Consider the following 474,964-nt stretch of genomic DNA (forward strand, 5'->3'; position numbering starts at 1 on the left):
CATACTGATGATGATAATAATAGTAATAATAACGGTGGTATTTGTTAAGTGCTTACTATGTGCCAAGCACTGTTCTAAGTGCTGGGGTAGATACAGGATAATCAGGTTGTCCCACTTGGGGCTCACAGTCTTAATCCCCATTTTACAGATGAGGTAACTAACTGAGGCACCAAGAAGTCAAGTGACTTGCCCAAAGTCACACAGCTGACAGGTGGTGGAGCTGGGATTAGAACTGATGACCTCTGACTCCTAGGCCCGTGCTCTTTAATAATGTTGGTATTTGTTAAGCGCTTACTATGTGCCGAGCACTGTTCTAAGCGCTGGGGTAGACACAGGGGAATCAGGTTGTCCCACGTGGGGCTCTCAGTCTTCATCCCCATTTGACAGATGAGGGAACTGAGGCACAGAGAAGTTAAGTGACTTGCCCACAGTCACACAGCCGACAAGTGGCAGAGCTGGGATTCGAACTCATGAGCCCTGACTCCAAAGCCCGTGCTCTTTCCACTGAGCCACACTGATAAGACAGAGGGAAATATATGGGGTCTGTAATCACAGTCTGTAATCCTGTCACACGTCCAAGATGACAGGAAAGTTTATTCAGAGAATACCTAAGGGTTCATTTTCTGGCTCTGCTGCAGGCTTTAAGGGATATCTCTTCTTTTGGGCTCGGCAGCTTGAGTTTTGCTTGTGCTCAGAGCTTTTGCATGGTGGAACACTGTTGACTGTGCAGAGGGGGAGTAAAGGGTAAAAACATTAACCCCACATTCTACATCCCTGCCACAGAAAGCTGTGCAGGAATGCCTAGGGCGTCCCTCCACCTCTTTATGACAGATGGCTCACTGCACCGCAGGGAAGAGAATGAAAATGAATTATTTATAGCCAATAGTACCAAATGCACAGTGGGATCTCAGTGGGTATTTGTTGATGATGACAGTGGGGATAATAATACCAAATACTTAAGACTTTTTATCCTATACTCTAAAAATAGGCATATACATTCGGTAAACTCCTTAAAAATTATTTTTAAAAAAGATGTTACAGGGAGTTAGCGGGTTACGTACCTGGAGATCAAGACATTCAGTGTTCTAAGTAAAACCAGAGAAGCAGTGTGCTCTAGGAGAAAAAGCACAGGACTGGGAGTCAGAGGATCTGGGTTCTAATCCTGGATCTGCCACCTGCCTGCTGTGTGATCTTGGGTAAGTCACTTCTCTATGCCTCAGTTTCCTCATTTTAAAAATAGGGATTAAATATTTGTTCTCCCTCTTACTTAGTCTCTGAGTCCTATGTAGATCAGGGACCGGTCCAACCTGATTAACTTGTTAGTCAATTGCATTTATTGAGCACTTACAGTGTGCAGATCACTGTACAAAGCTCTTGGGAGAGTACAATATAACAATATAGAAGGCACATTTCCTGTCTACAGTGAGTTTACAATCTGTACCCCACTGCTTGGAACAGTTCTTGATAGCCCTTAACAAATATTATGATAATAATAATAACCAGTTCTTTGCAGGGCTCTGGGAAAATCATTTAATCTCTTTGGACATTAGTTTCATCTGTGAAATGTGGGAAAAATATTGAGTGAATCAGAAGATTTCATAAAAAAGGATTTTAAGGGATTTTGCTAATAAAACTAACTTTAGAAAATATATACAATAATAGTGAGAATGATGATTCATACTTTATATTAATAAGCTTTCTAGGTTTGGTAACTGTGAACTGCTAAGATTAATAAGAGTACTTATGCAAAAAAAGAATCCAATTTCAGTTCCCTTATTTCCTGATCTTATATGTGCTTTGCGTAGGGTCTTAACAACTGGTGTTTGAAGATTGCTTAAATTAGCTCGTCTCTTATTTTCTTCTGGTACCTTGACAACCTAAGACATAGGTCTCAGTGCCACTCTAGCCAGTAGCAAAAACTCAAGTTTCCAATCAATCAATCAATCAACCAGTCATATGTATTGAACCCTTACTGAATGTAGAGCACTGTACTAAGCACGTGGAGAGTACAGTATAACAGAGTTAGTATATACTGTCCCTGTTCTCAGTAAGTTTACAGTCTAGAGGCGAAGACAGACATTGATATAAGTAAATTATGGATATGTACATAATTCTGTGGGGCTGAGGAAGGGTTGAAGAAAGGGTGTAAATCCAGGTGTAAGGGTAATGCAGAAGGGAGTGGGAGAAGAGGAAATGAGGGCTTAGTCAGAGAAGGCCTCTTTGAGGAGATGTGCTTTTAATAAGGCTTACTTCTTGGCTGTATAACTAATTAGCTAGATAACTAGTTCCAGAGCAAAGAACAATGGTACTATTGAAAAAGTAAACCATACTACCTGTCCATTTCCTCATTGCAATAGTGTTGGTCCTCCCTAGCTCTAAACACTTTTTAATCTCTAAATGTTCAACTCCACCTTTTAGATTTTGACTTCAGCTTTATTTAATCTAAAGTAAATACTGACTGGAGTGGAGAGTTGATATGTTAAAGGACAAGTAATCTCAGCACTGAATGAAATCAGGTGCCAGGAACACACATATTGATGTTACATTTTGTTATATTGGTTGTGAAGAAGTCTTTCCTACAGCTGGGTTTTACTGTGGCAGTTATTCTAGGAGAAAAGTGGAACAGGTGTTTTGACTTCATAAATCAATGACCATTCCCAAAGTCATTTCTGACATTTAATCACCAAATCAAGTGGCATTGAAAGGTTAAGGTAACAATGTAGCTTTCAAAATGCAAATGTGTGGGTTAAACATTTGCAGCAAGCCAAGATCTCTGATGGAGTGAACCTCCTCTAGACATGTACACTTGCAAGGCACTGCAATGGGGGGAGGGAATCCATGTGAAAGAATAAATTTCTTTAGAGGTGCATGCATATCCAAGAATTCTTTATTACTCCTTTATTTACTTTGCTGCCACCTGACTGATTGAAAAATGATAACATTCCATTTCAGGGAAAGAGGGCCTTTCATTAGTAGTTTGTCCCCCAGAGGTCTGGAGATGGATTAGGTATCACAGACACCTCCACTGTAGCTGACAGTAACAACATTTTGGGGAGAGAGGTTTTAGTGATCACCAGTTTAGTATTCATTTTTCCATCTCCACGATTCCCCACTTTCCACAAAGGGTATAAATACAACAAAGGCTGGAGAATTTACCAGACTTTCTCGGACATTCTGTCTTTGGATGCAGGCTAGTCTGTTCACTGTCACCCATGGGAAGATAAATCCTTCTGAAATGATTTGTATCCCAAAATACAGCCAGGGGAGTGGGAGGAGAAACAAGGCTAAGGAGGAAAGAAATAGTAAAAGAGAGTCAGGCAGAGAAAGAGGAATAGATGAGAATACTAAATAGTCTGGCTACCAGACTAAACCATAATGTCATAGGATCCAGTTACACATTTTCTTTTGAAGATCCAAACCTCTTGCCTGTAGGGAACTAAATGAAGGGGGTGAAAATCCATCCCTTTGCAGGAATAAAATGAAAATCTGGAACCCTAACTTTCCTCACCTAAGTAAAGGGAGCTCCAAATGTGTTAAAGCCATGGCAACAATCAAAGTAGGATTGTAGAATGAGAAGGCTAAATGAAAGATTTAAAATGCTCAGTAATAGGGTGACTGGTCACATTCTATCCCATAATATTTGTCCCATTTCAACAGTGAGGTTTACAGCTAGTTTTAGATTAGAAAACTATCAGAAGCAGCATGGTCTAGTGGCAAGAGCCCGGGCTTGGGAGTCAGAGGTTGTGGGTTCTAGTCCCAGCTCCACCACTTGACTGCTATGTGACCTTGGGCAAGTCACTTAACTTCTCTGTGCCTCAGTTACCTCATTGGTAAAATACGGATTGAAACTGTGAGCCCCACTTGTGACAACCTGATTACCTCACATTTACCCCAGTGCTTAGAACAGTGTTTGGCACACAGTAAGCGCTTAACAAATACCATAATTATTTATTTTTAAAAATAAGGGAAACAAGGGTCTTGGAAAAATAGAGAAAGATGAAAGCATGATCACCTAAAAAATAGCATAATAATGTTATTTATTATGCTGAGCAGTGTACTAAAAAGGTGAGATGAGATATATCTTCTCAGTCCCAACACACAGGTGACATATGTAAATGAAAACTAGCAAAGAACCAATAATAGTGATAATATTTCTTAAAGATATTACTATGTGTCAATCACCTTACTAGGTGCCGAGGGAGACACTAGGTAATCAGGTTGGACACAGAGGGAGAGCAGATATTTAACCCCATTTTAAAGTTGAGGAAATTGAGGTACAGAGAAGTGAAGTGACTTGGCTGAGGTCACACAACAGGCAAGTGGTGGAGCCAGGATTGGAATCCAGGTCTTCTGATTCCCAGGACCATTTTCTTTCTGCCACACTGCACATCTTCCCCTGTCTGAACTATAGAGCACTCTTTATTCTCTGTTGTATTATTTAGGTCTTTATATGGTTTGGGGATGGTCCAATCAAGTGAAGGAAATATACATTTATGTAAAGCCCTTTGAATCTCTCCATATCAGTTGTATTAAATTGAAACCTTTACACAGGAATAAGGGGATTAAAACTAGTGAACATTGTCTCATAGTAAAAAAGTGGTACCTTGGGTAAAATGGGAGTACACTACTAAAGAGGGATACCTCAGTATTTTAATAAATAAAATCATAACAGTCACAGGAAGAAAGCTAACTTGTTTAGATATCTCTATATATTCAGCTAGCATAGTCATTACTTCTAAAACTAGTCAGAGTTGTGATAGTCATTTCACTTAAATATCTAGCTATTATTAGTCTTACATTTGCAGAGGAATTGATTACTTAAAGAGTCTATGGAAAAACATATCACCACTTTCTGACATATTCTCTCACTGCACTTAACTTCTCCTGACTCAGGGATGATATGTAGATAAACTTGGTTCACCTGAGATTCAGAATGGGCCACAAAAACACATCTACTGAGAACAATGGAAATAATTTTGAAATCCATTATGATGCCCAAATCAACTCCTTTGTCCCCTTATTTTTTATCCTTTGATTGTCACTAATATCTCAAGCAATTGCATTTCCATTTACTTCGAAGTCTTGGTTTTCCTATCTGCATCTGGTAAAGGGAGAATTATTATAAAATAGATGATGCTCAGAGATTGTGTGCTATTGCTTTCAAACTGAGTGCAGTTATCTTAGAGTTGAAATAAATAGGCAGCAACCAAGAAATAAATGGAAACAAACATTTCCATTCTTACTTGATTGCCATTCACTGCACTGTTTCAGCCAACATATGGCTGGATCATGACCCGCCAATACAATGCCACTCATTAGAAGGGAGAAAGAGGTATCCATGTTTACTAGATCTCATTTTAAAATGGCTCTAAATAGAATGCACAATATTGGGACCTCTTTAAATTTGTTAGATTAAAGAATCATTGTTCGGATCCTTATTAGTAGGGAGTAAATTTTATTATATTGAATTAAGTTTAGAATGCTAACTAGTCAGAGGAAGTTTGGCATCAGTGCAATGTATAAATGTAGCACATTTTCTTGATCTTTGCTCATAAATAAGTACCAGAAGCCATAAGTTGGTATTAAAAAGAAGAAAGGAACAACAAACAAACTACTAGAGAGACTATGAAAGAGATTTTCACTATGAAAGGGATTCTCTCTGTTACTGAATAGTTTGTACAGAATTTTAACGGGCCCTTAGAGAAATCGTTTCTCTGGAAATCTGCACTTAGACAGAGACCTACTGGTTATTTTTCAAACTAAAATGACACGAAAAATTGATGAAGTTAACTTACAATCACTTTATAGTTAATAAAAATTCATAGTGTAGGAGTAAAAAAAATCAGCTGCAGGCACTTGGCAGGGAGAATGATTAAGTTTGATGACATTACTGGATAATAATGTGGTAGTACATTTTTATCACATTTTCATTCAATTATTTCAAAATGCCATTTAGACATGTTTATTATTCTTACAAATAACCACTACATGACACCAGTAAACACTATGATCTCTAATGGTAAACTGAGACAATGGTTAAGAGATTTCCTAAAGTATAATGTCCTCTTTTCCCACTTCTTCCAGAAACATCATTTGAAAGTCATACAAAAGATTCATTTCAAAATATTTACCCATGAAAATAACTTTCTGTGTTTCTCTCTAATAAAGTGTTTCCATGGAAATGTCCTCAAAAGCTGCACTTTATACTTTACATCCTTATGTTATCTACACACGAAATTGATCTACAAACATGTGCCAGACCAGTAAAGTCCATTCTCATGGAAGCAGTGTTTGTAATAGGAAATCAAGATTTACCTGCTATCTCAGGAAATGCAGTATAAGACCCAGGAATGGAAGCTCATTAATTCACATGCTACTCTCTAATCACACCTTCTCTTCCTAGCTGGCTGAACTTGATTTTTCCTTTTTCTAAAGTAAATAAACCAAAGAAAACACATTTTCAGTCAAGATAATTTGAGGATGAAACCTTGAAAACTGCGATCTTTTTAGTCTCAGCAATATTTATTGAGTACCTTATGCTATGCTCTTGACCAACATATGAAAGCAGAAGAAGCAGCTAGCCCTGTCCTCAAGGGTCTTCCAATGTAATGAAGGAGACAGTTTCCAAACTGACAAAAAAGGACATAGTTAAGAACAGGAGATAGATATAAATAATAAATATAAGAAAGGGCAGAGGTTGGCAGAGAATGGCAAAACTAAAAAAATTGATAATCTACTGCCCCCACTTGCTCTCTTCAAATTCTCCGCTTGATTCCTTGTAATCTGGCTTCCATCGCCTCCACTCCTTACCAATTTTCCCCTCTACACCATTGACTTCTTTTTGGCCAAATCAGTGCCCTACTCTTAATCCTAATCCTCATCCACCTCTCAGATGGCTTCACTGATAGTGTCCTCTCCTGGTTCTTCTCCTATCTCTTTGGCTGCTCCTTTCCAGTGCCTTTTGCTTGCTCTTCCTCTGCCTCAGACACTTCTACTACCTTTGCCCTTGCAAAATTTCATCTTGAACAACCAACCTCTCCCTGGAGATAAGAATTATTTCCCTGGTTGACAAGTTCCTCTAGACTGGAAGCTCCTTGTGGGCAGGGATGTGTCTTCCAACTTGGTGGTATTATATTCTCCCAAGCACTCAGTACAGTGCATTACACAAGGTAAGTGCTCAATAAATACCATTGATGATGGGTGATGATAATAATAATTATGGTACTTGTTAAACCCTTACTATGTGCCAAGCATTCGTCTAAGTGCTGGGCTAGATAGAAGTTCCTCTCTCAGGGTCGCACCAGGAGAGCTTCCAGTACTCTACCAGTCTCAGCTACTGGAGGGAGAGTCAAGCAGAGGCCTACCCCTTCCATTCCTAGCTTGGCCAGTGGCTAGCGAGTGGAAAGCAATCTGCTACAAGTCAAAACTCACCTGGGCTGGGCAGCAGCGGCATGGGAGAGAGTTGAGGGCATAGACCCAGGTTTAATGCATGGAAGGAGGCAGTGGTAAACCACTCTGTATTTTTACCAAGGAAACTCTTCAGATACATTACCAAAATGATTGCTAATGGAGGTAGGGCTTTCTGCGAGAGATGTGTCCAAAGCATTGCTTTGGGTTGGAGATGACACGACAGCATAAGACAAGCTACTAGTTAATCAGGATGGACACAGTCCCTGTTCCACGTGGGGCTCACACTCTCAATCCCCATTTTATAGGTGAGGTAACTGAGGGCCAGAGAAGTGAAGTGACTGGCCCATGATCACACAGCAGACATGTGGCAGAGTCAGGATTAGAACTCAGGTATTCATTCAATAGTATTTATTGAGCGCTTACTATGTGCAGAGCACTGTACTAAGCGCTTGGAATGAACAAGTCAGCAACAGATAGAGACAGTCCCTGCCATTCGACGGGCTTACAGTCTAATCGGGGGAGACAGACAGACAAGGTACTTCTGACTCCCAGGCCTGTGCTCTATCCACTGAGGCCCGATGTTTCCCACCTCCTAACTGTGGGAGTCCTTCAAGGTTCTGTTCTGTATCCCCTTCTAGTCTCCATTTATGCTCATTCCCTTGAAGTACTCATTAACTCCCATAGCTTCAAATACCATCTCTGCACAGTTGATTGCCAAATCCATCTCTCCAGCCCCAGCCTTTCCACTTCTTTGCAGTCTTACATTTCCTCCTACCTTCAGGACATCTCTACTTGGATGTCTGCCAACAGGTCAAACTCAACATGTTCAAAAGAGAAATCATCTTGCACCCAAACTCTTCCCTCCCCATGATTTTCCCATCACTGTAGAAATCTCTATACTCTAACCCGTCTTGTAAAACCATAATCTTGGCATTATCTTCAACTCATCCCTCTCATTCAATCCATATAATTCAGCCTGTCATCAAGTCCTGTCAGTTCAACCTTCACAACATCACAGACCTCTGCCCCTTCCTTTGTAATTTTCATTTTTCTAAAAAAAATGTTTCACTACACAAAATCGCTGCCCATCCATCTCTCCATCAAACAGAAACTCCTTATCATTGACTTTAAGTCACTTGGTTGGCTCTCCCCATTGTACTTCACTTCACTAATTTTGTACTACATTTCGACCTCCATGCTTCACTCCTCTAATGCCTACCTAATCGCAGTATCTTCCTCTTGTCTTTTTCTCACTATGACCCCTGGTCCATGTCCTCCCTCCAGCCTGGAGCTCCCTCCTCTTCCGTATCCAACAGACCACTATTCTTTCCATCTTCAAAGCCTTACTAAACTCATATCTTCTATATAAGACCTTCCCTGATTAGGATCGCACATCCACTTCTCATCCTTCTTTATGTGTGACCTTGGATCTGTTCCCCTTAAGCACTGGGATATGCACTCCACCCCAGCCTCACACTATTTATGTACATATCCATCTGTGCTTCGTTTTGATGTAGGTCTCCTTCTCTAGTCTGTAAGTACCAAAATTATAACAGTGACATTTATTAGGCACCTACTATATGTCAAGCACTGTTCTAAACACTGGGGTAGAAGCAGCATGGCCTAGTGGAAAGAGCACGGATCTGGGAGTCAGAGGACTGGGTTCTAATCGTGGCTCTATCACTTGTCTGCTGGGTGACCTTGGGCAGGTGATTTAACTTTGTGTGCCTTAGTTACCTCATCTGTAAAATGGGATTAAGACTGTGAGTCCTATATGGGAGAGGGAGTGTGGTTATCTTTTATTTGCCCTATGGTTTAGTGCAGTGCCTGACACAGTGGTTAAGAAATACATAAAAAAATACAAGTTAATCAAGTTGGACAAAGTCTCTGTCCCACATGGGGCTCACAGTCTAAATTTCTCCTAGGAAGGGATTGTGCCTACTTACTTTATTGGTGATGGTCAGGAGTTTCATTGTCACTGCCTTTGGAATTCTTTGGAATTGGAAATCCAGATTCCAATTAACACTATCAGGTCTGAGCTCCCAAAAGTCACCCCTGCCTTTGGAATTCTTTGGAATTGGAAATCCAGATTCCAATTAACACTACCAGGTCTGAGCTCCCAAAAGTCACCCCTCCCCCTTCTCCATCCCCCTTGCTCCGAACCCTCTCCCCTACTTTCCCATCCTTCCCTGCAGTATCCTCAGAGGAGATCTCCTCCCTCCTTACAAGTGTCATCCCCTCCACCTGTGCTTCGGACCCCATTCCCGCTCACCTTATAAAAACTATTTCCCCTTCCTTCCTCCCCTCCTTAACTTCTATCTTTAACCACTCACTCTCCAATAGCTTCTTCCCCTCTGCCTTCAAACATACCCCTGTCTCCCCCATCCTAAAAAAAACCCTCTCTCGACCCCACTTCCCCTTCCAGTTATCATCCTATCTCCCTCCTACCCTTCCTGTCCAAACTCCTAGAACGAGTCATCTACACTCTTTGCTTTGAATTCCTCAACTCAATTATCTCCTGGACCTCTTCCATTCTGGCTTCCCTCCCCTCCACTCCACCAAAACTGGCCTCTCAAAGGTGACCAATGACCTCCTTCTTGCCAAATCCAATAGCTTCTACTCTATCCTAATCCTCCTCTACTGCTCAGCTGCCTTTGACACTGTCAACCATCCTCTTCTCAACACATTATCTAACCTTGCCTTCACAGACTCCATCCTCTCCTAGTTCTCCTCTTATCTCTCTGGCCGGTCATTCTAGTCTCCTTCATGGGTTCCTCCTTCCCCTCCCAACCCCTAACTGTAGGGGTTCCTCAAGGGTCAGTTCTTGGTCCCCTTCTGTTCTCCATCTATACTCACTCCCTTGGTGATTGCATTCACTCCCACGGCTTCAACTATCATCTCTACGCAGATGACACCCAAATCTACATCTCCTCTCCTGTTCTATCTCCCTCCAGGCTTGTATCTCCTCCTACCTTCAGGACATATCCATCTGGACGTCCGTCTGCCATTTAAAACTCAAAATGACCAAGACTGAGCTCCTTATCTTCCCTCCCAAATCCTGTCCTCTCTCTGACTTTCCCATCACTGTGGACGGCACTACCATCCTTCCAGTCTCACAGGCCCGCAACCTTGGTGTCTCCCTTGACTCAGCTCTCTCATTCGCCCAGCACAACCCATCCTTCACCAACACCTGCCGGTCTCACCTTCACAATATCACCAAGATCCACCCTTCTCTCCATCCAAACTGCTATTGTGCTGGTACAAGCTCTCATAATATCCCAACTGGATTATTGTGTCAGCCTCCTCTCTGATTTCCCTTCCTCCTGTCTCTCCCCACTCCAGTCTATTCTTCATTCCACTGCCCAGATCATCTTCCTACAGAAACGCTCTGGACTTGTCACTCCCCTCCTCAAAAACCTCCAGTGGTTGCCTATCAACCTTCTCATGAAACAAAAACTCCTCACTCTTGGCTACAAAGCTCTCCATCACCTTGCCCCTTCCTACCTCACCTCCCTTCTCTCTTTCTACTGCCTACCCCGTACACTCCACTCCTCTGCCGCTCTCCTCCTCACTGTCCCCCGTTCATGCCTATCCAGCCATTGACCCCTGGACCACGTCCTATAGCTGTCCTGGAATGCCCTTCCTCCTCACATCTGCCAAATTAACTCTTCCCCTTTTCAAAGCCCTATTGAGAGCTCACCTCTTCCAGGAAGCCTTCCCAGACTGAGCACCTCCTTTCCCTCTTTTCCCCCTCTCCTCCCCTCTCCCCACCCTCTGCTCTTCCCCCTTCCCCTCCCCTCAGCACTGTGTTCATTTGTATATATTATTTATTACCCTATTTATGTTGTTAATGAGGTGTATATCTCCTTGATTCTATTTATCTTGATGATGTTGTCTTGTTTTTGTTTTGTTCTCTTTTGCTCTTCTGTCTCCCCCATTTAGACTGTGAACCCGTCACTGGGCAGAAATGGTCTCTATCTGTTGCCAAATTGCACATTCCAAGTGCTTAGTACAGTGCTCTGCACATAGTAAGCGCTCAATAAATACTATTGAATGAATGAAATTGGCATTGGAATTGCCATTGGAAGTTTTTTGAAGGGGGGAGTATTGTACTCAAATTAGCATTTCAAAAACAACCGTGGGCAAGAGAAACTGAAGAGAAGAGAGTCTGGAGACAGGAAGCCCAATAAACAGGCTATTGCCATGGGAGGTCCTGAAGTGCTCTTTTATCAATAAATAATGATAATAATAATATTAATAATAATTGTGCTATCTGTTAAGCGATTACAGTGGGTCAGGCACTGTACTAAGTGTTGGCTGGATACAAGCAGATCTGATTGGATACAGTTCCTGTCCCAAATGGGGCTCACAGTCTTAATCCCCATTTTACAGATGAGGAAAGTGAGGCACAGAGAAGTGAAGTGAGTTGCCCAAGGTAATCCAGACATGGCAGAGCTGGGATTAGGTACCATAATCTCTTTGAAAGATGATATTTCTAGAGAGCTGAGAAATGAAGCAGTTGTCATTCAGATAATTTGGACTGTAGTGGGATCATTATTAATCAATCAATCAATAGTACTGGAATTATTCCAGTTATTGCCCTTCTACCAGACTGGGGAGAAGGGATATCAATGTAATCTGATGCTGGTGATTCAATTTCCTCAAATGTTGTGCCTGCACAGGTTTAGGCATTTATATATGGGATTTGCCTAAACAAAAAGAGGAGAAAAAGGAATTTTCCTTTTTGCAGATGAAACAGCTGTTATTGAACTGCAGTCCAGGAAAAGGAAGACACAATATAGGAATTGCAGGTGACATCTCCTGTTCACTGGGTGGAAGACATGTAGGAATTAATTTAGGTTTCAGTGGATGTGGGGAAGAGACTATCCATTCAATTGTAAGCTTCTCAACAGGAGGGCCTCAGTTATTTCTTTATAATTCCCCAAGTGTTCATGTCTACGTGGTATAAAGTTAATTCTATTAAAAAACAAAACAAAAACCCCTGTGATCCTTTCCCAACCAATTAATCAGAATTCACCCCTTCTCATCTTTAAAACACTCCTAAAATCTCACCTGCCCCCATTTCTCCCCATTAATTACCTACACCGTAAATCGCATCAATCCAACAGCCACCCTCAGTACTTACATATTTTTCTCTACCCTCAGGATTTAGGTTCATATGCATATTCAATTTTACATTCAATTATATATTCTTATATCCATTCTGGCTTATTCTTTTTCCTACCTATATTCCTCTTCCTCTTCCTCTACTTCCACTATTTGTAAATAATTTGTACATTATCAGCTCCATTAAATCATAAGATGCTTGTGGACCGGAAATACATCTTTTGCTTCTGTTGTATTCTTTCTAGCACTTACTACTGTGCATTAACCTGAGTGCAAATTCAGGAAGTAGAGCATTATGTCAGGGAATGTTTCTGCCAATTCTGTTGTATTCTCCCAGATGCTTAGTACAGTGCTCTGAACATAGTAAGCACTAAATAAATACCATTGATTGATTAATCAACTGATTGATAGGTCTTAATGGAACAGATGAATTCTGCTCACATTCCCTCAAACACAAGGTGACTGAGAAATGACCTTGGCTATGCCTTGGCTCGACTAAGCTTTGGGAAACAGCATAACCAACTGCACAGGCCTGGGAGCTAGAGGATCTGGGTTCTAATCCTTGCTCTGTCACTTGCCTGTTGTGTGACCTTAGGCCAATTACTCCTCTGTGCCTCAGCTTCCTCAACTGCAAAATTGGGATTCAATAGTTGTTCTGTCTCCTACTTAGACTGTTAGCCCCCTGTGGGGCAGGAACCATATCTGACCTGATTATCTTATATCTACTAAAGTACTTAGGACAGTGCTTAACATACAGTAAGTGCTCAAAAAATACCACAAAAAAATGATCCATGGGCTCTCAGTGATTTGAATTAGGTCAGGACATGGACTCCTGACTGTGTGCTGGAGTTTCTCTGGACACTTCCTGATTGACTATAAGGAACAATTTTTAGTGAGACACTCAAGTCTGTATTCCTGGTTTGGGCGAGCTGGGTACAGACTGGACAAGGATATTTACAAATGCTCATGAGTTTAGAAGTGCCCTACTTTATTCTAAAGCTCAGAAAGAAAAAAACTGCTTCAGTTCCACCACTCTTATGTACATATCCATCTGTAATGTCTGTCTCCTCCTTTAATCTGTAAACTTTTTGTCAGCAGGGATTGTTTAAATCTATGCTGCTATATTGTTCTCTCTCAAGTGCTTAGTATAGTGTTGTGCACATAATAAATGCTTAATAAATACCATTGATAGACTGATTGATGATAGACCAGTTGACAGGTATAGGGAGAGGGCTAAGTATTTAAGTAAGATACCAGAGTAAATGAATGTGATCTGCTGAGAAAAGTTTAAGCAATATCAGACCTGAAACAAGGGCAAAATAACTTAGAGTCTCTTTATCAAGTTGCCTTATCTTGATGTCCAGCCCATGTTGCAGGGTTCTTTTTCTCCTTTCAACGAAAGCTGTAAATTATCAGCTGGCTTTCTGGGTCGAAATGATGTAACCCAATCTGGAAGTTCAGCTGCCCTTCCCTCAGTACTTGAACTGTGCTCTGGAGATTTGTATGGTGGGTCAGCATCCCTAAGAGGGCTAATATCCTTTTGATCGCTTGTAGACATCCATTATCCTTCATGTGATGATGTCTCCAGAGAATTAATGTTATCTTCACAAGAAAATAAAGCTTGGAATCTTAGAGACAAATATGATGACTCAATGTCACAAGGGCGCTAGACTTAGAGTTCCATTGTTCTACTTCGCCACTGGAGAAATCTCTCATACTCAGTGTCCTTGCTGAGTCATTTGGGAAGAATCCTAATCTCACACACAAGTAGAACAAGAAACTTGTAAGAACCAAAAGCAGTTATAATTTCTGAGGACCCCTAGATGGCCCCAAGTGTACATAGACTCCTATATGCATCAGGAGTGCTGCGATCTTTCAGAAACCACCACTGCTTCCCAAATTTCAAGTCATACTATGGCTTTTCCCTCCTATGAAAACATCAATTGCTTATCATTTGACAAGGTAAATATTCATGAGGGTTGGGGAGGTGGGGGTGAAAGAAACCACAAATCTAGGATTGTACCTCTACCAACTGTGTTGTAAAGTAGGAGCTCAATAAATATTCTTGAATGAATGAAATCAATTAGAAGCAGTATGGCCTCGTGGATCTGAGAGTCAGTAGGAACTGGGTTCCAATCCTGCCTCCACCACCCATCTGCTGTGTGACCTTGGGTAAGTTATTTACCTTCTCTGTGCCTCTGTTTTCCCATCTGTAAAGTGGGAAATGAGATGGGAACTCCATGTAGGGCAGGGACTGTGTCCGACTCAGTTATCTTGTATCTACTCCAGTGCTTAGTCCATGGCCTGGCACATAGTAAGCACTTTACAAATTGCACAATTACTACTATTATGTAATGCTACATCTAACGCTATCTAATAAGCAGGGATGGAAGTAAGGTGGGATGGCAGCTCAGGAATTGGTCTGTCCCTCAAAGACAGGTGTGCCAAGGAGCAGAATTGGCCCCGATGTGACAGAATGTGGCTTAAATTGCACTTTCAGGCAGCCAGTGGGCCACCAGCGCTGCTGTTGGCTCCCACAGAGAGCCAGCATTTTGTCAGTGAGAGGCCGAGGCCACAAGACCACCCGGATTGGGGATATAGTGAAGCTGGCCTGGGGCTTCTGCTGCTCCCACCAATTCAGGGGGCAGGATCCTGCCTCTGGCCTGTCCAAGGACCTTGTCCATACCAGGTTGCAGAGTGAGCTGGGGTCTTGCCTTCTCCACCAAGGTGGCTAGAGATGCCTTGAAATGTCTCCCCCTCCATCCTCATGTGCAGACAAGCTGGACATCTTTAAATGCCTTGGCCCCATCTCTCATTCCGGTGTGAGTAATAATAATAATTATGGTACTTGTTAAGTGCTTACTGTGTGCCAAGCACTGTTCTAAGTGTTGGAGTAGATACAAATTAATCAGCTTGGACATGCTCCCTGTCCTATATGGAGCTCCCATTCTTAATCCCCATTTTACAGATGAGGTAACAGAGGCACATAGAAGTTAAGTGACTTCCCCAAGGTCACACAATTGGTGGAGCCGGGATTAGAGCCCAGGTCCTTCTGACTTCCAGACCCATTCTCTATTCACTAAGTCATGCTGCTTAAAAGCTGTCTTGCTTTAAAGAGTCTATTTTTTTCTGCTAGGATTGGTGTTCAAAGTGAGGTTGGCCGCTGAACAGCGAGAGAGCGGTGGAGGTTTAAATTACACCTGAACTAATTTACCAAAGGAGACAGGGAAGAGCCCCAAGGGTATGTGGGGAATTTCAAACCACAGTTAGAGTTGTTGATTAGACTTTAAATCTGCTATATTTCAGTATTCACTGTTTTCTCTCTCCCCAGCGTTTGCCTCATTGGGATTTATATTCCAGCACAAGCATGCAAGCTCTGTGAATTCTAAACCACAGATACTCTCCCTCCTGGATATGGAGGCACGAGAATACCATTCCTAATTACAGCTTTCGGTCCCAATTAAATTTACGCATATGTTGCCCTTCCCACTGCTTATGCTGTCCCTAAGGCTGTGTGTGGAGAGATGAAGATGAGCCTTTTCATCCACTCCTTGTTTTTCACCCACAGACTTAAAATGGCTTAAGTGTGTTGCTAAACATATTTAATACCCTGTATAATCAGGCTGTTGAAAAACACAACTTAAAAAGAAACAGAACCAGAGACATCGCGTATCCATGGGGAGTAGGGGCCTGAATCAGACTCTTGACTGCAAGAGATCTCAGCCAAGGGATCTCAACCTTCCCCAGCCTACTGTGAGGGACTGCCCTTTTAACCAGCCCTGAAACTGTATTGTTGCATTTGTTGTTGTCCTTGGGGTCTTGTGTGTGTTTATTTTTATTGTTTCATCTTTGCTTATATATCCATCAATTTCTTCCATCCCTCTCATTTCTTAGATTTTGAGACCCTTGGGATCCAGGGACTTGTCTAATTCTTAGCCACATATGTTTTTCCTAGAGCTTAGGACAATGCTGTGCACAGTGTAGGTGCTCAGTAAATATTCCTGCATGAATAAATGACTGAATGACATAAAATCTGCTCCCTTCCAAATCTCAACAGAAGGTATTCCAGGAACTTCTTTGGAAAAATGTTCTGGAATTTCAAAACCCTCAGAATCAGAAAACATAAATTCCTTATCCCTGTGTTGCCCTAAAACAAAGAAAAAAGAACAAGAATATCATCTGTAGTCCCTTTTTGTACAAGAAGGTTTCATTATTAAGTCTTCCTTCAGCATTTTGTTCCTTTATGCTCAATTACCTCCTAAGCTACACATCTACCTACATCGAACGCTAGATGACCCTTACGCCTTCAGACCTTGTTCATGTTTAAAGTACTAGTTTTCTCAAAGAATACCGGAAATTCATCCTACTTTTGATATTGACTTTTTTGGTGGTCTGAAATCATCTAATTTCTCTTCCTCAGTTTCTTCACTGACACCAACAAGGATGGTAAGATTTTATTTCTCTGGCCAAGGAGCACTTAAAATTCATTGGCTGAGTAAAACATTAGCTATCAGTTGAATCATTATGCTCTTTAGATGAAGGGCAGATTATGGTAAAATTCTAATAAGGACATGGGTCACCACTACTCTCCCCACCTTCAAAACCTTATTAAGGTCACATCTCCTCCAAGAGGCCTTCCCTGATTAAGCCTTCTTTTCCCCAGCTCCCTTCAGGCAGAGGCCCCTTCTGCATCCCTTCTGCACTTAGCTCTGTGACCTTTGGGTATTTGATATTTGCCTTACCCTCAACCCCACAGCACTTATGGACGTATCTGTAATGTATTAAAAATTGTTTATATTAATGTTTGTCTCTTCTTCTAGACTGAAAACTCACTGTGGACAGGCAACATATACTCTCCCAAGCCAGGAAGCACAGCACCTAGGAAGCACTCAATAAATGCCATCTATGATGACAGTGACTACGATAGTAATAATAATAATAATGTTGGTATTTGTTAAGCACTTACTATGTGCAGAGCACTGTTCTAAGTGCTGGGGTAGACATAGGGGAATCAGGTTGTCCCACGTGGGGCTCACAGTTAATCCCTATTTTACAGATGAGGTAACTGAGGCACAGAGAAGTGAAGTGACTTGCCCACAGTCACACAGCTGACAAGTGGCAGAGCCGGAAGTCGAACTCATGACCTCTGACTCCGAAGCCCAGGCTCTTTTCCACTGAGCCACGCTGCTTCCCAATCAATCAGCATTCATTCTGACAGCTCACAGGCCATGCAAAGAGGAGGAGGAGGAAGAAGAGTAATGGTATTTATTAAATGCTTACTGGGTTCAGTGCTTGTACTTGGAAAGTAGACTGTGTTTGGAAAGCACAATGGAAGCCCAAGACACGTTTCTTGCACACAAGGAGTTTACATTGTGATAGAAAAGGCAGGCATAATGTCACAGTGGATAGAGCATGGCCCTAGGAGTCAGAAGGTCATGGGTTCTAATCCTGACTCTGTCATTTGTCCTGTGTTACCTTGGACAAGTCACTTCACTTTTCTGGGCTTCGGTTGCCTCATCTGTGAAATGAGGATTGAGACTGTGAGCCCCATGTGGAACAGGGACTGTGTCCAACCTGATTTCCTTGTATTCACCCCATTGCTTAGTACAGTGCCTAGTAAGTGTGTAACAAATACCTTTATTATTATTATTTACAAAAGAAGTAATCAGAATAAATTGACTACAATCACTCATACATAGAGCTAAGAATGTCTTGTCTTATGAAGTAAAGTACACAAATGAAAGCACAAATCAAGAGCCATTTTGAAGGCCCAAACTGGCCAAATCCATAGGAAATGCCATTTACTTTGATGCTGGAAAGAAGGGCACTGATTGATTGATGAAAGGGAAATGATTCTCTTCCTTTTACAGTTTCCATCAAGTAGTTTGAGGTTCAAAATGAGACCTACTTTCAAACTCATGTAATCTTTTGGAATTGCCCTGAAATTCTTTGATAACTTGAATTTGATTAGTATTAAATTAAGCATTTATCAAGTGTTCACATAAGCTCAGCACCGAACTGAACATTCCAAAGACCTTGCCTCTTGTCTTTGCTCATCAGCTGGTAGCCTCTTCAAGGGCAGGGACTTGAGTCTTGTTCTTCTTTTGTAACTTTCCCAAGAGCCTAGTACAAATTCTGCACACAATAGTCTTTTTGTAAATGCTGTTGACTGTGGGCCAAAGCAATCTCACGTCAATGATATAATGATCTTATTAAATAAACCTACATTATGATGATGGTGCCTCCCATTAAAAACTATGAACAAGCCTTGGTCCTGTCAATCAATCAATCATTCAATCAATCAATGGTATTTGCTGAGTGCTGACTTTGTGAGACCACTTTACTAAGTGGTTGGGAAAGTATAATACAGCAGACACATTCCCTGCCCAAAATTAGCTTACAGTCTACGAGTTTATAGTCCAGAGAGGTTTTGCATGATACAAATACTTAGGTGTGAGCTATATGGTTGATTATAGATTGTGGAGGTTAGTTCTAGATGTTGTGGATTGTCTAAATCCTTCATTTGTCTAACATGTTTTTCTTCAGTTCTGTGGCAATGGGTGTGTCTTCAAAAGTCTGAAGCCAAATAGTAGATTTGTAGCAAGTTTCCAAACATTTAATAGAACATGCTCTGAGGGTGGACTTCGGTATATATTTGTACCTTTTGTTCTGGCCAGTTATCTCTTTGTCCCACTCCAGTCTGGCTTTAGTCACCTTCATTCCACAGATACCACCCTCTCAAAAATCACTATAATAATAATAGTAATGATGGCATTTGTTAAGTGCTTACTATGTGCCAAGCACTTCTAAGCGCTGGGGTAGATACAGGCTAATCAGATTGTCCTACACGGGGCTCACAGTCTTAATCTCTCATTTTACAGATGAGGCACAGAGAAGTTAAGTGAGTTGCCCAAAGTCACAGAGCTGACATATGGCAGAGCCGGGATTAGAACCCACGACCTCTAACTCCCAAACTTGTGTTCTTTCCACTGAGCCACGCTGCTCAGTGATCTCTTCCTTACCAAATCCGATCCAAATCCATCCTAATCCTCCTCATCCTCTCAACTGCCTGCAAAATTGTAGATTACTCCCTTTTCCTGGAAACATTATCCAACCTCAGCTTCACTGACACTGTCCTCTCCTGGTTCTCCTCTTATCTCTCTGGCCACTCGTTCTCAGATTCTTTTGGGGGCTCCTCCTCTGCCTCCCAACCCTTAACTGTGGGTGTCCTTCAAGGTTCAGTTCTGGGTGCCCTTCTATCCTCCATTTACACCCACTCCCTCGTTGAATTTATTCTCTCACATAGCTTCATCTATTAACTCTATGCCGGTGATTCTCTAATCTACGTCTCCAGCCCCGATTTTTCTCTCTCTGCATGTCTCGCATCTCTTCCTGAGTTCAAGACAGCTCTACTTGGATGTCCTGCAGTAACGTCAAACTTAACATGTCAAAAACAGAACTCCTTATCTCCCCTGTCCCCTGACTTTCACATCACTGTCACCATCATCTTTCCTGTCTCACAGGCTCCTAAACCTTGGCATTATGCTTCATTCCTCTCTTTCAACCTACATATTCAATTTATCACTAAATCCTGCAGTTTGACCTTCACAACATCACTAAAATCCGCCCTTTCCTTTCCATTCAAACTGCTACCACATTTATCCAAACACTTATCCACTGCAGTCTTGATTACTCTATCAGCCTCCTTGCTGGCCTCTCTGCCTCCTGTCTCTCCCCACTCCATTCCATACTTTACTCTGCTGCCCAGATCATTTTTCTACAAAAATGTTCAGTCCATGTTTCCGCCCCCCTCAAGACCTTCCAGTGGTTGTCCATCCACCTCTGCATCAAACAGAAACTCCTTACCATTGGTTTTAAAGCATTCAATCACCTTGCTCCCTCTTACTTCACCTCGCTACTCTACTACTACAATTCAGCCCACACACTTTGTTCCTCTAATGCCAACCTACTCATCTTACCTCGATCTTGTTTATCTCACCGCCGACCTCTCGCTCACATCCTGCCTCTGGCCTGGAACGTCCTCTCTTTTCATGTCCAATAGATAATTACTCTCCTCTGCCTTCAGAGCCTTAATGAAGGCATATCTCCTCCAAGAGGACTTTCCTGACTAAGCTCTCATTTCCTTTTCTTCCCTCCCTTCAGTGTTATCCTGACTTGCTCACTTTATTCATCCCCCTGCCCAGCCCTACAGCACTTATCCTGAGAGCCGGTTATTGGGTAGGGATTGTCTCTATCTGTTGCCGATCTGTACATTCCAAGCGCTTAGTATTGTGCTGTGCACATAGTAAGCGTTCATTAAATATTATTTAATGAATGAATAATAGATCTATGTTAATGTTCATTCATATAGCTTCAACTACCACCTCTATGTGGACGATTCCCAAATCTACATCTCCAACCCTGATCTCTCTCCCTCCCTGCAGTCTCACATTCCTCTTGTCTTCAAGACTTCTCCAGTTGGATGTCCTGCCAACACTTCAAACTGCACATGTCCAAAAGAGAACTTCTTATTTTCCCACCCCAATTCTGTCCTCCCCTTGATTTTCCCATCACTACTGACAGTATCACCATCTCTCCAGTCTCATGAACCTATAACCTTGACATTATCCTCGACTCGTCTCTCTCATTCAACCCACAAATTCAATCTTTCACTAAATCCTGTAGGTTCAAGGTTCACAACATCTCTAAAATCCACACTTTACTCTCCATCCAAACTGCTACACTTATGCTATCTTGCCTTGATTACTTTTTCAGCCTCCTTGTTGATCTCCCTCTCTCTTGCCTCTCCCCACTCCAGTCTATACTTCACTCTGCTGCTCAGATCATTTTTCTACGAAAACATTCAGTCCATGTTTCCCCACTCCTCAAGAACCTCCAGTGGTTACCTATCCACCTCTGCATCAAACAGAAATTCCTTACTATTGGCTTTAAAGCACTCAATCTCCTTCCCCACTTCATCTTTCCTCACTACTCTCCTACTACAACCCAACCCACACACTTCACTCCTCTAATGCCAACTGATTTACTGTACCTCAATCTCTCATCTTTCTCACCACTGACCTTTCACCCACCTCCTGCCTGGAATGCCATCCCTCCTTCAAATCTGACAATTACTCTCTCTACCTTGAAAGACTTTTTGAAGGCACAATTCCTTCAAGAGGCCTTCCCTAATCCCTTATTTCCTCTTCCACTCCCTTTTGCATCACCCCTGAACTTGGATTTGCACACTTTTTCTCATCTCTCCCTCAACCCCATAACACTTATGTCCATATCTGTAATTTCTTAATTTACATTAATGTCTATCTCCCCCTCTTGACTGTAAGCTCATTGTGGGCAGGGAAAGTGTCTACCAACACGGATATATTGCACTCTTCCAGGCAATTAGTTTAGTTCTCAGCACACAGTAAGAGGTCAATAAATACAATCTATCAGGTGATTGATTGACCTCACATGCCACGTTTTTTAAGACATCAGTCAGAAAGTCTGTAAACAGTGAAAATAAATCAGGAGAGCATGAAGCTTTGCTTGTTGCCATTTCTGAAAGCATAGAGTTTGAGAATCAATCAATCAATGATATTTATTGAGTGTTTACTGTGTGCAGAGCACTGTACTAAGTTTTGGGGAGAGCAATACAAAATAGTTGGTAGTCTTATTCCCTGACCACAATGAGCTTATATTCAAGACAGGAAGACGCAACGATGATCCAGAACTCTGTCATTACAATGAGGAGTGACCTCATGATGTTAGCAAACTTTCTGGATAGCCAAATTTCTGAATAACAGCCCATAAGCCACCATGATTTACTGAGGCAAAAGCCTCTGTGTGTGAGTTTGATGAAGACCACGTACAGGTTATGGTTCTGCTCTCGGTATTTCTTTTGCAGCTGTCTAGAGGTTAAAGCTTACGTTACTAGTAACACATCCCGATCATAAACCAGACTGACTTTCAGGAAGTAATTTTTTTCCACTAGCTGATCAGTAGACAGCTCAGCATTGCTCTGCTTAGAATCTTTCCAGAAGTGGACAGGACACCTATCCCATGATGGTTATCACATTAGAGACAATAACTCTTCCTCTTAAACACAAGGAAAACCTGCCTATCTGAATTTCTGTGGCCCTTTTTACCATTCCCTGATTATGCATCAATCAGTCAATCATCTTTATTGAGCGCTTACTGAGAACTGAACTAAGCTCTAGGGAGAGTACAATGTAACAGAGTTGGCAGACATGTTTTCTGCCCACAAGGAACTTATAGTCTAGAGGGGATACATTGGAAAGTGTAGCAGGTTGGAAACTTTTCTGGCTACCTTGGGGACAACCCTCCTTGTAACCCACTACAGGAATGATATCTGCACCAGCAACCCTTTTCTACAAAGTTTAATTTGTATCCTTCAGGACAACTGATTTGTTTGATGGGTTAAAGAAGAAAGCTCCAGAGTATTTATAGCAATATCCAAGTCCTTGGATGTGCAATAGAGAATTCTGTTGAAGTGTTCAACCCACTTGTCCAGGACTATTACACAGTCAGTCAGACATTATGACTTGGTATTTAGGGTGGGATTAATGCAACTGGTCTTTGGTCCCTAGACCACTGGAGCTCTTCAAAAGATTTCTTGCTATCCTTGTGATTAGCTGCTGCTGTCTCCAGGACCTCAGCTTTCATCAAAAACTACTCTCCTTCCTCTGACATAGATGGGAGTGTTCCAACTGTTTGGTCTTGCTAGTATTTTCATCCTACCATCTCAATGTTTTCTCTTGGCAAAGGCAAAAACATTCATAAATACGTAATAAATAGTGTTCTGGAATATCAATCAATGAAACATTGGAATTTATTGAGTACTTACTGTGTCTAGAGCACTATGCTAAGAGTTTGGGAGAGTTCAGTGCAACAGAGTTGATAGACATATTCCCTGCCCATAGGAAGCTTACATTCTAGAGGTAGAGACAAACATAATAATAATAATGTTGGTATTTGTTAAACACTTACTATGTGCAAAGCACTGTTCTAAGCACTAGGGTAGATGCAGGGTAATCAGATTGTCCCACGTGAGGCTCACAGTCTTAATCCCCATTTTACAAATGAGGTAACTGAGGCACAGAGAAGTTAAGTGACTTGCCCATAGTCACACAGCTGACAAGTGGCAGAGCTGGGATAAATATGAATAAATGGAATACTAAGTAATCTCCAGTTCTATCCAATCAATCCATAATATTTATTGAATGCTTAATGTGTGCAGAGTACGTATTAAGTGCTTGGGGGAGTACAAAGTAACAGAGTTGATAGACACATGCCCTGCCTACAACAAGCCTACAGTTTAGAGCTTACAATGTGTCCTGCTGGAAGATGGAGTCAAGTCTTGAAACTGATCTATCTTCTGGCTAGCTCCCAAATCTAAAGAGTGGCTTTATAGGTCAGTGGCAGTCCCATAATGGCATCAGCTTTATTTTCAGTCTGCTGGCCACAGGATGATGATGAGACAGCATGGTTGCTTCTCTCATAGAACAAATGACTGCGATATTTTTCATGCTGATGTATGATGCCGCCATCTATTTGGTATCAGTGATGGGAGTGCAAATATATCCATGTGGTTTTGTGTTTTGCTGGCAGTTGGAATTGAGTGTTTGAGACAACTGATTACCAACACACATATGAAGAAGAAGAATGCCATTTCTGGTTGTCTCACCTACACCACGCCTACCTAAATTGGACCAGGACTTGAAACTGCTACTCTCATATTAAAGTCACCTAAAATGATGAACTTCCATAATGTTGGGGTTAATGAACAGGGTTTCTCTATGATCATAGTTGGTTTTTCTCTTATTTGAATCTGGACTTGATCTATGCATTTGAAGAGAGACGAAGAAAAGTTGGAGAGACTCCAGAGAAACCCAGCCAGCATTGTTATTAAAGGAATTGAAAATAGGATCCATGAACACAGAGTGAGCTGGGTTTGTTTAGGCTGAAAAGAAGAAGGCTGAGAAGCATGTTGATACAGCTTCAAGAACTTGAAAAGCTACTATTAATAACATTCTGATCAATTGTTCCATGTTTCCACAGAGATCCCAACAAAAGCATCTAAGCTTAAGCTATCTATATCAGGTGAAAGTCTGGCTGGACATAAGGAAGAACGCCTTATTGTCAGACTGATTAAATATTAGTGGAAATTACATCCCTGGAAATCCCACAAAATATGATTGACAACTATCATTCTTGGATAGCACAGGCAGGTCTACATGGGCTCAGGGAGCTAGATCTGATGGAGCTAGGCTAGGAAGCCCTTTCCACCATTATGATTATATCTACTAGACTGTATGCTCCTTGAGGGCAGGGATCATGTTTACCAACTATAGTATACTCTCCCAAGAGCTTAATTCAGTGCTCTGCACTCAGTACGTGCTCAATAAATTCCACTGGTTAATCAATCAATCAGTGCTATTTATGGAGCGCTTACTGTGTGCCGAGCATTGTACTAAGCACTTGGGAGAGTGCAAATACAACAGTGTTGGCAGACACCTACACTGGCCACAATGATTAATTGTTATGAGAACTGATGGTATTAGGAGTTTTTAAAAGTTGTATAGATGTGCATTTTGAACCTCTCTAATACCTTTGAAGAAAGTGTGCAATGTCCTCATTGTTAATGACCTTGATCGATGTGCTGCAATTGACTGCTTTTGTTTTGGCAGGGCTCGTCCTGAAAAATAAATGCTCACCTATGTTCTGAGTATGTTAGATACGTCTGCTGAATACATAACAGCTAAGGGATCAAAAATGAATGGATCATTCATTTTAGGGCTAGAAAAACTAAATCCTCAGCTGTGTTCAGTGAAAAGCATTTTACGATTGGTGGCTTCACTATCTTCCACCTCCTCGGTTAATGCAAATTCTTAGTAAGGTGTTAAACTTTTAGACAGAGGTTGATGAAATTCTATCATAACTCAAAATATTTTATGGGATCTTACAAACATATGGAATACTGGAACTTACATCGTTTGGACTTTTATAGGATTTTAGAGGTATGGGGAGATCTTCTGAGGTTGGCTGGCAGTTAAGGTACAGCTAGCTCTCTTTTGCGGTTAAGTGGTTTTGTTTAAACAGGGTGGTGGCACAATTGCGGGGAAAGGCTCCAGCTGTGATGGAGGAAAAACAGCTGATATGATTTTCTCTGATGCTCCCTAAGTGCTCTCCTGCATCACTGGGTTTACAAAAAAAAAAATTAAGTGACTCTACCTTTAATCTCTAGGATGTCTGAAAGGACTGTTTCGTTTTTCTTTAGTGCCTTGTACTATTAGTGCCGGAGCTAAGTGTTCCCAAAGGTGTGAAAGGAGTGAAAGTTCAAGAACGTGGGGTTGTGTAATATGAAAAGTGCTGTAGTGGTGTGTAACTATTTGTTGCGTTTACACCTTTATTCTACGCAGTTCTGGAGAGTTGAATTTACCCGCCCTCCAAAATATGGGAGAATGGAACAATAGAAAGAAAAAAACACAAGCAATCCCAGAAAACACTTCTTGAAATGTGTCCCTGAAAAACACCGCCGTGCCGTTTCATCTCGCACAGGTTCCTTGTATTCACCTAAAGCTTCTTCTGCATTTTCCTCCATCTGAGGAATTAGATGAACTATTTGCTAGGCAACGAACCAGGTGCCGCGTGGAAGCGTTCGCGTTGCTAATGAAAGCTTTACCATTTGCGTATGCCAACGGCGGCCTTAATTTGGGAATCTGGCATTTAATACCGAAAGCCCCAGAGGAGCTGCCTTTATTTGGAGACCAAGGCGTCTGTTCTAAAGGGAGTGTTTGGGTTGTGGAGGGGGCGTGTGGTGTCGTGCGTGGGATTTTAAAACTCGAGGCCGGCGGAGGCACCAGCCGCTTTCAGCCGCAGCGGGGCAGTGTCCGCTCGGCCGCGGGTGGGAAGAAAACCTCTCCAGGGGTGGACAATGTATTTCCCGGGACTGCCAGGAATTATTTAAAGGGGAAAAGAAAATCCATCTTAACGCGATTAACCCGAATCGAAGGCGCTAAATACAAAGACGGCGGGGCTTCCCTCCCCCGCTGGAAGGGAAAGCCTTTCAGCTCATCCCCTGGCACTGCCAACACCTCCTTTCTTCTCCCTTCCCCCAGTGCAGCCAGGGCAAGGAGCCCCTTTTTCCCAGGCCTTGCCCCCTGCCCCCCTCCCCGCAGCCAGCAGCACAATAGTGTAGCACCCAGGCCGGAGGACGGGGGAGGATGGAGGTTGGCCAAGGGGGGGTGGGTGGGAACCAAACCAACCTAGCCTGACCGCCTTTCCTCCCCCCAAGCCTGCAGCTTGTGATTGGCCTGGTGGGCGCTTCTGCCCGCCCCGGGGTGGGTCCACCAGCTGGCCTGGGGGAAGGGGAAGAGGGGGTGGGGAAGAGGAGGAGGAGGAGGAGGAAGAAGAAGAAGAAGAAGAAGAAGAGGAGGGCCGGGTTAGGGTGAGAAGCGACAGCAGGCAGGAGGAAGAAGGGAGGGAGAAGGCGACAAGGAAGAAAGGCAGGCAGGCAAGGGAGGGAGCAGGAGGAGAGGCACAGCCGCCCGTCCCGCGTGTTTCCCGCTCCCCAGTGGATCCGGGAAAGGCAGACGCCCCTGGAAACTGCTTTGGGAGGAGGAAGAGGGAGGATCGGGGACTTGAAAAGCTTCCTCCCCCGTGCATTTCCCTCCGCCTCCCCGGACACCCCGAGCAAGGGGTGGGGGGTCGGAGGGGAAGGGGTCTGCCCCAGGACAGAGGAGCCTGGGCGGGGTGGGGATCCCCAGCTTGGTATCGGTCGGTCGGTCCTTGGGGCAGGGAAAGGAGAGGAGGGGGCTGGCACCGGCTTTTTCCCCCCTTTCTTGGGGAGAAAGAAAAGGGGGGCGGCTCGGGGAGGGAAGGTGAAGTCCGAGGGGTCCCCCCCCCCCGCACCGTCCTGACTCCCCACATTTTGGGGGTACCCTCGACCCCTCGGCTCCATGGCGACCGGGCTGGGAGAGCCGGTGTATGGACTTTCTGAAGACGAGGTAAGGAAATCCTTCTTTTTGTGGGTCTGTGCTACTTCGCCTCTCTCTAATGAGAATAACGATGGTAGTGGTTAAGCGCTTACTCTGTGCCTCAGAATAATGATGGTATCGGTTAGCGCTTACTATGTACCTTACACTGTGCTAAGCGTCAGAATAATAACGATAGTATGGGTTAAGGGCTGGGGGAGCCAGTGTATGGACTTTCTGAGGACGAGGTAAGAAAATCTGCCTTTTTTTGTGTGTGTCTGTGCTACTTCGTCTCTCTCTAACGAGAATAATGATGGTATTGGTTAAGCGCTTACTATGTGCCAAGCGCTGGGCTAAGCCTGAAAATTAAAGATGGTATCGGTTAAACCCTGGCTGTGCCAGGCACTGTGCTTAGGGTAGGAATAATAATGATGGGATGGGTTAAGGGCTGGGGAAGCTGGTGTAGGGACTTTCTGAGGACGAGGTAAGAAAATCTTTCTCTTTTTGTGTGTCTGTGCTACTTCGCCTCTCTCTAACGAGAATAATGATGGTATTGGTTAAGCGCTTACTATGTGCCAAGCGCTGGGCTAAACCCGAGAATAATGATGGTATCGGTTAGCGCTTAGTATGTAGCCTACACTGTGCTAGGCGTCAGAGTAATAATGATGGTATGGGTTAAGCGCTGGGGGAGCCGGTGTATGGCCTCTCTGAGGACGAGGTAAGGAAATCTTTCTCTTTTTGTGGGTCTGTGCTACTTCGCCTCTCTCTAACGAGAATAATGATGGTATTGGTTAAGCGCTTACTATGTGCCAAGCGCTGGGCTAAGCCTGAGAATTAAAGATGGTATCGGTTAAGCGCTCGCTGTGCCATGCACTGTGCTAAGCATAAGAATAATAATGATGGTATGAGTAATAAGAATAATGATGGTATTGGTTCATTCAGTAGTATTTATTGAGAGCTTACTATGTGCAGAGCACTGTAGTAAGCGCTTGGAATGTACAATTCGGCAACAGAGACAATCCCTACCCAATGACGGGCTCAGGTTAAGCGCTTACTATGTGCCAAGCGCTGGGCCAAGCCTGAGAAATAAAGATGGTATCGGTTAAGCGCTCCCTGTGCCATGCACTGTGCTAAGCATAAGAATAATAATGCTAAGGGCTGGGGGAGCCAGTGTATGGACTTTCTGAGGACGAGGAAAGAAAATGTGTTTTTTTTTTTTCCTGCGGCTCTAATTAGAATAATGATGGTATTGGTTAAGCGCTTACCATGTGCCAAGCATTATGCTAAGCGTCAGAATAATGATGGTGGTATCGGTTAAGCGCCTACCATGTGCCATGCACTCTGCTAAGCGTCAGAATAATGATGACGGTATGGGTTAAGCTCTCACTATGTGCCAAGCACTAGTGCTAAGCATAAGAATAACAACGATGGTATCGGTGAAGGGCACACTAAGTGCCAAGCACTGTGCTAAGCGCTGGGGCAGGTACAAGGTCATCAGGTTGGCCCACGTGGTGCCCACAGTCTTCACCCCCATTCTACAGATGAGCAAACTGAGGCCCGGAGAAGGGACTTGCCCACGGTCACAGAGCAGACAAGAGGCAGAGGCGGGAATAGGGAGAGCCGCCTCAAAGCATTTATATATCTATAATTCTGTTTATATTGGTGTCTCTTAGAGAAGCAGCGTGGCTCAGTGGAAAGAGCCCGGGCTTGGAAGTCGGAGGTTGTGGGTTCAAATTCCGCCTCCACCACTTGCCAGCTGTGTGACTTAGGGCAAGTCACTTAACTTCTCTGTGCCTGTTACCCCATCTGTAAAATGGGGCTTAAGACTATGAGCCCCACGTGGGACAACCTGTTCATCTTGTATCCTCAGCAGCGCTTAGAACAGTGATTTGCACATAGTAAGCGCGTAACAAATGCCATTATTATTATTATTTACTTGTATTAATGTCCATCCCCCCCTCTAGACTGTGTGCCCGGTGTGGGCAGGGATGGTCTCTCTATTGCTGATTTGGACTTTCCAAGCGCTCAGTACAGTGCTCTGTCCACAGCTAGTGCTCAATAAATACGATGCAATGAATGAATCAGAACCCACATCCTCTCACCCCCCAAACCCTTGCCCTGTCCACTGGGCCACAACACTTCTCTCTATGCATCGGGCGTGTTCTGGGGGAGTCCCGACCCCCGTGCCCTCCTGCAGGAATTTGCATCCTGCAGGGATTGGGGCAGTTGTGTGTTGGAGCCTCCCCTTAGGTCCTTCCCTTGGGGGTGGCACCAGGTGCCTCGATGGACCCCGGAGTCCTGAGGGCTCTGCCTCCCGCCCAGCCTGTCCTCCCCAGCCGGTCTCCCTCCCTTCGCCCCTGAAATCTTCATTGTGGGTAAATAAAAGTGTCTCCTCCGGGCTCCCCCCCCATAGATAAAACTAACTGTGGTATTTGTTAAGTGTTTACTGTTTGCCAAGCACTGTAATAATAATAATGATGGTATTTAAGTCCTTACCACGTGCCAAGCAACAGTGCTGTTGCTGTATTGGACTTTCCAACGCTCAGTACAGTGCTCTGCCCACAGCAAGCGCTCAATAAATACGATCGAGTGAATGAATCAGAACCCACGTCCGCGGCCACACACCCCCAAAAGGGTCCTTACTAAAAGGGGGAGACAGACAACAAAACAAGTAGACAGGGCCAGAGAAGTGAAGTGATTCGCAAGGTCACACAGACATGTGGCGGAGGCAAGATTAGAACCCACAACCTTCAGCCTCCCAGGCGTGTTGCAGATCACCCCATCCCTGGGTTGGGGGAGTTGGGGAACGAGAGGTCCTCTGCAACCTGGCAAGGGAAACCCCCTGGGCATCGGCCCTGGCAAATGGGGAGCTGCGACTTTTGACGTTGGGTAGGGATGATGTCTATTTGTTGCAGAATTGTACTTTCCAAGCGCTTGGTCCAGTGCTCAGCACACCGTAAGTGCTCAATAAATGCGATTGAATGAATGACGGATCTCCCCCCAACCCCCGCCTCTGCTCTCTGGCCATTGGCTTGTGTCAACTGGTGGGCTCCCCAGCAGAGGTCAGAGGTCAGGGGTCAGGGAAGGGAAGCCTTTGGTCGGCCTCCAGAAAACCTTGCTCCCTCCACCCCCTGCCCCAGACTGCTTGGTTGTAGGAGTGAGGGTCCTAGGTGAAATGGCCGGTTTTGGGGTCTGCCCAAAAGCAGGACCTCGACTGATTCATTCATTCAGTAGTATTTATTGAGCGCTTACTTTGTGCAGAGCACTGTACTGAGCGCTTGGAATGTACAAATCGGTAACAGATACAGTCCCTGCCCTTTGACTGATCTGATTGCCAGTAGCAGGCGCTTTAGTTCATCTCTACAAACTGCCCCTTTTCTTATTTAAGGACCTGGAAAAGCAACCTTGATCTTTACTAACACAATTTAGAAAAGACAAGCAGTCCCGAAAGCTGCTATAACAAGTGATCAAGGTTTTGCTTAGCATTGCCAGACTACTCTTCCCTCCCCACCTCTGGTCCATCACTGCTTTTGCCTTGCAAACTGTATTCTTTTATTGGAAAAAGTTGTGGGGGCGGGTGGGGGAAGATTATGTACATATCCGCAACTTAATTTATTCATGTTAATGTCTGTCCTCCCCTCCCTAGACAGACTGTAAACTCACTGTGGGCAATCAACTCTTATATTGTTGTCAATAAGCACTAAGTGCTTAGTGCAGTGCTCTGCAAGCAGTAAGGGCTCAATAAATACGGTTGATTGAATGATATTCCAGTTAGCCAGGGACGGGCCGAAGCTGTTTGGAGCGATAGAAGTTTTCTCTGTCTGTGAATGTAGTCAGGTTTAGCTCTCCCCTTGGAGAGGTAAATTTACAAAACATAGAGCATTACTCAGCAGGGAAACATTTCCTACTTTAGTTGTAAATTACGTGAAAAGTTGTTAGAAATATTCAACCATAATTGATGTGTCTCTTCCCTTATCATTTTCCTTTTTTCCGGAGAGAAAGGGTGGGGTTAGTTGAGGCTGTCAGCCTGAATTTATGTGCATAATGATCTCGCATAGCTGTGCGAGGCATTAGTGCAAACAGAGGCAGGCAAGCTCAAGATAAGAAATCAAAGGAATGTTGTTTGTTTATGTTTACTTTTGTGGTTTTGAGCCTGTATAGTATTTGTACAAACATAATGAATATCTTCACAGGGGAATCAACATTCTAGGCATGTGGCTTTTTTGTAAAAGCTGGCTTCACTCTATTATCCAGGAAAATGTGCTCTAAGAAAGTTTCAGTAATATCTGGATGCCCTTTGTGTGGATGACTGTAGAATCATTTATTTTTTATTCGAGTAACCCACATAAACAGCACAAAGATGTAGCCTTTTTACATGTCCGGTGTTTGGGACTCTCGGCCTATCTCCTTTCTTTCATTCCCTCAGATTCTCTCCTCCTTCCCTTTTTCTTCCTCCTCCTTTATTAAGTATCAATAGAAAGGAGGCAGTCTGTCCCCGGAGGTGGTGAGATACAGACATTCTGGAACAAAGAGGCAGGCTTTGGGCTGAGGTATCGTGGAAGATAAAAGCTGCTGCAGTTCACTCTATTTTGGATTTTTAAAATGATATACACTTTAAAAATTACTCTACTGTTGTGTGTTGTGCATTTTGGGCAGGAATGCATTTTGGGAATTGAGTGGCTGTCACATTGTTGGGGGGGGGGGGGGTGTCGGGGTGTGTGTTGGGGGGTGTTCGGCATGCTTTGACATCGAAGTGCGAATGTGAAAATTCAACTTTTTAACTACCAAATTTGCCAACCTTGGTTAAAATTTTAGTGTTAAGCTTTCTCCTTCTGCCTTGATCAAGCAAGAATATACTATAGATTTGAATCTATCTGTATAGTTACATTCATACACATTCTTGGCATCTGTCTGGAGAGCATACAATCTTGTATGTAATTTAGTGTTAAGCTCTATGTTGAGAGAGGAGTACCACTTTGTTGCCTTTAAGGGTTTGTTGTTTAATTTTTAATCCTTTAATGGAATTTTGAGATCTTTTCTTCACTGTGGCTGGTTTTTTTTTTTGCTTTTACTTGAAAAGAACAAAGAAAGAAAAATCTCCCCAATCTTCCCCTTGCTTCTTTATTCCTTCCAGAATAAGAAGAGGGGGGAAAAAAGCATTACTGACATACATAGCTCATTTCTTTACTATTTAATTTAGAGCCAAGTTTTTATGTAGCCGTAGTGTATTCTTTAGAAAATCAAGGAATGCTTCTTCAAATGTTAATGGCATTGGGTGGGGACTGGGGCAGTGTTGCTAGTCTATATTCTCAGAATCCCTTAACCAGTTGTTATGGAAAAAGAACAGATTTGGGATTTAAATGAATGTTCAATAGAAAAATGCCAAGTGATCTTCACAACTGGGTTTCTGTCCATATTAGCAAATGTGCAGTGTGTGGCTGTCGGTTTTGTGCCAGTGCCATTAGGTACACAGTGGGCACCCAATACATTTTCACGGATGGTCGTCTGCCGTGATTTACAAATTTTCCTTGAGTTAACTGGGTGGTTTCATCAGAATGGTGAAGAGTTCTCTCCAGGCCTATAGTAGAGTGGGTCTAGAAAAGGTGCAGTGTTCAAAGAGATGCTACAGCTTGGGTCAGTAACATGGCCTACTGGATAGAGCATGGTCCTGGGAGTCAGAAGGTCATGGGTTCTAATCCCTGCTCTGCCACTTGACTGCTGTGTGACCTTGGACAAGTCACTTTACTTCTCTGTGCCTCATCTACCTCATCTATAAAATGGGGATTGAGAATGTGAGTCCCACGTGAGACAAGGACTATGTCCAACTCGATTTGCTTGTATCCACACCAGTGCTTAGCACAGTGCCTGCTAATAAGCGCTTAAACACCATCATTACTATTATCATTATCTGTTTGTTTTTGTTAAACTTCATTTTGACAATGATCTCTTTTACTTTAGTTAAAGGAGATGGTTGTTGGAACCAGTTCAAATTGGTTGATTAAAAAATAATCCCCAGATTACATTTCTTTTTTTAGTTGTTTTCACTTTGAGCTTGGATTGGACAAAGACTTGAAATTTAGTTTGGGTTCAGTTTTGATCAGAGAATCAGTTTGGAACAACCTGCATTTGACTAGTTACCTACCCTGATGCCTTTTTTGGCTTGGGTAGCTACATTTTGGCCTGGTTTTCTTCTGAACAGAGCCCATTATTTATCAACAGAAGTCTTTCATCTTTCTGCCTTCAGATTCCATTCAGTCAGAAAGATGTCTTCAAGAAAGGGTTTTTGTTCTGGGTAACACTTAAATGGATTTAAATGTTAGGAATTTGCAGACCAGGTATTTCCTCTCCTAAGGAGAAGTTGTGAAAACACTGTGTCATTGAGAAGAATTGAAAGATGCTGAACACCGTAATAGGGTCCCAAGGATCTTCTTTACAGATATAAAATGATGGGTTTTTATAAAACACTTGAGGGAGGCAGAGTGAAAACATTGAAAACAAATGGTGGCAATTTCCTTAACTTTAGCATAAAACATAAGACACAAAAAAAGATAATTTTTTTTTAACTCTACAGTAAGCAGGAAATAAATGCTATTGTTTGAAGCATCATATCTCAAAAGAATATGGAAAGAGCATATATACAGTGGCCAGATTTATTTGCTAACTGATAATATCAAGGAATGCTTGAACCAACTTGGTTGCATTGTATTGTTCCCAGGTGCTTAGTGTAGTGCTTTGCACACAGTAAGTGCTCAAATACCATTGGTTGCTTGACATTTTGTTTACTGGAGAGCGTCCTTATGTTTCCATCGACTTACAGAAGAATATGAAGAATCACAATATTCAGTGCCTGCATGTCCACTCCAATTTCTCTCATCCCTACCCCTCTAAGAGTTTAGTGCTTTATAAGTATTGCATCAATAAAGCTGTGCTGTTGAGTTCATGCTATCCTAAGTCTACGTTCATAGATCAGAAAAGCATTGAATTTTATGTTCAGTGCTTGATTTTTCAGATGACAAGTGTTCTTTGTATATTATCTTTTAAAATGTGGTGGAAAAATAAGCCTGATAGCCTCAGTTCAGTTTCTTGTAATGAACGAAATTGTTCTAACTTGACTGCGTTAGAATTTAACAGGCTTCCATTGCATTCCCCTGGAAACCAGTGCAGTACAGGTCCTCAGAAGATGAGTAAGTTGGCTTCGTTTACTATCTATTGGATATTGCCCTGATTTTTCAAGGACTGTAAATAGAATTCTGGCTCTTACAGAAATGGTATAAAGTTCTAAGTTTGCCTTGACCCATCGATGTTTGAGGTTTTTATTTTCTCTAAAAGAAACAGTGGTGGTCTTCCTCACCGGGTTTCTTGATTTTTCTAGCATGAGGAAAAAGTTCTATCTTGTCCTGAGTTGCAAGCAGTCAGGTTGATGCAAGGTAAAACTCTGTAATAAGTGCAGTTTGACAAACTAGAAAATCTTGGTGCGTAAACAAGTGTAGATTATAGGCAAGTAGTAAATAAGTGCTAAATTATTAGGGTTGCCTTTTCTATGTTAGGTACATCACTGTGCTTAAGGCTACTTGCCACTGTCATTTTTTTGTTTTCAAATCACTGGTCCGTAGATCTTGAATCACCTTGAATACTTCCAAGGCTTGATGGTTGATGCCCAGACAAGTTCAACACTTTGCCGTAATCTAACTTTTGCCTTGAAACAAGAAGTATTGAGGAATTGTTGGACATGCAAACCTTCACAGAAAATTTCTCATTCATTTTATTCTTCTGATTTCCATGTGATAAGGACTATTGAACACACTGGTACTATGGGGAAAGTATAGGAATAGATGGGGAAATTTAGCAATGGGGGGGTTATTAAAGTTTTAAAGAAAGGACGCTTTCTTTATTGGCCAATATTCATAGCTTCCCCAAATTTTCCCTTAGTCCCATGTGCCTTCCCTAGCATGCTCAAATTACCTTCTGTTTTAGCTGCTTGAGTAGTGTACTATTTGCTCCTTTTTGTTCAGTGAACAGTGATAATGCCGGTTACCTTCCCAGGTGTTAGTGTCTTTCTAGTTGCTTTGTTTTGCATCACAAGGTATGAGCAGTTCTGTGAGAAGTCCCTCCTGAAAAAAGAAGGTTCTGTGCTACTCACCTTTTTGCCAGTATGAACACAAGAATTGCCCTCCTCTCTATGCCCCTTCATTGTCAGGGTGCCCTCTCACCACCCTTGCAACCCCCACATCATTACTCATGTGTTGTTCTGGACCCCCTTTCTGGCACTCTTATAAAGAGTTGAAGCTGAAATATGAGTTCGTGGGAGACATAGGTGGCATTGTAATGTTCAGTGAGAACTAATGAGGAATAATCACCAATAATTTTAAAAGTAATGGAAAATTATGTGAGAGACTGCAGCTGTAATGCTGGGCATCTGTTATATATGGTCTGAAAAAGCTCAGTTGAGTTTTTTTTTTTAGTAAGTGACTTGTGGTTAACAAGAGTTAGGAGTTTTTTTAAAAAAAGCCCAATAGACCGGCAGCTGTCTTGATGTTAAATTGGATAATAAGATTTTTCTGTTCATTTTCCCCATTTTTGTTGATGTGAAGTGGTAGTGGAGGGCTAATTCATTAATTCAATTGTATTTATTAAGCTCTTACTGTGTGCAGAGCACTGTACTAAGTGGGAAAGTATATTACAACAATAAACAGTGACATTCCCTGCCCTTAAGGAGCTCACAGTCTAGAGGGTGGAAGACAGTCATCAATGCAAATAAATAAAATTACACATTCATATATATATATATGTAAGTGCTGTGGGGCCGATCCATGCCCTGTTGCCACAGGTTTGGGACTCTGTGAACTAAAAGTCACCTGAAGGAATTATGAGCAAAAATCCCATCATGTAAGATTCCAAAGAGAAAATAAGAAAGAGGTCATGAGGAGGGAGGGGGTCAGATGCCCCATTCTCCATTCTCCATTGTGGCTCAGTTTCCACGGGGAGCACTGTCCTCTACCAGACCCTCTGCCACCAGGTGCCCTGGCTCCCAGCACACCGGGCCCCCCGGGTAATCGAGTCACCAAGAGCTGGAGTGCATCAAAGTGCTTGTGGGACATTTTACATGGAGTGGGTGTCTGTGCCTGTGTGTGACACAGTGGTGTAGACATCTCTCAACTCTCTACTGTCAGTAGGTGAGCCCTACTGAGAGCTCACCTCCTCCAAGAGGCCTTCCCAGACTGAGCTTCCCCTTTTCCCTCTGCTGCCTCTCTGCCCCCCCCTTCACCTCCCATCAGCTAAACTAAGCCGTTCAGAGAGTGGAATGGAAAGGAGTAACTTCTATCAATCTAGAGTAACTATTAATCTTAAATGTGCTTTAATATTTCTAATTGATTGTGAATTAAGTTTTTGAGACCAACTGTTTTAACATGAAGAAGTTTGAATCACAGGAAGTGCTGTTAAGTGAGTTTGATGGTCTCTGTTACAATTGATGTGTAACCTGTTAGCTAAACACGTGTGTGTGTTCATGGAGGCGAACTAAGAGGCACTCCTTCTAAATGTATGTTTCTGGTTAGTAGCTCCTCAAGGAGGCTGGATGTATTTGAAAGTCACACTGTCAAGTGAGTTACCTGTGCTAGCCCATCAGATGGAAATTTTCCATTTTTTCCCAGGTTCCAGAACAACATGTCTTCACCTCCAGTTGTGACTTCTACTTAGTCCCGTACATCTGTTGTAGCTGATATGGAGAAAGCAGCTAATTTTTCTCCTCAGCAGGACAGGGTAATTTTGCAGTTAACTGAGTAGCTGCACCACTCTTTTCAGGGGTATTTACATTTTCTTCAGCCTTTTTAAATAATCCGATCCTGAGAAACTGCCCTCTGTCCTCTGCTTTTTGTTTGAAGTCCTCAGCATATCTCTGTGGGGCTGGCCATCTAGAAGAGAGTTGAAAAAGAAATCTCAGGAATGGGATCTGAAATTAGAAACACTTAATCTATGAATGTATTAAGCATAAGTTTTAATACAGGTCACTTATTAAAAACTGAAGTGAAAATCACAGAACTAAAACCTATATTCCCTGCCCTTAGGGAACTTACAGTTTAATGGGGGTAGAATAAGGATATAATGGGTTCACTCGAGGTTGAACTTTGTTCAAAATATATACAGTGAACTCTCATTTTGTCAACACCACTTTAGCAAATAATCACGATAAAGGACAATCTTCAGAGTTCTCAGTTTCAAGTTTCATAATTCCAAGAGAATGACTTGGCTACTTTTGTTTAAAATGAGGCATTTCAAAATAAAGAAAAAAAATCAGATGTGAAGAGAAACCCCTTTCCAAGCTAGATTTCTCTTTGCACAAAACCCCTGGTCACCCTTCAAGCCTGTCCAAGTATTTCTCTCATCCAGATGCTGCTCCTCCCACCCAAATTCAAAACCTCTGTTGAGGCAGTGAGCCTAGAATAAGCTGTGGAGTTTCCAGACCATCAGCAGTTCCTAAGACTCTTCTCTCTCCTGTGCCTGACTGCAGGAGTTTCAATCCTCTTAGCTCACACCCTTAGACAGAACCCAGGGCAGAATCTCCATCTACTCTAGTGCTTTGAGAAACTGATTAACTCTTCTCCCAACTGGCAAGAGTCCAAAGCTTCATTGTTTTGTCTGCAAAGGCAATGGGAATCCAACTTCATTCCTGAGTTTTTCCTTCCTGCAGTTGCTTAGCAAGGTAGCAGTGCCTCTTTCCAGCCTCTGGTAAATCAGGTTCAGTTCGGAAGCACATGGTTGTGTCCTTTATAGTGTCTGTCAGCCTGGGAGATTTGGGCCATGTCAGTATTAGGAACTTCTTGCATAATAAATCAATTCAGCATAAGGAGAGTTTTTTTATGGCATTTAAGTGTTTACTATGTGCCAAACACTACTGAGATAGCTGCAAGTTAATCAGGTTAAACACAGTCCATCTCCCACATTGGGCTCACAGTCTTAATCCCCATTTTCAGATTAGGTAACTGAGGCACAGGGAAGTTAAGTGACTTGCCCATGCCAACACAGAAAAGTGCTGGAGCTGGGATTAAAACACATCTGACTTCCAGGCCCATAGTGTCTCCATGCTCTATCCTCAAGCCATGCTCTGCTTCTCTAATTATTCATTATTACTTATTATTCTCTACCTATCATGCTGACTGTGAACATCAGGATGCAACCCAGTGTTATGTCTTCAGAATTATAGGGTGGGAGAAGCCATAGGGCAGATTTCAAAATAATGGCATGAACCAGGGAAGAAAGATGGATGTATTCCATTTCTTTTCAGAATCCAAGGATTTTCTCAATAGGGCATAAGGTCAGGGTCTGGAATCAGATTGGAGGAATAAACTGGTAGTTTAATCTTGGCCAGGCTCAGATTTCTGTCTTATCAATTTGTAATTTTAAAGTTATAAGGGCTGCTCCACTTCTTAAATCTCCAGATGATAATGTTGTGAAATTAGATTATTATTATTATGGTATTTAAGTGATAACTATGTGCGAGGCCCGTACTAAGTGCTAAAGGGTGGATACAAGCTAATTGGGTGGGATACAGTCCCTGTTCCAGGAAGGACTCAGTCTAAAGCCTCATTTTACAGATGAGATAACTGAGGCCCAGAGAAGTTAAGTGACTTGCCCAAATTCACACACCAGACAAATGGCGGGACAGGGATTAGAACCCATGACCTTCTGACTCCCAAGCCCATAGTCTAGCCACTACACCATACTTCTTCTCGTGCATTTGGAAATTAATAGAAATGATGTTGCCAAATGAAAATGAAGAAGCATTTTTCCCCTCTACCATAATTAAGCTACAGAAATATTTCAAGTATTGTTTGAGGATTGAAGAAAAACTAACATCTGAAGATAGTATTCACAAGAGGTGAATCGTTTAAAGGAGTTAACATTCTAACTATAGAGGTAGTGTTTTTAAAAGTTTGCTTTTACATTAACAAAGCTACACCATAAAAACCTGGTCTTTAACTATAGAAGATTTTGGAAAGTATATATTGGCTCTTTCTTTGAATCTTAACCCCATACGTGTAGGTGAGAGTTGGATATTTTACCAACCAGTTTTTATCATCCTCACCTCTATCCAGTGCCAGTTGCTTCTACGATTACAATTTTCAAGATCTAGCCAGTGGAGGGCACTGTTAGTGTCAAAATCAAATATAAAGGATTTACTTTGTTTTTGTTTTGTGTTTTTTTTCCTTCTCTGAGAAGGGAACCATGCATAGACCTACAGAGTATTTATGGGACAGAGAAATAGCTAACTTCATCAACTTAGGGAGTCTTTCGCCTGTTGTTGGAGGAATTTAATAAATACCTCAGTAATCTAACATTAATAGTATTAAGCCCGTACGGTTTGCAGAACACTGTACTAAGTGCAGGAAGAAAATACATAGGTGGGAATTAAACACAGTCCCTATACCTTGTATGGTGCCCAGTCTAAAAGAGTGTAGATTTTGATCCCTTGGGAGAAACCTGTCAAGTGAGGCTTTGGGATAATGAGAAACTTTCTGTAGAGTTATAATAATGCTACTTTATTATTGGATATCTTGGCTCTTAGACATGTTTTCTCTGAGGCAGTAACTCTGTTTAGGAGACGGAAGTTCTTAGGTGAGGTGTGGAGTCTAAATCAGATCAAAGAGTTTTGCTCTTTGTTTATTGTGGGCTCGATCTAAATTGACTGACCTAATTAGTGAGGTGTTATTTCCTCAACTTCACTACTAGTAGAATGGAGATCATGAAATGATAAAAGAACATGTAGAAGGAAGGTATGACAAAGGACTCGTTGGTTTGGTAAGAATATGGGACATTGGTCCAATTATTTTGAGATAGGGTATTACTATTTAGCTTTCCTATAAGTTTATTAAATCTCCTCTTCTGTCATCCTTACCAAGACTGTGAGCGCCATGTGGGACAGGGACCGTGTTTAACCTGATCAACTTGTATCTACCTCAGCGCTTAGAGCAGTGCTTGACACCTAGTAAGTGTTTAACAAATACCGTAATAAAAATACCAGGGTCTCCCAAGATGCTAGTTCAGTGAGTTGTGGAAGATTAGAGTAATTGTCTTTATTCAAAGCAGAGTATTGTCAGGAACAACAAAATTACAGGGGATTGTCACAATCTTAATGAAATCAAAAACTCTGTGGACTAGGGTTTTAAAATCTGAAAATTAAAATTGGATTTTACTACATGACTTCATTTAGGTCACTAAAGTCATGCTCTTTGCCATTTAGACTCGCGGGAGATTTTTCAACAAAACTGTTTCTGGTCAGTTTTACCCATTTATAAATTCTGTTTTATTAAAGTTAGAATTGACATTATTTCCACAGTGAAATATTTCTGCCCTTCAAGGTTGCAATTTTAGTAGGTGGCATATTTTCATGCTTGTAAATTTCTGTTTCATTTTTCCATTGCCATTGAGAAGTTAAAATACACCACACATAATGTGTTAAAATAGTTTTTTGAAAAAGCAGTCCAAGTCTACAACTATTATTTTCCCATACCTGCTCAAGAGATGATTTCTATTAAGTCCACTGATCCAGAGTGTTTTCTCTACTCATTTCTGTCACTCTGACATGTAGACTTCCACAACATTAGGATCTTAGTTTTCTCCCTGACCTCAAAATCAGAGTCTGAGATTGCAGAAGAGGGAAGACAAAGGATGGTGACATTTTTTATCTTGAGGGCCTTTTCTGATCAAAATTTCAAGGGTGGGGCTCGCATTCACTGTTTCAAAGAGTTTCCTTGCTGATCCCCTTCAACATGCAAAATAGCAGAGGTCCACTTGTATTCTTTTTCCATATCCAACAATCTGTTGCAAGTCACGTAAGTTTTCTTATGATCCAAGATTTAAAGGCAACCTATGATTTGAGATAAAAATCACATAAGTACATTTGTAAATATAGAAATGTAAATAAAGGTTTAAGTGAAGATTATTGATGGTGTGTAGAAACCCAATATAGTTGTATCTTTCCTCGCCCCCCTGCTTCCTCCTTGTAGACTGTAAGCTCACTGTGGACAGGGGACATGTCTACCAACTCTGTTGTGTTGATCATATTCACTGCTTCTCACCCCCCTACTTCCAACAACAGTGTTAGTAATGATGATATGTATTGTTCTTATAATGGGCCAACCACTGTGCAAAGTGCTGGTGTGGGTACAAGATAACAAAATCAAACAGTTCCTTTTCCCAGCAAAACTCAAATTCTGAGGGAAGGGGGACAGGTATTTTAGTCCCTTTTTACAGATGAATTAATTGAGACTACAGAGCTTTGTTCAAGATCACAAAGCCTGGTCCACCACAGTGATCCTTGTCATTCCCCAAACAGAAACTGGAAATCAGCTTCTCTTCATCTGGAATTCCTGTGAAGTAGAAAAAGGCTGATTAAAATCTTCTAAAATGTCAGCCCCCTCTACCTTATTTCGAATTATGCTTTCATATGAAGTGGAGAAACCCCTACTCCCTGGAGGTGGTGGAGGAGGAGGAGGTTATTTTAGCTGCTGCTGAGGCTTAGAACTGTAGTTCCACCACCAGCTAAGATTTTTGGATGAAAAAGATCTTCCATCAATTTTCAAGCAATTGGTTGAATTTTTAAAAATGATCAAAGAACCTGATAGAAGAGTTCAAAGATGTGCAGAGATGTTCAGAGATGTTCAGAGGACTTAAAGCAGCATGGCCTAGCGAATAGAGCACAGCCCTGTCAGAAGGACCTGGGTTCTAATTCTGGCTCTGCCACTTGTCTGTTGTGTGGCCTTGGGCAAGTTCTCTGGGCCTCAGTTCCCTCATCTGTAAAATGAAGTTTAAGATTGTGAGCCCCATGTGGGACAGGGACTGTGTCCAACCTGATCTGTCTTTATCCACCTCAGCACTTAATACAGTGCCTGGCACATAGTAAGTGCTTAACAGATACCACAGTTACTATCATTATTATCCTACTTTGAGGTACTTTTGGAAGAAAAGAACTCTGTTAGATACATTTTTCACTAGAGTGAAGATGGAAAAACTGTTAGCATAATCATCAAAACAGGTTTCTACTTTACCATCTCCTGCAAAGACTAATAATTATAACTCTTATAGTTCATGTGATGCTTTGCATTCCATTTCTTTAATAGAGAATGCATGTTAGGTTACTGATGTTTAATGTTACAGATTATTGCATGGAAAGACATTTAATATTTTTCCAGAGGTTCTGGAATATATGCCATTTAGTAACATGTAAGTTTATGGGAAAACACACCGGAGCACACAACTGTACTTACAAGGAACGTTTTACAGCTTAATCATATGATATGCCTGAAAAGACAATTCACCATTCCAAATCTTATATATTCCCAAACCATGGGCATTTTAAATATTGAACTATAAGTTTACAGGACAGAGGCTGCAGGCCCTCCTAGTAGTGTCTATTAAAAGGAAATACTTAGAAACTGGTATTAGTGGTGTGATTGTGCCCACGTTTTCAAGGTTCCTTAGCAAAGGCAACATATTTGAGTAGAAAGGGAGATAGTAGAGTAGAGATAGGACTGTTTTTCATTTTCAAAGGTGTCATTTATAGAAGGTCCCAATTATGGGTGTAGGTGTTAAAAACATTGATGTGCACTGACAGTCTGTCCCACGTTGTGAACACTTAAGCACTGTTTCCTGTGCAGTGTTGTTCCATTTGCTAGCCTCAGGGCCTATTGATGTTTTAAGATTAATCTCTTGTTATCTTTCTGTCTGCAAAGCTGTTGCTCATGGAGAGCAACTCCTGTACTGATGGCCTTAAATCAGGCTGGTCTGCCCATTGCTGTCATCTGGAAAGAGTCCACTGCTATGCTATGTTATATGAGACTGTTTCACTCTTTTGGAAGCATTTGTTTTACTTTTTTTGCTTATGTAACCCCACTTGTAGTGCACCATACCAAAGTGACTTTAGTATCCTGCCATCACTCTTCCACAGATCCCGCTCAGGAAAACAGCATTTGACCTTGCTTCTGTATAGGATTTTTTTGTTGTCTCATTGAATCGCCGTATCATGTACCGCACAATCTGCTACATCTGAAAAATACGCTTACAGACATAAACTCAGTATAAATCAGTAAGGAGGATATGTTTCTTTTTGTGGCATGGCCTTGAAAACAATTTGAGGAAATCACTATTGCGGTCAGTAAAAAAAAAAACACCACCAAAAAACAACAACCCCCGCCTTTCTATTAGTTCCAAACTGTAAGAATATAAGATTTTCCTCGTGTTTAACCTTGTATGGAAATGGGAAGAGAATACAGGTTGGTTGCCAGTGGAGATGTCTGCAGTATTCTATTTGTAGAATTTATGTTTTAGGCTATTATATTTGACTTTTAACAGGTTGGGAAACTACAGTTCCAAGTAATTCACCAAACTGGTAAAGGTATTATATTTGACTTTTAACAGGTTGGGAAACTACAGTTCCAAGTAATTCACCAAACTGGTAAAGGTAAATATGTCCACTGAGCTTCAACTAATATGCCTGAGACCTAGAAATACAAAATTCAGCAAAATATTAGAAGCAGTGATCTAAGGTCACTGGCATTTAGGTTCAAGTTTTGGATGGCATTATTTCTCATCCTTTCAGGCAATAATAGGAGAATGAGAAGTGGGGGTATTTGATTAAGAAAGATTATCCTCTTTGTTGAATTGAGATGGTGAGGATAGAGATGTTGATATAAAGAACATGTTGGGTTGAGGGGCAATGACACAATAACCCGTTTTACATGAGAAGATGATGACACATCAGTAGATGAGAGATATGAGAAAAGGGTAGGGTAGTGACCTGATAGATAAGAATGGGCAGAATCTTCAAAAGACTAAGAACAAGTTCAATCCTGTGGAGCAATGGAGTTGTGAAAAGAAAAAGATTCAATAAAGTAAGTATGGAGAACAGACCTGAAAGTTAGATCTGTTAATTACGATCCATCCTAGGAGAACAACAATTTTCCCATGCCCTTCTAAAACATTTTTTGGAAAGTAGTACAAGAGCCAGATTGGAAATGTTTTGAGACACCTAGATTTCAGAATTATACAACAGGTGTGGACTCTGAATTTTGGTTAGCATAGGATGGCAGAGTGAAAAGACAAAAGATCATTGTAAAAGAGAAATTCACCTTCTGGTGCCTTTCATGGGTGCTCAGGAGACTGGGAAAGAGATGGACAGATGGGTAAATTAGGTCAGAGCAACAAAGAAAATGGCCAGAAAAATGGAATGAAAAATACCAGTAGAAATAGTTTAGAGAAATGATGAGTGGAAAGAAGTGGAGGGAAATTTTTAAAAAAATCCACTAGATAGAAGGATTTTTGGTTCAGATGAGATCCTGAGGAGGTGTTTTCATTGTTGTCCTTGTTTTCTTCATATACTTTCTCTGTATTTTAATCTCATGTGCCTGCCACCAACCACATCACATCCCCTCTTGAATTGAAAGCCCCTAGATGGTCAGCAATTGGTGTCCAGATTATTACCCAGGTACCTTTCTCTGGTGCCTTGTACACTGTGTTGCACAGAGGGATTAGAATAATATGCAGCAGCAGAAATACTCAGGAGACTCAGAATATGGAGTTTGTCCCAACTGAAGTTAAAAGAAGATTGAGAAAATGACCAAAGGAGCAGATAGAAACAGAAATGGAATTAACAGTCAAACCGGAAGTGAGAAGGCAGAAGTGAGAATCAGTAAATTGTGGCTTTGTGTCGGTGAGGCTGAGCTGTGGAGCCTGGGGGCTGGGTTGGAGGGTTTACTAAACCAATCCCAGCTGATATTTCCTTGGACTGACAGTCTTCTCTGACTGTGGAACTCGGGTGGGGGTGGGAGGTGGGGAGGAGGAAGTGGACTAAATGTAACTTAAAATATTCTTCCTTTGATTTAGCTTTATCTGGAGGAAAAAAGCTAAAACAAATAAAGAGCTTAGGGCCCATTGAGTCATATGGGAGAATGACCTCACCATATCAGGTATTGTGGCTGGGATTCTGTTAGGCAGGACCACAGACTTTTATAAATGATAATCATAATAATGATAGTAATTATAATAATAATAAGCTTGAGGGCTCACAATAAAAACAGTGATATTAATAATAAGCTCATGGGCAGGGAGTGTGTCTACCAACTCTGTCGCATTGTTATATTTCACTTTCCCAAGAGCTCAGTAGTGATCTGTTCACAGTTAGTGCTCCATAAATACTAATGATTAATAGTAATAGTGGTAGTTTAGTGCTTATTACATGCCAAGCACTGTGCTAAGCACTGGGGTAGATAAATGAAAATCATGTCCCACTTGGGGCTCTCAGTCTAGGTGGGAGTGAGAACAGGTATTGAATCCAGAAGTCACACAGCAGGTACATGGCAGAGTTGGAATTAGAAACCCAGGCCCTTGCTCTTTCCACTAAATTAAGGAATTTTCATTTCTTCTTAGGGAGGGTTCAGATAAATCACCAAAATTCTGCCCGTGGAGAGCACTAGAAGGAGGTAGTTCTTTTGACAGTGGTAACCATACAGCAGTGTGGCAAACATCCTTTCTATCCACCCATATAGTGTAACAACTGGTCTCCACTTTCTTGCCATCCCTGCCTGCTCCTAATCTTATTACACTTTGCTCTCAGGTGGCAATCCAGTTTTGTTTTTTTTTTGGGAGGGAAACAGGAGACATCTCCAGAAGAGAATTCCTCCTCTTCCCATCCCAACCCCGGTGGATCAGTGATATTCTTTGAAGATTTACTGTGTGAGAGCACTATGCTAAGCGCTTAGAAAAGCACAGTACAATAGAGTTGGTAGACATCCTTGCTCACAAAGAGACTTCAGCCTGGGGGGTGGAGACACGACATTAAAACAGATTACAGAAAGGGGAAATGGCAGATGAAATGATATGCATATAAATCCGATGGAGTTGAGGGTGGGGTGAATATCGGTGGCCTAAGGGAAACAGATCTGAGTGTGTAGGTAGGGGAGGGTAAGGGAAATGAGGACTTAGTCTGGAAAGGCCTCTTGGAGAATATGTGTTTTAATAGGGCTTTGAAGGTATGTAGAGTGGTGGTCTGTCAGATTTGAATAGGGAGGGAATTCTAGGCCAGAGGAAGGACTAGGGCAAGGGGTCAGCAATGGCGTAGATGAGATTAAGGTACAGAGAGTAGATTAGTTTTAGAGGAGCAAAGCCTGTGGGTTGGGTTGTAGTAGGAGATCAGTGAGGTAAGATAGGAGGGAGAAAGCTGATTGAGTGCCTTAAGACTTTCCCTTCACTGTAAACAGCCCCACCATATTCTCTGCCTCACAAACCTGTATCTTTGACATTATTGTGAACTCATCATCATCTCTCATTCAACCTGTTTCAGTCTGTCACCAAATTATTTTGGCTCTATCTTCACTATCTCTAGAATCCACCACTTTCTCACCATCCGAACTGCTACATGCTGATCTATATCCTGCTGTGACTACTTCATCAACTTGCTTGCTGACCTCCCTGCCTGTTCCCTCTCCAGTCCATACCTCACTCTGTTGGTCAGCTAATTTTTCTAAAAAAAAGTTTAATTCACTTCTCTCCACTCTCCAGAAACCTCCATTAGTTGTCTATCCACTGCCGCATCAAACAGAAACTCCTTACTATTGACTTAATACAGTTACTCACCTCACCGCCTCCTATTTTGCCTCACTTATTTCCTACTACAACCGGCATGCTTACTTCACGCCTCTAGGCCAACCTACTCACTGTACCTGGAGTTTGTCTATCTCACCACCGATCTCTTGCCCACCTCATTCCTTTGACAGACCACCACTCTCCCTGCCTTCAAAGCCTTCTTAAAATCTCATCTCCTCCCAGAGAACTTCCCTAAGGACTGATTTCACCTATTTCTCCTCCCTTCTACTTTACCTGTGCACTTAAATCTGAACCCCATAGGTGTTTGATAGTCACTCCACCCCAAGCCCCACAGCTCTTATTTAGTTTAGTTTCTTATTAGTTTGGAAGCTCCTTGTGGGAAGGAATCATGTTTAACAACTCTGTCTTGTTCTTTAACAAGCACTTAGTACAGTGCTCTGCATTCAGTAAGTACTCAATAATTATAATTAATTTGCCCTAGGGATCATTACAGCCTCAGTAGTAATAATGATGGTATTTTTTTAAGCGCTTACTCTGTGTTAAGCACTGTACTAAGTCCTGGGTTAGATGCAAGGATAATTCAGTTTGGACACAATTCCTCTCACTCTTTGGACACAGTCTGGAAAATCTATGAGTAGTGCTGGTCTCCCACATCTCATATCTATTGCAGCCAAATTGCGTGTTTGATAATGATGGAGAGTGTAAGGGAAGGAAAAGGGATGAGGAAATGGAAGGTGATTTTTCTCAGGAAGTAGCTCTGGAAATTTGGAGAAGCAGCTGGGGATCAAATTTTGTTACCGGTTAGGTTGCTGGCGGCTTTCAGTAGAATAAGTGTTCTTGCTGGAAGTAAAATGTCTCTATGTAAAATCCTAGCTGACTCCAAGAGAGGCATTTACTCTATTTATTAAGGAGGATCAAAACATTTCCTCAAAAAAAAAAAATAAATTGACCAGATTCCTGGAGGCTATTTCCCTTGATGACTGACCAGATCCGAAACATGCTTGAGTGGAAATGTTATCTCTACCAATGTTTTGTGGTTTGGATGCAAAAAATTGGCCTTTTGTTAAGTTAAGCACACCACAAGTATGCAAACAGATTGCATTTTGTGGCAGAGTCAGCCTGTGGTACTGTGTTAACATTGAGTAATTTGAGTTGTATAAACTGTCATTTAGAGTTGCAGCGTTTGGTTTATATGCCAGTTAAATGCTTTAACAGGCAAACCGTAGATTTGCCACTTTGTGGATGTATTGCCCCAGCATTTGCAAATTTTGTGTGATAAGTATTTTTTTTTTAAAGGAGGGCTACAGCAGATTTGAAAAACTAGTTGTGTTTTAGTAGCCCATGATGTGTCAAAATACAGGCTTTGGGATTAGAGATGCAGTGTGGTCCAGTGGAAAGAGCACGGGTCTGGGAGTCAGAGGACCTGGGTCCTAAATCCTGGTTCCACCACTTGTTAAGTAACTTGTCAAAGGTCACACAGCAGACATCTCTGTGCCTCAGTTACCACATCTGGAAAATGGGGATTAAGACTGTGAACCTCACATGGGACATGAACTCTGTCCAATCTGATTACTTCGTATCTGCTTCAGCGCTTAGTATGGCTTCTGGCACATAGTAAGTGCTTTATAAGTATTCTACAAATGCCACTTAAAAATAGAGGCTGAAAAAGGAAAGCTGTTCTTCTCAGGAGCAATTTTTGGCGAATCAAATTTCTCCCATTACTTAAACTCCCCTCAGAATTATTATTTGTGAAGCAGCTCTGGAGCCCTCTGAGGGTAGTCTGGTAGATAAAATGATGGGTGAGTTGAAGAAAATATTTTCTGCTCCCCTATATGGTGAATGCCTTGTTTTAAAATGAAAGACCTCGGAAGCCCAGGACTGTCTTTTAAATGTCCTAATAGGAGCCAAGTACCCCACTTAATGAATGGATTTTAAATAGTATCAGAAGCTCTTTTCACAGTTAAAAGAAAACCTATTCTTCCTAAGTTTTTTGTGTCCTGATTAATTAAAAGAACAAACTTCATTTTGGTTGCAGGCTGGATACCCATAACTAGAAAGGATCATGGGACTTGGGTACTCAGTTTGTGTTGAGAAAAGGGATCTAGTATGCCGGAGATGTTGTTGACTTGCTTAGAAACATAGTGTCATGGAAATTAATGACTATGCAATCTTAGTGTATAGAATAGAATCCTACCTTTATTACTCCCCTCTGTGCGACAGCCGCTTTGAACTACTTTCTTACTGTGTAGAAAAATAGTAAAATGAGCTGCTATCTACTTCTCAGGAAATGTTGAGGATCAAATGAGTTGACTTTGGAAGATTTTCATGAACGAATTCATAGCGTATCAAATTCACCCAGTGTTCAAATGCCTTCTAGAGAGCTCAAATCATTTTCCTAAGTAGTACTACATTCTGATTCCAGGCATTTGTGATGACCCAGATTTCCTTAGGGCTAAAGTCTAATCCCTGGTTGTTAATTGGGCACTGTAACCATTAACACCAGGAGATGGTTTGCTACATCATAGTATTCACAGCTTTCTCCAACTTTAAAAGCCCTCTTAAAATCGTGCTTCCTTCTGTAAACTCTATCTGATTATTAACAATACCCGTAACTATCAGCCCAACACTCACCCTCAACTCTTGTATGTGGATGTATGTTTTTATTATATATATTATTTATGTATTCATCAGCACACTCAATTATTTATTCAGTTGTTTCATCCTATGGTGTCATTTCTTTGTTATAGTTATTTTTCCATTGACTTTCTGTAAATATATATATTTTTTTCCTCTCTCTTTCACTCTGTATTGAAGGTTCTTGAAGGCCTGGAATTATTTTGGCATAACAGTGACTAGCAGTACTCAGTGCCTAGCAGTTTGCAGGCCCTCAAAAAAATGTCATTGGAAATTACTCTACTAATATAAATGTTCCCCTGGTGGTGTTAATGTGGAAAGAGCACTTGGGAGTCAGAGGTTTTGGGTTCTAATCCTCACTCCACCACTTAGCTGTGTGACTTTGGGCAAGTTACTTAATTTCTCTGTGCCTCAGTTACCTTATCTGCAAAATGGGTATTAAATCTGTGAGCCTCGCGTGGGAAAACCTGATTACCTTGTAGCCGCCCCAGTGCTTAGAACTGTGCTTGGCCCATGGTAAGTGTTTAACAAATACCATTATTATTATTATTATTAGTGAGTAAACTTAGGTACTGGGAAGATTGGGGTTATCAGTAACAGAAATTGACCTTGTGGGTTCTAGTTGACTTCATTAACATTCTTGCAAAATTCATATTTTTGAACTCCTTGTTCTGTTCTACACAGAGTGAACTCAAATACAGTAAATTGACAAACCTATGAAGAGTGTGAGGAGCCTGTAATGGACATTTTGGATCAAAATAAGTAGCAAGTGATTCACCAAATAGTAAAAGAGTGTGGCACACCATCAATTACAGGATGCTCTTTGACAGATCTTTTCTCATTTGGGTTTTCTTGGAACCAGGAAAACAGGAGGTTTAAAATACTTTTAATGATTGAAAAAGTCATTTTTCTTCTGTCTTTTAAGAAGGGTGCTGTCAGTTAAAGAAAAGCCCCTTTTCTTTCTCTGCTCTCGGAGATGAGCCGATAGTTTAATGGCTTATAATTGTCAGAAGTCATTGCCATTTGAGAGAAATTTCTAAGCAAGGTTGCTAGAGCTTATATACTTAGATACAAATTAAGATCCATTACTAGGTTATTTAATAAATATGAAACAAAGCTGTTACAGGAAGAATTGTAACATTGAATCTGATTCTAAAGGAAGGTTAGCTAAATAGAAACCACACATTTAGACTACTGCCTTGACAAGGTGTGGGCAAGGAACAGGTCATTCAACTCTGTTATATTGTACTCTCCCAAGCTCTTAATATGTTGCTCTGCATACAGTAAGTGCTCGATAAATGTGATTGACAAGATCTCCCCCCCCCCCCCCCCCCCCCGCCATCAGTCTCTCTCTTTTTTCCCCTTCTGGAGCTCCCAGAGGCCCAACATTGTATTTTCAGAGGAACAGTTAACCCACTGTACCTATAAACTGCTGGTGTGACTGAGAAGCAGTGTGATCTAGTGGATAGAACACAGGCCTGGGAGTAAGAAGCACCTGTGTTCTACTCCCTGCTCTGCCACTTTTCTGCTATGTAACCTTGGGCCTCAGTTGCCTCCTTTGTAAAATGAGGGTTAAGACTATGAACTCCCTGTGGGGAATGGACTGTGCCCAGCCTTATTAGTGTGTATTTACCCCAGTGCTCAGTACAGTGAGTGCCTGGCACATGATAAGGATTAACAAGTGCCATAAAAAAAACAAAAAGGAAAAAGAAACTGGGCGCTATATGAAACAGCTCACAAGTTGCTAACCCATATGAGCCCCATATAGAAGATATGTAGCGTCTTCATTATGGTTTTTAAATTTCTGGCCTCAAAAACCAATGGGTACTCTGTGTATATGTGAGCTTTATTTCCTTTTGTAAGAAATAAGTATTTTATTAGTCCTTAAGGTAGAGTGCAGAATTTCACTTTTAAATTCAAGTAATGGAGGAATGTTTTGTGAAAATGGCATAAAATGGAGGCAATTTTAGCCTGTTAACTCATGATTCCATAGCTGCCTGGAAGTAATTTTGGAAATATTAATGTCTGATTTGAGGCAAATAGCCTCTCAGTTTAAAAGTCACCACGGGATGCAAGATATTGGGTCACAGATCATTCTGCTACTCTTTGAATTTTTTTTTAAAAAATCAAGACGTGCTCCCCACCATTCTCCCTTGCAACATGCCCTAAGAATTGATGATGCCGTTAGGCTTGTGAAAATGCTATTCCTACTTGCAAGATTATTATTTCCATTGATCTTTTTGCCTGAGGTCTCATCCCTTTCACCCAGAAAAAATAACTTATAATAATGGCATTTATTAAGCACTTACTCTGTGTCAAGCACTGTTCCAAGCACTGGAGTGGATACAATATAATCAGGTTGGATACAGTCCGTCTTCCTCATGGAGCTTACAGCCTAGGAGGGAGAACAGATGTTTAATCCCATTTTACAGTTGAGGGAATTGAAGCACAGAGAAGTTGACTTGTCCAAGGTCACACAGCAGGCAAAATTGGTAGAGTTGGGATTAGAACCCAGGTCCTGGGACTTCCAGGACCAAACTCTTTCCACTAGGTCATGATGCTTACCACTTACTTTCTCTGCCTATGATTCACAACCTTAGTGAGTGGTATTGTGAAGAGATTTCTCCTTTAATTAAATTTTAGCTATTAAGCATCCTTGTATATTTAGTATTAAAGCACAGGTTGCTTTCAGTATCCGAGGTGTCTTCTTTCTTTCTCTCAAAATTTTAAAGGCATTCTAGATTCTTCCCCATCCTTTCAGGAAAGCAAGTTGGCTATAGTATTTTTAAAAACTTAATTTGTGCTAAGCACTGAGGTAGGTGCAACACAATCTGATCAGACAGTCTCCATCCCATGAGTTACAGTGTGGCTCAGTGGAAAAGAACATGGGCTTGGGAGTCAGCGGTCATGGGTTCTAATCCCGGCTCTGCCACTTGTCAGCTGTGTGACTGTGGGCGAGTCACTTAACTTCTCTGTGCCTCAGTTACCTCATCTGTAAAATGGGGATTAACTGTGAGCCTCATGTGGGACAACCTGATTACCCTGTATCTACCCCAGCGCTTAGAACAGTGCTCTGTACATAGTAAGTGCTTAACAAAAAAAAAATGTAGCGATCATCATCTAAAATGAGGAAGGGGAAGAATAAATTGGTAAGGGAACTAGTGAAAGATGGCACTGATGAATAGTATTTATTGAGTACTGTACTAAGGGCTTGGAGGAGTACAGTGTAACAGAGTTGATAGACCTATTGTCTGCTCACAAAGAGCTTTCAGTCTAGTGGCAGTAATCTGGTTTTTAGATAGTGTTGCTTCACAAACTCAAATGAATGAAAGCAGACTGTCGCCAAGGGAGTTACTGCTGGCTCTATCCCACCAGTTGAAGTGGGGCTGCAATTTTAAAGGGGTAAGGGGGTGAGGATTGGCCCTTACTTTCCAACTACAATCCTCCGTGGCACACAATTGCCTGCTCTGTGGGAATCTTTTGCACTTCAGTAGACCTTGACCGTCAAAGTTAAGATTTCATCTAGTCATCCAAGTTGACCTTTAATGGTCATTCTAATTCTTTGCCGTGGATCGGGTTAAAGCAGTCCCTTGCTAAGCTGATGAAGAAGCCATTGCCTAAGTGCTGCTGGTGAATCACTTAGCTCACTTTTGACCGTTCTATTGCTTGTGGTTCCCTCTTCCTGCTGGTGGTCTTGCTGGATGGTTAGAGGGGGGATTTTGACTAACCTTTGCAACAGAGTTTGTAGTCTACCTTTTAGATTTCAGACTTCTACAGTTTCTAGCCTTCTTTGCTCCATTTTTGCTTGCCATAGAAGCCGTGGTTCATAGAACATTGAACTCTTGCTTAAGAGGCCTCTTGATCCCAGCACATCACTTCCCTAAACTTAGTTTGGGGTCACTAAGGTTGGAGTCTTAGAAACTCCCACAAATTAGAATGACAAACAAGAAAGCTCACTGTTTAGCTGCATGTAGACCAAGCTGAAAGGCCAAAGAGTAGTTGTTGGAAGTCCCTTCTATATTACCATCAGTGGTATTTACTCTGTGTTTACTGTGTACAGAGCACTGTACTAAGCACTTGGGAGAGTACAATACAACAAATTTGCCGATACACATTCTCTGCCCACAACGAGCTTACAGTCTCTATAATTAGGAGGCATGGGTCTACTATTTGATGCAGACACTGCATCTTCTTGAGCAGTTTTTAACTGCCAGCATCTCCATGTGCATAACATCAAACATCTAGCTGGGGTCACCAGCACCAAGTTTTTGGAAGGAATGCAGCCTACATGCCCTTTGGAATAATAATAATTATGGTATTTGTTAAGCACTTACTATGTGCTGAGCACTGTTCTAAGCTTTGGGGTAGATACAGGGTCATCAGATAGTCCCACATGGGGCTCACATTTTTTTAATCCCCATTTTTACAGATGAGGTAACTGAGGCACAGAGAAGTTAAGTGTCTTGCCCAAGGTCACACAGCAGACAAGTGGTAGAGCTGGGAATAGAACCCACAACCTCTGACTCCCAAGCCCGTGCTCTTTCCACTAAGCCACATTTGGAAGAATGGCTATACTGGGTGGACCATCAAGGAAAATGGGAGTCAAGGAGAGACTGCTAGACTCTTGAGCACAGTGGTTTGCACATAATAGGGGCTCACTAAATACCACTGATTGGTTAATGAACAGCTGCTGTTAAGTGAATAGACCTGTGTCTATGCCCATAAGCAGTGAGTACAAAAACAATGCCTTTAAAGATAGAGTGAAGCACAACTTTAATGATAAAAACCTAGCTGAGAATTGCAGGACTAGCCAGCCAACCATGTGGTATTGAGGAATGGGGAGGGTCTTTTGGAATAGAGGCTTCAGGAGAATTATGCTAGCGAAAGGCCAATTGGAAGCAGATTGGTGTAGTGGATAGAGCATGGGCCTGGAAGTCAGGAGGTCATGGGTTCTAATTCTGACTGCCACTTGTCTGCTGTGTGACCTTGGAAAAATCACTTCTCTTCTCTGTGCCTCGGTTCCCTCATCTCTAAAATGGGGATTACTAAGACTCTGAGCCCTATGTGGGACATATATCTACCTCAGCGCTTAGAACAGTGCCTGGCACATAGTAAGTGCTTAACAAATACCATCATTATCATTAAACAGGGCCACGCATTGCAATAGCAAGTGCAACTGCACAGACAAGGGTAGTTTTTCTATGGATGGGATTGTTGATTACACATAAAGTCTGCCTGGGCAACCACACTGGCTCAGCAGATATATTCTCCCTGTCACTTGTGACATCTTCACACATTTGTAGGCTTTAAAACTTGTGTACATATGAATACATGTCATATATCTACATATCCAAATACATTCATTTGTTCATTGTTGGATTTATTGAGTGCTTACTGTGTGCAGAGCACTGTAGTAAGTGCTTGGGAAGTACAATATAGCAATAGGGACAATCCCTACCCACAGTGGGCTTACACTCTAGAGGGGGGATGCATGTATACATGTGATTATCTTCCATCACACATCTGTTCTGGCCACCCATTTGGTTTTCAATCTAAGTGGTCTTGGTTTCTAAATTTCAAAAAGGGCTTATCTCAATCAGGTGTACTAATAGGATGCTTACTGTGTGCAGAACACTGTACTAAATGCTTCAGAGAGTACAGTGTAATGGAATTGGTAGACACATTCACAACCCACAATGAGCTTACAGTCTGGAGGGGGAAACAGACATTAATATAAATAAGTTGTACCTAAGTTCTGTGGGGCTGAGGGAGAGGTGAATTAAGGGAGCAATCAGGGTGATGCAGAAGGGAGTGGTAGAAGAGGAAATGAGGCCTCTTGGAGAAGATGTGCCTTGAATAAGGCTTTGAAGGTGGGGCGAGAAATTACCTGTCAAATATGAAGAGGGAGGACAAGGGCAAAAGGTCAATGGCAAGATAGGATTGAAGTACAGTGAGTAGCTTGGCATTAGAAGAGTGAAGTGTGTTGGCGGGGCTATAGTAGAAGAGCAACCAAGTGAGGTTGATGGGGGCAAGCTAAGTGCTTTAAAGCAGGTGGTAAGAAGTTTCTGTTTGATGTGGAGGTTGATGGCAACCACTGGAGGTTTTTGATGAGTGGGCAAACATGGACTAAATGTTTTTGTAGAAAAATAATCCAGGGAGTAGAGTGAAGTATGGACTAGAGTGAAGAGAGATAGGAGGGAGTGAAGTCAGCAAGGTGGCTGTTGCAGGAGTCAAGGCAGGATAAGAAAAATGCTTGGATTAACGTGGTAGCAATTTGGATGGAGAGGACAGATTTTAGTGATGTTGTGAAGGTTGAACTGACAGTATTTAATTGAAAATGTGAGTTGAATGAGAGAGATGAGTCAAGGATAGCACCAAGTTACTGGGCTTGTGAAATAGGAAGAATGGTAGTGTTGTCTACTGTGACAGGATAATAATGGGGAGGACAACACTTGGGTGGGAAGATAAAGTATTATCCTTATTGCTATATTGTACTTTCCAACCGCTTAGTGCAGTGGTCTGCGCACAGTAAGATCTCAATAAATACGATTGAATGAATGAATAAGGATTTCTGTTTTGGACATGTTCAGTCTGAGGGATGTCCAAATGGAGATATCTAGAAGACAGGAGGAAATGAGTCAGCAGAGAGGGAGAGAGGTCAGAGCTGGAGGTATAGATTTGTGAATCTTCCTCATAGCGGTGATAGTTGAAGCCATGGGAGTGAATGAGTTCTCCAGGGGATTTGGTGTAGATGGAGAATAGAAGGGGAGTCAGAACAGAACCTTGAAAGACTTCCACAGTTAGTTGGAGGGAGGAAAGAAGGAGCCTCATCAGGACTCTAACGATATTTTCGTCTGTTTGGGATTTTAGCTTGATCTCTTTTTGACTTCTCTACCCCAGCAAATTGGCAGTGTTGTGATAGTACAAAATCTTAATTTCAGTGTGTTCAGCAAATTAGACATGGGGCAGAAACTTTTGTCTGATGGTCGTGGGAGTGTGGGAGGTGTTATATGCCAATTAATTTATGGGGTTTTTTGGTTTTGTTTTTTGCTGTTGTCACAGGATACATTTGTGTCTACATGGGAGTTTTTCAAGGCCACAGTAATAAAGGTTTTTGTATGTAATTTTGAAGATGCCAGAATATTTAGGTGTTTGAAGCATTTTTGTGATTTAGATTTCATTAAAACTTTGGGCATAAAAATTAACCCAGAAGGGACTAGTCACTTCAAAGGCTTTCAACGTAATAATTATTAGAATTACTCCCACTGAACATCAGTTGCAAAAGAACCTGTTGCTTTTAATCCAATCATTTTTTTGGCATTAGCAATATGCAATGTGGCCTAGGGGATAGAGCCCAGACCTGGGAGCCAGATAATCTGGGCCAATACCTATTCTCCCTCCTATTTATTGCTACTGTTCTTGTCTGTCCGCCTCCCCTGATTAGACTGTAAGCCCTTCAAAGGGCAGGGACTGTCTCTGTTACCGATTTGTACATTCCAAGCGCTTAGTACAGTGCTCTGCACATAGTAAGCACTCAATAAATACTATTGAATGAATAGACTGCAGGAACAGGGACTGGGTCCGACCTGGTTAATTTGTATCAACCCTAGCTCTTAGAACAGTGCTTGACAAATACTATTATTATTATTGTTAATATTATTGTTAGCCCATATTTGGCCTAAAGAAGCCATTTCTCATTTTTGAACATGGAAAATGGTAGATTTCAATTCCTATTCTTAGAAAGGATATTGGTTTGCTTTCAAGCAATAGAAAATTGTATGTCACTGCAAAGCAATAGAGCGGATTGCCTGAGAGGCTTAAAATGCAATAATACCAAATAACGGTGTAAGTATAAATTCATCTCATGTGGGTATAGAGTGTGAAAGGAATTAGACTTTTTGGACATGAGGCATGGCCTAGTGGGAAGAACATGGACGTGGGAGTCAGAGGACCTGGGTTCTAATTCTAGCTCTGTCACTCTGTGTGACCTCTGTAAGTCACTTAACTTCAGTGCCTCAATTCTCCTGTTCTCCCTTCTACTTAAGCTGTTGACCATCTGGGACAAAGACCATGTCCAACCTAGTTAACTGGTATCTATCCCATTGCTTAGAACAGATTTGACAGATTTGAAGGCGATACTGCATTGTTTTGTGCATGACTGAAACTAGTTCTTTTCTTTACTCCAGATCTCTCTCATTATTCTTTGTGTTTGGGACTGATACTTTTGACAGTGGTACTATCCATTTGTGAGAACCTTTTGTCAGAGTTAACCCTATGGGTATAAGACCTCCCTGTGCTGAGCAGCAGAGGCATGGGAGAGAGTCAAGGGCCGAGACTCAAGTTTACTGTGCGGAAGGAGGCAATGGTAAATCACTTCCATATTTTTACCAAGAAAACTCTATGGATATACTACCGGAACGATTGCAGATGGAGGTGGGGCGTTCTGGGAAAGATGTATCCATGGCGTCGCTATGGGTCGGAGACGACTTGATGGCATAAGACAAATAAAGGTCTCCTCACCTCCCACATAAAACCCAAAAATATCTTGGCCAAGATGTTGCCAGTGATGGAGAGCTCATATGCAGGACTTGGGATTTGTATAGGCTACATGCCACTCTAGTCTCCCTGAAGAGCAGTAAGCCTCATTATAAATAGAGAAAGGAGCCTGGAATATCGTCAACTTTCCTACCGTATAATATGGATGCTATGAAGGGGACACTGCTGCTGTCACATTTTGAAATATATGGGCTTAATGGAAGAGCCATGAAGAGATGCCTGTCTGCCCCTGTTTATCCCAAATGGAGACTGGTACTGGAGGTTCATCCTGGATCTCAGGCAAGCTGGCTGTGGAGACTTCTTTATACAGACTTCAGAAATGACATTCTTCTCACGAGCTACTTCAGGGCCAGAGGGAAATCAAGCATCCTCTTTTTGTAGAGGTATTGTGTCTTTGTGCTTTGGGTTAGTATTTGTAAGAAATCTTTTCAGATTAGCAACATGTTTCTATTTTACAAGTCTGTTTTCCCTCAGTTCCCCTCCATGAGGCATCTGAAAAAAAGCCTGAGACTTGGAGAACTGTAATGTAATGGAAAAACATTTATAATCAAGTTATTGAGTAGAGGGACTGTCAGAATCTATGGAGAGGTTTGACCAAAGAAGTGTCAGAGGGGCAACAGAGTCATTTTAACAAGTTTATTTTGAATCCTAATAGTGCCTGAAATGTATTGGAAAAGGATTCATTCATTCAGTTGTATTTATTGAGTGCTTACTGGGTGCAGAGCACTGTACTAAGTATTTGAGGAGAAGAGAGATTAGATTATCAGGGTTTGGGTTCCACAGTGTTCTTACAGGTGTGTCGAATCTTCCACAATGAACCTGTGTTCCAATCCCAAGAAACTGAAAGTAACTGCTTAGTGAAAAGAGCACAGGTTTGAGAGTTGGAGGACCAGTGTTCTAATACTATCTTTGCCAAGTGCTTACTGTGTGACCTTGGGCAAGTCACTTAACTTCTTTGTAACTGTTTCCTCAATTGTAAAATGGAGATTAAATACTGGTTCTCCCCTCCTTCTTTGCTTATGAGCCCTATGTGGGACAGGGAGTGTGTCTAACCTAATTAACCTGTTCATAGCCCAGTGCTTAGAAGAGCGTTTGACACATTAGTAAGTGCTTAACAAATACTATTTTTTTTAAAGGAATTAATCTTTGGCATTTGGTCTGACGCAGCAGGACAGGTTTCTCTTGAAAAACTGAAATTATGGACTACCTCAAATTTTCAGCTTCCCCACCTAAGTCAGGGGGAGAATTTAAAGCTGTTGGAGGAGAAGGAGGTTGTAAGGAGAGAATGGGGTTTCCTGTTTTTTTTTACATGATTGACTTTGCTGTATGTAACTTCCTCCTAAGCAAGATAGCAATTAACTTGGATACCAAAATAAATTGGGTATATCGATAGGTGCATTTTGGAGTGTTCTTTTGTTTTCAAAATATTGACAACCAAAGTTAAACTAGCTTGTTAATCTTCTTTACAGCACCTTGGACTGACCTTCCCCATGTGGGTTAAACTACTTATCTTGTTTTCAAAACATGGACAACAAAGTTAAACTAGCTTGTTTATCTTCTTTATAGCACCTGGGACTGGCCTTCCCAACATAGTTTTAGCTACTTAGCATTTTTTAAATTTGTATTTCATTAGTTTGTAGAGCACTGTTATGGTTCTATGTATCTGTCTTTACCTGCTTAGATTGTGAGGGGGGGCAGTGTCTGAATAGATGATTTTGTTCACCCAGTTCTTCTATAGTATGAGGCAATAGGACTTTGCAAGAACACAGCCTCCAAGAAAACTACTGCAGCACTGAATCTAAATGAGTTCGTGCTGTTGGATGAACACTCCCAGCAGCATTTCAACCAAAACATGAAGTTAAAACACACTTAAGGGGAGAACTGTATGTACTTACCTGAGTGCTTGGCACTAGTAAGTTTTTTATGGTATTTGTTATGTGTTTACTATGTGCCAGGCACTGTACTAAGCCCTGGGGTAGATAAAAATTAATCAGGTTGGACATGTCCCACAGAGGACTCAGTCTTAATCCCCATTTTACAGATGAGGTAACTGAGGCACAGAGAAGTTCAGTGACTTCCCCGACGTCATACAGCAGACAAGTGGCAGAGGCAGAAGTAGAATACAGGTCCTTCTGAATTCCAGGCCCATCCTTTGTCCACTAGGCCACGCTGCTTCTCCTAATACCTTAACTACCATAATGACAAATTGGCTGAAGCGGTATCTAGCCTATAGTGATAGGAAGAACACTAAGAATGGATGCTCAGAATTCAAGTTCAGTGCCATTGACAGAATAACTTATTGACATCCAAACTATTATACTAACTGATCCAAGCATTTAGCCCGTCCCACCTTGACTACTGCAGCAGCCTCCTTCCTGACCTCCCTGCCTCCTGTTTCTCCCCACTCCAGTCCATACGTCACTCTGCTGCCCAGATAATTTTTCTAAGAAAAGACTCAAGAATTTTCAGTGGTTGCCCTCTCACCTCATCGTCAAACAGAAACTCCTTACCATTGGCTTTTAAGCAGTCAGTCAGTTTACCTCACTGAATTCCTACTGCAACCCAGTGTGCTCACTTCACTCCTCTAACACCAACAACATACTCACTGTATCTCAATCTTGTCTATCTTGCCACTGATCCTTCTCATACATCCTGCCTCTGGCCCAAGCCTCCATCCTGCTTCATATAATTGTTGTATTAAGCACATACTGTGTGTCAAGCACTATACTAAGCAGTGGGTTAGAAGCAAGATAATCAGGTCCCACATGGGGCTCACAGTCTAAGTAGCAGGGAGAATGGATATTGAATCCCGTTTTTGCTGATGAGGGAACTGAACAACAGAGAAGTTAAGTAATTTGCCCAAGGTCACACAGTAAACAAGTCGTGGAGCTGGAATTGGAACTCAGGTCCTTTGGCTCCCAAGTCTTTGCTCTTTCCACTAGGCCACTCTGCTTCTCCTCACCTTACTGTCACTCTCATGAGAAGCAGCGTGGCTCAGTGGAAAAAGCCCGGGCTTGGGAGTCAGAGGTCATGGGTTCGAATCCCGGCTCTGCAACTTGTCAGCTGTGTGACTGTGGGCAAGTCACTTAACTTCTCTGTGCCTCAGTTACCTCATCTGCAAAATGGGGATGAAGACTGTGAGCCTCATGTGGGACAACCTGATGACCTTGTATCTACCCCAGCGCTTAGAACAGTGCTCTGCACCTAGTAAGCACTTAACAAATACCAACATTATTATCATCTTCAAAATTGTATTAAAATCACAATTCCTCTGAGGCCTTCCCTGACTAAACCCTCATTTTCCTTAATTCTTCTCTCTTCTGTGTCACCCTTGTACCCAATTGGATTTGTACCGAGCGTTTAGTACAGTGCGCTACATACAGAAAGCATTCAATCAATATGGTTGATTGTACCCTTTCTTCAGACCTCCAGTACTTATGTACATATCCATAGTTTATTTTACTGTCTATCTTCCCTTTTAGATTGTAAGCTTCTTATGGGCAAGGAACGTGTCTACCAACTCTGTTATATTGCACCGTGCTCTGCACACAGTAAACACTCTATACAATTTATTGATGGAAATCAAAGCTTGTTTAGGGTAAGGAGAAGAAACCAAACAGTACAGGTTCTTGCTGGCACGACTGAAATGCCCTTACTCAGCTCTTTCTCCCTTATTTACCTACTCTGTCCTCCCACTACACTGCTTGCATTGTTCTTCCTCCCAAACTAACATATTGAATTTGCCTTTTCTGTCTCTTCTTCAGCTGACCACATGCTCATGCCTTCTCCCAGCCTGGAACCCCTTCCTCCCTCACATCTGACACACTACTGCTCTCATCATTTTCAAAACCCTTTTGAAATTACATTTACCCTAGAGGTGTGCCTCTATTAATTTTGAGCCCAGAAGGAACTTATATTTAAACGGGGGAGAGAGACGCTAAAACCAATTACAGATAGGGGAAGCAACCAAGTGCAAAGATATTTACATAAATGTTACCAGGACATGGAGGGGTGAAATGAGTACTCACATGCTTAGGTGACTTGGAAGTGCTGAAGCCATGTAAGAAATAGAATGGGGAGATGAATAAGAACGTAAGTACTTCCTCCAATAGCAATTATGTACATCTCCTATAAACCACTTCTTGTACATTTACACATATCCTTCTTCCTTCTTATCTATGAGTTACTTATTTATGATTCTCGAGAATCATGTCTACTAATTTTTGTACTCTCCCAAGTGCTTGCACAGTGCTCTTTACAAAGTAGGCACTTCATAAATGCCATTGATTTAATTTATTTTTATTCAGATTAGGAAATTTTAATGGACTCTTTTGGATAATTTGGGGGACTTAGATGAGCTCAATTATTTGAAGTACCAAAAGGAAACTTTGCTTTTTTTCCCCCTCCTCCTTGTGGTAGATTGATCCTCTGGCATGCCTCTTGATTAATCTGGAATTTTCTACTATTGCCATTGCTTCATGAGTTTCTTTCTTCATGTTTGCTCTTGTTTCTAATCTGCTAATGTGCTAATGCTAATCCTTCTTATCTGAAACCTCGAGATTCTTGATGATTAAACCACTGTAATAACCATCATCCTTTCGCCGATCACTGAGGGTCCCTGCTCCCAGCAGACTTCTAATACAGCAATATAGGAATAACAGAAGCTCCCACATTCTTTTGGATTCCTCCATCCCAGAGACTTCAAATCTATATTGTCTATTTTGTATTGTGTTTTACTGTTTCATCATTTCTGATGTCTATCTCATCACCCCTTCACCCTGCTTATACCCTCAGATTGGGAGGTACAGGGATGGTGTCTACTTTCCACCTTTGTGTTCTCTCGGTGTTTTGCACATAGTGAACAGTATGGAAGCAGCATGGCATAGTGCATGAAGCACGAGCCTGTGAGTTTGAAGGTCATGGGTTTTAATGCCGTCTCTGCCACTTGTCTGCTGCCTGACCTTGGGCAAGTCACTTCACTTCTCTGGGCCTCAGTTAACTCATCAGCAATTTGGGATTAAGATTGTGAGTGCTATGTGGGACAGGGACTGATTTGCTTGTATCTACCACAGCGCTTAGCACAGTGCCTGGCATATAGTAAGCACTTAAATACCAGAATTAGTAAAACAATAAGTACTATTGCCACTAGTACTGATCTGATTTTTCTATGTATAGACCAACCTGCTGAAAAAATGGTGGTTTGCTTGTTCTAGAAGAAAAGCAGCATTATATTTCAAGATGCAGTGACTTTTTCCATGATACCCATCTTAGTTAAAAGTCATTATTACCAGATGCAAATTTGACTTTATGGGCTCTGGGCTTTACTGTTTGAAAAATTGCTAGAAACAAAACCCATATACCCTTTTAATGCTGTTTCTAGGGTTGTCTGTGTTTAGAAGAGGCTGAAAGAGTCAGCTTTGCACTGTGAACCATGTGGAGGAAGTTGGAAATGAATTAATGTCTGAATCACTTGTGATAAGATCCAGATTTTATCTGTTTTGGTAAATTTTTAGGGGTCAAATATCCACAAAATTTGACAAAATTCCCCATTCATTTTGGTCCCTTTAAAATGCCCAAGAAAGGTAGAAAAAGACTATGAAAACCCTACAACTACGTATTTTGTCCCACATATTCCAAGATGATGTTTCAGATGGTGAAATTAATAATAATAATGTTGGTATTTATTAAGCGCTTACTATGTGCAGAGCACTGTTCTAAGCGCTGGGGTAGACACAGGGGAATCAGGTTGTCCCACGTGGGGCTCACAGTCTTAATCCCCATTTTACAGATGAGGTAACTGAGGCACCGAGAAGTTAAGTGACTTGCCCCAAGTCACACAGCTGACAAGTGGCCGAGCTGGGATTTGAACCCATGACCTCTGACTCCAAAGCCCATGCTCTTTCCACTGAGCCACGCTGCTTCTCACTGTGGGTGCATCTGGAATCAACAGACCCGATCAAGCTGTGCAACCATACAATAATAATGATAATAATAATGCTGGTATTTAAGCGCTTACTATTTGCAGAGCACTGTTCTAAGTGCTGGGGTAGATACAGGGTAATCAGGTTGTCACATGTGAGGCTCACAGTTAATCCCCATTTTACAGATGAGGTAACTGAAGCCCAGAGATGTTGTGACTTGCCCACAATAAGGTTGTCCTCTTTTGTGTGGTCTTATATATTTGTAGTAGTAGCATTTATTAAGCACCTGCTTGGTCTGTTGCTCAGTATTAGGTTCTTGGGAAGTACTGATAATGAAGCGACGCATTTTCTACCCAGAAGGAGCTTACACTCTAATGGTGGAGTTGGATCATAAAAATATTTACAACCCATTTTAGTCATAATAATAATAGTACTTTGCCTCATAGCTTTCTGTTCAAAATGAGCCAATTCTCAGGGCAGTCAAATTTCCCAAGCAATTGCCTTGGCATAAATAGCAGGAGTAGAAGTAATGGTATTTATTTAATGGTATTTAAGTGTTTACTATGTACCAGGCACTGTACTAAGCACTGGGGTAGATAGAAGATAGGCAGGTTGGACACAGTTCCTATCCCACATGGGGCTCACAGTCTTAATACCCATTTTAAAGATAAAGGTTAAATGACTTTCCCAAGGTCACAACAGACAAATGGCAGACCCAGAATTGGATCTCAGGTTTTTCTGACTCCCAGGCCCGTGCCTTCTCCACTAGGTTACACTGCTTCTTGAGCACATTCTAAGTAGAAAAATTATAACAAAAAACTCCATAAAGCCATTCCCTGCTCACAGGGAGCTTACAATATGCAGTTTTTGTCAGATGCTTTTGTAAATTGTTTAGCAACTGAGAGACCTCTCAGCATTGCTCCCTTCACTTCTTTGCAACATGCGAGATATGTGAGCTCATGTCCACTATACCACTCTGTGATCTGAAACCACAATGCAATTACGGGAGATTGCAGTACATGAAATGCTTCAGTTGCAGGTCCAGAAGGGCTCTGTTGAGGATCTTTCCAACAATGGAAATCAATCAATCAATCGTATTTATTGAGCGCTTAGTACTGTGCAAAGGACTGTAAGCTCCTGGGAGAGTACAATAGATCCAATCCCTTCCCATAACAAGCACACAGTATAGGGGGGAGACAGACATTAATGTAAATAAATAAATTACAGATCTGTACATATGTGCTGTGGGGATGGGAGGGAGGATGAATGAAGGGAGCAAGTCAAGGTGATGCAGAAGGGTGTGGAAAGACATTACAGTGGTTGCAGTCAGTTCTTTGACCATGTGTGGTCAAATGGTGACAGTGGCAGTTACTCAGGACTTTATATTATGAGAAAAAGCAGTCTGTGCATTTGAATTGTCCTTTCCATGCTCAGCATGTGGCATGAGAGCCAAGCGCTTTGCCATTTCTCATGACTTTACTTCCACAGCGACTTCCTCAGGAAATGGGACAGGTGCCATGTCTTTACATGTTGGTGTGGTTGCTATCACTGCAAGGCTGTGGTACTCATTCATTCAGTCACTTATTGAGTGCTTACTGTGTGCATAGCACTTTACTAAGCACTTGGGAGAGTACGATAGAACAATAAACGGACATATTCCTTACCCACAACGAGCTTACAGTCTAAAACTGGTGTTCCAGAGGATAGTGAAGTGTTGGGCTAGCGTTTCCAGATTTGTATTTGTCTGTTTAAAGGCTGGAGTCCTCTTCACTCTTGAGAAACACTGTAGCAATATAGTTTCTTGAGTGCATAGTGATATCTTTGATTGGGCTGTGTTCTATAAAGCCTTGAATAACTTCCATTTTTGGTATCCTATTCCTTGTTGTATTTCGTTTTAACTTGATATGTATGTCACTGAGTAGGTTTTTATATGCCTCTTTTTTGTCAGAACAATCTTCCCTCACTCTTAATGATAATGATAATTATGGTACTTGTTAAGTGCATACTACGTGCCAAGCACTGTTCTAAGCAATGAGGAAGATACATAGTTCTTGTCCAACTTGGGGCTCATCCTCTCAATCCCTACTTTACAGATGAGATAATTGAGGCCCAGAGAAAGTAAAATGATTTGCCCAGAGTTACACAGCAGACATGTGGCAGAGCTGGAATTAGAACCCAAGTCCTTCTGACTCCCGGGCCCGTGCTCTATCCATTAAGCCACACTGCTCCTCTTCAGGTGGTGATCGCCGGGACCATGGACCATGACTATAGACTGTAAGCTCCTTATGTGCCGAGAATCAAGTCTGTTATGTTCTTCCTTCCCAAGTGCTTAGTACAGTGCTCTGCATAGAGTAAATGCTCTATAAATATCACTGACCCATATATAACCCAGTGCCTCAGAGCAGCTGCAGAAGCAGCAGGTCTGATCCCTGCAAGAAAGAACTTCCTGGTCACCAATTGATCAAGGAGCACTGTACCAAGTAATAATAATAATTGCATTACTTGGGAGACCCTGGCTGTAATAATAATGCTATTTCTTGGGAGATCCAGAGAAATAGGGCACATAGAAGTATCATGGCACTGATTTTCCTTGCCATTTCTCGGAGATTGAGTGAGAAAAGGATGTAGGGTAGACTAGATCTCTCCAAGAATCTGGCTTCACTACCTTAAGCTTGCTTGGTCCCTGGGCTGATGTGGGAAAGAGGGATAGTTGGTCCTTTTCGCCACAATTCTCACAGTACTTTCCTAGGCTCTGAGGGTCTTTTGCCCATCTGGTCGACAAACAGGAGAGGCTGAGGTGAGGTTAAAATAGTTATGGCTCCTAGGCAGGGAATATGGTAACCTGTAGAGTTAGATTGTGGAGGGTATTAATATTGGAAAAACTGCAAAAATTAAGCTTTTATGAAAAGTGGGTCAGCCATACCTAAACTTTAGGATGGAATGTAAATTTCCACTTTGTTTTATGCAGAAAGAGGTCAAAGAAGAATGTGACAGACACTGGGCATTTGCAGATTGAAGCATCAGAAGCAGAGCAGTGTGGGCTAGTAGAGCACAGGCCTGGCAGTCAGAAGGACCTGAGTTCTAATTCCAGCTCTGCTACTTGTCTGTTCTGTGGCCTTGGATGAGTCACTTAAATTCTCTGTCTCAGCTACCTCATCTGTAAAATGGGGATTAAGACTGTGAGCCCCATGTGGGACATGGACTGTGTCCAACCTGATTATTTTGTTTCTACCCCAGCGCTTAGTACAGTGCTGCCACATAGTGAATGCTTAACAAATACCATTAAATAAAAGAATGATCTCAAGTTTCCTCATGTTGAAGAATGGGACTCTTTTCTCAAGTTCTCAAAGTCTTCGCTGTTATTCAAGGAGGAATCAATTGGCTGATTGAGAACTGCTCCAAATTTCTCCCTGCCAGTGTTCTCCACTCCTGCCATCATTCACAACACCGAAAAGCATTACTCTTAATACTTCCTCCCATACATTTTCAAAAGTATCTATGATTTCTGCCATTAATATAATTAGATTATCCTTATGACATATAGGAGTTTAGGGAGGTTCGTCTGTTCTTTCAAGATCCTAGCTACCATAATAGTTGTGGTATTTTTAAGCACTTCCTATGTGCCAGACACTGTACTGAGCACTGGGGTAGATGCAAGCTAAATTGTGTTGGGTACAGTCACTGTCCCACATGGAGCTCACAGTCTTAATCCCAATTTTACAGAAGAGATAACTGCAGCACAGAGAAGTGAGGTGACTTGCCCAAGGTCACACAGCAGACAAACAGCGTAGCTAGGATTAGAAACCCAGGTCCTCTGACTCCCAGGCCCATGCTCTTTCCACCAAACCTCACTCCTTCTCATACCATAGTAGACTATTTGGCTCTATTCCCTGCGGGACCTTTCAGGAGTCTAATTTGCTGTTCTTTCCAATATTCCTGACATTCCCACTTTCACGTAGGCAGATAGTTATGTGGTGATTGGGTCACCCTAACCCAACACCCATCCTTAACATTTAGGTTTAATTCCTATCCTTAAAATTAATGTGTATGTGTGATTTTATTTATATTTTAAATCACTGCACCAATTATTTCAGAGCTATCATTGAACTCCCACTGCCCTATGAAGGAACAGTTATGTTCCTCTTTTTCATCCTCCTCCTTTCACTATTTTAAAGTTTTGTCTTTCCCCTATTGTGTTATAAGGTCCTCGAGGGCTATCTTTCATGCTATTGCTGATTTTCTTAAATGTTTGATATAGTGTTTCCCATTTGCTAGTACTCAGTAAATCCCACTGATTATAGTCAGATGAGTATTGGATGTGTTCTACAGTATGATAAAAACATGCTCTGGGTTCTTTTCAAAGTAAAAATGCATATAAAAAAGCCATCCCCTATTTTAATGATCAGAAGCAATGATACCGAAAGCAAAAGTAAAGTCCTCAAGCCTTTTCTTTGGTTCTCGGCAAAGGCTCCAAATCATTTTGCATTTGGCATTTTTCAGCAAGCCTGAAAAGGAATTTTCTGAGGAAGGGCTTGAGGTGTCTGGTGACCCTCTCTCAAGTGCTAGTTTTAGCCTCAGAGTGTGGTGGAAGCCTACTCTGATGGGGATGTTTAACACAGTAAGTTGCTCTTGAAATTTGTGGGTTTTAATATCTAATTGGACAAACCATCCAATTTAACCTCCACCTTAAGGGTATTTCCAAATATTTTAATTAACCTCAGTGGGGAAATTTGAAGGGTACTAAGCTGTTCTTTCAGTTGGCAGTAGGGAATTGAATTAGGCAACATTGTCGAGTTGTACGTCAGTGAAAGGCAATATTTTACTGGCATTCAAATGCATAGACTTTTGATCAGTTTAATGCTTTCTAGAAGATTATACCACTTGGGAATATTATTAGGAATACATAAAGGCCACTGCCAATAGCCTATTTCTAGTAATATAATTAATTTTCAGGAGCGGGGATATTGCTTAAAGGGAAAAAAATAAAAATAAATCTTACAGGAATGTTATGAGCCATTTGTACTTGCAGTGAGTTGTGCAATAGAGCACAGGGCATATCATGACCTCCTAAATGGATTTAGCATTTGCAAGTAAATGATAATCCTTAGTAATTTGGGAGGCAGACAGAGATACCTATATTCCCATTTGTTTCAGACGGGAGAAGAGATGTCTCTTCTGTGGACAGGGACACATCTACCCAATATGTTGTATTGTAGTTTTCCAGGCTCTTAATACAGTTCCTGCACGTACACTAACTCAGTAAATACCATTGGTTGATTCACTCTGTCCATTGAGTGGCAGAGAATTCGTTTAGCTATTCACTGTATTGACATTTCTTTGGATTGGCCAGTTTGGAAGTGTTACTAAAATAAAGTAATAACTAAAGCAGAACACCTAAAGAAGGTCATTTCAACAATAAATAACCTTTTCAGGGTAGCGACCTGAATGGGCACTGTATTTGTTACTTGTGTGCATGCCACAACCCCCACAAATCACCCACTTAAACCATCCCACACCCACAGAAAAATTATTCTTGACCTGCAACTTCAATGCGTGTACTCGGGGGGTGAGGCAGATATACTGAGGGCAGAGGTTTCAGGGTCAGCTCCCCTCGTAGGTTTTCCCCAGTGTTCGACTGATTAAAACCCCCACTGATTTCTAGTCGCTCTCTGAGTCTGTCTGCTCACAAATGCCTCTTTTTCGAGGTTGGGCGGGGAGGGTGGAGCCTGGGCATTATGCTTCAGACTAGGTCCCTGAAGAGATGCTGTATTTCCGTGCCACCACCACCCTTGGGACTACAGCTGGCATCTCCTCTCCTAGGTGGCAGAATAATGATGGGGTTGAGATGCCAGTGATGATGCATCAATTACTGAAGGAGAATTTGGACCATGTAGCCATTTGCAGTTCCAAGGTGTGACCTGGGCATTGTTAATTAGTGCAGATTCTTTGTAGGAGGAACTACCCCTGATAGTAAGGAAAACGTTATCCCAGGACCCCTCATTTTCAGGCCTAGCTTAAAGTTCTAGCTTGTGGCTTTCCTTGAACTAACAAAAAGTCACCTGTATGTATGATATGAAGAGCTTGGGGTTGTCCTGTCTGCATTTTTGAGGTTGTCCTGTCTGCATTTTTGAGCAGTGTTGGAGCAGTCCAGCTTCGTACTCAGGGCTGGGGTGCCATCACCATCCAGTCCTGACACATCCATGGTTTCTCTCTGAGCATGGAGGGAGGCAGAGGAGGGCTCCTCCCAGCACCATGGGTAAGAAGAAGAAGGCATAATCCTGACCTTCAGCCCATACTGAAGGTCATAGCCATAATTTATTTATTTGTGTTAATGTCTCTCTCGACTGTAAACTCGTGAGCAGAGAAAATAATGATAATAATGATGGTATATGTAAAGCACTTACTATGTGCCAAGCACTGTTCTAAGCGCTGGGATAGATACAGGGTTATCAGGTTGTCCCACGTGGGGTTCAGTCTTAATCGCCATTTTACAGATGAGGTAACTGAGACACAGAGAAGTGAAGTGACTTGTCCAAAGTCACACAGCTGACAAGTGGTGGAGCCAGGATTAGAACCCATGACCTCTGACTCCCAAGCCTGTGTTCTTTCCACTAAGCCACGCTGCTTCTCACCACCTATCTGTTTGCCTGGCTCATCTTTCTGCAGAAACGCTCTGGGCATGTCACTGCCCTTCTTAAAAAACCTCCAGTAGTTGCCTATCAACCTCCGCATGAAACAAAAACTTCTCACTCTAGGCTTCAAGGCTCTCCATCATCTTGCCCTCTCCTACCTCTCCTCCCTTCTCTCTTTCTACTGCCCACCCCGTAGGTTCCGCTTCTCTGCCGCCCACCTCCTCACCATCCCCCGTTCTCACCTAGCCTACTGTCGACCCCGGCCCACATCCTCCCACTGTCCTGGAATGCCCTCCCTCCTCACCACCGCCAAACTAACTCTCTTCCCCTCTTCAAAGCCCTACTGAGAGCTCACTTCCTCCAAGAGGCCTTCCCAGCCTGAGCTTCCCCTTTTCCCTCTGCTGCCTCTCTGGCCCCCCCTTCACCTCCCCTCAGCTAAGCCCCTTTTCCCCCCCTTTCCTTCTGATCCTTCCCATCCCCCTCCCCTCAGCACTGTGCTCCTCTGCTCATTTGTATATATTTTTATTACCCTATTTATTTTGTTAATGAGATGTACATCCCCTTGATTCTATTTATTACTCTTGTTTTTGTCTGTCTCCCCGATTAGACTGTAAGCCCGTCAATGGGCAGGGATTGTCTCTATCTGTTGCCGAATTGTACATTCCAAGCGCTTAGTGCAGTGCTCTGCACATAGTAAGCGCTCAAATACTATTGAATGAATGAATATGGTACTGTTTCAAGAGCTTAGTGCAGTGTTGTGCACATGGAAAGCACTCCGTAAACACCACTGCTCGATTATTCAAACCTACTTGTGCTTGTTCCCCGTTACATGGACAGTTTCAAGATTGGCAGCAATAAATTCTATAGGTATCGTAGATACAAACTCGGATTTCTTTAAAAATATAAAATCTGTAATTTTCTATTAGCTTTAATTCAATCATTTCCATCTTTTCCTTCTCTTTTGTCATGAAATTAAAGGTTCATAAGTGTGGCAACTTAATAGTAAGTCTCAACTTTAAAGGAGAATAAACCACTTTTCTTATTTGTAGAAAATTTCCTTTTAAGAAAAGACTATGCATTAGTATTTTTTTTTAATAAAAGCCATATATTTGGTATTTGACTTGATTTTGATCCAAAAATCAGATTTGATTTATATTATTTCTTCTGTGCCCAGGTTATACTGTGGCTTGGAGACATTGCAAAATGAAACTCTGTTGATGGCTTTGTCCCCTTTCAGAGCGCAAACTTTGGGCTTGGTACCAATACTAAGATAACTGCAGATTTTTATATAAAATATATTTAGCCCAGACATGTACAGGCCCTGACAGGAGTTTTGGGCCATCTTCCAAACATCAGTCTATCTGTCATTTATTGATCCTTATTTTGTACAGAGCACTGTACTAGGTACTCAGAGAGTAAAATACAAGAGTCGTTAGGCACATTCCCTGCCCACAAGGAACTTACAGTTGATGCAGACATTAAAATAAATTAGGGATATGTACTTAAGTGCTGTGGGGATGAGATCTGGTGAATATTGTGAGCTTAAAGGATACAGATCCAAGCGTTTACGTGATGCAGAAGGGAGGGAGAGTAGGATTAAATAGGGCTTAGTCAGGGAGGACTTCTAGGAGAAAATGTGACTTTAATAAGACATTCAAGATGGGGAGAACTGTGGTCTGCCTTACATATAAGGAAGAGGGAGTTCCAAGCCAGAGGGAGTAAGTGGATAAGGGGTTGGCAGCATGATAGACAAGACTGAGGTACAATAAGTAGATTGACATTGGAGGAGTGAGCATGTGGGCTGGGTTGTAATAGAAAATTAGCAATGTAAGGTAGGAGTCGTGAGCTGATTGAGTGCTTTAAAGCTGGTGGTAAGGAGTTCCTTTTTGATATGAAGGTGGATGAGCAACCATTGGACGATTTTGAAAAGTGGGGAGATGTTAACTGAACATATTTTTAAGAAAAATGATCCTGGCAGCAGAGTGAAGGACTGGAGTGGGAAGAGATAGGAGGCAAGGCAGGCATTGAGGAGGCTGATGTATTAATTGAGGTGGGATATAAGTGCTTGGATTAGCATAGAAGCAGTTTGTATAGTGAGGAAATGGTAGATTTTAGCAATGTTTTGAAGGTAGAATGGACAGGATTTGAAGACAAATTGAATAGTGGGTTGAATGAGAGAGAGAAATCAAGGGCAATGCTAAAGTTATGGGGAGGATGATGGTGCTGTCTACAGTGATGGGAAAAATATGTGGAGGACAGGGAAGATGAGGAGTTGTGCTTTGGACATCTTAAGGTTAAGGTGTCTGCTGGTCTTCCACATCAATATGTCCTGAAGGCAGGAGGGAATGCAAGACAGCAGAGGTGGAGAGAGATCAGGATTGGAGATGTAGATTGGGAAATCATCCAAACATATATAATTGAAGCCATGGAAGTGAATGGGTTCTTCAAGGGAGTGAGTGTAGATGGAGAATAGAAGAGAGTCCAGAACTGAGCCTTGAGGGACTCCCACAGTTAGGGGTGGGAGGCAGAGGAGGAGCCTGCAAAAGAAATTGAGAAGAAACATCCAGAGATATGAAGAGAAACAGGAGAGGACAGTGGCAGTGAAGCTAAGGCTGAAGAATTTTTCTAGGAGAAGGGAGTGTCAACAGTATAAAGACAGCTGATTCATTGAGGAGGGTTAGGATGGAGTAGTATTGGATTTGGCCAGAAGTAGATCAGTGATAACCTTAGAGAGGGCAGTTTCTATGGAGTGGAGGGGATGGAAGCCAAACTGTAGGGAATCAAGGGGAGAAGGTGGAGGCAGTGGATTTATTGCCTTGTCTTTAGAGTCCTGCCATTCCCTGCCAACCTCAGCCCATATCTGTTTATTCATTTGCATTTATTTATATCTACCTCAAGCTTTTAACTTTGGTTTTCTCGTCAAATTGGGAACTGTTTCCTCTATTACATGGTAAGCCCTTGAGGGCAGCAATAGCTTCTTCTGCTTTTATCTGTTGGTCAGGACTGCTTAGATCCAAGCATAGTTTAGTGCTTTGCAAACTGTAGGTGCTCACTAAATATTGATGAGATTAAAAAGATTTCAGTTTTCAAGGTTTCATCACAAAATTCTCAGATTGGAAGCAGTCAAGGAGAGAAATGGAGAAGAAAGGGAGACAGTGGGCGTAGACAACTCATTCAAGAAGTTTGTCAGATCCTAACTAAAATGGTCACTATCCAAGGGTGTTTTCACAATTCTCTGCATCAGACTTAGGATGGTTTCTTTTCTCATTGCTGCTATTCCAGTTACCCTGCTGCCCTCTCTGTTTTCTGGATGCTTCCATTAGTCTGTTCTGGCTTGGCCTATGTGTGCCTGGTTGAAAGTGGACCCCTGTTTGGCCTAATGATGCCCCCCCGCTGCCTATCTTCAGCATCATAACACCATGCAGCTTAGCAGGGACCAAAAACCATGGTCTAGGGACTGCTTAGGTGCTGAGGCTTTTTTTTTCTCTCCAGCAGAGCAGTTTCAGAATGCTCCCATATACTAAATCCAAATTTCTTTTCAGTAGTCATGTCCATATGTGTGATTGTCTCAAGCATTTCAAATTTTAAACTTTGTAGTTGTGATATTCTCCCCTCTGAACCTTCATACCAGAATTCAGCTCTTATGTTGTTTTCTATTCAGTAGCGAAGATTATTGTAGCTCAGTGGCAATAGCCCGGGCTGGAGAGTCAGATGACGTGGGTTTGAATCCTGCCTCCACCTGTTGTCTGCTGTATGACCTTGGGCAAGTCACTTCACTTCTCTGGGACTCTGTTACCTCATCTGGAAAATGGGGATGAAGCTTGGGACCCCCATGTGTGACAACCTGATTACCTTGTATCTACCCCAGTGCTTGGAACAGTGCTTGGCACACAGTAAGCACTTAACAAGTACCAATACTCTTCTTTTAGACTGTGAGCCAGTTGTTGGGCAGGGATTGTCTCTATATGTTGCCAAATTGTGCATTCCAAGCGCTTAGTACAGTGCTCTGCACACAGTAAGCGCTCAATAAATCTGATTAGAATGAATATTCTAGTGTGGTAGATGCAGCATTTCCCCTTTTTTTCTTTCTGCAATTTCCATTTAAAAGTAAGAGTTGCTCAAATGAGGAATTTTCAATCAACATTCTGCCATTAAAGCAAATATCTGTCCCTTGCCATGTCAAGATTAGCATGGCCTATCATCGTCATCAGTGAGATTTATTGAGTGCATGCTATGTGCGCAGCACTGTACTAAGTGCTTGGGGGAGAGAAGAGTACAACAGAGTGGGCAAACACATTCCTTGTCCATAAAGAGCTTACAGTCTAGAGTCTAGTAGGAAGCAGCATGGCCTAGTGGAAAGAGCATAGGCCTAGGAGTCAGAGGCCTTGGGGTCTAATCCCTGCTCTGCCACTTACCTGCTGTGTACTCTTGGGCAAGTCATTTAACTTTTCTTTGCCTCAGTTCCCTCAAATGCAAATGGGTATTCAATACCTGTTTTCCCTCCTACTTACTCTGTGAGCCTCATGTAGGGTCTGCTTATCCTGCATGTAACCCAGCATTTAGTACAGTGCTTGGCATGTAGTAAGTATTTAATAAATTCTATTATTATCATTATTATTTATGAGCATTTCCACCTGTATGCAGGGGCAGCAGGGGTCCTGGGAGGAAGAAAGGCAGCTTCATTGAGGTGGGGGCTGCTCTAAAATGGGAGTGGCGGTGCCCCTCAGTCCTCTCCTTTTTGGTGTGGTCATCTAGTCCCTCTTCTACTTCCATTTTTCTCCTAAAGTCCCATTTTCTCCTAACATCTTTCTCGTTGTGATAGTTTCTTGAACTTCTCAAATGAAAGGCACTGTATAAATGAAGTATAATAATTTTAGATTATGAAATCTTAGATGAAACGGGCTGCGTAAGTCTTCAAAAATGTCAACAGGAAATGAATAGACTTAGCACTATTCTTTCATTTGCTCTATTTTCGCCTGTTTATCCCTGTAGCAAGCTGGAAGGATTAAATATAGGACTCTGAGAAAAATCATTGTTTTATGTGCCCAGTGCTTAAAATTCACATCTCCAGTCCTGTTCACTGCACAACTGTGTTTGGGGGGTGATGGCCTTTTCTGATAGTGTGAATGATTGAACTTATTACAAACTTTTAGGTAATACATAGTTTCTGAATGCAGTTTTTGTTCAATGGGGATAATTTGCGTTTTGTGTCCAGAGTGCTGGGTGGTTGAAAGAGCAGATTCTTTGTTTTGTGTAATGAGGGCTGAGGCTTCTAATAAGTATTTCTCAGTCTAGTCAGTGTCAAGTACCCGCTGAGTAACAAGTGATCAAAATGCCTCATTGAACTGGGCCTACCACCCTCTTTTTGCAAATTGGATTTTCACATACCCAAATCAGTTGATTCATGTTGACATCATAGTAAACAATCTTAATTCCCATTAAAGATATTTATAATTCAAGGCCTTTCTCCCAACCCCTATTCCTTTCCCGAAAGTAAATTTTGAGGTATATGAACCAAGTTTTAGAGGATGGATAAAACCTTAACAGAAAGGATGGTTCTGAAAGAAGGTGAATGACCCTTAGGAAAGATGGTTCTAAAAACTTGCCTTTTGCTTCATTCATTTCATCATATTTCTCTACTGTTGAGTGGTTTTTTTAGCAGAAACTCTGCTGTTGAATTAATGGAAGGAGCAGTGCTTTGGGAACCAGGAGACCCCAAGGCCCTGTTGTGCTTCCTGAGATTTTGCCGTGACCGGTGAAGATTTCTGATTGACTACTGAGGCTGTCTCACGAGGTAAATAGCTGACCAACTGGAGCAACAGAGGACTTAGCAACTACTAAGAGCCTGCTGGGTCATGGCAATATGGCATAGAAGGGGTGCATGCTGTGGTCACTTTGGCCATAAATGGATCCTGCACATAAAATAAGTTGTGTGCTGCACTCCTGCCAGTTTACATGTTGGTTGCACTGTGTTCCCCGGAGGGAACGTGGCTGGCAGGTAAGAGAAAGTGAGAGCCGTGCTTTGTAAACCTCTGACACTGAAATCAATTACTCTGTTTAGGTTCTCAGAGCTGAAGTCCCATGACTGAAGCTAATTTGTCATTTCTGATGGGATACTCATTTTCTAGTAACTGTTTTTTAGAAGTATTTCACAGTCATTTTATTCTGGGGGAAAAAACATATTGCATCAACATTCTCTACACGGTGATGACATTACTGTAGTGATAGTCTCTTAAACTGTAGAGGTACTTATTCTTTAGCACTAAAATGAATTCAGCTACCAACTCCTTGGTGGATAGATTTCCCCCCCTCCCCAATTGCCTGAAGTTTTTTATGTTATTGTACATGGTTGTTTTCAGGGAATTATACTATGACAAGGACAATATTGGAGGAAATTGTCTGCATCCTTTACTAGAATTAATTTTTCTGGTCAGGTGTTTCTGGGTATCCTTCATTGTTAGCTAAAAGCCCATTCTGTGAGTTTATGTTTATCTGAGTCATTTTAAAACTTAAAGTAATCAAGTTTTAAACAGGGTGACCAGGTGGAAAGAGCACCAAACTAAGAGTAGTGGACTTGGGTTGTAATCATGAATCCACATTGCCTGCTATTGCCTTTGGGCAAGTTACTTAACTTCTCTGGACCTCAGATTCTTCAGTTGTAAAATGGGGATTCACTATCAGTTCTCCCTCCAATTTAAACTGTAAGCCCCATATCGGAGAGGGACTGTGTCTGACTTGATTGGCTTGTATTTACCCCAGTGCACTTAGTAAGTGCTTAATAAATACCATGATAATGATACTACTACTACTACTAATTACTTACAAACTTTTCCAAGGGAGACAAAAATATCTACTAATTTTAAAACTCATAAACTCAGAAATTGTCTTAACTCTTGGTTCTATGTTGGTGACTTCCCAGAGATCATCAGTCACTGGGTGTTTCAGGACAAGTTTGTGTAAACATGACAGACTTTGAGCTGTAGTTGAGAAAGTGCTTTTGACAGAAATAATGCCACAGAAAAATGGCAGAGGCATTGAGGACCTTTGGCTCATGACTCTGAATCTGTAACTTCTTATCATAGTACATGTTGGGTGACCCTGGCTCTGTCAAATGATAAAACAAGTTCATAATGGTCCATAATAAGTTACTAGCAGGAAGGTTAGAGATGTTGGAAGATACATCTGTAGACAATAGGATGAATGCCAGGTCTCCTCTGCCCTCCCTAAGGGATTGGGGGAGTACAGTAAAAGCAAAAGATAGTGCCCTCATACTGAAAAGACTCAGACCAAATGGAGGAGACCTAAACACAGAAATGATTTTCAAATGGCAAGAAAGGCAACCACACAGTTCCTTGACACAGAGACAGAATACAAGGCTGAATGGACCTAGCCCAGTAATAACATTTCTTAGGTTCTTAATTTAATAGACAATTGCTGGGGTTATTTCTGATGTCTGATGTTTCTTATTTAAAAAAATTGGAAAAAAATCAGCAATAAACCAAAATAAAGCACCCACTTATCAAAAAATCAAATAGCTTTAAAGCTATAACCCATTAACATGTCAAAAATTGAAATGGGCTCTGATACCTTTTCAATATTTTATATTTTTATCCCCCAATATCAGAATCATCTGGAATGAGCATTTACCTTCATCAAGATAACTAAATGATTAATTATCATCGACCTTCCTGTTTTTCTCTGAGGAAGAAATTTGAGTATAGGTTCCTTCTTACGTTTTAAGCAGAAAATCCACTTTAGCAAATCATAATTTATCAGGGGACCAGACAGGTAGGAACTGTGGTAAGAGCAGGATTTGGATTAAATTCATTCAAGAAGTTACTCAATTGTGAAGAAAACTCTCTGTAATCAATCAGTAATAATAATAATAATGTTGGCATTTGTGCCAAGCACTGTTCTAAGTGCTGCAATAGATACAGTGTAATCAGGTTGCCCCATGTGAGGCTCACAGTCTTAATCCCCATTTTACAGATGGTAACTGAGGCACCAGGAAGTGAAGTGACTTGCCCAAAGTCACACAGCTGACAGGTGGCAGAGCTGGCATTAGAACCCATGACCCCCGACTCATAAGCCCGGGCTCTTTCCACTGAGCCACGCTGCATCTCAGTAGTATTTACTGAGCATTCACTCTATGCAAGCTATATAGCAAGCACTCAGGAGAGTATATTAAAAGTGAAATCAATCAATCATATTTATTGAGAACCAACTGTATGCAGAGCACTGCTTGAGTGAGTAATTTGTAACTGAGTTGGTGGGCATGTTCCCTGCCCACAGTGAGTTTGCTGCCTAGAGGGAGACTGACATTAATATATATATATAAAAATTGAGTATATACATAAATTCCTCTCAAGGTCTCACCTGGAGAGTTCCCAGTTCTGTATCAGTCTCCACTATGGGAGGGAGAGTCAAGTGGAGGTGTATCCATTCCATTCCTAGCTTGGGCAGTGGCTAGCAAGTGGAAGGCAATCTGCTACAAGTCAAAACTCACCTGTGTTGGGCAGCAGCGGCATGGGAAAGAGTCGAGGGTGGAGACTCAAGATTATTGTGTGGAAGGAGGCAATGGTAAACTGCTTCCATATTTTTACAAAGAAAATTCTATGGCGCCACCACCAGAACGATTGCAGATGGAGGTGGGGTGTTCTGGAAGACATATGTCCTTGGTGTCGCTATGGGTCGGAGATGACACGATGGCATAAGACAGTATACATAAGTGCCTTGGGGATGAGACGTGTAATTGAAGGGTGCAAATCCAAGGGCATAAGTGATGAAGAAGGGGGTGAAAGTGGGGGAAGGGATAAAATGAGGGCTTAGTTGAGGCCTATTAAAGGAGGTTCCTTCAATAAGTCTTTGAAGGTGGGAGGGTGATTGTCTATCGGATATGAAGAGGGAGGGCATTCCAGGCCATAGGCAAGGACATGGGCAAGAGGTCATAGGTGAGACATATGAGATCAGGGTACTGTGCTAAGAAGTGAAGTGTGCAGGGTGGGTGGTAAAAGGAAAGCAGTGAGGTAAGATAGGGCAAGGTGATTACATGCTTTAAAAATGTTGGTATTTGGTATTTAAGTGATTACTAAGTGCAGAGCACTGTTCTAAGTGCTGGGGGAGTTACAGGGTAATCAGGTTGTCCCACGTGAGGCTCACATTCTTCATCCCCATTTTACAGATGAGGGAACTGAGGCACAGAGAAGTGAAGTGACTTTCCCACAGTCACACAGCTGACAAGTGGCAGAGCTGGGATTTGAACCCGTGACCTCTGAACCCGGGCTCTTTCCACTGAGCCACGCTCTGTTTGATGTTGAGGTGAATGAGCAACCATTGGAGGTTTTTGAGAAGTGGGAGATGTGGACTGAACATTTTTGTAGAAAGATGACCTGGTTAGGAAAGTTCAGTATGGACTGGAGTGGGGAGAGACAGGAGGCAGAGAGTTTAGCCAAGGAGGCTGAAACGGTAATCAATGCAGATACAGTAATCTATGCAGGACAGGATAAGTGCTTGGATTAATGCGGTAGCAGTGTGGCGAGGAAAGGTCAGATTTTTAATGATGTTGTGAAGGTTGAATCAACTGGACTTAGTGACAGATTGAATATGTGGGTTGAATGAAAGAGAGGAGTTGAGGATAACGCCAAGGTTACAGGCTTGTGAGACAGGAAGGACGGTGATGATAATAATAATGATGATGGTATTCGTAAAGTGCTTACTATGTGCCAAGCACTGCTTCTGTCTACAGTAATGGGAAAGTCACAGGGAGGATTGGGTTAGGTTGGGAAGTTGAGTTCTGTTTTGGACATGTGAAAGGCAGAGTCCCTGTTCTCAAAGAGTTTATAATCTAATTGGATTATATGTGTCTCTCAAATAAACTAAATAAAGGCTTGAGAATCAACATCTAGTTCAGAAAAATATGTGCATAATTCTTATCCATAGTAAGTGGGAATGAGCACCAATTAATTTCCATCTAAATCTCTTATACTGTGTGTCCCATAAGGAACAGGGACTGTGTTTAATTTTCACATGTATATTTTCTCCCAGCACTTAGTAGAGTGCTTTACACACAGTAATTGTTATTACTGCTGTCTACCAGATTTAAGGTTTATAGTCCTGGACAAGTTGGCTCTAGTGTACTTGTAATGTCCGGTCTGCTTATATGTAGGATTTTTTTTTGAAATGGTATTTAAATGCTTAATCTGTTCTAGGCACTGTTCTAAGAACTAGGATTCATACAAGATAGGTTGGACAGTCTGTCCCACGTAGGGCTCACAGTCTTAATTTCCATTTTACAGATGAGGTAACTGAGGCACAGAAAAGTGAAGTGATTTTCCTTAAATCACACAGCAGACAAGTGGCAGAGCTGAGATTAGAACATAGGTCCTCTGACTCTCAGCCCCGGGCTCGTTCCACTAGGCCATGCTGCTAGTTTTTTTTTGAAGCTTCTTTCAAAATCGGCTGTAATTTAACATGCTGACGATGATTCTGAATGTTCTCATTAGTTGAAGTTAATTGGGAACTGTAGCGGATGTTGGAGAAACAGTGAATTAAATTCCCTCCTCTAAATTTTCTGGGGAATTGAAGCAGTGTCAGTTTTGACAACATGTTCTCCTAGTTTCTTAAGGGTGTGAGTATATTCATAACCAGGAATGAGATATTGGAATTAGGATTTCAAGACTTTTGAAAGCATCTGCCATGGTCTCAAATGTGAAAGAATGAATTGTGATCTCATTGTTTTTTCTCCGTTAATAATTGGCTAGACGGAGGGAATGTATGTCCTGAACAGTGGTGCTCAACAGTGCAGTTGGGACAGCCTTATTTGGATTTCTCAAATTCAGAAATGGAAATGTTATAATTGTATATAGAGTTAGAAAGTTATTGCTATTCTTATAAAAATCAGTTCCTCTGCTTGTCTTATGCTGTCAAGTTAGCCCCGACTCATAGCGACACCATGGACACATCTCTCCCAGAATGCCCCACCTCCATCAGCAGTCCTTCTGGTAGTGTATCCATTTGGTTTTCTTGGTAAAAATATGGAAGTGGTTTACCATTGCCTTCTTTCGCACAGTAAACTTTCATCTCTGCCTCTGACTGTTTCCCATGCTACTGCTGCCCAACATAGGTGAGTTTTGACTTGTAGCAGATTGATTGCCTTCCACTCACTAGCCACTGCCCAAGCTAGGAATGGAAAATGGAATTTTAACTCTCCTTCACTTGGTCGAGACTGGTAGAGTACTGGAAACTCTCCAGGTGCCACCCTGAGAGGTTATTCCTCTGCTATCTTCAGATAATTTTCTTTAAGATGATAGGAAAATCAAGGGAGACTATGTGCTTTAAAAAATAAACTAATTTTCCAAACTTTTCTCTAGTGATTAATACTTATGGGACTATCTAGTACACCATTTCTGAGGATTGAGAGTCATTGCTGATAATCGGTAAAACTGGGGGTGAATGTACTGATTGGCTATAATTTGTAGAAACCTGTCCTAAGTGATTGGCAGCATTTGGTAGAGTTATGGAATTATTAGACAAAATCCATGTCCCCAAGGAGTTTTTCATAGTGGGAGAGAGATACTACACTAAAATGCAGATAAGAGGAAATTTTAAAGCAAAAAGGTATGCTCAAAAGTCCCTTTGGGAGGTTTTAAGACCCAAGTGATTAGGTCTTGCAGAAGTGCTGAGGAAGGCCACCTGGAGGTTGTGTGCTTTAAGGAGGGATTTGAGGATGGAGGGATCAGTGGTCTGCTGGAAATACAGGGCAAGGGTAAGGGAGTTCCAGGCCGGAGGGAGGGCATGAGTAAAATGTTAGCGGAAGGAGTGAAAGAATAAGGAATAGTAAGTGTGTGAAGTAGGTATAGTGGGAGAAGAGTGAGGGTAAGTAGGAGGGAGTTGATTAAGTACCTTAAAGTCAGTGGTCAGGAGTTTCTACTTGATGCAGAGAGGAGTATGCAAACTTTGGAGGTTTTTGGTGATTGGATAGATGTGCCCAGAAGGATGTGGAAAAATAAGAATGAAGTATAGACCGGAGAGGGGAGAAGCTGGAAGCAATTCGACCAGCGAAAAGACTTATACAGTAGGCAAGCCTGGATATAACAAGTGCCTGGAATAGTATGGGATAGTTTAGATGGACAGCACAGGCAGTTTCTGGAAATGTTATGGAGGAAGAACCAAAAGGTTTTGGCAAGACCGAGTAAGGGAGGTGAAAGAGAGGAAAGAGTAAAGGATGATGCCAAGCTTACAGACTTGGAAGTGGGGAGGAGGATGGTATTGTCCATTGCAATGGAAAAGTTAGGAGAGGAAGGATTTGGGAGGGAAAGGAGGAGTTCAATTCAGACGTGATGGGCTAGAGGTGTTGTTGGGACATCCATATAGAATGCCTTTGTTAGGAGGAATGCGAGATTGTGGAGAAGCAAAGAGGTTGGGAAAAGCAAAGTAGGCTTCTCAGTCATTCCATAAAGATGGTAGTTTAAATCGGGTGCAAAGGAACACCCAAAGGGAATCCTTGTTGACTGAGTGGACCCAGACTTGAGCTGGGAGGGACACCCATAGTTAAGGAGTTGGCCAGAGAAAGGAAGAGCCAATGAAAGAGACCGAGAAGGTGTGGCTAGAGAGGTAGGAGAGGAGAACTAAGTTTAGATAGTGTTTTCAGGGAGACGGAGTGGTTCACAATATCAAATGCCACCAAGAAGTTAAGGGGGCTTAGGATAGAGTCTATTGGTTTTGCCAGAAATAGGTCACTGTGCAGTGAATGAGATGAAAGACACTTTAGAGGGAGTTGTAGTAGATAAAATAGAAGCATCACCTGCTAGTGATTAACACTAGCGCTTGTTAACACTTTCTGAACAGGTCAGTAAAGTAATGCTAGCAACCATGAATAAGGCTTAGGGTTTCCTAGTTAAGAAATTACAAATGAATTTCCAGTGGGTAGTCATCACTGGTGAGTGATTATTCCTGGATTGCTCTTTCAACACAACATGAATTATTATGGTATTTGTTAAGGGTTTATTTACCACATGCCAGCCAGGGTTCTAAGCATTGGGGTAGATGCAAGTTAGTCAGTCATAGTATTGCTACTTACTGTGAACAGAGCAGTGTACTAAACGCTTGAGAGAGTATAATATAACAACAAACCGACACATTCGCTGCCCACAGTGGAGTCAGGTTGGACACTCTCTGTCCCAAATGGGGCTAACAATCTAAATAGGAGGGGGAACAGGTATTTGATCCCCTTTTTATAGTTGGGAAACTGAGGCACAGAAGTTAAGTGACTTTCCCAAGGTCACACAGCAAGCAATTAGCAGAGTCGTGTTTTCTCACTCCCAGTTCCGTGCTCTTTCCTCTTAGCTATGCTGTGTATGTCTGGCTTTGAGTACATTGTGTTCAAAAGAAGGAAAATATGCACAGAGCAGACAAGGGCAGAGAAATTCAAGAATGACAGCTTATGTGCTTCTAGAGCTTCCCTTGTATTCTGTGCTTCTACAAAGATTTGAGTTGGCATCAAGAATATCACTACAACATTTAAATGTATGAAATTCATTCAGTCCTACGTTTTGTAGTTACGTTCTCGATTGAAGCCTTTGATAAAACTGCTATCGTATTGTTCCCCCCCCCCCCCCCCCAACTGGTGTTGCATACGTGCACACTACTGTTTCTTCTGATATTATACTATAGACAGACTGTGGGAAGAACATTCTACAATTCCCCAGAGGTGGTATATTCACAACTCATAGTGGAAACCAGCATTATGGAAGTGCTGTGTATATATGGTTGACCTACAAGATATAATTTAATGTAAAAATAAATGGGGAATCAGGAAAATGGGGGATAGTAAAGGGGAAGGGGTTCTGATGTGAGAGGAAAGTCTCGGACTATTGAAGTTTGTGTGGAAATCCTGGTTTTCTTGAGATCTGCTTTGGCTTCATCTTGTCTATTCAAATGTCTTGTTTTCCTCCATTTAGCCCATTAGTATTTGTTCCCAGAGGAAAGTGAGCCGCTTAATTTTCAGTCCTTGTATTTAATTTGACCACAGAGGCAACCATGCCATGGAAATGTAGAGTAGAAGCTCATGGATATATAGAAGGAAAGTATGTAACACCTTATGTCTGTCATGTTGCCTGACTCCCCTGGTAGAGCGTAAGTCCCTCAAGGATTCATATCTACTAATTTTAGAATATTCTTCCAAGGGCTTAGTACCATGCTCTGCATAGAGTAAGGGCTTGTTATGTACTACTGATTGAAATATAGTTCTGCCTCAGACTCAGAAGTACCTAGGCACGACTCTGACCATTTAGAATGGCAGGCTCCAGTCTTACACAAGAATTAAGTTTCTAAAGAAGGAAAGACTTTACATATCATTCTGATAGAAGTTATGGATGGGAATACCATACAGTTCTCACAAGGATTTTCTCACTTGAATGAATGGACTATTGACTTGAGCCAGTAATGGCATGTCTTAAGGTTCTCCTGGTTTACTGATAAAATCTATATTGTTTTTAAAAAGGCCATCACAACATGCCACAACAAGCACTATTGACCTTTCAGGCAAGGAAGAGGTTCATTGAAGCTCAGCTTCGGGAAGCTCTGCCTTGCCTATAAGGTCAATAATAATAGTGATAGTATTTGTTAAGCGCTTCCTATGTACCACACAGTTCTAAGCATTAGGCACTGTTCTAAGTACTGTATTTGATCAAGAAGCACAAGATGAGATTTATATGATTGGATTACAGTCTCTAGACTGCTAAAGCTAGAAGTTAAATCAGAAGTTGCCATTAATTTTTGGTTTTCCTTTAAAAAGCCAAAGCAGAAATGCTTAAATTATACTTTAGTGTTTGGGTTCTTAGATCTTTTTTTGTTTTATTCATTGATTTATGCTTTCATTAATACAAATGTAATTTTATGAGTGAAGTTCAATATCTTTATGAGTTTAGGATTCTTTTACGTTAACCTTTAACCACAGATACACACAGTTCTCCTATAATGAGGGGATTGCATTGTTCCAAACGCTGCGTTAGGGAAAACTGGCATTGCCCAATATCACACATATTGCCCCAACTTTTCCTTCTGCCTCCAGATGCGCTGTTTAATTCAGCAACATCATTATAGTTAAATCACATGTTACAGCAGAGGTGAATGTGTCATTAAACTTGAATCTCCGGGTCAGTGGTCATCTTCCACATTCAGGTACATGCTACTATTCCTTCACAATAGTCAGTGCTATTTTATCTATTTCATCTACACCCAAGGAAACAATAGTATGCTTAAGTGGAAAAGGAATAAACTCCTTCTTTGAAACAGTGGCTGCTTTGGGGCACAAAATAATAGGAGCTTGCTTGCTGAAGAATAGGAACATTCTGATATTCCTCTGATTCATATCTACTTCCAATCAATTTTCACGTATGGACAAAGTATTCCTCAGCCTTCAACTCTGATCCAAGAAAGCTCTCTCCCTCCAGAGCTAGATCCAGGTCCTGAAAAATGTCTGTACGTCCAGTTAAGGCAGCTTTTCATTTTTTTTAATTGTGTTTAAGTGCTTGCTATGTGCCAGGCACTGTACTAAGTGCTGGGATAGATTTGAGATAATCAGGGTGGACACAGTCCTTATATCCCACTTGGGATTCAGGGTCTTAATCTGCGTTTTACATATGAAGTAACTGAGGTCACTCATCAGTCAAGTGCAGCACCTGGGATTAGCACCTAGGTCCGCCTGGACTCCCAAACCCGAGCTCTATCTCCTGGGCTATGCTGCTTCTTCCAATATTTATGTAAATTACATTTGAATAATCCAACCAATTTTAAAAGCCATCAATTTTGGTAGTAAGTCAGTTGGTCCAGGTGGAGGTGATAAGGAAGATGAGATCAGTCTTGAGAAGAATGCTAAAGTTCTGCAAGCAATCTAGATGGTTTGACCAGGCAGTGTTTCAATTACAAGTCACAAGAATATGGGCAGCTTTCCAAACTAATCCATCAGTTACATTATTACTATTAGAAATGATTACCAACATTTGTAGAATGAAATATTTTGGAATCCATTGCCAGTGATCTTCCAAAGTGCTGACCAGATCAGAGTATGAGATGAACTCTGCAATGCCCTGATTTTTAAATCATTTCCAGCTTTTCTGCTGGCTATAAATGAGTGGATTTTATACACGTTTTGATGACTTCTTGTGGTGCATTGAATCATTTATTTTCAGTGAGCTATCCCCCCCAGCTGAGGGACATAAACCATTTCCAATTCCCCAACTGTGTATGTGATCTCTCACAGTGCTTAATAAATACTGTTAGTACTGATAGAAGACCTCTCCCTTTTTTCCCATCCTCTACCTCAGTTTCAGTTATACTTCCTCTATTCCTTCCCAAAAAAGGGCATGTGAATGGAAATTCTCACTCAGTTCACTTGGGTGGTATTAAAGAAGAGCATATCGATGCTTCCATTTTCATATGCCTATATTGTGGGATTTGATTCTGGAAAGGTAGAGTCAAGAAGTAATATTGTTTTGCTCAAGTATTGCAATGACTTTTAAGATCAGCAGTAAACACAACGTTATGACGACAATGCCTGAAGAGTATGTTTGGTCTTATATTCCTGAATATTCCCCAAGCTATTTCCCCTCTGTGCTAAAATCATTGTTTCTTCCTGTTCTGTTTAGGGTTAAAGTTTCAGGTGCTAATTTAAATCAACACCCTGTTCAGGGACAGGAAAAGGGCCAAGCCTTATTTGCAATTCAGAATGTTTTGCGTTCTTGGTAATTTGCCACCAATTTAGTTTTCATCAATTTTAAATTTGAATGAAATATATTTTGAGTGCTGACGTCAACCACATGGACCCTGAAAGTGTATCTTTAAGTCTAATCAATCACTTTTACATTCTTTAGTTTGTAAACAGCCTGTTTCTCCCTGGTGTGGTTAGGAATGATGCATGAACAATTAAACTAACTAAGCCATTTTATCACTTCAAAGAAAGGCCAGTTTGGAAATACTTTTTCACAAGATGCAGTATTGTTTCCCCATACGGGTTGAAGGTATTTTTGTTTTGCCAGATGTATTAGGTGTAGCCACATGCCCTGTTTAGTTTTAAGATTCTTAGTAGTCTTTTTGTGACTGAGCTACTTAATGTGAATTTAAAGGTAGGCACAAACTGTATTATTAAGACTTCCAGTGCCCTAGCCCAAAGGTGGCAACTAGCTCAGTGCTATTTGTTTCGCTTTCCTGTTTCAGGTTTCAAAAAAATTATTTGAAGTTTTAAACAATTGTAAATTTGAAAGTAAAATGACTATTTTAACAAAGCTCATTAAATGAAGCATAGAGTGTGATCATATATGTTTGCAAGATGTTGTGCATGTTGTCGAATAGGGCTTTTAACTGGAGAGTATGTGAAACGTCATGAACAAAGAAAAGGTACAGGGTCACCTTCCAGGTTATGAAGGTTTTAGTCCCCAAGAATATTGAGGCTGCACGACCATAGGCAGAGAGTAGTTAAACCATACTGGAAAAAAGAAGGGCTCCTAGGGCGTTTATCCAAATGTCATATAAAGGCCTTAAATGGAGTTTGGTTACCCTGCACCCCTGAACCTATAGAAGTAAACAGGGTAAGTGGAAATAGTATTTATTCAGCACTTACTGTGTGCAGAACACAGAACCAAGCACTGGGAAAGAATGTATAGGTGGGAATTAAACACGGTCCTGTCCCTCCAGGAGGCTCATAGTGTCACCTAAGCTTAACCTAAATTTTACAATGTGTTCTTGGAGGATTTCAGGGTCCTCTGGATATTGTGATGACTTCACTAGTCCTCCATTTTTTATTTCCTTCGTGGTTTTGGCAGTCAACAGGGACAACATTCCAATAGATAAGTAGAACTCAACCCATGTAGTTTAAAGCAGATGTTCAAAGCAGTTCTTGTGATTCAGCAAATTGCAAGACTGTATGTGGTTATCATCATTACTATCAGTGGTATTTATTAAGCATGTACTATGTGCAGAGCACTGTACTAAGCACTGGGGAGAGTGCAATACAAAGGATTTGGTAGACGCATCCCCTGCTCACAACAAGGCAGATGTCAAATATCACTACAGTTGTGAGGGGATTGCCTCACATACTTTATTTTGGTTGTCGCAGTGAGACTAGACCCATTTAACCTTAAAAGAACAAATCACTTAAATGGTTTAGTTCTTAAACCCCAACATGAGAAATACTAGATACACTCCCTGTCGCACAAGAGGCTAACAGAGTAAGTAGGAGGGAGAAAAGGTATTGAATCCCTTATCTGCAGATGAGGAAACTAAGGCATAGAGAAGTTATGTGACTTGCCCAAGGTTACAAAGCAGGCAACTGAGAAGCAGTGTGGCTCAGTGGAAAAAGCCTGGGCTTGGGAGTCAGAGGTTGTGAGTTCTAATTCTGTATCCACCACTCGTAAGCTGTGTGTCTTTGGGCAAGTCACTTAACTTCTCTGGGCCTCTGTTCCCCCATCTGTAAAATGGGGATTAAGACTGTTAGCCCCACCTGGGACAATCTGATGATCTTATATCTACCCCAGTGCTTAGAACAGTGCTTGGCACATAGTAAGTGCTTAACAAATACCATCATTATTATTATTATTAAGTGGCAGAGCTGGTAGTAGAACTCAGGTCATCTGACACCCAGGCTTGTGCTCGTTCCACTGGGCCATGAGAGAGGGGCTGGTTATGAAATTAAGGGCTCTAAAATATAGGAATTCATTTGCAAGTATGTTATTTTCTTATTCTTTGTGCCAGTTCCATATGGGAAATGAAGATTATTGAAACAGTTTCTCAATCCCAGCCTTGTTCGTCATAGGTGTTGAGTGTCTGCTGAGGGCTCTCTGACCTGCCTCCTCCCATCTGTAGTTCAGTAAAAATCTCTGCTCCTTTCACCCCAACACTCAAAATAAAAAGTTGGCACTTATGCCTTAGACCTATTACTTTTATCCCTTCTGTCTCCCCTGAGTGTAGTATATTCATTAATTTATGCCCACTGCCTCTTCAGTTAGATTGTCTTCAAAGTGTGTGATCCTGTCTTTGGCTTATGTAGTAGGTTCTCCAAGCATTCAGCGTGGTTCAGTGGAAAGAGCCTGGGCTTCGGAGTCAGAGGTCATGAGTTCGACTCCCGGATCTGCCACTTGTCAGCTGTGTGACTGTGTGCAAGTCACTTAACTTCTCTGTACCTCAGTTCCCTCATCTGTAAAATAGGGATTAAAAGTGTGTGAGCCCCACGTGGGACAACCTGATTACCCTGTATCTCCCCCAGCGCTTAGAACAGTGCTTGGCACCTAGTAAGCGCTTAACAAATACCAACATTATTATTCAGGACAGTGCCACAAACACAGTAGGTTCTCACTTAATAATCTTCACACTTAATTTATAAGACTGATGCATCCCAGTTCTGGTTTCCAGATAATTATAAAATAGAGCAAAGAAGAGTCTATGTATGATTGTTAGTTCTACATCAATCTTCTCTCCCACACTAGTTTGCTGCCAACATTCTCAACACAAACCGTATCTGTGTGAGCATATATATATATGTATATATATATATATGTATATTTCTAAAATATGTGTATATATATATATATATGCACATTTCTAAAATAAAGTGCTGCATATGGGTTGCCCTTTGCACTGTTCAGTTTGTTGTTTCTTTCTCTTCAGTCCAGATCACTCTCCTTCTCTGCAGGGTCACATTTCCTCCTGTGTTCAGGACATCTCTACCTGGATATTCTGTCCGACATCTCAAACTAAACATGTCCGAAACAGAGCACCTCATCTTCCCAATCAAAACCTTTCTCGTCTTGCCCATCACTGTGTGCAACATCACCATCCTCCCTGTCTCTCAAGTCTGTAATCTTGGCATTACTGTCTACTCATCTCTCTCGTTCAATCCATATATTCAATCTGTCACCAAATCCTCTTAGTTCTACCTTGATAGCATAGCTAAAATCTGCCCTTCCCTCTCCTAACTGCTACTTTGCTGATCCAAGCACTTATCCTATCTTGACTACAGCATCAACCTCCTTGCTGACCTCTCTGCTTCTGTCTCTTCCCACTGCAGTTCTTACCTGGCTCTGTTGCCAGATAATTTATATATATATATAGTCATCTCCCCACTCATCAAGAACCTCCGATGCTTGCCCGGCCAGCTCAGCATCCAACAAAAATTCCTTACCACTGGCTTTAAAGTACTCAATAACAGTATTTCCTCCCATTTTATCTCACTAATTTCCTACTACAACCCAGCCTGCATACTTCTCTTCTCTAAAGCTGACCTACTCGCTGTGCCTCAGTCTCATCTATCTCTTTGCCAACCCCTTGCCCACATGTTCCCTCTGGCCTGGAATTCCCTCCCTCTAAGCTTCATTTAATGAGCTTTGTTAAAATAAGCATTTTGCTTTCAAATTTACAATTTTTTAAAACTTCAAACAACTTTTTTGAAACTTGAAACAGGAAAGCAGCTTGACAGAGCACCACTCTCCCCATCTTCAAAGCCTTATTATTAAACTCACATATTCAAGAGGCCTTCTCCAACTAAGCCCTCTTCCCTCCTTTCTCTCCCTTCTGTGTGTCACATATGCACTTGGATCTGTATCCTTTAAGTACTTGGTATTCACCCCACCCTCAGCCCCACACCACTTAGGTAGATGTCTGTAATTTGTTTTAATGTCTGTGGATAAGTATTGGGGAGAGAGCTGCCAGACTGCTTGCAGTGCTTAGAACAGAGCTTGGCATATAGTAAGTGCTTAACAAATACCATTATTATTATTATTATTATTATTAAAGGTAATGGGCATAAATTTCTACCCGATGCAGAAAGGAACTGTGAGTGGCAAGTCATATGCAGCACAATGTATTAGAAGCTGGACGGGTACATCTGCTCTAGTATTTGTGCTGATCCACATTCTACTAATGGCCTAGCCAAAGGTGCAGTGCCTAAATTGTAATATCTTATTTTAGTGTCCGCTACCTGGATTATAAATTAAGTTGCCCTCAGGGAGTATAAACTCCCTGAGGGCAGGGATCATATCTATTGACTCTACTGTATTAAAAACTGTTAAATTCAGTGCTCCTCCCCCAGTAAGCACTCAATAAAGACCACTGATTGGAAATCATAGCGTGAAAAGTTGAGGGTGCTGTTGCTTTGATGATTTCTGTTGCTTTGATAATTTTACTGCCATCAGTGGCCAAGAATTCCCTAAACATATGGTAAATTTGGTTTCCTGGATTTAATAATAGCAATAATAATAGTATTGGTAAAGGCTAACTATGGGCAAAGTACTTTCCCAAGCACATAGTACAGTGCTCGGCACCCAGTAAGTGCTTAATAAATATGGTAGAATTGAATTATTTTACTAAGCATTGGGATTGATAGCAGTTAATCAGGTCAGACATACTCCCTGCCCCTCACAATGTCATATTTTAAGTATAAGGGAGAAAAAATATTGATTTCTCAGCACCTCACTTCATCTGTAAAATGGGAAGTCAAGTGACTTGCCCAAGATTATACTGAAGGCAAGTGGCAGAGCTTGGGTTAGAATCCTGGTCCTTTGATACCGACCTGTGTTGTTTGCACTAGGCCATGCTGCTTCTGCTTTGGTGTGTCGTTTGAGCATCTCACCACATTCTCTTGCAGACTGCTAATACAATACTTTTAAGTTTTGATTTGGGCTATTTTTAATTTTTTTTTTGCTAGTATTGACCAAACAACTGAAAATATAGCCTCCACCTACCGAAGATAACTGTCTGCTCCCTTCCTATTGTGTGTTTGTGTGTGTGCATGTGCACACACAATATGGTAGTGGGAGGAAAGTGGGCGAGACTTCATTCTTTCTTAAATATGGATGAGTAGTAATTGTCGTGCCTAGTTTGAACAATTGTTCAACTGAGTAAGACCACGATGAACAGTTCTGCAAATTGGCTTTCCCTCTCTCTGCCTAAGGTAATGCTTTCCATACATTTTCTCCTGCAGTTAAATAATGTGATCTTTTTTCCTTTTGAGCATCATATTAATTTCTTCCTCCAGAGTTCATAGTTCTTTTCCCTCATAACAAAGGTCCATTTTGTAAGTTCTTGGCTTACCTTCTTGCATCATTACTAGGTGACAGATGTATTTGGCATCTTTCTGACTGTTGAATGGGTCCCCTCCTGGAAGGAACTGGAGTGTAACTTTTCACAATGGCCATATAAAACAAACCCCTTTTAAATCCCATAATCTAGTAAATGGGGGAAGGTTGGAAAGGAGAGCACCTATACAACACAGTCAAAAAAAAGCTACTGTATATCTTACTCTACTCTATCCTAATCCTCCCTTACCTCTCACTTGCCTTTGACACTGTTGACCATCCCCTTCTCTTCCACACTTTATCTCACCTTGGTTTCACGGATTCTCTTCTCTCGTGGTTCTCCTCTTATCTTTCTGGCCGTTCATTCTCGATCTCTTTCACGGGCTCCTCCTTCCCGTCCCATTCACTAAATGTAGGGGTTCGTCAAGGGTCAGTTCTTGGCCCTTTTCTGTTGTCCATCTATATTCACTCCCTTGGTGAACTCATTCACTCCCATGGCTTCAACTATTATCTCTACACAGATGACACCAAAATCTACATCTCCTCCTCTGTTCTCTTCCCTTTCCTCCAGACTAGTATCTCCTCCTGCCTTCAGGACGTCTCCACCTGGATGTCTGCCCCCTAAAACTCAACATGTCTGAAACTGAGCTCCTTATCTTCCCTCCCAAACCCTGTCCCTCTCCCTGACTTCCTTGTCACTGTGGACGGCACGACCATCCTTCTCGTCTCACAGGCCCACAACCTTGGTGTCGTCCTTAGCTCAGCTCTCCCATTCACCCCACACATTCAATCCGTCACCAACATCCAACCGGTCTCACCTTCACAATATCGTCCAGATCCGCCCTTTCCTCTCCATCCAAACTATCATGCTGGTACAAGCTCTCATAATAACCCCACTGGATTGTCAACCTCCTCTCTGATCTCCCTTCCTCCTGTCTCTCCCCTGTCTCTCCAGTCTATTCTTCATTCTGCTGCCCGGATCATCTTCCTACAGAAACGCTCTGGGCATGTCACTCCCCTCCTTAAAAACCTCCAGTGGTTGCCTATCAGCCTTCGCATGAAACAAAAACTCCTCACTCTTGGCTTCAAAGCTCTCCATCACCTAGCCCCCTCCTACCTCACCTCCCTTCTCTCTTTCTACTGCCCACCCCGTACACTCTGCTCCTCTGCCACTCACCTCCTCACTGTCCCCAGTTCATGCCTATCCTACCGTCGATCCCTGGCCCCCGTTCTCCCGCTGTCTTGAATGCCCTCCCTCCTCACGTCTGCCAAACTCTCTTCCCCTCTTCAAAGCCCTACTGAGAGCTCACCACCTCCAGGAAGCTTTCCCAGACTGAGCCCCCCTTTCCCGCTGCCCCTCCTCCCCTCCCCCCATCCTGTGCTCTTCCCCCTACCCCGCCCCTCAGCACTGTACTCATTTGTATATATTAATTACCCTATTTATTTTGTTAATGAGGTGTATTTCTCCTTGATTCTATTTATCTTGATGATGTCTTATTTTCGTTTTGTTCTGTTTTGCTTTGCTGCCTGTCTCCCCCATTTAGACTGTGAGCACGACATTGGGCAGGGATTGTTTCTATCTGTTGCTGAATTGTACATTCCAAGTGCTTAGTACAGTGCTTTGCACTTAGTACAGTAAGCACTCAAAAAATACTATTGAATGAATGAATAAGAAGCCCAATACATCTGTCACTTAGCAGTGATGCGTAGAAGGATGGCAACAAGAAATAACTTTCTTGTTATGCGGCAAAAGCCAGTTTTGGATTTTTTTGCCAGTTGTTGTATTTTGTTGCTCACTTCTGGTGAAGTGAGCATTTGATCTCAGAGAGAGATCCCATCCTACTCAGGTTAAGTGAAAGAAAGAAAGCAGTTCTGTTGACCACAGTTAATTGGAGGATAATAAATCCTTTGAAACCTGCAACTAATAGTGGGTGGGGTTCGTTTGTTTTGGAATGTACAGAATTCCTTTTTTCAATTGTCAGAGGTAATTCTACTCATCTGAGAGAGATAAGATTAGTGTTGTGTTGAGTCTTTTTTTTTTTTTTTTCACAGTAATGGGCTTCTCTGCCATAGTTCTCCTTACACCCTCCCACACAAGCCACTGGGTAAAAGTTGCTTTCCAAATTTATAAAAAGGGGTATTTTTGGATGTGTGGTTGCTCATGATTCTCTGTATATTAGTATAATCTAAGAATTCATTTACAGGCCTTGATAGGGTGCTCATGTCTTGGATTTCCTTAGGACAATAACCCTGGGATTTTGAACTATTCAGGTGTTGCATGTAATAACATGTATGTCCTAGATTTTAATCAATCATTTTTATTGTTCATTCATTCATTCAATAGTATTTATTGAGTGCTTATTATGTGCAGAGCACTGTACTAAGCGCTTGGGATGAACAAGTCGGCAACAGATAGAGACAGTCCCTGCCGTTTGACGGGCTTACAGTCTAATCGGGGGAGACGGACAGACAAGAACAATGGCAATAAATAGAGTCAAGGGGAAGAACATCTCGTAAAGACAATGGCAACTAAATAGAATCGAGGCGATGTACAATTCATTAACAAAATAAATAGGGTAACGGAAATATATACAGTTGAGCGGACGAGTACAGTGCCGTGGGGATGGGAAGGGAGAGGTGGAGGAGCAGAGGGAAAAGGGGAAAAAGAGGGTTTAGCTGCGGAGAGGTAAAGGGGGGGTGGCAGAGGGAGTAGAGGGAGAAGAGGATCTCAGTCTGGGAAGGCCTCTTGGAGGAGGTGAGTTTTAAGTAGGGTTTTGAAGAGGGAAAGAGAATCAGTTTGGCGGAGGTGAGGAGGGAGGGCGTTCCGGGACCGCAGGAGGACGTGGCCCGGGGGTCGACGGCGGGATAGGCGAGACCGAGGGACGGCGAGGAGGTGGGCGGCAGAGGAGCGGAGCGTGCGGGGTGGGCGGTAGAAAGAGAGAAGGGAGGAGAGGTAGGAAGGGGCAAGGTGATGGAGAGCCTCGAAGCCTAGAGTGAGGAGTTTTTGTTCGGAGCGGAGGTCGATAGGCAACCACTGGAGTTGTTTAAGAAGGGGAGTGACATGCCCAGATCGTTTCTGCGGAAAGATGAGCCGGGCAGCAGAGTGAAGAATAGACCGGAGCGGGGCGAGAGAGGAGGAAGGGAGGTCAGAGAGAAGGCTGACACAGTAGTCTAGCCGCACTTACTGTGTGCAGAGTGCTATACTAAGCACTTGGGAGAGTACAACACAATAACATAACACACATTCCTTGCACAGCAATCCAGAGGGTGATTTTACCTCAGACAGCGTCTTTGTTCCCAAGTGGTATTTGGGGAAAAAAAAAATGTATAAACCCCCAAATGCTTTGTGAGATTTTAGATAGTGATGGGAGTTTTAGAAAATTCCGAGGTTCTGTTAAGTCTCCTTTGCCCTATGTTAACACATTTGATTTTTATTGTAAAGGTACAAAGAATCTGGTTAAAAATTTAGGAGATACTCAATGATATTCATGAAGGACTAGTGAAAAGCACATAGGTTCAATTGAGGTTTAATTCAGAAAACAATGTTGCCTAACTGGCACTGGTTATCAACTTGCATCAGATGCATTTTGAGATGAAACTATTTTGGAGAACTGCAGAGCAATTTAAAGCCATTGTGCATTTGCGACAAGGTGTGAGGGTCAGCCTTGGGTCTTTTCACCCATACTTACACATGTTCTTAAGATCTTTTTACAGAGGACAAATATTTAGACAGTCATACAGAATTTGGTTTAGATTGATGGGTTTTGTTCTTTTAATTGCAGGTTTCCCTACCTGACTGATAGAGTATGCTAGTCGGATAGGATGGACATGGGAATTTAGAAGTGACTCACTTCTCATAAAAAGTAAATGCTGAAATCATTCTTTCTGAAACCAGTCTTAGTTACAACACCAAGTAACATATTTTCTGAGGTGTTGGAGTTTAGGTAAGTGGAAGGAGGTTTGTTAGGTGCTCAGTCATAGGAATCCCCCCACATCTGAGAGCTCCCTACTTTAGTCAACCTGCTGTCATGTAGTAAACCTCCCCTTCGGTGTTTTGCGTCAAGCAGCATTTGAGTGATCGAGTGCCCCATGGGGTTCCTTTTTGAACTACGTTTGACCCTTGGAGTCATCGTGATTCCTTGGGAAGACAGTCTCACTAAAACTGTGAGCCCCACATGGGACAGGGACTATGTCCAACCTGATTAACTTGTATCTACCCCAGCTCTTAGTATAGTGGTTGGCACATAGTAAGCTCTTAACAAATACCATTAAAAAATGGACATGGGTTCCAGTCCTGGCTCTGTTGCTTGTCCATCTCTTGTGACCTTGGGCAAGTCACAACTTCCCTGGGCCTCAATTACCCCAAGCTAAACGCTTAGTACAGTGCCTGGCACACAGTAAGTGCTTAACAAATGCCATTATTATTATTCAAATGGGGATTAAGACAGTGTGGCTCCATGGACTGTGGCCAGCCTGATTTGTGAGTTCAGTGCCTGGTACCTAGAGAGCCCTCAACAAATACTTTAAAAAAAAAATCTGTCCTCTCCTTTACTGTTTGGCATGAAATGAGTTAGGTTTACAAATCACATGAGCTTGACTGTACTCAAAAGACATTTTAGTTGTATTATACCTATCAGAAACTTTCTTTTGTCTGTGTATTTGGTATTAAAATGAATCAAGCAAGTAACTGGGTAGAAAGATGCAATTTATTTCTTCCACTGCCACCTCTCCCATCTCTGTGGCAGGGTAAGGCTATATGTATGTGTGGGCAGGTAGAAACATTTTTTAAAATCTCAGGATTGGATTACACTTTCTACCTCTTGCTCCATTGCCTTCCTGCTTTTTGGTTATTTCAGCATTTCCTCAGAGCAGGGTAAGAGACAAAAGGTGGAACTCAAATTAGTCCCACTGGTCACTGTTAATATTTGGAAAGAGGTTTTGAGGGAAGGAATATGAAAATATTGATATGTCATTAAAAATTTTTTTTTCCTTATTTGGAGGTTTAATTTATCCAAGCAGTTTCAACCCTCCTCCCTTAATTTTGATGAGAGGGAATTATTACATCATGAGGCTCATCTGAAACAACAGTGTAGAAGATGACTACATTGTCTTGTTTGAAATGTCATACAGTTATTACTCTTGGCTGCTTCTTTGAGGCTGTACACCTTGAGATTGCCCAGAGTTCTGACTTGTGAAATCCACACTGCCCTCTTCTTTGAGGACAAGCATAAGGTTTAAGTGTAGAGCAATTCTACAATTCGTGAAGGAACTGATTTTTGTTAAGGAACTGATTTAGAGGGTTTATAAAATATAGAGAACATACAGTTCTGTTCTTGGTTTTGGCATGAGATGAATTTCTTGACCATGGTTCATTGAACACTGGAATGAGTTATTAAGTGAGATTAGGCTCTATCTTTCAGTGGACTCCTTAAACCAGGATGGATTCTTCTTGGTGAGGGAGAAGTTAAGGAGTGGTCCTGCCTAAAGGTAGGGGAGTGAATTGGTTGACCTCCTAAATATTCCTTCATGCCCTAAGACTTTATGATTCATTGTTGGCTAGGCAGATTGCTGCTCCAGGATCTGCTGCCCTGGGGTGCCCGAGATTTGCAATCTCTTTCAAGGTGTTTGATGCAATAGCACTAGTAGTCCATTTTACTTGGATGATTAATAGGTGTCGGCATGTGCCCTTTTCCACTATGAAATCCATTGTACATTTGAATTTTTTTTGTGGAATACAATAAAAATTAGGACAGTCATAATGCCCTATTTAAAGAAACTGTAATTTCTCTGTATTTCTATTCTGAATAGTACTGTTTTTCCTGATGTCTAAACCAGGGGTTGTTTTTCAATCATACAATCTTTCTTCTTTCATTCCTTTTCATATCATAGATACATTTATCACAGGAAATTATTTATGTTTATAGCTATTCTTTGTAGTAAGATGACATTCTACATGGTGGATTCATACCCATATGTGTCGCTTTGGTTTAAAAGACATACTTAAGAGTGCCTCTGTTCAACTCTGTGTCCATGTAAAGCTTGGTATGTTCTCTCTGAGCAGGTGGGTAGACCTGAAGGATGAATCATTTAAAGGTAGAACCTTATGTTTGCATGAAGATGTATAGTATTCGTTTGCCAAGACCTTAGCTTTGCCTGACATAATTTAGAGAGTTAATTTTTTGGCCAAACCACTGTTTATATGACATGAGAGGTAGGAAATGGAATCATTGAGTTGGTAAGAGGGGACTTTGTAACTGAGTATTAATAGAATGCTCAGTTACCCCTCCCCCTTCCCCCCTTCACCTCCCCTCAACTAAGCCCCCTTTCCCCCTTTCCCTCTGCTCCTTCCCCTCCCCTCAGCACTGTCCTCACTTGTATATATTTTTATTACCCTATTTATTTTGTTAATGAGGTGTACATCCCCTTGATTCTATTTATGGTGATTATGTTGTCTTGTTTTTGTCCATCTGTCTCCCCCGATTAGACTGTAAGCCCGTCATCGGCCAGGGATTGTCTCTATCTGTTGCCGAATTGTACATTCCAAGCGCTTAGTACAGTGCTCTGCACATAGTAAGTGCTCAATAAATACCATTGAATGAATGAATGAATAGAAGATGTACCAGGTGATAATGTCCCACTAGTTTTTCAAATAGCTCTTGTTCACCTGGTGATTCAAGGGTGGGGATTGGGTAATAAGAGAGTTCTCTGGGATACCATGAGAAATCCTTTAAAACAAATCACCTTTCTCTCTGGGAAAACTAGTAATCATATGCTGGCTAATGAGACTGTTAATCACTTCCTCTCTGATCTTACACTTGGTGTTTGAAGGAATTTAAAGCCTATTCCTAAAAGCCTCAAGTGTGAGGTGCAAATCATTCCATAATAACCAATAAAATCCCCAACTGCTGGTAGTTCAGTGGCTGTGGTCCTAGACAAATGCATGCAAGTAGTATATTCATGCATTTATTCAACAGTAATTATTGAGCGCTTACTATGTGCAGTGCACTGTACTAAGCACTGGGGAAAGTACACTACAACAATAGACACATTCCCTGCCCACAGTGAGCTTAGATTCTAGAGTATTTGTATACATTTTTGTCTGTTTTGGATAGCAAGCCAGATCCATCTGGCTGTTCAACTGATCTTCCACAGTTCAATTGAAGCACATAAATTGCTTAGTAAATCCTTTTTGAAGTTAATAAATTGGAATTCCTGTAAAAAAGTATATCAGCTTGTGCATTCATATGATAAAAGTATTGTTCCCACCTGCAGGAAAAGTGGACAGCCCTGCTTGGGTTTTCAGATCACCATAAAGGAATGTTCTGCTACAAAATGCCCTCGTTCTTTTATTACCGGCTATCCAGCCTTCACTCACAGCAATTCCAGTTCCTGCTCGGTGTGAATGTGATAAATTGCTGTACGATATTTTTGAATTATATTTCTGCATACCTTTATGATGCAGGAGGATGTGCTGAAGTGCCCAAGTTACTCACGTGTAATTTTTGTTTGCAAGTGTATACATATGGCCCGAGCCTCAATCAGTTATATTTATTGAGGGCGTTACTGTGTGCAGAGCATTGTACTAAGTGCTTGGGAGAGTCCAACGCCTGCGAGCTCACCTATGGGCAGGAAATGTCTACCGACTCTGTTGTACTGTATTCTCCCAAACCTTTAATATGGTGCTCTGCACACAGTAAGCACCCAATAAATAAGAAATAATTGAAACAAAACAGTAAAGCAGGTAGATGCATGATCCCTGCCTACAGGGAGTTTACAGACTAAAAGGGGAGGAAGACATTAAAATAAAGTATACAGATGGATATTCATTCAATAGTATTTACTGAGTGCTTACTATGTGCAGAGCACTGTACTAAGCGCTTGGAATGTACAATTCAGCAACAGATAGAGATAATCCTGCCCAGTGACGGGTTTACAGTCTAATCGGGGATATATGTACATAAGCTGCTGTGGGGCTGGGGGTAGGATGAATATCAAAGGACTTAAAAGCCACAGACCCAAGAGCATAGGTGGCCCAGAAGGGAGGATGAATTGAGGAAATGAAGCCTGTGTCAGAGAAGATCTCTTGGAGGAGAAGTGATTTTAGTAGAGCTTTGAAGATGGGAAGAGTGACGGTCTGTTATATATGAAAGGGGTGGAAGTTCCAGGTCAAAGTGAAGATGTGGGCAAAATGTTTTTATTTTATTTTTATGGTATTATTATTATTACTCTTCATAGCCTGGTATTTGTTAAGTACTTACTATGTACCAAGCACTGTTTTAAGCACTGGGGTAGTACAAGATAATCAGGTTGTCCTACGTGGGGCTCCCAGTCATAATCCCCATTTTACAGATGAGGTAACTGAGATACAGAAAAGTTAAATGACCTGCCCCAGATCACACAGCAGACAAGTGGCGGAGCGGGATTAGAACCCATGAACTCTGACTCTCAAATCCGTATTCTTTCCATTAGGCCATGCCGTTTCTCTCGGTGGGGAGAGATGGGGTTCAATATGCAGGCTCGTGTTACAAGAGCAAAGTATGTGGAGTGGGTTGTAGGAGATCAATGAGGTAAAATAGGAAGGCGTGAACTGATTGAGTGCCTTAAAACTAGTGGTAAAGAGTTTCTTTTTGATGTGGAGATGGATGGGCAACCACTGTATATTTTTGAGAAGTGGGGAAATTTGGTCAAGACAGTTCATTAAAAAACTCATCTGGCAGCAGAGTGAAGTGTGTACTGGAGTAGGAAGAAGGTAGGGAGGTCAGCAAAGAGGCCTGAGTTTTCTTTTTAATGGTATTTAAGCACTTACTATGTGCCAGGTACTGTACTAAGTACTGGGGTAGATAGAAGCCAATTAGGTTGGATACAGTCCATATTCCACATGAGGCTCACAGCCCTAATCCCCACATTACAGATTAGGGGACTGAGACTCAGTGAAGTTGGTGACTTGCTCAAGGTAGCACACTTCCCCCCCCCCCCCCCCCAAAAGCCCTACTGAAAGCTCACCTCCTCTAGCAGGCCTTCCCAGACTGAGCCCCCCTTTTCCTCTGCTCCTCCTCCCCTCCCCATCGCCCCATCTCCCTCCCTCTGCTCTACCCTCCCACCCCACCCCACAGCACCTGTGTAAACATGTACATATGGGAAGCAGCATGGCTCAGTGAAAAGAGCACGGGCTTGGGAGTCAGAGGTCATGGGTTCGAATCCCTACTCTGCCACTTGTCAGCTGTGTGACTATAGGCAAGGCACTTAACTTCTCTGTGCCTCAGTTACCTCATCTGGTAAATGGGGATTAAGACTGTGAGCCTCACGTTGGACAACCTGATTACCCTGTATTTCCCCCAGTGCTCAGAACAATGCTCTGCACATAGTAAGCACTTAACAAATACCAACATTATTATTATTACATATTATGCTATTTAATGATGTGTATATATCTATAATTCTATTTATATTGGTGCTATTGATGCCTGTCTACTTGTCGCCCAAACCTCTGCCACTCCACCCCCCGTTGTTGGATAGGGATCGTCTCCGTTGCCGAATTGTACTTTCCAAGTGCTTAGTACAGTGCTCTGCACAGAGTAAGTGCTCAATAAATACGATTGAATGAATGAATACAGCAGACCAGTGACATAGCTGGGATGAAAACCCTGGTCCTTCTGACTCCCTGGCCTGTGCTCTGTCCACTAGGCCACACTGTTTCTAAGCTGCCTGATGCAGTAGTCGAGGTGTAATAAGCAGATACCTATGAATTTTCTTGGGTTTGCCTTCATAGCTTACTCTTTAATTGCTATTTGTCTTGAGACCCTCTAGGCACAAACAGATAAAGAAAACCAATCACATTCTTTATTCTTGGAATGAATAAGTTCAATCATGAGTATGTAGAAGCCATGAGACTCCCTATTCATCTGAATATTTTTTCTAAAGGCCGACCTTTTGCTTACTTGACAGAAAGCACCTCTCTCTAGTAAGTTTCCCATTGCCCCCTGCCTTTTTCATGTAATTAACCCATTTGCAAAGTTTCTTCATTGGTATTCCTGCTGCACTGATGGGACTGTTGAATGACTTCTCATATATGTGCCTTTATAAAAAAAAAAAAAAAAAACCAATTAAAACAGGTACATTTTTTTTGGAGGAAATCAAAAGCCAGGTCTTAGAGGGTAGATTTTATTCAGACAGTACCAGGGACCCCCGGGAAAATTTAAACAAACAAAAAAACTTACCATGCATAATTCTGATCCACCAATCTCTTCATTAATTCCGTATTGTAATGCTAAGGTTTTACTCAGCCATGAAACTTTGAGTATTCACTCCCCCTGGTGGATGGCCACGGGTAATTATATAAATGAATTCTGGGCTGAACTTGAATTACCCAAATTTAAGAACCAGGCCGTTCACCCACTTTGAAAAATTTACTCTTTGGAGTTATATACTATCTGTACCTCAAGCGCTGTTCATGTTTAATAACCCACTATAATTGTTGCTAATAATTTTGGTGTATGCTAGGAAATGTGTCCTTGGAGTCACTGTTTGCTTTTGTAAGCTTCAATTGATCGTCCAGGTTCCTACCCTGAATCCTACTACTGGGATTCTCACCCTTTTATTTTAGCTTCTCTTCTGCTATTTTTGTATGGGGTCTAAGCCCTCATTTCTCCTATTAATCCTTCCCTCTCCCTTCTGTCTCTTCCTTTTATTACAGTGGTATCTGTTAAGTGTTTACTTTGGGCCAGGCACTGTGTGGGGTAGATAGAGGGTAATCATGTGGAGCTCACAGTCTTACTCCCCATTTTACTGATGAAGTAACTGAGGCATAGAGACTTGCTCAAGGTCCCACAGCAGACAAATGATGGAGCCAGGATTAGAACCTAGGTCCTCTGACTCCCAGACCCGTGCTCTTTCCACTAGGCCATGCTGTTTCTCTTGCACTTGAATTTGTTCCCTTTATTCACCCCACCTATAGTCCCTCAGCATTTATGTAAATGTCTGCAATTTAGTGTCTGTCTCCCCCTTTAGAATGCAGGGTGCTTATAGGCAGGCAATGTCTACCAACTCTGTTGTGTAGAACACTGTACTAAGACCTTGGGAGAGTACAAAAGAACCGAGTTGCTACACTCATTCCCTGCCTATAAGGAGCTTTTACTTTAGAGGGATGCTGATGATCTATAGATTTATTTAACAGAGAGATGTGGATTGAAATGGTGTTTGGCGTGGAGAGAAACACTCTATCAAGTCTCCAAGTGATTTGAAAATAGAGACCAGCAGAAAATCAGTAGTTCATTTCTGCTCCAATATAGGGAGGGAATCTCAAATTCAGTTTCATCCTTGCATTGTTGTGGCAGAAAACATTGTGACAGAGGAGTACATTGGTGTGGCATTCTGTATGAGAATCAGGGAAAAATATGTCCGCTGAAAAAGCGTACAGCATGAGCCTTAGCTTTTAAAGATGGGAGTGTTTATTTTCGCTATTGTTGCATCAGTTAGCAGTCCTCTAAATGTTAGTCCACCCAAAGCATTGTGATACGGAATAGTATTTTAATCTCCATTCTGAAACAGAGATCTTCTGAGGCAAGGTTTTGCCTTTGCCCAAAGCAATTCAGCAAGTTTGGAGCAGAACTGGGATTAGCAGTCATTGTTTAGGCTAAACCTGGTGCCTCAATCCATAACCCACCTGACTCAGTCTTTCCCTTTATCTGTGGGAGATCCTCCCCTCCTCCCCCCACCCCTTCGATGCTTGAAAATGAAACTGACAAGAATTTCAAATGACGTCCCGATCAGAGTGTCCCTGGAGGAGCGGGTGATCCAGGGATACATTTACTATACTCCCCAGTGCTTCTGGGTTCAGAGTGCTGGCATAGTTTCTTTGAGTTTTTGTTTTTTTTAGAAAGTCTGCCTGAATGGAGAGAATGCCTTAGGGAATAAATGATGTAAATATATCTGGCACATGAGTGAAATTGCATTTACTGGACTGAGTCAATGATCCTAATATTTGATTGTAATAGTTCTAAGCAAAGAGATGGGCGATCTTCTTCCATAGAAAATATTCCGTAATGAAACGCTGTTTTTCAAAGCTCCCTCTCAATCTGTCAATAAATCAATCGTATTTATTGAGCGCTTACTGTGCAGAGCACTGTATTATAAGCTGGGGAGAACAACATAAAAGACAAATCCCCCTGCCCTCAATAAGCTTACATTCTAGAGGGAAAGACAGACACTGATATAAATAAATTATGTAGATAAGTGCTGTGGGCCTGGAAGGAAGGATGAATAAATGGAGCATGTCAGAACAGTGCAGAATGGAGTGGAAGAAAAGGAAAAGAGAGCTTAGTCAGGCAAGGCGTCTTGGAAGAGATGTGCCTTCAATAAGTCTTTGAAGTGGGAGAAGTTCAAATATCTGTCCCTTATGAAGAGGGAGGGCATTTCAGACCAGAGGCAGGACATGGAAGAGAGGTTGGTGGTGAGACAGAGGAGATCGAAGTGCAGTGAATAGGTTGGCTCTATGACCTTTGGGCTTTTGATATTCACTCAACCCTCAACGCCAAAGCACTTATATACTTATCAACAAATCATATATATCAGAAATTATTTATATTAATGTTTGTCTCTCCCTCAAGACTCTAAGCTCAATGTGGGTAAAGAACCTAACTACCAACTCTGTTGTAGTGTATTCCCAAGTGCTTAGTGTAGTGCTCTGCACACAGTAAGAGCTCAATAAATACAATTGGTAATAAAGGTAATGATAATTGTGGTATTTGTTAAGCGCTTACTATTTGCCAAGCACTGCTCTAAGCACCGCGGTCGGTACCAGGTAATCAGGTTGTCCCACGTGGGGCTCACAGTTTTAATCCCCATTTTACAGATGAGGAAACTGAGGCACAGAGAAGTTAAATGGCTTGCCCAAGGTCACACAGCAGACAAGTGGCAGAGCCGGAATTAGAACTCAGCCGGAATTAGAACTCACGACTTCTGACTCCCAAGCCCATGCTCTTTCCACTGAGCCACACTGTTTAAAGATAAATGGATAGAGGAATGAATCATTTATTGAGTTCTTAATGTGTGCAGAGCACTGTACTAAGCCCTTGGGAGAGTACAGTATAACAGAGTTGGTAGACACGTTCCCTCCTGACAGTGAGCTTACAATCTAGAGGGGAAGACAGACATTAATATAAATAAATTATGGATATTCACAGAAAATGCTGTGAAGAATGACTTGTTCATAGGGGAGGAGGGAGTGTGATAAGCATTGTTCAGAACTGGATACACAAGATGGTCCAACTGACATTCATTTATTAATTCAATAGTATTTATTGAGCGCTTACTATGTGCAGAGCACTGTACTAAGCGATTGGAATGTACAAATCGGTAACAGATAAAGTCCATGCCCTTTGACGGGCTTACAGTCTAATCGGGGGAGACAGACAGACAAAAACAATAGCAGTAAATAGAATCAAAGGGATGAACGTCTCATTAAAACAATAACAAATAAATAGAATAACTGGAAAATTTAGCAGTATTCATTGAGTGCTCTCTGTGTGTGGGGAGCACTCTACTGGGTGGTAAGAGGATCTACAGAGGAACAGCCCGCATCACAATCCCTGCCTTGGAGCATTTAAAAAATTGACCGTGGATTTGTCGAGATCCTGCTGTCCTTAGTAAGGCCATACTTTCTCCCCATGTTCTTTAGTAATAAAAAAAACGGTTCAGGGTAGTGCTGTTACCAAAATATTTTTTGAAATCAGATTTGGATTTACCAAATCTGTAAAAATGACTTCAACCCAAGCAGCCCCACTCTTCTACTGCCCCACCTCACTCAATCGATCAATCACCTGTCTTTGTGGCCACCAACCACTCTCATCCCCATGCCACATTTTGGAGGAGAGCAGGGCAGCAAAGTGACAGTGGCAGTAGCAGAAGTGAAGCTGGAACTACAGTGTTGAATTGTGTGGGTATTTGTCATTTGAAATGACTTTTGAGGGTTTGAAATCCTTAAACCATAAAAGCAGAAGCTCCGATTTAGTCTGCTTAAAAAAACCCTGATACACCCTCCTAAGAAAGACATTCACAGAATTCTAGAGTTAGAAGTAGGTTCATCTCATCCAAGGGGAATAATTAAACTTTCCAGGTCAGATATTTGTCGTCTTTTATTATTAATAATAGAAATGATAATAATGGTACTTAAGTGCTTCCTATGTACCAAGCAATCAACTGTTCTAAGTCTAGGTAGATACAAGTTTATTCATTCAATCATATTTATTAAGCATTATACTGTTTGCAGAACACTGTACTAAGCACTTGGGAAAGTACGAAACAACAATAAACCCTGACATTCTCTGTACACAGCAAGCTCACAGTCTCGAAGTGGGGAGATTGGACACAGTTGCTGTCCATATGGGGCTCACACTATTAATCCCCATTTTACAGATAAGGTAACTGAGGCTCAGAGAGGTTAAGTGACTTGTCCAAGGTCACACAGCAGAGATGTGGCAGGACTGAGATTAAAACTTCTTCAAAGATGGGTCTCCATGGCTTTCTTTGGTTTCTCACTCCTTTGTTACACTGACAGTCAAATGCTTGCATACATTCTTAATATTGCAGGCTTTTTTTTTTCCAATTTGGGTCAACAATTCATCACCCATCAGTAAGCAGTTCTCCTCCCACACTTTTGAAACTTATGGTGTTTGTCCAGTAACACAACTGGGAAAGAAGATTTCTCCAAAGGTTCAGGAGCACGCCAGATTGGAGAGCCATCTGGTCTCTTCTGAGTTGATTTAGCTGGAGGGTATTGGTTGGATTTACCAAATTGCCCATAGATACAGGACTGATGAGGCCTGGCAGGAGGACATGTAATTTCCCAGACATGAAAGACTTGAGTCCTGACTCTTCAAAAGAACAGAGAGATGGTGAAGGTGATTGCAGCCTGTACCCAGATTTCCAGGATTTAGCCTAGTGTGGTCTCTGGACTCTAGCGTTGTGATGGTTCTAGCACTCAGTTGTTTCTCCTTGTAGGTACTTCTCTGTCGCTCTCAAATTTTTTTCCCTGTTATTCCCCAACCCTTAGCCCACGTTCTGCCTCTGGCCTGGAACACCCTCCCTCCTCAAATCTGACAATTACTCTTCCCCCCCCACCTCAAAGCCCTATTGAGGGCACACCTCCTCCTCCTCCTTCCCAGGCTAAACCCCTTCTTTCCTCTTCTCCCACTCCCTTCTACATAGCCCTGATTTACTCCTTTGTTCTCCCCCGCCCCACCAAGCACTTATGTACTTATCTGTAATTTATTTGTATTGTCTGTCCTTCCCCCTCTAGTCTGTAAGCTCACTGTGGGCAGGGAATGTCTCTATTGTTATATTGTACTCTCCCTCGAGCTTAGTACAGTGCTCTGCTCACAGTAAGCGCTCAATAAATATGATCGAAAGAGTGAATGAATGTAGAGGTGTGGGCTATGTACTTAGGAATATCCAATGAATGAGGGTTATAATTGTGACAACTAACGGTGATATTATAACAGTTGTGTTATTTGTTAAGCACTTACCGTGTGTCCAGCACTGAATTAAGAGCTAGAGCAGAGATGATATAAGCATATCAAACAAACTCCCTGCCTCAAAGGATGCTGTTGGTCTATGGGGAATGGAGAAAAGGTACCTCATCTCCACTTTTAATGGATAAGGAAACTGAGGTGCAGAGAAGTTAAGTGCCTTGCCCATGGTCACACAGTTGGCAAATGACATCCCTACTCTTGGGAACATGCAGACATGATGGGGGAGGCAAACAGACTATGAATTTCAGGAATAAGAGATAAAATAGTTTCAACTGTGAACAAAAGTCAGCAAGAAAATGAATTTGAAAAAAATAAAGCTCCCATGAATATGTTATAAGGAAAGCTGATGAGATGAAGTGACTGATATAGGAAGGATTATTTGGGGAATGCCTTCTAGAAGAGGTTGGTTTGCAGGAGGACTTCAAAGTGGCAAGGATGTGGCTTGGTAGATTTGAAGGAATAGGAAGTTCCATTCAGGTGGAAGGGTGTAGTTTCCCCTCAAAGGGCAGGGACTGTCTCTATCTGTTACCGATTTGTACATTCCAAGCTCTTAGTACAGTGCTCTGCACATAGTAAGCGCTCAATAAATACTATTGAATGAATGAATGAATGTAGTATGGAGTCACTGATGAGAGAGCCAAGAGTGAGGTACAGTTAGGTTTGTTTGGGGAGAGTAGAGAGTGAAAGGTGAGATGTAGTTGTGGGGAAGAGGTAAAAAAGAACAGAAAGTTAAAAGAGGTGACTTCAGATGGAGAACCTGGATAGTGTGGAGATAAATAGGTATACCCATTTTATAGGTAGCTGATCTGAGGCACAGAGAGGAAAACTTGCTAAGTGGTAGCTATGGTAAGGAAACAACTTAGAGTAGGCTTTAAAGGACTCAATCATGTTGCTCCCTCCTATCTTACTTCCCAGATTTCCTACTACAATCCAGCCCACACACACTTCACTAATGCCAAACTACTCACTGTACCCCTACCTCATCTATCTCTTGCCATCCCCTTGCCCACGCCCTCCCTCTAGCCTGGGACACCCTCCTTCTTCATATCTGACACTTTCCCCATCTCCATAATCTTATTCAAATCACATCTACTCCAAGAGGTCTTCCCCGACTAAGCCCTCATTTCCTCTTCTTCCACTTCCTTCTGCATCACCTTTGCACTTGGATTTGCATTCTTTATTCACCCTTTCCTAAGCCCATGGTACTTGCATTCATATCAGTAATTTATATTAATGTTTGTCTGCCCCTTTAGGTGTAAAGTCACTGTGGGCAGGGAAACTTCCAGATCTGTAGTATACTCCCAAATTCTTAGTACAGGGCTCTACACACTGTAAACAATAAATATGATTGATTGTGAGTACCATGTTGCTGTGCTGCATTCTGTTGCTTAGGTTCTAAGGACTGTGACCTGGCCTGTGGAGTCTTGCATGGGCTGATATTGGTCTTCCAGTCCTTTTCCTATTTTTTTAATGATATTTAAGTGCTTACTATGTACTTGTTACTGTACTAAGCACTGGGGTAATTACAAGCTAATCAGGTGGGACAGAGTCTATGTCCCAAATGAAGCTCACAGTCTTAATCCCCACTTTATAGATGAGGAAACTGAGGCACAGAGACGTTAAGTGACTTGCCCATGGTCACATAGCAAACTAGTGGCAGAGCCAGGATTAGAAACTGTCTCCTTCCGACTCCCGGGCCCATGCTCTATCCATTAAGCCGTGCTGCCCTCCCATGGAAGAAGTATTTCAGAGGATGGAAAAAGTGGGCTACATGCATATTCAAATATTCCCTTATGTTTTGGCTGCTTCTCCTATTCAGAGGGAGGTAAAGACAATCCAAGAGAGGAAATTACAATATGGATTCCTTTTGAATATTGCTGCGTCTGGAGTCATGGCTAGCAAGAGCTTTCTTAGCAATTGAGTCTGCTCCCTGAATTCTTGGAGGAAAAACCAAGATTTTACTTTGGGAGTACTCGACAATAAATTTTATTTTGGGATACCTCTAAGTGGCCAGGATGGCATTTTAGTGCTTAGTGCTGGAGTGTGAGTGGTGATGTGTTATTCCAGAATTCTTAGAAAATTGGAAACAAGAACTGAACAATGCCAGAAATGCATAGCAGAAAATGTGATTTTGGTCAGCATTTGTCACCCATTAATGGCATATACTATGTGTTTACTGTTTGCTAGACACTGCACCAAGCACTGGAAGAGTTTCAAAGACCGTAATTCAGATTCAGTCTTTAGTCCACAGATACTCATAATCTAAAAGCTGAGGAGGACAGGTGTGTGTGTGGGGAAAATGACAGCTAAATGCAACCTTTTAACAATTCTGTCAATTCAATTAAAGATAATATAGACAGAAGGTTTTTCAAATATATTGAAATAGTCCAAGCATTTCTTTCATAAGTGAATGTCTTTCCACTTGTCATATCCTGGCTTGACTACTGCATCAATCTCTTCACTGATCTCCCTGAGTCCAGTTTCTTTCCTCTTCAGTCCATTCTTCACCCTGTCGCCCAGATGTTTTTTCTAAAATTTTTTTTCTACAATTTCTGCATGCCTCTCCCAACTCCTCAAAAACCTTCATTATTTTCCCATTTCTCACAGCATCAGAGACTCCTGACCTATGGTGTCAGTACCCAATCATATCTTTCTCCCTTCTGTTTATCCTTGCTCCTCTCCCACTAAGCGCAAGCTTGTCTTTGTTTCTGTTTACTGTGACTTGTTCTCATCTCTCCTATTGCCAACGTCTTGCACACACCCTCTCTTCTACCTTTAATTTACTCCCCCTTTATGTCCACCACCCCACTGCTGTCCCTGTCTTCAAAGCCATTCAGGATTCCCATCTCCACCAGGAGGTCTTTCCTGATTAATCACTCATCTTCCTACCATTTTACCCAGCTCATGCCACTTCAGCACCGTTTACATCTTTCCTTCCCCTCTACTTCTCCCTTTTCCTCCCTCCCTCTTCACAGCCACCTCCCTCTCAAAATTTAATACCCTACTCTCTGGAGGCTCCAGCCTCCCATCTTACTTTAAGCCTCTGAAAATGATTATTTTAAATCATGTGTAAAAAAAAAACCAAGCAGCTACAATTCCTGTCTTTCTTCTGTTCAGTCCAGTTACTTTGGTTAGTTAACCCATCCTAAACCTTGTGGGAACATGTGAAGGATAGGCAAAATGTCACTAATTTAATTTGCATTTCTCGAGCATCTAGTTCAATGCACCATAGCAAGTGGGTGCTCAGTAAATGCTGCTGCTATAACTACTAGAATTATGACTATTTCTTTGAGGAAGAGGTATGATCAAATGCTCAGTAAATGCTGCTGCTATAACTACTAGAATTACGACTATTACTTTGAGGAAGATGTGTGATCAAACAGCCTTAGTAAATTAAAATATGGAGACCAGGCTTCTCTCTTCTGCCACCAGAGGCTGATGAGACTAAGGTTGGAGGATTCATTCATTGTTTTATTTATTGAGCGCTGTCTGTTTGCAGAGCACTGTACTAAATTCTTGGGACAGTGAAATACAATAGACAATGACATAGCTGGGCTCTTTTTCAGACCCTTCCTTAGCAACCACTGTTTCCTTTGCAGACAGTTGTTGATATGTAGACTTACCTGTTGATATGTTACTTGTTAGTTTCTTTTCCCTTTCAATATGTGAGTTACATGGGGATGGGTACAGTTTCTGTTTTTTTCCTGTACATTATCAAGTGAAAATCTGGCAGTATGGGCCTATGATTTTAATTAAGGTGATGTAAACTATTTTGTCCCTCTTTACCAAAGTCATATTTTAAGTATGAACTATTTCTAGAACCTATGAGGACAATTAAGGTAATTGACAACTTTCTATAATTTCAGACCATTTTCCAGGCTGAAACTCAAATTGCTTGTGAAAAATGTGGCGTATTGAATTTCTGAGTTTATCAAGGTGGTAGATTTTAGTTCTGAAATGAGAATAGTTTCTCCTAATTTTGATTTTTTTCATTTATTTTTGAATTCTAAATGACACTCAATGGTTCACTTTTCACTTTTGATGGATATTCAATGACTGGATGATTTTCTAATAATAACAATAATTATGGTTCCTGTTAAACACTTACTATGTGCCAGACACTGTTCTAAGTGCTGAGATAGATACGAGTTAATCAGGTTAGACACAGTGCCTGTCCCACCTGAGACTCATGGTCTTAATTCCCATTTTACAGATGATAATAATGTTGGTATTTGTTAAGCGCTTACTATGTGCCGAGCACTGTTCTAAGCGCTGGGGTAGACATAGGGGAATCAGGTTGTCCCACGTGGGGCTCACAGTCTTAATCCCCATTTTACAGATGAGGGAACTGAGGCACAGAGAAGTTAAGTGACTTGCCCACAGTCACACAGCCGACAAGTGGCAGAGCTGGGATTCGAACTCATGAGCCCTGACTCCAAAGCCCGTGCTCTTTCCACTGAGCCACGCTGCTTCTCTATGTAACTGAACCCAGAGAAGTTGACTTGTCCAGAGTCACACAGTCACATGAGACTCACTCTTAATCCCCCTTTTACAGTTGGTGTAACTTAGGCCTAGAGAAGTTGACTTGCCCAAGGTCACACAGACATTTGGCAGAGCTGGGATTAGAACCCAGGCCCTGCCGACCCCTAGGCCCATGCTCTATCCACCAAGCTAAGCTGAACTCGCTTCCTGAAGCTCTTGAAACGAAGTATAACATCTATTGTAGCCAAAAGATAATTCTCTAGCATGTTGTAACCAGAGACATAGACTCAAAGTTGTGGTGACTGGACAGGCTGTCCACTGAACAATTTTCAACCTTGACCTTAGTGAGCACTTTGCTGCTTCCTATATTGAATACATCCATTATAGAAGGGAATTTGACAATCCAGAAGAAGCTCTGAGCCTTTACTCCATCCTTCCTTCCCATTCCACCAGTCCCACTCATTCAGAGCCTGGAGCCGACAGAAGCAGATGACAAACACCTTTTAGTACATTGAGAAACATTTCAGTTGATTATTAGTAAATTATAGCCATACTCAGTAGGTCCTGGTTTTAAGAAGTTCTGGTCTCCAAATTCTTCTCCAAGAGGCCTTTCCTGACTATGCCCTCATTTCTTCTTCTCTTGGTCCCCTTCTATGTTACCTTTCCACTTGGATTCGCAGCTTTTATTCACCACCACCTCAGCCCCACAGCACTTACATATATCCATAATTTATTTGTAGTAATGCCTGTCTCCCCTACTAGACTCTCAACTCTTTGTAGACAGGGAAAGTGTATTGTATTTTACTCTCCCAAGTGCTTAGTACAGCATTCTACATGCAGTAAGTGCTCAATTGATTGAAGTTGTTGTAAGTGTTCCCAGGTTTTGAAAATGTTAAATTTTTCTTTACCACCTTCTCTACAGATTGTAAGCTTCTTGAAGGGAGAGGCTTATTTATCTAATTTGTCCAGGTCCTTTTCATTCAAAACCTGAGCTTCCCGTCTTTATGAATAAAGTTCAAAGGGAGTTTTATGGAGTTCATTGAGCAGATTTTGTTCATTCTCCTTAGTTACCCTGTGGGAGCACTTTTCCCCCATAGGTAAACGCTGGATTTGACAAAGTGGCTTTTCTCTGTGTTTGAAATCTTTGAAAGAATTTATGCAGTGCCCTCCCCTGGTAAAACCTGGAGGGAACAATTCAGGGAAAAATACTACCCTTGCTAGAGTGTTCATTAGTCATTGCTTGTTGAATCACTTTATGTGTTTTGAGGGAGAGACTGATGCAGTTAAGATAAAGACAGAATTCAGTCGTAACCTTCCAGGTAAAACCCAGAACTGATGCTGATTGTGAGATATTAATTTTTTATCCCTGTCCAGCTGCAGTGGGCAAATTTCAAGCTAGAACATAAAACCTATTCAGTTCTGCCTAGATCAGGGTTTCCAGGTTGGTTTTGGTTTTACTCTGTCTCATGTTATTGTTTTTCATCAGTGATATGACCTAGGACACAGCAAACATTCTCCTTCGTCTCACCGGTGGATTGGAGAAGGTTAGGATTACAATTCAAAATGACCTGAGAAAATCAATCAGTGGTATTCATTGAACACTTACTATGTGCAGAACACTGTACTAAGCACTTGGGAGAGTACAAAACAACAGAATTAGTGGACCTATTCCATGCCCGTAATGAGCCTGCAGTCTAGAGGAAATGATCAGAAACAAAGTGAAATTAGAGACAAGTACTGGGAAATGGTCTTCAGTACTGTCTTTCTCATATCACAAATAGTAGCAAAGGGCACATGACCTAATAGAGCATGGGCCTGTGATTCAGAGAACCTGGGTTCTAATCCCCGCTCTGCTATGTACCTGCTGGATGACCTTGGGCGAGTAACTTAAATTTTCTGTGCCTCATTTACTTCATCTGTAAAATGGGAATTCAGTACTTATTCCCCTTCCTTCTTGGATTGCAGTCCCTGTGTAGGACAGGGACAGTCTGACAGGATTATCTTGTATCTTCCCCAACTCTTAGAACAGTGCTTGACACACAGTAAAAACTTAAGAATTACTTATTAATAAATGTAATGTGTGATCTAGGGTTCCTGCTGTTTCAACAGATGTTAACCATGTGAAGTGGGTTTTTTTTAAGTACCTTCCTCAAGAATGTAAGCTCCTTGTGGGCAGGGAACATGTCTACCAACTCGGTTGTATTGAACTCTCCCAAGTGCTTACTTAGTACAGCGTTCTGCACACAGTTAAGTGTTCAATAAATGCCATTGATTATACTTACAGTGTGTACTTATAGTGTACAGTGCTCTACACACTATAAGCACTCAATAAATATGATTGATTGTGTTTAAGTTAAAAAAAGATTTTAAGATGTTTAAATAATAATGTTGGTATTTGTTAAGCGCTTACTATGTGCAGAGCACTGTTCTAAGCACTGGGGTAGATACAGGGTGATCAGGTTGTCCCATGTGGGGCTCACAGTTTTAATCCCCATTTTACAGATGAGGTAACTGAGGCACAGAGAAGTTAAGTGACTTGCCCACAGTCACACAGCAGACACGTGGCAGAGTTGGGATATGAACCCATGACCTCTGACTCCCAAGCCTGTGCTCTTTCCACTGAGCCACGCTGCTTCTCTAGGAGACTGACCTCAGGTAATATTAGCATTTTGATCGCAGATGAGTGGAAGTAGAAGAGGTTCAAAGGAGAGTCACAAGGTGAATAAAAGACTGCAGTTAAAGAGGCTAAAGGAAATAGGATTACTTAGTCTAAAGATCATCTGCTCCGACTGCCTGGAATAGACCAGAAGGAATTGAGGCGATCCTTCAGAATGAGAGATTGATTTAGTTAGGTAAAGGAAGAATGTCTGATTCTGTTGTGGTGGCAGGGGGTGAAGTTCTCTGCAGAACTCTTTAAAAGAAGGGAGTTTCTTATTTATTTGAGGTGATTTAAGTGAGATCCTGCCGGAAGTGGAATAGACAGTCCCCACAGAACCCTCTCCAGCTTCGTAACACAAAGGTGCAGCTTGGTGGCGTGACATTGTGACTTTCTGCCATGTATGTACAATTTATGCCCATGGAGAAGGCATTTTAAAGGTTCGTTCCCATTAAGGAATTTGACTGTGACTTGTTCATTACAGGTAAAAGGAAAATCCCCAAAACCTTTATCTTTATTAAACTGTTGGATAGAATAATGTTGATGTCTGATGTTGGCATCTCTTTATATCCTAAAATGGCTTTGCTGACTTCTTTGTCCATATTCACAAGTGTGATTGTAAAGTCTCATGTCAGACTTACTCAATAGAAGTGTAGGTTGACTGCTAGTTTACTTGGACTTTGTTATTAAAGAGTCTGCCCTAGCTCAGGGTTTGAGACAGACAACAACCTGATAGTGTCTATATTTTGCATTTGTTTTGGCCCAACCACATCCTTTGTTACTTTGGCAATTTTTTATTCCCTCCATCCTGGGATATATTCTCCCTATTGCTGCAATAATGTGAGAGTGCAGCTGAAATAGCAAATGATTATAGCCGATCCAAGAAATGCCAGTCTAGGTCCCCATCAGTATTCCTGCAGCACAGTTTTTTTGGGGAAAAGGCCATCTGAGCTGCTTTGATCCTTTGCCTTATAGAGCAGTTTCTAGAGTTATTTCATTCTTGACCTTTGGGTTCCCAGTCCCTAAAGGCTACTAGTTGACAGATGCAATTGTGCATGTATAATGGAGATCTAAGGGAATATAATATATATTGATATAATATAAATACTGCTTGTATAGCATACATTAACATGAATGGGAGGTGAATGGAAAAGCAAATCATCAAATTAATCGGAAAGGGGCAGGAGGGAGAGTAGCAGGAATTTAGATTCCCTTCCCAAAAGGAGATGTCCAATTAATTTTGGGTGGAATTTAATGTTATGTAGACCCAGTGTTGAGTGGGAGGACTGGTTTTGAGCAAGACCTAAATTTAGGTAAGCTCAATGTGGGCAGAAAACATGCCTACCAACTCTGTTATATTGTACTCTCCCAAGTGCTTAGTACAGTGTTTTAACACAGTAAGCTCTCGATAAATATGAATTGTTGATTTACGGGGAACAGATCTTTGACATGCATGGGGAAGACATAGCTTTGTGACAAAAATGTAGTAAAATCCTAGGTTTGTAGAATGCTGCTATAGAAAACTTAGTGTTTCTACAGTTTAAAATCAAGGAAAAACATTGAAAAATTGTGTTGTAAATTGAGTTGGCCCAAGAGGGTGACAGCATGAAAGTGCAGAGTGTCTGATGACAGCTCAACGTTTTCATATGGGTGGTGATTGATTTTCCATGCATTCTGGTAAAGTAAATACATAAAGAGATCTTTTCCTGTGGGAAACGTGCTGCTTGAGATTCATGTGGTCGTATAGAATCCAGGAAGCATAAAAGAGAAGAATTTTAGAGACATCTGTGTGACATGAAAGGTAACTGAAATGGATTGCTTCAGGCAAGTGACAGGAAAATGTTTTCCTAGGTAGAGACAACTATTGATGCCATTTTCAATTAATCTTTCAGTTTTTGAAGATGCTTACATGTCACTTTTCTTAACAGGTAACTTTCCAGTAGTCTAAGGCAATCTGAGATGTCCTCCAATGGAAAATTACCATGCTCACCTTTGCCTTCCAGCCCCTCCCTCCTAGTTAGAGAGTAGGTGAAGGGAGGCAGTCTCCCTCGAGGAGTGAACATAAAATATTCTCTGGCAAAGAATTAAAGCTGCTGTTCTTTCACCTGGTTACCCTGGCAATGGAAATTTACTGCTCAAGTAGGCCAGGAACTTCCGCATACTGCTTAGGCATTTGAATTTTCCAGCTGCTTAACCCTCCCATTTAAGGTTTACTCTATCTTTCTAAATGAGATGCATTGCGTTTAAGAAGTAGCAATGCCATTTGGTAAGATTGTTGGGGGTGGGAAGAGGATTTGCTTAATGTGTTGTTTTTAAAACCTCTGCTAATTCATCTGTAACCACAGGGTTTAATATTACATTCTGAAACTCATTAAGGTGCTTTATTTCTAATGTGGAAGAGCAGTTTTTCAGGGTAGGGAGAGAAGTTATGTGTAAAGTTAGGAATTTTTAAGTGTGTACTTTAGGAGCAAGTTGAAGTTGTTCCAGTGAATGCTTTTGTTAAAATATAAGGTTTTTAAATGATTTCTTGAGAGAACTTTGGGGATATGAAATTAGTTCATTCTTATTTGCCATCTCTAAGGAGAAAATGAAAATTTATGGAGGTTTTCTTAAGTCTATAGTGACTACACTTCACAGTCCAGTTGTGTGGTAGAGAGTGTTTTTATTACAAATTCTCAGTTGCTTCCTAGTGAACACTAGTTCACTACTGAACACTAGTTCAGTATTCATCGGTGAGTTTTGGGGGGTTATTCCCACAGAGGAAGAATTATAGGCTTCTTTTACAGTAAACTTGCTGTGGGCAGGTAGCGTGTCTACCAACTCTGTTATACCGTACTCTCCCAAGTGCTTAGCAGTACACAGTAAGCACTCAGTACTATTGATTGATCCATGGCTTTTAGTATTCATACTCAATAGTTTGTATATCACATTGGCTACCGCCCTGTACATTTGGTGCCCAGTCATCTAGTTTCCTGTCTGTAGTAGCTGGCTACTCAAGGCATTGTTCCTTTTGTACTTCACTGTATATGTTATTCATTTGCCCTACAAAGATTATAGTTTTTAACAGTTTACAGTACCCAGCATGGAAGGCTATAGTTGGTACCAGTGAACTTCACATTTTCATTACAGTTTGATCTGTAATCGCTAGTATTGTGATTTTCCTTGATCAGCATTAAAAGAAAACTGGTAGAATTTATATTTTTAATGCTATTTAAGTGCTTACTGAAGTGCCAGACACTGTACTAAGCATTAGGGTAGATACAAGGTAACCAGGTTGGATGAAACAGTGTTCCACTTGGGGCTCACAGACGTAATCCCCATTTTAAAGATGAGGTCACTTAGGATCAAGTTAAATGACTTGTCCAAAGTTAAACAGCAAACAATTGGCGGAGCTGGGATTTTAGAACTCAGGTCCTCTGACTTTCAGGCCTGTATTTTTTTTCACTAGGCTATGCTGCTTCTCCTTAAAAGTAAGAAATGAATCTAATTCTGCCTTTACTATGTTTAGTACAGGCTTAGGCTTTTTTGAATTACCAGAAACCTCCTTGAATTTCACTTGAAGTGACTGAGCTGCAGTGTAGCTAAGCCCCTCTGTCCCATTTTGATTTTGCCAAACATCAGGACTTTCCCAACCACGGATATCCTGAAAGAAAAGCTGCTTTTAATTTATGGATTTTTAGGTTGTCTTGCGGAGTTGCCACAAAGACTTGATGAATATCTAAATTTAACACAGCAGGTTTAGTTTCAGATTAGATATGAATTGATAATGCTTATAGTGGTTGGTTGAGTGATTTTATTATTTTAATGGTCAGTTGAGCTACTAGCATTTATCATACATTTATTGGTAAATGTCAGAAAATGTTACTAAATGAATGGTTTTAAAAATCAGAGGACTGAAACTCAAAATGCTCATTAATCTTTTGTTTTGCCGAATAGCCAGTGAGCATTTGTAACTATTTCCAGATAATGGTATGTTTAAATCTACTGTAAATTCACCTCATTGAACTCACTAGCATTCCCCATGGTTAATGTATCTTGAAGTTATTTCTCAGAAACTGTAACAATAGTGCTATGTAATGCTGTAACACTGAGCCCTTGTGATATTTTTCAGGGTGTCTAGAATACTGAGCCATTGTAGCAGCCAAGACCAGGGCAGCACTAGGAAAGGCACAGAGGCCCACAAGGGCTAGGCATTTGGTAGAGGAAATACCTTTTTGCATCACAGATTCCATGCAGGAGAAAGGTGATGAGTCATTTTTGAGTAGTGTGATCCCTCCTGTTGCAGATCCTGTTAAAACACTATTTGGTTATTTCAGTGAAGATAATTATTTTCTATGAAATGTTATTTAGTTGAGGAAGGAGGTTGACTATGAAATAGGGAATATGAAAAGCCTGCTTCCCAGTGGTAAGACTTAACTGGGACAAAGGCACACAAAGATATATTTTACCCAAGGCAGTTCGTAAAAGTTGTATGGGCATTTGGGAAAACTTAACTGTTTTGTACTATATTGTACTCTACCAAGCACTTAGTACAGTGTACTGCACACAGTAAATGCTCAATAAATATGTTTGAATGAATAATTTCCCTGGGTACTGGCCCCTGGAGTATAAACTTCTGCTGATCTGCTTGCCTGAGCTTGTTCTTATAATGAAGGAGTTGAAAATCAAAATTCCAATCTGTAAGGAGTTCTAACAGAAGTGAATGGGGCCAGCTCCTTCTGGACCCCATGGAAAAGCTGTATCCACAGGGCAGCCTACGTGGTGACTTTGAGGTGTGGTGCCAGCATGGTCTGGTGGAAAAAACACTGGTTTGGCTGGCCAGGACTTGAGTTCTATTCCCAGCTCTGCTGCTGCCTTTCTGTGTGACCTCAGACAAATCACTGATCTTCTTTGGGCCTCAGTTTCTTCATCAGTATAACAGAGATAGTAATGCCCGTCTCAAAGGTATTTTGTAAAGATAGTATTATATGAGTGATGTGTAAACACTTTACCAAAAGTAATAGCGCTCTGTGAATGTCGAGATAGTAAAATAGTTGCCACTCGAGCTCTCTGGGGTGCCACTACTCCCCACTGCTTTAGTAGAGAAAATGGTTAGAAAACAGTGGTGAGGAAGCCGGGGAATTGAATTCTGCTCTCTGGAGTGACCTCTCCAAATTGGAAGTGGTATCATGCTCATGGAAGAGTCACCATCACTGTGGAACTGCTTGTCTGTGTCCCAGCCACAACTGGAATGGGGCTGGACAGTTGTCAGGCCTTGTTATTATAAATCATGGAATTGTGAAACTGAAAAGAGGTTGAGCTATCATCAAGTATATCCTTCCCATAAGCAGGCAGGAGTACTGTCCATCCATAACAGTCTGTTGTAAATCTCTTTGATTACTTCAAGCTCTTACGAAGAACATCTCATTGGAAGCCAACCCTAGGGGTGAACTTTCAGGAAATGTTTTTCTATTTAAACCATAACTGTGATGCTAAGCTTAAACCCATTTCCTCAACATGTACCTTTAAGTCAGAACCTAGAGCAGTGATTCTCAATAGTACAAACTCTAGTTAAGAACATCCTTTCTATATTTAGAAATGATTCTCTAGACGGTAATCTTGATTTGGGCAGGGAATGTATCTACCAACTGTTATACTCTCCCAAGTGCTTAGTACTGTGCTCTGCATGCAGTAAGTACTCACTATGATTGATTGTTTTCCTCTTCCCTCAACCCATCCCTCAATCCTAGAAACCCAGGCTTTTTATTAAAATGTAAATTCTACTCATGAATAGTCTATTTGAAATTTTTTGGTTACATTTTGAAGATATTGGATGTTTGTTGCATAATTATTAATAAAATGTTATTTAAATCTGTCAATCAGTAGGCATTACTAAAATTCTTGAAGAAAAGTCTCAGTTGTGACTTGTGGAGGAAAAAAGGTTAGATACCATTAAATCAAAAATTTATAGTTCCTTGTGCCTGAAATTAATTAAATTAATCTCCATATGGTTTGTTTCAGATATGAACTTGTAGGAATTTATAGAAAGTTAAATAAGAATTATTTGAGTGTAACTTTCTAACCTTCAAGAATGCCTACAATATTGTTTTTTTATCGCATTTAAGTGCTTACTATGTAACCAGGTGCTAGGGGTTCGTGCAAGTTAAGCAGCTGGACAAAGTCCATGTCCCACATGGGTTTTACGGTCTTAATCCCCATTTTACAGATGAGGTAACCGAGACAGAGAATTTGTGACTTGCTCAAGGCCACAGAGCAGACAAGTGGCAAGGCTGGGATCAGAACCCGAGTCCTTCTGACCTCCGGGCCCATGGTCTAACCACTAGGCCATGCTCCTCTTCAGCCTTTGGTCATTATTGCAGCAAGAAAGGTGAAAAGAGCATCATTCATTTTGTTGAATCTTTCAGAGTCAATAGGAAGCTCTCCCCCATCTTGCTTATTTTAAGCCCGACAGCATAGGATTCCCAAGTTCATCTATTGTGTCCTGAGCACTGGACTGAGTGGTTGGAAGTGTACAATAAAGTCTCTTCCCTCACTTCTACAGGGCTGCATGTTAAAGCACGTTTCACCCCTCACCAATTTTCCCATGCCTCTTCCAAGCTTTCCCCCCATCTCCATTCTCCACGCCCAGTTTCGCCAGTCTTCAGCCCCCAACTCCAGCTTTGCTGTCGTTCCTTTCAGATGGATTTCCTCCTTCCTTGTCATCCAACAGTAGAGCAAGCCAAGAGTAACAGAGTAGTGGTATGGCAGGGGCTTGTTAACAGCTATCTCTCTTGCACTAAGTTAGTGGTTGTCCTTTGTTGAGCACTGTGTTTTAATAGGACAAACTAGTGGTCTGGAAGAAAGTTGGCATAGTGGAGAGAGCATGGACCTGGGAGTCAGAAGGTTATGGGTTCTAATTCCAGCTCTGCCACTTGCCTGCTGTGTGACCTTGGGCGAGTCACTTAACTTCCCTGTGCCTCAGTTACCTTGTCTGTAAAGTGGGAATTAAGACTGTGAGCCCCCATATGGGATAGGGACTGTATCCAACCCAAATTACCTTGTCTCTAACCCAGTGCTGAGTACAGTGCTCTGCACATAGTAAATGCTTAACAAATACCATTATTATTATTATTATTCCAGAGCTTTCTCTGTTTACAACTGCCTTTGACAGTCAGTTTAGAACCAGTCCCAGTGCCATGGTCTAATTAGGTTTGGTACTAGACACTTTTTGAGAAGGGGAGGAGTTGAGGGGGCATACTTTTCCTGTGTATGACATTAATAAACTGTAAACTCCTTGTGGGCAGGGAGCATGTCTACCAACTCTGTTGTATTTTCTCAAATGCTTAGTGAAGTGCTCTGCACACAGTAAGCCCTCAGAAAAATGCCACTGATTGACATGGGGTAATGGATAGAGCATGGGCCTGGGAGTCAGAAGGTCATGGGTTCTAATTCCAGCTCCACCACTTGTCTGCTATGTGGCCTTGGGCAAGTCACTTCACTTCTCTGTGCCTCAGTTACCTCATCTGTAAAGTGGGGTTTAAGACTCTGAGCCCCTTCTGGGACAGGGACTGTGTCTAACCTGATTTGCTTGTATCCACCCCAGTGCTAAGTACCATATAAAGCTACAGAAAGATGATCTTTTACCCGAGGCAGTAACATAAAAGTTATATGGGCACTGGGGAAAACTTAACTGCTTTATACTATATTATATATATATATATATGCATATATATATATTAGCTATCAAGTTAATCATTGCTTGATGTCAAAACTGTATAAGGGCCTGCACATAGTAAGTGCTTAACGAATACTTCAATTTTTATCAATTTCTAAGGGAGAGCTGAGTCAGCCTTCAGTCCATGAGAGGAAGAATTCCTGTATCTAGATGGCTTTTATTCATTCATTCATTCAATCGTATTTATTGAGCCCATTCTGTGTGCAGGACACTGTACTAAGCACTTGGGAAGTACAATTCAGCAACAAATAGAGACAATCCCTGCCCACAACGGGCTCACAGGAACACGATAGTAAACACTGAAGCAGAGGAAGGGGGCAGTACTATCTAGGAACTGCTGAAGTACAAGAATCTTAAGTTGTTTCAGCCTTTAAAATGAGGGCTGAAAAAATAAGAATTTTAATGATGAAGATTTGGTGAATAAGCTTCTGCACTAAATGGATTTTGTACCTGTTGTATTTGTAAATCTCCTATGACTTTATCATAATTCAATATCAAAATTTGCAAAGTGGTCTTGTAGTAGCAGCTTTCCAAAAAGGGAAAACCTAGGGATGGAAGAAAGGCCCTGAGCTGATCAAAAACCAGGCAGCCTCCAGTAGCAGGAAGGAGTGGCTGAAGAGGTTAAATTGGAAGGGGAAAGAAGTTTGTGTTTGCAGTGCGCCCTCTCTTAGAGGGTGTCTTGTGGATTGAAAAGGAAAACAAGTCTATAGACTTTGTTAATCATTGCTCAATGTCAAAACTGTACAAGGTCCTGCTCACGGCATTAACCATTAATTCCAAGTCTCAGAAATAAATAGAATTGAGAATTGTTTGTTGGAAAGATTGGTTTTTCATTTGCATGTGCCCAGTGCTCCAATCCTGATTGACCATCATAAGCAAATAAAATAAAAAATGAAGATATATAATGCTACTCATTACTTTCTTTATCTGCTTAGCTCATGATACCAGGAAATAAAGTCAACAAGAGTTGAAAGAAGTTAGGGAAATATATGCAGAGGAAATAAGGGTAGAGCTAGAAATTCATTCAATAGTATTTGTTGAGTACCTGAGGCATGCTGAGCACGGAAGAGGAGTGGAAGATAATAGATATCTTCACGGGTTCATCTGAGGAGTGTTAAACTCCAGTAGCTCCCCCTTATCCTACATGCTAAATGGCCTGGGGAAACCAAAGGCCCAGGGAATCAATCAATCAATTGTATTTATGGAGCACTTACTGTGTGCCAAGCACTCTACTAAGTGCTTAGGAGAATACTATGTAACAGTTGGTAGACATGTTCCCAGGTCACGGGTGTACAATCTAGAGGGGTGAGGTTACAGTCTAGAAGGGAGAAATCAATCCGTCAATCATATTTGAGTGCTTACTTTGGGCAGAGCACTGTACTAAGCTAAAACTACAATGTGACAGAGTTGATTTTCCCTGACCACGAGTAGTTTATAGTTTAGAAGATGAGTTTACAGCCTAGAGGCAACTCAGTTATGGAGGCACCCATCCAAGGAGTTGAGTGACTCTCTGACATGAAAAATGTTTGAAGAGATGAAGACAAGTTTGGAAAAAATGACAACTTTTTATTTCAGATTCTGAAAAAAAAATAAATCAGATTCTGTAATGATAAATATACAAAGCCATATAATATTTTAAAATATTTCTCCTATCTTGTAGCTGTCATCAAATCATATATAATCATTCCCTCTTTTTTTAAAAAAAACAAACAAAAACTTCCAAAATCTCCCTGTTTGAAACAACATATGTAGCTTAAGTTCTGGAATTGCTTGGTTGTGCACCTACTCACAAGTAACACACACAAGTAACATCGAGGGAGATTTCCTTCTATATTGTAAAAGTAAAGTCCTGATTCAAGCTAAGAACTAACAGTAGGGCAGAGTCGAGCGATTATTAATTGTTTTTGAGCTACTATTAGTGTGCCAATAGGAAAATCTTTGAAAAAAAGATTCCCAGAAGCCTGTTGTATTTTGTTCAAAGTATACGTTTAAATATCAGTAAACTATGTGATGATCTTCTGGGGTTGTCAGCTTCTGTTTCCAAATGATCGAACCTCATTCTCATTGTCAGATTTGGTCATGTGTGGTTGAAGTAGGTTAAGCTTCAGAAATAGTTGTGTTCCATATTGTATGGTCATAGCCTGAAATAATTTTTCTTCATTTTGCTTGTACCTTGCGAACATGAATACACCCAATTCTTTCATGATGTTTCCACTACAATCTTTTTATTCATGCAGTCATATTTATTGAGTGCTTACTGTGTGCAAAACACTATTTTTATAAATCATTGTAAGGAAGTTAGGGAACATGACTCTTTGTAGATTTTGAGTTCTTAGGGAGGCAGAGGCTCTGTCCAAATCGTATCCATGAATTTTTGCCCACTGCTGAGTAGAGCGCGTAGTACAGTTGTTATTGATGCAGTTGTGAGGGTGACAGGGGTAGTTCGGGCATGTACGTGGCACCAGTCCCTCTCACTAAAACCTGAGCTCTCCTTGTCACTGAGTTCTTCAGAAACATAACTTCTGATTTTTAGGGGAACTGAGTGCTCTTCTCTCTCATATTGTTGTTATTCTGATTACTCAATTTGTCAACAATTCTATGTCTCTCTCACCCTTTAGAATGAAGCTTTTTGTTGGCTGGGAATGTGTTTTGTGTATTTATTGTACTTAAGCACCCAGGGGGCTATCAAATAGTCATTACTGCTAATAAGAGAGAGACATTTCCTTACACTTTTTAATGCTTAAACTATGACCTTGTTTTTGTTCGGAGCAATTTTCCCCTTTAGAGACCACTGAATTGTAAGAAAACAATATAAACTGGCATATTGAGCAAAGAGTACTTTCCTTGTAAGATGTAGGTTGTAATTTTGCACATATGAGGATACTTATTTTCTGGAGATTTATTCTTGCTTCAATCAGTCAATGCCATTTACTGAGCACTTACTGTGTACAAAGCACTGGACTAAGCTCTCAAGAGGTTACATTTTGATGGTCTTTAAACTGGATTTGATCTGTGAACATTAGGTTCTGAAATACTTTTGTAGTGTACTACCGCTGTGCATTTTTCATTCAAGTGTAATTATGTATTATTGAGTGCTTACTATGTGCAGAGCACTGTACTAAGTGCTTGCGAGAGTACAACAGAATTATCAGACGCCTTCCCTGTCCATAATGAGCTTACAGTCTAGAGGGTGAAACAGACATTTATATGAATGAATAAATAATCTGTAATATATAATTTAAAGATATGTACATGAGTGCTGTGGGATTGGGACTGGGATGAATATCAAATATCCAAAGGTCATCAGAACAATAAACTGAAGATGATGGTAGCTAGGAAGACTTTTAAAATGTTCCCTATACTGTGGACCTGTTAGAACAGTAGGAAAATATATAGAAGGATAGTGAATGACAATTTACAAGGAATGTCATCAATAATTCTGGAGAAAAAAAGAAACTTTGAGCATAAATGTATTTTATTCCCTTAAAACAAAAATCTGACAGTTGATGAGTCTAACTCAGTTACTCATTTTCAAGTTCTAAGTCAACGCAACAGATTTGACTTAAGAAAGGAGAATAAAATCTATTGATAACTGAAAGGGACAAGATGTTGTTTGTGGTGATTGTGTTTCCATGAGGGTCAGTGTCTTTGAGAGAGACTTAAATGCTTTGTTCACTTAGTGCTCCTTTTCGGGCTCTTTGCTATTTTGGTGAGCCTTCTCAGATGCCAGTGAATCCCCACTTCTCCACCCCCCACTCCGCCCTCCCCAAATCTAATAGGCCACAGCCCCCTACATTCAAAGCTCTTCAGCCCACCTCCTCCAAGATGGTCTGGCAGATCTGGCAGATATGGGCAGGGGAGGAGTTTCAGGCAGGAGGAAGGGCATGAACACTTGATTGTAAATTCCTTGAGAGTAGAGATTACGCCTACCAACTCTATAATATTGTGCTTTCTTCCAACTTTTAGTGCAGTGCTTTGCACACAGTACGTGCTCAAAAAATAGCACTGATTGCTTGAACAAGAATTCAGATGTAAGAGTTGAGGATGAGACAGAAAGAAGGTGAGTTGGACAGAAATGCAGACTAAATGCAAGCTGATGTGTATTTGAGTGTGAGAGAGTGTGCTAATGGTCAGGAGTTTGGGCCTGATGCAGAGAGGCCTGAAAAACCATTGAAGGTGTTTGAGGAATAGGGAAATGGCAGAATGACATTTCAGAAAAGCGATCTACTCAGCAGAGTGCAGTATGCTCTACAGAGGTATATGCTGAAAGAAGGGAGACGAGTGAGGAGGTTGATATAGTAATCTTGTCAGGCCGTGACCAAGGTCTGGATCGTTCTGGTGCCTGTTTGGAGGGAGAGGAGGAGAAACATCTGGAAAATGTTGCCGAGGAAAAATGAATAGTATTTACCAACCGACTGACAACGACTTCCTCTACCTTTAAAGCATTACTAAGGCCATATCGCCTCCAAGAGGAGGAAAAGTCCTCTCTTCCCCAGCTTGCTCTCCTTTCTACGTTGTCTATGCACTTCAATCTATGACCTTTGGACACTTGTTATTCACCCCACTCACAACTCCATAGCACTTATGTACGTATTCTTAAATTATATATTATGAATTAATTATTTATTCTTAATAGTGTCTGTGTCCCCCTCTAGACTATAGGTTCCTTATGGGTGGGGAACGTTTCTGTTCATTCTGTTGTACTCTCCCAAGGGTTTAGTATTAGTGATCTATAAATAGTAAGTATACAGTAGTGCTCAATAAATACAACTGATTGATCGAAAGAGAGCCAGTAGTCAAGGATACTAAGGTGTGAACTAAAGAGATGGGGAGGTTGCTCGTGTTTTGAACAGGAAAGAAGACTGGGGAGGAGGGGGAGGAGGAAGAGGAGAAGGAGGACGGAGGAGGAGGGTACAAGCACTTTTAGGAGGTGAGAGGGGATGGGATCAGAAGCCTAAGTAGAGGGAGTATATTTTGAAAGCAGTTGGGAGATCTTTTCTTGAGTGATGGCTTTGATCAACTCCAGCCAGGATGAGAAGCCTCCCTTTATCTGGTCGAACCAGGGGAAGGAAACACCGAGAAGAGAATTGGTTCACCCTGCTTCCTGCCTTACTGTGATATAATCTGGATCTGACCTTCACATATCTTAAATTCCCTTGCACGTTTGATTATCTGCAAGTGTCACCTCCATAATGGAACCCCTTTCTTGCCTTGGTTTTTGGTGGAATTGAGTGTCTCACTCAACTGTGAGGCAGAAAAAAGACAAAGTAAGAAAAAAAATTCAGAACTGACATACTTCCCTGCATGCTAGGGAAGTAGTTGGGATTACTCTGACAAGTCACTGTAAACTCATTATGGACAGGGAATGTGTCTGTCATATTGTTATATTCTCTGAAACACCTAGTACAGTATTCTGCACACAATAAGTGCTCAACTGTTTTTAAAAACAATTGACGGACACAATTGAGCATTTACCATTTGCAGTGTACTGTACTAAGAGCTTGGAAGACTACAATATACTAGAGTGGGTCGATTATGAGTAGCTCATGGCAAATGGCTTTATGGTGGAAGATTGAAAAGTCAAAGCTAGAAGAGGGGATGAAAATATTAAAGTGTGTTTTAAAAGACTGGAAATCTTTGTCAGCAAGTCCTGGTGACTAGTGACCCGTAGTCCACGTTATTTAAAGTTTAAAGAGGGGCTATTGCAGAGTTACTAGTTATCATTTTTGAGAATTATATAGAGTACAGGGAAAGTCCCTGGGGATTAGAAATAGGCTAATATTCTAATTTTTAAATGTAGGAAGAGGGTTGATTTTGGTAATTCCAGATTTATCGACAGCATCGATGCTTGGAAAGGTAATTGCAGAAATGATCAAATCATTAATCTGAAACCACCTAGCAGACTAAAAGATTTTGGGAAGACACCTTATGCCTTTCTGAAGAACAGATTGAGCTAGATAAATTTAATTTCCTTTTATCTTAGTGACAGATTACACAGATTGAAAGAAGTGATAGATGCAATCTGTCTAGTGATTTTTTTTTTGTAAACCTAATCCCATCTGCAATGACATTTTCAAGGAGAGAAGATGGAAGTGGGTGATAGTAGCAGGAGCAAGTATCATCTATTGAACACACACCAGGTTCAGTGCTCTGGACTAATTTGGTAGGAAATAGAAAACACTGTGACTTTTGGGGGAGTGCACAGGTGAGTTGACTACACTTTGGGGGAGACATTTAGGGGCTTGATGAAAACCTGGGGTGAATCCATCAAATGGTGGCCCACAGGCAGAGCTGGAAGAAGTTGGGGAGGGTGATCTCCAACCAAGAGACCTGAAAGTCACCTCCAGTAGCAACCTAATTAACTTGTGCCTATCTCAGGGCTTAGAGCAGTGTTTGACACATACTACAACAAATACTATAAAAAAGAAAACAAAAAACGGAGCAGTGTTGTTTCTAGCTCAGGAGCCTACCCCAGGCTAGGTGTGGAGCCCCTTTAGGAGCCAGAACTACTTTGAAGGTAGATGATGGGCCAGAGCAGTCCCTCCGAGAAAAGCACTGTGGTAACCGCCACCTTCCCTCCCACCACCCAGGGTCATAGTTCCCTGGAGGCTCCATGCATGCTGAGCCAGGGATAAAAGTGCTTCCACATGTTCTCAGATTATGCTGCCATTACCGCCAAGACTGTGAACACATCTTGCCTATTTGTGTTTATTTTTAATGTTTCATCAGTCCTGATGCGTCTCCAATCCCACCTCCGCTCTTAAGCATTTAAAATTGTGAGCCCCAAGAAGGACAGGGATTGTGTCTAATTTCCACCTGTGTAATCTCTCCTGGTGTTATGTACCCAGTAATACTCTTAACTATTGCTTTTGGGGAGAGAAGGAGGAAGGTGTTGGCAACCTCTCCGTGTCCCAAAATAGCACTAACTACTAGTCACTCTCCTCTCCATCTCTCCTTTCCCATTCCCAGCCTCCACCTCTCCAGTCTGCTCTGGCCTGGTTTGTAGGTGGTTCTGCTGCTGCTCTGCCTTCCCTCAGTTCCAAAGCAGTGCTCACATCTGGTTTCGTGTGGTCTCTTGTGGTGTAAGACCAACAGGATACACCCTCTAGAAGTTGTATTGTGTGGTCTGAGCAGTTACTACATCTCCCAGCTTCTATTTCAGGAGCAACTTGGCCCCCAGAAATCTAGACTGTAGGTGAGTTGTGGGGAAGGAATGTGTCTGCTTATTGTTATTATTTTATTCTTAGTATAGTATTGTTAGTATAGTGCTTAGCAAGTGCTCAATAAATGCAATTGAATAAACAAATGAATAATAATTATAGCATTTATAAGTGCTTATACATTGGGGTGTACACAAGCAAATGGGATTGAACACAGTTCCTGTCCCATGTGGGGCTCACAGTCTCAATCCCCATTTTACAGGTAAGGTAACTGAAGCACAAAGAAGTGAAGTGACTTGACCGGGGTCATACAGCAGAGAAGTGACAGAGCCAGGGTCAGAACCCTTCACCTTCTGACTCCCATGCTGTATCCACTGTGCCATGTTACTTCTCTACGTTTTGCTGCTTCTCTGATTGAACAAGTCATTCCGAGGACCGGCAGAGCAGTTGCCGTTGTCCAGGGCTCCGGGGCAGCTGCACAGGTTGGGGGAAGCAGATTAAGGGAACTGCAGCAGCCCTTAATCCAGGGTCAAGCTGTAGGGTGGCCCAGCAGCCGTGGGGGAAGGGCGCTGCTGCACATGAAGGTGTCCTAGGGGAAGATGATCTGGGTGAGTGGTGTTTGAGAGAATGTGCTTGAGGGGTGGGTGTGTCTGCCTGTCTCACTTTTCTGCATCTCTCTGCCGGTCTGGCTGTTTCTCTCTGTCTCCCACCTTTACCCTGATTTGAGGACACTGTCACCGCTCAAAGTGGGTACTTAGCCCACTAATATTTATATCGGCAAGAAATAATTTTATTAATTGTGGTGCCTTCTGTGTTCTATTTAATATCATTATGGTATTTGTTAAGCAATTATTATGTGCTACGCAGTGGAGTAGATGTAAACTACTCAGCCACATGGGGCTCTCGGTCCAAATACTCATTCAATTATATTCATTGAGTGCTTACTGTGTGCAAAGCACTGTACTAAGAGCTTGTGAGAGTACAGTATAACAAACAGAAACATTCCCTGCTCACAATGACCTTTCAGTCTGTGGGGGGAGACAGACATCAATATAAATAAATAAATAAATAAATAAATAAATAAACAGATACCTACGTAAGTGGAAGAAGGACCAGATATTGAATCCCCATTTTGCAGGTGAGGGAAAGTGAAGCCCCAAAAATTTAAGTGACGTGCCCAAGGCCACCCAGCAGATACGTGGCGGAGCTGGAATAAGATTCCAGGTCCTCTGACTCTCAGGCCCCTTCTCTTTCCATTAGGCCACACTGCTTTGTCCACTAAGTCACAGTCATTTGCAGCCATATTTAAAGTGACCCGAGCATCAATGTACAGCCATATAAGCTGCCCATCCAAAAGAGTGAATGTGCCCTGCCTGTTTAGTGGTGTCTCTTTTAGGAAGGAAACGTGAACAACAGGCAATTAAATGTGGCTTTTATGCCTCCTTGGTCTATTTGTAGACTTGCGTGAATTAAAAATAACAAGAAGATAAGAGAGCCTGAAAATCCAGAAGTCATCCAAGCTGCATCATTTTTCACCCTTTAAATATATTGATGATTAGAAAAATATCTCTGGAAGAGAAACTTTATTTGTCTGTGTGACTTTGGATTAATACATTAGGAAAAACAAGCGGGTACCAAAAAACCAGGCAGAGATTCTACTGAAGACATAAAATGTCAAGGAGAGGTCAGGCTTCCCAGGCATCTGATAAGCATTTATCTATTACAGTCACACACACCTTGTCATGTGTTTGTGTTTCTTTCCAGTATGACACTAATCCTTATCTTTAGGCAAACTCTTTGCTTTGAGGAGGTCTGATAAGATAGGCATTCACTTCAAATCCATGGAGGGCTCCTCCCATTTTAACTCCAGGTACAGTACCCTGTGTCAGAGGGATAGCTAGTAGTTTTCCTCCCAGGACAAGTTCCAACATGGAGCCTTCTCTCCTGCCACTTTCTACCAATCTATATCTCTCTCTTGATGTACTTCCCTCCTCATACTCAGCCCCACCAGCCCAAAGGGGTTGTTGTTTTTTGTAGCCCTCTTCTGAAAGCAGCAGATCACCTGCTTGTGATTCCCCACCTTTGCCCCCCCGATTAGACTGTAAGCCCGTCAAAGGGCAGGGACTGTCTCTATCTGTTACCGATTTGTACATTCCAAGTGCCCTAGTACAGTGCTCTGCACATAATAAGCGCTCAATAAATACTATTGAATGAATGAAGTGGGAGCTATGTGGAGTGGGGAGAAAGCTGTAAAGAGCAGAAGTTCTTTCTGCTCCTTGAGTTCTGCTCTTGAAGCCATTCTTCCATCACATCAGGATGGTATTGGCCTTCTTTCTTATCTGTGATGTTGTTGCTTTTCTTGCTTACAATTCTCTTCTGTCTCCTTCCCATTTTTTATTTCTCTGTTGTGAATTTATCTTTTGTGCAGTGACTCCTGCTCAATTCCCTTCTCCTCTTGCTGGGTCATCTCTGTGTTTTCCTGTTTTAATTATTTAATTATTTGTTATTCTCCAGTCTTCTTGCTCTGCACTGAGCATCGTGATGTAGCGGGTAGAGCACGGGACTGGGAGCCATGGGTTCTAATCCCGACTCTTCCACTTGTCTGCTGTGTGACCTTGAGCATTTTGCTCACTTCACTTCTCTGTGCCTCAGTTACCGCATCTGTAAAATGGGGATTGAGACTGTAAACCTTATGTGGGACAGGGACTGTGCCCAACCTGACTTGCTTGGATCTGCCCCAGCACTTAGTACAGTGCCTGGCACATAGTAAGCGCTTAACAGATACCCTAATTATTATTATCATCTTTCTTGCAGTCTGCAATTCTGCAGTGCTGTCCGAATATGCTGATCAGTCAATCAGTGGTATTTATTGAGTACTTTCTGTGTGGAGAGCACTGTATGGAGCACTTGGGGAAATACAATACAATAGCATTGGTAGATGTGATCCCTGCCCACAAGCAGCTCGTGGTCTACTAGGGAAGACAGGCATTAAAATAATTACGGATAGGGGAAATAGAGTATAAGGATAGTTAGATAAGTGCTGTGTGGCTGGGGCATCAAACTGCTTGAGGGGTATACAGGCAACAATAATAATAATAATGATACTTGTTAAGCACTTACTATGTGCTAAGCACTGTACTAAGCACTGGGGTGGATATAAGCAAATAGAGTTAATAATGTTGGAATTTGTTAGGCGCTTATATGTCAGGCACTGTTCTAAGCACTGGGGTAGATAAAAGCTAATCAGGTTGGACAGTCCCTGTCCCACATGGGGCTTATGGTCTTAATTCCCATTTTACGAATGAGCGAACTGAGGCCCAGAGAAGTCAAGTGACTTGCCTAAGATCACACAGCAGACAAGTGGCAGAGCCAGAAATAGAACCCCTGACCTTCTGACTCCTAGGCTTGTGCTCTGTCCACTACACCATGCTGCATAGCTGACATAGAGGGAGGACATAGAGAAGGAGAAATGAGGGCATTAGTCAGGGAAGGCCTCTTGAAGGAGATGTGATTTTTAGGATGGGTTTGAAGGTGGGGAGAGTGGCGGTCTGTTGGATATGAAGGAGGAGGCTTCATGCCTATTTGTCTAATTTTTCACTAATTGCAGCAAGATATTCCTTGAGGACATCAGTCTTATTGGTTGAGGTCATTGTTTCATCCCACTCAGGATCAATTAGATTATGATCTCCTTGAAGGCAATCACTTGTGATGTAGTGATTGAGTTAAGATGCTAGCCTGTTAATTGACTGTGCTTCGTATGTGTGGGTTTGAATTCCACTCTTGTTGGCTCTGTGAGAAGCAACATGGCATAGTGCATGGGCCTGGGAGTCAGAAAGTCGTGAGTTCTAATCCCTCTTCCATCACTTGTCTGTTGTGTGACCTTGGTCAAGTCACTTTATTTCTCTGTCCCTCAGTTACCTCACTTGTAAAATGGGGATTGTGAGCCCCATATGGGATGGTGCTTAATAAAGTGCCTGGCACATGCTAAGTGCTTAACAAATATTATTATTATTATTACTATTATTGTATTCTCCCAAGTACTGAGTACAGTGCTGTGCACACAGTAAGTGCTCAATAAATGCCACTGATGATTCTGTTATCATGCTTGGAGGAAAAGAATGATGGTTGCCCTGACTTAAATCACTTGTTATTGAGCAGGCTAAAGATGGAGACAGTGATGTAAAGCATTAGAAAAAAAAAAAGGGGGAAGCTGTGTTCTTTAGTTACAATTTAGCTCTGCTGTCTGGATTTCAGTAAGCCACTTTTCTCTGTTCTCAGCTTTAGCCTGAGAAGGAAAATTCTTAGATGGAACTATCTGCTGGAGGGGATAAGAGGGCAAACCCTAGGAAAATGGGCTCAGAATTCTTTGCATCCCACGGTAGTCCTTATCAAAACTTGGACTGGCCATTGCCTGATAGGTTTCTGTTTCTAGTTCCACCACTGCTACTCTTGGAATGGTATCCTAGAGTCCTATAATTAAACTTAGTTTCTTAATGTCTTTTGACTTATGAGTAATTAGTGGGTTTTGGCTTTTATTACACATCTTTATATGTAGGGTTCTGCCATAAGTGTGTTTTCATTCCATATTTTCGTGTGAATATTGGTAAGGAGTTAAGGAACATTTGTGGCTCAGTGGAAAGAGCCTGGGCTTCAGAGTCAGGGGTCATGGGTTCGACTCCCAGATCTGCCACTTGTCAGCTGTGTGACTGTGGGCAAGTCACTTAACTTCTCTGTGCCTCAGTTACCTCATCTGTAAAATAGGGATTAACTGTGAGCCTCACGTGGGACAACCTGATGACCCTGTATCTACCCCAGCACTTAGAACAGTGCTCTGCACACAGTAAGTGCTTAACAAATACCAACATTATTATCTGACAGCACAGACCTGTTTGGATACAGGTGGCTTCAGGAGAATTGGCTGTGTTTGAAAGCAGTATAAGAATGGAGAGGTACTATATCGTGAGTTTTCTTAAATGAGACATTTTGCTAGAAGGCAACTCTTACTTTATAGAGAACCCCAGTCTCTTCTTCAGAATCTCAGTTCCTTAAGACCAGAGCCCATCTACTTGTATTAGTATTGTTCCTCACATGTGAAAAATAACTTTAAGAAAATGGTTATTGGAAAGAGTACAGTACTTGAAATCAGGAGGCCTGAATCAAATTCTTGCCATGCAGTTGACCTTCTGTGTAACCTTGGGCCCCTTTCAAGGTCCCACCTGCAGAGTTTCCAGTAGTCTACCAGTCCCGGCTATGGGAGGGAGAGTCAAGCAGAGGCCTGTCCATTCCATTCCTGTCTTGGGCAATGGCTAGCGAGTGGAAGGCAATATGTTACAAGTCAAAACTCACCCATGCTGGGCAGCAGCACCATGGAAGAGAATCAAGGGTGGAGACTCAAGTTTACTGCATGGAAGGCAGCAATGGAAAAACCCGTCTGTATTTTTACCAAGAAAAGCCTATTGATACATGACCAGAACGATTGCAGATGGAGAGTGGGGTGTTCTGGAAGAGATGTGTCCATGGTGCCGCTATGGATCAGAAATGACTCGACAGCATAAGACAAGACAAATAACCTTGGGCAAACACTTGACTATTGTGTGTCCATTTATTCATAGGTAATATGGAGATAAAGATTCCTGTTTTCCCTTTCCTAGATTGTGATCCCTATGAGTGATGGTGACTGTATCTGATCCGTTGTCCAGCACAGTGCTTGACACTCAATACGTTTTTTAACTAGAGTGTTAGTTTGAAATCTAAAATAGTTCAGGGGGAGAATATATTGAATATTGATTAGGGAAAAAGTGTAAATATATTTATCGAAAACACATGCACTAATAGAAAATTTGCATCTCATCTATTGCTCAATTTGCAGTTGTCAGTATCCCTGCCTCCTATGTAAATTATTATCCCCCTTTCATTGTGGCATTGGTAAGATGCCTACATTTCTTTTATATTTATATATATATATATATATATATAATATAGTATTTGTTGAGCACTTATTATGTGCCAGTCACTGCACTAAGCTCTGGGGTAGGTACAAACTAATCAGGTTGGACATAGTCCATGGCTCACATGGGGCTCCCACTCAGCGTAGCTCAGTGGAAAGACCCCGGGCTTGGGAGTCAGAGGTCATGGGTTCGAATCCCGGCTCTGCCACTTGTCAGCTGTGTGACTGTGGGCAAGTCCCTTAACTTCTCTGTGCCTCAGTTCCCTCATCTGTAAAATGGGGATTAAGACTGTGAGCCTCACATGGGACAACCTGATTACCCTGTATCTACCCCAGCGCTTAGAACAGTGCTCTGCACATAGTAAGCGCTTAACAAATACCAACCTTATTATTATTTATTAATCTCTGTTTTACAGATGAGATAACGAGGCACAGAGAAGTGAAGTGACTTGTCTAAGCTCACCCAGAAGACAAGTTCTGGAGGCAGGATTAGAGCTCAGGTCATTTAGACTCCCTGACTTGTGCTTTATCCACTAAGTCATGCTGCTTCTCTGCTTCTCTGCTTCTCCTTGAATCAGGATTAAATCAGAAGGACTAAGTCATTCCGTTCACAGGGCACCGTCTTGGGGATTGAGAGTTGGGAGGCAGAACATATTTCCATATGGAATGGTTTTGAGCTTCTGCCAACTCTGATCCTGGTAGTAGCAATGCTGTAGTTTCAATAATATAATCTAAAAAACAAAAAACAAATGCAACACAAGTGTTTAACTTCAAAAGACCATCGTGTCCTGGATGTGGAGTGCTTTGTTAGAATGAGATAAAATGGCCAAGTTGAATTCTCACTAAAAAACAACAACATACTTGCTAACTTCTGCATTTCTACAGCAAAAAAGACTTAGTGAAATAGGTCAAGCTGTATTAATTTCAGCAAAGGTATTCAAAATGAAAACACTTCCAAGTATTGTTTATTGCCATATAAACTTTTTCCAAAAATGAATTGCCAACACATTAGCTCATGCGATTGAACAGGAGTGGGAATGAAAAATCCTCAGAATGTAAGCAAATTGAGTGTGGTATTAGTCTTTGAAAACAGTTGCCTTTTAACCTCTAAAGTAGCAGTACTTCAGTACTTAACAATCACCCACTGGGTACCATGCACTATCCCCTAATCATTTGGGAAGACCAAAACAAGCAGGATATTTCCCTGTCTCCAAGGAGTTTACACTCTCACAGGGAAGATAGAAATAAACATATTTATAGAGTAACCAAAATAAATGTGCAGTTTAAACATATATATCTAAGTGGTGAATATGAATGTAAGTAGAATATAAGTACGTGCTAAGGATGGTGCTGTGCACACAGTAAACGCTCAATAAATACGATTAAATACAATTGAATGATGGCTGATGGTTTTATAATGTAAATTCCTTGAGGTCAGGGTTCATGTCCACCAACTCTATTGCATTGTACTCTCTCTAAACTGTAGCTCACTGTGGGTAGGGAATGTGTCCCTTTATTGTTATATTGTACTCTCCCAAGCCCCGAGGACAGTGATTTGTACGCTATAAGCGCTCAGTAAATGATTGAATGAATGAATGAATGAATAGTACTCACTGCTTTGTTTTGCACTCGGTAAGCACTCAATATATACCATCAGTGGATTGATTTTTATTGCTTGGGATACTTGAAATTAATTGAAGAAGGCATATTGGAAAAAGTGGGTTTTCAGAAGGGCTTTGACTTTGGGAAGGGCTGTGGTTTGATGGATTTTGAGGGGTTGTGGGGGGAGTTCCAAGCCAGGAATGACTATGAGTAAGGGGACAGAGGCACAAGAGTTGACACATGGTCAGATTATCTTGGGATGAACAAAGAGGTAAATTGAAGTGTATTGTAAAAGTGTAACGTTTTAAGTAAGACTCTGTTTTTCTTATGTCTTTCTTTTCAAAAGGGGGAGTCGCGCATCCTCAGAGTAAAAGTTGTTTCTGGAATTGACCTGGCGAAGAAGGACATCTTTGGAGCCAGGTAAGCCCTACATTTAATCATTTCAGACAGGAAACAGGATGCAGCTTGGAAAAGTAATAGGAAGTTACAATCTCACCTTCCCTAGGCTTGCTAAAGAATGGAAAAGTTTTTCATTTATTTTGTGTCAAACAGTAATAGTGTGATTAAATATTGCCACAGTATCAGATTGCAGCCCTTGTGTCAATTTTGGCCACCATTTTCCTGACACTTTCTTACCACTCCTCCTTGGGATTTCTCTCTGTCCAACTGTGCTGCCTTCATAGGATAGTTCTTAAAAGGAACTGGGAAATTATATACAATTTCTGCTTTTCTAGAGGAAAATAGTGTTTAGAAGTCGTTATAATTTAAAATTAAACATCCTCACTCTTCCAATGAATTTTGGAAATATGTATAATGCTCAGTTGTGAGTATTAGATTTGCAGGTAAAATCTGAAGCAGAAAAAGGTAATGATCCTGCAGCTTTAGCAGGGAAGATCTTCTTGCTATTTTGAGGGAAAGTTGTTCTGGAAACAACATTGTGGGTAAAGTAGGGGAAGAAAATAAGTCTTGATAACATAACTGCCTTCTAAATAGTAGATTGTTTCCTTAGTCTCTGAACAAACTTTTCTTCACCTTTTTGATAGAGGCATATTAAGTTTGTTTTCTGATTTACGAGCTGTGATTAGACACTGAGGATAAGATATCCTGGGTTTGTTTGAAATACTAGGCAGTTGTGGAGGTCTTTGGACCCCACCAATGGATATAGAAGATAGTGATGACAGCGAGACCCACCAAGTATCATGTAAGCCCGGTGTGGACAGGAATTGTCTCTCTTTATTGCTGAATTGTACTTTCTAAGTGCTTAGTACAGTGCTTTGCACACAGTAAGTGCTCAGTAAATACGATTGAATGAATGAATCTAAACCAGTTAATACCCGCTTAACCTATTGCATCAGCTAGGATTCTACAGTCCTTGATCTGGCCGTCATGATACTTGTTGGATATAGATGTGACTAGTAAATTTTGTGACCTTCACATACTCTTGTTTAAATTTGCTTTTCTCCCCGTATTCTTTCCTTTACCTTTCCAAGACCCAGCAGAGCAAAATAACTACATTTAAGTCGTGTCTGTCAGCATTTCCACTAGAACTGTTGGTGAAAAGATGATGTGAATGTTAGAACGGCCGAGAAATCTGGCAGGAATATCTATTTTAAGAGCGGTCTTTCACATTACTAATTGTCAATCACTGACAAATAATGATTTATTATTACTAATCATCAATCTTTGACAAGTGCAAATCATTGATGTCAAAAATTGAAATTCAGTCATTGACACACTCATTTGTTACCAAATCTCAGTAGACGTAATTGTTCACTGGCCTTCACATCAGCCCTTGCCCAACATCCTCCCTCCACATGAGCCCTCGGATTGAACAGAGACCATCCTCATTTGGCTGGAGACTAATTCCATGTGAAAGATGGTTGGTAAAAGACTGCCAATGACCTTGTAATTGATTTGGTTGGTTGGTAATTGGTTGACTACCGGAAGCATTTCCTCCTTTTAATCTTTGTCTCCTAAGGCTGTTGTCTATGCTTACGAACAGAAAAGTGTACTCTTCTTAAAAGTCTCTGCTCTAACTGTGCAGCACAGTGAGCTCTGGCAGATGGGTCAGGATTATGCAATCAGTTCTCTACTGACACCTAATTTAATTGGGTGATTTTGTTAGAACTCTATCAAGGAATTAGCAAATGTTTTCACAGTATGCATCTGTCTGGATATAGCACCATCTACAAGACCGTGCAATTACCTCAGCCTCACAGAACCTATGTACATATCCTTATAGTCTTCTACTTCCCATATCTTTAGAGGCAGTGCTGCCTAGTGAATAGAGCATGGACCTAGGAGTCAGAAGGATCTGCATTCAATCATATTTACTGTGTCCAGAGCACTGTACTAAGCAGTTGGGAGAGTACAATATAACAAATGGACATATTCCCAGCCCACAATGAGTTTACAGTTTAGAGGATCTGGGTTCTAATCCTGACTCTGCCACATGTCTCCTCTGTGACCTTTGGCGAGTCACTTTGCCTCTCTGTGCCTCAGCTACCTCATCTGTAAAATGGGGATTAAGATTGAGTCCCAAGTGGGACATGGACTGTGTCCAACCTGATTAGCTTGTACTACCGCAACTCTTAGTACAGTACCTGGCATGTAGTAAATGCTTAACAAATATCATAAAGTATTTTACTATCTGTTCATGTAGACTGTAAGCTCCTTATAGGCAGGGATCATATCTTCCAACTCTTTTATGTAGTATTTTCCAAGCAGTACAGAGCACTGATTACAGTAAATTACTCAATAGAGATCACTGATTCATTAGGTGTAATATTGAAAGGAATAATTTTACCCATATGCTTGCAACATCACTTAAGGTGTGAGTACTACTAATAGGTGTTTTTTTTTAGCAAAAAGTTCTCTAGGACCACATCCTTCATGTTTGTAGGGGAATAGTAATAATAATAACAAATGTGGTGTTTGAGTATTTACCATGTTTCCAAGCGCTATACAACATAATCAGGTGGGACAGAGCCCCTGTCCCACACAGGGCTCACAGTCCAAATGGGAGAGAAAGCAGGTACTGGATCCCCATTATATAGTTATAGAATCTGAGGCATAGATAATTTAAGTGATTTGTCCAAGGTCACACAGCAGGCAAGTGGTGGAGCCAGGTAAAGAACCGGAGTCCTCGGACTCCCAGGCCAAAGCTCTTTCCACTAGACTACACTGCCTCTGATTGTATTTGCCTTAGTTTGAAAGTTAAATGGTGTTTTTCCCACTCATCAGAGTTTTTCATCCAGGTTTTCACTCAGTCACCTAGCCTCTCTGACTCTTAGTGTCTCTCTGCACTGAATGAGCAAATTGCTCTCTCACAAGTGTGCTTCTAAGAATAAGACAGTCAATTGTTAGTTGTCAAGTCCTAGTAGGTCAGGAATAATAAAGGTTGGAAAGAGAAGCCACATGTGTTCCACTTGCTGTTGGGATGAGGTTGTAGATTTTCTTCCCACAGTTGTTTCCTTGTATTGTTACCAGTGGCTTGGGTTTAATTTGTGCAAATGTTTAACCAGGGTATGTGCTATCAAGCAATTTATGGACTTGCTCATTTTACAGTAAGAGCCTTGTATCATTTTTTTTAAGTCGCTGAAAAGACAGAAACCGAATGCAGCCATAACCATGTGTTGCAAAGAATTATTCAAACTGCCTGAGCCTTTGGACTTCCAGATTAGCAGCATGGCCTAGTGGGTACTAATCAACTGGCAGTTGCTTGCTGTGTGACCATGGTCAAGACCCTTAGCTTCTCTATGCCTTATTTTCATATTTTAATATTTCATGTGCTTTATGCCTTAACCTGTTAAGGTGTGAGCCTGTTGTTGACTAGGGATTGTCTCTGTTCCCAAATTGTACTTCCAAAAGCGCTTAGTACAGTGCTCTGCACACAGAAAGCACTCAATAAATACAATTGTATGAATGAATGAATTTCATCTTGCTACACTTGAATACATTATCAGGCTTTGGTTAAAGGCTTTTTGCTGTAACATGATCAGGATCATCATTTATAGTCACTAAATCAAGATGAGTTGAATTGTGAAGATTCTTTAAAAAAAAATATTGAGACATACTCTAATTACATACTTTTCTTCAGATGATTGCTACTCTTCCTTGTGATCATTTCAGGTATTTATTTTTAAGTATTAGCATCTCGTTTTACCTGATTCAGGGTATCAGTGTCATGACACATAAATATTCCTGGTTCAGGGACTCATTTTTTTTTTTTTAATGATTCATCTTTCTTGGAAGAAATTGATAGGAAACCTTCCCTCCTAGGCTTTTCTGTCCTCACCACTGTCGTCATCCTCATCACCATCAGTAACCTAATGGATGCTATTGAAAGTGTATGCAAAATGTTGGTTTCAATCAGTTTTTAATGCATCTTCCTTAGTACTACTTGGTTTGACAATGCTTTCAATCCATCAGTCATATTTATTGAGTGCTTACAGTGTGCAGAGACTTGAGACAATAAAAATAAGCACTTGAGACAATAAAATGCTACTGATTCAGTAGACCTTTTCTGCCCACAAGGAACGCACCTTCCACAAAGTATAAGTACTTCTGCTTTGTCCTCTCTTTTGCAGTTTTTTTCATTTTACCTGTGAGAGAACGCCTCCTTTTCACCTCCTTTCTAATTGCCTAAGAAATGCAGCTCATTTTGGCAGTGCCCTGGAGCTGGGAGTCCCTGAGCAGCGTCTAGGAGTCAGTCCTGCTAGACGCAGTCCCTCTGGATCGGGATCTCCCTCCCACCCCCCACCCTGACCCTGGAGCCTTTGCACCCAAAAGTCAGGATTCAGGGTAGCCTTTCCGCCTCTTCCAAGCAGCTGGTCCGGGCCACTCTGTCTACTGCCCTTGGAAATCCCCCAAAGCTTGGCTCAGCCCTCTTCCATCAGGCCTGTGACTTTCACAAGATTTCCCTGATGTTCAGGGTGATCGGCGGTGGTGGTGGGTGGGGGAGACTGGAGCGGCAGCTTCCACACAAACTCTGAGCAAGGTTCCTGCAGGACGGTGGGTTGTGCTAACTAAAGCCCACATTTCTTGATCCCTGGTTGGGGCTGCTTCTCCTAGACCTGGCTGTCATTGGCCACTCCCTGAGCAGCCTCCCTAATGAGATGGATTTATTAGGCTGGCACAGAAAAGAAATTACCATCACATTCCTGGAAGGGTTTTTCCTTGTCATGCTGGGCAAGTTTTGTTCTGCATCTGACATATGCCAGTGTGGTAGAATTCTCTAATTTATAGCCTTGCATCTGTTATCTTTCTGTGCATCTCCTGCTCACCCCACCCACCCCCGGATTGAAAATAGGATTTTAAATTAGAGAATAAATTCCAGTTGTCTTCTGCTTGTTTTTTTCCCCTCTGCTTTCTTCAATTCTTCTTTTCCTTTTTCTTCTTTGTCTTTCCTTTCTAATTTCACTCTGTTTTTCCTCATTTCCCCTTTGCCTCTTTTCAAAGGGAAAGAAAGGGAAAAGAGTATTCCAACTGAACACATTTATAAAGCTGAGCTTCAAAGATCATCAAATTCCAGCATTGAAACTGTACTACAAAAAGAGAGCTAGACTTTTTAAATCCTCTCCTTCACATTCACTTTAACTCTATACCAGTTGAAAACTGGACTGTTGTTTTCCTTTCCACACATGCTGAGTTTATCTTGGTCAACTTTTTTTGGAAAAGGACATTTTTCACAAAGAGCAAAGCTATTAAATGCAACAAGCATGACCTACAAAATATCTCTTCAGTCAGTCATAGTTTTTGATTATCTACTTTACGCAGAACACCGTACTAAGGATTTGGAGGAGTCAAATAGAATTAGTATACATGATCCCTTGACCTCATGGAGAAGGATCATGGTCTAGTGTGGAAAGAGCAGAGCCCTGAGAGTCAGAGAGCCTAGGCTCTAATACTGGATCTACCACTTGCCTGCTGTGTGACTTTGGGTAAGTCCCTTACCTTTTCTGTGCCTCATTTTCTTCATCTGTAAAATGGAGATTACCTGTTCTCCCTTGGACTGTGAGAGCCTTATGGGGCAGGGACTGTGTCCAATCTGATTATTTTGTATCTATCGAGTGCTTCGTAATAATAATAATGTTGGTATTTGTTAAGCGCTTACTATGTGCAGAGCACTCTTCTAAGTGCTGGGATAGATACAGGGTAATGAGGTTGTCCTACTTGAGACTCATATTTAATCCCCATTTTACAGATGAGGTAACTGAGGCACAGAGAAGTTGTGATTTGTCCATAGTCACAGCTGACAAGTGGCAGAGCCGGGATTCGCACCCATGACCCCTGACTCCCAAGCCCGGGCTCTTTCCCCTGAGCCACACTGCTTATCTACTTTAAGTGCTACATAAGAAGCACTTAAATACCACTGTTATCATCATTCCTGTTATTAATCATCTAGTGAGGAAGACACAGTAAAATGCATTGCAGCTAGAATGAAATGAGAGTACATTAAGTAGCTGCAACTTTCCATAACATACATACACACACGCACCCTTTTGTAAATGTTAAAGGTTCACATAGGTACTGAGGGGGCAACTGGAAGGATATAAATTGGAGATACTAGAGATTAATTAGGAAAGTCCTGGAGAAGATGTGTTGTTTTTTTTCAGGACTTTTAAAACAGGGAGAGCAGCAGTCTGTCAGATGTGAAGGGTTAGGGAGTGGCAGGCAGAGGAGAGGGTGTGCGCAAGAGGTCATTGGTGGGAGAGGTAATGAGGCACGGTAAATAAATAGCCTTGTTTGAGAGGAATGGATCATGCCAACTGGGTGTAATGAGAAAAGAGAGTGGCTAAATAGGAGGAGAGAGCTGATTGCTTTAAAGCCAAAAGGAATTTTTGCATAATACTGAGAGGAATGGGTGGCCATTTAGGTTTTTGAAGAAGATGTGTGCCGCATGACTTTTTGAAGAATAATCTGGACAGCAAAGTGAAGGATTGACTGGAAAAGACAAAAACTGAATGCAGGGACGTCAGCTGATATATTAGTCAAGCCGAGGTATAACAAGTTCAAGGGCCAGCAAGATGTGTGTCTGGTTGGAGAGGATGGTACTGATCCTAGAAATATGGTGCAGGAAGAACTGACATATTGTTGACAAACTGAATGTAGGAGTTGAAAGAGAGGGGTCAGGGGTAATGCCAAGGTAATGGGCTTGAAGGACCGGGAGAATGGTGGTGTTGATGACTGTGATGGGGAACAGTAAGGTGGAGGCAAAGATTTTGGAGGGAAGATGAGTTCAGTTTGGATATATTGAGCTTGAGTTTCTGGCAAGGCGACCATGGAGAGTTGCTGTAGAACAGGAGAAATTGCAAAATGACAAGGAAAGAGGCATGAATTAGTGAAGTACTTGGGAGTCATTGTCAGAGAGATGGTAGTTGAAGCTGTGAGAGAGGATGAGTGAATGTAGATTGAGAAGAGAAGGTGGCAGGGAATGTGTCTACCAAGTCTCCCAAGCGCTTAGTACAGTGCTCTGCACCCAGTAAGCACTCAAATATGATGCATATATGTATAAATCTATTTATTTTGATGCTATTGATGCCTGTCTACTTGTTTTGTTTTGTTGTCTGTCTCCCCCTTCTAGATTGTGAGCCCTTTGTTGGGCAGGGATTGTCTCTGTGTTGCCAAATTGTACTTTCTAAGCTCTTAGTACAGTGCTCTGCACACAGTAAGCACTCAATAAATACGATTGAATAAATGAATAGCTGATTGAGATGGAGAGCCATGAGGGATATCCACAGTTAGGATGTAGGAGGGAGGGGAGGAGCAGGTGAAAGACTCTGAGAGAGGTTGGCTAGAGGTAAGAAGAGAACAGTATCAGGAAAAAAAACACCTAGGTTAGATAGTGTTTCAAGGAGAAGATTGTGGTCCACTGTGTAGAGGTCCCAAGCGCTTAGTACTGTGCTCTGCACACAGTAAGCACTCAATAAATACAATTGACTGATGGAATGTAGCCAAGAGGTTGAGGAGGATTAGGACAGTAAGAGTCCAGTGGATTTGGCAAGAAGAAGGCTGTTGATGACCTTGGAGAGAGCAGTTTAAGTAAAGTGAAGGGACAATTAGCAGATGATAGAGACTTGGGAAGAGAATTAAAAAGAGGAAGTGGAGGCAGCAGTGGTATTCATTGGTACAAGAAATTTATTCAGAGATGGGGGGTGGTGAGGTAATAATTGGATAATGAATTGGGATCCAGATAATTATTTTTACAAAAGGGAAGACATGGACATATTTGAAGCTAGAGAGGAGGGATCCATCAGTGTAAGTGGTTGAAGATGGCAGTTGGATGCTCACCCCAGTCCCACGTTAATACTCTAATATTTCCCTTATCTGTACTTTATTTTAATGTATGTCTCTGCTGTTAGACTGTTAACTTGTGGGCAGGGATTGTATTTACCAGCTCTGTTGTAATGGTACTTTCCCAAGTGCTTAGTTCAATGCTCTGCACACAGAAAATGCTGTATCAATAACATTGCTGACTGACAGTGATGGAGGGAAAAAAGAGTGAGCTCAAGTGTTTTTAGGAGGTGAAAATGAAGTGCTACAGAGAGGAGAGAAAAAGGTAGAGAAGGTGGATTTTGAAAGCAGATGGGAGATTTCACTTGAAAGATGGTGAGATGGCCAAGAGGAATGTGACTGGGGGAGATAGGGAACTAGTTATGATCTAAGGAAGTTAGGGGGAGGTTACCACTTAGTCAACAAAGTTATTTGATGGGACATCAGGGTGACAGTGATTGGAAGTGGGGGTGCACTGGGAGTTTCAAAAAGGAGTAAAAAGGTTTGAATGGTTAATGGTAACCACAGCTTTAGAAGTTGATGAGGGAGGAGAAGTAATGTTAATGAGGGGAAGAGAGGGCTGAGTTATTGAAAGTAAGGATGAATTTGAAGTGGTCAAGTTCACTTTTGGGCCTGGATTCCTGCCAAGGGTGCTCCATAACATTTTGGGAGAAATGGATGAAGTCTACTCTGGAGGTGATCCAGGGTTAGGGTTTGGTGATGCGAAGTTAACGGAATTTTAGTTTGGTAGAGAAGGCAATCAAAAAATACAATAATAAATCAATTTTTTTTATTGAGAACTTACTGTGTGCAGAGAGAGCGCTTTATTAAATGCTTGGAAGAATAAAGACAGAGTTGATAGACATGAACCCTGCCAATCAGGAGGTTACAATAACATAATTAAATTGGGTCCCTGGTGAATGAAACCATTCTTCTAAAAATGTAAATTTTCATAGAATCTGAGTGTAGAATTAATCTTATTTTCATACATAAGAGTGAAATTCAGCTTGGCTCTATAAGAAACAAGATCCAGCTGCTGGTATGAAAAACAAATGACCTTTAATTTATAGAATATAGCTGTCTTCATGCCACTGAAGGTGAAGTTCACATGTGTGTGTGTGTGTGTGTGTGTGAGAGAGAGAGAGAGAGAGAGAGAGCAACAATGTGGAAGCCTCAGTCCCAATTGTGTAAGTTGATTTACAGTAAGTGGTGAATAAAAGGTAGTTATGGTGCGAGAGGAATTGTGTACCATCTGTCCCAGTACTGAGCACATACGCCTTTAATAAATGCCCTAATTAAAGTGACTTATGACACACTGGCACTTTAGTTAGGATCAAGATTGCCATTCATTTTTGTTCAAGACTAGTTTATTGTTGCTGTTCAAAAGTAGCCATAAAGAAATTGGCCATATAGTATCTGCTTTAAACAATGGTACACTGTACACTGAGAAGGGTGGCATAGTAGACTTAGAAAGGGCCTGGGTCCTGGGCTTCTAATCCCAGTTCCAACCCCTAAATCAGTTCATCATATTTATTGAGCTCCTACTATGTTGGGAACACTGTATTAAGTGCTTGGGAGAGTACAACACGGCAGTAAAACAGACACATTCCCTGCCCACAATGAGCTTACAGTCTAGAGAGGGAGCCAGACATTAATATAAATAAATTACAGGTATGTACGTAAATGCTGTGGGGCTGAAGTGAGAGAGGGTGGTGAAGAAAGGGAGCAAGTCAGGATGATGCAAAAGGGAGTGGGCAAAGAGGAAATGAGGCTTTAGTCAGGGAAGGCTTTTTGGAGGAGATATGTCTTCAATAAGGCTTTGAAGATGGGAAGAGTAATTGTTGGATATGAAAAGGCAGGACATTTCAGAACAAAGTCAGGATGGCGGTGAGGTGAAGGTACAATGAGTAGGTTGGCATCAGAGGAGTGAAGTATGCCGGCTGGGTTGTAGTAGGAAGCAGTGAAGTGAGGTTAGGATGGGGCAAGGTATTTGAATGCTTTAAAGAGAATAGTAAGGTGTTTTTGTTTGGTGGTGGATGGGCAACCGCTGTAAAATGGGGATTAATACTGTGAGTCCCTTGTGGGACATGGAGTGTGTCCAAACTGCTTAGCTTGCCTCTACCCCAGTGCTTGGTTCAGTGCCTGGCACAATGTAAGCACTTTAAAAATACCATTTTTTAAAAAAAAGTAGAGTAAATGTGAAGTCTTAAATGAACAAGCTTGGAATAAATTTGAAGTCTTCAACAGCATATTGTTCCCTTAACAGATTCAAAAAGAAACATGATAATTAACAGTTTGGGAGTTTGTGTTTAAAAATAGAATCAAGCAAGCACATATGTTTTGAAATATTACAGTAGATTTTTCCTTTACTTTCCCATTCACTTTAAAATATGTTCTCAGCATAAGTCATGTTTTTAATCTAAAGGTTCTGAAACTTCAATCTATGACATTGTTACCACTGTGGAAAGGAAGAATTCTAACATCAACAGTGGTAATGTAAGACACACCTAACCCATAAATGATGGAGGGAGGCCTACCTAACATTTTCCCTTAAACATATGGATAGGTGTTATATACTAAATCCACTCCAAAGATTGTTTGCATTTCTTGCCCTATGACAGATGTACATTAATTTACTTCCTCCCTAGGAAGTTGATTATTGTTTAAATTCACGGCTGGCAGCATTTTTTTTAGAGGGAGCAATAACTGATCAGCAGTGATACTTATCGAACCTATTGACCTGCCGTACCGGGTTGTTCCATCTTAAAATTAATAGTTTGGGAAAAATTGTCAAGATCCAGTGAGTTTCTGGGCCAATGCTTTGTATGTAACAAAATAAGAAATATAATTTGAGTCCTCTGCTTGTAATTTGTAGGAAGAATAGGTTTGGAATCATTCATTCAGTTGTATTTATTAAGCACTTATTGTGTGCAGAGCACTGTTCTAAGCACTTGGGAAGGTGCAGTACAACAATAATAGTGACAGTCCCTGCCCATAATGAGATCACGGTGAATCTATTTTTTACAAATGACAATGCTGCCCCTAACCCCAGTGCTAACATTCAATTGTATTTATTAAGCATTTATATGGTGTTCAGAGCACTGTACTAAATGCTTGGGAAGTACAATATAACAATAAAGAGTGATAATCCCTGCCCACAACAAGCTCACAGTCTAGAGATGGGGGAGACAGACCTGAACTTCAATTTAACTCTAATCCTAGTCCTCTCCCAAGGGGTCAATGGCTGGAAGTACAATAGAACAATAAAGAGTGATAATCCCTGCCCACAACAAGCTCACAGTCTAGAGATTGGGGAGACAGACCTGAACTTTAACTTAACTCTAATCCTAGTCCTCTCCCAAGGGGTCAATGGCTGGACCACACTCTTGTTCAGTGAGGTGACTGCAAGCTTAAACTTCCTGAAAATGTTTTTTTGACTTTTGGCTGTGACAAGCCTTACGACACTTTTCCTCTTGATTTTCTTGCTCCTTTAGGGTGTCGAAAATGAAAGACAGGTTGTTACTGGCTCACTCCCAAATTTCATGATATTTTTCCTTTTTTTGGACCAACTTCCAAATCCCATTTTCCAAAGTCTTCTCCTTGATCATCTGCCTCACCTAGTGGGGTTTATCAGTCTGCCTTCCTGATCGCACTTAAAGCAGTAAAAAAAAAAACCCCTCATTTCATAGTTATAAACAACATAACTTCCAGTGAAAAATTAGCACCTAGATTTAGGGAAGGAAATCTGAAAAGCCTGCAGTATCATGTCCTTTTATTGTTTTATATTTTTGAGAGTTTTAGCTCCCTCTGGTGACCATTTTTCTAGGTGCAATTTTATGCTCTGCTTCATAACTCAGATGTAAGAACTTGTTCAAGGAAATTGTAGAGTCAAATTCACTTGTCCGTTGTGGTGGGGGTTATATTTTCACTCTTAGATGCTAAACAATCTTAAAGGAATAACAATCATTGCATACCTTTTGCTATTGGATACCAAATTGGATCACTAGTTTCTTTTTTCTAAACAAACTTTCCCCTCTTGTAAAAGAGATGAAGGAAATACATATTTTTCAATAATTGAAAAAATAAAAAAGATAGTCGTCAAATAAGGAATGATTAATTCTAGTAAAGTTAGTTTTATCTTAAATAAAATGCGTTTCATTATCAGTAATGTTAAAACAATTCCCCTTTTGTAGTCTGGGGCAACTAAGTTATTTTTATTGAAAGTAGGTATGCCCAATAGCCAAGAAGCCAAATAAATAGTGTAATTGAAAAACTAAGAGGTCAGAAATAGCCAGGAAACATAATGAGGTTGATAAACATAATGTCATGTGTATGGAGGAAATATTATAAAAATATTATGAGGAACTGATAATGAATGTCAAAGAAACAATGGATTGGAAATCAAATATGGTCGTCATATTGTTGTGGCAGTTAAAATTAATATTCCCTCAGGCTGGATTTGAAGTGACATTTTACCAGTAGAGAGGAAACTCTTTTCCTTCAAAAATATATGGAAATTTATTTTATAAGCCATTGTAATGGTGATAAACCCCTGAAAAACTTTCAATAATATAATCTATTCAAAGCTTAAAATTGAAGTGAGACTAATTCCAAGTGGGAACTTGGCTAATCCTCAGGTTTTAAATTATAAACTCATTGAGGGCAGGGATCTTGTCTGACAACTAGGGATTGTGTTCAACAACGCTATTGTACTCTCCCAAGTTCTGAGTACAGTTCCCTGAATACAATAAAAACACAATAAATACCGGTGATTAGACTGTGAGCCCCTCATTGGGCAGGGATTGTCTCTGTTGCCAAATTGTACATTCCAAGCACTTAGTCCAGTGCTCTGCATTCATTCATTCAATAGTATTTATTGAGCACTTACTATGTGGAGAGCACTGGACTAAGCACTTGGAATGGACAATTTGGCAACAGATAGAGACCATCCCTGCCCAGTGACGGGCTCACAGTCTAATCGGGGGAGACAGATGAACAAAAGACAACATAATCACGATAAATAGAATCAAGGGGATGTACACGTCATTAACAAAATAGGGTAATAAAAATATATACAAATGAGCACAGTGCTGAGGGGAGGGGAAGGGAGAAGGGTAGGAGCAAAGGGAAAGGCGGTTTAGCTGAAGGGAGGTGAAGGGGAGAAGGGGGAAGAAGCAGAGGTAGAGGGGGAGCAGAGAGGGAGCGGAGGGAAAAGAGGAAGCTCAGTCTGGAAAGGCCTCTTGGAGGAGGTGAGCTCTACATAGTAAGTGCTCAATAAATGCTGTCGAATGAATGAATTTACTTTTACTGTCTCCATTTTCCACTGACTCCTTATGTTTTCTAGTTTATAAAATTCCAGGGCCAAAATGTTTCCAGTAAGTCAGTATGTGTTATTCCTGAAGACTCAGAAAGCCTGATTAATAAAGTGGAGGCACAGAGAGAAGGCAGTCCCTGTTCTGAAGGACCATTCATTCTAAAAGCAGAGTCTAAATGAGAAACTGACAATCTACATAAATGCAAGAGGTTACTGGGGGGAGTGATGACCATGGTGGATTGAAGAATGGTGGGATTTATCTTCAAAAACAAAACTGAAATTTAAATGGTGAGAGGAGAGAAGCTGGCAAAAGACAACTTAGAGTGAAAGTTAGGAATTTAGAAGACTCGTGGCTGGGGGCTTGGCAAATCTGTCTTGAAGGGTCTTTGGAATGGCGCCTTTTCATTTTCAATAAATTTTTGACTAGATCAGACAGATTTATTCTGAAGCCATTCATGTAGTAATATCATAATATTACATTATAAATCCAGGGCAGTCAACTAGAATTTGTTAAACACAACAGGGTGAAGGGCAACAAAAGTTTTCTAGGGTGGTGGAGCAGTGGATTTCATTTAAAAGATTCTCAGCCTATCATAAATGGAACTATAGCCTGGGTTTGCAATCCTGGTTAAAAGAGAAGTAAGCTTCTCCTCTCCCACAAAATAAACACACACAGGGACAGTCTCTCTCTCTCTCTATCTCTCCCTCTCCTCCCCCTCCCCCCCACTTTCCAGGGTACTCTACCTACCCCTTGGATTTTTTAGATTCCAGCTGAAATATGTTTCAGGTTCTAATGCTGACTGAACTTGTATTTAGTATTCAATTAGCATTTTCAGATTGGAACTTCCCCCTCTGTGGTGGTTAGTCTGTGCTTTTTTTATATTAAGTTTTTTGGTCAGGTTCAGATGTCCATAAATGGACCTTTATGATATGTCCTTTATGAATAACTGTTTTTATGAGGAATAATCTAAACACATATAAGTCGAGAACAGGTTAAAAAGCAAACTCATCAGTCCATAATAATTTTAACCACACTTCTCATCTTCTGATCTCATAATAAGTGCACCACAGTACTTAGTGTAAGTTCTAGGTATCATACTTGCAGATTTACTTAAATTTTTCTTTCAGTAACACCACCTTGTCCCTACCTCCTTATTTGGGATGTTATGACAACAAATGAGATCATTGTAGGGTGATGTGTTTAAGATTTTGGAAATCTTACAGAAATTCCTTGAATGAGAAGCAAAAGTGAAAGCGCTCCTCTGATGAAGGCATTTACAAAGTCCAGTGGTGTTACGCAGTTTGGTTGTGATTTGAACCACCAATTTAAATAGGACACTTAGCTAGTATTAAAACTCACAGACACAATATTAACAATCAACATTAACTTCCTCGGATGAATTTTGAATATAGCAGGATTTATTTAGGCTAAAAGAAAAAAAAAGCTAAAGATTTAATCCACGAATCAGATAGCCAGCCCCCTCTGGCTGTAGCTAACCTCCCACAAGCAGGGTTATAGAGACTGATGCATGAAATTTCGAGCAAAATCAGGACCCAGCTCTCAGCAGAAGGGACACTAAGCAAATACATTTTTGAAAGAACTCTCCAGGAGAATTATGGAAGCTCGATACCACCAAGATCAAAGGCTTTGAATACTGGGAAAGATGGAGACCCGGCCTCACCATCTATTGGGAAACACAGTTTTTGCTTTTATTCCCAGCAGTTCCCTTGCCCAGTATGAAGTATGAGTGTATGCTGTGAAGCACAACATAGCTCCAATAAGTGAACTAGTTCTGTCTCTTGCAGTACACACAATCTAAGTGAAATCATGCACACATCATCAGGCATTATGGTCTGGTTTGAAAGCAAAGATAAAATGTCACTTTTCTTAAATGGGTAGCAGTCCCCTAAATTAATCCTTTTAAGAAACATCATATTGGTCCCGTCCAAAAGTGCCATTGTAACATCTGGGTTTCAAAACAATGCAGTAAAAGTACTTGAAAAGAGCTTGTGAAATTTCCTTTCTCATTGGAATACTGCCTGGCATTAATAGTTCCTGCATTCATCCATCTATTGCTCTTTGGTTGGTCACACCTATTTGCTTTCCTGAAAGTAAAGATAACCAGGTGCATTGGGGAGTTTTACAACTTCAGCAGTTTCCTGTTTTTTTACCTTCCTTTCCCTTTCTCCCCTGCTTTTAGGTGTTCATATTATTAACTTTATGCTGGGCTTGACTTCACTCCTCAGGGTCCATAATTCAACAATTATGGCATTTATGTATTTTTTACTATGTGTTGGAGTAAATTCAAGATTTTGAGATTGGACATAGGCCCTGATTCAGATGGATCTCACAATGAATCTTACCCCCATTTTATAGTTGAGGAACCTGAGGTAGACGGCAACACAGCCCACATAGTTTGCTCCTAATGCCAACTGCTTACAGTATTTTTATCTCATTACTGCCAACCCTTGCACGTGTCCTCTCTCAGGCCTTAGACCCCCTTTCCTTTCATATCAGATGACCACCACTCTCCCCATCCTCAGAGCCCTACTAAATTCCTATCCCTTCCAAGAAGCCTTGCCTAATTATCCTCTCATTTCCCCTATTCACCCTCCCTTCCATGTTGCCCAGATGCTTGGATCTATATCTGTTAAACACTTTCATACTCCTCCTATAGAGAGCACGTAGGTGCATTTACACTCTTCTGCTTCTCGTCTATAATTTAATGCCTATTACCCCTACTAAGTTGTAAGCTCCTTGTGGGTAGGGGTTTTGTCTACCAACTCTGTGGATTCATACTCTCCCAAGTGCTTGTTACTGTGCTCTGCACCCAATATGTGCTCAATAAATACCATTGATTGTTTAAAAGTGTATTTGCCCAAGGTCACGCAATAGGCCACTGTAACATCTGGTACTCAGATCCATGTGTCCTGACTCCCAGACTTCTGTTTACTAGTGTAAGCTGCTTTCAGATTTTATTCAGGAATTATACCTACCAACTCAGTTGCACTCTCCCAAGCACTGAGTATGCTACTTTGTATTCAGTAAGCACCCAATAAATGCCATTGATTGATAATTCTGGGTAGCAAACCTCTAGTTACTGGTATGGTAATTATGAGCTGGTATAGAATTGGTGTTATTGATGGATGCATCCTTCTAGATTAACGAATTCTGTAGTTCTCCTATATCTCATGCCATTCCACTGCAGAGAACACTCCCTTGGATAACTCATGAAAAAATGACTATTCTTTAGAGTAATTGAAATTAGCAATAATGTATCTCCATTATTAAGGCCAAAGAACTTAAAACATCTTGAATTTCCACTATCTCTTGGCTAAAAATATAGATTAGGCTGCTGTCATTTCTCTAGTGACTTTGCTCTTAGTGGCTCCCCCCGCCACACCCTCCCGCCCTGGAAAATTTCCATTTGCACTGTTTTCACCCAGGCTTCTAACAAGTCAGAGTTTGTCTGACAGTTCTCCAAAAACTAGGTAAGTACAGTTGATGTTTGAGAATCAAATCTCACAGGGCCCTTGGGTCATTTTAGAAATCCTGGGTGCTAGCACATGGGCTAACATTTAATGCAGACTTTAGGATCACTGCAGATCCTACTCCAATCTCACTGTTTTTGTAGATCAGGAACAAATCAGTGGTATTTGAGCACTTACCAATAAGAGTTGGTAGGCACCATCCTTGCCTGCAAGAAGCACTCAATCTAGAGAATCTCTGTGAAGTGGAGGGGGCTGAAGTCAGATTACAGTTGATCAAGGAGAGAATTGAGGTAGCAGGCCTAGGAAAGCTATTGTAGGAGGAAGATAGGGTGAGAAACTAATATTTAGTTTCTCTAGGCACTTCATGGAGCAGGTAGAAAATGTCAGGTGAGGTGGAAGGAGATAGAAGGGGTATGGAATAGGGGTGTAGAATAATCCCTGTTCGTGGACCTGAGGAATGTTTGTTTTTTATAGCGTAACGAAGTTTCTGGTAAAGGTGAAATAAAATTGTGATGAATTCAATCCATGTAAATTGTTTCCAAAGTGTTACCAAGCAGAGTTATTTTATAATCTAGTGCATGTCTGTCCTATATTCTTATGTAATAAAGGTTGCAGTTAGCTAGTGAGGGGAGCCTCTCAAGAGGAGTTGCTAATGCACTTGGAAGAAGTCTGTGGTTTTCATTCATTCATGTTTGAGCACGCTCTATAACATGGACAGTGAAGAAATTTGGGGAGAGACCTGCCACCTCCTTGAAATTTAGCCAAACAAGTATCAGTCTGTTGATGAAAGGCAACCTTTGTAAACCAAAGAGAGTAATAAAAAGGAAAAATAGAGTAATACAATTCCACACTAGGGATTTAAATTCAGTCTCATTAGAGGCACACTTCATTGTTTCCTAGTGCAGATTTTTTGCGAAATTGACCCACTTTGGCTTTAAATTCTTCATAAGTATGCTGTATGTTCCATTAAAGATTACAGTATTTCAAGTGATCTGATTAATATCCTGAGCCACAGGGTACCCTCATTTAAAAAGTGTATTACTTGCTGATATATATTCTTAATGTTTTAAATTTTCCTCAGGCTTTATATGATAATGCCTTTTCACATATCCCTTTGTATAGCTCCCTTTGCCCTGGTGTGTGTTTAATTAATTTTCCATTTGAGAATTTCTGTTTATCTTTTGTAGAAGCCAATTCAGCATCTTGTTTTAACTTGAGCAAAGAATTTGATGAATTTTATAGGAAAACGAACTCTTTGGGTATAAACTCCACTGGGAAATCATAGCAACAAAGGTTAACTTTATCATTTTCAAAACGCTCAGTTCTACCATAACACATTTCAAATAGAATGTCGTTGGTTATTATACTCTCCCAAACACTAAGTCCAGTGCTCTATCCACAGTAAGCCTTCTGTAAATATTATTGGCAAATCGATTGGTTGAAAATTTGGGAATAGTCTTTTAACATTACACTTGGGTGGAACATGATACAAGGTTGGAAGAAATTGTTCTGCTGACGGAAGCAGTGATTAAGGAGAGTATGCTACAGCATGAGTTTTTCCTTAGTGTTGGGTTCAAAGGTGTAGCACCCATTTGATGGCCTTTTGGTTTGGGCAGATTGGGCAGGGAAACAAGTGAATCACTGTCAACCTTTGAAAGACAGTGAGATTCAATGTCCACTATTCATTCAATAGTATTTATTGAGCGCTTACTATGTGCAGAGCACTGTACTAAGCGCTTGGGATGAACAAGTCGGCAACAGATAGAGACCGTCCCTGCCGTTTGACGGGCTTACAGTCTAATCAGGGGAGACGGACAGACAAGAACAATGGCACTAAACAGCGTCAACTAGCACACCTATGGATATCCTGCTGATAGTGTTACTGTTAAAGCATCATTTCTTTTTCCTCTTTTGGATGTTAGTTCCCCCTATTCCTGTTCATATTTGTGCTTCTGTAGAAAGAGATTTTTCCCAGAATCACTTCAATCTATGTCGCTTCTTCTCTGAAGCTGCCACTGGCCTTCCCAATAGCAGCCCACATCTCTTTTCCTCCACTTCTAGGTGTCTCCTAAATGTACCTCCAGAGAGGTACATTCAAATGCATTAGCCTCCTGACATCATAACTTTTCACCTTTTTAAAAAGAAAATTAAACTAGAAACTGAGAGCTCCCAGTTATTTCCGTATCCCTTTCCTCCTGAACTTCCTACAATCGTATCTTTTTTTTTAAGTGCTTGCTGTGTACAAGGCTCTATTCTAAGCTCTGGAGTAGATGCAAGCTAATCAGGTTGCTCACATGGGGCTCACAGTATTGATCCCCATTTTATAGATAAGGTAACTGAGTCACATAAAAGTTAATTGACTTGTCCGAGGTCAAACAGACAGTTGAAGGAGTCAGAACTGGAACCCAGGTCCTTTTGACTTCCAAGCTCATGCTCTATCCACAAGGCCACACTGCTTGTTATTTTTTCTATCATTACAGTATTATTTAAATCCAGTTCTGTACCTCTCAACATGATTCCTTGCTAGGTATGTGTTAATCTTTCTCTCATTTGGCTTTGAGTAGAAAATATTTAGTAGTCTTGACCGTTTTACAAAACTGCTCTCCCTTTGCATCCATGTGTTTTCGTTTCTTAAAAGTTTCCAGTAGGCATTGTTTGTTTCCATTGATCTTGGTTTTTGTCATTCAGTTTTTTCTTTTACTTCCTGCCATATCAATTAATATTTTGAGTGCTTACAGTGCACAGGAGCACTGTACTAAGCGCTTTAGGTTTCCTCTACCTCATTGAGACTGTTCTTGAAATAGCCTGACAGTCTCTTCCTTGATGAAACTAAAGGTTTACTTTCTACCAGGAGGCATCTCTTCCAGTCCTGGGCACCACTTTCCCTTTAAAGTCTTACAAGCAAATGCCTTCAATTCTGGAATCCATCTGCTCCTTAGCAACCAAGTGTACACCTAGCATCCATCATTCCTGTTTCCTTCGGACTGTAAGCTCACTGTGGGCAGGGAACATGTCTATCAACTCTTTTGTATTCTCCCAAGTGCTTAATATAGTGGTTTGCACACGGTAAGCATTCAGCAAATACCATTCATGATGATGATGATGGTAATCCAATTCAAATTTAGTAAAATCACTCGAACACTTAGAGATCAAGGAAAATGCTATGAATAGCAGAGAGGGTAGAACATTTAGAAAATTGGTAAACATTAGAGATAATGAACTTTATGGTTGGCGTGTGTAATTTTCAGTGATGGAAGGTTATAGGAATGAAAACTGTCTAGAGACTTTAAGAGAGGTAGACAGAATTACAGCTACAGAGAGGTAGAGCCTATAATTTATTTTGTGAATAGGTTTTGATTAGTCCAATTAAATGATCTAAATTCAATGTACATTAATCTTTTCGAGTTGTTACGTCCAACCTAGTACACAATGTTTAGACAAGATCAATACTATTTCTTTCCCATTGTAAATGTTCACATAATGTAGCATTTCGTATGCCTGTCTGGGCTAAATTGAGTTCGTATTCAGAAATTGCCTTCTGGCTTGGAGTCAGGGATGACCTTTTCTCATTCAACCCTTTATTCAGCATGAGTTGCTGTGGGTCTAATGAATGCAGGGCATTTTCATTTGCCTCTCTGGAGCTCCCAGTGAAGTTGAATAAACAAACTTTGAAACAAAGTGCTACAGCTTAAAAATAAACATTGATCCTGTATTTAATGAGGAATCAAAGTTCATAAATTTTCTCTGCAGAAATATTGTCTTATTGCCTACTTTTATGTTTCCCCACAAAGCTCATTTTGGCAAAGTTTTTCCCTTTCTATTACAGCTTTTTCCTTAAGTACATTTTTTCCTTCACTTAGAGAAGAATGGGAATAGGAGTCAAGAGATACTAATTCTAATCCCAGCTCTAATCCTTGCCCCTTGGGAAAGAATATGTAGGGCTTCAACCCTGTCTTTTGAAGGGCTCACAGTGTATAAATATAGCTGGGAGAGGACCAGAGACAGACACGTCGGTAGCACTTAAATGTTAAAATAGCATAAAGGACAAGGGCAAGAATAATATACAAGATCAGTCAATCAGAGGTATTTATTGAGTGATTCTGTTGGGCAGAGCGGTGTACTAAACACTTGGGAAAATACAACAGGGTTGGTAGACACTCTCCCTACCCACAAGGAGCTTTCAGGCTACAGGGGAGATAGACATTAAAATAGATTAGGGATAGGGGAAATAGAGTATAAGAATATTTGTATATATATTGTGGGGCTGGGGTATCAAAGTGCTTAAGGGGTAAACAACCAAGTTTATAGTCAATGCAGAGGGGAGGGCAGATGGGGAAAATTAAGGGGTTAGTCTGGGTAGGATTCCTAGAAGGATTTCAAAGTTGGGGAGAGTGGTAGACTGTTAGATACAATGGGGTAGGGAGTTTCAGAACAAAGGGAGGTTGTAGGGTCAGAGGTGGGATGGACAAGACCAAGGTACACACAGTATTATTGGTGTTAGGGGAGAAGAGTGTGAGGATTGAGTTAGAGGAGGAGGTCAACTGTACCCCATTCTGTTGGAAACATTATCTAACCTCAACTTCGTTGACACTGATTAATTAATTAGATGCCATAGAATAAAAACAAAAGTCAGTAGGGAGCTGTGGCTAGAGGAGCAGAATGTCAGGCTCCTCAAGATACATGACATTCCAAAGCCTCAATCAGTCATTGGTATTGAGTGATTAAAATGTGCAGAGCACTGTACTAAGCACTTGAAAGAGAACAACGGAATTAGCAGACCCCTTCTCTGCCCATGCGAGTTTACAGTCTGAAGGAGACAGTAGCCACAGCAATGGCTGCTGCAGCCACTAGCCTTCCTGGGTTTGTATGAAGCCTCGTGTTGCAGGTGCTGTTCTCTTCCCTGCCAGGATGCAGGAAAGCAGGATGGCATAGAGTCTCCTTGATGGGAAAGAGGGGTGATGGTGCCAGTTCCCAGGGAAGCAGCATGGCGGGCGCACAGAGTTCCCTTGGTGGGGGTGGCGGCTGAGAGTGTGTGGATACCAGATGCTTTGCTCAGCTGTGGTGGTGAAGGCGGGTCGATAAAATGCAGCAGCCGCTCTCACACTCGGCCCAGTACACACCGAGTATTTCGGTGGACGGCCAGAGGGTGCCTCGGCAGCCTTGGAGGGATGCTGAGGTGAGAGAGGAATGCTTCTATTATATGCATATTTCCATATTCCTTTTACATTACAGAGTTATGTAATGCTGTATTCTCTCTCTCAGATGCACACACAAACGTGCCCTATGCCTATTTTTGCCTTCTCTACTGGGCCTCCTTTCAGTTCACCAAAATGAAAATCCTAACCCTTTTTAGGTGTCAAACTGAGAACTTATATTGCAATATGTTATTTTCAAATCAAGTTTTTTTAAGTGGTCTGACTTTTAAAAATCTACTTTGAGCCTAAAAGAACCATTTAAACAGTGGTTTGCACTTCAGGTGAGTTGTTCACAAAGGGATCTAAGTGCAAGAATATAAAATTAACATTTTCAGATTAATGAAACTCTTTCCTCTCAAAGGAAGTTACTGTATTTTTCCAATTGAGCTTAATCTCAGAGGAAAACTGTTATGCCCACATGTAACCACTTAAACACATGTGCCTATTTATAAGAACTGCTACAGTACAATTTCTAGAGAATTCCAATCTAGATTATTTTCCCCCCTTATCACTCCTATGCACAATTCCCCCTTTTAAAAGAGGGACAGTGTTGCACTGAAAACAAAGAAAAACAATCTGGTTTATTAATATTTGCAGTTACTCATAGTGTCCTTTTTTCTCCTCTCTCTTCCCTCTTTTTTTTATTTTTTATGGTATTTAAGTGTCTACTATTTGCTGGCACTGTACTAAGTGCTGAGGTAGATACAAGCCAGTCAGCTTGGATACAGTCCATGTACCACAAGGGGTTCACAGTCTTAATCCCCATTTTACAGATGAGGTAATTGAGGCCCCGAGAAGTAAAATGATTGGCCCAAGGTTACATAGCAGACAGGTGGTGAGGCCAGGATAAGAATCCAGTTCCTTCTGACTCCCAGGCCCGTGGTCTATCCACTAGGCCACACTGTTTCTTCTAGTGCTTTAGTAATAGTATTAATTGTTTACTGTATGCAGGAGTCTGTATTAAGGGCTACGAAATACACAGATAGAAATTAAGCTGGGTTCATGTCCCTCTGGGGTGGGATGGGGGCAGTGTGAAGGAGCCTCTTGAGATTTATACTTGAGATCTTTCAAATCTTCCATATGTCTACCTGTATAGTTTTATAAAGTGGACATTTATGTGGTTTTATAATCAGAGGGAGGTCTGTCCCTTGCCCAAAACTATGGGTGTGTGTACGTATGTGTGCATGCTTGTTAGTAAATTAGGTATACAATGTTACTGAATGCCATCAGTGGCCACCTTCTACTTAGATGAATCTGCAAATACTTATTCTGTGTATTCTCTCTACTCTCTACTACTTTGAAGTGTGGCAAATGGATATCCCATTTTTTAAACAAGTCAAGTCATATTTTCCAGGTTCCAAGCCGAATTTCTAAAAATTGCTCTCTTGTTAGCCTGCTTGCTGCATTATGCTGAAAATTAGATACCAGAACATTGCAAAGAAGCAAGCCAACATTTTGTCTGGGTATGAAATTTTGAATGTAATAGTAGTAAAGGTATTTATTAAGCGCTTCCTGTGTGTGGCTCACTATACTAAATGTTGGGAGAGTAAACATGAGTGGAAACCCCACAAGTCCCTGGGCCATGGAGGGAATCAAGGAAAAAAAAAATGGGAGAGAGATGGAAGTGAAGACTTGGAAGAGAAGAAAATTTGTTGGGTTAGTAATATGTGTGTATATATATTGTGGGTGTGTTTGGATTTTTTTTGGCAACATTAATGCTTACTTGAGTTTTATGTATATATACATATGTCTGCGTGTGTTGATATGCATTGATAAGAAACAGAATGTTCTGGTTTGTCCCTATGTTATTTTCATAGACTATGTCAAATAAAATATAATGTAGGTACTTAACATTTTGTGCGTGGAGAAGTTTGGTAAACAGTTGGTTAGCAGAAAATTTTACTTAAGACTTTGTTCCTGCCTTAGCCATATTTCTCTGAGTCTAAAGAGAGTTTCTCCACTCCCTGCAAAATAAATGCTGTACTTTGGAGAATGGGTCTATTCAAAGGCACTACAGCTTCTTCGTCAACTAGTATTTTGTCTTACAGCTCCTCTAGAAATTCAGGTTTTGTTTCATTCGCTCTGGGCCTGTTTAGGGCTATGGATAGAGCCTCACAACACATGTGCTGTTATTGCATTGAGAAAGCAGCATGGCTCAGAGGGACGAGCACGGGCTTGGGAGTCAGAGGTCATGGGTTCGAATCCCAGCTCTGCCAGCTGTCAGCTGTGTGACTCTGGGCAAGTCACTGTACTTCTCTGTGCCTCAGTTCCCTCATCTGTAAAATGGGGATGAAGACTGTGAGCCTCACGTGGGACGACCTGATGACCCTGTATCTCCCCCAGCGCTTAGAACAGTGCTCTGCACATAGTGAGCGCTTAACAAATACCAACATTATTAAAGCACTTGATCTTTCGAGAAATCCTTCCAGTTCTGTGATTCTGTCTAGGCGGTTCCTACCCCCATCCTTTGTTCCTTTTCCTTCCTTTGTAATTTTTTCCAAATGCTCAGTGGCTACTAGATAGGGTGATGATGCCCTCATGCAACATCATAATTCATAATAGTACTTAAACTTTGCACCAGTTTTTGCCTTTTGATGCTGGATGCTTTTCTGTTTTCATTCTCTGAGTTAGTGTTAGCTCCCCATGGAATAATTTAGGAGTTAAGTTTGTATTAGCTAGCTGTGGAATGTCCTAGTAGAAAGAGCATGGGTCTGGGAGTCAGAGGACTCTGTTTTGTCACTTGCCTGCTGTGTGGCCTTGTTTGTTTGTTTTGGTATTGGTTAAGCATTTACTATGTGCCAAGCACTGTTCTAAGCACTGGGGTAGATCAATATAGGGTAATCAGATTGTCCCAAATGGGGCTCACACTTTTAATCCCCATTTTACAGATGGGGTAACTGAGGCACAGAGAAGTTAAGTGACTTGCCCAAGGTTACACAGCAGCCAAGTGGCAGAGGCGGGATTAGGCAAGTAACGCAACTTTTGTGCCTGAGTATCCATATCCATAAATGTGAAGTCTGTTCTCCTTCCCACTTAGAGGGTATGCCCCATGTGGGATACAAACTGTGTTCAACCTGATTATCTTGGATCTATACCAGAACTTAGTACAGTGCTTGGCAAATATTAAGTGTCTTTTAAATACACAATATTTAAGTGTAATAATAATAATATTATTATTGTTATTTTCATCCCCGGCTAGGCATCAAAATGATAGGTAAAATATTCCCTTTTCCTCTCCATCCAAATTGCTACCAAGTTAATCCAAGCACGTATCCTATCCCACATTGATTACTCTATCAGACTCTTCGTTGACTTCCTATTTGCTGTTTCTCCCCATTGCAGTTCATCCTTCCCTCTGTTGCCCGGATCATTTTTCTAAAAAAATGTTCAGTCCGTGTCTTCCCACTCCTCAAGAACCTCCAGTTATTGCTCATCCACCTCCACTCAAACAGAAACTCCTTACCATCGGCTTTAAAGCACTCAATCACCTTGTCCCCTCTGACCTTACCTTACTGCTTTCCTACTACAACCCAGCCCACGTACTTCGCTCCTCTAATGCCAACAGGTTTATTGTACTTTGATCTCGTCTATCTCACTGCTGACCTCTTGCCCACATCTTGCCCCTGGCCTGGAAAGCCATATCCAACAGACAATCACTCTCCGCATCTTCAAAGCCTTATTGAAGGCACATCTGCCTCCTCCAAGAGGCCTTCCCTGACTAAGTCCTCATATTGTCTTCTCCCACTCCCTTGTGCACCATCCTTGCACTTGGATTTGTACCCTTTATTCACCCCTCCCGCAGTCCCACAATAATTATGTACAAATTTGTAATTTATGTATTTATATTAATGTCAGTCTCTCCCTCTAGACTGTAAGCTCGCTGTGGGCAAGGAACATGCCACCAACTCTGTTATATTGTAATAGTAATAATGGTATTTGTTAAGCGCTTACTATGTGCCAAGCACTGTTCTAAGTGCTGGGGTAGATACAAGGTTATCAGTTTGTCCATGTGGGGCTCACAGTCTTATTCCCTATTTTACAGATGAGGTAACTGGGCAAGTCTCTTAACTTCTCTGTACCTCAAAGTCACACAGCAGATAAGTGGCAGAGCCGGGATTAGAACCCATGACCTCTGACTCCTAAGTCCGTGCTCTTTGCACTAAACCACACCCCTTCTCTCCCAAGAGAACTCTCCCCCAAGCACTTAGTACAGTGCTCTGCACACAGTAAACCCTCAATAAATATGATTCATCAGTTATAATTCCATCTGCTTCCTGGGTCAGAGAGCTGCTGAGTGGGAATTTACTTTTGAAATTAGGGAAGGCTTTTGGAGTGTTGTAGTGAGCGTCTAGAAGTTAATTGTACTACTAGCATCAGATTGAGAAACTGGATGAGATTCGTATTCTAGGAATGTTTTTTTTCTATTGTGTTTTGGAAGTTTGTAGCTTTTCAGTGATTGGAGGAAATTAATCACTTCAGGGAGGCAGAGCCCCACTGAAAAGAGCACAGGTCTGGGAATCAGAAGACCTGTGGTTCTAGTCTCAGATTTTTCACTGGCCTATTGTGTTATCTTGATGAAATCACTGATCTCTGTGGGCCTTCATTTCTTTATTTGACATAGGGATCACAGTACATACTTCTGCCTTCCCCACAAGGATGTTCTTCACTCTGACCTCTTAGTGCCATCATTTCCACAGCACTGAAAGGGCTCTTCACCTTTTCACCTTTTCTTTGAGAGCCTTCAGATCTATTTTTATTCTTTTTTTAATCCCCTCTCTTTTGTTCTATCAAACGGTATATTGTTTCTCTACCTTTCCTGCAGTGTCCCCCTCGCCCTTTAGTCTCTTTCCCTACCCCCAATTCTTTCAACTCTGGCAGCAGACTCTTGATTCTTCAGGGTTTCATTAGTTAGGTGACAGATTATGCAGGCCCTTTGCTTCTCTTCTTTCTTTCTGCTACCAGCCTAAGAATCTTTTAGTTTGGAAAAACCCAGGTTGAGAAAGAACATGATTAAGACTACAAAATCATTAAGAGTTTAGACAGGGTGTCAGTGAATTTTTGTTCAACAGGATGAGTGGGCACCCAGTGAAGCTTGATCATAGTAGGTTCCAAACAAACCAAAGGAAACACTTCTCCACGACAGTGTTAAGCATATGGAATTAGCTAATACAAGAGTTTGTGCAGGCTAAAGATATCAGCAAGTTCCAAAGGATTTTGGATAAATTGATGACTGTGACATCCAGAATGAGTAACTAGAGCGAATGTTAAAACAATTGAAGGAAAAGTAGGAATGATGAGTTATCCATCCTAAACCATCATTGGGTGTCAAAGAGTGTAACCATTGAACAGTTACTCCAAGTGTCATGTTGTCACTGTTGGAGGCAGAATTTGGGGCCAATGGACTATTGGTCTGATCCCATAATGGCATTGTTCATGTTCTTATTGTCTTCAGTTGAGCATTTAACTGCTTATTAGCAGTTGGAGAAAGCATTCAGTAAATCCCATTGATTGATCACCATCATCACTCTTGAAACGGGCACCTTTGCTGATGACTGTTCTTTGGAAGCAAAAGGCACTGGTTTTCCCCTGAGAATCCTACATGTAGTCATACAATTTTAGTGACCAGAGAGAGCTGAATGCTACTTAGGCAGCACACTATCCAATGCTGTGTGAATGGACAAAGTAAAAAAATCAAATGAAGGAAGCCGATTTGTTGTTTGGGAGATGGCCGGAGTGCGTAATACTGAGATAAGATGCCAAACAGGTTCTTCAGAGCAGTTTTACAGTGTCCGACCTTATATCTGCCTGACTGTTCACGACTGTCACAACTGCCTTCCCAGGCAGTTTGAGCATTGCCCTCCTGTCATTTATCATCAGTTAACCAAGGCAGAATCACAACAGACGGAACCGGTTACATAGCCTGCCAGCAGTGATGCTGCACCCGCTTGATTATTTTGCTTCTCCTATAGCATTTAGCGATTGCTGCTTGTTGTGAGCACTGACATTAGAATTAATTATGGTTGCAGAATTGTTTTAGCAACATGTCTGTATCAGCCTTGCAGATAAATATGGTACCAAAAATAGACCACCCTGAATAATGACCTATAAACCCACTCTCTCACTTTGCCTTTCCTCTTCCATCTCTGACTATTTAGACCACGATATCCAGAGAGAAAGAGAAATCAAATTAATCTTTGTTTTAGAGGTGGATTAGCCTTGAAGTGGACAAGTAAAACTTGTTTATAAAAGGAGATATTATACAAAGAATTATTAAACATAAGCAAATATGTCTTGCCAGGATAATTTACAATTAACTTCTGTTTTGTTAGAGATTTTGGCTAGTCCTCATGACAAAGCCTATGCCATTGCTGATCACTTTATACATAATCCTTGTATAATCTCCAAAGGACTCAGTTTCAGACATCACAACAGATAATCTCAAAAGCAAAGCCACTCCTATTTTAAAAGAGAAGCAAGTCACTAGGACAATACAAAATTGATTGATTGAAGGAGACTTGTATTGTTAACCCACCCTATTTAATCTGATGGTGACAGAAAAGGTTGAGATCTGGTATGAGCAGTCATAGTAATGATTTAAGCACTTATTCTAGGAAAGTAGCATGGCCTAGTGGATAGAGCAAGGGCCTGGGAGTCAGAAGGACCTGGGTTCTAATTCCAACTCTGTCACTTGTCTGCTGTGTGTTCGTCACTTAACTTCTCTAGGCCTCAGTTATCTAATCTGTAAAATGGGGATTAAGACTGTGAGCCTCATGTGGGACAGGCTGTGTCCAACATGATTAGCTTGTGTTCATCCCAGTGCTTAAAACGCAGTAAGCGCTTAATAAATACTATTAGATTGTCATTATGATTATTAATGTCCTGTTCTAAGCATAGGAGTAGATACAAATTATCAGGTCAGCCACAATCACTGTCCCATTTGGGGCCCACAATTTATCATGAAGTGGCTTCAAGACACAATGAATAAGTGCAAATTTCCTTAGTATTAATACTGATAACAATAAAATAATAATTTGTGGAATTATGTGCTTACTCTGCAACAAGCAGCGTGGCTTTCCGGATAGAGTCATGGGCCTGGAAATCAGAAGGACCTGGGTTCTAATCCCCTCCCTGCCTCTTGTCTGCTATGTGATGTTGGGGCAAGTCACTTAATTTCTCTGGGCCTTAGTTAACTCACCTGAAAAATGGGGATTAATACAGTTAGCCCCAGGTGGGACAGGGATCGAGTCCCACCTGCTAAGCTTGTATCTATCCTAGTACTTAGTACAGTGCTTGTCATATAGTTAGTTTTTAACAAATATTATAAAAAGGATTCTAAGTGCTGGGGTAGATAAAATACAATAGAATGAGATCAGAGAGAGTTCCTGTCCCAGGTGGGGTCCACAGTCTGAGGGAGAATATCCTTTCACACTTTATCTAGACTCTTGCACTCTCCCTTCTTCCCTCCTTCTGCCTTCAACTGCTCACTCTCCAATCACCTCTTACCCACTCCTTTCAGAGGTGTTAATGTCTCCCTTATCCTAAAAAACCCTCCCTCGATCCAATGACTCCCTCCAGTTATCTCCCCATCTCTCTCCTACCATTGCTCTCCAAACTCCTTGAGCAAGTTGTCTGTACTTGTTGTCTCTAGTTCCTCTCTCCAATTCTCTCTTTGACTCCCTCCAATCTGGTTTCCATCCCCTTTACTCCACAGAAAGCATCCTCTCAAAGGTTTTCACTTTTTTTTATTTGCCATATCTAATGGCCTCTTCTCCATCCTAATCCTTTTAGACCTCTCAGTTGCCTTTGACACACGCAGTTCTCCTGGAAGTGTTATCTAGCCTTGACTTTTCTGACACTGTTCTCTCCTCATTCTCCTCCTATCTCTGTGGCCACTCATTCTCAGTCTCTTTAATGGGTTACAGTTTCACCTCCCACCCCCTAACTGTGTGAGTCTCCCAAGGCTAAATTCTGGTTCCCCTTTTAATTTTCCAACTACACCCACTCCCATGTCTTTCATTCATTCAATAGTATTTATTGAGCGCTTACTATGTGCAGAGCACTGTACTAAGCGCTTGGGATGAACAAGTCGGCAACAGATAGAGACAGTCCCTGCCGTTTGACGGGCTTACAGTCTAATCGGGGGAGACGGACAGACAAGAACAATGGCGATAAATAGAGTCAAGGGGAAGAACCTCTCGTAAAAACAATGGCAACTAAATAGAATCAAGGCAATGTACAATTCATTAACAAAATAAATAGGGTAACGAAAATATATACAGTTGAGCGGACGAGTACAGTGCTGTGGGGATGGGAAGGGAGAGGTGGAGGAGCAGAGGGAAAAGGGGAAAATGAGGCTTTAGCTGCGGAGAGGTAAAGGGGGGATGGCAGAGGGAGTAGAGGGGGAAGAGGAGCTCAGTCTGGGAACGCCTCTTGGAGGAGGTGAGTTTTAAGTAGGGTTTTGAAGAGGGAAAGAGAATCAGTTTGGCGGAGGTGAGGAGGGAGGGCGTTCCGGGACCGCGGGAGGACGTGACCCAGGGGTCTACGGCGGGATAGGCGAGACCGAGGGACGGTGAGGAGGTGGGCGGCGGAGGAGCGGAGCGTGCGGGGTGGGCGGTAGAAAGAGAGAAGGGAGGAGAGGTAGGAAGGGGCAAGGTGATGGAGAGCCTTGAAGCCTAGAGTGAGGAGTTTCTGTTTGGAGCGGAGGTTGATAGGCAACCACTGGAGTTGTTTAAGAAGGGGAGTGACATGCCCAGATCGTTTCTGCAGGAAGATGAGCCGGGCAGCGGAGTGAAGAATAGACCGGAGCGGGGCGAGAGAGGAGGAAGGGAGGTCAGAGAGAAGGCTGACACAGTAGTCTAGCCGGGATATAACAAGAGCCCGTAACAGTAAGGTAGCCGTTTGGGTGGAGAGGAAAGGGCGGATCTTGGCGATATTGTAGAGGTGAAACCGGCAGGTCTTGGTAACGGATAGGATGTGTGGGGTGAACGAGAGAGACGAGTCAAGGATGACACCGAGATCGCGGGCCCGAGAGACGGGAAGGATGGTCGTGCCATCCACGGTGATAGGGAAGTCTGGGAGAGGACCGGGTTTGGGAGGGAAGATGAGGAGCTCAGTCTTGCTCACGTTGAGTTTTACGTGGCGGGCCGACATCCAGGTGGAGACGTCCTGGAGGCAGGAGGAGATGCGAGCCCGAAGGGAGAGGGAGAGGACGGGGCGGAGATGTAGATCTGTGTGTCATCTGTGTAGAGATGGTAGTCAAAGCCGTGAGAGCGAATGAGTTCACCGAGGGCCAAGAACTGATTCTTGAGGAACTCCAACAGTTAAAGGATGGGAGGGGGAGGAGGCTCCAGCGAAGGAGACCGAGAATGACCGGCCAGAGAGGTAAGAGGAGAACCAGGAGAGGACAGAGTCCGTGAAGCCAAGGTGAGATAACGTATGGAGGAGGAGGGGATGGTCGACAGTGTCAAAGGCAGCAGAGAGGTCAAGGAGGATCAGAATGGAGTAGGAGCCATTGGATCTGGCAAGAAGGAGGTCATGGGTGACCTTAGAGAGAGCAGTCTCGGTAGAGTGGAGGGGACGGAAGCCAGATTGGAGGGGGTCTAGGAGAGAATGGGAGTTAAGGAATTCTAAGCATCGATTGTAGACGACCCGTTCTAGGATTTTGGAAAGGAAGGGTAGTAGGGAGATAGGGCGATAACTGGAGGGGGAAGTGGGGTCAAGAGTGGGTTTTTTTAGGATGGGGGAGACGTGGGCATGTTTGAAGGCAGAGGGGAAGGAGCCCTTGGAGATTGAGTGGTTAAAAATAGAAGTTAAGGAAGGTAGGAGGGCAGGGGCGATGGTTTTAATAAGGTGAGAGGGAATGGGGTCCTTCAGTTACCATCTCTATGCTCTGCCACTTGTCAGCTGTGTGACTGTGGGCAAGTCACTTAATTTCTCTGTGCCTCAGTTCCCTCATCTGTAAAATGGGGATCAAGACTGTGAGCCCCACGTGGGACAACCTGATTCCCCTGTGTCTACCCCAGCGCTTAGAACAGTGCTCGGCACATAGTAAGCGCTTAACAAATACCAACATTATTATTATGCTGATGATTCCCAGAACTACATCTTCAGTCCTGATCTTTCTCCTTCTCTGCAGTCTAGTATTTCTTCCCTCCTTCAGGACATCTCTACTTATATGATCCGCTGACACCTCAAACTGAAACAGAACTCCTATCACTTTCCCATCACTGTAGACAGCACCACCATCCTCCCTGTCTCTCGAGCCCATAACTTTGGCATTATCCTCAATTCAGCTCTCTCATTCAACCACAAGTTCAGTCTGTCACCAAACCTGTCTGGTTTACAACATCACTACAATCTGACCTTTCCTCTCCATCCAAACTGCTACTAACTACACTTATCCTTTTCTGCCTCTACTAACATCTGCCTCCTTGCTGACCTCCTTACTGCCTATCTCTCCCCTGTTCGATCCATTCCTTATTCTTAGGCCCACATCAGTTTTCTAAAGAAAGTTCCCTACTCCTCAAGAACTTCCGGTGCTTGTCTATCCACCTTCATTCATTGTCATGTTTATTGAGCTCTTGCTGTGTGCAAATCACTGTACTAAGTGCTTGGGAGAGTACAGTATAACAGTAAATGACTCATTCCTTGCCAATCAAACAGAAACTCCTTACCCTTGGCTTTAAAGCACTCAATCACCTTGCCCCCTCCTTTTTAACCTCACTGATTTTGCATTATAACATAGCACTTTGCTCCTAACACCAACTTACAGTTCATCTATCTCATCTATCTCACTGTTGACTTCTCACTTCCTGCCACTGGCCTGAAGCTCCCTCCCTGTTCAACAGCCCATCATTCTCCCCACCTGTAAAGCCCTATTGAATTCAGATCCTCATCAGTGGAAAAAGCAGCACGGCCTAGTTGATAGAGCACAGGCCTTCGAGTCAGGATAACTGGGGTTCTTATCTCAGCTCTGCCATTTTGTTGCCTCGGGCAAGGAGGCAAATGGCAGAGCTGGGATTGGTTTCTAGACTCCAGTACTGCGCTTTTTCTACTAGGCCACGCAAGGCATTTTCCTTAGAGCCTTCTGGCTTCTTGATGCTTAAAGTTGAAAAATATTCAATTTTTTTTAAGAGATGAAAGCAAGTCATTGGGTGACTGTAATTTTCGAAAGCATTTGAAGATTAGCCACGCCATATTAGCGTCTCTGGCTAATTTGGAGATGCATCAATGGTGCTTCCCACAAGAGCCAGGAGAAAAGAGGATGGAAAAAAGACAGGAAACCTGCAAGTGGAGAGTTCATAGATCAATTTCTGGAAGGGGCAGAAGAGGCATTTTCTGGAGGTAGTGAAGAAGGCTTATGGAAAATCTGGTTTTTTTTTAAGCAAAGAACTCCTAAAGGTAAATAAAAGAAAACCGGATATAATAGATTTGTAATCAAAACAAAGGAGTTGATTGGGTTTGCCTTTCTCAGGAAAGCCTTTCTTTCAACTTACTGGACATGGCTTAAAAATAAAGGGAAAAGCCATCCCTGTGGGGGGGGCGGGCGGGGGTAGTTCTTGTAGCCCAGAGGCAGTTTAGATACCATCAGTCTACACAGGTTTCTCACCTGGCTAACTTATGGTTTTGCTATTAAGTTTATGATGTTATTTGACTGCCTGGGCCATGCAGCAAAGCTCTAGTTTCCACTCCTTTCTCTGACTAGAATCCATAAAATTTCTCATACAGTCATTGGCCCTGCGGCCAGCAAAAAGAGCTGACTCCCTCTGCCCTACATTTGCATTTTAGTTAGTTCCTGATTTAAGATATGCAAGCAGCCACTTCCAGCCTTGACAAGATTAACACAGCACCAGCTATCTTAGTTCTAAGGTGTCTGTCTGCCTCTCTCTCTCTCTTTCTCTTTCTCTTTCTTTCTTCTCCCCCTCCTCTCTATGAGTTTATTTTACCTGCGAGATAAAGCTTGGGAGGGCATGGGCTGTTTTCATTGCGAGGTGTTTTTTTCTTTGTGTGTGTATGTGTGTGTTGTGGGGACTGTTACAGAGTAAAATCTGGCAGAATGAATGTGTCTAGCTTGCAGTCGAAAGGCTGAAGCAGGCAAGAATTGGGATTTACCTGCAAACACGCCATTGTTGAAGGTAGCTCCCTAGTCACCTGCAGCAGAGAGTAGCCTACGCACTTTAAAAGCTTTCTCCAGTCTGGTAAGTGCTTCAGTTTTCTCAGTTAGAAAACTTTAAAATCTCAAATGACAGATTTAAAACACTGTCGGGATTCTATTATCCTTATTGCCACATTTAGCTTGAATATGAATTTACTGTGGTGTGTTTTTTTCCAATGAAAAGAAATGGTCCTTTTGTGAACAGCTCACACTGTATCTTGTTTGAACCCTGCTTCTTTTCAGGATCATGCCTGCGATAGAACATTATTATTCAGATGATACTGTCAAGTATTTTTTTTTTTGGGGGGGGGGTTGTAAATTGCTGCATTTGTCATTTGAATGACTGATGGATTTAAAATAGGTCCTGTGAAAGGAGCTGTCATTTTGAGATCTGAAAATCGTATGATACATAATCACCACAGGGTGAACTAAGGACAGGTAAAGCTTTTTAATTTGCTCGGAACTTTATTAGGTACTGAACTTAGTTTTAAGGTTTAAGTTATAATTTTAAGGGAAGTGAAAATTTTGAAACAGCTGTGAGGTGTCAAACTGTATTTAAAAAAATTTTAAATTGTATTGCACAAACCTACTGGGAAATAGAAACCTTGGTCTTAAAATGTTCCTGCTCTGTACCCAAAGCACTGCAGACATTACTATATCACTTTTCAGAGCCTTTTAAGTGCGTGTAACTACATGAGCTCATCCAGATCGCTGGTCTCCAAGATAAATTTATATTGCCGGATTGCCTGCAACAATCAGGTCATTGATCCTATGCTAGGTACTCACCTAGTAAAATGTGCCTGCAGTTTTTTTTTTTTCACCATATCTACCCCACCCAGGATGCAGTCTTCCCACAACATCTCAACATTTCTCTTCTCCTTCTTACCTAAAAACAAAGAAATACAAAATTAAAAACAGGAAATTTAGGTGTCTTCTATAATTGGGACAAGAATTAACTCAAAATCACAGTTGAAAAGTTGTGGTACTTGTAAATTGTGTTGAAAAGCCAGGAAAGGCAAATTTCGACCTTGCAATAGCACTTGTGATTTTTCTGAATGTAATTTGCATTTAGTATAATCATGTTACTAATAGCTTTGCAAAGGAGGGTCTATAATGACAGCCCATCTCTTTTAATAGTTTCCTGAGAGGTTGTTATAGAGAACTTGGCATTTTGCCATTTCCTAGAATGAGGGTTTGTGCTTTGATCTGGAGATAATTTTGAAGTCCTCTCCCCCCGCCCCCCCCCCCAGTCTTTATTTGGGGAGGGACGGGGTTGGGGGGAGCTGGAACCAAATTTCTCCAAAGTAGAATTCATGGGTCACTGGATTATATTGGATTCCACAGCTATGTTTGCTTCTTTACATAGATATTCTGGGGAAGGAAATAATCCATCTCTTTATGATTTTTTTCTAATTTCCACTAACTCCTTTGAATATACCATAGATTTCTTGGGTAGTTTCTATCCTAAAGGGCTTCTACTCAGTTGGGGCATTGAAATTCGCAGTTCAAAGTTGTCCTATGCACTTGTCTCTGTAGTACAAAACTCTGTATGTGATTTTTTTTTCAACTTTAAAGCAGGAGGTGGTTTGATTTCTAGAATAGTTTAAAACATTTATTAGGAGATAATGACTTATTAAGACATTGAAGACAGACTTGGATTTGGAGCAGATAGCATTTTTGTACATCGTAGGTCTTTTTTTCCTAGTTCTCATTATGATGTCTGCTAACAAGGTACTCATCAGGGTCTGTTGGTTTGGGGCCCGCCTGGGAAGCCTGTGGCCGAGGGTGTTGCCAGCCAGATCCAGCCCACACACTTGCCTCTGGCCCTGAACGCCCTCCCCATTCATATCCGACAGACCATCACTCTCCCCATCTTCAAAACCTTACTGAAGGCACATCTCCAAAAAACCTTCCCCAACTAAACCCTCATTCTCTCTCTAGCACATCTCCTCCAAGAGGTCTTCCCTGACTAAACTCTCTTTTCCTTTTCTTCCACTTCCATCCGTGTCACCCTGACTTGCTCCCTTTATTCATCCCCCTGTCCAACGCCACATTGTTTATGTACATTTATTTAGTTAATGTCTCTCTTCCTCCCTGGATCTGAAAGCTCATTGTTGACAGGGAATGTCTGCTATATTGTAATCTCCCAAGCGCTTAGTACAGCATTCTGAACACAGTAAGTGCTCAATAAATATGGTTGACCTGACTGACTCCCTTCTGCATCACCCTTGTACTTGGTTATGCACTCTTTATTCACTCCTCCCTCAGTCCCACAGCACTAATGGTTGTATCCACAATAGCTCATTGTGGGCAGGGAATGTGCCTACCAGCTCTGTTATATAGTTCATTCAATCATATTTATTGAGCGCTTACTGTGTACAGAGCACTGTACTTAGAGCTTGGAAAGTACAATTTGGCAATGTTCCACATCTGGTACATTTTACTCTATGGAATGTTATCCAGGTGGAATCCTTCAAGATGATCTGACAAACAGGTTCTTTTTAATGACTACTGATCAGTCCATTTCATATTGTGACTAGGTTGCCAGGTTTTTTGAGTCCGGGTAGGCACCGGGGAGCAGGAAGGCAGGACTTTCCTTGAAGCTTGGGATGAAGAAACTCAGGCCAACTATTGTCCTAGCTCATTTTCCCAGCCTCTGGAATAGGGGAAAGCAGGAAAACATGTTTTCCTCTGCTCCTCTGGTTCACTTTTCCAGGTTCTGTAGTGGTGGCCAAAGCAGAAGCAGCAGGAAAATGGGTTGTTCTCTGCTGTCTGGCTCTTTTTCCTGGTCTCCAATTCATCAGCAGAAGACGGGGAAGCAGCAAATTGTGTTTTCCTCTGCTGACCTGGCTCCCCCAGTCTTGGCTGCCACATTTGGGGCTCTTCTGGCTGCTGACAGAGAGCTAGCTGCTCCTCCTGCTGCCTCCACTGCCTCACATAGGACTGCAAGAGGTTCTCTGGATGAAGGGAAACATAGGAAACACACATGTACGTGGTTTCCACTGCTGGTCCAGGGGATAAAGAGGCTGCTCCTGCAGCCTCTCTTTTTCCTCTCTTGTCAGCCCTTTTCCCTCTCTTCAGGTCAGGAAAGCAGTGCAAACGGAAGGCGCTCCCTCCCAGATCTTCAGGAGGGTTCTTACTTCCTGAGGTCCATCTCCCCATGGGGTGGGTAGAGATTAAATTAGAAGCCTCAGGCAATTCCCACTGCCCATCCCAGGGGAGCTCTGTGAAAACATAATAATAATTAAAAGATGTGGTATTTGTTAAGCATTACTGTGTGTCACGTATTGTACTATATCCTGCGGGGGGTGGAATACAAGCCAGTCAGGTTGGACACCATCCCTGTCCCACACTGGGCTCAGAATCTTAATCCCCATTTTACAGTTGAAGTAACTGTGACCCAGAGAAGTGAAGTGACTTGCCCAAGGCCACACAGCCAACAGATGGCAGAGCTGGGATTTAAACCCATGACTTTCTGATTCCCAGGCCTGTGTTCTATCCTCAAGGCTATGCTGCTTTTGTGCAGGGGGGAGGCAGTAGGCCAGCATCAAATCGTGTCCTTTGACTCCCAGGGGGAAGCCACAATATATTGGATCATAATTCAACCTCTTTGCCTCAGGATTATTCAAATTTATAGGAAACATAAGCAAATTAGAAGCCACCAAAGAGCCTCAGGCAAATCATGAACCTCATCTGGAAATTGAGAGGCAGGGATCAAGGATAATGCCAAGGGTGCAGGTTTCAGTGATCAGTCAGTGGTGTTTATTGAGCTCTTATTGGGTACAGAGCACTGTATTAAACACTTGGGAGAGTACAATATAAAAGAATTGGTAGACATATTCTCCTTCCACAGTGAGCTTACAGTCTAGATGAGGAGACAGACATGGACATGAATAAATAAATTATGGATAGGTACATAAATTCTGTGGGCCTGAGAGAGGAGTGAATAAAGGGTGAAAATCAAGTGCAAAAGCAACACAGAATAATAATAATAATGATGGTATTTGTTAAACGCTTACTATTTGCCAAGCACTGTTCTAAGTGCTGGGATATATACAAGGTTATCAGGTTGTGTCGCGTGGGGCTCACAGTCTTAATCCCCATTTTACAGATGAGGTAACTGAGGCACAGAGAAGTTAAGTGACTTGCCCAAAGTTAGACAACTGACGGTGGAGCTGGGATTAGAACCCACGATCCTGTGGGTTCCTATGCTCTTTCCACTAAGCCTTGCAGAAGGAAGTGGAAGAAGACATGAAGGCTTAGGAAAGATGTGTTTTGAAAAAGGATTTGGACGTGAGGAAAGTGACCCTGTGTTGGATATGAAGAGGTAGGGCTTTCCAGCCAGAGGCAGGATGTCGGCTAGGGGTCAGTGACAAGAGAGGTGAAATTGAGGATCAGTGAGTAGGTTGGCATTAGATACTATAGAAGCAATGTGGCCGAGTGGATAGAGTATGGGCCTGGAGGTCCGAAGGACCTGGGTTCTAATCCCAGCTCCATCATTTGTCTTCTATGTGACTTGGTCAAGTCACTTACCTTCTCTGTGCCTCAGTTACCACATCCATAAAATGGGGATTGAGACTGGGACAGGGACAGGGTCTTTGTCCATCCTATTGATCTTGTATCTATCCCAGTGCTTAGTACAGTTCCTGGCACATAGTAAGCACTTAACAAATACCACAATTACTATTATTATTAGAAGAGTGAAGTATGTGGGCTGGGTTATAAAAGGATATCAATGAGGTGAGGTAGGAGGGGGCAAGGTGATGGAATGCTTGAAGGTTGAACTGGTAAGATTGGCTGACAGATTGACAAAAAGGATTGAACGAGAGATATGAATTTAGGATAATACCAAGGTTTCGGGCTTGTGAAACAGGAAGGGATAGTGGTGCCATCTGCAGTAATGGGAAAGGCAAGGTGGGGAGAAGGTTTGGGTGGGGATTTGAGGAGTTTTGTTTTGGACTTGTTAAATTTGACGTGTCTGCAGAACATGTAAGTATAGATGTCCTGGACCCAGGAAGAAATACGAGATCCCAGAGCAGGAGAGAGGTCAGGGTGGAGATATAGATTTGGGGATCATCCACATAGAGATTATAATTGAAGCCATGGGAGCAAATGAGTTCTCCAAGAAACGGTGTAGGTGGAGAATAGAGGGGGACCCAGGACTGAACCTTCAGTGGGAGGCAGAGGAGGAGCCTGCAAACGACTGAGAATGAGCAGCCAGAGAGTTAGGTGAAGACCCATGAGAGGATGGTGAGGGAAGCCGAGGTTGGATAATATTTCCAGAAGAAGTAGGTGGTCAGCAGTGTCAAAGGCAGCTAAGAGGCTGAAGAGGATTAGGATGGAGTAGAGACCATCATTGGATTTGACAAGAAGATCATTGGTGGACTTTAAGAGGGCAGTTTCAGTGTAGTGAAGGGGGAAAAATCCAGATTGAAGGGGTCAAGAAGAGAATTGGAGAAGAGGAAATGGAGACAGCGGGTGTAGTCAACATGCTCAAGGAGTTTGGAGAGGAATGGTAGGAGGGATATAGGGAGTTAACTGGAGGGAGCCATGCGGTCAAGGAGGGTTCTTGTTGGTTTTTTTAAGGATAGGGGAGACATGGGCTTGTTTGAAAGCAATGGGTAAGCAGCCATTGGAACATGATCAGTTGAAGGTGGCGGTCAGGGAGAGAAGAAGGGAGGGAGCAAGCATTTTGATAAGGTGTGAAGGGATGGGTTGAAGGTGCAAGTGTAGGGGAGAGGGGTGGATTTTGTGAGGAGGCAGGAGATTTCTTCCTGAGATACTGATGGGAAAGATCGGAGAGTTGAAGAAGGATCAGGAGGAGGGAGTGACTGGAGAAGAACAGGGGAGATTTTAGGGAGATCGTGCCTGATGGTTACGATTTTCTCAATAAAGTATGTGGCCAGGTCATTAGGGGTCAGAGATGGGGAAAGTGTGGGGACAGAGGGTTAGAAGAGGAAGATAAATATCTGAAACAGCTGGTAAGGGCAATGGGCAATTGACTGAGCACTTACTATTGCAGACCACTGTACTAAGTGCTTGTTAGAGTACAATACTTAGCATTAATATTCTCTGCTTATAATGAACTTATAGTCTGGAGTGGGAGACGCACATTAATGGAGAAATAGTTTTGCCAGGAAGAGAAGAGGGCAGAGTTAAAGCAGGCAAGTATGGATTTGAGAGGTGGAGAAGGTCAGCTTGATAAATTTATTTCAACCAGCAGCACTTTGGGGCTTGTGCAGGGGAGCGAAGGAAGTAGGTTTATGAGCAGAGGATATATCCACCAGCTTCATTGCATTGTATTCTCCTAAGAGCTTAGTACAGTGTTCTGGGACACAGTAATTGCTCAATAAATGTGATCGATTGATCTAGGGCTGTGCATTATTCAATAGTATTTATTGAGCGCTTACTATGTGCAGAGCACTGTACTAAGCGCTTGGAATGAACAAGTCAGCAGCAGATAGAGACAGTCCCTGCCGTTTGACGGGCTTACAGTCTAATCGGGGGAGACGGACAGAAAAGAACAATGGCAATAAATAGAATCAAGGGGAAGAACATCTCGTAAAAACAATGGCAACTAAATAGAATCAAGGCGATGTACATTTCATTAACAAAATAAATAGGGTAATGCATTAGGTGCATTAGTGGTAAGAGATTGGCGAACGGATAGGGAAGTGAGCGAATTGAGTTCAGGATAGGGTGAGGTATTGAGGATTTCAGTTGGGTCATTAAGGAAAGGTAGTTTGGGTATGAAGACTAAAGTGGGGCGAGATGACTTGAGAAAATTGGATGGGGTCAAAAGATCAGAGTTCTCTGTTGGGGAACAATAAATACCAGTTTTTGATTGATTGGAACAGCAGAGATTTGTAGGGAGGGTGTTTGTGAGAGAGAAGGCATGTGAGGAGGTTGAGTTCAGATAGATGGATTTCAGATTTGCTGAGAGTAGAGATTCTACATTGACTAGAGATGATGAGAAAGACTGTATATCCAAGTTGGTGAGTGATGAGTGCTGGAGCACGAGGTCAGTGGATTTGAGAAATGCTAGAAAGTGGGCAGTGGAAGGTGTCAGGAATGTCCCCAAGGATCATTGTCGGGAAGGAGAAAGAGAGAAGGAATGTGAGAGAGGGACCAAGATGGTTCAGAAATTTGGAGGAGGAGATGACAGTAACTAGTAACTGGAGTGGGGGTGGAGGAGGTTGACCTGGGCATCACAGGAAGAGAAGGAGAGGGATGGGGGAGATGGAATGCTTCAAAAATGGCATTGGGGAATGAAAGGGAAGCCCACTCCTCCTCCTTTCCCAGTGAGTGTTTGGGAGTGGGAAAAGATGAGGTCCCTTCTGGAGAGAACAGCAGGGGAGACAGAGATAGGAAGGATGATGGTGTCTTCCACTGTGGTGGGAAATTTAATTGGCAGAAAGGATTTGGGAAGGATGATAAGGAGTTCAGTTTGAAATTTGAGTCCCTATCCAAGACCTCCTTTCTCCTCCTTCCACATTCCTCATTTGTTCCCATTGAGGCTGTTTTCTCTTTCATGTGTCTCTTTACTTTTCCATCTTCCTTCCAGCTACCCACCCTCCTTAGACCATTTATTTATACATCTCAGACCCCAGGGCGGGGGAATGCAAGGTTGAAAAAGTGATAAAGTGTTTTGTTTTTTTTTAAATTCTGCCAACAATGAGTAACCTACTCTGTGAATTACTTTATAAAATCACATTATTTTCCAATTAGCCCTAACTCTGTATTTTATGGTGAGTGAAGAAAGGCCCCTGGAAGGAAGGTCAGAGGGTTCATGTAGCAGCTAGTTGTAGAACAAGAGTTGCATTTATTCCAAATCTTGAGACCTGGGACAGTGGGAAATTTTGCTAATCAACTCAAAGGCCAGGTTTATTTTGTGTTGCCTTCCTGTTTTGGCTACAATATTGGAATGGTTTCTAGTAATAAGAGCATAAGGACGGAAATGGGCAACAAGGTAAAAATTGGATTTAAAGAACAGAGTAATATTTTCTACTTTGTGAGCCCCATGAGGACCTGATTGTCTTATGCCTAATCTTGTGCATAGTACAGTGCTTGGCACAGAGGAAGCACTTAGAAAATGCCACTATTATCATTATTTATTAAAGCAATACTGGAAAAAATGTGTACTGCCAGAACTGGAAGAAATGGAAAATTTGGGGAAGCCACTTTAGTGCTTTCTTTAATGTAGTTTTTCTTAATCCCTGTTGAACTACAACTTCTGTATTAAATCTTATTTTATAAACATGCCCTACTGTAATAAGGCACAGTTACTCCTCATAACAAAAGAAGCACAAGGGAAAACAAGGGACCTGTGAGAGAAGAAATTGCCAGGGCAGCCATGGAAGAGAAAGAAATACAAGTCAAATCAAATAGTGTTCACCAGACTAAGGGTCCTCTCATGCCTCTTTCCTCTCACTTGATCTTGTTCCCAGTGTCCTTCTCCCAAAATGACCCCAACATGATCCCTAGGCTACAGCTTTATGTAAATGAATTATTCTATTAGGAAAGTCCCATCTTTTGCCAAAGGGTCACCTTGGTTAATTATTTTTTTTTAATGTAAGTGGCCCTATGCAGTCATTTACATTTGGTCATGTTGGCACAATACAGGTTGAACTCCATAGCACTCTATGAGTTCATTTCAACCCATCATTGAAAACTGGGCACAGCTTGCATGTACCTTAATCTTGGTTCTCTCTCTTTTTTTTTATGGTATTTGTTAAAGGAGCAGCGTGGCTTAGTGGAAAGAGCACAGGCTTGAGAGTCAGAGGTCGTGGGTTCTAATCCCGGCTCTGCCCACGTCCTACCATTGACCTAGAATGCGATCCAAACTCTCTTCCCCTCTTCAAAGCCCTACTGAGAGCTCGCCTCCTCCAGGAGGCCTTCCCAGACTGAGCCCTCCCTTTCCCTCTGACCCTCCTCCCTTCCCCATTCCCCCTACTCCCTTTCTCTGCTCTTCCCCCTTCCCCTCCCCACAGCACTTGTGCATATTTGTATATATCATTTATTATTCTATTTTATTAATGATGTGTATGTATCTGTGATTTTGTTTATCTTGATAGTATTGATGCCTGACTACTTGTTTTGTTGTCTGCCTCCCCGTTTTAGACTGTGAACCTGTTGGGCAGGGATTGTCTCTATCTGTTGCTGAATTATACATTCCAAGCACTTAGTACAATGTTCTGCACACAGTAAGCACTCAATAATTACGATTGAATGAATGAATTTCCCAAGATCACTCAACAGGCAAGTGGCAGAGGTGGGATTAGAACCTAGATCCTCTGACTCCCAACCTCTGCTCTTTCTACTAGGTTGTACATTTTTTTAATGTCAGAAATATGGTTGTTTGCCTCTCAACTTGTCAGTTATTCAGTTGCTCAAATGTTTGGTCTGTTTTCAAGATAATCACTGGTATTTATTGAGCACTTACTATGTGCAGACCACTGCACTAAGCTCTTGGGAAAATACAGTACAACAGAGTTGGAAGGCATGTTCCCCACTCACATGGAACTTACAGCCAAATAGGGAGACAAATAGTAAAATGAATTGCGAATATATACAAAGTGCTGTGGGGTGAATGAAGGGTATAAATCCAAATGTAAGATTGACTTGGAAGGGAGAGGGAGTAAGGGGAAATGAGAGCTTAGTTGAAAAAACCTTTTGAGGAGATGTGATTTTTCAATGAGACTTTGAAGATGGAGAAAGTGCTAATGTCTAAGAAACCTAGTTGACCATTTGCTTGTGAGTCCTCTTTGTAGAATTTCTTTTACAGAACTCATATTCTGCCCTAGAAACCTTTTTTTCCACCCCCTCCTCCTACCCCCAGTATATTCACAGGCCTTGAATGCAACTAAAATTTGCTAGATTCTGCGAACACGTTCATGCCAAGTTGACAACACCAAGAAAACTTACAAGTTGCTTCCTAATGTTTTGGATCTAAGGCTGGCCTAGATTTTATAGCTATTGCTGGAGTCTCTTTCTCAGGTAATGTGTTGCATTATACTCAGCCAGTTTGTGTACTGGTTACAGAATCACGTGCTTGCAGATAGCACCAAAGAACCGGATAGAATCTCAGGAAGAATTCTAATTGGGCTCTCATTCTGGTCAGGAGAGCAGGCACACCTAAACCTATTTAAGCAATAGAGCAGGTTTCTGTGAGCTGTGATATAGAGGCAGCAGTGGACAACTGGAAAAGAGAATATGTGCTCTGTTAACAGGATGATGACGATGATGATTGTGGTAGTGGGATTGACAATGATAATGCATTCATCCTTTTGAAAGAAAAAAGTAAATGGCCAAAATTTCAACACAGGACTAGTGCACATTCAGAATCTCAACATTACTTTGTAAAGTGACTCTCTTCCCCTCTTCAAAGTACTACTGAGAGCTCACTTCCTCCAGGAGGCCTTCCCAGACTGAGCCCTCCCTTTCCCTCTGCCCCTCCTCCCCTCCCCATTCCCCCTACTCCCTCCCTCTGCTCCAGCCCCTTCCCCTCCCCACAGCACTTGTATATATTTGTATATATTATTTATTACTCTTATTAGTGATGTGAATATATCTGTGATTGTATTTATTTTGATGGTTTTGATACCTATTTGTTTTGCTGTCTCCCCCTTTTAGATTGTGAACCATTGTTGGGCAGGGATTGTCTCTATCTGTTGCCAATTGTACATTCCAAGCGCTTAGTACAGTGCTCTGCACACAGAAAGCACTCAATATATACAATTGAATGAATGAATGAATAAAGGTTCTTTCCTGCCAATCATGAATCCTTAAATGTGTTTTGTTGTTAGAATGGTAAGGACAGACATTTGGTCAGAGCTTGAATCCTCTTGAGATTGATTGAAACTTCTTGAACAAACCACCTACCCTTAAATGTATCGTTGATCAAGTTCTGCTACCTTATTTAGACACCAAAATAGTATCATCTTAAAGAACGTAGTTGGGCATGACTTAAATTGGGGGCTTAATTTTTATTTAGGTGTTCTTTATGATTACCATTAATAATATTTATTGAATGCCTACTATGTGCAAGATACCTTGCCCTCAAAAGGCTTACAAGTTAATGGAGATATGCAGATCCAAAATTATTTACAAATGGTTGGCAGCAGAGATGCAGCTTGTGGTAGCCAGAGTATGGAAAAACAAATAATTGAATTAGTATGTGAATAAATAACCAGTACCTGGATCCCTCTGTAAGTGAAGAACAGATTGGATTCTTCCTAAGCATTGGTGGCCCACCATCCTTTTTGCCTCTGGTAATGTTTCTACTTGTTATTTCTTTTTGGACTCTCCACTAGTTTCATATCAGGCAGCTTCTCATAGAGTGCTTCCTGTGAGATTTCACAAGATTTTCAGCCTTGTCTGATTGTCTCTGAAATAAATGTTCTCAAGTTATGAAAAACCAATCATGAAAGTTTTCTCAGTGGAAAGAGCCTGGGCTTTGGAGCCAGAGGTCATGAGTTCGACTCCCGGCTCTGCCACTTGTCAGCTGTGTGACTGTGGGCAAGTCACTTCACTTCTCTGTGCCTCAGTTACCTCATCTGTAAAATGGGGATTGACTGTGAGCCTCACGTGGGACAACCTGATTACCCTGTATCTCCCCCAGCGCTTAGAACAGTGCTCTGCACATAGTAAGCGCTTAACAAATACCAACATTATTATTAAGTATTGAGCATTTGATTTCCTTTTTTAAGGACCTCAGTAATAATGTAACTCAGAAAGGGAATTGGACTTAAAATCTCATTTCAGTTGAATGTGCCTATCATGCTACAGTATTTAAATATTTGCTTCCATTACCATTTGAGGAATTAGAGCCTAAAGCCCACACGTTTTCTGTGCTCACCTCTTGTCTCCTCTTCCTAGACTACTAATCTGCAACAGAATGCAGGATTTTCTGGTTCAAAACCAGTTACCTAATCTCTATGTACTAACTCCAATCACGTGAAGTATGAAAGCAACAATTTCCAAATTGGCAGGCTAAAGAGGAGTTTGAAGAGCATCTTGCAGAGGAATGGCAAAAAAAATCAAATATAATAATAGCAGAATGCCATTTAATGATAACAATAATAATAATTATAATAGTTATAGTATTTAAGCACTTACTATGTGTCAAGCATTGTTCTAAGACCTGCGGGGAGATACAAGATAATCAGGACTCTCCATGGAGTGCACAGTTTACATAGAAGGGAGAACAGACAGTGAACCCTCACTTTACAGTTGAAGAAACCGAGACACAGCGATGTTAAGTGACTTGCAAAAGTCACACAGCAAGCAATTGGCAGATCTGGGATTAAAACCCAGATCTTCTGTCTTCCAGACCTGTGATTTTTCCACTATAGAGAATTAGTGGGCCCACATGACTATCATGGGGTAAATGTTTTATTTTTTTATTTTATTTTTTAATGGTATTTGTTAGGTACTTTCTATGTGTCAGAGACTGCACTAAACACTGGGGTAGGTACAAGCTAATCAATTTGGACATAGTCCATGTCCCACATGGATTCATAGTCTTAATCTCTATTTTAGACATAAGAAAACTGAGGCACAGAGAAGTGAAGTGACTTGCCCAAGGCCACACAACAGACTAATAGTGGAGCTGGGATTAGAGCCCAGGACCTTTTGACTCCCAGACCTGTGATGATTCCACTAGATGATACTGCTTGTCACATTACATGATGTTGCTTTTCTCAGCAGCCTGCGTGAGGTGTAGCTGACAGACTGAAAGATATGATGGTACTTCTAGACTGAAAGCCCAGTGTGGGCAGGGATTGTCTCTCTTTATTGCTGAATTGTACTTTCCAAGCACTTAGTACAGTGCTCTGCACACAGCAAGCACTCAATAAGTATGATTGAATGAATGAATAAATGGTGAAGAGGATATGGCCTAGAGGCTCAGTGAGTTTTAATTTCATCATTTTCACTCTCCCGGATGTAGTTTCACAAGGGAGCAGGGATTGTGTCTACCAACTCCAAGCACTTAGTACAGTGTTCAGTAAATACTACTGACTGTGGCAAAATCATCTTCAGACTTCTACATCTACAGAGGAATGTCAACTGGAGGGATTCCTATAATCATGTTTTTAACTATAGTAGGTGAATCAGAGGAGGTGGATCAGACTGTAGTAACTATACTGCATGTATGATAACTAGAAGCAACCCCCCAGGAGCAGATGATATCTACCTGAAAGTTCTGCAATAACTTGAACCAGAGTTGTAGAACTCCTGTCAAGTGGGTAAACGATTTTTACAAGTGACCTCAGTATCTGAGTAGTAGTAGTATTTGTTTACTGTTTGCAGAGAACTGTACTAAAAGCACTGGGAAAGAATAGACAGGTGGGAAATAATAATAATATTGGTATTTGTTAAGCGCTTACTATGTGCAGAGCACTGTTCTAAGCACTGGGGTGGATACAGGGTAATCATGCTGTCCCACGTGAGGCTCACAGTCTTAATCCCCATTTTACAGATGAGGTAACAGGCACAGAGAAGTTAAGTGACTTGCCCACAGTCACAGCTGACAAGTGGCAGATCCGGGATTCAAACCCATGACCTCTAACTCCCAAGCCTATGCTCTTTTCACTGAGCCATGCTGCTTCTCTTGAGCCACGGTGCTTCTCTTATACAATCTCAGAGAGCAGATAGCTGGCCAATGTGGCTTCCATCTTTAAGAAGCGTTCCAGAGGTGATCTTGTGGTCTAGCGAATCCCATGTCTACATTTCACTTGGTTCCTGAAAATAGTGTCTTGAGTTGGAAAGTAAGTAGGAATTGATTTTGCCATAGGAACAATAATGTATATGGAATATTGGCTCTTGAATCAAGGTCAGATACCTTCTTTTTGCCCAAATTACTCACATTTGTGTATTGTAAATTGTATATAAATAATGCAGCTACATACCTCATCGAGATTTTAAAACAGAGGGCTTTAACGGTCCATTAGTCCTACTACAAAAAGTCTGAAATGAAGAGATAAATTTTAAACACCTAAACTAGGGGCTGAGAATCTGGAGTTCACGAGCCTGTTATGGCTCTTCTTGTTAGCAAACGTGGCCTTCAGGCATAAGCATCTTCTTTGAGGGTGAACTTGGCATCATGATGGTGACCCCATTACCTTCTCTCTCACAGCTTTCTGGGAAGGAAGTAGCTTGCCCCACTTTCTAGCCCTTTGAGCTGGGAAAGAGAGGGAGCAGAATTCAAAATGGTGACTCCATTTGCCCGCTACTGGCAGGCAACTTACTGGCTACTTACCCCTCCCCCACATCCCGTGGACCAGTGGGAGTCCCGCTGCTTTTACCAGATGGCAGGGCAAGTGGGAGCTTTTCTTTCTCTCCCTCCATGTCTGTCTGTCCCACTCTCCCTTCCTTTGGCACCTGCATAAGTATTAGTGGCTCTGAAGTGGGCCATTTGATAAAGGCAGTGATCTCCTGCCACTGCCCCCATGGGCAATGGTTAAAAAGTTTAATAATTGTAATGTTTAAGTGTTTATGATGTACTAAGCACTGTATTAAGTACTCGGGTAGATACAAAGTAATCAGCCCCCATCTCACATGGGGTTTATAGTGGAAGAGGAAAGAACATGTATTGAACTCCCCATTTTACAGATGAGAAAACTGAGGCACAGAGAATTTCATTCACTCGTATTGATTGAGCACTTATTGTGTGCAGAGCACTGTACCAAGTGCTTAGAAAGCACAATATAGCAATAAATAGAGACGATCCCTACCCACAGCTTGCCCAAGGTCATTTGGCAGGTAAACGACAGATCTGGGATTGAACCCAGGTACCACATGTGCCAGAGTAGCAGTGGTTAGCTATTCACCGGGCAGACTAGTGTCGGTTGGGGTGGAACAAGACTAGCTCCTGCACTAGACACCACACCCCTTCTACATGACAGAGTAAAGGACTCACCCCCCCATGTGAGCGAGGGGTGTAAACACTTGAAGAAAGAATGTTAGGGACGGGCTGGATCCCTAGTGGCCCCAGGCTGTTCGCTTTGGCTTGTGTTCTGGATTCTAGAATTAAGCTTGGTCTGTTCCCGGCAATGGGGTTTTAAGGACTGAAAGTAATGATGACATTTGAAAATAGTGGACTAATTTTTCTCCGACTCTATGCTAAATGCTGGAGTAAAAAACAAGATAATCATCAGACATCATCTCTCTCACCGTCTCTCACAGTTTCAAGGAGGAGGGAGAGTGGATGTCTTATTCCTGTTTACCAGAGTGGAAAACTGGTACAGATCAGTTAAGTGACTTATCTGAAACCATCAGTCAATCACGTGGTAGTTAAGTGCTTATTGTATGCACTGTACTAAGCACTTGGGGAAAGTGTAATTCCACGAAGTTGGTAGATACCAGCCCTGTGCAGAAATAGGGTACAGTGTCCAGGAGGAGACAGACATCAAAATAGATTAGGGAGAATGGTATGAGGGTAGGGGTAAGAGTAAATTAGTGGGCTACATATCCAAGTTATTAATGCAGAGGAGAGGGAAAATAAGGTAAATAAAGGGCTTAGTTTGGGAAGGCCTCTTGGAGATGTGATTTTAGAAGAGTTTTGAAGATGAGTGGTGGGACTGTCAGATATAAAGGGGGAGAGAATCACAGGTCTGAGGGAGAATGTGGGCAAAAGTTCAGTGGCGGAATAGATGAAAAATAGGTTCAGAGAGTAGGTTGGTATTAAAATAAATACCATGTGCAACTTGGGTTGGAGTAGGAGATTAGCAAGGTTAGATAGGAAGGGGTGAGCTGATTGAGTGCCTTAAAGCCAATAGTGAGAAATTTCTGTTTAGAGCGGAGCTGGGTAGACAATCTTTGAAGGATTTTGAGGAGGTGGGGTATGTGGACTAAAGAGTTTTTCAGAAAACAGAGTGAAGTATAGACTGGAGAGGGAAGAAATGAGATGCATGGAGGTCAGCGAGGAGGCTCATGTAGTGATCAAGGTGGGACATTATGAGTGGTTGGATCAGCATGATAGTTAGGAGAGGAAAGGGTGGGTTCCTCCTATTGAACCAATAGGATTTTGTAACAAATGGAATGTGAGGAGTGAATGAATGGAATCGAAGATAATGCCGAGGTTGTAGGGTTGTGAAGTGGAGGATGATGGTGTTTACAGCGAAGGAGAAGTTGGGGAAATACAAGGTTTGTGTGGGAAGATAGGAAGTTCTGTTTTGGACACTTTGACAACCAAGTAGAGATGTCCTAGAGGCAAGAGGAATTGTGAGACTGCAGAGGAGGAGGGAGATCAGGACTGGAGAGGCAGAAACAACTTGGACTCAAAAGCACAATGAATAAGTCCATCTCCCTGTAAGCAAGTATTGCAGTCAGAATCTATGAAGCCTTATGGCTGTCACTTTAGGAAGTTAAGTAAGATCAGGAATTCTTATCCAGACGCTCCAATACCCTTCTTATAAAAAAGAATGTTTCCTGAAATGTACCAACTACATCCAAATTATTAACATTGGTGGCAGGAGGCCACTTTTTGGATTTCCCGTAATTAAATGCACCATATGGAGTGTTGATATCCTGGCTAAATTAATTCTTTACAGTCTGAGAATGTAACTAGCAAAGCAACACTGAAAGCTTGTTGCTTCCCACAAACAAAAATATTCTTGCTCCATAATCTACACAGATCTTTTTTTGTATAATAAGCCCTTACCATCAGCGTTAAAGCACTCAATCACCTTTCCCCTTTACTTTACTTAGCAGCTTTCCTACTACAACCAGCCTGCACATTTTATACGTCTAATGCCAGCCTCAATCTCATTTATCTCGTCGCCAGCCTCTCACCCACGGCCTGCCTCTGGCCTGGGATGCCATCCCTCTTCACATCCGACATGGTCACCCTCCCCACCTTCAAAGCCTTATTGAAGGCACATCTCCTCCAAGAGCCTTCTTCCAACTATAGCCCCGTTTCCTCTTCTCTCAGTCCCTTCTGCATAGTCCTGGCACTTGGATTTGCACCCTTTATTTACTCCTCCTTCAACTCCACAGCACTTATGTACATATCTATAATTTATTCATTTATATTGATGTCTATCTCCCCCCAGGACTGTTAGCTCACTGTGGGCAGAGAACGTGACTACCAACTCTGTTATATATTGTACTCTCCCAAGCGCTTAATACAGTGCTCTGCAAATAGTAAGTGCTTAAGAAATATGATTGATTAGAAGTTAATTTTTAAATGATCTGGTTAGCTTTGAAGTCAACTGGTACTCAAAGGTGGTGACTTCTATCACTGGCTGAAGTGTGTTAATGAGATGATTTATGATTTAAATGAGGCCTTTCTGAAATGCTCTGCTCAACCATTTTTCATCATTACTTTGTCATATGAAATTTCAGCATCTCACAAAATCTAGAAGTGGTTCCAGGTTTGCCGTTACCTTGTGCTATTTCAGCATTATACCACAGAAGGCAATGGCCTACCCATCTCATTCTGTTAAGATTCAAATTCTCAGTTAAACTTGGGTAATGGGATTTAATTTGCAGTGAGATGATGACTTTGAGCCCATTGTTTGGTAGGGATTGTCTCTATCTGTTGCCCAATTGTACTTTCCAAGCACTTAGTACAGTGCTCTGCACACAGTAAGCACTCAATAAATACAATTGAATGATTGATACAGTTAGGATAGCAGGGTGAATAGTGAACCAACATATCTTGGAAGTGTGGCTGTTATTGCTTGTCCAATAGAAGAAAGGAATAGCACTCAGTTCACCTGTAACATGAGGTTACACTCCTAATAAACTCCACATTAAGAAAATCATGCATCATAGTGTGCCTCTCTTGGTGCCTATTGGATGTACACAGTCATTTCTTCCAACATCACCTCATAGTTTGTTCATGTAGACTTAACTTCTCTGTTCCTCAGTTGCCTCACCTCTAAATTGGGAATTAAGACTGAGCCCACGTGGGACAACCTGATTGCATCATATCTACCCCAGTGCTTGGAGCAATGCTTGGCACATAGTAAGCGCTAAACAAATATCATAATTATTATATGTTATTGAAAGAGCGGTCCCTAATTCCCTCTCCATGTGCCTAGTGATAGCACAAGTTACGGAAACACTGAGCATACAAAGGAAGGTAAATTTGGTCACCTGAAGATATGTAGAGAAATATTTTTGATAGAAATTAGTGTAGTTTTATAATCACAAGGGACGTCTGTGGTGAAAAAGATCAGTTGCAGGTAAGGATTTAGGTGCCGGTAACTTGACTGGGGAGGAGGCCCGGAATGAAATTGTCAATTTATTCGAGAAGGTTCTAGTAGTACAGTGAATAAATAGTAGCTTAAATCCTCCAAATGTGTGTTGTCTAAAAGATCAGGGGATGCCTAGTCCTTTGTTAGAAGTTTTTAAATCTATCATCAAGCCAGATAAGCAGGAAATTTAGGAGGATAAAAGTGATGAAAGACATTTTTCAAGTATAATATAGGAAATAATTTTAAATGCATTCTGTGTATGTGTGTGTGTGTATATATATATATATATGGAGAGAGAGAGAGAGAGAGAGAGAGAAGCTGCGTGGCCTAGCAGGTAGACCTGGGTGTCAGGAGAACCTGGATTCTAATCCTGGGTCTGCCACTTGTCTGCTGCATGACCTTGGCCAAGTCATTTTACTTCTCTGTGATTCAGTTATCTCATCTGTAAAATGGGGATTAGGACTGTAAACCCCATATGGGACATGGATTGTGTCCAACCTGATTAGCTTATGTCTACACCAGCGCTAGAACAGTGCCTGGCACACAGTAAGTGCTTAACAAATGCCATAACAAATATTCAACTCAAACATTTTGAATTTAATAAAAGAAGGGAGTTGGTTTAGCTCTAAGGCAGCTTCATTAAATCTCCTGAAACTTGTTTTACAAAACTTTGTGTACAACAAAATGTTTGCAGTGTCAATTTGGAAACCTTTTTGGAACATTAGGTATAATTATTGTAAAGAAAGAACCCTTTTTAAAAATCCATACCATACACAGAAGTGAAGTGAGCTTTGTATCTTCTTGTAGGATAACATTTTAGTGTGTGGTGATTGCTATAGTAATTCAGAATACAGTGACCAGATTTCTGTGAACCCGGTCATCTATGGGAACTGGGATCAGAGAGTGCTGGGTGGTGGAGTCAAAAAGTCTGGAAACATTTGGGAGAGAGCTGGAGATATCCAAAGATAAGGATATGAAATAGACTGGGGGAGAGAGAGCGGAAAGCAAAAAGGAAGTAGGGGGTGAAAGGAAGGAAGAAAGAAGATGGCCAGAAATCTGGTTATCTTTAGCAGGACCAAAGGGGAGGGACCACAAAGGGGGCCAGCGGGAGATGGTAGGGTGGAGTAAAGGAAAAAGAAAGGGGAAAGGATAACAGCTCCCTCTATCCCTCCTTGTTTATAGCATCCATCTCAGTGTAGTACATAACTGCACTTCAGGAGCCTTCTCCATTTCCACTTGCTGGCTCCTGACAGCAGGACCCCATTGCCGTTGTCTGGAAAATGGAAGATCTGCTTCATTGCTCTGGGCATCAGTGGGCCTACCACAAAGTTACAAGTGATGGGCTCATCCTCGACAGCATCGCTGTTCAGGGAATGGAGACTCCATCGCTGTGCTTTGGGTAACTGGAGCCTTGCCGCTGCGTTCCCAGCATCGGTGAGGTCCTTACGATCTGGAGCACGACAGGATGAATTGGCAACAAAGTCTTTGCCTGGACTGTGGCAGTGGGGCTTCCATGATGGTGGCCCAGCTGGTGCTGTCTCCTAAGAGTAGTGGCTCCTGGGTTCCAGATAACTGTGCCATTATTGACATTCAAATAGCCATCCTAACTTTTGAGGCCTACAGGATCCCACCTGTGGCAGTTGTTGACTCGTTCCCTTTAGCACCGCCTTCCTCTCCCCTCCCCCTCCATCTCTTTTCTGCCCCCGCTCCCCAATTCCTTCCCTCTCCTTCCTTCCATGACCCCCTGTGTCAGCTGTGACACACATTTCAGCTGACTACTCCTTTTATAATTTTGGAGGGAAAGAAAAACCGAAAGCCAGAGGCATAACAGAGTCAGACCCTGGAATTTGAAGACTTTCCTGACTGCATCAGGATGTCTGTTCAACTTAGTCCAGGACCCATTGTTTCTACACTTTAGAAGTTCTGAGCCAAAGGAATACCCATGTTTTGGTAATTACCTTGTTAAACAGGGGATACTTTTTACTGGGAGATTATAAAACTAATTCTAAGAGGGTGGAGATATTTAATCCTCGTGGTAGGGGTGGAGCTTAGCTCAACTCCCTTTTCCACCAACAAGGATTTCTTTTTGGCTGTCTTTCACATGAGTCACCAGTATAAGTAGCAGCTCTTTGAATTCCTGCTCAGTGGTGTTAAAACTTGCTAGATTTCCGGGAGTATCACTGGAGGTGTGCGTCGTCCCTGCTCTGAAACAAGAAAGTAAAAAAAAGCAAGGAAAGTAATCAGGTGGACCCCATGAACACATTCACTGCAATCGTATAACAGGAGTCGTATTTAAAACTTTGGGATAAAATAGTTTGCCGATTTTGACAGAACTTCGAGAAAATTAAAGGTAAGAACAAAGAAGTTATTGTACAGGTCGGTCCTGTAACTTAACGTCTTGGCATTTGTCTGAGAGCTGTTGGTCGTTCTGATATTTTTGTAAGCTCAGTTTAAGAAGCTTTGGAATGATAAACAGGAGAGCTATCCAGATGTTTCAGTTACAAATTTCTTTTTTTCATTCCCTGCAAGTATTTTTTGTAGTTGATTTTGGTTGTTTCCTATATGGAAATGAAGTGTGGGCCAAAGATAGAAATTTTTATTTTTTTTACCAAAATCAAATGTTTTTTACAACCCCCTTCAGGATGTCATCTTTTCTTTTAAACCCGGATTTTTTCCCACCTTCTTTATAAAGGTAATTTTTGAAATTTTATAATTTAATCATGCGTTTGCATACCTCCCTATTGAAAACTAGGGAAATTGATAGCTGGTAAGTTACGTAAATACTGTTGCCTTAGAAATTCATGGTAGGAGTGACATTTTTCTTCCTATTCTATTTAGAGTCTTCTATTTTTCCTCCCTAACCGGCAAACCAAGGGAAAATCTCTGTCCAGGACTAATTTAAATTTCACCCAGAGAAGGGGAGAGGAATCTCAACTTTCCAGTGATTTTAAATTACCTAATTTTCTTCCAGATGGAAAAGCTTGCAAAATGGTATTTTTTTGTCAGTGATTGTAGTGAAATATGGATTTATGACAGTTATCATAGCCTTAATTTTTTTCATACTTGGTATCTTTTGCACAATTAAAAATGAATTCAGGTGATTCTGGGAGAATACAATTTACAGTCTAGAAAAAGGACAAACCATGTCTCAGCCAAATTTTCTCCTTTTAATCTCTATATATCTCCCTGTCTCCACACCCCCTTGCCAGTATCTAGTTTTTCATTTCTGTGTTAAAACTTAATTTTCCTGGCTTTTCCATTCCCATATTTTCAAATTTATAAATCCAACAGTCGTATTTTTAGAAATAACCTGAATTGTATATTATATCTGTGTTAATACTGGATTCTGGTTGATGCCCTTCGGTGTGTTTGTGATGTCACCTCTAAATTAAAATGTGACTGCAGATTTAGGATGGCAAAACACAGCAATAAAATCCATGACTAGGATTTAATAAAGTCTGAAACCAAGTCATCCTAGAAGTGAAAATATCTTCATATGTACATTGAATAGAATTTCTCTGTGTTAAAAAAAAAAAAAAAAAAAAGAAAAAAAAAGAAAAAAGCACAAGAGGTTAACTCACAGAACCTAGATTGTATCCTCCGGCTGCTGAGGCATGCCAGCAGAGAGCAGGAACGTAAACGAATTCTGTTGTGGGAAGGTTTTCCCCTGAGCAGAGCATACTGAACTTTCGTGTGACAGAATCACATGAGAAGTTGGATATCTTGATGTAAACAAGGGGCAAGGACAAAGGAACACTTTTTTGCTTTTCTAGCGAGAGGCAGGTGACCCTTTGAATGCCATCTAATTTTATTTCTAATAGTAAAGCTATTTTCTATAGCTACACATATGATTTATATCACTTGGATCTGTGATCTTGAGTCATTTGATATTGGCCCTATCTTCAACCCCACTGCACTTTATATATATATATATATATATATATGTATATATGTGTATCTTTAAATTATATATTACAAATTATGTATGTTGTCTGTCTCCCCCTCTAGTGTGTACGCTCATTGTGGACAGAAAACATGTCTCCCAGCTCTGTTGCATTGTACTCTCTGCACATAAATACCACTGATTGATAGCAAACTTACCAAAGCCATGCAATAAAAGAATTCATATATATCCAGGCAGCTGAAAGGACAGCATTAAAAAGTATTTGACATTTTTTCCTCTTTCTTTGAATTTCAATTTGCCAGGTATTTCAGGAAACAAATTTTGCTGACAGGTTATCATTTTGATTCTGTACAGTTCACAGCTTTGTATGTTTTCTTGGTCACCTTCAGTGCATTCAGTCACTGCTGTATATGGAGAAAAATAGGGGCTTTGGGATGGATTAGGAAAGATTATTTTGGTTTCAAAATGAAGATCTTTGACTAAGATGTGCCTGTTAATAGTCACCAATTCCACTAATGCCCATTCTGTATAATAATGTGGGTATTTAAGTGCTTACTATGTGCCAAGCACTGTTCTAAGCATTAGGGGTAGATACAGGGTAATCAGGCTGTCCCACATGGGGCTTATACTCGTAATCCCCATTTTACAGATGAGGTACCTGAGGCTCAAAGACGTTAAGTGACTTGCCCAAAGTCACACAGCTGACACGTGGCAGAGGCGGTATTAGAACCCTCGACCTCTGACTCCCAAGCCCATTGTCTTTCCACTAAGTCAAGCTGTATTAGACATTGCCACGTCAATCCTTTTCTGGGAACTGAAGTCCCAGAGGACTGTGGATCTTTTTGATTCCTCTGGATCTTTTTGATTCCTCCGAACACATCTAGAGACTCTTGCCTACATAGGCTCTTGTGTGTTATGGATCATATGTTATGTTTTAATCCTTCTTTTTCCCTATAGACCTTCTTTTGCAGTCTGGCTAGAAATTGGTTGGAGACGATACTTGGGGTGGCTATTTTTCCAGGACGGGATACTAAGGAATTGAAAATCAATCAGTGGTATTGAGTGTTTACTGTGTGCTGAGTACTGTACTAAGCATCTGGGGAAGAACAATACAACAGAGTTGGTAGACTCAATTCCTGCCAGGAGGAGCTTACAATCTACATTTTAAGGACTTGCAAATTAGGCCAAATAGTTATCCTCCTCATAGTACATTTATACTCAGTGGTTTAACTGGCCCTCTGAACCTTCAAATCCAGTTTTTGGAAAGTTGATGTTCTTTGCATTCTCCATATACGCAGTCATGGATTTGGTAATATTTACTCACTAAAACTTTATGTGTATAATATTGTCTTGGAAAAAAAACAGTTTTTAATTGAAACCTTTTAAACCTTTGAAACTCCTTTTAAAAATGAGAGAGCTACCTGGATTATTCTCTTGGTTTCCATAGTTCTACAAAGGGTTACTTGGAGTATGGTCGTCAATCAGTCAGTGCTTTGAGCACTTACATTGTGCAGAGCACTGCACTAAATGTGTGGGAGAGTACAGTACATCAGAGGTAGCAGACATGTTCACTGCTCACGGTTAGCTTATGGTCTAAACGGGGAGACAGATATTAACATAATTAAATAATTTATAAATGTTTACTGGTGTTTACTCTGTGCTACTGAATAGAGAAGGCAGGCTGTAACTGAGGTATTGTCCGGTCTTAATAGGTCACTGTTTCATCTATCTATTTAGGCGGCAATTGACAATGCCATAGATTTCCTGTTTGGACTGAAAGATGATACTGATACTGACATCAACCTCATGGTGTTAGGAGACTTGAACACTCATAGATTGCACTTCCTGTAAACTGTCAACACCAGTTCTGATGTCATTCAAAAGTGTCATGGGATCCTTGGAGGTAATCATGAGGTGTTCTCCATCTGCTCTACTCATACCTCAAATGTTAATCACCTAAGAGATTGTTATTGGAAGAGTGGTTAAAGCTTTATCTCCTCCTTGAAAGATTCATAGAAAAAATATCTTTGACTCACTCCTTTCTAAAAAAGGGGTTATTCAGTGGGAGTATTTCTGTAGCACATGAAACCCAAGGGCTTTGTGTGATTTTTTTACAATGGAATTAGGTATCACTTGTCCTATTTTGGGGGATTCCTGATCCACTGCCATCAGTGAATGCCCACCTGTGAAGATAAACTGACTCAAATAATCCTGTTTTCCAATATTCCTGCTCCAGTGTTTCATGAGTTGCCTAAATATGGGATTTACAAAGGCAGAAGATTAAGATGGTCACATTTCCTCTAAGAGGCTTTCTGTGATGAAGCTCTCTGGTCCCCATCTCCCTCTCGCTTCTGTGTCATTTATGCACTTGGATCTGTAATCTTTTGGCACTTGATATTTACCCCACCCTCAGCACCACAGCACTTATATACATATCCGTAACCTATTTATATTATCTGTCTCCCCCTGTAAGACTGTAAGCTCGCTGAGGACAGGAATGTGTCTACCAACTCTCTTGTGCTCTCCCAACGCTTGTGCTTCTTTCAGTGCTCTGTTTATTATGGGCCCTCAGTAAATGCCAGTGATGTGTTGATTATTCAGTCACAGGCTAACTGTAGATTTGGGTATTACCATGTTCTCTCCAGTTTAGTGCTATGGCTCTATAGGCTATTTCTTTGATTTCTCCCCATGAGCTACTTGGTCTCGCAACCTGAATTGATGGCTAGCTTGTAGGCCTTTTTGTGTAGCAGAAGTTGTAGAGGGAAAACTTTTTTTTTTTTCAAAAAAGATCTTAACTTGAATACTCTAGTGGCAAACACAGCAAGCATAGACTCTGGGCTAGGTACAAAATAAATGAGGTGTTGAATGCAGTCCCTGTTCCACATGGGGCTCTCACTCTTAATCTCCATTTTGCAGATGAAAGAACTGGGCCACAGCTAGATAAGTTAAGTGACTTGCCTAAGGTCACACAACAAATATGTTGCAGAGCCGGGATTAGCACCCAGGTCCTTCTGACTCCCAGGCCCGTGCTTTATCCACTGAGCCACATTGCGTAGTCCTCAGTGCACAGTTGGGGCCTAGTTATGTGGTTGAAAGTGATGATTTATTTGTTAAATTAAATACTTTCATATTTCCATTACTCTCATGAGTTTTCTACACAAATTCCAGGCATCAGTCTTGACCTCTTCTCAGATTTGTTTGCTGACTGCTCTTTCTCTTTTCACCACTTGACTGTGGATTGCCTGCAGGCTCTGTTCTCAGACCCTTATTTTTCTCTATGCCCATTCTCTCAAGAAGTCATTGGCTCATAAGGACTGCAGCTACCAGCTCTATGCAGGCGGCTCCCAAATCTACTTCTGTAGTCCCAACCCCTCATTTATCCTGCAATTCTGCATCTCCTTTGGCTCCAGGTCATTTCAATCAGTGGAATTTATTTAGTGCTTTCTAAGTGCATTGTATTGAGCGTTTGGGAAAGAACAATGCAACAGAATTAGCAGACACGTTTCCTGCCCATAATGAGTTTACAGTCTGCCTGCCCGCACTCAAACTAAGTCCATAACTAAGCTATCTTTCCTCCTAAATCTACTCCTTCTCCTCCTGAATTTCCTGTCTGTCAATAATGCCACCATCATTTCTGTCCCTGAAGCCCACAAAGTTGGTATTATCCCTGACTCTCTTCTGTCCTTTCATTCTCACATTCAACATACTTCCAAATCTTATCAGTATTGCAATATCTCTTGGATCCACTCTTTCTTCAGCCATCCTGGTAAAAGCTCCGAGCTAAACTGTTGTATCAGTGTCCTTACTGGTTTCCCCGTCTTCAGCTCCTCTTCCTACAATCTAGGATATACACTGCTTCATGGACCTTCTTCTTGAAATGGGTCTTGGCACATCTCTCCACTCCCTTCTGGCTTCCTGTATTCCCCAACATCCAGTAAAAACTATACACAAGAGGTTGCAAGCTCTCTGTGGGCAGAGATCGTGTCTGCCAACTCTGTGGTACTGTGCTCTCCCAACTACATAGTGCAGTGCTTCGCACACAGTAAAGCACGCAGTTAATACCATTCTTTTTGAGGCAGGACTCTATTAACTAACCCCACTCTTACCCCACTGCTCTCTCATATTCAAAGCCCTCCTGTTATCCCACCTCATCCAAGACATCCCTAGGCAATTCCCGGCACCTCAAATTACATAAACCCGCCAGCCATTTCAAACATCAGCAGTTATGTATATATGGCTATTCAGTTGTACATTTAGTTATTTATTATGCTTACTCTGTTTATCTGTTTCCTCCATTAGAGTATAAGCTCCATGTAAGTAGAAAATGTGTCACTTCTATATTTTGTATTCCCCATGTACTTAGTACAGTGCATTGCACCTAGTTGTTTAGTCAATCATATTTATTGTTCTCTTTCTGCATCCCATACTAAGTGCTTGGGAGAATACAGTATAACAATATAACTGACATATTTCCTTCCCACAAAGAGCTTATGGCCTAGCTAACTGAATGCTTTTGCTACTATTTTTATTTCTACTACTCATAGAGATGAGCTGGCTTTTTATTTAATAATGTTGGTATTTGTTAAGCGCTTACTATGTGCAGAGCACTGTTCTAAGCGCTGGGGTAGATATCGGGTAAGCAGGTTTATTTATTGATAAACATCTGAAATTTAATTTTAGACATTATTGAAAGAAAAAAGTAATTTTCTATAGTCTAAAGGGCAGTCATACCATATTTTATCCTGCCTGAGGTAACCTTGGGAAGCAGAGTTATTGAAGGCCATTAGGCCAACACAGGCAGGACAAATGTATTATCAAACTGGAAAATCCCCAGTGCTCTCAGAGGTCAATAAATACTATCAGTTAACATTCTATTTATGAATATCTAATTTTGATTTAAAGCTATTTAAAACAGCCCTCATACTTGCCCTTCCTGCATACCAACTTGACTGTGTTGAGAAAAGAATGCTGCTCAGTGTCTGTGGGTAGTGTTGAAGAGAATGCTAATAAAAATGATAAGATAGTACTATTTATTGGGCACCCTTAAGGTGCAGACATCTACCAGACATATGGAAAGAGAACAACACTGGAACGTAGGAGTCTTAGGCCTAATCCCAAGTCTGCTATTTCCCTGCTCTGTGACCTTGGGCAAATCACCTAACTTCTCTGTGCATCAGTTCCCTCATTTATAAAACAGGGATGAAATACTTGCTCTCCCTTCCCCTTTGACTGTGAGCCCCATGTTGGACCAGGACTGTTTCCAACTTGATTATCTTGTGTCTACCCCAGTGTTTGACACATAGTAAGCACTGAAATTATTATTATTATTTAGTTATTACTATTATTATCATTGCTGTTCATGTCCAGGTAAAGACAGGTTGGCCAGAGATATTCACAATTTTGGAGTAGATTGAAAGAGTAGTTTCTAACGGCTATAAAATCAATGAATCCATCAGTGGTATTTGAGTGCTTACTGGATGCTAGCACTGAGTACAGGTGCTTGGGATTGTGCGATAGATCCAGTAAATCAGTGGTATTTATTGAGCACTGTGTAACAGAGCACTGCGGTAAGTGTTTGGAAGAGTGCAGTAAAACAGAGTTGATAGACATGGTCCCTGCCCTCTAGGCGCTAACAGTATTAATTCTCATCTAGCAAATTCCGAGTCAAATAGAAGTTTAGTAAGTCTCACTTCTTTCATTTTGACTAATAAAAAGTGTTTAGTGAAGGGGTAGAAAATTGGATTAACTGGACATATCAGTGAATCAATTAATGGTATTTATTGAGCACTTTTTCAGTAAAGAGCACTGTACTAAGCATGCAGGAGATTATAGCACAGGAGAGTTGGTAGAAACGTTCCCTACTCGCAAGGAGCTTCAAGTGTAGAAGGGGAGACAGACATTAACACTGCTTATTAGTTAGTACTACTGGGACAGATATTTAGCTCACATGCGTTTATAAATTCAATATGATCGGATTAAGGACAATGACAGAAAGCCCAGTCACATCACTTTAGGGCATCTTGTCATAGGCCCATCAGCTTCGCTGACACCCAAAAGACTTGCTGTCAATTAAACATATTTACTGAGCACTTACTGTGTGCAGAGCACTTGGAAGAGTACAGTATAACAGAGTTGGTAGATATGTTCGTTCCCCACAATTGGTAATGTCAGTGGGTCGCTGAACCTAAAGAAATTAAGTCAAAGAGAATCTGGCATCATTCAGTCACCCAAAGCCCTTCTCCCAGAGTCTTTATCTCTGGGACTGTTGTTTCATATTTGCCCTAATGTTTTATATATGTAGGGAGGAAATTCTGGAATAATTGGTGGCAGGAGTCTTTAGGCTTAGACTATGGAAGAGTGTGACATTAATATGGGAACCTAGCTCTGAGAACCAATCTTGAAACCTAAATGCTTTGGTGTGTGCATTTCCTCAATCTTTTCTTTAGCTGAACTGTCATTCTGTTTTTGTATATTTGTAAATTATTGGTGAAGTTTAATTTGTCACTGGTTTAATGATAGGAGTTATTCTTTGCTGTTTTCTTTAGTTATTTAATTTTATTTCCTTTTAACTGGGTAGAAAGAGAGAAGCATTTTTTTGTGTATGCAGGGGGAATTGTTTCCAATAATTTGTCAATTCCATTTGAGTAAGATTATTTTTAATGGTATTTAAGAACTTACTATGTGCCTGGCACTCTACTAAGTCCTGGTAGATAATACAGCCAGACACAGTCGATGTCCCACATGGAGTTCACAGTCTTAATCCCCATTTTATAGATGAGATTTACCGACGCAAGTGACTTGCCCCAGGTGACACAGCAGACAAGTGGTGGATCTGGGAAGTAGAATCCTAGTCCTCTGACTCCCTGGCCTGCGGTCTTTCCATTATACCATACCAAGAAGCAGCGTGGCTCAGTGGAAAGAGCATGGACTTGGGAGTCAGAGGTCATGGGTTTGAATCCTGACTCTGCCACTTGTCAGCTATGTGACTGTGGGCAAGTCACTTTACTTCTCTGTGCCTCAGTTACCTCATCTGTAAAATGGAGATGAAGACTGTGAGCCCCACGTGGGACAACCTGCTTACCCGGTATCTACCCCAGCGCTTAGAACAGTGCTCTGCACATAGTAAGCGCTTAACAAATACCAACATTATTATTATTACCATACTGCCTCTCTTTAAATGGCCATTTTGACTGCCATTTTGGCACAGTCCCTTCACTTTCTTAATGTAGAATATACTTGAAAATTCGAGTGGTCTTTTCTTCGTGAAGGCAGTTTTTCAAGGAAAAAGTCAAAGTTTTTGAAGGATTATATAACCAGAACTGTGTGAGAGAGAGAGAGAGAGAGAGAATGAACATGAGAGGTGTGCATAGGGTTCGATCTGTGTGACTGGGAATGTGAAGTGATACATTGTCCCAGTGCAATTTTAGGACTTTCAAATCTATTTTCTTGTATGAAACAGGAAAAGGTTAGTCATGCTGGAGAAGAGTAGAAGTCATGCCAGAGCTTGCATCTAGCTCCCGGCAATAGCTTGCCTAAAGAAGGTCACAAACCAAAGACTGAGATACAGCAATTCGGCGGTGGGATGTGTAATCATACCACCCCTATGCATGGGTGGGAACCTGGAATGATTTCCTGACCTCCACAGTGAGATCTGATTAGACCTACCACAGCTACCTAACCAAGAATCTTAACCTCGGCATAACCATTTAGCCTCTTTGGTAAACACGTGTGTGTTTGGGAAGCAGGAGGACAAATTATTGTTATCATTTCTATATTTAGACAGCTCAAAACAACATGTTGCACGCTTAAACAATGGCTTTCCAAACAGCTCTGTGAAAGAGTAACACCTGTATATTAGAGATAGGATGTCACTGGAGGAGGTGGAGAGAGAAAATGAAGGAATTGGGGAATCAAAACAGAGTTAAAAAGGTGAAGACAACAGTGGAAGTCTTGGTACTAGGTTCAGGTTTCCTAATTTATTGGTATTATCAGAAGAGGAAGATGCTGGTAGGTCTGGACACCTGATGGGTAATGGTAGAGAGGAGGAAAGTGGGCCTCTATGTTTTGAAAGGAAATCTGGCCACATTTGATTTATAGACAAGCCCATGGCCAACAAGCGAATGACATTTTGTGGTAGGATAAGAGGACCCGGCCAAGAAAAGGCAGCCGGATGGTTGGCAGGTTGGTTTGATGGCCATCTGCCCAGCTTGTGATTCCCTGGATGGACCTGAGAATCCTGACAAGAGAGGCAGCCATAGTGCTGCCACATGGATGTTGTCCAGTGAGTTGACCAATCCCAGCATCTCAGAAGGATAATCTCATATGTTTAAAATATGGCCAGAGTGCAACGTTTCTGGAACGCTTCCTCCCTGTAGTACAGAAATCAGGTCAGCCTGGGCCTGGCCAAATATAAATGGTTGTCGGACTCATTAGAGGCCTCAGGAAATTGATTAGATTGTACTTGTGCCAGCTTTTTTTTATGGTCTTTAACTGCTTACTATGTGGTAGGCACTATACTAAGCTCTGGGTTCGTTACAAGATAATCAGGTTGAATACAGTCCATGTCACACTTGGGGTTCACAGTCTTATTCCCCATTTTCAGATAAGGTTAGTATGTCTGCCTGTAAGGTACCTGAGCACTAAAATATAAGGGGAAGCAACATGGCCTAGTGGCAAGAGCTCTGGCTTGGGAGTCAGAGGTTGTGGGTTCTAACCCTGGCTCTGCCCCTTGTCTGCTGTGTGAACTTGGGCAAATCACTTTACTTCTCTGGGCCTCAGTTATCTCATCTGTAAAATGGAGATTGAGACTGTGAGCTCCATGTGGGACAATCTGATAATCTTCTATCTATTCAGTGCTTAGAACAGTGCTTGGCACCTAGTAAGCACTTAACAAATATCATCATCATTATTATTTATAAGGCATCTGAATTTAATTTCTTTTTAAATAGTGATGGAAGAGGTTTAAGGGAAAAAAGGTAATAGTCATAACGAATTTTTTTCACGGCTCAGATTGATCATGGTTGTTTAACTGGGATTGGCTTTGAACTGATATGTATAGGTGTTTTTCAGTACAAGAAAAGTTTGTAAATTAGTAGAGAGTTTTGCAAATGGGAGTAACTATAAATTTTCAAAAATATTGGCTAATGGAATAATTAGTTACAATCTTTAGATTATGCACATATGGTGGGAGTTGGGACTTTTATTAGGGTAATAGTGGCAAGAGGAAAACTTATACTGACAGATATATGTTTAAAAATTTTTTAATTTACCAATTTTCTGATATTATGTTAATATTTTCACTCTGAAAAGTCTGGCCAAAGTATACTATGAAAGCAGTCTGTGGAAAAGCATTTTTCTCAGATTCTCATTGTTTTGGAAGAACCACAACATGACTAAGTATGAGGAGTGGACTGGGAGAGGGGGAAAAAAAAAGTATTGCTCTCCTTTGTACACCAAAGAATATGCTACTGGCCATGAAATTTACTTCTGGGTGCATTTTTGACTACAAAGGCCTTTTCAGGATCTTAACTCCCAACCAAATTATGCAACATAAAACTGTCTTTTCTTGTGCAATTGAAGTATTCCGTAAAGCTAATTCAGGAGTACTCTGGGTATGATCTTGCTGGAAGTAGAGATTAATGATATTAATTATCATTGTCATTCCTTGATAATTGCTCCAAATCTGATTTTTTCTGACAATAGTATTTATGAAATGGGTATACTGTGTGCTGAGTACTGTTCTAAGCACTTGGGAGAGAACAAAAGAGTAGGCAGGATCCCTGCCCTTCAGGACTTCCAATCTCATACTGGAGAAGATACTGAAATTTACAGCTAAAAGGAAGAAGTGGGAAATGTTTGAATTGGTGCTTCTATATTATGGAGTGTAAGTTGATATATACACTAGTGCTGTGTAGCGTTTTGTATATCGGGTGCAGAAATGTTGAAGTGGGAATTGGAAACAAATATCTTTTGAGGAAGACTTCTTGGAGATGTGATTCCAGAAGAGCATTGACCACTGGTAGAACTGTGCTCTGATGGATTTGAGAAACAGGGACTTCCAGGGTAGGGTAAAGGTGTGAGCACAGTGTCAGAGACAGAAGAGATGAGAGTGAAGCTGTTTGTCTGTTAGTTGAGAGGAATGAAATGGGTGAGTTGAGATGTGATTGGAGGAGAGGTTGGCTAATTAGAAGGGAAAATTCGGATTTAATGCCGGAAAGCCTTTCTTCTTTTTGAGGATGGTGATGAAGCTGGTGTAGTTGAGATTCCGGGAATCGCCTCAGTTTTCCATATGTTGAGGAAAAACTTGTGAAAGTGTTTTAAAGAGGGTGTTGCTTCTGTACTTGTATCGCACAATGAGAATGCTGAAGCTACTGAAAAAATGAAAAACATACAAAGCTTTCATGCATGATATAGGCAGGTTGCTTTACTTGGATCAACAAATCTTACAAAGTCAGTAAAAAAAGGATCGACAGTGTAAATAGTGTGACATAGCAGAAAGAACATGGGCCTAGGAGTCAGAGGACATGGGTTCTAATCCTGGATATGCCCCTTGGCTGCTGTGTGACCTTGGGCAAGACACTTAACTTCTCTGAGCTTCAGTTATCTCATCTGAAAAATGGGGATTAAATTCTCCTCCCTCCTACTTAAACTGAGTGGCCCATGTGAGTCAGGGGTATGGACCAACCTGATTATCTTGTACCTACTCTGGCACTTAGTATACTGCTCAGTACATAGCAAGAGCCTTATAAGTACCATTATGGAAAAAAAAGCAAAGGAAATATGCTACATTTCAAAGCCAACAAAATTATTAGGTTTGCATTATACAGGCAATTACAGCAAGAAAAATTAAAGATTTGGTGGCTAACATAGGTTATGTTTTAAATTCCAATCTTTGTAAATGTAGAAAAAACATTTTTGACTGTAGAATTCTAAAATTATTGTTTGGAAAAACACAGAAAATAAGACCACTCAGTTGCATCTGAAGTGGTTCCATCTGAATAATGACCCCCGTTCACCCTCCTCCATTGAAGACTAAGGAGTTGCTTTTGGCAGGCCAAGGGTATCGGCGGAATTTTCTAGACTGCTGCCTGGATTAGAGGCCAGTGTTGAAACTGTTGATATTGAAGGGATGTCATTGACAGATGATGATGATGATGAAGATGGGTGCTCAAAGACCTCAAGGTCTTCTGCATTTTTCATAGCTCGGACTGATGTCCCAATTCCTCAGTAGTTGAAATAAGTAATAATAACAGCTTTTGCTAAGCTAAGTGCTAAGCCTTGTGCTAAACACTAGGGTGGTTCCAGGATAAGTAGCATGGCCTAGTGGATAGAGCACAGGCCTGGGAGTCAGAAGGACCTGGCTTCTAATCCCAGCTCTGCCACTTCTCTGCTGTGTGACCTTACTGAAGTCATTTAACTTCTCTGTGCCTCAGTTACCTCATCTGTAAAATGGGGATGAAGACTGTAAGCCCGATGTAGGACATAGACTGTGTCCAACCTGATAAACTTTTATCTACCCCAGCACTTAGTACAGTGCCTGGCACAGAGTAGTCACTTAAAGTACTATAATGAATAAAAAGAAAATCAGATCAGACTCCATCTTTGACCCACATGGGACTCACAATCGAAAGGGTGGGAGAGAACAGGTATTTCACCCTGACTTTACAGATGAGGAAATTGACTTGCCCAGGGACACACAGAAAGAAAAAACACAAAGAAAGAGCACATACCTGGGAGTCAGAGGACCTAGGTTCTAATACCTGGCCTGCCAAATGCTCTAATCGCTGCCCTGCCAAATGCTTGCTGTGTGACCATGGACAAGTCAGTAAGTCACTTAGCTTCTCTTTGTGTCCCAGTTCTCTTGTACGTCCTCCTACTTAGACTGTGAGCCCATTGTGGGACAGAGACCGTGTCCAACCTAATTAAATTGTATCTACCCCAGTGCTTAGTACAGTGTTTGACACATGGTAATCCTTTAACAAGTACCATAAAAAAAACAAACAAAAGCAGCAGGCAAGATTGGAAACAGGATTTATGCCACGCTCTTGCAAGTTTCAAGGTTTTCTGGGTTTTGAAGGGCCTCAGAAGGTGAGTTGAGGTGAACATTGATCTCTTGCTATTTCTTCAGGATTTGTATCCGCCCAAGTACATAGTAAGTGATCAGTAACTACCTTTGATTCTCTCCTTGTTGGTAATGAGGCTGGAGCCATCTTAACTGTCAGAGATAATCTAATGGTACGATCAAGGCAGCGTGGCTTAGTGGAAAGAGCACAGGCTTAGGAGGCAGAGGTCGTGGGTTCTACTTCCGGCTCTGCCACTTGTCTGCTGTGTGACTTTGGACAAGTTACTTAACTTCTCTGAGCCTCAGTTAACTCATCTGTAAAATGGGGATTAAGAGCGTGAGTCCTACGTGGGGACCTTGTATACCTTGATACCTTGTATCTTCCCCAGTGCTTAGAACAGTGCTTGGCACTGTTAAATTTGTTGTTGTTTAGTGGCAAAATATAGACCTGGCAACAACAGTCTAATCTCCCCCGATTAGACTGTAAGCCCGTCAAACGGCAGGGACTGTCTCTATCTGTTGCCAACTTGTTCATCCCAAGCGCTTAGTACAGTGCTCTGCACATATTAAGCGCTCAATAAATACTATTGAATGAACAATAATAAGGTTCACTCCCCAGTTCATACTCATGAATATCAAAATAAACTCTGAGTGTGACGCAAAAAGCATAGAGGTATGGGTATTTAAATACAAAAATACCTTGAGGGCCATATCCACCTCCCCTCCCTCTCAAAGGTTTATTGATCGGTGGTATTTATTGAGTACTTACTGCATGCAGTACACCATACTAAGAGCTTAGGAGGATTAGTACAATAAGAGTCAGTAGATGTGATCCCTGCCCTCAAGGAGCTTACAATCTAGAAGGGGAGACAGACATTAAAATAAATTATAAGATGAGAAAATGTCTGGTTATATGGATACGTTCATAAGAACTATGGAGTTGGGGGTGGGATATCGAAGTGCTTAAGGAGGATACAGGGAGCAAGGTGGGGAAATAGGGGATTAGTCGGGGAAGGCCTCTTGGAGGAGATGATTTTAGTAAGACTTTGAAGATGGGGAGGGTGGTGGTCTGTCGGATATGAAGGAGGAGAGGATTCCAGGCCAGCGGGAGGATGTGGGGAATTATTTTAATAAGACCAGGTCACTTACTCAAAATATTTAATGTATTTTTCAAATGGGCAGTGTGATAGACAGCATGCCCCTTGCTGTTCTTTCTGTATGATTATGCTTTCTGCTCTGCAGTTTGGGGGATGTCACAGCTTATTGGTGGAGTAACCACACTGTCACAGAACACAACTTTTGCTGCAAGTCAGAATGGGGGATGAACAAGGAGCAACACTAAATTGGGAAGCAGCATGGAGTAGTGGATAGAGCACTTAGCACATCTGCTTTGCAGCAGACAATTATGGTTTGCAGTACGGGCCCTAGATCTAATCCCGGCTCTGCTACCTGTCTGCTGTGTGGCCTTGGTCAAGTCACTTCACCTCTCTGGGCCTCAGTTGCCTCATCTGTAAAATGGGATTTAAGACTGAGCCCTATGCAGGACACGGACTGTGCCCAACTCGATTTGCTTGTTATCCACCCCAGCACTTAGTACAGTGCCTGGCATATAGTAAGCACTTGACAAATACCATAATTATTGTTATTGTTATTTCTTACCATTTTTATTGACTTTTCAGAAGGTTTGTGACTTTTGAAGGTTTAGGCACTGTCATCTAATAAACAAGTTAGCCCCAAGGAGATTTTCAAAAAATCTGAGGATTCTGTCACAGTGAAATAGCCTGTTGTGGTACAGTGCTCTGCTCAATAAATACCATTGATGATGATGATGTTATATCACTGTTCAAGGTGCTACTGTTAGGCCTTTCCCCATCACACACAGAGTAAGGCAGGATCGTATAAGGTATGCATAATTTACCATGCATAGCATAGTCAGAGGTCGTGGGTTCTAATCCAGGCTCTGCCACTTGTCAGCTGTGTGACTTTGGGCAAGTCACGTAACTTCTCTGTGCCTCAGTTACCTCATCTGTAAAATGGGGATTAAGACTGAGAGTCCCACGTGGGACAACCCGATTCCCCTGTGTCTACCCCACCGCTTAGAACAGTGCTCTGCACATAGTAAGCGCTTAACAAATACCAACATTATTATTAACTGACTGAACATCTTCAGGTATTCTTGAATCAATCAGGTCATGTAGGAGCTTTATATTCTGATGATTTACTATAGGAGCACCCATAAAAAAAAAACTGCAGGTGATTTTGATCAGCTTTGCAGATGCCACAGAGAGCTATGGGCTAACAATAAGCTTGAAGAAAACTGAGGACACACCCTTTTTTGTACCAAGGAATTCCTATACGCAATCATAAATTTCCATCGTGCACCCAAGAGATAAATCCTATTTATTCTGTTCACTAGGCAACATATCCCACAAAGATTTGTGGATAGAAAAAGTAAAAATCCCATTCCAGAAATCCAGTTTGTACTTTGGAAGATGTATAGAATGTGGAGCCAATGCTTCCACTATATTGAAGGACTACAGATGTTCTTGACTCGGAGCTAATGACCATCGAAATCGTATCTGTTATCTAGCACAGTTGCTGTGTGGTAAACTGAAGTAGGTGGATCGTCGGAAAATAGAGCAGAAGAAACATCTTAAAGATACAGCATAGTACAACCTAAAGAGGTCTGGCGTAGATATGGACTACTCAGAGTAATAGGCAGTAAACACATCAGCTTTGTAGGAGACAATTATGGTTTGCAGTACGGGCCCTTGAAATTCAGGGAGGTTGAAATAGAAAAAGGTACTTTGCAGCAGCTGCCACCATCTAGCCAAGGACAATCTTTGTATGTGCTTAAGGTAAAAGACTGCACTTTTCAGTCTTGCTAATACCCATTGCTAATATAAGTAGGAGTGTCTTCTTCGGATACAGAGGCAGATCTGTGGTCTCCAACAGAGGATAGACTATCTCTGTGCCCCTTCAAAGCCCCCTTGTAAACCTACTTCCATAAAGCAATTCCCAATTTATTTTCACTGGTACTGGTTATTTCATCCACCAGCCGCCATAAGCACTTCTGGGTAGAGAGATGTGTATATTCCATTTATTTATTCATTTTTCTATAAGCTTTTTGTTGCCAGTTGTACTTCTCTGTTGTCCACTTCTCTGTTTTCCCTTCTGCATCCACTCTGTATGTACTTTGTGTGCCTGTCTCCCCTATAGGTAAATGAGTTTTCAAAGGCTACCCTCCCATGTGCCTTGTACCGTGGTCTGTAGACATTAGATGCCCGATAAATACTATTGAATGAATGAGACAATGTGAGGAGCAGGATGACCTCGTGGATAAAGCATGGACCTGAGTCAAAAAGGGCCTGAGTTTTAATCCAAGTTCTAGCAGTTGTTTGCCGTGTGACCTTGGGAAAGTCACTTCACTTCTCTGCCTCACTTATCTCACCTGTAAAATAGACATATGGACCATGTCCAACCTGATTAGCTTGTATCTATCCCAGCACTTAGCACAATGCCTGGCACATAGTGCTTAAAAAATACCATTAAAAAAATCAATCGGACCCGTATAAGGTCATTAATTTTATTGCCATTGTTCTTGTCTGTCTCCCCCGATTAATAATAATAATAATAATGTTGGTATTTGTTAAGCACTTACTATGTGCAGAGCACTGTTCTAAGCGCTGGGGTAAACACAGGGGAATCAGGTTGTTCCATGTGGGGCTCACAGTCTTAATCCCCATTTTACAGATGAGGGAACTGAGGCCCAAAGAAGTGAAGTGACTTGCCCACAGTCACACAGCTGACAAGTGGCAGAGCTGGGATTCGAACTCATGAGCTCTGACTCCAAAGCCCGTGCTCTTTCCACTGTGCCACGCTGCTTCTCAAAAATGAGCTCTTCCGACGAGGATAGGATTCGAACCCACGCGTGCAGAGCACAATGGATTAGCAGTCCATCGCCTTAACCACTCGGCCACCTCGTCCTCCCCTACAGATTAGACTGTAAGCCCGTCAAAGGGCAGGGACTGTATCTGTTGCCGACTTGTTCATTCCAAGCGCTTAGTACAGTGCTCTGCACATAGTAAGCGCTCAATAAATACTATTGAATGAATGAATGAAAGGTCTGGCTAAAGATTTGACTTTGGAGAGATAATTGACAGAAACTACTGTTATCTGATGTTTAGGATAATTTGTGAATGTCATTTTTAGTGAATACTTTTGTCTCCCTTTACCACTGCTGAATGAGAGGAATGGGATGGAGTTTGGTTTTGGGTAGGTCACTCCAAATATTTGACTATTCAGTAAGCAGGCACTTAGGTAGGCTAAGAGACTTTAAACACCACCATTTAGCCTGAAAGGCTTCCAAGTCGCCATAAATATTTCATTTTATTCAAGCTTTTCGTCACCTACAAATGTCAGTTTTTGTTAGGTGATTGCATAAGACAGCTCTAAAAGCTAAATTGAGCTTTAAGTGAATGGGCAAGATTATGAATTTTTATAAGTTTTTTTGCCGTTTTCAGCTTGTGACATAATTTTAACTAGTAGACTTTTTTTCCAGAATGTTCAGTTCTGAAGAATATTGAAATAGAAAGCTGAACACACATTTCAGAAAGAATGATTTTTAAAATGCACTTGAAAAAAGCACTTGAAAAATAAGCTCTAAGGGGAATGAAGTGTGTTCAAATTAAAGAACTGAAACACTGAGGCCAGGGCGGTGCCAGATGTGTGAATAGCCTCCAAATGGAAACTAAGGCTATTGAAGTTGTAAATGTTAATACATTCAAACTTCTCACAGATGGAAAATATTTAGGCTATTAAAGCAAAAATGAAGCATTTAAACAAACATTTTACAAAAGAATTGAATTGGAACTGGTGAATGCTCAAGGTTTTGGAGTGCTTTTTGCTTTTTTTTTTGACAAAGAAAAAACAGTTACAGCTAAACAGTACTTGTTTTGAACTTTCTTTGAATTGCTTCAACTCTTTGGACATTTTAACTTGCTAATTGTCTTTGGCTCTGAAAAAAGCAAATTCAAGGCAAATGAGCAATTTGAGGGTTTTAAGATTTGAGAATTTCTATAGCCGTTTCTGTAATTTCAAGCTAAAGTAGTTACTTTCCCTTATTTGGCATTTGATGACGATAATAAAAATTTTAGTGATTTGGATCATAAATGTATAAGCACAGAACATTTGTGTTGAGTCCAGGACCCATGGGAAGAGTGGATTAGAGGAAAAGGTGCACTTTCAGGATAAAGATTATTTTTGAGAACAGGCAAGAAATTTCCTATAGCTCTTTTATGCTAAAAATCCATCTATCATGTAGAGTGGTTCCATTTAATAATCACGATCTAAGCTTTCTAGATAATTGTGGTATGTGATAATCTACATGCCAAACACCGTGCTAAGGGTTAGGGTAAAATACAAGATGTTCAGGTAGGACACAGTCCCTGTCCCACATGGGATTTTCTCCAATCTTCAAAGGCCTTTCTCCAATATATTCTTCATCTCTCAAGCAAGCAGGATTATATAAATGCTGAAGGTAGAATAGGAAGCTTGTTTCAATGGATTGTTCTTTTTCATCTGAAATACTGAAGCTGAGAAAGTGAAATGTCAACTGCAACTACAGAGTACACTTGGGGGTGGTGGAGGAAGGAATGTGATGTTGCTGCTTCTCCAGTTTATTAAGCATCTTAGTGCTTTCTACTTGGTAAAAAAACTATTGCCCTCTCCCTGCTTGCCACATGAGGGGAAATATCATAATAATAGGAGTAATAATGATAATGTGAGTGATCTCAACCAGGCCACTACACTACAGACCAACTGAGGTGATGAAGGAAATTATATGATACTCTTTAGCTACTGCAAGCTATGATAAGATGTCCTTTGTCCAACTTCTTAGGGGGAAGAAAAAGGGAAAAAAATGGTTGGCTGAGATATCTGCATATCAACCAATGGGGAGAATCACTTATCAATCGATCAGTGGCATTTATTAAGCACTTGTGTGTGCAGACCACTGTACTAGCTGTTAGGGAGAGAACGATGCAACAGAGTTAGTAGGTGTGTCCCCACCCACAATGAAGTTAGTGGCTAGAGCTTACATAGGGAGGCAGAGAGAGTCATATGGGGATTGGAGAGGTTAAGGAGAGAGAGAAAGTTGCCAGGGACCTGCAATGGTAGGGCTTCTGTACTGTAGAGTGCAGTGATGGGATCTCTTGTTCCTGTAAAAAATTGGTGGGAATCTGTAATACCCATACACATAAGGAGCGGTCAGAAGCCTGGCCCAGAGAGAAGATGGCAGTGATGATAAAGACTTCTCTTCTTCCTCCTCCCCTTTTTCCTCTTTTCCTCTCTCCTCTGTGCTCTCAACTGTAAGCTCATTGAGAACAGGGAACGTGTCTGCCAACACTATTATAGTTTACCCTTCCAAGTGCTTAGTACAGTGCTCTGCTCACAGTAAACGCTAAATAAATATGATTGACTGTAAGTTCCTTGTGGGCAGGAAACGTGACTACCGACTCTGTTACCTTGTACTCTCCCAAGTGCTTATACAGTGCTCTGCACAAAGTAAGAGCTCAATAAATACAATTAATTGATTTTCTGTATCTGGTTCTCCCCTCCCATTCTCACTCTCTTTCTCTTCCTCCTTCTAACTTTATAGTTTTTCTTTCCCCCATTTCCCTTTTCCATCTCCCTTCTCCCTCCTTTGTATTTCCCATCCTCTCTCCCACACAAAGTAACCAAATTTCTGATATTTTACAGAAGGCAAGCGTGGTCGCTCAGTACCCTAAAGAATTCGAGTCACTTGTCTGTCAGCCCCTTGTCAGTATGTCTTTGCTGAAGTTTGCAGGGCCAGTAAAGAGGTTAAGTGTGTCAATGAGTGGCTCCTCGACTCCCTTCACAGCTCCAGACTGTCAGGGTCCATGCAAACAGAGGTGGAGCTGAAAGCTTTCAGGAGGGAGGCTGGGTGTTTAAAGTCAAAGTTCTGGAACTACAGGTGTCCAGTGCCTTAGCTATGCAGTCACGGGACACCTATATGTCCCAAACTTTTCCTGGGAACAGACCAGTTGAAAACTGAACAAAAAGCCATTGTTCCAGTGAGCCCTAATTCTAATTTTTCATGGTATTTGTTACGTGCTTACTATGTGCCAGGCACTGAACTAGAAGAGAAGCAGCGTGGCTCAGTGGAAAGAGACCGGGCTTTGGAGTCAGAGGGCATGGGTTCGAATCCCGGCTCTGTCACTTGTCAGCTGTGTGACTGTGGGCAATTCACTTCACTTTTCTGTGCCTCAGTGACCTCATCTGTAAAATGGGGATTAAGACTGTGAGCCCCACGTGGGACCACCTGATTCCCCTGTGTCTACCCCAGCGCTTAGAACAGTGCTCTGCACATAGTAAGCGCTTAACAAATACCAACATTATTATTATTACTACACTCTGGGAGATACAAGCTGGATATAGTCCATGTCTCACATGGGGCTCACAGTCTTAATCCCTATTTTACAGATGAGGTAACTGAGGCACAGAGAAATAAAATACCTTGCTCAAGGTCACACAGAAGACAAGTGGGGGAGCTGGGATTAATACCTTAGTCTTTCTGACTCCTAGGCCCCTGTTTTATTCATTAGGCCACCCTCCTTTACTGGCTGACTTTGGCTCTTAACTCCGTGCCCAAGTGCTAGAGGCTTCCCAGGAATGTGGGGCTTCCTGCCGATCCAGGCCAATGGCCAAGTTGAAATTGTCACAACTTCTCTTCTCAGTTTGCAGTTGGAAAAACTATTGCATCCTTTTGACATAAACTCATGCTTTATTTGTAATTTAGTGAAAGTAATTATTAGCTTCCCCAAACATATGATTTTGTAAGCTATGACTATGGTATTAATTGAGAGGACTTGGGAAAATGCTCAGCCACTTTGACCTTGTATTCAGAATTCTGGGAAAAAGTTAGCCATGTGTGCTGCATATGTTAGAACAAACTCATTTTTCATAAAAGCCATTAGCACTTTCAAGACATCTAGAGGCTTGCAAAGTTTCTTAAAAGGAAATCAAACAGACATACAGATAGTTAGGCATGTGGTAACCTAGTGATGTTCTTGCAGTATCTCATCCAGTGTAACCTGCAGAAATGGAGCTCTCTTCAACACCTGAATTTGCTCGGCCTCCACCACAAAATTACACATTTAAAGGGATTTTACTAAGACTTAAAAATTATATTCAAAGATAGCTTACTCCTGCTTTCCATTTTGATAGCTTTTTCTTCCTGATAATTGGAGTTTATTGACTTTGAATTATTAGAGTGCTTCTTTATTTCAAGGCAAAAAAATTACATTTTCTTCGATATACTTAGGTTACCTTCATCTCTCAGATCTTTAGTTCAGACCAACTCTTACCTTTGCCTGCAGGGATGTTTGTGGATTTTTTGGGTACATTTGTTACTGCTGCTTTGGCATCAGGTTTGGACCTGTTAAAGCAGGCAGTCAACATGGGTAGGTAGGTATAAGCACAAATATTTTAACCTGAAGATAACTGATAAATTTCCCCCCCATCATTCAATGTTTTAGCATAAACTGGCTGCTTTCAGCACAAGTAATGTTGGTATTTGTTAAGCGCTTACTCTGTGCAGAGCACTGTTCTAAGCGCTGGGGGAGACACGGGGGAATCAGGTTGTCCCACATGGGGCTCACAGTCTTAATCCCCATTTTAATAATAATAATAATGTTGGTATTTGTTAAGCGCTTACTATGTGCCGAGCACTGTTCTAAGCGCTGGGGTAGACACAAGGGAATCAGGTTGTCCCACGTGGGGCTCACAGTCTTAATCCCCATTTTACAGATGAGGTAACTGAGACCCAGAGAAGTGAAGTGACTTGCCCACAGTCACACAGCTGACAAGTGGCAGAGCTGGGATTGGAACTCATGACCTCTGACTCCAAAGCCCATGCTCTTTCCACTGAGCCACGCTGCTTCTCTAATTTTAGTGTGCGCAAATTAGATTTTTCCAGTGATTTCTACAGTAGATGGATCAGTTCTAAGAGGAATCAGTTCCTCCTGGATAAAAACTGGCTTTGAAATATCAATATCTGTTTGGAAACTTTAATTTGCAGTCAGCTTATATGAGGAGGAAATGTTATTTACCTGGAAAATTGGGCTCACTACTTAAGAGCCTTGAATTTAGATCCTGAATTTCCCCCTTGAGGTTGTCATTTTTTTCTTTTTTTTTTTTTTTTTGACACATAAGCCAGAATTCTGAAATACTTTCCTCCCTGGATACTTTGATATCTTTTCATAAAAAGTGCTTCAGGATCATATTTTCATTTTTAAAAGCTTCATTTTTTCTCTGCCTATCAAAGCTTAATATTTATATTTTCCCGAGTGTCTTTATTACCCTTCCTAAGAACCTTTTTTCATTAGGAAAAAACAAGCAACATGGCCTTGTTGATAGCATATGAATCTGGGAGTCAGAAGCACCTGGGTTCTAATCCAGGGTCTGCCATTTGTCTTCAGTGTGACCTTAGGCAAGTCACTTAACTTCTCTGTGCCTCGGTTACCTCATCTGTAAAATAGAGATTAAAACTGTGAGCCCTAATTGGAACATAGACTGTGTCCAAGCTGATTAGCTTATATCTATTCCACTGTTTAGTACAATGCCTGGCATATAGTAGGCACTTAAATGCCATAAAGAGAAGAGGTGAAAGCAGTGAAATTTAGTGGGAAGATCATGATCCTGTGAGTTAGAGGACCTGGACTGTAGTTTCAGCTATGCCACTTGCCTGCTGCGTGACTTTGGACAAGTCACTAAATTTCTCTGCTCCTGCATCATCGATTAAATGGGGATTCAATACCTGTTCTCTCTCCTGTTTAGACGGGCACTCCCATATGGAATAGGGACTTTGACCTGATTATCTGGTATCTCCCCTGGCACTTAGTACAGTACTTGGCATATAGTAAACACTAGCAGATACTACTATTATTAGATATGAGATGAAGTTCCCTAATAGTATGGTATGTAAAATTTTATGGAAAAAAGTACAAAATATTAAATGCAAGAGTGCTATGATGCTTCAGAAAGTGCTGAAATAATACCTGGGGAAAAATTAACAGGGAAAGCTTCCTGGAGGAAGTGGGATTTCAGAAAGGTTTGGGAGCTGGGATTTCAGAAAGGTTTGGAAGATGGGGAGGACTGTACTCTCATGGACTTGGAGAAATAGAAGGAAGTTGCAGGCAGGAGAAAGGGTGTGAGTCAGAAGACAAGGGTGGGAAATATGACCGAGAGAAAGAGCGAGCCTGTGAGGAATGGAAAGTATGAGTTGGACTATAGTTGGAGATGATAGTGGATAGGTGGAGGGAGAGAGATGATGGAGTGCTTTGTAGCCTGTGGTCAGGAGTTGGTTTGATGCACAGATGAATGGGTGTCCATTGGAGAGCTCTGAGGAATGGAGATCTGAGCTGCAGAATGACATATTCACTGGAGAAGGGAGGCATTGGAGACAAGGAATCTAGTGAGAACAACAAGTTCTCCTAGTAGTCAAACAACATGTTCCTGGATGGATTTGGATGAAGAAGAACAGGTAGATCTTTGAAATGTCATGGAGGAAGAATGACTGAGATTTGGGGCAGACTGGACATGAGATGAGAGGAATCAAGGCTAATCACCAGGTTTTGAGCTTTGGAAACAGGGAGGATGGTGGTGGTGTCAACCGGGATGAGAAAATCTGAGGAGAGTTTTTGAGAAGGAAGAAGAGGAGGTGGACAATTTGAGGTCCACAAAACCTTCTTATGGAGATGGCTTTCAGACAAGAGGAAATGTGAGGCTGAAGACTGAGGGAAGGTTGATCTTAGCAAAGTAGATTTGGTAATCTGCCTAGAGGTGGTAGCTGAAACTGTGGGAGCAGATGAGCTCCCCGAGGGACTATAAAATGAAAAGATTAAGCAACCCATAACAAAGTCCTGAGAACACCCACAGTTGAGGTGAAAGGTAGAAGAGTAACCAGGAAAAGAGCAGTCAGAGAAGGAGGAGAAAAACCAGGAGAGAACTGTGCTGGTGTTATCAGAAGTGGGGTGTGGTACATAGTGTAAAGGTCACTGAAAGGTCCTGAAGGATTATGATGTAGAAGGGACAATTATATTGGTGAGGAACAAGTCTTGGGTGATCATTGAAGTGACCATTGAGATTCACTCCAATCTCAGTGGAATGAAGGAATTCTGAAGTACATTTCAGAAAGTCAGGAATGGAGTGGGATAAGAGGAAGTAGAGGTAATGGGTGTAAACTGTACGTTGGAGGAGTTTGGATGACAGTGGAAATAGGGAAATGAGGCAATAGTTGGAAGTTGCAGCATGCATTCACTGCTATTGTTGAGGTACATTATGGTGTATGTCACAAGTTGGCAGCTTTCCTTTCTCCCACTCGCCCCCCTTTCGGATTGAACTGTCTCAGGATAGATATATTTCAATCAATCATATCTATCGAATGCTTACTGTGTGAAGAGCACTGTACTAAACGCTTGGGGAGTACACTATGACAGAGTTGGTAGTCATGTTCCCTGCCCACAACGAGCTGACAGCCTGAGGGGAGATATATTTGGAGCATTCAAAAATATTTCATTTACAGTGTGGGTTCATATCATTCATGTATGTCATCTTGTAACTAAAGGACCACTCTGCATCACAATTGATCTACAGACCTGGAAGAAATTCCATCAACTTTTATTTATTGAATGATCTCATACTTTTTCAGTGCAATTACCTTTTGTTTTTCTGGTTGGATAATTAAGTGTATAAGCATATTCAAGGAATGTGCAGTAACATAATCCTGATTTTAAGCACTCAGATGAAAGATGCCTACTTTACTTTCCTGTGGAGACATGGACATTTCTTTGAGGTTAATATATCATCACTGTACCCAATCTCTTGTGCACTCACCTTTTATTTGCGGAAAGAATAAAAAGGAAAATCACCATGAATAAGCAACTTTTCTTACCTTTAGTGGTTAACTAGTACAGTGCTCACTATAGCCCATGCATTTCTATTTAAAAAGAAAATTTTCGAAAGCTGGAAAATGTCAATCACGGATAAGTCGGCCACAGAATGAAATAACCTGACTACTGTAAGACTTCTTGTAAAGCTGCTCTTTTTTTTAGGGATGTCTCAATCAATCAATGGTATTTCTTGAGTACTTACCATGTGCTTGGGTGAGCACAGTACAACAGAGTTCCCTGCTGACAGTGAGTTTACAGTCTAGAGAGGGGAGACGGAAACCAATATAAATGAAATACAGATATGTACATAAATGCTATGAAGCTGAAGGAGGGGTGAATAAAGGGTGCAAATCAAGTGTATGAGTGGCACAGAAAGGAGTGGGAAAAGAGGAAATAAGGGCTTAAGGAAGGCATTGTGGAGGAGATGTAATTTTAATAAGGTTTTTAAGGTGGGGAGAGTAATTGTTGGATATGAAGTAGGAGGATATTGAAGGACATGGGTGAGAGATCCATGGTGAGATAGACAAGATCAAGGTACAGTGAGTAGGTTCAGCATGGCTCAGTGGACAGGGCACGGGCTGGGGAGTCAGAGGTCATGGGTTCAAATGCCGGCTCTGCCACTTGTAGCTATGTGACTTTGGGCAAGTCACTTAACTTCTCTGTGCCTCAGTTCCCTCATCTGTAAAATGGGGATGTAGAGTGTAAGTCCCACGTGGGACAACCTGAACACCTTGTATCCCCCCAGTGCTTAGAACAGTGCTTTGCACATAGTAAGTGCTTAAAAAATGCCATTATTATTATTATTAGGTTGGCATTAAAGGAGTGAAGTGTGTGGGCTGGGTTGTAATAGGAAAGCAGTGAGGTAAGGGAAAGCAGTGAGGTAAGATAGGAGAGGGCAAGGTGATTGAGTGCTTTAGGTGGTTCTGTAGGCTACTAGTCAGGTTTTGTACTAGACAGTCTGGTTTTCAAATGGTGTGTACCACAGTGGATTTGGCACTGTAACCCTGAAGCAGTGGCTGTGTTTAGAGGTTAGGTTAGTGGACCCCCCCCCCCCCCCCGCTCAGAGAGTCAGAGATGTTGGGGGAAGAGGGAGAGGAATGTAATGGTTCTGGAGGAGGGGAGGTCAGTGTATCCCAGAGAATGGTGTGTAGATTTGTGTGCAAAAATGGGGTTTGTGTGTCATGAGGTTCTGCTGGAGAGCTGGAATAATACATATGACATCATATGAGTGTCAGGATCCTTTTTTGTGCACAGGCGCCCACCCCATGGGGGTGATGAGACCTATGGCCCCCAGGGGCTAGGCCATGAACTTCACCCTCCACTGTTTTACCAACAGGGAAGGTATGTAAGGTAGCCTGATCTTCCACTCCTTGGCCCCTGATTCACTAGCAGGAACTGCAGTAGTTGCATGTAGTAGGTTGATGTCCTCACAGAGTTAATGGGTGCTGGGGCCTCTTGAGCTGCATCTGCAAATGGGCATTTGCTGTAGATTGTGCAGCTTGAATGAAAGCATCAGATCTGGTTTCCCCCGCCCCAGTGTTAGGAGACGGTCGTGAGATGGTGAAACTGGAGGCCTGGGGCAGGGATCTCTGTGGAGCAAGTGGGTGCTGGTATAGGTTAGACTCGGTCATGCGAGCATAGCCTGAGGTCTTCAAGGTGTGCGTTGGGGCTGAACATGGGCAGGGATCTGAAGAATCTGCCAATCAGTGTGGCATAGTGGATAGAGCACACTCCTGGGAGTCAGAAGGATCTGGGTTCTAATCCCAGCTCCACCACATGCCTGCTGTGTGACCTCGGGTAGTTCATTTAACTTCTTGGGTCTCAGTCACCTATAGGTACAACAGATACAGTAGAGTAGATACACTCTTATAATGTGGGGTTATATTTCTGACTAACTCTGCATTAAGGACAACGTGTGCACACAATTGTTTTTTCTAACATCGCACTCACATTCCATCTAGATTGATGTGTGCTGCCAGAATAACAACGACATATATAAAGTGCATAAGGCAAACACATGTTATGGAATAATTTGGTGTGATTAGATTCTGGAAATCCGAAGTAAGATCTTGTAAAACCTGATCAGAGTCAAATATTGCTCTATAATTTTTGAGATCTCCTGGGTAAATCCTTCAACTATTTCTAAGGAAGCGTGTTTTGATGCAGACTGATTAGTCACCATTTTTTGAGTGTTTTGCAGCAGTTTATTTTCTTGGTCCAATCATTTAAAAAAAAACAACAAACAACTAGAAGAAAGAGCACAGTCCTAGAAGTCAGAGGACCTAGGTTTTAGTCCTGGCTTTGCCACTTAGCTGCTGTGTGACCTTAGAGTAATTAAATACTTATCCATTCCTCAGTTCCCTCATCTGTAAAATGGGGATTCAATACCTGTTTTTTCCCCCTACTTAGACTGTGAGCCCCAAGTGGGATCTAATTATCTTGTGCCTACTCCAGAGCTTGGCATGTAGAAAGTGTTCTACAAATAGCAAAATTATTATTAATTATTATTAGGCCCATACTAACTTCGATCGAGGCGTAGCTTTTACTGATTATTTCAGGTTTTCTCCAGTTGGAATTTCTTGAAGAGTATTTCAACACAGAAGTAAACTTTTTTTTTTATCATTCCTACCCTCGTAGGCGACCTTTGTCCTGTGGCCTTTACTGGTACCAACGGGAATGTTTGTAAATACTTTGCCTGATGGAACTTGCTTTATTGTGCAGGAGGAATTTAGAGGTTGAAGTGCTTTTTTCAGAAGTCATCCCATCCCAGTCTATATGGGAAAAATCTGCCAATGTCTATTAAGGATTTTTTTTTCCTTTGTCAGAGATATACAATTTAGCCTCTTCTCGCAGTGACTTGCTTCCTATATTAACTCCTGGAAAAACTCAGAGATTAGCTGGGTGTGTGACAGTGGGTCAAATTAGAAACAAACATAACATTCCCACTACATTGTTGCAATTAAAAAAAAAAAGGCATCATTTCTTACCTATTTTCCCTATATTTTGGAGCTAGCATATTCTCTCAGCAGCTGCCTTTGGGGTGCCACAAGGTAATTCAGAGGTCCAGGTCTGAAGTTAAGGCCCTAGGCCTGAAGTATACCTACAGAACATATTTAAAATTTCAGGTCTTAGATGCTGAGTGTAGTATACAAATCTGCCTGATCCTGAATATTTCTGTTTGGGTCTTGTAAAGGTGAAAAATGTGTGAAGGGTCTTGAGGGATATGCCATTGATCAAGATTTCTTAACACCTTCCTTTCTGCCTTTCATAACAGCGTTTAGAACAATATTTGGCACGTAGTAAACATTTAACCAATACCATTAAGCAACAACAACAACAAAAAACTCTTCTTAAGAGTTCATAAGCCTTGTAGTTCTCAAAATAGGGGAGCTACCTGGCAAGAGAACTCTATTGTATTTTCCCAGCAAACATCAGGAACTGTTCTTGTAATCAAATACTGTGCACAGCATTGTACTAAGGGCTTAAGAAAGTGCAATAAAGAAGAGCAGGTAGACACATTCCCTGTTTCCAAGGGGCTTAAAGTCTAAATGGGGAGGCAGACATTAAAATGAATTATGGTTATGTATTAAGTGCTGTGGGGATGAGGGAGGGGTGAATAAAGGGTACAAATCCAAGTGCAAGGGTGACACAGAAGGGAGATGGAGCAGCAGAAATGAGGTTTTAGTTGGGGAAGGCCTCTTGGAGGAGGTATGATTTTAATTGTATTAAGTAGAAACCTGAAATAACCTGTGGACTGCAACAATTTCTGTTGAGAAGCGGTTTATCATATTGGAAAGGCCAAGGGCCTGTGAAACAAAGGCCTTGCTTTCTAATCCTGGCTCTGCCATGGTCTTGCCATGTGATTCTGGGCAAGTCACATCTCTGCCTTAGTTTCCTCAACTTTCTTCCTTCTGCTTAATCTATGAACTCCATGTGGAACAAGGACTGTGTCTGACCTGATTAATGAAGGTCTACTCCCATACTTGGAAGAGTGTTTGACATGTCTTGTCTCATGCTCTCAAATCGTTTCCGACCCGTAGACACATCTCTCCCAGAATGCCCTTCCTCCATCTGCAATCATTCTGGTAGTGTATCCATAAAGTCTTCTTGGTGAAAATACGGAAGTGGTTGACCATTGACTCCTTCTGCGCAGAAAACTTGAGTCTCAGCCCTTGACTGTCTCCCATGCTGCTGCTGCCCAGCACAGGGGAGTTTTGACTTGTAGCTGATTGCTTTCCACTCTCCAGCCACTGCCAAGCTAGGAATGGAATGGGTATGCCTCTGCTTGACTCTCCCTCCCACAGTCGAGACTGATAGAATACGGGAAACTCTCCAGGTGCGACCCTGAGAGGGAGTTTGACATGTAGTAAGCCCTTAACAAATGTTATTGTTATTGTTAGTTTAGGCCTGACATGATGTCTGATCTAGTGAAATCTATCAAAAAAACTTTTCTTTGTGTGCTGAGGAGGGCAATTAGGGCAATTGATTATCAGTACAAAAGTGCAGCTACTCCACGGCTTAGTGGATAGGGAGGCCTATTTAGTGTGGCTGGTCAGTCCCTGAAGAGTATGTTGGTAGGGGGTTAAGAGTATGTCGGTAGGGGGTTCCCCAACCCTGTATTCATTTCTTTTTCTTGAATGTTGATGCCACCAAGTTGAATTCTAGTCCTCTACCCATGTGGGATAGACAGCGAATTAGACTTTGTTGCCTAGACTGTCCCTGGCAATGTAACGCTGGGGACACTGTAGATATTTGAGGACTTAATTCCCTGACGGTTTCCCCTCAAAAAGGAGGTGATTTTGGGGTTGGGAGATTTTTTTTGGCAAACTAAATTGGCCTGCCTATACCAGGGCCTAGTACATACAACATAACTCCATTCCTAGACCACAAACTCATGGGCAGAAGCACTGGGACACTGGTTGAATAGCTTTATCCTAAACCAATTTTATAGATGCCACATTTACATTTTCAGCTGCCTAGGATGGGATGTCCCCTCTCAGGTTCGCACCTGGAGAGTTTCCAGAACTCTACGTGCCTTGACTATGGGAGGGAGAGTCAAGCAGAGGCATATCCATTCCATTCCTAGCATGAGCAGTGGCTAGCAAGTGGAAGGCACTTTGCTACAAGTCAAAACTCACCTGTGCTGGGCAGCGGTGTCAACTCAAGCTTACTGAGTGGAAGGAGGCAGTGGTAAACCACCTCTGTATTTTTACCAAGAAAACTCTACGAATACACTACAAGAACAGTTGCCTATGGAGGTGGAGTATTCTGGGAGAGAAGTCTCTGCGGCGTCGCTATGAGTCTGAAACAACTCAACCGCAAAGGAGAAGACAAGGATGGAAGTAGGTCTGGGTAGCCAAAGATTCCAGCTAAGTAATTTTGTCCCTTCAGAAGAAGAGATGAGTGTCTTCAGTAGTCTCTTTTGGAAACCGGTGCATCCCTGATGCTGGACTACATGAGTTTTGGAATAATGAACTCTTCAATCACCTGGACCTGTCGAGTGAAGCATGTCAGTGCGATACTCACAGGGGACTTTTGCGTGTGTTGGCTGTGGAGGAGAGAGAAGAGGAAAATTAAACTATCGCACATGTGTTAGCTATGTTGAATGGGCAGTTTTCAAGTCTTTCTACATTTTGTTCAGGTCATAAAGCTAAAGTAGAATGGAAATGTTGAAAAACTGGTTGAAAAGTGGAGACTGTATTGAAACTCCACCTCCCCCTATTTTCTGGGCAGATATGATACTTCACAGAAGAGGACTTATTGTCCATAATCAAAAAGGCAACCACCCTTTCCCTTATTTTCTATCTTGTGTATGGGTAATGTAGAGTGTGTGTATGTAATGAATGTACTATTTGCTTTGCCTATCAGAGGTTGAAATTGTAACAGTAATGGTTTGAATGCATATACTGAGTGTTTTAAGTTGAAAAGGATAATTTAAGAGGGTTCTGAGTCTGAATGTTCAGCTTATTTGTGCTTTGAGAAAATATTTCCCGGTTGTATCAGTTTAAGCATTTTCTACCAAGGCTTTCACACCAGTTTTGGGACTAGACTTCATCTGATCAGCTAAAGCATCAAGCAGGAATGGTGACTGCCTTTAATACAAAAGTAGATTTTCCTTTGATTCCAGTGCTTAGAACAGTGCTTATTCATTCATTCAGTAGTATTTATTGAGGGCTTACTATGTACAGAGCACTGTACTAAGCGCTTGGAATGTACAAATCGGTAACAGATAGAGCCAGTCCCTGCCCTTTGATGGGCTTACAGTCTAATTGGGGGAGACAGACAAGAACAATGGCAATAAATAACAATAACTATATGCTTAGCATATAATAGGTGCTAAACAAATACAATCATTATTATTATCTATTTACACACATAGTTAACATGGTTAAATCATCAGTGGAGAACCCTTACCCTTGAAATACTTTCCTTTCTGAGCTATTAATTAATTAAGGTATTAATTGGGAGCTTGCTGCACAGAACATTGTACTAAGTGCTTGGGAGAGTGCAATGCAACAGAGTTGGTAGACACAATTCACTTTTTTTTTTAAAATGGTATTTGTTGAGCGCTTACTGTGTACCAGGCATTGTACTGAACACAGGGGTGGATACAGGCCAATCAATTTAGACAAAAGCCCATGTCTCATGGGGCTCACAGTCTTTAGCTCCCATTTGGCAGATGAGGTAGCCTAAGCACAGAAAAGTTAAGTGACTTGCCCGAAATCATATAGCAGACAAGCGGCAGAGCCTGAATTAGAACTAAGTTCTTCTCTCAGGCCCATGCTCTATCCACTAGGCAATGCTGCCTCTGTGCCACAAGGAACTTGCTATAGCTGTAGTTGATTGACCATCACCTACCCATGACCTTTATCTACCTGGTCTAAGGTCCAGTAATTGCTTTTGTTGGTCAATCCAGAATCCTTTCTGGGAGGTTTTTAGGTCAGTCCAGGACTCACATGTCACTTGAAATACTCTTCTCTACTAAACATTTTGTTCTTATGTGTGTTATCCTTAATATTCACATGCGCCCTGGACAAATACTGCAAAGTTTTCCTGCTTCTTCTGGGTGACAATCTCAGAATTATTCAAGAAAAATAGCCACAAATCTAAATTCTATTTTATGAGATTAAACACAAATAAATCAACCTGAATTAAGTGCCTTGAATGAATGTCCCTATTAAGTCCTCTCTGTCTCTGCTAGTGCCCAGTTTTATTTAAGGATATGAGGCCATTAAAGATGTGTGGGCTATAAATTTTCAGCAATAATTAGGCCAGATTTTTTTTATAGCTCTAGATGTGTGTGGCTTGCATTCAAGATATTCATGTCTGCCCCCCCCCAGAGTGCACTCTCATTATGGGCAGGGAACGTATCTGCTAATTGTTGTACTCTCCAAAGCGCTCATTACGGTGTTCTGCACTTAGTAAGCACTCAATAAATGCAATTAATTCTCAAACTATGCATACTGTTTTCCACTGCATATACAAATGCAGTATGGTTCTCAGTACAATCAGTTTGCAAAGAGCCTTGTGTTACAGAATATGTCTTGAATACTCACGACGTGACAAGCTGCATACAAACACAAAATGTTTCTTCTGAGATCAAATTGAATTGTATCCAGACAGAAGTGTGTAGTGAGAAGAGTGTTTCCTTAATTCCTCAGTAGCATTATATCCAAAAGCATGTGTTATATTAAATGGAGCATTTACCTCTATCTTTGAAGAAAAGAAAAGCAGCGTAGTGTAGTGAAAAGAGGACCCGAGTTCTAATCCTGCCTCTTCCACTTGTCTGCTGTGTGACCTTGGTAAAATCATTTAATTTCTCTGTGCCTTAGTTATGTAATCTGTGCCATTATTTTATTAATTTTTAGTACTCTCTGAAGAGTAATGAGGGATAGTCTACATGAAAATTGAATAAGAGAATCATGCTATCAACTGTGAAGACATCACCTTACTTATTTTGATAAAACTTAAGTTGACATAGAAACTAGGACTTTTCAATCAATTTGTCAGTTAATAATACAGAGTACAGAGCACTGTATTAAGCACTTTTTTATGGAATTTAAGTGCTTATTATGTGCTAGCCACTCTTCTAAGCGCTGGAGTAGATACAAGCTAATCAGGTTGGACACGGTCCATATCCCACATGGGGCTCACAGTTTTAATCCTATTTTACAGATGAGGTAACTGAGGCACAGAGAAGTTAAGTGTCTTACCTAAGATCACACAGCAGACAAGTGGCAGACCCGGGATTAGAACCCACGTTCATTCAGTCATTTATTGAGCGCTTACTGTGTGCAGAGCACTGTACTAAGCACTTGGAAAGTACTATTCAGCAATAGAGAGAGACAATCCCTGCCCACACCAGGAGAGATTTTTCTAACACCCACATCGTGCTCTATCCACTAGGCAAAAATGTTCCCTGCCCACAAGGAATTTATAGCCCCATTTTTCAAAATTATACCCATAATTTGTATGATAAAAACAAGAGGTGCTTGAAGTAAGCCATTCAATCAGCTGTCCCCCCACTCCTTACCTTGCTGATCTCCTATTATCCCACAACATCACTGTTCATTCCTGTACCGCCAACCTCCTCAGTTTTGTCTATCTCACTGATGACCCTTGGCCCCTCCCCTCCCTCTGGCCTACAACTCCTTCCCCCTTCATATTTGACAGACCACCACATTCCCCATTTTCAAGGCCTTCTTAAAATCATATGTTCTCCAAGAGGTTATCCTTTAATTGTCCCTCATTTCCTCTCCTTGCCCTCCCTTCTGTGTCACCTATGTACTTGGGTCTGAACTCTCTATGCACTTGATAGTCATCCTATTCAGTCCCACAGCTCTTATGTTCATATCCCTACACTTCACTATTTCCCTATTTGTAATTTATTTTAATGCTTGCATCCCCTTCTAAGCTATAAATTCTTTGTGGACAGATATTGGATCTACCCAATCTATTGTTTGTTCCCAATCAATCATATTCATTGAGTGCTTATTGTGTTCAGAGTGCTAAGTGCTTGGTGGAGAATACAGTACAGCAGACATAGGCTTGTTCCCTTCTCCTGATGTGCTTACAGTTTAGAGACTGTAAGAGACTTTCCAAAGCAAAGTTCACTGCCCACAGTAAGCACTCAGTAAGTACCACTGATTGATGGATTTGCGATGCTTTGTATCTGTCAACTCCCCTAATTCAAATTGCTCAGTAAGAGGTGCTACAACAGACATAGATTTTTCTCCCATGCCGTCCTAGGAAATGATTAGGATGGGACAGGATCTTTCTCTTAAATGCTCAAAGATGTAAACTTAGAGAGTTTGAAGGAAGGAGAAAAAATGACAAGGAAAACAGAGAGAAGAGAACTATAGAATGGCTCTATTTGTTTATATTATAAATGTTTTACACATACATATAAACATTTAAAGTGTGTTCCTTCTCTTCCTTGAGTCTAACTAGCAAATGTCTTGTGTGCAAACCAGTGGTGTTTGAATCATCTCCGAACACTCCACTCATCCAATAATTATGTTTAACAGGCATGGCCTGTTTAATTTTAGCTTTTCAAATGAAAACAAGGGAATAGGAAAACATTGTTTACTGAGTGGCAGAGAGCATAAGTGGTACAGCAAAATATTTCTGCAAGTTAGATTGTATTTACACAAACAGAATGAGTGGACTAGGTAAAATATAAATATCTGAAATCTGGGATTGACCAGTCACTCTCAGTAGTAACTCAGAGAAGTGAATAAGGAAGGTGCTGGTTGAGCTGCCTTGGACTCCAGACAGAGGTTCTTTCTGTCAGTTTTGCCTTCTTAGATACTCAAGGGAAAGATGACTATTAGAGCTTTATTTTTCAATCTGCTAGTGTACACCAAAATGTACATCCATAAAACCTAGCTACATCAAAATGGAAAGATGCTCTTTTATATAAAACAAAGTGACTTTTCCTCAATTGCTGTTAGAATTTGAGCTGACATTTTCGGGGCATATTAATCATCAAAATGCAGAAGCTAAGTGGTAAGTCATAGCCAGTGCCCTTATCAGGGGTAATATCTGGAGAAGGAGTGTGGATAATCCGAACTGTGAATACAGGTTGAGTTCCAGATTAGCATCTGGGGTCTGGTCCTGTCTGAGTGACGGGGGAGGCAGCCCGTGGTTTTGGGGATTGGACACAGTTTACTTTGCTCAACATGGAGGTAGTGGCGAGGAAAGTAAGAGGAGGAGAGCACGCTCATGTGGAGTTTTACACTGCTTTATGTGAAACGTTTGTAAAGCAGCATGGCCCAGTGGAAAGAGTGAGGGCCTGGGTTCTAATTCTGGCTCTGCCATTTGCCTGCTGTGTGATCTTGGGCAAGTTGCTTAATCTCTCTGGGCCTCAGTTACCTCATCTGTAAAATGGCAGTTAAAACTATGAACCCCATATGGGACACAGACTGCGATTATCTTATATCTACCCCAGCACTTAGTATAGTGCCTGGCATATAGTATACACTTGACAAATGCTTTTGAAACAACAAAAATTAATGCATAATCTTCACAGAATATCCAAAGTAGATTAAAAATAGCAAAATGCTTAAAAAAATCATACTGTAGTCAGAATTGTATACTACCAGACATAGTACTTGAAAACAGGCATTTGAAAGTATGCAACCTCCTCACTGAATCTGCAAACTTATCTGATTAGGAAAAAATACGGTAATTGTACGTGGGTGATGAAAAGGTGTTTACAGGGAGTCTCCAGCATTCTCAGTACCAAGTACTAATTGATTAATTTAACTATCAATCATTGATATTTATTGAGTGCTTAATGTGTACAGAGTAAGCAGTTGGGAGAGTACAGTACAGTTGGTACATACAATCCCTGTGTATAAGGAGCTCACAAAATAGGTAAGATAGACAATAAAATAAATTTCAGATAAGAGAAGCAACAGAGTATAAGGATCTGCACACAATTATGGTGGGGGTAGATTGTGTTAAAGAGAGTTTGGCAACAGCATGGCCTAGTTGAAAAGGCACGGGCCTTGTGGTCAGAGAACCTGGGTTCTAATTCCAATTCTTCCAGTTGCTTTCTATGTGACCTTGGCCAAGTCACTTCACTTCTCTGTACCTCAGTTACCTCATCCATTACTTATATTGTTGTAAATAATAATAATAAGAAGAAGAATATTTTATTTGTGAAGCACTTAGTATGTGTCAAGCACTGTAAGAGGCTGGAGCGAAAATAAAATAATCAAGTTGGGTACAGTTTAAGTAGGAGGGGGAATATGCGTGGAATCCCCATTTGACAGGTGAAGAAACTGAGGGACAGAGAAGTTGACTTGTCCAAGGTCACACAGCAAGCAACATGCAGAGCTGTGATTAGAATGCAGGTCCTCCAACTCCTGGGCCTGTGCTTTTTCCACTAGGCCATGCGGTTTCTCAAAATGGGGTTGTATTGTGAAAAGGCATATCATGGGATACGTGTTTCCCCTAAGATTTCATGTGGTTGGTTAGATTTTGTTCCAGAGCCAGCCAAATATGATTATGTGATTAAATTGTTTTAAATTGTAGTTCAATCAATCAGTGACATTTATTGTCCACTTACCATATGCAGAGCATGGTATTAAGCACTTGGGAGGGTACAGTGCAACAGAGTTGGTAGTCACATTCCCTGACCACAATGACCTTACAGCCTAGAGAGGAAGACCTTAATCTAAATAAATAACTCACCGATATATATCTAAATGCTATGGGGCTGAGAGTGGGATGAGTGCCAAATGTCCTGTGGTTGTAGATTCAAGTGCATAGATGACACAGAATGGGGAGGGAGTCGGAAAAAGAGGACTTAATCTTGGAAGGCTTCTTGGAGGAGATAGGACCTTGATACAACTTTGAAGGTGGGGAGAGTTGTGGTCTGTCAGGTATGAAGGGGGAGGGAGTATCAGGCTTCGGGCAAGAAAGATGTGGGCGAGGGATTGGCGTTGAGAGGGACGAGGTTAGCATTAGATGAGTGAAGTGTGCGGGCTTAGACAATGGTGGGAGATCACTGAGTTAAGGTCAGAGGGGGCAAGCTGGTTTAGCGTTTTAAACCCGATGGTAAGGAGTTTCTGTTTGATGCAGAGATAGATGGGCAACCGCTGAAGGTTCCTGAGTGGGGAATATGGACTGAATGGTGCCCCCCTTCCCTTTGTCCCTTCTCCAGTCTTTACAGGGTCTTTCCAGCTTCCTGTGCTCCCGAGAGTGGTCCCCTTCCCATTTTATTTTTTGTTTGTAAGCCAGTGACTCATGAGCACTGCACTTGAGCCCCACAGTACCACTGCAGCCAGTGAGAGAAGGGCAGGGACATGTTGCCCTTCCAACCAGGTCCCAGCTGGCATTCAGTCATTTATTTACTCATTCAGTCATATTTATTGAGCACTTACTGTGTGCAGAACGCTGTACTAAGCGCTTAGAAGAATACATTACAACAATAAACAGGTACATTCCCTTTTTTCCAGTGGCCAAATACCTTTTTTCATTCAATCATATTTATTGAACGTTTATCGTGTACAGAGCACTGTATTGAGCACTTGGAAGAGTACAATATAATAATAAACGGATGCATTTCCTGTCCACAATGAGCTCACACTCTAGAAGCGGGTGTCTCAGTTTGGCAGTGATGCCTGCCCCCTTACCCGTGTCTCTATAATTCCAACTTTCTGTCCCCTGAAGTATTAACCTGGGATCCATCCTCTAAGCATTCACCATCTCCGGTCCTCTTTTGGGCTCCGGGGACCCCCATGGGCTCAAGTCCGTAAGTAGAGTGAGCTGACAGTCTTGGGCCCTCCACCCCCTCGCCTCCTGTCCTCCCCATGGAGACTCTGTGTGCAGCATGTAGGTTCCTCGGATTAACCACGCCCCTGTCCCCATGGTGATACAGAGCTGGTCACTGCTGGAGACGTCAGAGGCAGGAGCGGGGCTCCGTCTGCCGTGGAACACAGAAGGTGAATCCGGAAAGGGAGAAGAAACAAGTCAGAGGTGGGCAAAGTGATGCGTGTGGGGTGGGAACTGGATCCAGCCGAGCTTGTCTTCCCACTGTGTGGGGTGAGGGGGTGGATTGAGACCCAGGTCAGTGGATACCAGGAAGTACCCCAGCTGGGATCCTGATAGCGGTTTTCCGTCCCTGCCCTGCTGACGGCGGTGAGGTGCGTGATTCGAGCGACACGCTGCATCTCTCATTGAAAAATAGAAATTGGGGGACAGCTGGGGGAGAAAAAAATCAAGGGAGATGCCGAGTGAGGCATCTGGTTCGGGGAGTTAAACTGCTCAAAACAAGGGGAAGCAGGGATGGAGCAGCGTAAAGAGAGGAAGGCCAGGAAAGGGATTCAGTTTCCTGGCAGTGACTGGTTATAACCTTGGGGGTGAGGCTTGTGAATCCTGGAGTCCATCAGCAATTAGTGCCTGATGATTTTCCAGGTTTTACCTATTGTGGCGGGGGTTTGGAACCCGGGCCACACTTATAGAACAAGAAGGCGCGACGTTAGGGAATGGATCGTTTTTTATTTCTGTCCTTCAAATGCAGTGCTACTGTACTAGCTTCCATGGGGAAAAAAGACAATGGTCCCGTATTGGAGGGAGAAAAATGAAAAACAGAGATATTGACTTTTAAGTATCTTCTAACTTAATTAGAAATATCAAGTTTGTGAGGATTTCTTTCAGGTACATTTCTTCAGATTCAGTGTGTTTGTCAAACTTTTCCAGAGGATGATTCAAGCGATGGAATCAGGGCAGCTCTGTTCTGAGACTTTGACTTAGTTATGCTCCAAACCTGACATATTCATTTCTTTTAATTGAGTGCTTATTGTGTGCAAAGCACTGTACTAAGTGCTTGCGAGAGTACAACAACAGACTCATTCCTGCCCAGAACGAGCTCACATTCTAGAAGTCTTATGCCTTCATCTTTGTGAAGGACACTGAAAGAGAGGCCTGGTGGCCACCATATTAGTGAGGGGAGATACTACTGCTGCCATTTTTCTGAAGGCCACTCCACAGGCCCCCTCTGGTATTTTGCCCTGAGGCAATGGCATTTTTTACTGTCTTATGTCAGTCCTGTATGAACCTGACCAAAGTAAAATAATTGGAGTAACTAATGTAATACCACTTTAGTGTCCTAGGAAATACACTGAATTTTGGTTTGTCTCAGAGTTTCTTGCATCATAGAGTTGACAATCTCTGGCATTCTCACCAATTATTGCTTGTATGATTTACATATTCTCATTTTTTGGAAAATCATTGGTTTCCAAGTGATCCACACACATTGGTTAATTTGATGAATTTGAGCATTTACTATTTTCCAAATCCCCACAATCCATCGAGCTAAATTCATTCAATAGTATTTATTGAGCGCTTACTATGTGCAAAGCACTGTACTAAGTGCTTGGAATGAACAAATCGGTAACACAGTCCGTGCTAAATCACTTGTCATTTAATGCAATGACTGTGACTCCCTATCTTCACTGTTTGAAATGTTTACTGGTTAAATGTTCTGGACTTCTTTGTACTTTCTGATCAACGATTTCCATTCATTCAACCTTATTTACTGAGCACTTTCCTTATTGTGTGCAGAGCACTAGAATAAGAATTTTGGAGATTTCAAGAAAAATAAAAAATCTGACTGCCTTCAAGGACCTTATTTTCAGAGAAGCTTGCAGTCTAGTGCCCGAGTGACTGAGAAGGTAGATATACGATCAGTAGTCTTCTGTGCCACCAAAATGCCTTTGGTGGGTTTGTGGCTATATGACAGGGAATTTGTCATTTTCTTGTTGTATTGTACTCTCCCTAAAGCTTAGTAGAGTGTTCTGCATCCATTCATTCAATTCAGTGTATTTTTTCAGTGCTTACTGTGTATTCAAAGCACTGTACTAAGCATTGGGATAGTACAATATAACAATAAATATACATATTCCTCTCCGTTTGCAGTCTAGAGTAAGCTTACAGTCTTACTGCACTCAGTAAACGCTCAATAAATATGATTGACTACTGCCTATGCTATTTTTGATTCTGCCTCTTTCACTAGTGGACCAATCAAAGGCTTTGCCTAAGAAGAGCCACCCTTCCTCCCCTTTCTGTTCAGTACTTGGCAGCTGAGTCATCTAGGTGCTGTTGCCTCTGCACTGACCACATCGATACCACATTGCGTGAGGTTTAACATGTCTGTGAATTGCTTCTTCTGACCACATACTGTTTGTGGGAACCCCACTTTACCTCACCTATCAGCATGATTTGGGGATTGCGCCTACATATATTTTGTCATCATTTCCTTCCAAGTTTTCTGTGTGTTGCAGAAACCTCAGTGCTTATAGCTTGAATCCATTTCAGTGTCCTGTGATTAATTCTACCCCACCATTTGATACTAAGAATGGACTTGCAGACGATAGTGAAGGAATTGCTTAAGAAGTAGAACAAGTCATCTGTGGTAGGCTCCAGGTTTTAAAGCCAAATGAAATGTGAAAGTCAGGTGGTCCTTGTTGATCTGACTCTCTCCTTTTTGACAGGGCATCAGTATCAGAGTAATAATAATGGTAGTGTTATTTGTTAAGCATTTACTATGTGCTGAGCACTCTACTTATCTCTGGGGTAGATACAAGATAATCAGGTTCTACAAGGGATTCACAGTTTAAGTAGAAGGGAAAACAGATATTGACTCCCATTTTACAGATGAGGCATGGAGAAATTAAATGACTTGCCAAGGTCACACAGCAGGTAAGTGGTGGAATTAGAATTAAAACCCAGGTCCTATCACTTCCAGGCCTATGCTCCTTCCACTAGGCCACATGGAATAATGAAGTGTTGGCCACAAAATAAGATTTAAAATGTTTTGGAAGAGTCCAGCTTATGAAAGATGTACTCTGCTAGATAAAGTTGTTGAGCTAAATATGAAAGCCCAGGGATAATCATCATTATAGCAAATGTTATATGCTTAATTTCTGGAAGTTGTTGTACTTAGTGCTGAGAATTATGATTCAGACAAGGTCTCTGGCCCTCGAAGCGTTTAGTCTAAAAGCTCAGGGGCTAGGGGTTAGAGGGGTTGAGGAGAAAACAAGCAGAAAAGAAGATAACTGAGCAAATTCAGAATGAAGCAGCATTATAATAAATGCAAAGCAACAAGTATGACTGTAGTAACAGCACAGAAAGAAGTGGTCCATTACTGTTTATTCCCCATTCCCCAGGGAACATTTCTACCAACTCTATTATATCGTACTCTTCCAAGCACTTAGTACAGTCCTCTGCCCACAGTAAGTGCTCAGTAAATACGACTGATGGTTCCAGGAAGGAGTCCTAGGACTTCTCAGCTTGGGCTCATGGTTTCAATCAGGATTGTCATGTCTGAGCAGTCGCAACCATCCCAACACTTCAGCAGTTGTCACACAGTTTTTCCGAAAGCCGTAGAGCAAGGCTTCTCCTTGGCAATGATGTGAGAGGGAGAGAGACGCCCACCCTCAGCCCCCAGAGTCTCGATGGAAAGGAACTGGGGTCTTCCTGGCCCTTTTCTTAGCCACAGAGCTGAATTCTTCCTGGCCCTTTCCTTAGCCGTGGAGCTGAGTTTTCCCTGAGCCGTTCTTTAGTCATGTCATGGAATATTGAGGACAGTGAGATGCATCATGGAGTAGGTGGAAAGAGCACGGGACTGGGGAGTCAGAGAATCTGGCTTCTAATCCTGTCTCTGCCACTTTTCATTCATTCAGTCGTATTTGAGTGCTTACTGTTTGCAGAGCACTGTACTAAGCTCTTGATATAGCAATAAATAGATACATTCCCTGCCCGTAATGAGCCCACAGTCTAGATGGGGGGACAGACATTAATATAAATAAATAAAACTGACATATTCAGTCCATCACTAAACCTGTTGATTCCACCTCCACATCGCTAAAATTTGTTCTTTCCTCTCCATCTAAACTGCTACCACATTAATCCTTATGCTTTTCCTACCCCACCTTCATTACTGCATCAGCCTCCTTGCTGACCTCCCTGCCTCCTGTCTCTCCCTACTCCCGTCCATACTTCACTGTGCTGTCCAGATCATTTTTCTATCAAAACGTTCAGCCACGTTTCCCTACTCCTCAAGAAACTCCAGTGGTTGTCAATTCGCTCTGCATCAAATAAAAACTCCTCACCATTGGCTTTAGAGCACTCAGTCCCCTTGTTATTTGTCTGCTGTGTGATCTTAGGCAAGTCACTTCACTTCTCTATGCCAGGTTCCCTCATCTGCAAAATGGAGATTTGATTGCCTGTTCTCTCTCTTACTTAGATTGTGAGCCCGGTGTGGGAATTATTTAACTTGTATCTACCCCAGCACTTAGTACCTTCCTTTGACACATAACACCTAAAATATCAGTATTGTTATTATTTATACATTTGATTGATCAAGCAAAATTCTCATCTTCCGTATTAGTTGTATATCTATTCCATTTCTTGCAAGTAGCAACCAGTTTCAGGTAAATTGGGCAGCAGTTAAGGACTGAAGTTTGTATTTACCACTGAAATTAAAAGAACTCTGTGAATTGATAATTGACCAAATGATGTATCCTGGTACCTTACATACCTATGACAGGGATATGACAGATCTAAAGATGGTAAACATGATGAACAAGTGCTTGGGTGTAAACAGTGAAGGAGGGGAAGGATTTTTTCTTTTGATGATGTTTATTTACTTTTAGGATGATTCCTAGTGATAAAGTGATGAGTAACAGGGTGGCATTAGTGAAGGAAAACAGACCCATTGTGCCATAGGATAATATTTGAAGTACAGTTAACACCCTGCCAATGGTGAGTTTCCTCTCAGATCATTTTCAACTACACTTTATACACAACTCACTCATTCGCTTGTCTTAGGCGGTCGAGTTGTCTTCGACCCACAGCGACTCTAAGGACATATCTCTCCCAAAATGCCCCATTCTCCATCTGCAATCGTTCTGGTAGTGTAGCTATGGAGTTTTCTTGGTGAAAATATGGAAGTGGGTTACCAGTGCCTTTTTCCATGCAGACAAGTTGAGTCTCCGCCCTCAACTCTCCCGTGCTGCTGCTGCCCAGCACAGGTGAGTTTTGACTTGTAGCAGATTGCCTTCCGCTCACTAGGCACTGGCCAAGCTAGGAATGGAATGGGTATGCCTCTGCTCGTCTCTCCCTCCTGTAGCTGAAACTGGTAGAGTATTGGAAACTCTCTAGGTGTGATCCTGAAAGGGGATGTATTTGCTACCCTGTCTTTTTTTTTTTTTAATGATATTTGCCAAGTGCCTACTATGCACCAGGCACTGTACTAAGGCACTGTGCCTTTTAGACTGTGAGCCCATTGTTGGGCAGGGATTGTCTCTATCTGTTGCTGAATTCTACATTCCAAGTTCTTTGTACAGTGTTCTGCACACAGTAAGTGCTCAATAAATATGATTGAATGAATGAGTAGATACGAGATAATCCAAGTTGGAGACAGTCTTTGTCCCACATAGGACTCGCAGTCTTAATTCCCATTTTACAGATGAGGTAATTGAGACACAGAGAAGTTAAGTGACTTTCCCAAGTTACACAACAGAAAAAAGGCAGCCGGGAATAGAGCCCACTGGGCCACACGGCTCCTCTATCTGCTATCCTTTCACCGATCTTATACCACAGACCCACAGGCCTGGATTACCCTCACAGCCTGCTTCTTTCACTCCTGCACATGAGCTGCAGAGCACTTGTGGCAGAAATCAAGATAGCAGACCCACCTTGTCCACCTCAAATCCTCCTTGCCTGTTTTAATTCTGCCCAGCAACATTATTTCTCCATCCTAATTGACTCCCATGCCCATTGCTCTCACCAGTTGTTTCAGATTAACTCCCTTCTCAAGACCCCATTCCCTCACCCCCCCACCCCCCACACTTGATTGAGAAAATTGAAACAGAGGGAAGATCTCCCTAAAATCTCTCCTGCTCCTGTCCAATCCTCCCCTTTTCATACCCCTTCTACAAGTCACCCATCTTTCTCAGCAATTCTCAAGAAATGTCCCACTTCCTTTCAAAATCTGTCCCCTCCACCTGCGCCTCTGACCCCATCCCTTTGCACCTTATTGAAGCATTTGCTTCTTCCCTAGGAATGGCCTAGTGGAAAGAGCATGGGCTTAGGAGTCAGAGCCTGGGTTATAATTCTGACTCTACCACTTATCTGTGGTGTGACTCTGAGCAAGTCACTTAACACCTGTACACCTCAGTTTCCTCATCTGCAAATTGGGAATTTATTCATTCAATAGTATTATTGAGTGCTTACTATGTGCAGAGCACTGTACTAAGCGCTTGGAATGTACAAATCGGTAACAGAGACAGTCCCTGCCCTATGTTCTCTTTTTCCATCTTAGACTGTGAACCCCATATGGGACCTGATTATTTTGTATCTACCCTGGCGCTTAGTAGAGTGCTTAGTATATAACCAATACCATTATTATTATTGCTATAATTGTTAATAATGCTAGCCACCTGGTTTCAGGATTTCTGCTGAGCCTGTCTACCACAAGAGATTTTCTGGGTACTTTTTAAGAAAGAAACAGTCCCCCTCAGTGGTATGCTTCTGTCAGGCATTCCTTGCTTTTAGCGGTTTCTCACACTCACCACAGTGAGTTAATGTTAGTATTTGTTAAGCGCTTCCTATGTGCCGAGCATTGTTCTACGTGCTGGGGTAGATACAGGGTAATCAGGTTGTCCCACGTGAGGCTCACAGTCTTCATTCCCATTTTACAGATGAGGGAATTGAGGCACAAAGAAGTTAAGTGACTTCCCACAGTCACATAGCTGACAAGTGGCAGATCCAGGATTCGAACCCATGACCTCTGACTCCAAACCCCGGGCTCTTTCCACTGAGCCATGCAGCATTGCTGGAGTAAGGGATCTCTCATTTTTCTGTGATATATGATGGGCTTGTGATTGCTTACCAATTGTTTATTACTATGCTTATTGTATTTTTTAAAAAGCATTTCTTTTGTCCAGCCCATTACACCATTTAAATACCCTTCTTGCAGTTATGTAGGAGTCTTGTTGTCTTGGTTTAATAGTATCAAAATAATTTTTAAAGCCACAATAAAGCAAAAACCTCAGATGATATAACTAGGAGAGAGTAGTTAGGAGCAAATAGACAGCTTGGTGGACAATAAATAGGAGTGAAGTCACTCTTTTGATCAGAGGCTTTAAGAAACAGTGGCACCAAGAAAATAAAAATACTTCAAGGTACTGCAAACGGCAAATGCCACTGCTCAGCCAGCAGGTCTCTATATTCATTCATTCATTCATTCATTCAATCGCATTTATTGAGCGCTTGCAGAACATTGTACTAAACGCTTGAGAGAGTACAGTACAACAATAAACAGACACTTTCCCTGCCCACAACGAGCTTACAGTCTAGAGGTCGAGAGACGGACATCAATACAAATAAATGAATTACAGATATGTACATAAGTGCTCTCAGGCTGGGGTTGTGGGGAGGGAGAAGTGGAGTATGTGAGGACGATACAGAAAGAAGTGGGTGAAGAGGAAAGGAAGGGCTTAGTCTGGGAAGGCCTCTTGGAGGAAATGTGCCCTCCTGAGAAATCACCTCCTCCAAGAGGCCTTCCCAGACTGAGCCCCTCCTTTTCCCTCTGCTCCCCCTCCACCCTCTGCTCCTTCCCCTTCCCCTCACCTCAGCTGAGCTCCCTTTCCCTCTGCCCCCCCACCCCACCCTCTGCCCCTCCCCTCAGCACTGTGCTCATAGGTATGTATTATTTATTACCCTATTTATTTTGTTAATGAGGTGTACATCCCCTTGATTCTATCTATCCTGATAATGTTGTCTTGTTTTTGTTTTGTTCTGTTTTGCTTTGCTGTCTGTCTCACCCGATTAGACTGTGCAGGGATTGTCTCTATCTGTTGCCAAATTGTACATTCCAAGCACTAAGTACAGTGCTCTGCACATAGTAAGCACTCAATAAGTACTACTGAATGAATGAGTGAAATGTGCCCTCAATAAGTCTTGGAAGTGGGAGAGAGTAATTGCCTGTTTATGACCCCAATGTGAAAGAGTTTATCATTCATTTATACATTGGTCTTATCAGCCACACTCACACACTGGATAAAAATCTCACCATCAGTCAGGGGTGTGCATTGGATTTACTACTTTCACAGTAATAACAGCATCACATCACACAGCTCATGGTAATAGCTGGCCCCTCCAATTTTTGGTGATTAGATAGTGCTCATTAGGAGGGAACAAAAAATATGTCCACGATAATAATGGCTGCTTGTCTTGGAGACCAATTCCCGTAGAGAATTTATTCGCTCCCATGGCTTCAACTACCACCGCTGTGTGGATGAGTCCCAAATCTACATCTCCGGCGCTGATCTCTCTCCCTCTCTGTAGTCTCACGTTTCCTCCCGCCTTCAAAACATCTGTGCTCGGATGGCCTGCCATCACCTCAAACTTACCGTGACTAAAACAGAACTCCTTATCTTGCCACCCAAACCTTGTCCGCCCTCAGACTGTCCTGTCACTGTTGACGGCACCACCGTCCTTCCTGTCTCACAAACCCATAACCGTGGCATTATCCTTGACTTCTCTTTCTCTCATATTTCCCACGTATTCCATCTATCACTAAATCAAGTTGATTCAACCTTCACAACGTTGCTAAAATCCACCCTTTCCTCTCCATCCGAACTGCTACCACGTTAATCCAAACACTTATCCATACCCACCTTGATTATTGCCTCAGCCTCCTTCCTGACTTCCCTGCCTCCTGTCTCTCCCAACTCCAGTCCATATTTCACTCTGTGCGCGGATCATTTTTCTTCAAAAATATTCAGTCCATGTTACCCCAACTCCTCAAGAACCTGCCATGGTTGCCCGTCCACCTCGGCATCAGAGACTACTTACCATCTGCTGTAAAGCACTCAATCACCTTACCCTCTCCTACTGAGAAGCAGCATGGCATAGTGGACAGAGCGTGGGCCTGGAAGTCAGAAGATCATGGGTTTTAATCCCAGTTCTGCCAATTTTCTCCTGTGTGACCTTGGGCAATCACTTCTCTTTTCACTATGCCTCAGTTACCCCTTGACTCTATTGCCATTGTTCTTGTCTGTCTGTCTCCCCAGATTAGACTGTAAGCCCGTCAAACGGCAGGGACTGTCTCTATCTGTTACTGCTTTGTACATTCCAAGCGCTTAGTACAGTGCTCTGCACATAGCACTCAATAAATACTATTGAATGAATTATTATTACAACCCAGCCTGCACACTTCGCTACTCACTGTACCTAGATCTTGTCTTTCTCGCCTCCAGCCTCTTCCCCTCATCCTGCCTCTGGCCTAGAAGACCCTCCCTCTTCATATCCAACAGATAATTACTCTTCCCACCTTCAAAAACATATTGTAGGCACAGCTCCTCCAAGAGGCCTTCCCTGATTAAGCCTTCATTTCCTTTTCTCCCACACTCCTTTCTGTGTCACCCTGATTTGCTCCCTTTATTTACTCCCCCACACAAATCACTTAGATACATATCTGTAATTGATTTATGAATATTAATGTCTGTCTCCCCCTGTAGACTGTGAGCTTGTTGTGGGCAGAGAAAGTGTCTGTTGTGATATTATACTTTCTGAAGCATTTAGTACAATGCTCTGCACACAGTGAGTGCTCAGTAAATACAATTGAGTGATCGATTGAAACCTGTTTTGTCCTTTCCTAATCCTCACTCTTACTCCCTTCATCACTTGTATTCAGTCCGCCCATCCAGTCCCCAAATCTCCTTATCAGTCTTGAGAATATAAGGCGCAAGACTCCCACTAGACGTCAACACTGCCCACTTCCCTGGTTTCCGGGCATGTACACCTGAAATAAACTTCTAGTGCATGAATAAAGTTGTGATTCCTAAGGTGCCACTTTTACTTCATGAAAAAAAAACATTCAAGAGAGTTTTGGAAAGGTCTGTTGAGCTTGAATAAAGGAATATAATAATAATGATAATTATGGTACTTTAAGTGCTTACTACATGCCAAGCACTGTTCCAAGCACTGGAGTAGATACAAGTTAATAGGGTTTGACCTTATCCCTTTTCCCCATGGGGCTCACACTCTTAATCCCTATGACATCAAGTGGTATACATACCTGCACCACTTCAAACAATTAGTCAGCCATATTTATTGAGCACTTGCAGTGGCTAGGAGAGTACATTTAACAGATTTGTTGCCAAATTGTACTTTCCAAGTGCTTAGTACAGTGTGCTACACACAGTAAGCGCTCAATAAATACGATTGAATGAATGAATGAAATGAATTTGGTAGGCATGTTCCCTGCCCACAAGAAGCTAACAACCTACAAGCGTGAAAAAGAGAATATGGATATATATGTAAGGGCTGTGGGTCAGAGGTGGGGTGAATATCAAGTACTTAAACTGTACAAATCCAAGTGCCAGGGCATAACAGAATGAGGAGAGAGCCAGGGAAACTAGGGCTTAGTGGGGGAAGGTGTGATTTTAAGAGGATGTGATTTTAATAAGGCTTTGAAGGTGGGGAAAATGATGGTCTTTTGGATATGAAGTGGGGGTGGGGGTAGTTCCAAGTCAGAGGCAGGAAATGGACAAGGTGTCGGCGAAGAGAGTGAAGTACATTGAGTAGGTTGGTTGCTAGTGGTGCATTTGTGAACGTGTTGGGAGGTAGTAGGAAATCAGCAAGGTAAGATAGGAGGGGACAAGCTGCCTCATTTGTCCTCATTTATAAAACGGGGATCTGAAGCCTCTTCTCCCTCCTACTTAGACCGTGAACCCCATGTGGGACAGGGAGTTTGCCCAATCTGATTAACTTGACTCTATCCGAGTGCTTAGAATTTTCTTGTCTTAACAAATGCCATAATAATAATAGAATTGTTTTTCTTAGCTATTAGGTGAAATACTCATCTCAGGCAATCACTATTTTAGAGTTTTGGAAACTTTTATTTTCCCTCTTTAAAAAAAAATGATCTGGAAGTATAGCCACTAGGGGGTAGATGCCCATGACACAGTGGCATTATTAAGGTTTGTGCCATGTATTGGAATTTATGTAGTTTTAAACTTGATATGTTGTTTTCAAACTGTTAAAACTATCAACACAAGACTTATTTGCTGTAAAAAAAAAATTTAGGATTCAGATGAAAGCAAACTTTATCTTATTATGTAGTGTTCTTTCTCCTTTTTTCTTTTAGAATTGTCAATTGGAAAGAGAATAAGTTGCCTAAACATCGACAAATAGTTATGTTTTATCTTGAAATATAATTGAAAACTGACTTAATGATTTCTTAATGAAGCAAGAATTGTGGTAAAAGATAGCCATTCCAGTTGTTTTTTTTTTTGAGAGTTGTCAGATTAACCTCAACCTTTTTTTATAAATTGGTTTCTATTAAGGAGTTGGAGTTACAGATTAAGTAACTTCTTTGGTTGGAGAAATCAGCATAGATAATCCTGGTTGATAGAACACGTTATTTGCACAGACCAATTTCAAGTTAGGAATTACTTTTGCATAGTTTAGAAAATTCACAAGTGGTGAGATTTTAGCATTAATTTGTATTTGTTTTAGATATCTTATAATCACTCAGTGATATATATTGAGCACTTATTATGAGCAGAGCTCTGTACTGAGCACTTGCAAGAGTATAATACAATAGAGTGGGCAGTAAGAGTATAATACAATAAAGTGGGTAGGTGTTCCCTCCCCACAAGGAGTTTATAGGCTAGATGAAGAGAGTGACATTGATATAGTGTGTAATGTGTGCTTTGATGGAAGTGAAAAGTATAATCCCAGTAAACATGAAATATTCTCTTGCAGTGACCCGTATGTGAAACTTTCATTGTATGTAGCTGATGAGAATCGAGAACTTGCTTTGGTACAGACCAAAACCATTAAAAAGGTAGGTAACCTTTTATTCGGATCAGTTTGAAAGGATGTCATGATGCATTATTATTATTATTATTATGACTAACAATACTAATACTAATAATGGCCAAGGTCTCTATCTGGCTGCGGGGAAGTTCATGCCATGAATTCAAACCTGCTAAATCTACTAGATGAAATGTTTACTCTGTCTTAGTTTTGTTCAATGTCTATGGGTTTCAGATTTTTTCAAAGTAAACTCTAAGGAATTCTTGCATTAAAAAATAGAACACCATGTACTAAAACCTGTGTTCTTGTAATGAATGGCCTTTTTACCATATGAGATCAGGTTCCCGCTCACCCCAATTATTTTTCTAAAGCAATTTAAAAATATTTAGACTTTAAAGATAAGGTTAAATATATGTAGTTTTTTCATAGATAGGGCCATTATTCTGATCAAGCTTTAGGACTTATAAAACATTTCAAGACATGGAATTTAAATAACTGTGTGATTACACGCACAGTAAACAAATCATGGGATGTCATCTTGGGACTGCCTGGTTGGTACATATATTTGCCCTTCAGAAATATTTCTGAATGATGTCCATCCATTTCTAGTATTAAGAAGCAGCGTGGCTCAGTGGAAAGAGCACGGGCTTTGGAGTCAGGGCTCATGAGTTCGAATTCCAGCTCTGCCACTTGTCAGCTGTGTGACTGTGGGCAAGTCACTTAACTTCTCTGTGCCTCAGTTCCCTCATCTGTAAAATGGGGATTAAGACTGTGAGCCCCACGTGGGACAACCTGATTCCCCTATGTCTACCCCAGCGCTTAGAACAGTGCTCGGCACATAGTAAGCGCTTAACAAATACCAACATTATTATTATTATTAAAATTATTTTTGTGTCTTGTTTATCTTGAATGTGACTTGCTTATTTTTATTTTTTGTCCATTCCTGTTTATCTGAAAATGACTTACTCCCCCTCCCATCTCCCGATGTGTCTGACTACTTCATATTATACCTGTATTACTGGCTGCTAGTTGCCGTGGGCAACATGAAATATGGCTTTAAGCTAGTTGGAGGTCATTTCGTGATAGGAACAATGACCTGGCATATGTGTTTTGCATTACGTTTTTGTGGCTGGTATTTAAAATCTGTTTTCAAAACAGTAGACGATATTTGGATTAGTGGGAGAATTCCTGTGGAGGACGGTGGCCATTGTTTTCAGTATTATTAGCTGTCATTTGCTCAAATATCAGCACGATAACAACTAACCAGTGCAAGGAGCACAAGTACGTCCTGTTTTGTTTTGCTCTCAGATATCTTTCTCTCTCCCAGACAAAAATGATTTGCTTTTTGTGGTGAAGGATTGTTTGCTTCTGAGGGTTTTTTTCCCCTCCCCACCTCCTTTTTTTACGATAGAGGGTTTAGTTCTCTAGCGGTGGCTGCTTCCTTCTGTTTGCCTCCTGGGTAGTCGACTGCCAACATCCTGGTTAGTATTTCTGTACTGTATTCAGTTTTCACGAATCACTCTCATCCTCATTCTCCATCTCTGTTGCTCTCTCCTTCATGCTGTGTATCACATTGCATTTTTCATTGTCCTTCAGGTCTCTGTCTTCCTTTCCTCCCAACGTTTGTGGAATTCATGCCCCAGGAACCACATCTTAATGCAGTGAATGTTAAATTGAGGCCTAGATGACTAACCTCTATCTTTGTGTGTCTCTCTGTCTCTTTCTCTCCTTTTCAAGACAGAAGCATTAAACTTTGTGTGATAGGATTTAGTACTTATTATTGAATCCATGAGCAAAGATAAGTGCTAGAATTTTAATGCTAGTTATGTGACCCGTTTATTTAGCTGGATAATATGTTTCTGTATTTTATGGCACGATGTGTGGAGCTTTCTCATCTTCCCTTTTCTCAAATCCTGGATTTTGTGGAAAGGAGGTTAATCAAATAGATGCTATTTGTCATGCCTAGCTTTTTGGCTAATGTTATATTATCATCTAATCATGTAGTTAAATTCATTCCATCTCAGATATTTGAAAAAGTCATTATTTTGGATATAAAGGTATTGTCAATTGAAAATAAAATTGACATTGCCCATAAGGAGTTCAGAAGTGTTATTTTTATAAATCTAATGTAATTTCCTTAAAAATTCCTTAAAAATAATACTGCTGATTTGCTGAAAACAGTGCGAAAGGGCCACTGAAAGTTTCTGCTTGTTCTCCCTTTGTTTTGCATTTTAAAAATAGAGTTAGTGCTATTTGGGCCTTTTTTGTTTGTTTTTTAGTTTGTAGATCTTGTGACATTCTGTGCTGCTGAAGCAGTGGGGGCACATTATCAATGGTACTGGGTTCACTCATGTTTTAAAGGCTTCATTTTAAAAATTTGTAACTGTCAAAATTTAGATGCATGCACCCCCACCCCCCACCAAGCCTTCTCCCCAACACACACACACACACACACACACACACACACACACACACACACACACATTCCTTTGCTTTCGGCTACCAATGGATAGAGGGCAGAGAATACATATCTTAATACATCCATATGAAGATAAAAATTGTCATTTGTGTTTCAACAATGAAATGGGTTATATTGTGCAGAATGACATCTTTATGTAGCTCCCTCATGATCTCCCTTCTAGTGTTAAATTTCTCTTTATAGTTTAAAATCTATTTCTGGATCAAATTGCTCAAAAATACACTCCCACGGATAGCTTTCTCTGTAGGATATTTTTCAGTCAATTGTCGCATGTTTCTTTTATTGCCATTTTGATGATTCCTTATACATACTGCTTTTAATACGAGTGATCGTATGTGAACCTATGATTTGAAATGTAAAGAAAACTTGTCAGCTTAAGAAATGAGATAGTGTTTATAAATAAATCATTGTTTTTACAGACACTGAACCCAAAATGGAATGAAGAATTTCATTTTAGAGTAAGTTTTTTGTTCATTTCTTGTTTGTAACAACTTATCCCTAGTGTATAAGACATGAAGCTTCTGATGCTAAATATTGGTCAAGAGAAGGGCATTGCTTTGATTTTTCAAATATATTAGATATTATTTATTTTGCTTGATGCCATTTCAAGCAGTCTCTTAGAGAGTTTCCCTCATCTCTGAAAGAAGGGATTGAGTAAGCAGAGTCTTGATTTGGTGTTCCCAAAATTGGGTATTGTTTTAGGTATGAGAGATTGATAGTAGAATGAAAAAAATGTTATTGTTTCATTTAGCCAATTTTCTTTGATTTTTTTCCCTTTTTAATTGAATATTAAACTGTAAAATATAAAAGAAAAGATAAATTGGAAAGTCAAAGCAGTATTTAGAAACCCATTTTTGGCCATTTTTTTCTTGGCTCAACCCATTAGTTGGATCTAGTAATTAAATTTTTTGTGGATAATTTGGATTTCTATAAACTGAAAACCAAATTCTGAACATATTAATGTACTTGCTTTTAGCTTGGAAGATAGACAAAGGGATAAGGAAAATGGATGGCAAAATAATTCAAAGATAAATTCATGATTTGGGGATAAATAATTTCAATTCTCAATGAATATCCCTCCTAGAAAATTACTATTATTCATTATTATTGTTTGAATAAGGTAAAATCATAATGATTAACATTTAATATTTTTAACAGCTGTTTAAGGACATGTCTGAGTGTTGGGAATTGTTAAACTATAATATCCTTGTCTGAGTATGCTTATGCCGATTTAGTTGGTAGACATTTTTCTAAAATGCTGGAAACATTAAACCGCTCAGCTGCAAAATTGAAAGATCATAAATAAAGGATTATATTTTTAAGAAAGGAAAATGCCTATGAAAAGAATTATAATTCATGTAGTCATGATATTTTAGCATTAGTATTCCTTCACAACCTTCTCTAAATAATTTGTTTATTCATTTACTAAATATACTAAATGAATTCTTTCATGGAATGTGGATTATCCAAGAATTGTCTTGCTGTGTTAAATTCAGTGTGACTGTCTCCAGCACTTTCCATTCCAGTCACAATAGGATTTGAAGTGTGTAAATCTCTTATTACCAGAACTTTTGTTTGTTCATGTTACATTTCCACTTCTGAAATATGACATTGGTATTTAAATAGTGGAGTCCATGGCATTCCATTCTTAACTGTTACCAAGAATAAATGTTTTTCTTTGTATTAATGATAAATTTCCAAGCTAAATGATCTTCACAAATTAGCAGTAGAATTAAGGGCACTGAATGTCTCCTGAATGCAATCCAGTGTATTAAGTACTTGAGTCGGACCGAAGTAGAAAACTTAATTCGGCAAGCGGGGCCTTGGTTATCTTATTACCCCAAATGCTCTAAGTTCTTTCAAGTTAAAATGTTGTTCAAATTAAGCTAAAATTGATCAGCATTTTGATAGAACCGTTTAGTGGCGCTATCCCAAATTTCCAGAAATGTTGTTATTCTGACCAGAAGGGTAAATGAGAAAGGGCAAAGCTATTGATAATCAGGTCTCAGACACACTTAAGGTCTTTCTCAGATTTGATTTTTTAATTTGTGTAGGTCATACATATGGATATCAAAATTAAAATCCTTCTTCAGAAGCTTGTATCTACTCTCATCCCTAATCTTGTTGACATTTTATTTCCCTAAAATGGAGCACCTCCCTGTTGATTGTTGAGTCCTTTTTTTTTTCTTTTCCCAAATTGTAATTTGTATTTTAGGAGGCCCACTCCCCTTTCCCTTTAAAGAGATTTGCAAGTAAGTTAAATCGTTTTTGCAGAATGATTATATTTATCAGTCTGTGTTTGCCAGCAGACCCACAAGAAGGAAAATAAATGAAATTTGCATTTATCACTCTCACAGCATAAATTCTGAATTTAAGTGAGCAAGTGGGAGTTTGTAGTTCTGGTTTTAGTGCGAAACCCAGGCACCCCGCCAATTTAATATTTCCTGTGAAAGATTCAAGGCCTAGGATAACCATTCATTCAGGTTTATACCAATCTGTTTTATTTTTTTAAGTTGGTCTGTCCTCTGGTATGGTTATGGCACCAGTATTTTTATTTTAACATCCTGTCTCTCTCTGACTGGTCTTCTGCAACCAAGTACTAAGGGCTCAAAAGTGGCACCCGTAATCAGAGAGACCCTGGGGGGAAACAAGAGAACTCTGGAGTGAGGGTGGCAGGCTGGGTTTCCCCTTAGAGAAGTGTTCTAGGTTTGGCTGAACTTCTGCAGAAAGTTGCATCAGGTGTCATTTGCATCTGGTGTCATTACGTAACACTGCGATTCCTACGTTATGCGTGCAATTGTTGCATACGTTACTGTCCACGGTAGTCTCCAGTATCCGTGAAGGCCAGTAGTGACCACGTTAGTGGGATCCCTTGCCCTCGTGTCTTCCTTAGCATTAAGCAAAACCTCAAATCTCAGATGTGTGTCCAGCTGCTATGAGTTTTAGATGGAAGAATGGCTGTATGTGAAAATGTAGAATGGAGAAAAGAGGTCACTGCCATGGTTACGTGTCAAAGAATGTCCAAAACACAGCATAAGAAGGAGCAGTGTCTTAAGAATTTTCATCCTGCACAAAGTCAGTCAATCAGTGGCATTTATTGAGCACCAACTGAGTGCAAAGCACTCTATTAAGTGCTTAGAAAAGTAGAGCAAAAGAAAGAAAAGACCTCAAGGAGTTTACAATGTAGGGGGTTTTAATAAGATGTTTTAGGAAGAAAAATGTCATAGTAGTAGAAAATGAATTTTCCAGTTCCCATGAATGTGGAATGTAAAATTGTTCATATTTCAGTAAATTTAATAAACTGTGTTAAGGAACTTCTGTTCAGTCTTTGTGATGCTTTTGCTGTATCTTTGGGTTGATTTTTGGGCAGGGGAATTCTTTATGCTGCTGAGATAATGAACTGAAATTTAACACTGTATGTTCCCCTAGGTGAACCCAACTAATCATAGGCTCTTGTTTGAAGTGTTTGATGAAAACAGATTGGTGAGTATGCATCCTTATTTCCTACTCTGGTTGAATTTTAAAAAAATTAATGAAATCTCACATTTCTTTTCAATTGTTTTTCGCTATTATGCTGTTATACATAATGTACAGTTGATATCAAAGGGATTTAAAAAAATCACTCTCAATTCCTAATTTTAAACTGATTACATCTATATGTGTGGAAAGGGAAAGTTTTCCCAGAAACTTTTTAAATTAAAAAATAAAATTGAAGTATACAGTGATTGAACCCACTGAAATCTTTTATGCTCCTATTTGGTAAATGAGCTGTAGATGAAGTAGTTCAGAATTAATCATTGAAAGCAAACTTCACTGACTTTTAAAGTCTAAACTTGCATATCTACACTGTCTCATAAAAACTGACTTATGTACGTATATTAATTAATGCCTTTATGACTTGTAAAAGATGGCCTTTTGAGAAATCTCCTCTACTACAATGAAGATCTTGCAGTGGGGAATGTGCATTGGTGAGAGTAGGTGATTAAAACAACTTTAAAGTCCAGCAGAAATGTCCAAAAACAGATCAGGTCACTATAATATGGAAGAAATGGCCCAAAACAGGAATTCATTTCATAAAGATGAACACTAGGATTTTAGCAGTGGGCACATTGAACCTGTACTTTATGGTAACTTCCTTCATAAAGCTTCCCTTGGGTCTCAATTTCCTGAATGATGATGGTGCACAATTTGGGACCACATCTGAATGTGTAATGGTAAGTTACTATTTCAGTGAATGCAATTAGGATGTTAAGCTCACCTTTCCCACAATCCAGCTTTCCATTTCTTTATTGAAAAATTGTTTCTTTCATTGATGACCTTATGACTCTTCATCGGCAGTGAACTCCAAGAGCATAATTAATAGGATGAGTTGTATTTCTGTTAATTTATCATCATCAGTCATGTGATATAAAGTATAAAGGAAAAATTAAATTAACATATCTGTGACCTCACAGGAGCTTATTTTCCAAAATAATTTGTATGACATGAATACATCAAATAATGTTGTTTGTTGAGAGCATGCAGTGCGTTATACTAAATGCTTGAGCAAGAATGGTAAAATAAATAGATGCGATATAATGGCTAGATATATTTACAAGTGCAGTAGATTTAGGAGACTTGATCCCATGGCTAGATATTTTTACTCAGTATGTGCAATGCTCTAAAAACTCTATGTAGAGTACAGAATAAAGTAAGAATATTATATATATATATATATATATATGAGTTTTTCCAATTGTAGTCTCCTTGGCTGTGTTTTGAAAGTGGATATTTCTGGAATTGACTTAAACTTTTGGGAAGGCCAGCTACCTGCTGCTGCATTGGAGAACTCTTGGTGAAGGAAGTGGGATTAGAAATTATTTCAAGTATAATTGATTTAAGGGTGAGTCCTCCCAGAACAGAATCATTCTATTTTAGTTTTTCATCTGGCTGTATCTAGGTTAAATGAAAGAGGCAAATTTTTTAGAGAAGAAAAAATGGTTGTACATTTGGATGTGTTTATTAGGTCAAGTATAGAATTGTCACAAAATAATAATAATAATGTTGGTATTTAAGCGCTTACTATGTACAGAGCACTGTTCTAAGCGCTGGGGTAGACACAGGGGAATCAGGTTGTCCCACGTGGGGCTCACAGTCTTAATCCCCATTTTACACATGAGATAACTGAGGCACAGAGAAGCTAAGTGACTTGCCCACAGTCACACAGCTGACAAGTGGCAGAGCTGGGATTTGAACTCATGACCTCTGACTCCAAAGCCCGTGCTCTTTCCTCTGAGCCATGCTGCTTCTCCAAATGCTTACTCCAAAAAATGGAGTAAGGAGTGTGGTCTAATAGAAGAGCTCAGATCTGGGAGTCTGAGGACCTGGGTTCTAATCTCGGTTCTGTCACGGGTCTGCTGTTTGACCTTGGGCAAGTCACTACCTTCTCTGTGGCTGTTACCTCATCTGTAAAATGGGGATTCAATCCTACTCCCTCCTATTTAGACTGTGAACACCATGTGGAACAGGAACTGTGTCAAAGCTGATTAACTTGTGTCTACCAATACATAGAACAGTGCTTGGCTCATGGTAACCCCTTAACTATTATTATTATCCTCATTATTATCATTGTTATCATCCCAACTCCTCCACTTGCCTGCTGTGTGACCCTAAGACATTTAATCTCTCTGTGCCTCAGTTTTCTCAAGTGTAAAATGGGGATACAATACCTCTTACTTTGACTGTGAGCCCCATAAAGGTCAGGAGCTGTTTATGACTGGATTAACTTCTATCTACTGCAGCACTTAGAACAAAAGCAGCATAGCCTAGTGGCAAGAACATGGACTTGGGAGTCAGAGGACATGAGTTCTAATCCCAGCTCCGCCACTTCTCTGCTGTGTGATCTTGGGCAAGTCACTTCACTTCTCTGTGCCTCGGTTACCTCTTATGTAAAATGGATTAAGACTGTGAGCCCCATGTTGGAGAGGGACCGTGTCCAACTTGATTACCTCATATGTACCCCAGTGCTTAGAACAGTGCTTGGCACATAGTAAGTGCTTAATGAATACCATAATTATTAATCATTACTATTATTATTATTATTAACAGTGCTGGACACATAGCATTTGACACATAAAGTGGGGCCTTTTCCTATAATGGCAATTTAGTCACTAAAATCCTGAAAAACATGAACATCTTCTGACCATCCATACTCACTAAAAGCCTAATTTCTAGATTATTGCAAATGTAAAGTTCATTTTGATTAGCTTATTTGGAACATTCTATTTTAAAATACCATCACCTGGGTTTGCACTGGAAATTTATAGTGATGTTATTGTGTAGCAAATGCCCATGCTCGTTGGCTCAGAGTTCAGTTAAGACAATAGAGGATTGTACTGGTCCTTGGCAGCTTTATCAGTAAACCAACCAGCTTCCATTTCTTTAGTAAGTGGTCATTTCGGCATTTGAAAACATGCTGCTGGAAAACACACTTGAAGGTCTGAACTTGGGGTTGATCCTCCACCCACCCGTGTTTCTAGAATTGTTGTCAAAGCTGTGCTTGTCACCCTCTGCCTCTGGGCTTTTCCACTTGTTTTGGTTTTCCTCAAAGACAAATCTCTTTGTTAAATAGCTGGTGTGCCGGTTCATGGAAAATAATAAGTTAAAAAAGACCACCATGTAAATGACTCTTTAGAAATTGTGGTTCTGAGTTACAGCAAAGCTGATGAGTCTTTTGTGTCCAAGCCATCTGTGTGCCTTCCTAATGAGACTTTTTGGCTCCTAGCAAACATTGCAATATTCCATTTTGGCATCCGCACTGTGGTAATATTGTTAACTTTTTCTCATTGGAATACATCCAATTCTGAGAGCAGTTTTTCTCTACGGTGTTTAAGTTAAATTAGTACAGAACCACACATGCACCCTTCTTGGATTTCCTGTTGCCTCTCTTACCTGCCCTATAGAAAAGATGGCATTTTTTCCCAACCATAACCTTCCATTCTGCCGCTTTCACTGTTGGGGGGAATTTTATAATATATAACATTTCTCTCTCTATTTCAGTCTTCAAGTAAAGAGGATCAGTATAGTAGCGGGTCACGCAGCATTAAGTGTGGTAATATCTTCAATTGCGGCTTCCATCATCCACCCTGCCCAAACAGATATTGTTTTTCTTGTAGACATGGCCTAATTATTTAGCATTAAAAGGAAACTACCTTGTGTAGAGAGTAACTACATATGAAGTATGTTTTATTGGTTTGCATGCCATCCCGATCATCTGGTGATGTCATAAAAATCATAGGAATCAAAGAAAAGTTGGTTTTTATTGAGGGAAGAACTTTGGTCCTTGTTTCATTTGGGGAATCAGGGTTGGCGAGGGTTCATGAAGTGAAAGGGCCTTTTGTTTTTTCATAGCGAGCCTCTGTGAGCGTGTGAATTCTTATTTTCATTTTTGTTGGTTCAGAAGTGCCCTGTGAATATGATGTGGGTTGAGATTTATAGCAGCGCCGAGTGTGTTTGCTGCCTTAGTCAGCTGTGCTAACTCTCCCGCTGGGGCTGCTCCTTTCTGATGGAAAAGGAGCAGCTGTGAAGGTGCTGTTTCAGGCTCTGCTGTTCAGAAAAAAAAAAAGAAAGAGAGAAAAGGGCGGGGGGTGGGGGCAGAGTAAGTCCATAAGCTGGCATTGGAGAGGGGGAACTGGATCATGTGACTCTAACCATCCTACCCTATGTCACAGTGTGTAAGAGCGCTGATTGCTCTTATCCAATCACGCCTGGAATGCTGCTTGCCACTTGGGCTATTTCTGCTATCTGTCGCTATCAGGGCTGCAGTGCTAACAGTTTGGCAGATGGGACACTTTTTCTTGGAGTTTATGTCTTTGATTTTCAACTTCTGGCAAGGCCCGAATTATTGTTGTTCTCGCTCTCCCTTTCTCCCCTCCTGTTAAACCATGGCCCATCGGCTGCGACTTTATTTTGGTTCCGGTCGAAGCAACACGGCCCCAGAATCAGAGATCCTAGACCAAGAAAGAGAAGACGACTTTTGCATGGCATTCCACACTCTGCCAAGGAGAAACGGTCCTCACGCTTTTCCTCGACATGGAGCGGAATATGGGAACGCTGGGCTGCAAGAAGGAGTGGGAGCACTAAAACGAAGTACTTCCATGTTTATTCCTCAGCTGTTGAATAACATCGACGCCCGCCCTACGAGAAGCTCGTCTGTGCAGATCTCCCTTCAGCGCAAAGCTCTGAACGGACATACCGATGAGTGTGGGGCACCAGAGCCTCCTGAGGAGGCCCTTCCGTGTAAATTTTCGGACTTCCGGGAGAATTTCTCGTTACCTGCAAGGAGGCCTCCTTCATCTCCAAGCAGCCCACGAGGATCCCCAGAAGGGGAAAACCCAGAGAGTTCCTCTTCCTCCAGTCTGGCAGGGGATGCAGGGCAGCCGGTCAATGGAGCCAGCTCTGGCAGTCATAGGCTGTTTCGTGCAATTCCTTCCGATAACCAGGATGAGGCTGCCCCCACCACCGCCCAAGGAGCGGAACCAGGTGAAGCCGCTTCGGGCGTGAACCTAAGTGGAGTGAGAATTCAGCATCGTGCCTCCAGTGTCGACATGCGTCAGGTTAGGCTGCTGCCTTTTGGGTCTGACTGTCCGAATAATCCTCCTGCCTCTGAACCGAGGCGATGGTCTTTGCAGCACGTGCCCGACGTGTCAGCGAGTACCGGGAAAAGGTGTTTTGTTTTCCAGCTGCAACAGCCTCAAGCAAACGCTCCGAGCCCCGGTAGTGATTGCAATTTCGGTTTCACCGGAACCAAGGGGGACAGGTTGGTTAGGTATCCCCGGATTAGGCTGGAGAGGAGCACCTCTTATCCCGTCCAGCCGCGACCGCTACAGATTACTCCCACCGAAGATGGCATAAGTTCAGCAACTCTTAGCAGTAGCAGTAATGGGCCTGAAATCCACAGGAGTAATTCAGTAGAGAGGATCCCGCAGGGACCAGGCTGTATGTTTAAGATCAGGCCAGATCAAAACTCAAGGCAACAGCATTTTAGAATTCTTGTCACCCGTGGCTCCGAAGAACCCGAGCGAGCCGCAGGGGAGGGTAGTTCCGGAGATCCTGCCACTTCGGTAGTGAGTGCTCCGGTAAGTTAGCTGCTGCTGTTCACTCTGTTTTCTGCTGGCAAGTGAATCGAAACATTTTATTCCCAATGAAAATTCTTTCCGTGCTGTTAAAAGGTGCTTTGTGCTAAAAACTTCTGGTCTAGGAAGGTTTTTTCATTAATTCTAAAGTTACCCAATTTTCTCTTGGATAGTTTGTGGAATGAGGTTTCATTGGGATGCTGATGTTTGTAAGAGTTATGAAAATGTGCAGAAATTTTTTATAGGGTGTAGAAGAGAAGCATCATTCTCTTTGCTTTATATAGGCCTCCAGAAACCCATTACTTCATTGTTAATGCATTTTAGTGAAATATACCCTTGATCTCATATTGGGTACATAGAAATGGTTTTGCCATTCAAAATTTCAGCACAACTCTGTGTACACAAATCAGTTTATAGCTTCAACCAGGGATGCATCTCTTCATTAGAAGTAAAAATAAATAAATGAGTAAAAAAATGAATGAAATCAAAATAATGGTGGAATGGGTCAGGACCATCTCTGATATAACCATTTAGATAAGTAGCTTGTAGTTTCCTAGGTTTTTTGCAGATGTGGTGGTCAGGATGCTTTCACATACTGTGGTTGGCTTGATTCTGATTTAGTAATAGTGTATGGCAGGAGAGACGTTGGATGTCTGGTTGTCCTTTATTTTGGAGGCCGAGTGACTTTATGGGCAAAGCGCGGGTAAAACTTTTAGGGGAATCATTAATGCTCAAATCGCATTGCAGTGCAATTTAACACTGCCCACTTGAGTGTCTAAGCTTGACGATGCTGTATATAGAATCGTAAGTACCCCGTCTCCAGCTGTGAAAACAGATTCACTACAACAGATTTTGGCCTTTATTGCATGTGTGTGTTCTTGTTCTCTTGTGCTCTCACTTTCAGTGAAATTTAGCACAGAAAGACAGCTGCTAACTTCAGCAAGGCCATATGATGACTCTGCAGCTTTCATGATTTCTTGTAAAACAAGTAGTATGAAAAACTTAATCAGATTTTTTTTTTTAACCTATAAGCGCAAGCCACACTAGACTTAAGTGTTTTCTGGAAGAACTTCATCGGAGCGTATCACATTTGATTTTGATTTATGTGGATCCATAAAAAATATTTTTATGTTCCTAAATGTGGATTCCATAGTTTTGAAATATCAATATTTAAAAGGATGTCTTCTAGGTGTTTCTAGAACAGTGTTAAATTTAAATTAGATCTTTTTAGGGCAGCTTCATGTAAACTTGAGGCAGGCCGGACACCACTTCCTGAGCTAGAGAAATGGGGGAATTCAGTCCACCACAACCTTTTTATTCCATGTGCCTTTATGCAGTTTTTCCCCTTCCCTTTCCTGTTTTAATATCCGTAACTTATTTCGCCAAACAGCTGTGTCCCTTTAACTCTGTTTAGCCTGAGGAAGAGACACTCTCGAAATCATTCCTAACGTTCTTTACTACCAAATGGTGGAAGGAACTTGGGGCAGAAATGTCCAATGATAGTTTTCTCCCAAAGAATGAATCTGTCCCATGGCAATGAATCTCAATTTGGTAGTTTGGAAAAAAAAAAGTCATGTTACCATTTTATAATGATTAGGAAACAGAATGTGTAGCCCAAACAGCCGTTGTGATAGTAACCCAGCTTGGCCAAGTCTTTTGCTATGAAATTGTTTCCCTACTTCAAGTGCTTGAAGCCTACTTGTTTTCATTCATCCTTTCTTCTTGGATTTCTGATCCAACCAGAAGTTTCCAGGACACTTTAATAGCCAATAGGAAGACTTTTACTTAGATGAGCTGGGCAAATGAAATGGAGTATCCTTCTTTTGAGAAATGAGTTTACCAGTAAATTACCCACTTTGTATTCCCTATACTGTCATTATTGTCTGGGCTGGTTACATTTACTGACTAGTTGTGTAAATACGCTTTTTAAAATCTGTCTCCTACAAATACAAAAAAGTTCTCCCTTTTCCATTGAACCAGTCAGTGTATGTTTGATAGATATCGGTCATGGGTGCTAGAGGGTAAGCAGCAGCTGCGACAGCCTTATTTATCTTGAGGGAAAACATTCACGCGGGCGTCTTCAGTCCTACTGCCACTGAGTGTTTATGACCTTTCAAATATCTTCTGTTTTAGTCAGAAGAGTTTTTATTACAAGGATGTATTTCATTATGTGATTGCATGTACTTTTAGGTAAAATCAAGTTCAGACCATCAATAAAGTCAGTGAAGTGGGCTTTTGCTCAAGTTTTTTTCATTTGGTGATCCAGTGGAGGATTCCTTCAGGCTGTGGTCTAGTATTTCAAGTGCAATATGCAAGGCTCTTCCTTTGGATTTGCAGTGTGAATCATGTTTGTTTTAAAGCCAACATCATCTGAAAGTTTTGCTGCGACAAGCTCCGCAACCTTTTCTAAAAGGGAGCATCATGACTGTTTTGTAACAGAAGTGTTGTGATCTAGTGACAAATAGCTTTTTGGCTTGGATTTGGAAAGGTCCGAAATTCCAAAGGATCTATGTAAAAATGGTAATTAGCACCCTTGAGTCTTGAAAAAGTCTTGAGTCTTGAAAAAGTAGTTTGTTTTGCTTACAGTTTATCTTTAATCTATTTGGCTTGACGCCTGCACTCCAGAATTAACTTCGAGAAGTGAGTTTCAGATTTTTTTCTGTACATAAAGACAGCTGTTATTAATAGTCAGTTTTGCCAGTGTTAAATGTTCAACTTAACATAGATAGTTTGATTTTACAAGTAAGAAAAATTAGTTTAACTTTTTGCAAGATTGAACTCTTAAAAAAAACAAAACTCCTGTAATATGATCTACATCCATGGCCACTGTATGTTTGGAGGCTACAATTGTATTATCTATAAAATGGCCTCTTGTCAGTAATATTTTAGAACCAAAAGTTTCCGTATTGACCTTCCCAAACAAACTTTTTAAAATAGTCGTGAAGAATCATCAACAGTATCATACCAGTCTGAGCAGAGCATCAAAGTAGGTCAGGGACAGGCAAAATACTGCCCACGGGCTGGATCTCACCCACCAAGTGATTCACCTTGGCCCGTGGACTCAAGCAGTTGATTGGCAGAAGCGGCTGAGCTTCCACCCGCAGTGGCATCAAACTGTCTCTGAGCTCGTTGCAAATGGAGTCGGTAACCTCCCCGCATGGGGCGGCTCGGAGAGCAGTGTCACACAGGATTGCTGGATGGATCCATGGCAGGTTCAGAGGCCATTAGGAACTACCCTCGTCAGAAGTGCAGCTGCTTCCATCTCTTTAAAATCTCTCGGCCCTATTGGAAGTGTGTGGCCCCCAAACACCCCCTCCCCCCAAATTGGTGAATGGCTCTTGGGCCCAAAAGGTTGCTCACACTTGCACTTGGTACTGTGGAATCTGAGTGAATAACGCATAGTGGCTTTCTTGAGGGTTTTGATCTAATGGAGGAAGACTGGGTTGTAACTCTGTTAGATGGACTTGATCCCTGCCTTCAAGGAGCTTACAATCTATCTGTTGTCCTCACCCAGATGCTCATTTCAGTTCTCTACACACAGTAAGTACTCAATCAGGACCATTGATTGACTTGGACAAATTATAAAAACCTGAACCAACTATTAGCTAAACTGTACATGTGTTAGATATCTCAAAATTAGAGTTGACATACCGTGTATGAGCATAGAGTTTACAGTGCTGTGCATGTAATTTGGGGCAGCTGAATTGGATATCACGACTGTGGTCCAGGCACTTAATCTGGAAAAGCCTGAAATTGCAATAAGATTTTTGTAGAGCTTTGAAAGAGGGAAGGGGCATGGTTTGAAGGGCACCATTTCTGGGAGCAAGAGTCATGTGTAGGAATCCCCATTTAGGGTGTACTAGGGAAAAAGGAGACACTAGGTATGTGGGAGCCAGTTGCTGGAGATCCTTGATGCTCTCGATCTAGAATTTTAATTGATCCAAGGGACAATAGAGAGGAGCACAAGTGTTTTTTGCATGTGTTGGATGAATTTCACGATACATTCTCTGCCAGTTTCATGATTTATGCTACTCTCCATTTGATGAGGCCAGGCTGGCTTCAGGGGATATAAATATTTCAAGAGCTAGGGTTGTGATTGTAAGATGGCTGATGGTGGATTGAACCATGATTGCACAAGAAAGACTGTCCTTAAGTTGGTTGGAACTTTGCAAAGAGAGTATTTTTCTGTAAGAATATTGAATGGGATACCATAACTAAAGGTTAATGAACAAACAAGATTATTTTAAGACAGTATTTAGTTATGTTATCCCATTCAATATTCTTATAGAAAAATACTGTCTTTGGAAAGTTCCAACCAACTTAAATTTATGCATCAGAATCACTAACTTTTGCATCCTAAGCTTTTGGTTTTGTCAGATCAAGAGTCCTTATCCTCTTTATAATTTTTATTATATCCTATGAGGATTAGAAAGTGTGGATAATTGAACCTTTAGAAATTACTATTTCAAGACAGAGTTTCTCAGACTTGAATCCCCAGTTTTTTATGTAGACTACTCATTTACTCCTCTTTCTGAGACATTTTATGTGAGAAACCCATACTCAATAAGTGGTAGACTATATCCATTTATTTTGGAGCAAAAAGACTCACCCAAGAGATCAGCAAACTGGGAAGAAGGAAAATTAACTTAAATCTTTTGCATTCCAAAATTCACGACAGGCAATAATAGGAATCCATCACATAAATGCATTAACTTGAATTGTCAACCGTGACAAATTATGTGTATTCCTGAATTGGACTAGTTCATTTTGAAAGGGAGAACTGTGAGAAAAACATTCTTTTAAAGAACCCAATGTGGGTTAAGTCATTTAAAAAATGATTTGGGAATTAGAAATCTGGCTAAATTGGATAAAACTGTAAGCACCCATGCCATAATTATTAATTATGATTTTATTCTCCTCTTATGCCCTCCCCCACACTTCTCTTTTTCTTTTTTTAATGGTACTTGTTAAGCACTTACTCTGTGCCAGGCACTGTACTAAGCAGTGGAATAGAAACAAGTTAATCAGTTTTGGACACAGGCCATATCCTACATGGGGTTCACAGTCTTAATCCCTATTTTACAGATGGGGTAACTGAGGCACCAAGAAATGAAGTAATTTGCCCAAAGTCATACGGCAGACAAGTGGTGCAGCTGGAATTAGAATACTTGTCCTTCTGACTCCCAGTCCTGTGCTCTATCCACTAGGTTACACCGCTTCTCATACTTGTGAAGTATGTGGACGGCAGATTTGGTCCCTGTTTCAGAAACCAGTGGAAGCGGAGGCACAGGGAAGGAATGAAGAAGTCACAGAGTTAGTGAGGAATAGACCCCTGATTTCCACCCTGTGTGGTCTGCCTCCTAAGACCACACTGCTGGGCCTTCCAGGTATCATAAAACAGAAAATTGATGTTCCAAGATTGTTTGTTAGGGCATTTTAAAAATGTAAAATACATTTTTTCTATTAATGAATGTCTTACAAATATAACAAATAGAACTGGAAGGGGCCTCAGAGTCATCTAGTTTAAGCCCGAGTCACACAACAGCCATAAAAACCTGGGAAGTTGTGGTGGCTGCTTTATCTTCAGAAGTCACTGAGGCCATGGCTTTGATTGTGGACTATGAGCCTTGAGGTGCCAGAAATTCTTCTCCACTAGCCACAGTACCCTACTGAGCATTTTGTTGTGTTTATGTCTGCTTAATATTTTGTTTCAGGTCTCCTTATGTGTCTCCAGGCTTTCTTTCCCCTTTTCATTTTCCAGATTGTGAGTTCCTTGAAGGACCGAGACCATGGGCTTGGGATTCAGAGGTTGTGAGTTCTAATCCTGGCTCTGCCACTGTCAGCTGCGTGACTTTGGGCAATTCACTTAACTTCTCTGTGCCTCAGTTTCCTCATCTGTAAAATGGGGATTAAGACTGTGAGACCCACATGGGACAACCTGATAACCTTGTATCTACCCCAGCACTTAGAACAATGCTTGGCTCATAGTAAGTGCTTAACAAATACCATCATCATCACGTCTAATCACCCCCCCACCACTCTCCATGTACTCTTTCTCAGCTCTTACAATGCTTAGCACACAGTAAGCATTTAATAAATACTATAACTACTAAAATGACCAAAGTGTGTTCACTCTGTCTTCTAAGAAATCGGTATCAAAGATTCCCTGTCCTTTCACTTAATAGTAATTGTGGTATTAGGGAAGTTCTTACTATGTGTTAGATACTGTACTAAGCACTGGGGTAGAAAGAAGAGAATTGGGTTGGGCATAGTCCCTGTCCCATGTGGGGCAAACAAGAGGAGCAGTAGTGATTTCAAACTGAAGGAAGACCCTGTTTATACAAAAGCAAATTTAAAAAGGGGGCTCTAGGGGTCGAAGGAAGTGGGTAGAAAGTGACTGATACTCCTCTGGTCAGTTTGTTAAATACATCAAGGATTTCAGGCTCCTCCCATATTAGGTTTGGGTGGAGAGGACCAAAGTACTGTGGGGGAAATAAAGCCAGAGAGTTTCCACTGTTGCCCTAGTGAGAGAACCTGAGATTGGAGGATGGTCCATCCATTAGGAGAGCCAAAGACACGCAGCCGTATGAGTCAAGCTAGGCTGTATCTGGGCAGGTAATTATCCCTCTGTACTTCTACGGATATGCTCAGAAGTTTACTGAGGTCTCACATCCTGGCTTGGGCCAGGGTCCGGAGTCCTGGGCCTGGAATCAAAGATCACCTTGACATGGTTACTGCTCTGATCTAGCTGCTGGCAGGGTGGCAGGAACCTCTTTAACTGCAGCTCCAGCTCTTAGAGCATCTGCCCGACCCACTGCATCCCAATTTGCTGTTGGTGATTTTATTCCACCCATTTTCCTGCTTTTCTTGGTTTACGGGGTTCCTGGTCAGCCATATGTTACGCTTTGGAAATAGTTCAGAAATTTTCCTTGCCCAAATTTTCCAACCTACCTTAAACTGAGAGCTATTTTTCCGGCCTAATGAATCTTAGATATTATTATTCCTGGTTTTGCTCTGAATAAGCTAATTAGTTCTTGAAGAAGAAGAGCACTACTTTTGTAGTTTTTCTTAATTGAAGTTTTGAATAGGCGTTCTTGAAATGGAAATATTTCTAATTAAGAACTTTTGAAGCAGATTCATGCTGAGCCCTTATAATAGCTCAAAATTGTACATCGTTCTTAATTTCCATAACACTTTTACAAAAATCATCTCATTTCGTCCCCAAAACATTGAAGGACGCAACTCCCTCAGATAGTTTTATTAGGCATGGGACGATTAAATACGGGCTTTATTCCAATTGTGTTTAATTCAGCATCTGAGTAAATATTCATGAGAAAGAGCATAGCTTCAAATTGTTTCAGGGGATTTTTGTTTTATTGAAAAGTTTTTCCATTTCTCAGAGGCAGGAATGATTTTGAATTAGTGGGTTCAGTATTTTCATAGGCATTTGCCTCTTTGTACTCTCCCAAGCACATAGTAGAGTGCTCTACACTTTAGGCACACAGTCAAACTAGTGATTGAATTTTTCCCTCTAACTGAAGTTGTTTTAAATGATTTAGCCTCACTAATAGACTCCAATACTTGCTGTGGTTTGGGTTTCTTTCTTCATGGAACTAAGTTATCCATTTGCCATACCTAAAAGGCTCAGCGAAGGAGATCGTAAAAGAAACAAACTTTGCTTCAGGGGCTGTCTGCCCTGTGGTTAAAGTTGTATTAACAAGAAATAGTTTGTATTTGGGAAAATGATGCCAGATCTCTCCAACTAATGTGTACAAGGTTTGATTTTTTTTTTTTCTTAATTTTGAGAACAATGGTGTAATTGTTATAAGCAAGTCCAGGTTTCTTTGGGATAACCTAAAAGTTAATTTGTTCTGAGGAAAGAACTAGTCCTTTCTAATCAGAGTATCTGCTAAAATTTGGCTAGCAGTTTTAAACAGCCTTTAAAGAATGTTCCATAAAGTTAAATGTATTTAGCTATAAATATGCATATTTTAATCAATCATATTTGTTGAATGTGCAGAGCACTGTATCAAGCACTTGAGAGAGTACAATAGAACAACATAAACACATTCCTTACTCACATGGAGCTTGCAGTTTAAAGGGGAAAACAGAAATATTGATGAATAAATTTCACATATGTACTTAAGTGCTCTGGGCTGGAGTATGGGCGATGTGTAAAGGGAACAGCAAGTCAGGGAGATGCAGAAGGGAGTGAAAAAAAAGAAAAGAAACTTAGATAAGGAAAGGTCTCTTGGAGGAGATATGGCTTCAGTAAGGTTTTTTTTGTAGAGAGTAATTGCCTCTCAGACTTGAAGGAGGGTGTTTCAGGCCAGAGGCAGGACATGGGTGACAGGATGGCAGCAAGATAGATGAAAGTGAGGTAAAGTAGGTAGGGAGGCATTAGAAGAGCAAAGTGGGCGGGCTGAGTTGTAGTAAAGCGGTGAGGTAGGAGGGGGCCAGGTGATTTGAGTGCTTTCAAGCTGATGGTAAGAAGTTTCTGTTGAATGCAGAGGTGTTTAGACTGTGAGCCCATCATTGGGCAGGGATTGTCTCCATCTGTTGCCAAATTGTACATTCCAAGTGCTTAGTACAGTGCTCTGCACATAGTAAGGGCTCAATAAATACTATTGAATTTGGCAACCCCTGGAGGCTCTTCAGGTGTGGAGAAACAGAGTCTGAATGTTTTTGTAGAAAAATCATCCGGGCAGCAGAGTGAAGTGTGGACTGGAGTTGGGAGAAACAGGAGGCAGGGAGGTCAGCAAGAAGGCTGTTACAGAAATTGAGGCAGAATCAGGATACGTGCTTGGATTAACATGAGCCCGTTGTTGGGTAGGGATTGTTTCTGTTGCCTATTTGTACTTTCCAGGTGCTTAGTACAGTGCTGTACACATAGTAAGCGCTCAATAGATACAAATGAATGTATGAATGGTAGTTTGGGTGGAGAGGAAAGGACAAATTTTAGTGATGTTTGATCTGACAGTATTTAATGATTGAATAGGGAGGTTGAAAGAAAGAGCGGAGTCAAGGATAATTTCAAGCTTACGGGCTTGTGAGATGGGAAGGATGGTGGTGCTGTGTACAGTGATGGAAAAGTCATGGGAAGAACAGTGTTTGGGTGGGAAGATAAGTAGTTCTGTTTTTGATATCTTAAGTTTGAGGTGATGGCCAGGACATCCAAGTGGAGATATCTTGAAGGCAGAAGGAAATGTGAGACTGCAGATTGGGAGTGAGATCAGGACAGGAGGTATAGATTTGGGAATTATCCTCATAGAGGTGGTAGTTGAAGCCATGTGAGCCAACAAGTTCTCCAAGGGAGTGGGTGTAGATGACAGTAGAAGGAGGCTCAGAACTGAACCTTGAGGGATACCCACAGTTAGGCGGTAGCAGGCAGAGAAGGAGCCCATGAAAGAGACTGAGAATGAGTGAGCAGAGAGATAGGAGGAGAACCAGGAAGAGGACAGAGTCCGTGAAGCCAAGGTGAGATAAGGTATGGAGGAGGAGGGGATGGTCGACAGTGTCGAAGGCAGCTGAGAGGCCAAGGAGGATTAGGATGGAGTAGAGGCCATTGGTTTGGCAAGGAGATCATTTGTGACCTTTGAGAAGGTGGATTCTGTGGAGCGAAGGGGACGGAAGTCAGATTGGAGGGGGTCAAGGAGAGAATTGGAGCAGAGGAACTTGAGACGGTGGGTGAGAACAACTTGCTCAAGAAGTTTGGAGAGGAATGGTCAAAGGGAAATAAGGTAATAACTGGCAGGAGCTATGGGATCAAGGGAGGTTTGTGGCATTTTTTTAGGGCAGGGGAGACATGGGCATGTTTGAAAATGGTGGGGAAGAAGCTAGTGGAGAGCAAATAGTTGAAGATGTCAGAGAGGGAAAAAAGAAGGGGGCTAGTGTTTTAGTAAGAGATAGCAAGAGCACTGTTATCTGTTTGTTGGATTGAAATATGTGAGCTAGTTTCCCTGAAGCTGAAGTCCACTGATAATGCCTCTAATAATTATCAGCCCTTAGTAAAAATATGATTCCTTCATTTTGTGGAATGGATCCCTTTTGTCCCTTACTGCATCATACTGCTTAAAATGTTTGATGGAAATTGCAAGTTTTTTTTTTTTAATTTCATTCATTCATTCAATTTTATTTACTGAGTGCTTACTTTGTGCAGAGTACTGTACTAAGAGCTTGGGAAAGTTCAATCCAACAAACAGTGAATTCCCTGCTACAACCTTACTGTCCAGAAGCGGGGAGATGGACATCAATACAATTAAATAAATTTACAGTCACATACATAAGTGCTGTAGGCCTGGGAGAAGGGAAGGAGAGCAAAGGGAACAGGTTAGGGTGGCCCAGAAGGGAGTGGGAGTTGAGGAAAAGTGGAGTTTAGTCTGGGAAGGCCTTTTGGAGAAGATGTGCCTTCTTCTCCAAAGAAGGCTTTGAAGGTGGGGAGAATAATTTTAACTCAGTTGTGTAATCCATTGATTGTCTTGAAATTAATTTCTGGCTGAACATTAGAACTTGGCAGGGAATAGATTATTATTTAGTGTTTTGGGTTCCAGAACATCGCAGCCCACTCCCATTTTATGAAATCTTGAAATCTGCTATTTGAAGCATGTAGTTGGAAATTATAAATCTTTTGCATTCTTCATTTTTTTCATTTTCCTTCAAGGAAACTGGCAGAAATGTCAGCTTGGCAGTTAAAATAGATGAATTTAATGGCATTTAAAAGAATTATCCTGTTTTTGACTGACAGAGCTGACCCTAAGGAACTGACCCTCTGTTTTAGTTTATTATTTGAATTGGAGCTCATCTGTCCTTAGCAGATATCCTGCTGGTTGCACTCAAACATTTCATGTGATATGCTCTTTTCCATCTTTCTCATTGAAAATGATAAACACTGGTAAGCATTAACTATAATTGCTGCCTGCTATTTGGAGGGAATACCATTAAAACTAAGCATTTATAAGCAAGAGAACGTTGGCTTAATTTTGTTTGGGCCAGCATTATGGAAGATCACTTCCTCCCTGATCTGCCTGAAGGAAGGAGAGAACACTTACTAACATGTTAATTACTGTGCTCCTTGGATTGTCCAGACTGGAGCCTCATCCTTCCAGGGTCACCCAAGGGATTTCCAGAATCCAGCAAGTCAGCAATCTAGGCTGACTTGTGTAGAAATTGTCTAAAATCATGTCTAGAGATTGGCAGTGCTGACTGATGAAGCAGTCTCCTCTTGCAGGCCAAAACCTGATTTTGTCTTCTTCATTCATTCACTTGAATTTATTGAGCACTAGCTGTATGCAGGGCACTGTACTAAGCACTTGGAAAGTACAATTCAGGAACAAATAGAGACAGTCCCTGCCTACAGCAGGCTCACAGTGTCCTTCTCTCACTTAATAATATCAGCCTTGTCCAGAAGTAGTTAAATTCAATGGGAATTGAAAACACTGAAAATGCTGGAAGGACCGCACCTGTTCTTATTAGAAAGAACCAAAAGCACCTTTGTGTGAAATGCCATTATATTCAGATATAAACATTTTTAGGTGGATTTAGAAACCACTCACAAGAATGGAAGATAACATGATGAAAAGCAAACCCATAAAGAAGTGGGTTTGGGCAGTGATAGCAGCTTTCTGGCTCAGTGGGGAAATCCGGCTCCTGGAAGAAAAAAAAAGGCATTCCGGAGATCTGGGAATTTTCTCTCAGGGCCTCACAATCAGGCCAACCTAGAAAATCCCTGTTGCAGGATCTGTTGGGCTATCTGGGAAAACTTTGAGGAAGCTTTGTCCATGGAGCAGGAGATATCATTTGAATTTATAGTCATTTGGATTAATTAATCATGGTGCTTACCACACACAATACTAAGCACTAGATACAAAGCAATGAGCTTAGTGGTTAGAGCATGGGCCTGGGAGTCAGAAGGACCTGGCTTCTAATCCCTGCTCTGCCATGTGTCTGCTGTATGACTTTGGGCAAGTCTCTTAACTTCTCTGTGCCTCAGTTACCTCATCAGTAAAATAGGGATAAGATTGTGAACTCAATGGGAGACAGGGACCATATCCAATCTGATTAATTTATATGCTTGGCATATAAGAAGTACTTAACAAGTAGCGTAATTATTATTATTATTATATAATCACACTGGACAGAGTCCCTGGCGCACCGTCTCCCCAGGAGGAAGTAGGATTTAATCTCCATTTTACAGATGAGGTAACTGAAGCACAGAGAGGTTTAGTGCCTTGCCCACAGTCACAAAGCAGATAAGTAAAGCAGGGTGGCCTAGTGGAAAGAGCATGGTCCTGGGAGTAGGAAGGACCTGGGTTCTAATCCCAGCTCCACTGCAAGTCTGCTGTGTGACTTGGAGCAAGTCACTTAACTTCTCAGTTATTTCATTTATAAAATGGGGATTAAGACTGTGAGCCCCATGTGGAACATGGACTGTGTCCAACCTAATTAGCCTGTGTTTACTTCAGTGCTTACCACAGTGCCTGGCACATAATAAACACTTAACAAATATTTAAAAAGTGGCAGATCAAGGGTTAGAACCCAGGTCCTGAGACTCCCTGTGTTCTTAACACTAGACCATGCAACTTATCAAAAAACTGGGTAGTGGTAATAGGGAATACTAGATTGGGGCCTCCAGATTCTTTGCATAGATTTTTTTGAATGGGAAAGATTTGCCTTGCATCTTCAATAGACAGCTGCATGTGTATGCCTTCCCTCCTGATGCATTTCCAGTACCAGAGTTTAGCACAATGCTAGGTAAGTAATAAACCCCTAACATCATCACCAGCAACATTATTATTATTCTCAATTTACCCATGGCAGTTTGGAGTCAAGTGGTAAATAAGTATTTTATGACGTGTCCTTTAGGGTGTGGGGCAAACCTCATTTCCCCTTAAGCATTAAAGGTCAGGCAACACTAGAATACCCAAACAGCATTTTTCAGTAAACGGTAGCTGGAGAACTGTATGAAAGTGGATAAAAGACCCGATGAGCTATGACCTCAAACGATGTGGCATAGATATGGGCTGCGAGGAAACAGTGATGGCAGAGGGACTGATCTGACCTGCAGCAGGAGGGAATGGCATGACCTGTTACAAAGGATTAAAATTGAACAATAAGTCACAACATTGAAACCAGAAGCTAGTTTCTGAACCTATCAGCATAAACATCTGATAAATTGTGTCTTGTATATGTGTGTTTGTGTGTATGCACACGCGCATGTATGCATGCCCATCAATCAATCAGTGGTATTTACTGAGCACTTATCGTGTGCAGGGCACTGTATTAAGTGCTTGGGAGAGTACAGTAAAACAAGAGTTGGTAGACATGTTTCTGGTGTGTGTATGTACATGCAGTGTGCAGGTTCTCAGACCTGTTTTTACATCCATCTTTTCAGGTTCTCAAACCTGTTACTTGCCTTACTGAATTAGCTCTATACTTACGGCCTGGGTCAGCAATATTTCCTGCAGGAAAGGGAAGCAAAATTAAAACTTTTGAACAATTGTAGTGCAAAGAGCCAATCATCTGATTTAGGCGAAGGTAGAAAAATAGCAAAAGGAGAGAGGGAAAGGGATGAAAGGGCCAACGAACCAAAGATTATTGGTTCTTTTCACTTGGGAAGTGGACAGAGTGGGTGCCATATCACCATTCTCTCAGTTATTGCCTCTCTCACATCACTCCCCACTTCTGCCAGTGCAGCCCTGGACCTAGTTTGCCTAGAAAAAGGCCCTCTTTTTCTCCAGCACCCAGAAGCATGCCCTCTTTTTCTCCAGCACCCAACATAGCTGTTCCTGCAGACAAGGGGCAAAGCTAGAATTAGAACCCAGGTGCCCGACTCCCCGGTCCGTGTTCTCTCCCCCAGGCCACATTGCTCTTCGTTATAAAGAATAAGAGTCCTGTGGTGTTCTTATGTCAGAAAGTTTAGAGGCTGTAGCGGTGTTTCAGCATATCTGGAGCTGAAAAATCTGTCGTTCAAGAGAGAACCTTCCATAACTCTTTACCAAGAAAGAAACCTTGTCAATATTTTGGTTTTGGCAGTAACCTATCTCCAAATCCAGAATTTTCTCATTCTTTCCTTTTTTTGTAATTGGCAAAATGTAGTTCTCTCAAGTGCCCTCTGGTTTTATTTCACTTTTCTGCCAAACCTAGTAGTCAAAACTTCAATGAGAACTTATAGTAGACCTTACCCACTCTGCAGAAAACTACTGTAGGGTATTTGCTTGTATTTTGTAAAACATTAGCATAGGGCATATCACAAAAAGCCAAAATTAAATATACCAAATTAGAAAAACACCATCACTTAGTTGTTGGAGGCTTGTCTCTCCTCCTCCCCCATTACTTCCAAGTAATTTGGAAACCAATGTTGTATTTGAGGAGAAGGTACACAGAGAGCACCATCACCCCAGTGGGCAAGGACCTGGGCTTGGCCAGGCAAGGGGATCCAAAAACCACAGCCCAGTTAGTGGTTCCTCAGCTGGGACCTCTACCACCAAGTGCATTCATTCAGTCATATTTATTGAGTGCTTACTGTGTGCAAAGCACTGTACCAAGTGCTTGTGCAGCAGGAAAGGACCATAAGGAGCTGGAAACTGTAACTGGTCATGGAACATGTCTACCAATGCTGTTGTACTCTCCCAAGTAGTACAATAGTACAGTGCTCTGCACATAATAAGCACTCAATAAATGCCACTGATTGATTAATCGTCCATGGGAGCCAGCCAATCATATTTATTAAGTGCTTCCTTTCATTCATTAAGTAGTATTTATTGAGCGCTTACTATGTGCAGAGCACTGTACTAAGCGCTTGGGATGAACAAGTCGGCAACAGATAGAGACAGTCCCTGCCATTTGACGGGCTTACAGTCTAATCGGGGGAGATGGACAGACAAGAACAATGGCAATAAATAGAGTCAAGGGCAGAGCACTGTACTAAGTGCTTGGGAGAGTACAATATAACAATAGTATAACAATATAGCAATAAATAGACACCTTCCCTGCTCACTGCAAGCTTACAGTCTAGAGGATGAACTGTTGACTAACTCTTTAGGCTTTCAAATTGAATTTGTGGTTCTCATTGCCCATTGACTGATAATGATAATTGTGGTATTTAAGCACATACTGTATGCCAAGCACTAAGCACTGAAGTAGATACAGTAAAGCCTCTCTGTTTCACATGGGATTCCCAGTCTAAGACAAAACAGATATTTAACCCACAATTTTCAGAGGAGGAAATTGAGGGGCAGAGAAGTAACTTGACTTCCCCAGGGTCACTCAGCAAGCAAGCGGCAGAGCCAGGCTTAGAATCCAGGCCTTCTGACTCCCAGGATTGTGCTCTTTCCACTAAGCCATGCTGCTTTAGTGTGCAGGCATGTACACTACTTTAAAATAGCTTGTTTATATTTCAAGCATCACCCAAAATCTGTTTTGACCAGCTTCTCTTGTTGTACTGTTTGCCCTTGGGTCAGTTATGTGCTGTCTTGTCACCACACAGGCTAGGAGCTTGAAACCGACCAGCAAGGCCCCTTTTTAGAGAGAGCATACATATATGGCAAAAGAGAAACAGTGCTTTTAAATAGCATGTTGAAAAAGCAGCAGCAGAACTAAAATCACATGTCTTAGATGCTGGAGTTTCTGTTTCTCAGAGGTAAGATTTATATAGGTATAATTGCCCAGGTAATAGAAAAAAGGTCCTTTTATTTTTCCTTCGTTGCCCTGGTTGAAGACTGTCATTCTGTTTTTCAACTGGTCTTCATTTAGGGAAAGAGCAGAAGGTTAAAAAGAAAGAGCCCCACTTACCATACATGATTTTTAAAATCAAGGGAGAGGAACAAGTATGGAAAACAATACTCATTTTGAGTTTCATTTCCATAGTTATATTCAGTATTTCCTTTTTAATCCACCATTGATGTTATAAAGTACAGTCCTCTTCGAACCTAAAAGTTCCTCAGTCTCAAGAGGTAAGATCCCTAAGGCAGCAGTGCAATTCCTCAAATGACTTAAGTTATGTATGAACTGCCACTCGCCTTCCAAGGCCTTGTCCCTTGCACAATCCATGTTAAACCTAATTCAACAGCAATAATGCAGTGTTTCATGAGGGAAGAAAGTGCTTATTACCAAAAAAGAAAGTTGACATGAATAATTATTCAGCACCATTTCTTCAGGGATACATACTTGGTAATAAATTGAGTTTAAAACTGACTCTGTGGTCACAGTTGTTTGCTTTGGGGAATAGCAGCATGGTAGTAACCATAATTACAAGCAGTTCTCTTGTTCACAGAACTGTAGCATAAAGAGTAAATCAGCGTATAAGATTTCTTACATAGGCTGTAAGTGCCAGTGAATGAGTGAAACAAGGCAATTCAAATAGCCAGTGATTAAGTAGAGCTTTCTTATAAGAGTTGTATTTATCTAAATTTAAGAATAATTCCTCCTTATAGATCTTCCATTCCTGTCAACACACAGTTCAGAGCTGCAGAGAACTACTTTAGGGACCTAGTTCTCTACTTGTGCTGCCTTAGCTGATCTGCATGATGAAAATTAATTTGTTACCTAATGTTAAGAATGACCTTTGTTTAGATCATGGCTGCATAAACAGATTTCAAATGAAATGTTTAAGGATTGATATTCGTTTAGTGTGTGTGTGTTTGTGTGTGAATTGTCCTGCATAATTGAAGTCACCTCTGCTTGTGAAGTTTACCTGTGAGGGCATGTGTGGCTTATTTAATATACATATTTCTCAAGATAACTGTACAGTGAGGAAGTCAGTTTTGTGGTCTAAATGTTAAGTGTGTTGAGAATCATACAGAGATCTATAGTATAGCACTGCCATTCAAATAAAACAAAATGAAAGGCTCTGCCTCTAGACTTTGGATACAGCTACTCGAATCTGTTAAAATTTGTGCAAGTCTGTGAACCATATAGCTAAGGAGCTTTATTTTAAGAATATACAGTTTGTGTGGTTCCATCTTGACATTCTAATATTTTTCTGTTAATTGCTATATAAATCAATACAAAATGATTTTTGTATGCTCTGTCAGCTTATCTTTGTCATTAGAATGTCAGTTCCTAGAGAGCAGAGCAGTTAAGTATACTTCTGTATCACCTAAGCAACTGATCCTGTATCTGCAGTAGAGTATGCAGTAAATGTGTTAATGATGATGAATTGTTTAACATGACGGTATTTTTTAAACGTTTACTATGTGCCAAACACTTGTGGTAATGTATTGTTGAATTATTACAAATTTGTAACACCAGAATTTTTTATTGGTATTTCATTCTCCCCTCCCCAGCAAACAGTGGCGAATGCACAAGGGAATGATGTGTTTAAGCAAGCAAAGGTTATCCCTGCCATGACATCACAAAATATTGGAAGGCCTCCTAGTCAATGAAAGTTGCTCTTTTTGCAGCTGGGGGCTCAGGGAGGCATGGGTGGCCACTGAGAATGGATAACAAACAGTCAAAAGAGTGTGATGTCACATGCTTTAAACCAGGAATGCTGGGACACAGAGGGACATCATACATACCGTTTTGTAAAAGTCTATCCAAACCTACCGAAACTTAGTGTTTCCCCAGGAGAGGACCCTTTCTCCTTCCCCCACTTGCTCCAGAGCCTTTGTGTTCTCTTCCCAGGTCTCCATGTACTGGGTTTTGCTTATGAGCCACAGAACTTGGCTGAAGAAGCCAAAGTGGAAGAAGACTGGGTACTTAGAAGTAAAATACTTGATAGAAAGATATCTATTGCTGTGTCTGAGCTAGTTGGGGTACAGAAGCAGCATGGCCTAATGGATAGAGCAATATCTGGGGATCAAAAGATCCTGGGTTATAGTCCTGGCTCTGCTACTTGTCTGCTCTGTGACCTTAGGCAAGTCACTTGATTTCTCTGTGTCTGTTACCTCATATGTAAAATGGGGATTAACACTGTTCGCCTTATGAGGGACAGGGACTGTCTCCAACCTGATTAGCTTATATCTACCCCAATGCTTGACATATAATAAGCACTTAACAAATGACATCATCATTATTATTATTACTATTACTAAGAGACCAGCTGAAAATGAGGCTCTCTGGTATAGCACTGAATGAATGGCTATTCTATTTAAGGTCTGCTGCTTTAGTCAGTCCAGAGGTAACTTCCTTACAGGCAATGATAGTTTAAAAGATTTGAGGTTTATTAATTCACAGTTAATTTTATAGTACCCAAAGCATCTTACTTTGGTCTCCAGCACAGACAAATTTCAAATCTATTTAGGGCAGTGGTAGGCCAAAGAAGCCCACAGGCCAAAATCGACCTGACTGTGAAATCTGGTTTCTGAAAGAGACCCTGGTACATGCAGAAGCTCCTTACCAAGCAGCTGTGAATACAGTCCTAAGTTCCCAGCAAGTCACAACATTGAAAAAAGCTGCATGTCTTAAGATGTGGAGTGTGTTTAGATAGGTCATCATGAATGGAATTAGATGTACTGTAGTGTTCTGAGCCTCTCTTCCCTCCCCTATTTCTTCTTTCAAGAACGGAGTAAGGACCCCAAGGTCCAAAATAATTTCTTCCTCCTGAGTTAGTGATTCACTGAGCTCCTTTCATGCAGACCAATAATACTTTGCTGTATGGATTGCACTTATGCTATTGTAATGTACTTAAAGTTGCTGTGTGTAGCAATCCCAGATATATTAGGCAGGAAGTTAGGGATATGATTTTTATGTAAGGGACTTCTATTAAGAAAGACATACCCGCTTTCACTAGTCACAAGGAAATAAATGCAGTCAACGAAACAGATGGCAATTTGGCTATTGCTCCACTGGGATGAAAAGTTGATGCATAATCCAACTTGCCACCGTGTCAGTTTGATTTTGTACGTAGGAACAGACAGAGGAATAGATTAATAATAAAGGTTTAATGAATTAGGGGCTAATTTCCATGTGTTTGAAATTGTCAGTCAATTAGGGCTTCACAGGGAATATAGTTCCTTGTAATGAATTAAAAGTATTTGTATTTTATAAAATTAGAGAAGATTAAAGATTAAATTTTCAGAAAATCATGAGTTATATCCCCCGTTTAAAATAGCGTTGGTTAATGTAACCTATGTTAGCACTGAAGCATTTCAAAACGGCTTAATTATGAATTATTTTTCATTCAGAAGTATTTATTGGGTAGTTATTGTGTGACAAGCACTGTAGTAAGCATTTAGGAGAGAACAGTGACAGCAAAGAATGTTCCTTGCTTTTGAGGAATTTACAGCAATATTCATTGAGTTCTTCCTGCATGAAGAAAACTGCATTCAGCTCTTGAGAAAGTACAGTGGAGTTAGAAGATACAGTCTCTGCCCTCTAACATCTTATATTGTAATGCAGAAAGAGTGGCTGACACAAATTATGTGGAAGTGAGAGAAAAAACATGTAATTGGTAGTAACAAAATTATGAAAAATAGATGCGTTAATTCTGTGGTTGGCTCTTGGGCTGACATGACTGACGACTGAGAAAAATAGTTGGGAAAAGCCTGGACAGGGTGGAATGTCAGAAGGATTTTGAAGATGTGGAGGACTATGGGGTGGCGGATTGGGAAATGGAGGGAGTCCTAGGCTATTAGAAGGACTTGAACAATGGGTCTGAGACATTTTAAAAAAGTGGAGACTTGAAAAATATCATTTTGCATTTTATCTACATTCATTTTTCTGATTTGAATAACATTAAATACTTGGGATGTAGGAATCCTAATGATTTTCTGTGTATCTTAGAAGTAAAACAAGACAAAACAAAACAAAAAAGTTCCAGAAGAAGAAGGAAGATCCTTGGGAAATATCTATAATTAACCCGTCCATTCCCATCAGAAATAGTATGAAGCTATGTTTCCCATAGGTTCTTGTGCTGTAAATATTGTCTATGCTGTCCTGATTTATTGAGGCAGCCAAGTAGTTTAGCCACCTTAAAGACTGAGCTTTATCCTTCTGAGAAAATCAAACTTTTAGAAAACTGGCATTTAAGCAGATTTAAAGTCTTTCCACTGACTCTTTAAAGCTTCAGCTGAAACTGACTTGTTGCAGAGAAGAGTGTTGCGAAGGTCCACCCAGTGGATGAAGAGTTAAAAAAAAATTTTACTTCCCAGTGTCTATTATGTTGCTTTGTCTTAAGGAATTGATCACAGAGCAAAATGATGGGCCAAGTGTGTGTGAATGATTATCAGTGTTACCCCATTTGGGGGATCTAAGGCCCATACTCTTCAGGCTAAGAAAGGACGAATAAATTGGGAGCCATCCATTGTCCCCTGGGGGATTCCAATAAATCAGTGGTATTTACTATGTACAGAGCACTGTACTAAGCTCTTGGGAGGGTATAGTACAACAGAATTTAAAAAAAAAATGATAATTTTATTTAAGCGCTTACTACGTGCCAGGCATTGTACTAAGCACTAGGGATGAATACAAGCAAATCAGTTTGGACCCTGTGCCTCATGGGGCTCACAGTCTTAATCCTCATTTCATAGGTGAGGTAACTGAGGCACAGAGACGTTAAATGACTTGCCCAAGATCATGCAGCAGACAAGTGGCAGAGCTGAGTTTAGAATCCAGGTGCTTCTGACTCCCAGGCTTGTGCTCTATCCACTAGGCCATGGTGTTTAGTAGACACATTTCCTGCCAATAACAAACTTACAATCTAGAAATGAAAAAGAATCATTTATCAGCTGTAGCTAAATGGCCAGTCTTTCCTGCTAAAGAAAGATTTCTAGGAATCTCAGTTTGGCCCAGACCCTCAAGGTCCTTCTTGAGCTGGTAGAAATCACAATATTGGCTCCCTTCTAAGTAATCCTCCTGCTCCAGTTCTTTAGGAGCATAAACCAGCCTATACTTGGATCAGATCCCTAAGGAAAAGTACATATTTATATGATCCATTCCTTCCTTTTGCCGTGGACCATCCCAGTCCAGTTTCCAGCCCCTGTAGCCACCCAAGAGTTGAGAGGGGTGTGCTGTGGGTGACATGTGCTGTGGGGAAGCAGCGTGGTGTAGTGGATAGAGCAGGGGCCTAGGAGTCAGAAGATCATGGGTTCTAAATCCTGACTCCAGCACATGTCTGCTGTGTGACTTTAGGTAAGACACTTCACTTCTCTTTTCCTCAGTTATCTGTAAAATAGGGATTAAGAGTGAACACCATTATGGGACAAGAACAGGGACTCTCCAACCTGATTAACTTGTATGTACCCCAACACTTAGAACAGTGCTTGGCACCAGTAAGCACTTAATAAGTACCATCATTATTATTATTACTTTTAGTCTGAAAAGCTAATCGGCACCAAAGCAGTAGCTGCATTTGAGTCTGCTATGCTGCTACTTTAGGGTACAAATAGTTCCTCAGGTGGGACTGACATTCCCTCAGGAAATGCTGGATGGTTCTCTCTTTGCTCATGCACCCATGTACCATGGTGAAGATTGCGAATATAATTTAAAAATTTCTGCTTGTGTAGTTTCATATCTTATTTTTCTTCTCAATTGCCCTTTAATGTCATATACAGTCTTCTATATGGAGTAATATATACTTTTGCAAATAACATGGACTGTCCAAAAGACAAACAAATGGATTTTGGAACAAATTAAACCAAAGTGGTCTTTGGAAGGCCAAATGACTCGACTTAGATTAGCATATTTTGGACACGTAATCAGGAGGACTAATTTTCTGGAGAAGATACTAATGCTAGGAAAAATCCGGGGAAAACTGGGAGGCAGTAAATCTCAATAAATACCTTTCCCCGCAATAGTGAGGCAAACACACATACAAAGAACAGATACCTCATCTTTGATCGTTTTGCAGAACCAGCACCCAACGGTTATAAAATCGTAGAAAATGGGCAGATTAGGGGTTATCTAATTTGCAAGAGTCAAATAATTAATGCATTCCCCAGTCAAAGATCGAAGCTGAGTTTTGTTACTTAAGTGTTGATGAAATCTCCTGCCTGAAATGACGATGTGCCTCAATCCAGTCACAAAGACTTTGGGATTAAGAACCTGCTTGGAGTTAATGAGAGTGGTTTGTATACCACCACTTTCATTTCTCATCTCTATTAGTCATGTCCCAACTGAGGCAGTGGAGTAGGGAGTAGGTCGACAGGGGTGTGTAGCACAGTACAAAGAATTTCACAGACAAGTTTTTTCGGTCTGACGCCATTCTGCAGTGCCATAGACTTGCTGGCAGCCTGTGAGGTACTCAAGAGGATCCTTCAGTCAGCAGATAATACCCAACGTTTAACTGTTTGAGTCCCCAGTGGAGGTGAGCTGTGTTAAGACTTTGGTTAGGGAGCACCTACAATGTGTTCAAAGGGAATTTGGGTAGCTTCACGGAAGGTAGGTCTGAAATCAGGCATTAAAGGAAAAGAAAGGGTTATTAGAAAAGTTAGGGTTTCTAAGAGGAACACACTAATTTTCTTAGTTCATAAAGGATTGTCAGATTCAGGAATGGTAGATTGGTGATGGTTTGTTGGTGGGAAAATCTAGTGATCTTGATGCATCTCTAACCCTGAGGATGGATATCCTAGAAGTCGACCATCACATTCTTCTTCAAAGCATCTCATTTCAGTTGTCATAGGCAAAATTCTAGGCTACGTGGACCATTGATCTGTCCCATTATGTCATTGTTTGTGCTCTTTAATGTATTAAAAAGTTAGACAATATGATGGGAGCCGTATTTTAAAAAGTGAAATCCATGTGGGACAGACTGTGTCCGACCTGATTATCTTGTATTCATTCAATTATATTTATCTACCCCAGCGCTTAATACAGCATCCCTAACACATAGTAAGCACTTAACCAAGTATCATTAAAAATGTGTCAGTGCTTGTAGAAGTAGCAAGATACTAAAATCCTTTGCAAAGTTAAAGTGATAAAGCTATTCTTCAGTCATTGATACCATCTTATGGGCCTAATGGGTTCCTGTAGAAAGAAAGATGACTGTTTTGTTTCTACATTATTTCTACAAATATATGAGTTGGGGTAAATGAAAGACGTTTTATAAAAGGGCTGCCCTTACCTTCCTCAGTGTCCTCCTGTCCAGTGTCAAATTGCTCTCCCAGCTGCCCTCAAAGAATAAAATCAGCACCATCTCATAGTTTCCAATTGTGCTTACTGTGTGCAGAGCACTGTACTAAGCCCTTGGGGAGTACAGTGCAGTAGAGTTGGTAGGATCCCTGCCCTCTAGGACTCAAAGCAGCATAGTTTAGTGGAAAGAGCACAGGCTTGGGAGTCAGAGGACATGGGTTCTAATTCTGCCTCTGCCACTTGTCTGCTATGTGACCTTAGGCAAGTCACTTAACTTCTCTGTGCCTGTTACCTCATCTGTAAAATAGGAATTAAGTGTTCTCTGTGCCTGTTACCTCATCTGTAAAATGGGAATTAAGTGTGAGCCCCACGTTGGACAACCTGATTACCCTGTATTACCCCAGTATTTAGAACAGAGCTTGACACATAGTAAGTGCTTACAAATACCACAATTATTATTATTATTATAATTATCATTATTATTATTAAGACTTTACATTCTGAAAGATTGTGCCTGAGGAGTCTTGAGGACTCCTCCCTCCATGAGCTGTATTTATCTCCTTTTTTTTAAAATTGTTACCTTGGATTGTTGATTTTGTAATTTATTGTTCTTATATTTATTGTTATTATCTTTACTGCCTTTTAGATTGTGAGCCACTATGTGATTTGGATAGTCTATTTTGTGTACCTTGTAATTACTCCAGGTGTAGGACCTTGATGTTAAATAAATACTTAGTGCTATCTCATATTCTGAATGAGTGTGAAGCCGTGATTTGCCACATGATCAGTGTACTACACTGTCTCAGAAAAAGGAAAAAGTGTTCTATCAGATTATCTTGTGTCTAATAGATTAGCCCAATGTTTTTGCACGTAGCAAGTGCTTAATAAATCATTATTTATAAGTCCAATACCCCTTTTTTGTTTGTTTTGAAGTCATTTTTAGAAACTTTATACTGGGAGAAACTCTGAGAATTGTTATGAACAGGAAAAGACAAGCATGCACAGACTGAGCAAACAAATGCTTCAGAGACCCACTTAAGTGCACCCTGGGGCAGAGTCACTTTGTTATAGATAAGAGAAGCAACAGCAACTGGTGGAACTAGTGGGTGTGATGTTATCTGGAGCTCAGTTTGAGCAAAACTAATGTGCTGGTTTTGAGGAATATCAGCAGGGCTACAGAGCTGCAGGCCCTAGTTGTTTGCTTAGACAAGTTCTGGACCCAGACACTTGTGTTCATCTGTTTTACCAGCCCGCAGAGTCGACTAAACTAGACCACTTTCCCCTACTTATTGATGGACTGACCTAGTTTGTTGGACATGTAAACAGGTAAAACCCAGAGGTGGTTCTGAAGCATTCATTTTACACTTTGGGTAAGGATCATTTTGACCATAGAGAAGACTGAGTAGAACGGGAACGATGTGGCCTAATGAAAAGAGCATGGGCCTGGGGGTCAGAGAACCTCCCTTCCAATCATGACTCCACCAATTACTTTCTGTGTGAGCTTGGGAAATACACTTAACAATTCTCATTCACACCACACATCCAATCCGTCACCAAAACCTGCCAGTCTCACCTTCACAGCATCGCCAAGATCCGCCCTTTCCTCTCCATCCAAACTGCTACCTTGCTGGTACAATCTCTCATAATATCCCAACTGCATTATTACATCAGACTCCTTTCTGATCTCCCATCCTCCAGTCTCTCCCACTTCAGTCTATGCTTCACTCTGCTGCCCGGATTATCTTTCTACAGAAATGCTCTGAAGAAATGCTCTGACATGTCACTTCCCTCCTCAAAAGTCTCCAGTGGCTTGGTTGCCTATCATGAAGCAAAAACACCTCACTATTGCCTTCTAAGCTCTCCATCACCTTGCCCCCTCCTACCTCACTTCCCTTCTCTCCATCCCACACACTCCGCTCCTCTGCCACTAACCTCCTCACTGTGCCTCGTTCTTGCCTGTCCCGCCATCAATCCCTGACCCATGTCCTACCTCTGCCCTGGAATGCCCTACCTCCTCACGTCCATCAAACTAACTCTCTTCCACTCTTCAAAGCCCTACTGAGCACTCACCTCCTCCAGGAGGCCTTCCCAGATTGAGCCCTCCTTTTCCCTCTGCTCCTCCTTCCCTTCCCATTGTCCCTACTCACTCCTTCTGCTCTACCCACTTCCCCTTCCCACAGCACTTATTTATATATTTATTACTCTATTTTATTAATCATGTATATATAACTATGATCCTATTTTGACGGTCTTGATGGTTTTTTGTTTTGCTGTCTCCCCCTTCTAGACTGTGAGCCAGTTGTTGGGTAGGGATTGTCTCTATCTGTTGCCAAATTGTACTTTCCAATGGCTTAGTACAGTGGTCTGCATGCAGTAAGTGCTCAATAAATACGATTGAATGAATGAACTTAACTTCTCAGTGCCTCGATTCTCTCATCTGCAAAATGGGGATTCAATGCCTATTCTCCATCCTACTTAGACTCTGAGGTTGCTGTGGGGCCTGAATATTTATATCTGTTCTTGAGCATTTAGTAAGCACAAAATAATATATTACTGTATTCTATACTATAGCATATTATATGAATGTAATAAGCACTTAAGTGTCACAGTTATGGATAGGAGGTCAAAAAGGAGGCTTCAGCAGCCCAGAGGTGATGCATTTGAGGTCTTACAGCTATGTGTGTGTGTGTGTGTGTGTGTGTGTGTGTGTGAGAGAGAGAGAGAGAGAGAGACAGAGAGAGAGAATGAACGAACTTGTATATGTACTTTTAGGAAATTACACTGTCAGAAGTACCATTTTTATGAAAGAATACCACCTAGAACTACCTGTAGCACAAAAAGTATATCAGTTTCAAAGTATTTATTGAGCACTTATTGTGCACACAGCACTATCCAAGCAGTTGCAAAATATTCAAGAGAAATAATATGTGCTCCCTGCTGTCAGAGCTGAATATCTAGAGGGTATTTTATCCATCTAAACAGGAGCATCTTTAATGATAGGGCATTTCATTAATTATCTTTATTTTGTGTTTTTTCATCTTTGACTATTTCCATGTAGAGCTCCTAAAGTGGCTTAGTGGAAAGAGCATGGACCTGGGAGTCAGAGGTCATGGGTTCTAATCCTGGCTCTGCCACTTGTCAGCTGTTTGACTTTGGTCAAGTCACTTAATTTCTCTGTGCCTCAGGTACCTCATGTGTAAAATGGGGTTTAAGACTGTGAGCCCCACCTGGGACAACCTGATTACCTTGTATCTACTCCAGCACTTAGAACGGTGCTTGGCACATAGTAAGTGCTTAACAAATACCATCATCATTATTATTATTACTATCATTGGTCAGGATTTGGGTTAGTCTCAGAAAAAAGACAATGGAGGTTTGGAAAGTTCATTCGTTTGTTCGTTCACTAGAGAAACTCTCTAAATCAAATCAGGTCTATTGTCAGTCACTATAAACTGCAAAAGTGGTTTAGGAGAAAGTGCCCAGTCTTTAAATGGAAACAGGTCGCTTTACAATATGGATATTTTCTCTCCTGCGAGCATTCATTCACTTTCTGTTTTGCAGAGCAGTCCTCTGTTGATTAGTAATTCATTGTTCAGTCAAAATGTGTTAGAGGCAGATATTGGACAGGGAGTATGGAGAGAGAGAAAAGAGACATATTTTTCCTTTTCACCAAATGAATCAAATTTGTTTCCTGGTCAGAATGCCATAATTTTGAATTCTCTCCATCCAAGGTTATTTTAAGGGAAAAGGAAAACAGACAAAAATACATGAGATGAAAATGTTTTAAAAAGATTTAAAAAATCAATAGTTACTCTTTACTCATTTCGTTTGAAAGAGTGCTAAGCAACTAGGGAGACTTTGTCTAATGGGTGACCTTGGGCAAATCACTTCACTTTTCTGGGCCTCAGTTCCCTCATCTGTAAAATGCAGATTGGAAATGAGCCTCACATAGGACAGGGACTGTATCCAATGCAATTTGCTTGCATCCACCCCAGTGTTTAGTTCACTGCTGGCACATAGTAAGCACTTAGCAAATACCACAATTACCATTATTATTGTTGATAATATCTGGGTAGAAAAAAATTGGGATGCTAGAAGAAACAGTTGTGATAGCATGTTGTGTGGCATGGTCAAGGGATGTGTACTATAGTGGGGGTTTTCCTGCCCACTAGGTTAGTTGGGATTGTTTACTGCACAGTCTTACTTAAGAATTTTCAGAGTCACCAGAATTCAAAAGCTTGGTAGCCTTAGGTCCAAGTGCTGCTAATCACTTGTTAATGGCAGGAGAGCCTGGCTAATTTGTAATAGTGGAGAGCAGTAAACCTTAAAAATAGTTAGGTCTTAATCACTGCCTACACCATTGTGTTATAATAATTACATCTGTCAGTTTGTGTGCCCCCAATTTCATCCGAGTTCTTGTCTCCTTGGACTGAAAAATGCACTGAAGTCAAGCACGTGATTTGTTAAATTCTCTGTACACAATTTGTGAACATTTTTGCTCTTGTGCAAGATAGAGCGTCAAGATAATGAATTTTGTAACAAATACCGTAAATATGTTGTCTAAAGATATTGTAATAAACCTCATAAAACACATAACTTATGAAATATTTTTCTTGCCCAGCTTTATTGGTTTATGTGTTGATATTTTCAGTTGTGGTGTGTCATTAGCTTGCAAATACCACTTTATAACAACCTCAGCAAAGCTAAAGCTAGGATCCAGTCCCTGTTTGGAATTTTGCTTACATGCCAGTGTATATATGGGTGATGGTACATTCTTGAATTGATTTAGATAATATAGGTTGGAACAGAGTATAAAACGGATCGCCACTTGGCCTGTGTTCGACATTTGTATGCTACATGGAAAATAATAAGTGGTTCACTTAAAGATGGAAACCTTAATGTTTCTGCTTATGGGAAGACGCAGTCACAGAGAGAAAATTCAAAGAACATGAATGCATCCAATCCAAGAACTGAAGGAGAGTGTCTTCTTCAGTGGGTCCAAAAGCAAATGTGACTGCTTTTGGAAAGCTAGATTTGAACTGTAGAAAGCATAATGAAACAAAATGAATGAAGATCAACCAAATCGATACTTTCATTGAAGTTAGAAAAGCTGCAACATGCGGTAGATGAAAGAAGGGAAGCAAGTCGAGGTACGAATTGATTACTGATTCACCATGTGATTACGGTTAATGGGTTCTTCAACTCATCTTAGAATTTCCTTCCAAGAGACAGTTTGATCTCAAATGAAAACCAAACTAAAGATACACCCTAAATAATTTAGCTGTTGACAAGAGTAGCATGGATCTTTGAAATCCATTATAATATTTCTTAGCTTTTTCCCCCTGTTCTGATGTCCATATTGTGAATATTTGTGTTCTGTTTTTCTCATTTAAACTCCATCAACTTTTCATCTGACCATTTGTTTTTCTCTCCTCTTAACTTAGCCTAGTGCTACATTCATTTTTCTCCAATCTTTAAGCTTCTTAATGATAACTGTGGTACCTATTAAGCATTTACTGTGTGCCAAGCACTGTACTAAGCACTGGGGTAGATGCAAGAAATTCATAGTGCCTTTCCCACATGGGGCTCACAGTCTAAGTAGCAAGCAGAAATATTTAATTCTCATTTTACAGATGAGGTAACTGAAGGCCAGAAGTGAAGTGATTTGCCTAAAGTCATACAGCAGATAGTGACAGTGGAAATTAGAATCCAGTTCCTCTGATTCCCAGGCCCCTGCTTTTCCCATTTAGGCCATGCTGCTTCTGAGTTGCCTCATCTATAAAATGGGGATTAGGATTGTGAGCCCCATGTGGGACAAAGACTTCTCAGTACTTGCTGGTGAAAAGAAATTCTTCATTGTGCATATGTGGATATTAACCTGATAAACTTGTATGTACTCCAGTGCTTAGAACAGTGCTCGGTACATAGTAAGCACTTAACAAGTACCATAATTATTATTAGTCTCCTGCCCCAGCTCCTTCTGGCAGGAACAGTATCCACCTATTCTACTGTATTACATTCTCCCAAGTGCAAATTTAAGATCTCTGCACACAATAAATGCTCAATAAATACAAGTGATTAATTGCTTGATTGTTACCTCTCCAGTGTACTATGAAATCCCTTCAAGTAATAAATTGGATGTGATAGCCTCCCATGCCCCCCTCCAAAATTTATTGGAGGAAAATATCTTTTACTCTACCTATTCTAGGTGGAGAAGATACTAAGAGAAGACAGTATAATTATAATAACTGTGCAAAGTTATCTATCTTGAATCCCTAACATTAAAAATGAATTCAGAAGAAGATAGCCGTATAATTTCAATTCCTTGGGAAACAGATTAAGATAAACATTTAAAGACTATTAAGAGGATAGGACTTAATTTGATTTTACCAGCAAAATATTCAACGTGGTAGTTTACATTCCATGGTATCTTGTTGCTTCATGTATACATCGTGCTCTCATAACCCAAAACAGTTCATCGCTAATATTAAAAATATTGCTCTCCAACTGGTTTTTCCAGTCACGGTACTTCTGAAAGTGGAATGAACTATATTATTTATTGACCTGTAAATATTCATGAATTTAATTTGATTTTAACTTTGCCTCATTTAAGGTGGAGCTTTAAGGAACTGTGGATGATAGTTCTGAGCAAATTTTCCATTAAAGTGACCAGTGAGTTTATAAGATTCATTAATCAGAAATTTAATAATGTTTAGTTCTGTGAAACTTTCCCCCATCTAAGTGGACAACTGGTTTTATGAAAAACCTATAAGGACAATGGGTGCTTTTGTGAACTATTTTTGCCTGAAAGACCTTTTGATTTTGGCAGACATGCATGCATGCTGTATAATCTGCTGATTTTATAGCATTCATTTCTTATATCTTAAAAAAATTTTATGGAATAATGCTTAACCAAACATAGTGTAATCATAGCACATTACATCATGGTTTGGGGAGATAACTTCTCAGTAAATTGTCACTACACATTTAACACTATTTTATCCAAATTTAAAAAAATCATATAGAATCTTCAGCTCTGAATGGTTAAAGGAAGTAGAGAATAAATGTGTGGGTTATGACTATGAAAAATAAAATTGCGAATTTTAAAAATTGTCAAATTTTTATTGTGGGTTATGTAGAAAAGTCTTGATATATTTTGCCAAACGTACCCAAGTCCCAGAATATAAAGTTTTGTAGCAGTCATTATAATTTCCATTATCACCTCATAATTAAACTATATGCATATATGCAAATTTATGAACTAAATCACCCAGAAGGAAAACACCAAAGTTAGTGGCGAGAAGAAATTCGTCTTCCTTGAGCAAATATGGATGTTTTATAGCAGATGGTTTGAAGCCTATTAAATAATTTGCAATTAATGAATACTCCATGCATTGTAACAGTTGCACTACTTCCATGCCAAGACCTAGCCTTTATTCTTTAGCAATTATTGCTGACTTAATTTACAAAGTCCTTTATTTGAATGGCAAACACTTCTAAATTTGGTTCAACCCATTGGTCATGTTGAAGATTACCCAAATTACTTTGGTTCTTAGAACCCTTCTGTCTAATACCTCTTTAATACCTGTTTTAAGTTTAGAGAAGCAGCATGGCCTAGTGAATAGATCGAGGGCCTGGGTGTCAGAAGGATATGGGTTCTATTCTTGGCTCTGCCACTTGCCTGCTTTGTGACCTTGGGTAAATCACTTAACTTCTGTGCTTCATTTCCCTCCTTTGTAAAGTGGGGATTAAGTCTGTGAGCCCCATGTGGGACATGGGCTATGCTTAACTCTGTACCTACCTCAGCACTTAGAACAGTGCTGGGCACATAGTAGGTGCTTAAAAAGTACCATTAAAAAAAGCAAACAAAAAAAGTTGATGAGATTCTATTCCCAGAATGTAGAAGGATGGCCTTTTATTAATCTGATCGAGTGCCAGATATTTAGGGAAGTATCATTCCAAGATATGGGTAGCTACAGTTCACTCCTGTGTGTCCCCATTTAAAGTTGGGGTTCTCATTCAGAAGAATCCAAATGAGCCTTAGGGAGGTTGGATGGTTCTGCAGATGAGCAATATCAGTTTGATGTATTCATTATTCCAGCCAGATATAAAATTTAAAAGCCATTGATAAGTTGAGGGGCATAAATTCTCATGATAAAGTCACTGCTAATTGATTAACTTGATCACTTTATTGTTTCCTTATTTTAATCCATTTTGGTTTTCCTTTAAATTCTACAGAAAAATGAATGTGAGTGTTTAGACTGTAAGCTCGTTGTGGGCAGGGATGTCACTGTTTATTTTTGCATTGTACTTTCCCAAGTGCTTAGTATAGTGCTCAGCACACAGTAAGCGCTCAAATACAATTGGATGAATGAATGAATAGGTTGCTCATATGCACGGTGTCACTACTGCTGAGTAAGACAGAAGGTAAATGTTGGTTTATCCCATTGTTTAAAAATGGTAGTGGAACAAATTAAATTATTTGGAGAAGAATCTGGTTAATATAGCCATCTGAATTTTAACCTTTGCGTAAAAGTTGTTGGGTATGTTGCAGAAGTTCTGGTGGCCATGATCTACTTTTCATTTTGAGATTTGAAGCTTTGAAATATGGTTTTGAGGTTTCCGAACACAAGAGCTATATTCATTCCAGGTGATTCTTGTTCTCCAATTGAGCCTTGTATACCTGGGTAAAAATTCACTTATTCTTTATTTCACTTTTTCTGTTTATACATTTTCATGATATTTGTTAAGCACTTCCTATATACCAGGCACAGTTCTAAGAATTGGGATAGATACAAGTTAATCATGTGGATATAGTCTGTGTTCCACATGGGGCTCACAGTCTTAATCCCCGTTTGAGAAGCAGCTTGGCTTAGTGGAAAGAGCATGGGCTTGGGAGTCAGAAGATGTGTGTGCTAATCCAAGCTCCGCCACTTATCTATGTGACCTTGGGCAAGCCACTTAACTGCTCTGTGCCTCACTTACTTCATCTGTAAAATAAGGATTAAAACTGTGAACCCACGTGGGATATCTGATTACCATAATTATTATTATTATTTTCTCATGAGGTGACCGAGGCCTGGAGAAGTGAAGTGACTTCCCAAGGTCACACAGCGAAGAAGTAATGAAGTCAGGATTAGAACCCAGGTCCTTCTGACTTCCAGGCCTGTGCTCTATCCACTAGGCCATACTGCTTCTAATTATTCATTTCATCATACTGTCATTGTAAAGGACTGTATTGAACCCGTACTGAGTGTCGTCTATTCTACAAAGCTCTTGGGAAAGTACATCTGAATTTCCTGTCCCCAATTTACCATACAAGAAGTACGATTGATATATACTGAATATGTGGGTTGAATGAGAGAGAGGTGTCAAGGATATTGCCAAGGTTATGGGCTTGTGAAACAGGAAGGATGGTGGTGCTGTCTACAGTGATGGGAAAGTCAGGGGGAGGACAGGGTTTGGGCGGGAAGTTGAGTTCTGTTTTGGACATGTTAAGCTTGAGGTGACAGCAGGACATCCAAGTAAAGATGTCTTGAAGGGAGGGGGAAATGAGAGACTCTAGGGAGAAAGAAAGATCTGGGCTGGAGATGTCGATTTGGGTATCATCCACAAAGAGCTGAAGACATGGGAGGGAATTGAAGCCATGGTAGTGAATGAGTTCTCCAAGGGAGTGGGTGTAGATGGAAAGTAGAAAGAAATTCAGAACTGAACCTTGAGGGACACCCCCGCCCACCAGTAAGTGTGCGGGAGGCAGAGGAAGAGGCCATGAAAGAGACTGAGAATGAGTGGCCAGAGAGATGAGGAGAACCAGGAGAGGGATACATCCACCTCTTCTGTCCAGTGATCCTGGTGGTAACTTGGCTCGGGGCAGGCAGGTCACTTGTGGTCAGTATTCCCACTCCGTCCTGATCACTGATGCTCTTGCCTTGGGTTCATTCATTCAATAGTATTTATTGAGTGCTTACTATGTGCAGAGCACTGTACTAAGCGCTTGGAATGTACAAATCAGTAACAGATAGAAACAGTCCCTGCCGTTTGATGGGCTTACAGTCTAATCTGGGGAGACAGACAGACAAGAACAATGGCAATAGAGTCAAGGGGTAACTGAGGCATAGTGAAAAGGAAGTGACTTGCCCAAGGTCACACAGGAGAAAATTGGCAGAACTGGGATTAAAACCCATGATCTTCTGACTTCCAGGCCCACGCTCTGTCCACTATGCCATGCTGCTTCTCAGTAGGAGAGGGTAAGGTGATTGAGTGCTTTACAGCAGATGGTAAGTAGTCTCTGATGCCGAGGTGGACGGGCAACCATGGCAGGTTCTTGAGGAGTTGGGGTAACATGGACTGAATATTTTTGAAGAAAAATGATCCGCACACAGAGTGAAATATGGACTGGAGTTGGGAGAGACAGGAGGCAGGGAAGTCAGGAAGGAGGCTGAGGCAATAATCAAGGTGGGTATGGATAAGTGTTTGGATTAACGTGGTAGCAGTTTGGATGGAGAGGAAAGGGTGGATTTTAGCAACGTTGTGAAGGTTGAATCAACTTGATTTAGTGATAGATGGAATACGTGGGAAATATGAGAGAAAGAGAAGTCAAGGATAATGCCACGGTTATGGGTTTGTGAGACAGGAAGGACGGTGGTGCCGTCAACAGTGATAGGACAGTCTGAGGGCGGACAAGGTTTGGGTGGCAAGATAAGGAGTTCTGTTTTAGTCACGGTAAGTTTGAGGTGATGGCAGGCCATCCGAGCACAGATGTTTTGAAGGCGGGAGGAAACGTGAGACTACAGAGAGGGAGAGAGATCAGCGCCGGAGATGTAGATTTGGGACTCATCCACACAGCGGTGGTAGTTGAAGCCATGGGAGCGAATAAATTCTCTACGGGAATTGGTCTCCAAGACAAGCAGCCATTATTATCATGGACATATTTTTTGTTCCCTCCTAATGAGCACTATCTAATCACCAAAAATTGGAGGGGCCAGCTATTACCATGAGCTGTGTGATGTGATGCTGTTATTACTGTGAAAGTAGTAAATCCAATGCACACCCCTGACTGATGGTGAGATTTTTATCCAGTGTGTGAGTGTGGCTGATAAGACCAATGTATAAATGAATGATAAACTCTTTCACATTGGGGTCATAAACAGGCAATTACTCTCTCCCACTTCCAAGACTTATTGAGGGCACATTTCACTCATTCATTCAGTTGTACTTATTGAGTGCTTACTATGTGCAGAGCACTGTACTTAGTGCTTGGAATGTACAATTTGGCAACAGATAGAGACAATCCCTGCACAGTCTAATCGGGTGAGACAGACAGCAAAGCAAAACAGAACAAAACAAAAACAAGACAACTTATCTGGCCCACCAGGTCTTCATTGGAGTCACTGGTCTGACTGTTGGCTGAGGCTGCCCAGCAAGCTCTGGCTAAACTGGACTGAGCTCTAGAGTTGCTTACCCAGAGTCTGCAAATCCCTGAGCCACAAGTCCAGCATTAGCATTCCAACAAATGGGCTTCCCTACCCTGTCATCTCCCCCAGTTCTTTCCTCCCATAGATAGGCAGAAGTTTGTGCTACTGGGACTCTTGTCTTCCTGCATCTCTAACCTTTTTCATCAGCTGAGATGCATCTCAGGTGAACTCCCCCCCCCCCCCCCATAGATATCCTGAAGAATCTAAAGTAGACTGGATTTGGAGATAGGGAAAGACCATGAAGTACAGAATATTCTCACTTAAATTGTGATGTCCGGTAACCTAGGTCTGATACACTACCATCCTCTACATATACTGAAAGGTTCACACCAACTTCAGGCCTTCTTAAAAGATCTTTTCCTTGGGCTTTACTGGTGCTGATTTTGCACTTTATTATTTCAGTCTTATACTATCAAAGCAGTCCATTGCCGGCTTCTTTGGTCTCCATCTTTCCTTTGATTCATTTGAATAATGTCTTCACACTGCAGCAAAATCTTGATGACATTACATTTTCAGAAGGCATTCCCTGCTTCATATCTAATCTCCTTAATACCTCTCACCTCCCTAAATTTATATTCCTCAAAATGCCACTTTAGTACTTCTGTGCTATCATAGAGCGCACATGTGTGTTTGTGCACATGCGCGCACACACACACGTAAAATATACCCTACTATACAAGCATTCACTGGCCTATCCCCTTTTCCTTCTTCCTACAATCTGCAATTTTAGTGCCTGTCTCCTTTGCTACACTGTAATGCTCTTTGAAGGTAGGGATCATGTCGACTAATTCTGTTGTACCCTCCCAGTTGGTTAGTACGGTGCTGTACACACTGCAAGTTTGCAATAAAAGCAATTGATTTATATTTTAATGAACACCAGTGGGATGTTCTTGGACTTTGAAGCATTTACCTGAGTTAATCTCTTTAGGGCTTGAAGGAATTGATCTTTAATTTAGGAAGCTCTCTAAATTTGTACACAACTATTTTCCTTCCCTTTCCCTCTCTCTTTCCTCCCTTGACCCCCCAAAACACACTCACATACACACACACACACACACACACACACTTATATAGGTCTACTTGGATTTCCATCCCTTCAAGCTTCCTTATTGTGCTAGCAAATCTAATTAGGTTCCTAAAATGTCAATGTCATCTCGTCATCTGGAAGAAAATTGGTTTCTTTTATTTGCTATTATCCTTTTTATTGATAAAATGAATGTTTTTCACTGCTAAACTTATGATTGCCAAAAAACAGAGCATGGGGAAGGGAGACAGCATCATTTAATTTCAAAAGCAAAGCAAAAAATATTTTCCTGAAAAAAGTAGGAAATCTTTTATCCAAGTATTAACTCCTTGATAAGCAAGTCTATCAGGGACACAGCTGCATGTAACAGTTTTGGAAGAGATCACAAGTTGACAAGGTAACAGCCATGTGCTGTAGGAACTGGACTTTGTGAAGAAGCACAGCATGAAAAACATTTTTGAGATGCCTGCTCTACAAATTTGAAATTGGAAAGTTAAAAAATAAGGCCAACAGAATTTGCACAGAATGAATCAATACCTTGGTTGAGCTTTTTTGCCATTATTATGCCCTTGAGCCATTTGAATTGGTTTGGAATTTTTTTTTTTACCACTAGTTCTCCAAAGAGACTTTATTATGGACATTTCACTGTGCCTCTTTATGCATTTTGTATTTTGCAGGCACAAAAAGCTAAGTGAAGGAATGATTATATTAAGTTACTTTGAGTATGTTTAAAATTTTAATTAACTCTCTTTTGTTAGCAAAACAGTTTTTGTTGTGCCTTTGCTTTGAGGATGATAAAACATAATGGTAAAGCTTGGCTTACTCATTCCAAAATGCAAGTAATAGTTCAGTAGAAAAAAGGTAAAATTCAAAAGGTTCTTGTACAAGAGAAAATGAGGCAGTGTTGTGAGGTTGGTTCAGTCCCTGAATGCATTAACAGAAAAGCATGGCCTTGGAAATTACAAGGAAATAAGCCTTGAAATCAAATTACAGTAGAACTTCAGTAATTCAGGCGTGACTAATCAGCCCACCCAGTAGTTCCCACTAAAATCCCTCTGTTTTCCCCATTATCTCTCAGAATGTTCAGTTGCACCCACTACTTGAAGAGTTCCAATCTCAATGGCTTTTATTACTATGTGCAATGCAGAAAATTTCAAGGGTTTCTTCAAGTATTGCTGGCAACAAGCTCATAAAAAATTAAGAGGGGCTTAATATAGTCCACTGGACACCATAAGTGCTTAATAAATACGATTGATTGATTGAAGTGCCATGTGCCATGTTAGTCTCTATAGAAATATAAGAAATGACCAGTAAAATAGACTACCCTTATCATTTTCTGGTTTACTGTTTATTTAGCATTCTCAAAATTTAGTGATTAGATTCACTATCCCAGCCATTGAAGCCAGGTTGAGAATAAGTTGGTAAGCTCATTGTGAGCAGAGTATGTGTCTGTTATATTGTACTTTCCCAAGTGCTTAGTCTATACTTTGCACAAGTAAATGCTCAGTAAATGTGAGTATCTGACTAATTTATTACATACCATCATTTCTGCTGTAACTTGTGCATTCACGGCCTAGTCTATAGCGCACAGGCCTGAGAGTCAGAAGGATCTGGGTTCTAGTTCCGGCTCCACCACCCGTCTGCTGTGTGACTTTAGTCAAGTTACTTCTCTGTGCCTCAGTTACCTCACCAGTAAAATGGGAATTAAGAGTGTGAGCTCCAGGTGGGACAGGGACTTGAACTTGAATATGTTACAGTGCTTAGAACAGTTCTTTACAGACAGCAAGTGCTTAACAAGTACCATGATTATAATTATTATTGTGATGATGATTTTGAAGTACAGTGCTCTGCACACAGTACGCGATCAATAAATACCACTCTTTGATATAGCACTGTGGAACTGTTAGGGAGCCTTCTTCCCTCAACAGGAGGCTGATCTAAGTAGGACACGATCCACAGGTTGGCACAATTGATTTAGTGTAGGAAAAACCATACCTTGGGCCTGAATGTGGTAACAGTCAAGATGAAATGGTCCCACACTTCCTAGGTTCTGTCTCAATTTTCTGTACCATACGTCTTGTTTCTCTCTGTTTTTGTGGTTTCCAATGCACTCACTTATACTTTTTTGCATTTTAAAAAATCACCAGTAGTGTTTTTTAATTAATTTATTTTTTTAATCAAGCAGTAGTATTCATTGAGCACCTACTCTGTTCAACGTATGGTACTAAGTGCTCAGTGAGTCCAATTTAGTAAGTAGACACAAGTCCTGCTCTCAAGCACCTTTCGATCTAGGGATGGGACAAGCACTAAGATAAATTACCGGCAGGGAGAAGCAACGGTTTAACACTTGGAATTTAAGTGCTCTCGCAGGATAGCACGGTTAGGGAATGAAGGAATGTTTTTCTGACAAGTCAGGTCTGTTTGGACTCAGTGTTGCACTACTGGAAAACAATTGTGTGTCTGAAGGCATGCAGCACCGGCAAGAATGCAACCCTCACATTATAGAAGAATTGGGTGTATTTAATAACAGTGAGTAGCAAAAGTTTAAAGCATCCTGATTGTGGGTGGTACAGTACTAATATAAGAATTATCAATAAACATGGTGGCATTCAGTTAGCTTTACTGATCATGTGATTGATTTTTTTTCCCTATAATATATTCTTCAAGAGCCCAGGTATTCATTCATTCAGTTGTATTTACTGAATGCTTACTGTATGCAGAACACTGTACTAAGTGCTAGGGAGAGTACAATACAAAAGTACACAAAATATCACACTACAGCAGAAATGGTTATACCTATAATATATCTAGACATTGTACCAGAGCATAAATATGAATACAGTCAATATTTATTGAAAATTTACTGTGTTCAGACCACTGTGCAAAGTGCTTGGGAGAGTACAATACAACAATATAACAGACGTACCATGCCCACGCCAAGCTTACAGTCTGGAGAGGGAGACAGACATTAACATAAATAAATAAATTTCAGGTAAGTACCTAAGTGCTGTGGGACTTGGGAAGAGTAGTGCATCAACATTCACATGCAGTAAAATATGTATAAATGTATTAAAGCTAGCATTTTAAGGTGGATTTTCATTTAGCTATAGTTTTGTTCTTAAAGTTAATAGATTTGAAATAGTGCTAATGATCAGAGGCAACTGTCAGACATTTGTGTAAGTTATCGTTATCACCAGCATTTTTTGAGTACATACTTTGAACCGAACACCGTTCTGAGTCCTTCGAAAGCACATCGGAGGTAGATGAGATACCTGCACCTCAGTGACCTTGTTATTTAGTGGGAGATGGCCGGTCACAAATGGAATTTAGAAAAATGATCCAGGCAATAGGGTGAAGTATGGTTTGGAGCCGAGAATACTGGAGAAATGGAGACACAGATGTACAGATCCTTTGTTTCCTTTCTCCATCTGTCACTTACTCTCTAGTAATCCATTATGGACTTCTCATCCAAGAAATTATCCAAATCTCCCTTGAACCTACTGATATGTTTGGCTTCCACAATTTTCTGTGGTAATGAATTACATACATTTGCCACCTGCCATATGAAGAAATGTTTTCATTTATTTTTGAATTAGTCACTTTCAAATTTCAATGGGTGGCTTCTTCCTATGGAATTGTGTGATATGGTTAAAAACAAAACAATTGCACATTTGCTATCCAACTTGTTCATAATTTGTAAGCTTCATCTTTGTAGTAGTACTAGTAATATTTATTAAGCTCTTTCTATAGGCAGAACACTGTATTAAGTACTGGAAAACTATACAAAAGTGTGAATATACACAGCCCCTGGTCCTCAAAAGGCTCACAATCTGAGAATATATAGGCTCACAATCTGAGAATATATGTATGTGGGGAGAGGGGACTGGAAGCAGACACATAAGGAGCGATGAAACAGTAAAACACTAAAACACAAAAAAACCAAGGACAAATACACCACAGAAGATACTCAAAAATCAGTAGGGTGCTGTGGTTGGTAGAGAATTTCAGGCTCCTCGTCAAAGGCACACCACAGCAATCACTGTAGCATCTGCCAGCTTTCCTGAGGTTTTGTGGAGGCCTCATGTTGCGGGTTTCTAAGATGCAGTGGTCAGAAATGCAGACAGTATTTTAGGGGTGGGTGTCAAGATAGGCCTTGGTTTTAATAATTTGCCCTTCTCACCAGGAGGCAGGACTGAAATTAATGCTGATAACTGTAAAAAGCAGATGTAAGCCATGCAGCCAAAGATGGAGCTTCTGTTTGGAAATAATGATCTCGCAGTTACTTTAATATCCTTGTGGATATTATCATACCACTTTCATTCATTCATTCAATTGTATTTGAGTGCTTACTGTGTGCAAAGCACTGTACTAAGCGCTTGGGAAAGAACAATATAACAAGCAGACACATTCTTGCTCACAATGAGCTCACCATACCAAACCAAAGAGAACTCCAGTAACTTTAGTATTTAAAATAAATTAGTATACTAATAGCATATGTTAATTATGTATTGTTATATGTTGTGCATTAATCTAATTGGTGGTATGTTATGTATGAAGTAATTTCAATTTAGCTTGTGTATATTACACATATATTTTATATAACCATGAATTATTCATTTGTATTAGCATCTGATTCCCCATCTAAACTGTAAGCTCACTGTGGGCAGAATATGGATCTACCAACTCTGGTGGATTGCACTCCCCAAACCCTTAATACAGTGCTCTGCACAGACTAAGCACTCAAAATTTATCATTAATACATATACATACCTAGACATGTATCATCATCTCTCTCTCTCCATATATATGTGAAGCAACATTCACACCTCCGAAGCTAACTCCAACTTTGCTGTCATTTCTCCTGTTTTCCTAGCCACTTCTGCCCATGTGGATCTCTGCCCCACCCTCAAATTCACTAAATTCATCCCTCCTCAACTTCAAAACCCTCCTAAAAAAACATCACTTCTTCCAAGCAGGTCTTTTCTGTCTAAACCTGAATCCTTTCGATCAGATCATGTAAGCTTGTCTCTAGATTGTAAATTCATTATAGGCTGGAAACATATCCGCTAATTCTGTTCTGCTGTACTCTCCCAAGTGCTTAGTATAGTGCTCTGCACATATTAAGTACTCAATAAATTCTATTGATCATCCACCTTTAGTGGTTAATCATATTAGTTCGTTTATTACATGCATGTATTCGCTGATCCATTTTAGCTTGCTTTTGTTGTTACTGATTGTTTTTGTTGTTCCTTTGTTTTACATTTTATTGTAGCCTATCTCTGTCTGCCTGGTTCCCCCCTTTGATTGTAACTTTTTTGAGGGCCGGGACTGTATCTACTGGTTTCTTAGGAGCAGTGTGACCTAGTGGAAAGAGCATAGGTTAATTTCTTAACTTCTCTGTGCCTCAGTTTCCTCATCTTTAAAATGAGGATTCAATCCCTGGTCTCCCTTCTGCTTAGACTGTGAGTCCCATGTGAGGCAGGATCTGTGTCCAACATAAGTAACTTGCATCTACCCCATGGCTTAGATTAGGGCTTGAGATATATATAAGAAGTGCTTATCAAGTACCATGATTATAATTGTTATTAACATCCAAGTGCCTGATAGAGGTATTCTGTGCAAAGGTGCCCAATACAATATGGTCTTTGGAAGGCCAATGACTTGACTTATATTAGCATGTTTTGCACACATTCTCAGGAGGACTAATTTGCTGAAAGAGACACTAATGCTAGGAAAATTCCAGGGAAAACGTGAAAGAGGCAGACCAGAAGACCAGAAGCAGAAAGAGGCATGATAATGGAAGAATCGTTAGGAAAGTTACCGATTATGGCAGAATATAGGACGCTCTGGAGAAAATATATCCATAGTGTCACTATAAAGCAGAAACAGCTCGACAACATTTGATAATAATGCTGGTGATACATAATTATTTGGGAAAAATATACCTCTTTATATGACCTATGGTTGTCTTCAGCTCCCGTCAGTCATTGGTGTTTAGAGCACACCATACTACGTGCTTGGGAGAGTACAAGAAGAAAACCTTTTTCTCCCTGCCTTCTAAAAGCTTGCAATTTATTGTTGGAAACAGTCAGGCATTAGTTATTTACAAATAGTAAGAGCAGGAAAAATTAAGCTGTAATAGGTAATAGTATAAATATATCAGGATGACATTTTGGAATTAAGTCATAAATAAATGTGACATTTTAAATATTCATTCATTCAATTGTATTTACTGAGCGCCTACCATTTGCAGAGCACTCTACTAAGTGCTTGGGAAGTACAGTTCGGCAACAGATAGAGACAATCCCTACCCAACAACGGGCTCACATTCTAGAAGTGGGGAGAAAGCCAACAAAGCAAGGCAAGTAGACAGGCATCAATAGCATCAAAATAATTAAATAAAATTATAGATATTTACACATCATTAATAAAATAAATAGAATAATGAATAATGAAAATATACACAAGTGCTGTGGGGCGGGGAGGTGGGTAGAGCAGAATATGCACATCTAAAAAGATTAAGGAGTGCTAGCCGTGGACATTTGATGAGGCTTGGAGATATTGGAAATTAATCAGAGATGACTTCCTGGAGGAGGTGGAGTTTTAGGTGGGCTTTGACTTTGAGGAGAGCTGTGCTAAGAAGAGAAGGTATTGTAACACCCCATGAAAAACAGATTTCTGCCAATTTGGTATGTATAAAAAAGCTTTTATGAAAAGAGGGAGAGAAAAGAGATGAGCATATTCATGACTGTTAAACCCACAGATGAAATGACATCGGGCATCACTACTAAATGATGAAACTGGTGGTACAGTATTCTCCTCTCACCCTAACACCCAAAATCACTGGCATCACTGGCATCTGAAAAAACTAATGAAGTAACACTAAGCTCGTTGTGGGCAGGGAAACTGTCTGTTATATTGTTGTGTTGTGTTCTCCCAAGCGCCCTGCACACCGCAATCAGTAAATATGCTTGATTCACTGATGCATATATCCTGGATCCCCGACTTGCACAGCCTGGTTGGGAAGATGTTCAGGCCCCTATGGGACTCAGAATTGAGATGGAAGTCTGAAAAAGTGTGAAACCTGCATACTTGCTGCCTGAGAACTACATTTCCCAGAATTCCCAAAGTCCCATAGTTAGTTGCCCAATCGTGTGGAGATCCTTACTAATCAACAAGTCAGGAAAGACAACCCTGCCAGGCTCTCTCTCCCTTCCTGTTTGTTGGACACTCTCCGGCATCCTAGCTGACTATCCTACATTTTGCTTGTGAGTATACAGTCAGGACTTCTTCTGCATATCTAAAGAAGTTTGCTCATATGGTTATATTTATAATAATTTATAGATTCATCAGCTGATGCATATATTTCTCTTCCCCCTATCTCTTGGTGTGCTTTCAACTAAACTCTCTAAGTTGTGTATGTTGGGAAATGTCTGGAACTGTGAACTTCCTCCTGTTCCTTTCTCAGTAACCATGGCAGACCAAGTTGCATAAATACCACAAGGAAAGTAATTGTATTCTTGGAGTTTGGAATCATGATCCAAGACATCTTGAATAACTCCGAGTCAGTTGATCCCATTCACATCTACATAGGTTTTTCCTCGTGAATTCCTGCGACTCCTCCAGTCCCTCTTACCTGTTGCTCCATTTTTTCCATATTCACTCTTTTCATCCCACGTGCTATAATCATCATTAGCGCCAAGCTTGTGTTCCTGCTGAAGGAATTGTAATAAAAATCTGTTCATCATCACACTCTTCACCAAGTAGTAGAAATAGTGTTGATTAAACATCACATACTGATCTGGATAGACCATTGGTCTGAACAAGTAATGCTATTTCTCCTATCCTCAAGATAACCATTGCAACTTATTTGACACTATTTCTTGTTCAGTTTGAGAGAGACATTGAAATGCCTTAGTAAAAGAATGACTTGCTAGGCTTCAACTGCAGGAAGCTCAATTTCTATACTCTTTATATATACATATATATATACATATATATATATATAATAATCCATATTTGCAGAGACACCACTGGCAGTGGAATTCACGTATGTCAAATACAGCTGAAAAAGCCAAGTTGGGATTCACAGTTACAATCACATTGTACCTAATTTCATTAAATGTATTAAAACCAATAACTTCGTTATGGTAGTAAGGATTGTTAAACCACAAAGTCCCCTCACACTTCAGAAATAGCAACTTCAGATTTCCATTAAAAACTCATGTGGCTCTATGGAAAGTTAAGAAGTGAAACAGTTACTAGTCTTTACTGTAACACTTATTCAGGGATCATTAATTAATACTTCATGTGCTCATAGTTTTAAGTTTTATAGTTTCCTTGAAATTTTTATGGCCAATATTTTGAAATACAAGGATATCATTGTCACTTCAATATCACAAATCAAGTTTGAGAAAATACAGTTCACATTCATGTAATGATATTGTTCTGGCAATTGAAAATGAAACTACACTTTCTAAAGATATTTTCTTTTTTAAGCAAGGAAACTATGGTATATGAGAGAAATAAATTCTAGGACATATATACCATCCCTTTCCATGCCCAACATGCAGTTTAAAATTATGGTATTTGTTAAGCATTTATGTGCCAAGCACTGCCCTAAGTACTGGTAGATACAGGATAATCCGATTGGGCACAGTCCCTGTCTCACATGTGGTTCACAGAGTAAATCGTAGGGAGTAGGATTTAATCCCCAGTTTATAGATGAGGAAACTGAACCACAGAGCGGCAAAGTGACTTGCCCAAGGTCACACAGTAGGGAAGGAGCAAAGTTAGGATTAGAAACCAGATCCTCCACTCTCAAGCCCTTCATCTTTCCGATAGGTCGTGCTGCTTCTCAATTTTCTTCTCCAATTTCTTAAATTTTCTAAATTTAAGAATAATTCATCTTCCCTCCTTGTAAATGGTGACTTTTAAGAATGGTGTTATTTTACGTAATTGCGTTTAAAAAAAATCAATTGTGGATTATTTTGGCTGAACATTTACAGAGCCTACTAGAAATGAAAGTGTATAATAAGAAAGCTGACCCTCAAGCAAAGTGACATAAACGGACACTGCTATAATAAGTGTTTGCGACATATGAGATGCTCTTGTTTGCCGTGATGCTTGTTCAATGAAGTGATATATAAAGATAGCTAAACGCTGGGCTGGGTAAGCACCTATGTCTATACTAATCTCAAAGTGTTTGTGGAAGCAGATGCCATAGTGGAAATGTCTGTGGAGTGCCGGCTCCTGTTTTCCTTTGCTAAAATGTTCACCAGAAAATCATTCATTATGACTGAATGTTGCGGTGAATGCACTTAAGTTGGATGTGATGTGAGTCTATATTTCATTCCAGCGTGAAGGAAATCTATTTAATTTGATTTATTCCTATCCCATTCTCCAGTCAGTAAACTTTGGAATTAAAGATATTGAGTATCTTGAAATTAAGCTTCATTAAACTTCATTTGAGATTTACAATTCCTGTCCCTCTGTCTTCAGATAGAAGAAAATATTCCCTTTTTGGGAAATGCATTAAACTTTTCAGGGTTGAAGTGTGTGGGAGGAAATGGACTAATCTAATATTAATGTCTATCTCCCCCTCTAGACTGTAAACTCGTTATGGGCAGGGAATGCATCTGTTTATATTGTTATACTGTACTCTTCCAAGCTCCTAGAATAGTACTCTGCACACAGTAAGCACTCAGTAAATATGATTGTATTGTCTTATGCTATCGAGTTGTCTCCTACCCGTAGCTTCGTCATGAACACATCTCTCCCACAACGCCCCCTTCCTTCTGCAGTCATTCTGGTAGTGTATCCGTAGAGTTTTCTGGGTTAAAAAAAAAATGAAATTGGTTTACAGTTACCTCCTTCCATGCAGTAAACTTGGGTCTCCACCCTTGCCTCTCTCCCATGCCACTGCTGCCCAGCACAGGTGAGTTTTGACTGGAAGTAGTTTGCCTTCCACTCACTAGCCACTGGCCAAGCTAGGAATGGAATGGGTAGGCCTCTGCCTGACTCTCCCTCCCATAGTCGAGACTGGTAGAGTACTGCAAACTCTCCAGGTGCGACCCTGAGAGGAAATATAATCGACTGACTGCTAAATAGAACTGTAGTGCCAAAGAAAATGATGCAATTTACATTTTCCTAACCAGTAGAATCATGTTTGTTGCTATTACATTTTCAACAATTCTGTATTAGATGAACACACTGTATCAGGCTCAGTGAATATATATGTCCCTGGATTCAAGGTTCTTAAGGAACCATAAACAAGCACCTTTAGAGAATAATGAACTTATTAGATGTTCAGTATACTAGATGTACACGCCCATACCAACCTAGACAAATAGTCAAAGTAAAGTTAATATTCCATATGGTTGTATTCAACCTGAGTATTAATTTCAACCACACAAGTTTATTGGTCCGAAGCCTTGGTAGTGATTTCTTTTGCTTGCTAAATCATCCTGCTCACTGTAGTCAGAGAATGTGTCTACCACCTCGGTTATATTGTACTCTCCCAAGCTCTTAGTACAGTGATCTGCACCCAGGTGATCAATAAATACAATAAATTGATTTCTATTGTCTTGAAACTTTTATGTTTTGCTAATTCCAGTTCTTTAAGGATAGTACTTTTGAGGGAAGCAGCATGACCTAATTGAAAAAACATGGGCTTGGGAGTCAGAGGATCCGGGTTCTAATTCCTACTCTGCCAGTTGCTTTGGTGTGACTTTGGGAAGTCAGTTAACTTGTCTGTGCTACAATTTCCTCAACTGTAAAATGGGGATTAATTCCTACTCCTACCTCCTTAGGAGTTTATCAGGCTAGACACAGTCCCTGACCCTAATGTGGTTCACAGCCTACCTACCGCAGGATTTAGAACTGTGCTTGACACATAATAAGCACTTAACAAATACCATTTTAAAAAAAGAAAAGTGAAAAAATCATAGCCCAGTCATTTGGGGCTTTTTATGAGTAAGACCTGCAAATCCTCGGTAGAAAAATTTGGAAGTCAGAGTGGTCAATTCTGTCTTGAACTTCTAAGTGGTAAAGAAAGATCATTTTGCAGTGGAGTCTCAGAATTGCGCTGGACATTCATTTTCTAGAAGACTCAGGAATAGCCTCAGAGAGTCACAAAATGTCTCTAGGAACATGTCCAGTAGCACTGGTAATATTTAACTTCTCCTTTCTGTGTTGACACTGATGACTCTGCCTTAAAGCAGTCCTTGAGTTAAGGTGTGGTTGGAGCCAGAATGGTGAGCAATTTCTTACTTAAGAACCATTTAAGTGATCATACCATAATCTATTCTGACAGGCTTCCTGGAGCTGAGGGCTCGTTATTAAAAGCATTTACTTATGTCTCTCCCTGATGTTGAGTGATATTAGAAAGACCTCGCTTTGATACCTACAAAAAGCCCGGCTGCTATTCAGTGCCTAAAATGTGTTGAAATTTCCAATTTTACACCCTCATAAAGCAAATTTGGATAGGCGCTTAGTACAGTGGTTTGCAAACCGTAAACACTCAATAAATACAATTAAAGTGAATTAGCAAAGAGAAGACAATATGATGACACTGGATTTTCTGAATACAGCTCTATTTACTTTCTGAATTATGATAATATATAGCTGGGGAAAGCAATGTAAAAGTAGAACATAAAATTATGTTCTTTAGTCCCAGAGCTGATTGGTCAATATTTTTGTTAAAGTTCTGAAATGACTTTTTTTTTGGTATTTTCTTACTGCTTTCTGACCCGAACATACAGAAGTTACTTGAAAGTATCTACCAATTGTTGTGTTATAGTGCTTAGTACAGTGCACTGCATGCAGTAAGCACTCAGTAAATATGATGATTGATTCTTCAACCCCTAGGAGTTTACAGTGAAGCAAGGTGGACAGTCATGTTGATTTTTAAAAAAGTTTCTTCTGGATTGTTGGGTGTTGTCCATAGTGTTAGGGTCATTATCATTGATCCAAGGATATAAATGCACTAGGATTCTTATCCGCTGTTAAGTCACGTGAGTATTTTAGAGGAATCTGCTGAACAGAAGTAAAAAATGTGCCTGCATTAATAGCACTTGAACAGCACCCAGTTGGTTAATATATTGTAAATAACCAATCTGAATATGTTTTTAATTAAGAGGAACAATTGCATGGTTTGCTTCTTCATTAGCTGGTTGCATCATATTTTTTAATAAAATGATTTTATGAAGCTTAGCTATGAAATTTCTTTGAATCTCTTGGTAGTATTAGGATTGATGTAGTAAGTGTACTAGCCAGACTGGTTTCTAATTGAAGGTACAAATTATCTTTCCAAGTGGCAACATATTCTCTTTTGAAATGACAATAATAATTGTGATGTATATTAGGTAATTATAGCATGTTTTAGGTAGTAGTTAAAGACAGTGGTTTTAACAGTCTGAGAGATTATATAATCAGTCATTTGCCCTTTTAAAGGTCTACAAAAAGCGTGCAATATTACCAGAAGAATAACCTTATCTTACAGAATTAATCAGTAAAAAATGTAATTAGATCAATCAATAAATGGTATTTATCGAGCCTTTACTGTTGGTATTTGTTAAGCGCTTACTATGTGCAGAGCACTGTTCTAAGTGCTGGGGTAGATACAGGGTAATCAGGTTGTCCCATGTAAGGTTCACAGTTAATCACCATTTTACAGATGAGGTAACTGAGGCACAGAGAACTTAAGTGACTTGCCCACAGTAACACAGCTGACAAGTGGCAGAGCACTGTGTCCAGAGCACTGTACTAAGCCCTTGGGAGAGTACACTACAGCAGGTAGCAGAGACATTCCCTGCCCACAACAAGCTTACAGTCTAGGAAGGAAAACAGAAATCAATATAAATGAGTAATTTTTAATCTATAATTTAAGGATGTGTACATTAGGGCTATAGGGTCTAGATATATGGCGCAGATGAGAAGGGAGCAAGGAAAAGATGGTTTAATCGGGGCAGGCCTCTTGAAAGGAGATGTAACCTTACATGAGACTGAACTTATTCTTTTGATTCATCGTCATGTTCAATGATGGACTTTCATGCTTTGATCAATTTTTTTAAAAAATGAGTCATTTTCCACAATTATTACTTTTGGTATTAAAAGTTCTGATAATATGAGTTTTTACATACAGCATTTGTCATCTCTGACATTTACACCCATTCCATTCTAACCTTTAAAGTAACCTTTCACAGTGGCTCAGGAAATATAGCTCATTAAACAGTATGGAAATACATTGCATCCTCTCTGTTGGCTGCTTCTCCCAATTTAGCTTTGGACTCAGGTAAATTAGGAAGCAGTCATAGTCCCTAGTAAACTCTCTTTACAAAACTGATATTTAGCTATTTTAAATATATATGATAGATCAAGTTTTGAATTTGTAAATTTCAGAAGATAATAATAATAATTGTGGTATTTGCTAAGGGCTTACTATGTGCCAAGCACTGTTCTAAGCATTGAGGTAGGTACAAGGTAATCAGGTCAGACACAGCCTGTCCCATATGGGGCTCATCGACTTAATCCCCATTTTACAGATGAGGTAACTGAAGCACAGAGGAGGCAGGTGACTTGACCAAAGTCACACAGCGGACATGTGACAGAGCTGGGATTAGAACACAGGTTCTCTGACTTCCAGGCCTGTGCTCTTTCCACTGGGCCATGTTGTGCAGTGGTTGGGGCATGAGCATTCTTAAAGCTTGGCGCCTGGGACAATTTAGTAGTGTGGGGCCCTTATGACTGGTTGACTGGTGAAGGAGAAGCAATGGAAAAGGAGAGGAGAATTAAAAGGTGGAACTTATCTGTTCTCCTCCCTGTCCTCCCCTTCCATTCCCAGCCTCTGACCAATGGAGAGGGAACAGCTAAAGGTTCTCTGACCCCTCCCGGTGACCTTAAGGGACTCATGCTCCCCTCCTCCCACTCCCTTATCTCCGAGATAGATGGTGGGGTGGATGTATGCTACAAAGAGGTGGAGTGTGACAGTTGGTTGAGTGGGCAACTATTCCCAATCATTTACTTAATCCACTGTATGGACTGATCACTTTACTCTCTGTATTAATCCCTATGCTAAATACTTGGGAGCAAACAGGGCTAGTAGGTGCAATCCTGGCGGCCCTCATGGGGTTTACAACAGTGCTTTGCACACAGTAAGCACTCAGTAAATATGACTGAATGAATGGTGGAAGAGGCAGACACCATGATAAGGTAAGAGTTTAAAGATATCTTTAGAGCACAGGCCTGGGAGTTCAGAAGGTCATGAGTTCTAACTCCAGTTCCACCACATGTCTGCTGTGTGACCTTTGGCAAGTCACTTCACTTCTCTGTGCCTCAATTACCTCATCAGTAAATTGGGAATTGAGAGCTCCACGTGGGACAGTGACTGTAGCCAACCTGATTTGCTTGTATCCACCCTAGTGCTTGCTATAGTGCTTGGCACATAGTAAGAGCTTAAAAATATCATTATTATTATCTATATAAGTGCTGGCAGGGTTAGGGGGAGGATGAGTATGAGTACCCATGTGCTCAGGAGGTGAACATTTAAGTGCATAGGAGGGGAGATGAAAGAGCCTCTTGGGAAAATGTGATATTAATAGAGCTTTAAACATGGAGGGGCTAGTGTCTCCTGCATGTGAAGGGGAAGCAGCATGGCCTATGGGAAGAACTGTGGCCTAGTAGATAAAAGCACTGGCCTGATAGCTAAGGGACCTGGGTTCTAATTCCAGCTCTGCCACTTGCTTGTTATGTGTCCTTGAGCAAGTCACAGGAAGCACTCAGATTGATCCTTGTTTTTAGACACTGCGGTGGAGAGGTGACTCCTCCTCTTCTCTAGTTTTCATAAACTAATCCATGGCTTTAAGCTACCAAACCCTCTAGCTCTGTTACCTCCCCCAAATACGTCCACCCCACTTACAGAAATAATGTTCCTGTTTAGCTTCTCCATCCTTGAGCTTAACATCTTGACCTTACCTTGCCTCTCTTCCTGTTTTGTATTAACTATGCAAGTTTGTTTTAAGTTGACTTTTTAGTTTCTGAACTTCTAAGTTCCACAGTATTATTCATTTGGTTAAATTACAGGCCCTAACGGCTCTTCTAATGTATTGTAGAAACCAAAGAAATAATAATAATAATAATAGTGGTATTTAAGTGCTTACTATGTGCCAAGCGCTGTTCTATGCACTGGGGGAGATACAGGCTGATCAGGTTGTCCCACGTCGGGCTCACAGTCTTCATCCCCATTTTACAGATGAGGAAACTGAGGAACAGAGAAATTAAGTGACTTGCCCAAGGTCACACAACAGACAAGTGGCACAGCCGGGATTCAAACCCATGACCTCTGACTCCCAAGCCCAGGCTCTTTCCACTGAGCCATGCTGCCTCTCTTTTGACATAGCACATATATCAGACCTAGGAGTTGAAAGTTCCCAGTTTGATGCATATTTTTCTATTCATATCTTAGCTTTTGATGCCAGCAAGCATTAAAATAAGCAGTTCAGATTTATCTTTGAAGGGATCCTTTTCTTCCAAACTCAAATAAGGGTTTTGTTTGATTAGACAAGCCTCATTTACATTTCTGCATTTAAGGAACTGGAGAAATTAGTCAAAATGAACTCCTTTAGTGAAATGATAATGGATCATTTACCAATTTAAGCTTCTCAAGGCAGGGACCTTCTTTTTTATAATCCCCAATGACCTAGCAGGATGCTGTGCACGAAGTGGGTGCTTAATAAATACTTGTGATGATGAGCCACTCAGGAGTAGTCAGTTGTTCTGAGTGTGCTATGTACTCACATTCCTGACTTGACTCTGCTCAGAACCATTACTAAAATAACTTCTAGAACAGTGAGAGAAATCTCACTGCCAAGGAGCTAAGCAACTCAAAAATACCTAGAGAAACCACTAAAATGATAGCTTCTCCCAATACTTCCATGGCCAACCTCAATTCTGCAGTGAAAGGTCTGATCTTGAAAACTTTTCTTGCCAGAAACTTGTAACAAGAGATGTACACCCAGTTCTGCCACATTGTGTTTTCACTCCATGTTTTGGCTAGAGCACGCTTCCCTGATTAATTTCCCAGCACCCAAGTGCCATGTAAACTCATCGGCCAGTGCTAAGGCTCTGTGAACGTATTTATACTCTTCCTCAAACCACGTGTGTATGTATGTATTCAGTTTTACATCCAATTATTTACATTCTCTACATTTGAAAATATATTTGTCTCCATTGGAATGTAAAATCTGTGTGAGCAGAGAATGTGCCACTTTATTCCATAATTTCCAAGTCCTAGTACAGGGCTGCACACTAAATAGGCATGCACCTACTACCACCACTAATTGGGGAATGTTCTCCTTTTTTTCTATTTTCTTTTTCTTTTAATGGTATCTGTTAAGTATTTACTATGTGCCAGGTAGCGTACTAAGTACTGGGAGAGATACAAACTAATCAGGTTGGACACAACCCATGTCCCACCTGGGCTCACAGTCTTAATCCCCATTTTACAGATGAGGTAGCTGGGGCAGAGAGGAGTTAAGTGACTTACCCAAGGTCACACAGCGGACAAGTGGCGGAGCGGAATTAGAACCTAAGTCCTCTGACCCCAAAGACTGTGCTCTTTCAAGTGGACCACACCGTTCTTCCATCAGAGGGTGTCTTTTTGGTCTTGACGTGCCACGTTATTGATGAAACTACTTGTTTGCAAGCACATGGTGTTGGAATGGGTGACTTCTACATTGTGAGCCTTTCCTTAATGGGAGGTTTTGAAAAACTCAAGCCTAGCATTATAGGAGAACTGGGTGTATATTCATTTCATCCATACCCCTAATAGAAACGTCTGCCCCCTGGTAACTAAGTTGATTCCCATCTGCTCCCAAGCATTTTCCAGCTGTTTGGGATGCTTCACGGGGCCCATCCCATTGCCAGCATTTGGCTAGGAACCGTTGCTTATTTGCCCATGGGGGTCATGAAACAGATCATGGTCCAAGATCTCAGAAATGGGAATTTTCCATTCTTTCCTCTTCAGCAGTCAGTGATCTTTTTGAAGCATTAAAGAAACCATTTAGGGCCAGAAATTATTTTCTCCCAGGGCCATTTGTCCTTCTCAATTTACTTATCCAGTGTGTTCCCATCCCACTGCTTTCCGACCCTAGGATCATTCACAGCTCCTGGTACACTAGTACTATTTCTTGCTCAGTTCAAAGCTATTTTAATGTCAGAGCCAGAAATGGACAGGAAGTGGGTGTATGTAGAAAATTGGTTGTGCTTAATGCTTTTTCGTTCTCCTCTTAGCCAGTCTTAGATGCCCAATCGATATTAGGAATGTTTAGTCCTCCAAATGGTTGATATTTTTTCCTTTGATAATAACAGAAGTACCGAATTATTTCGGTAATTCTGTGCTTTGCATCAGTGAGGCAACGTCCTTTTGTTGTGCTCAGGAGCAAGAGCGACATCTCATAGACCTCAATCTGGCAGAACCCTTGTGGCTAGAGAGACAAGAGAGTACATGCAGAAAGGATCTCATGCTTTCATTCGTTCAGAATGCACAAATCAGGGGGGGGTAAAAGGATGACCCTTTCTGCTTGGGAGCAGTGGAATGTGTTCCTGGGTACCCAGTCAATCAGTCAACCGATGGTATTTATTGAATGCTTACTGTGTGCAGAGCACTGTAGTAAGCACTTGGGAGAATGCAATAAGAGAGTCAACCCAGAGAGAACAAGGCAAGCCCAAGATAGTTTTTTTGATTAGTGCTACTCTCTTTTTTCCTTGACATCCCTGCCCTTCTTGCACACCTTCCCCCAAGTTACTTTCACAATGCCACCAGTACTTAATACAATTCTCTACAAACAGGAAATTTGTCAACCCACTCTGTTATATTGCATTCTCCCAAGTGCTTAGTACAGTACAATATAATGTAATCAATAAGTATAATTGATAAATACTAATACTATTACTGTAGAAGCAGCATGGCGGAGTTGATAAGCACTGGCCTGGTAGTCAGAAGGTCATAGGTTCTGATCCTGGCTCTGCCACATGTCTGCCGTGTGACCTTGGGCAAGTCACTTCACTTCTCTGAACCTCAGTTAACTCATCTGTGAAATGGGGTTTGAGACTGTGTCCCCACGTGGGACAGGGACTATGTCCAGCCCAATTGGCTCGTATCCACCCCAGCGCTTAGTACAGTGCCTGACGCATAATAAGTGCTTAACAAATGCCACAATTATTATTATTACTCTTATTAGAATCAGAGGTGGGAATCGGGGAGGGAGTAGCCTCTGGAGCTGTCAGCTTTCCCCACAGTATGGGAGAAGGCTCCGGAAGGATGAATCCATGAAGGTAGCTGAAGGATGAAGATGGCCAGAAACATTGCAAGCATAAGGGCACTGAATCCAGCCTAGGTCAATCCTTCCAGTTGCTGTAGCTCCTGTTATTGAGCAAGGCCTGAAATGTTCCATAACCCTGTAACTGTGTATATATCTTTCCCTCTTGAAGATGCTGGGTCATGTGTTTGAGGCAGAAAAGACCTGTGGGAAGACATAGTTTTATCCAGACTGTACACACACTTAACAGTACTAATAGCAAAGAGACTGGTGCTTGGTGGGAGTTCGGTCCAGTCCAACTGTAGGCATCCTCCAAACTGGGAGCATTCCTTAGGGATATTACTGAGTCCTGGAACCCTTCCTACTCATGCTTTCATAACTTCTGAGGCATCTTTGGGGAGAAGAAGGGACGTGGCCTGAGGTGAGAGATGTTTAGAATCTCCTAGTCAGTATCCTAGACAGAATTGTACAGTTTCGAATGGACAGATAGAACAGTTTAGTTGTAAATCAGTGTGCATGTCGTAGAGATTTTCGAGAATGTCTGTGTTCCTTTTGCGGTAATTCACTGTGATTTTCACTCCTAAAGAGTGTTCCTAATTTGAGGAATCCCTTATTTGTGTGACTGCCCAATTACAGGAGAGTTTTCTATAGTCTTAGGAGCATTTCTGGTTGATAAACGGACATGTATTGGAGGGCTTCTGCAAAATATATTGTAAACTGGGCCTGATTGCCTGGACGAGGTCCTGAACTGTAGCAAGTTGACAAAATCTCAACCTGGTTAATTTATGTTACCTAAATTTAAGATATATTTTGTGTCCTCTCTTACGAGAAGCAGCATAGAGTACTGGCCTGAGAGTCAGAAGGACTTTGGTCTCTAATCCCAGTTCTGCCACTTCTCTGACCTTGGGCAAGTCACTTAATTTATCTATGCCTCAGTTACCTAATCTATAAAATGGTGATTAATACTGTGAGCTCCATATGGGATATGGATTGATTAAACCTGATAAGCTTGTATCTACCCCAGCCCTTAGTATCTGGCACACAGTAAGTGCTTAACAAATATTAAAAAAAAAGAGAAGCTATTAAAATAATTGGCCAAAGCCGTTTCCACACAAACTGTGTGTTTTGCTGTTTATAGGCCAGTGAGGCTTTTTTGAAGGAAGGTTATTCAGAAGCAAAGGTGCATACTTAGATGGTATCATACAGGTTGGTGACAAATGTAAATTGAGACCTAACACCAATACTGATTGTTCAAGCACTAAGTCACTGTGTATAAGCAGTTCATGGAGTTTTATGGGGCTAATGAAAATCCTTGGTTCTGTGTAGAGTTTCTCAGGTATGTGCTGGTAGGTAACCTTTGTTTTCTAAAGACTTATTATCATCAGGCCATAAAGTTATGCCAAGTCTAGAGAGGAATTCATTATCAATCACATGCTATCTTGGCACTGTGTCTCAAGGACACTCTCATCAGCATTCAGCGATTCCTGCCTCAGAAACCTTCGATAATCCTGGTAGTCTGGAGAGCTGGAAGAATTTTTCAGTGTCTCCATCCATCAGCCAATTAGTCATATTTATTGATCGCTTCCTGTGTGCAGAGCACTTTATTAAGCACTTGGGAGTGTACAGTTTTGCAGAGTTGGTTGATACATTCTTTGCTCAGAACATATTCTAACTTGACCTTTCAGTTCCCCTTTTGAAACCTCGAGCATAGGGGCACAGAATAAGTTGACCAGGAATGAACCCTTCCTCTTCACTCTGAAGATGGGGATGACCCAGGCAGGACACTATCTAATGGATAACGGGTCTATTGGGTCTAATGCATGGATAACCAAGATGAAGAAAAAGGCCAGCCTGGCTTTTGTCAGATTGACAGGTTAGATTGTTACACTGTAAGCTCTTCAAGGGCAGAGACCATATCTCTTACATAAATTGTACTTTCCCAAGCTTTGTGGAGAAGCACTGTAGCCAAGTGAAAGAGAACCTAATTTCTAATCCCAGCTCTAGTACTTGCCTGATGTGTGATCTTGGGCAAGTCACTTCTGGGTCTCATCTGTAAAATGGGGATTAAGTACCTATTCTCCCTCCTATTTAGACTGTGAGCCCCTTGTGGAAATAGGACTGTGTACAATCTGATTATATTGTATCTATCCCAGGACTTATTACTGTATTGGGCACAAAGTAAATGCTTAACAAATACCACTATCATTATTATTATTATCAATATTATTATGGCATACTCCATATCGAGTTAGAGAAGTGAAAAACTGATGTCTCAAACTTTCTTGTTTGACTGGCCCTTTGAGACCTGATCTTAGTACCAAAAATTCATCAGGTTTCATCAGTTTCTCCTGGGTCACCTATGAACCACAATTCGCATCAAATAACAAGGCAAGGTTATTGAAAACATGGTTCTCAAAGTCATTTCACCAGCACTGAGAAAAAATTGCTCTTAGCAAGTGGTTCCACTGCAAATAGCTTGGGTTAGAGAAGCAGCCTGGCGTAGTAGATAGAGCACGGGCCTGGGAGTCAGCAGTTCATAGGTTCTAATCCCGGATCTGCCACTTGTCAACTGTGTGACCTTGGGCAAGTCACTTAACTTCTATGGGCTTCAGTTACCTCATCTGTAAAATGGGGATGAAGACTGTGAGCCCATTGAGGGATGACCTGATTACCTTGTATCTGTCCCAGCTCTTAGAATAGTGCTTGGCACCTAGTAAGCGCTTAACAAATACCAACATTATTATTATTATTATTATAATAATAGTTGGGAAAACACTGCAACGAATTAGATCAGCCCGCCAGGCAGCAGTTTGAAGAGGATTTGCTGTTCTTGAGCTTAATGACAATTGGGATATTGTGAGGCAAGCTTAAACAGAGACAGTCTCTGTAGAGAATATGCATATCAGCCCAGTAAAGGTCTTTCATTGCATGCACACAATGCAAAAGGGAATGTCAGTCCCCAATCTGTCTTTTCAGCCTTCATGGATAGAATCTCTCAGGCAATAGAAGACAAAATGGGGGGGTGGGATGGGTGTGTGTGTGTGTGTGTGTGTGTGTTTGTATATGTGTGTGTGTGTGTGTGAGAGAGAGAGAGAGAGAGTCAGAAAGAGAGACAGAAAGAGAGACAGAAAAAGAAAGAGATTGTATTTATTTGCCTTTATGCCTTTCTGGGAAACTTTTAGGGAAGAGAAACTTGAGATTTTGGCCATTTTCATAAAAAAAAAAACAAAACAAAAAATCCTTCAGGCAGTTGAAATACTCATGCTGTGTTAAGCTCCAACGTGAGTTCTTGTCTTTTCTACTGAAGTCTAGATTTACCGGATGAAAAATATGAAGGGAAAAAATCAGAAACATAAATAGAATCTGAAATCCTAGAATTCATTTAGATTGTAGGATTTTTCTCTTTGCGAGAAGTTCTTGGTTGTAGGATTTTTTTTAACATTTTACAGGGATGCATTTCTTTCCTTTTTCCCAGCTCGAGTTGAACATCCAACTGAAGCAAACTCTTATCTTAAATGCATCTGTTTGGGACCATTATGTTGGCTCATGGAAATGATTTGCTTCTTCCTATGACATTTCACTTTGGACATAAACAAGCTTTTTAATTGGTTCTTAAACGAAGGTTTCTTTGGTAGCAGTTACTTGGGGGTCATGTATATTTTGACTGGTTTGCTCTCCCTGATAGGTACAAAACACATGGCTTTCTTCAGATTTAATTTAAAATAAATAAATTAATTGTTAGGTTGCTGACTGATAATAATGAGTCATAACATGACTGGGGATTACTTAGCTATTACATTTAATTGATGACAGCTGCCTTCTAAATATGATTTTTAATAATATCATAGTAATGTTTACGTATCCCCATGCTTCTACAGTACTTTTGAGGAGGCTGAATGAGCCATATGGAAGAAGAAAGCATTCCTCTGGAGTTTATAATTTAGTTTTATCAAAATCCTGGACTTAATCATGGGCTAACTTTTGATAGGCTGATCTCCCAAATTAACATGTATCATATGTCGTTAGCTATTGCTCCTTAATAATAATGATTCTAATTTTTGTATATTAAGTGCTAACTATGTGTCAAACATTATGCTAATGCTAAATGCGGTGTTAGTTAAGATGCAGTCAGATCAGACACAGTCCCTGACCTTTATGTGGTTGCATTCTTCGGGGAGAGGGAACGTATTTAATCCCCATTTTGTACCTGAGGCAATTGAGGAATAGAGTTCAGTGACATACCCAAGGCCATTCAGGAAAATGATATAGACAGGATTTGAACCCAGTTCTCCTGACTCCTAGATCTGGGCTCTTTCCAGTAGGCCATACTGCCCCAAAAGTTGTTCTCACCTCTGTTTTTCCACAAAAATGCCCATTCCTCATTGGAACAAGAACAGCATGTTCGGTCAGTTTACCTTGCTCATATAATAAATAACTCTGATAATTTTCCTTGACAGAAACCCAGACTATTTGGACACAAAATCAAGCAAAAAAGTAAAACTGTGTGCTAGGTGAATGGAAATTTAGTGTCAGTATATTGGATCTATATACATAACAAAAAGAGCTATTAGTAATTAAAACAAAAATCAAATACTGAAGTTCTGCAAATTTTTGGAAAGGTACGTTTTTCCCAGCTCTTGATCAATAATGGAGGTTGAGGTCAAAAGTGATCGACAATGACGTACCTAAAAATTCACACTTTTATTTGTGACCAAATTTTATGCTTTTGTAAATTTTTAAATGGGCAATGAGGTGGCCAATAATTGCATTCCCAGTTGCTCCGTTAGCTTTGGTTGAGACCACCTGCTTTTGTTTGTGAGAGAGCCTAGCTCATAAATTCAGTCTGACACAATTGCTTTCCCGAGAATATACTTGAGAACGAAGACTCCCATGTTCAAAGATTAATCTTGTAGAATGTAGCACAATCTATTTAATAACAACTGGCAACACTGCAGGTAACTCTAACCCAATCTTTAAATGTTTGTAGAGTTTTAAAAAATTGTCTATTTTTAAACGCATCCTATTTCGCTCCCCCATGTCAACAGAAGCATGGTTATGTGTAACTTCACGGGAACAAGCTGTGTGATTAAAAGTCCATGGACAGGGACATATCTGCAAAAACATTCCTCACAGCTCCTAGACTTGAGAAAAGCATTACAAAATAATAAACGTTTAACTGATTGCTTGGTACATGCTGACACATGGAAAAATTTCCCTATGACACAGGTTTACATGCACGTGGGAACATTTTCCAATACACGTGTTTTCACCATATTAAGCAGACAACAAAGTGCTGGGAGAATTACACACCTGATATCGATATAGTCTTTGCTTTTGAGGAACTTATACAGTCTAAAGGGGAAAATGCTGCCTAGAAGGAAACTCTTATCAATATTAAATAATAGTGGAGCATTTGTAACAAAACTTTCAGTAGTCAAGACAGCCCTTGCTAAGTATTTATCTCTTCCAGAATAAATCAACCAGTTCTATTTGTGAAGGGCTTACTGCGTGAGACCACGTACTAAATGCCTGGAAGAGTGCAATACAACAGAGTTAGACATGTTCCCTGTCCACAGTGAATTTATAGTCTAGAGGGGGAACACCACTCCTATTCGTCCAAGATTTTTTTCATCATCCCCCTAACTGGGGCCTGAATGGAAAGGCAGAACCAGTGCTGGTTAGGAGGCTTTTTGGTAAGTGATTTTCCTTAACCTGTGTCAAAACAGAGGGAGGTCTCTGTTTGGTGAGGAAAATCCCTTGCCTGGTAAGGTTGCTCATCAGCATGTTTTGGTCAGCACTGTCTCTAGAGCAATTTTTGTGAACATTCAACTAGTATCTTGATTGGTTTTTGTAATTTATCCGAGTCAAGTTCATGAAATTTTCTCCTTGTGTTCAAGAATGAGAACTCTCACTACACTCTTAAGGTGGAATAGTAATAATAAAATAATAATAATGGCATTTAAACACTATGTGCCAGGCACTGTATTAAGCACTGGGGTGGATACAGATAAATCAGGTTGGACACAGTCCCTGTCTCACATGAGGCTCAGTCTCAATCCCTGTTTTACCGATGAGGTAACCAAGGCACAGAAGTTAGGAGACTTGCCCAAGGTCACTCAGCAGACAAGTGGTGGAGTCTGGATTAGAACCCATGACCTCTGACTCCCAGGCCCGAGCTCTCTCCACTAAACCATGCTGCTTCTCATCGTTGCCAAACATGAAGTTACTCTGAAAGTGGATCTTTGTCCAATCTGCCGGAGTAGAATTTTTGTTCATCTGAAGTTTTGTAACTGTTTCGGCTTCTCAGAAAAGCATTTTATGCTTCCCCATTTTCAGTCAGCATTTATCCTATGCATGCGGGAACATTTCCTAATGCAAGTGCTTCTTCCATATAAAGCACTGAACAAAAGTGCTGGGAAAATTACACACCTGATGAAAGTCAGAATGCATTTGTGGCTTTAAGGGGTTTTTGCAAAAATATGATTTGGTAGTATTTTTCCTAACAATCAATTGAAAGGTCAACTTCTGAGGGACAGATAACTGAAAATGCACCTCAGTCCTTGAAGAGGACTGATGTGTACGAAATGGAATTTTAGGAAGATGATCCAGGCAGCTGTATGTAGGAAAATCTGAAGAGAAGAGAGGCTGGAGGTAAGGAGATCAGATTGATAAAGGAATGCATTTGGGAGGTGATAAGGTCTTGGGCAAGAGTAGTGGCCATAATCCTGGGGGAGGAAGGAACAGATCAAGGAGATATTGTGAGGGAAAAACTGGCAGGATGTGAAGGGTGAAAGCAAAAAGGACATTTGGGGGGCATATTGGATTTAAAGGGCTGGCCATCCATCCACATGAAGGTGTTCTGGAGAAGGAGAAAATATGAAATTTTAAGGGAAATGAAAGCCCAGGGAAATCATCCACATTTCCCTTCTGCCCAAAGGAAATAAATTTTCTCTCTGTGTCCCTCCTTGAACTGAACTACTTTTCGCTATCAGTGTAGACATTTCCTCTCCTATGTGCCTCAGTGGAAGAGCAAGAAGGGGAGATGTAGAACATGAGAAGCTGCGTGGCCTAGTGGAAAGAGCAAGGGCCTGGGAGTCAGGATGTGTGTTCTAATCCCAAATCTGCCACAAATCTGCTGTGTGACCTTGGGCAAATCACTTAACTTCTTTGTCCTTCAGTTACCTCATCTGTAAAATGGGGATTAAGACTATGAGCCCCATTTGGGACAGGTTCTGTGTCCAACCTGATACCCTTGTATGTACCCCAGGGGTTAGAGAGTGTGGCACATAGCACTTAACAAATACCACGGTTATTATTAATTACTGCCAAAAGGGTTTGAAGAGTGGGAACCTGAACTGTGCTTGAAGTTGGACAACCGTAAAACTCTTCGTCCCCTAAAAATCTTCCTTTTCAGCCTGAGGTTTAGTTGGCGAATGCACAGTCCCCTTTGGGTATGTAGCCAGTGCTTGCTTGTACCTTGCCACTTGGATATGTGAAGCAGAGGCATCACAAGAGCAATCTGCTTGGGGTTTTTGAGCATAATGTAGAAGTGAAAAATTTTACACCCCTGAACATGAGTCTGGCTTTCCTCTCCACATGCCATCCTGCTGCCTGCCTGAACTAATGATATATTCTAGAGAGGACATAGCTACTGCTAAAAGGGCAGTGACATTTACACAGGGATTGAGCGTCTAAAGGGCAGCACATGTCTTCTGTTTGTTTGCCAAGGCTCATATAATGACCAGGTTAGGGCAGTCCAGTCATTCTTGGCAACAGCGTTCAGTTCATTTCTGCAAGCAAACAGGCTCAGCTCTGTGTGAGAATCCAGGGGTATTGAAGTTTGGTTAGGGGGTGGGGTGCATGGGGGCAAAAAGAAGTATATAACTACATTTGTTTCCACAGTTGCCAGTGTGAGAGAGAGCATGACACATTCTTTTGGCTGGCTAGTTGGTCCTTGGGGACGAATTACTGGTTTCAAAGGCCACTGGGAGGAATGTAGCCATCAGCTGTGTGTCAGGAGGAATGCTAATGTAAAAGTATATAAAAATTAATGCCAGAAAAGCTTGAGTAAATATGTTTTCAGCTTTCTTCTCACCAGTGCCTGTTGGCAATATTGGAATCCTTGGTGTGAGGGGTGTTGATGAGGGCACCTTTTAGAGCACTGCAGAAGTCTAGTTCTCAGATCAGGAAGCTGCATGCCCTCCAAATTTATATTGGCTAATTACGGGCAGGGAGTGTGTCGCTTGATTTGTGCTTCCCAAGTGCTTAGTACAGTGCATTGTACCCAGTGGGCACTCAGTAAATACTGTTCTTGCTACTACTCAGTCTTTTCCACCAAGCAAATTATATTAGTGTAGATCTTTCCAGAAGTGACGGTCATGAGCCTTACAGAAAATACTACTTTTGATAGATTTAAGGATCTTTGCATTTTAACTTAAAGTATGTTCACAAATGATCTGAGAAATATAAATTATCGTGCCATGAAACTGGAAACATAAACAGCTCTCTGTTTTTAACTGAACTTAGAAATGAGTTATTGAATCTCTAGGTGTATTTTCTTGCCAGGTAAAGTGGAAAATTCACCTTTTGGGTTATTACCTTTCGGGAAGCAGTGTGGTCTAGTGGAAAGCGTGTGGGCCTAGGAGTGAGAGGACCTGAGTTTTAATCCTGCTGTGACCTTGGGCAATTAATCATATTTATTGAGCATTTAATATGTGCAGAGCATAGTACAAGCACTTAGGAGGGTACAGTACAACAGAATTAGCAGACACGTTCCCTGCCTATAACAGACATACAGTCTAGAGGGGGACACTGACACTAATATGATTAAATAAGTAATTTATAATATATAATTTAAAGGTATGCACATAAGTGCTGTGGAGTTGGGGGTGGGGTGAATATCAAATGTCCAAACATTGAAGTCCATCAGTGACGCAGAAGGAAGAGGGAGCCGGAGAAAACAGGGCTTAATCAGGGAAGGCTTCTTGAAGGAGATGTGACCTTAGTAATGCTTTGGAAGTGGAGAGAGTGGTGGTCTGGCTTATATGGAGAGGTAGGGAGTTCCAGGAGTCCCTGGATGACATGGGAAAGGGTTTGGCAGAGAGATAGATGAGATCAGGGCACAGTGAGTAAGCTGGCACTGGAGAAGTGGAGTGTGCAGGCTTAGCTGTATTAAAATTGTAAGGTGAGGTAGAGTGCGGGCACCTGATCGAGTGCTTTAAAGCCAATGGTAAGGACTTTCTGTTTGATGCAGAAGTGGATGGGTGACCACTGGAGGTTCTTGAGGAGTGGGGAGACATGGACCAATTGTTTTTGTTGATAAATGATTCATATAGCAGAATGAAGTATGGATAGTCAATGCGGAGTAGGATAAATGCTTGGAACAGCAGGGGTGGATTTTAGCAATGTTGGGAAGGTAAACCCCACAGGATTTGGTGACAGGTGGAAAATGTGGATGGAATGAGAGAGATGAGTCAAGGACAATGCCAAGGTTAAGGGCTTGAGAGGTAGGGAGGGTACAGGTGTCGTCTGCAGTGATGTGAAAGACAGCAGGGGGACAGAGTTTGAGTGAGGAGATAAGGAGTTCAGTTTCGTGAATGTTTAATTTGAGGTGTAGGCAAGACATCCAAGTAGATGTCACTTCTCTGGATATCAATTTCCTCATCTGTAAAATGAGGATTAAATACCCATTCTCACTCTTAGACTGTGATCCCCTTGTGGGTCAGGGCCTGGGTCTAATCTGATTCTGTATCTACCCCGGCACTTAGTATGGTGCTTGGCACTTAGTAAGCACTTAATAATAAATACCATTATCATTAGGAGTAGTAGTATTATCGGATGAGGAATTTGGTTTGAAAGTAACTATTAGTCTCTTGACCAGTTACTATTTGACATTTATTTTTAGGAAACAAAGCAACAAAACATTGCTTTAACTGATCTCTGAGTCTTGAAGAAACTGAAGGTCTCAAGTGTGTGTGTGTCTGTGTGCATGCGGGCACATGTGCCCTTTGTATTTAAAGATGATGGCTATTAACTTTGAGATCCCACTCATAAGTGCAGATGTGGCTAAAAAGACAAACGTGTTACTGACACACCCTATTGCATTGTTCACAGAGAAAGACAGGTCATTGTCATATTAGTAACTTTATCCTACATCAGGCCTACTTCTGTTTTCAACTTTGACTCCTTTTGTCCTAATCATAATAAACTCACTGCTCTGGGAGAACTCTCCGCTCTTTGGTTGCATTGTTTGAGACTGTGCTTCACCACGGGTTTTAAAGTTACATTTCTGCCCTCCAGGGTATCGTGACCTGTCTTTCAGTTTCCCTGAACAGCAGCTGTTTGGCCTCCTGCTGTCATCCGTTCTTTTCACATGTCCCACCCATCGAGGCTGTGTTGCTGAGAACATTGCCTCAGTGCTGGTCAATTGGCTATGTTTCAGGACCCCATTTTGGTCAACTTGGCCAGCCATTTGATGTTGAGTATCAGTGATAGGTGACGCCGATAAAGCTGTTCATGAAGACGGCTGTGTCATCTGTAGTAGGCCTAGACATACAACACAGTCATATAGAGGTAGGACACCAAAATATGAATTGTGATGTAGTGTTATGGTTACAGTTTCTGTGTGGTAAAATAGCACTCCAAGGAAGCAATCATTAATCAACCAATCATGTGTCTTGAATGCTTACTTTGTGCAGAGCACTGTACTAAGCCCTTGGGGGAGTATGATATAACAGAGGCGCAAGGATCTTTAGGGGGAGTGTCTTAAGAATGCTAGACATAAAATGTAGAAGACCCTAATGCAAAAATTAAGTTTCTAATGTAGGATTTATTTTTCCCTTTTCTTTTCCACAAATGTAGTGTGACACAATTTGCCTTACATGTTCATATAATACACCCACTGGGAAATTCTTCCATCTCAACAGTATATGAGCATCATCAAAAGTTTTTGAGAGTCATTCAGGAATGGTTATATGGAGCTAGAAGCACAAGTCTACTGGGGTAGTTTTTACTTTTTTTGTTGCTGTTGTTATTCAGGGGACATTGGGCAGAAAGTCCTCATACTGTCCTTTTTCTCCTCAGAGTAGAATTAAGGAGCTAACTTCGGTTATGTGATCTCATAAGAGACTCCATAAGGGTAAAATAGATGTATCCAAGCATGGACTTGGGAGTCAGAGGGCCTGGGTTCCAATCCCGCCTCTGTCAATTACTTGCTGTTTGATCTTGGGCAAATCACCAAACTTCTGTGTGCCTCAGTTTCCTCAGCTGTTCTACCTCCTCTTTAGACTGTATTGCCCCATGTGGGTCAGGAACCATGTCCAACATGATTAACTTGTGTTAACCATAGAGCTTAGAGCTTGACATATAGTAAGCACTTAATAAATGCCATTAAAAAATCCATGAATTGGAGCAAAGTTCTTATTAAAAAAGACTTGGCCACAATTTTCTGCTGTTTCCTCGCCTGATAGCTTTTAGTTGCCATTGAAGAGCTGAGAATATGAAGTGTGATTAGTAGGTGGTGTTTCTTATAATACAAAGTGTTTGGAGTGTCCAAAGACATGGGAATTGGTGATATTCCATGGAGCAACATTTGTCTTTAAGATCCTGCAAAGAGCCTAGGGCTCTGCTGTTTTATTGACATGGCAGCCTGCTTTGTTATTGTTGTAAAGAATGAATCAAGTCTAGAGAGCCCAACTTGACCATGTAACAGAGTAATAACATAATTTATCTTTATATAATGCCTTGGTTGGTCTGCACTGAAACAGTTCCGTTACCAAATCTTATACAAATCATAATAGAACAAGAAAACATATGAGGACAACCAATATGAATGTGGGATGGAGCAGCTTTTATACAAGAGTAGAGTATGGGCTAGGCAAAAGTGAAGTTGTTTTTCACCATGTCCCCCCATTATTCATTCATTCAGTCGTATTTATTGAGTGCTTACAGTGTGCAGAGGAGAGGAAAGAGGAGGAAATACTCATGGAAACTTGAAGATAGTATAAGACAAGCAAAATATATATATTCTTTTCACCCAGTTCTTTGTCCAGTGATGAATTAATTAAGAAAGGCAGGATGGCTTTTAGGAGATTAACAGGATTTGGGGGCAACAGGATATTGAGCTTCACAACAACAAAGGTTCAAGAAGGGTTTGGATTAATTCAGAGGTGAGCGATCCTTTATTAGTCAGAAAAGCTTGTGGGTGTTAGAAAATACATCTCTAATCATGCAGTTGAGCAAATTGGGATGCTGTCTCTGTCCCTCCTAGCATCTTTTGCTACCACTATGGAGACAGAATAGTGGGCTAGATGGATCAGGATCTGACCCTATATGATCCTATATGATTCCTTACCTTAGATTATCAAAGGCTGGACTAGTGTGTGGGAAAGGTGCATATTTTCATGAAACGTTTTATTTAAGAGATGTTTAGTTCTGCCTTGCAAAACATTGACTGTTTTGCTTATAGGCTGTGCTTTAACAGGAGCATGGAGAAGCAGCGTGGCTCAGTGGAAAGAGCATGGGCTTGGGAGTCAGAGGTCATGAGTTTGAATCCCGGCTCTGCCACTTGTCAGCTGTGTGACTGTGGGCAAGTCACTTAACTTCTCTGTGCCTCAGTTACCTCATCTGTAAAATGGGGATTAACTGTGACCCTTACGTGGGACATCCTGATTACCCTGTATCTACCCCAGCACTTAGAACAGTGCTTGGCACATAGTAAGCGCTTAACAAATACCAACATTATTATTATTATTATGTGAATTCAGAAGATCATTTCATTATAGCAGTTGCTTTATTTGTATTGAGTGTCATTGGATAGTCTCAGCGAGATAACTCCTTTGTGTGATTTTTCTGTAGTAATATACAACAAAAGCCAAGGATTCCAGGTGGTAATAAATCACTCTATGTAATTCGGGGGTTGCATACAATCCAATTTAATTTGATCTTCTTGAATTCCAAGAATACTGGATAGTCAAGGGTCTAATGTTGAATATCAGGTGGGTTAACTGAATAAAGCGTTTTTCTCCTTTTGTGAGGAAAGATATCCTTCCTAGTATATCTGGCCAGTGGGATGGTCTTTTAAATGGTTTTCTAGAAAACAGGACATTGGGTAGTAATCCTTTTTTCAGCATTTCTTGTTAAGGACAATTGTAAAAGTCACATGTATCAATTATTATTTAAACAATTGAGGCATGTCTGATAAGCCATTCAAAAAATGTTACCTATTTCATTATCTTTACTCAAGCAATTATACTGGCTGTAGTTGAAAGGGATTGAAATAGAAGTGATGTGGGTTGGTTTCCATTTGATGCAGGGCAAGGGGCAATTGCAAAGCATGCTTAGGCCTAGGATCATTGAATTCAGTATCCTGGACAGTTATATTGTTGCCCTTGATTTATCTCAAATGGGTTATCAATATATGAAGTGTTTGGCTCTCTAATAATGTCATTTTATTTTCTCGGTATCAACCCCATCTATGCCCCTTTCTCTCATTATCTGTGGAAACTCCACTTGAATGTGCTGATTACTGGGGAGAAAAACAAGCAGCTGAGACTTTTGAAGATAATTGTTTGGATTCATTCAATGATATGAATTAAGTGCCTATCATGTGAAGAGTACGGTACAAAGTTCTTGGGAGAGAACAATTTTTTTTTAAATGGTATTTGTTAAGCTCTTACTTCGTTGTCAAGTACTGTTCTAAGCATTGGGGTAGATAAAAGTGAATTAGTTTGGACAAAGTCCCTGTCCCTCATGAGCCTCACAGACTAAATAGGAAGGAGAACAGGAGATCTGAGGCAGAGAGAAATTAAGTGACTTGTCCAAGGTCACACAGCAAGAATTTGAAAAGTTGGGATTAGAACCCAGGTACTTTGACTCCCAGACCTGTTCTTCTTCCACTACCAACTCCGTTGCATTGTAATCTCTCAAGGTCTTACTACAGTGCTGTGCACACAGTAAGCACTCAATAAATATAATCAATTGATAGGCCATACTGCTTGTCAACATTAAAGCAATAAAAGTAAAACACACCTGGGCCCTGATCTAAGAGTTTACCATCTTTACATATATCTAGGAATAGCTTGAACTGAATTGAACGCTGAACTATTTTAACATTTTAGGCATCTATTTGTATCCTGTTTCTTGGTCTTTTCATAACTATGCATTCATATCTATTTTACTTGCTCACTAGTAACCTGTCCCTCCCTTCCCATTCTCTTCTGAGATTGAGTGGGCTTCAGTTGGGTGGGAATTAGAAATCTGACTGTAGAAGCTTGACTCTAGAAGTTTTGTCACTGTTCATAGCAGTCTTTTGATTTGATTGTTGAGGTATCTCATCCCTGTTACCTTCCCTACTCCCTGCCTCTCCCAAGGTTATATCTGGAATATTCCAGATATGAGTGCATGGCAAATAAGAGTCTTGACATACCACAGACTCTCAACATTTAGGTACTCACCTCATCCTCACAACTCTTAAGTATGTAGCCTTATACTTGGTTGCTTCCCTTACCTATCAATCAATCAGTTGTATTTATTGGGTGCTTACTTTGTGCAGGTCACTCTACTAAGCAATTGGGAGAGACAAATATAAGAGAGTTGGTAAACACATTCCCTGTCCACAATGAGTTTACAGTCTAGAGAGAGAGAGGCAGACAAAATAAATAAATTATGAATATGTAAATAAGTGCTTTGGGGCTGAGGGAGGGGTGAATAAAGGAAGTAAATGTAAGTTCAAGAGTGATGCAGTAGGGATTGGGAGAAGAGGAAATGAGGGCTTAGGAAAGGTCTCTTGAAGATGTATCATAGCCTAGTGGATAGACCATAGGCCTGGGAGTCAGAAGGACATCTAATCCTGTCTTCTCCACTTGTCTGCTGTGTGACCTTGGACAAGTCACTTAACTTCTCTGTACCTCAATTACCTCATCTGTAAAATGGTTACTAATACAGTAAGTCACGTGTGGGTCAGGGACTGTGTCTAACCTGATTAGCTTGTATCTGTCCCAGCACTTAAAACAGTGCTTGACACATAGTAAATGCATAGTAATGCTTAGAGAAGCAGCGTGGCTCAGTGGAAAGAGCACGGGCTTTGGAGTCAGAGGTCATGGGTTCGAATCCCCGCTCGACCACTTGTCAGCTGTGTGACTTTGGGCAAGTCACTTAACTTCTCGGTGCCTCAGTTACCTCATCTGTAAAATGGGGATTAAGACTGTGAGCCCCACGTGGGACAACCTGATTCCCCCGTGTCTACCCCAGCGCTTAGAACAGTGCTCGGCACATAGTAAGCGCTTAACAAATACCAACATTATTATTATTATTATTAACCAATACCATTATTATTACAATTGTACCATCTTCCTACTTCTCAACCTCCAGTGGTTGCCCATCTGTCTCCACATCAAACAGAAACTCCTTACCATAGACCTTAGAACATTCAATCAGTTTACCTATTCCCACCTTACCTCACAGATTTCCTGCTACACCCAGAATGTACACATTGCTCTTCTAATGCCAACCAACTCAGCGTACCTCAATCTCGTCTTTCTCGCTGCCGACCCCTTGCCTAATGCTCCCTCAGACCTGTAACTCCCTCCCTCATCACATCTGACAGACCACCCGCTCCCCACTTTCAAAGTCTTATTAAAATCATATCTCCAAGTGGCCTTCTCTGATTAAGCCATTCTTTTTCCCTACTCCTTCTTCTTCTGCATCGCTTCTCAACCCGTATTTGTATCCTTTCAACACCCCCCCACACCTTCAGCCTCGTAGCACTTCTGAAATGTAGTACACTATCCCAAGCACTTAGTACGTTGCTCTGAACACTCTCGAAAAATGCAATTTATTGACTTACTGAATAGTTAGACCAGACACCTACATCTGTAGTCATAGCCACCTCTTGTCCAGTCTGCTGACGTGGCCCCCTCCCACATATTCGGAAAAAATGAATTTGGCCCTCCTTCAAAGTAGCTATCTAATATTCTCAGGGGACTAGAGTTGTCATTATCTTTTTCTCTTGGAGATTTGGATACAGTTTCAGTCATTTTGGCAACACAAAAATGTTTTGGATCCTCGAAGCACCACCTCCTCTGATCGGATGTAAAACACCTGTTAAAGCCAGTTGGCTTCATACAGTTCTTGTTCTAAACTTGACAGACTCTTCAATGTTGTGGGTGAATTGGTCATTCCAGCTTATTTTTATAAACAGCCTTATTTCAACCATGCAAGCAATGCCCTTGATGTCCATATATGTAAAACAGATAAGGGGCAATTTTTGCTTTTAAGTCTAGTCAAGAGCTTCTTCCATCATTAGCAATATTTATAAATTGTTGACAAAACTGGAATGTAGGTAAAAATATACTAAACATGAAGTTTTAAAAATATGGTATATAGTAATAATTGTAGTATTTGTTGAGCATTTACTGTGTGCCAGCTGGGGTAGATACGAGTTAATCAGGTTGGAAAAAGTCCCTGTCCCACGTGGGACTCATAGTCTTAATCCTCATTTTAAAGATGAGGAAACTGAAGCACAGAGAAATTAAGTGACTTCTCCAAAGTCACACAGCAGACAAGTGGTGGAGCTGGGATTAGAACCCACGTCTTTCTGACTCCCTGGCCTGTCCTCTGTCCACTAGGCCATACTGCTTCTAGGGAATTCAGAGATGTCTATGTCATTCTTCTCAGGGAATTCAGAGAAGTTGATTTTGTTTCTAAATTTGAGGTTAAAATAACATGAATTCTGAATTTGGAGGTAATTTTAAAAATAACCTTACGTGTTTTGGGGTCTAGGGAGGCTCATGACAGTAAGCCAAGTATTGGTGAAAGTTAGGTTTTTGTTTTGGGGGGTTTTGGGTTTCTTTTTGGTCACAGGCAAAAAAAAAAAATACTTGGGCCAGTAATTTTTGAACTCAGTCCAGAGGATGAGGTAAGGTTGAATGGGCAGCTTAACACAACACTTCAATATTTATAAACTGGACTTAATTGAAGAGGGAAGCAGGATTCCTCTGAGCAATAATCCTGAACAAGATGCTTTTTTCAGTCAATTTCCCCTGTACCCTTCAAAAACAAGTACAACATTTCTTTTTTTATTTATGTGATACTCCAAAATTCCATCAGGATATTAGCCTCTTTCTTCCCTTATGCACTAAGGAGTGTGTGTTACCCAGAGCAGAAGAGAGAGTCACATTTGCTTCACCTTTTTCTACATTTACCCTGAGTTCCAGGTTTAGCTTTGGATGCGGAGGCTAAAAGTGGTTTTGGACTTGAGAGTTGCACTCTGAGCTACACAGCACCAGCCAGCAGTAACCTTTCCACCCTGACTTCTCTGTGGGGAAGGAAGAGCTCTACAAATGGGAACAGCAGCCTTTCCTAGAGGAAAGAGCACTGGCCTAGGAGTCAGAGTACCTGGGTTCTAATCCTGACTCTGCTACTTGCCTATTATGTGACCTTGGGCAAGTCACTCAACTTCTCTGTGCTTTGGTTTCCTCATCTGTAATGTGTCCAGTGTGCTAAACTTGTATCTATTCAAGTGCTCAGAGTACATAACATAATAAGCACTTAATACCATGAAAAATGTCAGCTGGAAAGTACACCCTGTTTTGATATAGGCCTTCGTGTTCATCCATCATGCTCCTTCCAGTGTGTGAGTGTGTATATACAGGATATTTCACATGTACTCAGTGCCACGGTCATGTTTGTGTAGTGGGAAGAATTCTCTTGCTGAAGATACCAACACCAGTCTGGTCATAGTTCATTTGTGTAAGCCCCTCTTCAAATTTGGGCTCAATTCATTCATTCTGTCATATTTATTGAGTGCTTACTGTGTGCAAAGCACTGTACTAAGTGTTTGAGAGAGTACAGTATAACAACAGAGACATCCCTGCCCACAATGAATTCACAGTCTAGAGGGGGAGACAGACATTAAACAGATGATTAAATTATGGATGTACATAGATATACATGATAGATTACAGATATATACAAATTACAGATATATGCATTCAGTTTATTACTGGTTAAGTGTATCTTCAACCAGGACCGACATCTATCTTATAAAAATGTATGTCAATATGAGATGACTTGTCATGGTAAGACACTTCACACTGTTATTGCTGAATGTGATGAGACCACCTTATCTACCGAGTGGCTATCATGCCTATTTTGAGCTCCTTCCTCTGACAGCACCTTGTGACTTTGAATCGCTATTTTCAATAAAGGGTTACATTGGTAACATTTCCTACTCCTTGTCATTCTGAGTGTAGATCAGTCAGTAGTATTTATTGAGTGTGTATTATGTGCAGAGCACTATACCAAGCATTTGGAAAACCACAATAAAACATAGTTGGTTGATCCAGTCCATTACCCCCAAGGAGCCTACAGTCCACAGGGGGAGACAGACATAGAAATGGATTAGGGATAGGGAAATAATAGGGGATAAGAATATTTACAGATTACATACAGATTGTAGTGGAATACATCCTTCCCTGCAGTATACTCAGAGGAGATCTCCTCCCTCCTCGCAGGTGCCACCCCCTCCACCTGCGCCTCGGACCCCATTCCCTCTCACCTTCTTAAAACCATCGCCCCTGCCCTCCTACCTTCCTTAACTTCTATTTTTAACCACTCAATCTCCAAGGGCTCCTTCCCCTCTGCCTTCAAACATGCCCACGTCTCCCCCATCCTAAAAAAACCCGCTCTTGACCCCACTTCCCCCTCCAGTTATCGCCCTATCTCCCTACTACCCTTCCTTTCCAAAATCCTAGAACGAGTCATCTACAATCGATGCTTAGAATTCCTTAACTCCCATTCTCTCCTAGACCCCCTCCAATCTGGCTTCCGTCCCCTCCACTCTACCGAGACTGCTCTCTCTAAGGTCACCCATGACCTCCTTCTTGCCAAATCCAATGGCTCCTACTCCATTCTAATCCTCCTTGACCTCTCTGCTGCCTTTGACGCTGTCGACCATCCCCTCCTCCTCCATACCTTATCTCACCTTGGCTTCACGGACTCTGTCCTCTCCCGGTTCTCCTCTTACCTCTCTGGCCTGTCATTCTCGGTCTCCTTCGCTGGAGCCTCCTCCCCCTCCCATCCTTTAACTGTTGAGTTCCTCAAGGGTCAGTTCTTGGCCCTCTTCTGTTCTCCATTTACACTCACTCCCTCGGTGAACTCATTCGCTCTCACGGCTTCGACTACCATCTCTACGCAGATGACACGCAGATCTACATCTCCGCCCCTGTCCTCTCCCCCTCCCTTCAGGTTCGCATCTCCTCCTGCCTCCGGGACGTCTCCACCTGGATGTCGGCCCGCCACCTAAAACTCAACATGAGCAAGACTGAGCTCCTCATCTTCCCTCCCAAACCCGGTCCTCTCCCAGACTTCTCTATCACCGTGGATGGCACGACCATCCTTCCCGTCTCTCGGGCCCGCAATCTCGGTGTCATCCTTGACTCGTCTCTCTCGTTCACCCCACACATCCTATCCGTTACCAAGACCTGCCGGTTTCACCTCTACAATATCGCCAAGATCCGCCCTTTCCTCTCCACCCAAACGGCTACCTTACTGTTACGGGCTCTCGTTATATCCCGGCTAGACTACTGTGTCAGCCTTCTCTCTGACCTCCCTTCCTCCTCTCTCGCCCCGCTCCGGTCTATTCTTCACTCCGCTGCCCGGCTCATCTTCCTGCAGAAACGATCTGGGCATGTCACTCCCCTTCTTAAACAACTCCAGTCGTTGCCTATCAACCTCCGCTCCAAACAAAAACTCCTCACTCTAGGCTTCAAGGCTCTCCATCACCTTGCCCCTTCCTACCTCTCCTCCCTTCTCTCTTTCTACCGCCCACCCCGCACGCTCCGCTCCTCTGCCGCCCACCTCCTCACCGTCCCTCGGTCTCGCCTATCCCGCCGTCGACCCCTGGGTCACGTCCTCCCGCGGTCCTGGAACGCCCTCCCTCCTCACCTCCGCCAAACTGATTCTCTTCCCCTCTTCAAAACCCTACTTAAAACTCACCTCCTCCAAGAGGTGTCCCCAAGACTGAGCTCCTCTTCTCCCTCTACTCCCTCTGCCATCCCCCCTTTACCTCTCCGCAGCTAAACCCTCATTTTCCCCTTTTCCCTCTGCTCCTCCACCTCTCCCTTCCCATCCCCACAGCACTGTACTCGTCCGCTCAACTGTATATATTTTCGTTACCCTATTTATTTTGTTAATGAATTGTACATCGCCTTGATTCTATTTAGTTGCCATTGTTTTTACAAGATGTTCTTCCCCTTGACTCTGTTTATTGCCATTGTTCTTGTCTGTCCGTCTCCCCCGATTAGACTGTAAGCCCGTCAAACGGCAGGGACTGTCTCTATCTGTTGCCGACTTGTTCATCCCAAGCGCTTAGTACAGTGCTCTGCACATAGTAAGCGCTCAATAAATACTATTGAATGAATGAATGAATGAATGGATTGAAAAAGTTGTGTGCAGCAGGTACTCTGAGAGCTTTCCGTAATTTTCAAGTTAAATTTCCTTCCAGCAATTCTATTACGTGGAGGTTAGGAGAAATTATAGCCAGATCCTTATCAGGCCGTGGAGGTAATAGCTGTATAGTGAGCACTACTCTATTTTCATGGATAAAGTGTTCAAAGAGGTTCCACTCAGCTCATGAGTACAAATCTCATTTCCAGCAGCACTGCTTTCTAACCAAAGGACAGCTCTATTAATACCTAGTAATAATAATAATAGCCACTGTGGAGGTGGTGAAGCACATGCTATGTGTCAAGCCCTGGGGTAATAATTATGGCATTTGTTAAGTGCACTTTACTGTGTGCCAGGAACTGTACTAAGCGCTGGGATGGATACAAGCAAATCAGGTTGGACACAGTCCCTGTCTCACGTGAGGCTCACAGTCTCAATCCCCATTTTACAGATGAGGGAACTGAGTCCCAGAGAAGTGAAGTGAGTTGCCCAAGGTCACACAGCAGATGAATAGTGGAGCTTAGATAATCTGTCACAAGTCCCTATCCCACACTGGGCTCACAATCCTTGTCAGAGGAAGAAAAGGTATGAAATGATGAAGAAGCTGAGGCAAAGAGCTGTTAAGTGAATTGCCTCGGGTCACACAGCAGTCAGGTGGCAGAGGCAGGATTAGAACCCAGGTCCTCTGACTCCCAGGCCCAAGTGTTCTTTTCACTTGGGTTTACTGCTTTTCCAATATCCAAATTACCTTACGTTACATTAGATTTGCCTTAGAAATCCTTGATAAATCCTTCTTGGGGGCTCATTCTGACTCCTAAATGTTCCTCCACTAAATCCTTTTCCCCTGAAAGACTTTACATGCACTCCACCTGATGTCCACTTTTAGGATACTCCATGCCTTCTCCTCGCCTTTGATTTTCCAGCTGCCTTCTTGGACCAATTTTGATGTCCAGCTGTTTGCTTCTCTGCATGTTGATTTTTTGTGTACATCTTGATAAATGATTATATCAATCATAGCTGTTGCTTTAGGGAAACCTGGAATATTTATGACTTCTAAGGACGTAATTGAAGAAAGAGAAATAAAATTAATTTCTTGGCTGCTGGTACTGTTTATATAACTGGAGCTAGTCCAGCAAATCTGTCACTTCAAGGAAACTCAGTCCTGGGTTTCAAAACTAGTTTCCTGAGTCTCTAAATCACAGCCTTTTTGATCTTAAAGTCTTTTATTCAAGTGACGAGGGCACTGCCCTGGGTCTCCTAGTTTTCCTGAACCAGAGAAGTGTTATCATTAGAGAAGGGATGAATAGCATGAGAAATAGAATCTCCATTCAGAATTGGGATCTGTTCCAGATTCCAAGCATGCTACAAGGTTTAATTCCAATACTAAGCCAGCTCACTGGTTTCAGAGCGTCCCTAAGTTGCACAAATCTGTCTCTTTAAAGATGGGAAAGGGGACGGCATTATAAAGTCAATTAAATTTTAATCAGAAAAGAATCACGTAGAAAAATATTCTGCCCAGCAGGTGAAAGAGTTCTCACTCTTGTTGGCAAGAAAAAAGTTGGGGGTTCTTTTGTCAGAAAAAAATCATTTTTATTAATCCCAGGCATGCTCTAGAATTTTTTTTTCCTCAATTGTAGAAGCTCTCCCAGGTCCTTTAATATGTCCTTATAATTAGAAGGAAGAAAGGAAATACAGAGAATAGCAGGGAAGTAAAAGATAAAATGCTTTGATATAAAAGAAACAAAAACTTAGTTTTGAAATGTATAAATCAAATAGTAATTGTAATCATTCATAGTTAAAAAGCATCATGGCCTAGTGGAAATAACACAGGCCTGGGAGTCAGAGGGCCTGGGTTCTATCCTTGCTCAGCCAAATGCTTGCTGGGTGACCTCGAGCAAGTTACTTACTTTTTCTGTGCCTCACTTCTCCTCTTCTCCCTCCTACTTAGAGTGTGAGCCCCATGTGGGACAGTGGCTTTGTCCAACTTAATTAATTTGTTTCTACCCAAGTGCTTAGAGCAATGTTGGACACATAATAGGTACTTAACAAATACCCTAAAAAAATTAAAAACTCCCCATGTATGGCTTTGTGTTAGTGGCTGAATAAAGTGAATTGAAAAGATAAGGTTCCTGCATTCTAGGCATTTGCAGTCTAAATAATTGAGAGTACTGAAAGATCTATATATACTCTCATCTGTGTATTCAGAGATTGTCAACATCCCTTATATTTTGCTAGCAAGAAGGAGAACTACTTGGAAAACTACGGGAAGCAGCAGGACCTAGTGGAAATAGCACAGGCCTGGGAGTCACAGGATCTGGATTGTAATCCTAGCTCTGCCACATATCTGCTTTGTGATCTTGGGCAAGTCACTTAACTTCTCTGTGCCTAAGTTTCCTCAACTGTTAAATAGAGATTCAGTACCTGTTCTCCTTTCTACTTAGACTGTGAGCCCCATGTGGGACAGGACTGTGTCCAACCTGATTGATTTGGATCTACCTGAGCACTTAGCACAAAGTAAGGGCTTAACAAATGCCATTAAAAAAATCCCAACTGATGTACAAGAGAAACAATCCAGGTTAGGGCCATTCTACTGCATTTGCCCTGTTTAGAATTCGGTTTCTTTGTTGTCTTTGGTAGTCCTAATGCGAATCAAGGTATATGAGATTGGGTTGCTAAATACTGGCTGTTGTAGAACTCCCTGGGGCCAGCTGCCCAAGATTTGTGGAATTGCCATTTTTTTAAAGAAAATGATCTTTCTGCAATAGAAAAATTAAATTGCTGGCCCAGGATGAAAACTTAACTCTATTTCTCTGTTTTACAGACGAGAGACGACTTCTTGGGGCAGGTGGACGTGCCTCTTAATCATCTACCGGTAAGAGAAGTTCTGTGTCTCAGGCATGTCACACCTTAGGGAATGGTTTCTGAAAGTGACTTATTGCCATCCTAGTTCTGTTCTTTAAACTAACTGGCAAATGACAAAAGAGAAAATAGACAAAACCACTCTAGAATCAGTTCAGTGTTTCATGGGAGAGTTAACTCTCTTATAACGTGGGGGATGTGTTCTTGACGAGACTTAGGGTAGAGAGAACTCATGCTATTGCATTTTTGATCTGACTGGTGCAGTGTGGATGCATGCGAATGTTTATTTTACTGCATCGGTATCCAGGTAGACATGTATTCTTAGAACAATCCTTTATCCTGAACACGTAAGGAAAACACATGTTATGGAAGAGTTAACTCTGTAAGGGAAGCAATGTAGCCTAGTGCACAGGCCTGGGAGTCAGAGCGCCGGGGTCTAAACACAGCTCCTCCAATTTGCCTGCTGTATGTCCTTGGGCAAGTCATTTAAATTTTCTGTGCCTCAGTTTCTTCAAGTATAAAAGGGAGACTTAGAGTGTGAGCCCCATGTCGGACAGGGTAGGCATCTAATCTGATTAACTTGTATCTACCCAAGGCCTTAGAATAGTGCCTGGCACATAATACGTTCCTCAACATATATAATAATAACAATATAATGATGATAAATAATAGTAAGCCACATGAGTTAAGGAGTAAGAATTGAACCCAAGGTTTGTATCTATGGATCCATTCAAAGATCAAAAACATATCACTGAAAACAAATTTAACCCTATGAGGAATTTTTAGATCTAAATCGTTTTGTGTAAATCTTAAAACCAAGATTACCATTTTAACGGAGGATGAGCCATGTTTACCTGTCCCATTCCCCTTTATCATCACCTTCCAAATTTTTGTTTCACATGAAGCTTACCTTTTGCCAGTTGTAGAAAGAGAACAATAAATGTAACGGTCTCTCATATGTATAGTAAACATTAATATGTGTTTTTCCAAGCTTTTTTAAAGGTAAGAATTACCTCAGTACATTCTCCTATGTATGTATGTTTTTTGTGGGGGGGTGTGGGTATATGAGAGAGAAAATTTGCCTCAGGATTTTGCACATGTTAACCACCACACCAGAGGTTTTTGGTCCCTCCACCTGAGAAATACTAGTCCACAGCCCGCATGAAATTTGGAGGAATTTGAGTTCTGAGGGAGTGGGAGGGAAGAGGAGGAGGAAGCTGACATCAACAGCAGTAACCACAGTGCTGGAAGGAGATAAGTGAAGGGAGAAAAGTGAATCAGGCGGTAGTGCTCTGTGACCTGTCATACTGCTCCCAGTATCAGAGCAGTCCCCTGCCACTTCACAAGTGGTCACGCTGGACTCAAAGAATCTAGGCATCTGACTGGTGGGGAGAACAGTGAAAAAGCATACTGAGCATAGAAGAGAGCTTTGAAGTCTTGGGAGAGAGAAGAGGAGGTAACTTAAAGGGAACACGTACCAACTCTGTTGTGTTGTACTCTCCCAAATGCTTTGTACAGTGCTCTGCACACAAAGTACTCAGTAAGTACCGTTGATTGATTAAATGGGAGAGAAGGGGAGTGGTAGGGGTTTGAGTGGGTGAGAGGAAATGGACTGGGCAGAGTGTAAGGGGAATGAAGAATTTAGACGTTTGTTCTTTTTCTCTCTCTTTTGCCTTTTATATTAGCATATACATATATATTTTTATCTCTTTCATCATCATCATCATTGTGCAATGATGCATAGTTCCCGCCAGCTCACTGTGCCTCACTCTCATCTATCTCACCGCCAACCCCTTGCTCATGTCTTACCTCTGGCCTGGAACTCCCTCCCTCTTGAGATCTGGCAGATTGTCACTTTCCCTTCCTTCAGATCCTTACTGAAGGCACAGCTCCTTCAAGAGGCCTTCCCTGACTAAGCCCCCATTTCCTTTTCTCCCTCTGCCTTCTGTGTCACCCTTACCACTTGTATATGCAACTCTTTCTTCACCCTTCTCAACCCCACAGCATTTACGTACATATCCTTACCTTGTTTATTCATATTAATGTCTGTCCCCCCACCCCAGACTGTAAACTCATTGTGGGCAGGAAATGTATCTACCTACTCTCTTATAGTGTACTCTTCCCAAGTGCTCAGTACAGTGCTCTGCACACAGTAAACACTTAATCAGTCAATTGTATTTGAGTGCTTACTGTGTACAGAGCACTATACTAAATGCTTGAGAGAGTACAGTACAAAAGAGTTGTTATTAGATTGATTGCGTGATCATCTTCAATGGTATTTATTTAGTGCTGGTAGAAACGTTCCATGCCCAGTGAGCTTACAGTCTAGAAAGGGAGTTAATATAAATAATTTATAATATATATTTTTAGAGATGTATATAAGTGCTGTGGGGCAGGTGGAGGAAATATCAAAGTTCCAGAGGCCCAAAGGTCACAGATCCAAGTGCATTGCTTAGTGGAAAGAGCACAGGCTTGGGAGTCAGAGGTTGTGGGTTCTAATCCTGGCTCTGCCACAGATCAGCTGCGTGACTTTGGGCAAGTCACTTGACTTCTCTGTGCCTCAGTTACCTCATCTGTGAAATGGAGATTAAGACTGTGAGCTCCACGTGGGACAACCTGATTACCTTGTATCTACCCCAGCACTTGGAAGAACAGTGCTCGGCACATAGTAAGCACTTAAATGCCATCATCATCATCATCATTGTAAGAAATAATGGGAGAGGGAGGTGGCAAAAGAGGGCTTCTTGACGAGATGTGAACTTAATAAGGTTTTGATGATTGGTCTGGCACATATATAAGAAGAGAGAGGTCTAAACTAGAGAGAGGATGAGGGAAAGTGGTCATCAGAAAGATAAATGAGATCCAGCCACAGTGAGTAAACTGGCATGAGAGGAATGAGGTGTGCAGGCCTGGCTGTAATATGAGACCAGATAGGTAAAGTGGAAAGGGGCAAACTGAGTGAGTGCTTTAAAAGCTGGTGGTAAAGAGTTCCTGTTTGATGCAAAGGTGTATGGGCAACCACTGGAGGAATGGGGAGACATGACTGAATTTTTTTTTTAATAAAAATGAACCATGCATCAGAGTGAAATATGGACTGGAATGGAGAGAGACAGGAGGCCAGGAGGTCAGCAAAGAGGTAGATGGAATAGTCAAAGCAGGATAGGATAAGTGCTTGGATCAGCATAGTTGCAGTTGGGATAGAAAGGAAAGGGCATGTTTAGCAATGTTGTAAAGGTAGAGTTAACAGGAGTTGACAATAGATTGAATATGTGGATTGAATGAGAGATGCGAGTGTAAGACAAGGACAAGTTTATGGGCTTGTGCTTGAGGGAAAATAGTGGTATTGTTTACAGTGTTGGGAAAGGTACCTCAGTCTCCCCACCTTGAGCTTTTTTATTGCACCTTTTCTCTTCTTTCTCCCCTTAATCTTTAGAAACTCAGACTACTAACCAGGGAAGTTTAAGGGACAAAATATTTTTAAAAAATACAACCCCAGCAAAATTTTGAGACATAGTTTGTGTGTGTGTGTGTGTTTGTGAGTTCTTCATTGAATATTTACAGTGACAAGTTGTGTATTGTTGGAAAAAGCAAATCTATAATCAGGAGACCTTTAAACAGTAATATATGGAAAGATATGTAAAATCAGCAAGCTTCCCTTGTAAAATAGCTCTGGTAAATTTTATTCTGATTTTACTCACAAAGGTACCATTTAGAGTCCTGAAGGGGGAAATTCCAGATTTGGTCCCCTGTAAATAATAATACCTTGGTTTACTGTAGTTCTTTTATTCCAAAAGTTTTCTCACGTTGATTAATTCATTTCAGCCCTCACACAACTCTGTGAAGTAGGTAGAAAAGATAGCATTATTACTCTTCTTTTGCAGGTGAGGAAACTGAGGTATAGGTAAATTATGTGACCTCCCCACGGTCCTACATTAGGTGAGTGGCACAGCTTGGACTCGAACCAGAGTCCTCCAGCTACTAGACTGACATTCTGCCAATTTGCGGAGCTAAGAGTTTTTAGAATGCTTCCTGGCTAATTTAATAATATTTATATAAAGCCATTGAGAGATGCTCCCATTGAACTACTGAACCCGAACAGTTAACCCAACTGCATACACTTTAAATAGGTCCATTTCCTCCTCAGATTGCACAGTGAGCAGCAAATTGGCTAAAGGATCATTATATCGGCCAATGCAGAGTAGTTCACTGTGTTTCTCTTTGGCAGACTCCATTTTCTAATAGTTGCTGCTAACTTTTACATGGCACCAACACAATTTCCGTTCCATTGGTTTTAATGAAATAGTTTAGGATTTTGTTAGATTTTGAGTAAAAAGAGATTAATTTAAAATACTAGGCAGAAAAATCATTGACATTACTCTCTATTAGTGTTACCCAAGTTGACCCTCACATGAAAGGGAAAAAAATAAGTCTAAAAATCCTTCTCATCAATTATGTACACTTACTACTGAGGTTTCCTCCACTTATCTCCCAGTTTTTGGTCTATTCTTCAGTTTATGCTCCTCGCCACTACTCCAGTTATTTTCCTGAAACATCACTCAGTACTAATCTTAACACTCTCCAAATGCTCCAATGGCTGTTCATCGCCATCCATATGGTATTTATTGAGCACTTACTGTGTACAGAGCACTGTACTAAGCACTTGGGAGAGTACATTACAACAGAGTTGGTTCTCTGCCCACAATGAGCTTACAGTCTAGAAGGGGAGACAAACATTAATGCATATAATTTATAGGTGTAAATGTACATAAGTGCTATGGGGTTGAGGATGGGGACCAAAGACTGGGGCAGAGCCGGAATTAGAACCTACGTCCTTTTGACTTCCAGTCCCGAGCTCTATCCAGTAGGTTATACTGTTTCTGCTTCTAGTGCAGTGCCCCACTTCCCACCCCCTCGACCCCCATTTTAGCCCCTTGACCTAGGGTCCAAAGGAGGCCACCCTGCCTATAAAAATAATAATAATTGGGGTCTTTGTTAAGCGCATACTTTGTGCCAAGCACCGTTCTAAGCACTGGGGTTGATACAAAACAATCAGGTTGGACCTAGTCCCTATCCCACATGGAGCCCACGGTTTTGATCCCCATTTTACAGATGAGGTACCTGAGGCACAGAGAAGTGAAGTGATTTGCCCAAGCTCACACAGCAGATAAGTGGCAGAGCTGGGATTAGAACCAGTCCCAGGCCCATGCCATTTCCACAATGGGGTCTCTTGGTTGCAAAGAAGGAGCAGTCTCGATTCACAGCTAGGCTCCCCTGGTTCACTCCCTGGCCAGTGCCTCTTTCTCTTCCTCGCTCTTCCCATTTCCCCTCTCTGCCTTCCTCCTCGCAGGGCAAAAGTAATATCCAACTGCCTATCCAACGCTCAGTGGTAAAGGTCATGGCAGCGGGTCTTGCCCCAAGTTGCCCCTGCCCCACCAGGCTCAGGAAGGGTTCTCAAATTCTGACTGGGACTTTCAGACTGGTCTTTGGGTCCCTTTTACCACTCCTAACTCATCGATCTGGGAGTCTGCTTCATGGCTGCTGTTTGGAATGTACAGACAGCTACTCAGTCCACCTTCATTTTGCCTGGATTCTGAAGCCTGGCCCCGAAGTCCCCCAGGAGTGGCAGTAGGGTGGGGAAATAAGGCTAGGAAACAGAAACATCCTAAGCACAGTCAGTTGTTTGAATGTATAACAACTTTAGGGACCTGGAAACAAGCCAGAAGATGGAGTAGAATGAAATGATGTTCCAAAAAACATGAATCATCTTTGCATTACTTAACCATCATTTTTATTACGTAGATACTTGAAGGTAGATGTGCCTCATACAAATTTGGGTTTAAAATCAATATTTCATATCAGGATATGACTTCCAGTCAGTGCTATATTTATGCCTATAGATTCATGACCCCTAAAAGCTTACCTGAAATGCAAATGGACCAGTGTGTTCCCATTTCTTAGTAGGCTGGCATATGTACAGGGCTTTTTGTGGAAATATGCTGAGTGGTAAGCACTTTGCTATTCCTTGTCTGTTCTACATGGTCTTCTCTTCATTCATTCATTCAAAGTATTTATTGAGCGCTTACTATGTGCAGAGCACTGTACTAAGTGCTTGGAATGTACAATTCAGCAACAGATAGAGACAATCCCCGTTTCCCAGATGAGGCCATCGAGACTCAGAGAAGAAGAAGAATAATGATGATGGTATTCTTGTTGGCCAGTGGAGGTCCTGGACTAATTGGGTGTCCTATTAAACGTGTCATATCTTTAAATGAGATTCCATATCGGAAAGATGTCAATAAGAGGAAGTAATGTTATTAGGGAGTGGCAGGGAGAATGGGAGGAAAATGCAAAGTAAACCAGAGATCTGAATGCCACTTTAGAATTTCAAGGCTATTTTTAGGATTGTGGAAAAAGGAATCTACTCTTCTCTGAATCCATCATTATTAATAACAGTAATAACAATTGTATGTGTAAATACTTCCTATGTGCCAAGCACTGAACTTAGTACTGGGGTAGATAAAAGATAATCAGGTTGGACCCAGTCCCTCTTCCTGTCCCACATGGGGCTCACAGCCTGAGAGTTTCCTCATCTGTAAAATGAGGCACAGAGAAGATAAGGGATTTTCCAGGTTTTCACAGTAGATAAGTGGCAGAGCCAAAATAGAACTGAGGCCCTCTGACGCCCAGGCTGGTGGTCTTTCTGCTCACTGGTCGTGCTGCCTCTCAGTTCAGTTACCCTCTGAGAAAAACCTTATTAAAAGTACAGCTCCTCCTGACTAAACCCTCATTTCCTCTTCTCCCACTCCCTTGTGCGTTGTACTTCCATTTGGGTTTGCACCCTTTATTCCCTTAGCCCCATAAATAACATTTATGTACTTGTCCGTCATTTGTTTATATTCATATCTGTGTCTCCCTCTAGACTGAAAGCTCATGGTGGGCAGGGGACATGTCTACCAACTCTCTTATGTAGTACTCTCCTAAGCGCTTAGTACAGTGCTCTGCACACAGTAAGTGCTCAATAAATAACATCGATAGATTCAATACTATAGATAAAGGTATTTTCCCTATTCATGGAAGACACAAATTAGGAGGAATGAGATAGGGAAACATGAACCTTACTAATTATGACTTTTTTTAAATTTTAAGTCTGAAAAGCCAAAAAAAAAAACCCACCATAAGCATTCAAGGAGTATCCCGGTTATTTTCGTATTCTCTTTTGCTGTTCAGAGTGGAAAAAACACTGTGGTCAACATATTGAGAAATAATATGTAAAGCTACTGGTTTCCCTCGCTTGAATAGTAGTTCAACAAAGGCAATTTAAGTACCACAATAAAAATGAAATATAAACCATTATGTAATCACCATATTCATATGTATGCCACATGCCATGAAAAATGCAAAGACCTCTACATTATTTTTTGATCACTGAATTGGAAGAAGGGGAGTATATTTGAGATTAATATTCCTGCAATATTTTAACCAGCAAGGAAGCAAAGCGTGTGTAACCCAGCTAAGTCTATTTTGCAAGTCTTCTATTGCTGCTCATTCCTTAAGTCAACCTTTCTCTCATTATTTTTCCCAGTGAATTCAGGAAAACTGAAGTTACCATTCTAGTTCTTGGCTAAGCATGATGTTTTTAAGGAGTTGAAAAGCTTAAGTTTGAGCGCACAGGAACGAGTGTATATTGAATGTCAAAAATGAGCAGTAGGAGAAAGGCTTTCAAAGCAGGATGGGTTTCAGACTGTCTGCTATAACAGATTTGAAAGTTATCCATGTGGGTCACTAAACAATTAGCTGTCTGATCCACATGCCCTTGGTAAGTCAGTAGTGAAAGAATAGACTCATATTTCCCAAGAGAACTACTTTAAACTGGACGGTTATATATTTGGTTGTTTCCAAGTGGATTATCATGGCAAGAGGAGAATGCATTTTTGCAAGTTTTGTCTCCCTTCCCTTTCTACTTTCAATCATATTTCCACACCTGGTAGCCTAAGGAAGGCATGAGATCGAGTGGTCTGACAAGAAGCAGAGGAGAACGGCCGGGGGCAAGAGTCACGTGACACCAATTGCACGAACTAACTTGCAGAAAAGATGTGTTCAGTGAAACTGAGACACAGCCTGGAAAGTGGTCTGGACCTTCTTTTGACCTTTTCAGTGAGAAACAGTAAACTCCTTGGTGGCCCTCAGTTACTGGGTCGTCACATTCTCAGTTGAAAAGGCTTGTAGATTTTTTTTTAAGTGATCTTTGTTTTGTTGAGTCATTTCAATCTAAGGGATTATATTGTACTACATTGAAAATCCAATTGTGTGAATTAATTAGGGAAAATAACTGTTTCTGGCAGGCCAGTAGGAAAAACAGTTGACTACATTTGTTTTAAAAGCTTTGGGGTTCAATACATGAGCCACTGGGGAGGAAAATGAAAAAATTAACAAACCAATAAACAAAAACCTTGTGCTTTGGCAAGTGTTTTGAATGGAAAAACAACTCTCTTTAGCAGTTGACTAGCTGTAAAGTGTTTGGCTTAATTGGGATCTTGCCTGTTCTCCAGTTGTTTGCACTTTCAGGGATAGAGCAGAGACAAAAAAAAAAACTTAAATTTGTGTAATTTGCTACTTGTTTCAATTCCTATAAGAGGATTTGGGGGTAAGAAGATTGAAATTATTGGCATAATGTTTGAAGAAAAGCTAGGAATTTCCACTCTCCCCATCCTCCATTGACATAGATAACTCATTGGGTTCAGCCACATGACTTCTTTGATCACTTAAGTACTGATTGAATGATATGGCCATTGTAGAGTAAAATGCTTCCATACAGCTGGAATAGACTAGTTTAGAATATGAATATTTGCTTTGCGCTGTATTTTAGTAACTGGAGTTTCAACAGTTTATAGAACTGGCACTAAATAGAAGAGCTTTCCTTTCCAGTTAGACCACCCAATTTGTACAAAGCATTCCAGTTAGCTCAGTTGGTTAGAGCAAGGTGTTAATAACACCGAGGTCACAGGTTTGAGCCGTCTGAATCTGATGTCTTTTGTAAGCAGTGTGGCTTTATGGAAAGAACAGGTGCCTGGGAGTCAGAAAACCTGAGTTCTAATCCCAGATCTGCCACTTTTCTGCTGAGTGACCTTGGGCAGCCACTCAACCTCTCTGTGCCTTGGCTTCCTCATCTATAAAATGGGAATTCAGTATTTGTTTTCCCTTCTACAAAGTCTGCGAACCCCATGTGGGACAAGGATGGTATCTGACTGAATTATTTTGTGTCTTCCCCAGAGTTTAGAAGAATGCTCAACATTTCAAGTAATTCACAAACACCAAAGTTGTTTTATTACTAAATATTTGGGGGAAAATAAGGCACTGACCTTGCCCTCCAGAGCTTACAATCTAAATCAATTGTATTTATTGAGCACTTATCGTGTGCAGAGTACTGTACTAAGCACTTGGAGTACTATGTACAGAGTTGGTAAATACGTCCCCTGCCCACATCGAGCTTTCAGTCTAAATGGGGATACAGACATTTTTATAAATAAATTATGGATATGTACATAAAGCGGTGGGGGTGAGAGAAGGATGAATAATGGTGCAAATTCAAGTGCAAGTGTGACGCAGAAGGGACTGGGAGAAGAGAAGTGAGGACTTAATCTGGGAAAGACTCTTGGAAGAGATGTTTTAATAAGACTTTGAGTCACATATTCAGATAAAGTTAGCCATTGAAATTTAATATTTTTACTTAACAGTTGCAAGCAATCAGAAAGAACAACTTCCAGAGACTAGATTGCATACATCGAGAACTCCCCCAGTTCAGTCTTCCACTGAACATCTTTTAAATTTTCTGATGAACCATTACATTGTATTTAGCCTTCTAAAGATTCCTGAATAATAATAATAATTATAGTATTTGTTAAGCACTTACTATGTGCCAGGCACTGTACTAAGCGCTAGGGTGGATACAAATAAATCAGGTTGGACACAGTCTCTGCCCACATGGGGCTCACATCCTCAATCCTCATTTTTCATATGAGATAAAATGAGGCCCAGAGAAGTGAAGTGACTTTCCCAAGGTCACACGGCAGACAAGTGGTGGAGCTGGGAATAAAACCCATGACCTTCCAACTCCCAGGCCAGTGCTCTATCCACTATACCATGCTATTTCTCTGAGGATGTCCACCATCCTCCACTTCCCAAGAGGTAGTGCTATTATTCCTTGGTCAATCAGGAAGGATGGAGATGACCCTAGTCCTCTGGCACCCCAAGAACTGGCTCTCCATTTGATGGTAGCCCAGGATAACCTTTCATCCATAAAATAAGGAAAGCAAAAGATATTGAAGTTACAAGTTCAAAAATGCAGCTTCTTTTTTATACTTCAGAGAAGTGACAAAAAGCCTCAGGGAATTGCTGTTGATGCATTTGACAGGCACTGCAAAATGGAAAATAATTTTTCATGCAGTTCCCTATTTCTAATGACAAATGACATTCTAATTTGCCAATTATAATGAAAAAATAGTGTTGGATGTTGAACCTCCTGTAATGACTATGTTTCATTTGCTTGAATCATAGTAAACCCCCAATTGAACTGCATGGTGACTTAGGGTTGGTATTATATTTATTTGGTGAATTTAATTAGGTATTGAAATTAAGGCCTGCACAAAACCTTACCTCTGTACATGGGAATTTTGCAATTATTTTGCTTACGAATATGGTCTTTTGGCATTTATTTTTGTTTTTAGTATTTGTGAAGCACTAACTATGTGCCAGGCACCATTTTAATCATTGGGGTAGATACCAGATGATCAGATTGGATACAGTCCCTAAGGCTCACAGTCTTTATCCCCATTTTACAGATTAGGTAATTGAGGCACCAGCAAGTTAAGTGACTTGTCGAAGATTATACAGCATACATATGTCAGAGCTGGGATTTGAACCCAGGTTCTCTGACTCCCAATCCCATGCTCTTTCCACTAAGCTATGTGGCTTTTATGGGTACTATTGAAATTTATTTGACCTCCATCCCTCACCCCAAAGATGATGTGGACAGAGACAAGTTGTGGATTTCCATTATGTGAGAGTACATCTTAAACATGTTGAATGCAAGGACTGAGGAGGCTTCCTGCTTTAAAGCATGGCCACATTTCAAAGGCAAAAGTTCTTAACATGAAGCCCAGTTAGATGGATCAAGATTCCTCTAAGAGCTGTGATTTGAGTACTTAAGCTTTGTTTGCATTTCCTATCTGTAGACAGAAGACCCAACCATGGAACGACCCTACACCTTTAAGGATTTTCTCCTTAGGCCAAGGAGGTGAGGGTTTTTTCTTTCCTTAAGAAAGATTTCATTTTCAGTGTTCTTTTTCTAACTTGGTATTTTCTTGTTACCTAGTCACAAATCCCGGGTAAAGGGCTTCTTGAGATTGAAGATGGCCTACATGCCGAAGAATGGAGGACAAGATGAAGAAAATAATGAACAAAGGGAAGAGTTGGAGGTAGGCTGCATTTGTTCAAGCCCTCATCATTTTCCTCACCTATCACCCCCCCTGTCATTATTCAGCAGTAACTTTCATTATAAACACAATCAAGGTCCCAAGTCTTAAGATAAAATTACATTAGAATATAGACTCTGAAGCTTAGTAGGACCAAATAGTCATTGTAATATGCATTCAGTTTTTCTGTAATGCATATTGTCATGAGTCCGTTTTGGATAAAATACTGTTGAGAAATTAGGGAGCACTCCTCCAATAATGTGCCTGGAAAGCAACGATGTTGTGTAAGGGCCTGCTTCAGTTACGGGGGCGTGGGGAGAGATACTTTAGCCAGAGTTTTATGGAATGGAAATGTTCTTTGGATGAAGCTTTTTGCATAGGATTGGAAATCAGTAGGCCACAGTGGGTGAGATCATGACCAGTGACAAATTAGACCCTTTTGGAGGAAGAATTTTGAATCCTCAGTGTTAAAATTTGCTAAACTACTTGCACTACTCCAATGAGGGATTCTGTCATGGTGAAGAAGATTCAGAATATTTTAAAAGTACCTAAATTTTCCAGAGAAGGGAGTTTGGTTTGTTTTTTTCAGAGAATTGGCTATCCATATCCAATATTTCTTCCCCCTCCCCGCCCCCCAGATCCCTTTTTTCAGGTCTATTTCTTCATGATTTTTACGTGTTTGCAAAAACTACATAAGGTCTCTTGCAGTTCTCAAGTCAAGGATCCTTTTTCACCTTTGCAAACAACATTAGCTTTTCAACTTTCATGCATTCTTCAGATTTTTAAAAATAAGCTAGTATTGTGTAACATCTGCCTGTAAGGATTTTTGAAATCCAACTTGTTCATTTAATTCTATTAGGTTTTGGCTTTATCCCTTTTTAAATCCCTTCTAGCCCTTGGGATTCATGCAGAGTGGATAAAAACATTTAAAAGGTCTATCCAAGTTTCTTTTTCATTTGGCGTAAACATGTTAAAATGCATTAGACAAGGCTTTTTCTAGAAAAAACATTTTGAAATTGATGGTCTTGATGCATTTTTCATTATTTTCTTGGCTGGATTGACTTTCCACTTGTCAATCACAGCAGTTACCTTGTGCTCTGCCACATATTTTCAAAACATTGTATCTGCCTTGTTTGGACAGTAAAGAATTCATTTAGCTCTGACAATGGATGTTAATTAAGGCTCAACAGTTGTTTCCTTTTCCATTTGGGTGCAGCTCCTGTATACATGTTGTGTGGGTAATGTTGGTTGTGGGAAAGATTGCATCCTTCAGCCTAGATAATCAAGTTAGCAGTTGAAATTATTTCTTTCATCCCTGCATAGGTGTGATAGGTAGATTATATGAATGGAAGCTCTGAATTTCAAAGCTCCTTTAGTTCACCAGCATCACTGCGCTTTTAATTACAATTTTTCACACATTTATAACCTTAAGAGCAGTAACCAACATATTTCTAATTTTACAGTGACTTTACTGAAGGACATTAAGAGAGGACTACTTAATGTCTAAAATGTGTCTGGTAAAAATAAAATTTTAACTTTAACATAGGAAAAAACATTTTTATGGAGGAACTGTGTGTGGAATTAGTTTAGACATAAAGGGTTGTGGGGGAAGAATCTAAAAGAAACAAACCAAACGTGATTTGGGAGCTTTTGAACGTCCTAAAGTCCTCTGAAATATGCAGTCCCCTTGGAATCATTTGGGAACTAGTGAGCTCATACCTCCTCTTAGCCTCCTTTCATTCATTCAATCATATGTAAGCCCGTCGATTAGACTGTAAGCCCGTCAAACGGCAGGGACTGTCTCTATCTGTTGCCGACTTGTTCATTCCAAGCGCTTAGTACAGTGCTCTGCACATAGTAAGCGCTCAATAAATACTATTGAATGAATTTATTGAGCACTTACTGTGTTTTGAGCACTGTGCTAAGCGCTTAGAAAGTACAGTTCAGATCTGAATTAGTTCAAAACCATCCATTGTTCCTGAGAATCCAAAAAGAAGTACTCAGATCTGGTCTCACTGTGGTTTTGGTTGCATTTCCCTTTCTTGGCACTGTTTCATGAGTCCTGGAGCCATAAGTCCATGGAAAACAGAACTGAACCCCAGAGGTTCAAGTATTCATTCATTCAGTCATATTTATTGAGCGCTTACTATGTTGAAATACTTACCATGCCTTATCAAAGCACTTATCTTATGCCGCCTTGATTACTGCATTAGCCTCCTTGTTGAATTTCTTGCCTCCTTTTCTCCCCACTCCACACTTAATCTGTTGCCCAGATCTTTTATTTCCAAAAACCTTTCAGTCCATTTCTCCACTCTTCAAAGACCTCCAGTGGTTGCCCATCTTCCTCTGCATCAAACAGAAACTCCTTACCATCAGCTTTAAGAAACTCAATCATCTCGCCTTGCTGCTCTCCTATTACAACCTAGCCTGCACACAGTTTAATGCCTTTTAATGCCAACCTACTCATACCTCGATCTTGACTACCTCTCTGCCTATCTCTCACCCGTGTCTTACCTCTGGCCTGGAGTGCCCTCCCTGTTCAGATCCCACAGACTTTCGCTCTCCCCACCATTAAAACCTTATTAACAACATATCTTCTCCAAGAGGCCTTCAACTAAGTCCTCATTGCCTCTTATCCCACTCCCTCTGCATCACCCTTGAACTTGGATTTGCACCCTTTATTCACCCCTCCCACAGCCCCACAGTGTTTTTTTAATGGTATTCGTTAAGTACTCACTTTTTGTCAGTCACTATACTAAGCCGTTATGAACATAGCCATAATTTATTTATTCACAGTACATAGACTGTAAACTCATTGTGGGTGGAGAATGTGTCTAACAACTCTGATTTGGTACTCTCCCAAGTTCTTACTACAGTGCTCTGCACACGAGTGCTCAGTGCATACCATAAATTATATCGAAGCTCACTGTTGACAGGGATCATGTCTACCAACTCATTGCCCATCTTCCTCTGCATCGAACAGAAACTCTGCTGTCACAAATAGAGTACAGTGATCTGCGCACAGTAAGCACTCAGTATAAATACGATTGATAGATTGACTGATGCCCCTCAGAGAGTTCCAAACAGGTCTGGTCCCAACCTGAGGATAGCAGCAGATTGTATTTTGGATTCTTGTTGCCAAAACCACAAGGCGACAGACTGTAAACTCCTGTGGATCGGGATCAAGTGTCTACAAACTCTGTTGTATTGTATTCTTGTACAGTAAGTGCTAAGCAAATACTATTGATTGATTTACAAGTAACCAGGGTTGTGGTTTGGCTTTAATGGCATTGCATTCCTGGTCTGAGGGAAGAGGGGCTAGAGGATTCGTTCATTCAATCATATTTATTGAGCGCTTACTGTGTGCAGAGCACTGTACTAAGCGCTTGGAGTGTACAATTCAGCAATAGGTAGAGACAATCCTTGCTCCACAATGGGCTCACTGAAAAAGAGGCAGTTACTTAGGTGACTTTATCAGGAGAACAGCATAGGACCCTAGGACAGAGATGGTCAATTCACAGTAAGATTCAAGTGTCAAGAAGGATAGTGCAGTATTGCACCCCATAAGCATTGATGATTTTTTCCAGGTGCCATCATTGCTGTCATTTTGTATAATTCCAGCTCCAAAAGAATCCACTTTTATCCATCCATTTGCTTTTGTTCAACAGCACGGGTGGGAGGTCGTTGACTCCAATGACTCAGCTTCCCAACACCAGGAGGAATTGCCCCCACCACCTCTTCCCCCCGGATGGGAAGAGAAAGTTGATAACTTGGGGCGAACTTATTACGTCAACCACAACAACAGGACTACCCAGTGGCACCGACCAAGTTTAATGTAAGTCTCTCCCAGGTGACGGGAAGTTTCATTGTATTGTCCAGAAGTAGGAATGATTCTGGCATCTCTTTGCCTAAATGCTCTCAAGACAAATGATCTTTGTGACTCCAAAATTCAGATGATCCCAAACCCAGTCATCTCCATTAAAGCAAAATATCTGATCACATTACAATTACTGCATTCTGAAGGTCACTATCAGTACCACTTTCTACATTTAAAAATGTAATCCATAGAGGAGTTAATTTCACAGATATATGTCCATATAGTTAGAATGAAAATTTGTTGTGATTGTTCTGAATTATTCTAGGCTTAATTATATATGATTTATTTTTCTGGTCCTGAGTCTCATCAAAACTACTTGCTTCAATCATGTTAGGCAAGATTAGAGGCCTAACCTACTTTCAACCGGTCATGTTGTCCCTGAACACGAATAGTCTTGTTTCCTTTTTCAAAAGCATAATTGAAATAACTACCTTGTTCTTGTCATTTAAAGATATCTTTATTTTTTTACTTTGGCCAGTACATGTTGCTGGGTCATATCATATCATTCCTACAGATTTAGTGATGAGCGAATCAGTGAGGAAGACCTTTGGTCACACTATAAGTAAAATTAGCTTTTGGCATCCTTACGCGCCAAGATTGGAATACTTTTATGGATATAGCCCTAAAATGGTTCCCAGAGAAGCCAAGCCACTCATCTCATTAGACAGTGAAATGTGATAAACCAAGAGGTTAACCGTGGAGATGCTATTGTTTAGTTTAAATGCCTTGTCTGGAATTAAAATGTCTTTAAGAATTCTCTGAAATCATTGTAAAGTAGACAATCTGATAATAGATTGTAGTAATTCCTGCTTTATTTGCAGTGTTCCCCCCAAGGTCAAGGATTTAAAATGTCATAATTGTAAAATCACAATGAATTTCAAACATTGTTTATTCAATTCCTCCAAAGCCCTCTTTAAAGAGATTAAGGCTGTTAGAGACTTTGGATTCTGGTTGAAGGTTTAAAAGCATGGCGTACTCTCAGTCATCATAGAGTGAACATGTTAGAGTGAACACTACATCTCAGATTCCTCATTTGGGAACTCTAATAACAAAGAAGTAAAATTTCATACACATTGATTAAAAAGTTAGATACTTTATTTTCAAAACCTCTTTCAAATTCCTTAGGCATACTGAAGTTCTCCAAGGGAAATCCACATGTCTACTCTAAGAAACATTCAGGCATATTGTCCATATTTTGTACATTGCTTCTTAATGTTAGAATGTGCTGATATCTTAAATATTACACAACATCTGACTAGACACAGACAGGCAAATACCAAATTATGTGGCAATATTACAACAAAATTTCTTTCAAAGCATTTTAGTTGCGTTGTTAGCAGTCTAATTTATGTTCATATCATTCAACATTAATTAGATGTTCATTTAGTTTATCAAGAGTTCAACAAACTGATTTATGCAGAATGCTTTTATTCTCAATTTTTTTTATACGTTTCACTCCTCTAACACCAGCCTACTCATGTGTTTCACCACCAACCTCTTGCCTACATCCTCCTTCAGGCCTGAAACCCCCCTTCATATACAACAAGATCACCACATTCCCCACCTTCAAATCCTTATTTAAAATCACATCTTCTCCAAGACAACTTCCCTAACTAACCCACTGTTTCTTTACCCTAATCAAGAAGCATCATAGTTTAATGGAAAGAACACCGCTATGAAAGTTAGAGGACCAGGATTCTAATCCCAGCTCTTCCACCTGCCTGCTGAGTGACCCTGGGCCAGTCACTTAACTTCTCTGTGCCTCAGTGTCCTCATCTGTACAATACCTGTTCTCCCTCCTACTTGGACTATGAGCCCCTGTGGGAAAGGAACTGTGACTGAGTTTATTATTTTGTATCTGTCCCAGTGTTTAGTAGCACTTGGCACATAATGAATTCTTAATAAATATCACATTTTCTAATCACTTTTGGTTACTACGTAAGCAGTAATGTTAGTATTTAATTGGAGATTACTATAAAGCTAATTTCATGTGGTGATGTTGGTTGTCACACTGAAACTGCCTAACAAAATGTGGGATGAGATCCAAGACTGTTGGAAGGAAACTATGGTAACAGTGGAAAATATGAAACACTTCAACTACAGACCCTTGTTCAAATTAGGGCAGTTAGTAACAACTCCATCAGCTCTGGCTGCCTCAAGAAGCTGAGGTGCCCTTGGGTTGTCCGAGTCTCAGTCAAGAGCATTAGCTTGGGCCCCTTCAGTCATTTCACTCTAATATCTGTGAGTTTAAAAACAATATCTTTAATGAAATATAAGGAGTTCTTTTTAACATTTTGTCCATGGAGGACTGAGGCAATCTGATAAGGTTCAACTTCTCTACTTTCTAACACTCTCTACTTCTAAACTGTTCTCATTATACACTGAGGATTTTATCTTGCTTTAGTGTCAGTCAGGCCACTTCCCTGAGCTCATTGTTTTCCTCTGAAATCATATTTTGTGAGGGGTAGAAAACCCGATTGCTTTGTAGGCAGTGTTTAATTTGACTGGAAGGAGCTAACAGAATTAATCATTTAATGTCCAACAGAATGCAAATGTTCAATGTAAGTACATAGAATAAGAAAGTAACCCCAAACTGTAATTCTCCTGTCTTTTCCTCTTCCCCCTGTCGATGCCCAGTGACGTGTCTTCTGAATCGGATAATAATATCAGGCAGATAAATCAGGAAGCAGCCCACAGACGATTCCGCTCTCGTAGACACATCAGTGAAGATTTAGAACCTGAACCTGCAGAAGGTGGAGATGCTCCTGAGGTATCTATCACACCATGGAACTGCTTCTTTCTTCATGCATTCCCCCTATTTATTTGGGTGGTCCTGTGTCTGGCCCTGAGAAGCATTTATAGTTTTAATTTATGGCAAAATTCCTGTGCTAATTGTTCTGCCAGCATCACTGATGATAAATAATAATTCAAAGTAAGCCCTTCCAAAATATAACTGTGTACCTCTTGGTGTCAGCCCCAATGGAACATCTTTTTGAACTGGATTCCCAGCTTTGTTTATCCCAGACCTCGTTCCAACAGTTTTCAGTCGTGTCTGAAAACCACAAAAATGGTGTCTTTCTGACCTGTTAGCCCTTTACAGCCTTTTATTTTCCAATCTTCAGTCCCCTACTAAAATCCCTGCCGCCTTTTGGCTCCCCCACTATGAATTGAAAAGTTGATGCCTATGTGAGTATATATGTCAAGATTTTTTTTTTCGGCTACATACAAACATCCACAAATATATATATATGCTGTTTAGTTAAGTTAGGCTTATCAAGAGGCTACTGGGCTTCATGTTTTCAGAGTATTGGCACATGTTGGCTGTGCGTTATTGGGTTCCATTTCACTGGGCAGATCACTGTGTTGCCTTGGGGACTGCCTTGGGGAACTTGGGCAGCTCAACAAGCAATAGTATATAAGCAGCATACCACCAAAAATGTGATGCCCATGCACACACAACACCTGTATATACACCTATGTGCACACACACACACTGTGGAATATAGAAAAAAATCAAATTTTATGCATTATGATGAATCTATTGCTCTGTGATTGCTCTGTGATTGCACACACTTTTTGCCTCTAAATTCACATTACTGCTTCTGTTTTTTAATATTTCTGTTATTCCATGATATCTTTTTTCCTTTGTTTCTAGAGCTGTGTCTTTCAGAGTTCTTCCAGGTCTTTAATAATAATAACTATGGCATTTGTTAAGCCCTTACTGTGTGAGAAGCACTGGCCTAAGTGCTAGTGTACTTGCAAGCCAGTCAGGTCGGGCACCATCCTTGACCTGCATGGGACTTGCAGTCAGATTCATTTCAATTTATTTCAAGTCTGCCTCTCTGATTGTATGGGTTAATGTGCTCCTGTTTGTGTATGAGTCTGAATGTATGTGACTGCGTTAGTGTGTAAGCGTGATTGGGTCATATTGTGTGTGTATGTTGAATAGATCTGTTTGTAGGAACATGTATCTCAATTTTAATATTGTTGTAATGTGTATTGGGGAAAGCAGATCATCCACAAAATCTGTTAAGGATTCGATAAATTCCATTGATTGAGTCTCTCTCTGACCGTAGAGAAGGTCTCTCATTGGTGAGAATGGCACCTGCAGGAATGAGAATTCCTTCACACCAAGTGCCTGGTTTGGCCACCTGTCTTCTTCCTAAAGGAAGGTGCACTCTCAAGTGCAAAATGCTACCAGCCTTTGGCAGAAGTCTTTCCATTCAGAGATGTTTTGGGGAAGTGGAGATCTTTGCGAATTTAGGTTGGGAGGCCCAGTAGAGGTAGCTAATGGAGGGAGTTTTGTGTCACCTGGTTTAGCGTCTCCATTTCCTTGTTATGCAGATGGTAATGGTTCCAGACGCTTCAGGTATAGTATTTCATACACTCTATCTCTGTATATGTGTGTATATCCATCAACATTGTTGAACAAGGGATTTTAGAACCAAAATGTAATTAAACAACTGGAGGTGATCCAAAATCTGATTGAGTAGGATATTATTTATCTCTAGGATGAGAACCTTGATCACAGAAATTCAAGAGATATTTTCAGCATTTCCTTTTGTTTTCCTGGACCTGAGAGAATCCTTCCATAAATTTCATATTCAGGAGTTTGAGCAAAGTCCAGCTTGATTCAGGGACCAGCCATTGCTTTTACCAAGTTGATGAACCATATTGGGAATATTTTTGATGTGGAGCAGAACTTTTTTTTTTCATTTTGTAATTTTGTTCGAAATACCACTGTATTAAGAGCACACTCCAGGATAATGTAATTCCCAAATTAAACATACTAACAATTATAAGTGCATAGTAATAAATGATAGATACCTATAAAGTCCCCTGGTCTTTGTAGGTAGATGTTTAAAATTTTAGAAATATGCTTAGTTTGTAGGCAGTTACTAGTCCTAAGAAATCTATCAAGTCTATTTACAAATGAGATATTAAAAGTGAAGCGGAAAGCTAACTTCACTAATAAACCTGCACTTTGCTTTTAGCATTCTCCATAGATACTTTTGATTTTTACACAAATGTACTTTCTATGAGTTCAATAACTATACCTAAAATAAATCTGCATCTTTACATCGGTTTTTTTTCTATCAATTTTAAAATTGAGATGTGACAGTGCATTATAAATTCTCCAGGTCATTGTCACATAGGCCAGTAAATGCTCCTTCCAGAGGTGAGAACCTCTATTTCAAAGCTTCTTTCTCATACATCTCCCACCACCTCTGCGTTAATATTTGTCGAGTTAATATCATATAGTAAATAACTCTAAAATCAAGCCGGGGGGGAAAAAAGCCCTCACTGGCATTTACCATAGTTTCTTCTTTCTTATAAGCCCTGGGAAACCATCTCAGAGGAAGTGAACATAGCCAGTGACTCTATGAGTCTGGCATTGCCACCACCTCCTGCTTCTCCAGTCTCTCGGACCAGTCCTCAAGAGCTGTCAGAGGAATTGAACAGAAGACTTCAGATCACTCCGGATTCTAATGGGGAACAATTCAGTTCTTTAATTGTAAGTTCTGCTAAAACCCAGATGAGTGGTTCTAAAATCTTTCATTATTTCTTGTTGTCTCTGTGCTGTGAAAAGTATATATGTGTATGTGTCTGTTTATGTTCAAAATTTTAGAAATTAGCTAGGCAGATGTTCTTATTTACTAAAATTCCCACTGCGAGGGAAAAGTAGGTTCGGAACCCACCAAATTATCCCAGCCAAACAGATAAGATTCCATCTTAGATATCTTATATCACAAACTTGGTTACTGACTTGAACACTTCACAGCCCTCTCTTGCAAAAAATGCTACCTCATAGCTAAAATATAATTGATTGATTAATAATATCGAATGACTTTTATGAATTAGTGGTGAGATTTTTTTCAGTGTGTTTTCAAATACTAGAGAACACCGGTATTTCAAACAACTCTTGCATTTCATTAATAGTCATACATTCAGAGTGTGTGTCTAGTATCCAGAAAATAGATATTTTACTTAGAATCTGATTTCTTAAAATGGTTCAAATTGCCTTTTCAGCATTATACAAGCATGCTAAAAATGTCAGCATAGTCCTAACAAAAAGGTTACCCCAGCAGCTAGCTCACCTGTGCAATTGATTTTTCTCATGAACGATTTTAAATGTCCAGTGCCCAAGAGAAAATGGTCTTCTAAAAGAAGAATTTTTTTGCAAGTCCATTAATTTACCTCTTCAGGGAGATTTCTCAAATTACCACTATAAATGATTGTTGCCTGGTATGTCTTAGTTTTTCATTGAAATTTAAGATTAAATTATTAACCCAGAAATTTACAAATATTGCAGAATTAAAACTTTAAGGGAAAATTGAGGAAAAGCACCCTGATCCTGGCTTAAACACAACAGCCGCTCCCAAGTTAATGTTTTAGCAGTAGTCCCAATATTTTAAATCTTTCCTTTCTGGACAGGAAAATATTGCAGGGTAATGAATTGCCCTGGGGTTGAAGATTACTGTTCTTACTAGCTCAGTTCTCTAGCCAAAGAGTATGCATTCTAGCATTCAAGATCACAGAAGCCTAAGCAATATTCAGTTATACCGGAATGTGTGTATTTATTTTTGATGAGTAAATAATAGTGAAAGAGGCACCTCCCTCCCCCCTACTGCTTTCAGTGGTTCCTTGTGGTTGTGGGAAGAGTTTGGTATAAAATTACTGATATGCTTTGAGGAATGTAAAAATTTAGGTACTTTGTATCAGGAAGTGGGAGCTGTCATTTCTCTTGAAAATGTCTCACATTTTATGAGTATACTAGAAATTGAAGATGCCTTGGCAAAAATGTATGTGGACTCCTCTACTAGAAATGGCACATTGGAGACTATGACTGTAGTGAAAGAATCCATTATTAAAATAGCATTTCAAGTAAACTCTTTCATTCAATTCATTCAATAGTATTTATTGAGCGCTTACTATGTGCAGAGCACTGTACTAAGCACTTGGGATGAACAAGTTGGCAACAGATAGAGACAGTCCCTGCCGTTTGACAGGCTTACAGTCTAATCGGGGGAGATAGACAGACAAGAACAATGGCAATAAATAGAGTCAAGGGGAAGAACATGTCATAAAAACAATGGCAACTAAATAGAATCAAGGTGATGTACAATTCATTAACAAAATAAATAGGGCAATGGAAATATATACAGTTGAGCGGACGAGTACAGTGCTGTGGGGAAGGGAAGGGAGAGGTGGAGGAGCAGAGGGAAAAGGGGAAAAAGAGGGTTTAGTTGCGGAGAGGTAAAGGGGGGTGGCAGAGGGAGTAGAGGAAGAAGAGGAACTCAGTCTGGGAAGGCCTCTTGGAGGAGGTGAGTTTTAAGTAGGGTTTTGAAGAGGGGAAGAGAATCAGTTTGGCGGAGGTGAGGGAGGGCGTTCCAGGACCGCGGGAGGACGTGGCCCAGGGGTCGACAGCGGGATAGGCGAGACCGAGGGACGGTGAGGAGGTGGGCGGTGGAGGAGCGGAGCGTGCGGGGTGGGTGGTAGAAAGAGAGAAGGGAGGAGAGGTAGGAAGGGGCAAGGTGATGGAGAGCCTTGAAGCCTAGAGTGAGGAGTTTTTGTTTGGAGCGGAGGTTGATAGGCAACCACTGGAGTTGTTTAAGAAGGGGAGTGACATGCCCAGATCGTTTCTGCAGGAAGATGAGCCGGGCAGCGGAGTGAAGAATAGACTGGAGCGGGGCGAGAGAGGAGGAAGGGAGGTCAGAGAGAAGGCTGACACAGTAGTGTAGCCGGGATATAACGAGAGCCTGTAACAGTAAGGTAGCCGTTTGGGTGGAGAGGAAAGGGCGGATCTTGGCGATATTGTAGAGGTGAAACCGGCAGGTCTTGATAACGGATAGGATGTGTGGGGTGAACGAGAGAGACGAGTCAAGGATGACACTGAGATTGCGGGCCTGAGAGACGGGAAGGATGGTCGTGCCATCGACGGTGATAGAGAACTCTCAGGATTGAATGAAAATGTGGAAGGATGCTATATACTCAGAAGCACAGATTCATGTTTCATGTCTTTTTCCACCATATGCTGTTTGGTTATTCATATCACTAGGTTAATGAGGGTTTATATTGAAAATGTTCCAATGTTTGTATAAAAAAAACCATACAATCAAAGGGATTAAAAAGACACCATTAATTTTTAGAGTTAAAAGGGCCAAAGAAGAAAGATGGCATTTGAGTGCTTTCAAATAATCACTCATATTTATTAAGCACTTACCGTGTGCAGAGTACTGTACTAAGTGCTTGGGAGAGTGCAATATAACAAAGTTGTCAAAACACATTCCCAGCTCCACAGGAGGCTTATAGTCTTGAGTTAAAGTCTACAATCTGTAGAACGGAGAAGGGTTATTGGGAAACAACATGAGTATTTACATTTTAAGGTCCTTGAGGGCAGGAATCTTGCCTAACACCTCTATTATATTATACTCATCCAAAAATTTAGTTCTGTACTGTGATTACAGTAAGCACTCAAATACCATCAAATGACTGATTAAAGTCACACATTCATTCTGACTGGAAAAACAACCGGGATAACCTATATAAAATTCACTAGAGTAACATCTTTATTCTGCCAAATTCAATATCTCACATTTTTAATCTAACAGAAAAGCTAAGATTCCTTATTTTTATGGACAGTTGTCATCTTAGTCTGAGGTGGGAATCACTAGTCATAGGAAACACATTTCGGGCCAAAAATTTGCATCATGCTGTCATTTAAAAGCGGCCTATCAAAGTCAAGTAAAAATAGTTTATCTTTAAGAGGAACTTCTAGGAAAGGGTAGAGCACTGCTTCTCCCCTTCTAATTCCATGATCACCCTGCCGCCATCTGAACTTTACATACATCATATAATGCTGACAGGTTTCCTTAGAATTGATGTCTCCTGCTGAGAGCTGAAGAGCCACAGCCGTGTGACTTGAAGCAGCAGAATCCCTGATGCTTTCAGGTCCACTGAAACAGTCTGATGATGAACAAGCAGAAGTGTGCCTTTCCCATTGTTTTATGTCTTCCATTTTTTTCTTATTCTCCCCTTTCTGTCCAAACTATTTTCCTTGAACACACTCCAGGCTTCTACCATTTCATCCGATGAAGGGCAGAAGAAATTAAATGTGGATTGCATGTAATCTATGCATTCCTGTTTGCAGTCATGAGAACTGACAATGTGCCAGGGTCTAAAAGATTAAGTAGTGGGCATAAAAGATGATAAGAATGAGGCAGCAGTTCTGAAATCTATTTAGTACTTTTGGCCACTCATTTCTCACTGGTTTTCTTTGGAGAATCTTTCTGCAAGTAGGAGCTTTCTTTTGGGAAGCCTAGAGGTAGGAGATAGGGATGCCTACAAGAAGAAAGGAAAGAAGTGGAATTGATATTCTTCAAGTCCCACAGCCCACCACTCTGCCTTCAAAACCCTCCTAAAATCACAACCCCTCCATTAGGCCTTCCTAAACTAAGTGTCTTATTTCGCCCACGGGCCCTCTCCTCTGAGTTGACTGTGTACCCCTTAAGGATTTTGATACTCAGCCAACCCCTCAGTACTTAAGTACTAATATTCTTTAATATTTCTCATCTGAAAATCTCTATGAATGTCTGTCTCCTCCTGCAGACTATAAGCTCCATGTGGCCAGGGATCATGTCCACCCACTATGTTGTATTATACTTTCCAAAGCGTTTAGTACAATGCTCTGCACACAGTTCTCAGTAAATACCTTTGATTGATTGAAATGTGGAAAAAATCTATGCAAATGTACAAGCTGCATGGGAGTTTGGCAGGCCTCTTTTCTGGGTGGTATATCAATCAGTGGTATTTATTGAACACTTACTATGAGCAGAGCACAGTAGTAAATGCTTGGGAGAGTTCATTACTGGATATTAGACAAAAATTCCTGCCCCACAAGGACCTTACAGACTAGCAGGGAGACAGGCATTAAAATAAATTACAGATGGTATGTACATAAGTTCTGTTGGGATGGGTCGAAAGTCAAAGTGCTTAGGCGTTACAGGCCCAAATGCATAGGAAATGCAAATGGGAGGGTGAATAGGGGAAGTGAGTACTTAGTGAGGGAAGGCCTCTTTGAGGAGTTATGATTTCAGTCATATATAGAATCCATCATTAATTTCATTGACTGTCCCTGAGAAGATCAGCCCTGAGGCTACCTGCCTTAGTGAATAGAACATGGGACTGAGATTCAGGAGGCCTGATCTCAGCTCTGCCACTGGCCTTCTGTGTGAAACCATGGTCAAGTCACTTAACTTGTCTGTTCTCTGTTTTTTTTCCTCTGTGAATTAGGTATATAATACCTGCTCTCCCTACCTCATAATAGATTGTGAGCCCCCTGTGAGACAGGGACTGAGTCTGAACTGATGATCCTGTATTTTTAATGGTATCTGTTAAGTGCTTACTATGTATCAGGCACTGTTCCGAGCACTGGGATAGATACAGGATAATCAGGTTGTACACAGTCCCTGTCCCACATAGGGCTCACAGTCTTATTTCTCATTTTACTAAGAGGTAACTGAGGCACAGAGAAGTGAAGTGATTTGCCCAAGGTCACACAGCAGGCAAGTGGAAGTTTAGAACCCAGATCCTCTGACTTCCAGGCCCGTGTTCTTTCCACTAGAGAGTGCTGCTTCTGCATTTAGCACAATGCTTGGCATATGACTAATTCCTAAAGAATAACATTACTAATAATGGAGTTCACCCACCTGAAAATGGACAGATAAGCTTTTGAATGTAAATGTTTCTCAAGATATAAGAATACAGATTACAAGGTGCTGGAATTTATTTGATGCTGTTTGATACTGTTTCTGCTATATAAAATTATACTTTTAAATGAATAGGAAACATAGCCATCATCATCATCATTACGGTGGTATTAAGTGCCAACCACTGTACTAAGCGCCAGTATAGATACAGTTCATCAGTTGGACACAGTCCCTGTCCCTCACTGTTTACAGTCTAAGTAGGAGAAAGAGCAGTAATTGAATCCCCATTTTATAAATGAAGAAACTGAGGTTTAGAGAAGTGAAGTGATTTGTCCAAAGTCACACAGCAATCAAGTGGAAGAGTTGGGATTAGAACTCAGGTCATTTAACTCCTAGGCCTATGCTCTTTCTACTAAGCCATGCTGCTTCAGCTACACCCCTTATCCTAGTCTGTAACCATTGCTCCTCCTTTTTAAATGCTGGAATTAAGTACTGACTGCTCAAGAAATAGATTTTGATGGTATTGATGCCTGTCTACTTGTTTTGCTGTCTATCTCCCCCTTTTAGACTGTGAGCCTGTTGTTAGGCAGGGGTTGTCTCTATCTGTTGCCAAAATGTACATTCCAAGTGCTTAGTACAGTGCTCTGCACACAGTAAGCACTCAATAAATATAATTGAATTTGGGTTTTCTGGCCAAGAATTACCACCAAATTTTCCTTAGGTTTTTTTGTTTGTTTTCCTGCCTAACATCCCTTGAGTTTTTCCCCATAAAAGGTGCCCTCTTGGGCTACATGGTCCAATTTACTTTCTATGTCAACCTGTGGCACTAAGATGGAGAGGGAGAGCAAGGGGTAACATTTCCATCTCTTTCACTTTCATTTCCTCTTACTCTCACTCTTCCAGCCTCTTGAGAGAAGGCCTCTAATGTGTAGTTTAAAATGGTGGGGACAAGTCTGGAAGAAGATGCTTTTGATCGTCTTTAATTACTTCTTTATAGTCCAAAGCAGTAGGGGCAGAAAGTAGTACAGTGATGACCAAATCCAACAGCCTCTACTCCATTTTAATCCTCCATGACCTCTCAGCTGCCTTCAACACTCTGGACCGCTCCCTTTTCATGAAAACATTCTATAAACTTATCTTCACTGACACTCTCCTCTCTTGGTGGTTCTCCTATCTTTCTGGCCACTTCTTCTCAGTCTCTTTTTCAGACTTCTGCTCTGTCCCCCACCGTCTAACTGTGGAAGTCTCTCAAGGCTCAGTTCTAGGTCCATTGTAACTCTCTATACCCGTTCCCTTAGGGAACGCATTTGTCCCCACAGCTTCAACTACCATCCATATGAGGATGATTCCCAAATTTAACACACCATTCCTATCTTCTCTCCTTCTCTGCAGTCTTGAATTTCCTTCTACCTTCAGGACTACTCTCCATCGATGTACCATCTCAAACTTAACATGTCTAAAACAGAACTCCTCATCTTCCTAGCCAAATCCCATTCTTCCCCCTGCAGTTTCCATCACGATTGACAACACCACTATACTCTCTGTCTCACAAGCCTGTAACCTTGGTATTATTCTCGACCCATCTCTTTCATTCAACTCACAATCTGTCACTAAGGCCTGTCAGCTCTGCCTTCACAGCGTCGCTAAATTCGGCCTTTCATCTCCATCCAAACTGCTACTATGCTGATTCAAGCACTTATCATATCCTGTCTCCACTACTGCATCAGCCTCCTGTCTGACCACATTGAATCCCATCTCTCCCCACTCCAGTCCTTACTTCACTCTGGTGCCCAGAGTATTTTTCTTAAAAAAAAAAAAATTCAGAAACCTCCAATGGTTACTCATCCATGTCCACATCTAACAGAAACTCCTTACCCATGGCTTTAAAGTGCTCAATCAACTCTCCCCCTCCTATTTTATTCATTCATCATTCAATGGTATATACTGAGCGCTTACTGTGTGCAAAGCACTGTACTAAGTGCTTGGAAAGTACAATTCGGCAACAAATAGAGACAATCCCTACCCAACAATGGGCTGTCAGTCTAGACGGGTTGGGGACAGGCAATGAAATAAAACAAATAGACAGACATCAATAGCATCAATATAAGTAGATAGAGTTATAGATAAATACACATTTATAAAATAAATATATATATATATACATACAAGTGCTTTGGGGTGAAGGGGGGTGGTAAAGCAGAGAGAGGGAATTGGGGCGATGGGGAGGGGAGAAGGAGCAGAGGAAAAGGGAGGCTCAGTCTGCTTATTTTATACTACAACCCAGCCTGCAAGCTTCACTCCTCTAATACAGACTTACTCTCTGTATGTCGATCTCATCTATCTCACTGCTGAACCCTTGCCCACATCCCCTCTCAGGTCTGGAACTCCACCTTCGTATGTGACCGAACCTTCAAAGCCCGCCTTCAAAGCCATATCCTATATGAGGCCTTCCATGACGATGCCCTCTTTTCCCCTACTCCCTCTCTCTTTTTTGTCACCTATACCCTTAGAACTGAATGCTTTAAGAACTTAATATTCACTTGACCTCCAGTCCCACAGCACTTCTGTAATTTAGTTTAATATATGTGTCCCACTCCACACTGTAAGCTTCTGGCAGACAAGAAACCAAATACCTCAGTTGTGCTGTATTTTCCCAGTACTTAGCGTTCTCTGCCCACAGTAAGCACTCAATATAAATACCAATGATTGATCGTCCAGTTTGAATCATTAAAAAAATGATATCTAGTTTTGTTTTCCATTTCTAACTTTACATACTCATCTTTTTGCAGCAAAGGGAACCTCCTTCAAGACTGAGGTCATGCAGTGTAACAGATACGGTGGCTGAACAGGCCCATCTACCCCTGGTAATCCGAAACAAACTTTCATTTATTGCATTGCATTATGTCTCTGGTTTTTAATCCTTTCCGTTGTCAATTGCATTTCTTCCTGGGGAAATGGTTTCAACACATTGTGGATGAATACATTTTTGCCCTGAGTCTGTGGAAAATTTTGATATTCCAAATTACCGTTGCCCAAGTCAAGAGAGTGGTGTAGTCCAAGCTATTTCAGTAAAGCCTACTAACACAAATTAATTTAGGCTCAGATTTAGATTTATTCATTTATATTTTGGAATGGTACAACTTATTAAATAGACATTTGTTGGCAGCTCACATGAATAATTCCCCTTTTCTTTGAAAGGAGATGCATTCAACCACAGTTATAGATTAAAAAGTGAGAATGGTTTTATTGCCCTAAACCTAAGAATTTCATTTTACTGAACATGCATTATAAAGAAAAACTGCAAAATGAAAGAGAAATCATTTTAAACAGGAAGAAATTCCCTAAGCTATCAAATTAGTGTCTTTTTTATTCTGAACTAATTTTCACATTCTTTCCTCATATCAGTCAGAATATACTATGCCACCTCTAAAAGGCAGCTCTTACAAGCCAAATAATTTGACTCTCAGATTTTCAGGGCATAAGGCATACTGCATTCATATTCATTTAATCAGTAAAGTGGGATGAACATCTTACCCTTGAGTACACAAATCATAGGCTGGTTAGAACTGGCTTGTGGAGATTGGAGAAAGCAGAAAATGAAAAATGTATGAATAAAAATTAAAGCTGAATCTTTTGGTTTTTTGGATTTAAAGATTTAATAAGGATTTGCACACTTAAGTTGGTATTTGGCCACCCAGCATTCTGTTATTGTTATTCCTAAGGATATAGGACTATTAAATTAGGCAATTAACTTTTATGCAAATATATATTTATAATAATAATGGCATTTGTTAAGAGCTTACTGTGTGCCAAGCACTGCTCTAAGCGCTGGGTTAGATACAAGGTTATCAGGTTGTCCCACATGAGGCTGACAGTCTTAATCCCCATTTTACAGCTAAGGTAATGAGGCACCGAGAAGTTAAGTGACTTGCCCAAAGTCACACAGCTGACAAGTGGCGAAACTGAGATTGGAACACATGACCTCTGGTTCCCAAGCCTGAGCTCTTTCCATTAGCCTACAACTACACACAACTTTGCACATTTTTGAGGATGTCATTCACTTGTATCATTCTACAAAAATTAAAAAGTTATACTTTTTGAACTCTGTGAGAATGCACTCTAGAAATGACTTCTATTAGAACTGCTTTTGAAGTAATCCATCAGTATTTTTGTGGAAAAAGCATGTGTCTTTTCATCAGGACTTGGGGGGTCTAGTCTCAGCTCAGGCTCTGGCCTGCTATGCGACCTTCAGCAAGTCATTTATCCCCTCTGGACACCTCAGATTCTGCATCTGTAAAATGGGCAGAGTAATATCTGCCTCTACCTCATGAGCATGTGAGAAAAGAATGAGGTAATTAGTTTGAAAGCACTGAGGAAAACAGAAGTGCTATAAAAGTTTAAAGTGATATTGTTAGTGAAAAAAATGTTTTGGTTTCAATTGCTTAATACAATATTCTTTTTCACTGCTGGTCTGATTGTTTGCCAGAATTTATCTTGTGAAAAATTCTCTACATAGTTCCATATATTTTAATTTGCCTGTTTGCCACATATTTTAATTTTCACATGATTTTTGCAGATGATATTTAAACCTATCCTGTAGACATTGGTTTCATATATTTATTTTATGTGGTGGCCAGAATAGCAGACTAAAGTGTTACTAAAATGTAGAATGGTGGTGGATTTTGAACAGGACAAGCAATGGGTAGGCAGCTGTCTTTCTGGGATGGTGTCGGCACTGTTCAACCTGGAAGCAGGAGAGTGGACTTGAAGAGGTCCTTTCAGCTTCTTAGTCTGGGATTCTTCTGTGAAATGACCATTGCTTTTTCCTTTCCAAATTGAAGTGCACTTTATTTTCCAATGGACTTGCTCTCTTAGAACCTGCTGATTGGGACCTGACTTTTCTCTTTTCTGGTACTTAACCAAGTAACCACTCACTGATCTTCGGAAGTATCCCATTTGATTTCTCCGATTTTCAAAACCAAGAATTTATTAGCCTCGTTTTGGCTGCAGGCCAGAATTTATGTCACTGATGGAGACTTTGACTTTCCTAAAACAAGGAAAAAAGATCATTCTCATTTCGTTGGCTGGTGGGAGTGGATGATTTGTAAATTCCAGAATGCAATTCTCCTGGTCCTTGGAATTTAAAGTAAAGAAAAAGGCAGATGCCACTTCCATACCTGATCATCAGTGATTGATTGCTTCATTCTACTTCCAGATAGCATTGATTTATTCAAAATTCTGATCTCAAGCCTGACTGCAAAGTAGTCAGACAAGTAGCTCTGAGTCCTGATTGATGAAGATGTCAGAGCTGTCTAAGCAAGTGTATTTAACTGACGTTAATTATCATTTAACAGCAGAGTGTCCCAACTAGGAGAGCTCGTTCTTCAACTGTCACAGGTGGTGAGGAGCCAACGGTAATGATATTCTTTATCAGACACTCACAGCAAAAAATGTATGGTTTGGATGTATGTACGTTGTATGATGAATGCCTAGTTTTCTTTTGCAATACAACCTCTGTAAGATTAGCCTCATGGTTCCAAAACTGGGGGTGTTTGATATTTTTAACTCATTTCTTTCCATCATTTTAATGTTGAGTGAATATGAGCTATTGGTGGTCATGTACTGTGTTTTCTGGGATCCATATCCTATAGGCCATATCCTATAGCCACTCTAAATGAGTAAAGCATTGAAATTTTGGTTTGAATATTATTAATATAGCTAATAAAATAATCTAGCCCTAATAGTACTATTCCTTCACTAAAGTTGTTTGGATCAGTAGAGCTAAACAGCAAGCTTTATGGGTGGTCTTCAAGAAGCAATCTTTTCATCTAAACCACTCCTATTTCTAAGTACATTCAATTTTGCCTTAATGTGATTTTACTGTGCATTTTGGCTAGAACATTGCTAGGGAATTAGGGCATGTTGTCTGACAAATGAAATCACTGTGGTGTCGGAAGAGATGGAGTGTGTGCATGTTGGAACTGGTGAGTACTACAGCATAGGGTTTCCTTATTGTGGGGTTTTGCAAAAAGGCAACTCCGGTGGTATAAATGAATTAAGGGCATATAAGAAACAGGACAGATTGTTTCTAATTCTATGAGCTGCTACTCAGATCACTTCTGGCCTTATCATTTTGGCCTTGCCGTTATTACTCACATTATATTATTTTGTTGGCAGAGGAGAGTAATTGCAGGTGATGGTTATGTGACTGGTGGTTTTCTACAGAGCCTAATCATCTTAAAACAAATTGTTAATCAGTTGCAAAGTTAATATTTGACATTCAGCATTTTCCAGATGAAAAGGTAAATTGGCTTTGAGATGTACACACGTTGAACCAAAGTCTGAGGTTATATAATTTATGTGTAGGTCCAGTGTCAAATGAGATGGACTGTCTTTTCAGGGGAAGCCAAGAAACTGTAAGATCCAAAAGTGTGTCTTCCCTTGTGAACAGTTGATTTTGCTATGAAGAATGGAGTATTGTAGTTAATAAGAGAATGCCTGCTTGGAAAAGATAGCATAGGTCAACCTTGGATTCTTTAAAAATCTTTTGTTTTCAAAAACGTTGCCTTTGCCTGCAACTTTCACCAACTCTTAGTCAGTATGATTTGCTGCCTTCCCCAGTATATTTTCTTCCTTGGTTTTTATTCCGGAGTATAATGATGTGTTTGTTTCTTACGTAAATATGGTAGAACTAATCACATTACTACACTTCTTGAAATTAATCACAGATTTGCTAAACAAAATACTTGGCTGAGCCATCTGAGATGTCATTCTAACTTTGCTCTTCTCCAATCACCACTTTGATCCTGAGTTTGGGTTCTTGCAGTCCCACTGTTCTCGGGTTGGTGATCTGGTCCTAGGACCAGTAATGGCCAGACAAGGTTGAGGTCCAAGGAACAGTTACTAAAATGAACTTCATGGGATAGAGGTCGGGAAGGGGATTTCCTGTGACCACATTGGTCACACTGCTATAAGTTCCCAAGGAGAGTAATGTGTGTGTTCCCTTACTTAGGAACTGGCAATGTTCATGAGAACAAGGCAAGGACTAAAAAAAAAAAAGAAATATCTACTTGGAGGAATCTTCGCATTGTCCAGAGTAGCTTGGCACCAGAATTTCTGTGGTGACCTTTGATAGGTTAATGGTGAAACAACATGCCCTTATCATTACCCACCCTTAACCAATATGACTTTCCCCTTCTACCCTCTGGCAGCTCTTTCTCTAATCTAATCAGATTAGTCACAGCAGATCTATTCCATGCTCCACTTTAGGTACCTGGGTTCACTCTGAATCTGGAGGATTTCATTTCTTCTCACTTGTTTCCTTCTAGAGCGTTTGACAGTCCTCCTGCTATTGAAAGGTCTAATTCCTTGTTGTTCATTCATTTAATTATACTATAAAAATCTTGCTAAAACTGAATTTTTGGAAATAGCAGATGACAAGCTCAGCAGGGAAAAAATTTAATAATTCCCTCCTTTCTTCAGGAAAGCTCTTTCTAGTGATAATAATTGAAAGTTCTCAAATCTGTCTTCCCTTTCTTTGACATTGCTCTTGTTCCTCTGAAGAACTAGAAAGGATAACTGTAAATAATACTCCTCCCCTTTAAGGATTAAGAAAGCTGCTTAAGAATGTAGGAGTGCAGTACTGAGCCTTGTGGGAATCCTTTCACAAGACAAAAAGGAGAGCTTTTATCCAGATATTAATATTTAAAAGCTGTATATCTACATGGGATTTTCAATAATAACAGTAATCCCAATTTAGATGCCACATAACTCCTACTTTATATGCCTTGACAAATCTGAAGAAGACAAGAGTTGGCTGAGATTTATGCTTGTCCAGGTAGACATTCATCATGTTACAGAGGAGATGAGGGGGCTCTCTGAGGAGAGAGGTTGCATGGACACTCAGCAAGTCCTGGATGCATGTTTCCAGAGTGGAATGCCAATTGCAGCTCTGGTGGCAGGGCCCATAATCGTAGAACTTGCCAGGTGAGCCAATAGATATATATCCCAGAAAGGGCACTTAACCCAGGAGTAGTGTTATCATGACAATCGAGGTTGTATTGGTGCTCGTTGTAAGTAAATTGACCGTTCCTTGGCCCTGTGTCTCCTGTCCATTAGAAATGGAGGAAGTGGAGCAGAGGAAGCAGGTTAGCACTTTTCCTTACCCTCATGTCCATCACTTGTCTTCCCAAATCTTTCAGTGCCTACCTTTTTTTCATCTTTTTCCCTCTCCACTCTGAACTTTTCTCTTCCTGCCTTCTCTCCTCCTGTCTCTCCCAATTTTTTTTTTTTTTACCATTTCTCCTTTACTCTCTTTTTTTCCATTTCCCTTCTTGTTTCCCTTCTTCTATTTTCCCTCTATTCAGTTTTCCATCTCTTATCCTCCTGGTCCATTATCTTTTCTTACCCCCTTTTTCTCCCCTTGCCATCTGCCATCTTATTTTCCATCTGCCAGGCACCAAATTCTGTTCCTTAACTCTCTCACATAGCCCTGCCTTCCATTTCCCCTATTTATCACCCTTTTACCTTCCTTGGTTTAGGGTTGTTGTTTTTTGGTCCTCTTACCCTTCCTCCCCTTCCCTTAGCCCCTCCCTCCCTCACTTCCCCTTTCTGCCTCTGATGCTATGATTTAAGAGCACTAGAACAGAATTGAGGAATGGGGTATGTAGTGACAGAAGTCCAGAACTCCTGAAGCTATGGACTGGAAGAAAAAGTCATTTCTAAGCCACAACTGCAGCCTCCCAGATCCCCTTTGCTTCCCTGCTTTTTCATTTAACATGGAATGCCCCCAGGCCCCTAAATTAGGCTTTTTGATTTTTCCCACTTCAAGTAAAAATAATTTCAGGCAAAATTAAAGCCTATCTGCAGTGAACCACTAGTCCTCTTTCAATTAAACAGTTGGAATGTTAAGTTCCAACTGTTTCATGTGCAGTTCCATCACATTATTGAACATGATGAATATGAGTAGAACATCTTATAAATTATAATAGGCTTCCTGGTCTCCTGTTCTAACACCGTGTAGGTTAAAGGAAAAAAAAAAGATTCATGATACACCCTGATTTACCAAACAAAACCTAGTTCAACAACAGAGGTTGAGCAGTCTCTGTAAAATCTTTCTTATATACACACACCCGAAAATTGTTTGTTTTCAGTGTTTTATAGTTTCACTTAATAACTTGTAAAAATCTCTCTCAGGTGGCATCTTATTCTACTATGCTTGACTGAATCAAATATATATCAACTAAAATAATCTAAGGGCTAAAGTCTCTTCATTAATAGAATTCTTCCATTATCTTAAATCTAGAGTTATGAAGTGTTCCCAGTTAGGAAATATATGTGATGCAACCAGAAATTCTTTAGGAAAGTCTCTAATGCTTCCATTGTCATTCTGGTCCCAAGCTTTCCCCAGTATCTTTCAGTGTACTAGAGCCAATAGCAATTTGTAAAACTTTGATCTTGAGTGGCACTGAGGAAGCAGCAGTGGACTGACTTTATCTAAACAAGAACCATGTTCTTGAACCCTCACTTCCAAAAAGCTTTTATCCTTTGGAATTTCAGTATTGAGTGATGACCGTCAATCCAAGAACTGCACACTGTGGTAGGGAGTGGAACAGATTTTCTGACTCACCCACAGAATCTTTAAGCCAGGTTAACCCACTTTTCTGTGTCCAAGCTTCTTTGCAACTCTATTCTTGCTATAAATAACAGAGTTTTAAGTTTAGGGTGTAACTCCTAGTTCTGATTAGTTTTAAATTGATTTCAGGTGCATATCATCCCTTCTAGCCTAAGAGTTCCTTCCCCAGGAGTTGAAAAAAGTATAAATTGGAGAATTTTGCTGACTCTAGTTTTGAGAAACTTCTTGATCTCTCTCTCTCCATCACTGACCCGGGAGCCAAGATTGTGGAACCGTTCTAATTGATATAGCTCTGTGGCTCTGTGGTTTGTTTTTGCATTAAAACAGAGGTGACAATATTGTTAACTCACAGGCATAATACAAGATTGAAAAGACAAACTAAAACTTTAAAGTTATCATGGATGTATGCATGTGACAGCTGAATTTATTTTATTTTAGGTAGTAAAAAGCATCTGATGCGATATTATTCAAAAAACCGAGACTTGATGCCATGGCTGCCCTCAGACCTCGGATTCATCATAAAGCTTCAAGCTAAATTATTGGTTGCAACCATTAGAGCTCTCAAGTGTTAGGAGCTTATGCTCACAAAATTTTAAATTCCCCTTAAATACATGGACAATTTGTTCAATTAAAAATGCAAAATCTAGATCTAGTCCTTAGAGATCTTACTTTCGATTGAACCTCCTAGTGATCTATGTCAGAATATGAATAGAGGGGTGAATGATGTAGCTTTTGGAATGTGCAGATCACAGTTTTGGAAGGAGGCTGATTCGATTAAGACCTTTCATATTTATCCAAGATTATTACCTTCATTGAAATAAAATGTCATATGTGGAGTCATAAAAAAAGTCCACAATGGGCAAGATATCTCAGGCATGCTTTGGAAAAGGGAGAAATAAATAGCCTTTGCGGAATACATTTTCATCAAGCAGTCATTTCTTCAGAAAATAATCTTGCTTTACCTTTGACATCTTCTTTGAATCGCTGAATTAGCTGCCTCATGGGCTGAATTAATTCCTCTTTAGAACATGGTGCACAGTATGCTCAGTAGCCTCTTCGACCTCTTGCAGAAAGGTTCCTAAATTACTCAGCAGCCTTCCCTGTTAATATGAGCCTTGCTATTTCCAGTTAGAACACACCCCAATCTCCTAAATAACACCGAGTCCCTCTGACCTTCTCCTTTACCAAAACTTTAGGGAAATCAATCTGTGTGCAAGGAAAGCCAAAAGATTAGGAGGAGAAAGAGAGAACAGCTAAGACTTTGAAGACCGAGAAGCAGCATGGCCTAGTGGAAAGACCCTGGGCTAGGGAGACAGAGGACCTGGGTTCTAATCCCAGCTCTGCCACTTGTCTGCTGTGTACTTAACTTCTCTGTGCTTCAGGTACCTTATCTGTAAAATGGGGACCGTTAGCCCTATGTGGGGCAGGGGCTCCCCATTTATCTTGTGTGTACCCCTGCACTTAGTATAGTGCCTGGCACATAGTAAGTGCTTAGCAAATTAGCAAATATAATAATTATTATAATTAATTTAATTAGTAAGACAGGCTTACATTTCACTACCAGACTCTATACGGTCAGAATGTGCTTAGCACTCTTCTTCAGGAATTCCACTGCAATGCTGTTGACCATTATGTGATTGGAGGAGATTAGGCAGCAGAGGCTGGGAAACATCTCCATCTTGGATACAAAGAATCCCCTGTCATCAAGAAGCTTCAGTCATACCCAAAAAGCTTGGAGGTGTGACAAGGAACGTTTGACTTTGGGGAGCACATTAACTTAACAGAAGAATCTCTCAACTGAGCAACTTTGATTACATTCTAACTCTTCCTACAGTCACACAGCCATGACCCATCAGATGCAGTTGGCTTCAGGGCACGAACTTGTTTCTGAACCTAGCCCACGTGGCTTTGTAGCTGTATGGTGTAAATTGGCTGAGCCATAGGGTCTGTGAATCTGTCAGGTTAGGCCAATCAAAATTGCTGCTCTTTTAAGAAGCAACATTCCAGAATTGATTCTGCATTGTAATATATAAATGGTGTAGCATTCTTTGGGGTTCTCCTAGCATTCTAGGAGAAAATGATGTTTCAAGCTGTTCAGAGACAAATTTAAATAATGGCAATTTCTTGCATGTAACAGCCATCAGTGGCCTACGTACATACTACGCCGGGACTACCTTCAGGCTGGGAAGAACGGAAAGATGCTAAGGGACGCACGTACTATGTCAATCATAACAATCGAACCACAACTTGGACTCGACCTATCATGCAGGTAGGAAGATGGCCGTCTGACATAAAATTTCAGGCAACAGAATTTTTAAATGTACCAAATTCAGCCATTGTTTCAAGGTTTCTTTCAGTGTCAATAAAATCTGTCCTTTACATTGATAAAGATATAATGAGAGCTGTTTTTCATTTCCTAAAAGTATTTCCATTTCAGAGTAGTAAAATGCCTAAGGGAACATTTCTGCCTGGTCACCCAAATAGAACTGCCCTTGGGTGTGTCATTTTGGAAGGTTAAATTACAGCATGGTCCAGCAGAAAGAGCCAGGACAGAAGTCCAGGAAGTCATGGAACCTGATTTTGACTCCTTTCTTGGCCACTAGCCTCTCCGTGAAGTCACAACCTCTCCAGGCCTCAGTTTCTATATCTGTATAGTGGGAAAATAAAACTTGCTTCTCCCTACCTCATAGAGATTTTGTGAGAAGAAAATGAAATGACTGATGTTCAAGCACTTTGAAAAATAAATGAATTCAAGGAATTACTATGCTAATGGGGATTGACTGTGGGCCCCACGTGGGACAATCTGATTACCTTGTGTCTCCCCCAGTGTTTAGACTAGTGCTTGGCACATAGTAAGTGCTAACAAATACCATCATTTTTTTTTTTTATTTTTGAAAGCACTTCTTCACAGTGTGGAGTTAATTTCTTCGGTTTAGGCTGGTGTTTAATCTATAATTTTTTTTTAATTTCTGTTAAATGTTTTTACCCCTCCTCCCCCAAGTATTATTTTGAATAGCTTCCTGTAGGCTTTTGAAGTACGTTAGATCTTTTGTTGCTGTTGTTATTGTTGTTGCTTTCAGTTGAACAACTTAGAGGGTTGTGGAAGAATCCTAACTTGTTTTTGCCTCTAAAATAGCTTGCTGAAGATGGTGCTACCGGGTCAGCCGCAAACAGTAACAACCACCTAAGTGAACCACAGATACGTCGGCCTCGTAGCCTCAGTTCACCCACAGTAACTTTGTCTGCCCCCCTGGAGGTGAGAAATCTTTCTCATCTAACAAGGAATCTCTCGTATCCTCTGACTTTTCTCTCATTCTTCCTGCTGCCCTCAACTTTTTCTCTAGTACTGCAGCCAGCCTTATTCTTCTTGTTCTAGTTAGTTGTCTCCGTTATGGTGGTGGTGATGATGGTGGAGGTGGTGGTTGTTGGTGGTGTTTCTCTGCAACTTTCAGGCAAACTTCTCTGTTTCTCCCAATAGCATTTCCAAAATAATTCTCGTGGTAACTTGACTAGGATTTTTGGTGGTCTTGCGAGAGAGGGGTCATTTTCCAAGCTTGAATTTCACCTATCATTGCTGTGTTCCATGCATAATGCCCACCTGTCACCTGTAACATGCATAATAATTCTTTCAAATGCCAAAGGCTACATCCAGTGTTGTGTTTGCTGTTTTAATCGCAGTAAAAGGCAGTTTCTGTTTCTGCTACATGTTGACCCCATTTTTATATTGAATTCAGAGTACCTACATTGGTATTATTCATGTTAAAATCTTGGGGTCATAACTGAAGATCTGCTTGAGGTGTCATCATTGGACACTTCCCTTCAGTGAGCCAAGATGTCAGACACTTATAAAATGATGGTACCAGTTTTTACAATTCCCTGTAGAATAAGGTGCATTTTCACTTAAAATAGCAGGTGTTTTCCCATAGTGCACTTCAATCTTCCTTGTTGGCAGGTGGCACCACCACCTCACCCCTACAGAGTGTGACCATGTTTTCTTCGTAGGTCTTAAAGTCACAGCAACACCTAGTACAGAGCCATGGGTCCTCAGGAGGCTCCTAGTTCGGTGCTTTGCACCTCGTAGGTACTTAAGGAACAACTGCAGTCAAACCAAATCGATTCAGATAGAATTGGAAAGCATTTAATGAGACAACCTCATTTCAGCCTGAGAGAGAATCTTTTCAGTGAGGCTGGTAAACAGCATTTAAGGTAAATGACATAAAAACACATTTCATTTTCCAGGTTTTATATCTCAAGCACATTGTGTCTCAGGGAAAAACTATCCAAAGTATGTGATGTGACTGGTATTTGAAATTGTAGATAGGAGAGGATATTACTATCTTCTCAGAGAAGCTGGGAAAAATGGCCAGGTGCTGCTTTTGGACAACATGATCCTCCTATCCTAGAGTACCAAATGATGTTCATGGGAGAATGGATGGATGAGAGATATAGAGGCTCTGCACTCTTTTCTCAGTTCTTTTCCACTTCTGTTCATGTTCTTCCTTTTCCTCCCCAGTTGTCCCCCTCACAATATTATCCAATGAAATGTTATCACCCTCTAAACCAAAAGCACACCCTCTAGACTGTAAACTCTTTGTAGAAAGGAAACATAATCTACCAACTCTGTTATATTGTATTCTCCCAAGTGCTTAGTACAATGCTCTGCACACAGTAGGTACTCAATAAATATGAGTTATTCAGTGAATTAAAAGTGCCCTTAGCTGGGGATTTGAATCACAGAAGTCTAGCTCTGGAAGAAACTATGGGGAGTTGTCTTGGTCAGCTCCCTTACCTTCTGGCAGATGAATGCTCAAAACATATAGAACAGATGCTGTGGGTGGGTTAACCCAAAAGATTTTCCTAAAATTAGTGCCTTAATACATCATAGCATCTAGGTGTACCTTGTAATAGGCCTGCAGTATGTTCCAAGGGAAATTTAGATAAGGTGCCCAATCAACTATTTGATAGTTGTATAAGATGCCCACTCAACTATTTGATAGTTGTATTTTACCTTACACAATATGTACTGATCAGTTGAATCATCCAGTCAATCTTTCTGTGTCTCCCACCCACATCAGCAGGTATTCTTGTCTCAAGTCTCATTCAACCAATCCATACACCATCTCAAAACAGTAATGTACTTTTCCCATTTTCTCATTCTTATTCTGCTCTTATTTCTATTACTAATTTCTTGCATGAGTCGATTGTTAACAATGGATACATATGAAAATAAGTACCCATTTGTATGCTTTGGCAGGAACGTGTGTGCATATGTGAGCATGTGTTTTGGTTAGAGTTATCAGATTTATAACTGAAAAAAGCATATTATTCCAATCTTTGCTCTTATTTCACTATTACATATTCATTCTATTTTGACTTGGGCCCAGTTATACTCCATGGAGCAATTATTCAACTTGGAATTACAGATTTTATATTGGGAAATGATCACACGGTCTTGGCAGGCTGTAGAATGAGTCAAGCCAGGAAGAGTTACTCAGTTCTTCTGGAAGATTGATTCTCACTCTCATGGTTCTTCATAATTGGGAATAGTGACTTTGTGTGGAACCTTGTGTGTTCCTTTTCAGTCCTGCAGTGGGACCCTCTTGCTCCTTTCCCATTTTCTCATCTCCTGTAAAAGGTTCCTCAGTCTTCTTCTGCCCCTTTATGAAACTGCTGCCTCTTCTTCCTTCTTGGGTGCTATCTGAATTCTCTCACATCATCAGAGTTCCTGGCACTAGGTCTCCGCTTGAGTTTACCCCATCTTTTAACCTTTTTCCCAGGCCCATTTGTCCCTTTTTCCTTCCTTCCTTTTCCTCTTCCAGTTTATGCTAGCTCTTCAGAGACTTCAGACAGTTTCCCCCTCCAATTCCCAACTCTCAGTTCCTTCCACTCTGTTCAATCAGTTTCCTTTGTGCTGCCATCTGCTGTCAGGAATCCTGGAGAAGTGGTAGGGAGCCATTTAGTTGGGGCCATTGAGGGTGTGAGGAGGCCAGTGGAAACAAAATTAATTTCATGTTTCCCACGGCTTCTGGAGGTAAATGAGGGGAGGGCAAAGCTGGGGACCCAGAATCAGACAGAGACTCTGTTGTTACTGAGATGGTCTGTGAAAAGAATCTGGCCCTAAGCCTCTAGCAAAGTGGCAGAGTCTCTGCCCCCCTCAGATATCCTCAGCCTGGGGTCGCAACCACAAGCCACCCCCATTTTGCCTAGCCAATTTAGGACTTCCTACTGCAGAGAAAAGGTGGAGCATGGGGACAAAAAAGGAGTTGGATTTTTAGAGTGGAGAACTTCTGGGAGGGGATTCAATCAGTGGGTTTTACTGAGCACTTACTGTGTGCAGAGCACTGTACTAAGAGCTTGGGAGAGTACTATGTAACCACGTTAGTAGACATATTCCCTGTCCACAAGGAGCTTACAGTCTAGAGCTAATAGGTAAGAAAACTTCCATGTTTGGCCTTTTATCCCAGTTGGAAACTTTCTCAGAACTCATGAGAGTCCAGCTCAAACTACTGTGGAAACAGTCACATGTTTAATGGGCACCTCTGACTACAAACACATTAGGGGACCTGAGTCCAAGCCTTCTGTCCTTTAGACCATAAGCTTACAAGGACCGAATACACTGTTCGGTACTGTACTGCACACAGAATAGTATGTGCTCAATAAATATGATCGATGGATCGATTGACTTACTGTGACAATGGCTTGGTATTCTAGCTCCACTGTTGGACTCAGTGAGTTGCAAGCAGCCAAACGTGCTGCCAATCTCTGACTTTCCATATATCCTCAGCCCAGCCATGCCAACCAAATAGGACACCCACCTAACAGTCAAGGCAGACCAGCACCCAACACTGAGTCAAGTTCTCACAATTGATTTAATTCCATAGGGTGCCAAAGATTCTCCCGTTCGCCGAGCTGTGAAGGACACCCTTTCCAATCCACAGTCCCCACAGCCTTCACCTTACAATTCTCCAAAGCCTCAGCACAAAGTGACACAAAGCTTCTTGCCACCTGGTTGGGAGATGCGGATTGCTCCAAATGGCCGGCCCTTCTTCATTGATCATAATACAAAGACGACCACATGGGTAAGGTTTTTTTGGAATATCCTCTCCTACTCTTCGCAGTTGATTCATCAGAGCGTGCGTGGTCCGCATATTCCTTCTCAACTACAGTTATTGTCATCACCTTAGTTATTATGATCTGGTGATAGTGTTTCTTTTCCCTTGGCCAGAACTTTTCCACTGGAGAGAGAGGTGCTGATTCCATATGGCTCACGAGGCGATGCTTGGCCTAAGCCCCTTACGTAGACTACTGTGGTGGTTGTTAGAGTACTATAGTCAAATCACTGTGTCCCTTTGAGGTTACACTGCCTCTGTCACTGAGTGTTGTTTTAGATCATCGTTCTGGACCTGTCACCAGTCCCTTTCTGCCTCTTAGAAAGTCTCTAGTGGAACAGAAGTGGCCTCTAAAAGCAGTTCAGAAGCACTGCCCTTCATCAATAAGTTGTTAATGGCAAAATTTCATTGCAGTATCATAGTTTTCGTTTATTGGCGAAATTTAGAATATGGCCAATTTAAATTCTTTGTAGAGCAATTTGAGTTCTTTTGAAGATGTCTCTTATCAACCTAACAGAGTAATAAAAATGGCTTGCTATAAAAAAAACTAATCTAATTCTAGCAGTCTGGTCTCATTTTCTGTGTATTTTTAGTATAAGCGAAGGGGAGATGATTTCCACATATTTGTCAGCTGACCATGAATTAGAGTCCATGATGTCTGTTCTAAGAGATTAAGCAGTTTAACTTGCATGTTTTTTCTAATTTTCTCTAATTCCCTATTTCCCTTCATTTTTACTATTAGCAACAGTCATGAAAAGTAAATTACAGTCTAATGTGGCGTTTCTTTGGGCGTATCCTTGAGTGAGTTCTTATCTGTGCTTTTTCTTTCTTTCGTGAATCTGACTATTCATATATTATTTCAGTTTTCAGTTTAACATATTCCACATGTTTCAGAACGATGAATGATAACCGTAGTATTTAGAGGCATTGAAATTGGTATATGGGTGAACTCTTACCTCAAATTTCAAGTGAATTCCTTTACTGAAAACTCGATTAAAATAAATATAGGTCTTCATTATTCATCGGCTGTTTTCTACGGTGACAGTTTAGGTGACACTGGACAATTTTCTAACTTTTCAAACTGCTTAGCTATTTTTCTGAGAATGTTGGTAGTAAACTCTCATTGCTGTCGGAACAAATCAGTGTCACAACTGTCTCAAATAGTTCCCTGGTTTCCCAGCCAGCTATCTGATTAGAATGCTACTCCAAGAGCTGGCCGAATGTTTCATCTGGGCAAATTAACTAAAACTGAACTTTGGGTTTGTTTTTTCATTTTTCATCATTTTTTTTTTAAACAAAGTTGTAATTCAGCCAAAGTGCTGAATATAGTTTACTTTTTTTAAAAAGTTTATTTCAGTGCTAGTGCTGTTTGGCTATGGGTGGGTTAGTGTTTTTTTTTTACAAATATTCACTCTATTTCTGAGAACTTTTTCATGCTCACCAGAGCCCACATTCAATTTTAAGGAAATAATTGAATTCAGAAATTGAAAAACCTATAAGAATGGCCTGATAATCCAGTCTCTTCCCATCCCCAACCTCACCTCTGCCAGAGGTATTGACAGCACCTAGACCCTCTCCCCTGCCCACCACACCCAGATGTCACCCGATCTCCCTGCCCAGAGACTCTGATGTGGCCTTTGGGCCAAAATGGTGCTCACCCTTGATTTAGAACATTGTCTAAAGTGACAAATATCTCTTTGTATTTCCAGACATAGAAACCTATCAGCTGAGTTCTGTTTCTAAAGTTTCAAATTGCCATTCAGTTTACTTAAACGTTCTTAGATACTTTCAAATATGTGGCATATTTTTTTCATTTGGGGCACCTGCTTTACAGATGGATATATGAGAGCCTCTTCCTACATTTGTTTGGGTAAAAGGAGATTTTTGTGACTTTTGAAAATGTCAACTAGTGACCGTGATGTTTTGTAGTCACAGTAAATAACCCTGTTGTAATTTTTAGTGTGTTAGTCTGAGAATAACATAGTCAACCTGATTTTTAATTTACCTTTGTCGTATTTTTCAAATCTATTAAAATCCAGTGCAAATGTAATGCTAAACTTAAAGTAGCATCCCTGTTTTCTAAATAGTATGGAGTTGATTTGTTTTATAGTTCTAAAATGAGTTAAACTCTGTTACATTAGTGTGTGGTATGTTGGTTTTCTTTTGAGGCTTCTTATTTCCCTCTATTATTGTGACAGTAAATCCTGAACTAGAAATTGGAGCTCCAGAAATTGGGAGTGGATATAGAAAATGGGTGGATTAGTGTTGAATGGATTAGTGTGTGGAGCCACCATGCCTTGCCAATGTAAGGTATGATTTTAGTCATTTGAATTAGCTTAGAAATCAAATACTCTAGCTTTCACAGCCTTTCATATCCCACTGCAGTAACACTTGCTGCTGGCTATATTTAATTTTAAAGAGCACAAGCTTTGATAAGTGAATGAAGCCCGCCTTTTTCTGCCAATTTTCTTTTACACCCAGATACTTCCCTCCTTCAGCAATATACAGAGCTGCTTTGCGCAGGCTAATTTTCTGTGATATAAAGCATATATGTTTGTTTTATATATATATATATATATATATATATATATTATATATGCACTTTAAAAATTATAGATGCACACACATATATGTATATATATAATTTTTAAGTTCCATGATTAACAAGGAAGTTCCACAGGTGACATTATTTTCAAAGTCAGATCAACAGTAATCGTATTCTTCAATACAACCACATTGTGTTTGCAAAAGAAAGGCCTTTAGACCGGTTCTTCAGTGGAGGAACAGACATTGAGTTGTGAGTTTGTTTTGACAAAGGTAAGGGGGAGATGCTATGGAGATCATTTTCAGACCATTTTCAGGCTGTGGTCAGCTTTCATTAATCCTATTTTCTTGTGAAAGAAAGGGAGAGGGAGAGAGAGAAAATGAACTTGAACAGTACAGCTATTCTTGGACTCCAACATTTCAACAGAAGAGAACAAACTGGTATGGCAGGTTAGTTGGGATACTGAAAACAACCGCTTCCCTCTTCCAGTGGGGCCACATTGATGGGTCTCATAAAGATTCAGTGGGAACAAAAAAATTCAAAGAATTTAGGGCACTACTTCAGCTACTTCAACTTTTCTTTCAACAGAGCTGTGCCATCTCCCGTTTGAGGGTAGCAATAAATAATTATATCATAAAAATGGAATGTGCTGTGATGGTGTCCTTGATAAAATAACTGGAATATAGTTTGACAGCAGCAGAAGAGCTCTGCTTTTTGTTCGCTTGTTCTCTTTGCTTTGTCTCTAATCTGATGGCTTATATGCATTATGTTAAAGACTCCAGCTTCCCTAAAAGTTTTCAAGGCTGCATTCTTCTCAGTTCTTTTTTCCTTTAAGTGATATTCTTCTTTCCCCTTCTCATTACCTTTTTCTACTCTCTCCATATTTGAGGCCAGAATAATCTTCCCCATCTTACTAAACACCAACCAGTTTTTGGTTTCAAAAAGCAGCCCCAGAAGAAAACTTTTATGGTCCTCAAAATTCACAAGGGCATATGAAGTTCCTTTTAAAAGAAATTTAGCTCTCATTGGCTGTCTCTTCCTCAGCTGATACCCAGCAGAGTACTGATCACACGGAGCTGTACTGATGTTGAAGTTACTGGTGAAGAGGCAGAGAATGGGGGCAACCAGCCATGCTCTCTGCTCAGTTCGGTTAGAAACACAGCATCAAAAGCAAGTATCATTTATATGAAACAAAAAAAAAAGACTGGAAAGTACGGCAGGAGCAACTGACATTCTTAACGTTGTAACTTTTAGAGGTCTTTGGTTTTATATGGGGAAAAAAATATGTGTGTACTGCCTGGAGCATTTGTGATTGGCCTTTATGTTGCTTGACTGTGCCAGCCATTTCACATATCTCGGCATTAGTGTTTATCCTACTGCTTCTTTGGTTTGGTTCCATTTGTCCCCGTTCATTTGTAATCACCACGTTGTGCCGTAAAGGTACATATACGTAGATATCATGCATGTCTGAGGAGGAAGAAATCCAGTTTGAGTATGTTGTTCCAAGGCACAGTTCTTCACAGGGGCTACATATAGCACCAAGCTTTCACATAGCAACAATTGCTGAAGAGGGCACGCCAGATAGATGAAGACTTTAGTTATTTTCAATTTTCAAAGAGATTTAGAGAGTTTGGGAATTAGTCAAGCAGTTTACTCCTATCACCGGGCTTCAACAGGAATCCGACTACCAGAGAAAATAGCCAATTCACTTGACTGACTTCATGAGAGCTGAAATCTCCCTCGGGCCACTAATTGCCTGAAATCTTCCCAGAATACACTTCCATGGAATCAGTAGGCAGTCTAAGGCAAAGTTTAGGAGACAGTGAGGCAGTGGGTGTCCTAGTGTTTGAACCTGCACTCTGTTCTTCTGTATCCAGCTGGAAAATTATCTGGGAATGGGGAGTGAAAATCTCCTCTTCCTCGCCTTAGCCTCACCCAGCTGGGAATACAGAGGAAGGATAGAACACCATTCCTGCACTGGGTCAACTAAAATATTCCCAATTATAACTTGGCACCTAGGAGTTGGGGCTCCCAAGGAAGGAAGATTTGGAAGTCTTTTAGTTCTATGGTAGGTTGCCTCGAAAAAGACAATCATTCAGTAATTACTGTTGATAGTGATAATACTAAATAAAAAGACAATCATTCAGTAATTACTGTTGATAGTGATAATACTAAATAAACGGACTCACTTGAAGTTTGGGGCATTGTTTGTAGGCTACTTAAATGTATGCATCTGATATAGAAAGTATACAATACAGGCAGCAGTATAAAGGAGAATAAAAGTCTTTGACCTAGAAGTAGAACATAAATGCGAAGTGGTCTATGTGTAGGTGGTTGCCCCAGATTTTTTCCATGCATTAAGAAGCCTCCACATTGACTATGCAGATTTTGTTGTAACAAACTCTAGCACACAATGCTGAGGAAATTCAGGTAATAGTATGTGTACCATTGTCCTTTATGTCTGGCAGTGATTTTCATGCTTCATTGCCAGTTTTGGTTGTAAGTTGTAACATTGTTATTACAATCATTTGATTTGCAACATGAGACAAAGCTTTGCATCATCAGTTTTCCCATGCCAGTACAATCAGGTGATGTGGATGATTTTTCTGTTTCTCTACTTGAAAAAAAATGCTGAAGAAAGTTACAGTTAATGGTTTTGTAACTGAAATGTTAAAATTATTATATGTTGCCTGTTATATTAAGTCCGGATTTCCAGGCAGATGTGTCCAATTCCCAAGATTAAAAATCTCCCCAAGTAACCCTGTTACCTTTGTTCTCTGTTGTCTAAGTCAAGTATATCATTTCTGTTATTCCAGCAGTCCATTGACAGATTGCAGAATTTTCTGTGTTGAGTTGGTTGACTTTTAGTGGGAAATCAGAAATTGTAACTGGGATAGGAACAAACTCTCTTTTCCCACATTTTACATGATGCCTGCTTGATTTGTTCTCTCTGGGTCCTTCTGTATTTATGGGGTTTCAGAAATCTTCTTTTCCAAAAATACGACAGAGGACTCTGGTGATTCAACCTGCAACATTTGATGGAGCCTTTAGAATCTTATCTTGAAGTGTATTAATGATTAGTAATAGGGGAATAATAATATTCACTCATTCATTCATTCAATCGTATTTATTGAGTACTTACTGTGTGCAGAGCATATTTATTGAGTACTTACTGTGTGCAGAGCACTGTACTAAGCACTCAGAAAGTACAGTTCAGCAACAGATAGATACAATCCCTACCCAACCATGGGCTCTCGGCCAAGAAGGGGGAGACAACAAAACAAGTAGGCATCAATACCATTAAAATAGATAAATAATAATAATGATGGTATTTGTTAAGCACTTACTATGTGCCAAGCACTATTCTAAGCACTGGGATACAAGGTTATCAGTTGTCCCACTTGGGGCTCACAGACTTAATTCCCATTTTATAAAAGAAGTAACTGAGGCCCAGAGATGTTAAGTGACTTGCCCAAAGTCACACAGCTGACAAATGGTGAAGCCGGGATTAGAACGCATGACCTCTGACTCCCATGCCCCAGCTCTTTCCACTAACAGACACTGCTTATTGGAAGAAACCCCCTCCTTTGCTTTAAACCCTAACCTGCCTGTACTCCCCAAAACAGTGTTGTTTGGAGATGAGAAAATGTTTAATGCTTTGTAAAATGGTTAGCATACTCCAAGGGAGTAAGAGGGACACTCAAAAGCCTATGGGGAGAGAGCCTGCCTCAAAACAGCAGCCAGTGGTGGCTGAATAATAATAATAATATTGGTATTTGTTAAGTGCTTACTATGTGCAGAGCACTGTTCTAAGCGCTGGGGGAGATACGGGGTAATCAGGTTGTCCCACGTGAGGCTCACAGTCTTAATCCCCATTTTACAGATGTGGTAACTGAGGCACAGAGAAGTTAAGTGACTTACCCACAGTCACAAGCTGACAAGTGGCACATCAGGGATTTGAACCCATGACCTCTGACTCTCAAGCCTGTGCTCTTTCCACTGAGCCATGCTGCTTCTCAGGAACTTCGTTGCTGCCTCTGAAATGTGGATAATAATTATGGTGTTTCAGCACTTACTATGTGCCAAAAACTGTACTAAGCTTTGGGGCAGATACAAAATCATTACGTCCTGCATGGGGCTTACTGTCCAGGAGGGAGAACATGCACTGAATCCCCATTTTAGAGATGAGGGAACTGAGGCCCAGAGAAGTGAATTGACCTTCCCAATGTCACCCAGCAGGCAAGTATCAGAAGTGGAATTAGAACTCAGATCCTCTGACTCCCAGATCTGTGTTCTTTCCACTAGGCCACACACAGCCTAGCTGTCAGTGCCCATTCTGGTGGCCAGGGGGAGGTATTCATTCATTGAATCGTATTTATTGAGCGCTTACTTTGTGCAGAGCACTGTACTAAGTAGAGATGTTCCTCCACTAGTGGATGTGAGATTAGAGGAGAGAAACACAAATAGGCTGTTTTTCCCCTGCCCCCTGCTGGCTGGTGCCTTCTGGGAAGCAAAAGGGAGAGTCAAGCTCAGTGAAACCTCATGGTTACCACATCCTTCCTTGTGGGCTCGTTGTCTTATAAAATGCAGAAATACTGGTATTGTGGTTTCAGGTGTTTTGCTTCTCTACAGTTGCCAGCTTGAATTCAATTATACCAAACTGAAATGTACTATAACACTTTAATCGCTAAAAGAATATTGGGCTACTAAAGGTTTTGAAAGAATAGAAATCTGCCTAGTTTTTCCAAATGAAGATAGCCAAAGGCTTCCATTTGGCCTGACTGATCATTCAGAATGCTTTAGTACCAGCTATTCCTTTCTGTCACTTGCACTCGTGGCACTATTTGATCTTGTTTCCTTTCCATTTTCATTGCAGGAAGATCCACGACTGAAATTTCCAGTACATTTGCGATCAAAAGCATCTTTGAACCCTAATGATTTGGGCCCTCTTCCTGTGAGTATTAATTCTTAAACCTTAAATGCCGTGTAAGTGCAGCCCAGACTAGAAAGCATGTGATTCGCTATTTACACAAACCTCTCCCAGATTCTGTCCTCGTTTCTATTTAAACACTGCTTCTTGAAATTGTTTTCGAGATACTTATGTGGCAAAGGTGGAGTACAGGTCCCACTGCCAGCAAGGGAGATTTCCGAGGTGGTCAGCCATTTGGGAGAGCTTAAGTATTGTCACATACCTTTGAAATTGGTATGTGCAAAATGACACATCCTCTGCATCCCAAGATCCAAGCCCAGGTCAGTTTGTCATCTCTTAGCAACAACCCAGAGGCTTTTGTGGATTTTTTTTTTCCATCCCCAAAAAAGCAAGTGTAAATCACTGGGAGAAAAATCATTCATTTATTGAGTCCTTACCGTGTACAGAGCTCTTCGGAGAGTAAAATATAACAGTATTGGTAGAAACGTTCCCCGCCCACAATGAGCAGCAGTCTTGAGGCAGCATTTAAAGTGTGGAAAGGCATGTCAGCCAATTGATCTGGCACTTGTATTTGATCATCACCCTTGAACTTGGATTTATACCCTTTAAGCACTTGAATACCCTCAGGCCTACAGAGCATAAGTACTTATCCATAGTTTATATTAATGCCTGTGTCCAACTCTGGATTGTAAACTCCTTGTGGGCAGGAAACATATCTACTACGAATTCTATTTTATGTACTCTTCTAAGTGTAAAAGCATTTCTAAAAGCATTTCTTTTGTGAACACTTTCCTGTGTAAACTAATCTTTGCGGCAGAGTTGGGAAGGAGGTACAGAGGACATTTTTTTTGAAGCAATCACTGATAACTAACACTTATTTTATCTTTTTTATTGTGTATACCAGCCTGGTTGGGAAGAAAGAATTCACTTGGATGGACGAACGTTTTATATAGATCATAGTAAGTAAGCTTTGAGCTTGTGAGCTATGTAGGGATTTCACCCAAAGAGAAGCCATTTAAAAATTATAGTGAAAGCTTTATAATTTTACTCTTCATTTAGGAAGCCAGGTGTTGATATGTGGAGACATTGATACCAGAGACATAGTGCCTTCCTACGGTACTGTATATTCACCTAGAGTTTGCATTTAGTTGGCTCCTCAGCTTTATTTCTATTTGATCTTGTGAAGCATTAACATTTCCTTTTTTAATTTTTTTGGAATCTGTTGTTGATGCCATGCTCATGCATTTACTAAATTAAAATACACTGTAGTAATAGAAAATAAGATTAGAAATGATGATTTAGCCACAAGTCTCTATGTAAGCAGTGAGAGCATAGTGAAGTTAAAATCAATCCACTGCCTTCAAAGGTCTTGTGACGTAATGCCAATTCTGACCTTATTTTCTATCTGTAGCATGTTTTATTGCACCCTACACTTTAATATGTATCCAGTTCTGTTACTGAAGTTCTAGTGAAAGTGGGTGTTTTATAGTAGACCTTACTTAAACAGCATCTTGGGAACATGTGTGTGCAGGTGGGTGGTGTGTTCGTGTGTGTGTGTGTGTGTGTGTGTGTTTGCTGTTGATTTGAAAGTAAAACCACACTAATGTTTGCTTTTAGCAATATGATAACGTTGTTATAATGTAATATAACAGTATAACAGAATGTGTCCATTACAGTGTTCTGTTATACTTTCCCAAGCGCTTAGTACAGTGCCCTGCACACAGTAAGTGCTCAATAAATACAATTGATTGATTTAGCTGCACTTGTTTTTGATATGGTCCTTTCAGATAATAATCTTTTCCCACTGTCCCTGTCCCTGAAATCCTCCTGGGCAACATGGGAAAAATTAAAAGTCTAAATTATGATAGCAATTTGATATTGCTTTGACTTTCATTTTCATTTGGTATCAAACTTGTTAACTAATGTTCTGGAATTCCAGTGATATATTATTTTACCTAAGAAGAAGAATTAAGTATATTTGAGGTGTGAAACACATATGTGTATGATGCAAAGGCATTACTGATTTAATAGAAAACCATTTTTAATGGCATTTGTTAAGGACTTACTATGTCCCTACCATTGTAGATACAAGATAATCAGTTTAGGCATTGTCTGTTTCCCACATGGGGCTCCCCAATTGCTGGATCTATGGTTCTCATTTTACAGATTAGGTAGCTGAGGCACATAGAAGTTAAATGACTTTCCCAGAGTCACACAGTAGACAGGTGGCAGAGCCAGAATTAGAACCCAGGTCCTTTGACTCCCGGGCCTGAGCTCTTTTTGTTAGGCCATGCTGCTTCACATTTTTTTTTTTTTGAGAAAGGAGATGCCTATCCAGAGCTGAGTGACAGAGTAGTGCTTGGGAAACAGATATTAAAAATAAAATATGGGGCAGAAATATCAACCTAGGATCCTAAACTATCAGAAGATTGGACATTGAGAGTTAGATTGTGGTTTTACAAACAGACAGACATGCTACAAGACGATATTAAACTCAACTATGAACTTTCTGCCCCCGCCGCCAATGGCTGTGTCTTGAAGTTTCTAGGGAGTGCAGTTCTCCTTTATTTTGAAGGTGGTGTGAATTTGGCTAAAAAAGACTGTATGGGTCAGTGGCAGTTGAAACACGAAAACCGCCAATATAGCCTATATTATTATTCCTTTGCCCCAAACTATCTCATACATCTGGTTGTAACCTGCCTTAAGAGTAAGGGTGAATTGTACTCCAGGTTTATATCTGCCTTTTTGCCTTTGATTTGAATAAACTGCAGCCACAAAATTGTTTTCCACATTACCATAATTTTCCAAAGGCAAAACTGTCTCTCATTAAACTTAATTGTGATTATTCTTTTCTCATTCCTCCCAATAGACTATTCCTTTTCAGTGTATTCTGAAGTCAGAATTTGCATAAAGCTGGATATTTTTTTGCTAATATAAGCTGCTTCCTGCTATAAAATTTGATAGATCTTCCAAAATAGTGGTGCCCTAACATTAGATTTTTCCACTAGTTTCCAAGAAAAATGGAAAATGTATTATTTATGATATTCTTGATTTGCATATTTAATAACTATACAGTGGTGATACAGAATTACTAATTGAGACAAGACTATTGAAAAGTAACAGTTCATACTGCTGTTGCAGCACAGTGATGAATTAAATGAACACACGGTTTTTAACCCATTTCAAAAGAGTCATTTTATTATGTCTCAGTTTCTGATAATTTGTTGTATTCTGGGTCTGAACATCAAATTTTTCTGAATTCAAATAATGTGCAAAATGCAGGCTGAGTCATCTACTATTATTCATGAACCTATGCATATATATCCTCTACACACTGGTAAATGTATATATATATCCATATTTTACTGTGTGTGTATATGGTGCAAGCACTCTTGTTTTCATAAGTACTCTTTATAATAGAATTCATTTTAATACTTTCAGATTCAGTTATCAAAACAAGTCACTTAAAATGCTTTTAAGCACATTTTTTCTTGAACTTCTCAGAAGGCTTTTATTCCTGTATCTTGGCTTTCAAATTTTCTGTTATGCTCTAGGTAGATCAGCTGTCCTTACTAGATTGAGATGCCCTTTTATAACATCCACTAAGATGATTTAATCCTCTGGAGAAATCCTTCATTAAAAGAGTGACAGCATAACAAAATCCCCTTTAACTCAGTCCTTTCAGTTTTGTAAGATGTTTTGCTGTGGCAGTGAATCATTAGAAGTATTTCACTCTGCATATGTAGTAAAAAAAAAAAAAAATGAAGGTAACATGCCTTAATTCCCTGGATAAGTAATTATGGGACCTGTTGAAAGGCTGTGTGGCTATTTGCAGAAATGATGTAGTGTGTGAATACTGTATCATCCCGGCTCTTGCCAGTCTATTCTCAGTAATACATCATTTGCCTGATTTCTTTGGAAATTTGGGAAGATACTGATATTTGGGGTGATACTGATATTTTAATTGTTACTGTGAAGTTAGAAGAGAAGAGACTTAAATTAAACATAATAATCATGGTATTTGATAAGCTCTTACTATGTCTCAAACTATGTTCTAAGAGCCGGGGATCATACATAGTCTGTGTCCCAGGTGGGGTTCATAGTCTAAATAGGAGAGAGAACAGGTAGATATGGAATTCTAATTTTTGAGGAAACTCGGGCACAGAGAAGTTAAGTCACTTGCCCAAAGTCCCACAGCAAGTAGCTGGCAGAACTGGGATTAGAATCCAGGTCTTCTGACTTCCAGGCCTGTTAATTTGCCACTAGGCCACAATGCTGCTTCTCCATATAATTCCCATAATACCACTTCAGTAGATAACCAATGCAGTCATCACTGTGTTTTAGTTATACCGCCATGGTGGGAGTGTTCTACTGTGTTTCCTTTTTCCTCCATGGGCAGCCCTAATCTAATTCTCATTTCTGGGCTTTCTTAGTTATTTTCAATTGTGAGTGAATTGTCAATTATAAAGTTGTTAATTGAGAGCGGTTGTACAACTATACCAGCAGAAAAAGTATTTGAAAGTGGTAAAGTGTGTGTGTGTGTGTGTGTTTGTGTGTGTCTGTGTATGTGTCTGTGTTTTGGGGGACTAAGACTTTTGGATGTTTTGTTTCTAATAGTGAAAATCACAATCAGATTATAAGACCCTGGAAAAACAGGAGTTTATAATTGAAATATTGACCACCACTTATATGATATGGGCAAATGATCTACTTTGATTTTGCATTTTTGATGGAATGTTTCCAATCTAACACTCTGAAATTTTGAAGAATGGTTGGTATGATACTTTTCTAACCCAAGATTATTAGTTGTATACATTTATGGGGTTTGGGCTGGTGGCAGGGAGAAGGGTTTAAGTGAAGGCACCTGAGTGTTGAGGTGTCTAATAATAATAATAATAATAATAATGTTGGTATTTGTTAAGCGCTTACTATGTGCAGAGCACTGTTCTAAGCGCTGGGGTAGACACAGGGGAATCAGGTTGTCCCACGTGGGGCTCACAGTCTTAATCTCCATTTTACAGATGAGGGAACTGAGGCACAGAGAAGTTAAGTGACTTGCCCACAGTCACACAGCTGACAAGTGGCAGAGCTGGGATTCGAACTCACGAGCCCTGACTCCAAAGCCCGTGCTCTTTCCACTGCGCCACGCTGCTTCTCTTAAAGCATCTTTCAGTTAGTGGTATTTATTGAGCTCCTACTGTGTGCAAACACTGTCCTAAGTGCTTGTTAGAGTACAGTTGAGTAAGAGACATGCTCCTTGCCCTCAAGGAGCTTCTCATCATTATGAAGTACACTATGGTTAAACTAATTCTGTGACTTTTTTTCCTATTAATTTGCAGATAGTAAAATTACTCAGTGGGAAGACCCAAGACTGCAGAACCCAGCTATTACTGGTCCAGTGAGTATTGCTCAGATCCCCACTTATTCTATTAAATCTTTCAATCTCTTCCAAACACTCATTTCTCCCAATAAATTATTTACATTGTCCTTAAAAGTCAATACATTGTCATAAATTGGTTTAAAACGTAGGAACTACTATTACTGAGCACCTACATTGTGCGGAGCATTGTTCGAAACACTTACAAGGGGACAGTAGAAGAAGAAGATATGGTCCCTGCCTTTGAGGAACTAGCTGCTTTTTTCACACCTTGCCAAAATTGTAGGCTCATTCTGTTGCTAAAGCCAGAGGTGGTTATTCTTCAATTCATAGTTCCTCCAGTTCATTCCCAATTGTGGTGACTCTAAAATTCACTTGGGCAACACCTCATTGTTTCCTTTCGTATGAAGGGATTTCACAATAGTGTGGGTAGCTGCAAAGGAAGAATAAGCATGAAAGAGCTTAAAATCCAGGTAGGGGAAGAAGAACATGGACAAAAAAAATTCCCCCTAAACCCTCATAAAAGTAGACAATACCTCCATCATCCCTGTCTCGCACACTTGCAACATTGGTGCGACTCCTCTCTATCCTTTACCTACCCCATTCAATCTGTCTCTAGATCCTGCTTGTCCTGTCTCTGTATCACATCTCCTCTCCCTTCCTCTGCCTTATCACACTCCCCTGATTCATGCCCTCATCAACTCAGGGCTGCATTATGGTACTAGCCTCCTCACTGCTCTGACAACCCCAAATCCTCCATCTTCAATCCATCAGTAGCATGTATTTTCCTCACATGACTCATGAAAACTCTCCAGTGGCAAATCAACAGATCAGTTGGATCCTCTTTACCTATTTTTTTTCTTCACCTTCACCCCATCCTGTGCTCTTAACTCCACCCAGAAAAACTGTCCTTCACTCTTGACTCTATTCTGTCTAATCCATCGCTCACCCCTTCCTCCCTGATTGGATTATGCGTCTCCCTCAGCTCCTCCAAACCACATCCCTTCTTTCCTCCTTTTCCAGAAGGTATTGCCTAATTAATCCTCCTTGACATCCATGGATAGATCCAGGTTTTTTATTATCATTTTATTGATTTATTTACTTGGGTTTGTCTTATTAACTACATTCTCTGAGTCAGCGTCCTGTTGCATATTAGCACTTGAGTCCACTTAATAATAATAACTGTGGTATTTGTTAAGTGCTTACTCTGTGCCAGGCACACAGTGCTGGGGTGGATAGAGCAAATCAGGTTGGACACAGTCCCTATCCCAAGTAGGGCTCGCAGTCTCAATCCCCATTTTACAGATGAGGTACTTGAGGCACAGATAAGTGAAATGACCTGCCCAAGGTCAGACATGTGGCAGAAGTGGGATTAGATCCCACAGTGTTCTGACTCCCAGGCCCATGGTCTATCCTCTATGCCATGCTGCTTGTCTCTCCTACTAGTTTATAAGCTCTTATAAGACAGGATCATGTCGCTTATTTAATTTATAATTATGATATTTTTAAGCCCTTACTATGTGCCAGTCAGTGTACTAAGTGCTGGAACTTTTGGTATCTCAAGGACCTTGAACAGTGCTTGGCATACAGTAGTGGCTCAAAAAATGCTGTTGATGATGGGGAGGAAGATGACCAAAGAAAAAGTGGGTAAGTGCCAGGGACATTACAATTACAAGAGTTAGGGTATCTGGTTGATCCCAGATTGGGTGTGATTATTTTGGCTTGATTTCTCAGAGGAAGTAGGACTTTAATGGAGCTCCATGAGTGCTCAGGAGGGCTTTGCAAGAAGGGAGAGCTGTGGTCTGATGAAAAAAGTTTGGGAGGAATTTCAGGCACAGTGATTCAGAAAGATAATTGCCATGGGTGGCAAGAGTAAAACATGAAGGATGACATGGAATTTAGCAGCAGCCGAAAGGGCAAGATAAGTATAAAACCAGTTTGTAAATGGTTCTGAAGACCGTGATCCCAAGTAGTAACAGAGAGACTCTGTAAGAATTTTGAGAAAGGTGTGAGGGTCGATGTTTGAGAACCGTGATCCTTCCTCCTGTGCATGAAATAGAGTGGGTAGAGAAGGCCCTTAAGACAAAGCATCTTGCAAAGAGGCTGTTGGGGGAATCCTAGCAGGAGGTGGTATGGGCTTGCAGGGTGAAGAGGAGAGGATGAATCCTGGGCTGGTTTCAGAAGTTGTGGAAGGTCAGCAACCCTCTCGGTATGGTTCAGGGGTTTGGACTGGCTTCTGAATGATGTCATTCTATTACGCTGTCACAGCATAAAATGATGCCATTGTATGGGTTGGGAAGGGGCAGTGAATTCTTTTCTGCCCAGATGGCCAAATGTTAGAAGTTGACCCTCAGTAAACTCTGTCATATGACTGATAGACAAATTGCCAAAGCTGTCTGGAGACCTCATTTTAATCTCTGCTTGAATGTAGTGAATAAAGGCATGTCCTTAAGATTATAAACTCCTTGAAGGTGGGGACCCTGTCTTCTCCTTTTACTGACTCCCAGTGACCCTGTCAAGTGCTCTGTAGCTAATCCTTGCCCAGGAAATGATGATAAAGATGATGGTGTAAACAATCAATTGGTGGTACTACTGAGCATTTATTGTGTATGTAGCACTTTACTAAGTGCTTGGGAACATACAATACAACTGATGATGATGATGTGCTCTTTGCCTAAGAACCCATCCAATCTGTTTGTTAAAGCTTCCCAGGCTAAAATTAAACCTTGAGTGGCTTGGACAGAAAACCAGTCCAGACCTTATTATGGAAGCACAGCCAGACCTGGCAATCTTGGCTGGCTTTTAAGTCAATGAGCGCTGTCTTCTGGCCATATCTCTGAACGTAGAGAAAATCAATCCTATCAATTGGCCTACTACAGAAATATTGTTTCTCTTCCAAGAGTTGCTTGTCCTGTTCCCTTTGGCAGGAAGGGTAACCTTTCTTGTCTGGGGCCTTAAAAGCACTGAGAGTCAAGTCAAAAGAAGTGGATAGTAATTGTGGTATTTAAGTGCTTACTCTGTGCCAGGCACTTTACTGGGAGCTGCGGTAGATACAAGCTAATCAGGTAGGACACGGTCCATGTCCCACCTGGGGCTCACAGTCTCAGCCCCCATTTTGCAGATGAAATAATTGAGACACAAAAAAGTAAAGTGATCTGCCCAAGGTCACAAAGCAGACAAGTGGCAGAGCCAGGCTTAGAACCCAGGTTCTTCTGACTCCCAGGCCTGGGCTCTATCTACTAGACCATGTTGTTTCTCAAGAGGATGGAACCTGGAGGGAGCCTGGATCACTCAGAGGTGCAAAGCGACTAAACAGGAAAAAAGGGAGAGAAATAAAGGAGGCAGAAGCTTGATTTAATAATAATAATAATGTTGGTATTTGTTAAGCGCTTACTATGTGCCGAGCACTGTTCTAAGTGCTGGGGTAGACACAGGGGAATCAGGTTGTCCCACGTGGGGCTCACAGTCTTAATCCCCATTTTACAGATGAGGGAACTGAGGCACCGAGAAGTTAAGTGACTTGCCCAAAGTCACACAGCTGGCAAGTGGCAGAGCCGGGGTTCGAACCCATGACCTCTCACTCCAAAGCCCGTGCTCTTTCCAGTGAGCCACGCTGCTTTTCTAATACATTTGTACTCTCCGGATATGTGCTTTAGATAATAGTAACATCAATTATCCACTTCATTAATATTCATTACCTTATAGAGAACCATGTTCTCCCTGTCATCTAAATTAAAGACTATTGTAATATGAATCTCAAAACCATGTTTTTAATAGGTGGAACTTATTTGACAAGATCCTTTTATTAGTCTGTTGTGCTTCATTTTGTAAATTTATCACTTGAAATTCTAAACAGGCATAGGCCCTACTCCCTGATGATATAGCCTAGACTGATAGTTAAAGTGTTTTGATTATATTTATTCAAACTGGTAAAAGGAAGTATAATACAGATGCGAGTATATTACAGTGAATCCCATCTCTTCCAGCGATCATTTATAGGACATCATGATTTTTTTTTTAAATTGGCAGATCTATTTTTAATTCTCCACAGTGGAGATTTTTACGTGACCTAGTCAAAGAAAAAAAGCATTGTAATTGTGCTGCAAACAGAAGCAAATAATTCATTATGTTTGCCCTTCAATCCAAGAAAAGTAACTATGTACAGTCCTGGTCACTGCTCATCCAAAGAGAGGAGGCATATGCAGTGAATAAAGAATCGACTTCCTACACAGGAATATGAAAGCCACTCTTGTTCTTCCATTGCAGGCACACACTACACAGAAAAGATATTGTGTTGGAGGAGGATAATGATTTTTAAGCTTTTCATGCATCATTCCCCTCAAGAAGAGAACAGAAATAGCCCAGCTTCCTAGTTTCCACCCACATTCAGTCAACATCTACCAGCTTTACATCCTCCATTCTCAGGGAAATGAATTCAGGCAACTGAGATGTGTGTTGCAACAGGCCTCTAGGAAAGGTTATGAAACAATCAATTTATCAGCTGTATTTATTATCATTTACTATGTGTAGAGCACTGTATTTATTAAGTGCTTGGGAAAGTACAATATAACAATATTGGTAGATGTGATCCCTGCCCACAGGAGTTTAGTCTATGGAAAAGGCAAACATTAAAATAGATAAGGAATTAGGAAAAATGTTGAGTATGAGAAAATATATAAAAGTATTGTGGGGTAGGGGTGTGTATCAAAGCACTTAAGGGAGCGAGTATTAAAGCACTTAAGCAAGAAGTAATCTGGCCTGGTGGGAAAAGTATGGGCTTTGGAGTCAGAGGTCCTGAGTTCTAATAATAATGATAGCATTTGTTAAGTGCTTACTTTGCGTCAAATACTGTACTAAGCACTGGGGTAAACACAAGCAAATTGGGTTGGACATGGTTCCTGTCCCACATAAGGCTCACAGTCTCAATCCCCAATTTACAGATGGGGTAACTGAGACACAGAGAAGTGAAGTGACTTGCCCAAGGTCACACAGCAGACATGTGGCAGTGCTGGAATTAGAACTCATTACCTTCTGACTCCCAGGCCTGTGCTCTATCCATTACACCATGCTGCCTTTCATCCCAGCTCTGCCATCTCTCTGCCACTTGTGTGAACTTGGACAAGTGACTTCACTTCTCTGTGCCTCAGTTACCTCATCTGTACAATGGGAATTAAGACTGGGAGACCTCCACGTGGGACATGGACTGTGCTCTATCTGATTAGCTTGTATCTACTCCAGAACTTAGTACAGTGCCTGGCACATAGTAAAAGATACCATCCCAAAAGAGGGGCATTGCAGCGGAGGAACAGGCAAGTTCATAATTGATGCAGAGTGGAGGGTGGATAGGGAAAATAAAGGGCTTGGTTTTGGAAGCCCCATTGAAGGAGATGTGATTTTTAGAAGGGTTTTGAAAGTGGGGAGAGAGGTGGAATTTCAGATATGAAGGGAGAGGGAATTTCAGCCCCAAGGGAGAATGTGTGCAGGAGTTTGTTGGTGGGATAGATGAGATCAAGGAGAGAGTAAGTTGGTATTGGAGGACCAGAGTATGTAGGTTGTTTTGTAGCAGGAGATCAGTGAGTTTAGGTAGGAGGGAGAGAGCTGATTGAGTGCCTTAAAGTTGATGGTTAGAAATTTCTGTTTGATGCGGGAGTGGATGGGCAACCATTGGAGGTTTATCAGCCTGGGGAATTATGGAATGAATGTCTTTTCAGAATAATGATCAAGGCAGCAGAGTGAAGTATGTACTGAATAGGGAGAAGCAGGATGCAGGGAGGTCATTGAAGAAGTTTATGCAGTAGTCAAGTCAAGTGGATCAGTGTGATGGCAGTTTGGATGGAGAGGAAAGGATATGTTCGTGAGATAATGTGAACGTAGAAGCAACAGGATTTTGTGACAGTCTGAATATGTGGGTTGAATCAGAGAGATGAGTCGAGGATAATGCCAAAATTATGGGTTTGTGAGATACGGATAATGGTGGTAGGATCCCTTCTACAGTGATGAGAAGGGAGCGTGAAGAGTTTTGTTTTGGATATGTTAAGTTGGATTTTACAGCACAACATACTGTCCTGAAATGTCCTGAGATGTCCTGAAAGCAGGAGGAAATACGAGACTACAAAGGAGGAGAGGACTACAAGGGCTGAAGAGGTAGATTGGGAAGCATTCATGTAAAGCTGTTAGATAAAGCCATGAGAGCAATTGCATTTTCCAAGAGAGTGGGTGTAGATGGAGAATAGAAGGGATCCCAGAGCTGACCCTAGAACACTCCCACAGTTAGAGAATGGGAGGCAGAGGAAGAGCCAATGAAGGAGATTGACTATGAGCAATCACTGAGAGTGACAGGAGGAGAACCAGCAGAGGACACTGTCGGTGAAGCCAAGGTTAGTTTATGTTTCCACGAGAATAGGGTGGTCCACAGTGTCAAAGTCGGCAGAAAGGTCAAGGAGGATTAGGGTAGAGTAATGGACATTTGATTTGGCAAGAAGGAGGTCATTGGTGACCTTAAAGAGGGTCATTTCTGTGGAGTGGAAGAGAACAGAAGCCAGATAGCAGGGAGTCGAGGAAGTGGAGACAGCAAGTATAAGACAACTCATTCAAGAAGTCTGGATAAGAATGGGTAGGAGAGAGTTGAGTCGATAACTTGAGGGAGCTGTGGGGTCAAGGGAGAGTTTTGGTTTTTTGTTTTCGTTTCTTAGGATAAGCAATAGATTGGTGTGCTTGAAAGCAGCAGGGAAGGTGCCATTAGAAAGTGAGTGGTGGAAGATGGTGGTCAGGGAGGAAAGAAGGAAAGGGATAATTGCTTTGATAAGGTGAGAAGGTTTGAGAAGCACAAGTCAAGAGGATAGAACTTGAGAGGAGGCAAGAGCTCTATTTTTGCGAAATTGTTGAGAAGGATGGGACAGTTGAAGAGGGAGTTGGAGGAGGAAGGGACCTTAGAGGATCAGGGGAGATTTTAGGGAGCCCACACCTAATGGTTTTTTTTTTTTAATCAACAAAGTGCATTAGATCATTAGACAAGAAATGGTGAGGCTGACGAGATGGGTTTGATCAGAGAGAAGTATGGAACAGCTTTCACAGGCAATGCGATAGGAATCAATAAGGATGAGAGGGCAGAATTAAAACAGGTGAGGAAGAATTTGAGATCGAGGTCAGTCTGGTGTCTAGATTTCTGCCAGCAGCACCCCCAGTTCATTCACAAAAATGGATGATGTGTACTTTGGAGGTGATCCCCTCCCTTCTAGACTGTAAAGCTGGTCTGGGCAGGTATTGTCTCTATTGCTGAACTGTACTTTCCAAGAACTTAGTACAGTGCTCTGCACACAGTAAGCACTCTCTTACTTACTCTTACTCTCTTGAGAAGCAGCGTGGCTCAGTGGAAAGAGCACGGGCTTTGGAGTCAGGGCTCATGAGTTCGAATCCCGGCTCTGCCACTTGTCGGCTGTGTGACTGTGGGCAAGTCACTTAACTTCTCTGTGCCTCAGTTCCCTCATCTGTAAAATGGAGATTAAGACTGTGAGCCCCACGTGGGACGACCTGATTCCCCTATGTCTACCCCACTGCTTAGAACAGTGCTCGGCACATAGTAAGCGCTTAACAAATACCAACATTATTATTATTATTATCACTCAATAAACATGATTGAATGAATAAATGAATGAAAGAATTTATGGCCGGGGGTTGGTGGCACAAGGTTAGCGGAGGGACAGAGGAGCAAGGGAATTGAGTTTGGTTGCGAGGGCAGGATTGAGGGTGTGGATTTGTTTATTGAAAAACAAATTGAATACTATTATTATGTATATATTATTATTATATATATTATATTATATATAATATATTATTATAATACTATTGTTTATTGAAAAACAAATTGAATACTATTATACTATTGAATAAATACTATTGAATGAATGAATGAATTGAAAGAAGGTAGGGAGGCCAGATGGAGCATGATGATGACTTTAGAAAATTAGATGGAATCAAAAGATCAGAGGTCTAGGGGAAGGAGTAGGACAGATTTGTGGGGAGGGAACGGAGATCAGGAAATTGTGTTCAGAAAGTAGAATTTCACATTTCAGATAACATTTCCTTTTTTCCTTTGATATTGATTTTTTAAATTAATTTCTTTGAAGTATATGCTTTACTCTGTGGACAGAAAATCGCCTTTATTATGGTAGCATCCATCTCTTTTTTCTTTTCTACTCTACACACTTAGTATATCAATTTTCTTTAGTTTCCTTTCCATCAGATTTCTTATAAAAAGAACCTAAGTGTGTTTTAGACTCAGGATAATTTGTGAAGATAATTCACCCATCTCTTCCTCGGCTAATGCCAAAGGAAAAAGCCTTTGTACTGTTCTTGTGAAGCAAAACTCTTATGCAGTCCTATTTTCTTTGAATTATGCTTGTACACAGCCTGCATAGTTGAACTCTGAAACTTTAGCTTGTTCATCCTACTGCTTCCACAGTTTATTAACACTGGGTATGGCTATCTCCCATATTAGATTATAAACTCCCTTTTTTACAAGGCATGTAATTTTTGCCTTTTTTTGCACTCCTCTAAGCACTTAGTGCAGTGTGTTGCACTTAATAAATGCAGTTGCCACTATCTCATGCAGTGGTTTATACACAGGTGTTCATTAAATGCTATTGCATTTAATAAGAAGCAACGATGCATTTAGAGAAGCACTGTAGTTTAGTGGAAAGAGCACGGGCTTGAGAGCCAGAGGTTGTGGGTTCTAATACCAGCTCTGTCACTTGTCAGCTGCGTGACTTTGGGCAAGTCACTTAACTTCTCTGTGCCTCAGTTACCTCAACTGTAAAATGGGGATGAAGACTCTGAGCCCCACGTGGGACAACCTGATTACCTTGTATCTACACTAATGCATAGAACAGTGCTTGGCACATAGTAAGTGCTTAACAAATACCACCATCATCATTGCATCTACCAATGAGGATGATGATGAGCAGGAGGAGAATGGGAGGGAGATCAGCACAAGGGGTGTGGACTGGAGCTCTAGTTCTGAATCAGAAGTATTGTACACTCAGAAATGGTATTGCACACTCAGAAATGGACTTTGGTGCCCACTTTATAGCTAGAAGATGGCATGACAAAAAACATTTTGGCGGACTCTCCCTTCTGGTATTTGTGCTGGCGACCCCTACTCCTACTATGAAGTATCTAAATTCTAAAAGCGGAAACAGTGTATGTTTATAAATTTCAAGCACATCCTTTTGGCCCGTGAACAGAGTATAAAAGGAAAGGATTTGTATCACCTATGGAGGAAAATTAATTATCCTAATAAATGACAACCTTAGAGTCAAGTGCCTGTTCAGCTAAGCATGTTTTCCTTCAGACAACTTTGGAATCCTAAAAAAGGCATTAAAATGTATTCAGTCTTGCTAGGGAAAGGAACTTCTGCCCCTCTAGACTGTTTTTCATTCATTCATTCATTCAATAGTATTTATTGGGCGCTTACTATGTGCAGAGCACTGTACTAAGCACTTGGAATGAACAAGTGGGCAACAGATAGAAACAGTCCCTGCCGTTTGCCGGGCTTACAGTCTAATCAGGGGAGACAGACAAGAACAATGGCAATAAATAGAGTCAAGGGGAAGAACATCTCGTAAAAACAATGGCAACTAAATAGAGTCGAGGCGATGTACATTTCATTAACGAAATAAATAGGGTAATGAAAATATATACAGTTGAGCAGATGAGTACAGTGCTGAGGGGAGGGGAAGGGAGAGGGGGAGGAGCAGAGGGAAATGGGGGGAAAAGAGGGTTAAGCTGCTTGTAAGCTCTCTGTGAGCATGGAATGTGCTTACCAATTCTGTTGTAATATACTCTGCCAAGTGCTCAGTAAAACGCTCTGCACACAGCACTCAGTAAATACCATTGATTGATTGCTTGATTGCACAACATACACAGGAAGAAGTGGTGTCTGTCTAACTGTGGTAAGTCTGATTCTTATATACTTCCCATAGTACCCCAATCTCATACTCCAGCCCAAAACTTGCTTGATTTCTCTGTTCCTACCTCCGCAACTATTCCAGAGTTCTTGAACACTAGGCTAATCCTAAGAATAAATGTTCTGTTCAAAATGACTGGTCCAATATATAAAGTTGCTCTCCTTGAGACTTAGAGTGAGAAGATAGCTGTGATTTAAGGTCCATGATGAATAAAATGTATAAAATATTCTAAATGTGTGCTCAATAATGTTCTAAAAAAACATGATTTTCATCCATCTGAACTTCCTACTTTTCTCTTTTTCAGGCTGTTCCCTATTCCAGAGAGTTTAAACAGAAATATGACTATTTTAGGAAGAAGTTAAAGAAACCAGTGAGTAATCATCTCTCTCCAGTGTTGGCGTTGATTACTAAAGGCAAAGTACCAATTAATCACTGAGTAGACAATAAGCAATCTATACTGCATTACTGTTATCGTCAGTTTTTTTATCCAGGTTAGGCAGTTGATTCAGTGTGATCAAGGCACTTTCCCCAAAGTAAAACTTTTTCTCCAATCTACTTCATTTTCTTTTTTTAAAGTGAGCAGATATCTGAATAAGTGATTCAGAAAGGCTAGGAAAGGCTAGGAAAACTTGTTCAAATGTTCCATGTCTGAAGCCAACAAGAGATACTTCCCTAATTTGTTGTGATGGCATTTGTTAAGTGCTTACTGTGTGCCAGGCACTGTTCTAAGCACTGTAGATATAAATTAAACAGGTTGGACCCAGTCCTCGTCCCACATAGGGCTCACAATCCCAATCCCCATTTTACAGATGAGGTAACTGAAGCACAGAGAAGTGACTTGCCCTGTGTCACACAACCTACTAGGATGGATCCAGGATTAGAACCCAGGTCCTTCTGACTTCCAGGCCATCTTTTAGGAATCCCTCTAGTGGGAGTACAGGATCTTCTGTGCACTCCTCCCCTCCTCCCCGTCATGTTTTGGTGAGTCACAGCCTCTTACATTGCCAGTCCATGGAGGAATCACTGGTAGAGATTTCTTTAAAAAAAGAAAGTGGAACAATTTTGCTTCTATCCAAACTGGCTTTCTTAATGTGCAGCATATGTTGCTGACTCAGTATGAATGAATGCTAAGTAATCTGTTTACTTCCCATTTTACCATGGAGAGGCTTCCTTTCTGAGAAAAGAAAAAAAAACCCCAAAAGAGAGAATTTGAGCTGGAAACAGTTTGATTCCAGAGACTCTGCCGATGTCTCTGCTCTAAAATACTGCTTTATCGGTTAAGTACTAGAATGTTCTTGCCAGATATTACCACAAACTGTTTCTGTTTTCTTTTTTCTTGTGTGTGTCTAGGCTGATATTCCAAATAGATTTGAAATGAAGCTCCACAGAAATAACATATTTGAAGAATCATACAGGAGGATCATGTCAGTGAAGAGACCTGATGTACTAAAAGCCAGGCTATGGATTGAATTTGAATCTGAAAAAGGACTAGATTATGGGGGCGTGGCCAGAGAATGGTTCTTCCTATTGTCTAAGGAAATGTTCAATCCTTACTACGGTCTCTTTGAGTACTCCGCAACGTAAGTATGGAAAATTAGGCTAGAATCTCTTCATTAGCAGGGATGTAGGTTTAGCTGATCTTAATTCTGGTAGGAAGTTGTTAATCTTCTGGAAATGAATTAACCCTGCTGGCACCATCTCATGAAGTATGAGTTCATAAATTCTAAATATATCTAGTAATTTGATGTGCATGATGAAAGCCTTTTTCCTTGTCAGTTGTGATCAGGTCACTGAAGAATTTTCACGTATAATGCTGTTGATTCAAGGTGAGAATTCTTCAGGGTCAGCAACTAGAGATTGATGTTATCATTGTATGAACAGGAATAACATCTGTGACTTTACTGTTTAATGTCAAATTTGAAGGACTCTGAGTTCATAGTTATGAATCCTAGCTCCTCATCAACCTCAAGTAGTCCCTTCCAAAGAACCATTTCTCTTGGATTTAGTATTCCAAATTAAAATGTGCTGCAATTAAGAGAATCTCACAGAAGTTTCAGTGGCCTTTAGGAGATGGTGACCACAATTGAGTTCATCCTATCCTATCCCTCTCCCTAGGTTAAGTTCACCAGAGATTGGAGGTGCTTTGGGTCCTTAATGTAATGGCTATCACCGTCTCTCGGATGGTTTTCTCTTTTTGATTTAATTGGGCCCAAATTCTTGAGAGAGGTGTCAGGGTAACAGTCCCTGGTAGACCACGAGTTGTCTTTGGTCCAGTTATAATAGCAGACAGTTGTTTTTCAGCTGGTCTGTCCCCTCTCCTATAAGAATACAGCACCTGACAACTTCACTTCTGCCATTTTTATTTAACATGCCCCCTGTCCCTCCTCCTTGGCATAAATCACTTGTTCCACAGCTCAAAAGTGACACCACTGTTTATGGGCACCTCCAAGGGATAACAGCTCTGAAGCAACAGAGACAGACAATTCCCTTCAGTTACACACTCTAGGTTCTGGGCATTTCTGCAAAGTTCTAAAGGATGTTACATTTACAGTACATAGTTTATGTAATTTGTGGAACCTAAATCCATCCTTCTAGTTTGGCAAAGCATTCTCTGGTATTCTCTAGTATCATCACAGGCCATCCTACATAGACCCCAAACAGTTGCTCTGGGGAATTTAGTCTTCTAATAATAATAATTATGGTATAATTGCTAAGCACTTACTATGTGCCAGACACTGTTCTAAGATAAAAGATAATTGACATAATCCATGTCCCACATGGGGCTCACAGTCTTAATCCCCATTTTACAGATGATAGAACTGAGGCACAGGGAAGTCAAATGACTCGCCCAAGGTTACACAGCAGACAAATGGCAGAGCCGGGATTAAAACCCATGACCTGTGCTCTATCCACTAGGTCATGCCGCTTCTCTTTTTATGCTGCTGTTTCTCTACTTAGCTATTCTATAGCTTGGTCCAAATGATTTGCTTCCCTTAGTCTCTTTGAAAACCCATTATGCAAGCATTTCGCTGTATGGAGTTTCCTTCTAAAATGTCTTCCTCCTGTCTCTTGTTCAGACACTTGGGAAGATAATAATGTGGTAGGGTGGGTGGTAATAGTTGGTTTTCAAGCATTCATCCCTGTTTCCATTAGGAGATATGTCAATCCAAATCCTCCCCCTTCCAGACTAGCATTGCTATGTGAAAAGTGTAATCAATTTCCTCCATATGCATAAGTGTAGGGTGGGGTAACAGCTTTCCCACCAAACAGAAAGAAGGCAAGAGTCCCTATGCTGTCAAACAGCACTGAGAACAATTTTGAGGCAACTTGTGCGACTGCCACAATTTGTTGCACATGAGGTTACAGCTGAACCTTTTAGGTCTGGCTAAAGGTCTGGCACTGGCCAGTGAAGGTAAGGAAAGGACCAGAAGAATGACAGAAGTCAGTATTCCCAGGGGACTCATTTCACCTACATTTTGTAAAAGCTACTGGGAAATGCTGTAAGGAGTTTAACTTCTCTGCCAGTAGTGGAAGAGCCAGGAAAAGGCAGAGTTATATTCAGAGGGAACTCTGGAAAAAGTCTCATTGGAAGAGTAGATTTCTGCTTTGCTGCTTTGTTCCTCTGGCCTGGAACCCAGTTACAAGTAATTCTCTGAGTTTACATATTTCTCTCTGTGTAACATGTAGAGGTTACATGTTTCTCTCTATATAACCTCTACACATGGTTAAAGGGTTTGGGTTGGTCTAACTTGTGGTTATTTCACTTAAACTTATTTCCCCACCCGCTCCAAGAAAACGTTTTAGGCTTTCTTTTTGCCTAAACATTTGGGGAGTGACAGATCAGGTAATCAAGCTCTCTATTTGCAGTTCTAAGTCTCAATGGTTTTAAATATATTTTGGTAAACTTCCATCTGTGTATATGAAATTTGTAATACTGATTAAAACTTGACTTTGGCTATTTATCATATTTGGGATTCTGGTTCATCCATGATTACTGAAGCCACTGTAGAGTTTGAAATAAGATACTTGCTGGTTTTATTTGCTAACTCTGGATTGCTGTTGATATCTAATGGTCACTTTTGGTCCTAGTTTGGTGTTAAATAGCATAGTGGGTGCCATCTCCTGAGGCTTCTGCTTCTGGGATGAACAATTTGATAGCCAACATGGGGCAAAGGAAAAAAATGCGGCAACCAAAAATACCTGGAGATCCTGTGTAAACTCACAGAGTCTGCTTCAAATGCATAGGCTTGTTAACCTGGAGTATTCACCTTCCAGCAGGCTAGCTTAGAGGTAAGAAAGTGCTAACTGTAGGAGAATGTTGGATTTAAACCTTAAATTAAAATAGAGAAATTGCCACTTCATTAGCTCCTCCAGAGAATAATAAGGGAAGCATCCCTATCCAATTAGTCTCCAAGCCAATGGGGGAGCAAGAGCCCTCCCCTGAAAAACTGGCCAGCTGTAGAGATAACAAGCTGCTAAAACTCCCCACTGCGTAACTGCATCCTGTGAACCAGCTCAGAACTGATTTAGCCCACTGTCTTCCCAAAGGCAGTTTATGACAACCCAAAGAGTCAGTGAGTTGCTTTTTCGATCTGGCTAGGATGTTAAGGGCCCTGGAATCAAATCCCCCAGACAATTTAGAAATTTGACTTCTGAACTTTGAGAGAATTAATCAGGCTACAGAAATCAGAAAGAGTGTGGCTGAAGCACATGGCAAAATGAGTGAAATCCTTTGAGGTGGAGGGAAAGGAAAGAGGGCATCAATGACTCATCATATTCATATTCAGTAGGGAAGAAATGCCAGCTGCAATATTTTCCAAGGGAATACCATGCCTGACCTGCCCCTAACACCATTGAAAAGTGCCTTTTGTCAGGAATTCCAAACCCCTTGCTTCTATCTCAAAGCTTCCAAGTGCCTGCTTCAAATGTACATTAAAAGAAATGTGTTGGTGCCTGCTGAGCTGCTGGTACATAGTAATAATTATTCTGCTTCCTGGAGAAACAAAGTAAGGGTGTGTTTTAAGGCCCTTGAAAATGCTAACGAGATAGGGGTGTATTTTAATATCCAGGTGATCTATAATATGTAGGCATCCTTTGCTAGTTAGAGGGGGAAAAAACCTTATAGAGAATTAGAACTTTCCACATAATGAATAATAAAAACTGTGATTATGTTCCTGGCAGCTTTTGGGGCTAGCTGCCTTTCATACTTCAAGTTCTGTAAATCTTCTGATGGCTGCTTTAATCACACTTACAGGGGAAGAGGAAGTGAAGGGACACTTAAAGAGAGCTCCTCTCCTCACCTCTTCCTCTGTTCCTGCTCAGGCACTCATCTCTGAGGCAACTCCACAGGTGTTCTCACAACTGGGGACGAATAGAGAATCAGCCAAACCTGAGTGTTATTCGTGTAGAGCCAGCATGAGATAAACCCTCTGTAGGGGTTCTGTTGGTGGGTGTTAAGAGTCTTGAGTCCCATCCTGAGTCAGCCAACAAAGCACACCCTGAAATAACTCCTGAGGAGGAGCAAAGGAGCAGGACAGGAGACTTTCCAGAGATCAAAGCGCAGCAGGATTCCTTTGGGAAATTGCTTCCTAATCTTTCAGCAGCATCTATAGGAATAATGTTAACTGGAGCAACTCTTAGATCTGAATAATGATGAAGTTTGGCTGCAGACATTGAAGAAGAGAAAGAGATCCAAGTCAGAATCCCAGTTACATTTTCTGATCTGACTTTCATTATTTAAGGGTGCTTTATATATATCCTGTATCCTCTTTTCTCTCTATTAGGGACAACTACACACTTCAAATCAATCCCAATTCAGGCCTTTGTAATGAAGATCATCTGTCCTATTTCACTTTTATTGGAAGGGTTGCTGGGCTGGCAGTGTTTCATGGGAAGCTCTTAGATGGTGAGTTATTGAAAAGTGTTGTCATAATAAAGACTCGCTATACTGCTGTTGTATCCTGTTAGATGTTTTACTTTCCTGCTTATGGATTCTTTACACAGTAATTCCCAGAAGTGGGTTAAATCTCCATTTTTTGTGGGCTTATGAATGAAAGTGCTGTCTCTCAGCATCAGTTGAGTTTATATTGTAGGTTCTGTACCCAGTTAAAAAAAGAAAAAGAAAAAACTTAAGTTTAAATTTGGAACATTTCGTATTTGAAGCCTGTATTTTTCAGATATTTGTATTCACATGAATAGAGGCTTCCTATTTTTCATTGTGTGCCGTGTGTTGTTAAGGATGTTGTTCTTTGTTGAGTTATTTAGTCCATAGTCTACTATGAGAGCTGCTATTACCTATCACTTTACCAACCAGTGTTCCGGTAAATGCAGGAAGTCAAGCTGAATGAAAGTTCTGTTAGGGTTGTCTTGGACAGGGCAGGATAGACAAGGAGTATCATTTTCCAAGTACCACCAAACTCTTCCATAGTGTCTGGAAGGCATATGCAGAAGCAACGTGGCCTAATGGATAGAGCATGGGCCTGGGATTCAGAGGATCTGGGTTCTAGTCCTGGCTCTGCCATTTTTCTGTTGTGTAACCTTCGGCAAGTCTCTTCACTTCTCTTTGACTCAGTTACCTCATCTGTAAAATGGGGATTAGGACTGAGAGACCATTGTGAAACAGGAAATCTGTCCACCCAATTTGCTTGTATCCACCCCAGTGCTTAGTATAGTGCCTGCCTCAGAGTAAGTGCTTAGCAAATACTATTATTATTATTATATCCATGAGATGCAGTGCCATCCAGGAATCCCAAGTAAACCAAAACTCCCTCAATCCCAACAAGATTTTTCCAGACCAATAATGATTTAATAGTAATGGTGATATTTGTTAAGCACTTACTAGGTGCTACCTGCTGTTCTGCAGTGCAGGGGTAGATAGCATTTAATGAGGTCAGACCCAATCCCTGTCCCTCATGAAAATCATATTCTTAGTAGGTAGAAAAGATATTGAATCACCATTTTACAGATGAGAAAACTGAGTTACAGAGAAGTAATGACTTGCCTAAGATCACACAGCAGGCAAGTAGCCAAACCAGATTAGATATCAGGTCTTCTGACTCCCAGGCCCATGCTTTTTCCACTAGGCCATGCTACTTCTCTTCCAGAAGGAACAGTCTCGTCCAGAGTTGGGCACTCGAATGATGGTATTTATTCAGCATTTATTTTGTGCAGAGTATTGTACTAAGTGCTTGGGAGAGTGAAAAGAGTAAGTAGACTTGATCCTTGCCCATAAGCACTCCACTTCAAGGGTCTGTGGATCTAATCTGCTTCTCAGGATCTAAATCAAACCATGCAGTTAAGGAATTGGGTCACTGGTACTAAGCGATATGAAGTGCTGGTTCAGAATGAGGTAGATTGCTGTTCCCCCAAAAAGCTTCAGACAGAAGGAAGGATTTAAAAATCAAATATTAAAGTAGTGTGTGCGGAGCACTGCACACTGAGCACATTTTTCAGCACTTTGACACTGTGGACCATCCCCTTCTTGAAACACTATGAAACACTATCCAATCTAGGCTTCCCTGACACTCTCCTCTCCTGGTCGCACCGCCTATATCTTGGACCACTCCTTTTTAGCCTCTTTTGCAGGCTCCCTTCTGCCTCCCACTCTTTAACAGTGGAGACCCCTCAAGGCTTAGTTCTGGGGCCCCTTCTATTATCCATTAACATCCACTCCCTTGGAGAACTCATTCATACCAAGGCTTCAACTACCATCTCTATGGGGTGATTCCCAAATCTATACTCCAGCCCTGATTTCTCTGCATTCTCGCATTTTCTGCTGCTGTCAGAGCATCTCTATTTGGATGTTCTTCCTCTCCCACACGTCAAATTTAACACATCCAAAATAGAACTCCTCATCTATCCACCCAAACTTTGTCCTCCACCTGTCTTTCCCATCTCACCACCACCATCTTTTCCATCTCACAAGTCTGTAACCCTGACATGATTATCCTTGACTTATCTCACCCATTCAATCCACATATTCAATCTGTTACTAAATCCTGTTAGTTCTTTATTCACATCAGGAAAATTTGCCCTTTTCTCTCTTTCCAAAATGCTGCTATGCTGGTCCAAGCCCTTATCATATCACACCTTGATTTCTGATCAGCCTTCTCACTGCCCTCCCTGCTTCCTGACTCTGACCACTACAGTCCATACTAAATTCTGCTGCCAGAAAATTTTTCTAAAAAAAGTTGAGTCCCTGTTTCCCCACTCTTCAAGAACCTCCAGGGGTTGCCGATCCACCTCTGAACCAAACAGAAACTCCTTACCATCGACTTTAAAGCATTCAGTCAGCTCATCCCCTCATACCTTACCCACTATTACAGTCCAGTTTGCACACTTCAGTCCTTTCCAATTTACAGTACGTTGATCTCTTCTTTCTCACAGTTGATCCCTTGCTCACTTCCTCCCTCCGAAGTGGAACTCCCTCCCCATACATGTGTGACAGATCCCCACTCTCCCTGCTTTCAAAGCAGTATTAAAATTCCATCTCCTTGGAGAGGCCCTCCCCAATGAAACCCTCTTTGCCTGATTCCCTCACCCTTCTGCATAGCCCTTGCAGTTGTATCTGTACCCTATAAGCACCCCACCTCCAACCTAACAGCACTTACATATATATTTGTAATTCATTTATTTATATTAATGTCTTTATCCCCATGTAAACTGTAAACTCCTTTGTGGGCAGGGAACATGTCTACCAAGTCTATTGTATTGTACTCTCCAAACACTTAGTACAGTGCTCTATAAACAGTAAGCACTCAATAAAGATCACTAATTGATAGTGAATGAAAGTGTAATTTGAGTGTCTGAGAGTGAAAGTAAAGGAAGCTTGGTTTGGGTGTACGTGGGTTCAGTGTTATATATTCAGAGGGATAATGTAATAGTGGCTCTTGGTTAGCAAATCTCAGTTTCACTGCTGAAGTGCTTCAGCCTTCTAGCTAATTATCAATTCTCAGAAAATACCTTGTTCTGCAATGTCAACTGCTTTGCATAATATATTATTTACTTTCCCCCCTCATTTTATTCTCAGACTTAAAATGGCTTGTGCCATGTTCCTTCACTGAAATACTGAAAATTAAACAATAACAAGAACTATTATTATAAGTTATGCGTTGCTCCTTTCTTGCCTTAATTTCAGCATTTTCTACGTTTTCTATTCAATTTTATTTCACACTGCTAAACTAAATGAGTCAACACATTTAAAACTAAATCCTGTTGTTACCTTTCAGGATTCTTCATTAGACCCTTTTACAAAATGATGTTGGGGAAGCAAATAACATTGAATGACATGGAGTCAGTGGTAAGTAAAAAGTTAGTATATATTGTGGGTTATGGCAGGGTTATCTTTGGCAAAATAAAGTCCATGTTTCTAGTAAAACAGAGTTCTCTAGATACAGTAATGATAATTATGATACTTAAGTGCTTACTATGTGCCAGGCACTGTACTAAGTGCTGAGGAGGATACAAGCAAATTGGGTTGGACCGAGTCCCGGTTTTGCTTAGGGCTCACAGTGTTAACAAGACCTTAATAGTGGACAGCACACAGATCTGGAATCTGATCATTTCATCCCCCTCTCCCGCCCTCCCTCCATCTTTTGATCTGAATTAATGTCATTACTACATTTTAAAATAGTATGATGGCATAAACAACAATACGTTGGTGGGAGAATTTACTGAGGTTTTTGAACAACCTGCTAGTGAGACAAAAGTGACTTTGAAAAAAAGACATCCACGGACAATCCCAAACTCTTATTTTAAATTGTCTTTTCACTTTTTTTTTTTAATATTAAATGCATACTATGTGTCAGGCCCTGTACTAAGCAATGGGTTAGATTCAAGATAATCCGGTTGAACAAAGTCCCTGTCGAGCATAGGACTCATAGGCTTAATTCTTGTTTTACAGATGAGATAATAAAGGCAAAGAGAAGTTAAGTGACTTGCCCAAGGTAACATAGCAGACAAGTGGCAGAGCTGGGATTAGAACTCAAGTCCTCTGACTCCCAGGCCCATGCTCTTTTCCCTAGGCCACACTGCTTCTCTCACTTTCTCCCCAGACAATTTTCCCCCAAGCTCTGAAAAAATTACAGAACAAAAGAATTTGAGTTTTACCTCTCTTTACCATCTGATAAACTTAGAACTAGCTAATTCAATACAGCAGGAAGAAAAAGGATGCAGTCTGAAAAAGTACATGCAACGGTAATCAAATAAAGCATTCCCTGGGATCCAAACCCCGTGTTATACTTTGCTCGTTCATTCTAAATAAGCCTTTAAAACCAAGAAGGAAACCAATTCTCTGTAAGAGTTTACTCACCGGCTTTTTTCCTTTATATCCCCTAGACTTTGCACACATTCCATGGCCCACTCCCCCCACCCCTTTTTAACATCTGTCCTTTTGCAAAGTTAAATTAAGCTTCAAATGTCCCTCTTCAGTTTCTTATTCTTTCATCTTAGCTTGAGAGATGTTCTGGGTGATTAGGAGCTATCAGAGTCTGTACCTCTCATTCCATGTGCAAAACCCAATCCATCCATTTACCCTTGTCATTATTGGGGCTCTTTTTGGTCCTGTTAATCATATATTTAGTGAAAGAGGAGAAAATGCAGTTGCTTCTTATTGGTATTCAATAGCAAGCATCCTGGCTAGCTTTCCATCTTAGGGCACATTAATTAAAGAGCAGCTGCCAGTGCAGCATACTACTTAAAGTGTTGTTGAAATGCTTGGTACATGCTCAATCTTCATCTGTCGGAGTTGTCACCGCTGGTTCACCTTTGGCTTGTGTCTTTCAGAGGGAAAGAAAAATCAGGTTGCACTTGGTAACGACTAATTTTCAGGAGCATTTTGACATTAGGTTTTTGGTAAATATTGTTGTCTTTGGCAAGCAGACAGGTGCTACATGTTTTCCTCTCATAAAGCCTGCTACTGTTGTTAGCTCCTTCTCCCATTCTGGGGCTTTAGGGATATGCAGTTATGATGAAATATTTGGCAGTGAAAATAGTACAGCTTGTTGGCTTGGAGAAGAAAGGTGAGAGTGTGAGACTCAGCGTGTCTCAATGGAAAGAGCATGGGCTTGGGAGTCAGAGGTCATGGGTTCGAATCCTGGCTCTGCCACTTAGCTGTGTGACTGTGGGCAAGTCACTTAACTTCTCTGTGCCTCACTTACCTCATCTATGAGCCTCACAAGGGACAACCTGATTACCCTGTATCTACCCCAGCGCTTATAACAATGCTCTGCACATAGTATTCATTCATTCAATAGTATTTATTGAGCGCTTACTATATGCAGACCACTGTACTAAGCGCTTGGAATGAACAAGTCGGCAACAGATAGAGACAGTCCCTGCCGTTTGACGGGCTTAACAAATACCAACATTATTATTATAGCCTTTTACTGTAGAAAAAGGCAGTTACAAAATGGCGGGCAGGCTGAACTTTTTGTTTTCATTGAAAACCTGGGTGTCAGGATATCGTCTGAAGCATAGATGCCTCTCGTTCCTTGGTGGTGACCATTAGAGTGAAGAAGGAGAGGACCATGTCCCAGTGTTCTGGTTCATCCATTCTAAAACAGTTCTGAGAAGTAGCATGGCCTACTGGCAAAAGCCCAGGCCTGAGAGTCAGAGGACCTGGATTCTAATCCCAGCTCTGCCACATATATGCTGTGTGACCTTGGTCAAGTCACTTAACTTCTTTGTGCCTCAGGTTCCTCAACTGTAAAATGGGGATTGAGTACTTGTTCCCTCTCCTACTTTGACTGTGAGCCCCATATGGAACTGGGGCTGTGTCCAACCTGATTCATTTGCATCTTCCCCAGCGTTTAGAATAGTGGTTGACACATAGTGCTAAATAAATACAGTGATAATGATAAAATAGTAATAAATGGAGCAACCGGCTGCTTAGATGGGGAAGTTCAAGCATTAAAGTGAGCACAGCTCTGTATCCAGGCAAAGGTTGACTTGTCATTTAGCTGGAGCTGAAAATGATCATTTTTCATTTCTAGACTGTAAGCTCATTTTGGGCAGGACACATGCTGCTAACTCTATTGTATTGAACTCTCCCAAGTGCTTAGTACAGTGCTGTACACATAGTAAGTGCTTAATAATATTGATTATCTTTTAAGATTGGATTGCTTGTGCTGATTTCATTTGGACACAGTCACCTTGATTATTCTGTATGTGCATTAACCTGTTTCACTATCAAATAATCAATTTTCTTCTGCCCAATTGCAACCTTATTTTTTCTAGGACAGTGAATATTATAACTCTTTGAAATGGATCTTGGAAAATGATCCTACTGAACTGGATCTTATGTTTTGCATAGATGAAGAAAATTTTGGACAGGTATGTTTGCAATCTAATTTTCAATTGTTCATCTGTATTTAAAGCTATGTGTTCTTTTTCCCATGTCAAAATGTGTTTCTTTGAGTTATTAGAATGCTCAGCACCAGGGTCCTGCTCAAAGAAGTTGTGCCCTAGGGAAATAATTATGTAAAAACCTGGGTCTAAAATAACAGAAGCCACAAAAATCAGCAAGGATAGGTGATTTGATCTCCTCTCATGGGCTGTAGTTGAGTCTGTGCCTTTTTTTATGATATTTGTTAAGCATTTACTGTGTGCCAGGCACTAAGTAAGTTCTCTGGTAGATTCAAGCTAATCAGGTTGGACACAGTCCATGGCTTACCAGCAGGGTGGTCTAGTGGATAGAGCACAAGCCTGGGTATCAAAAGGGCTTGGGTTCTAATTCCGCCTCTGCCATTTGTCCGCTGGGTGACCTTGGCCAAGTCACTTAACCTCTTTGCCTCAGTTCCCTCATCTATAAAACGGATTAAGACTGTGAGCTCTATGTGGGACAGGAACTGTCCAACTTGATTATCTTGTATCTACCCCAGGGCTTAGTTAGAACAGGACGTGACACATAATAAAAACTTACGAATACCATAGTTATTATTATGGGGCTTATATTGTGAAATCCCATTTTACAGATGAGGTAATTGAGGTACAGAAAAGTTAAATGACTAATCCAAGGTCACAAAGCAAACAAGGGTGGAACTTGGTTCTAATGCATTAGAACCAGCTCCTTCTGACTCCCAGGCCTGTGCTCTATCCACCAGGACACATTGGTTCTCAGCAGCATGACTTGACTGACAGTCTGCAAATGTATTGATCAAAGGTGTGGCATTGAAAGGAAGTCCAAAAGGAAGTCAAAACCAAAAATTTTTTACATGTAAGCCGCGAAACTAAGATGAATCCTCAGACTTGTCCATGTTGTGGGAAAGCATCTGACTGACAAATACCATTTAAAAAAAATCACATTTTCTTCAGTCAGAAAAAATGGTTCTGGCATCTAAGTAGAAAATTCTAAAGCACTCTTTTAATTATTATTTTAATTACTATCAAAATGGTCTGGAACTCAGTGGATGAGTTTCTGATTGTTTTTTTTTTTCCTCAAAGGTATTTTGGGCCTACTGGGGAAAAAACTAAAGAAAGTGTATTTTGTTTATGGAGAAAATGTTTCAGATGGGAAGTTTGAGTAGCATACTATGCATGAAAAACAGGACTCAGATCAATCTGAGGGTGCAAATTATTTAGCTGAGTTTCTTTGGGATTGGGAAGGGCATGCAGTATTTGAAGGCTAGATATCGGGGCTTGTAGAATTATAGTCTTCCTTTTTAGGGAGTTTAATTTACCTTACACTGTTTTATCATATATATATACACATATATATATATATATAAAACTCTTATATCTTATATCTTAGTAAGATATATGCATATATATGTTTCTCCCATGCATATATCTTACTAAGAATTATATGATGAATAATTTTTGGGAAGGAGAAATTTATAGTTTGATCCTAAAAGACAACCATAACTGTTCAATAAAAATTTGACTGTGTCCGCCAGTCACTCCTACCTGGTCTCTGCAAATATTGCCTACGCAATTTAAATTTGGACTAGTAAGGAGGGGAGGAGTCACATTTTCCTTAAGTAAATTATGTTAATTGCCATTAAGAATTATAAAGGAATTTTAACATATGATTATTGTACCTGTTATGAAATTATTGCAATTGTTTTTCTTGATTATTTTCTCCTCGAGCTGTGAGTCTAAGGACTATAAAATAGGACCATTTAAGCATGGGCTAAGGAAGACAGGATTCCTAATGTTACCTATGCAGAGAAATTGAGACCAAAGATCCACCAATGACACCTACCTCTTGAGCCCCTGCCCAGTTTCACAGCTAGTGCTTCTCACTCACTCTGTTCCCACATCCATCTCTTCCCCATCTGTAAAAATTTTTGAAGATTATATTTCTTCCCAAAGTTTCAGTTCAGGATATTTTTATTGAGAACATAGGTCCTACAGTTAATGTTTCCATTGAATTTAGTAACAAGGAGACATTTCCTGGCACAGTAAATTTTATGTTTGGCACATGAAGGCCCCTTACATTAAATTTGGTTTTCAAATCTGTAGTTTCTCTTGACTACAAGTAATTTTACCTATGGTTTGTCAGCATCATTAGTTTTTGTGGCCAAGAGATCAATGAAGCAATTTATGTACTGAGTGCTTTCTGTGTACACACTAGGTTGATACTTAGGGGAATAATCAGTCAGTGGTAATTATTGAACACTTACTGTCTGTAGAGCACTGTACTAAGTGCTTAAATTGTGGTACAGTACAAGAGAATCAGGAGACATGATCACTGCCCTCAAGGAGTGTATAGTCTAGTGGGGAAGACAGACATGAAAAAAATTACAGATGGGGAAAGCATAAGAGTATAAGCATAGTATCTATAGTTAGTGCATTTCTATTCATATAAAACAACAAAAATCTACAGGAAGAAAATAGAGGTATCCCAGACAAATTTATACAGTGAGAAAGATTATTTCCTACATTTTCTATGTCCTAGTTCCTATATAAAGAAAAAAGTTGTTATATGTTGACAGTGGCATACAGCTTTGCAGGGAAATCAGAATTTTTCTAAAGTACCAAATGTGTCTTATTTTTGGTTTGTAGAAATATTCAACATGTGTGTAATAAGATGCATTGATATTTGGCACATTTGATTCTTGATAAAGTGTTTTTCCTCTATAAATATAATTAATTGCTTGCTAAATGAATGGTGGATGAGAAATGTTACAGCTCTGCTCTTGCCAATTACTAATGAACTATGTGCATAATTTAAACTTATAAATTACGAGGGAGTAATTTGTCTTTAATGGTAGTATCTTTAAATATGAAGCATCTTGTTATTCATTGTAGACTTTGTGGCACATTTTATTTTTAAGAGCCATTCAAAATTACACATAGACCCCATTTGTTAGGATATTCATCCCCAAAAGTTTCCCATTGGCTTTGTTGTTTAGTTGTAAGTTTTCACTCTTTGAAGTTAGTTAAATAATAGTTTCTTACCCTTTATTTTTGAAACTGCAGACATACCAAGTGGATTTGAAACCCAACGGATCTGAAATTATGGTAACAAATGAAAATAAAAGGGAATATATTGAGTACGTATGCATTTACTTTGCCTAGTCTTTACCTAAATACCTTATGTCTGAAGTAAATGAAAGCTATGTCATTTCTTTTTCCAAGAAAAACATTTCTTCTTTTTCTTCAGCTAACTTTAGTAGCAGAACATTCTGGGTTAAATTTTAGCTCTGACCTTTCCATTGTCATTATGAATTTAATGGACTGAACATCAGTGCATATGAATGGTACAAGAATGATGCATGGATGCTTATTTTGATGTATGCTCATTAAATAGAGTATTTGAGTATCCAATGTCGTTTTTTTTAATATAACTCTGAATGACTCATGGATGACCGATAATGGTCAAAGCCAGGTGCACAATTTCCAAAATATCCAATAACCTTCCCACCTGATTTCATGAGAAATACAGATTGTGGAATATTTTATTGGTTATCCTTCACTGTGGATAGAAAGAAATCAGTCCATTCAAACAGACATAACAAAATAATTGATTCTTGTTGGTTCACGACCTGTTTCAAGGAACTTAAGGTTTTATAATAGTCAGGTTTTTAATTAATATCTTGACTAAGGATAACTCATTTTGGAAAATCCTTTAAGAATTCTAATGCCCTGTTAACTTGGAGGTTTAGTTTGAAAAAATTTTTTAGACAAATTGGTTTTCTCAGATGTTGTGCTATAAATGCATAACTTTGCAGGTTTTCTTACTTGAATCATCATGAACGCTCCAGAAATGGGTGTTGAGGAGCTGTATGGCTGCCTGAATATATTTTTCCACCAAATACAATATTTTTTAAACCAGGCATTTGTCTTGTGTCTGTTGTTTAATATTTAAGCAGTGTGGCTCAGTGGAAAGAGCACGGGCTTTGGAGTCAGAGATCATGAGTTCGAATCCCGGCTCGGCCACTTGCCAGCTGTGTGACTGTGGGCGAGTCACTTCACTTCTCGGTGCCTCAGTTACCTCATCTGTAAAATGGGGATGAAGACTGTGAGCCCCACGTGGGACAACCTGATTCCCCTCTGTCTACCCCAGCGCTTAGAACAGTGCTCGGCACATAGTAAGCGCTTAACAAATACCGACATTATTATTATTATTATTATTATTTCAAAGATTAATTCTAGGTATCTTAGTCTCATGCCCTTAGGAATTGTCATCTTTTGTATCTTTTAAATCTTGTTATAATCAAACAAGCTCTTTGTATAATGAGATTAAAAGTTGTGGTGCATGAAGGTTATTTGTCATCTGGTATGCTACTATAAAGAATAAGATGCTTGACTGAGTTGTGTTTTTTACATCTGCTTTCTTATTTACACTTGTAGCTGCAATTTGCAAATTCTAATTTTTTAAATAGATGAAATCCTTGATTTTACATTTTTAGTGCTTTGTCTCATCTTCATCCTTAGGGTACTGAGGCCAGTGGAGCAGAGGCAAAGTCAGGCAGTGGCCCTGCCCCTAAGCAGTCCATTGTGATAGTAGGAGCCCATTGCATTTCTACAGAGAAAGCCAGGTTGCATTATGCCCTCCAGCTCCTTGCCATTTGGAGTCAGTGACAAGAGACAGCCAGGGAAATTTGTGTTTCACTCTGCCAGTATAGGATATCAGTACTCTGGGTTCACACATGGCCTTTTTAAAAAAAAATAGTATTTTTAAATGTTGAGTACTTACTATGTGTCAGGCGCTGTACTAAGTGTTGGAGTAAATACAAACTTATCAGATTGGACAGAGTCTGCAGCCACATGGAGCTCACAGTCCTAATCCCCCTTTTTCTGGATGAGGTAACTGAGGCACAGAGAAGTGAAGTGACTTATCCAAAGTCACAGAGAAGACAAGTGGTGGGATTAGAATCCAGGTGCTTCTGACTCCCAGGCCTGTGTCTATCCACTAGGTGACGCTGCTTCTTGACGCCCTCTTTAGTCAGAATCAGAGTTAGATCAAAGCAAATGGGAAATGGTTCAAATAAAGATGACAAAGTATCACCACTGAGTCCTATGTTGTTATGAACTCCAAAAATCCAGAATGTTCTTTTTTGGGGTGAAAGCATAGTGCATGCTCTAGCATTAACTTTGAAATTTCTGGAAACCATTTTTTGTCACTGGATGTGCTCAAGGGTTTTTATTTGGGGGGGAAGAATCACAATTCATAGGTTTTTTAGAAACCCATAGCAATGTTGGGAATTAATACAATGTGATATATTAAAACAGTTTTAGCGTTACCAACACAGGGTTTGGTTATTGCAATGTTGGTATAGGTGTAGCCTTTGTGTCTGTATTCATGTAATTGTGTACCCAATTCAAATACATATCAGCTTTGTAGATGGGTTATTTGAATCTTATTTTTCCAAAACATTCTTTTGTCAGTTCACACAATTTTTATTAGTTCCTACATTTGCTAATTGTAGGAAAATATAGCAGCCAGTGGAAGTAAGTAGCAGAGTCTGAAGAAGCTAGTGATTAGATATTAAATATAACTAAAATTCTTCCTGGCCTACTACCAGATTCACTTTAGGCCAAGCTTAATTCAGAGCCAACAGACCTAGGCTATATAGGCCTGGAGAGATTATATCGCCAATACTATGATGAAATAGAATGAAATTGGAGTACTGTTCAGCATCTTTTTAAAGAAAAGGTATTAGATGTTCATCTTATCTTTACTCCAGAGATATGAATGTATTTGCAGATCACTTTTTCTGGCTATATAGTTGTTATTAAGACTGGAAAAAAAGTAAACTTTGGGTCATTCTTCAGTATAATTTCAGAGTATTTGTGACAGAGAAAAACAAATAAAATATACATACTTTGGTTTCGATTGTATTTCAGAAAGACTTCTCTCCTCAGCCATCAACAGACTTTTTTTCTCTACATTGCTTTTTGGTCCAAGAAGCTTTTGGATAAATCCATATGTGAAAGACCTGGTATTATAAGGCTTGAGAAGATTAAATAGATAAATCCAGGGTGGGTTTTGAGGAAAAAATTAGAATATTAACCCTGAGGTTGGATACTTAAGAGGGCACCTGCCTTGTAAACGAAACAGTGACTGGATGAATGGGACTGAACCCAAGAATACCATTGTTCATGTCTTCTTATATTCTTGGTTATAAATTGTTTAAGGTGAAAATAGTGAAAAGAGACAATGAAGTGGTTAAAAATTCTCTGTTGATTCTTTCAATATAGCCTAGTCATCCAGTGGAGATTTGTAAACCGAGTTCAGAAACAAATGAATGCCTTCTTGGAGGTAAGTTGGTTACCAAAATAAAGCCTTTTTAATCATTATCACTGGTATTTATGGAGTGCTTAGTGCTTTCTGAATACTGTACTCAGCACTTGGGAGAATTTAAGTCTTCTATAGATGGAGAATGGGATGGTAATAGAGTCCTAAATGAACTAAGGTGAAGGTTGAGGTTGGGAGGACGTGACTCTTCTCCATCAAATTATGTCTGTCTATTATCCTTCTAGAACTTGCATTCTTAAGACAAGAGAGGATGAAAACACATTTTCCTCCACTCCTTCAGTCCTTTCTGAAATAGCTGAAACATGCATTTTACAAAGCATGTAGAGATATATTATGAGTGTATATAGATTTTGAACAAAATTTTGGAGAGATCATTTGTTGATTATTCCCTAAAGGAAAATAATGTTCTAATGGACTCTGAAGACTAGGAAGAGGACATCTTAAGAATAATAATATACTTAATACATTATTATGTATTAATATTATGTACTTAATTATTATGTACTTAATATGCGTTTAACACAGGGTAGGTAAAGTGATATGAGATTGGAAATAACTCTTCTCTCACAGGGAGCTAAGTGTAAGAGGGAGGGAGAACAGGCATTAAATCCTTTTACAGATGAGTAAACGGAGGCACAGACAAGTTAAGTGACTTATCCAAGGTCACAACAGACAAGACCATACCTAGAAATAAACCCAGTATCTTAATTCCTAGTCCCTTGTGCTTTCCACTGGGCCATGCTTGTGCCCCAGCATGAAGACTCAGTAGTGCTCTAAAAGCTCCAGGGAGAGTACACCAAAAAAGCAGAAGACACAGGCCTGAGCTTTGGATCATGACCTGTTGGTCATTTGTTTCACAGATGTCTTTCTACATGTCATGCACCATCAGTCCCCTGTTTTTAACGACCCAGGTAAAGGCCGGTATTGCTTGTGTTTGCATCCCACCAGTCTTCCTGCTTCTGGAGTGTCTTGGGACTCCGGGTCCTAAACTTATTTTAAAGCCCTTTACAAGGGAACTCAATAAGAGAATGAAGAAGTTATGACAATCTGGTTTTTTTCCTTATTTCCAAGAATGGGATTTTCCCTTTTTGAAGGCATTCTGAATTTTTATGATGATTACCTAAGGGGAATTTAACCAAATTTGCTTTCTGGAATAATGGAAGAGGCAACAAAAAAAAGCAATAACTATTAAGCTTAAATGAAGCTTTCTTTTGTTCCAGTTGACATGTTGCCTAATTAAAATTAATATCTGATTTTAATAAGAAATTGAAGTAATGGGGCCCGAAGAGAAAGCCAAGGAAATTCAGGGATCTCTTTTCATCCCATCTGTAGACAGTGTGGTTTGTTTTTTTTTTATAGAAAGTTTTGTACAATCCATGTTTCACTACATTTTTAAGCCATCATGAATCATTAGTGTTTATCAGCTTTGATCAGTAGCCTGCATCATTGCTACCATTTGAGAATAATGAAAATTCTGATAATCAAACATTCTAAATTCTGGTTTTTCATGAATTTTAATTTTTCAGAAAATGGATATGGTTGTCATGGGAATTATAGTCACATGGAGCTTTCACTTGTACATAGATAACTAACTTGCTAAAGAACAGGGGTGGAATACTTTTACACAATCTGATTTTACTCTCTTTGTATTTTCAGGGATTCACAGAACTGCTTCCTACAGATTTGATTAAAATTTTTGATGAGAATGAGCTGGAGGTTTGTTTTTTGAATTTGGTACTTCAGCATTGTAACTGACTTTTGTATTACATTTTTCCCTAGTCTTGCCTTTAATATATTAAAATATAAAATCATTAATATAATTTCTCTTGGGGTAAAATCTAGTTGAATTGCTATTTTTTTTTCATATGGAGGGATTTGGGAGAGGACAGAAAGTTTACCCTGACAAGAAAGAGTAGCTGGATGAAATGGTAATAAGTGTGATCATACTGCATTAAAATAAAAATTGGATCCTAGAAATGTAGAAGATATCTTCTTGTGGTTGTTGATGTGTTTCCAAAGTCTTCGAGTTGCTACAAAGGACTTCCCAACTCATAGTAATCCCAACACACAAATTTAGAAGACCCTAGTCTTAGAGGGGGCTTAGTAAGGGTTTTTTTTGCCACCTGGAAGGTACAGTACTTAGGAAGATGGCAACTTCACTGGCCAAGTGAAACAATGCCCCTGAACGAGAAGTCACAGTACTCCATTATGGCTCTCCCATCTCCAGAAAGAAGAGATTGTCCCTCTTAAAATAGAAGTCAGCCAAACACCCCCTCTCACTCACATTCAGCTCAACATACTCAGTGTGCCCTTTATTGGCCCAGTTTTAGCACCTTGTATCTTGACCATCTTCTTGAATGGTCCTAAGCTTTTTTCTCCTAACGAGCCATGCCCTCATGATTGCTTAACATGTCATACCATATTTCTTCATGTTAAGATACCCAATGACCAAAGCCACCAATTTTTCAGTCCCTCTGTCTCCACTCAGGGCAGACAATTCTGGGTTTGATTTAGACAAAGGTCAAACTGCTTTCTCCAGTCACACCCACATGCACATTTTCACTCTCATTCATTCATTCATCGTATTTATTGAGCGCTTACTGCATGCAGAGCACTGTACTAAGTGCTTGGACAGTACATTTCAGCAACAAAGAGAGGCAATCCCTGCCGACAGTGGGCTTACAGTCTCTCTCTCTCTCTCTTTCTCTCTCTCTCTCACACAAACACACACCCTTCCCCATTGAGACAGCTTGAACAACATAGATGATACAGAGAATAAGCATTGTGGGTTCTGTATTTATCCCTATTTTGTTACTGTAATCTAAGCAGTAAGGTTCACCTTCTAAGCAATTCTCCATTGTACCACAGATTCAAACTCTGGTGTGTGTGGACTTCCCAAGCCACTCTTGCTCTCTAGGCAATTAGAGGTGAACTACTGATGACCAGTTGACACCCACATTTTAAGTCAGTTCCCAGAGCTAGTGCATAGGCTTTATTCAGATATATCAAAAGACTAGTTTACTTCCAAACCTCTGACAAATAATGTCCATCAAGATGTTCAAAATTCACTTTAGCTGGCAGAAAACTGGCTTGGTTCTACTAAGCTATGACACATAAATATATGTCCATGCTATAATGTCAGTGAGCCCAGTTATTTGCCATTAGCTAAATTAATTATAGTTATGTTTATTTAAAAACCTACCAAATGCTTAGTACTGGAGCATACACAAGATAATATTGTGGTGTTTATGAGTGACATCAAAAGTCAGAGCAACTTTGCACACAAAGGTCAACGTCTACCCATTTAGGAATGTGAAAGAGTTGGTAAGGAGCATGTTTGTGGGTCTTTGTGGGTATTTATGAGTATCTACTCAGATTGGGAAGGGCATATTGCCCTTGTTTATTAACTGCATATATACTCATCCCATTGAAGTAATCTAAGAAAGTGGCTAGGAAATTAACCTACTATATTTAGTTGGCCATGTGACAGACTGGGAAGAATAAGTTGAAAACATTTTGTGGTGCTGGATTCGTGGGTGGTGTTCTCAGCCTTTTGTGTAATACCAGTGTTAATGGAAGAGTGTTTAGGCCCGCCACCTAAAACTCAACATGAGCAAGACTGAGCTCCTCATCTTCCCTCCCAAACCCGGTCCTCTCCCAGACTTCTCTATCACCGTGGATGGCACGACCATCCTTCCCGTCTCTCAGGCCCGCAATCTCGGTGTCATCCTTGACTCGTCCCTCTCGTTCACCCCACACATCCTATCCGTTACCAAGACCTGCCGGTTTCACCTCTACAATATCGCCAAGATCCGCCCTTTCCTCTCCACCCAAACGGCTACCTTACTATTACGGGCTTTCGTTATATCCCGGCTAGACTACTGTGTCAGCCTTCTCTCTGACCTCCCTTCCTCCTCTCTCACCCCGCTCCGGTCTATTCTTCACTCCGCTGCCCGGCTCATCTTCCTGCAGAAACGATCTGGGCATGTCACTCCCCTTCTTAAACAACTCCAGTGGTTGCCTATCGACCTCCGCTCCAAACAAAAACTCCTCACTCTAGGCTTCAAGGCTCTCCATCACCTTGCCCCTTCCTACCTCTCCTCCCTTCTCTCTTTCTACCGCCCACCCCGCACGCTCCGCTCCTCTGCCGCCCACCTCCTCACCGTCCCTCGGTCTCACCTAACCCGCCGTCGACCCCTGGGTCACGTCCTCCCGCGGTCCTGGAACGCCCTCCCTCCTCACCTCCGCCAAACTGATTCTCTTTCCCTCTTCAAAACCCTACTTAAAAATCACCTCCTCCAAGAGGCGTTCCCAGACTGAGCTCCTCTTCCCCCTCTACTCCCTCTGCCATCCCCCCTTTACCTCTCTGCAGCTAAAGCCTCATTTTGCCCTTTTCCCTCTGCTCCTCCACCTCTCCCTTCCCATCCCCACAGCACTGTACTCGTCCACTCAACTGTATATATTTTCGTTACCCTATTTATTTTGTTAATGAATTGTACATCGCCTTGATTCTATTTAGTTGCCATTGTTTTTACGAGATGTTCTTCCCCTTGACGCTGTTTATTGCCATTGTTCTTGTCTGTCCGTCTCCCCCGATTAGACTGTAAGCCCGTCAAACGGCAGGGACTGTCTCTATCTGTTGCCGACTTGTTCATCCCAAGCGCTTAGTACAGTGCTCTGCACATAGTAAGCGCTCAATAAATACTATTGAATGAATGAAAGGAAGAGGGAGAGAAAATGTTATTGATTTATCAATTTTAAGGTCTTCCTCCCATTTAAACCTGATCATTTGTCTCAACAGTTGCTCATGTGTGGCCTTGGAGATGTTGATGTTAATGACTGGAGACAACATGCTATTTACAAGAATGGCTATTGCCCAAATCACCCAGTCATTCAGTGGTTCTGGAAGGTAATTATCCAATATCGCACTGTGCCTCCACTGTTATATTAGAAATGACTGTAGTACTGATTGCAGGTGACTGCGTGTTCAATCTTTCTAAATGTGGTCTGTTGTTAGCTTTCATATATGTACTTCATGATGTCCTTTAAATGAACTGCACATATATTTTCATTTTCATATTTGTATTTGAACATTGAGTCCTAAGTCCTTAGTTCTCTTGAGCCTTTAGGGCAGAGCGAAATAAAAGGGTAAGGTGTTTGCTGCAGCTGTTGTTGACCACAAGTAGAAGGCTTGTTATGGAGGGTAGAAAATGTTTCTTAATGGATCAGCTTTGAAGGACCATCCTTCCAAAGCTGTAGGGAATGCAGGTGAGAGCCAAATGTGTTGGGGAAAACAAAGAATGGAATGTATTTTGCATATAAATATTGGAGCTAGCCCAATACATCCATAAAAATCATTTAACTAGCATCTCATGATGAACCCAGCCTGCCTTTTGCTTGGAAGTCTGATTCTGCCTGAAATCTATATTTTCCCAAACTCTGTACCCAAAACTGTTTTCTCTTAAGACTCAGCCTTGTATCGTGAGGAAAGTGAAGCACGATTCAAGTTCCCTGGTGTTTTACCACAGAAAAAATATTTTCTTTAGCTGCAGCAACATGTGAGAGCCAACTGTGTACAGAGCTCAGTACTAATCAGAACCATAGGAATCGGTGAAAGGGATTTATTTCCTCCCCACCCCCTACCACAAAAGAAACTTAAAGGGGAAAAGGAAATCATTTGGACTTCATGCTTTTCATGTCTTAATGTCATTGTCATTATTTGTTAAATACCAGCTAAGGTTTATTGCTGGGTGAAATTACTCACCTACAGCAAGCCAAGGGCTGTGGGAGGAACAGAGATTTCTCAAATCTTAGTCCAGTGTTTCTGGACCTTTAAAATATACTGTCACTGTGGTTTAAATTGTAGAGGGTATTTTCTTCCCTCCTACTTCTTGAAATTATAGAGCCATGCCAACTGAATACCTAAATGATCAATCACCCTTCTCTCCCACATGTAAACACCCTCCCTGCTTCAGTGCCAAACTGTTATATGCTATGGGACTTGTAGAACTCCTTCCAGTTTACAATTTCCGTGACCTTTCAGTCCGTTGTTTCGTGATTTGGATTTCTCATGAGAGGTCAGCTACGTGTTGGGGTAGGTGTGCCGGGTGGGTAGGTTGTAGGAGAGGGGAACAGAATAAGAAAGATGCACAGTGGCAATGTGAGCTCTTCAGCTTTTGAAGTGAGCTCCTACCTCCAAAAATAATAGCCCACATGTAGATTCAGGGTCATGGATCGGGGAGGGCAGTAAGTGGAGAATCCAGCAAGATGGCAACTGGCATAGGGAGTAAGATGACTACATGAGCCACTCTAGACATTGCAGTGGTGTACTGGAGATTGTATGTCAGGAAAAGACATCCAAGCCATGTACGGTTGTGAAGAAACTAAAATATTCATGTTGGTCTTGTAGTTTTCCATTAGAAGATGCTTCATGGTAGCACCCATCTGTGCCCCCATTTACCAGCCTTATAATAACAATAATAATAATGTTTGTATTTAAGTGCAGAGCACTGTTATAAGCGCTGGGGTAGATTCAGGGTAATCAGGTTGTCCCACGTGAGGCTCACAGTCTTCATCCCCATTTTACAGATGAGGGAACTGAGGCACAGAGAAGTTAAGTGACTTGCCCACAGTCACACAGCTGACAAGTGGCAGAGCTGGGATTCAAACCCATGACCTCCGACTCCCAAGCCCGGACTCTTTCCGCTGAGCCACACAGCTTATGGTTTTCCTGGCACCTTATTTTTTTATTTGATTTTAGGAAAAATTATCTGTCAGACTTGTGTGAACTTTGCTTCTACCATTAGAAGTAAATTAGAATTACCGTGAGAAGCAGTGTGGCTTAGTGGAAGGAGCACTGGCTTGGGAGTCAGAGGTCATGGGTTCGAATCCCGGATCCACCACTTGTCAGCTGTGTGACTTTGGGCAAGTCACTTCTCTGGACTCCAGTTCCCTCATCTGTAAAGTGGGGAGTAAGACTGTAAGCCCCACATGGGACAACCTGATCACCTTGTATCTATCCCAGCGCTTAGAGCAGTGCTCGGCACCTAGTAAGCACTTAACAGATACCGTCATTATTATTATTATTACCAGTGAGCTTGTTTTTTTTTATATTGACATGTTTTGATATATTGGCAATTTGGAGAGATACTGTGAAAATTCCCTTGCCAAGAAATTCCTCTTCCTTCATATCTGCCAGAGGACAACTCTTCCCATCTTCAAAGCCCTTCTGAGAGCTTGTCTCCTCCAGGATGCCCTCCCTGAGTATTCTCTATTCTTCCCACTCAATATCCTTCAGCTGCCACATCAGTATTTCTGAGTCACTTAAGTGTTAAAATTTTCACAATCCTTGTAGCATTTATATTCCTACCTTAAATATTCTGCTACTCTTTCTATTTGTAATTCATTGGTATGCTCCTAGAGGACAAGGATTGTACCTTCTAATGCTAGTGTAATTTCCCAAGTACTTAGTACAGTGCTCTCTACATGTTGTCGGCTCTAAAACAGTGCGATTGATTGGTCAGTCATATTTTTTGAGTGCTAACATTGGGCAGGGCAGTGTACTAATTGCTTAGGAGAGTACAGTATAACAATAAGCAGACCCATTCCCTCCCCACTACGAGCTTGCAGTCTAGAGGATTGATTAATCTGTTGCCAAGATTAAGGAGGCTGTTGGTTGTGGGACAATCAGCAAAAATAAGTCTCGGGGTCCAGTTATCTACTACTGTCAAATAATGAAATTATATTTTGAAAGTCTGGTTTATTAGCAGCATGTGTCACGTCATCATATTGGGAATGTAATGACCTTATGCGTCTTTCTGTTTATAGGCTGTGTTATTGATGGATGCTGAGAAGCGTATCCGGTTACTTCAGTTTGTTACCGGGACCTCCCGGGTACCTATGAATGGATTTGCTGAGCTTTATGGTAAGCCAAATGGTATGCAGTATTTACTGAAATTGTCATTTAGCCAAACTCATGAAAAAGGAAATGTATTTGAACAGGAGCCTTTGTTGCATGAATTGCCTTGAGGGCCTTGAAAGTCCTTGTTGAGACTTAAAAGATCTTTATTCTTGAGAATGTGTTCTGTTCAAATTCTGTGAGCCGAGATTTCAGTGAACAAGCAAGTTCTGTATAAGCTACAAAAATGTCAGCTCATGGGGTGAATATTGGTTTTGAAATGTCTAAAATGTGGGTATACCAAGTGGTCAGATTCAGGAGGAGTTAATGTAGTGTCTCTGGCCAGCATGACCAGTGGAAACAGTGGGGTCCTGTGAATCAGGAATCTAAGTTTTAATCCCACCCTCACCACTTGCCTGCTATGTGACCTTGGGCAAGGCATGAACTTTTAAATGGTGATTAAAATACCTGTTCTCCCTCTTCCTCAGACTGCCTCCCCGATATGGGACAGGGACTGAGTCTGATCTGAATATATTTTATCTACCCCAGCACTTCAGCACAATGCTTACTGAACTCGTAACAAATATAACAATTATTATTACATGATGTATCCTCTGCCACTTAAAGAATCAAGATGCTTTGGCATGCATTTCTGCAGACTGATTGCTCCTCTCTACTGCATATTAATTAGAGGATTGATTCCTTTTCCTTTTCATGGAAGTAGTGGGGTTAGCACCTATCCCTAAACTTGAACTGGCAAGAACCCAGGCAGTCTGCATATGGACCCAAGATTCTGATTCTGCTGAGGCCAGGGGTATCCTACTGCTCTTTCTCACGATTCCTTTTCTAGCCCAGCTTCCCTAGGTGGGTTCATCTATTAAGGCTTTGAAGATTTAAGTTACCATTTTTCATGAATCATTTGCCAGCCTTAAACTACCTTTCAGTTCATTCATGTGGGCTGCATTTTCCTTTGTCTCTCACCTAGGTTCAAATGGTCCTCAGCTGTTTACAATAGAGCAATGGGGAAGTCCTGAAAAACTGCCCAGAGCTCACACATGGTAAGTAGGAAAAACTCAGTCTGGAAACAGGAAAGTATTTTAAATTGGTGGTTAGGTGCATACCAGTGATCAAGCATCAAATTTCCCCAGTAGAGACCCAGATCAAAGAACTGAATTTTCTGTCTAGCTTCCTATCAGAGGAAATAAAATTGACAGTTTACTGGCTGATGTATCAATTCGTGAGCAAACCCAGCAGAGTAACTTTGTCAGGATAAAACTTCTCATCTATTATTTTTTCCCCTTTTTACATTCCATCATCTCTTGCCAGTGGTAGTAGTAGCCACTAGTAATATTAGTGGCATTTATTGAGTACCCACAGAGAACAGTGCACTGTACTCAATATTGGAGAGGAACTAAGAGAGACTGGGTGACTGCTAGGAGACCGTGCTGCTGAAAATGAAACACACAGATCAGTGGCTGGAAAAATTTCCAGCCGTGATCTGATCTCCCTCTGGACTGTAAACTCCCCCTAGATTGTAAGCTAGTTGTGGGCAGGGAATGTGTCAATTTATTGTTATATTGTACTCTTCCAAATGCTTAGTAAGTGCTTAACAAATTCCACAATTATTAATATTATTATTATTAAAGTGCTCTGCACACAGTAAGCACTCAATAAATAGGATTCAATGGACGTTTCCCTCACCCTTGTAGAGGGGAAAATGCTGTTAACTTCTGTTCTCTGAAAATAATCCAAAATCATGTCACACAGTGGGCTATGCTAAATAATACTTTGTGTTCATTTTTCTAGGCTGGCACCCTATAATCCCTGGGTATTCACCTCACAGCCAGCCCCATAGCACTAATGAACATATTCTTAAACTATCCCAGCTCCTATATCTTTAATTTATGTTTATGCCTGTCTCCTCCTTGGGCTGTAAGCTCTTTATTGGCAGTGATTATGTCCACCAGCTCTATTGTGTTGTACTCTACCAAGTGCTTAACATGGTGCTCAGCATACAGTAAGAAGCAGCATGGCCTAGTGGATAGAGCATGGGCCTGGAAGTCGGAAGTTCCAGGGCTTAATACAGTGCCTGGCACATAGTAAGTGCTTAACAAATACCATTATCATTATTATTATTATCATCATTATATACTGAAGCATATAGAAGCTTATATAGAAGCATTATATATTATATAATATTGAATATATGAATATATTGAAGCATTATATAGAAGCAGCATGGCTCAGTGGAAAGAGCACGGACTTTGGAGTCAGGGCTCAAGAGTTCGAATCCCAGCTCTGCCACTTGTCGGCTGTGTGACTGTGGGCAAGTCACTTAACTTCTCTGTGCCTCAGTTCCCTCATCTGTAAAATGAGGATTAAGACTGTGAGCCCCACGTGGGACAACCTGATTCCCCTATGTCTACCCCAGAGCTTAGAACAGTGCTCGGCACATAGTAAGCACTTAACAAATACCAACATTATTATTATTATTATACTGGGGTTCTAATTCCAACTTCCCCATTTGTCTGCTGTGTGTAACGTTGAGCAAGACAGTGAAATTTTCTGTGCCTTATGTTACCGCATATATAAAATGGGGGTTAAGACAGTGAGCCCTATGTGGGGCATGGGCTGCAACCTAATTAGCTTGTATCTACTCTAGCGCTTAGTACAGTGTGTGGCACATAGTAAGCCCTTAACAATTAGCATTAAAAAATAAAGTACACACTCAAATAATTTTAGTTGAGATATATATATATAATTTATTAAGCATTTACTATGTGCCAGGCACTGTACTAAGCCTCAGGGTAGATACATTCTTATCAAGATGGACATAGTCCCTGTCCCATATGGGGCTGATAAGGTTAACCCCCAGTTTACAAATGAGTTAACTGAGGCACAGGGAAGTTAAGTGGTCAAACGGCAGATAAGTGGTGGAGCTGAGATTAAAACCCAGGTCTTTCTGACTCCCAGTCCTGTGCTCTATCCACTAGGCTACACTGCATCTCTTGATTGCATGAAAAGGCTCAGTTTTCAAGTTATTTTCGAGACTTCCTACTGCTTGGTAAACTTGTGGTTCATATAGAACCATACCAGGACAGTGTTTGGTATCAGATAAGGTAAAATGCAACAACATGGTTCACAGGAACTGGGCACAATTCTCTACTTTTCCAAAAGACACACTTCTCAACCACTCTAGAAATAGCAGAGATGGGAAATTCCATGGAGAAGTTGTTACCAAATCAACTTCCTCCAACTCTCCTCGATCTAGACAGCTTATTGATAAGATATCAAGAGCTTTCTCCTAAGCCATACCAAATCAGTAGAAAATCACAACAAAAAGGGCCATGGTTAATGGCCATGAATGAATGAATCAATCAGTGGCATTAGAAGTAGCATGGTTTAGTGCATGTAGATTAGACTGTAAGCCTGTCAAAGGGCAGGGACTGTCTCTATCTGTTACCGATTCGCACATTCCAGGCGCTTAGTACAGTGCTCTGCACATAGTAAGCGCTCAATAAATACTATTGAATGAATGAATGAATGAATGAATGAATAGTGGATAAAGCATGAGCCTGGGGGTCAGGAGGACCTGGGTTCTGTTCTGGGCTCTGCCACATGTCTGCTCTGTGATCTTGGGCAATTTACTTCACTTCTTTTGGCCTCCATTACTCCATTTGTAAAATGGGAAATAAGAGTGTGAGCTTCAAATGGAACAGGGACTGTGTCCCATCTGATTAACTTGTCTCTACCTCAGCACTTCGAACAGTTATTGGCACATAGTAAGTGCTTAAAAAGTACCATAATTATTATTTGAGTGTTTACTCTGTGCAAAGTACAGTACTAAACAGTTGGAAGAATAGGGTATAGCAGAAGACAATTCCTGCTGTCAGGGAACTTTCAGTGTAGTTGAGGATACAGACACTAGATTAGGGGAAATAACATAGTATAAAGATAAGGACATAAATTCTGTGGGGTGGGAACGAATCTCACTAGCTTTGCCTCTCTTGAGAGTGGCACTTTCAAACCGGCTCCCAAATGGTGAGATTCTCCCGACTCTTACAAAGTCCCCATTGTGTGATGTTACAGAAAACACATTGAAAGCCCAGAAAGCGCAGCAGAGCCAATATGAAAATCAGCTATATGCAGCTAAATTCTTTTCTCTCTAAAGAACTGATATTACACAACATGGAATTTATTTTAATGCCTGTCTCCTCCACGACTGTGAGTTCTTGCTGGACAGTATCGTGTCTACCTGTATTCTGCTCTCGCAAGCATTTAGTACAGAGCTCAGCACAAAGCACTCAGTAAATACCATAGATTAACTGAGAATACTAAGTGGATACTTTCTATGCATTTCATGCTGAGCAATGGATTACTTTCCTTTATAGACATTTTTCATTCCAATTCTACGGTGCTGCTGTAAAGCCTCTACTGAGGATCTAGTGAGATTGTATACATTTCCCTTGCTATCTTGAGTTTTGTCAGCTCTGATTTTGATATTTCATACTCTGTTTTGGTAGATAGGATTGACTACCCATGCTTTTCTGTGGCTGAGCATAATAGTACCAGTGATTTCAAGCCAGCTGTGCTTTGTATTCTGTACCCCCAGTGCTAGGGCCTTGCTGATACTTTATTAGAAGTTCATTAGCATTACAAGGGCAGTTTAATTGTGATTATGCTAGTGACTGGCTGATGCAGTAATAGCCCAAGCCACAGTGGGATTTATTTAAGATGGACTATCCAGCACTGAATATATGGTAACCACAAATTTTAGTTACTTAGCTAATTTTCCTTGAGTTTTCCTTGTAACATGAACACACTATAACCAGTAATCTTGGGAACCTTTAAAAAAAAAAACCCACAGCCTTCATAATTTTCATCCACATCCTCAGAAGCTGCAGAGTCTCTACCGTTTTTGTCCCAAAAGCCTGTATTTTATCCATCAGTGGGTACTTCCAAAACCTAATTCCTATGGTTGGGAAGGAAAGGCTGGCTTTTCAAGAAAGCTGCCTCCATAAATGTTTTTTAAAGCCCCCAACTTTCCATTATAAAGTCTGACCTAGGTCCAAGATAATTGAACCCTCATGTTTCAAAATGCTTAAAATATTGATCGTTTGAGCTGTGCATTGCTGAATGGTCTTCAATATCACTTTCCTTTCCATCGATATAATTTGTGATCCATAACTGAAAAGATTTGTTTAGTGTATTGAAGTTGGTTAGCTCTGCCCTGTCGTATGTCAGTTACCTTCTGCGTAGTTTTTGACACTTGATGGGGAAATTTTCCGGTAGCTGTTCTGGGTTGCTGACATATCATTTTCTTGATAAAAGATGCCTCTGGCATTGGTTGGCTTCTGGACAGTCTGGCACTTGCACATGCCAGGCTAAGAGGGATGGATGGTGATGACTGCAAGAATCCTCGGTTTGGTTACACATTGCCAAAAGTGTGGAGGATGATTGTTTCAGTGAGGTAGAGTTTGACAGGTATGGGTATCTTTTTATTTTCATTCCAGCTTTAATCGCCTCGATTTACCTCCATATGAATCTTTCGAAGATTTAAGAGAGAAACTTCTCATGGCCGTTGAAAACGCCCAAGGATTTGAAGGGGTGGATTAAGCAGCCACTGCTTTTTGGGATGTTCATCAAGCAAGTTCCGCTTGCACTATTACTATTGCCTAATTGACATAGCAGTGACAATGGCAGAACAGTTGCACAATATTGGTTCCCGGAGCAAACTCTTCTACAGTACAGTTGCTGATGTTCAGAAGTTGGAACTCTAACCCGTGGATAATGTTTCTGCAATTTCCACCACCAATTATCAACTGGTTGATGTGTACACTAATAACATTTCAGGAGGACTTATTCTATTTATGTTGTGCCTCTGTAGGCAAAGCCCTTAATAAATATTTTGCATAATTTCTAATGGCAATGAATGAATGGAATTAATCACTTTACAGGTATAGTATTACAACTCATGTTTACTTTGAAAAATGATTTAGACCTATTTCCAAATTTTTATTTCATTACAATTAAAAATATCATGTACTTGGAAAATTGAGCTTTTTTTTAAAAAAAAATTCATGCCAGAGTTAACGCCAGTGACGTTTTCATTTGGGAAATTCATCGAAGCCTTGTTTTCCCCCATCATATTCAAAACAGTAGACCAACAGTTTTCAAAGCAGTTAATGCAGACAAATATGGTAAGAGAAAATATCATACATGTTCATCTGACGCAATGATATTTTTTCACACCTCAGATGATTGATACCAACTGGATATTGTGTTTTTATAAATTAGCATAATTGCGGCACTATAAGAAAGAATCATAGACATAGCATGAAAAATTTTGTGTTGACTTAAAAGGAATTAGAGCATTATTCCTTTAGGGTAATTACATATACTATGACAAGTTGGGGGACAGGGTTGGACAATTGTGGTTAAAAAAAAATGCTAACCCTTGCCAAATGCTGTATAGTAATTCTTCTATTATCTTTCTTCTTTACTGTTTGTAGAGGAGGCATTTTAAATGAAAACTGGCACTGCTTGATTTGAAACTGTGGAAACCGGATCTCTTTTGTCTCCGATTTGTATGCATTTGCTATTGGTAGCTAAATAACCAATTTTTTGTTCTAACTGCACCAACTCTGAAGGCACTTTATGTAACACATGGCAGTCATATGTTTGTTTTTTTATCATAAACATTTAATGTGATGATTATTCCTTCTCGCTGCACATGTCTTTCTGGTGCAATATCTATATCAATTGTGGATGTGGCTGCTGCTGATGTGTAAAAGACCCAGATGTAGAGCTGAGCCTGCAGACCTGTTCTCACCGATTGTTTTGTGATTTTTATTCAGCCACCAGGATTTATTTAATATACACTTTATCTAACCAAGTTTTGTTACCTGTGACATGTTGCATGCTTAAAATCTATATAATGCCTGATTTGTATCTGTTGTGTGATAGATTAAAGGTGAAAGAGAAGACTTGTATCTGATCCACTTTAAGTCAAGCCGTTAACCTAGTTAGGCTTGAGGGTATTCGTGGGAGCAATTTGAATCTGTTTAGCTTTCAAGTCTTCGCCCACAGAACTGAGTTGGGGTTGTTCTCCAGACAACTCCCTCCTCCCTCCCTGTCAGTCACAAGGATGGTGCTGGAGTTCAAGAACATCAAAGTCACTTAACCCCTTGTTGGTCTGGGCTCTGACTTTTTATTTTCTGACGCGCAAGCAATTGCTTGCCAGGAATGGCTAAGGTAGAAGTTGCTAGAGGCCTGGGTTTCATTGCTATTTACTGTAGCAAAGAAAGGTTTGCTTTAAAGGTTTGGTCTTATCCCTCAATGGGAGGTGCTATTAACAAGTCACCTAATGCTTCTTTTCCCAGTGTCACCTGGGTTACGAGGCATCCCTTGTGTTTTGAGGTGGATTTCAACAGTGTGTGAGTGTTGGGAGGGCAGGGGAACACTCAAAGATCTGCAAGTTAATGTAGTTTTCTGTAACTGCAAATTGTTGATACCTTTTCTGTATTGGTTTCTTTTTAAAAAATATACCTATAGTGATCAGAAAGGAAGAAACCGTACCTGGGGAAATCATAAAAGCTTATAGCCTTTCTCTTGACCTGTGGTGGGAATCTTGACTTCTTTTTACTTTGCAAAGGGATTGATTGAGCATCCCTTTTGACAGGAAATCCCTGCTTTCTTTTTAAAACTCAGCTGGAGCCTGAGTAGCTGAGTAAAGATTTGGGAGGATTTTTGAGAGTTTTGGAGAACTACAGTGCCATGTTCCAGTCCTTCTGGGATCCAGGGGATTATCCTAGTTATGGAATATTTACTTTTTTAAAAAAAGCAAAGTAGCAGCTAGATATAAAATAAGTAAGGCAAGATTTTATTCTCTAAATTTCCTGTCCTCTGCAATAAGAGGAGAAATTCCAAAAGACACTGATATTTCTAGCCAATTCCAAAGAGGCAGAAAATGGGTGGAGGAAAGGCCCAATTCTTATGTCTCAAGAATAACCAGATTACTATTACTATTAATTATTTCAAAGCCAAAAATAAATACTGTATTTTTCAGGCACAGGCTCCATTAAGAACTTGGGGTTTTAATGGTCTCACATAGAATATCTTGTTTTGCTATCTTCCTAGTCTGCATTATTGCTGTAGGGAATAATTAATCTGAAATGACAGTTGAGAAAATAGATGCATGAAAAATAGTACACTAGGTCCGAATTCCGTTCACTTCTAGGAACTTGTCTTTGAATGTCCCTCGCCTTCCCTCCCCAAAGCAACATGGTGGTTACAGCCACTCTATATTTCCTAAACAGAATTGACTTGATTCCGGTGTCACGAGTTTCCTGCAGGAAGTTCAGACCAGTAGGTAGTCTTGTAAAGGCAGTTTTCAACTGGCTTTAAGAAGAGACTCTTGAAGGTTGCAAGTTCTTTGTCATTGATCATATTTATGTCTTTTGATATTTTCATTCTCTAACTTTTACTGGCCTTGGGCTTGGAAATTCTGCTTGCTGGACTAAGTGTAGGAGTATGTTTTCAGTGTGGTGATGTTTTTACTCTACTTAACATTTGATCCTAGGTCAGTGTCTTTTCATCCTTTTAAGTGTTGGGATTGGGTTCAGTTGCCTTGATTTATTTTTGGTAGCTCATCCCTTTCCAAGTCACAGAACAGTAAAAGCTCAATATAGTTTATATTCCTAAAGTGCTTTAATATACCCAGCAGAAATCATCATCTGCTGGTCAGATGGCAACAGATGTAAGCAGGCTGGTTTATCAATCACCCCAAATTCTTAGACACCAAATCAGGTCCAACCCAGGACTTGGGATAATTTTACCATTTGAAATTGGTAAATGTGGTTTCTGCAACTGTCCCACATTGTTGTTTGGCTTGCAGGTCTGTAGTGGCTATCTTAAATGGCACATCATTATGCTACACAAATTACTTAGATTAAATCCAGGTTTCTGTCTGTAATGAAGGAAACATTTTGTAATTGGACCTGGTGTTTTATTGAAGATGTTTCATCTTACATGGAAGTAAAAACAAATACTGAATTAGCCTATTTTTATTCCTCTCCCTGAGGAAATATCTCTCTTCTTTCACTCATTCCCTGCCTTTCTCTCCCTATCTTTCTCCCAAACTCCCTCTTCATTATCTCTCTTTATCTTCTCCTCTTTCTTCCTCTCTTTCCCTTTTCTCCCTTTCTTGCTCTTTTCTTCCCTTTCTTTGTCACTCTGCCTCCCTTTCCTCGCTTTCCCCCCTTTCTCTCTGTATCCCTGTCCATTTCTGTGTTCCATCCCCTTCCATTCTTCTCCTTCCTTCCCCTCTTTTCTCTGTCTCTCTCCATTTCTGTCCTCCCTTCTCCCTTTCCATCTCTCTCCTCCTGTTCCCCTCACTTTCTTTCTCTTCTTTCCCCCAACACCCCCCCCCTCAAACCCTTCCCCCCCCAAAAAAAAACTCTGGTTGGGAAGGAAAGAGGACGGTAGACTCCTTTCTTGCCTTATTTTCTAATTGTCCAGTAGAGGATGCTGCTGTACAGAGTACCTGGCCATCACCCATTCCTACCAAAAGAAAAGCCTGCTGGGTAGATTACCTCTGCCATACCTCCTGTAGATTATGATGAGGGAGCTCAGTGTAAAATACTGAGCCCTCAGGCCTGAGGTCTTAGTACTACCCTTTAAAACTCCCCTTGATATTTTAGATTTTTAAACCAGGAATTAAATGTGATTACATTTTGGACCACTTTTTTAATTTCTAGAAGCCTTACCAACTTTCACCAAGATGCACTCAATGGGCAAGAGAAAATTGGCAATTATAAAATAGAATTGTATAATGTTATATTGTCAGAGGTCAAACTTCTGCTTATATGAAAGCAAATCTTTCATCGGATACCTTTATGTAAAGGTAACACACTAAAAACAATGCATGCTTGAAATGCATGAGAATAAAATCATAACATTTGTTTGGAAAAACAACTAGAACCCAACCCAATGTGCCATATCCTCTTCAGGCCTGTTCTACTGCAGTCCAGATTGACTTTGGATGTTGCAAAGCCGCCATAACCATGTCTGCATAAGATCTGGTTCTTTTAAGTAATTTTGCTCCTCTTTTAGACTAATTTTCACCCATGATGTCATGTTTTCCTTCAGGTTAGCTTCATCAGACTTTGCTTTTCCTTGACTATTATGTCTGTAATATGCAGTCTCTGTACACATATGCTGTAGTGTGTATATGTGTATATTTTTCTAGCTTTTTTTTCCTTACCTCTTTCTTGGGTAATCTGGTTTTAGCCAGGAGTAAAAAGTTCATCCCTTCTGTGGCTTACTCCAAATCCCCACCATGAAAATTGTGACACTGAGAACCAGAAAGAAAGTTGAGGAAAAGGTATTGATATGTCCTTTGTGAACTTTAGATCTGTATTCAAATTAAACATGAAACCCAAGTGACTTCTTTAAGGTGAAAAAAGTTTCAAACATTCCAGGTGAAATCCCAATGTTGGTTAACTTTTTATGGTAAACCACCTCCTCACAAGAGGCTATTTGATAGAGCAAAATATTAATATACTCAAAACATTTTTTAAAGGCAACTTACACTGTCCATTTCACAATCCAAATAGTTCTCAAATAGTTGGATTTGATACTCAATGGGGAAAAATTTAAGATAATAACCACTTGTTTTCTCACTTATTTTCTTAACGGAACAGAAAGGAACTTGTAGATTGTTTTCCTGATCGAAAGAGATCAGTGTGATAAGATGAAGTCGTTGTAATGAAATGATGCAACTTGTCAGATATTTAATAAAGAATTATGGAAGCTGGAACATTTTATACTACAAATATATGGTTTTTCTGGTTGACAATTGTATAGTCTTTTAAAATGCTTCACATTGTGTTCGAGGCGTTTCGTGTGTCGAAGTTTGTAAAGTTTGTATCTATCTCAATCATCTCCCTTAAATGTTCTGTGGCATCAATGAGAAAATGTGTGTTTATTAGTCCCTAATGAGTTTCTTCAACTTTTAAAGAAAGTGCCACTCTGAATGCTAGTCTGTCATCTTTTATCACCTTCTCAGAACTAAGCGTTTGTTTATTGGGTTAATGATGCGGTAATTGACCAAGAGTACCACCATTTTGTGTATAATGCTCTGGGGTGGAGCATAAAGGGGTAGGGGCTTAAGGGGATGAAATGGAGAAAGGGAAAATAGGAGCAAGAGAGAAGAAGGAGAGAAAGGAGTGAAGGGAGGAAGATGAAGGTAAAAAGGCTCTGCAGATAGGATTTCTTCTATCATGATCAATTTCCTCACACAGGTTCTCAATTTTAGAAATTTTTCTCAGGACCCAGGCTTATTCAACAGGAGACTCCTATCATTGTTTTCACTCTACCGAGTGTCTAAATCAGTGCTATGTGTCAACACACAGTACATAGGGACCCATTGAGTTAGGATTGTGTGTCTCCTGCACTGTCACGCTCTCATCTTCCCTCTCCTCTTCGTGTGCTCCCAATGCCTCCTTTATTCCCGGGAAGCTGGAGAGCTGCTCTCGTCCCCTGGCATTTTGTTGACCAATTTGGCTGACCTATCCTTGGTGCCACTGTTGCTCGCCAATGGCAGGAGCAGGTAAGCTGCATGTGAAGTGAGAGCTTGACCCACGGATATGGGGACAAGGAACGAGAGCTACTCCAGTATGCCCTGTGTCCCAGTAAGGATAATGATAACCCCACAGATGTGCAGGCAGGGGGCCAAATCCTGCTGGAAGAGGTCAAACTTTTGGCTGCCATCTTGGTTCCACTTCCTGACCCATTCTGACTCAAGGGACAGAATGGACTAGCACCAGCTCATTTTCCAACCCACAGGACCATGGGGGCAATGCTGAGACCCCAGGAATCATCCCCGGAAGTGGGTGACTGTCATTGACTAACACTGGAAGAAACCCCTTAATCCAGGATTTGGATATCCTTTCTCAAGTGTACTGAAAAAGTTAATCAGGTCGGACATAGTCCCTGTCCCATTTGGGACTCATAGTCTTAATCCCCATTTTTCAAATGAGGAAACTGAAGCACAGAGAAGTGAAGTGAGTTGTCCAAGGTCCCACAATGGACAAGTGGCAGAGCCAGGATGAGAACCTAGGTCCTTCTGACTCCCAGGCCCCTGTTCTATCCACTAAGCCACCCTGCATCTCAATCCTTATCCATTCCTTCCTCCAACTAAAATCCTCATCTCCTTTTCATCCTAGCACTCAAAATGAAAAGCACTCAGGATATGTCTTCTGCTTCCAAATAGCTATCAACTTTCCCTTTCCCAGGAAGTATTCAGGTAAAAGTAAAATGAATGAAGTTAACCATTTTTGATTTCCTCCCCAGCAACATGAGCAAAATGGCTATTTGTTGGATGGAAAATAGCCAAATTCTTAGAAATTTCCAAAGAAAATATCAGAAGCCTCTGGCATTCCCCAGCTTGTAGTCACCCTATGGTGAATGCCTAAAACCTGGAGTTATGGCTATTATGGGTTGATATTTTACCTAGGATACAGCCACCCCAAGATTCATTCAACCCGGGGAAACAGCCGTAAATACCTCAGGAGTCCAGTGCGACATTGCAAGAGGCCAAAAGAGATGAAGTGATTGCTCCAACACCTGCTAAGACTTGGGGATTAAGAAGCAGAATTTATATATTAAAAAAAGTAGGCAGAGAACATGTCTACCAACTCTGCTACATTGCACTCTCCCAAGCACTTAGCTCTGCACACAGTAAGCATTCAATAAATATAATTGATTGAATGTGGTCCTGATGGAAAGAGGTCAAAGGAGGAGTTGGCCTGCAAAACAAAATGGACAAATCTTTCACTAAAGTTGAAAACCCTCTACTACAACAGCAGAACAAGTATCTACTTTTGCAATCTTCTGCAAAGGTTCCTAATCTTGCAACTTCCCTTTAGTTGTCAGGTTATGTTTTGAATGACTTGAACAAGAATAAACAATAAGAATTTCTTTTTTTCTGGAGGTTTTGGGGACAGATTCCAATTTATAATGTAAATTTATGGGAAAAAAATGCACCTCTTGACTGTCGTGTATGTCGACTCATTTGCAAGGAATATAACCCAAATGTACCATGTATGTCTGTCCCAGGGCATGGAAGTGGAGAGACAGAAGAGGAAGTAGAAGGGGAGTAGGAAAACTCCTAGGACCAATGGAGTTAAATAAAGGGAGGCATACAACGGGAAGGGATTTGCAGGTTTATTTTTACTAACCTGGAAAAGTTATTCCGTGGAAACTGATTCCATGATATAGCCATGTTTTGCTTTTTGTGTGCAAACACTAACTGCTGGGATAGATGCAAAATATTCAGGTCGAACGCAGTCCCTGTCTCACATGGGACTTGGGCTAAAGTGGAGGGACAACAACTTTAACCTCCATTTTGCAGATGAGGGAATTGACGCACAGAGAAGTTGTGACTTGCCCAAGACAACACAGCAGGTAAGTGGCAGAGCTGCGATAGACTCCAGGTCTTTTAATCCTCATCCCATGCTCTTTCCACTAGGCCACGCTGCTTCTCTATCACAGATGTGACTGTACCTGGATCTGCATGGCAGTGTACTTCTGAGTATATGTATATAAATGTCTTTCATTTGGGGAGATGTTGCTACTAACCCTCAGATTCTATCCATGAGTGTGATTGAAGAGATTAATGCATGACCAGTGCATGCTGGCACTTAGGGAAGACTCTTGCTATAGTAACAGGTTACAATAACAGGAGACAGTTACAGTAACAGGAGACAATCCCTACACAACAACAGGCTCACAGTCTAGAAGTACCAGTTAAGTACCAAGGCTACTAAATATTATTATTGCATTGTTTGAGAATACAATTCACTAGTCTTGTTTCTTGGGCTATTAGCTTCACTCCCACGGCTTTTGAGACTGCCCAGTTGATTATTTCTAGCTCAGCTCCTTTCTTGGAGTAGATTGGAACAGTGCTTGGCACATTGAAAGTGCTTAACAAATACCATTATTATTATTATTGGAACAACTGTCTGGTGACTCCATTTCATCTCTGCACCCATAACTGGCCTGGAGGGGTCTTCATTCTCCCCCACTGTGGATGGAACCGGGGACAAGGGTTGAAGCTTGGCCCCAAAGCCTGGGTGAGAGCTTTTCTAGCCCCTGCCCAAATTTCATGGTCCAACTTCATGACCCACTGTTATACAACTGAATCAATAAATATGATTGAATTAGCCTCTAAGGTTAGCAGGGATAGCAGGCCAGCTTCAATTCCCTGGAATCCTCACTGCTTTAAATACTGGACTGTAGGCACCATCAGCTTCCAAAGAAAAGTGTTTGATAGAGAACAGGCAGGCTTGAAATATGCCTCTTAGAGGCACTGCCCTGGGTGGAGAGGTCAAGATAAGGTTCTTTTTTCTATTGCTTAGGTGAAGCTGTTCTCTGGTTTGTTGTTCCTCTAGTCCACAGAATTTTTGGAGGTTCAGAGAATTAAAATTTGCAAAATGAAATACTTCCAAAGGCATTACTAAAAAAAAATTGGTGTTTAGGGATTGAAGGGACAAAGCACATCACATGAATGTTAAGCAGCTGCAATCATGTTCGTTGGTACAGGATGCAGTCTATGTCTATGTGCGCGTATGTCTCTGTGAGATAAAAATGAAAGTCCTTTTTATCCTGACCTCTTTCCAATCATTCCACTTTAATGATAGCAACATCAAATGAGTCTCAGCACAGTGACCTCTACTTTTCTACTTCTCACCCCTCTCAGCTCTTCCGACATCCACAAAGAACATGATGATGATGCTGCTGAACATTCTGCTCTCTCGGAGAGCTGGCAGGCAGCCAGGCAATATATTTTTTCAATTTTCACACTGAGGGAAGCATCAAAAAAACTGTGTTCTGTGCAGAGCTCTCGAGGCAGTACATCAATCCCTGGTCTTCTTGAAAAATACAGATTCATTCATTGACAGGCTTTTATTGAGCATCAGATTTGTGCAGAACACTGTATTAGGCACTTGGGAAAGCACAATAAAAGTAAAACATGGTCTCTCATGCTCAGGGAGCTTAAGAATTTTGATACTTGTTAAATGTTTACTATGTGCCCAGCACTGAACTAAGCAATGTGGTAGATACAATATAGGCAATCCCTGTATCCACATACTGTATTCATTCATTTAGTCATATTTATTTCGTGTTTAGCAGCGTGACTTAGTGGAAAGAGCACGGGTTTGGAGGTCAGAGGTCATGGGTTCTAATCCCTCGCCGCCATTTGTCAGCTGTGTGACTTTGAGCAAGCAACTTAACCTCTCTGTCCCTCAGTTACTTCATCTGTAAAATGGAGATTAAAACTGTGAGCCCCACATGGGTTAACCTGATTACCTTGTAACTACCCCAGTGCTTAGAACAGTGCTTGGCACCTAGTAAGTGCTTAACAAATAACATTATTATTACTAAACACTGGGGAGTACAGTATAATAATAACAGGCACATTCCCTGCCCACAATGTCTATTGAAGGTAATGTTCAACATATTCTGTACCTCTTTACAGCTCCAGTTCACTTGCAAACTTTTCTAATAAGATTATCTGCATAACTTTAGCGGCTTCTACTTGTTGTCCATGCATCCCTTCCCTATCCATAACAATGTTTCTTCTCTCCATTCCTACCCCTCTGACTCTAGGTCTTGTCCTCTTCCTCCCCGCCCCACCCCCCCACCCCCTTCTTTTTAATCTCAATCCTACACACATCCCTATACTTGTTAGAGTTTCTTTTTTAAGGGGTAGCAGAGGGACAATGGCAGAGATTTCGGAGACCGAGTGAGTGAGTCTAAGCTGTAGACCTTTCAGCTATCTGGTCACATATCAGCTTTAACCTAACTAATTTCTCTTTTAAACTGAGAAAAACAAGCTTTCCCATAAAGTAACTAAGCCTAAGGCCATCCACCTGCTTTTCTGAGCCAGGCAAACATCTTAAAGGCCATGACCAGACACACACAAGCACACACATACACACCCACACATATAAAATTACATATATATTTAATACAGTACAGTATCTAGCAGAGGTAGGGATTGAATAGATGCTGTGGTAATGTTCCGTTGGAAGATTGTCTTGTCTTATACCGTCGAATCATTTCCGACCCATAGCGGCACCAAGAACACATCTCTCCCGGAACGCCCCGCTCTCCATCTGCAATCATTCTGGTAGTACATAGCCCTTCTTTAATGGTTTAGGCAGGGCAGAGCAGTTTAGAGAGTGACCTCAGAATCCTTCCAGGCAAAGAAATTATGTTTGACTCATTTGAAGGAAGAATACTAGACCATGTATGTCCCTGGGTAGCTCAGAGATCTGACTATTAAGAACTGCAGAAAGAGAAGAAGGAGGGAAGAAAATTCTCTAAGATCCTCTAGGCCGCTGGACAGAAAGATGAAGGTGGAAATATTCTGAGCAGTGAAACATGCTGCCAAATTTAAAAAGTGAAATAAAAGCCACCATTGTCAACATGAGAAATCTAGAAAAAAGAGCCCCTGCTGCTACAGATAAGCATTTGGACACATTCCATTCCAAAGAAAAATTTTGTAACTCATCAAAGTTCTAAAAGGAAAAGTCATCACAATAACTAGTTGTTAGAGTAGCTGCTGCACATCTCTGAAACCAGATTTCCTAAGTAAATACAGCAAAAAAAACCACCCCAAAAACCAAAGATTGCTAGATCTGTGCAAACAAAGCTGGCCTTGGATATTTCTGATTTAGCCATTTATATGTGATGTTCACTAAAGGAGACAGCATGGCTTGTTGGCAGAACAATTTGAAGTTCCCAGTTGTAACCTTCTCCCCACTGCCCTTTCCCTTTTTCTCTGAAGCAATTACATGCCTATTTCTAATTACTCCCACCCTGCACCTCTCCAATGGGGCTTTCAGTTCTCCCAGTGGCTCTCTGCCTTATCTGGGGCACATCCAAGGAAATGATTTATTATTGTTGTTAATAATAATATTGGCATTTGTTTAGCACTTATTATGTATACATTAATGGGATAGATACAATATAAGCATATTGAATACTGACAATCTCACACATTGGACTGAGTCTAAGGGTAAGGGAGAGCAGGTTTATTACCCCCATTTTACAGACAAGGCAACTGAGACAGAGAGTAGGTAATGGACTTGTCCAAGGTCACACAGCAGGCAAGTGGCAGAGCTAAGATTAAAACCCAGGTCCCTGACTTGTAGGCCTATGCTCTGATTTCCAGGCCATGCTCTTTCTTAGACTTAGCATTAGTAAGGACAGGGTAAGCTCTACCCAGAATCCGTCCAAGGGGGATTGGAATCACCATGGGTGGGGAAAAGGACAATGGCAGAAAAATGACCTTAACAGCTTCTCTCCATAAATGAATTCTCCTAGTGCCCAAAGGCCCTAAGGCTAAGTGGGGCCAACATCCTTGTCTATATTCCCATTATATCACAGCTAGCCACTTCTCACCTGGACAGATCACATCTCTTCTCACCTCTACAAATCTACTTGGATAGTTCACCAACATCTCAGACTCAACATGTCCCAAACTGAACTTCTTATCTTCTCTCCAAAGCCCTCCCAACCTTCTTACCTCGATCAATAGCACTTCCATCCTCCCTATCCCAGAAGTCCCCAATTTTGATATCATTCTTGAATCTCTCTTTTGGCTTTTACATTCAATCAACTGTTAAATTATTGTGATTCTTCATCTACAGAATTTCAAACAATAATATTTTGGGGCACTTGTGTGCCAAGCAGTGTTTTACACCCTTGGGAGAGTTTTAATAATTATTATAATTGTTGAATTTGAATGGGTATTCATTCATTCATTCAATAGTATTTATTGAGCGCTTACTATGTGCAGAGCACTGTACTAAGCGCTTGGGATGAACAAGTCGGCAACAGATAGAGACAGTCCCTGCCGTTTGACGGGCTTACAGTCTAATCGGGGGAGACGGACAGACAAGAACAATGGCAATAAACAGAGTCAAGGGGAAGAACATCTCGTAAAAACAATGGCAACTAAATAGAATCAAGGCGATGTACAATTCATTAACAAAATAAATAGGGTAACGAAAATATATACAGTTGAGCGGACGAGTACAGTGCTGTGGGGATGGGAAGGGAGAGGTGGAGGAGCAGAGGAAAAAGGGGAAAATGAGGGTTTAGCTGCGGAGAGGTAAAGGGGGGATGGCAGAGGGAGTAGAAGGGGAAGAGGAGCTCAGTCTGGGAACGCCTCTTGGAGGAGGTGATTTTTAAGTAGGGTTTTGAAGAGGGAAAGAGAATCAGGTTGGCGGAGGTGAGGAGGGAGGGCGTTCCAGGACCGCGGGAGGACGTGACCCAGGGGTCGACGGCGGGATAGGTGAGACCGAGGGACGGTGAGGAGGTGGGCGGCAGAGGAGCGGAGCATGCGGGGTGGGCGGTAGAAAGAGAGAAGGGAGGAGAGGTAGGAAGGGGCAAGGTGATGGAGAGCCTTGAAGCCTAGAGTGAGGAGTTTCTGTTTGGCGCGGAGGTCGATAGGCAACCACTGGAGTTGTTTAAGAAGGGGAGTGACATGCCCAGATCGTTTCTGCAGGAAGATGAGCCGGGCAGCGGAGTGAAGAATAGACCGGAGCGGGGCGAGAGAGGAGGAAGGGAGGTCAGAGAGAAGGCTGACACAGTAGTCTAGCCGGGATATAACGAGAGCCCGTAACAGTAAGGTAGCCGTTTGGGTGGAGAGGAAAGGGCGGATCTTGGCGATATTGTAGAGGTGAAACCGGCAGGTCTTGGTAATGGATAGGATGTGTGGGGTGAACGAGAGGGACGAGTCAAGGATGACACCGAGATTGCGGGCCCGAGAGACGGGAAGGATGGTCGTGCCATCCACGGTGATAGAGAAGTCTGGGAGAGGACCGGGTTTGGGAGGGAAGATGAGGAGCTCAGTCTTGCTCATGTTGAGTTTTAGGTGGCGGGCCAACATCCAGGTGGAGACGTCCCGGAGGCAGGAGGAGATGCGAGCCTGAAGGGAGGGGGAGAGGACAGGGGCGGAGATGTAGATCTGCGTGTCATCTGCGTAGAGATGGTAGTCAAAGCCGTGAGAGCGAATGAGTTCACCGAGGGAGTGAGTGTAAATGGAGAACAGAAGATTGAATCCCCATTTCACTTAAGTAGAACTGGAGACATAGAGATGGTAAGCATGTTTCCCAAGGTCAAACAGCAGGCAGATGGTGAAATCAGGATTAGAACCTAGGTCCTCTGACTCACAGGCTTATGCTGTTTCTGCTAGGCCATGATGCTTCTCAAGTAGACATGATCCCTGTCCTCCAAGAGCTTTCAAACTAGCTTGGGAGACCTGCACTAAAATAAAATAAATTATAGATGAGACACTAATGCCATATAGAGATATGTACAAAGGTACTCCAGAGGTCTTGAGAACCCAAATGCTTAAGTGGATAAGGAAGTATGATTTGGAGTACAGTGCTCTGCACATACTACTGAATGAATGGATAGGAAGTAGAGGATTCTAAAAGGGTGGATTTGGTGAAAGACTGATGATGGGGCTGGAAAGAGAGGGAGGAATTAAAGATAATGTTAAGGTTACAGGCTTGAGAGATTGGGAGGATAGTGGTGCAGTAGATTTGTGAATGGAAATTTAGGTGAAAGAGAAGATGTGAGGCATTTAGTTTTGGACATGTTGAGCTTGAAATGCTGACAAAGCATCCATGTAAAGATTTTCTGGAGGCAGGAGGGATGCAAGATTGCAGGGGAGAGGCTAGGACCAGTCATACATGGAGAGATGGAAGTAGATAAGCTCTCCAAAGAGGTGAGTGTAGAGTAAGAGAAGGGAACCCAGAACTGAACCCTGAGGGACACCTGTAATTAGGGCTTTGAATGCTGAGGAGGAGTTGGCAAAAGAGCCTGGGGAAGATTGGTTGGAGAGGAAGAGGTAGGAGGAAAAGGAGTGTGGCCTAGGGAAAGGAGTTGGAAAATTAGAGGACCAGAGTTCTTGTCCTGGCTCCAACACTTACCTGCTATGTGACCTCAGGCAAGTCACTTAACTTCTCTGTGCCTCAGTTTCCTCATCTGTGAAATGGGGATTCAAGGCCTGTTTCTCCCTCCTATGTAGACTGTGAGCCTCAAGTCCGATAGGGATTGTGTCTAACCTAATTATCTTTTATCTTCCCTAGTACCTACAACAGTTCTTGGCACACAGTAAGTCCTTAACAAATACTACCATAAGTATCAGTGATAATAATAATGATAATTAGCAGGAGAGGAATGTGACAGAAAAGGCTAGATAAGATTTTCCAGATCAGCTCCTTCCTCTCCACCCAAACAGTCACCCTACTGGTTTCAGCCCTTGTCAGATCACACTTACACAATTATATCAGCCTTCCCAATGGTGGTCTTGACTTTAGCCTTTCCCATCTCCAGTATATATTCCTCCTTGCTGCCTCCATCATCTTTCCGAAGCACTGCTCAGCACGTCTCTCTGCTTCTTAAACTGCTCCAGTGGCTACCATGTCTCTGCATTTAAGAAACTTTGCCATTGGTTTCCTAACTCTCTATTAGCTTTTTTCATATTACATCAGCTCTTTTACTATATTATTCCCCAGCTTACATCCTTCACTCCTCCCAACTTTCCCTGATCTTAATTCCCTTGTCTCCCACCCCTTATTCTCTCTCTTCCCTCATCCTGGAATACCCTCCCTTCACAGATCTGCCCAACCTCAACCTATCCCATCCTCAAAGTCCACCTAAAGGCCCTCTTTTCCCAAGTAATTCCCACCACCACAAATTGTATTAACCACATTTGGAAGTTAAGTATATATATAGGTTTGAATTATTCTAGTTTATTTGAATTATTACTCTTTTTCATACTGTCATGTTTTTCCACGTCTGATGCTTGTTCTTCCTTTGTAAACATTTTAAATGCTTGTCTCTCTCAGAGTAGATGCCTTGTACTTGGGAAATTTCTTTTGTTTCTGTTGTATCCTCCCACACATTCAATACAGTGCATCACCCTCAGCAGATACTCCGTAAATACCATTACTGCTCCTACTCATTATTTGTGGCATTGAAGTGATAACTATGTGTCAGGCACTGTGGCAGATATGAAGTAATCAGGTTGGACACAATCCCTGTCTCATGGGGAACACACCGTACAAAGGGGAAGGAGAACAGACTTTCAATCGCCATTTTAAAGAAGAGGAAACTAAGGCACAGGGAAGTTAAGACACATAGCAGTTAAACTAAGGTCCCACAGTAGACAAGTGGTAGACCTGAGATTAGAACCCAGGTCTCCTGGAGTCTCAGGTTTATGCCCTTTCCAAGAGGCCACATTGCTACTTTTCTACTACTGCTCCTGCTAAGGGAGAAAAAAATAAATAAAATATAGACTGGGGAAGGCATTTAAGGACAAGCAGTATCATAATCAAATACAAGTTGAATACAAGTCACTAGTGAAGTGCTGTTATAAAGCTAACATGGTATACCAATTTGGGCTGTAGGTCTATCAACAGGATCTAAACATTCAAATTTGCTGTACTCTGCTTAGATCTGATCTGCTTGTGTCCAGCTTTGATCAATGCAAAGAGACATAATCTGTGGCCCAGAACAAGATGAAATGTGCTCAGATTGTGTCCAGAGAGAGTCCAGCTAGCTGTCAGGAGGAATTTATTGACTGTCAGCAAGATTAGACAGTAGAACGGGCTGTCAGTGGAGGTGGTAGAGACTCAAACTCTGAAAAATGTTAAAAGGAATAAACAGCCATCCATCCTGGTTATCTCAGTCAGTCACCTGCATGTAGCTGAGGGCCGAGCCAGGAAACCTGTCAAGTTCCCTGTGGTTCTGTAATTCTACATTTTCTTGTGTCCTGCTCTCAGTAAAGATGAAGAACTGTTGATAGCTTCTCCTACCACTTGCCCAGAGGCCCGTTCCCTATTCGTTCTTCACTGCCATAGAAGAGTGTTGCTGGCTAGTACTGCGTTTTATCTGTGGCTGGTTCTACCTGCTGATGGCCATTTTCCTCATAATTCCCATTCTATTCTGGAAAGCTGTGTTGCATCAAGTGTTGATTGTTTCAATGCTGATAGACTTGACTATGCTCCAGGGCAATATGAATCAGGCAGTACATGCTTAGCCATATCCTTCGGTGGCTGGGATGAAACTCTGAATCACTTAGTACAGTGGTCTGAACACAGTAATAATAATAATAATATTGGTATTTAAGTGCTATGTGCAGAGCACTGTTCTAAGCGCTGGGGTAGATACAGGGTAATCACATTGTCCCACATGAGGCTCACAGTCTTAATCCCCATTTTACAGATGAGGTAACTGAGGCACAGAGAAGTGAAGTGACTTGCCCAAAGTCACACAGCTGACAAGTGGCAGAGTGAGGATTAGAACCCATGACCTCTGACTCCCAAGACCAGGCTCTTTCCACTGAGGCATGTTGCTTCTCTGAGTAAGCACAGTAAGCACTTAATAAATACGATTGAATGAAAGTTACCAGCAGCATAGATCAACAGCTTCCACAGTAAGATAGGATGAATCTTGGGAAACAGAATGGTTCCCCCCAATGCCTAATCTCCTCTGTTAGGGACCACCCCACCTTCAGACGATCATGCTATCACACATCTGGCTGGTATTGAGCCTACCTAGTCCATGAGGCACTCAGCCCTAAGAGCCTAATCTGCTGGCTGACTTTGGGCAAGTCACTTCACTTATCTGTGCCTCAGTCCCCTCATCAGCAAAATGGGGATTAAGACTGTGAGCTCCATGTGGGAAAGGGATTGTGTCCAACCCAATTACCTTGTATCTACCTCAGAGCTTAGTATAGTGCCTGACACATAGTAAGTACTTAACAAATATCCCAACTATTATTCTTATTGGGCAATGGGAAACAGGTCTTCGCAGACTTCTTTAGGAGGAATAGGTGAGGAAATGACTCGTATTTTAGGCAAGGCTTTTAACCCTTTCAAGACAGTGGGATATATGTAGAGCTCTGAAAGGTCATTTCCCAGAGGTCCCTCTGGGCCTGAAAAGTCCAAAAGGCATCATCATCTTTGAAAGGCAGTATTTGGTTTCCACCTCCTCATGTCATTGGGTTGGATGTTCTACATTTCAGGTTGAACAGTCCAGGTTCCTTCCCACGCCTGCTAACTATAGCCAGATTCTTCTTTTTCTCCCGTGGGATTGGTGGCCATCATACAATGAGGCTGCTTATTTAGCACAGGGTACCTTTAAAGACATGGTAAAACAGAGACTCAGACATCACTGCATCCCAGTTGAAAACTAAGAGTCAATTCCTGAGGACCAACCTGCATGGTGCACTGGCATCAAGAAGGGAGTAATTCTCCTTAAGCAAAAGCTTTGTATGGAGAGAGGAAGATAAGGAGTCAAATGAGAAAACAGCACCAGGCATCACAAACAGTAAGTACAACGCCCAACAAAAAAATGTTTTGAGGTGCCCAATGTGGCTAGGATTGTACCTCTCACATTGGCCTTTTTAGTCAAATGTCCACTCATAGGGGAACTTGACCATTTGCATTTCCTTCAAATACCAAGGTTATATATATATATATATATATATCCCCTCTCTTCCTCCCTCTCCCTCCCTTCCTCTTCCTCCCTCTCCCTCCCTTCCTCTTCCTCCCTCTCCCTCCCTTCCTCTTCCTCCCTCTCCCTCCCTTCCTCTTCCTCCCTCTCCCTCCCTCTTTTTTCCCTTCCCTCCTTCCCTCTCCCTCCTTCTCCCTCCCTCCCTCTCCCTCCCTTCCCCTTTCTCTCCCTCCCTTCCCCTTTCTCTTCCTTCCTTCTACTTTCCCTCCCTCCCTCTCCCTTTCTTTCTTTCTTTCCCTCTCTTCCCCCATATTTATAGGGAGAGGGAGAGAGAGCGAGAGCTCAACACTCTTTTCACAGGGTGAGTGCCCATCCACCCAACAAGAGCAGTAAGAGAATGGCAGAAAGAAAATAGAGCAGGGCAAATGTTATTCTTTTGAGGGAGAATATATGCAGCACCCAGATATTTTCTAGACAGTGAGTTGCTGCTAAAAGGTGAAATTTGCTTAATAATGCAATCCAAATTTAAACTTAAATGGGGAAGGAAGTATTCTTTTAGAATTCATTACTGTTGTCAGACTGTGTGATTTGGAATGGCCATTCAGAACACTTTCTTCCCTTAGGCACACCTAAGTGAATTAAATTTTCTGAAAAGGCTGTTTGCTCCCAAGGGAAGCAAATGTGCATTACTGCCTGAGAATGGTGTCTCCCTCATCTTCCCCTCCTATTTCATTTTTGGTGACTATTTTTCTTCTCTCTCTGCTGAAGTCCTGGTTGAGATTAATTGGAGGATAAGCTCCCCCATGATATAATCAATCAATGGTATTTACTGAGCTCTTACTGTGTTCAGAGCACTCTATTAAGTGCTTGGGAGACTACAGAATAACAGAGTTGGTAGACACAGTCTCTGCCCACAATGAGATATAGGCTTAAAAACAGAGTCAGCTCTTTGGACCTTGTACTTCAGTTAAAAAGTAACAGAGTTGAAGGCAGATCAATAGTGAGCAAATATTAGCTGGGTGTCTCCAAGAGTGACATCTGCATCCTGCTGTAGGGAAAGGAGCCTTGAATGGGGAGCCACGAGTTATGAGTTCTAATTTCCCACTTGATTGTTATTTGTCTGTGACCTCAGGTAAATCTACCATCTGAAAGTGATAATATTTACCACAACCCCTGAGGTAGCTGATTAAATCACCTGTGAACTCCTTAGAAGGAAAGGCCTAGTGGAAAGAGCAATGGCCCGGGAGTCAGAGGACCTGGTTTTAATCCCAGCTACACCACTTAACCATTGGATGATCTTGGACAAGTCATTTAACTTCTCTGGGACTCATTTCCCTTGCCTGTAAAATAGAAATCAATTCTTGTTCTCCCACCTACTTAGACTGTGAGTCGCATATGGGACCTGATTATTTGAATCTGCCCTACTGATTAGCACAGTGTTTGACACATAGTAAGCACTTAAATATCATTAATCAATTGATTGCATTTTTTGAACACTTATTGTGTGCACAGCACTGGACTAAATGCTCTGGAGAGCACAATATAACAAAGTTGTTAGATAAGTTCCCTGCCCACAATGAGCTATAGTCTAGAGGGGGAGATAGACATTAATATAAATAAATTATGGATCTGTACATAAGTGCTATGGGGCTGAGCAAGGAGTGGTGAATAAAGGAGGCAAATACATGTGCAAGGGTGATAGGGAAGGGAGAGGAAGAAGAGGAAATTGTTTAATCAGGGAAAACTTCTTTGAAAAGATATTCTTTCAATAGGGTTTTGAAGATGGGTAGAGGGATACATTGGATATAATAATAATATTAATAATAATGTTGATATTTGTTAACCACTTACTATGTTCCAAGCACTGTTCTAAGCGCTGGAAGTGAAAAGGGAGGGCATTCCAGACCAGAGGCAGGGCACTGGCATTAGAGGAGCAAAGTGTCTGGGCTGGGTCATAGTGGGAAATCAGTAAAGTAAGGTAGGAGGGGGCAAGGTGATTGAGTGCTTTGAAATGATGGTAAGAAGTTTCTGTTTGATGTGGAGGCAGATGGGAAACCACTGGAGGTTTTTGAGTAGTGGGGAAACATAGACTGAATGGCTCTGTTGAAAATGATTTGGGCAGCAGAGTGAAGTATAGGCTAGATCTGGGAGAGGGAGGAGGCAGAGAGGTCAGCAAGGAGGCTGAGACAGTAATCAAGGTGGGATACTAATAATAATAATTATGATTTTTGCTAAGTGCTTACTATGTGTCACACTGTGTACTAAGTGCTGGGGTGGATACAAGCAAATAGAGTTGGGCACAGTCCCTGTCCCATGTGGGGCTTACAGTCTCATTCCCCATTTTACAGATGAGGTAACTGAAGCACAGAGAAGTGAAGTGACTTGCCCAAGGTCACACAGCAAGACAGGTGGTAGAGCCAGGATTAGAATCCATGACCTTCAGACTCCAAGGTCCATGCTCTATCCACTATGCCATGCTGCTTCACGATAGGACAAGTGTTTGGATTATTCATTCATTCATTCAATAGTATTTATTGAGCGCTTACTATGTGCAGAGCACTGTACTAAGTGCTTGGAATGGACAAATCGGCAACATATAACTATGGTAGCAGTTTGGATGGACAGGAAAGGGCAGATTTTAGCAATCGTGTAAGGGTTGAACGAATAAGACTTGGTTACAGATTGAATAGGTGGGTTGAATGAGAAAGATGAGTTGAGGATAATGCCAAGGTTGTGGGCTTGTGAGACAGGAAATGTGGTGGTGCAGGGTACAGTGACAGGAAAGTCACAGGGTGGACGGGGTTTGGGTGTGAAGATAAAGAGCTCTGTTGAGGACAAATTTAGTTTGAGGTGTCAGACGGGACATCCGACTAGAGATGACCTGAGTGCAGAGGAAATTCAAGATTGCAGAGAAGGAGAGCGTTTAGAGCTCTGATTCATGCACAGGAGCAAAGAAAGTAGACTGTGGAGGTGATCCAGGGCTGTGAGTTAGTGGTATGAGATTGAAGATTTAGGGGAGCAAATGAGTGGAGTTCAGTAGAGAGGGAGGCGTTGAGGGTGTCAGTTTGGTCATCCAGGGAAGATAGTTTGGGTAGGGAGATTAAATGGTGCATGACGACTTGAGAAAATTGGATGGGGTCAAAAGATTGGAGGTCTCTATGGGACAGCAATAAATATCAGTGATTGATCAATTGGTACAGCACAGATTTGTGCAAAGGGTATGGGTGGGAGAGAATGTAAACGAGAAGGTTGTTGTCAGGTAGAGGGATTTCAGAGTTGGTAAGCATGGAGATAGCATAGTGACTAGAGATGATGAGATCAAGTGTGTGTCCAATTTGGTGAGTGGGTGGGGTGCACTAGGCTGCCAATGGAGTTGAGAAGTGATAGAAAGCGGGCAGTGGAAAGGTTGTCAGGAAAGTCCACATAGATACCCTATTTATTTTGTTAATGAAATGTACATCGCCTTGATTCTATTTAGTTGCCATTGTTTTTACGAGATGTTCTTCCCCTTGACTCTATTTTTTGCTATTGTTCTTGTCTGTCTGTCTCCCCCAATTAGACTGTAAGCCTGTCAAACGGCAGGGACTGTATCTGTTGCCGACTTGTTCATTCCAAGCGCTTAGTACAGTGCTCTGCACATAGTAAGCACTCAATAAATACTATCGAATGAATAGTGAAGTCCCCAAGGATCAGTGTAGGGCTGGAAAGAGAAGGACTGTGAGAGAGAATTGAAATAGTTCCAAAAGTTGGAGATTATTATTATTATTAGGAAAATAGCGGACTGGATAAGGAGTAAAACCTTCCTTTCTCTTAGGAAAACTGCTATACTGCTTTGGAGGAAGTCTTCTTAGTAGGCAATTTGGATAGACCAAAATTTAGCCATTACCTCAAATCCTTTTACAAGTCTCTTTCCAGTTACTCAGGGGACAATGCTTCTATTTGTGGATTTTCCAAGTGCTTTGTTTCTCTTTTTCCATATGGCTGGCTGGCTTTTTGGGCCATTTCCCTGCTCATTAGCACTTCAAAAACAAAACTGAAGTCAATCAATTTTGGTCCTTGTTAGCAGCTGAGGTAAAAAGCTCAGTGAAGGGAGGAAGCTGGAGACTATTGATTCAACAGAAACGTGGGGATTATTCATGGTTGTCAATTACCCAATCCCCCCTCTGAACCCCACGCCCCACCCCTCACTGACCCCTCTTTACAACAAAAAGTATGAAAGAACTGGAAGTTCAAACAGAAGAGCTTTTTTCCGGAAGGAAGAGCAGTTTTTTGCTTCTTTCTTCAATTCACAGAAGGAAAAGGATGTAGAGGGAAATGGGCTAAGAGAGAGGGAAGGAGTAACCCTCAAACGAAAAGGAAATCAGAGGGCTGAGCCTGCATGTCTTGGGGCTAGAGCCCATTCTACAAAACACTTACCAACTCTGACTACAAAGTGCCACTGATTAACTGAATCAAGGCAAATGAAGCAGTCATCTCTCCTATTCCCAGCTCCTCCTTCGAATGAAACTTTGCAGCTGTTTATTTTCTTCCTCAATTTAGTACTCTAAGGAGAAATTGCAGTTTCTTCTTGTAATGGTATTTGCTTAGCAGTTGTGTGTGCCAAACACTGTACTAAACATTGGGGAAGATCCAAAAGAACCAAGTCAGATACTGTCCCGGCCCATCGTCTGGTTCACAGTTCAAGTAGGAGGGACAACAGGTATCGAATCCCCATTTAACAGATGAGGAAATAAACAGATGAGGTGAACCAAAAAACTCTGGTCCCCTGATTCTCGGAGCAGCACTATTTCACTGGACCACCAGTATTGTTATTACTATATTTGTTAAATACTATGCATCAAGTACTTACTGTAGGGTTACAAGATACAAGTCACAGAGAAACAAGCTGCCCATAGTCACACAGCAGGCAAGTGACAGAGCTAAGATTAGAACCCAGGTCCTCTGACTCTCAAGACTTTTCTCTTTCCACTCGGCGATGCTGTTTCTCATAAACTGCCCTGATTTTATAGCACATTTCTAGTGGGAACCTTGATTTTCATTAGGCACTGATGGGGCAAGGCAAGACAGAGGTGGTTGTCCCACGTGGGGCTCACAGTTTTAATCCCCATTTTACAGATGAGGTAACTGAGACACAGAGAAGTTCAGTGGCTTGCCCAAAGTCACACAACAGACAAGTGGCAGAGCCGGGATCACACTGTTAGGGTTTACTTTTCTACAGGGAGATATGATGGAGGGGTAGAGATTGTCTTGGCTTTCTGATCCTCTCAGGGATGATGGCAGTGAGTGAAGTGCAGAATTATTCATTTTCTTTGTGTTGGAAGAGTGAGTCCCCAGTTGGTCCAGGATGGAGTTTTAATAACTATGCACTTAGTACAGTGTGTGGCACATTGTAAACATTTAATGTGATTGATTAATGAACTGACGGTTGTTTGGTCCTTTTCATTCATTCATTCATTCAATCGTATTTATTGAGCGCTTACTGTGTGCAGAGCACTGTACTAAGTGCTTGGAATGTACAGTTCAGCAACAGATACAGACAATCCGTGCCCAACAACGGGCTCACAGTCTAAAAGGGGGAGACAGAAAAACAGAACAAGTCATTAGGCATCAATACCATCAAAATAGATAAGTATTTTCCTAATACTTGGCCCAACAAGATACTGGGGCCACTCCAAAATCCAAGGAAAGGGGAGTTAAGACAACAATCTGAAATTAAATGTGGCACCTGAATTTTTTGCCTGAATTAGCTAGACTGTAAAATCCTTGAGGACAAGGACCTTGTCTTTTACTTCTGTGGCATCCTCTCAAGTCCTTTGCAGAACAGTAGATACTCTTTGAGGACAGTAGACAGCCTTCGATAGGTTGACTGACTAATTTTACATTATGAAGAGGCAAATGAGAAGCAGCATGGCGTAGTGGATATTACACTCTAAGTTTAGAGCAAGTCTTTGAAGCCAGTTTCTTCTTTAATCCAGCCTTCAAGAAATGAGAACTTGTGGGAGTGGGAGTCCTGTCTGCATATATTTGATGGAATCACTTAATCATAAACTGGAAGGGGGCTCAAAATCAGTTTCCAGGTAGGTCTCCATTTAAGGTATGGAGGACAGAGGGAGAGGACCCTTTTCAATGAAAAAATATTCTGTAGAGATTCTGTAATCACATCCTCCTTTCCCTACCTTGATTGTAAGCTCCTTTAGAATAGAGACCACAATCTCTACTTGAGGTATTTGTTCCCAAGAGTTGCAAAGTGGGAAGTGATGAAGATATGTTCATCAAGCTTATTTTCCACCTCAGAACTTTTGCTAATGAAGAGCTGAGCTTTCCCAGTTCTGCAGGAAGGAAAGAAATGCAGAATAAAGCACAAGCTTTTACTCAGAAGGAAGCATTATTGCATTCATGAACTTGTTTGCTAAAGGCTTGTGGAAGTGAAATGAATCTTCTTCTACTGAGGACGTGCTGTTGCAGAAACATAGAAAGAGCCTCAGGGGTTCATATCCCTGTCTCCAGAGGATTATTTTACTGGTTTCCTGAGTTTAAAGAACTGTCAATTAAATCCGGCCCTTACTATCACTTGTGCCTGACTTTTCATGAAATTGCCTTCAGTAATAGCTTATGAGGCTTTTATTTCCCATACTTACACTGGTGAGTTATGAGTCTTAATCAGTTAGTGTGTTCAGAACTGAGAGACCCTTGAACCAAAGCCAAGGGCACTATACACAAGATTAACAAACAAGAGAAATCCTGTGGATCAAGACTCCTCCAATTCTACTCTAGGTTCTCTATATCAAATTTACCAACCTGAACTCCAGGTTTATTGATGGGACTGCCACAGTCAATCAATCAATCAATCAGTGGTATTTATTGAGTGATTACTAAATGCAGAGCACTGTACTAAGCACTTGGGAGAGTACATAATGAGCTTACAGTCTAAAGAGAGAGACAGATATTAATATGAATAAAAAATTTACAATATATAATTTAAATATAGGTACATATATATCCATCTCCCTCATATTAATAATGTCAAGCATGCAGAATAGTTAGCGATGAACTCAATGGTTGAATTTTGTCGAATGGCAAAAGAAAACTGTGGTATAGCAAAAGGCTGTCTAGGGTTGGTAGCAGGTCCAAAATTAACCGATCCATGGGGTGGAATACTAGGAGGACTGATGCAAAATCAGAGCTCCACTCTGCATCCTGATGGCTTTGGGATGTAGACTGGTCCCTTGAACTCTAAAATTCTGGAACCAACTCAGAAATACTCAAGAAATTTGAGTTGCTCTCAGGCAATACCCCAAAGGATATAATTCAGTCTCCTTTGTGACCTCAGCATAAAACTGAAGTTTAGGACTGGATCATACTGCTGCCCCTGGGATTTCTGCGGGTAGGGCCAGCAACTGCTGTCTCTCCCCAGTCCAAATCTGCCAGGGGCTGGGCCAAAACCCAAACAGTCTCTGGGGTAGATGGTCAGGGAGCAGAACTAACACTCCTCTCTTTGTATTCCTATAGTCTATTTCCTCTGGCCGGCATGCAGTGCACTGAACAGAAGTCTGAAAATGAAAGTCTTGTTTCAGGAAGATAAGCAGTAATCCGGAGCCTGGGTGACCCTTGAAGAAGAAGCAGTGAGAGTATTGAAGTGAGGACAGAGGTCTCTATCCTCACTCACAGGTTGACTTTGGCTGTAACTAAGTCTAGTCATTTGTTCCCAATTTCAAGCCTCCACCTGTGGTTCCAGAAAGCCTGGATTTTCAGAAACACCTTGTGCTAAGGAGGACAATTTGACTGCCCTGCTTTCAGGTTGGCCCCAGGACAATCTTGGTATCACACCATTACAAACCAGCCAGTTCTCAGCTCGGCCTTGAGCCAAGCCTGCAAACCAAATGGTGGAAGACCCCCTTGCATGAGGAGCCAGACTTTGATCTTCTTCTTGGAAGAGTTGGAAGCTCATGGTAAGCTGAATGATTCGAGAAGCAGTATAGCCTAGGGGAAAGAGCACAGGCCTGGGATTCAGAGGACCTGGGTTCTAACCCCAGCTCTATCTATTACTTGCTGGTGACCTTGGTCAAGTCACTTAACTCTCTGTACCTCAGTTTTCCCTTTTATTTAGACTGTGAACCCCGTGTGGGACAGGTACTGTGTCCAACTTAATTCACTTGAACCTACCCTAGTGCTTAGAACAGTGTTTGACACACAGTAAGAACTAAATAGATACCATTAAAACCTCCCCCAAAACAGGACCAGTTTGCTTCCAAGGTACAAAACACACATTGCTCTACTTTTTATCTGTCACGGTGATATCTGTTGAAATAGTATTGTTTGAGGAGCTGCAGCCAGATATCAAAGGACAGGAGGTTGGAGTCTGATGACCGGATGGTCAGTACTGCAGCCCTCCATTGGAGGAACTGGATAAGTGGTTTATGCTACCAGCTATAAGGGTCAGATCAGAAGCCGGTAAACAAAAGAGCTTCTCCTTCATCTCTGTGAAAACAGGAGAGTCAACAGTATTTGGACAAAGTTGTGCAATGGCCGGATCAAGAGAAAAAGAATCATCTTTGGCTCTTAGGTCTCCACAGGCTGGTTTTGTTTTCTCAGTATTGGACCCTGATTTATATATGAAGAAAATACTTCCAAAGGGATATTGGAATTCATGGGTTAATTGCAGTGCTTGGTAAAGGGAGAATCTGGACCACTTTTGTGCCACTTCTCATATCCCATGCTGTTTTGGAGTGCAGTTGCCCTGAGGCTGTGGCACCTGGCCAGCCAGGCACCTGGTATTGCAGCCCTGAACTCCAGTGCTCTAACCCTGCTAAACAAACCCAGCATGAAGCAAGGGCAGTGGTAGGGTAAGGACTCAAGCTTCTGCCAAGCACAGGACCCTGGTTTTGAGGCAGTTGAGATAGAAAATTCCTCCCATCATTTTATAGATTTTTAAGCTCCTTTCAGAATTGAACCAGCCCCATGCTCTTATAGATTAACTTTATTTCTCCAGCTGCTTCTGCTTCATCTCTCCCCTTTCCCCCCACACCTGCTGCTAACTCTCTCTCGAAGACTTGATGTTACTGAGACTTAATGTTACTGATTGGCTGCTCTTGGCCAGCTAAGGGAGCTTAATTCTCCCTTTTTCTGTGTCAGGAAGAGACTCATTTCTCATCCTCACCTTCCTGGTGGGTGGGAGGCGGGAGCACAAAAGATAAGGGGAATGAGACCCCTGAGCACTGCAAAAGGCCCATGGAGCTGTCTCTCTAAGACGTGATGGCTTAGTCACAGTCATAGATATAGACTGTTGAGGCCCAGGAAGAATTCTGCTTGGGGTCAGTCCTCCTCCTTCCCTTCAGTCCTCCTCCTCCTTTAACTACATAGTGCTTCCCCGGTCACTGAGGAGAAGGAGGGAGCACAGAAGGGTGTGTAGAAGGACTAAAGGCTCCAGTTACCCAGCTCTTAAGAAGGCTACATGCCCTGTGTTGACCCAGGTATGCCAGAATTCCAAGGAATTTGGACAGAAGAATTTGGTCTTTAGCTTTCATTGCTCCCACCACAATCCCACTGGACACAGTCCATCCAGGCCCCAGTGCATGATGTTGATCAACTGTACTACCTTCTCTACCACCTCCAATGCACATGCCAGTCCAGGCTGGATGGGGAGAAGGGACCACTGAGGGTGTGGGCCTTGGTTTTCCCCCTTTTCCTCTTTTCCAAATCAATCAATCAGACTCGCAATCAATCATTTTTATTGAGCACTTACTGTGTGCAGAGCACTGTACTAAGCACTTGGGAGAGCACAATATTACGGAGTTGGTAGACAAGTTCTCTCTCCCAAGAAGCTTATGGTCTGAAAGGGGAGGTGGATATTAATATAAATGAATGAATTACACATATGTATGTAAGTGAAGCAGCGTGAAGGAAGTGAGTGAAGGAGAAGCAGCGTGGCTCAGTGGAAAGAGCATGGGCTTTGGAGTCAGGGCTCATGAGTTCGAATCCCAGCTCTGCCACTTGTCGGCTGTGTGATTGTGGGCAAGTCACTTAACTTCTCTGTGCCTCAGTTCCCTCATCTGTAAAATGGGGATTAAGACTGTGAGCCCCACGTGGAACAACCTGATTCCCCTATGTCTACCCCAGCGCTTAGAACAGTGCTCGGCACATAGTAAGCGCTTAACAAATACCAACATTATTATTATTATTAAGTGCTGTGGGCCTGAGGAAGGGATGAATAAAGGGTACAAAACCAAGTGCAAGGGTGAGCAGAAGGGAATGGGAGAAGAGGAAATGAGGGCCTAGTCATGGACATGTGCTTCAGTTAGGCTTTGAAGGTGGGGAGAGTGAACGTATGTTGAATATGAAGAGGGAGAGAATTCCAGGCCAGAGGTAGGAAGTGGTTAAAGAGGTGAACAGCAGGATAGATGAGATTGAGGCATTCACCAGGGTAACCTTAGCATAATAATAATAATGATGGTATTTGTTAAATGCTTACTATGTGCCAAGAATTGTTCTAAGCCTTGGGGGAGATACAATTAGGTTGTCCCAGGTGGGGCTCACAGTCTTAATCCCCGTTTTCCAGATGACGTAACTGAGGCATAGAGAAGTTAAGTGACTTGCCCAAAGTCACACAGCTGACAGGTGGAGTCGCGATTAGAACCCACGACTTCTGACTCCCAAGCCCATGCTCTTTCCACTAAGCTTTGCTGCTTCATAATAATAATAATGGTATTTGCTATGTGCTTACTATGTGTCAAGCACTGTTCTAAGTGTTGAGGGAGATGCAAGGTAATCAGGTTGTCCCAGGTGGGGCACACAGTCTTAATCCCCATTTTACAGCTAAAGTAACTGATGCACAGAGAAGTGACTTGTCCAAAGTCATACAGCTGACAAGTGATGGAGGCAGTATTAGAACCCATGACCTCTGACTCCCAAGCCAGTTTTCCCACAACGCTATTTTATAATCCACTGCTATTGAAAATGGCCCCCATTTCCCCTTCCTTTGCCCACAATCAACCTTCTAGGGTCATAGGACGTGCAATCCCCCCAGCCTCCAAACCAAAAGCTGCCTACTCTGAGGGCTGTGGAAGGATCCCAAACATCACAGTCCTCTGACTTTCAGACCAATTCTCTTCCTATTAGGCTCTCTCTTACAAACGTTCATTAGGAAGTTGGGACTGGACATTAATCCATCAATCCAAGTGGTGATAAGGCTTGGGACAAGTGCCTCTCCTGGCCTATGGTTAAAGTAGCCCTGGGCCTGCTTGTCAGTGGCCCCCCAGAAATAGGAAAGCAGCCTCCACAGCAAGTTTCTTCCTGACCTATTGTTTCAGAGTCTTCTATCCCTTGCCAAGTTTCTTTGAACAACAAAACATCAAGGGCAGTCTGGCAAAGAGATTTTCCCCTGAGGTTTTCCTGTCAGAAATGGAAAAGTATCAGGAGAATAGGAGCACGGGCATTAAAAGGCAAAATATTCACGGGGGAAGGGCTCTGAACGCACAGAGCAAAATCAGTAAGTCTATAATATTTATAGAGCAGATAGTGCACTGGGGTCTGTTGGATGAGTATTCTCTGACATAAGCAATAGAATGAAATGAAATAAAAGGATGGTAAAGTATTAGTATGCCGCTGGTAGGAATGATGATTTGAAAGAGTGAAATAAGGGGAAAAAATTCATTTTTTTCTTTAACCAAGTAGAACTGACTCTGTCAAAGTTTGACAAATCACAAAATGGCATCAGGAAAGTCATCTGTTAGTTGAGATAAAATTATTGTGTAAAAGCATGAGTCCATGATAAAAAGGAATATGGCATTTCCTTGAAAAACTGGACACAGAGAATTGTGGGGTCAAAGAAGCAGAAATCCCCCCAAATGATTGCTCTGACTTGAATGTGCTTTATCTTTTCCAAATGAGCCAGTGCTGACAAAAAATGACTGAAAGTGTTTCAGCATGACATTTGCATTGGTTAAAAAGTCATTTTGTTGCTCCTTACTGGAAAATGGAGCTTTTCAAAAGGTTACATGTGATTGCCTTTTTTCAGATTCTGCAGTTTGTCATTTAATTATGAGGCAAAGCAGAGGACCAGAGCACCGTCTCAGTAGATTTAATTAAGAACTAAGGTGGTTCCAATATGATCACCAGAAGAGGATATCATCATCTTTCTTCCTTAAGTGAGAAATTTACATTTCATATTTTTGGAATGCATTTGTTTCTTGTGCTTCCATTAGCATTCTAAGGTGAATAGAGTTTCCAGAATCCATCAGGAATGTGTTGGGTGGCTCTCCCTTTCAAACCAATTTTTTTTTTATAGTTCATAAAGGATTATTATCATTGAGTGGGTGAGTTGAATGGCTCATTCTAGGTCAGCGAAGACAGGAAGTCTACTGGACTTCTAATCCTGGCTCTGCCACTTGTCTGTTGTGTGACCTTGGGCAAGTCATTTAACTTCTCCTTAGCTCAATCACCTCTTCTGTAAAATGGAGATTAAGACTGTGAGCCCCAGGAGGGACAGGAACTGTGTTCAACCCTATTTGCTTGTGTTCAACCCAGTGCATAGCACAGTCCCTTGCACATAATAAGCACTTAAAAATACCATGATTATTAGTGTTGCTGCAGTTTCTGCTGGGAGAGCCCCAGATCAACTGGTCCATTCTGGGGCCTCCACCCTTCCCTGTCACTGCCACCATCAATCTGGGTGTGTTCAGCCCAATTTGCTAGTTTCCACCCCAGCGCTTAGTACAGTTCATCATACATAGTAAGTTCTTAACAAATTCCATAAGTGGTAGTGACTCCAGCCAAGTACCTTGGGCCTTTCCACAGCTATGGTGGCCCACCCTGGGACACCGAGAAGGAAACTCTAGTGCAGTGTGGAACATAAAGTTCTGGGCAAACCCAAAGCTCCCACCACATATGGCCCCAGGATAAGACTGCAGCAGCTGTTTAAGTGGCTGAAGAATAGAAGGTGAGAGCAGCAGAGTTTCCCTCCACCTCCTCTTCCTCTTTTTTTTATGGTGTTTATTAAATACTTACTCTGTGCCAGGCACTGAACTAAGTACTGAGTAGATACAAGCTAATCAGGTTGGACACAGTCCATGTCCTAAATGAGGCTCAGAGTTTTCTAATGGATATAGCAAGGGCATGGAAGTCAGAGGACCTGGGTTCTAATCCCTGTTCTGCTACTTGCCTGCTGTGTGACCTAGGGCAAGTTACTTCTCTTCTCTATGCCTCATTTGCCTCATATGTAAAATGGGGATTGAAACTGTGAGCACCACATGGGAAAGGGAGTATATCCAACCTGATTTGCTTGTATCCACCCCAGCGCTTAGTACAGTGCTTGGCACATAGTAAGCGCTTAAACACTACAATTATTATCATTTTACAAATGAGGTACCTAAGGCACACAGAAGTAAAGTGACTTGCCCAAGGTCACACAGCAAACAAGCTAGGGAGCTGGGTTTAGAACCCTGGTCCTTCCAACTCACAGGTCAGTGTGTTCTTTCTACTAGTCTATGCTGCTTCCCCCACCCTCCCGCTCTCCTCCTCTTTCCCTTTCTCCTCTTTCTCCTCCTTCTCCACCTTTTCCTCCTCCTCCCTCACCCTGTTGTCATATTGCTTTGGCTGAGGGGGTCCCCTATCAACACCTGAGTTGACAGCAGGACCTAATGGGTCCCAATTTAGGCCTTTTAAGGTGGGGTGCTGGGCTCCTCTTGTGTCTCTCTGTCACATGAGCCTTTCATTAGAGGCAGAGCTAAAGGATTCAAAGAAGGTGGGGATTTGGACTAGAAGGAGCTCCCTAAAGAGACAACATTTCCCTGAAGGCAGTGGGCTATCTCCTATTCTTAATCAGGGTAGGAAAATAGACAAATATCCCCAAAAGCCTTTTCCTACACTTCTTGGGACAGGAGCCTTAAATAGAGCCTTAATTAGGTAGTGTGAGTCATTCTGCTTTCTCTTTTCTCCTTGCTGCTTGGGCTCTGGTTAGGCCCCGCTTTTCACTGTTTGTTCTCACACTCAAGAGGGCAGACCAACCTTACTGCCTATTGCTACCTACAAATGAATGAGGGTGAACTGAGCTTGCAAATCCCAAACTACATTAACAATGTAGTGTTGGGATTGGCATGACGGGACTATTCAGAGAGGGACTAGGAATTTGCTTTGTCATTCTGCCTTGAGGGTGGGGACCATGCCTCTAACTATATTTTTCTCTCTTTAAGGGCTTAATACAGTGCTTAGGACATACAGCAGGCGCACAGATTTCTGCCAGCAGTGCTCTGCGGTTTGTTCACAGAAGCCAAGTAAGTGAACCATGGAGGTGATTCAGGGCTGTGGCCTAGTGGTACAAGATTGACGAAGGGATGAGGGAGAGAGAGAGTTGAGTGCAGTAGAGAGGGTGGAGTTGAGAGGGCATCAGTTTGGTCATCAAGGGAAGGTAGTTTGGGTATGGAGGCTAAATGGGGCATAATGACTTCAGAAAAACTGGATGGAGTCAAAAGATCAGGTCTCTGTGGGGTAACAGGGTATCCCACAGTCTTCAGGCAGTAACTCCAGAAGTGTGGGGAAGAAGCACTGGGCACACAGAGGCAGGAGTAATCACTCCAGACTAAAGCCTGTGAAACCGAGAAACCCCAACACTGTAATCTGACCCAGGGAGACCATTATCAGCCACATAAAAAGACTAAACCTTTTTCTAGTTAAAAACTAGAATTGCAGGAGTGGATCGTGTGAAGTGGGGAGAGTCAGTTATTATGAATTCAACTCTTCAAACTCCCTCTTTGCATAAGACAATATCCTTGAACGTATTGCCAGTTACAGGGCCTGTTATATTTTTCATTCTGCCTTTTTAGGCCTCCAGGTTTTCCCAAAGAATCCTCCCAAGGAGGGCAGCCCCTCAAGAGACAATAGGGCAGTCAAGCTACTGGGTGGAATTAAAAGAAGAATTGCTCTCTACTTTGAGCCGTCTACGACTACCTCTAGTGTGATTTCATAACATAAAAGTCAATTTTCAGCTGGCCTATCCCCTGCCTAGTACCAATAGGGAACTGGCAATTACATGTGAGCTATTTTCAGAGCTGAGCCTCTACTATGGCTCCTGCTGCTGAGTTCTATGGCCCAGATGCGGTGCAATAATTCATGCTGGCCTGAAAGAGGAAATACATCGGTTCCAGAACAAGTGGGGTCTTCAGAGTCCGTCAGTTAGTCAATTGTATTTATTGAACAACTGGGTGCAGAGCACTATACTAAGCACTTTGGAGAGTACTATATAACAATAAACAGACACATTCCCTGACCACAGCAAGACACCCATAACCCCCACCCTAGAAAAATGCTCCATGAATGCACAAGATTGATGTACTTCTGCAAAATAGAAGTAAATAGGGTATACATACACAAAATGTCTCCTTTCACATCATCACATTCTGCTGCATGCCTGGGGTAATAAGTAAGATATCACCTGCGTCTCCTTGTCTAGAATTTACCAGGACCATCAGTGGCCACCCTGGCTGGGCAGGGAACAAAAAGTTGTATAGCAAACAGAACATCTGTATATGAGCAGGGAGGTTAGGACAGATATGTTCAAGACACAAAGAAGCAGAGTCTCAAACCAAACACCTAATTGAAAGCCAAAAAAGCAGAAAAGATGATCATTTATCTCTGAGAGTAGAGGACAACTTGGGTTCACTTTGGACCCCTGACTGTATAGGAAGAACAGTCTGAGAGAAGCCATTAACATTTCTAGAAGAAATAGGTTTTTTAAAAAATAGGGAGCTTCTAAGTGGACATAGTGTTCATTTAAAGGACAGTGTGATATATACTACTAATAATAATGATTATAGGGAAGTAGCATAGCCTAGTAGAAAGAGCACAGGTCTGGGAATCAGCTGACTTGAGTTCTAATCCTGACTCTGCTACTTCTCTGCTTTGTGATCTTGGGCAAGTCGCTTAACTTCTCTGAGCCTCAGTTACCTCGGTTATATCATCTGAAAAATGGGGATGAAATCCTTCTCCTTCCAACTGTGAGCCCCAGTGTGGTAATCTTAACTGTGGAAGGCCTTTTGGAGGAGATATTTTAGTTGGGTTTGAAGGTGGGGAGAGTGGTGGTCTGTCTAGAAAGTCTGTGCTCTTTCCTCTAACCCATGCTACTTCTCAAATACTTTGTTGTACTAATTTGTGTGGGCTTCTTTCAGTTCACCATACAGCAATCCTTGCTTATCTTAACTTTACAGTTCTGGCCTCAGGCTAGTATCCCTTAGAATCACCTATGTTCTGATACTCCACATTCTGGGGCATAATCCTCTTGTTTTCATTTGAAAATTTCTCAAAGATATGCTAACTGTGAACTAAGCACTGGAAAGGAAGGAAAACCTTAACAAAAATCACTTAATTTTCATTAAAAACCCCAGAGAGGATCTGGAGGGCACCTAGGGAAAGTAAGGTGCTGATAAGATGGGTTAATTTTTAACATTTTCAAGTTCATGTACAGTAAATAGTTCTCTCCTCAAATGTTTCAAATAGTTTGCTTGATTACAGGCCCCAGTGGATGTGGTTCTGAATCTAATTCATTAAACCACCCATCTCTTCTCTCCCAGGTCTCTGGAGGCAAGGAGTGTGCATATTTTTAGAAATATTAGCTTTCAGCATTTGCAAATGACCAGAAGTTAACTTCTTGGATGTTCACTGCTGAAGTCAATTTGACAATATTTGGGCTCTTGGATTTGGTCCCAGAGTCAGGGATCACACTATGGATGAGGAAATTATGCCCCTGTACTTCAGACTTTAAACAGAAATGCTGTTGTCTAGTTGAATTTCTTTTTTCTTTTTTTTTTTTTGGCCTAGCTGGGCCAGTTTTTTAGTTTCCAAAGGACACTTTGAAGGAGAAAAGAAATAAGGGCATTTGGAAACTCCATTTTCAAGTGGCCCTTTAAAAGACTGTTTTGCATTCTGTACATTTGAACATGTTATAGCTGCAATCAAGAGACATCAGCAGCTAACCATCAACCAGCTAAGCATCAAATAAGCCACCTAACAGGAAAATTGGGGTCGGGGGTGGTCTATTCTGTTCAGTATGTTTGTTAATGCTAGGGTTCGGTAATTTCTTAAGGTTATTATGTAGCTCCTTAAATGAAAACATTAGGCTTTTAAGAGCATCCTGGGAAGAGAGGGTGACTAACAGATTGTTTCAGAGACTAGTTTATAACCTTAAGAGCCTAAAGGTGGCCCAGTGAAATCAGACCACAATCCTAAAAGAATCATCAAAACCTCTAATGTTCCTTTTTCTCCCTTTTATTAAAAAATGGTATTTGCTAATGCTTACTATATACCAAGCACTGGGGTAGATATAAAATAATCATGTTGGACACAGGCCCTGTCCCTCATGGAGGTCCCTCCCTAAGAGGAAGAAAGAATAGACATTTAATCCCAATTTTACAGATGAGAAAACTAGAGAGACTTGCCCAAGGTCATCCAGCTGGCAAGTGGTGGAGGCAAGATTAGAACTCATGTCCTCTGACTCCCAGGCTATGCTTTTCCTACTAGTCCACATTGTTTCTCTACCTGTTCTGTCTTTTCTGGGACTGAGTGTTTGGGTAGAGGAGCAAAGTGGGAGGGCATCTGCTGTTGGCAGATACTTGAGTCCTATTAGGTTAAGGATAGTAGCAATAGGAGATGAGGAAGGGAAGGGAAATCAGGGAAGAGAAGAGGTACTTTGTTTGTTGGAGAGAATTTGGGTGGATATAGTATTTTGGAAAATTAAGTCCAAGGAAGGCAGAACATGGAAAACAAATTTCCATCTTAACTAAATGGGAGTCATTTCAATTTTCCCAGTGCTTGTGCAAATCTAGTCTGGGGACTTTTTCTGTGATGTGGGAAATAGCTATTTTGTCTGAACAAAGGCTTCGTATGACCTTTATTCTATCAGTTTTCCCCCATTTTTTTCATCCAAAATGGCAAACATACTAAACAGGAATAAGGTTTATAGTTTCATCTTCATTTGGTAGTATTTATTGTGCAATGACTCTCTACAAAGCCCTTCTGTAGGTGGTCAGGAGAGTAGAAGGTATGGTTCTAGTTCTCATGGAGCTTATTGACCTGAAATTCTTGTCTGTGCTACTCATCGTTGTCCAATTCCCTGTGTGCAACCAGCAGGGAAATGTCATTAGCTAAAAGGAAGAAGTCCTAGAGGGAACACAACTTCTAGCAATAAAGATATGTCCATCCAGTTCTTCAGTCATTTCAAACAATTTTTCAAATCCTAATGATTCCTAGTTCTCAAACCACTGGTGTTCTGAGAAAGTTTTTCACTCTTTAAAGGCTAATGCATTCTTCTCAGTGGGAACTAAGAAGTAGCATGGCGTAGTGGAAAGATCCCAGTACTGTGAGTCCTGGCTTTGCCACTTGCCTGCTGTGTGATCTTGGGCAAGTCATTCAACTCTTTTGTGCCTCAGTTTTCTCATAGGTAAAAATTTGGACGATATCTACTCTCCTTCCCCCTTAGACTATGAGCACCATGTGGGACAGGGACTGTGTTTGATCTGTTCATTATTAAATATATCACAGTGCTTGGCACATAAGTGCTTAAAACTACCACTGAAGTTATCATTAACTGTATTTAATGTTATGGAAGACATAGTATGAAAAAGCAGCCACATTTGTTAAAATTAAGGCACCCACATACTAAATGAAGGAACCACAGAAGCTGGGGATCAGTCCTGAACCTAGTAAGCTTGGTTCAATCTTAAATCATTCACTATTCAAAATGAAGCTGGGGAGATCTTGAAAGGAGAGAATATTGCAATTTACAGAAGCTCTGGCCAAACTGTATGGTATTCAGGTGATTAGTGTAGAAATACTAGTACTCTGTGCAGGTAACAATCCAGCTGAACAGCAATAGAAGCTGTTTGTCATTCCACAGGAAAAAAAATTAGGAAGGTTTATATGACACCATGTTTTCCATTCGGGCCTGCAGGATTTATCTTTTGTATGTTGCAGGATCAAATTTAAAATGAAATTTGCATCGCTGCTACTGAATATTTGTATTACATGGAGCACTAAATGATGAAAAAAAGACAAAAGCACTAATAGAAAAGCTGCATAATAATCCCATTTGCCAGGCCTGTACCCTTTGGTCAAAACACACTTACTTCTTTGCAACCTCTTAATCAGTATGTACAACTTAGGGGATTCTGAAGCACAAGAACAAATTTAGGAAGATTTTGGCAGCCTAGTCAATAACTAAAACCTCTTGAGACAGAATGAATAGTAATTTGCCTCTAACTGGTAGTGGTGGTGGTTATAGTATTTAATAAACACTTACTGGGTGGAAAGCACTGCACTGAACCTGAGAAGGAATTTATGGGAGGAAATTAGATACCTTCCCTCTCCTTTAAGGGGCTTAAATTAGATTAGATTGAGAGCTGAAGGGTCAACATTCAATCAGTCCATTAATCTCTAGACTATAAACTCACTGAAGGTAAGGAAGGTGTCTACCAACTCTGTTGTACTGTACTCTACCAAGTGCTTAAAACAGAGCTCTATACACAATAAGCACTCAGTGAATGTCATGGATCGATTGATTGAAGATAATGCCTAGGTTTACATCCTTATGAGACAGGGAGGATGATGGTGCTGGCTACAGTGATGGGAAAGAAAGGGGGAGGACAGGATTTGGATGGAAGATAAATAGTTCTGTTTTGGACATGTTAAGTTTAAGGTGTCGATAGGACATCCAAGTGGAGATGTCCTAAGGCAGGAGGAAATGAGGGACTGCAGAGAAGGAGAGAGATCAAAGCGGGAGATGTAGATTTGGGAATCATCCATATAGGGTTTGTAGTTGAAGCCATGGGAGTGAATGAGTTCTCCAAGTGAGTGGGTGTTTCTTTCCAAACTCCTTTAATTGCATGTACAGAACACTTTGAATCTCATTTTCATATCAAGATACAAAATGTTCTGTCCACGCATTATGAGGGATTTGGAATGAAACGCTTCTAAGTGTTTAACCTACAGACTATAATCTTGGAAAGAGGGGTTTCATGTTGACCCACATAAGCTAGTATACCATTCTTTCTGAGAGACTGTTCAGAAGGAATTTGATTAGAACACTTTTTAAAAAATCACTGCGTATGGACTACTTCCCAGAAACCAAAGGGGCAGTTTGCTCACTTTTCTTAGGCAAAGCTGAAGAGGCTGTGAATAGGTTAGAATCATTATTATCCTGAATGCCTTTGAAAGCCAGACTGCATAAAGCCTTAATTGTCAAGAATGAATATGTGAATTAAAGCTTTCTGACATTGGGGGTGGGCATACCAGGGTGTGGATCAGTGTGGACCCACTAAAGCTTTCCTCTGGCTTCTCCCAGTAGATGCCTCTTGATCATCTTCTGTCCTCCCCTCAGAAGAGAAGGTGGGAAGAAGCCCTCAAACTTGGGACACTGGGGTTCAGGGACCCCAGGACCCTGTGGGGCTGCTGTCTCCTTTCCCTCTGCTGTTTCCTTTCCCGCTGTTGACTCACTGTACAGCAATAAAGATTCTGGGAAGACTGTGATAGTACCCCTGTCAGGAAGGTGAGGGGTCCAGAAACTTGACAGGAAACGATCCTAATACTTTTTGCTGTAAAACAGTTCAGTTTTTCTAGTTTCTCTTTCTCTCTATTCTAATTCACTTTAATTGGGACCTTTTCCCTGGGTTCCTGTCATCCTCACCCCTGTTAGACAGTGATCATTGTTACAATTAATTGATAGTGGCCAACGGCCCAGTTAATAGCCATGAATTTGTCCCCAGCACTAATACAGTGCTTTGTGTGTGGTAAGTGCAGAATAAGTATCATTGACTGATTGGATTCCACAGAAGTAGTAGTCAAATCAGCTGGTGATTATTGTTTTGCTTTTTGAAAATGAAAATCCCATCCACTTTAGTTTTAAAGAATAGCTCAATAACAGAATTTTCTTTAAGATTTTTAAATGTCTGTTTGTATGGGCCCCTTAGCTAAAATGAGCCAACTTTAGAGTATACAATTTTTTCAATTATAAGCACGGGTGTAGGGCCTCCTGTGGATTGCTAAAATAAGAGTTTTCTGTACTCTGACTGCTGGGCTGCCTGACCCTTGAGGGATTCAGACCAGAGATTCCAGACCCCAAAAGGGAGACCTTTATCATTACCTGACACGAAGGGTCTCAGGCTGAGTCTGCAGTTCTTCGGAGGGAGATTCTGCATGCTGATTCTTTTCTGTTTAGGCTTTACAAAAACTGCTGCAGGAAGGGCAGGAGGGAGTGAATCACCTTGGTCCTGGACTTTTGGGCACGCAACAGATTCAACTCAGAAACTAATTCTGGCTTTGACTCAGTGGGCAGAGGAGTAGGAGGAGCATGATGAGAAACAGTCAGTCAGTCGTGAGACGGTGAAAAGATTGAGCTGGGTAACGTTAGGGGTGATTCATGTCTGGGTCATTCTCCTTCTCTTTATCATCCATTTATTGTCAGCCTTCCTACCCAACCTTCCTACGCAATAGAAATGATGGCCACCAAATTCTAGAGTCAGGGAATGGGAGGGTGGGAGAAGAAAGGAAGGAGATAAATGAAAAGTAGTGTGGCCTAGTGAAGCGAGCACAGGCCTGGAAATCAAAGGACTTGGGTTCTAATCCTGGCTCTGCTACCTGTCTGCTGTGTGACCTCGGGCAAGTCACTTAACTTCTCTGTGCCTCAGTGTCCTCATCTATAAAATGCAAATTCAATATCTGTTCTCCCTCCTACTTAGAATCTGACCCCTGTGTGGGCCAAGGATTATGTCTGACCAGACTATTTTACACCTTTGCCAGTGCTTAATAGAGTGCTTGGTACAAAGAAAGCAGTTAACAATACCACAATTATTATTATTCTGTATTGTTAAGCACATGCGCACAAAAAGTCATAACCCTCTCCCTGAAGAAGCTTCCAAGAGAGGGGAGCCAAGACAGTCTCATTTTTAAGGATAAAGGGAAAAGAAAGTATATAAATGTACCAAAGCACATATAAACATTACAATACTCCTTTGTGTAGTCAAATGCATAATGTGAATACTTAGATGAAGATATCAATTAGAAAGGAGGGGCATGAGGAGATTAAAATATCTGGGGATTATCTATGGGCTTTTGATAAATGAACTGTCCCACAAATACATAAAAAATGACAATTTGGGTTGTACCCATGGTGCATCAATTGGTATCTTCTTTGGCAGTAGTAGACACTTAATATTCCATTAGGGAGGAATGTGCCATTAGAAATCCTTTGACAGGTTCCTGTGGTAACATTTTCCACATGTTCTTTTTGTTTGTTTGGAAGTAAACAACTTAAAATCTCAATGAATGCCTCGCCTCCTCTCCTGGTGGTATTAGTGAGCAACTCCATATTCACCCTGTCTATATCATTTATGACTATGAAAAACTTTGATAATGTTTCCTCACAGCTTTAGTCTTTCCAGACTGTAGAGTCATCATCTTTTCAGACTGCCTCATCCACAAACTTATCTCTCTCACTGGATTACCACATTACACAAGCAACTACTGCTTATATTTTCCAGATGAGAAACTGATGCTGAGAGGAACACTAATGTTTCAAAAATCCCCCAGTGTTAGCTGGGGACCTGGGACAACACAGTCCTTAAGCATGAAGTTTGTTGCTTAGTCAAATGATTCATGCTGCCTCTGAATGGTGACATGGGAATGATACTGGAAGAGAAATGTAAACCCCTTTAATCTCTGAGCAGTTTCTCACATCCGTATTTTCATCTTTCTATATGTGAGGATGGCTGAATGGTGTGAAAAACATTGCTTCTGAATACATTTAAATTGTCTTATAACTTCCAAAAGCATAGACTATGTAACTTAAAAGCCAATGTATTATACTCTGCAAGAGCAGGGATGTGAAATCTAAAAGCAAAAAAACTGTGAAAAATCCCTGATGGAAGAAAAAGAGAGTAGGGATAGAGCAATAAATGCTCCAAACATAGAAAATTTTGATGATAAAAATCAAAGTTTTGAATTGCATGTGAACAAATTTTTTTTAGCCACTTCTGGAGAATAGGTAGCCCGTTCTTCATGTGTAGGTTGACTAGACCTCTCATAACTTTAGGAAGGAGCAAGAACAGATTTACAACACTCACAGCCAGGTAGGTGGAGTAACAGAGAAGAGAAACAGAGAGAGGGTGAGAGAAGGAAAGAGGGAGAAAAATGAGAGGCGGGGAGGAGAAAAGGAAACAGAGAGAAGGAGGAAAAAAAGGAAAAGAGAAAGAAGGATTAAATTGGAGGCGAAAGGGAAGAAAGTAGAAGTGGTAATTTACTCTCACCGTCACCTTTACTGCCCTCTCATCACCACCTCCCCTGACTTCCATTTTTTTATGGTATTTGTTAAGTTCTTACTATGTGCCAAGCACTGTATTAAGCATTTGCCTAGATACAAGCTAATCAGATGGACACGGTCCATATCCCACTTGGGATTCACAGTCTTAATCCCCATTTTACAGATGAGGTAACTGAGGCACAGAGAAATTAAGTGACTCTCCCAAGGTCACACAGCAGACAAGTGGTCGAACTAGGATTAGAACCCAGGTCCTTCTGACTTCCAGGCCTATGCTCTATCCACTAGGCCACACTGCTTCTTTTTGCTACCACCCAGGCAAAAGAGTTGGCAGCTCTGGTAGTATGTTTCAGGACCAGCCACTGGGGTCACCATCCTGGCTTCTTCTCAGAGGGCAGCAGTCAATCAATTATATTTATTGAGAGTTTACTGTGTGTAGACATATCTACTCATATGACCCACTGACACCTAAAATTCAACATGTCCCAAACTGAATTCCTTATCTTCCCACCCAAACCCTGTCCTCCCCATGATTTTCCTGTCACTATAGGCAACACCACTATCTTCCCTCTCTCACAAACCCATAACCTTGGGGTTACCCTCGACTCCTCTCTCTCTCATGCCACCCACATATTCACTGTCACCAAGTCCTATAGATTTTACCTTCACGACCATGCTAAAATCTGCCCTTTTGTGTCCGCCCAAACTGCTACCTTACTGATCCAAGCACTTATCCTAACACGCCTTGACTACTGCATCTGCCTCCTAGTTGACCTCCTGGCCTCCTGCCTCTCCCCAGTCCAATTGATACTTCACTCTGGTGCACAGATCATTTATCAACAAAAATATTCAGTCCATGTCTCCCCATTCCTCTAGAACCTCCAGTGGCTGCCCATCCACCTCTGCATCAAATGGAAACTCCTTACCCTTGGTTTTAAAGCACTCAATCAGCTCGCTCAATCAGTTTGCTCAATCAGCTCAGCTCACCTCACTTCACTAATCACCTACTATAGACCAGCCCTCACACTCCACTCTTCTAGTGCCAGTTTACTCACTGTATCTCAGTCTTGTCTATCTTGCCACCGACACCTTTCCTACATTCTCCCCTTAGCCAGGAACTCCCTCCCCCTCCACAGATGCCAGACCACCACTCTCCCCACCTTCAAAGCACTCTTAAGGTCACATCTTCTCCAACAGGCCTTCCCCAATTAAGCCCTCTTTTTCTCATCTCACTCTCCCTTCTGTGTCATCTGTGCACTTCAACCTGTGACTTTCAGATATTTGATTTCTCCCCATCCCAAGTCCTACAACACTTAAGTAAATATATTTAAATTATGTTCTAAATTACTTATAACCATTTCTGTCTCCCCTTCTAGACTGTAAGCTGGTTATGAGCAGAGAAAGTGTCTGTTAATTTTATTATATTGTACTCTCCCTAACACTTAGTATGGTGCTCTGCACATAATAAATGCTCAATAACTATGATTGATTGAATGATTGTAGATAATGCCAAGGTTACAGGCTTGTAAGATATGGAGGATGGTGGTGCTATCTTCAGTGATGAGAACGTCAGGGGGAAGTTAGGGTTTGGAAGGGATGATGAATTCTGGGATGATGAATTCCGTTTTGGACATGTTTAGTTTGAGATTTCAGTGGCACATCCAAGTAGAGTTATCCTGAAGGGAGAAGAAAATATGAGACTGAAGAGGAAAAAGATCAAGGCTGAAAATATATATTTGGGAATCTATCACGCAGAGATGGTAGTGGAAGCCATGGGAGTTGAATGAGTCCTCCAAGGGAGTGGGTATAGATGGAGAATAGAAGGGGAGCCAGAACTGAACCTTGATGTACTCCCATAGTTAGAGGGTGGGAGGCAGAGGAGGAGCAGCAGTGGATGGACCTAACGGTCCTGGGTTATGCCACCAGAGTCGCCCACACTTCCTCCTGAGCAGTAGCAGAAACGGGGATGCTGGTTGAGGGCCATACTAAATAGACCCATGTTAGGACCACTTATGGGAATCTCTGGCATGACTGATGAGTCATTCTGTTTGTACCATAGAGTTCCAGGCATAGTCCCTGATCGATCAATCATATTAACTGAGCGCTTACTGTGTGCAGAGCACTATACTAAATGCTTGGGAGCGTGCAATGCAACAGAGTTGGTAGACACATTTCCTGCTTATAAAGCGCTTACAGTTTGGATGGACCAATCCAGTCACCTCCACCATCTATCTCCTCTACTCTCCTGCCTTGCCTTCATCATCATGATGGCTACAATCCCAACATTTCACTTTTAAAAAAGAAAAAAATATCAATTTTTGAACTCATTCAATTATAGTTTGACAGTGGGGGTTCTTCTTGTCACCCCGGCTGAAGGTGACATCCCAATGTATCCCACTTTTGGCCTACTAGGAGCAGAGTAGAATCCCCAAATCCGTGACCCCCTCAAGATGGGTAGCTGATCAGTGAATTTGTAGGGTCTATGTTATGTACGTGGATAGCCTACAAGTTTTAAACAAGTTGCAAGGACAGGTATTCAGTTACATTGCCAGCAAAATATCTGAAGAGTGAGAAAAAGAACTGCTTCTGGTGAGCTTAGTTCCTGAAGTTTGCCTAAACTAAGGAGCTGGGCAAAAGTGTCAGACTTCATTTTCTGACACCTCCCAGACCTGGAGGCCCCAAGAAAACATAGCAGCAGTGAATGTGCACATTCAGGACTTGGGGCTGACCCCTAATGCAACCCCCAAATGCAACTTCCTCCCATCTCCAGGGGCCTTCAGATTAGCCACCTTTATTCCAATTTATAAAGTTAATTTTTTTCCACTCAACTGCTCTGATCTCTCCACCAGTCCGAGGTAATTTTTAACCTGGCAGAGGTTTCAGATTGCTGTTTCCTCTGAATGGTCTGGGACTTGCGTCTCCAGCCTCCCTGAGCTGAAGGAAGTCAAAACAGAGAAAAGCATTCATGTACAGACAGCAAGTGCCAGTGAAGCATACATCTTGGTAATGCCCCTGAATGTTCAGGGAGAATTGCTTTTGTTTCAGAGATTCTACTGGACCAGCACTACTACCTTGGCAAAACTCAACACTCTGGGACTAGTGAGATCCTTATTTCTACCCATCCTCTCCTTGCTCTCTCCTTCCTTCCAACCTTCTTCCCCTCCTCCCTGGCCTCTCCCTTCCAATTCCTCCTACAGAACTCTCCCAAGGCAGTCAGTGTGCCTCAGGTATGCTTGACTCTCTGAGTTGCTCTTACAAGCATTAGATCGGAGGCTGACGTTTTTGGAAGCAGCACCAATGACCTTGATTGATACTTAGACCTCATTTCTTTCTAACTGAGAATGGCCCAGATCATCTTCAGTCTGAGAGTAAATAATAATAATGATTGTCGTATTTGTTAAGCACTTACTATGTGCCAGGCACTGTAATAAGCAGTGGCTTAGACACAAGCTAACTGGGCTCACAGTCTTAATCCCCAGTGTACAGATAAGGTAACTCAGGCACTGAGAAGTGACTTGCTCAAGGTCACACAGCAGACAAGTGGCAGAGCCAGGATTAGAGCTCAGGTCCTTCTGACTCCCAGGCCCATACTTTATGCACTAGGCCGTGCTACTTTCCTTCTTTTGACAGGATTAAGTTGGTTTGAATGGAGAAGATCAAGACCTCTTATAGCCTTCTAATGGCTTAGTCCACAAGGGGAGGCTACCCATAATACCTTATGAGCTTGGCTCTGGTATGTGCCTATCAACTCTGTTATAT

The 474,964-nt window shown here is 41.1% G+C and overlaps 1 protein-coding gene and 6 non-coding genes across 20 annotated transcripts; 3 read left to right on the plus strand and 4 right to left on the minus strand.

Annotated features, from left to right (window-relative positions):
- The first annotated feature begins 7,283 nt into the window (after positions 1-7,283).
- LOC114810978 lies at positions 7,284-7,421 on the plus strand. Its single transcript, XR_003758666.1, has one exon. It is a non-coding gene; the product is annotated as a small nucleolar RNA SNORA7 (small nucleolar RNA).
- A 19,987-nt stretch (positions 7,422-27,408) lies between these two features.
- Positions 27,409-431,365, plus strand: NEDD4L (NEDD4 like E3 ubiquitin protein ligase). 14 transcript variants are annotated; one of them, XM_029059768.2, is made up of 33 exons: positions 27,409-27,563; positions 138,368-138,441; positions 243,380-243,461; positions 246,332-246,370; positions 249,342-249,395; positions 332,114-332,164; positions 343,383-343,444; positions 343,523-343,625; positions 347,291-347,457; positions 350,137-350,269; positions 352,838-353,014; positions 360,998-361,072; positions 363,563-363,622; positions 369,980-370,111; positions 370,979-371,098; positions 374,724-374,921; positions 378,541-378,666; positions 382,373-382,450; positions 383,331-383,385; positions 383,486-383,542; positions 387,766-387,824; positions 398,073-398,138; positions 399,119-399,348; positions 403,552-403,673; positions 406,996-407,066; positions 410,003-410,098; positions 413,189-413,262; positions 416,414-416,474; positions 418,128-418,187; positions 421,273-421,380; positions 424,299-424,395; positions 425,354-425,426; positions 429,882-431,365. In XM_029059768.2, exons 1-33 carry the CDS (start codon positions 27,516-27,518, stop codon positions 429,982-429,984), a joined length of 3,111 nt encoding a protein of 1,036 aa, XP_028915601.1. In that variant the 5' UTR covers positions 27,409-27,515; the 3' UTR covers positions 429,985-431,365. The 14 variants fall into 14 exon arrangements, with proteins under 14 accessions (XP_028915601.1, XP_028915602.1, XP_028915603.1 ...); XM_029059771.2 differs by lacking the exons at positions 27,409-27,563; positions 138,368-138,441 and adding an exon at positions 231,498-231,577; XM_029059769.2 differs by lacking the exons at positions 378,541-378,666; positions 383,486-383,542 and having other exon boundaries at positions 27,410-27,563.
- TRNAS-GCU lies at positions 210,523-210,604 on the minus strand. The gene has a single exon. It is a non-coding gene; the product is annotated as a tRNA-Ser (tRNA).
- On the minus strand, positions 222,808-222,944 carry LOC114810974. The gene has a single exon (XR_003758662.1). It is a non-coding gene; the product is annotated as a small nucleolar RNA SNORA7 (small nucleolar RNA).
- Positions 223,581-223,718, plus strand: LOC114810823. The gene has a single exon (XR_003758514.1). It is a non-coding gene; the product is annotated as a small nucleolar RNA SNORA7 (small nucleolar RNA).
- Positions 236,645-236,782, minus strand: LOC114810397. The gene has a single exon (XR_003758097.1). It is a non-coding gene; the product is annotated as a small nucleolar RNA SNORA7 (small nucleolar RNA).
- Positions 300,478-300,615, minus strand: LOC114810701. Its single transcript, XR_003758396.1, has one exon. It is a non-coding gene; the product is annotated as a small nucleolar RNA SNORA7 (small nucleolar RNA).
- Positions 431,366-474,964: the final 43,599 nt, after the last annotated feature.

This window comes from Ornithorhynchus anatinus, chromosome 3, assembly GCF_004115215.2.
Source record: "Ornithorhynchus anatinus isolate Pmale09 chromosome 3, mOrnAna1.pri.v4, whole genome shotgun sequence".
Classification (NCBI taxonomy): Eukaryota; Metazoa; Chordata; class Mammalia; order Monotremata; family Ornithorhynchidae; genus Ornithorhynchus; species Ornithorhynchus anatinus.

Coding starts and splice junctions, on each gene's coding strand:
- NEDD4L (XM_029059758.2), top strand. CDS start 253,835: ATGGCCCATCGGCTGCGACTTTATTTTGGTTCCGGTCGAAGCAACACG. Junction 350,270..352,837: donor AAGGTGGAGATGCTCCTGAG/GTATCTATCACA, acceptor CTTTCTTATAAG/CCCTGGGAAACCATCTCAGA. Junction 374,922..378,540: donor ATACAAAGACGACCACATGG/GTAAGGTTTTTT, acceptor TCTCTTCCTCAG/CTGATACCCAGCAGAGTACT.